The 576,716-nt window shown below is 37.6% G+C and overlaps 4 protein-coding genes and 1 pseudogene across 16 annotated transcripts; 3 read left to right on the forward strand and 2 right to left on the reverse strand.

Moving 5' to 3' along the window:
* Positions 1-52,883: 52,883 nt before the first annotated feature.
* On the reverse strand, positions 52,884-184,941 carry NECTIN3 (nectin cell adhesion molecule 3). Of its 9 annotated transcripts, XM_084991372.1 has the most exons (10): positions 182,852-183,022; positions 139,847-139,916; positions 138,972-139,313; positions 130,512-130,808; positions 126,915-127,032; positions 121,627-121,778; positions 103,411-103,549; positions 100,990-101,074; positions 61,693-61,755; positions 52,884-60,908 (listed from the first exon to the last, which is right to left on the reverse strand). In XM_084991372.1, exons 4-10 carry the CDS (start codon positions 130,672-130,674, stop codon positions 60,729-60,731), a joined length of 900 nt encoding a protein of 299 aa, XP_084847498.1. In that variant the 5' UTR covers positions 130,675-130,808; positions 138,972-139,313; positions 139,847-139,916; positions 182,852-183,022; the 3' UTR covers positions 52,884-60,728. The 9 variants fall into 9 exon arrangements, with proteins under 9 accessions (XP_084847498.1, XP_084847493.1, XP_020926054.1 ...); XM_084991367.1 differs by lacking the exons at positions 139,847-139,916; positions 182,852-183,022 and adding an exon at positions 184,691-184,825; XM_021070395.2 differs by lacking the exon at positions 139,847-139,916 and having other exon boundaries at positions 182,852-183,227.
* On the forward strand, positions 183,101-311,340 carry LOC102157705 (uncharacterized protein NECTIN3-AS1-like). 5 transcript variants are annotated; one of them, XM_084991373.1, is made up of 4 exons: positions 183,101-183,422; positions 247,993-248,435; positions 307,543-308,246; positions 308,423-311,340. In XM_084991373.1, the coding sequence occupies exons 3-4, from the start codon at positions 307,863-307,865 to the stop codon at positions 308,723-308,725; spliced, it is 687 nt and encodes a 228-aa protein (XP_084847499.1). In that variant the 5' UTR covers positions 183,101-183,422; positions 247,993-248,435; positions 307,543-307,862; the 3' UTR covers positions 308,726-311,340. The 5 variants fall into 5 exon arrangements, with proteins under 5 accessions (XP_084847499.1, XP_084847501.1, XP_084847500.1 ...); XM_084991375.1 differs by lacking the exon at positions 183,101-183,422 and adding an exon at positions 227,889-228,031; XM_084991374.1 differs by lacking the exon at positions 183,101-183,422 and adding an exon at positions 255,066-255,123.
* LOC146397739 (uncharacterized) lies at positions 183,469-184,515 on the reverse strand. The gene has a single exon (XM_084987412.1). It carries the CDS (start codon positions 184,513-184,515, stop codon positions 183,550-183,552), a length of 966 nt encoding a protein of 321 aa, XP_084843538.1. The 3' UTR covers positions 183,469-183,549.
* LOC146397740 (uncharacterized) lies at positions 310,036-365,265 on the forward strand. The gene is made up of 4 exons (XM_084989977.1): positions 310,036-310,113; positions 312,460-312,727; positions 316,088-316,239; positions 362,498-365,265. Exons 1-4 carry the CDS (start codon positions 310,036-310,038, stop codon positions 362,588-362,590), a joined length of 591 nt encoding a protein of 196 aa, XP_084846103.1. The 3' UTR covers positions 362,591-365,265.
* Positions 365,266-402,911: 37,646 nt separating this feature from the next.
* LOC100517610 (large ribosomal subunit protein uL13 pseudogene) lies at positions 402,912-403,598 on the forward strand (annotated as a pseudogene).
* Positions 403,599-576,716: the final 173,118 nt, after the last annotated feature.

The following is a 576,716-nucleotide window of genomic DNA, read 5'->3' on the forward strand; positions in this document are numbered from 1 at the left end:
ATTGATTGACTGCTTGGCTGTGACTTCATGAGAGAGACTGATCTAGAACCAGCCACCTAAGTCCCTCTCAGACTCTTAACTATAGAAAATGTGAGATAAATATTTTGTTGTTTTAATTTTGGGGTAATTTCTTAATGTAGCAATAGACAGCTAAGACAGAAGGTTTGGGTTTTTCCTACGTGATGGAGCCACTTAGCAGCACATAGAAATGACTTGCTGAGGTTGAGCACCCCTTTCTGGAAGAAAAGAGGAGAAAAGTGTCCCATGGTTGGTAGGGACAGAAAGGAGGGTGTTGCTGGGCAGAATCAGAAAGCAGGTGACTGCTCAGGAGTCCAGGGCTCCTCCCTTGTCTGGTTAGGCTGTGAAGCCTCCACTGTCCCAATGTTTCTCTCTTCCTCAGGCCTCAGCCACCACAAGGCTATACCCTGGCCACATGCTGCTCTCTGGTGGCCTGCCTGTCTCACATTATCTCTGCCAAGGTGTGTATCTCCATTCTTTAAGGTTTCCTTTGAGGCAATAACTCACATCTTTGTTCCTTATACATGAAATGAGCTTTTGTGCGATAATTGCCTAGTTGATAGAAGGAAAGATCAGAGACGTGTGAGAGGGGAAGATGGGTGGTTCTGTGCCATAGCCTAACTAGCAGAATCACATGGGCGGCTTTACTAAAATGCGGATATTGCTCAGTCCTATTCAGGCATTCACTCATTTAACATATAACTGCCAAAAGGTTTCAGGTATTGGTATAGGTACAAGGATTCAGAGGTACATGAATCAAATATTCCTACATGATGAAGACTGCGTCAGCGATTTCGATTTAGAAGACCTGTGGCTCCAAGGTGCAGACAGGATCATTGACCCCTGACCTAATCCAACCTGAGACCCAACATTGTGACCTGCTTTTTTAAGGACTCACTCTTTTCTATTATGTAACATTCGATATTTATTAAAGACTGTAACATGTTATAGAATAATAAAATGAATGCCTCTGAACCCACCACTGACTTATGTCCTGGAATACCACTTGAACGGTCCCATCTACTTTTGCTTTCACCTCTCTCCTTCTGCTTCCACCACTCTTTCACTTCCTTGTTTAAGATTATTCTTAAATATTTTATCATTTTTAATAATCATAAATGGGATCACTGTCTTAATTTCCTTTTGGGAAATAATGAATTCTTATTAGTGTCTAGAAAGGCATCTGATTTTTTATCCTGCAATTTTACTGAATTTTTGTTTATTATTCTAAAAGGTTAGGACCATTCACTGTGACCAAACAGGATTTATCTCGGAGTTCCCGTCATGGCTCCATGGTTAATGAATCCAACTAGGAACCATGAGGTTTTGGGTTCGATCTCTGGCCTCACTCAGTGGGTTAAGGATCCGGCGTTGCTGTGATCTGTGGTGTAGGTCACAGACGCAGCTCAGATCCTATGTTGCTGTGGCTCTGGCATAGGCTGGCGCCTACAGCTCCTATTAGACCCCTAGCCTGGGAACCTCCATATGCCGTGGGTGTGGTCCTAGAAAAGACAAAACAAAACAAAACAAACAAAAAACAAATAGGACTTATCTCTTAGACACAAGGATTGTTTACCATACACAAATTAATGCATGTGATATGCCACACTAACAGGAAGAAGGATAAAAGCCATATGATCATCTCAATAGATACAGAAAAAGCATTTGACAAAATTTAACATCATTTCATGATAAACACTCTCAACAAATTAGGTACGGAAGGAACTTATCTCAATACAATAAAGGACACACACGAAAAGCCCAAAACTAACATCATGCTAAAGACTGAAAGCTTTCCCACTAAGGTCAGTATCACGGCAGTGGTGCCCTCTCTCATTACTTCTACATAGTATAAGAAGTCCTAGCCACATTAATCAGTCAAGAAAAAGAAATAAAAGGGGTTCAAATTGGAAAAGAAGTAAAGTTATCTCTATTTACAGATGACATGATCTTATATGTAATGACTTCTGACTACACAACACACACAAATGTTTTAGAACTAATAAATGAATTCAGTAAAGTTTTAGGATACAAAATTAATATTCAAAAGTCAGTTGTATTTCCATAACTTTCAAGTATGGTAGATGACTGGCAGTAGAATACTTTGATTAGTGGAAGATGTCTTTGAACAGAACCTCAGATAAAGAAAAGCTGCCTACCCACTAGTGGTATTTTATAATTGGTACTGATACAGCTCTTATCTTTTGGGGGGAGAGGTGCAGGAATTTTAAATAAAGCATTGAGTAGTAGTAACTGGGTCACCATGCAGTACAGTAGAAAATTGACAGAACGCTGTAAACCTGCTATAATGGAAAAAAATAAAAATCATTATTAAAAAAAAAAGGAAATAGGATGGACTTTGCAGTCAGGCAGACCTGCATTTAAGTTCTCTTCCTACCATTCTATAGACTCTAACTTTGAGAAAGCGGTTTTCTCTCACTAAGCCTTTGCTTTTCTCATCTGTAGAATGAAACTATTAATATTTACTTCACAAACTTGTCAGAATGAGATATGATACAGTGTATACGAATATAGAATGTTTAAAATGTAGTAGATTTCCATAAAATTTGGCTGTGAATGGTGGCAACAGGAGAATAAGTAGTAACAGTAAAAGTAAGAGCATTTATCAAGCACCCAAAACGTATATAAGAATTCTCCCCCCTGAAAAAAGGGAACCCTCCTCCACCGTTGGTGGAAATGTAAATTGGTACAACCACTATGGAAAACAATATGGAAGTACATCAGAAAACTAAATACATTTTCCAGCAATCCCACTCCTGGGCATATATCTGGACAAAACTACAATTCAAAAGGATACATGCACCCCTATGTTCACTGCAGCATTATTCACAATAGCCAAAACATGGAAACAACTTAAACTGTCCATCAACAGACAAGGATTTGGTACATATACACCATGGATTACTAGTCATCCAAAAAAGAACAATATAATGCCATTTGCAGCAACATGGATGGAATTAGAGATTCTCGTACTAAGTGAAATAAGTCAAAAAGAAAAAATAAAAATACCATATGATATCACTTATAGGCAGAATCTGTAGCACTGGGAACTATATCTAGTCACTTAGGATGGAGCATGATAATGTGAGCAAAAAGAATGTATACATGTATCTGTAACTGGGTCACCATGGTGTACAGTAGAAAAAAAATTATGTATTGGGGAAATAAAAAAAAAGAAAAAAATAAAATATGGTACAAATGAAGCTATCTACAGAACAGGAATAAACTCATGGACATGGAGAATAGACTTGTGGTTGCCAAGAGGGAGTGGGAGGGAGTGGGGTGGACTGGGAGTTTGGGATTAGTAGATGCAAACTACTGCATTTGCAGTGGATAAGCAATGAGGTCCCGCTGTATAGCACAGGGAACTATATCCAATCACTTGTAATGGAGGATAATGTGAGAAAAAAAAATATATATATATATACATGTTACTTTGTTGTACAGCAGAAATTAACAGAACACTGTAAATAAACTATAATAAAAATTTTTTAAAAAAGAATTCCCCCCTCTGAATGCCTAGACATTTGAGACACTCTTTCCCCAAATTTCTAAGAATCTCTAAACAGAACAGAGGGTGTGAACATGTCAGTGTAGAAAGGGGAAAACAAGGTGACAACATCTACTCCCCATGGTGTTCTTGAATTTGACCAAACCCATGGTAGCTTCCATGAGTTTGTGACTGAGAAGCAAGAGAGTAGAGTTGGAAAAGCAGGTTTTGGCACCAGATGCTACTAGCTTCTAATGTATTCTCTACACTTACTAGTGGCATTAGGTGGGTAATTCCTCTGAGCCTTGATTATTCCTCTATAGAATGGGAATGATGTCTAGCTTATTGTAAGAGAGATAATACACATGAACTCCAAACACAGTTTCTGGAATCTAGAAAATGCTCACCAAACACTGATGTCCTTTCTTTCTATTCTTCCACCGGAGTCATTCAGAGCAACTCTAATAACCTCCTGAAATCTAGAAAGAACTCCAGGATTTATTTCATGATTTAAGTAAAAGGAGAGATATATTATAACCCTTTTGGGTTATATATAAGAAAGAGGAAATCATTTGTATGCTTTAGTTTTTAGTCATTTTTGTTCCATCTCTAGATTATACTTAAAACACATAGGATTCAAATACATATACAAAATTTTCCAAAGCACAGATGAAGCATATATGAATTTTTAACTGTTACTTATAGACCAAGGACTAGTTTTGTGAAAAAGACTTAGAGATGAAGGGAACTTAGCACACATGTAGGCTAAGTGCTCACTCCACATGGAAATACCATCTAGATCACTCTTAGAGATAATGGTATTAGAATACCTGGACTCAAATCCCAGTCCTGCTCTTAATTAGCTGTGTGACCTTGGGCAGCAAACTCATTAAGCCTCAATCTCATCTCTAAAATGGGAATAATAATACGTGACTTTCAGAATTGTGTTGTGAGAATTAACCTGTATATAAAATATACATACATATCAACAGTATCTATTTATATTAACGGCTGGTAATGACTATATGTCAATGGTCACTGTCATTTTCAAGTGGCCATTGAGCTCTAGCTTGAAACATCAGGAAAACTCAGGAAACACAGCTCCTTATGAGGCAGATCTCCCATTGTTTGATAGCACTATTCTGTCTTCTGGGGCAGAATAAAGCAAGGCCACTCTATCCAGACAGACAGACCTCCTAACCCTCAGGGGCAGCTAGGGCCTCGCTCTGCACTGTGCTTCCCATTGTGGAGACAGTTTCCAGGCCCTCCTGGCTGACCTCCTCTAACTGCTCCCAGTTTGTCAGCAATCTTTCTGGAGTGTGTCATGTAAAACTCTAGATATGGCTAGTAAAACGGGACGAAGATTTCCACTAACAAAGAATAACTCTCTACCTTTACCAACACAGAATCCCATTATGACAGGGGTTTGGGTCTGTCTTAGTTTTTGTTGTAATATTAAAAGATCAAGCTTATTTGGTACTAAATATAGGTCTTTATCTCTTAGATTTTACCAAATTCATTTAATTCCAGTGTTCTAGCTTTCTACCCTAACTGATAGCACTTTGAACTACTTTTGCATCAGCTACAATGCTACAGACACACAAGTATCTTTCCCCCAAGGCATGTGGAAAAGGGCATTTTCTTAAAATGCTTCTTATAAGTGAAGAGTGCTACTCCATCTCAGTGTGTGGAACAGGACGAGGGTTGTGGGCATCATTTGGACCTAACCTACCCATGGATGGTGTGGCCTGAAGGATGCGATCTCTGCAAGGGGACAAGAGCCACAGATAACAGCAAAATCAGTCAATCAGAAGAGGCCCAGAAGAAAAAAATACCCAGGCTTAAAATTCAAGCCAGAAATGACCAATATTAGACACTCTGAGAAAATGTTTTATTGGAGAAAAGTGACTGGATTCCTGCACAGGGTAGAAAGTTATCCAAAATGGGATATATTCAATAGACATTTCAGTTAGTTCACAATTTACTGAGTTCTACTAATACAAGCAGACTCTCTTTCCCAGAAACTTTGGAGGAAAAAGCTTTTTTTTTATCTCATAGATTAAGACTTTCAGACCACATGATTCACACCTTATACAAATGAGATATAAAAGACGCAGATTCCTCAACTTGAGGAATCTGCATTAGAATTAAGAAGAATGGGTGAAAACATGTAAAGAGAACAGCAAAATTAAACAGCAACAAGAAAACCTGAGAGAAAACAAAAGGAAAATGGGAAGGAAACCAAAACATTATCAAGAGCCTATTGTGTGCTACATGCTTTCTATACATGACCCCTTTCATTCCTCCTCAAGATTCCATAGTATAAATAACACATTTTTTTTTATAGATGAGGGAAGTAATTTTCTCAAGGCTTACAAGTAATAAAAAGCCAAATATGACTCAAACCAGGTCTGCCTGACTAAATCCTACACTCCCTCAATGCAACACACTGCTTCCTGGGTTGCAATCAATCTGGAAAGAGTGGACATACACAAATTGAAGAAAACAAATTGTGCCAGAGATCACCGAATTGATAAATCGATCACTGATAATACTTATATAGCTTTTGTAGCATTGATTAGAAAATGTTTTGCAATTCAAAAGTAAAGAAAACCAACGAAATCTGGAGATGTCAGGGGGTGACTCCACAGAAAAGGTGACCATGTGTTGACCCTTAAAGGAAGGGTGTAGAACCTGACTCATGAGGAGAGGGTAAGGAAAACAGAAGCCTAGGAAGATAAGGAGATTCATCTCTTAAGAAAAAGTGTTGGAGTTCCCATCGTGGTGCAGCGGAATCCAACTAGGAACCATAAGGTTGTGGGTTCAATCCCTGGCTTAGCTCCGTGGGTTAAGGATCTGGTGTCACCATGAGCTGTGGTGTAGGTCGCAGACACAGCTCGGATCTCACGTTGCTGTGTCCGTGGCGTAGACCAGCGGCTACAGCTCCGATTGGACCCCTAGCCTGGGAACCTCCATATGCTGCGGGTGCGGCCCTAAAAAGACAAAAAAAGAAAAGAAAAGAAAATAGGAAAAGTGTTAAGACCTAGCGCAGTGCATGATTTGGAGGGTGAAGAATACCGAAGAAAAGAAAAAAATGACAACTCCAAAGTGTAGTCCACTGAAACGGGTCAAAAAAAGTAAGAGGAAAAGATGCTTTTAGGTGAAATATGATAAGTTTTCTTTAGAATTGTTGAATCTAAGGTGACAGTGAATTATACAAGCTAAAATCTCAGTAGAGGAAGCAAACTAAAACTAGTGCGAAAACAGGGTTTAGCATACATATCTGAGCGGTACTTCACCATTGAGCAAACTGAATTTAAAGATATTAACAAAAAGAAGAACATAGGACAAGAAACAAGAAACAAAAGAACTGCTAAAAATTCATAGTAAAATAGAGGATCCAGTGAAAGGTCACCAAACCTTCTAAGAGACTCAAGAATAATGTAGAGTCACAAAAGCCAAAGTAGGGTACTGAGCTGTGGTACCCTGAATGATGGCCTTCAATTCCCTGCATCCAACCTTTGCCATCACCTCTTCAGAGATAAATGTACTTTCCTGCCCCTAGAATTTGGGTCTACCCACATGACTTGTTCTGACCAACAGCATGTGGGAAAAAGCGACAAGGTGTCAGCTCCCAGAGTAGGTTAGGTTCTAAGCTAAGCGTCTTTCATCTCTGCCATTACTGTGGGAAGAATATGTCCCAGTTGCTCACTGATCATAGGAAGAGGATAGGAGAAATGTGGAGAAGGGCCTCCCTGGCTGACGTTAGCATATAGCAGAGCCACCCCAAGCAGCCGCAGCCCAAAGTAAGAGCCACCAGCTAAATCCATCCTATGTCACCAAACCTCTAACTACCTGCAAAATGAGTGAGCAATAATACCTGATGGTTGTTTTACATCATTGAGTTTGGGTTGGTTTGCTATGCAGCTACAGCTAAGCATCAGGATAGCTTACTTCAGTAAATACGTCAGAGATGACATAGAGAGAAGACTTGTGCTTAGAAACAGGGTAGTCAATAGAGATCTTTAAGAATGAGTGATGAGGAATTCCTGTTGTGGCTCAGTGGAAACGAATCTGACTAGCATCCCTGAGGACACAGGTTCTATCCCTGGCCTTGCTGTGTGAGTTAAAGATCTAGCATTGCTGTGAGCTGTGGTGTAGGTCACAGACACAACTCAGATCCTACATTGCTGTGGCTGTGGTGCAGGCTGGCAGCTGCAGCTCGATTTGACCCCTAGCCTGGGAACCTCCATATGCCATGGGTGCGGCCCTAAAAAAGGCAAAAAAAAAAGAATGATGATATCTCAGGAAAATATCAAGTGTAAAACTAGATTTCAAGGAAAAAACAATAGTAAGAATGGCTGGGGAACAAACTCATAAGTAGAGATCAATTCAGAAGCCTTGAGATTAAAATAAAAACGTTAAAATAAAAAGGATAACTGTTAGCAAGATATTCAAAGACTATATCCCAGTTAAAGTGACTTGAGTGTATTTGGAAGCAAAGGGAGGGAGTCTGTGTGGTGTGGAGTGGAGAGGATAGGGAGGCCGATGACTGTGGAACATGAGAGCCTCAGTGTGGAGGGAAGGGTCCCCCAAAATCAAAGAGGAATGGTGTACAGCACAGAGCATGAAATATATGATTCTGCAATCACCAAGGGGACATAATGAAGGAACTGACTTCAGTTCTTAAATCAACAGGCCACACATGGCAGGAGCATTTTTTCAGCGAAATGCTTAGATTGTGTTGGCAGCAATGATGGGAGTGTAAAAGAGTAGTACATAACTGTCTGTGAAATTTCTGTTCCCCTTACATTGAATAGGGTTCTGATAGTCAAATACCTAACCGAGAGATGTATCCACAGAGTTCTACAGTTTTTGTGGTGAGAGAATTTGACACCCTACATAAAATTCAAGTCCATGGCTTTGAGTACCTTAGGGTACTTCTAAGCGACCGATCGTGATGTCAAACAAGGAAGTGGAAGTACACAGGGTCACTAGGAGAGGAGGCGAGCATATTGTGCTGGAGGAGAAGTATGATGCACCCATGCTCTGAGCTGTTACTGGATCACTCCAAGGCCAACAACAGTGCCACTATCTTTGTGCTTCTATGACCCAGGAGTTCATGAGATTTTCTTCCTTTGGCCTGGCTTCACAGTCTCCAGCCAACTATATGAATGTAACTGTCTGAAGGCCTTTCAAAATGACATAACAGGACTACAAAAAAGGCTTGTGAGAAATTTATAGATGAGGCTCATTCTATTTTTGAACACTGCTTTGCAGTGATGTGCCCCAAACTAGCTGAGACCCACGTGTCAGAGCCATCTGAGCAAAATGGAAGAGAAGCCACCATCCAAAGGCCTATTCCTGGCGGGGCTGCTGCTGACTCATCAGGAGAGGCAGGGGCACCACAGTAACCATGCCACCATCGGCAAGCCATTCTGCCTCACTTCTGCTCTGAGAGTCAGGACAATGTTTACTTTGCCTGCTCTGACCCCACTGGAGTACTATCAAGATTCCCTCTGGCACAGCACTCCTTGCTGCCCTCGATTATCAGGGCAAAGCTGAGACCTGGACACTTGGGGCCACGGGCCCATCAGCTGCAGGCACACCTGCAAGCAAGTGAGGCTAAAGTTATGCCCAGAGCACCTGTCAGGTGGGAGAAACACACTGAAAGGGATAGCGCAAGAGGGTGGAGGGAGGCGTCTCTTGGGTTTTCCAGTGAAGAAGAACAAATACACTGCACTTTGAGGGATGAGAATCTAGACATCAGGCATGCTCCTAGACACTCAGTCCAGAGGCACACTTGGAAATGCTAATGGGCAAAGGAGCAGCATGTAGGGTGGATCTATTCACATTAGCCAAGATACCCCCTAGCTGCCCAAGATGTGGATTTTAAAATTTGCCATTGCAGTATGTCAGGTGGCTTATGATCAGCAGGAATAGACTATTCCCACCATAAATTCCCTAATCAATGAATGAACAATCGGCTGAATGTTATTTGTTGAAAATCAGTCCCTTTCTACCTTACTAAGCTCTTCTCTGTACTGCAGGCATGAGAAGCTCAAAACCCAGTTTCCAAACTCCCTTACCAGTAGACCCAGTTAGATTCAGCCAATGAGAAGCATTTGCTGGAGATTTTGAGGAAAAAGAACCTGTTAGTCCCTAACAGGCAACTGCAGAACAGGATGTGGGTATCAGCAGGTGACAGACATGGCAAGGATTTTACCTGAGGCTTTCAGGCGTCCTCCTCAGAGCCATCCATGTCTCCATGCAGAGGACACCATGGTGATAGCTTCTGATCTCCCTGGTTTCTGGACAGAAATCTCACATGCCTTTCCTCCTCTAGGCTCCCAACTTGTTCCAAGTATGCCAACTCCAATTCCCTTTATTCAACCTTCTCCTACTTTGGGTACCGGGAGTGGCTTCTGCTTTCCTGACCAAACTCTGACTGATAATTTATGTGCTTCTGATTAAGGAATGTTTACAAATATTGACATCTCTGATTCTAGACCTAAACTAAGCCCCAGTAAGCCACACCCTCATCTGAGCTGTAACAGCACAGAATGAGATAGGAAACTGCTGGATAATTCCAAGCATGTACTGCTTTTATACTATGAAGACAACTTGTTTTTAAAACAATAGAAACTTAACAGGTACGGCACCAAAGAAGATATACAAATAAGCATATGACATCAGGGAAATCCAAACTAAAACAACGATAAGATACCACTGCACCTATTGGAATGGACAAAATGCTGGCAAGGATTTGGGGCAACAGGATCTCTCATTCACTACTGATGGGAATGTAAAATGGTACAGCCACTATGGAAGACATTTTGGTTGTTTCTTATGAAACCAAAAAAATGATCCAGCAATCACTCTAGTATTTATCCAAAGGAGCTGAAACTGATGTCCACGTCGGAATCTGCATATAGATGTTTAGAGTAGCTTTATTCATAACTGCCAAAACTTGGAAGCAACCAGGATGTTCTACAGTAAGTGAAAGGTTAAATAAACTATGATATTCAAACAATGAAATATTCATCATTACAAAGAAATGAGGTATTAAGACACAAAAAGACATGAAGGAAACTTAAATGCCTATTATAAAGTGAAAGAAGCTAAATGAAAAATAATAATATGTATGATTTCAACGATATGACTTTGCTTTTCGTTCTGGAGAAAGCAAAACTATAGAGACAGTAAAAATGGGTTGCGAGGAGGGAGAGATGAACAGGCAAAGCAGAGAAGATTTTCAGGGCAGTGTCTGTACGACACTATAATGGTGGCCACATGTCATATGTATTTGTCAAACCCATAGAATGCACAGCACCAAGAGTGAAACCTAACGGAAACTACAGACTTTGAATAATAATGATATATCAACACAGATTCATCAATTGCAATAAATGTACCACTCTGGTGGGTGATGTTGATGATTGAGGGGGTTATGCATGTGTGGGGTCAGGGAGTAAAAAAAAAATCTCAGAACCTTCTGCTTAATATTGCTGCAAACCTAAAACTGCCCTAAAAATGAAACATATTTAAAAAAATAGAGCATGAGAAAACACAGACACAGTATTCTATCCTCAAAAGCCACATGCACTATACTTCCCACTGGCCAGCTACTCCTCAAATATAATATTGACTTCTTGTTGTTTTTTTTTTTTTTTGAAAAACACCAGTTTTTGCAATCCTAACAACCTGGCTTATAAAGTGGCTATGAGCTCTACATCACGGTCTTACCAGAATATGACATCAGGGAAACTGCAAAATAAAGGTTTGGTTCCCCTAAATGGCTACAAAAGACTGTTGGATTTAAGGAGAGGCAAGAAACTAAAAAATAATAACAATGCTGAGAAAACTGCCTGTAATTTGATTAAGATGGTTTCCCTGGGAAGAAGACCCTCTTGATACTGGAGAATGTCTCACTGGATGGTCATGACAAGGACATGAGAGTTTGCACAGCTGCACTCCAGATCCAGGGGCTGAGGAAGACACAGGGACAGAAGCACTCTCTGCTCCAGGGAGTGCTCTTCAGGTCTAAGGCTGCACCCAAGTCCTGCACTAAATCAGTCTAGTCCAAGTCAGACCTCTAGCAGCAAAACAAGCAACTGAAAGCCAAAGGAGATGGCAAAGTAATGAGAAGGGGAAAGGTCAGGAGTTCCCAGGTGGCTCAGTGGGTTAAGGATCTGGCATTGTTACTGCAGCAGCTTAGGTCACTGCTGTGGAGAGGTTCAATCCCTGGCCCAGGAACTTCTGCATGCCAAGGGTGTGGCAAAAAAAGGGGGGGGGAGAGAAGGGGAGGTGAAAGGAAAGGAAAGGAAAGGAAAGGAAAGGAAAGGAAAGGAAAGGAAAGGAAAGGGAAGGGAAGGGAAGGGAAGGGAAGGGAAGGGAAGGGAAGGGAAGGGAAGGGAAGGGAAGGGAAGGGAAGGGAAGGGAAGGGAAGGGAAGGGAAGGGAAGGGAAGGATAGGACAGGACAGGACAGGACAGGACTTAAGACTGTCTGAGGTAAGACTCTGGGGCTGTGAGAAAGAAAATCTCCATCCCCAACAAAACACAGGAAACAAAGGAGAGAAAAATATCTGAGTTTCATTAACTGACTTTAGCCAGGACTAACACAAAGAGGAATTCCAGCCTGACTTCAGAAACATTTTTAACTGAAAGGATGAGAGAGGTTATTAGAGCTTCTATTTGCTGTTTGGTTCAATCAAACCCTTTTCCCATAAGCTTCTCACCTAAAGCCTCATCTAGGAAAATATATAGTCATTAAAAAAAAAAAATCTGCCTAGGAGATCCCCTCGTGGCTCAGCAGAAACGAATCTGACTAGCACCCATGAGCATGCAGGTTCGATCCCTGGCCTTGCTCAGTGGGTTAAGGATCCAGCGTTGCTGTGAGCTGTGGTGTAGGTCGCAGATGCTACTTGGATCTGGCATTGCTATGGTTCTGGTGTAGGCTATCAGCTACAGCTCCAATTCAACCCCTAGCGTGGGAACCTCCATATGCTGCAGGTGTGGCCCCAAAAAGAAAAAAAAAAAAATCCTCCAGCTCTATGTAAACATGAAAATTCTACAGCAGAATTCAAAGGACTGTTAATACACAAACAACCCAAATTGTGAAGAGGCACTCCTGGCTCTAACAGCTCACCTTGTCAGACCCCCACCTTCCCCAACACATGCACACAATGAACACCACACTCCATTCCCTCCTCCCACTGGCTCTGGGAGACACTTATTTGAATATCCACACACATAAGCTTGCTACCCTCATCCACTTCCGTGCTTGACCCCTGCTGAATTGGTGTGTTCAGCAGCATCAGGGCATTCTTGGCCTCAGTTCTTGTGTTGATGGCATGATCTGAGAAGTACTTGAACCTCGTGCTGAAGTATGGTTTCTGCTGATCTTCTCAAGATTCTTGCTTTTCAAAGTACGGAACATGGACCACAACCTCAGCATCACCTGGGAGCTCATTATGAATAAAGAACCTCAGATCCCACCCTCAGACCTACTGAATCAGAATATGCATTTACAAGACCTGCAAGTGTTCTGCAGGCAACTGAAATTTGAGAAGCACTGCTCCACAGGGCCCCACGTTTTAAGCCCTGCAGAGCCAATCATTGGAAAAAGGTACTGCTGTCTTAAGAGTTCTAATTGGAAAGAGTGCTAGGGGCCTTCTTTTACTCATTGCGCTCGAATCAACTCCCTGGGGACTCTAGACAAGTCCAAGAAACACAAAGGCAAGCTGCATAGGTGATTTTACATTTCCTAGTAGCCACATTAAAAGGTAAAATGAAAAAGATGAAAATAATTTTTAATATTATATTTAACGCAATCTACTCACAACATAATTATGTTAACATGTAGTCAATGTAAAAACTTATCAGAGATAGTCTACACTTTCCTTCCCACTACATCCTCGAACCTGTGTGTATTTCACACTTACAGCACACCTCTCTCTGGGCTGCCGCATTTCAAGTGCTTGACAGTCCCCTATGGCAAGTGGCTTCAGTGTTGCCCTGGGTCCCTTGCAAGATGGCTGCGTATGATGAGATAATTTATGTGAACACATCTTACAAGCTCTAAATGCTGTCATCCAGATGGAACTCACATATTCAGAGATCAATGAAGTCTGTGGCGTAAGACGCCAACTCTCATGGGCTCTATTCCCTGTGGTACTTTCCTCCACGACAGTGAGCTGTGATCAGGGCACACTGCGTGTGCAATTGTATTTGCTGCCACATGCAGTTCTATTTGCTGTCTCATGGGACAGGCACAGAATGTGGAGGAAGGACACATAGGGTTGAATTTTTCACCCACATCTTAGTTGTCTGACTTGAGGTGAGTCCAGCTTTACTTTTTAGCCTCGGTTTTCCTTTACTGTAAAAATAATCTCTCTTCTATGCATACCACAAATAATTGTGAGGCTAAATGAATATAATATGTGGGGGAAACTATTATACATTGTAAACTGCTGGATATTGTCATTCTTGTATTTATTAAACACAGTATGCCCTCATATAGTTGTTGATTGGATACTAGGAATATAGATAATTGTAGTGCTTTCAAGTTTTTAAACAAATTTCCAAATCATTGCCTCTGCCAGGACAGAACAATTTTAAAGGTTTAGTGGGCTAGCTATCAGATGTGATGCTTACAAATGCCCCTCTTCTGGGATGTGCTCCTGGGGGATTGTTTCTGCAGTGGGCAAAGGCTGGCGAAGGCAAGTTCAAATTAGAGTGGTGCTGAGAACATGCACTTGGGGTCAGAAAAGAGCCAGGTGACAATATTAGACCTGCGACTCACTCTTATTTTCCTTTTGAACCCCAACTTCCCCTGTCTGTGAAATATGCTACTGCCTAGAACTGCTGTGAGGCTCACAGAGAAGATGTAGTAAGATACTTAGCACTGTAGCTGGCCCACAGTCTACCCCCATTAATCCCTAACTGTTTCCATCATTATCGCAGCACAGCAGATGCCTGACTCATCTTCCCCGGAGAGGGAGGAGCTTTGGTGAAATTCCAAAGTGGCCTGGCCATTCATCTTGTTTGAGGGCTTTGTGTGGAGGCTGTTGGCAGGTTTGTTTAGCAGGAATGTTGGCACTCAGCTTGATAACTTCAAGTCATTTAGTCACATCCCACTGGACAGACTCATTATTTCTGAAGAGTCAGAGCAGCAGCTCACAAGATTGATGGCTCCTTCCAGCCTGGCCAGCTCCCCTTGGGTCTTCCTCAAGGTGTGTGGCTTCCCAGAGAGAACCTTTCTGCCTGATCGACTTGGGAAGATCAGGTCCTGCCTCCAGAGTTCTCATCCCTGACAGGCACTCTATGAGTTGACGACAGCAATGGTCACAATTCTGGTTGGATATTTGTAAGTCCTATCGGTCCAAAGGATCTCAAATTTCTTTCTATAGATCTTCTCTTGTAAGAAGGCTTTTCTAGGAATAACATAATACTTGGGTGACAGGGGGAGCACTGCAAGGAATAGCACAAGGCCAGAGTGGTGACATTCAGCAAGCTTAGGGGTTGCCAGAGACTCAGGGGTTGGCTTGAATTCAGAACTTTTACCAGATGATTGAGAAGTCTAGACAAAAGGTCTCATCCTCGGGGGCGACAGAGTAGGGTAGGGTTTCTCAAAATTTAATGCTCATGCCCCAGTGTTCACTGCAGCACTATTTACAACAGCCAAGCCATGGAAACAACCTAAATGTCTATCAACACAGGAATGGGTAAAGAAGAATGGTACATAAACACAATGGAATACTACTCAGTCATAAAAAAGAATAAAACAATGCCATATGAAGCAACATGTATAGCCTGGAGATGTTAGACCTAAGTGAAGTTAGTCAGACACAGAAAGACAAATATCATATATCACTTATATGTCGAATCTAATTTTTAAATGATACCAGCAAACTTCTTTACAAAACAGAAACAGACTCACAGATTTCAAAAACAAACTTACGGTAACAAAAGGGGAAAAGTAGGGGGAGATAAATTAGGGAGTTGGGCTTAACATACACATACTACCATATATAAAATAGATAACTAACAAGGACCTACTGTATATTGCAGGAAGGTTTATTCAATGTTCTGTAATAACCTATAGGGGTGGAGAATGGATATATGTGTATGTATAACTGATCCACTTTGCTATAAACATGAAGCTAATACGACATTGTAAATGAACTATACCCCAATAAAATTTTTTTAAAAAGAAACCCAATGCTGATTTCTAACCAGGAAAAAAAAAATGTTTAATGCTCATGGAGTTACCTGAGGATTTTGATAAAATGCAGGTTCTGACTCAGGAGGCCTGAGGTGGGACCTAGCATACTTCATATCTAAGAAGCTCCCAGGTGATGCTGATGCTGTCAACTATTGGACCACACTCTAAATAGCATTAGTGGATTATAGAAGGGGTGGGAAAGACCTGGTTTAGTGTCCTAGCCAATCCCCGTTCCAGATGTTATTCTCTGAACTTCACTTTCCTCATGCGCTCATTCCCTACTGCCCCTGCAGATAAAACCCATCATCCAGGCGACTCATAATTCTGTGTTCCTGATCCCTAATCCTCAACATCCCTATTCAGCCCCTACACCTTACTGCCACTTGCCCCTCCCTCCTTACATCAGGGTTCACGCTCTCCGGGAGGGGAGCACACAACCATGCTCAGCAAATGCCAGCTTCCTCTTCCTGTTCCTCACACCTTCATCAGTGCTGATTCAAAGTCAGCCCATTAAACCCCCACCTCCTCAATCTTACCCACTTCACCCGTGTCCAACATAAATGCAGATGATTTGGGCCTGAGTGTGCCTAAGGACATTTAGCCACAAATACGCCCCTCCTACATACAATGTATTCTAGTTGTAGGCTTCCCCACCATGGTTGGCAGAAAGCTAAGACGGTCCCCGAGATTCATGCCCTTGGATGTACATACACCAGTATACCTCCCCCCCAGTAATTCAATCAAATGCTAATATAAGTGCTGCTATTAAGGGATTTTTGCAGGTGTAGTTAATTTCCCTAGTCAACTGACTTTACCATAGGGCGATTATCCTTGGCAGGCCTGAACCAACGAGATGAACCCTTAAAAGAGACTGGGCCCTTGTTGGTATAGGAGATTAGAACTGTGAGAGGAACCTGACATGAGGGAGATTCTTCACTGCTGGCTTTGAAGACAGAGGGTGCAATGTGTCAGGGAACTGCAGGGGACTCTAGAAACTGAGAGTGGGTGACAGTCAGCAGGGACATAAAGATATCAACCTTCCAAATGCAAGGAACAAAATTTGGCCAACTGTCTGAAGAAGCTGGGGGTCAGAGGCTTTCCCAGAGCCTCCAAATAAGAACCTAGATCAGTCAACACCTTGATTTTGGTTTGCAAGACACTGAGCAGAGGACCCAGTTAATCTATGCCTGGACTTCTGACTCACAGAAATCACAGGTAATTGTTTTAATCATAGGGCATTTAATTGTTTTAATGGTAGGGCACTGTTTCAAGCCACCAAGTAATCTGTTACACGGCAACAGAAAACTCATATACTAAAACACCCACCCAGATTATCAAAACAGGAGAACAAACAACCACCAGTCCATCTGGCTTTCTCTTGGATGATTTCCTCCAGGAATTAAAGCCCACTGGGTCAAAGCATGAGTGAAATGATGTGTACACAGCACCTAAAAGAAAGGCTTATTGAGAACCATGGTTGAGGACACACCTGGATTCTTCTCTAGTCTCCTCTCTTACCATTATTTTCCTCACTTCCCTTGTTCTAGCCACACTGGCCTCTCTGATTTTCCTCAAACACATCAAGCCTGGATATGCCTCAGAACCTTTGCACATGCCGATCCCTTTGCCTACATTACTCTTTCTCCAGATAGTTGCGTGACTCCCTTCTTTGGTCCTGTAGGTCTCCACTCACACTATTCCTTATCACTCATATTTATGGTGTACAGGATTCGTCACATAGATGGTCGGGAGTCCTGACTATTAAAATAGCCAACCTCCAACCCTTCCTCACCAACATACCTACACTCTCCCTCTGCTCCTGCTTCATTATCTCTCCTTGCTTTTTTGTCTCTCCAAAGCAGCTATTAACACCTACTTATTTGTTTGCTTTTTTCTTTTCCTCCCTCAACTGGACCTTAAATTCTGGGAGAACAGAGAATTTGTCTCTGTGTTTCACTCCTATAGGTGTAATGCTAAGAAGATGACTGACACATGGTAGGCGCTCAGTAAATATTAATAAATGGATGGTTATTGTACATTGTGTGACATAAAACCTTTGATATAAGAAAGTAACCACAATTAGCCAGATTAGTGCACATATGAGCACCAAAAAAAGTATTCTGACTTCAAATCTCTTTATTAATTCCTTCTATACTACTTATAACTTGAGTTTATATACTTAAAAATGCCTAGCTATCTATGAACTATCACATGTGCTTACGAGCACATTCATACACAGACACATACACATGTGCACACACACAAGCTTTATAAGGAGTGCAAATAATATGCAATACAAATGTGTTTTCACGGGGGAAGGGAGCGAATTTGCTGTGAACCCTGAGCCACAGGGCACCTACTGCCTTACTATAAAGTGGGAGAAACTTCTCCTGCAAGAAAAGGTGGGCCTGGTGACCATGTTTATTCAAATATCCACGTGACCAACTCCACTTAATTGGGATGAATTCACCAAAAGACAGAGGACAAAGTGTATTTGTGTCTAAAACGTGTCTCAACTGCTTCACCGTGGCCTTAATTTAGTGTTAATGGTTTAATTTCCAGGTTGCACGCTCTCCCTCTTTAAATAGCACTTAGTGTAATTGATGCCAGGTGAACTGCTGTGCCTGCCAAGGGAAGTGTCTACAGGGCAGGAACCACATGCTGATTTACCTGTGCTTAAAGATGAAAATGTCACGCCTCTCTGAAGAAACAATGCCATCTGAAAATAGCACCAAGTCTCAAGTGAGATCTTTGAGAAAAATAAGGCATGAAGCACAAAATGGAAAAGAGACAAAAAAAAAAAATCTCCAATGAGAATTAAGGTGAAGATTAAGATGATTCTTTTTACTGCCTTATATTATTAAGTAATTTCCAAAAATCTAACCACTGATTACAACTATTGACAAAACACTATACTGTATTATATTTTTTACAAAAGACATATTATATAGAAAGTATTCCCCATTTTAGTTGGGACTTGTGTTAGTCTTCCTAGGCTGCTAAAACAGACAACCAGAGCTGGGTGGCTTAAATCCAATAGGAATTTATTTCTCACAGTTCTGGAGGCTGACAGGTTCATGATCAAGACCCTAGCAGATTTGGCATCTGGTGAGGGCCAGCTTCCCGGTTCATAAATGGTTGTTCTCTCCCTGTGTCCTCACACAATGAGGCAGGGGAGCTCTTTAAATTTGCTTTTATAGGGATACCAATCCCATTCATAAGGACTCTGTCCTCATGACCTAATCACCTCCCAAAGGCCTTACTTACTAATGCCATCACATTGGGGTTAGGCTTTGACATATAAATTTTTGGGGGACACAGACATCCAGTCTGTGGCAAGACTATAAAGAACTATAAGGCTCTAAGGAAGCACATGAAAATGTTAACCATGGGTATCTCTGAACAGTGAGATTACAGCTGAATTTCTATTCCTTCCCCCTCTGCTTTTTATTACTGACAGTGTTCTATCTTTCAATTTTAGAAAAAAGTTGGTTAATTTTCCATAAGTTGTTACCAATCTGTTTTTTTACAATAACTAGGAGTTTTATTTTTTGTTTGTTTTGGGTTTATTTTAAACAGTTTCATCTCTGATTCCTGGCATTATATATATGAAGAGTAGGGAAGTTTTCATCTCAGAGAGGTAAAGGGAGTGTTCCCCTTAAAGTGTATCGCCTTTTAGAAGGAAACTTGCCATCCCACCTTTCCCTGAGATTGCCCCCAAACCACGGAAACAGGGCAGGCAAGGAGGGCTGTGCTCCTGGCTTTACACCCATTTGAATGAAGAACTGAGTGTCCTTAAAGATCAGCCAGCAGCACCCTCTTTCACAGAAGAGAAAACAGAGTTCCTGAGAAAGAAAAGGCTTTGCTCAAGGTCACAATGTGTTGATGACATAGTAACAAACCCAGATCTAGAATCTCAGAGAGAACCTGTGTTCTCTCTGTTCTATGCTTATTCTCTGGACTCAGACAGAGAATCCTTATCAATTCTAAGTATAGTGCCTTATATATAGTAGACACTCAATAAATGAAGTTTGGAAAAATTAACTGGATTTTAACTTAAAAAGTTTTAAACATTAATGATCAATACATGGAGAAAAAGAGGCTCTGAAAATAAACACCAAACTTCTCATCCTTAACTTGATAGCAGAAAAGAAAAAGCAGAGACAAAACTACCTTAAAAGTAGAACATCTACCCTTGTCTGCCATCCATGTTGGCATCAAGCATCTGGACCTGTCCCCAGAGAGGATGACTCTGACAATGGAAACACACAGGGAGGCCAGCACAGAACCTTCTTTGGGCTTAAGAGGTTCCAAGAACTGGAAAGAAATGTATAAAAATGTCCCTCTCTTCCTGGTAGGTAAAGAGAAAACCTTAGTCCGTGGCCACAAGCCACTGATGGAGGAGCCTCCAAAACCCAATGGGAGATGGCTCAGCTCAGCAAAAACCAAAGTGGCCAACACATGACAAACTTCAGGTATTAAAAGGAGGTTTAAATGCACCCTGGAGGCAGTAAAAGGAACAGAAAGAACATTCAGTCCCCAAAGTAAGGACAGTTTTAGAAGCAAAGAGAACATTTTCAGGACTTAGTATGGCTCACTAATAACGATACACAGGCTTCGCCAATGACAGGCTGCACATAAAATGCAGGGCGTGCTTTTTTTCTGTCATTCTCCTGTCACTCCAACCAGCTAGATTCTCCTCAGTAGCCTGGCTTACTCTGAGAGGCACAGTCATTTCATACAACTCAGTAAACCACAAAACTCTCAGAACATGGCAGCTGCCAGAGTTGATGGAAATTTCTCCATCATCCCCATTATGAGGGCTTCCAGTACTAGTTCTCATATTTTCCCATCTAGAGATGCTTTTTCTGAAGTTTCCAATTTGTCTTTTTAACCTCAGTCTTTGACCCAGGTGACCATACTACAAACGAGATAACTGTGGTACACCAAGCATCCTCTTTTGGAACATCTTCCCTCCCAATTCCGAGGTTAGGGATTGCAATTTTCTTCATAGGATGAGAAAACAAAAGGTCACTGAAGATACTGATGTGTCCTGTGTCATGGGGTGGGTGCAACAGGCAAAGATATGCATGCACTTCTCATGGAGCTTCAACTTCCTCAGATGCCTCCTTTTTTTGGAAGATAGGCTCTTCTTCTCAAGATTATCACTATACCTTTTCATTTACTAAAATGATTAACTAGATTTATTTGGTAAAAAGATAGCTTTCCAGACAGAGTTATCCTGCCTGAAAGGAAATCAATCATGGGCTCTCAGCTTTAGAAAATGGGCTCACATACAGAAGTCCCTTAATATGCATTCATTTACATTTAAATAATCTACAGAAGGCAGAATAACAGCCTCTCTAGAGAGGTCTCTGTTCTAATCCCTGGGACTTGTGAAAGCGTCACCTTACATAGCAAAAAGGACTCTGTAGGTATAATTAAGAATCTCGGGAGTTCCCATTGTGTCTCTGTGGAACCAATCTGACTAGTATCCATGAGGATATGGGTGTGATCCCTGGCCTCACTCAGTGGGTAAAGGATCTGAAGTTGCCCTGAGCTGTGGTGTAGGTCTGCTTAGATCCTGCATTGCTGTAGCTGTGGCTGTGGTGTAGGTCAGCAGCTGTAGCTCCGATTCAAACCCTAACATGAGAATGGAACTTACGTATGTCACAGAAATGAATCTGACTGGTATCCATGAAGATGTGGGTTTGATCCCTGGCCTGCTCAGTGGGTTAAGGATCCGGCATTGCTGTGAGCTGTGGTGTAGGTTGAAGATTCAGCTCAGATCCCACCTTGCTGTGGCTCTGATTGGGCCCATTGCCCATTAAATTCCATAAGCCACAGGTGCAGCCCTAAAAAGCAAAAAAAAAAAAAAAAAAAAAAAAAAGGCATCTTGTTTGGGGGAGATTATTCTGTTTTCTTGTGGGCTCAATGTGATCACAAGGCAGAAAGATCAGAAAGACGCTGTACTGCTGGCTTTGAAGAGGGAGGAAAGGCCACATTCCAAGGAATGCAGACAGCTGTGAGATACCAGAAAAGGCAATGACTGGATTCTTCCCTACCGCCTCCAGAGTGAAGGCGGCTCTGCTGACACCTTAATCTTAGCACAGTAGGGTCCGTTTCAGACTCTGACCTCCAAAACTGTAAGATACTAAATTTTGTGTTGTTTTCAGTCACTAAATTTGTGTAGTCATTGGTTTCAGCACTAATAGGAAGTTACTACATAACCCAATTAAAAAGGAACATTTGAGAATTGTCCAAATTATCCCTCACACCTTTCTATAAAGAGATGATTAACAGACAGAAAGCAAGGCCAAAGACTTCTAGTGTGGACTCTTCCACTAACCTCTTGCAGCAAAACTGTGCCACAGAACCGTGACCACCCTCATTCTGGCTAGCATGCATTTCACAAAGTCACATGCAATCAGAACAATCAGTTCTAAATTATAGAGCTTTTTGCTCTGCAAATCAGCTCTCTGGCCTTTTTTTTACTCCAGATTATAACAAATTCAGTTACCTCAATAACACATGAAACAAAGACACAAAGACATTGCCTAATGTGTAATTTGTGAGGGAATTTAATGATACATCTGTCTGTTTTGACAAAGCGCGGTCTTGAAGTATCTACTTAAAATAAAATGAGCAGATTGGCAGCGATTAAAAATGAAAGGCTATAAAAAGTTTAGGGAAAAAAGCATTAAAGTCTAATAGCTTTTGGTTTATGTGCCAGCGCTATAGTAAATATTTTCAGCACCAAATTTCTCTCCTGAAATCTCAGCATTAGCTACTGCAAAAAATACCACCATTAAACACATAACCAAAAAAAAATAAAAAAAGAGAGAAAGAAAAGAAAGAAAACCCAAAACATCCTTTATAAAGATCAGTCAGTGGGTCTACCTGGGATCCAGGAATGCATAATATTGTAAGATATTCTACTGGACATTGCTGAGAATTATCTTTCAAACCACCAAGGGAGGACTATATGCTATTACTTTGTATAAAAATTGCCTTGAAATATTTTTGATACTACACTAATGTTATTTTGCCTGAGCAGTTTATTAAGGAATTTTGGAAGTTTGTGAGTTTATGATTTTTTTTTTTTTTTAAATGGCTAAACCTGCGGCATATGGAAGTTACCAGGCTAGGGATTGAACTGGAGCTGCAGCTGAGGCCTATGCCACAGCCACAGCAATGCTGGATGCTAGCTGCATCTGCGACCTGCACTGCAGCTTGTAGCAATGCCAGATCCTTAACCTTCTGAGTGAGGCCAGGGATAGAATCTGCATCCTCATGGATACTGTGTCAGATTCTTAACCTGCAGAGCCCCGATGAGAACTCCGAGGATATTTTAAATGATCATTTGGAAATATACGAAACACCTATGTAATGTAATGATATTTATCCTCAAAAGCTTTAATATAGTTTACACATTAAAGCAATACTGTAATGACAACCAGAGACAGATACTACCAAAATGAACTTTTAAGTTAATTGGTCACAAAATTGCAGGAATTACCAGTGACTGAAAGACACCTGTAAGAACTCTTCATGTAAAAGCTACTACATATGCAACAGCCACAGACACAGAACCCACCCTGAATCACAAACCCCAATGCAGACCTCAGCTCCCTCCACAGATTAAGCTTTCTTTACCTTCTGGCTCCAATCATACTTAACATCTCCTCAGGTTACCTGCTTCCTTTCTCTAACTTAGTTTATTAAAAGTGTTGGAGATTTCTAAGAATCTAGTCCTTACCTTATATATCTCTTATCTGGTATAAATTCTCTGGCATAAGCTCCTTGTGTCATGGTGAAGCTTTATATGCCATGACTCTCCCAAGAACTACAATGAGGATTTCAAAATAATTCTATAGCTTTATAAAACTAGTTAATTGTGTAAATTGCTACAGATGATTTATGGCATGGCATAATAAGACTATGCAGTGGGCCTTTAATACCTCTATTATTATAAGTACTTCCTCAGAATATAGTTGGCTAACGTTTATCCAAGAAGAAAATAAAGGCAGGAGAGATGATAATCAAGGAAATTAGGTCTATTCATTTATTTAATAAATATTAATTTTATATTTACTATACATTATGTCTTGTGCTTAGTGTTGAAAATACAATGGGGGATAAGATGGAAATGGTTGTGGCCTTTTCCCTCATGGTCTAAAATGACTGATAAAGCTTCAGCCATCACAAATGCACTCCACATATAGGAATGTAGGGAAGAATTAAAGAGTGTGGCTTTCTCCTTTAAGGGAGGAACTGGTCACACTGCTATTTAAACCTCATTGACAAAAACTTAGCCATGTATTCACAGTGAGCTGTAAGGGAGCAGAAAAATAGAGTCTTGGATGTCTGATCTGTGCCCAGCTTAAAATTAGTGTTCTCATTTCCAAAACAAAAAAAAAAAAAAAAAGAGAGAGAGAAATGGATCTTCAAAGTTAACTAGCATATTCCAACACAGTAGCTGTATTTCTCTTATATCCAACAGCACATAGCCTGACTTCAGGCATAGGAAATTCTCCATTTAGTCTAAATAACAATCAAGCGTGACAATACAAGAAACACTTTTGTAATCTATAAAGTACCACATACATGTAAAACATTATCACTGAAGTTAAAAATCAACTAGCTGTTAATTCAGGAAATTAGTGTTTTCAAGATACAGAGCCTGAGAAGTGTTAAAGGACAAGAAAAAGATCAATCCCATAATACTTCGACTTCGATTAAATTATTTCATTTCAGATATTTATTCAGTTGCTAATTTTTGTAGCATTATTTCTATTCATGGATTGTTTTTCTTTTTAAAATATTAAATACCATTCTTGTATAAAACATCTGACCACAGGATTCCTTCTAGAATGCACTGCATACTCTCCTGATTTATCAAAATGATTCAGAAATAAATTCACTCATTCAACACATGTCTATTGAATGTCTATGTTCTAGGTCCCAGATAATAATAAAACATACAATAAAAAACAAAAACATGCCTTTAGAGAGCTTCTAGTGCGGGAAGAGAGAAAACAAAATCTTCCATGTTTGCAATTTCTGTGAGCGATGCAAAAACAAACAAACAAAACGCATTTAATGCCCCTTAACTTCTATGTAACGATAAAACAAGCATAATTTTATAAAGAAAGAAGAGCATGGAAGAGAAGGAGATTGAGAACATTTGCAGCTGAACGAACCAGATGAAGTGATTTTAGAGTAAGGAGAGGAAAAACAACAGAAAAAAGGAAAAAAGTTGGTAAATACTAATGAAAGAAGTAATTCCCCCCTACCTTGAGACGTGCCCCATAGGGTTAAAAGACACTGACGACTGACAATTTCCTGAATTTATCTTACGGAAAAATAAGTAAGAAAACAGTTTGTTAAACACGCCTCAGCTTACAACGCAAAGAAACTGGCTAAAACTAGACAGAGGCAATGTGGCCAATAAGAGTGAGTGCAGAATAAACCTACTTGTCCAAAAAACTTGCTTTTGATGCCACAGTCCAAATTTCCCATCTCGCCCAGATTTGCACGTGCGTTTCAGGAAGAGCCAGGAAACCTGTTTGCGCCTGCGCTTAAGAATTTAACGCGTCCTTAGATTTGTGTCACCAACTTGTTTCTCCCTTTTCTTTGCTGCCCTCACCCTTAAATATCCACCTCACCTCACCCTGGCCAAACAGGTTTGGCCCTTACCTCCTGTCTCCTTGCTCAACCGCCCTACAGTAAAGCTTTTTTTTTTTCTCTCAGAAGCTGTCCCATACTATTTGGCTCCTTTTCTCCCGAACAAACCCTCCACCAATCTAAGGTGGTGCTGCGGTATCCCGCAGATGCGAGTCGGGCTTGGGGTATTGCTGGTTCAAAACCTCGCGAGTCTTCAAGTGAGAGCTGAAAGTGACCACGTGCGCGAAACTCCGCGCACCTCACCCCACACTCTTAAATGTTTACACCCGAGGTCTTTCCTGGATTTAGTCACATCTACCACCCAGTTGGTCTCAGCCCCGCCTTGCTCTCTCAAGCCCCTTGAAGACGTCTGGGGCTGTGGAAACTGGGCAGAACAAGGGCAGAGAACGGGGTGAGGAGACTCCGACTGTCCCGCCCCAGCTCAGCAGTCCTCTCTGTGACCTCCTTTAGCAAATGAGGATGGCTGGAAACACAGTAGCCTGTTTTGCCCCGTGGTGGTCTTAACAGACTGGAAAGCTCTTGGGACAAATAAGCAAAGGAAGGGCAACCCCAGTGCAGGAGATAAATCATCCGTTCATTCATGGGGGGCAAGATAGACCCAGTCTCTGCTCCTCTGCTCGCATGTAGTGTCCAGTCTAGTACGGGCATTAAATAGGAACAATAGGAAATATACATCCATTAGTTGTATAGAGTAATCTGAAGAGAAGGTAAAGATTGGTGAGAAACTAGGACCTGTGATCCTGTGTTAAATTGGGTGTGTGGGCTGAGGGCAGATGGTCAGTGGAAACTAAGACAGCTGAGTACAGACAAAAAGAATGAATATATGTTAGCTGGGGGAAGAATTACTTCAAGGAAAGCATTAAACATTAGAGGTTACTAGTGAGAAAATGTATTTTGGAGACTAAAATCACTCAAAAACTCCACGTGCAGATGACTCATTTGAATTTTGATCTATAGTAAACATTTTCCATTAATTAAATGTAATATATCTCTAGCATTGGTGTGCTAGAGCTAGCTCTTACTGGCTCACTAGAGCCTACTAAAGGCATCTTCTCCTGAATCTGCATTTGGTGATGTCAGGATGGTAGCTTGGAATTGCTAGTGTTCACAGTCTTACATCATGGAAATTGGCAAGGGCTACACATCAGGGCATTTTTTGGTCCCTTCCAGAGAGCTTGTTGTTGCATATTTACCAGCACATTGTTGCTCTTATGTCCACTAATGCCAAGATGGCTAGGCAAGAAACACCTAGAGAAAGATAATGAAAAGCAGTAATTTAATTAAGCCCTTCTAAGTAAAAATCTGAAATAATATTTTGACATTTCTCTAATGGTTTAACATCATAGAGAAAGTATCAAGATTATTTTGGGAGCAAAATAGAATAATTATATATTTAGTTTGCTATATGTGTAGTAAGTTGCTTAATAACAATTGTTCTAGAATTTACCTAAGTGTGATAACATCACTTCTAAAAAGGAAGTGGGTAATTTTTTGAAAACCGGAACACATTTCGTTGATTCATATTACTTTTTATCTATTCAAATTTTATGTATATACAAAACCTATTTTCTGATTACTAATTATTGAGCCAAGCTAGGTGAGGAATATGCCAAAGGAAAGTAACAATTGGTATGGTTGGAATGAGGAGAAATATTTTTTTAAAAATTGGAAGCCTACAAATGTTGATGAGTGGAAGATGGAGAGAGAGAAACAGATAAAAATGATGAGGGAAGGAAGACATCACTGAGAACTTGATCTGGGCTAAGATGCGTGGAATGCCATTTTATTATTATGAGACCAATCTAACATATTGCTGGTTGGAATGTAAAATGGTCTAGCCACTTTGGAAAAGAGTATGGAAGTTTCTTAAAAACGAAGTATGGGCTTACCATAAAACCCAGCAATTGCTCTCTTGGGCATTTTTCTCAGAAAAATGAAAACTCATGTTCATCCCAAAACCTGTACATATATGTTCACAGCAGATTTATTCACAATAGCACCAAACTTGGGGGGGAAAAAAAGTTTGTCTAACCATTTACGCTTCAATGGAATGAATGACTAAAAAAAAAATTGTAGTACATCTATACCGTGAAATACAGCTTGGAAAGATCACAAGGGAATTATGCTGAGTTTAAAAGCCAGTCTCAAAAGGTTACACACTGTATGATTCAATTCCATTTATACAGCATTCTTGAAATGACAAAAGTATAGAGATGGAGAACAGATTAGTGGTTATGAGGGGTTACAGAGTGGGGAGAGGGAGGGAGGGGGTTGCGGCTATAAAAGGATAGAGAGAGATCTTTATGATGGAATTGTTTTGTATTTTGACTGGGATGGTGGTCATATGAATTTATATACATGGTACAATTGTGTAGAACTAAATACACACATGCACACAAAAATGAGTGCACGTGAAACTGTTGAAATCTGAGTAAGGTCTGTGAGTTATATCAACGTCAGTTTCTTGTTTGTGATATTTTACTATAGTTTTTCAAGATTTTGCTGTTGGGGAAACTAAGTGAAAGATATATGGGGAACCCTCGTATAGTTTCTTCTGACTACAGTGAATCCATAATTATATCAAGATAAAATATTTATTTAAAATTATAACATAACAGTGAACAAGGATGAGAAAATAATCGCCATGCTGCCATCACACCGTTATAACAATAATGGCCACTTCTTTTATTCTCCTGGGTAGTAGCTGCATGAATATGCAGAATAGGATGAGGTTTATTAGAATATCTCAAACAATAATGTATGCTTCTAATAAGACAAAAAGAATCAGTCTTATTTAGTCTTTGTAAATATGAAACATGAGAACAGTCCAGAACTGCATTGCTGACTAGGTTTCCTCACTTATTCCTTCTATTCCACCTGGATAAGTGTGTCCTCCTACCTATATCATCCATGGCTCTCTTGAGAAGATGAATGTTGAGAATCACAGCTGCAATCTCAGATTACCATTTAGGGCAGAATTGCTATACACACTGGGTACTTCTTTCCCTACCTTCCTCTTAATTTTTAACATACAATCAGTAACTTTATAGCAGAGTGAATCCCAGAGTCTTGGCCTGCCCTTGTGTTGCAAAGTAAAACTTCAGGTTCAGGAAGGCAGTAAGATATATTTTTCAACGCATACATGAATCTGTCTGTTTAGCTGCAACCAGAATCCTTGGGTTTGGATCTTTACGTATAATACTCTCACCACCACCACACACGCATCCTCAAGACATATACATTCTAAGTTCTTCTTAAAAATGACTCTAGAAAATTATGTAAAACTTACTGATGAAACCAAGCCATCAATTTGACATTTGAATGCTCTCTCCTGAGTAGCCGCAGGTAACATCCAAAAGCCACAATTTAATTTTAGACCCAGAGTGAAAGGTTTATGACCATGTTATTCAAACAAACACATGTTGCTGTGAAATACCACTCTGGTCAGGCCATCTGTTTATCCGGGTGAATTCATTTAGCACACAGATCTGAAGGATAAATCAGCTGCTTTTTGGCATAAGAGTGGCCTGCAGAGAAGGCCAAAGTCTTTAATTCAGTTTCTGCTCGTCACTGGTCAAGCAAGAAGCCCTAATCATAGTAGAATGGCAAATGTCTGAATTGAAAGAGCAGGCTCTGGTCTCTGCTTCTAAAGTCTCTGTCTAGAAGTTCTTTCAAGTTAGATTGGACAGTTATATGTATGTCTCTGATGCTTGCATGATCCAACTAGGTATTATCTTGGGAATGTGAACTATATTCTTTATCCTTTCAGCTCTTTTTCATGCTAGTGCTTTCAAGGCATAAGTATTGAAGATCCTAGGTTAAAACACAGTAGTTAGTGTAACTGACTGTTGTTATGTTGCTCAATAAAGATCTCACGTGGTAAATTTAATAATTATGTATTTGTTAAACTAAAAACCTGAGGAGTTCCCTGATGGCTCAGCGGGTTAAGGATCTGACGTTGTCATTGCTGTGGCACGGGTTTGATGGCCTGGGAACTTCCTCCTGCCACAGGCACAGCCCAGAAAAAAAAAAAAAAAAAAACAACTAAGAATCTGAGAGCAAAACAAATTCAGATATAAGATTGTTTGCCTGTACTTCCTAGTGGAAGGAATACTAATCTGAAATCAAAGACACCTTTTCAAATGTCAGCTCTCTTTCTCGATCAGCTGTAACTTGAATAAGTTACTTCACCTCTCTGAATCTCTTTCCTCATTTATAAATCAGGGTTAAGGAGAACCACCCCTCGTATTTTATAAGAATTGACCCAATAACTGGCACACAGTAGGTGCTGGATAAATCCTCAAGTCATTTACTGAGAATATCTTGGGTGACACATTTCCTTGGCTTGTTGTGAAAATTGGCCCAATGATTGAGTAGGGGCTCAATATATGCTTTTTCTAGTCCTTTATTGAGATTTTTCTCCATAACAGAGTGACCATCGATGCAAGGCAATTGTGTGAGTGGTAAAGAGTACAGATCCTGAAGCCACGAACACAGCTGTGGCCCTTTCTACTCAGAAAATCCTGGACAAGTTATTATATCTCTCTATTCCTCCACATCCTCATCTGTTATGTATGGATAATAATAGGACACCTACCTCAAAAAGACTAAATGAGTTAACACAAAGCACTCAGAGCCATACCTGGCACCTGGCAAGTGCCAGATAAGGGTTAACTATCAGGAGTATTATGACAATGGGTTGTTTAAAACTTGTATTTCATAGCTTGCATCTGTGACTTTCAAAGACCTTTTTTTCCCCCTTGGTCATTTAATAAATCTATTTCTTTCTATTGTTTTGTATTAAAAACACTTGGGTAAGTCTGTCTTGCCTCTTTCCTGCCTCATCAAGCCTTCCTGGATGACATTATATTTCAAATGAGGGATCAATGACCTTTATAAGTCTCTCCCAGGAGGGGGAGCCAGCTCTAAGTTTCTTTTGAATGTTTGAAAAAAAATTTTTTTGGTTTTTTTTTTTTTTTCCCTGGTAAATCTACCCTCAGGCTTGACATTCTCTAGGGTTCCTTCCTGCATTAAAATTCTGTGAGGAAATCCTTTTTCCACTCATGGAGATGATTAGGGAGAAAGAAACAAGTTTATCTAAATCTCGATGGGAAAGAACTGAATAATAAAAATGGAACTAAGACATCCTTACCCCCTCCTCTTCTTCAACAGTGAGCCCATTAATATGTTTCAAGGCCATTCTGTTACAATAGCATTAAAAAAGAAAAAACTTCCTTTTTGCTTTCCATTTTTTATGAAACAGCATATATAATTATGATAAATAAAAACTTCCACAATCCATAAAGATAGCCATGGTTTCTTTTACAGAGAGAAAGTTGCCACTGATGTTCTCCAAGGCAGGACAAGTATTTTGGGTGTGTTGACTTTGGGGTGATGGATTGCTACTCTTCCTGAATATTTGTAAGCTCTGATTCTCTTTGACCAGGCTAAGATGGCGCCTTGGGCTGGGAACATGGGTTTTCTCCACAGCCACAGCACAACGTGCAGTTGCCAGGCTATGCCCTGAGCCCCGGAGTTGGTGGTAGCAGTCCTGTGCTTTACCCACCAGTCCCAGATTCAGAGACAGCATTAGCCAGAGGGGGCAGATGTGGTGCCTCATCTCATTCAGCTTAGCCATCTTCTAAAGTAAGGAGGCCCAAACAAGGAACTCTCCTTAAAAGAACATCCTGAGACTTTTCTTTCTTCCCTCAGAAAAACTCCTGCACTCTGAACTTATCTCAGCTCCTGAGCCACATCACGACCTCCAAGGGGCACTGAAAGCCTCCTGGAACTCCTGAGAGACAGTTTCCACTTCAAAGAAAGAGATCTTTCTTGGCAGTAAAGCTGACCTGATACAGAAGGAGTGACTATCCACCCAGCGTGACCCTAGGAGCTGTGAGAAGCCCCCTGAAGTTCCTCCTACCCTACCTACTCTCCCGTCAGAATGCTATTATTCAGATATCCAGGGCAAACATTTTTTAATTTGAGGTGTATTGTTTCTATCTTTTGTTAACCTCTGAAAAAAAATGAAACCATCACTGCAAAATAGGAAAGTACAGATCTAAGTTGGGTTTGGGGGGGGTTGTTTGTTTTTACTGCTTATCTAATATATAGACTGTTTTGAAAACTTAGCAGTGAAAATACTAAAACTCCTTTAAGAATAAGCTTGGAGATGGCTGCAAAGTGCAGCCTCTTTGTTTATCGGTGGCCAAGTAATTTTGCACAAAATCTCACGGGAGCAGGGGCATCAGAAGGAGGAAAATGCTGCTTCCCATTTAGGCTGGAGTCGCCTAACCTGAGCTGGGAGGGAGCCTGAGGAAGACCCTGCTGATTCTCAGAGCATCCTCAGGACAGACAGCCAGACATACAGTGACCACAAGAACCAGATGTGCTGGAACAGCTTGATTTCATGTCTGTTTTTCCCTCAAAAGAAGCAGTTTGCTAAATATAACTAAATATGATCTAATTTTTATATGGAAGAGACTTTTCCAAGACAAATTGGGGAAAAGTGTCCTTATCCCACATGTTCTGGTTTGAGGTTAGGAAAATACAGCCTTTATAGCAAGGAATGCATAAGTCAGAGCTGGGCAACTTGGGAAAACGGGAAGCAGAGCAGCACTGAAGGCGGCCACTCCAAGCTAAGCAGGAGTCACGGGGGCAGAGCCCACCCACTGGAACCTGGGAAGGAAAGGCCAGCAGTTCACTAAGTCCGCCTGCAAGGCCTTCTACCTGGAGAAGGTATGCGGAACGGGGAGGAAGGTAAGATGGTGAAGCAGTGTTTTACACCGCAGCTGCTCTGCAGCTCCTCAAACCAAAACCACATGTGGGCCCAGCCCAGGAAGGCATCTGAGGTCTACATCCCTCCTCACTCTGTGCCTGACTCTTCCATCCAGCTATCCCTTCTCTTCCTCTTCACACAAAAAGCTTGAGGGCAATTTCTCTAGGAAAGTACTCAAGTTTTTTGTTTCTGAGAAAAAAAAAAAATTAAATAGTCAGAGGACACCCATTGCTCTAAGAATTCAAAATGACTTTTCATCGTCCCTGTAGGTCCTGAGTTTCTTTGCACTTCCTTTGTGAAAGTCTCCACAGCATATGCCGACATTTTTATACTGGGAAAGGGCCCAGCAGACTAGGCCTCCCCTGCACCCTCCTTTCTGTGACCCAGGCAAGAATCACGAGGCCACAACAGTCAGTTAGATGCTCGGTTTAAGTTCTAGCATTTTTTGCTGCGTGGGGGTCATCTCAACAAACACAAATGTATATAATTATGATTGTCAGGCTCAACCCCTTAATTGTTCCTCTTGAACGTGAGAAAATAGGAGTTACGATTTTCCTGAAAGGATGTAATTTCTGCAGCAATGTGACAGGCAAATTCACTGACACATGAACGTCACCGTTCTGCCTGAGTTTCCCTCCTCTCAACGCAGAGGGTGGGCAGCAGCTCCAGTGGCTACAAATGTTTACATTGAACTCAAGTGGAACTACTTATGTGCTTTCAGTGCTGTTTTTGAGACTGTAAAACCAATATATATTTACTGAAATGTAGATAATCTAACAAAACACAAAAACATACATATAAAATAAAAATCTGGAGTGCCTTCAGTGGGTTAAAGATCCCTTGTTATTGCAGCGGCTTGGGTTGCTGCTGTGGCATGGGTACAGTCCCTGGCCTGGGAACTCCCACGTGCTGCAGGTGTGGCCAAAATAAATAAATAAATAAATAAATAAATAAATAAATAAAATTTTACCTAATAAAAGAGTGCTATTAGTATTTTAATATATTTATCCTAGCATTATTTATATAATACACACATACACAAACACATTTGCACATCTTACCACTTGTGACAGAATTGAGATTACAGAATACAGTATTTTAAATCTTACTATTTTCACTCAACAATGAAACAGTAATATTTTCCTAGGATGTAAAACATTCTTTGAAAACATTTCAATGGCTGCATAATGTTCCATAGAATAAATGCATCACTATATATTAACTTTCCTCTATTAATGAGTTTTTGTATTTTCCCCAAACACTTGCTCTTTCAAATAATAATTTAATAAACATCTTGATACAAGAATCTTTGTCTGATTGTTTTCTTATACCCACAGGGCAGATTACTAAATGGGAAATTATTGAGTCATAGAGTATAGACTTTTTAGAAAGATGTATTAGTCTATATTCCTAGAAGCAGTGTATGAGAGTATTATTTTATCATCCTGTTTTCAACACTGAATATTATGATTTAAAAATTCTTTATTGCTACGAGAAATGAAAAAGAGCCATTTCATTGTTGTTTCAAGCCTCACAGTTTTTAAGAGTTTTCATTTTCCTAGGAAAAAAGAAGTGTGATTGTGCTTTTTGCATATTGTCTTCACATCATCTCTAGGAGGTCTACCCATAGGGCTGTCCTTAATTATCATAAGTGGAGCTGTTCGGTGGTAACTGTGATACTCTCAGTGCAGTGTTTCAATAAAAACCCACTAGTCTCTGAGGCTGTGCCTTGTGGAATCAACACATAAGAACACAGATGGCAGACAGGACAGGAAAAGGGGGCAGGGCTGAGAAGGGGGCAGTTTTAAAGCCTGGAGCTGACCCAGAAGGGCAGCCTTGTCAGAGCTGCTGGAGCAGGAGGACTTTGGACCCTGGGAAAGGAAGTGCTAGAAGAAAGAAAAGAGTCTTCCAATAGGAAGGTATTGAGAGACACACTGTCTACTGGCCTGTCTACTGAGAATGTGCCTTTTGAGAGGAAAGCCTCGAGAGGATGCAGGAATGGCAGAAATCATTAGACACTCTTACAGCCGTGGGTGGCAGACTGAGACGCCTGCTAGAAAAGAAACAGGTCAGGAGTTCCGGTCGTGGCGCAGTGGTTAACGAATCCGACTAGGAACCATGAGGTTGCGAGTTCGATCCCTGGCCTTGCTCAGTGGGTTAAGGATCTGGCGTTGCCCTGAACTGTGGTGTAGGTTGCAGATGCAGCTCGGATCCTGCGTTGCTGTGGCCCTGGTGTAGGCTGGTGGCTACACCTCTGATTAGACCCCTAGCCTGGGAACCTCCATATGCCGCAGGAAGCAGCCCTAGAAAAGGCAAAAAGACAAAAAAAAAAAAACAGGTCACATGTGCCTGTCTGGTGGGCAGCGCCCCAGTCAAGCAGCACATAGTGGAAAGACGTCCAGCTTGGAAGGCAGAGCTTGCCAGCCAAAGAATAAGAAGGCAGCTGTTGTCCCAGAAGACAGCACTTGGCGCTGGGAACTCCTTGGGTGATCACTGGTGGATGTCCCTGACCTTGAGAAGGCATGGGGAGCTAAATACATTGTCAGCCCAAGATCAAGGTGCAGCAACATGCAAAGACAGACCCCCCCCCCAAGCCCTTAAATGTTTTGTGGAAGGACCAGCAGGGAAAGGGGGACCCTGGATGACCTGATGGTCTGGACAAATTAGGTCAGGCCCCTGGGCCCAGACATTCAAACAAGAGGCCAGTTTCTAGAGCTCACTGTCAGGGAGTTGGCTAGACAAGGAGATCCTTGAGAGCTAGGGCACAGACTCCATGCACTCTCGTGTGTCACCTGGGATTGAGACCAGACTGTGCCTCCAGATGGGGGTGAGAGGTCCCAGCTACAGGGACTGGCGGAGTGAGGTGGCAATGAGCCAGGAACATCATCTGAGAAAACAGGCAGAGGGCCCTGGAGGACACCTCAAATGAAACTCAAAATATTGCATTTCATTCTCACCATTCAAGTTCATGAACAACTGGACGCTTCAAATGATAAATGGCAAGAGATTTATGGATGAGGGAAACAAAAGTATTTGAAAAGGCCCAGTAGGGAATGAACAAAAACCATAACTTCTAAAGTAGGCTAAAAGGAATAAAATGAGCAACTGAAATGAAGTATACTGTGACACCAGCAAGGGGCGGCGGGGGGACTAAAAATCAGGAAGAGGATTTGTAGGGACATATTTTTTTAAATGCCGGCTTGTAAATCATGAGCGAGATTAATGATGACTTTAAAATGGCTAATTTATTGAACTGATTTTCTTAATCTGTCTTTAATAAGAGAAATGGAACCAAGCAGCCATTTCAATTAAGTGATAATGTAGAGTTTGCAAAAAAAAAAAAAGGTCCACAGCTGATAAGAAAAACCTGGCTGACCGTATAAATACGCAGCTCAGCAGGTCCTGAGGAGATTCATCTTTGAAGTGATGCCTGCAAATAATCTACACAATGTGGGGAAAGGGGACTCCGGGTGGGGAGGGACTGGGAGACTGGAGAAAGGAAGGAGGGAGAGCAGCCTGTCACAAGGGTGCCCCAAAACATGCTGGTGGAGAAGCAGATCAGAGAAGAGGTATATGAGCTCTCCTCAGGACAGTCCTAGGAGGCAGGCACTAAAGCATGTTACCACTCCAGGCGATACACGCGAGGGTAAAGCAGTTGGAAACACGGGGACGGAGTTGTAGGTGGTGGTGAACGCCATCACGGTCATGTTTTCCCACGTGCCTTAAACACATTCAGGACAGTTTGCCAGATCACTACAAAAGGCATTTTTGGAAGAGCTACTTTAGTTTTGAAGAGCATATGCTGTGTTTTGTTCAATCCAGCAAATATTTGCCAAACATATTCTACATGCTTTGCCTATGCTGGAGGGGACAGAGGAGGCAAAAATATATCACGTCCAGTCTTCGCCTTTGTGGAGCTAATGGATTCATGGAGGCAGCCAAACCGAATGAGAAAATAGTGTAAAATTTTTAGTGCAAGCTCAACAGTCAGCATGTGAGGTACAGGCCCTAAGGGTCCAACCAGGGGACAGAGGTGCTCATGTGGACTTTTGAAATTAGGGAAGACATGAAGAAGGGGGCACCTGGAATGGCTTTCAGGATGGGAGGAATCTAGGTATGAGGAGAATGTGAGCTTCCCTTGCAGAGGCTGGAATAGCAGATTGCATGTGTTGGGAGAAGAAAAAATAAGCTGATGGGGATAGAGAGCTCAGCTGAGAAGTGAGGGGGCCTCAAGTAGACAGGAAAAATGCCGAGCTGTAATGGGTTAGAGTCCTCCAATAAACAACAGAACATGATTTTGTCAGCAAGGGGTTCTTTTGGTGTTCTCGAGTAAGAGAGTGACATGAGAAGGGTTAATTTGTAGACAGAGGTCCAGCCCTGGAGAATGCAGGCAGGATTAGAGCACAGGCAGATGGTTAGGAGGATATGTCTTCAAAATAAACATCACTTTGCGGGCCACCACCCTGATCTAAATCGGCACAGCCTCTCAGCTAAATGCTTGAACTGTTCTCTGAGCTGGACTCCATGCTGAGGTCCTTTTTCCCCACTTTGGTCAATTTCAACACGGCAGCCAGAGTGATCCTGTCAAAGTATAAGCAGACTATGTCACTCCTCTGTTGACAACCCTCTAATGACTCCAAAATGATGCAAGGAGAAGCCTAAGTCCTCATAATGCCCCACTAAGTATTACCTGATCCAGTGCCCACTTCCCATTCCTTCTCAGATGTCATCTTTTATTTTTTGTCTACCCATTGCTGTTCCTCGAACGTGGTAGCCTTCCTCCCACCTCAGGACCTTTGCACTTGCTGCTCCCTCTGCCTGGATAGTTCTTTCCCATATGGATACCCCTCTACCCCTTCCCACCTTTACTTAAATGTCACCTTCTCAGCAAGGCCTTTCCTGGCCACCCTAGCTAAAACTGTAAACTAGTAGTTCCCATCGTGGCCCAGCTGTAATGAACCCAACCATGAGGATGTGGGTTCAGTCCCTGGCCTCACTCAGTGGGTTAAGGACCCAGCATTGCTGCAAGCTCTGAGGTAGTTCAAAGATGTGGCTTGTATCTGGCGTTGCTATGGCTGTGGCATAGTCCAGCTGCTGCAGCTCCGATTCAAACCCTGGCCTGGGAACTTCCAAATGCTGCAGGCGTGGCCCTAAAAAGAAAGGAAAAAAAAAAAAAAAACTGTCTGCTGTCTCTCTCCCCACCTAATTCCCTCCACAAGGCAGAGTCTTTTGTTGTTTGTTTTGTTCATTGCCATATTCTCAGCACTCAATTATATTGAGTGAATGAATGGATGAATATTATGAATAGTCGACAAAGCTGAAAAGGATTGAGGGTGTAAAGTGGATGAGAAGCTCTTGCATGGCCTAAGAAAGAATTACGGAAATAAATGCAGTTCCTCTCGGCAGAAGCACTGCTGTTACTCAAAAGTGCCTGAAACATGGGCTGATAAGACCATGTTCTGTAAAGGGGAAGCATCTTTGAAGCAAGATGATCATCTGATCACATGATCTGCTGCATGAACAAACCTCAACCTTTTCTATCCAGGATATTCCTAATGAAGTTTTGAACATGTACTTTTTTTTCTCCTATCTTTAATTATGCTTGATATTACTGGGGGAAAACCCTCTATTTTAATACTTGTCAGATTTCTAAAATCAGCCTTAGTATGTTCTAGTCACATTGAGTTCATTTTTAAAACAGCATTTTGAGGTTTCTTAGGACGAATATGATAATCCATTGTTTTACATGTAGAAATCTCTCAAAGAACCTCACATATGTGGAAAATGAAAATAAGGAAAAAATATGAGATGAATAATATGAAGGAAAGGAACATGAATGTGAGAGTGAAAAAATATCTAGGCCAAAAACAAGAAATGGGAGAAGTCACGCTTTTCCTCAAGTGCAGCTATGAAGAACTACTTGTAGGACTAGAGTTGAGGTTAGATCAATGCAGGATCAAGTGGATGGGGTTGGGTTGGGGAACCGGGTGAGCCGGCTGGTGCTCTGAGATGGACGAGGGAGGAGCTAGAGGGAGGCATTGCATAAAGGGCTTAACATCTTCTCTGCATCCACCTGGTAACATGTGGTCCAGATGGACAAGGACACAGAAGGTACGTGTGGAAGGAACTGTAGGCTTAGAGGACCTGAGCAATTAAGAGGGTGAGGGAGGAATAGACTGACATGAGTCTTTTACATGTGTGAAACGGGTATAAATCAGTCCCTACACATAAATAAATATCACATCTCTTTATATTCTTCTAGTCAAGTTTTTCTAAAACCATGCTTCTATCCCAATAGGTAAATCAGAAATTCGAAGCTATTCTTGTAACATTCTTCTGTTACCTTTTCTGTTTCAAGGCTGTTTCAAAGTCCTGGGGTCCAAAGCAGTAACTGAGGTAGGGGCTGGGGCTGGAGGTAGAACAGTGATTGGAATTTACTGCTGGGACACTGGCTGTGTCAGTCCACCTGTCTCTTCAGGTTCAACACTGTGCCCTTCACCAGGACTAGGACACAGGGCAGTCACAACTCCCATATTTACCAGGGAACCATTCCCTCTGAGCCTCTGCCACATTTGCAGAAAAACCAGAAACAACATACATGTCTATTCCTTGTGAGACCTACCATTCTAGAGGCTCTTTTTTTAGTTTGAAATTGCCTTTCTCTTTAAACTCAGTTCACAGAACAGTGGTTTTATGTTTCTAGGACAAAAAAAAAAAAAAAAACAAAACAAAACAGAAAAGAACAGGAGTTCCCTGGTGGCCTAGCAGTTAAGGATCCTGTGTTAAGCAGTTAAGGATCCTTGGGTCACTGCTGCGGTGTGGGTTCAACCCCTTGGCCTGTGAACTTCTACATGCCTCAGATGCGATGGGGAAAAAAAAAGAACAAAGCAAACCTCCCCTGAGATGAAGAAACTGCTCCCTTGAATGGGGAAAGAGGAAGAGGCAGAATACAGAGAGAAAGCATAATACCTTAAACCTTATCTGCCATTTTCAGAAACTTCTTAGTCTATAAATAAACTGATAGTAACCCATCTAATAATAGTAACCAGCTTCCTTCATTTTCTCTCTTGGCATGAATGGTGAAAAAGCACTGTCCACATCCCCTTTCAAGGAAGGACTTTTTGCCCCAGTTCTCAGCTCCAAGGTTGACCATACTGCAAAGGTCCTCCTCACCCAAGAACATGACCTTCCCAGGCAGCCCACGTCCAGTGACTAAAGGAGGCAGAGTATGGACACTGGCCATTTCAGCCCAGCATGGGACATGCATGCTTCAGGACTCCTTGTGGGATACATCCAGGCTTTGCAGACCTGTATCACAGTTCTTCCATCTCTCTGCCCAATCTTGCTTTGGCCCTTTCCCTTCCACAGGCATTCATCTCTAGAAAAAAATACCCTGCACACCCAAACCCATCTCAGGATCTGTGTCCAGAGAACCCAACCTACAACGGTTATCTGGGAGTGGTCCTAAAAGGTAGTCAATAAGATGGGGTTTGGAGTCCAGTCACCAGCCACTGGCAGGCAATGAGGACCTAGCTGGTGATGGATGGACACAGGCATCCTCTGGCCCCAGGTGACAGTCCTAAGGGAGAAGTAGTAACTATAAGGACAGTGGGATTGCATGAGCTTCTCTAAGAGCCACAGGTACTCAAGAATGATGAAAGGCTGCAGGCAGTTAATAGGCAACTGAGAGCCAAATATGAAAGTCAGGATCTCCCTGGTAGTTAGCAGAGAGGCTCTCACATCCTGCCGCTGAAGCCCGAGCCCAGGAGTAAATCTAGTGCTGATCTCCAGAGTTGGTTAAATGCCTAATGAAGCAGACCCATTACCCCAACCTGGTTGGGGGAAAATGTGGCCCTGACACTTGAGATGGGAACATCTGGGAAAATGGCCCTGAGATTTTGAATCCCCAGAGTCCTAGGGTGACCAGCTGATTTCCAGTCACTAAGGTGTTTTCTGGGATGTGGGACGTCCTCTGCTAAAGATGAGCAAAAGTCCTGGGCAAAGTGGAGCTATTGTTTGCCCTCTAAATTTTCTGAATTCTCTGAACATGGTAGCACTTCCCTCTCGCTTGGAATCAATACAAATGTCTCACACCACACCCTCTCACCATGCAAGACTGCAAATACCTCACTCAGGTTCTTCCCCCATCTCTCCTCCTGGCCTCTGAGTAGGATTAAGTCACAGCATAATCACCCAGGGACATGCCGGGTCTGATAAGGGAGAAAAGGGACTTTACTTCAAAGAAGCTGCAAGGCCTAGCCAACATCCACTGGCAGATGCAGGGAAGTACCAGTGCGACTGGATTCTGAGGAACTGGAATGTGAGATTGGATGAGGGAGAGTTCATTGGTTGGGAGCACACTCCAGAGAGAGAAGATTTACACCTTGACCAGACCTCCAGGAGGCGGTGTCACGATACTACTGGAATGGTACTTAGAAGCATAGACAAAGCAATGGCCCATATACTAAGTGAGGTTGGAATGCTCAAATGTCCTTGGCAGAGTGAGAAGGAAAGATTCAGGGATGTGGACATACTGGACAAGATGTATATTAAGTGAGGCCTGAAAACCAACCAAAGAAAGACCAGGAGGACACACCTTGAACCAAAATCATCAGGAATATGCTAATGAGAGGCTTCAGCATCACTAAAATATTCAGCAATGATGAAAACATAACATTGGTGGCAATATGGTGCCCCAAATGAACCCCACATAATCAAAGCCAATCGTGCAACTGCCTGAAGCAAGCCAGGTTGATGCGGTCCTCCTAACAAGTCGTGACTAAGGGGGCTTGACCTGCAGAGAAGTATGGAGAAGGTTATAGGGGCTCCTGGACCGGTAGCAGCAGCATGACCTGGGAGCATCTCAGAAATTAAACTTCTTAGGACTCTCCCCGGACATACTGAATCAGAAATTCTGCAGGCAGGACCCAGAAATCTGAGTTTTAACTAGCTCTCCAGGGGATTCTAATGCAAGGTAAAGCTCAGTGACACAGGTAGATCAGGACAGAATTTGGAAAGAATGACTATGTCAGGAAACCTAGGAAGATGGCATGAATCACAGCAGGGGCACATGTGCTAGAAAGCCCTTTACATTTTAGAAAAGGCTTTGCTTTCTCTTTAGCTAATAAAATAAGAGTTTATAGAGAAGTCACACATTCAAGTCCCTTTGCCCTGCACATTTCTACTTAGGAAATCTCAAATTTGGGTAATCAGCAATTATGAGTTCTGAGCAATGGAGAGCCCCACCAACTTGCTACACTAAGCAAAGGTCACATAGTGGCTTCTGCCCAGCAAATTGGCATCTTTCTTTGCTCTGATTTGAACTGACAAATACAGGTCAAAATCATCAATCCCACACTGTGACTTTGGGCTTTACCATTAATAGAAATGGAAATGTTTAGAAGAAGAGGGCAGAAGATTGTGAACAAGAAGGCTGGGTTGTTCTTAAACACATGCCAATTTGGAAACATATTAGACTATAATTTCAAAGGGCTAGTTGAAGTCTGAGATATGAACTACTTATTTTCTGGATGACTTGCCATCTAATTTCTCCAGAGCTTTCTTGCAGCAATTTCAAGTGTGGAAAGAATTTTTTCCCTTACATTGTGCTTTTTGATGAGAGCATAAATCTCAGGTTGAGGCTTTTCCCAAAATCTCTGGGGAGAAGAAATTCAGAGGCAAAATATCTGAGTGCAAGAGTTCACGATTCTGTATCTAAATATGGGACTTATCTTACATTTTTTTTTCACTCTAACTTTTGAAATCTTGCACAAACTATTAGTGTGGAATATGTCCACTCTTTTGGCTATGTGGCCATTTCCGATTCATGCAACACCAGGCTAAAATATATTTTTCAGGACGTTTTCTGAATGGATCAGAACACGTTCCCTTTGTTGCACCGACTTTATTCTAATACTATTTTGACCTGCTGGAAGTGTGCCTGTGGATGCACTTTTCTGCCTTATGAAAACGTGGCCTTGATTTTAGAACAATGATGGATGAGAAAGAGCCAAAGGCTATCTGGGAGTCTAATAATACAATGGGAAGTGTAGATAGTCTCCCTCCTGATGGTAATAGGAGTGGAGGAGAAAACTGATGACAGCCAGAAAGATGGTAGCTCTAGTTCCTAATTACTCTAGGTCATACCAGCCCAGCTAGAGATGGTTTCCATCAGCCATGTGCCAGAGTCAGCTGGCAGCAGCTTGCAGGTGCCAACTAGACATGTCCCTTCCCACTTCAGGTTCAGTGTTGTCATGTTGATAGCTTAAAACTGGCCTTGGTGGGAGCATTTACACCATGGAAATCAGCAAATGTTGCAAAGAAAGTTAGGGCTTTTTTTTTAAATTATTTTTATCTTTTAGTGTTCAGAAGTGGACTATTTAATATTCTTTTTAAAATTACTTAATGAATTTTATTACATTTATAGATGTACAACAATCACCACAACCCAATTTTACAGCATTTCCACCGCAAACCCTCAGTGCATCCCCCTACCCCCCAACCTGTCTCATTTGGAAACCATAATTTTTTCAAAGTCTGTGAATCAGTATCTGTTCTGCAAAGAAGTTCAGTCTGTCCTTTTTTTAGATTCCACATGTAAGTGATAGCATTTGATGTTGGTGTCTCATTGTCTGACTTCACTTAGCAGCTAAAATATATTTCATTTAGCATGATAATTTCTAGGTCCATCCATGTTGCTAAAAATGCTGGCATTTTGTTCCTTTTAATGGCTGAGTAATATTCCATTGTGTATATGTACCACCTCTTCTTGATCACCTCCTCTGTCGATGGACATTTAGGTTGTTTCCATGTCTTGGCTATTGCAAATAGTGCTGCAATGAACATTTTTGAGTCATGGTTTTCTCTGGATAGATGCCCAGGAGTGGGATTGCTGGATCAAATGGCAGTTCTATTTTTAGTTTTCTGAGGAATCTCCATACTGTTTTCCACAGTGGTTGCACCAGTTTACATTCCCACCAGCAGTGTAATAGGGTTCTTTTTCTCTTCACCCTCTCCAGCACTGATTGTTTGTAGACTTTTGGATGATGGCCATTCTCGCTGGTGTAAGGTGGTACCACATAGTGGTTTTGATGTGCATTTCTCTAACAATGAGTGATGTTGAACATATTTTCATTTGTTTTTTGGCCATCTGTTTGTCTTATTTGTAGAATTGTCTATTTAGATCTTCTGCCCACTTTTTGATGGGGATGGGTTGTATTTTTTGGTATGGAGCTGCAGAAGGTGTTTATAAATTTTGGAGATTAATCCCTTGTCAGTCGATTCATTTGCAAGTATTTTCTCCCATCCTGTGGGCTGTATTTTCATTTTGTTTAGGGTTTCCATTGCTGTGCAGAAACTTTTAAGTTTAATTAAGTCCCATTTGTTCATTTTTGTTTTTATTGTCATTACTTTAAGAAGTGGATCTGAGAAGATGTTGCTGTGGTTTATGTTGGAGAGTGTTTGGCCTATGATTTCCTCTAAGAGTTTTATAGTGTCTGGTCTTATATCTAGGTCTTTCATCCATTTGGAGTTTATTTTTGTGTATGGTGTTAGGAAGTGTTCTAATTTTATTCTTTCCCATGTGGCTGTCCAGTTTTCCCAGCACCACTTATTGAACAGGCTGTCTTTTCTCCACTGTATATTCTTGCCTCTTTGTCATAGATTAGTTGACTGTAGGTGCATGGGTTTAATTCTGAGCTTTTTTTTTTTAATTTTTTTTATTTTCCCACTGTACAGCAAGGGGGTCAGGTTATCCTTACATGTATACATTACAATTACAGTTTTTCCCCCACCCTTTCTTCTATTGCAACATGAGTATCTAGACAAAGTTCTCAATGCTATTCAGCAGGATCTCCTTGTAAATCTATTCTAAGTTGTGTCTGATAAGCCCAAGCTCCCGATCCCTCCCACTCCCTCCCCCTCCCATCAGGCAGCCACAAGTCTCTTCTCCAAGTCCATGATTTTCTTTTCTGAGGAGATGTTCATTTGTGCTGGATATTAGATTCCAGTTATAAGTGATATCATATGGTATTTGTCTTTGTCTTTCTGACTCATTTCACTCAGTATGAGAGTCTCTAGTTCCATCCATGTTGCTAAAAATGGCATTATGTCATCCTTTTTTATGGCTGAGTAGTATTCCATTGTGCATATATACCACTTCTTCCGAATCCAATCATCTGTCGATGGACATTTGGGTTGTTTCCATGTCCTGGCTATTGTGAATAGTGCTGCAGTGAACATGCGGGTGCACGTGTCTCTTTTAAGGAGAGTTTTGTCCGGATAGATGCCCAAGAGTGGGATTGCCGGGTCATATGGAAGTTCTATGGATAGATTTCTAAGGTATCTCCAAACTGTTCTCCACAGTGGCTGTACCAGTTGACATTCCCACCAGCAGTGCAGGAGGGTTCCCTTTTCTCCACAGCCCCTCCAGCACTTGTTATTTGTGGATTTATTAATGATGGCCATTCTGACTGGTGTGAGGTGGTATCTCATGGTAGTTTTGATTTGCATTTCTCTTATAATCAGCGATGTTGAGCATTTGTTCATGTGTTTGTTGGCCATCTGTATATCTTCTTTGGAGAAATGTCTATTCAGGTCTTTTGCCCATTTTTCCATTGATTGATTGGTTTTTTTGCTGTTGGGTTGTATAAGTTGTTTATATATTCTAGAGATTAAGCCCTTGTCAGTTGCATCATTTGAAACTGTTTTCTCCCATTCTGTAAGTTGTCTTTTTGTTTTCTTTTGGGTTTCCTTTGCTGTGCAAAAGCTTTTCAGTTTGATGAGGTCCCATGGGTTTATTTTTGCTCTAATTTCTATTGCTTTGGGAGACTGACCTGAGAAAATATTCATGATGTTGATGTCAGAGAGTGTTTTGCCTATGTTTTCTTCTAGGAGTTTGATGGTGTCCTGTCGTATATTTAAGCCTTTCAGCCATTTGGAGTTTATTTTTGTGCATGGTGTGAGGGTGTGTTCTAGTTTTATTGCTTTGCATGCAGCTGTCCAGGTTTCCCAGCAATGCTTGCTGAATAGACTTTCCTTTTCCCATTTTATGTTCTTGCCTCCCTTGTCAAAGATTAATTGACCATAGGTGTCAGGGTTTATTTCCAGGTTCTCTATTCTGTTCCATTGGTCTGTCTGTCTGTTTTGATACCAGTACCACACTGTTTTGATGACTGTGGCTTTGTAGTATTTCTTGAAGTCTGGGAGAGTGATGCCTCCTGCTTGGTTTTTGTTTCTCAGGATTGCTTTGGCGATTCTGGGTCTTTTGTGGTTCCATATAAATGTTTGGATTGTTTGTTCTAGTTCTGTGAAAAGTATCATGGGTAATCTGATAGGGATTGCATTGAATCTGTAGATTGCTTTGGGTAGTATGGCCATTTTTACAATATTAATTTTTCCAATCCAGGAACATGGAATATCTTTCCATTTCTTTACATCTTCTTTGATTTCTTTGATTAAAGTTTTATAGTTCTTGGCATATAGGTCCTTTACATCCTTGGTCAGGTGTATTCCGAGGTATTTGATTTTGTAAGGTACAATTTTAAAAGGTATCGTATTTTTGTATTCCTTTTCTAATGTTTCATTGCTGGTATACAGAAATGCAACTGACTTCTGAATGTTAATCTTATATCCTGCTACTTTGCTGAATTTATTAATCAGTTCAAGTAGTTTTGGGGTTGAGTCCTTAGGGTTTTCTAGGTATAGCATCATGTCATCTGCATACAGTGACAGTTTGATCTCTTCTCTTCCTATATGGATGCCTTTTATTTCTTTTGTTTGTCTAATTGCTATGGCTACGACTTCCAAAACTATGTTGAAGAGCAGTGGTGAGAGTGGGCATCTCTGTCTTGTTCCAGATTTGAGTGAGAAGGCTTTCAGTTTTTCCCCATTGAGGATTATATTTGCTGTGGGTTTCTCATAAATGGCTTTGATTATATTCAGGAATGTACCCTCTATACCCACTTTGGTGAGGATCTTGATCATGAATGGATGTTGGACTTTGTCAAATGCTTTTTCTGCGTCTATTGAGATGATCATATGATTTTTGACTTTTTTTTTTGTTAATGTGGTGTATGATGCTGATTGATTTGCGTATGTTGAACCATCCTTGTGAACCTGGGATGAACCCAACCTGGTCATGGTGTATAATTTTTTTGGTATGTTGTTGGATTCGGTTGGCTAAGATTTTGTTGAGAATTTTTGCATCTATATTCATCAATGATATTGGCCAATAGTTTTCTTTTTTGGTGGTATCTCTGTCTGGTTTTGGAATGAGGGTGATGGTGGCCTCATAGAATGTCTTTGGGAGTATTCCTTCTTCTTCACCCTTTTGAAAGCGTTTAAGGAGGATGGGCACCAATTCCTCTTTATATGTTTGATAAAATTCACCTGTGAAGCCATCTGGTCCTGGACTTTTATTTGTAGGGAGTGATTTTATGACCTCTTCAATTTCATTTCTAGTGATCGGTCTGTTCAGTTGGTCTATTTCTACATGATTCAGTTTTGGCAGGCTGTAAGATTCTAGAAAATTGTCCATTTCTTCCAGATTGTCAAACTTGTTGCCGTATAGTTGTTCATAGTATTTTGTATTTCTGCAGTATCCGTTGTGATTTCTCCTTTTTCATTTCTAATTTTGGTTATTTGGGTTCTTTCTCCTCTTTTTAGTGAGTCTGGCCAGGGGTTTGTCAATTTTGTTCACCTTTTCAAAGAACCAGCTCTTGGTTTTATTAATTTTCTCTATTGTTTTTTGAGTCTCTATTTTATTGATTTCTTCTTTGATCTTTATAATTTCCTTCCTTCTGCTGACTTTAGGACTTTTTTGTTCCTCTTTTTCTAATTCGTTTAGGTGGAGGGTTAAGTTGTCAATTTGGGATCTTTCTTTCTTCTTTTTTGAGAAAGGCCTGGATTGCTATAAATTTCCCTCTGAGCACTGCTTTCGCAGCATCCCATAGGTTTTGAGAGGTTGTGTCTTCATTATCATTTGTTTCAAGGTAGTTTTTAATTTCCTTCCTGATTTCCTCATTGACCCATTGGTTTTTTAGTAGCATGTTGTTTAGTCTCCATGGAGTAGGTTTTTTCTCTTTCCTTTTCCCATGGTTGGTTTCTAATTTCATGGCATTGTGGTCAGAGAAGATACTTGAGATAATTTCTATGCTCCTAAATTTATTGAGGTTAGCTTTGTGTCCCAATATGTGGTCGATTCTTGAGAATGTTCCATGAGCATTTGAGAAGAATGTGTATTCTGCTTTTTTTGGATGTAGTGTCCTGAAGATATCAATTAAGTCTAACTTTTCTATTGTTTCCTTTAGGATCTCTGTTGCTTTATTGGTTTTCTGTCTAGAGGATCTGTCCATTGATGTGAGGGGGGTATTAAGGTCTCCTACTATGATTGTGTTCTCATCAATATCTCCCTTTATGTCTGTTAATATTTGTTGTATGTATCTGGGTGCTCCTGTATTTGGGGCATATATGTTGATGATAGTAACATCCTCTCCTTAGATGGATCCCTTAATCATTAAGTAGTGTCCTTTTTTGTCTTTCTTTATGTCTTTTGTTTTAAAGTCTATTTTGTCTGATATAAGCGTTGCGACTCCTGCTTTTCTGTCATGTCTATTGGCGTGAAATATTTTTCCCCACCCTTTCACTTTCAATGTATATGTATCTTTTGTCCTGAGGTGAGTTTCTTGTAGGCAGCATATTGAAGGTTTTTGCCTTTTTATCCACTCAGCCACTCTGTGTCTTTTGATTGGGACGTTCAGTCCATTGACATTTAAGGTGATAATTGATAGATGATTGTTTATTGCCATTTGAACCTCGTGTTCCAGTTGATTCTATGGTTCTCCATTCTTCTTCTTTTTTTTTTTTTTGGTTGGATGGTCTCCTGTTATTACCTGCTTGAGTGTATTTTTTTTTTTCATTTTTTGCAAATGCAATATTTGGTTTTGGCTTGTGATTGCCCTGTTTTTTAAGTATGCTAACCCCTTCCCATAATTGTGTGTTTTAGCCTGATGGTCCTGTAAGTTCAAACACTTCATTACTATATTAAAATTAAGAAGAGAAACATACAAACAAACAAACAAAAAGGGTTATTTATTTCCTAACATCCCTTGCCCACATTTTATGGTTTTGATGACTCTTTTTCATTTTTTTCTTTTTAATTTTATTTTGTTTGAAGCATGTTCATGATTGAACCTGTATGCTGGCTTATTTGAGTGACTGCTCTCTGATTGTGGTTTCCTCAGTCCTAGTTCTTCCTCTTCTTCTTTTTTTTTTTTTCTTTTCCTTTTTTCTTCCCTTTCCTTCCTTTCTTTTTGGTTTAGAGAAGCCCTTTCAATATTTCCTTTAACCTGGGTTTTGTGTTGCTGTATTCTTTAAGTTTTTGTTTGTTGGGAAAAATTTTTATTTCCCCTTCTATTTTAAATGATATTCTTGCTGGATAGAGTATTCTAGGTTGCATATTTTTTCCTTTGAGCACTTTAAATATCTCTTGCCATTCCCTCCTGGCCTGTAGTGTTTCTGTAGAGAAATCAGCTGATAACCTTATGGGGGTTCCCTTGTAGGTAACATTCTGTTTTTCTCTTGCTGCCTTGAGGATCCTCTCTTTATCACTAACTTTTGCCATTTTTATTATGATGTGTCTTGGTGTGGGTCTATTTGGGTTCAGTTTGTTTGGGGCCCTCTGTGCTTCTTGTATCTTGAACCCAGTATCCTTTAGATTTGGGAAGTTTCCATCGATAATTTCTTCAAATATATTTTCCATCCCCTTATCTTTTTCTATTCCTTCTGGAATTCCTATTATGCGTAGATTGGCCTGCTTTATATTATCCCATAGGTCTCTTATATTGCTTTCCAGTTTTTTGATTCGGTTTTCTGTCTGCTGACCAGATTGAGTGATTTCCATTATTCTATCTTCCATATCACTGATTCGTTCTTCTGCATTATTCATTCTGGTTTTTACTGCCCCTAGTTCAGTTTGCATCTCTGCAAATGAATGTTCTAGTTTTTCTTGGCTCCTCCTTATATTTTCTAGTTCCTTTCTGAGGGTATCTGCATTACTGTTCATATCTTCTCTTAATTCCTTCAGTATTTTCACTATTTCTCTTTTGAACTCCAGGTCTGTCAGACTGCAGAGATCTGTTTCATTGTTGACTGTTTTAGGTGAGTTCTCCTGTTGGTTTGACTGGGGGTGGTTTCTCAGCTTCTTCATCTTGCTTGTTGTTTTCTTTCTCCTGAGGGAGTTGTACTCTCCGTTATCGGGCAGTGTTTGCCTTGTCACTGCCGTGGAATATTTCCTGAGGGCTGGTGTTGTTGGTCAATCTCTTTTGAGGCAGTGTGGCTTTTCTGGAGTGTTGATGGGGCTAACAGTATTTCTTTGAAGCAAAGGAGGGTTTCCTGAGGGCAGACAGGACTGGGAGGTCCACACCACGATGGTAGCAGATTTCACTTGGTCATGCAGAGCTTGCTCTGGTGTTTTTAGGCTGTGGGGTTCTTGCAGGGGGTTGGCGGTGTTGGGCAGCTGTTCCTCAGGAGTGCAGCACCCCCTAGGGGCTGGAGCAGCTATCTGGGTCACTGAGAACCTAAGAGGCTCTTCCCTAGGGCAGCCCAACTCAGAAGGACGGCCTGCGAATGTAGGCGGATCTTTTCACAGTCTGGCCAAGCTTGTTGCAGCTTTTATGGGCTGCAGAGGCTCCTCCAGGGGGCTGGTGGTGCTGAGCAGCTATTCCACGGGAGTGGGGCAACCCCTGGGGGCTTGGGCGGGTAGCAGGGCCATTGGAAACCCAAGAGGCTCCTCCCCGGGGCAGCCTGACTCAGAAAAACCGTCCGAGAATTAGGCAGATCTATTCATGGCCTGGCTAGGCTTGTTCTAGCTTTTCTGGGCTGCAGGCCTTTTCTCAGGGACTGGTGGTGTTTGGTGCTGCTCTGAGGAAGTGTAGCCCCTCCAAAGGGCAAGCAGGCCTGTGCAGGGACAGCCCCTGTGGTGGTAGGCTTCAGGCAATTGTTGAGGCCAGCCCTCCTGGATGGCAGGCAGCCCCAGGTTCAGCGAGAGCGTAGGGGGTGGCAGGGGTGGGGGGAGGGGATGCACTGGGAAGCACAGCTTTCAGCTAGCTAGTGGTCCTGTAAGCTTGCTGTGGCGTGGGGGGTATTCTATGGGGACCCACCCCTTCTTCTCTCCCCTCCCCAGCACAGGTGCAGACCAGGCTCTTCTCCCAGGTTCCCTCTGATGCGGCTTTCCACTTCCCCGCTCCTAGAGTATTGCTCCCTTCCTCTGCGACAGCTTTGTTTTCTAGTCTCCTAGGCAGTCTCTGCCCCGTCAAATGGTTTCTAGACCTCCCAAGCAGTTTCCGCTCTACCCCACCCCCCCCCCAGCCCATTCTTGGGGACTAACCTCTGCAGCCGAGGTCTTGGTGCCCAGCCCCCACCCAGGCGTCTCAATTTTTGGTGATTGTGCCCGTAGTTCAGATGGTCCATTCGGTTTTTGATCGGCTTTTCCGTACTCCAACTTACTGCTACACTCTTCTCTGCATCTGGAGATTCCTCTGGTTCGTTGTTCTTTCCCCCGGTAGGTGACTTTCCAGGGTGCGGGATCCCTTTCTCCTCCGCAGTTCCCTTTCAGGAGTGCCCATCCCGCTCAGATTCACCTTCTTTCACTCTCCTCCTTTCTCCCATTCTGCCCAGTAATGTCACAAACTTCTTGCCGTTATTGGAGTTTAGGTTCCTCTGCCAGCGATTGGTTGCTGTTCTGTGTAAGTCATTTATTCTGTAGATGTGCTTTTTTTGTTGTGTTTGTGGGAGAGGGCGAGCATGTCCCCCTACTCCTCTGCCATCTTGTCCTCTCTAATTCTGGGCTTTATATCCTGTTCCACTGATCTGTAGTTGTTTGAGCCAGTACCATGTGGTTTTGATGACTATAGCTTTGTAGTATACTCTGAGGTCAGGCAGCCTGATTCCTGCAGCTCCATTTTTCTTTTTAAGGATGTGTTTGGCTATTCTGGGTCTTTTGTGCTTCCAAATAAACTTTAAAATATTTTGTTCGAGTTCTGTGAAAAATGTCCTTGGTTAGTTTTTAATCCAGCAAGTTGATTTGTCAGTACCCTACCACATGTATTATTTTTAATATTCCACATTTTTTTTTTTGTCTTTTTAGGGTTGCACTTGTGGCTTATGGAAGTTCCCAGGATAGGGGTCAAATTGGAACTGTAGTTGCCAGCCTACACTACAGCCACAGCAACACAGGATCCGAGCTGTGTCTTTGACCTATACAACAGCTCACAGCAACACTGGATCCTTAACCCACTGAGTGAGGCCAGGGATCGAACCCATGTCCTCATGGATACTAGTTGGGTTTTTTACACTGAGCCACGATGGGAACTCCTTCCACATTTTCCTTTAAATGGCTCAAGCTTTCCTTTACATTCTTAAATATACAGACTGTATTTATAATACTGTTTTAATGTATTTGTTTACTGATTCTACCCTCTAGGTCAGAGTTTGGCTAATAGTGGGTCATACCCAGCCTGCAATATGACCCACGAGGTCAAAAGGCCTTTACATTTTTAGTGGATTGTAGAAAACAAACCAACATCATTAGCAATCAGGGATATTCACATAAAAAGCTCAATGAGCTAGCCCTTCACACCTATAAGGATAGCTATAGTCAAAAAGACAGTAACAGGTGTTGGTGAGGATATGGAGAAATTGGAACCCTCATACACTGTTGGTAAGAATGTAAAATGGTGCAGCAGCCTTAGGAAATGATTTGGCAGTTCTCAAAATGTTAAGCCAGAATTTCCATATGATCCAGTAATTCCACTCCTAGGTATATAGGAGGAAAAATGAATACACATGTTCACACAAAAACTTGTACATGAATAAATTGTAATTATTTCCAAAAAGTGGGAACAACTCAAATGTCCCTCAGCTGACAAATGGATAAAATGTTGCATATCTATATAATGGAATATTATTCGGCAATACAAAGAAATGAATGATAAATGCTACGGCATGTTTGAACCTTGAAAACATTATGCTAAGTGAAAGAGGCTTACCTATTATATGATTAGATTTATATCTAACATCTAGAAGAGGTATATTCACAGAGATAAAAAGCAGACTGGTGTTGCCAGGGACTGGCAAGAAGAAGGGGGAGCAAAGGCAAGGAGAGGATGGGAGTGGGTTTCTTTCTCAAAAGAAATCTAAAATTGGTTTTGGTGATGATTACATAACTCTCTGAATAGCTAAAAAGCATTGAGTTTTATACTTTTAAGAGGATGAATACTATGGTATCTCAATAAAATGTTTGTTTTAAAGTAGTTTCTAAATTTTGAGATTTCACAGACCAGTAAAACATCCATCCCTAAAACTAAATACAGGTATCCATCATAGATGTCAACTTTTTTTTTTTTTTTAAATAAGAACATTTAAAAAGTTACCATCTATCACCAATACCATTTCATAAAAGAAAGGAAATTTTAACACCTAAGGACTAATTCAGAACGAGCAATTCTCTAAGTAGAATACATTTAGTTTTGTTAAAAAGTATTAATTTTCACAAGCAATTACAATAATACGTAATTTGTCACACATTTAAAAACCATATCCCAATTTACTTTTTATATGTATCTTAATCATATTTGATTTATTGACAAAAATGAAAATGGGAAAGTTTAGTCGATAAAAACTTTATTCAAAACATATCAAGAACCACATAGTTCAAAACTGCAAAAATAAAAGACAATTTCTGGTAACTTAAAAATAAAGAGTATCTAAAAACAACCACATCAACACCTACTGTTTATAATACAATATCAAAACCAAAGATAATCTTCATATTTCTCACCACATTTGCACTAGAATCCTCCTTCTTAACCCACTATGTTGTTATGCAACCCTTTCAGTTTTAGCACTTAAAATATGACTTGGGTATTTTCTGTATACTATTGATCTCTTCCCACACAGAAAAATAAAAATAGTTCAAATGACTAGAAACTAATTTTCATAATTAAAAAGAACAGATTAGTAAAACATTCCTTTTGAAAGCAATAGACGAATTAGTAGTCTGAATTGAGCTACACAAGAACACATTTCTATCTGAGGACTCCCCAGATTATCCACTACACATTTATAAAGTACAGAACATTTGCAAGATGCTTTTCACCATTTATTTGTCAGGACTCATAACACCCAGGTGCTGTGAGATAGCAGAATTAACCTCAGTTGATACAGGGAGGACCAAGGCACATGGAGAGGTCTTGCCAGGGCTAGAGTGAGACCTCATTTACATTCTGACATCTTAAGTCCAGAGCCAGATGCCTCTTTCTGGAGGATCTTAATTTGTTTAGTGATGGACGTTACAACATGTAGAATTTGTTATGGGAGAATTAGTTTTGGCTCTGTAGCTAAAGAGTTCAGAGCATGGATAAGGTAGAGAAGACAATTTCAGCATGAAAAGGGTTAATGGGAAGAAAGCTAAAACCAAGGTGAAGACTCTCTTCAGACAGAGATCACTTTTAAGAAATAAAAATAGCAAAAGGATAAGAAAAAAATAATAGCTATAGGATTTTTCTTTTCTAAGCCAAGGGGCTTTTATAAAATCATTTTAAAATGAAGACAACCCTCAAACATCTTATTTCCCCTCCTCCCTAAAGCCCCTGTGAGGTGGAGAGTACTGATTCATAGGCGTAAAACTGAGAAGTAAGGAAGTTAAGAGGTTAAGACCACATGCAGAGTGAATAGGCTGGAGCAGATGTTATGTCTTAAAGCACTGGCTTAGAAATAGAAACAGAAGGTAGAGGATAAACAGGAACTTTTCTGGATGGACAAGTGGAATAATCTAGGGATCAAGTGGCAATATCAGCTACTTAACTTTTTTTTTTCTTTCTTGTTTTTACAAAGGACTTGGCATTTCAAATACACAATGAAACCTAAGATGGCAAATGCTCTTCTGGGTTATGAAAGCGCTCCGTTGAAGGGAATAGAGCAACAAGTTCTCATAAGGCCACATGAAAAGACAGAGGCATTAATGAGCCACAGTGTGGGTGTAAGTGCAAACGAATGCATTTAGCACAAAATACTGCTGCCTGTAGTTAAAATGTGATGGACATGAAGCCATCAGAATGACTTATGAGAGGAATTTAATTTAGCCTGATCAATTTATTAGGGTGTATTAAAAAAAAAAAAAAAAAACCTGGTCGCTATTGGGAAGAATAATGAAAACCAAAACAACGGTGTCCATGCATTAGGGACTCATGTGGAACCCTAGGCTTTATAGATGCCCCCACCCGCCCCCACCCCCATCAGTTATTAAGTGACATTACAAAGGTTTGAAGTATATTCCTAACCTCTGGAAGAGACATGTAAAACATTTCATCATGAGTGTCTGACGTATTTGTAGCAGGATAGGCCATAGTTCTAAGCCAGCGTAGCAAATCCGATGTTCTGGATTCCCAATGGGGCTTTCCCTGGAGGTCTGGTCTAATCAACTTTCACAGTTCAATCCCATGCCACCATAATAAATACAACTGGTTTAGGCCATGCTAACAAGGGTCCTGCTGGGCCACAGGAGACCCTGAGGATAAACATTTTAAATGGGAATACTGGGAAAAACTTTAAGAAGGGAACTGTGCAGTCGCCCACCTCTAGATGGAGTAAAACATTGATACTATACCTCAGGAAGCTGGTCTTTATTTACTGAAGATTGTTTGGGATGGCAGTTATAATCTAGCAATAATTTCAAGTCCTTTAGTCTAGCTCCTTGGGTGGAAATGACATGCCTCCTGTGTAAATCTTGTACAAACGGCAACTATCAACAACACAGCTCCAGGATGAAAGCACTTACTGGACAGGGCCCTGCAGATCTTTAATTCACAGAGACATTGCTGTTTTTCGTAAATATTCACAACATCTGTTCCCCTGAAACTCTGGCATTTATCCCTACACCTCCCAGCAGGAGGTATCAGACATAGTATACAGCGAGAACTTTTTAGAAGCATGTAATTTGATATGCATCATGGTCTTAGCTCTCAATCACTAATGAAAATATTTTAGGGAGTGGGCCAATGAAAGGGATTTGTTCCCAACCAATGGAATGGAGAGAATCTTTATTTATCAATGGTGGTTTCTCTTCTCCTCAAGATACAGAAGGAACTTCCATATCACGATCTTAACTGATGATGTTTAGTAAAAAGATGCTTAGTGTCATCTGAATTGTTGACATTCTCTTTTCTTCTACTCAGACTTTCAGACTTCCACGAACTGAAACGTGAGTAGAGAATAACTAACCTGATAATGGAAATACAGTTGAAATAAATCTATTATTTTACATATTTCAGCTGTCAAGGTAAATATGGCCTCTGTTCCTACCTCTAACCATTTTGCGGCGATAATGCTAAAGCAAAGAGAGTAAAATGGGCCTGAAATAGTGAGATGTTTGTAGATGTGAGGGTTCTTTTGTATATGAACTGCAAAATTTTTTCAACTGTGAATTTCAAGTGGTGCTCCCCCACCTTCCTCTCTCTCTTCCCCACCGCACCTCCCCACACACACCTGAGAAGGAAAAGGCTGTCACTAAGGAGAAGGGCTGGTGAGATTATTCAGCAGGTGGTTGACTTTAGAGCAGTGAATGGACCTCAGCCAAGCATGAGGGTGTGATAACGTGAGGATCCTTAAATTCCGTTACATTCTTCTATGTAATTTAAATTCTTCTGACATATGTTAATTGGTCTTAATATACACTCTAGGAGTGGTTAGTTAACATGTGAAGTTTCCCAGTTGGGAATACATCCTCCAAAGGTTGTTAGCATTTGAAAAACTCGAGTCACTTCAGAGGCTACTACCAGAGCATCAGAGACTGTGTTAATAAGTGATTATTTTTAGTGGTCAAATTAGTGGTGTTAGACAATGTGGATTGGCCCACCTACCACAGGGCCCTCTATCCCTTCCACAAACAGGGCATAAAGCTCTAGCAAGTCCATTAGTCCCAGGATTCCTAGATTACTAACCTGTTCTGGGTCTAAAAGTTAAACAGGATCACATTGCCTGACACTGAATCTGCAGGAATATTATTGGATTCACCTCTACTAACCCTTTACATGAGATATTGTTGGGTTCTCTAAAAGAATAGGGTGGGGGCTTTTTCAAGCTAACATGACAGCTTGACTATTATAGAATGTCTATTCTGAGGCCTGCTGGTTTATATGCATGAATGACACAGAAGTTGCTTAAAATCTGATTTTTGTGTAATGTACCACCTGGTAAGGTTAGGAGGAGGAGACCTACAGCCTTCATCTACCCCTACCTACTGAAGGCCACCAAAACCACGTTGTGACTGCAATTGACCAAAATTGGCCAAGTTCAGCTTACAACAATTTTTTTTTTTTTTTTTTTGGTCTTTTTAGGACCACACCCTCGGCTTATGGAGGTTCTCAGGCTAGAGGTCGAATTGGAGCTGTAGCTACTGGCCTACACCACAGCCACGGCAATGCAAGATCCAAGCCGCGTCTGTGACCCACAAAACCTACACCACAGCTCACAGAAACACTGGGTCCTTAACCCACTGAGCGAGGCCAGGGATCGAATTTGCATCTTCACGGACACTGGTCAGGTTCATTAACCACTGAGCCAACAATTTTCTTTAATGGAGGAAACACAAATACCTTTTGGGGGCAATAAGATTAATCCAGGCATAGTTTATAGTTGAATAGGCTTGCAAACAGCAGTTTAACAGAAGAACTAGAAGCCCCCCATCCTCTTAAGAGGCCTGAAAAAGGCCCAAGGATAAAGAATTTTGCCAGTGAAGCACAGGAACAAGAGAAAAACAAGCTGAGTCACAGGTGAGGGCCCTGACATTTCTACCTCACACCTTTTTTCCTCTTCTTCTGGCTTTCTATTAAAGCCAGCTTTCTTTTCAGCTGTCCACTCTCAGGGTGCTACCAACCCTGGGAGTTCAAAAAATGTGAAACAAACCCAAAAGGGCAATGAGTAAGTTGCAAAAGACTGAGATGCTGGCAAGGGTGCTGGGAGTTCAGGTTAAAAATGCAACAATAATAGAGCCATAGGCATCTTCACTTGAAGAGCAATTACAATTTCCCATGCATTATTATCTATTTAACTCTCCCCACATTTCTGAGAGCCTGACAGGGAAGGTTTTATAATCTCTGCATGAAGACAGGGACAACTGATACCCTATATAGATTAAGGGATGTGTCTAAATTTCCATGGCTAGAAATGGGTGAATGTGGGAGTAGAACCATTCTTCTGATCTTGGTATAATGTCTATTCTCTATGCCCCAGGGAATAAGAGTCTTGAGGAAATCTGCTGGATAGAAAGAATAGCATTAGGAGACCAGCACACTGCAGGAGAAAACTGCACAATGAAAAACACAATAGTGAATTGCAGACTACTGTGAGAGAGGAATTAGGAAATCATTCTCATAAGGGATGGACAAAGAAACAAGATTACCCTTATGAGTAAACAGACCATAACAAATTAATGAAGGGGCTAATTCTTTTACTTTCTTTAGTGCATTTACTATGTGCATGCTATAGGGAGGCCAGCACAGGTAAGAATTTTATATGTCCTCAAGAGCATGGCCTTCATCAATTTTAGAACATAAAAGAAGGCTGGGAAGAGGGAAACCCTCATAGAAGAGATAATAAATCACTGCCATTTAAGAATCAATCTAAATTCTTAAATGATGCAAAGGCTTTATTTTAGTGTGGGGTGCAAAGAACCTTGTGATCTGCTACTGCAATGATAATGCACATTCCTGGAGCTTGGGCCGCCTACAAAATGGGCAATGAAGAGCATGTGTTTAAGATGGAGCATGTACACTCCCCCTTGCAACGCAAAGCTGCAACCATAAGTGGATAAGCACTCTGGGGATTTATTTCTGTTTCAGTGTGTTTTAATAAACCAGTTCTGGGAAGAGTATCTAGTATCAGCTGTGGCTTATCTCCTTAAGCTTCACTCACTGACCTTTAAGAGTCTACCTTCCAAATTTAAATGGCCATCGTCAAGTGGTCTAGGCTCCCAATTTAGAGATCAACAGGCTAATTTTGGATTGCATTTTTTGGTTGAGGGGGCTGGTTGATCAAAACCTTTTACAGCTCCTTTCTATTCCACTCAGTATTTAGAAGAAATGGGAGGCACCAGGATAAGCAACTATACAACCTCTGTGATCAGGAGCCTCTGTGTAAGGAGCCAAAAGCTATAAAAATCCACCAGTTTGTTAAAGAAATATCCTAGCTGACAGAGAAGAAAAGAGGATATTGAACTGACTGTTGAGAGAGGCATTTACTTCCTGAGATTTCTTTTCTGTAACTACACCAAGAATCTTAAAAATTGCAATCGTGGGTTCTTGCCGGTAGGGAGGGTGGAAGACAGGTCCAAGGGCTCTGAAACTCAGCGCTCCCTCATCTCTCCAGAGTGCAAATAAAGACCTCTCTACTGCCCCGTAGGTCCAGGGTACACTTTTGTAACACGAATTCAACAACCTGCTTCCCAGCAGGACCTAAGAAACCATCCCTAGTGTAGGACGTTTTTAAAGCTCACCAAAGGAGGCAGTGCTCCACAGTGTCTCTTCCCCTGTAATACCCAATATTTATAAAACACTTCCTTACCAAAGAGAGCTCTGACTAAAGTCATCCTTCTGTTGGAAAATAATTTCAAGGATCCCCTCACCTTCAGTTACATTAACTCACTGATGGGATTCCAAGTAATAAAGTCAGGTAACATCTTTCTGTGTCAGCTCGCTAGCAAGGGCAGTGAACCGATTCTGAGGTAGCACCGTGTACAGCAATGATGGTCCTTGGAATTCACCCTTTGATCCCATGTAACTATGGTCTTTCACAGAATTGTTGGTCACCCAGATAATGGGGAGATGTATTACTACTGTAGAACAACTTAGATAATTTGACTGACCAAGCATTGCCATTAAAAAAAAAAAAAAGGAAACAAACACCCAGGCGAGGACTAGAGCCAGCACATGAGTCATATCTTTGGCATCCTATTAGAAACCTATGTTAATATTATCCCATGCCCTCAAAGCTTAGGTTGGAAATGTGTATTATTTTAGCACTTAATATCACTCTTTCCTAAGACATGGCAAGTCTGCAGTGTGTTTTTTATCTGCGACAGACCCATGGTCTTCCAGAACACATAGTATAGTAAAGCAAGGCTTTACTTAAGATGTGAGGGAGAATGACAGATATCTGAATGTAGACCTGTGCTTTCTCCTCTGCTTACCCCACAATAATTGCTACCTTCAAGCTCAGTGCGGGCAAGTTGGCAAAGGGAAGTGAGAAAACTTCACATAGATGTTATCAGGCACACCTGTCTGCTAGCAGGTATTGCAGGATACACTGGTAAGCCAGTCACTGTATTACTTGTGTTTTAGCATCTCTTTACTTACTGTTGACCAGGTTAAGAAGGGGAGGCGGGATCATGGACCACATGTGGGTTTCTGCACATATGCCATATTAAAGTGGCTTTCCCCCCCAGCTGTTCAAATTTTCTACCTGGGTTTTAAGAACAGGAGTTCATGGTGATTTTCCAGCAGGCTTTTCTGAGGTAGATAAAACTTGGACAACAATGGTTTAAAGAATGCAAAGGGTAGCTGAAGGCTGTATGGATGGGATTAGTTTGAAAGAAATTTCAGTAGTGAAAACTGAGCTTGTCATACACAACGCCAAAGAAAAAAGGGAAAAGGCTCAAGGCTGTCCACCATTTAGACAGGGCTTTTAGAATTTAATAGCTGGAAAATAGGCTAATCTGGTTTATAAAGAACAGGACTGTGGGAACAATGACCAAGTAAGAGAAGAACCTTGGTTAGCACACAGCTACTCAACACTAGGTTGATAATAGCAAGAAATATGCATCCCTCAGGACTCAGTGAGCAAGAAAAAAATGCATATTACAATATCACAAGCAAACAATAGGCTTGGAGGTTTCAGCTGCCTCTTGTTATTTTGGGATAAACAACAAACTTTACCTCTTTCCTCAGGCCTCCTGTTTGTACACAGGTTTTGTAATTGTATGAAGCATGTTGAGAAAAGCCAAATCTCAACTAAATAATTAGTGAGATGGATTCTGAGCTCTTTACTGCCTGTTTGAGTTGCAGATGAACAAGCTGGTCTGCCTGAGACCCAGCGAGGTTACTACTTCCATATGGGGCCTTTTTTTGTGGCACATCACTGCTGTCATCACAGGCACATGCTCTACTTTTAAAAGAACATGCCACTGTAGGCCAACTGTTAGTAGTTAAACACTATCATCACAGAAACACACAAAGCCAAAGTCAAGTTCATGAACACAGCTGGTGGTTAACAAACTCTTAACGGGGGAGGGAGGGAAGAAATTCACTATGGGCTCCAAGTCATTCACAACCTCCGAGACACTTAGACTGGGATTGTTTTATAGGAGAGAGAATAAAATCATACCTATTGGCCCAGTTCCTCTCCCCAGTCTAAAGAATAAACATTTGTTAGAACACCCATGGGAGAAAGAGTGTGATCACACATAATGTTCCCGCGGGTTGATGTAGACTCGCTCCGGGTCATGGTTGGGATGACGTTTGCCAGGGCTCAAGTCTGGGGAGCACATCTGATTGTAGAGGGGGTACATCTGCTGAATCCCATCTTCTCCCCCTGGATTCTCATCTTCATAGTCAAATCGCCTGCTCTTCAGTCCATTCTAAAAATTCAAACATTGCTTACATTAGCAGAGCAGCTGTTTGCATGTTTTCTAGCTCTTGTGTAAAAACAGGCAAGAAGAGAATTCATTACAGTCTGTGTTGATTCCTTATCCCACCAGCCACTGAAGGGCAGGGTGAAGTTCAACAACTTGTCATTTTCCAGTCATTTTTGCTCCTAATACCTGAACAAGAGGGGTGGCATCTCCTAAATAGAAAACTGTGACTAATTTCAGGTTTCGGCATTTGGCATCAGGATCAGCTAAAGTAAGCTGTAGAAAAAGTTGTGAGTGTCAAGAGTCTCTTGGCAAGGCTCAAGCTTGGAATCCATGCATGAAAAAAATACAGAGAATTAAATCAAACTAAAACAAAACCAAAAGAAGCCTTGGGACTCAGCACTGGGGAATTAGGGAAGAGCACAGCAAAATGAACTGGTAGTTGATTGCATGCCCAACACAGCTGAGAATAAGAAATGCTGTCGAAAATACCCTCCTATCTTGACCTTTCTTCCTTGCTTGACTCTAGGTCACAGCTGACACCATAAAGTGACCCTCTGATGCTCCGTGGTGTCTCTGGTACTGATCCTCTGTCAGGTTATTGGTTTCATAAAACTTGATTACTTCTAAGAGGAATAAGCAAGCTCAAGGACTTCACAAAATCACACTACAGATGCTCTGAGCTGAGGTGAATAAAATGAAATCTCAGGTAACTACAATGGTATTTTAATAAACATGGTGGCCACCGGCTCCATCTGGGCTGATCCCACCACAGGACTGTGTTACTTACAGAGTGCTGGAGACTGCCAGCCTCTCTTTCCTTGAACTGAGTCTGCAGAGGCAAGTGTTCAGTCTGGAAGGAGAAGAGAGAAAAAGACATGCATTTTATTTATTTATTTTTTAACGATTTTTATTTTTTTCCATTATAGCTGGTTTACGGCATCCTGTCAATTTTCTACAGTACAGCAAAGGGACTCAGTCACACATACCCATATACATTCTTTTTCTCACATTATGCTCCATCATTAGTGACTAGATATAAAAGCACCAAACACATGATCAAACAGGTTGACCAGGACTAATAACTCCCATTTTTTATTTTTTGTCTTTTTTTTTTTTTTTTTTTTAAGGGCTGCACTCACAGCATATGGAAGTTCCCAGGCTAGGGGCTGAATTGGAGTTGTAGCTGCCGGCCTATCCCAGAGCCAGAGCAACACTGGATCCTTAACCCACTGAGCGAGGCCAGGGATTGAATCTGAGTCTTCATGGATACTCGTTACCACTGAGCCAAGAAGGGACCTCCCCAAACTCCTATTTTTAAAAGAGCCAATCATGTCTTGTCAAATGTCTGCCAACTATGCAAAATGTTCCACATGAGAATGGGAAAAGCGACTACATTTCTTGAGATCTTCTCTCTCTTTCCTGGCTCCAGACTTCTTGTAGAAGGAAGAAAATACACAGAATAACTGCTCTCACGCAAACTTGTTTATGTCTTGCTTAAGGGAGCCCTCAGCACAGGTCTCTTGCCTTTTCTCAGTGAAAGAGTCTACTAGTTCATATTAGCTGAAAGTGGTCTGGGGTACTAATGAAAGGTGGTTTTGTTTTTATCTACGTATGTATAAAAGTCAGCTTTCTCTTCCTGCTGACACTCCCTATCCCCCAATCCCACACAAATCATAACGGAGAATCATTGTTTTTAAACTTTACCCAAAGAAGAAACTTTCTCAGCTTCCCTCTGGCTTATAAGCACATACTTCCCTTTGGTCCCAAGTTCAAATGTCATTTCCTTCAGGAAGCCGAGCACAAGACCTTCAGGCAGAGTACTCTCCTTTCTGTGCTTTCATAGCATTGTTCCACAATTGTTTATTTGTTTATCTTCTTCACTAGATGGAGGACGCTGGTTGGAGTATTTTACAAACACCATCCCCCTTATTTCACCTTTACAATAATTCTATAAAAACTCATGTCTTTATTTTATAGATGACCAAAACCGAGGCTCAGAGTGGTTAAAGCAAGGTGTCTCCAGTTACACGCCGGCAAGTGGTGGATGCTTTGTTAGAATCCTAATCCTATATTTTTTTTATCCCCTGCTTCTAGCACTGAGTGCATGGAAAATAGATGTTCAATAAATATAATAAAAGAATGTCTGAAAGGCCAGCATGTAGGCATATCTGTCAACAAGCTCTCCATTTCACTGCCTTTGCTTATGCTGTCCTTTAGGTCTAGAAAGATGCCTCTTAGCCTCTGGCACTTGAAATACTACCCATTTTGGCCTGACATCATTTTTTTTTTTCCTACCAGGCTTTTTCACACTACTCATCAAAGTTAATTTATTTACTCCCACTTTTGCTATTGTTCCTGTTTATACCTTGGTTACAGTATACATCATGATCTGTCTGTCTCATAGTTCCTAATGCCTCTATCTTTCAACCCCAGCAAACAGAAAACCTTTTCTGTCTATCCTCCTCCATCCTCACTCCCCCAGCCTATGGTTCTGAACTAGTAAGAAGTCAAAAGCTAACTAATACCTTTACTGAAATCTCAGCTATCACTTCTTGATATCCCATGTCATATGTCATGTTATCCAAACTGTAAGATATCTGTGACAAATTTCTTCTCCAGTCATATTCTGTATGATTCTAGGGTGCTTTCCACACGACCAGTTGATATTGACAGTACACCCTGGTAAAAGCCCAAGGCAGGGTCTGCTTCATGGACCAGTCACACCAGGCCTTGTGATCAGAAGGGTCCCACTTTGGGTTCAGTGTTTTGTGGTTGTCATAGCACATTTTGTAATAATTTTATTGTGAATCTGTGTTTTCTAAGTGACAAAGGGACAAAGGAGCATGCCTTAGGGACCTGTAGTCTCAGCCCAAGGATGCCCTGTCTCCTGTTGCTTGTCTGATTGGGTTCTTGGCTGCTACCACCCTGACCCTCCCATCTTCCCCTCCCTGCCCTGTCCAGTGATGGCTGCTGCCCCCTGCCCTGGCGGGGGCCTGAGTGCTGGTGCAGGGAGGGGTCGGGTCAGGAGTGCATGCCTTCCACATTGTGGCATATCTGGCAGGTGCTGGAGGATACCTCTCAGTGGGGCCAAGCCTCTCACTCATGTCCGTCTAGGAGCCTACTATTGCCATCTCGACCTTCTTAATTTTTAAAGAAGGGGACCTGCATTTTTGCTTTGACTGGGAGCCTAACAAAGTAAGTAGTCGGCCCTGATCAAGAAAAATAGACACAGAAAAATATACTTAAATTAAAATTAGCATTTTCTTTTGTTTCTATGCTCTTTTAGACAAGCCATGGCTTTATGAGTAACGATAACATTGCTACCCTTTTCTCATGGCCTGAGATATAAAGTCAGCCAGAAGTGGTACACTTGAAAATATTGGACAAAAAAAGAAAGTTCCTAGGACTGAAGAGAAAGAAATGGTGCCTGGACACTGAGTAATCTTCACTTGCACTGACTGGCAATGAGCAGATGTTAGGTTCTGTTTCTCTAACCTGTATAATAATCCTTCATCAGTAAATCACTACACCTCACATGAGGCCATGAATTTTGTAATACAACAGTTAACCACATTCTTTATATAGACAGACGTCCTAGGGATGGCCCTGTGTTAGAGATCGGGGCTATGGAAGAGCATGCTGGAGCTGTGTCTGCATTGTGTGGCCACCCAGCTTCTGACAAGATACATAGGAACTTAATTTAATCTAATGGTGGCTGGTACACATGCTCTCTTTCTGCTGGTCCATAAACTACTTGAAATGCTGCATTATTCTAACTTTAAAAAAAAAAGTTAATCACTAGTCTTGCATGATACCTTACAAATGTTTGGTGCCTGACAGATAAAAACTGAATTAACCTAGAATACTTTAACTGATGGATAAATGACATATATTATTCTATTACTCTTACATTTTTTTTTCCCAGAAAGCCCTGGGATACTGTGAATCTCTAATACACATTTTGATTGCCCTACTTATATGTACTATCTTGTAACAATTTCTATTGAGCTACAACCCAAATTCACTTTCCTGATTTACTAAAGTTACGTAGACTTACATTTCTGTCTTCCAAAATGTCTTCCAACACTAGTTTTTCCAGTTGTACTAAATATTATCTTAATAATTATTTTTACTTTCTCTAACTTAACATACAAACAGAGGAGTTCCCATCGTGGCTCAGCGGTTAACGAATCTGACTAGCATCCATGAGGATGCAGGTTCAATCCCTGGCCTTGCTCAGTGGTTTAAGGGTCTGGCACTGCCGTGAGCTGTGGTGTAATTTGCAGACATGGCTTGGATTCTGCGTTGCTGTGGCTTTAGCAAAGGCCAGCAGCTACAGCTCCAACTGGACTCCTAGCCTGGGAACCTCCATAGGCCATGATTGAGGCCCTAAAAAGCAAAATAAATAAATAAATAAATAAATAAATAAAATTTTAAAATAACCCAAAACCTCCATGTTTTACTGTGTTATATCTTAACATGTTTCCACGTAAATACCTTCAAATCCTATAAACAGAGGTTTTAGAGTTACTAAGGTTTATTTTCAGTGATGACAGAACAAAGATTTCAAGTTGCTATTGTCAGGAAGTCTGTGATAACCCTGGACATTCTGCTCCCTTAGGCAGTGGAAAAATCTCAAACTAGAGTTACGTTTGGAACCATTATCCCTGCTACCAGATTGGAGTCCTTCTGTCTTGTTTCATAATTTCATCCTCAAAATGCTCTGTGCTTCCTTCTTTAGAACTATGTCTCCTTTTTGCCTAGACTCTACCATTGTGATCTATAAGCCCTAAACATTATTCTTTTTAAACACATTTTTCTACCTTCCCAAATTTTCCCTAACATGCTCCCTCCAATTCCTTGTCCCAAATGACATCTGCCTTGTCCAGAATTTTCTCAATCCTGGAAGAAGCAGAACTCCTTCTAAGTATGGCAAATCACTCCCACATCTCCAGGAACTTCCATATCGTTCTCCTATTTCTCAATTTTCTTACTCTCTCTCTTTTTTATTTAAATTTTTTTTTGCCACGGATCCCTTCCTCTTAGCATGTAAACATATTCAAGCATCTGCCATCTTAGGAGATAAATGAAAAGATAATATCTATTAAAAATTCAACCTCTTAAACTCTAAAAGGTCATTAACTTACCTCTTAAAACCTCAACTTAACAAGATACCTAAAAGTTGCTAAGGTTGTGAGCAAAGATAAACTGAGCACTCCACCACCTCACACCTAGTGTGTAACTTGTCTCTCCTCCACTGATACTTTCTCAATTCAAGCATCTGCTAAGCTTCCATGTCACATCCTTGGGTAACTTTGCACTGACACTTAGAGTACACCAGACATAGCCAAATATTTTAGTGTGCAAAAGCAGAAAATCTCAGAGTATATGAAGTATGAATAAATAACAAATGTATTACTAAACTATAATTCTACCTCAACTGTGTCTTGAAAGACAAAAAGTCCTTTTCATAGAGAAACTTCAGGCCCTGATAGAGTCACTAGTAAATTCTATCAAACATTTAAAGGATCAATACGACCCTTAAATTCTTTCTGCAAATTGAGAAAAGAAAATGCTCTGTAATGCTTTTATGAGATTAACATCACCCTGATACCAAAAGCAAAGATATTTCCAAAAAAACTAAAGATTTTTAAAAATTCATTATATTCTAAAATACTTAGCCAAAACAGCCCTTAACAATTGAATGACTAAACAAATTACAGTGCAATCATTAAGTGGAATACTACTCAGCAATGAAATGAAATTTATTCATGCAACAACATGGATCTCAAAAACATTATGCTAAAAAAATTATATATGAAAAAGCACAGTTATTCCCTCTATATGAAGTTATTTTTAAAAAGCATATGACTAAGACATTGGGATAAAAATCACATTAATGGTTGCCAGAGGTTTTGAGAAGAAGTGGTCACGGTGGAGGGTATATATCAGAAATTTTCCAGGTGATAGAAACTGAGGTAGTGGTTACAGGAACGTATACATTTGGCAAAGTTTATCAAGCTGCACACTTAAAATGGTCCATATTATTATGTCAATTGTATCTCAATAGAGTTAAAAAAAAAAAAAACTTATACCAATACATAAAGTATGGACTCCTCAGGGCATAAAGGATATTTCATTCCTATCTACTGAGTACCTCTCTGAAATAGTTTATGAAACTGAGAACCAAAAATTGAATTTCCCCTTCACTTTTATTAATACTTGTGAGAGCGGCTGGTCATGTTGTATGAGTAACAATTATGAAGACTGCTCTAATCAAGCAAAATTTACAACAACATTAATTAGGCATTTATTTGAGCTATATAATTGTTACTGTTCTCCACAATAAATACTCAAGTTGCTCACATGAACTGCTCTTATTATTATAGTAGACCCTTGGTATTCACTGATTTAACATTGCTGGTTTTAACCATCCATGAGTGGATCTGAAAAGGTTACGACAAGTTGTAATTTGTAATTTTGTTGAGACACAGTTTGAATCAAGATAGAGGAGATTTCTATCATGGAATAGTCATTTGGGTAATTAATGAGCTCAGCAACGGCTAAGCTGTGTCTTTGTAATTCTCAACTCATAGATGAATTCTATAAAAGATAGGAGTATTTAAGAATGTAGGGTTTTTCTTTTTTTGACCATACCCATGGTATGTGGAAATTCCCAGGCCTGGGATCAAACCATGTCACAGCTATAACTAGAGCCACAGCAGGGACTATGCTGGATTCTTAACACACTGTCCTAAAAGGGAATGCCTAGGGTTTTTCAAAAGCCTGTGAAGCATTCTCTGTTGATGTCAAAGTGGTGTTACATTATTAATCAACCTTTTCCTTTTAAATTTAGAAATTATTATTATTATTATTATTATTTTGTCTTTTTGCCATTTCTTGGGCTGCTATGAAGGCATATGGAGATTCCCAGGCTAGGGGTCGAATTGGAGCTGTAGCCGCATCTGCAACCTACACCACAGTTCATGGCAACGCCAGATCGTTAACCCACTGAGCAAGGGCAGGGACCGAACCTGCAACCTCCTGGTTCCTAGTCGGATTCGTTAACCACTGAGCCATGACGGGAACTCCAGAAATTATTCTTTATTAATTTTTAGTTAATTCTTAGGTTTCTAGTATCTAGAATCAATCATGAGCTATGCACATGGCCACTACCACAGATTAAATGCATAAAGTCTACCTGGATCTTATTCCCCACGAATTGAGCTTTTATTTGCTTAACAACTCCTCTGACTCAATTTCTGGGAGAGTAAGGTTCACTTCTAAGTTCTGTCTGGGAGCTCCGTCCTATAAGTCTTTTCCTGTTAACACTCTAAGAAAGTGACCAAGAGGTTTCTCCCAAACCTCACATGGGGCTATCACAGAACAGATGCAGATGTATTATTCAAGCAGAGGATCTATTGTGACTCCCACTCCCGGTTAGGGGTCCCCACAAAAGTCTTGGGTGCTAGAGTATGTTGGGAAATCTGTGCCAGTGGAACTAGAAACCCTGGGGGTCTGATTTCCCAACTGCAAGGAACTGGGCAGAGCTAGGTTTGCATTGGTTCAAGAAAAGGGAGTGAATGCCACAAAAATAAGTTCTAGATCTTCTGTACTCAGAAATCTTATAAAGATAGACTGGAGAAGAGGGTTTAAGGTTAAAGAAGGAGAAAAGGCAAACATAGAAGTTGGCTCAATAATGCCAACATGGTGAAAGTAGAGATCACTAGGCTCTGCTTAAGCAAAAAAAAAAAAAAACCAATTGTAACTTGTAAGGACTGACAAAAAGATTCTTCCCCTACTCCCTGCCCCTTAAGATAGGTGTTGCACAATATGCTTCCGATGTCCTCATATTCTCATACCATCTCCTAAAGTAATTTTATCATTGTTTCTATAATGAAGATGAGGAAGCTGAGGTTCAGAGAATAGAGGCAATGTTCTCAAGTTCACAGAGCTAGGATTCAGACTCATGTTTATGTAATTCCAAAGTGTGTATCTTAAACTGTCACACCAAACTGTCTATCTTCCAATATTGAGTCTATCCAGTCTCTTCCTAATTTGACCACAGAAAGAGGTGCAAAAGCAAGAACACAATGGGCATTGGAAAGGAGAGAGGGCATAAAACTGAGAGGAAAGACTGGCAATGATTAGGACTTATCAGTGTAACCACCTGTTCTGAGTCGTCTTCATCTGAACTGGTCAAACAGAAGCTATGGCCTAAGTTAACTTCACCTCCTGCTTGGGCTCTAGCCTTGATTAAAGAAAAACAAAGGCAGGGCTTTTCCTGAGCAGTTTAGGACTCTCAGAGTATTTAATATGCCCCAGCCTAGGGCTGAACACATAACAGTCACTTGCTGAAGGAGAACACTTTATAAAATTAATTTCTAGGGCATTTCCCCTTATTTTATTGTTTATAGCCTTCAGTGATAGTACCTTAAAATGCAATGTCCAGTCCCCTAATTTATAATATTAAAGATTGCAATGAGGCAATTATAAGCAGAAATGACAACAGAATGGTCTCACAGCAAACTTTTGAAATGTGGACTTAAATCATGAGGCTTATTATAAGATAGAAGAACACCAGATATTTTATCCCACAAGGTAGCATTAGGTTTTTCTCAAGTCACCACAGATTTATAACAGCCTAATTGTTGTTGAAAATGTTGTCTTATCCAAAAGGAAGAGTGTTTCTTCTTATCATTGCTAAATAAATTTCATTACTTCTACTAGGTATACATCTAGATTTTAATTTTTCAAAGTAAAATTTGATATGACACATTTTAATGAAATTTCTTATCTTGGCTGTGGTCTCACTTCATCCTTACCTTAAAATACATGAGAAAGTGATGCTTCACCTAAATTGTAATATATATGCAGAGCAAAGTACCTGATTAAGGCAGACTGATGATAAAGATGATGGAAAATTATCTGCAGGCAAATAAGACACCCACATATAACACTAAGATGTTCGCTTAAGCATAAATACCCCCTATTTAAAGGACACAAATCAAACAATTATGCATTTACAGGTTTTATTTCCCACCACTAATAAATATGGGCACATTTTAACATCAGAATGTTATGTTGTTCTCATCACAATGGGCATTTTTGCTCTTCATCCCCTTGCCCTCATGCTGTACCAGATTACCCACGCATTTCACTTTATCTCCAAATTGCCCACAATGTGAACCTTCAATTCAGAGCCGTTAATGCATCTTTTACCCACATATCCAAACATCCTCAAAGATGTTAATTAAATTGCCTCTTCTATAGCAGGCACAGTATTGTGCTGCAAGCCACTTTGTGCAGAAATATTATCTTCATAAACCAAACTCTAATTCCTCTTTTGAAACTACTAATATGGGCCTTCCCAAATCTCATATTTAATTCAATGTTTCTGGACTCAGGGCACTGGAAAAAGATACTCTAGGAAGAATTTCTGTGTGATGAATAAGTTTTGCTATTCTTAGCAAAAAGATAAAGTAAAAAGAGTATCCTAAAATCTTCAACACTAAACATGCTTTAGATTGAGAAAAAAAATGCCATACACTAGACGCAGAATACCACTACTCTTACATTCCTTCCTACTGAAAGGTGAGTTAATACAGGGATTTTTCTTCCCCCTTACGAATAATCTACTGTGTCTTCTAAGGATGTAATTAAAGGATAGAAAATGAAATATAAACAGATTTTGATCTGTTTGCCTAATGATTGCTATCCCATAAACAATCTAAAGTATCCTTGGATATTTTTAGTTAATAATTACATGCATTTTTTTCCTTGGGGGTCTTACATTTAGTTGAATGGTAATTTTTATCATTTTCCTAGAAAGAAAAAAGAAAATACAGGTAATATATACTATTTCTTCTTTTAAAGGAAGATAACCTAATGACAGTAAAGAAGGTGAGACAGAAGAGAAATCACCTGCTATGGAAAGTTAATATCAACCTTCAGGGACAGAAATTTTGTAAATATAAACCTCAAAGTAGGCAATTCTGTTTGAATTAGAGAAGTAGCTGTAACCCTAGTTTGGTATTTCCCTGCCCACAGGCACTAACATTTTGAGCGACCTGCATGAAAGCACTTTGAGCTGGAATCCAGCTCCTGGGTTAAGAACACATCAGTGGTTGGAACAGAATTCACAGCACCAGTGGTTTAAGGAAGAGAGTGAAGCAGATGACACCAAAGGAAGGGAATCTTTCTAGTGGAAATAAAGTTGCTTAGCTAATGAATCATGGATCTTCATATGTCTTCAATTTACCCTACAGAGTCAGAACTGAGTGTTCAAGATATGTTCTTCTTAGATGCCACTCCTCTATCAGCCAAGAAACACTGCTTACTAAAAGTAAACAACAATTAAAATAGCATTTTGTGGAATTTCCTGGTGGCTCAGAGGGTTGAGGATTTGGCACTGCCACTGATGTGGTTCTGGTTACCGATGTGGCACAGATTCAGTTCCTGGCCAGGGAAATTCCCCATGCCATGGGCGTGGCCCCCCCAAAAAAGAGAGAAAGAGAGAGAAGGGGAGAGAAAGAGAAGTAGTATTTTGTCTTCATGCAACATAATTTAAATGGCCAAACAAAGCTTGGGTATTTTCTTTTCTTCTTTTTTTGAGCCGCGTCCACAGCATATGGAAGTTCCCAGTCCAAGGATCGAACCCGTGCCACAACAGTGACCTGAGCCACCACAGTGAAAAACACTGGACCCTTCATTCACTGTGCCACAAGAGAACTCCAAGCTTGGACTAATGACTGCAAATAACAGGTCCTCCACCTAACCTGGGATTCGTAAATGTAAATGCCACTGCCCTGGAAAATGACAGCCCTGAATACTGACAGCCCTGAATACTGAAAGGAGTCAGTCTGCTAGGACATGGTCGTTTCCATTATTTAAAACAAGGAACTAAAATCTGAACTTTTGGGCGAAAGGGCAGAGGGAGTAAATCAAATTTTAAAAAGTATCAACCCAAAAGGCATTTAAATTAATTCAATATTCATGGTATTTCCTGCCCAAACTGGAATGGCCCTGCGCTGTGGGTGAACCTGGCTAGAATGGATCACACCTAGAGAGGCCCCTTGGGAGCTGGCGGCAGATGCTCCTGAAGCAACAGCTCCTTCCTCAGTCCCATGCAATCAGTCAGTTTAGATATGGTGTTGAAGACAGGTGCCACCACGTCTGGGATATCTGGCCTGAGATTTGATAGGACTTATTATAGTTTCTAAACAGGCTGGAAATTAATAGTCTGTCCTCAGAAATAACCTCATCATCATAATACTCTTTAAATAGGGATTCTGAAGAATATGTTTGTCCCCCTGCCCTCCAGGAATTTACAACCTTGTTTCATGTGTCTTGTCTTCTAAACCCCCGTTAAACAACGCAATAGTTTGTATGCAAACTACTTAAAAGTGGGAAACCTGTCTTATGCTTTTACTTTTTCATTGCTACCACAGTACCCAGCACACTATAGGTGCCTACTGATCTGATGTGATTATAGCCTCAAATCACTACACGTCCACAATTTCTTATCTGAAAGTTTTAGGAACAGATATATTCTGGAATTTAGAATCTTTCAGATTTTTAGAAAAGTTATATCTACTTATTCCATATATTTATAAAAATCTCCAGGAGGGCCTGGTATAGAACCCCATAATCAGGCATATACATATTTCTGCAGAGAAATATGAGCATTCACATAAAGTAAAGAAAGGAATAATTATGTATAACTTCATGAGAATCAGCAGTTCAGGTTAGATTTTGGTGCAAAATGAGTTGAGAAAAACTTCAGCTGCCTAGAGATTTTTAGAAATGTAGATAACATATTGTGGACCTATAATACACATTGCAAGAATGACAGGCGTTCAGAGGCTAGAGCAATGAAGATCAGCTGTGGAGAGGTGGAGGTTCAACAATATTAGTGAGAACCCAGACTTTACTGGTGGCAGGGAGAACTGGTGTGACCACATTGAGGGTGTGGGCTGGGTACGGGGGTCTGATCAGAGTGCCAGAGGGAGAGCCCCCAGCATCCAGAGCTGCCAGGATCCTAGGTTATGGGAGCAACACAGTGAAAGCAGGGCCTCAGAAATGTTCACTTAACCAACGATGATGGTCATAATGATGAGGGTAAGTGTGACTAGGTTTTCAGAGCACAGGAGGATCCAGGACTCAACCTCTAAGAGGGAGTGAGAGAAGGGAGAAAACACCAACAGACCTATAGCCCTAAACTAAGTCTGCAGATGCTGCAAGCAGGTACACAAAGAGAAAATAAAGGGGAAAAAGAATACATGTAGACCATAACTTCATTACAGTTTTATGGGACAGAAGGTATATTTGTTTGTGAAAAGGAAAACAGTGTGGATGATAGAAATTACTACTACAGATTAAGAATCGTGAAAAAAAAATCACATTCCAACCAGGAAAATGGAACATAGGTTTTTCAAAGCACAGTGGGAAAGAAGAAAGTAATACTCCATTATAGAAGAGAGTATATCACAGAGGCCAGCTAAGGGGGAAATGACAGTTCTTAAAGAGGACAAAGACTGTAAAATCCCCAGGGGGGTTAGTGAGCAGCTCAAGTTACAGATATTGAAGGAATTGTGAGGTTGGGGAGGAGAAGGAGTACAAAGGATAGGGCTCCTGTGCTTCCAAAAGATGGGTAACACCTTATAGGCCCCATAATGCTAAAAGCGAATGCATGCTGAATCAAAGAATTCTGATTGAAAGGATCATGCATGATTACAGGTCAAGGATCCAGAGGAAGTGAAAGCTACTGGCCTGAGTTGACAAGATGCAATGAAATGGGAGGGGTTAAATGTTATCACATGGAGGAAAACACTGCTGCTCATGCAAAGATGAGAAGCAGCTGCAAGTTCAGAAAATGACCTTCCTTGCTCACAGAGATGAAGCATGTTTTATTAAAGAAGAGTGGCACGTACTTGGAAGAGGACTCATGTTTTCCTAACAGACTCAGAATGGGCAACACATCAAAGAGTAAGCACCATCTGTGTATTCAAGGAAAAGGCATAATGTTTGCTTTTGATTGAAGCCTTTTTTTTTTTTTTTTAATGTTGCATTCCTATGTAAAGTTGCTTGGAAGAGAGGAGAGAAAGAATGTACTCAATGTAAGTGGCTTTAAAAAATCTTCCATCACTTTTCCTCCAAAAAAGCTCAGAGTGCTTTGTGAGAATCTCACTTTTAGTTCCAAAAGGATTTGGGGAAACTCAGCAGTAAGGGAAGAACAAAGGTTCTCAGAAAGAGAGACTTATATAGAATTTCACAGTAAGTCTAGGTGCTCTACGGTGTTCACAGAACAAATGAGGGCTCCCGTCAATGTGCACAGTACCTGGCAGATCAAAGAAAAAGGCCAACAGGAAAAATACCCTCCTGATAATATGTGGGTGGAGACTAATAGATATCCTGACACCATGAAGGATGAAAGTTTTACTTCTTAGCATGTTTAATAATGGAACATAAATATCCATTTTATTTTTTCCCTTCTAAAATCAATTTTGAATACCATATCGTCTTTTATTCAGCACGATTTGGAGAAATATAATTTTTATATTTATTTATTTATTTATTTATTTGTCTTTTCAGGGCTGCACCAGTGGCATATGGAGGTTCTCAGGCAAGGGGTCTAATCAGAGCTGTTGCTGCCGGCCTATGCCAGAGCCACAGCAATGCCAGAGCCGAGCCACACTGCAGGTCAGAGCAACGCTGGATCCTAAACCCACTGAGCGAGGACAGGGATTGAACCTGCATCCTCATGGATACTAGTCATATTTATTTCCGCTGAGCCACAATGGGAACTCCAAAAGAAATATAATTAACACAAAAATAGTACATAAAGAAGCTAGGTAATCCAAACATTTTCTATGAAAGTAAGTTTTCTGTGTAAAATCCAAGCTACTTTAGACCCTTTATATGTGTACAAATAGATGGAAGGATCTTTTTATTTTCATCCTTCCTTATCTAGATTTTGTGAAGCATCCAAAAGAAAAAGGAGGCGCATCAGTACGAACCTCAACTTATTTATTTTAAAATATCATTTTAGTGGAATCTGTGTTCAGTTCAAAACGAGATGGCTAAAATATTTAGATGACTAATGCCTGAACATTTCCCTACTTTGTGAAATGTTGAAAAAAATATCTGCCTCAAGTACTTGGCTACAAATCTGTACAACAGACCTTTCACAGGGCAAGCTGGATGACGAAGTGAGTTGTTTTGAGAACATGCACGCGCTTCACCTCATAGCTAAACTTTTTTCTTAACCAGGAGATGACATATGTATATTTCAACTGTTTTTAATTTAAAGGTTTTTTTTTCCTTACAAGGTTCCACCCATACGTGCAGTGGGGTCATATGATATCCCTTATAAATAGCTTTCAAATGGCAATAAGTGCTAGAGCACAGAGCTCAGTTCTGTCTGGATGCAAAGGCAGCTGGTAAGTAGGGAAAGGGCAATGTATTAAACTGAAGCAGCTGAGCATCTTCTGGGTACAGTCTCAGAGGCTGTGGGATAACCTAGCTGCTTAAGCCCAAGAAGGTCCTCAATAATTGATGAATCAGAAGCAGCAAACCAGCTTCACCCTTTTCATCTGAGGAATTCTAAAACGTTAATTCAAGAAGAGCCTCAGGGATGATCCAGAAACAAATGCCCTCCTTTCACATATGAGAGAACAGAGTTCCAGAGAGGTAAAGGGACTTCCCCAAGGATTCCCTCATAACACAACTGGAACACAAAGCTGGATCCACATTTCTTAACTCCCAGGACAGTGATCTTTCCAGTATTTGTGACAGTGTGGACTCTTGAGCTAGAGTGCCTGAGTTCTGTTCTCAACTCTCATAGCTGGCGACACTGGTAAAGGTATTTAACGCTCTGATCTTCAGTTTGCTCGTGTGAAAGAGAGGATCATACTGGCATGTGCCTTACAAGGCAGGTAAGAGGTATATGTAAGTTCATACATGTAAAGCACTGAGGACAATGCCTTGCATTTAACAAGTGCTAAAAATAAATGTAAACTCTCATTAGTTAGTGTTAACATATGTTCTCTCAGCTCATAGCATGGAATGTAAGAGCCCAAACCTAGGAGCCCTTCACTAGAAATGACCTTGGGGAAATGAACCCATTAAAGCCTTAGTTTCCTCATTTATAGAATGGGGAACATAGTAATCCCTATTGAGGAGGGCACTGTAAGGATTACATGAGATGGTTCATGTGAGATATTTAAAACAGTGGCCTGGCACATGAGTAGTGCTCAAATAATATAAATATAAATGATAGATATTATTCACAAACAGTAATTCAATGAAAACTTACAACCTTCCATCATTCACCTGCTTCCTCCCTACTTAATACTGTCTCCCTCAACCTTTCAACTTTCTCCATCCCTATGTCCAGTAAAGAAGAATAGGAAATTAATTCTTCAACATTAAATAAGGGAAGGAAGGAAAAAACGTTTAAAAGGAAGACTTCATTTAATATATAAATAGCCAAAGTTATCCAATATACCAGTGCATAAGAGCTGACACTTTGGAAAAAGGGAACAATAATACACCCAAGAACATTTTCAACTCACCAGCATAGCATTTAGGGCCTTAAGAGGTAGGGCAGTAATTTTGTTAAATGCAGAACAAGCTAATAAATCAACTAAAAGATGTTTTCCCCTCATACACTATTGATGGCATATACCTTCGTATAAAGTATAAATTTGTGGACAGTAATCATGAGAATAAAAATCTAAATACCCATTAATTTCCACTTCTTAGGGATTCATCTAACAGATATATTCTAGATATATAAAAAATTATATTTACAAGTTAATTATTGCAGCTGAATGTGAAACTATTTCTGGAATTCTTAGTTCAAGATCCTAGGTATCTCTCCCATATCTGCATTGTAGGCTTCAGGTCCTCTTCAAGATTAAACCCAAAAGCCTCTGGCCATGTCTCATTGTAATGCCCCTCCCCCCACCTTGTACAGCCTGGGCTGCTCACTCCCTATTAGGGAAGAAATGTCGCCCATTCCTCACTCAGCCTCTATATAACCTGTTCTTCACGCAAATAAGGTATCCTGCCCAAAACCAATTAGAAGATCAAATTTGCCCCCTACAGAAATCAAACAGTACTCAGCCCTTATGCACGCATGGCTAGGGAGCTGGGGCAGGAGAAACTGGGTCTTCACTCAGGTCCGCAGTGTGGGGATATGAAAACAACTGTAAAGTGAGACAGGCTCACTTAACCCGTTCTCGCAGGTGCATGCAATTCTCTTGCTCTGTCTCTGAAAATGTACTTTTGCTTTAATAAATTTATAAAATGCCAGTCCCTACTTCAGGGCAGCCCACTCCTTCTCTCTGAGAGGGTAAATAAAATTTGCTGTAAACAGTTGTGACTCAAGCTTGATTTTGACCCAGAGCCGCTCCCTTTCTGATTGGAATGCCCCTTCTAGAGAGCCTGCCTGCCTGCCTGCCACTGGCTCTATCTTGGTGCTGCTGCAGCACTTCCCAACCAGAACATCCCCTGCCAGACTACCCACACCTCCAAATCCTTGTTGTGTGTGAGCAAGAAACAACCCAGAGGGACCTAACACCTGGTCATGTGTACTTATTGTTGAGGATTTTAATGGAAAAGTGGTATCCTCACATTAGGCCCTAGAAGTTAAACCTAAGCAAATGGAATAATCATAACTGTAAAATACACCCTGGTAACCATGCTTATAGTCTATTAATTTTCTATGATATTATATTTTTTTACTTACCCTTGAGCATGCATAGTTTGTTAGAGGGAAAAATGCTCATTGATAATATCACAATATTTGCTATATTTGCCAAATATTGATTTTAAAACATCAAGCATTTTAGGGAATGATAATACCATGATGGTGGACTAGGAGAACCCGGCCTCCAGCTTCCCCCACCCCCTAAATCATCAATCAGATAGCTAATCAAAAACTAAAACAATTCTGAGAGAGCTCAGGAGCCCACTTAAGAAACTTCAGCAACACAACGGAACAAAGAAACCTGAGAATAACTACATGAAAAAGACAGGAAGAACGACTTCATTTTGCCTGTATCATCCCATGCCTGAGATCAGCACTGCTCAACCCAAAGAGGGAACTTCTACTTAAAAAGAGTTCCCGTCTCTGGGGAAGAGACAGTGGGAGGAGCGACCAGTTTCTCTAGCCTTTCAGGGCACCACCTTCAGGATCCACCTTATCTTCCCTTCCCCCAGTGGACAGCACAGCTGAGATGTATGGAGATGTTTAAAGAGAAAAGAACAGGGGCGGCCAATAAGAGCAACACAGTGGGAGTAACCACAGTTCCCAGTGACCTGTTCTGCAGAGGAAGCCAGCTCCTTTTGCCCTTGAAGAAACCAACAGCCAACACAGCTGCCATGAAACCCCTGCAGATTTTACCAGTTTTCACCCCAAGTTACTTGCATTTGCAGACTACCAGTTACCTGAGTTCTGCCCTATTCTGCTTCTCCCTGCCCCTCTGGTAGTCAGCCTAGACCTCTGTGGCTGCATGGATGCAAGACACCAGGTTAGACCTCTTTGGCTGGTTCTCACCATGTGCACGTGCCTGGGGCTAGCAGCTTTGGCTGTGTACTTGCTTGCTACCAGTCTATGCCCATCACTGGCCTCTACTGCCCTGGATTCACTTTTAGCAAGATCCTGTAATCATGGAAATGAGGCAGAATAATAACTCAGTCAGTGTAGGAGCATGGGCTTCGATGCATTCTTTGAGATGGCTGTTATATATATATATTTGTGGCTTAAGGGCTCCAGGGAATAACATCCCCACAAGCCTTGTTTACTATAGGTTGTCCACCTACGTCTAGATGGACATTAATCTCTAACCCCCTGTGACTCCATCTATGGGAAGAGAAGGGCAAAGAAACCATGAAACTTATGGAACATTTCCACCCCTAAGACCCCTATTGGACAAGGACTGATATAGGTAGGTGGCAAGGCCAATGGGAGAAAACCACATCTTTCTGGACCCCACATTGGTACCCCCCATCTTTAAGGGATAACCCCTATAGGACAATAGAGAGGGGGAGTCTTCTTCCCCCTCCCAGCTGTCCTGGGAGCTGTTTGCTTTCCTGTAATAAAGACTTAGCTTGCTTGCTGCCTGTGTGTTGGCAAAGTTCATTCTTCAGCTCTGTGAACAAGAACCCAGATCCCAGTAACACCTTTCTGTCATCAGAAGTACACATTGACAGCCAAGGCCCCCACACTGCTAGTGTGCCCACAGATGGCCCCAACTCTTGCTGCCTGCCTTCACCCCTACAGCTATATGTGTGTCTGCAACCAAGTACCAAGTACCTGCTAAGCAGCTGGCCCTCACACACTAGTATATGCACACTACTTCTCTGGCCACTAAACTGACTGCTCTGGTCTCTAGCTGCTAGACTTAGATGTGCTGCTGAAGATGCTCGCACAGGGCTCACCAAGAACCACAGGATTATTGAAGCTATGACTCAAGCAACCTGAGCCAAAGAAACATCATGACTGGCCTGTCCCAGGACTACAATATGTCCCCACACTTGATCCCCTGAAATCAGTGAGTATGAGGCAGAAGAGCAAAAAGAATGAACACAAATCAAGAAAGCCTACTGAACTTGTGGAACATCATTAAGAGACACAATCTATGCACCACTGGAGTCCGAGAAGGCAAAGAGGAAGAAAAACACAGAAAGCTTATTTAAAGAAATAATGGCTGAGAACTTCCCAAACCTGGGAAGAAATCTGGACATCCAGGATAATGACGGAAATAGTTCACCACATAATGTCAATCCAAAAAATTTTCTCTAGTCACATTATAATAAAACTACCTAAAATTAAAAGGAGAGCTTTAAAAGCAGCAAGAGAAACAAATTTCTCTCATACAAGAGAACCCCCATAATGCTAAATGTAGATTTCTTAGATGAAACTTTAGGCCGTGAGAGAGTAGGATGATATGTTCAAAGTGCTAAAAGGAAAGAAAAAAAAAAAAAAAGCCAACTAAGGCTATTTTACCCAGAAAAGTTGTCCATCAGACATGAATATGAAATAAAACATAAAAATATCCAACACTGGTGACAGTAAGTGTATAGTTAGATTCAGAATACTCTACTGCTGTAATATGATGGCATGTTAACCACTCAACTCCAGTATAAAGGATCATGTATTAAAAATAGTTTAGTTGCAATAATTTCTTAATGGATTCACAACAAAAAAGAAGTATACCTTAACTAAAATCACAAGATTAGGAACAAGACAAGGGTGCCCACTCTCACCACTCCTACATAACCATGTACTAAAGTCCTAGGCAGAGCAATGCAAGGGAAAAAAATAAAGGCATCCAAATTAGAAAGGAATAAGTTTACTTGTGTTTGTTGATGACATGATCTTGTATGTAGAAAATCCCAAAGAGTCCAACAAAAAACAGTTAACAACTGAGTTCAGTGAAGTTTCAGGATACCAACTCAACGTACAAAAAACACAAAAATCAGCTGCATTTCTATATAATAACCAAAAAAATCTGAATCGGAAATAAAGAAAATTCCATTTACAATAGCGTCAAAACTAAAAAAAAAATACTTAGGAATAAACTTAACCCAAGAGGTGAAAGATCTATACACTGAAAACTATAAGACATTGATGAAAAACAATTCAAATGAATGTAAAGCAAACTGGTTCATGGATCAAAAGAATTAACATTGTTAAAACATTATGCTACCCAAAGGGACCTACAGACTCAATCCCTATAAAAATTCCAATGGCATTTTTCACGAAAATAGAAAAAATAATTATAAAATTTGTATGGGACTATGAAAGACCACATGAATGGCCAAAACTCACTACAAAAGACCTTGAAGAGCCAAAGAACCACATAGCTGGAAACATCACACCTTCTGATCAAACTATATTACAAAAGTATAGTAATCAAAACACATTTTACTGATATAAAAATAGACACTTAGATCAATGGAATAGAACTGAAAGTCCAGAAATAAATTCATGCATATACGGTCAATTAATTTTGACAAAGGAGTCAAGAAAGCACAATGGGGAAAGAAGAGTCTCTTCAATAAGTGGTGCTAGGAAAACTAGACAGTCATATGCCAAAGAATGAAACTGGATTACCATCTTACATCATACACAAAAATCAACTCAAAATGAATTAAGGACTTCAATAAAACTTCTAGAAGAACACATTGATCTTGGCAATGATTTTAGATTTCCATCAAAAGCAAAAATAAACAAATAGGACAACCTATGGGATGAAAGAAAATATTGACAAACCCATATCTGATAAGGGATATTAATATCTAATATATTAAAATGTTCTCATACAACTCAAAAACAAAAAAACAAATAATACCTCTTAAGGTGGTTATTATAAAAAAAAAGATGGGATAATAAACACCGGTGAGGATGTAAATAAAGGGAACTCTTGTACACTGTTGGTAGGAATGTAAACTGATAGAGGTACTATAGAAAATATCAAGGAGGTTCCTCAAAAAAAATTAACCCATATGATCCACCAATTACATTTCTGAGTTTATATTCAAAGGAATTGAAATCTGGATCTCGAAGAGTTATCTCTCTCATTCCAATGTTCACGACAACATTATTTACAACAGCCAAGATATAGAAATAATCTAATGTCCAATGATGGATGAATAGATAAAATAAAGTTAAATGAAATATTATTCAGCCTTAAAAAAAAAAAAGCAATCCCGCCATTTGTGACAACAGGATGGACCTGGAGGACATTATCCTATGTGAAATAAGCCAGACACAGAGAACAATTACTGTATTATCTTACTTTCTATGTTGAATCTAAAATAGTCATACACACACACACACACCCCTCACATGAAAGCAGACCATTTTAACAGAAGTACAGATATCAGATAAGAGGAGGTGACATCAAATTCATTTGGCATTTAACCAAATCCTGGAGTATTGAAATTCATTCCAGAAAACATACTTCATGAGAAATAATAAACTAGAATTTTTTGGAAAAGAGGGACTAGAGAGGGAAGATAAACTGTGCCATATAAGGAAAGGTTAAAAACACTGTAAGTTGGTTTTTTAAAATAGTGACAGCAAGTCCAAGGACTTTAAACATTTGAAAGGCTATCAAATGATTTCTGAAGGGTTGTTGTAAGCATTTAAGGTAGGTATGAAAAGCACAGGGAGTAAAGGAAATATGTTCTTAATAGCTATAGCTTAAAATGCCTAAAAGAATTTTAAGAATTACAGAAGTCAGAATCAGGACTAATAAAATTGAAAAGTGGCTAGATTTCTAATTTCTAACAATGTTGGCTAACAAAAATTAAAAATGTAAGTGTAATAAATATTCTATAACAATATCTACTACATAATATATATAATTAAAAAAAAAAACTACCACAGTTAGTTCTGTGGATCAGAGGCAATTAGTTCATTATGGGAAAAAACTACCATCAAAAACAGGATTGTTCAGTTGCAGAGAACTTTAAAATAAAAATATAAACGTGAATCTTTTTTTTTTTTTAGGGCCACACCTGCAGCATATGGAGGTTCCCAGGCTAGGGGCTGAACTGGAGATGCAGTTGCCCACCTACATCCTGGCCACAGCAACTCAGGTCTCGGGATCCAAGCCATGTCTGCAACCTACACCACAGCTCATGGCAATGCCAGATCTTTAACCCACTGAGCAAGGGCAGGGATTGAACCTGTGTCCTCATGGATACTATCTGGTTCATTAACCACTGAGCTATGATGGGAACTCCTTGAGTCACTTCTTGTAGAGTCAAAAAGCATATTACATATTTATTATAAATTCTTGTGTATAAAAATCCTAACAAGGGTGAGGAAACGAACACTGAGAATGATTTTGATATTTGGGCTTCTAATTACGTACAGTACTTTGAGATAAAAGGATAGAAAGTAATAACGAAAATTAACCTAGTAGAGAAAAAACAGAAAATAAATTTATTTTTGTATAAACTAAACAAATACAAAAGTAGACTTATAAAAGTTGAAGTTTTAATCGGATATTAGCCTATCTTCTTTCATTAAAAAGTCTACACAGTCACCCTTCATTAACTGCAGGTTCCCCATTTGAGGATTCAACTAACTGCAGATCAAAAAAATTTGAAAAAATTTTCCAGAAAGTTCCAAAAAGAAAAACTTGAATTTGCCTTCACACTGGTAACCATTTACACAGCATAACACACTGGTAACCATTTACACAGTATTTACAACTACTTACAAAGCATTTGCATTGTACCAGGTACAATGAAATTATAAGGAATTAAGAAATGATTTAAAGTATACAGGAGGCTACACATAGTTTACATGCAAATATTATACCACTTTACATAAGGGACTTGAGCATCCCTGAATTTTGATGTCTGCAGGGTATCCTGGGATCTACCCAGATACTAAGGGATTACTATACAAAACTTTTGTCTACTTTTTAAAAATTGAGTTGTTGTCTTCCTAATATTGAGTTGCAAGGCCTCTTCATTTACTTTGGATAAAGTTCCTTTGTCTGATATATATGTTGCAAATATTTCTTCCAGTCTGTGGTTTGCCTTTTTTTTTTTTTTTTAGGGATGTCTTTCAAAGAGCAAATATTTTTAACTTTAATTAAGTCTAATTTATCACTTTTTCCCTTCTGTGTTTTTGTGTTCTAGTACAATTGGTTTGTTTTGAAAACTGCACTCACACACACATACATACTGTTTTACAGTTTTACATGCAGTTCATATCACAGCAGGAAGTAACCGCAGCACAAATTTTCAACTTTGTAGCTACCTTTCCTTGGATATAACATGCAAGTCCTAAGGGTCTACTTAAAAGTAAAGCCATTATTTTACATCATATCTCTGAAGGGGTATTTGTGGTTTCCTTGGGAACACATACAACAGTAATAAGGCATTTTAAATGTTTCAAATACACTTACATAACATTTCTTTTAATAAACAGGAATGATAGCCTAAATAATTACTGCCCACCAAACATTCGAAATTGAGATTATTACCTTTTTAAAGTGCCAATGAATTTAAAATAGGAATCATTATAAAGCTAAGTATTTCCTTTTAAAAACCTTTAACAATTCTTTCTTCCAAAATTACTTATGTGCGAGAAATATTTTGCAGTTAGCAAGTTTTATATCTCATCTAATATTCACTGTATTCAAAGCTACTATAAAGATTTCATTCAGGGTATTTTAAGCTTTAGTATCTATGTGAGCAGTCAAAAAGCTGTAATTGTAAACTAACCATAAAAGAGCATATAATTTGCATTTTAAGAAGAAAATCTTTTTCTTCTTAATAAAAAAGGTGAAAATTTTTTACAGTAAATTTTTGCTTATGTCAAGTTGCTTTTTATGAAGACTCGATAATACTATATGGAAACAGATCTTGAAATTAAACTCAATGAGAACATGGACAGAATAGCTACTTCTAACGCATTCATTTTAGTAACTCATCAGCTAATTAATCAATTATACAGTTAAATATTACACTCAGAATCACACTGAAATATTTATGTAGAAAACTGGTCCCAAGTAACACCAATGTTATTTTTCAAACTACCACCAATATTATTTACTTGGGGTGGGGGAAGTAATGAGTCAAGAGATAGAACTAGAAGGGGCCTTAAAATCCAACTTTATTCCCATTTCAGAAATCCCTTCTATAACATACAATAAAAAGTATTAGCTGAGACCTTTAAACAAGGCCAGTTGAGAAATATGTTACTTCTTGAGACATCAGCCCCATCAGACAGACCTAACTACTAGAAAGGTTTTCTTTATATTGAGTACTCAAATGTATGTTCCTATGTCCTTCACCTTCTGGTCCCAGCTCTGTTTATTAAAACTCCAAAAAAAAAAAAAAAGTATACTTCTGAAATCAGTAGAAAATAGGAAATCATCAAGGAGTTTGGTTCTGTGGAAAAACCAGATAAGCAACTATGTAATCATAGAAGTGCTAAATGAATTCAAGCGGGGTCTCTTGAAAAACAAGAAACATACCTAAAAAAACTCATCATAAGCGATGATCCTGAATGTGCTACATCCATATTTGCTTGTACTCAGCACCCAAAAGTAAAGAAAGTGAGTTGTTAGAGTTCCCATTGTGGCTCAGCTGGTTATGAACCTGACTAGAATCCATGAGGATGCGGGTTTGATCTCTGGCCTCACTCAGTGAGTTAAGGATCCAGCGTTGCCATGAGCTGTGGTGTAGGTTGCAGACACAGCTCGGAACCCAAGTTGCTGTTGCTGCTGCTGTTGCTGTGGCATAGGCCAGCAGCTGCAGCTCTGATTTGACCCCTAGCCTGGGAATTTCCATATGCCACAGGTATAGGCCTAAAAAGCAAAAAATAAAAGAGAGTTGTATGTTTTTATAAATATGGAAATTATTTTTAATAGGCCTAATAATCTTTGAAAAATATTTGTAAAGCAGCATCAATGATTCAAACTAAAATACCACTCAAGATGTTTTTCCCCCAACAATGAGTCTTATTAATTCCTCAATAATAAAATGCTGTTTAGTCTCAATCAAAGGATTAGCATTTTAATTTACATGTCCAAGGAAACATGTATCACTTTAAGGCTTATTTCTTTTCAAAAATAGATTCCCAAATAGCAAGCAATATATTAAAAAACATTAAGTCAACAATAGGCTAACTGATTGCCCTGAACATATTCCCAATTAAGCAAGTATCGGTAAACAAAGAGAGTGCATAAAATTGAAGAGACAAACAGCCAGGTATGAGATTATGTGCCAAAGAATCAACAAAATGGATCTGGAATCATACTACAATCAAACTTAACCAGCGGTGACAGCATATCTCTGGGGAAAGAGAGTGGTAACCACGTCTACTGTCATGGCCAGGAAATTTGTACTATGGTAGCTTTATAACTATGGAAACTCATCTGGGTGAAAGTCCCATACTCATATAAGAAAATGGAATAACTTAGTGGCTCTAGGTTAATTAACTAAGGTTAATTCACTCAAAGATGAACTGGGGTCTTGATGACTTTACCCAAAACAAACTCTTCTGAATGTTTTTTATCTGTTAGATTTATTTTAAGTTTCTTAATTTTTAGCATTGTAAAGATTTCTAAGCCAATAAGCATCTTGAATTTGAGGATCTCTAATTTCTAACTGTGGCATTAAAAAATACATATGGCCTCTGCTTTGTCATTGAGGTTTTTTTTAAAAAAAAACTTTATTAAAGTGTACTTGATTTACATTGTTTCTTCAATTTCTGTGGTAGAGTTCATTGAGGTTTTTTTTTTTTTTAACTATGTAGTGGAAAGATATTCCATGTTCCTGGATTGGAAAAATTAATATTGTAAAAATGGCCATACTACCCAAAGCAATCTACAGATTCAATGCAATCCACAGATTCAATGCAATCCCTAGCAAATTACCCATGACATTTTTCACAGAACTAGAACAAACAATCCAAAAATTTATATGGAACCACAAAAGACCCAGAATTGCCAAAGCAATCCTGAGAAACAAAAACCAAGCAGGAGGCATAACTCTCCCAGACTTCAAGCAATATTACAAAACCACAGTCATCAAAACAGTATGGCACTGGTACCAAACAGACAGACAGACTGATGGAATGGAATAGAGAACCCAAAAATAAACCCTGACACCTATGGTCAATTAATCTTTGACAAAGGAGGCAAGAGCATAAAATGGGAAAAAGAAAGTCTATTCAGCAAGAATTGCTGGGAAAACTGGACAGCTGCATGCAAATCAATGAAACTACAACACACCCTCACACCATGCACAAAAATAAACTCAAAATGGTTGAAAGACCTAAATAGAAGATAAAAAACCATCAAACTCCTGGAAGAGAACATAGGCAAAACATTCTCTGACATCAACCTCATGAATGTTTTCTCAGGTCATTCTCCCAAGGCAACAGAAATAAGAGCAAAAATCAACCAATGGGACCTAATCAAACTGACAAGCTTTTGCACAGCAAAGTAAACCAAAAAGAAAACAAAAAGACAACTTACAGAATGGGAGAAAATAGTTTCAAATGATGCAACAGACAAGGGCTTAATCTCTAGAATATACAAGCAACTTATACAACTCAACAGCTAAAAAGCCAACCACCCAATGGAAAAATTGGGAAAAGACCTGAATAGACTGTTCTTCAAGGAAGATATACAGATGGCCAACAAGCACATGACAAAATGCTCAACATCAATGATTATTAGAGAAATGCAAATCAAAACTACCATGAGATACCACCTCACACCAGTCAAAATGGCCATCATTAATAAGCCCACAAATAACAAGTGCTGGAGGGGCTGTGGAGAAAAGGGAACCCTCCTGTACTGTTGGTGGGAATGTCAACTGGTACAACCACTATGGAGAACACTGTGGAAGTACCTTAGAAATCTATACAGAGAACTACCATATGACCCAGCAATCCCACTCTTGGGCATATATCTGGACAAAACTTTCCTTAAAAAAGACACATGCACCCACATGTTCACTGCAGCACTATTCACAACAGCCAACACATGGAAACAACCCAAATGTCCATTGACAGATGATTGGATTAGGAAGATGTGGTATATATACATAATGGAACACTACTCAACCATAAAAAAGAACGAGGAGTTCCCATCGTGGCACAGTGGTTAATGAATCTGACTAGGAACCATGAGGTTGCAGGTTCGATCCCTGCCCTTGCTCAGTGGGTTGACAATCCAGCATTGCCGTGAGCTGTGGTGTGGGTTGTAGACGCTGCTAGTATCCCGTGTTGCTGTGGCTCTAGTGTAGGCTGGCAGCTACAGCTCTGATTAGACCCCTAGCCTGGGAACCTCCATATGCTGCAGGAGCAGCCCAAGAAATGGCAAAAAGACTGAAAAAAAAAAAAAAAAAAGAACAACATAATCCCATTTGCAGCAACATGGATGGAATTAGAGACTCTCATACTGAGTGAAATAAGTCAGAAAGAGAAAAGCAAATACCATATGATATCACTTATAACTGGAATCTAATATACAGCATAAATGAACGTTTCACAGACTTGGTGAACAGACCTGCGACTGCCTGGGGGTGGGGGCAAAGGGAGGGAGTGGGAGGGATTGGGAGTTTGGGGTTAATGGATGCAATCTATTGCTCTTGGAATGGATTTACAGTGAGATCCTGCTGTGTAGCATTGAGAAGTACGTCTAGATACTTACACCGCAACACAACAATGGGAGGAAAAATTATGTATACATGTACATGTAACTTGGTCCCCATGCTGTACAGTGGGAAAAATATATATATAAACAAATAAATTAAAAAAAAACTATTTAGAAATGTTTAAATTGGTTCATTCAAGTAAGCTTTCTTCAAACTTGAGTTTTCAAACTTAAAATTGGATTTTAGTGAAAATGTTCATTCTAATTTCATTTTATTTAAGAAATCTGAATAAGATAAAAAACAATCCATATTCAGTAAGTCTGTCACCTTGGGCATATGGAAGTTCCCAGGCTAGGGGTCGTATCAGAGATGTAGCTGAAGTCTACATCACAGCCACAGCAACACCAGATCTGAGCCGCCTCTGTGACCTACACAGCTTGTGGCAACACCAGATCCTTAACCCACTGAGCGAGGCCTCAGATTGAACCCACATCCTCAAGGATGCTATGTTGGGTTCTTAACCCACTGAGCCACAACGGGAACTCCCAAATGAACTGGTTTTAAATGAAGGAATCAATTACCCATTTTCTGTCTCTTCCTAAATGTATATTATTCTGTTTTCCCACCATTTTATGAAATACTTCTAGTACTCCACTACTTTATGAAATAGAGAATCAAATTAAATAAATGATATAATACATAGAAAATCACAAGATTAGAATCAAGCTTACTTCCCACCTCTTAAAGTTCTCTAAGTAAGATTAATGTCTCTTATTACACTTTCAAAAGTGACTATCACTGTAACTTTTCCTAGAGTTCCCATTGGTACATTTTATTCTAAATTAGATATTTTTTCTAATTAGCCTAGGAAGACTTTTCAAAGATTAAGATATAGGAGACATTTTAATTACGGTAAGAAATTACTTCGAATTTGAATGATCAGAAATGGAGAAAGAGGCTATTAAGAAATTAGAAAAAAGTCATAGGAATAACAGGAATTGCAAAGACAGTCTCTCAGAGAAACAGCAGCCTCAACATTAGGGTAGGTGCATGGATATACATACTGTCACTAAAGCACAAAGATGTGAAGTCAGGATGTCCTGAAAATTTTAGGATATAAGATTGCCCTGTCAATGAGTTAAGAGCATTTTGATAGTAATCAATAGCTTGAGATAGTCTCCCCTTAGTGATTTTGTGTTAACAGGTAGTAATAGATATTACTAAATTAATCTATTATTATTCTCTGATGATAAGTCAGGCACTATGGCAGGTCTGGAGGCCTCACTGGCATTGCACACATTACAATATGAAAGCAGATGCCTAAAGCAACACTCCATCTAGGTCAGCTTAATTTAACCAGGATACCATAACTGAATCTACTAGGGAAAAATCTAAAAATAATAATAATAATAACTTAGCATGGTTTACTATAATTCACTGAATGAATGAATGAATATTTGAACATTTTAAGTTCAGACATATGGGTAACATTTATTTAAAATAATATATTATTTACATTATTCTCTCAAAAGTCCATGTATGGCCTTTACTATTTTTTTATGTTTAACATGTCAAAAGTAACTTTAAAATAACAACTTGCTAAGATGAAAATTAAGACTATGTAGCCAAATTTAAAGTTTCATGGATAATGTCTAAGTAAAATTTAATTCACAAATAAGAAGTCTATTCTCCCAAAACAATTTAGTTGCTTTGTTCTGAACATTTAAAATAACTCAGCTCTCTGTCCAGACTTCTCTGTGCAGAAAAAAGGAATCTCTCCCAATAAAGAAAATCAAGAGTGCTTTTAAATAGAGAATGCTATTAGGTCCCCTAAAATTTTGAAGAAAATTTCACTGTACCTAGCTTACTGTATTTATAATTCTTTTACTTCTCATTACTCATGAGTCAATCACAAGTCACCTCTAATTATGACTTATAGTTCCCTGATGGCAGTGTGAATTTAACAAAGATCTCAAATAAATGACTCAAAATTTAATGTTCTGCTTGTGTCACAGGTATGAATAGAATAAATTTAATTCTTTAAAAACCAAGACAAAAAACACAATTTAAGTAAATTAATGGTTAGGATAATACATTTTTGTAGGAGTTCCCAAGTAGCATTGGGCTATTAAAACAGTTTTATTTCTCCAAAGTTTAGCGTGAAATCTGAGTTAATGTTTCAGACTTTAACATGGTTTATGAGGTGCTTTAAATATATTTTGGTGGTTATGTCAAAAAGTTGAGGTTCATTTCTGTTTAATAGGAGTTGATAGTGATTAAACTTTTTTAAGGTGTTATAGATTGGCACTTTGTTACTTCATCTTACTCAGAATCAATGATAGACTGACTATATAGTTTAAAGCTGTTTAAAATAAATTTTCTAGATGTGACATAGGCAGAAGGATGAGATGACACCATTATAGATTCTGATGTCTTCTTGGTTCCCCTTAAACTCCTGGAATAACCCAGAGCTAGCTCAGGAAACTATGATTTTGTAAACAATTAATTTCACTATCACTGCAAGTCAACAACAATTGCTGAGTAGCCTCTGTACAGAGCAGTGTATTAGATACCAAGAAAGGTTACAAAGGCAGTAGTGGTCATGGTTTCTATTTCTAAAGAGCTTATAATTAAGAAAACAGAAAAACAGGAGACTCACAAATACACATCTATTAAGTATATGTAATTTTTAAAAGGAATCAGATCTTTTGACATGTTTTCGGATTCAAAAGGAAGAAGATGAGATGTTTATAACATAGAACCAAGTGGAATTGTACTATAAAGTCTTATGAAAAGGTGCGAATTAAATGTTCTCTCTAAATTGCTCAGAACATCTTAAAAGGCCAACATTTAGTTCTTTTACTTTAATATCTACTTTTTAATTTTTTTTTTTGTATTGAGTATATTCATTGACTGGGATGAAACAAGCTCTTTTCTCTCATTTAACTTGAATAAACTATCTGAAGGAATTACTGCATAACTTAGTTTTTTCTTTCTTAAGATAGTCCTAACTTTCCCACTCAGGCATTCAGCTACAAATCAGAAAAAAACAGAATCAAGGTCAGAGGATTTCAAGCCCTTTCTGAAAAATCACATAATTAATGCACTGATGCTGGCAATACCATTAAAAATACTGAATGCAATTAAACTCAGAATCTTTATTGCCTAGAAATCATCTCTCAAGTTTCCACAGATCAGCACTAGTTTACATGTATACAGTAATTCTGCAATAAAGTTTCTTAGAGTATTTCTATAATTTACAGCAGGTCAGAATAAGGGAATTTAAATATTCTTAATTATTATAACAAGATCATTAGATCCCACTTGATTCTACTAAAAACAAGAATTAACAACAGGACTCTAAATATTTTTCCTTCATGACCCACTTACATCTTATTTAAAAAAATTTTTAAGCATCTTCTCTGTGCTAATTACTATGTTTGATATAGAGATGAAGAAAACATACAAAGAGATAATGGCAACTTCAGTACCATGGGCCACAAAACACTATTAGAGGAGCCAATCTTCTTAATTTTTTTTTTTTTTTTTTGGTCTTTTTTGTTGTTGTTGTTGTTGCTATTTCTTGGGCCGCTCCCGCGGCATATGGAGGTTCCCAGGCTAGGGGTTGAATCAGAGCTGTAGCCACCGGCCTACGCCAGAGCCACAGCAACGCGGAATCCAAGCCGCGTCTGCAACCTACACCACAGCTCACGGCAATGCCAGATCGTTAACCCACTGAGCAAGGGCAGGGACCAAACCCGCAACCTCATGGTTCCTAGTCGGATTCGTTAACCACTGCGCCACGACGGGAACTCCCAATCTTCTTAATTTTTATATTTCTCAGTTAATATTAGAATTACTTAGCACTATTTGTCTCTTGAGGACACTAGATACTGAAGGAACACTAGTGACCAAAAAAATTCCTATCTTTGAATTAATTCATTAGGTTTCCTAATAACTGGTGCTTACATAGGAAAAATAAAGAAAATGATGTATCATGAAAGTATATTAACCAAATTAATAGAAACTAACAAAAATAGGTATTACCACAACCCATCCCCATTCCAGAAAGAAAGCATGGCATTACACTGCCATCAGATAAAGTGGACTTCATCAAAATTAAGAATTTATGCTCTTCAAAAATCAAATGTTAAGAGAATAACAAGCAAGAGAATGGGAGTAAATGTTTCCAAATCGTATTAGTTAACAAAGGACCTGTTTTCAAAATGTCTTATTCGACTCAGGTTGCTAAAATAAATTACCATGGACAAGGCGGCTTAAAGAACATTTATTTCTCATAGTTCTATGGAAGTCCATATCTCCTGTGTCTACAATTTCCATTCTTGGTGAGGGCCCTTGCAGTCAGCTATCTCCTTGTTATTGTCACACATGACAGAGAGCAGAGAGAGAAATAGGCTCTCTCCCCTGTCTCTTTTTCTGATGGTCCTAATCCCATTATAAGAGCTCCACGCTGGTGACCTAATCACTCCCAAAGGCCCTATTGTCAAATACCATCACATTGGTGATTAGGGTTTCAACATATGAAGGGGGAGGAAAGAAGCACAAAAACATGCATTCCATAACACAAAATACATAAAGAACTCTCAAAATCCAATAATAAAAAAACTAATAAAAATGAGCAAATATTTGAAAAGAGACTTTCCCAAAAAAGACAATGATAAATCAGCAGATAAAAAAAATGTTTCATGTACAAGTAACTAGAGAAAAAAAATTAATATTGAACTAACCACATACCTATTAGTGTCTAAAATTATAAAAGTCTGACCATAATAAATGGAGTAACTATTACACTGCTATTGGGAACATAAATAGTAAAACCATTCAGGATGGCAGTTTGGCAATTTTTTAAAAACTTTTACTTTTTCAGTTACATTTACCATATGATCCAATCATTCCATATATAAACGTTTCCCCAAGATAAGTGAAAGCATATGTTTACATAAGGACATACAAAAATGGTTCTAGCAGCATTGTGTATAATAGTCCCAAACTGGAAATAATGCAAATATCCATCAACAGGTAAATGTATAAACAAAATATAAGATATCTACATGGTATACCTATCTAAAAGGAATTGGAGTTCCCGTCGTGGCTCAGTGGTTAACAAATCTGACTAGAAACCATGAAGTTGCGGGTTCAATCCCTGGCTTTGTGCAGTGGGTTAAGGATCTGGCGTTGCCATGAGCTGTGGTGTAGGTTGCAGATGCGGTTGGGACCCTGCGTTGCTGTGGCTCTGGTGTAGGCTGGCAGCTACAGCTCCGATTAGACCCCTAGCTTGGGAACCTCCACATGGCCACGGCAGTGACCCTAGAAAAGGCAAAAAGACCAAAAAAAAAAAAAAAAAAAATGGAATGAACTACTGGCCAAAATACCAAGAAATCTTGAATTCATTATGTGCAGTGAAAGAGGTGGGACCAAAAAAAGAGAACCTAATGTATGATTGTTACATAAAATTCAAGAACATTTAAACTAATGTATATAGACAGAAAGCAGATCAGTATTTGGTCCCCTGGGGATGTGGAAGGGGAGCAGCAAAGGACAAGAGAGGAAGATTACAAAGGGGCACCAGGAAGCTTTTGCAAATGATGAACATGTACATTATCTTGATTGTGGAGATGTTTCTCAGGTATGTATGTATGTATTAATGTGTTTGTATATTTGTTGCATGCCAATTATACTTCAACAAAATTATTTTTTAAAAAGAGGACAAATACCATCGTAGGCATTTATCTGTCACTAAAATGTAAGCCTGAGATAGTCTTCCCATACTGATTTCATGTTAACAGGGTAATAACAGATATTATTAATCTCTACTCATCTCTATGATTATTCTCTGATGGTAAGTCAGGCACTGTGGCAGGCATGAAGGCCTCACTGGTACTGCACCCAATAGGAAAGCAGCTGCCTAAAGCAACACTCCATTTAGGTCAGCTTAATTTAATCAAGAACACCATAACAGAATCCACTTGGGAAGAATCTTAAAAAAAAAAAAAAAAAAAAAATCGCTTAGCATGGTTTCCTATAATTCACTGAATGAATGAATGAACATTGTAAGTTCAGACATATAGGTAACATTTATCTAAAATAATATATTACTTACATTATTCTCTCAAAAGTCCACAATGGCCTTTACTGATTTTTTATTTTTAGGTCAAAATAACTTCAAAACAGGCACTTTTAAGAATAACTCAAAGAAGTAATAAAAAATAAAACAAATATCAGATATTCTAGAATAAACAGTGCAGAAATTTTCAGATCATTCACTGAAGAGATTATAAAGAGAGGCTTTATTCTTTCATTTATTCATTCAAAATATTTTTATTAGGTACCTATGATGTGCCAAGCACTGTGCTGTGCACTGGGATTACAGTACCAAGCAAAGGTGTCTGCCTTCATACTGCTGATGGTCTATAGTAGAAGTTCTCAAATTTTGGGATCTCAGGGCTCCTTTATACTTTAAAATTTTTGAGGACCCAAAGCACTATATTTATATGTTTAACAGCAATATTAAGCATTAAAACTAAAAGATTTAAAAATATATGATTCATTTTAAAAGAAAAATAAACCTATGCTAATAGCATCTTTAAAATGAAAAAACAAAAGTTAGTGAGAAGAATGACCTTTTATTGCTTGTATTTTTTGTTTGTTTTGTTTTTTTCTAGTCAAAAAGAAAGCTTGATTTTCACATCTGAGACAGCATTCAGTCTATTACAATATGATCTATGGTTGAATATATGAAGAAAAAAAATGGCCTCACACAAACACATAGCTGGAAAAGACAGGAATATTTCCATAGTCTTTTCAGAAAATTGGAGAAATTCTCCTTTGATACTATATCAAAACTCAACAAATAGTGGTTTCTTAAGGTTAGTTGCTATGTAAAATCCAAAAACACATCAGTAAACTTTTCATACTGTTACATGAAAATCATTCATCCATCTTGTAGTTTGAACAGATATTTTACCCATGCATGATTTTGTAACAACATGCATTGGTCATCTGGAAATTAGTGGTTCACTTAGCTATGCGAACATTGGAACTTTTCACTATTCAACGTAAAAAAAAAATCATATTCATTCATTTCTCCACCAATGTCAATACAGTTTTTACTTGGAACACCAAATATTCTCACTGACAACAATACTGTCAATAGTTTGCCTTGAGTGACAGGTTCATTTCATTGATTTTTGAGAAAATGTCTGCAAAATACTCAAGCCTGAATGACCACTGTTTGGCAGTCATTCCATTTTAGGGAAGGGGGCATACCCATGGTATGCAGAAATTCCTGGCCCACAGATTGAACTTGCAACACAGTAGTGACATAAGCCACAGCAGTGACAATGCCAGATCCTTAACCCACTGAGCCACCAGGGAATTCCTGGTAGCCATTCTTTTAAAAAAGTGGTGTTCCACAAAAAGAGTTCAGCTTGGAATTGTTATCCAAGAAATCTACGCATATATCCTATTTCATCACACAGAATATTAGCACACACATGTTTATATATATATATAAAACAAATGTTTTAAATCACAAAAACTTTTCTGTTTCCCAATGCATGAAATACCATTCAGGAAATATTTTCAAGGTTGTTAAAATTTTTTAATTTGCCAAAAAACATCTGACATTACTTCTGCAAATGTGGAGATCACGTGGGAATACTCATATTTAAGATAGTTTAAACCTCAATTTCTATAATATTGCTTCTTGACTGAAATTCAACTCAATTCTTGACTCTACTGTTATGATTCTCAGTAGAATCAAGTAACAATATCTATTTTAAGGAATCTACTAGTCCTGACTTTCAAGGCATAAATGCTATCTCAGGCCTGAAACATAGAGTAATCTAAAAGATTTACATTTATATCCAGATTTCTCCATATTAGAAATCAAACTGTATTAAGCATATTTTCCTAATAAATTCCCTGGATCATTTTAGTTGGTTTGGGAATCTTTTTTCACATCAGAGTATACAACTCTCCCAATACAAGACTAAAAATAGCATCATTCATAGAATGCACAATGTGGTACAAAATTTCAATATAGAGAAATTCTATATCAGTGTTCAGTATTTCATGCTGATTTGAAGCTAAATAAGATAAAGAATACCTCTACAATTGTCAGCATTTAGCACTTTGCAAAATCATTGTAAAAAAAATACATCACAACGAACAAGGAATAAAAAGATAACGGTTATTTGCAGCGAATAGATTATTACCTAGAAAATTCAAGAAAACAAAATGAAAGACTATTAGGATGAATAAGAAATTCAAGCAGCTAGATACAAGATTTATAGTAAAAGAAAAACCAAAGCATTTCTTTATGCTAATAACCAATTAGAAAATGTCATAGGGGCAGAGTAGGGGGAAATCTATTGTGAATTAAAATACTTAAAATGTCTTTAATAAGTGTAATAAGACATGTAAAAAACATATACAAAAAAATAAAAAAGACTTTATTCTGGTACCTAAAACAATGATAGAGGCCTGGTTTCCAGATAGAACTGACATTACAAAGTTGTCATTTATCACTGAATTAATTAATACAATTCAATAGGATTTTTATGGAATCTGAAAAGACAATTCTAAAGTTGATAGGAAAAAGAAAAGCCAAGAAAATTTTGGAAAGGAAGAATATAAATGAAAGAATTTGTTCCACTGAATATCAGAACATAATGTAATATAATAATTAAAACAGTGTTGTCTTGCTTTAAGAAGAGGAACACAGAACAATGTAACATAATTAAGAGTTCAGAAATGCACCTAATACATGTGCAAATTTATTTTAGGATAAAAGTGCCCTTAAATCATGGAAAAGGGCAGACAATTCAATAATTTTTGAACAGGGAGTTCCCATTGTGGTGCAGCAGAAATGAATCTGACTAGTATCCATGAGGATGCGGGTTTGATCCCTGGCCTCGGTAAGTGGATTGAGGAATCCAGTGTTGCAGAGAGCTGTGGTATAGGTTGTAGACCTGGCTCAGATCCTTGATTGCTGTGGTTGTGGTGTAGGCCAATGGCTACAGCTCCAATTCTACCCCTACCCTGGGAACTATCATATGCCATGGTGTGGCCCTAAAAAAAGCAACAAAAAAAAATTTTAGTAAAAAAATAATAAATAATAAAAAATAATTTTTGAACAATTGGTTATCCCACTTGGGGGAAAAATAGGTCACCATTTTACATCATAAGTTTCTGATTATTTAAAATTAAATAAAACATCCCATAAAACTGTTAGAATTTTATGATCAGGGAGAGAGGGGGAATGGGAAGAAGTCTTTTCAGAAAATATTTAACTTCCAGGAACTATAAGGAAAAAGACAAAAAGATTCTGACTATACTGTATAAGACACTATAAAGTTAAAAAATAAGAGATGGATATAAGACAACAGATTACAATCCATATCAAAGAGCTTCTTAAAAATTAACAAAGTTCAAAAGGTAACTAAAAATTTGAAAAATTACATAAATAGGTAGTTTACAGAACTACAAATAGGTAATCAATTATGAAACTTCTTCTAGGAATCTATAAAAACTTTCCAATGAAATATTTTTTCAGTTTTATTAAACTGGCAAAAGAAAAAAAAAGTTCTACTAAGCAGGATAAGAGAGAAATGGGTTATTTATGGGAATAGAAATTAATACAATCAGTTTGGCCAACAATGTGACACCTAGGAATGTAAAAAATATTTACAGTAATTCTACTTCTTTGCATATATTTTATAAATACATGTGTACTATAAAATATATAAAAGTACACTCACTGCAACAATTACTGTAACAAAAAAAAAATAGAAACAACCTAGGAAAAACATTCGGTAATTTGTCGCTTATCAATACAATGGAATACTACTACAGTCATTAACAACGAGATAGAGAAATAGCAATAGTTCTCAAACCTGAATGTGCACTGAAATTCACCTAGTGAGCTAAGTAAAATACCCATGGTCTCCAACCCCTGCGGTTCTGATTCAGTAAACCTGAAACTGTGTTCAGGAATCTTGACTTTTAATAATCCAGAGGATTTTGATAAAGGTAGCAACATCAGTCACTCTGAAAATTATTGGTCTGTAATAGAGTAGAAAAAGTAATTTCTAGAATATGTATTCTATGACCACATTTATGTTTTTTAAAAACTACCTATAGATGTAAATTTGGAAGATACACGCTTCAAAATAAATTTGTGGAAAAATGTCTATGAGGATATTCAAATTCACAACAATGGTAAGCTCTGGGGAAGAAAATGATATATTTGAGCATATGGGAATGAAAGAGAATTTTAACAGTTAACTCTCTAAATTTCTGAGGTACTTGGATTTTTTTTTTTTGTACGAAGAATATACTTATGCATTACCCATAATGTTAAGAAAATAAAATATAACAAAAAGGTAAAGTGCTTTTTAATGTCATGAGTTAATATTTGTTTCCTGAATCAAGACTAAATTTTGTGGGATTATGAACTAATAACATGACAAGCTGGTGGTATTTCTTAGTTATTCTTTGCCTTCAGGCAGTACATTCCTCTTCTAATTTCCCTCATATTTTGTATGCCTCCATGCATTTTCTCTGCAGTATTAGTTCCCACTCAAGGAAATCACCCCTTCACAATACGAGGCTTCAGTCTCCTTACTTACATTTAGAGGGAGAAGTCTCAGCTATGAGTTTTGGCATTATTACCACAAAAGTAATGGTTAAGTTGGGGGACAAATGTAAGTAGTAAGGACCTGTTTCTTTCTACAGTTTCCCAAGAGTAGAACAGGTGGGAGTCTGTTCCTTAAAGCCAGGACAGCGTTTGGGACATTACCTGGGCTTACCAGGTCACTAGGCCTGGCTGTGAGGGTTGAGGACTAATGACTTCAAGTAGGAATTACATCATGAGTTTAAAGTTGACAAGCTATCCAGTGAAGTGGAACATTGTGAAGGCATTTACTATTACAGCATGCTATCACTGCATGAAACTAATTAGACAGTAACTACACACAGATTTCTTGGTAACCAGAAAATAGTTCTATGTATTCTGCATTTACATTACGTTTATTTATATAATGTACATTAAATTAAGCACAAACAGCCATATAATTTACATGTGACATAATAACGCGTGAATCATAACAAACTATCTTACTGATGGATAATGATTTTAGGCTAAATTAATTCTTAAAATCTTTATAGAATTAGGAATTAGTTCATCTCCAACTCGTTTTGACTCTCCTAAGCAAAATGACAGAAATCAGCTGACCCTTAGCAATATTTCACAGACTCAGTTTTATAGTTAGAAGAGGGAAACAATCTATCATGTTTTTCACCTGTTAAATTTTACAGATGAGGAAAAAGTCACAATGGTACTAAATGGTCTGACTCTTATGGTCCACTATTTGTTATCCACTGCAGGTGCTATCCCATCAATTTCTGCTATAAAATTTCTATTACTTTTACACATAATTCTTTATTCCCACCTAGATTTATCCTTGTGATTATGGAATTCATATTCTAATCAACAACTGAGTAATTTTATCACATGCATCAAAACTCCTACTTGCAAATTTGATCCATCTAGGAAGTCTTCTCTGCCTCCAAGGATACTAAAAATTGCAGTTTGTACCACTGTCAAAATCATTCAGGGAAAATCTTCCTTCCTTTTGCATTTATTTAGCAGTGCTTACATATATAGAAATTATATTTTCTTAACTAAAACCCAGGACACATGAAATGAGTCAAACACTTTTTTTCCAATTCATAAGCTTTTATAAATATTTAATTTAAAAATATTAAATAATAGGAAGTAACATTGATTTTTATGGACAAGAATAAATAATTAGGATTGTTCTAAAAATTACTAATAACATTATTAAAAAATTCCCAAACTTGAATCTAGAAATCCTCCAGTTTATAACTAGTTTTATGGAGAGAGGAAGATAGCTATCCATCTATAGCAGCTAACATTTCACACTACTTGTCAATTTATTCGCCAAAAGAGATGTGAGGCTATGCTTTTTATGTGAAAACAAGAGATCTAAAAATATGGCACATCTTCACCCTTAAAACACCACACTTGTGCCAAGGTGATGAAGCTGGTAACCACTGTCAGTGAGTGCACGTGACACAGAATGCTCCTTCCTGACCCCTGCTCACACAACCCAACTATATGGCGAACTAAGGAACAGAAGCTGAGAACATTTTAACATATATTCCTTTGCAGTTTTCCCACCAAATTAAGTACATTAGTTGGTGTGCAAATTTATATACCTTATTTAAGCTGAAGATAGAGGACATATTTTAGTAGAAAAAATATTATAGAATAGTCCCATAGGTAATAAAACCCCAGTATAGGGTTAGAGCCCCAGTAGGCTGCATGGGTGAAGGAGGAAAACACACACACACACACACACACACACACAATAAAAAACTATTCAAACATTCTGATGGCTTAAATTTTCCCAAGTAGAGCATATTAACCTAGATACAGAATCCAAGATAGAAGCATTAAATCAGGACATCCCTGCATATACGGAAGAAAAAAAAAAGAAAAATATATACACCAAGGGAAAAAAACCTCTCCATCATACATCATACCCTACCATTCAATTTTTCTACCTTTTATTTTGTACAGAAATGCCTATTTTCCAATGAATCTGTATGTCAATAAAACTGTCCTAACAGTATGTCTTCAGCCATAAGCTTTTAGTAAAAATTTGAACTCCTAACACAGTGTTGATTTATCTTAGTTATACTGGCCACAACTTCTTTTCTTACCAGTTTGTAGACAAAATTTAATCTCCTAAATGTTTCAGAGAAATGATTATGTATTGTTATGCAATATTTAATGTGTAATGACCAGATAATATTCTGAAACAAATAATACACATTGCTTGTTTTTATTTTGTTTCATTTCATTTGAAGTGTACTCAGGAACACTTACCTGATACAGAAGCTCTTTCTGAGGCAAAGGTGGGGATCGTTCTTCATACATCGGAGGTGGTTTATGTGTGGGTGGAAGGTCAATCCTGCATCAAGAAGTTTAAAAAATGTGATTCCCACATTTAGCAACAACAACAACAACAAAAAAAAAAAAAAAAAAAAAAAAAGTGGGGAAACAATCAAGGTTCTTTTAAGTTTTAAGGATATTTTCCTCGCACTAATATTTACATTACGTTTATTTATATTAATGTACATGTTTAATTCAGTTCTTACATTTCCACTAATGTACCACAGATGGAACAAAAAGTAAACTGGTTTTAAATGTTCTTATGTTTAGGATCAATCTGAAATAAATTCTTTGAAAATTATTAAGTAATCCAGTATATGACTAAGTGTTGCACAATTTTACAAGTGACTATTCCTACCAACATTTTAAAGATAGTCAACATGTGTAATGCGAAATACTTTCCTCCAAAGTATAAAAAAGTGATTTAAATGACTGTATCTGAAGATGAAATGGAAAAAGTTTACACTATATTTTGGAAATACTTCCATATTTATCACGTAAATTAAGATTTTCAGTCTACAAACCATTATAAATACTGCCACCTAAAATAAAGAGACCATTACAACCTTAGGAAATGTATTTATTTTTGCCCAAATGATCTAATCTATTTTTAAAAATATTTCCATATATTTGTAAATTGGTGAGTTACAATGAAAATAGAATTGAATGTATCTTATAGCTCACTGCATTTTAGAAAATAATTTTTATATATTCTCCTACCTTTGAAAATCACAAATAAGTAATTTTCAGTAATGATATTAGTGAATTAAACAAAAATTTTACCTATATTAAAAGATAAGAGAATGAAAGCTATAGGGGTCAAAGTACTTATGAATTCCCAGTGGTCTAATAACTTCTCCATGTGTGCATGAAATAATTTTCTTTTTAGGGCCAAAGCTGTGGCATATGGAAGTTCCTAGGCTAGGGATGGAATTGGAGCTGCTGCTACTGGCCTAGGCCACAGCCACAGCAATGCTAGACATGAGCTAGATCTGTAGCCTAGTCACAGCTTATGGCAATACTGGATTCCTAACCCACTAAGCAAGGCCAGGGATGGAACCCACATCCTCATGGACACTATATCGGGTTCTTAACCCAGTGAGCCACAATGGGAACTCCTGAAATAACATTTTAAATGAACAGAATTCAAACAATAAATAAAATGATTACATTGATATAACTGCTAGCTTATTAGTAAATTATGTTTTCGAAATTATAGGAAAGCTTGAGATAATTTGGCAACTAAGATTAAGTTAACCACAAGCTAAGTTGCTCTAGAATATACTAGAATTGAGTTTTACAGTATTATACTGAAAGAATACTTTATAATCCTTTGCTTTAAAGTAATTATTTCTTTTAATGTAACAAAAACCACAGCAAATTTATAGCTCCAAGGTGCCCAAAGTCATTTAGGTGAGAAAACCAAGATTCATGGAGGTTATGGGACTTGTTCATGGTCATACCACTAGTTTGATTGTAACAGGGCTGAGACTAACACCCAAGTGTCTAATCCAAAGAGAACAGTGCTATAACTGTGCCAGATTAGAGAGGCAGAGACAGAGACAAAGCATTCATGAAGAAAGAAGAAATACATTGAGTGCAGCCTTATATTCGCATATAAAAACATTAATAGCCACACAAGAAATACTTCATAGTTTATAAGCAACACCATCTTATCCTACCGTTATCACAACACTGTGAGGTAAGAAGGAAAAGTATTATTTCCATTTCACAGATGAAGCAACAAAAACTGTGGATGGAATTAAGTCAACTGGGACATCAGTCTTTTGACTATACAACAAAGTGCAATTTCTGTTTTATAACTCTTATCTCAATGATAAGCTCCCAAACACTGCATTTTCTTTAAATAAAAAAGACGCACATATTTTAATTCGCTTGAGCCAAATTTCTTAAACCTTTAAAACTATGTTTTTAGTAACTTTTGGCAGCTGAAAGTTAAGTTTGTATCTATACATAAGACAGGCATACACAATCTAAAAAAGTAATTAAACTTCTAAGATTTTTTTATATCTGTCTTCCAACTACTTGGTTGAAGACTTGCATTTTTACTCAGAAGGCAGGAGAACATGAAGTGTCACTATGTCACAATTTGGGAAGATGTGTAATATACTGTAGGTAAAAAAGGTGTCTGATACATTTGCCTCAAGTAGCCCCTTGTCACTGTTTATTTACCAAGATGTAGTTTGAGACTTTCTAACAAAACCATAGTTGTCTTACAAAGACCTAAAATGTATCTTTACTTCCATCCTTCACATTTTCAATGAGGAGCTTTAAAGATAAAGACTGACACATACTGAATATTCATAGTTGAACACAAGCAAAAAAGTTACCCACACTTTGTCAAGGTAGGATGGTCTCTTTTTTCGAGGAGTCAACAGCACAGTCACAAAGATAGCAATGATGAAAAGGGCAAGGACAGCTCCAATTATAGCTCCAGCTACTGCTATAGAAGAGGTCTGCTTAAATGGAACATCTGTAAAGTAACAAAAATTAGGTTGTTCAAACAATTTTAAGAAGAGTTCTTGAATTTGTGTCCTTTAATTTCTATAATGTGCAAGGACTGATTAAAGTATGTTGTCCAACTGCACGCTTACAGGACCCCAAATTTATTACTTTTTGTAGCATTATGCTAACACACTTTTCTCCTATAAGATGTCAACTTTGCTTTTTTTAAGTTATGAAAAGAACATCCCCAGATATCATGAGTGAATCTACTATCTATGGACAAAGAATGTCAGAAGAAAAGAAAGTAGAGAAGAGGATGAAGACTAAGTTCTTACTCTAAAAGGTGATAAAGCATAACAAAACAAAAAATTCCATATTCTTTAATGGAGTTAGCCAACAATATAGACAGACATTTATCATTTTTATTCTATTAAGGAAACCAAAAAGCCTTTAAAGGGTGAAATAGCACTAAAACCCAGAAAATATCCCAGACATAATAAATACAGTCAAAAAGTGACACTGCAAAAATTATTAAAATAGAATTGTTACTATTAAAATAGTACTTCTTGTAGGTAATTTCCCTTGACACATATTTAATACAAAATACACTTAAGATAGTGTCTCTACTATAAAATTTTGTAAATTCTTCCCTATCTCCTGGCTACAGACACATTATTATATCATTTGAGTTCCAATTTCTCTTTCCTCACCTGCACCACAGATATTTTAAGGATTTTAAAGACATATTTAGCAGTTTGTACTTCACACAATTCTAAAAAGAAAAAAAGTCACCCTACTTTGTGAACTCCCAAGTAATTTACTAAAATTATTTTCAAATATAAGTATTATGGAAATGACAAAACCATCAATACTTATGTGTATTATTTTGACAATTTAAGCTATATTAAATCTAATAACTAAATTTGCAGAGCAATCCATCAGTTACAAAGTACCTTCAATATACGTGATTTTACCCTTCTAATCAGTAAGAAAGATATTTAAGGTAACACTCTATAAATGAAGATACTGCAGTTCTAAAGCTAAATATTCTGTCCAAAGTCATTCAATCAATACATTGGAGAGAACACATAATGAATACAGCTAGGTTAGAGTCAGACAGAAACCTCCACTTGTATACCCTTTGGGGGCAAGAATGGTTTTTCACAACATTTAACGTAATCTCTCTTTCTGGGTTTCTTATTTGGAAACACAGAGCTCTTAGTTTTCAATTAAATTGACAGTCACATATACCCATGTAATAATTACAATTACTGCTAGAATCCAGACATGGCAAATTTAAATAGAATTAAAGCACTATAGGTTTTGAAATGTTTCACCTACTTACCATCATAATATTTCCACATAAATACGTTTAGAAGCATTTTCCAACGCTTTATTAAAACAGGAGTCACATGGTGTTTTAGATTCCTGAAAAGAATATTTTACTTTCTTTCCAATTATAAAAATTTCTTTATCAAACTAATAATCTTGGGTTTATTAATGGATCATTTTATTAGTCTCATTCTAGATTAAAAATCTTATACCAATGAGCACCAGGTAACCCATATCAACAATCTTTCAAAGACTGAATAGAATCTCAAAATATACAATTATCTTAAACACTACAACTAGCTTCATCATTCAGGATGTTACCCTCACTTGCCCATACATAACTGTTGTTGCTTATTTCTCTCATCACTAAGTCTATCTGAATATGTGTTATGTGAGAAAAAGATCTGAAAACCAAGCTGATCAAACATTATTCTGCTCTTATAAATGCAGATAAAAGACAAAATAATTTAGTGCTAATTTTCTCTTCTATACTGTCATTTTCCCCATATATAGTTTTGTATTCAGTTTTAAATAACAGGACAGTTGAAATCTATTAAGTTTACATGAACAAGGTTTTTTGACCAAGCCACACATCTTTTTAGCAGCAAAAGTTAAAAATCTGTATGTGTCAAGTATGCTACCTATTCCACACTCGTTGAAGATTTCCCTTTAAAGGAAATTTTTCTTTTGCCCTATCATTTTTGCCCAAGTGTGGAGAATTTAGTTATTCTAATAATGCCAAAGTTAATATCATATTTATAGTAATAGTTCTGAAATTATTTTTCAAAACTTCAAGTTACTCTTTGAATATAATTAGCCCAAATTAAGATTCTTGATGTACACATTATAAATTCTTCATCAACCCTCATACCTCCTCCATGAAAGCTTTTCATTTAATCTTAGCAATATTAAATTTGGTAGTGCTTTGTAAGCAATAAAGCAAAATTAGAATTTTAACATCCCAATGTAATTCCCAACTTTCAGTATATATTTTTCTTAATATCCTGAAGTAATTTTCAAATCTATAAATAGATACTATTCTTTCAACACTTAGTCTACTAATCCAATACTGTCCCATTGGTTTTATAATTTCTAACTCTAGAATTCTATAACTGAAAATTGATGTATGTATGTATTCTATAACTGAGAATTGATGTACGATGATGCATGTATCTTAATTTATGCATATTTATTTCACATGGTCCCACTCATTCTTTATACCTATCCCTTTTTTACACACCTCTTCTTAGCATCAGAACAGGCTAGTTAGTGCTGAAATGAGGAGATGGAAGAAAAGTTAGGTGTGAATCCATTTACCAATTGGATAACCTACTCTATGCAAATAAACTGATTATGTTAAGTATATGTATGACGTATTTCATATTTCCTTTTCTGATGCTTCAACTAATTGAGAAAACATTATATTTAAGAGTATTAGGATTTTAAAGTTATTAATGGGTGATGAACTCTAGAATGAAAAACAACAGAAGAGTTCAAGTTTCTTGCATGCAAGTCAAAGAATTTTGATGAAAATTGAGAAATTTAGCCCTAACACTGCCTGGTCACATCCTTGCCCACATAACCTACATAGTCTCTATATTCCAACAAAACTAGTATGAGAAAAAGTTAAGTAAGCAAATATATAAAAATTTGGCATTTTTATAGCTTGTTTACTGAGTGATTGACATGAAGCAACATTATCATCACCTAAGGAGATGTTCTACTAAATCTAATTATATGTTTATAAGCAGTACAAAGCAAAAAAACAAAAGCATTAAAATATTTAGTATAAAAGGACTGGTGCATATCTCCCAAAGAAAAGAATCCTGTTACCATGGCAGCTTTTTAACCCATACACATTGGAAGCTCACCTCCAAAAACAGAAAAATGGCATTCCTCAATACAACAAAAGTATACTAACCATAATAAAAGATAATATGCATGTCTTACAGGGAAAATGATCAAAAATCAGTTATAAATTACCAAAAAGTAGATATAAGAAATAACCTTCATCACTTTTGAAAAAATACAAATATTACAGAGATAAAACTGAATTAAAGTTTGTTATTACTCTGATACAAATAAATAAGAAAACATGTAAAAGCTATTCAAACATGTGCTCACCTAATTCACATCTAAAACTGAAGCATTATGTCTTTAAAAGTTAAATACTATTCTATACACTAAAATACGTGTTTACAGCAATTTGCTAAAATCATTTAAAGTCGGTGAGTACAGGAATCTAGTCCCGTTTCACACTAAAACACCAAATCTTAACAATTGAAACATTGTTTCATTCCTTTTTCTTCTTCGTTTCCTTCATTAAAACATGTGATGCCACTGACTGATTCACAAGTTAATGTGATACCCTTCAAACATATCTCCCCACTTTTTATTTGGGATTAAATACATATATTCCCACAAAACATATCACTGTATTATCAACTTTTCCCATAAATATATCCCGCTGCTTTAATTTTCAGTAGCCCTTTTTAATGCTTATCTTTTCAATATGACATCTAAACCTTTAAATCCATATCCAAATATTTATCTCACTACTTTTTAATAAAAGTTCTCTTTGTTTCAAGCCAGTCTCCTCAGGCTCTCATCCAACAAATTACCAATAGTAATCTAATATGTGCCACACCTTGTGATGATGCTAGGAATGCAACAATCAATTTTAGTCTCTGTCCTCATAACAAAGAGCCAGCTCCTCAAGTAGGGTCAGAGAATCCATGAAAATATTTATTTTCCAGTGAAGTATTGAAAGAAATATTTGCTTATTTAAGAAAAGAGGGGTAGAGGGCATTTAATAAAAATTAGTGCCATAGTACTAATACATTATATGGATTGGCACCAGTGGCCCTACTTGGCCCATGTGTTAACTTTTTACCTGCCACATAGGACACCCACAATATCCTATAGGAAGTGTGGAGTAGGACAGCTCCAGGATGAGAGTAAATGGTTACATATTCACATGGTTATCCTCAGCACAGTCAGCATTTTTTGTGACATAGGAGAGCTCAGATGAATGAACTAAAAACTTACCTAGGTTTAACAGAGTCAAAAATGTAAAGGAGGCATGGAGTGGGTGCTCTGTGTGACAGGTGAACATCTGACCCACAGACCAAGTGAGAGTATCAGTGCTAATCTGTACTGTATCCTAGTAAGAATTTACTCCTAGTAAATGTCATTCCTGCAAAGAATTGACAGAATGAAGATGATACCAATAATGTGGGCACATAACACCCCCCCCAAAAAAAGAACAATGTAAATAACTTTCTCCTAATACACAAATTATATCAATTACATTTTGAGGTAAAACCATGCCAATCTAACCAGATGTAAGAAACCAAACCCTCAAAATCAAATACATTTAGAAAACACACAAAATATAGATTTATATTCACTCTTATTAATCAACCTCACACTAAACCCACACTGTGCTGAAATAACTAATATAACTGGCAATAACTAAGGTAACTGGCAAGACACTAAAAACCAAACACCTTGAACATGAACACTAGCTCTAAACACAGTATTTGGGATGAAAACTGTTAAGGTCCCAAAATGCACTCCCTTCCATTTGAAACTACTTGTTTTCAAGAGGAAGCATTAGCTTTCATACCTAAAAACATGAGTCAGAATATACCGAACATGAACTTAAACCTTTGAATCACTGAATCAAAAAGTATAGAATCAAGATTAAGAAAACAACTGCAGCACAATCATGTGGTTTTCTCAAAAACAGCATATGAGAAAAAAGTTAACATTTAAAATGAAGCACAATTATATTGTTTACCCAAATGTTACTGTTTTAAGGAAAATATTTTTAAAATGTTGTTTCATCAGACTTAAAATTTTTGAACATTTTATAATGCATATAGCAAATTTTTATAGTTGCACATATATAATTTATAAGCTTATACATAGAAGTACATAAGTTTAACTGACAGGTACAGTCAAAAGTGTTGAAGACCACCGATCTAGAAAAGATAATTGCTAGAATAAAATGTGAGGTTATAGTAGATGTAAGTCAACACCAAAGAATATGAACAGCAGTTATTAATTCTAAAGGGAAAAGAAAAGTTTCATGAAGCTATTATTTGTGGTGAACCTTAAATATGGACTGGTTTCCCAGTGTGGTGATGGAAGGAAAGGGAATTTCAGGTAAAGGGAGCAGCATGGACATAATTATTCAGACATCAGAGCACATGGTATGATAAAAAAAAGCAAGAGTTAATACATCTAGATATTACATAGGTTCGCTGTTTGTAGATCTAGGCTTTGCCTATCAAGTGTCTGCTAATACTGAAATAAAACCGGGTATTATGTGCCTTCTAATGAAGAAACATACCACCACTTAAAAAGTAATCCTGCCCCCCAAATTAAGCTTTAATCTTATCAAGGCTCTAGATTTCACCGTTAACTTACAGAAAATAAAGAGGTGCAGTTGGCACAATCCAAACTGGAAAACTGTAGGACAAATGAAGCTGCTTCTTCACCCAATAAATTACATGGAAAAAATGGAGTGAGGAACGGCAGATAAGGAAAACACAGATTTAAAGACATCTCCATCAACCAATGTATGGATCATATTGGATACTAGCTAAAACTGCAAAAAACATATGATGGAAATTAGAACCCTAACTGGATACTTGATATTAGGGAATTCCTTTTTGGTGTAGTAGTGAATCTGTGGTTACTTCTTCTAGATGTTATCTTTTAGAGCTACATAGTGATGTATTTACAGATGCCAGGAGCAATTATGTAGGCAGGAGTTTAAATGAGACAAGACTGGCCATGAGCTGATAATAACTGAAACAGGTATATGAACATTCATTTCATTAGTCTATCCCACTTTTACTATACTTTTTTAATAATAAACTTTTTTAAAAAGAAGAAGGTCAAAGCCTCTAGACCGTGTTATCTCTGCCTTTTAGATCAAACTGTGCCTCTGAGACTAGATTTTCCCTAAGATATTTCTTACAGCCGAGACTGTGAAATTAGGCATTATATCTACATAAAAGTATTGTGCAGTAAGAAAAGAGGGCTTGAATTACTCTCAGGCTTTAAGAACTACTTAAAATTATTCTACTAAACTCAGTTTCACTAGGCTTCTTCCATAGCATCCAGCCAGAAAAGCAACTATTAACTAAAAGGCAGGTAAAATGAAAACATCCCAAAACTGAATCAAGTTTCATCTTTTAAGTTGAAATGAACATGATAAAATAACTATTATCAAAGTTCAAGAAAAGAAATGACCCCTAAGGTTATATACAGCAAAATCTTTGTAAGCAATGTTTGATTTCAAGCTCTTGATGGAAACCTATCACTAGTCAACTTAAAGAAAATACGTACTTTCTAAAAAATGTGCAACTTACTGGAATATACAGAAGAAAACAAATACATAAACAGAAAGCAATTTAAAGAACACAGAAGAGTTATTATACTGTGTATGCTATTCCAAAGATTATTTCATGCATGAATCTTTACTGGTTTAACAAGAATAAAACCAAACAATCTATTAAAATGGTATGTTGTTTGAAAAAAAAATGCTGCTTGCTCTAAAATAAAGTTTTGGAAATAAATGTATCATAATATTAAATGTCAGAAATAAGAAACACGGAGAAAGTAATTAAAAACAGTAAGAAACAATGTCACTTCTAGTCAAAGCAGGTCACAAGCAATAAGTTAAAAACACTAAATGCCAACTTTAAAGGTACCTTTGAAATGTGTCAATTCCAAACATGAATTCCAAACATACAAAACTTTGACTTAAGCCAAAGTCAAAACAAAACATTTAAAATTTAACTGCTAGAGTAGAGAGATTAATTCACAACCAAGGAGAATATATTCTTGATATATATATATATCTCATATATATATATATGATAGGAATAAATGATTAATTAAAAGTAGATCTATAATAGTTGACAAGACAACTTTGATGCTTCCTCAAACTTTTTAACTATATCCTTAACCTGATATAGTCTTGTCTGGGAAGAGAACTAAAATAGGTTTCAAATTCCACAAAACATCATTAATTAAAGGAAATCAGCTTACACACACACAAATATTCATTCGTTCTCACTCAAGCAAATACATTAATGAAGATGAAAGTAATCCAGAGCCATAGGCTTGTTACAGAAATATGCTTCTAAAGAATTTTTTTAAACTTTTATTTAAAGATATGTTGCACGGCTATTGGGGCTACCACCTGATAAGTAACTTCGTTTAAAAAAAAAATCACTAGTACAAATTAAAATCAATCCCAATATACCAAAAATTTGAGACAGGAGCTTTTTATAGACGATACATTAACAAGTAAACAGGAAAAACAATTCAATCTGTAAATCATTCCCCTGTTAGAATTAAAAATTCAATATGGGCACCATTTCTTCCTTTGTTACATTTTACATCGCTTACTTTCACACATTAACAACTCCTTGTTCACATATTTTGCTTTAGCAATATTTACCAAAAGCAAAATCAATCTCAAATTGGATGTTTTTGCATATAAAATTGCCACATTTCTCTCAATTTCTGCACTTATACATTGTACTTCTTACGGTCCCTTACATTAAACATTCAGCCAAGGTTACCATTATAAAACTTTCCTATATGGCTATCAGAATCAATACCTACTACTGAAAAACCTTAATGGTTTCTTTTTTTTTTTTTTGGTTTCTTTAATGTTAGACTTATCAAACAGAAACCTTTCAGGCACATGGTAAAATACTAACTCTTTCAACTATAAAGTATTTCTCAATTATCACTTTTAAAGCTAATCCCTAGTCCATTAAAGTTTCAATGTATTTTAATAAAAATGGCAAAAAGGGAAAAATAGTGTTGCATTCATCTCCATTGTATTACTGAATTATTTTAACCAGTGTGAAAGAAAACTCTAAAGTGAATACAAAAATGAAAAAAATCAAATACAAGGAAATAAATATAAACATGGCCAAAATAAAACTATTCCATCTTTTCCAAGAGAGTAGGAGTTCATATATACCCATCAATTAGCTGTGCATATTACTGATATTCAAAATTTAATTTAACAAAAATGTTTATTAATATGACTATGTTTACAAACATGTCTCTATGTACAGTAAACATATTAACTTCTAATAAACAACAGTGCAATGCTTCAGAAAGTCTTAAGCACTAGTATCAGATTCTTAAAATTCTGAAGTCTTTTAGCTTGTCAAATGATTTAGATTAAGGATACAGTATATATCAAACACTCACTTGTAGTTTTCTGTATCACCCTCTACTGCAAAAAAAAAACCCAAGAAACCAACCCCCCCCCAAAACAAATGAACAAAAAACCCTAACCACACAATGGACATAATTTAAAAAGTTCATAATCACTAAGTAGATATTAATATTTTAGAAATAGTTCTCAAAATACATTGCTAATTTCCTTCAGATTAGATTCAAGTTGATATTTGTACAATATTCTAAATGGGATTATTCTTCTCAGATTCACATAGTACTTCAAACCACTGTTCTAAAGATGAAGTTTTAGTCAAAAAAGCCACAAATTTACATCTTCAATGGCAAAAAATTTTAGACTCATCTTTCTGATGACAATATCATTGCTGATACTTAAATAAAAAAATAAAGTCACTTCAGTTATAGGGTATTATCAAGAAAGTCTTTCTTCCAAAGCTGTGGACCAAAGAGTCCTAATACTTGTCTATCTGTGGCTAGTTATATTTAAACCAAATATTTTTAATAAGATTCTAGTGATCTTAACTGTATCCTTAACCAATATTTTAGTGTTAGATACCAAGTATTTAGGGAGAGAAATAAAACAGGTTTCTAGCTTCCACAAAATACCTGCTAGTTAAAATAAAGGAAGGCTTTAAATTAACAAAGCCTTTATTACTTGCAAAATTCTACAAACATATAACCTTGCCTTATAAAAACATTTTTTTAGATTTGACTAGGATTGGGAAGGGGATGGTTGGGAGGGTGGAAAAAGTACCTACTTTTCCTTTTTATTAACAAAATAATATATTTAAATTATGATTCTCCTACTAACTTCTATTTCAACTCCCTGGAAAAACACCTAAGGCAATTCTACACTCCTTTTTTCAAATGAATCATCAAAAGAAGAAAATATATTCTTTGGGCTTCAAAATAGTTGCCATTATTACAACTGTATAGGACTCCATCAGAGAAGCAATTTAATTACCTCACAAAGATCCATATTTGAACACTTAGATTTCTTTTTCAAAAGATACACATGAGTTTTGGAAAGATTATACTTAATTATGTAAAAAACAAAAACAAAACAAAAAACCTCGTATTTCCAGTTTTAATTGGAAAAACAAAAATCTTAAAACACATACATACATTTAGAAAAGAAAAGAGGATGGTTTGCCAATATCCACCAGCAAGGGTTAGTGATCAGGTCTATAATTCAGATTTTTCTTGATAAATCTCGAATTTCCAAGTTTATTCTATTTTTTCTATATATTCACCCATTTGAATAACATCAATAATAAATGTCTGAAAGAAGATGGTCTACAAAATTCTTTGTAACAGATTCTTGGCTGAAACATTTGTCTCATTTCTAAAAGTGGTACTCCAATGCTTATTTACCCACAGTTTTCCATATTCTGAAATGCTCTCTCTGCACTATATTTAATTACGTACCATCTTTATTATTCTTGTATTTAGGACATAAAGCATTAAAACAAAACTACTACTTAAGGTACCAAAAGCCATATTCACATGACGATATAAGCACTGTCTTCCAGAGATGAAAAAATTGTAATAATTATCATGTTTAAAAGGAGTGTTTTTATTACTCTTGTATGTATTTTGGACAAAATCTGATCAGCTAATTATGCTCTTCCACACATCATGTTCGCTGAGTTTATCTACCACAGTTTTTAGTGCAAAGATATATCTTTGAAAAGCCACTCTACAGTAATATGGCAAGGCTCATTAAAATGCAGAGGTAAAGATTCCATTTGTATAGAAACTTAGAAAATAATGCTTGAAAAGAAAAGGTGTTTCATCAGGCTGAATTTTTTTAAATACTAAAAATATATATAAACATTTCTTGAATTAGTTTTATAGTCAATTTTGATGTAGTATCATTTAGTGGTGATAAATTTTGAGAGGTATATGTTTAACAAACATTATACTTGAGATTACAGTTTTAGGTAAACATTTAATACGCAATGCCAAGGATAGTTTCCTTTTTTTTTTAATTTTTTTACCAAAAAAGTCATACATTTAAATGTTGACATTTCCTCTTACCTGTGTGCCTCAGACCAATAAAGTACTCTGCATTAAAATTTAAATCTTGAGACAGTAGTACAGCATTGAAAAAAAAAATTGTAAAGCAGCTCAGATACAATGAACCCAGATTTTACATTTCCATTTGTCAAATCAGAATATAAAAAGTAAGCTTGAAAATCAAGTTGAAAAAGCTTATTCTTCCTCAAGAAAAAGTATGAACAATCTGAAAATGATTAACTAGTATGAATTAAACACTGTACATAGTTAAGTCACATTTAGTGGTTGCTAAACATACCACTCCCTCCTGGAAATTACGGAACCATCTACATGTGAAACTAAGTCATCTTCATTTTCGTCATAATGTTCATCACTGACGAACTTCATTCCCATTTTTAGATCTTCGTAATAATCCATTGGTCTTTCAAACCTACTGAGATTTTCTACATTGTTCCACTGTGTTTTTTCAGGCTCCTCTAAATAGTCTTTCCGTATTAGATTGTTCACTGGATTTTTGTTTTCTTTTTTTACACTGTCTGGGTAAGAATCAAGCTCATCTTGTTGAAGAACATCTATTTGTGATTCTTTTTGCATATCTGATGGTGGAATGTAGTTCTTGGCAAAGTAGTCTCCACGAAACGTCCGTCTTCTCCTATAGCAGAATATTCCAGCCAGAACACTTACAAGTACTACGAAGAGAGCCCCACCCACTACACTAGCAATGATTGTGCCAATTGTGTCATCCTTAATTGTTGCCAAAGTTGACAATGGGAAGGGCAATTTTTTTGGTTCTGTTGCTAGATCCTCGAAGTCAGCAGTTGAGGGATGCCACTGAACTGTAGGCTGAAGGGTGGTAGTAGTAGGAGGATCTAATGGAAACAGTAAAGATAGACAAGACACAGAAAGGCAAAGAATGTCAATGCAGGCTGATTCAGCAGCAAGTTGAAAAGACAGCACAGTTAATGAAAATATATTCCTAGTAACAATAGTTTTTCATTCTTAATTTAAGATTAGAAGGTAGTGTGGTACTTAATATTTAAAAAAAAAATAACTGACACACAGTCAGTTACCAGTTAACGTAAAGGGAATGAAAAATTATGCATGGTGTAAGTCTTAAATTATTCTACTATTTCAAGTTTAAGCATGATATTGTACTCCGAGGAATACTTTTTTTTAATGAAGAATATTATTTAACTGTCCTATATACAGCTGGCTTAAGAATTATCATTACCAAAAAAATCAAATCAAATCATTTAAATGTACATTTTCTCAGCCAGTAGCACAAAGAAGTAAAATAAAAGAATGAAAAAATTAAAGTACATTTTCTTAATATCCATCTTTACCTAATATAATTTATTTTTGTAAGAACTAAACTTATCCTTAAAAGAATGAAAAACTATAGATTCTTGTTAAGTGGCCACAGTATAAGCTGTTGGTTTAATAATTCTCTCAAAAATATTTTCCTTAAGTAAAGAAAACTCACTAATTTTTAGGAAGCACATATGTAGTTTATACCATTATTTAGTGACTTAAATAAAAAGTATATATTTTAACTGTGTTAGCCAGATGGGCTATTATCAAATGACAATAACGGACAGAGTAAAAACATGTTATAAAAATGTCATCAGCATGTCTATACTCCATGGGTAAGATATCTGAACCTTTAGGAAATTGAGGAATTTTCAACCATATCTGCAAGATTCAATGTCACACTGCTTTAGAATGGAGTCTCAAAAAGAATAGCTAATATTTTAGAGAGAACATTCTAATGATACGCATATATTAGATGAAAATGATCCTGTGTATTACTATTAGATAACAGAGTAAATAGCCATTAATATTAAAAAGCAACTAAACATATATAGTCAAAATTAAAGACTGGTTAATTATCAATTAAGTGGTATTTATAGGCCATGTTATACAAAATTGTAGAGTTTGAAGAAAGGATGAGTTTAAAAACCCTGAATTTCTTCACTGATAAAAAATAAATGACCCAAATGATAATTTCCTAGAATTATTTTTTAAATGAGTGGTACTGCAGAGCTTTTAAAAAATGATTGTTAGAAAAATACTAAATCTACATGGGGTAAGTTATTCTAAAATTACAAGCTAAAGAAAATACTTACTGAAACAGGTTTCATCACGGAATGCCATATATACAGAATGTGGTAAAAATTTAGCAAGTACAGTATAAAATGTAACAAGTATATTATAACTCATTCCCTAAGAGTTTAAACCAATATAACAGGCAATCCACTCAAGTACTCTGAAGTGAATATCAGTTATCATATTATATGTTAAGTGAGTCAAGAGTTTTAATTTGTGAGAACATATTCACTAGCTGAACAAATTCAACCTTAAAAATAGTGGAACTGTAGGATCATTTCTACCATAAAAGTAGTAAAGCTTCATGTAGTTCAGCCTCACAGAACCAGGATATTAAAGAAAGAGACTAAAAATTAATCATTTATATGAAAACTCATGTATTTTTTGAAGAGGAAGACAAGTTAAGTTTTAAGTATAAATGTCATCTTTACAATGATTCACAAAGAAAAAAGTATTATAATAAACAAGCACCAGCATGTTACACAAAAGCACAAATCACCTAATTAATGATTTAAAACTCACAAATTTTTGTTCAAATTCTTAAAGTTCTGATAGCTCTTAATTAAATGGTATTTTTCTCAGAACAGTACATATACACCTGAGCTTTCACCAAATATAAGACACAGAACTGTACATTTTTAAGACTTATTCTGGAAAAAAAAAAATCACTGACATTTCCTATTTCTAGTTGCAATGTTCTTTATGTGAACACAGATGGATGTCTACTGTCTGAGACTTAACAAATACAGCTTTCAAAAAACCTAATGACTCTTTTGAGTGATTAAAAAAAACTACTTAAGAATTGTATGTTATGTATTTTGTCAGCAGTTCTAGAAATTTAACCTACGATCCCCTACTCAACTACTGTTAAAAACAGCATAGCTGCACTATTAATGATTCCATGAGAGGACTATTGTTAAACTTTATATTTTGTATCTTAAGCAATGGACATATGACCATGCATATGAGACATTTATTCACGTTTTCTAATTCTTACTCTGTTCCAAGATAATTACACTGAAAATCACAATTTGTGTAAGGAGGCAGGAGGACAATTTTGTAATCACTAATAGCTATTTATTTATCATGATTTATAAATCCTTCCCAACAGCATTCCTTATGTATTCAGTTATTTTTATGTATTCTTTGCTGAATGTGGTATTTAACAAATGTAATAAATTAGTGGACAATGGCCTCTGAGTTCCCCACACCCAAATAAAGAAATACTTAACTTTCTTTTGCAAATTAATGAGTTCTGTCCAACTGGAAAACAAACAAATAGCTAAGACTTCTGAAACTATAAAGTATATTTTAGCCTAATAATTACTATGTTAAAAATTAAATGAACTTGTTCTTTTTTCTTTTAAACTATATGACTTATTTAAATAGACAAGATCTGCAAATTTTATTTTTTTTTATTTTTTTGTCTTTTTGTTGTTGTTGTTGTTGCTATTTCTTAGGCTGCTCCTGCGGCATATGGAGGTTCCCAGGCTAGGGGTTGAATCAGAGCTGTAGCCACCGGCCTACGCCAGAGCCACAGCAACGCGGGATCCGAGCCACGTCTGCAACCTACACCACAGCTCACGGCAACGCCGGATCGTTAACCCACTGAGCAAGGGCAGGGACCGAACCCGCAACCTCATGGTTCCTAGTCGGATTCGTTAACCACTGCGCCACGACGGGAACTCCAAGATCTGCAAATTTTAACGTTTAAGAAGTGCTAAGTTAAGTGTGTCTGATATGTCTGGATCCTAAAATCAATACGACCTGAAATTCAAGATTTGCACAGGAATACACTCTGATTTTTAGGCATAGGGGAACTTAAGTGATAGGAGAAAACTTGCTTCTCTATTCTCAGAGAAGTAAGAGCTGCTCACAGTGAAAAAGATTAACTTTCTGATCATTTACTGTATAAATTATGGCTTTTTATTATGATAAAAGCCTACTAGTAGGCTTTAATATTCATTGGGGAAGGAAATTTGTATCTGATATACTTGATAGACTGTTAAGAAGCTCTTAGAGGAGTTAACTAGACTCAGTACAGTATGCCATATTAAAGACTCTGGATAAAAAAGAACAAAATAATGCCATCTGGAGCAACATGGATGGGTCTAGAGATTATCATACTAAGTAAGTCAGATAAAAACAAATATCATATATAACTTATAAGCGGAATCAAAAAAATGACATAAATGAACATATTTACAAAACAGAAGCAGACTCACAGACTTCAAAAACAAACCTAAGGTTACCAAAGGGGAAAGGTGAGAGGGAGGAATAAATTAGGATTTTGGAATTAACATATACACATTACTATATATAAAATAGATCATCAACAAAAACCTACTGTATAGCACAGGGAACTATAATCAATATTCTGTAATAAACTACATGGGAAAAGAATCTGAAAAAGAATCTATGTATGTTTACATGTAACTGAATCACTTGGCTGTACACCCGAAACTAACACAACATGGTAAATTAACTGTACTTCAATTTAAAAAATAAAAATTAAAGAAAACAGACTCTGGATAGAAAAGTAAAGTCTAATTATTGATGATTACTTGAAGAAAACCTCTCATATAACTCTTTTTCTAGAGTACAGAGCGGTAATTAATTGTAATTTTTCAGATTCACTCAAAATTTGATTTCCACTCTCATAAGACCTAGTAGAGGGTGATTTTAAAATGTGTGAAGTTTATCATCAGTATTACATTAGTCCCCTTACCAAAGTGTTACATCACATAAAAGTAGATTCTGGATTTTTAACTCTTTCCTAATTGTGTTCTTCTCAAACAAATGTACTCATTCACGCAACAAAAATTTCTAAACAATTACTGTGTGCTAAACATTGCTAAAGACGATAAGAATAAAGTATTGACTAAAGCAGACAAAAATTCTGCCCTCTTAGGACATATATTCTACTGGGGATAAAAATAGGCAAGTACAGAAATAAAATACGTAGTATGTCACATGATAATATGTACCACAGAAAGAAATAGGCAGAGAAGAAAGACAAAGTAATAACAGGGTGAGACGAGAGATGCTTCGATTTTAAATACATCTCTGAAAGTGATATTTGAGCAAATACCCAAAGGAAGTGAGAGAAAGGGGTATGAGGATATCTGAAGAGCATTCTAGGCAGTGGAAACACCAAATGCAATGACTCTAAGGTAGGAAATGTGCCTGCTGTGTTCAAAGAACAGCAAGGAGACCAGTGTGGCTGAAGCCAAGTGTGTAAGTAATCTAGGACTAGAACATGTACAGAGCTTAAAAATCACTGAAGATTTGGTTTTCGTTGTAGGCAAAATGGGAAGCTCATGGAAGGTTTGGAAGAAAGGACTGATGTGATCTGATATACCCTTTAAAAGCATTATTCTGACTGCTCATTTGATGACAGATTGAAGAGAGGGAAGATTAAATGGCTATTCTAACAGTGGACTAAGGGTTGATGATGACTTGGGCCAGACTACCGGCAACAAAAGTGGAGAATTGGTAAGGTTCTGTATATAACATAATGAGAAAGTTCACATCAATTTTTGATGGATAGGGTGGGGTATGAGAGAAAAATCAAAATCAAGAGTAAGTATCAAGGATTTCATGCCCTAAGCAAAATATAAGAATGGAGCTACCAATAACTGAAAGGAAAAATGAAGGCTGTTGCAGGAAGAAATCTGGTGCCAAGGGGCAGAAGAAAGATGAGGAACTCAGTCTTAAATGTTAAGTTTTAAATGCGTATATATACTTCCAACATAGGGGGTGAACGATCACTAACAGGCAGTGGGTACACAAGTCAGGAATACTAGGAAGTGGACCCAAAATACCAAAGACAAACATAGCATATCACCAATAGATAAGAATGCCAAAATTGAGCCTTAATATTTAAATGAGTATGTAACACATTAAGCCTAGGATTTACAAGTAATATCCCATACCAAATTTCATAAAACAGAAATAAAAAGTAAGCAGTCTTTAGGTTAACTACATTTTAAATATGCAGTTCTTGTGGCTTTAAGATTCCTTCTATTTTTTAAATAAAAAAACCTCTAAGGGAAGAAAGGGAAACTAATATACTAACAGATTTCCACCAAAGCACTGCTGCTGGCAGAAAGGGCTGACTACAGATGCACACAGCTCTAATCTTATGAGATTCATGCAAAAAAATATGTGTCCCTATCATGGTCCAGGAATTAAGTGCTGAGTATACAATAATTTAAATAAAGCAAACACAAACTGTTTAAACATGAGTTCAGATAGTAAGTACACAAATGAGCACACAACTACAAATTGTGGCAGATGCCATGAGAAAATTATATGGATAACTCTCCTTAGATTAAGTAAACATAGAAGGACTAAGAATGTAATCTTAAAGCAAGCTTAAAATTTCTCTAAAATCATGGAAAAGAAATCTGAAAAAGAATATACATGATATATATGCATGTGTAATTGAACCAATTTGCTATATACCTAAAACACTAAAGTATACTTTAGATAAAAAATTTCTTTAAAATCTCTAATTTACTTAGTTTTAGACTGAACAGAGATAAAAACCATTAACACCCTATTATCTAATTACCATACTAACCTGCATTTCTCAAGGTTCTCTTCCTTTTTCCTTTAAATTTCCATTTGTTAGACATGAGGATTGCTACATTCTTATAGACAGGAAGGAGATGCTTAAAATATTTACATAATTTTTATAAATAAGCATTCTGATGATAATACATTTATAGTCGTATCCAGGAAAAAAATGTATCTTTAGCTCCAACTATATTTTGTAAATACCAAAATTTATACTCAAACTGACAAAAATATTCATAGTAAAACAAATGGAATGTGAAAAATCTAAGTTCTCAGTGGCTATGGACTGGCTATAAAAAACATCTTAAATTTTATTTCACTGGAACATTTTCAGTAGCATTCCTACTTCACACTTCAGTAACTCAATATGGTATAGTCCCACACTGAATAACAATGATATTTGATAAGAAGGTCATCAAAACTGATACTCCATTTTACTTATCAGACACTTATGTGCAGAGTAGTTACCAAAAATAAACAAAAAAAAAAACCCCACATTTACTCCTCGTGTAAATACAAAAGAACATAGAGAGGTACACACTACCTAGAAAAAGAATATTTCATATTTATTCACTGAAAAATCAGCTTTATGCATAGGTCTTAAGATGTTTATAAATAAGTTTAAGTAAAGGAATGCCACTTTACATATGTATTTCAGGTAAGGTTACTTTATTATATCTCTTTTAGATTATCACTACTTGGAAAGCCTCACACTGTTGATACGTACCTTCACAAGTATAAATTACTGCCCAGATCATAGTGCTATTGTTATGATTGTTGTTACAGAATAATTTGAGTAACTCATTTTGTGAATGGACAGTAACTTACCTGAAATATAGATGACTTTTTGATCGCTTCTTTGACCAAGGGAATTGGTCACTTTACAGACATAAACACCAGAATAATTGAAAGTCAGTGGATGGACAAAATGAAGAGTATTGTCTGAAGCCAATAAACCATCAGGCCACTGTCCATCCAACCTAAATTTTAAAAAACATGAAATTACTTTAAATATATTCAGATTCTATTCATTCATAGCTATTTAAATAAGATATTACATTTTTAAGTTGTTAGTGAAAGAATTAGCATCCTTTAGGTAAAATTCACTATGAAATAAAAGCAGACTATAAGTTATGAATTTTCATTTTAACAAAGATGAACTAATAAATAAAACCCCATTCTTTCAGGAATTCCTGTTATGGCTCTGCAGAAATGAACCCAACTAGTATCCATGAGGATGCAGGTTTAATCTCTGGCCTTGCTCAGTGGGTTAAGAATCTGGCACTGCTGTGAGCTCTGGTACAGGTTGCAGACATGGCTCGGATCTGGCATTACTATGCCTGTAGTATAGGCCAGCAGCTGCAGCTCCAATTCAACCCCTAGTCTGGGAACTTTCATGTGCTGCAGGTATAGCCCTTAAAAAAAAATAGAAAGAAAAAAAATAAAAATATCCATTGTTCCAAAATATCAGTTCATATAAATGAACCAAGGCTAATATATTAGAGGGAATAGAAGGGAAAGAGAAAAAAATTATGTGATTTTATTTTATTTAAAAATAAATTTTCTGGCCATACCTGCAGCATGCCAAATTTCCTGGGCCAGGGACTGAACCCAAGCCGAAGCAGTGACAATGAGAGATCCATAACCCACCAAGCCACTAGGGAACTCCCCCCAAATTATGTGATTTTTATAGAATTATATTTTTAAAAATAGAAAATTAGAAATATAAATTATTTAAAGCCATACCTACAGTATCAAAAGAATTTTAATATTCTCAGTGAATTATGGATCTATTTATTCATGAGATACTTAGAACCTTCCTAATGAAAAGTCATCATTTATGTACATGATAATGTTGTTAGCACCCTCTGTATGAGGGTAAATGTAAAGAGCATCATTAATACTGAACAAATCTATACTGGTGCCCTATTCAAAGATGGTTTGTTTCTAAAGCACCAACAAGGGTCTTGTAATTTCATAAAATAGGCATCTGTGACAATAAAACCAAGGTACTATTTGATATCAATAATAACTCTTCTTGGAGTTCCCATCCTGGAGCAGCAGAAATGAATCGGACTAGGAGCCATGAGGTTGTGGGTTCGATCCCTGGCCTTGCTCAGAGGGCTAAGGATCTGGCCATGCCGTGAGCTGTGGTGTAGGTCGCAGAGGAGGCTCGGATCCTGCGTTGCTGTGGCTGTGCAACAGGCTGACAACTGTGACTTCCACTGAACCCCTAGCCTGGGAACCTCCATATGCCATGCGTGCAGCCCCTTAAAAAAAAAGAAAAAAGACTAAATAAATAAATAAATAAATAATAACTCTTCTTAAATGGTTTCTATACTAATTTGACTAAGAGGTCTTATCTGGTGTGTGTGTGTGTGTGTGTGTACACAGAATAAAATTCCACTGGAAGAACTCTAAAGCCATTCATTGCAATGGAACTAAGTACACTGTTATACATTTTTCCAACCTTAGGGTATTTCCTGCAAACAACAACATCAACAATAGGTCTTTATTTTGAAAGTGTTTTTATAGCCCATAAATTATTTTTTTAAAAGAGAATAAAAAAGTGAAGTAAACCCACAGGCTCAACTGCTACAGTTTGAACTAAACAGTTTTTCAAAAAGTTCATTCATTCATTCACTCAGCTATCCATTATTTAACTACTGAGAACTTACTATTTACCATACTCTGTTCTGCTGATGTTGCTGAAATGCACGGGTAAATAAGAGTTGGTCCTTTCTTTCAATGATCTAAGCACATCAGTAGGAGACCAACAACTAATTACAGAGGGAGTAAGAACAAATAATAATAAAAAGGTAGAAAGGCACAAATCAACACCAGAGAATAGATGGAAGGATTTCATTCTGTAATCCCAATTGTTTAAAAAAAAAGATTGGTAAAAACCTTTTACAGGTGCTATGACTTTAATTTAGTTTTGAAGGGTAAAGGTAAAGGTCTTATATGGTTTAAAAAATCAAAACCAAAAACCCTATACTTCCTTCTTAAGAGGACTTTGGAAAGAAAGAACATTTTTAGAAGCATCAGCCTTCAAAAGGTGAACTCTTTCTCTAGAAGGATAAGAATGAATATGAAGTCTATATATCTTACCAATCAGCTCTGTACTTTTGACCCAAAATTCTAATCCCTTTAATTATGAGAAATATAAAAATAGCCTATAATCCTTTAAAGTTATTTATTCAAATAAGCCAGAAAAATCTAATTATCATATTAAACTCACAAAAAATGACATGCTAAGCACTTCCCATACTCCTGTACCTATGTCACATGATTCATATACACTATCTCTACCTTCACAAAAACTCTGTAAGGTACTATTATCAATAAGGAAACAATGGTTTAGTAAGGTTGAATGACTTATTCACAAAAGACATCTCAAAATACAGACACCAGATGAGATCTCAAAATTATATGATTTTAGAAAACATTCTATCACATCTATCACACAGCCAATGCCTGCTTCCCCACTTTGAAGAAAATGTAGGTCTTCTTTACTTTTAAAACTGTAGGAGTTCCCGTCGTGGCGCAGTGGTTAACGAATCCGACTAGGAACCATGAGGTTGCGGGTTCGGTCCCTGCCCTTGCTCAGTGGGTTAAGGATCCGGCGTTGCCGTGAGCTGTGGTGGAGGTTGCAGACGTGGCTTGGATCCCGCGTTGCTGTGGCTCTGGCGTAGGCCGGTGGCTACAGCTCCGATTAGACCCCTAGCCTGGGAACCTCCATATGCCGCGGGAGCGGCCCAAGAAATAGCAACAACAACAACAACAACACAAAGACAAAAAAGACAAAAAAAAAAAAAAAAAAAAAAAAAACTGTAGAATGTAGAAACGTCAGGTCTTCTCTACTTTTAAAACTGTATCTTTGCTTAAAGACAATAGATTGACCAAATATACTGGCTTTTTTGCTTCCACTAAATACCACTTAAAACAAGAGTAAAGGAATTAAAGAGCTATTAAAAACCAACAAGTAGAAAGAGAACAGGAGATAGAATTCATCAGACAAGATATATCAACAAATAAACTTTTATAAGAAAGAAAACAGATAAAGAAAACAATATATGCTTTAGGCCAGTGTTTCTCAATCAGGAGTAATTCTGTCTCCAGGGGACATATGTGGCATGTCTTGAGACAGTTTTTGTTGTCACAACTCGGGGTGAGGGGAGTGTGTGCTACTGGCTCTAGAGAATGAGGTCAGGGATGCCATTAAATATACAATTCACAGGACTGCCTCTAACAACAAAGATTTTTTCCAGCCTCAAATGTCAAGAGTGCCAAAGCTGAAAAGCTCTGCTTTTGGCTGAAGAACTGTTTGTAGAAGGCATATAGATGAGAAAGCAGCCAATTTGCTCCAAAGAACCCAAGAAAGATTTGGAGTTTGACTCGCTGTACTGCAGAAGGCCAGAGTGAGGCAAAGGGCTAAATATAAGAAGGTTAGTTTAAAATTGAAAAAAATAAAACAGAAGACTTCTCCCAAATCTGTACATATATCAGGTGTTGATGTGCAGGCAAAAGAATGAAATTATTTTAATAAATAATTATTTTAACAAGGGAATACAAAAAAAAAAAAAAAAAAGAATTCCACTCTTCAATAAGTGATATCTGAAGCTTCCCAGAGAAATAACCTCCTTTCTACCCAAAGTGGAATTTATCAATAAGTACTCCCCACAACGGTTTCCACTCAGCATTTTGTTTTTTTAATTTATTTACTGTTTTGTCTTTTTGAGGGCCACACCCATGGCATACAGAGGTTCCCAGGCCAGGGGTCTCATCTGAGCTGTTGCTGCCGGCCTACACCACAGCCACAGCAACACCAGATCCAAGCTGTGTCTGCGACCTACACCACAGCTCATGGCAATGCCGGATCCTTAACCCACTGAGTGAGGCCAGGGATCAAACCCGCAACTTCATGGTTCCTGGTCTGATTTGTTTCCACTGAGCCACGAACGGAACTCCTCAGCATTTTATTTTAATGCATTACTGTGGAAAGATTGGACAACTGAGAAAATTCAGGAATATCTACAAAATGAAGGATCAAACAAAAAAACAAAAGACCTTGGAGGGAAAAAGAAACAATATGTAAGAAGTGAAAAAAACTCCGCAGAGGTAATAACTCTGGTATCCCTAGAAAGAAACAAGAAGATACTACATCCATAAAAAAAGAAAAAGATGCTATGAAAATGAACAAAGAATAAGAGAATGCTCTTAGAACTGAAAATATGCTTAAAGAAATATTTCAATCAGTGGAGGGGAGGGATAAAGGAAATCTTGGGAGAATAATAAAAACTGTTTGAATATTAAGAAAGAAAGAAAGCTTAGTATACAATAAATAGGAATTCCAGTACAAGCAAACAAGAAAATATAAAAACCATGGAAATGACAAAAGGAAAGGGGAGGGGACGGGGAGAGGAGGGGAGAGTCCACTGTTGGCAGATAACAATTCTCTAGATTGAAGAGGGGGGCCAAAATACTGAGAAATATAAATGAAAACCTCAGGATAACATTTTTGAAATTTCACAAATAAAGAGAATTAAGGATATTTAGAGAGACTACACAAGTAAAAAAGAAACAATTATTAGCCTCAGGAAAAACAAACAGCTTTAGAACAAAACAAAACATATTTTCAGTATACTACTTAGCTCTTGTAAATAATATTTACCTGCCATAGGGAAGAGGCAAAGATTACAAAGATTAACTAAAAGTAGCTTAAATTTCAATGGGACTATGAAGGGCAGGAATATGTATATGGGCATGTTTATGTGTGAACAGGTATATATAAAATCAAATTTTCATCTTTCATAATATGAAGTCAATAGACAGTGTTAAAAATTAGTAAATGAAGAAGTTTCAGTTTAAGACCTATGATGATAAACAAAAGGAACTGTTAAAGCTGTTAAAATAAAGTAGCCTCTCAGGAAAAGAACTGTGGGGGCAGGAAGGTAGGGAGATGGGGGACAGAAAAACACTTAGAAACTCTTTAATTTAATTTCCAGCTATCACCATAATCATGTATGACATTAATAAAAACAACTTTAAATATGCCTTTAAGAATACTTCTGACTTTTAAATAATTTCTCTTGGGAAATATCTAACATTTTTACCTGCTCCAAACAGACTTGAAGGGTGGTGGATTTGCATCAGCATTACACTTGAGATTAACACCTTTTCTTCCTACAAACCAGTTTCCATCATAGCCTGTTACTGAAACCTCAGGAGCATCTATAAAATAAGTGCAATGATAGGACATATTGTTTTGTTAACAATAAATGTGATATACAATGATAAAGCATTAACATAATACACATAATACCCAACAAAAATCATTTTCCTCCTCTCATTATACATAAACAATAAGGAATACAGTACTCAATAAATACTGGCTGATTAGAAGAATGAGTAAATGAATGGATAATGAGCACCAAACACTAGGCAACTATAAGCATGTACAATTTTAGTTATTATGGACAATGGTAATTTGAAAGGAAATATCCCCTAAGAGCTATCAAGTCAATTATAAAAATTAGATTCTTTATATTTAATTAATGTCCTTTGGGCATGTATTGATGTGACAAACTTTCTAAGAATATAATTACAACTAAAGTAAATTATCTGAGGCCTGAGCTGCTCTAAAACATGAATTTTTATTCATTCCATGTACCCCAAGGTCTTTTAGCATATGTAAAATATGGTTACTTAAATGAGCAATTATCTGCATCTAAGATCAATATAAATTTATACCTTTAAACTATAAAATACAATACTAGCCACTCATTCAATCATCACTGTTAACCTCTTAATAAGTGACACTGTTTTAGATGTTTGGTATACATATAAACTATTCAAATTTATATTCTTTTTTTTTTTTTTTTTTGGTCTTTTTAGGGCCACACCTGCAGCATAAGGAGGTTCCCAGGCTATGGGTCGAATCGGAGCTACAGCTGCCAGCCTATGCCACAGCCACAGCAATGCCAGATCTGAGCCGCAGCTGCGACCTACACCAGCTCAAGCGATGCCAGATCCTTAACCAACTGAGTGAGGCCAGGGATCGAACCCTCAACCTCATGATTCCTAGTCAGATTCGTTTCTGCATGCCAGGACAAGAACTCCTTATATTCTAATAGTAACAAGAAAGATGACATTTTAAAAAGCTAACTAAAATCTGTTGAGGGACAAGAAGGAAAAGAATAGGAATAGAATGTGAAGAGAGATGATAAAGAAATGCTGTTTATGCATGGTACAGTGACCCTCCATCACTCTGTGAGCTACACAGTAAACTAGATAAATACAGTAAATGGCAAGATAGGAAGTTGGAGAGAGACCAGATCAGTCTTTAACTCTCTAGGGAGGCCTGACTGTCAAGTAAGGTTTACAACAAAGTGATATAAAAATTAAACTCTTTATGCTAAGGTCCAATTACCTTAGTAATTTTAAAAAGAAACTGCCTGTGTCTTATAAACAACAAAAATTAACAAATATTTTCCTATCTTAAAATTGGTACTAAACAAATGTTGCTGAAAAAACAGTTCAAATAGATCTGTGAGTTTTATTTCTTTTAAAAGAAGAGAAGGGGTTATATATTAAAGTATTCCCCAAAACCACCTCCAAAGTTTGAGACATAAATTTTGAATATAGGATTTTATGTCCTTTGGAGTTCTCCTTGTGGCTCAGCTGGTTAAGAACCCGACACAGTGTCAGTGAGGATTGGGGTTTGATCCCTGGCCTCACTCAGTGGGTTAAGGATCCAGTGTTTTTGCAAGTTGCAGCGTAAGTCACAGGTGTGGCTTAGATCCCCACATTGCTTTGGCTGTGGTGTAGGCCCACAGTTGCAGCTCTGATTCAAGCCCTCCCCGGCCCTCCGTGGTCCGGGAACTTCCACATGCTGCAGGTATAGCCATAAAAAGAAAAAAAAAAGATTTTTATCTCTTAAACTTTGTTTATATGTTCTATTGGTCCCAATTAAAAATAGGAAAAAAAATACTCTAAGAATATTTTAGAAGCAAGCTAATAAATCTAAGCCATAATTATAAAGTCTGATGTCAGAAGAAATATTTTTATATATTTAGAACTGCATTCAGACAAACAAAAAATAGTATATGCAATTGAAGAAAATTTCAGTCATTATTAATAATGGCAAAGGGAAGAAAAAATACTTATGAGAAAATATTAATGATACTTCATAATTGGTTATCTAAATTTTATAAGAAAAAGGAAGATGTTCAGAGTATGTATAACATTGTAAAAGAATAAAGAAAAATTTTAACTGGATTCTCCAAGTAAGTGAAGAGAAAATAAGTTACAGTCAGCCCTCTGTATCCATGGGTTCAGTATCTGTGGATTCAACCAACTGTGGTTGAAAAACATACAGAGAAACAAACTCTAAAAATTTCAAAAAAGCAAAACTTGATTTGTGGCATTCCAGCAACTAGTTCCATAGTATTTACATTGAATTTACAACTATTTACATAAAATTTACATTGTATTAGGTATTATAAGTAATCTAGAGATCATTTAAAGTATACAGAGGATTGCACAGATTTATATGCAAATACTATGCCATTTTATATAAGGGATATGAGCATCCTGGGATTTTGGTATCTGCAGGAGTCCTAGAACTAATCCCCCATGAATAAGACGGACTACTATGGCTATATTTGCACTCAAGAACACAACGGCAATAATAGTTAAGATAGCTTCTCAAGTTTAACCCTATAAACATTGAAAAAGATTCTTAGAATTGGTTTTTGAAACCATTAAACCAAATGTAATGAATATGTTTAATTTAAAATTCCATGTATGTCATACCAAAAAATAATAAAAATGAAAAATAGAACATCTTCAAAAACCTATCTACCTTTATGATCTGTGCATAGATGGAAATGAAAGCAGAACCTAAACACTTCTCCTAATTTTATCTTTAATCTACTTAATTTTCATTATATTTACTATAAGCTATCTGCACCATCATTTTTTTCTCTTGCTCAAAATTTCAAAATGCTTACCCAAAGAATGTATTAAAACTGAGAAGCTTTATAGAAAAGGGAGTGTATACACACACATATATATCCACACACAAACATACACACAAGAATGTATCCCTTAACAAAAAAATAAAAGCACAAAATGGGGCAGCTTTGAGCTTTATCTATGATTATTATTTCAATGATAACTTTATTGTTTTATCTTTGTAAGGATAGCATGATAAATAAAATCAGATTCGAAATAATATTGAAAAAATACAGAACTTCAACCTAATTAAAATGCATCTAGGAACTAAAAGGTTCTTCTTGCTTAAAACATCATGGGTAGCATCAACAAAAATGAATAATAGCAAATCAACTGGATTGGAGAAACAGCTGTTTTTCTCCAAGTAGTACACATTGTGAGGTATAAATTTTCACAATTCACCTAAGTCCAGCCTATTTTTAGCGTCTAAAAAGGATAAGTTTAAATAAATTTAAGTTGGACAGCAAGTTTAAAGTCATTGCCCATTTTCACAAACCTATAAAAAATGTCCTGATTAAATGAAATTTTCATGAAAATATTTTAATTAAGAAAAAGTGTCAACAAGGAAAATCTACTAAGAATATGTGAATACTAAATATTCAATCTAAAAAGTCTGATATAGAATTATATCAAAGGAAGAAAATTAAAATAAAATATATGACAAACTTAAAAAGCAAATGTTATCATTTACTTACATTGTATATCTAATATAAAAGAATATCGGATGTCCTTTTCCAAGGCTGGATGTTTTACAACACAAGTAATTCGCCTTCCTCTAGCAAATCTGGTAGGAAAAAGCTTGTACTGGCTGACAATTGTTGCTGTTTCATTTGGAAAAGAAGTTGTAGTGGATTCCATTTCACCAAGATCACCTTCCCAATCAATGTGTGCAACTGGTTTTCCAGTGGCTGCGATACAAATGGCTGCTACTGTTTCATTTCCTCCATCAATTAAAGAATCTGGCCCTTTTATCAGGCTCACAGTGGGTTCAACTGTTTAAATTTAAAAAAAAAAAAAAACTAGTTATATTTCAATAAAGAGTATATTTACATACTTCCAAGCCACATCTAGCCATGTTTCATAATCTGAGGGACAACTACATATAAAATATACACAGTACACAGGTAATGCCAACACAAAATGGATTCTTGGAACAAAAGAAAATCATGAGTCAGGACAAATAAGCCAAGACTTTGTACTGGCTTCTTATCACACCATTACAAAGATGCCTCTCCCTGGTAGAATTATAATTTTCTCCCCCAAATTAGTATATTAAAAAAAACTCCTGAGAATTTGATCATAAATTCCATTTGAGATTAAAGGTTCTATTACTATTACAGGGAAAAGAAAATGTGATTTTAATAATATAATGCTTCATTTTGCAGCAAAAAAGTTTACGACACATTTAAAACAGATACTGTTAAAATGTAATGTCACCAGTAGTTGTGTTTATTGAAATGTACACACTACCTACCTTCATCTGGTATAAGAAAGCTCCTCAGCAGGGGAAGTAACCTAAATGTTAAACCTTTTCAATCTACCCTCCATATATCCTAGCTATCTCTTCACGTTTTTCAGCAAAATTTATACGCTTCTTTCTGTACGAATTCCTCAGTACAAACTTCATGAGTTCTTTGGCTCAAGCCTATAGTTTATTGTGTGCATTAAGTTTTTATCTAAAAGATTTTTCATTTCCAAAATTTCCAACTGATTCTTTCAACGGCATCTGTTCTTGATTGGTATTTACATGTCTACATGTTTTTGATTCATAATTTACTTTAAGGGATATTAATATTTTCCTTTTGTATTTCCTTCCTTTTATTAGATGTACTGTTATAAAAATTACAAAGGGAAAAGTGCATATAACACATGAAATCGACATAACTTCCTAAAAAAAAGTTAGCACCTCCCAGGTCCCTCATATGCTTCTTCTTGGTATTAATACCCTGAATATCCACTATGAAGCCATTCTTCTAACTTTGGAGATAAAATTTTACTTACTTTTCATGACATTTTTACAGCCAACAAATGCAAACTTAAACCACAGCTTCATCTTTTGTGTTTTAACTTTATATGACTGGAATCAGATTATCTATATTTTTTTAATACTTTTTCTTTGACTCAACTTAGTGTTCTTGAGATTCATTTATGGGGGATATGTGACCTTAGATTATTACTTTGCAATTCATTTTTTAACTTTTTACTTTTAGATCATTTAGATTTGCATGCAATTGTATAAATTTTTCATTTTAACATTGCAGGGTTCAGTTACTGTTGGACATTGGTGCTGTATCCTGTTCAGTACAATTTTATAAAAAACATTTTCATTCATGTTTCTTGGTTTATTTGTATGAAAGTTTTTCTAGTTTATTTTATCTCTTGTAGGAACTGCCACTTACTATATTCATTTCCAACTTTACCAGATAATGCCAAAAAGCTTTCCAAAGTGCCAAATTACTCCCAGTCTTACCACTCTGAGACTTCTCAATGTTTGTGAATCTTGCAGGTATGAAATAGCATATCACTGAGACCTTATTTTTAATTTATAAGACCATGAATGCGAATAAGGATCTTTTCATGTTTATAAGCCATTTGGAGTTTCTTCTTCTGCAAAATAACCATTAAAGCCAATTGTTTCTTTTTCTTACTGATTCAGGAGAAGAGTCCTTTTCTGATTATATGTGCAAATATCTTCCACCAGTTTAGGGCCTGTCTCTTTACCCTAGGTATTGTGTGTTTTGATTAGCAGAAGTTTTTTATTCAAATGTACAAAATGTATCCTTTAACTACTTTTATGTTCAAGTACACTTCATTTTATTGCACTTCATTTTTACTGTGCTTCACAGATACTGTGTTTTTCACAAATAAAAGGTTTGTGACAACCCTGCAATGAAGAAGTCTATCAGCACCATTTTCTCACTTCCTACTTCCGTGTCACATTTTAGTAATTCTCACAATATTTCAATCTTTTCCTCACTACCATCATATCTATTATGATGATCTCTGATGTTACTATTGCAAAAAGATTACAACTGGCTGAAGACTCAGAAGATGGTTATCAATTTTTAACGACAAAACTTTTAAAAATTAAGCTATGTACTTTTTTGAGATGTAATGGTATTGCACTTATAGAATAGACTACAATGTAAACATAATTTTTGTAATACTGAGAAACCAAACAACTGAAGTGACTGTTTTACTATTCACTTTATATTGCAATATTAATTTATTGCAGTGGTCTAGAACTGAGCCCACAATACTTCCAGAATGTGCTGTATTTCAAAGCCAAATTACTACATCATTTTTTTTTTTTTCTTTTTATGGGTGCACCGGCAGCATATGGAAGTTCCCAGGCTAGGAGGTGAACTGGAGCTGTAACTGCTGCCTACACCACAGCCAAAGCAACACCAGATCCAAGCCACATCTGCAACCTATGCCACGGCTTGTGGCAATGCCAGATCCTTAACCCTCTGAGTGAGGCCAGGGATCAAACCCCACATCCTTATCGACACTATGTCAGGTTCTAAACCTGTTAAGCCACAACGGGAACTCCACTATGTGATTTTTTTTTTAATATATATATATAGTTTCTTGTTCTCTGAATATATTTTTTTAATATATTGACTTATCCGTTCAAATGGTAAGCACTGTTGTTCACTAGTCTGTGTTTGATAATTCCAACAGCTTACGCAGGTCTGTTTCCATTGTCTTGTTTGCTCTGGCTGATGCTTATGGAGTTGCCTTTACTTGCATGCCTAGTTATTCAAGTAAACGATATGTCTCAGTTTGAATAACAGAGGTAGAAATAATTTGAAGTTTGGAATAAAGGTACCTTTTATACTTGTCCTTGAATAATTAAGGCAGAAATAATTTGAGGCTTAGAATAAAGGTAACTTTCTTCCAGAAATAATCTGTTTTTTCTTCTGCTAAGCTAGCCCTGAAAACAATGTCCAGTTCAGGATCTCCTTAATTTGAGACTATTCAGGGGATATAAACCTGGCCTAGAAGTTGACAAGAAGGCTCATTTACTGCTGGTGTACTACTATTCTGAAAATCTAAGCCTTTGGTACCAAGAGGATATGAGAAGGGTTATTAAACATCCCAAGCAGAATTACATTCACATATTTATCTCTCTTACTTCTCAAGGCTCTCAAAACCTTAGCTCAGCATCTTAGGTGTCTCTTCCGAACTGTCAAACGTCCCCAAGCGTAAAGACTTATTTCTATGTTTCTACCTCCTTCTAGATTTTAGTCCAGTTATATGCTCCACAATGCTGTTATTTCTTTGAAGTTTTCAATGGTGTGTGTTGTTTTTTTTATATATATATTTCACCCCAATATTCCCATCCATGGGAGAATTGGTTTGAATAATTTGTGCCATCAATAGAAGCTTTTATCTTCAAGGAACATAAAAAAAATATTTTAAAGTCAATTTTAAATTCTATTTCTTCTGAAGAGAATCAGTCTCCTGGTTATAGACTTCATCACCTTTCTAAAATTACTTTTCTCATATTCCCCCAAATTTTAGTTAACTTCTCTGTACTCTTCCCTGTTTAGAGGTTTTGCTGTTGCTTCCTCTTAAGATGCCACCCAATGTCCTGTATACGCTGATTTGGGGGAACACAAAGTTTTCCCAGGCCCGTATTAACACCAAGATTGTTAAGCCTACTTTCTGTGGTCCTTTCCCCTACTTTAAAAGTTTCTTCTCTCATGTACACAGATTAGTACTAAATTAGTACTAATTTAGAAGTCCCTTCTATAGGTATCTAATGCACACACACTATTTACTTTCTGATGCTCTCTTCTTTCCACTATTCTGCTCCACAAATCCTAGTCTCCTGACCATCTGTCTCCTAAACTCAGTGAGACCAGCATTCTCTGCTTGAATTCCCTGTCACTGAGCTGTAGCCTGGAAACTGCCTAAGGAGGAAGCTGCAGCAATTGTAGAACTTATTTTCCTTATTTCAAGGATCATAATCCTAACCTCCTTATTGTCTAATGACTAGAAACTGTTTAGTTCCCTAGTTTTCCTGTTGCTACAGAGAGAGTAAATCAATTCCCTGTTACTTCATCACATCCAGCAGAAGTCTTTTTTTCTAATTACAAAAGTAATATTACTAAAAATTGGGAAAACAAAGAAAAATTACCCACAACTGCAATATCCTAATAGAGTCATTATCACATTATTCCCTTTCCTTCTCTTTATTTCTATTTCAAGTTTCCAGAGATGTAATCATGGCATACCTATAATTTTGCGGCTTATTTTTTTTCAAGGAGCAATACTTATTTTAACCATAATTTTACCAACTATATAACACCCCATATATCAAAAGGAAGTAACCGACTGTGCGACAATTCTTCTGCTATGGGGCATTTGTTGTTCAATTTTCCCAAATCTTTTTGCTATATTACATTCCTTTAATTCAGTTTCTATTACTGCCATTCCACTGAAACTCTAATGTCACTGCCTAATCTATACACTCAATACTTTTCTTTGCCTGTTCTTGTTGACTGACTTTGTAGAATTCAATACTTAGTGTAGTTCTTCCCAATCTGTTCTGAAAGTATTAAGATCTAATGCCTTCAGATATCTGCTCTAAGTAAAGAATTAACCTCTAGGCTATGCATTTAGAATGACAGTAGCTATGTGCCAATCTTAGGAAAACTGAAAAAATGGCCACTGAAATCATTTTCTGTAAGGCTTGATTCTCACTGTGGAAGAAAGTTGCTAGAGTAATCTTTATCTGCTCTTGATATGAATAATATTATTTTGCCAGTTTGTCTGAAAGCTATCTTTTTTAATTCATTTCTATATCTTCCAATCTCTGTTCTAATAAACAATCAGTCTTAGGCCCTCAGTTACTTTTTGCATGTCCCTTAAAAACTTTTATCTGATAAACACTACTACCCAGAAGATTTCTAATTTTATTCACTTTTGATACAAAGCTTGATTCTATAGAATCTACCTGATACTTTTTGTCTATATATACTCCAAATCAGTAAGTCAAAAGCTGAATTCATAATCTCATCCTGCCAATCCTCAACATTTGTTCTTCATTCAGATATGCCCATTTAAATTAATAGTAATATACTCAATTACTAAGGTTCAAAACCTGCTATTGTTTGAACCTCCTTAGTTTCTTATATCTAGTCAGTTACAAAGTTCTGCTAGTTTTTCCTTTGTAATAGCTCTCTTTCTTCATTCAAACGGCAGAAATTAAAAATTGAATTTCAAGTTTTCACAGCATCATGACTGAGACATCATGATTTCTTTTTTTTTTTTTTTTTTTTTTTTTTTTTATTTTCCCACTGTACAGCAAGGGGGTCAGGTTATCCTTACATGTATACATTGCAATTACAGATTTTCCCCCACTCTTTCTTCTGTTGCAACATGAGTTTCTAGACAAAAATGATAGCTGCTTTCTTTTTTTTTTTTTGTCTTTTTGCTATTTCTTGGGCCGCACCCGTGGCATATGGAGGTTCCCAGGCTAGGGGTTGAATCGGAGCTGTAGCCACCGGCCTACGCCAGAGCCACAGCAACGCGGGATCCGAGCCGCGTCTGCAACCTACACCACAGCTCACGGCAACGCCGGATCGTTAACCCACTGAGCAAGGGCAGGGACCGAACCCGCAACCTCATGGTTCCTAGTTGGATTCGTTAACCACTGCGCCACGACGGGAACTCCGAGACATCATGATTTCTAAACCTCTTCATTTCAATCTATCAAAAACACCACAATGATCTTCTAAATCAGAACTTTTATCACATTACTCCCTAAATCAAGTCTACGAATTAAGCATCCCTCTAAGCAAGGTGAGAAGAAGGGTGAAGCAGTTTCTCAAACTCTACTGTGCATATAAATTACTATGGGGATTATAGTAGATTATCATTCAATGAGTCTCGGAGGGGTCTATAATTCTGTATTTCTAACAAGCTCCAAATGTTGCCATTGCCATTGTTGTTAGTTCATAAACCACACTTTAACAGCAAGAATCTGAGAATAAAGGGAAATGAGAAAAAGTATACTACTATATAGTAAGTGTGCATTTCAAGTTATATAAAGCTCAAATTCCCCATCTTAATATTCAAGTTACTTTGAAGTGGTCCCACTCTATGTTTCTAGCCTTTAATTCTTGGACTTTACACAAATCTTTTGAACTATCAACAAATTTACTCAGTGGTCCCCCAGAGGATACCTGGCAATGTTGGGAGACGTTCTAATTTGTCTTGAAGAATTGCTACTATGATCTAATGGGTAGAGCTCATGGACACTGCTAGTCTACAGTGGACAAGACAGCTCACCAAAACAAAGAAATCCAGCCCAAAATTTCAACAATGCCAGTACTGAAGAAACTCTGCACTAATATGTATAGTTTTCTGTCTCCCTGTGTTGTCTCACTTACTCTCCTCTTTTCCTTTTTCCTTTTTGCCCACATTCAAGTACTGAATTAACTATTTTTCCTACAAAACATTTCTAAATTACCGAGTTTACTAATCCATTCCTATATCCTACTTGCATAACATTTAGTGTATGAGTGCTATATACCAGTAACTCTTACAGGCTTTAGGGATATAAAGTTATATTTTAAACTGCACAGTTATAGTCCACCACATGTTTATAGCAGAGAAGACATATAAAAAGATGTGGTTTGATGAATAGCAGTTAAATAGAAGAATGTAGAAGAGAGAGATGGGAAAAAAAAAAAAAGGCAGCAGTCCAGGCATAAAGAAAAACCACATGTAAAAACACAGGAGTTAATGGACTGCAAATAGTTAATTATGATAATAAAGTTTGGATTGTTGGGAGAAGTGGAGCAGGGAATGGAATAGATGAAGTTAGAGAACTACACACAGGTAAAATCATGACTAGTCTTAAACTACATAAACAGTCTTGAGTTTTAAACCACTGAGTAATAATATTAATTTGGGGAGGATTACTAAAATTCAAAGCAAAAAAAAATTATTCTTATGAGTTCTCTTCTACACATGCAAACTATTATTTTCTCAACAATGACTTTTTTGTGACTTTTTTTACCCTGGTGGCTTACACTTGATTTTTCAGATATTTGTGCCTTGACTTCCAATCAAAACAATTCTTAAAAGTATCAATTTTGTAAACCTAAGTTATATTTCCCCACAGTTCTTAGAGCAGTGTCTTAAACACATGAAGTCCTCCAATATTTAATTTTATTTCTATTTTTAAAAGAGTATTTCTCAACATGGAAAAAATATATAACACATCTAGACAAAACTGCTTTCCTACACTTCAGAGACCCTGAAGTTATGCCATTAAATATTAGAGGCTGTGTAACTGTTTGGTTCTCTGAAAGCAGATACCAAGATCAAGTGAGGAGTGCAAAAGGTTTATCAGGAAACAGCATCCAGCACCTGGGAGAAAAGTGAAGAACAAAGATTGAGTAGGGGGAATCAGGAGACATGATAATGTCCCTGTCAGGCAAACAAGCAAATTCAGAGCAAAGACTGCCCAATAAAGGAGTCTTGCTTTGGGTGGAAATGGCTATTACTCATTAATCCTTGCTCCAATATTTCAAAAGTATTCACCATCAATTCCAAATTGGTTTACCTTTCACCGCAGGTGGAAATTTTAATGCTAATAAGCTCCTTCTAAACTCCACAATAAACTTTAATAGTTATCAAGTAGAAAAAGGCAGATCATTCAATGCAAGAAAGAGCCCAAGATTCAAACAGCTAAGTAAATCCACAACAGCAGAAATAAAATGATTTGAAAAACAAACATAAGATGTCAATGGCTCCAAGACCACAGGCACTTAAAATAATGGAAAAGCTTATTTAAAGACAGTAATTTAATTAAAGGTTGAAACTTTGAGGGGAAATACTGAAAATAAATGTCAAAGAAACTCAGCACTCAGTATTATAGACAAAAAAAGTTATTTCATGAAGAAAGTAAAATAGCTATAAACTACACAGTATTATGATAGGCAGATATGGGCAAGATCTTGTTTAAACTGAGAATCCAGCATGAGAGGATTTTATGATAGAACTTGAAAAATCATATTTGAATTATTTTATTTTAAACCTATGCTTACATAATTTCAATTATTTTAAGTTCTTGATGATACTTTTACAATAATCCTTACCACAACCACCAAAATACACAATCCAAGTATACCTACCTAAAACAGTTACAGTTGTAGAGGACTGAGCATTTCCAAGAGGGAATGTAACAGCTTTGCATATGTATTTTCCAGAATCAGAGAATCCTATGTTATGCAGAGTAATTGTTGCATCATTAAGAGAATAGTTTTTAAATAAGACTCTTCCCTGATATTCTCCTTGAACAGAGAATCCATATTGAGGATGATGAACTGCAACAGTCTGTGAACTTTTGCCATGTATCTTCTCCCATGAAATTTGTGTTATAGTTTCATTTACTTCAATTAAACATTTCAATGAAACATTCTTTCCCCATACTGCTGTAACATGTGGCTCCACAATAATTGGTCCAGCTAAGGCACCTACGGAAAAACGAAAAGCATAGTTCTTAAAAATGTAAAAAAGTTATGCTAACACATAATTAAATTCTTCCCTGTTTCCTCTTTCTCTTCTTCCCCTTGTGTACGTGTACACACACACACACACACACACACACACACACACACAATCCCAATGACTGAATAACAGGAAGGTCTGAAGAGAGCTAAATGTTTCCAGGGCTAGATTTAAGACCTAAAGAATGACTCTTAAATAAATCAAATAATCACCAATACATGTTGCTGGAGGGGAAAGTGCTAGATTAGGTCAAGTGTAAACTTGGAGACAGATCCTTCCCTATTCAGATTACCAGACAGGATCCCAAACTTGGCTGAAACTTTGACTGCAACCTTTTGAGAGATTGAAACAAAGGACCCAACTGAGCCATGCTCTGATGACTGACCCCAAAAAACAGAAATAATAAATACATGGTGTTCTAAAGCTAAATTTTAGGCTATATTGTTACTCAGCAATAGATAACTAATACATTTAGGATCTGTCAAACAAAATACAATACCTTAGTGCCTTCTTTTGGAGGACCCCTCTACCAAAAATCTGTATAAGACACTTCATTTAAAACAGACCAACTGCCAGAAAACAAAAGTTAATTTTTTCTATTTCATGAATGAAGATAAAAATATTCCACAAGCAAAAATTAAAGTAAAATATCAAACTTTACCCTTATAAAACTGATTTCCTTCCTAAGAGCAATGAAACAATCTAAATCATTTTAGGGAAAATAAGGCTAATACTCATGAATATTAAACTCAAGCAAGATGCTCTTCATTGACAACATATATAACAAGTCCTTGGAGAAGTTTACAACTCTCATACATGTCCTGACAAAATAAATACTCAAATTAAGAAGTAAACCAAAATACGCACTCAGAAATAGACCTTTAAAATTTAAAATGTATAAAGACCTTTAAAACTTACAGTTATGTCTAATTATTAGTTTTATTTTTTTTTACTAAGATAATGCTATTTTATTTATTACTTCCAATGGAGATAAATATACCACATACACAGAAGGAAAACATTTACTTGAGGCCAAAGAAACTTCTTGTCACTATTATCCCATGGACCAATGGGGTAGTTATTTGAACCTCTCTTTGTGTTCTTCCTTCACTCAGAAACAGTTATGAGTCCAATATACTGCACTGAAGTCTTCCTTTATCTCCCAAATTTCTTTTTTTTTTAATTTTAAATTTAATTTTATTGGAATATAGTTGACTTACAATGTTGTATAATATTTTTAAATGAGTACAAAAATGCAAGATGTTATCGCTTAAGCAATAATCAAGAAAAATGTGCTTAAACATGTCCAAAAAGTCCTAAATGACAGTAACTTTATGCAATCTTATTCCCACGAACCTTTTTAGGAGGGAAAAAAACAAATGAATACATTAAATAGATTAAGAGGGAAACTTTACCAATTTGCACGGACCATACTTGGGAGAAAAAGAGTTTTCTTAACCACTCCACCAAAAAAGTATGAAGTCCAAAAAATTTACCATCATTTCTCTATCATGCTTTCAAGCACAGACAATTACAAAGCTTTTAAAATTAAACTAAGATATATGAAATATGTAAATATTCTTATATATTTTAGTGAGCTAAACTATATCTGCAAATGCACAAATGAAAGAGCAATTTATAAATGTTAAAAATTTCATATATCATGAAGTAACACAGCTCTGTATTTAAAGAAAAATACATAATAACTAAGTAGGATATTCAAGAATGTAAAGATATTTTAAAAAATATTCTTCCTATTAAAATGTTACATGACTTTCTCATCTGATGCCAAAAGGGCATTCAATGCAATTTAACAAACAAGTGAAAAAAGGATTCTTAATAATAGATCCTTCTCAAATCAGTGATCATCACAATACTAAAATTAAAAAAGAGGGGCACAGTTATTAAAGAAAGATCAAGACAAGATGCATTATCATTATCATCATTCAACAGAGTCTGGAAATTCCCATGCAGTGAGATAAGAAAAGGAGACAAGGAAGAATAAGTATTAGAAAGGAACAGATAAAATTATTATTTGAAAAATCTATTACCAGAAAAATCTAAGGCGAAGTAAAGGGCTATTAGAACAAATAATATGACTGCCTGAAAAACATGCAAACTGTATACAAAATGTATATTCAACATATTAGAACAGGTGATACCTTTTAAAATATACGTAGAAAAAGACAATATTTGCAAAATGTTAATATTTAAAACATCAATGAATAATGTTGTAAAAAAACCTACAGGCCTGAGCAACTGACTTGAATAAATAGAAGATATGTCATTTTCCTGACAGGGAAAACATATACTACATAGGTGGCTAATTTCGCCATATTAGCAAAGAAATCCAATGCAATAAAAATTCTTCAAACTAGATTAGGGAAAATATGCTTAAAAATATTACCAAAAAAAAAAACCAAAAACAAAACAAAACAAAACAAAAAAAAAGAACACACAATGGTACATACAGAGGAGGAAAAATACTGAAGGAAAAATAATTAAAAGCTTACTAATAGTGTCTTAAAATAATTGAAAGTATAAAAACAGATCAACATATATAATGGTTATGGTATGTAGTAAGTTGTATGAATGGGAAAATAATGAATTATAATGTTAAGGCATGCAGAAAGAACAAGAGCTAAATATTTGGAACTAGATCCCTACTTTATGCTAAACACACACACACACACACACACACACACACACACACACCCAGATGGACTGTAGACTTAAATGTTAAAAAATCAGCCACATATGCCTCTAAGTATACTAACAATAACTTTCTATATATCCTGGAAGAGAAACATTAGTTACTCTAGGGAGTGGAATTACTAAGCATTAAGGAAAAAACTTTTAGTTTTTACTTTGTGTTCTTCCTTGACGTCAGAATTATTTACCATAAGTAATGTTCATAATAAAAGCTAATTAAAAATAAAAATAAACAAAATCAAGCAGTAGAGAAGAGAGGATAAAGAGGTATTACAGACTGAATGTTTGTGTTCTTCCAAAATGTTTATGTTGAATACCTAACAGCTAAAGTGATGGTATCTGGAGGTAGGTCCTTTTTATGGTAATTAGGTTTTTATGAGGTCATGAAGGCAGGAAAAAACATGATGGCATGTGTCCTCATAAGAAAAGGAAGCAAGAAGAGTGCTCTCTCCCTCTTCACCACATTAGGACAAAGCAAGAAGGTGGCTGTCTGGAAGTCAGGAAAGGATCCTCAACAAGAACCAAATCTGCTTGCACCTTGATCTTGGATTACTCAAACATCAGAACTGTGAGAAATAGATGTCAGATGTTTAAGCCAGCCAGCCCATAGTATCTTGCTATAGCAGCCCCATATGAGACATTAAGTATCAGAATAAACTGGAAAGAACAGTGCTAATTATATCTCTTTACAACCTATAATATGCACAGACCAATTACTAGCAATAATTCATATAAGAAAGACTAGACTTTTAAGACAAAATCTAAACAAAAGATAAAGGAGGGCATCATATAACAATAAAGGGATCCATCTACATACAAGAAGCAGGCATAAGATTTGTAAATATATACGCACTTAATACAGGATCACCTAAATGTATAAAACAAATAGCAGCAGACATAAAGGAAGAAATTGACAGTAAAACAACAATAGTAGGAGACTATAATAACCCATTTACAGCAACGGATAGATCATCCAGACAGAAAATCAGTAAGGAAACGGGCAGGTATCTACAGAATAGTTACCTTATTCCAAAACAGCATAATACACATTCTTTCAAGTGCACATGGAATCTTCTCCAGGAAAGATCACATGCTAGCCCCCCCCACACACACACAAAAGTCTCAATATATTTAAGAAATTCAAATTATATCAAGCATCTTTTCTGACTACAATGGAAGTCTAGCTAGAAATCAATTACAGAAAGAAAAATGTAAAATACAAACATATAGAGATTAAACAACATGCTATTAAAAACAAACAAAACAACAACTTTATACCCCCATATTCATACATGAAAAAAATTAAAGAGAAAATCAAAAAATACATTAGACAAATGAAAACAGAAACACAACTTTCTAAAATCTATGGGACACAGTAAAAGCAGTTCCAAGAGGTTAGTTTGTAGCTTACTATACAAGCCTACTTCAAGAAACAAAAACAATCCCAAATAAACAACCTAACTTTCCATATAAAGGAATTAAAAAAAAAAAAAAACAAAGCCCAAAAGCAGTAGGAGGGAAATAATAAAGATCAGAACAGAAATAAATAAAACAGACCACCACAGCAACAAAAAAATAGAAAAGATCAATGAATCCAAGAACTAGGTTCTTGAAAAGATAAACAAAATTGATAAACCATTTATTTATTTATTTATTGTCTTTTTGCCATTTCTTGGGGTGCTCTCGTGGCATATGGAGGTTCCCAGGCTAGGGGTCTAATCGGAGCTGTAGCTGCCAGCCTATGCCAGAGCCACAGCAATGCAGTATCCAAGCTGTGTTTGCGACCTACACCACAGCTCACGGCAATGTCGGATCATCAACCCACTGAGCAAGGGCAGGGATCGAACCCGCAATCTCATGGTTCCTAGTTGGATTCCTTAACCACTGTGCCACGACGGGAACTCCTGATAAACCTTTAACCATGCTCTTCAAAAGAAGATGGTCCAAATAAAAAAGGATAAGTTACAACCACTATTACAGAAGTACAATTACAGTACTACAAACAACTGTACACCAACAAGATGAACAACCCTCCCCCCCAAAGGGGGGATAAATTTCTACATATTATAATTTTCTAAGACTGAATCATAAACAGATAAATATGCACAGACCAATTACTAGCAATGAAACTGAATCAGTAATCAAAAAATTCACACACACGCACACAAAAATCCAAGATGAGAGAGACAGCTCCATAGGGGAATCCGACTAAACATTTATAAGAGTTAACACCTATCTTTCTCAAACTGTTTCAAAAAAACTGAAGAGCAGGGAACACTCTGAAACTCATTCCGCAAGGCCAGTATTACTCTGATACTAAAACCAGAAAAAGACAATATAAAAAACAACATATTGCAAGCTTGTTATCTCTGATGAATAAAGATGCAAAAAATTCTCAACAAAATATTAAACCACATAAAAAGGATCATACATCATGATCAAGGAGTATTCTAAGGATGCAAAGATGGTCCAATATCTGCAAATCAATCAATGTGATACACACTAACAAAACAAATAATAACAGCACAAGATCATCTCAACAAACACAGAAAAAGCATTTGACAAAATTTAATGTCTATTCAAGATAAACTCAACAAATTTGGCACAAAGGGAATATATCTCAACATGACAAAGCCCATTTACAATAAACCCAAAGCTAACAGCATACTCCATAGGAAAAAGCCAAAGTGTTTGTTTCCTTTAAGATCAGGGACAAAACAAGCATGCCCTCTCTTGCCACTTTTATCTAACCTATATTGAAAGTTCTAGACTTTGTAATCACACAAGAAGAAATAAAAGCTGCAAGAGAATAAGTAAAAGTGTCACTGTGGAAGACATGCTACTATACATAGGAAACTCTAAAAATCTCCACCAAAAAAAGGAAAAAGACATTAGAAATAGATTCACTGAAGCTGCAGGATACAAAAAACAATATACAAAAACTTGTGGCATTTCTATAAAAATGACAAACTATTAGAAACAGAAATTAAGAAAACAATCACATTTATATTGCACTAAAAAGAATAAAATGCTTAGGAGTAAATTTAACCAAGAAGATTAAAGACCTGTACATTGAAAACTATAAAACATTAATAAAAGAAATCAAAGATACAAATAAGTGGAAATATATCCCACATTAAAGGGATGGATGAATAAACATTGTCAAAATACCCATACTACCCAAAGCAATCTACAGATTCAATGCAATCCCTATAAAAACTCCAGAGGCATATTTCACAGAACCATAGTAATTTTAAAATCTGTATGGAACCACAAAAGACCCCTTGTAGCCAAATCAATCTTTAAAAAAAATAAAAAAAGTTAGAAATATTAAATTCCCTGACTTCAGACTATACTACAAACCTAGAGGAATCAAAACAGTATAGCATTAGAATACAGACATATGATCAGTGGAACAGAAAGAGTAAGAGAGCCCAAAAACAAACCCACACATATGAATCAATTAATCTACAAAAAAAAGAGTAAAAAATATAGTAGGGAAAAGATAGTCTCTTTAATAAATGCTGTTGGGAAAACTGGACAATTACCTGTGAAAGAACAGAATATTTTCTCATACCATATACAAAAATAAACTCAAGATGGATTAAAGATCTAGATGTAATAAGACTTGAAAACATAAAAATCCTAAAAATAAGAATATGCAGTATGTTCTTTGACATTAGTCTCCTCAATATTATTTTGGGAACTGTCTCAGGCAAGGGAGACAAAAACAAAAATGAACAAATGGGACCAAATCAAACTTAAAAGCTTTTTCACAGTGAAGGAATTCATCATCAAATTGAAAAAAACAGCCTACTGAATGGGAGATATTTGCAAATGATAGTCCAATAAGGGCATAATATCCAAACATACAACTCAATATCAAAAACCTAAACAAACTAATTAAAAAATGGGCAGAGAACCTGAAGAGGCACATTTTTTTTTTCAGAAAAGAGAAACAGATGGCCAATAGGCACATGTAAAGATGCTCAACATCATTATCATCAAATGAACATGCAAATCAAAACCACAATGAGATTATCATTTCACACCTATCAGAATGGTAATCTTCCAAATGACAAGAAATAACAAGTGTTGATAAGGATGTGGAGAAAAAGGAATCATCATGCATAGCTAGTGGAAATGCAAATTGGTACAGTAGCATAAAGGTTTCTCAAGATATTAAAAACAGAACTACCAAGTGATCTATCAATTCCACTCCTGGGTATTTATCTGAAAAAACAAAACCACTAATTTCAAAAGATATAGATACCCCAATGGTCAGAGCAGCATTAATTACAATAACCAAGATATAGAAACAATCTAAGTATCCATCAACAGATGGATAAAGAAGACATTATACGAACACACATATACATATACACAATAGACTATTACTCGGGTTTAAAAAAGAATAAAATGAAGTCATTTGCAAAAGCATGGATGGACCTGAAGGGTATTCTGATTAGTGAAGTAAGACAGAGAAAGACAAACACTATATGTTTTCACTTATATATGGAATCTAAAAAAGTAAAAGAGAAACAGACTCGCCGAACTGGAGAACAAACTAGTAATTATCAGAGGGGAGAAAGGTGTGAGGAGGGACACAGTAAGTGAAGGGGTTTAAGGGATACAAACTGCTAGGTAATAAGATAAATATGTTACAAGGATGCAATGTGTAGCACAGGGAGTATAGTCAATACTGTAAAATAACTCTGTATGGAGCATATTCTATAAAAATATAAAATCACCATGTTGTACACCTGAAACTAATGTACAAGTCAACTACACTCCAATTAAAACACGTATTTTTTTGGAGTTCCTGTGGTGGCCCAGTGGTTAACAAATCCAACTAGGAACCATGAGGTTGTGGGTTCGATCCCTGGCCTCACTCAGTGGGTTAAAGATCCAGCGTTGCCGTTAGCTGTGATGTAGGTCGCAGACGCGGCTCAGATGCCGAGTTGCTGTGGCTCTGGTGTAGGCAGACAGCTGTAGCTTCCATTGAACCCCTAGCCTGGGAACCTCCATATACCACAGGTCCGGCCCCAGAAAAGACCAAAAAAAAAAAAAATTTAAATAAGAAGAACCATGGTTTAGAGGGCCATCATTAAGAGGGTATTTGATAGGGAAATGTAAATTAAAACCACATTAAGATACTTCTATACCTAACAATGTTTAAAATAAAAGTACTAACACTCCCAAATGCTGACAAGGACACAGAACTAGAACTCTCACACATTGTTTGTGGCAATGCAAAATGGTACAGTCACTCTGGAAAGTACTTTGGCAGTTTCTTATAAAGTTAAATGAACACCATATGACCCAGCAATTCCCCACCTGGGGATTTACCCCAGAGAAATGAAAATTTATGTTCACACAAAACCTATACACAGTGTTTATGTGTTGGGGGTTTTATTTATAATCACCAAAACATGGAAACAATCCATATGTCCTTCAACAGACTGATAAACAAAATGTGGTGCAATCCATACAATGGAATACTACTAAACAATAAAAAAGAATCAACTACTGATACATGCAACAACTGGGAAAAATCAGCTAAAAAGCACTACGCTGAATGAAAGAAGTTGGTACCAAAAGATTATATATTGTATGATTCCAATAAATGACATTCTCAAACAGATAAAATTAAAGTGTGGGAGAATAGATCACTGTTCCCCAAAGTCGAGAGATAGATAGTACAAGGGAGTTTTTTTTTTGGGGGGGGGGGTGACGGAATTGTTCTGTATTCTGATGGTGGTGGTGGATACATGAATCTATGTGTACAAATTTACATGTGTAAAAATTCTGAGATGTACTCTTTAAAAAAGTCAATTTTACTAAATATTAAAAAAAGAACCAAAACCAAAATCTTGCACACACAGACATGAAAAAACATATTTAAACAGTAAAATGGAATAGAAGTGGAAGGCCTATTCAATAAACCTTAGAGTCTGTGTGGGGGAAAAAAAAAAAAAAAAGAGAGGGTATTTGAAGACAGGAAAAAGAAATAAATGGATCCACCAAATGAAAAATATATTTTAAATATTTTTCAATATTTAAATAGGAAACATTGCTCTCAATGTAATGGCAAAGACAGAAATACCACCAAGGAAAAGGTTGACCAGAAAAATTAATCCCCTAATAATCAAAGAGCCTGCACAGTTATTTTAAAAAAAAAATGTCTATTTTTAGTGAGTACTAGTGTAATTACTAGTAAATAAATTTTAATGTAACTATAAAGTTTTTCATTTCCATTTCTTATTTTAATTTCTAGGAGGTTATGAGTGATTTTTACTTTTTAACTTTTCTACAGAAATACTGAGAGGTTTTTGCTTGTTGCAAAAGTAAATTTTGGTGTAATTTTTGTTTGTCTCAACCCTTAAACCTTTGATCAAGGCTTTATACTTCCCTTTAAGTATTGATAATTTGGCTCTTCCTTAGATTCCATGAGCTTCTAATGACATATGTCTTCTTGGTTGTATCTAACACATTTCCAATCCCTAGACTAAACCCCAAAGTTAAAAAACCCTTCTGAATGAGATTTCCCCCATGGAATTCCTTTTTTTTTTTAGGGCCTCACCCTTGACATATAGAAGTTCCCAGGCAAGGGGTCAAACTGGAGCTAAAGCTGCCTACCTATGCCAAGGCCATAGCAATACCAGATCCGAGTTGTGTCTGAGACACACCACAGCTCATGGCAACACTGGATTGCTGGATCCCCAACCCACTGAGCGAGGGCAGGGATCAAACCCACATTCTCATTGGATAGTATTCGGATTTGTTTCCGATACACCACAATGGGAACTCCTTCCCATGGAATTCATTAGAGGTTGCTGTTGTTTTGCACCCACAGCCTGTGGTGGAAGGCCAGGGATCAGATCCACACTGCAGTTTCAGCCAGTGCCACAGCTACAGTGGCAACAATGGACCTTTAACCCACTGCACCACAAGGGAACTTCCCCACCATGGAATCTTTTTTTTTTTTTTTTTTTTTTTTTTTTGTCTTTTTGCCATTTCTTGGGCCGCTCCCGCGGCATATGGAGGTTCCCAGGCTAGGGGTCTAATCGGAGCTGTAGCTGCGGGTCTACGCCACAGCCACAGCAACGCAGGATCCGAGCCGCGTCTGCGACCTACACCACTGCTCACGGCAACGCAGGATCATTAACCCACTGAGCAAGGGCAGGGATGGAACCCGCAACCGCATGGTTCTTAGTCGGATTCGTTAACCACTGCACCACGACTGGAACTCCCCACCATGGAATCTTAAAACTCTGGAGAAACCAATTTTCCATGGTGGTTCTTAGATCAAATATTAGAAAGCCTCACTACTCAAGCTCTCCCAAGCACTGAGCCTACTTCCTCCCCTCCACTTTGCCATTTGAAGCCACGTTTGACTGGAAAACAATAAATGTGCTGAATAAACAACTGTTTATAACTAAAGATGTAAATTATTTAAAGTTATTCATTAATAGTGATATAAAGCCTAAAATATAAAGAGGCTACTAGATCAGCAAAGAACTGAACCTTTCCTATCTGGCAGGACCCTAACTTTGTCATATCCTGGCTACTGCATACTCCCGTGGCCAAGGAAAAACATAAGATGTTCTGTTTCTACTCTGTGTCTCTTTGATATCATTCAAATAAAAAGTTTTGTAGTTAACTAAACTTAACTTATTCTTTCAAAGAGAAAAGAGAAACAAAGAATTGATTTTCCCCTATACATGGCTGCAATAAAAACAGTACAACCATGAAAAAACAGCTCTTTGGAATTTTCATGTGTATTTGAATAGTTCATTCACTGAGGATTTAGAATGCCCAGAGGATACAAGTCATTCGGAAATATATATATTAAACAAAAACTTGTGACAGAAAAAGAAAATATTAATGACTCTTGTAACTTCTGTGGATTTTTTTAAAAACAAAAACAGAAAGACATGAGATTCACATTACAGACCACATCAAAAAGAAGTCACTGAATAAAGTAGAAACCATTCTTTCTTACCTCTCCTACTCGAAGCAATGAACGAAGTAAAAGTCATCACAAACGTATCTTTAAGACTCTATCTTTTGATATTTTAATATTATCTTTCATTACATCTCACTTTTCAACTTTTTTTTTGTCTTTTTTTTTTTTTTTTTTTTTTTTTTGTCTTTTCTAGGGCTGCTCCCGCAGCACATGGAGTTCCTAGGCTAGGGGTCTAATCAGAGCTGTAGCCATGGGCCTACACCAGCGCCACAGCAACACCAGATCCGAGCCGCATCTGCAACCTACACCACAGCTCATGGCAACACCAGATCGTTAACCCACTGGGCAAGGTCAGGGATTGAACCCACAACCTCATGGTTCCTAGTCGGATTTGTTAACCACTGCGCCACAACGGGAACTCCACTTTTCAACTTTTAAGAAATGTCAGACATCTTATACATTTTAGGCCCCAGGATCTTCCAAATACTAGGATTTACAAAATAAGTATATACAAATATTCTACAAATGAAATATTTATTGTACTCTGTGCCCAACTAGAAAAACCTCCTCCAAATATCTTTAAAGTAAGGATTCTTTACAAATTTAGAATCATTTATTGACACAAGTGCAATAAGTATACATTTTCAAGAAACTAGCAAAATCTTAGCATCTAGGTAGCCTCAACAATTTCAGCACACCTAAAAACATTTCAGATGAATTAAATTTATCACCAGTACATACAAATAACTCATACAACAACAAAAAAAAAACAAAAAAAAAACAATTAAAAATGGACAAAAGACCTAAATAGACGTTTCACCAAATAAGGCAAACAGATGGCCAGTAGGCACATGAAAAAATCCTCAACATCACTAATTATTAGACAAATGCAAATCAAAACTACAATGAGGTACCACCTCACACAGGTCAGAATGGCCATCATTAATAAGTCCACAAATAAATGCTGGAGGGAGTGTGGTGGAAAGGGAACCCTCTTACATTGTTGGTGGGAATATAAATTGGAACCACCACTACTGACAACAGTATGGAGTTTCCTCAGAAAACTGAACAGAACTACCATATGATCTAGCAATTCCACTCCTGGGCATATTCCAAACAAAACTATAATTCAAAAAGATACATGCACGCATATGTTCATAGCAGCACTACTCACAATAGCCAAGACATGGAAACAACCTAAATATCCATCATCAAATGAATGAGTTAAGAAGATGTGGTATACATACACAATGGAATAATACTCAGCCATAAAAAGCAACGAAATTATGCCATTTACAGCAACATAAATGCAACTTGAGATTCTTGTACTAAGTGAAGTAAATCAGAAAGAGAAAGATAAATGCTATATGATGTGACATATCCGGAATCTAAAATATGGCACAAATGAACCTATCTACAAAACAGAATCAAACTCACAGACATAGAGAACAGACTTGTGGTTGCCACTGGGGATGGGGGGACAGAATGGGATGGACTGGGAGTTTGGGGTTAGCAGAGGCAAACTATTACATTTAGAATGGATAAGCACCGAGGTCCTACTGTATAACAGAGGGAAATATATCCAATCTACTGGAAAAGACTATGATGGAAGATAATATAAGAAAGGGAATATATGTGTATATATAACTGAGTCGCTTTGCTGTACACAGAAATTGGCATAACACTGTAAATCAACTATACTTTAATAAAAAAATTTTTAATTTATCACCAGTGCATTCAGTAATTAGTTCGAACTGTTTCAAACTGATAAATGTCAACTTCAAAAATGTCTTTTCAACAATATCCCTAAACAACACTCAAAACAGAAATAAGCACAGAAGAGTAGAGTCAAGTGACTAATAAAATGTGAAAACTATTTATAAGCTGAAAACAAATATTATTAGAGAATGAAAGAATCTCTAACTCTAAGGTCACAGGAAATCCTATATTCTAAGGAAAAACCTGGGTCACACATGAAAAATGGTTGAGAAAATTCAGGGCATTAATTTATCAGTATGTAATTAAGTATGTGCTTTGCTTCCAGACATTGTTCTAGGTGCTGAGAATAATACTAAACAGATGTCCCTGTTTTATGAGGTTTACATTCTAACTGCAAAGACAAAATTAACAAGAAAATAAAAAGAAACTGGATAGTAAGAACTATGGAGGAAAATGAAGGTAGGTAAAAGGGACAGTTATTACTTCAGAGTAGCACCATAGCTTTTTGATTGAAAAATGACAAAAGAAAGTCTTTTTAAGACACTGGAGCAAAGACTTGAAGTAAAAGAAAAGGAAAAAAGAATCTTTCAGTGTTCCTATGGTGAAGGGAGAATAAGAATGGCAGAAAATGAGGCCACAGCAGTAGCAGAGGACCAAACTACATAATTTTAAGACTTGGCTTGTGTTAATCCTGATAAAATGAAAACAGACGAGACAGTTTTTAGCAGAAACATGACATATTCTGACTTGCCTTTTAAAAGGATGACTCTGCTCAGCTGGGAATAAATGATGGGAAGACAAGGACTAAACCAAGGATTCCAGTTAAGAATGTACTCTGTTAAAACAGGAGAGAAGAGTTCCCGCTGTGGTGCAGTGTGTTAAAGAATGTGGCATGCAGTGGCTCGGGTCACTGTGGAGGTGTGGGTTGGATCCCTGGCCTGGCACACTGGGTTAAAAGATCCAGTGTTGCCACAGCAGCTGTGGCTTAGGTTCAACCCCTGGCCTGAGAACTTCCATATACCATGGATGAGGCCAAAGAATGGAGGAAAAAAAACAAAACAAAACAGAGTGAAGCTGAGGTCTGGACAAAGTAATCAAAGTGGGAGTATTAAGTTGTAGTCAGATCCTGGACACACTATTTTAAAAGCAGAGTAAATAGGATTTTTACTGATGGAACCAAATATTAGGTCTGAGATAAAAAAGAGAAGCCAAAATGATTCCCAAGTTATGGCCTGAGCAAGTGGAATGATGGGAGTTGCCATTCACCAAAATGAAAATAAGCAAGAAGAGCATTTTTAAGGATTAGAATTCAGAAGTGCAGTTTTTAACTTAAGTGAGATACTTCACAACCAAATGGATATAAGTTATAAGCAGCTGGATACTGGAGTAAGTGATGGACTGAAGATATAAACTTAAGGTAATCAACATATAAAAGGTATATAAAGTCATTAGACTTGAATGAAACCACTAAAGAGAATTAACAATACAAAAACTAATCACCTGTCATGCATTCAAACATTTAAAGATTTGGAAGTTGAACAGAATTCAAAAAAGAAGATGGCAAAAGAATGGCCAAGGAAGAAGGAAGAGGACCAAGATATCCTGTATAGTAAGTGAAGTACCTAGAGAGAGTAATAGAATTACCCAAATGTTGTATAGCCAAAAAAGAAAAGTAATGATAAATAACCAATGAATTTAGCAACTGTCTTTAATGAGTGGAGAAGAAAAAAGCCTGATTGGACTAGATTTGTAATAGTACAGAGATTTCTGAGTAACAAGAAGAATAACAGGATTTACCCTACTACTTGAAACAACCATATCAGGATAATGATCACCAGGAAACAAAAGATACCGATCCCTGAGAGCTTGCAAACACACAGGTAAGCCTTATGACTGGTCTCAGCTTATTATTATTACTATTCACTTAGTGAATTCCAGGGCCTCAACTAGGAATAGAGAAGCTAAACAGCCAGGCAGTCTCCTTAAATTCCATCCAGTCCTGTACTGAAGATTCTAACCAATACAACCAGGCGAGAAAACTAAAAAGAATCCAGATTATGAAAGAATAAAATTGTCTTTATTTGCAGAAAATACAACCATCTGTAGAAAATCTGATGGAATCTACAAAAAAGATACTAAAACAAGGATTATTAGCAAAAAAAAAAAAAGTAGTCCTCATGTAGGTTCTAAGATCAATATAAAAAAACCAATTACATATCTATGTATCAGCAATGAAAAACTGGGAAAGAATTTTAAACACTGCTGTTTAAAATACCATTAAAAAAAGGGAGTTCCCGTCGTGGCGCAGTGGTTAACGAATCGGACTAGGAACCATGAGGTTGCGGGTTCGATCCCTGCCCTTGCTCAGTGGGTTAAGGATCCGGCGTTGCCGTGAGCTGTGGTGTAGGTTGCAGACGCGGCTCGGATCCCGCGTTGCTGTGGCTCTGGCGTAGGCCGGTGGCCTAGCCTGGGAACCTCCATATGCTGCTGGAGCGGCCCAAGAAATGGCAAAAAGACAAAAAAAAAAGATAAGCTAAGGTCAGATCTGACAAAAGCTGTGAGAAATTGGTATAGTTAAAACTATAAAATTGAGAAGTCAAAGACATAAATAAAAGGCACATTTTGTTCATAGGTTAGAAGATTCAGTATTCTTAAAACATTCTCTCTAAACTGATCTATAGATTCGACAAAAACCCAATCAAAATACAATCAGCCTGTTTAAAAAAAACTGACAAGCCACTGTTAAAATTAATTTGGAAGTGCAAATGTAAATTTTTGTGACTTGGGTTGGCAAGCATTTCTTACATATGTTATCAAAAGCACAATCAATAGACTTAATCAAAATTAAAATTTTCCTCTCTTCAAAAGACATTTCTTAAGACAACCGCTTAAGGGGAGAAAGTCTTTTGCAAAGCAAAATTAATAAAAGATTTATAACTGATTAAAAACTTAACTCCAAAATACATAAAAAACTCTCAAAATGCTACAAAAAGAAAACAGGCCAATTAAAAATGGGCAAAGACTGGAACAGCTATATCACCAAATAGTACTTGAAAAGAAGCTCAACATCATCAGGGAAATGAGAAATAAAACCACAGTAAGATAACACTACATATCTTTTAGAGTGGCTAAAAATAGAATTATTGACAACACTCAGTGTTGGAGAGAATATAGAAAAACCATAACGCTCCTACATTGTTGGTTAAACTGTAAAATGGAACAACCACATTGGGAGCCAATGTGGCAGTGTCTCAAACATATAAGCACCAAATCATCCACTACTTTCATGCCAATTATCTTCACTCAGTAGAAAAATAAGCATGTATCTATACAAAGACTTGTACATAAATATTCACAGTAGTTTCATTCTTTTTTTTTTTTTTTTTTAACAGCGGCACCTTTGGCACACAGAAGTTCCCAGGGTTGGGGTTGAAATGGAGCTGCAGCTGTGGCCTATGAAACAACCATGGCAACAATGAATCCAAGCCTCATCTGTGACCTATGCCACAGCTAATGGAAATGCCAGATCCTTAATCCGCTGAGCAAGGCCAGGGATCAAACCCACATTCTCACAGTGACAATGTCTGGTCCTTAACCCAATGAGCCAGGACAGGAACTCCAGCAGCTTCATTCTTAGTAGTCACAACTGGAACCATCCCAAATGGCCATCAATAGGGGAATGAATAAACAAATTGTTATACCCAACAATAAAACACTACTCAGCAATAAAAAGGAACACTCAACTAGGAGGGGATCTTCAATTAAATAAAGAACACCTATTTAAAAAAACCTACAGCTAACACTATACTTAATGTTAAGAAAACAGAAGCTTTCTTGAAAAGATCAGGAACAAGACAAGTATGTCCTGTTATACCTTTCCAACATCATACTAAAGTTCTAGCTAAGATAATCAGATAAGAACAGGAAATAAATAGTATACTGATTAAAAGGAAAGAAAACATGTTCACAAATGACATGATCATCTATGTAGAAAATTGAAAGAATCAACCAAAAAACTCATAAAAGTGATTATATCAAGGTTGCAGAATACAACAGTTGCCTTCCTATATAATAGAAATGAACAAACAGAATTTGGAATAAAAAACACAATGCCATTTACATTAGCACCCCAAAAAATGAAATATTTAAGTATAAATCTAACAAGGTATGTACAAGATCTATGTAAGGAAAACTACAAAGAAAAAAACAAATGTAGTTATTTCATGTTTATGGGTAAGAAGAATCAATGTTGTCAAGATATCAGTTCTTCCTACCTTGATTTATAGATTCAACACAATCCTTGTTGAAGTCCTGGCAAATTTCTTTGTGGATATTGGCAAAGTGATTCCATAATGCGTATGGAAAAAAAAGATCAAGAAGAGCCAACGCCGCAATGAAGGAGAAGAACAAATAACATTGACACCACATAATGTCAAGACTTATTATCAAGATATAGTGATCAAGACAGTGACACTGTGAAAGAACAAAAGATTGACAGAATAAGATAGAGCACCCAGGAATAGATTCATTTAACTATTGTCAATTGATCTTTGACAAAGAAACAAAGGCAAAGGGTCTTTTCAACAAGTGCTGCTGGAACAAATGGACATCCACGTGCAAAAATATAAATCTAGGCATAGACTACATCCTTCACAAAAACTAACTCAAAATGGATCAAAAACCTGAATGTAAAACATGAAACATAAAACTAGAATATAGGAAAAAATCTAGATGATCTTAGGCATGGTGATAATATTTAAAGCAACAACACAAATGACATGATCCATGAAAGAAATAATGGATAAGCTGGCCATCATCAAAACTAAAAATTTCAAGTCTGCAAACATTATCAAGAGAATTAGAAGACAAGTCACGGACTGAGAGAAAATCTTATCAAAAGACATATGTAATAAAGGACTAAGATCCAAAATACACAAAGAACTTTTAAAATCCAACAATAAGAAAACAAACAACTAAATTAAAAAATGGCCAAAGACCTTAACAAACACCTTACAAAAGATGTACAAGACGGCAAAAAGTATATGAAAAGACGCCCAACATCAGACTATTAAGGAATTGCAAGTTGCAACAAAAATGAGATATCATTACACAATTACAATGGCAAAAAAATCCAAATACTGACAACACCAAATGCTGATAAGGATGTGGAGCAACAGGAACTCCCATTCATTCCTGGTGGGAATAAAAAATAGTAAAGCCACTATGGAAGGTAGTTTAATGGTTTCTTACAAAATGAAATATACTCTTACCATGTAATCCAGCAACTGTGCTTAGTATTTACCCAAGTAAGTACAAAATGTATGCTCACACAGAAACCTGCACATGGATGTTTACAGCAGCTTTATTCATAAATGCCAAAACATATAAACAACTACAATGTCCTTCAGTAGGTAAACGAATACGTAAGTGGTGGTACTACACACAATGGAATATTATTCAGTGCTAAAGTGAAATGAGATATCAAGCCACAAAAAGACATGAAGAAGCCTTAAGTGTATATTGCTCAATTTTTATTTTATTTTATTTTATTTACTTTTTAGGGCTGCACCCATGGCATATGGAGGTTCTCAGGCTAGGGGTCAAATCAGAGCTACAGCTGCCAGCCTACGCCACAACCAAAGCAACGCAGAATCTGAGCCGTGTCTGTGACCTACACCACAGCTCATGGCAACCCGGATCCTTAACCCACTGAGCTAGGCCAGGGATAGAACCTAGTCGGATTTGTTTCCACTACACCACGACGGGCACTCCTATTGTTCAATTTAAAAGGCCAATCTGTGGAGTTCCCGTCATGGCGCAGTGGTTAACGAATCCAACTAGGAACCATGAGGTTGCGGGTTCAGTCCCTGCCCTTGCTCAATGGGTTAATGATCTGGTGTTGCCATGAGCTGTGGTGTAGGTTGCAGACATGGCTCGGATCCCGCGTTGCTGTGGCTCTGGCATAGGCCAGTGGCTACAGCTCCGATTCAACCCCTAGCCTGGGAACCTCCATATGCCGCGGGAGTGGCACAAAGAAACAGCAAAAAGACCAAAAAAAAAAAAAAAAAAAAAAAAAAAAGCCAATCTGTAAAAGATACATATTAAATGATTTCAACTATATGGTACTCTGGAAAAGGGAAAACTATGGAGAAAGTGAAAAGATCAGCAGTTGCCAGGAATTACAGGGGTGGAGAAATAAACAGGTGAAACAATTTTTACAAGTAAAACTATGCTATATGGTACTATAATGGTAATGTCATGTATATGCTTATCAAAACCCACAGAATATACAACACTTACAGTGAACCTCAGTACAAACTGCAGCTTTTGAGTAATTATGACATGTCAATGCAGGATCATTGATTACAACAAATATACCACTCTGATAGGAGATGTTGTGGGGGTGGGACTGGGAGGGGGAATACACCTGGACCAGGGCATATATGAGAACTCTGTACATCCCACTCAATTTTGCTATAAAAAAGTACAACTTTTAAAAAAAATTTTAAAGGAATGCTCATACAACAAAAATACTACTCAGCAATAAATGCAATGATGTGGATGAATTTCAAAATAATTACACTGAAAGACAGAAAAGGTACAATTGAGTATGATTCCATTTATATAAAACTATAGAAAATGCAAACTACTTACAGAAAGTAGATCAGTGTTTGCTTAAAGAAAGAGGGCTAGGAAGGAATGAGATGATTTATAGGGAACACAAGGAAACTGGGGAGTGATGGCTAACATTCACTATAGTCACTGTAGTGATGATTTAACAGGTGTGTGTCTTGTTACAACTTATCAAACTATATACCTTAAACATGGGAAGCTTATTATATGTCACTTATGCCCAATAAGGCATTTTTATGTTTTAAAAAAATGAGAATCAGAGAGGGGTTGAAAAACAGTATATATTTAACTTTTGTGAGGATGTATACTACTATAAAGACAGATAAAGAGATCAGACAATAGTTCAAGAGAAATGAGGGATCAGGAAGAGTTTTTCTTAAATGGGAGATGTTACAGCATATTTTTATGCTGACTAAAATGATTGAAGAGAAAAATTTATGAAACAAGAGAAAGGATAACTGGTGAGGTGTTATGTTTAAGGGCAAGAGACAGTGTGGGACACAAGACTAGAAGAAATACTGCTGGTCATTCATTGTGCATCATCTTCAGCAGGCAGTCTACCAGTGTAGATAGGCAGGTTGATAGAAATGGTGGTGAAAGTTCTTTTCTGACGACTTCTATTTGCACTGAAAATAGAAAGCAAGGATTGCATGTGAGAATATGAGAAGAGGAGGTTCTTGAGGCATAAACAGAAATAAAGTGTGAAACAACTGTGGGGAAGGAGTAGATGGACTGAAGCAGTAGTACTCAAAGTGAGACCCTTCAGATCACCTAAGACCTTTTCAGGTGATTAATGAAGTCAAAACTATTGTCACAATCATACTAAGACGTTATTTGTCTTTTTCATTCTCAGTCATGAGTATATAGTGGATTTTCCAGAGGCTACAAAACATATAATATTCAGCAGGTAGAATGGAGAAACAGGTATGAAAATCTAGCTGTCTATTAAGATAGAGATCAAAAATACTTGCAAAATAAAAATCAATGCTACTCTTATCACTAATTTTTATAGAAAATACCTATTTTTTCATAAAACATGTTAAGGAGTTTATCATTTTTGAAGAAATTAAAGCATTAAATTTTTGTTTTAATTTTTTTTTACAAAAAAAAAAAACTGTCACAAAAGCTCACATTAAGAAAAGCTCATTGTAGTCCTTAATAGCTTTTAAGAGTACAAAAACATCCTAAGATCAAACAGTTTGAGAACCGCTAACTAGGAAAATGTGTGATTTCAGAGTAGTACCAAGAGTCACTTGTACTTACTAATCCTGAATTACAGTGACATCAATCAGCATTTGGCTGCATAAGTGGAGAAATGGACAAGGCAGAAAGTAAAGACTTAAGCTTGGTTGAGAGTTTCACCAGGCTTGCACAATCAGACGAGAAATGAGCAAGCAGTTGACATGTAGGCAAAGAAATGATTTCAATGGTAGATTACTATAGCTACTCAAGAAGGAAGTATTAAAGTATTAAAGCTTTAATAGTAATTCCTATATATCAAGTATTGAAGCATTATAGAAGTCAATGTAGCTAAAGAATTACTGAAATTTGAGTACTAAGTAAAGTGAGGTGAAAAATGTGAGATGGTGGGAAAGTCAATCTGTCCAAGACTCAGTTTTCACATTTATAAAGTCCCATCTCCTTACACTTGTATATCCTTGACAACTGTCCAACAGCTTTACATACACCATCTCATCTGATCGCCATGCCACACCTCCCCCCATCACATTTTGAGGTAAATATGTAATTTTTTTCCATATTACAAATCAAGAATCAAAAGTGTTAAAATATTTATTACTACATGTTATATAAATAATAAGAGATAGTGCCTTTTGCCATAGACCAGAGAATTGGGAAAGCTGTCTGTATAAGACCTATTATGCTGTACCTTGAAGCCTAAGAGTTTCATTGGCTAGGAAGACCATTCCAGGCTAATCATTCCATATCCAATATGAAATACAGAAATAAAATAAGACTAGAGGGAAGGCTAAGTCCAAAATTGGTAAAGGGCAGTAATCAAAAATGACATAGTAGAGAACTAGAACCGAAGTCTTCTAATTATGCTCTGACATAGTGCTTAACATTTCCTAGAACAGCACTGTCCCAGCCATGAGCTACATGTGGCTATTTAAATTTAATTAAATAAAATTAAAAATTCAGATTTTCAGTTAAACAAGCCATATTTCAAGCGCTCTGACTGCCACCCATGGCTTAGTGACTATAGTAGTGAGACTACAGCTATATATAACATTTGCTTCATTGCAGAAAGTTCTAGACAGCACAGTTCTAGAATGGAATCCAGTAAAGGTTAACTTCTAACTACAGGACTGAGTTTTCTACAGAAGCTCTAAAAGAAATCAGCTTCAAAGAGCTAACTTTTTTAAGGTTTAGATTTCTATAATAATGATTTATATGTAACCAACATAAGAAATAAAAGGTGCAAGAAACAGCAAACTACTCCCTCAGTAATTCCTATACATTAACACTAAATATAAATTTCATCCCACTGTGTATCATCTTTACCAGTCTTATGTAGCAATTTCAGTATTTCTAAAATGCTTTTTCTAAAATGTTGTTTCTACCATCTATTCTCAATCACTACCTTTTAATTTCAAATAAATACCCTGATTTAATCAACCTACATAAACGTTCTCTTTAGTTGAATTTACCTTATGCTTCTAAGTACAATTCCTTCATATTTTCAGAAGAGAAGCAAAAAACCTAAGATCAGGAAAAGAACTTACAAGACATCTGATCTAATCTCCTTTTACAAAGACAGTGAAGTGATTTGCCCTTATCATATGTCTAATGGCAAAACACAGACAAGAAGCCGCCTCCTGGTTTCAAAAAGTAATCTTTCCAACTCCATCATGCTGAGCACATTGTGAAAAATTCTAAACATTTCACATAAAAAAAACCCCTAAAATGGCTATTAGTGAAGATATTCAAAAGTTTAATGATTTTCAAAATAAAAAAGGCTATAGTTTTTAAGTCAGCACTACCTCCACTAGAGATGAAATGCATGGGAGATGGATTTTTATAACAATTACTAAGAATTTGCTCTTTCATTTCCTATTTCAAAAATTGTGAAATTTTAGCATTTTTAAACATTAATGAAATTGAGTTTTAATTATCATAATAAAGTGTATTCCCCAAAATGGAGTTCCCTTCATGGCATAGCACAAACGAATCCAACTGGGAACCATCAGGTTGTGGGTTCAATCTCCGGCCTCGCTCAGTGGGTTAAGGATCCGGCATTGCCTTTAGCTGTGGTGTAGGTTACAGCGGCTCAGATCTGGTGTTGCTGTGGCTGTGGCATGGGCTGGCAGCTGTAGCTCCGATTAGACCCCTAGCTTGGGAACCACCATATGCCGCTGGTGCAACCCTAAAAAGCAAAAAAAAATTTTTTTTAAAGTGTATTCCCCAAATACCATAGTAATTATATTATCTTGGGCCTTACTGTTATTCCAGTAGTAAAATTTATAGTCAACAGTAAACAATTTTCAACGAGTGGTACTGTTTTAATCATACTGATGAATTTACTTCCAATCCTTAAATCTACTTTAACCTTATTATAAATGATACATAAAAAACAGAAGGCCTGGGAACATGTAAATACTCTCAGATGAAGTAGCGATGTAAAAAACTAGTGCTTTAAAGACACTGATCTATTATCAATCTCATAAATGATACCTTTCTATAATGATCCATCTAAAATTTTATACACACATTTATACAATAATACACTAATAACCCCAAACTCTCAAATTTACTGTTTTAAAGAGGCATATCTAAACAAGTGCATGGAGCTTATGGTTAAGTAGTATAATACATCTCAGACCAAAGAATGAGACTTAAAATTGTGACTAGTAACACGATGGAATAAAAAAGAAAGAACTTTTGAGCCAAACTAACCTAGATTCAAGAACACACACCTCTAAATTATTACCAGTGTTGACCCTGGGTATTTTTTGAAATCCTGTTTTATAACCAACAAAATGGGACTATTATCACCTTATTAACAAGGTTTCAGTAAAATTTAAAATAAAAATTCAAACATGGGTGTATGCACTGACTAAACCAAAGGAAAAATTATTATAAAAACTGAGCTCCAGTTGAAGCTAAACTCTAATTAACAGTAGCACCAATCTGCATGGTTGTATAATTTTTTTTCTCCCCAAGCCCCATTAGTAGCTGAGAGGTAAGCATAAAGAATATATATACCTGACCTGATTTAGAATTAAGATTTTGTAAGGCTGCTGTAAATAAAAACAATAAGGGGCAAAGGGTTAGATATTACAACTCTAGGTTGAAAAAATAGGTGAGCTAATATGGGCAAAATACAAGTATGTATGGCACACAGTAAGAGCTCAGACATTTACTGCATTTCATTCACTGAATATTAAGTACTAAGTATTATAAGGTACAAAACAGTATAGAGCTGAGAATCTAGAAGAGAAAATAAGACATAAAAGGCAATGGACATATGGTAGACTAATCATATAATCTGTTATCTAAGCCAAAACATTTTTTAGATTGAGAGGGAATTGGAGAAGTATTATTGATAATTATGCCAGAACAATAGTTGTAAATCTAGACATTCCAAAGCAAACTGGGTTATATAAACTTTATGAAAGCCACCACAGTTAAGGGTGAAAACTTAAAGAGATTGAGAGAAGGAATGAGAGGAAAAAATGTGTAAAGTAAGAAAAGTTGCATATAAAAAGTGAAGTCTTCCTTCAGCTAAGCCTAAACTAGTGATTCCTAAATTAATTTCAAAAGTCTCTGGAAAATAGTGGAATCTAAGCTGGATCTTAGGCAAGGTAAGTTTTTCCAAGCAGAAGATGGGCACTGTAGGAAAAAATACAAAAGCAAAGAGACTTACAGAATCAGAAAATGCAAGGGAAGCTTTGAGAAGTAAGATAAACCCAAGTATTGGTAACAAATAAGAGAGAAGAAGTCAGAAAGGCAAATTCTTAATTCAATCTGTTTGCACATTGATTTTTTTCACTGGGACATATTAACACCTACCTGTATTGACCAGGTTTTATGCTGAGAAAGGACAAGGAGGCACATTCCTTACCCTTCTGGAGCTTAAAGCCAAGTCGGAAAGAGTATAAATAAGGAAGAGGAGAAAAATAAGTAACAATGTAGAGTGAAAATACAGGAAGCCAAAAAATTAGCGAGGAAAATCCATTTAGCAGAAGTTTACATACAGTAGAAAAAATAAAGCACAGATGCAGAAAGAGCAATTCAGAGTTGTGAACCTGTGAATGTGACCTTATGTAGGAAACAGAATGAAACAGATAATAAAGAATATCAACAATGAGTCAAAGATGGGGTCTTTGCAAAGACTGATTCAGAAAACAAGAGACAATATACAAATATAAGGAATGAGAAAGGGGGATATTACTACAGATACTCCTGGCACTAAAGAGGTAATAAACATAATGAACATCTTCATGTCAACAGATTTGAAAGCATAAAATTGACAAATTCCTACAAAAAACACAAAGTGCCAAAACTGACACAAGAAAGAAAACGTAGATAGCATCATAATTATTTAAAAATAGAACTGGGAGTTCCCTTCGTGGCGCAGTGGTTAACGAATTCGACTAGGAACCATGAGGTTGCGGGTCCGGTCCCTGCCCTTGCTCAGTGGGTTAACAATCCGGCGTTGCCCTGAGCTGTGGTGTAGGTTGCAGACGCGGCTCGGATCCCGCGTTGCTGTGGCTCTGGCGTAGGCCGGTGGCTACAGCTCCGATTCAACCCCTGGCCTGGGAACCTCCATATGCCGCGGGAGCGGCCCAAGAAATAGCAACAACAACAACAACAAAAAGACAAAAGACAAAAATAAATAAATAAATAAATAAATAAAAAATAAAAATAAAAATAGAACTGTAACTAAAAATCTCTTCCATAAAAAAAAATTACTTCAGGCCCATGTGGCATTACTAACAAATCGTACCAAAGGAAAAAAAATTTAGTGCCAATCTTCAACTCTTAGGATAGAAAAAAATGCAATGATTCACAATTTTTTGAGTCTAGCATGACCTTGATAACAAAACTTGGCTAGAGCATTTAAAGAAAAGAAATTACAGGAGTTCCCATCATGGCTCAGTGGTTAACAAATCCAACTAGGAACTATGAGGTTGCGGATTCGATCCCTGGCCTTGCTCAGTGGGTTAAGGATCTGGCGTTGCCGTGAGCTGTGGTGTAGGTTGCAGACATGGCACGGATCCTGCACTGCCGTGGCTCTGGCGTAAGCTGGTGGCTACAGCTCCAATTCGACCCCTAGCCTGGAAACCTCCATATGCCGCTGCAGCAGCCCAAGAAATGGCAAAAAGACAAAAAAAAAAAAAAAAAGAAAGAAAGAAAAGAAATTACAGGCCAATTTAATTGAAACACATAGATGTGGGAGAAAAATAAAGAAAATATTAGTTGAATCCAGTAATATAATAAAGGGTATATTATTATTCTAGAAACACAAAGACGGTTGAACTTTTTTAAAATGTATTCACATTATTAAAAAAATCATACTATTATCTCAAAATTCAGATAATGCATTTGAAAAAATTAAATTCCATTTATGATAAAAAAAAAACTTCTTAAGCAAACAAGGAATAGAAATTTTCCTAATCTGATTTTTTTTAAAAAGTTGTATTAAAAAAAAACACTACAGCAAACATCATACTTAATTGAATACATTTTTACCTCTGAGTTTAAGAATGAGACAATGACGCCTGCAGTCACCACTTTAATTCAACATCATAGTGGAGATCCTAGCCAGTGCAATAAGCAAAGGAAAAGAAAAAAAAGTATAAAAAAGTATAAGGATTGGGGAGAAATAAGGCTTTACTTATTCACAGATGGTATGACTGTATAGATGGAAAATCCAAAAGAATCAACAAAGTATTAGAAATGAAGTCATTTAGCAAGGTCTCTGCATAAGATGACAATACCGAAAATCAATTATATTTTTATATGCCTGCAAACAATTAGCAATATTTTAAAAAATCATTTATAATAATATAAAAAACAAATTAATCAAAATGTGTTAAAAAAGTACTTTAATGCAAAATTTATAATTATGCAAGACTTCTACTCAAAGAAAAACTAGGACATTTTATAGAATGAAAGATAAGAAAATCTCAGGAAATGGAGAGATACACCAGGCTTATGGGTTGGAAGATTCAGTACTATAGAGATGTCAATTTCAGCCCCACATGAATTCATATAGGTTTTGGTTTTTGTTGGGTTTTTTTTTTTTTTTGTCTTTTCTACGGCCACACCTGTGGCATATGGAGGTTCCCAGGCTAGGGGTCAAATCGGAGCTGTAGTTGCCAGCCTATGCCACAGCCACAGCAATGTGGGATTTGAGCCGTGTCTGCAACCTACACCACAGCTCAGAGCAATGCCAGATCCTTAACTCACTGAGCGAGGCCAGAGAGAGATCAAACCCATAACCTCATGGTTCCTAGTTGGATTCATTAACCACTGAGCCACAACAGGAACTCCTAATGCACATAGGTTTAATGTACTTGCACTAAAAATCCCTGCAGGTTTTTTGTTAAAACTGATAAACTGCTTCTAAAATTTATATGGAAAAGAAAAGGACCAAGATTAGCCACAATAAACTTGAATGAGTAGGTAGACTTACTATACCCAATTCCAGGATATATTATGCAGCTAAAATGAGACACTGTGGTATTTGTGCAAAGATAATAAAATGGATCAATGGGACAAAGAAGTGTCCAAAAATAAACCCATGTATATATGGCTACTTGATTAATCATAAAGACAGCATTGCAAAGCAGAGGGTATTTTCCATAAATGATAGTGGTTAACTGGATAGTAAATGAAGATAAAATATGGACCCTACCTCATAATCACAAAAAATAAATTCTAGATGTTACCATATTAAAGCAAAATAATAAAGTTTCTAGGGAAAATTGTTCTCATACAGTGTAACAGAAAGTTTTTGTAAATAAGACACAAATAATTTAAAAGAAAAAGATTGGTTTTGACTATATGGATAGATATTAAGGTATTTGTCTAAAGACACCATTAACACAGTGACAAAAAGGAGAAGATTATTTCGCAATACATATAATGATAGGTGGTTCACATCTAACACACATAGTAAGTTCCTATAAATCCATAAAGATACATGATAATCCAACTGAATAAAATGGGAAGAGAATTAACAGGTACTTCACAGAAGGATATTCAAATGGCCCATAATCCTTAGATCTCAGACACCAGATAAATATAAATTACAATCACAATGTTATACCATTACTTACTAATCAAAATGGATAAAAGAAAAACAGTGATATTACAAAGGACTGGGAAGGTGGCAGAGCAACTGAAACTCCTATGCTTCATATGGGAAGTATAAGTTGTAACAAATACTTTCAAAAACCTTTTCAACAAAAACACACATAAAGTGAAATAGCAATTATACCACCAAAAGAAAGACACAGACGGTCTCTAACATTCGATGGTTCAATGCAACTATTTTTTGACTTTATGATGGTGTAAAAGCAATATACATTTAGTAGAAACTGCACCTCAGGTTTTGAATTTTGATCTTTTCCTGCTACCAATATTCAGTAGGATACTCTCTCACGATGTCAGGAAGCAGCAGTGAGCCACAGCTCCCAGTCAGCCAGGCCATTACAAGGGTAAACGACCAATACTTAAACTAGTCTGTATCCACACAAACATCCTGGTTTTCACTTTAAGTACTCAATAAATTACATGCAATATTAAACACTTTATTATAAAATAGGCTTTGAGTTAGATGACTGGCCCAACTATAGGCTAACCTAAGTGTCCTGGGCACATTAAGGTAGGCTAGGCTAAGCTGCAATGCATTTTAACTAATATTTTCAACTTATAGGGATGTAACTCCATCAAAGATCAAGAAAAAGCTGTACAATGATGTTCACAGTAGTACTATTCATAAAAGCCTCAAAGTGAAAATAACCAAAATATCTGCCCAACATTAAAATGGATAGATCATGGATTAATTATGAAACAGAACACTGCATAGTGGTTTACAAAAAGAGAACTGCTGCTATATGCAACATAGATAAATCTCATAATATTAGCAAAGAAACACTATATAAAGTTCAAATAACAGATAAAACTAATTTATGATGTGAATTGTGGTTGTTATTGGGGAAGAGAGAAGCATTTGTGATTGGAAAGTAATGGAAGAGTGGCTTTTGGAGTGCTGGTAAAAGATTTATTTCTTGACCAGGATGATGGTTTCATGGATATGCTCACTTTGTAATAGTTCATTCTACTGCACACTTACATTTATACTTTTCTGTATGTGTATATGTATATATATGTGTGTATAACATATTACATATTAAAGCTCTTTATTAATATAAGCATATGTTAATGCATATGCACATATGCATATATTAATAGTTTTTATTATTTCCTGAGTTTATATCTCAAGTCTTATTCAAACCAGCCCATATTTCACATGTTCAAATTCTATATTTACCTGGCACTCTAATTTGAATCAAGCCTCAAATCTCACAATTAACTGTCAAAACCAAATTCATTACCCATTTATTATGAGGTATTATATATCCCTCTTTAAAAATATGTTGAAACCCTAACTCCAAGTACATGTGAATGTGGCCTTATTTGAAAATAAGGTCTTTGCAGATGTAAATTAAGATAAGGTCATACTGGAGTAGGGTGGGCTTAATCCAGTATGGCTGCTGTCTTTCCAAGAAGAAGAACACACCAGAAAGGAAAAAAAAAACACACAGACAGAGAAAGCCTGTGTCGCCTGTAATCCAAGGAATGCCAAGGATTAATGGCCACCACTGGAAGTCAGGAGGAAGCTAGGATGTGGTAGGAATAACTACCCAGAGTCTCAGAAGGAACACAGTCGTGCTGACATCTTGATTTCAGTCTTCTCTCCAGAAACATAAGAGAATAAATTTCTGTTATTGTAATCCACCCAGTTTGTAATATTTTGTTATGGCAGGCCTAGGAAACTAACATATCCTCTCATGTACTATCTAATCCTTACCTCAACCGCCCTTTCCACAGTATTTACACCGTTACCTCATGTGTCTAACACAAAATCCCCAAATGTACTAATTTTTCCCTACTCCTCATATCTTGAGATCATTAATAAGTATTATTTTGCCTTTTTATTATCTCCTATGTTTAAAACTTTCCCTTTCATTTCAACCATTACCAACTTATTCAGGCCTCAATAACTCTATCTAAATTATCTTGTTTAGGATAAATCAATTATTTCTTAAATACTACTTTACCTATATTATTTCTCTACTTATAAACCCCCAATAACATCCTATTATATTCAAAAGGCACTTAGTAGTGGCTCTACTCTACTTCCTTCAGAACATAAATACAATTGGTCCCCAAGAATACATTTTATTCTTTTATCAGCTGGTTTTTCACAGTATCTAGAATACTCTCCAGTAGACAGTGATCAACCAACATAAACTTACTACCACTTCCACACCATCATTCATCATTCCCAAGTTCAAGTTATACCAATTTACGCCTTCAATACCGACCCATCATTTTATTCACGCTTAATTGATGTCTTATTCCATTTCTGTCCAAAGGTTCTATTACTAAGTCCCAACATCACCCTGCACTGATTCTCAAAACTTTTCACTTACATCACTAAAAAACCAAAGCCTCTCAATAACTTCCCTCTCTTATACCTGGAAGTGTCTCTGTATTTTCACCTACCATTTTCTTTTTCCCTAATAGAAGAGCCTCTCTTACCTGTGTTTTTAACATTTCCACTTGCTTTCTGTTCCTGGGTCTTGCCATACCAATGTTCTCTTCCCACCCCCCACCCCCAAAGATAGAGAAATCTCACCATAAAAATTTTCTTCAACTTTCTGTAGTGGATACTCATAGAAATATATTATCTTGGGCTATGGCAATAACGGCATCTAATTTCTAAAAGCTGCAATGCCAGTGTAAGAGGCAATGTCGTAATATTCAGTGTCTCAAGGAGGCAGCAAGAAATGACCTTGACAGACTGTCCTTAGATATTATCCTGGTTCTGGACGTGGTTCTAGATGCCTAGCCTCCTTTGGTTCTTCATTTTCATACTTGAACCAATACATGTATTTAACAAAAGTTAAGTTTAAAGTATTTATAATTAAGAACCTTAACTAATGCCTTAGCTCAGGATGCTAGAACAAAATACCACAGACTGGGTGATTTAAACAACATTTATCTCTCCAGTTCTGTAAGATAAGAAGTCCAAGATCAAGGTGTTAACCTGGTTGGGATCTGGTGAGAACTCTCTTTTCAGGCTGAGATGACTACCTTCTTGTTGTATCCTCATCATGGCAGAGGAAGGAAGCGCTGGTGTCTTTCTCTTCTTTTAAGGGCACTAATCCCATTATGAGAGCTCTAACTTCATGACCCCATCTAAATCTAATAACCTCCCAGAAAACCCTAATACCATCCCACAGGGAGTTAGGGCTTCACTATGAAATCCGTGGACAACCCATTCAGTATGTTAACAACTAATATATTATTCTTCCCTCTCAAATTATTCACTCATTTTCCTCTTTATCCAAAGCAGGCCCTACTGTACTACTTTCTATCTCCTCATGAGTTAATTTTTTGGAAACTGACTTTTCTGCTAACCACTTTTACTAAATTACTAAGTTGTCATTCCACTTCTTTTAATTACTAAATATACCATCTATTTATCAAGTAAGATTTTGTTTCTGGATTATTTCTCCTCTCCCTCCCTTTTATCCAATGAAAATACCTCAACCTTTAAATTTTCTTCCAGTACCCTCCCTACTTCCCATTTCTCCCTTCTCCTCTTCTACCCTCCCTGCTCTCTTCCCCCCCTGCCTCCTTTCTCCCTTAAACAGCTCAACTAACCCATATACCTCGGTTCTGATAATTCCCAATTTCATATCCTACCTCCTACCCTCTCTTAACAAATCTCCACCTACAGCTCTAAAATATGGCCCAGAATTAAAATGTCTCCAGAAAGGTACTAGACTGATTCATCAGTCCTCTGACCAAAGCTTTCTAGTCATTTAAGAGAGAAACATAAGTTTATTACCAACTCTTCCTTCCTCACCCACAATGATATCCAACCACCATATAATCTACTCAGATCCATCCCTCCCTTTAAAGTCCTCTGCCAAAATGCCTGTTTATCTCCACAATCCTCTCTTCCCATGGACAACTGCAATGGTTTTTCCCTTTGGCTTGCTTCTTATCTCAATGTCTTTTATATTGCTGTCAGAGCTATAAAATAGTCTCAATTCACAAATTCAGTGATTATCTGCCTTCAGAATCTCCTTACTGTCTACCACATAAAATCTAATCTCTTCAGCAAAGTATTTAAGAATCTATGACTTCCCTCCATAAAGCTCCTGTCTGAACCACATGGAAACACTAATTCCTTCTATAGAGTTTTCAGTCCAGTGATCTTTTCAATCTGGAATGCCCTTTTTCACTGACTTCTCTCACAAATGGAAAACTCTTCCTTCGAGGTTCAGCTAAAAAATTAGGTCTTCTATTAAGTCTTCAGTTATGTCTTCCTCTATTCCCCAGTTAAACCACACCTTCTGTAATCTCACAATACTTTGTATTTCTAACATAAGACAATTCATTCTCTCTTTCATTATTGTTATTTGTACTTGTAAAGCACTTTACTGCAGTGTAATAAGGATTTCATTTAATTTTTCACAGCAGCTCTGTAAAGGAGATATTATTTAACTAAGTATATTCCAGCTGAAATAGGCAGAAAGGTTAAATAATTGTATTTCAGAGACACACACATATACACAATTTTCTAATTCCAAATCTCCTAGCAATTAAATTTTATATTTCTTAAGGGCAAAATTTCCAAGGGGTAATCCTTTCTGCCTAACAGAGGCTTTGTGTTTTAACAAATATTCTCTTCCGTGTTTGAAATAACCTGTTTTCTCTAGCAAAACCCCAATCATTCTTGAAGATAACAGCTCAAAATTTTTATCTCCTCTAACTAGCTTTCTCTGACCCTTCCAAGCCTAAATGATTTTTTTTTTTTTTTTGGCTATATCATACCACTACTTGAAATGTTATTACAAATATCTAACATATGGTATGTTACTAAAAATATCTGGTTTGTCTTACTAATGGGTTTATAAGCTTGGAGCAGCCATCATGTCTTACTCCACTGTGGTATCCTCTATACTTCTTATCACTTGGTTGGTGCTCTATTATCCATTTCCTTATTGATGCACGTGGGTCCTCAATCCATTTCCTCCTTCAATTTCTAAGACTTATTTTTTGCATTACAGGTGTAGATCAACTGTTGTGATCAATTAAAATGTTATCATATTTTAACAGAAAATATTACTCAACTCACTCTTGAAATTTATAGCACAAATGTCAAGGAAGTATTTTAGTCATCATGGGGGAAACGTCTAGACTGACTTTTAGATGACTGTAGAGGGCAGCAAAGCAACAATAGTATCCTCAAAGGAAACTAATGTATTTTTCTTAGAGAACTTCAGATTTGTTTTTATATTTTAACAGATGCTGTTAGCATTAAAGCTTTTACAAGACAACAGACTTTTTAATATGTTATATAAAAATTTCACCAGCTATTTATATATTTAAACATTTTCACTATTAGTTATAAATACAATAAAAATGTATCAATGTTCAGATCTTTTTATACACATATGGAAAATTAGCTTAATAAACAATGCATGGCTTCAAAATAACCATAATTGCTAACTCTTTTACAAATCTAAAAGTTGACAACGTTTTTCATTGAAAAATGTAAAAATAACATATCTTCAATGAAGGAAAAAAGTTAAATAAAAAAAAGCAGTTGCCATCATGGCTCAGAGGAAACGAATCTGACAAGTATCTGTGAGGACGCAGGTTCAACCCCTGGCCTCACTCAGTGGATTAAGGATCTGGCATTGCTGTGAACTGTGGTGTAGGTCGCAGACACGGCTCATAGGATTTGGCGTTGCTGCCACTGTAGTACAGGCCAACAGCTATAGTTCCAATTCAACCCCTAGCCTGGGAACCTCCATATGCCGAAGATATGGCCCTAAAAAGACAAAAAAAAGAAAAAGAAAAAAGAAAAAGAAAAGGAAAAAAGTCAATAGTCTAACTAAATAGTCTTATTTTTTGCTAAGAAAGAAAAGATGTCTTCGTTGGCATTACTAATTCTAGCCTTGATATGCCTTCTTTTTGTCATTCAAAAGCAGTCAGTCAACTGTAGAAGCTATATCAGCTTTAAAAGAAAAATAATCAATCTTTGACACTGTAGTAGTGTACAGCAAACAAAAGGCAGCAACTTGAAATAAGAGTTTCTTACTGTTATTTCAATATTAAAATTCATTCGGATTTTAATGTGGACTGGGCAAATAAACTGTATCATCAAAACAATCATATGTTTAAAATCTCAGAATAACTTACAGGAATGGGGAAGCTACTATATAAGTTGATGTTCAATACAACTAGACTATTTGCATGTATTTCTCAAAATTTTTGTTGGTAATAATTTTTTACCACTTTTAAGTTTAACAAGTAGAACTCAGAGAAGGATAGAACTGTTAGCTATGTACCTTCTCCTATATGAGTCTCTTCAATAACAAAAAAAGAAATAGAAAGGCTTTTTTAAACCTTTCCATTTAAAATAAATGAAGCAGGCTATCTCTAAGCAGATGTAAATATTAGATAGTTTATTGTCTGACTTAGTCAATATTAAATTGAACTTATAACCATGAATGATTATCTTTAATCTAAACCAAATTAGAAAGGAGTCTGGAGTTCATAAAGACAAGGACACTTATGAAATGAAATCTTAATCTAGCTCACAGTAGCTATGACTAAATTAGATATCATATTAATAAGTTTCAAAAACAATGGCCTCAGATATTTTAGTAATGACAATCACGTCTATCAAAGATAAGTCACAAAGTCACTATATGAGTCATTTTACCTCAGTTTTCTAATACTAACATTTCATTAATATTTTTGCTTTTCCTCTGAAAGGAAGCCATGAGAAGAGTCCAGCACACTCTTAAAAATTATATACAATGTTTTCAAGCACTGAGTTGAAGTCCTAGCTGTGTGAACCTATTTTTACAACTGCCTCTTGATTTTTTTCATATCCTTCCCAATTACAACACTGGTATACTTTCACTACAAAACAGAACAGCTATTTTTAAATTAATCCACTTTATTCCTAAAACTCAAAGCCAGAATGAGATGTTATACATAAAGTGAGATATGACCCACAAAAGCTGCCTGAACTACATATATCTTAGGGTAGATATTACAGTGCTAATTTTGCAATACCAAAGAGGAAGAACTGTATTCCTTCTAGGTCAGTTTTGCAAATACTTCAGATTCGAAATGGGTAAGATGATAGGGAATAAAGAGAGAACTAAAGAAAGCAAAAAGAATTTTTAGAAAATCAACAAAGAACCTTCTCACCAAGCAACATCTTTAAAACCTGTTGACCTCTTCTAGTTTACTAAATAAATACTATATATGATATGCTATGTGTATATATGATATACTATCTTGGAAGAGTAGGAATAGAAATAGTGTCAAGATAGGAATAATATCCAGTATATAAACCTCTCTAAGGATATATTTCCTATAGTGTATACTGTACAACACAGCTTGTACAACACAACAGGTTCTTTAATTAATGCAAAAAAGGATATTGATGCTCTAAAAATTACTTAGACCATTAATAAACTAATGCATATACTGACTTTCCATAAGGAAGGGGGTCACATGGTTAGTTTTTCCCATTCCCAAATGTATTCATTCAACCAGCATACTTTCTTCCAAAAACACTTTCTTAAGACTAGTGTTCTATCAAATATTTGGCAAACATAGCTCTAAACCCAAAAGCACAAAAAAAATGAACAAAATTTGCTTCAGGGACTAACGATTTGAAAGATAGCTAGGATTAGATGGGAAATGAAGTCAAATTCATAAGTTTTGTCATTATTTATTATAGCTATTATTGTTTTATTATTTTATTTCAACATGGAAGATGAAGTCATAAACCAAGTATTCTCTTGATACCATTTTGTTGTACAGCAAATTTGATCAATTCTTTAAATAGATATTAAGAGGAAATAAAAAAAAAAAAGAAGCAAATGTCTGGGAGCAAAACTTGGCACCCCATAATGCCTCTTTGGCACAAAATTACTTTGAGCTGAAAACAATCAAAGCCCAAAACACTCAGGAGAAAACTCTGACCCTCTCCCTAACTGCTTAATAAAAACTGAGATAGGAAGCTTATTCCTGGAATTGAGCTATCACCAGAGATATCTGCAAAGAGTATGGGCTGTGTGGGGGGGACTCAGCAGGACCTATAGATCAGAGTCCACTCCATGTCTCATTGTCTCTGCAAAGTCCAACAAACACTTATTTACCAACCATTTGCTTTTCAATCTTCATGTGAATTGCCTTTCTCCCCTCTGAAGTCTCAAAACACTACTCCCAATGCCCTCTTCTGTCTTTAACGGAAGGTGGCAAGTTACTCAGTTTTCCTGGGTCTCTTCCATGTACATATGCCATTAAACTTTCATTTGATTTTCTCCTTTTAGATTAGACTCATGTCAATGTTATTCTTAGACAAGCCAGAAGAACCTAGAGGAGTAAAGAAAACTTTCTTCCTCCATATTAAAATCCATACAGTTTAAAAAATAAACTGTGTTTATTCTGTGATGCATGCTATCAGTGAAGCCTGAGGCAGTGCCCTTATTTATTGCAAAAAGTACACACCACAAAATAACTTATAATACTAGATAATGAACATAAAGAGTAACTATTTTAGAAAGAAGAAATGCTCCTGTATGAAAAAAGTGATAAGGGAAGGCTTCACGGAGAAAATTAATCTTAAACTGGGCATTTCAGAATTTGACTAGATAGGAAGGAAGAATAATATCACTATGAGTAAGAACCAGAGAAGGACATAAGCTACTAGGGAGATCACAAATAGTTCGGAGCCGCATTATCCAATATGGTAGCCACCAGCCACATGTGACTACTAAGCACATGAAATATGGCCCATCCAAGTAAAACATACATCAGATTACGGAGTTCCCGTCATGAACCTGACTAAGCATCCATGAGGATGCGGGTTCGATCCCTGGCCTCACTCAGTGGATTAAGGATCTAGCACTGCCCTGAGCTGTGGTGTAGGTTGCAGACATGGCTCAGATCCTGTGTCGCTGTGGCTGGGGTGTAGGCCAGGGGACTACAGCTCCAAATGGACCCTAGCCTGGGAACCTCCATGTGCTACAGGTGTGGCCCCAAAAAGAAAAATATGTGTGTGTGTATATACATATATATATGTATATACACACACACACTCATATTTCAAAGACAACAAATATATATAATAAAATATATATATAAATACAGTCTTTTGAAATATAAAATACCTCAATTTTAACATCAACTGCATGCTAAAATAACATTTTGGTTATATTATATTAAATAAAATATATTAAAATTAATTTTACACATTTCTTTTATTTCTTTTTCTTTTTTTTTTTTTTTTTGTCTTTTGAGGGCCACATCCACGGCATATGGAGGTTCCCTAGGCTAGCGGTCTAATGAGAGCTACAGCTGCCGGCCTACACCACAGCCACAGCAACGCCAGATCTGAGCCTCCACTGCAACTTACACCACAGGTCACGGCAACGCCGGATCCTTAACCCACTGAGCGAGGCCAGGGATCGAACCCACAAACTCATGGTTCCTAGTCAGATTCGTTTCCACTATGTCACAACGGGAACTCCCCTTTTATTTCATTTTTAATGTGGTTCACATTATGCATATAATTCACATTATTTCTATGGGACAGTCCTGGTGTAAACTAAATTTTATTTTGCTATTAAATTCTTAAAATAAAGAAATTTGAGTGCCCACTACATGCCAGCACATGAGGGTACAACAATGAACAAAATAATGACCATATCTGGTGAAATCACATATAAAAAATGCTGTAATAAATAGCATTTATCAAGGGAAGAAACAATCATCTGAAGATATCTCTCAAAATGCCCCAATTACCAGGCTCCATTCCCTAGCCCTCTTGCAAAAACTGTCAGTCCACTAAGTCCACAGTAGGACCTGGAATGTTGTTTGGAAAAAGACTTCCTAGTAACTAGAATTTCAACATGGCCACATACCCTACTTTTGCTGACCTTGGCTAGCTGAGAACAGTGATTTATAAACCCCTCCTTTTTTTTTTTTTTTTTTTTTTTTTTTTCTTTTTTGCCATTTCTTGGGCAGCTCCTGCGGCATATGGAGGTTCCCAGGCTAGGGGTCAAATCGGAGCTGTAGCCACCGGCCTACACCAGAGCCACAGCAATGCAGGATCCCAGCCGTGTCTGCGACCTATACCACAGCTCACGGTAACACCGGATCATTAACCCACTGAACAAGGGCAGGGATAGAACCCACACCTCATGGTTCCTAGTCGGATTCATTAACCACTGCGCCACGACGGGAACTCCGATCCCTCCTTTTTAAACAAATTTTATTTCTTTGAAAGAAACGGGAGAACCAAAAGTAAAGGGCCTCTACTGGTGCAATAGCCAATCAACCTAAAATAAGAACAAGTTTGATTTTTTTTAAACTACTAAAAGAAACTAAATTAAAATTTTTAAAAAAAGACTTAAAAAAAAAAAAAAAAAAGGAGTTCCCACCGTGGCTCAGTGGTTAATGAATCCGACTAGGAACCAAGAGGTTGCGGGTTTGATCCCTGACCTTGGTCAGTGGGTTAAGGATCTGGTATTGCCATGAGCTGTGGTGTAGGTCACAGACATGGCTCAGATCCTGCATTGCTGTGGCTCTGGCGTAGGCCGGCGGCTGCAGCTCCAATTCGACCCCTAACCTGGGAACCTCCATATGCCACAGATGCAGCCCTAGAAAAGACAAAAAAAAAAAAAAAAAAAAAGACTGTAACTTCTCCTATCTATAGAGTCACATGTATGATTTACTACCTCATACCTATAAAATAATCATCTGAATTATTGAAAAGCATACTGTCAATTCTTAGTCACTTAAACCAGTTTTGAACTGGTATGTTTTTACACATGCCTCAAATTTCAGTTTATGTCCATCTACTCACAATGCTGCAAGGTAGTTCTTTCCTACTCATCTTAATTAGCAGAATAAACATTGGGCAATTAATAGACTGCATGAAAAATAATCTCTCTGGATGCTACATTAAAAAGAATATGTAAAATTCACAATATATGTATGCAACACAATACAATATCGTTTCTGAAACAACTATGGTACCTGCAATATAGCGTAGCTAGACTTCTAAGAGGCAGCTCTCACTAAAATTTTAAACTAATGACCTACGCTGTTAGTGAGCCACTTAGGAAAAAACCTAAAGTTCACCCTTGATAAAGATTCACAACAAATTTTATTTACATAAGTGATGAAACTATGTCAGAGCCTAATGCAGGAAAAAAATCATAAGTTTTATGAAATTCAGGAAAGGATACACATTCAAGACAATTTTCAAACAAATTACAAAGGTAATCAAAAATATGACATTAATGGTGCTTATATTTTTTTCCTAAGTGCCTGGTATACAAAACAATTATATTATTTACTTAAAGGTTATTTGATTTTATCCTACATTTACATATTAATACCATTATTAATTAAATGCCACATCTTTCACAAACCATATAGTCCATATTGTCATTTATTTATTTATTTATTTATTTATTTATTGTTTTTTTAGGGCGGCACATGTGGCATATGAAAGTTCCCAGGCTAGGGATAAAATTGGAGCTACAGCAATGCCAGATCTGAGCCGCATCTGCAACCTACACCACAGCTCACAGCAATATCAGACCCTTAAACCACTTAGCAAGGCTAGGGATAGACTCCTTGTCCTCTTGGACACTAGTCAGGTTCATTACTGCTGAGCCACAACTGGAACTCCATATTGCCAATTTTATGAGGACTTTGATAGATTACAGAATACGCTATAGCAATATATTATTAACTCACTAATTTTTAAGGGGTAAATTACAGAATAGCAAAACACTCCTTTTTAACAACAGCACTGGTCAATTTCTCGTCAATAATTTCCAAATAATAGGCAATGAGCCATGAGGTTTTTTTCCTCAACTATACAGATGTAAAAGGTACATAAGAGTTGCTGAATCACTATATATATGTATGTGTGTATATATATATATATACACATATGCACACACACATATATATATATGAGCACAAGTGACATAAACAAAGTAAAATAGTAAATATACACACACTCACAAATATACAATTTCCCAGCTTTTCTAATTCCTAATTTCTTACACTACAGCTAAATGTTAAATTTGGTTCACTTTGCAATAACATGTTTAGGATGTAGAAAGATTCATGTGGGCAATATATATTAGAGGCTCCAACCTGATACTACCAATAACTTCATAAAGTAAAAGTGAAATTATGACTCCTTCTTCAACTCCACATTTTTAACTTCATATTTTTTTAATATAACCACTAACATTCTAAGTGATCTTATGGAACTATCAGGTCCTAAACTGTATTCTACATCATTAAAGGACTATTCAACTAGGTTCCATAAAACCAGTTGAGTTAATTTCATCATATCCCAAAATTCTGAAAATTGATCATCTGTATATCACAGGGGATAAATTTAAAGGATATTTAAAGAGTATTGATAGGGCTATACACTCAAAATAAAGATGTAAAGTGCATATACAGCAAGTCAATCAACTTGAAAACTTATTCAAGCTGCTAGGGTAGATTTTTTTTTTTGGCTGCACCCGCAGCATATGGAAGTTCCTGGGCCAGGGTACCGAATCCAAGCAGCAGCTGCAACCTACACCACAGACCTATGCCACGGCTGCAGCAATGCCTGATGCTTGCCTATGGCACCGGAGTGGGGATCAAACCCACATTGCCTCAGAGACAACAGAGAGTCTTAACCCATTTGTGCCAAAGCAGGAACTCCCCTCTGAGCAAAATTTAAGAATGACAAATCAGGTTGGTTAGTTTATAATGTAAAAGATAATAAATGGTAACATTTGAATGTATATTCCATGCATTCTACTAAGCATTTTATTCTATCCTTTCATTTAATCCTCACAAGACCTCTACAGGCAAATTGATATTATTTTTTTTTGAAAGGATAAGAAACCTTAAGTTTACCGAGGTTAAGTAATTTGCCAAAAATTCACACAACTAGTAAGTGGTGGTCTTTTTTCAGAATCGAACTGCCGGTTTAGTATCTAAATCATAAACTGCAGAGAGATTGAGAAAACTTATACCACCTACCACAATGTCTAATCTCAGGAAATCTGACTTGGTTTTTTTAAAGTAATTTTTTGCTCAGTTTACACTCATATCTTTACCTAACAAGTTAGGTATTCCTCTTCAGTACACCTCATGCTGATCTCTGTCATAAACATGGAGCTGACCTATTACCATCTACTTATTTTACCGCTGTAAGCTCCTTGAAGCCAGGACTCTGCCTTATTCATGTTTTAAGTCCCCAAGGGCCTATCAAGTGCTAGGTATATAGAAAGTTCTGAAAGTGTTCTTAAAGGTTCATAAAAAGGTCTAATAGAAAGATCTTTAGAAAAAAATCTAATAATCTTTTAAATATCCATTTAAGATAAAGCCTTGTTGAAAACAGAAAGAGTTGGAACTCAGAAATGAGGTTTATCAAGTCAAATAGTGTTGAAAAATCTAGTCCCCTTGACCTTTATACCTAGGAATTTCTTAGGCTTTAAAACAAACAAAAAAACACTAACAGTTTGTTAACCTGTAAAGTTCTCATTTTAAAAGTTCAGTTCTTCAATTAAGTCAGATAATGTATACCCTCAAAACAGTAAATCTGATATAATTTTTATAGCTTTCAGAATATCATGTCTACCACTTTTACTGCGAGGGTTTTTTTTTTTTTTAAGTAGTAATACTAACATGACACAAAATTATCTTGTGCCAATAGATGATAGCGCAGAAGTTCTGCCTAGTAAAGGCCATGCTAAATGTAAGCAGCATATCAAAACAGCAGCAAAAAGATAAAAATAATCTGTATGTGATAAAATAAGTAAAGCATTCTGATTAACAAGTCATATAGTCATGTCTTAATAAGCCTAAAAATCTTCTCACTCTAAAGCTAACTCAAACGAAGGTACATGTCAAACCCTGTAAGCAGTACTAGGAATGTTAGATCTGCAAACAGGTTACAAGAAGAAAATTCTGTTTCCATACTTACTAAGTATCCACAAATCAGGACAACTGTGCAGTACTCAAAGACTGAATTCTAAAATAAAGGTTGATGGAAAAAAACTTGTCATAAGTGTTCACAAATTAGGGTGTTATAACACTACAAGCCAAAAAAGGAAGTTCTTTAAGTGAGCAGTGCACACTAACACAAAGCTAGTGTCTGTCTCTACAACTACAAGGAGATAACTCTAAAAACTTTAATTTACACCTCCTCTAAGTCACAGTCCATTTGTCTACACTATGTGAATTTTTAGGACTCTAAATTATCAAATCCCTCCGACAGCACATTATTAAAGAGTATTTTTTAACTCTTTTTCCATGTGAAAACCAGTGTTCTTTCAAAAACCAATCGACACTTCATTTGCACAATCACTGTGAAATTATTACCCAAATTCAATTTCCTTGTGTTTTTATCTGTACATATCACCTAGCTTTAGTCTTCTATGGGGCTCTCTCTAGCTAGATAAACCTCTACTGGACCTACAAATAACATTTTCTCAGTCTTTAACACAATATAAATCAGAATAGCAAAGTATTAACATCCGCTCCCACTTTCCTCCTACCCAATTGTAATCCACAATCCTCCTTAATGGATAAGAACAGTACACAAATTCAATCTAGAATCTTGCATCAATTTAAAGAGGAAACTTCATTAAGAATTGTGTAGTGGAACCAAACACCTAGGGAGTGGGACTACAGAAACAATGTAAATTAGATAACATGCCATATATCATACCATATTCTATAAATCAGAAATTGTCACAGTGCTAGAAAAGTGAGGATGATTTTTATTGTCAGCCTATAAGGGGCACTCAATCTCTTAAAAACTTTTCCTCCCTCATAACCAACTATCCTGACACACCTAAAGGGTACAGGATTCTTTCTTCTAAGTCACACCAGCCAAGAAATTCACACACATCTCTCCTTGTAAAAAATACTAGTAAAACTTCTGGTTTCATTTTAGATTTCATTAAACACTGAGATCTAATAGGAGACTTGCATATGTCTTGGGCAAACCACTTTTGAGCAAGCTTAAGTTTGTTTTTCATCTCGACTTTCCTCACCAAATAAGAATCATCGAATGAATAACGTCGTGCAGTGTTTCAGTATTACCAAAAAACAGAGCCAGTCCCCAAAGACTGGTGGCCTTATTTTCTCAAATCACTGCTTTCCATTAATGATATGTCCACCTCTCATGCATGAAACGAAGTTTTTGGTTTTTGGTTTTTAAGCTATCCTTAATGAGTACGCTTCTAGACTCCCCTACCTAGGAACTGAACTTTCGACTACCTCCAAATGTGACAGGAAAACTGTAACCTAACAGGAGGGAAGAAAGAGACAGGGTAGAGGCATGCGGCTTGTTTTGATCAGAACTGCCTCGGCACAGTCAATGCAATCAGGTATTACACATAGATCGAAGTCCTGAAAACAAATAGGGTTTGCTAAAATAAACATGGACAGTGTGGCAGACGTCCCACAAACTGGAAGGCATTGACTGGCTCAATGCAAAGCGAACCAGAGGCTGCCAGGGCAAAAAGGTGCCCGAGGATCGAGGAAAACTGACTATACGGAATGCAGCAGGGTGGACTAACATGGTGCCTTCTCCAGGGTGGAAGGCGATGAGGGGTGGGAACTCGAAGGTTTCCTTCGGTCGGGCTCTGGTCCCTACAGGTCTCCAGGCTCACAGCTCAAGTTTCACGAGGGGGAAAAGGAGGTGGCAAACGTGCATCCATCCCTTCACCTTAGCCCCAGCAGGTAAGTCCGCGCTCTGGGTCCCTCCGCGAATGAGCGAAGAAGTAACGGTCCTCAGAGCAAACATAGAAGAGCCCCGCGCACCAAACACTCGGCGTCCGGGCGGAAAGCACAGTCGCCGAACCCGGGCCCGCAGCGTGACGAGCGGCGCGGCCGCGGGGGAGGGGAGCGGGCAGTCTGCGCCGCACTCGCCGGCCCCGGCCCTTCCCGGGCCTCGCCCCGGGCGCGGCGAAAAGTTTCCAGGCAAAGTCCGCCGCACCCGCTCGCGCAGCCAACCGCCGAAAACAACCGTCTCCCGCCCGGGAGAGCGGCCCACGCCGGCCTGGCCCTGGCGCCAGGACCCTCGGTCGCATCTCCCTCAGCCTGCGCCGGCCGCTGAGGTTCACCTACCACAGAGCCGGGAGAAGAGCAGCAGCGGGAAGAGCAGCAGCAGCAGCGGCGGTGGCGTCGGGGGCGGCAGCAGGAGCCCGGCCCCGGGGGGAGAAGCGGAGGAAAGTTGTGCTTTGCCGCCTCCGGGACACAGCGGAGCCGGCCCCGGGGTCCGCGCCATCCCCCACCCTCCCCCCGGCCCGCTCGCTCGCCCGCCCCCCGGCTCCCCCGGCCCCGGCGCCTCAGGAGGTGGGCGGCGGCAGCAGCAGCCGCGGCGCGGCGGCGACGGAAGGTCCGGTGCGCGCGTCCCTAACTCCCAGTTCTAGAGCGGTCGCCGCCGGCTGACACTCAGCCGAGCGCTCGCGGCTGCTTCGACTCCGCCGTCGCCGACGCCACTGCCGAGGCTGAGGCGGGAGCCGCCCGCTGCCGCCGCCGCCGCCGCCGCCACTCCCCTCCCCCCGGCACCCGCCCGCCTCGAACTCCTGGGAACTCGGAACACACCACCCCGCCCCACGCGGGAGGGGGAGAGGAAGCCGACCCTCAAAGCAGGAGCTGGGACTCGGCCGCCCAACCCGAGCAACTGGCGCTCCCGGTATGGTTCCGGAGTGCGAGCCGCGACTCCTTCCACCCCGCCCTCCTATACTCGCCCCTCCCCTTTCAAAAAAACCAAAAATCTTTTTTCTCCACTTTGATAACGGGGTTTCTCCCAAAGCTGGGTTTTAAAAAGGACAGGAAAATCTGGAATAGGTTAGTAGGCCCCGCCCCTCGCGTTCCTGCCTTTCCCCCCCCTTCCCAGCGTTTCCAATGGTCTCGCCCACTCCGCCCCTCGCGGGTCCACCGCGGCCCCAGCGCAGACAGAGGCGGAGGGTGGTGGGACTATCGTGCTCGCGGCTCGCCACACACGGGCGGCGCTCTCCCTCTGGCGGGGACCCCGGACGTAGAGAATGGGGTGGGGAGGGGAGGGCAGGATGGAGCTGCCTTTCCGTTGCCCAAGCTAAAGATTCCTGTCTGGGAAGCTGGACGTAGTCTGCTGGACTAGTCATCTCCCACGTCTCTGGGGGCTCAAAGGAGAGACTTTCTCCTTCTTCCTGCTTCCCGGGACAGCTATGCTCGCCGAGTCCCTCATATCTTCCTAGCCCCACTTCCCTCCCCCAAGCCCGCCGAGACACGTTTTTCTGGCTCGTTTCTCTGGGAGGGCAGTTTGGTGAAAGAGTCAACGAAGCTGGGCGAGGAGAGGGGCCCCAGAAGGTTTGCTTTCTCGCTCTCTCTTTCCTGGCTGTGAGGCTGTCCTCTATCCTCGCTGGGCGACTGGCAACAGGAGGCCGTGGATTTCCCCGATTGGAGCGCCTAGAGTGCGGTGGTGTTTTTCTTTGGTTTGGTTTCATTTGCATGTTCGCACGTGTAATTTTATTTTCATTGCCTGGTTTCCTCTGAACTGATCGCGGGAAAGCGACCTCGGGAAGTATTAAACACTTGTCCGAAAGAGGAGCGTTTGTGACCCACCACGACCCTCCTTCACATCGGTGGCTGCGCTCCCTGCCCTCATTTGCCCCGGGTGGCTTAACCTTAGAGCCACAGCTACTGGCAGTTCTGCGGGGGTGGTGGACAGTCGATTGTCCCAAGGGGGGCTGGAGACAGAGGACACACGTCCTCAATCCTAACACCATTATCTTTATGTTGGTCATGCCTTCTCCCCTAGACAGCCACAAATGTGCTCTAATTAAGAAAGTCAAACAAGGATTTAGCCTCCTGTCGCAATTAAACTAATGCTTGTCTGCCGCCAAGATCACACTCTCCCCCCCGCTTCAATCACTAAGGTCTCCCCGACCTCCAGCCGCTGACTTACAATATTTTACTCACCTCCAAGGCTACACACAATTCTACCCCTGCCCATCGCTCTGTTTTTCTTTCTTAACTTCCGCCTCACATTCTGTCTTCCAGATCTCGGTTTAAGTACCGCTTTCCCTCCACCCCCTTTTCTCTCTTCCTCTTTGCCAGTATGCCTCCGTCGTACCCTGCAAGCTTGTCTCCTGCAACCACTCCTTTTCATCACCTATTCTCAGAATGCACTCATGAACAAACCTTGTCCAGCATCGCTCAGGGAGATGCCCTGATGATGATCATAATTGACGAAATGTAGCTATTGTGACATTCCTTAGCTGTGCTGACACCACCGTTTCCCTTGAGAAAATTTCTTTTCCTATTTTCACATTCCCTGAACCTAATTTCACAGCTAAATTTAGATAGAGCCCACTGTGCAGTGACTAGCTAATTATCTGTTTAGATAGCACTTTTAACGCGTTAGTTGATACTCAGTTAAATGTTAAACAACCAAAATTTTAATATTGCTAGCCAATTTCATTCCCCTAGCCTTTCCCTCATAGTCCCAGTTCCCAGGAAAAAAGTAATTTAGCCAACATTTGAAAAGGTGCCAAAGGCTTAATGTGGGGGCCACCATGCAATTGCTACAGAGACCATGAGGGATTACCAGGTTTAGTGTGTCTCAAAAGGATGATATGGAGCTTTAAAGAATATATTTCCTCCATATTTTGAGAATTGGATTAGTGGCAAGCTATACTCCCCTCTGACCTAAAGTGAAGAGAGCATAGAAGAACAGTATGCATGTTACAAGCATTTAAAGAGAAGCATGCTGGTGTTTTATGTGCACACATGTGTTATGTTTTAATAATAATGTTATGTTAATATAACATCTTCAGCCACAGATGTCAAAGCACAGTTTTACTTCCTAGAAAAGGTTGTAATTACTATTATCCCTACTTGACAGCCAGAAAACCTAGACGCAGAGGTTAAGTGCAAACACCACAAGCCCTGCTTGGTAGTTTCCCCTCCAGAACCAAGTTGTTGCCTTCTGGTAGATTCCTTTCAAGATTCCTTTTAAAAAGTTAAAAACAAATTGAGATAACTCAGGTTTCTACTTTCTAAGTGTCCATCTCAAAATTACATTCTCCTTTAATAAAGACATATCCAACTCAAGCTTTCCTGTAGAAAATTATAACTAGCTACCAAAATGCTATTACATTATGTGATACAGCTCATTTTTTTCAAGGATCAGAACTGGGCTTTGTATCATTTTCAGTGGTCTAACCTTACAGATAAGTTCGCCTTTGTTGTTTGAGTGACAAACTGGTTGAAGGAATACTTAATCACAGCTAATATTAAATTTCTGGCATCCTCGAATCCAAAATATGCATGTTTTTTCCAAGAAAAAAAAATTGAACAAAAAGAAACATGATTCTAATACCAACAGTGATTTCATTATTTTGGGTTAAGAGTATGTTGTCCATCCCATTTTCTGCTTTAAAGACTGTTGGCCAATTCATAGTTTCTCCAGACTCCAGACAGAAACAGGGGCTCCAGACCACCTTAGTTAATAGTGGATGCAGAGCGAGATACTTTACTCCTGCCAGAATCGGCACTAGGGGAGGGACAGAGAGGTGCTTTAGGCACCACACACACACACACACACACACACACACACACACACACACACACACACACACACTAGACTGTTGGCCAATTATTGAGGTTTGTTAACCCTTAACTAAAAAGCAAAGGTTGACATCTTATAAGGACATAATTATGTACAGTTTTGGGAATTCTATACTTACTCAAATAATCCAAATTAAAGGTTTGAGACTTTCAGAATTTCATAGCTGATTCTTCCAACAGGAAGTATTTTTTAGTAGAGGCAGGCTATTATGTACATACTTCAGCTAGCTCCTTTTACCATCAGCAAATTTTTTTTATAACCTGCTATGGTGAAGAAGTATAGCTTTTCTCTCAGTGGAAGAGATGAGCAATGCTTTGTGGAATGTTTGGATTGGTACTATATTTGACAGTAAGCTGATGTTACCCAGCTAGAATCACAGCCTTCTATAGCAGAACTATGCAAATAGTTAAAAAACTGCAAACCTACAAAAAAGTCCACCCACATTTATTAAATACAACTACTTCCTGCTGAAAAGACCTTCCCCATGTATTCATATTGCTTTCTTCCTCATATTTCCTTTGGGTCTTTGCTCTAATTTCACTCCATTTAGATCTTCTATGACCACCCCATATGAATCACAACCTGTCCCTACCTCCATTCCCTATTCCCCCCACACACACCCACACACAACTTGCTTTAGTATCTCCATTGCACACACCATCTGACACATTATATCTTTATTTATATTGCTGTTTTCCCTTCACTAGAATGAAAGTTCCACAGAGGTGGTCAGGGACCTATTTATTTTTTCACTGTTGAAACCCAACCACCTAGAACAATACCTGCCACATAGCTCCCAGATTGGATGATTAAACGATAACTCTAGTGACACAGCATACTCAAATGCATGTCTAATGGCAGACAAACTCAACAGAAGAATGTTAATTTTTAAGGTCTTGTGTATATGATTATGTTGAGTTTTTCAAGCTGCAAGATAGTTACTCGAACTGATCCTTGCTTAACACTCTTGATTTAATTGTTCTTGGTGCTGCTTATTAAGCTATCATCACCCCCCTCCATATTCACCCTTACTAATGGGGCTGAGGCTCTGCAGACATGTATCTGCTTTACTAGCTGGCTTCCTGGTAGGTTCTATCAGTAGAGGTCACTGGAGGGAACATGGTAGGTAGCAGTAGAGGAGGAGATATTTACTCCTTTCTTCCTACTCCTGTCAGCATCACCTCAGCAGTACTAGCCTTTATCCTGTCATCAGCAGTTTGGCTCCAGACTCCCACTTTTACACTCATCACAACACCTCAGAATTACCAGCACCAGTGAGGCCATGACCACTTCTCAGAGATCCAAGCCCTAGTCAGCAGGATCTGTCCTCTGAGCTTCTTAGTTCTAATAACCCACATTTTCCCTTTGTTTTCTCAGCTCTAAAGTAGCGATGGCTTCCTAAGATCCATATCTCTGAATCACTTCAGTCTTCCCCATTTTGGTGTGGAGCACCCCTCCAATCCCTGGGTAAAAATACCCAGTTATTAAGTTTCCTAGGTAACACAGTATGGTTTCTGTTTTCCTGATTGGGCTTTGATTGATGCTCTATTTTTCGGTGAATAATTCCTAAAAACTCCCCTTATAACTGTTATTTTTCTCTAAGTCAAACTGGGTTTTGTTTGTTTGCTTGCTTTTTAGGGTCACACCTGCAGCATATGGAGGTTCCCAGGCTAGGGGTCTAATAGGAGTTACAGATGCTGGCCTACACCACAGCTACAACAATGCAGGCTCTGAGCTGAGTCTTCGACCTACACTGCAGCTCATGGCAATGCCAGATCCTCAACCCACTGATCAAAGCCAGAGATCAAACCCGCAACCTCATGGTTCCTAGTTGGATTCATTTCTGCTGCGCCACGATGGGAACTCCTAAGTCAAACTGTTTAAAATCACAGGACCCACATCAATCTGTCAATTAATATAAATAAAAGCAACAAGGCAAATGAGCAAAATTTGTCCTATTTCATTGACAATAATCCAAGTTAAGCAGAGGTAGACTTGAAATAAGTAAATTTGAGGCAATTATGCTGGTATTTTTGCCATATATACATATGATCTGGGGTTCTTTAATTGATGTTCTTACATCTAGATCATGGTAAAACAAATAGAATTTTCTAGTATTACGTGGTTTAGGAGATTTCTTTATTTTACAGATCTTAATTGCCCTTGAGGATCATTATGAAACTAAAAGATTATTTGGGAAAAGAAGAATGGGGCATCTCTCCTAAACCTACAATGAAAACCTACTTTTCACATAGCTGTCTAAAGACTAACTTATAATATACAACTCTTTTGTAAGGGCATTAGGGTTCCAAAGAATACAGTTTAAGGAACTAATACTGAGGCAGAAAGAAGAGCTATGCCATAGCATTATGGTAGGTTAAATAAAAGGGTGGGACAATTGAGCAAAGACGATTGAGCTACTATGTGGTGCAGTTTATGTTAGGTGCTGGGAATGGAAAAATTTAAGCCCTGACCCCAAATACCAATAATAATATTCTTGCCTACAATGGAGGGATGTACAGTATAGTGAACAGCAGAGGATGAGTCCCAGATGTACCTAAAAAGAGACTGGGAAAACCTAATAGCAAAAGTAATATTCGAATGGTCTTTGTTATGTTTTGTTTTGTTTTTTTTTAATGGAAGTTCCCAAGTTAGGGATTGAATCCGAGCCTCAGCTGCAACCTCTGCCACAACACCAGATCCTTTAATCCACTACACCAGGCCAGGGATCATACTGTGTCTTCTGCAGTGACCCAAGCCACTGCAGTCGGATTCTTAACCTACTGTGCTATGGCAGAAACTCCATCTTTTTTTTAATTAAGGTAAAACTGGTATGTAACATTGTATAAGTTTAAGGTATACCACACTTTAATTCAACATCTGTATACACTACAAAGTGATCACCACCAAATTTCTAGTTAACATCCATCACCATACAGTTTACCCCCTTCACTCATTTCACCCAGCCCTCAACCTCCTTCCCCTTTGGTAACTACCAATCTACTCTTTGTATCTCTGAGTTTGAGTTTGTTTTTGTTTGTTCATTTTTTTTAAGACTCCATATATGAGTGAAATCATATGTTATTTGTTTTTCCCCATCTGACTTATTTCACTTTATGTATTATCTTCAGGTTCCATCTATGTTGTCGCAAATGGCAAGATTTCATTCTTGTTTATGGCTGAGTAGTATTTGAACGGTTTTAAAGAATGTCTAGGATTTTGCCATATGGATGAGGTAAAAGCAGCTGAAGGAATGTGAGAATGACAGATGGACAGTTACAGAGGCATGGCAGAGAATGATGCAACCACAGGTATTTCTCTGCTGCCAGAGGATAACATGCAAAGGAGAAGTAGGGGAAAGGGTAAAAATGAAGTTAGATGCTTAGGCAGGGATTTTTTTAAACCGTGTAAAAAAGTTTGGATTTTATCTGGTAGGTCATGTGAACAGTTGAAGAATTTTGAGTAGGGCGAAGACATGATTTAGTTTGCTGGAAAGGTTAGACAACAGCGTAAAGATGAGGATGGGTGAATTTTCAAGAGATTTGGGAGAATTATAAGCAGAAATTTAGTTAAGGAAATTATAAAGAAAAGGAAGAATGAAAGTCTGAACTTGAGCAGTGATAAAGCAGATGGAAAGGAGAAAATGAATTCAGGAGAATTTTAGTATTTTAAAACAAAATAGTTTTTCCCCACATTGGTTTGAATATGTGCCAGAAGACAGTAATATAGGCAACTGAGGGAAGCAGGAGGCAGAAGTCTCATGAGCAAGAGGATAAAAAGACATGGAAAGAGAAGCACTTAAAAGAAGGTAATGAAAACATGGGTAGAGGCAGAGGGATATTAAAAGAAAAGAGAACATGGAGAAAATGAGTGAGGGAAGATCAAATGACAAAAATTGCAATAATATAATAAAATGGATGGTTTTTAAAATTATATAATAATATAATAAAATTGATGTTTTTTTAATTATTGGACATATTTATAATTAGTTCCACTTTATAGTACTCCTTTGATTTTTATGGGTGTGTCTCAGTTCCTGTAATATCTAGTACCATTTATTTTATATAATCATTAATCAAATATTTGTTGAATGGAAGGGAGGGAAAAGAAACAGTACCTTTGTGGATGATTTTGCTCTTGTATTTAGACTGAACTGAAATAAAGAAACCTGGTTTCTGTGTAGGTTCTGTATAATCAAGAGACACTTTTCCCTCCATGGGTGTTTCAACAGATCCTGCCTTAATTAATCACATGAACTTTTATTTCTAACTTATATCCTTGAAACAGAGTCCCCCAAAACTAAGTTCACCTACCAAATTTATGTTTAACTTCTCTATCCAGAGCTTTATTCCATTTCTTGTCCCAACCCTGCTCCCCTCAGAATTGGGGAGTATCAAAGAAAAGGGGGAATTGAAATCAAGCAAGACCCTGTAGGCTGTAAGTTCTCCCCAGGTACAAAATCCCCTTCATGCCCTCCTTTTCTAGTTTATAGAAAACACTTTAGACTCTTTGCCTTCTATGAGTCCCAAAGAATGGACTTAAGCAATTACTAATTAGGGAAGTGAGGGAATGCAGAAACAAGGGGAAAAGAGTCTAGCAAGAAAAGTAATAGTAAACAATTATTCAGTGTTAAAACAGAATCCCAGTTCCTCCTCGAGGGATATATGTAACAATCTAACACATAGTTTTGAGTTACTCTGCAGAAACTAAGACCCCCTCCCCTGCACCCTCCACCTCTGAGGTGGAGGATGTTGATTCTATGCTGACTACAAGCACTAGGCTCCAGACTGGTTAGAATCAGAACGTTGACAATTAAGATTTGTGAAATATCACATAGTTACCTCACCACCAACAAATCAGAAGAAAGTCCATGAACTGATCACATACCTGACTATGCTAATCCCTAATATTGACTTTAAAAACCCTTTTCTGAAAACCACCAGGGAGTTCTGGTCTTTTGAGTGTGAGCTGCCCATTCTTCTTGCTTAGTTCCCTGCAGTAAAGGCTGTACTTTCCTTCACTAAAACATACACATGGTGTCAATAGATTGGCTTTGCAGCACAGTGGGCAAAAATTGTCAGAGAGTTGCAAAGTTACTGGCTTTATAGACAGAGGAAATGGACACTAAGCCAAAGCATTTAGCAGTGTTTGGAAGATGGAAAAAGCAAAGACAGATTTTCCCCTAGAGCCTCCAGGAAGGAATGTCCATGACTTGATTTTAGCCATATATGTGTTTAGACTCCTGATCTAAACAACTGAAAGATAATAAATTTGAGTTTTTGTAAGCCATTGAATTTGTGGTAATTTGTTACAGCAACAATAGAAAACTAAATTGTGACATAATCAGAAATATATATTTGATCTTCTTCCTTCCATTTCCTGGCACAGAGCTCCTATAATCCTCGGAATTTCCTGAGTGACAGGAGTGAGAGGAGTGTCTTTTGCTATTTATAATATGTCCCTTTCAACCATTTGTGCACTTATGCTAATGAGGTGACTGGAGGATTTGGGCTGGTTGTCAGAGGAACCAACCAACTGATTAGAAGGATGGAACTTTCAGCCTCACCCCACTCCCAACCTACAGGGTGAGGAGAGAAGCTGGAGATTGATTTCATCATCAGTGGCCAGCAATTTAATCAATCATGTCCACTTAGTGGAACTTCTATTAAAAATTCTAAACCCTGAGAGCTTCTGGGTTGGTGAAAATTGTGAAGGTGCTGGGAGCACAATGCAATCAGAAACAGCATGGAATTTCTGTGCCCCTTTCCCCAGATCTTGCCCTATGCATCCTTTCCGGTTGGCTATTCCTGAGTTGTATCCTTAATCATAAGCCAGTAAATGGAATTACGTGTTTCCCCTGAATTCTGAGAACCCTTCTACTAAGTTACTGAACATCAGGAGGAGTTGTAGAAACCCTCAGTTTATAGCTGATTGGTCAGAAGTACAGCTGACAACCTGGAGCTTGGAACTGGCATCTGAAATGGAGGAAGCCCCTGTTTGAATCTGCCCTTTGGAACTCAGAGAAAGTCAGGGAGGCTGAATTAAGCCAATTTTCTACAAACAAAAGTGGGGGACCAGGAAAGGATTTGTACCCAGGAGGGTCCCATAGGGTCCTGTTCCATTTCAGTAGATCAGAAGCTACTTGATAAAATCTCAACAGGGCACAAGCTATAATTCTTGAAATTTCATGGTATCAAACTTTCCCTTGAGTTCTCAAAGCTGCTCAACAGTTCTTATAATCCTCCATATTAAAACCTTTACAATGATGGCACTAAGACTTTTTTTTCCCTTTCTCTTTAGGTCTCCATCATTTTCCTTAGTCCATTTATTCTCATTGGATAACATTGCTTCTTATTTCCCTGGGGTAGGGGGTGGGAGATTGAAGCTCTCCTAGATGAATTGAATCAGTTGCCTTCTACTTTAACTTTTCTTGTTACCCTTTTCTCTCCCCCAGCAATAATTTAAAAGTTTGTTGGCAGTAACCTCATCACAACTCTCCCCCACAAATGGAACCGATGGATTATTATACTCTAAACATCTGAGAATGGAAGAGCATATGTATATAGGACTCACCTCTTAAAAAAAAGATCAAATACTTATTTTGGGTTTTAGAATTCTTAAAATCCAATTTCAGAATCAGGGACCCAGCTTTAAAGATAACAGACTGCTGATAACTTTGCTGCCCTCTTGTACCTACAGTCTTTTTGTTATGGGAATAAAATGCCTAACAAAGGAGTTGACCTAATAAATGGAACTAAATTAGAAAATCAGTTTGTCAAGAGAATCAGTTCTATCCCTTTCATGATCAAATACCTTCATGCTAAGCTCTTGCTATTCACTGTCTGAAAATATTATTTTAGTATAAAATGTATGTGCATATTTGGATAAATAAGTGTTTTGTTGTTTCACATGTGATTCAATAACTACATGACTAGAACCTCAGGATTGCGGGGGAGGGGGATGTCTTTGCTTTATAATTTTCTTTTTCTTTTATCCCTCCCTCCCCCTGCTTTATAATTGTCTTTTTTACTTTGCCTTTTATATACCTTATAAAAATTCCATCTATTTAATTCCTTTATTTATCTTGTCCTATCTAATTCCTTAACTATCTCCATGGTCACTTAAATTACTATGGAATATACTACATTATTGAGAACGATTTAGGCATTCATACTATAACTCATTTAGAGAAAATAATATGTTATTTCCGCCAATATCTGTATTTATAACAACATGAGGGAAATCCCTGAGAAACTGATTCTTTTGCCTAATGATAAAATAACCTTTCAGAACTATTAACTATTTTATCCTTAGAGGGATTATTAACAAGGTATAAAAGAACAACCCTTTTGCATGCAATGACAAAAGATATATTTCATTTATTCAGCAAGTATTTTATTCAGATAATCTTTGCACCATACAGTGGAGATATAGAAATAAGGAAGACATGGAAGTCCTTTTCTTCAATGACTTTTCAGTTTAACAAGAGCCACAGATATTAAATGAAAAATTATGTAATTTTTTAATCACAATTTTCTTAATGTTGTGAGGAAAGCTACAAGGTGCCTGAGAGTATATATAAGAAAATACAAATTAATATATGAGGATGAAAAAGAGCTTAATTCATAAAGTGTTATTTAAGCTAAGACCCAGAAAATAAATTGGAATTAATCCTATGAAAACCATATGAGTGTGTATGTGTGTATTGAAAGGATTCAGTCCACATATGCTATATTTGTGTGTATCTGTTGGCTCCATTCCTGACCTTCTATGTTCTTTGAATTACAGGAGCTAGAAGCCAGAAAACTATATTTTGCAGACACCCCCCCCTTTTTTTCAGCACATTTCCTAATAATTTCTGACACTGTGCAGCAGTAGCAGGACATTTAGATTAGGAGAAATGAAGAAGCCATTTTTTCCTGCTTCTGGTGGAGCCTCTGGTAGTGTAACTGAGGAGGGCCCTATGGGGCTCCTGGGCACAAAAACCTTTCTGTGTCCCCCATTTCCTGCTTTTCGGAAATGGGCCTCATTTGGCCTCCATGGCCTTCCCTGAGTTCCAAGGGGCAGGTTCAGACAGTTGCTGATCAGGGAAAGAAGGGGATGCAAAGACAACAGAGGAAGTGTCAAGCAACAATAGCTCAGCCTTGGGGCAGTGTGCTGGTTCCCTCTCAATGGATACACATAATGGTGTAGGCATCTTATACACCTAAGAGAAAACTTATATTCCTTATGCTTCTTTTAAAAATGAGTACTTTAAAATTGAACAGCTTAGAGCCTTTCCTTGTGCTTCTCCCTTGTTGGATTGCATCCTAAAAACCATCACTCGTAAGCTAAAGATTGGGCGCCCTGAGCACAATGCCTGTGGGTTAAAGATTATCAGCACATGATGTTTTTCAGGAACATTTCTAGTTTGTTCTAATCTCTGATCAATATGCCCTTTTCACAAGTACTATTATTCCAGGCAATAACCCAGAAGACCACCAGCAGGATCATGTAAGGTCTCTTGACGCCAGCTTCAATGACTAAACTTCCCCCAAAGAAAGAAGAATACATGTCTTCCTCAATCCTGATTCTTATCTAAAACCCTGTTTTTCTCCTTTTAGACTATAAAACTCCCTGCAATTCTTCTTCAAAGGAGGGCATGACATTAAGGCATAATAAAAGCTACTTTTTTCTTCTTCACCCAAAACTCTGTCTCCATGTTTTTATTTGGCTCTGGTGGACAGAAGCCAAGTTGCAGCAACAGTAGCAACAACATAAATGGTAGAAGACTCTGAGCCCTTAGAGTCAGTAAAGGTTTTTAGAAGCATTTATGGAAAGGCAAGTGCCTGTTTAGTTCTAACCACAGTAGAAACTGGACGTATGACGTCTCCAGTGTATCAAAGAGAAGTGAAGGCTAGTGGGCTCCAGTCCAAAGAAAAGAGCAGCTTCCTACTCTTCAGGTAATGTCTTACCACTGTAATGATTCTTGGGTTCTGTTTTTCTGGCTGTATACTGACTAATGCAGAATGGGAGAATGGCATAAGAGCCTAGAGATGTAGAAAGTGCCTAAGTGAAAAAGATTCTTACAGGCCATGTTTAACATTTTGGGCTCCATGCTAGCAATTAATGGGAAGCCATTGAAAGATTCTTAATAGGGAAATGACATGATCAACTTCTCATTTTTCAAAAGAGCAATCTGAATACCACAGACAGAATGAATTGGTAAGAGTAAATTCGGAGTTCCTGTTGTGGCTCAGTGGTAATGAAGCCGACTAGTATCCATGAGGACACAGGTTCAATCCCTGGCCTTGCTCAGTGGGTTAAGGATCCAGCATTGCTCTGAGCTGTGATGTAGTTTGCAGATGCAGCTCAAATCTGGCATTGCTGTGGCTATGGATATGCCGGCAGCTACAGCTCCAATTCGATCCCTAGCCTGAGAACTTCCATATGCTACGTTTCAACCCTAAAAAGACAAACAAACAAAAAACAAAGAGTAAATTCAAGATCAGTTAAGTAGATAGAAGAACTTAAGGAAGAACTGATGATAGAGCAAAAATAATGAAAATAAAGAACTGGACTGAGTTGGAAAGGAATTGGTAGGACTTGAGGATTGCTAGGACTTCTGAATGCCATGGGCATGGCCAAAAACAAACAAAAAAACCAAACCAAAACAAAACACCAAAAAAAAAAAAAAATAGGCAGACAATAGATCTGAGCAGGCATCTCACCACAGAATATATACAGATGCAAATAAGCACAAGAAAAGATTCCCAACACCATGCGTTATTAGGGAATTGCAAATTAAAACACTTGAGATGCCCCTGCACAACTCTATGAGAATGGCTAAAATTAAAAAAAAAAAAATTACTGGAATTCCTCTTTTGGCACAGAAGAAACAAATCTGACTGGTATTCGTGAAGACTCAGGTTCAGTCCCTGGCCTGGCTCAGTGGTCAGAGATCCAGCACTGCCATGAGCTGTGGTGTAAGTCACAGACATGACTCTGATCCTGCATTGCTGTGGTGAAGGCCGGCAGCTGTAGCTCTGATTCAACCTCTAGCCTTGGAACTTCCATATACCACGTATGCAGCCCTAAAAAGGAAAAAAAAAAAATCCACTGTTACTGTAAAATTTTCAAAATTTTACTGTTACCGTAAATTTCACAATATAACAATAAAACTGCCTTAATTCGTAGTCTATTAAAGTGATCTCCAATATTAAGAAAAAAAGTTGGATTTATGGTTGGATTTTGAGAGTAAGAGGAGCAAAATCAAGGATGATTCTAAGGTTGCCAGCTTGAGCACAAAGTAGTGATTCCAGTCATCAAGATAAGACATTTTAGAGGCAAATATAAATTTGAGGTGCATATGAAACATCCAAGCAGATATGCTGAGAACACTGTTAGATATCCAGATATGGAACACATAGTATTGGTCTATGCTGGATAAACAGAGGGAATCAACAAACTGATTGTATTTCAACCCTCATAGGTATATGAGATCACTTAAGACATGAGCACAGTGTGAGCAGATAAGGCCTAAACTTGAGAACTGGGAATATTTAAATGACATGTTGAAGAACACACCTCTAGTCAAAGAAAATGAGGAACTGCCAGAGAGGAAAAAAACGCCAAATGTGGTGTCATCAAAATTAAGGGACAAAAATGTTTCTAGCAAGAAGGAATGATCAATTTGGTTGAATGCTGTGACTAAAATGAGGACATTGGATGAGCTCCCTGGTGGCTCAGATGGTTAAGGATCTGGTGTTGTCACTGCTGTGGCTCAGACCACTGCTGTAACACAGGTTCAATCCCTGGCCTGGGAACTTCTGCATGCTGCAAGCGTAGCCAAAGATAATAAAATAGGATAGAAGAGAATAAAATAAAATGAAAGCATTGGTAATCTCAGGAAGAAGTAATAGAAATCAACTGTGGTTAATATGAGCAAAATTTATTATATTAATATAATAACATAACAAGTTGTATTAATATAAAAACAGAATTTATTATAAGATATTAGGTAGCTCATTAAATCTCCAGGAAGCTTTGTAGGCCAGATTTGAGACTGGAAGTCAGAAACACTGTCCAAAATCATACTGCAGAGGTGATCAAGAGAGGATACTGTTGCTTCAGCCATTGGACACTCGATGCCACATTAGGCACCAGGGAGAATAATTCTACCTTAGACATGTAGGGAAGGAAAACATTTTCCTCACCTGTCTTAGTCCCTGGTCAGGTCTAATAATTAAACTGACAAAGACAGATTAACAGGAGAAAAGTATATAAATTTATTTAATATAAATTTTATGTGACAAGAAAGCCTTCACAAGGAAATAAAGACCGAGAAAAACTGTTAAACCTGAATATTTTTGCTCTAGGCTTGGAGAAGAGTGAAGAGTCATAAAGAAATATGATAGGGCAAAGAGTATGAGCCAGCTGTAGCAAACTGGAGACCTAGCAAGACCTAATTCTGATTCTTCTGGGCATCCCTTTTCTTTGGATGTTCCTCTTCACGTATAGGGAAGGCACATCTCACAAGAGGGGCTTATGATCTGCTTTAGGGGAGAAGGGTGAGGGAAAGGTGAGCATTACTTTCTTTTCTCTGCATTTTTTTTTCTCCAATTCCTTCAGCCTAAAGTATCCAATATGTCAAGGTGCCATGTTTTGGCATAATGGGTTCTCTACCCTATCAGACACTATCTCTCACACTGCGGTCATGGATACTTCTGGACATCAGGCATTTTGCAACCTTCGTCATCACGAAAGAGAATTTCTTTCCTTTCCCTTCCTTCCTTCCTTCCTTCCTTCCTGCCTGCCTGCCTGCCTTTCTTTCTTTCTTTCTTTCTTTCTTTCTTTCTTTCTTTCTTTCCACACCACACCTGCAGCATATGGACGTTCCTGGGCTAGGAGTCAAATGGGAGCAACAGTTGCTAGCCTACACCACAGCCACAGCAATAATGGATCCTTAACCCACTGAGAAAAACCACATCCTCACAGACACTATGTTGGGTTCTTAACCCACTGAGTCACAATGAGAACTCCAAGAGTTTCTTGAATACCACATGATTCATAGGCCAGGGCATCTGATCTGCCTAGTGATGGACACATAAACTAGTCTAAAATTAATAGAGGAATGTATGAAAGATTTGAGAAGAACAAGTATAGATAACTTTTTCAAGCATTGAGCTGTGAAAGAAAAGTGAGGGAGTAAAAGGTGGAATGCAGTATGGCATTCATTCAAGATCAGAAAGATCTAGGAGAGAGGGAAAAGCCTGACGATTTAGGGAGTTAGAGGAAAATCTACAATGTAAGATTACTGGAGTAATAAGACAAGGAGGCCTATGACCACACTATTGTCTAACATCATTCTGGCAGGACTAAATAGAGAAAATTAAAAAGAGAATTTTGAGGTTTAAACATTAGAATGAGAGAAGTTGAATTATTACTATTTGCAGGCAATATAATTATACATCTAAAAATCCCAAGACAATTAATTAAAACCTATTACAATAATTCAGTAAGATGACTGACTGCAAAATTAATGTAAAGAAATTAGTAGCCTTTATATATTGAAACCAGTTAGGAGATCTAATAAAAGACGGGATCAACTTAAAATAACAGTAAAAAAAAAAAAAAAGGTAAAATTCCTAGAATGATCTTAATAAGAAATATGTAAAATTTATACGAAGAAAATTTTAAAACAGAAATCATAAAAATAATAAAGGAAACCATAAGAATTTTCCCCCATAAACCTGGAGTTAGGGAAGAGCTTTCTAAGTATATCACGAAAGCCAGAATCAATAAAAATAAAATTGTAATAAGTCTGACCATAAAAATTTTCCACGTGGCCAAAAATATATTGTAATTCATTTTACAAAAGCTGTCTTTACATAAAAATAACTTCTACAAATCAAGTTTTTAAAAACACAAAAAGTGGAAAAATAGAAAAAAAAATTATGAACAGAGTTTTTAGAAAAAGAATTACAAAGAGCTTTTAGATATTTGAAAATATTGTCCATTTTTCTCATAATAAATGAGATGCTAATTAAACTTATGAAAATCAGCAAAAAAAAAAAAAACTTCTGTGATACCTTTCTGGTGGGTGTTATCACTCTCATACATTTTGGGATTATAGATAGATTGACATCTATGGAGGCTAAATTGGTAATATGTATGAAAATTACAATTTTGTTTACCATTTAACCCTGCAAGGCCACTAGTAGGAAGTTAAGCTATAGGTATATTTTCACATATGTGAAATAATGTCCAAAATTGTTTTTTTGCAGTGTTGTCTGTAATACTAAAAGTTTGGAGACAAGTTAAATGTCTATTAATGAGGTCAGATCAAGTAATTTATGGGCCATTTATAATTAATGCTATGTAGTTAAAAAATCAAGTAATATTTATGAATTAATATTATCTCCAAGGTATATTTGTAAATAAAAAAGCAAGATAAGAGTTCCCGTCGTGGTGCAGAGGAAACAAATCCGACTAGGAACTATGAGGTGGCAGATTTGATCCCTGGCCTAGCTCAGTGGGTTAAGGATCTGGCGTTGCCATGAGCCCTGGTGAAGGTCAAACATGTGGCTCAGATCTGGGGTTGCTGTGGCTGTAGTGTAGGCTGGTGGCTATAGCTCCGATTAGACCCCTAGCCTGGGAACTTCCATATGCTGCGGGTGCAGCCCTAAAAAGACAAAAGACAAAAAAAAAAAAAAAAAAAAAAAAAAGCAAGATATGTAATAGTGTATAAAGTGTATTGCTTTTTAAAATTTATTTATTTTTTAATTTTTGGCTGCCCCTATGGGATGCAGAAGTTCTGGGGCCAGAGATCAAACCCAAGCCACATCTGCCACTCCAGCCATTGCAGTGACAAGACAGATATTTAACCTGCTGAGTGACAGAGGAACTCCCTATTGCTTTTTTTTTAATAAGACTTAGGAAAGAATATGTTTGCATACTTTTACTTCTGTGTGTATAGACTATCTCTGACAGGATACTTGCCCCAAGAATGTAGGTGACTGAGACTCATAATGGAAAAGAGACTTTTCATCATATTCATCTTTGTAGTTTTTGAACTTTGAACCATTTATATATATTACCTACTCAAAGCAATTAAAATTTGAGAACAAAATGCCTATGAGCTTCCTAGAAGGGAACATAATCCAGAGTACGTGAGAGATTGGCCTTGAATATTAGGCCTAATTTTACAGGTCAGAAAGAAGATACAGATGAAGCAGCTTTAATTTGGTGGCAGGAGATTGAAGGGTTGAAGAAATTTCCTGTCTGAGCTTTTTTGAAAGTTTTGGGGTTTTGTGTTTGTTTGTTTGTCTGTTTGTTCGTTTGTTTTTTAAGAGGAGCATGCAAGGTCCTGAGAGTATAAGGAGTACAGAATCTAAGAAGAGTAGAAACTGGAAATAATTGTCTTGAAGTGTAGGAGAAGAGAAAGCTGATCATAGGAATGTGGACGAAATGCAAAGCTGTATTGATATTCAAGTAGAGGTTTGCTCTTAGACTTCCAAACTACTTCCTATCTGCTCAGTTTGTCAGATTTGTCTCCAACTCTTAGTTGGTTGGAGTGAGAAGTTAATGTTTAGCTTTCCACTGTGTGTGTGTGTGTGTGCGTGCATGTGTGTGTGTGTGTGTGTGTTTAGAGCTGCACCCATGGCATATGGAGGTTCCCAGGCTAGGGGTTGAATCGGAGCAGTAGCTGACAGCCTACTCCACAGCCACAGCAACACAGGATCCTAGCCATGTATGTGACCTACCACAGCTCACAGCAATGGTGGATCCTTAACCCACTTTGGAGGCCAGGGATTGGACCTGTATCCTCGTGGATCCTAGTCGGGTTCATTAACCACTGAGCCATTATGGGAACTCCTTCACGTTCATTTTCTTGCTGACAAGAAGACTGAGGAAGAGATGATCTCTGTGAGATGGAGGACCCCCTAAGAATGGGTAATTATGCTGCCTAGAAATGCCACCCCAGTACCATTTTACTGTTTGCCATCATAAAAAACACAAACAAAAATTTTAAGGATATGCTTATACAGAAGCAACACAAATTCTGTTTGATTTTCTTAAGTCCTTAGAAATTTTGAGATTCTGACTAGGTTAAGCTCTATCTATAAAAACTATAAACAAGTTGTTAGTTTCGTGCAAACAATTTTACTTATTTATTACTCATGTTAAATCCAGTATAATATGAATCTGTTTTGAGAGGTTTATAAAAGAAATTTTAAAAGTAGAATACTAAACTCAATCTTTAAAGTATTCTACCACCATTATGCCAAAATCAGAAGTAGAACTGAGACAGGAGGAAAGGGGGCAGGGCACACCCCTTAATGACATAGGCAATGGAGAAAAACTGGATAAGACAAAAACTCTTTAGAATGGATTAGTCCCAAGATGGCAGAAGATTTGACTTTCAGTGGACCTTAGCCTCATTAGATGTTTATTGTAATACATTAGCATGCTAAATGATACAACTATAGGTGCCATGAAAGTTCCAAGGCTGATCAGAAAAGGCCAAAAAGTGGTCAGTAGCTCAATTCCTGGAAATCCGGACTCCTTGCCCAAAATAGTTGGAATAATCCTCTCGATCATTAGCCTATGAAATACCCCGTCCATAAAAACTAACCACCCCATATTTCAGAGCAGCTCTCACCTTCTGAAATGTACTACATTCTACCTATGGAATGTATTCTACCTATGGAATATGTACCTATCTCAGTAAGCCTGCTTTCACTTTGCTATGGTTTGCTCTTGAATTCTTGCACCAGGCCAAAGTAGTGGGCCTTATTTGGTGGTGCATTCCAGGAACTTGCCTAAGACCTGGGACATGACCATCCTCTTGCACCACATTTTCTTGCAACACATTTACAAAGGAAGAGGAAGAAGGTGGTCTTCTTTCCTTCTCTACTTTTCCTTTGATTATGAAAATGTAGCCCAGTTAATTCTTGGGGCAGAGCTCTCTTGGCTGCCCACTTGCATCCTACACTAATAAATGCACTTCTCACTACCACATTGTCCCTCACTGAATTCTTTTTGTGTCCAAACATAAAGAATCTGCACTTTATTAAATCCTGAGATGAGTCATGTGGTTTCAGAACTATATCCTGAATCATGCTAATTTATAACTATTGAAATGTTAAGAGCAGCAAGACTGTCTGTTAGCTATTTTTGACATATTAACCTGCTAAAAAATCGAAGCAGATAAAAGTAATAACACATTTTTTACCCCAAATATTATACTCTGAAAGATTCTACCTATTGGAATTGCTTTTTTAAAATCCTCATTTTTGAAAATAAGTGTAATTTCTCAGGAATTTAAACTTCAGATGGAGTTAAGACCCTTCTGCCATTTAAAACTCTTAAAATTGTGTGTGAGAAGACACAATAGTTTTTGTTATGATAATATGGTCGCCTACTAGAAATGAAGGTAACATTCATTCCTTGCAAATCTGTTGCTGCAAATCCACTTAGAAAGAGCTTTTAAAATCCCTTACTTTCGTTCTTTTGCCCATGGAGATTGTTCGTTTTCAATGACCAAGCATTACCTCCCGCAGTGATCTTTAAATAGCAACAACAGAAAGACTTTCTTAGAGGCTGTCATCGGAAAAGGTATTTTTCTTGTGCTGTACTCATTGTAAGACTGGATTGATAGTCTTTTTGTAATTAAATCTTAGTTCTCTTAAAATAGATAGTCTTCAGTGATAGGCCAATAGTTATGTAAGTGTCTGTATGAGAAGGTATAAATTGTGCATTTTAACTTTCTGTGTGAGTCTGTTCTCAGCTGGCTGTGGGGTGAGAGTGATGAACACTAACCACTAGACATCAAGGACCTTTGGAGGAAAACTTTGCCAAAGAGACTGGGGATAGTGAGGCAAACAAAGTGTTTATTAAGAGAGAAGAGAAAGCATGGGTAGGCTCAGGGTAGGGGGAAGACAGACAGACAGACAGACAGAGAGCACCATGTGCTTTGGGGGTGGTTTAAGTCACCTGTATTGGAGCAGTCCTTCTGGGCTTCCTCTGGCCAATCATCTTGCTTTGTCTGGCCTTATTTAGCCTTTGTCCATATTTAGCCTGACTCAGGGCCCTCCTCTGTGTGTGTGTCCTCATCTTTTAGCCAAGACCTAGCTAGGGTAAGGGTTTCTGGGAAGTTGACAGGATACACTATCGTCTGGTGCCCCTCCTTTCTCTGACCACTAAGGAACTTTTCTGAGCCTAGGTAATTTAGGAGGTCTCCTTGACCTCAAGAATGAGAAATATATAGTCTCTTTATCTTTATCTAATAAGGACACTGCTCCTCCTTGCTCCTGCCATAATCTTTATCTTGAAGTATCTGTCCACAGGAGACAGATTCAAGTTGCTCAGCCTGGGACCCATCCATTTCCTACCTCAAATCCAGTGGAACATTCCCAATGCATTAGCTAGGACCTACACTTGTGAAGAACAATGAAAACACAAAACACTTTACATTAAGTGATATAACCATTTAAATGGTAAGCAATATCAACAAATATGTATTGTTTCACATTTCCATGGTATTACAAAGACAATGCTGTTTTAAAATTGAAAACAAAAGGTTGAAATGAGTATAACATCTTTTTGTAAAAATTTGTTTCTAAATACAATAGGGCCAATGTACTTTTCGCCTTTTTTTTTTTTTTTTTTTTTTCAGCCATACCCGTGGCACGTGAAGTTCCCTGGCCAGGGATGGAACCCATGTCACAGCAGCAACCCAAGCCACAGCAGTGACAACACTTGGTTTTTAACCTGCTGAGCCACCAGGGAACTCTGGCAAATGTACTTTTTAAAATCAGAGAATGAGAATTCTTAGATCTAAAAGGGTTCAACCTTATATTCTACACATAGGGGAAATTAGATTCAAACTCTTTACGTAGCTCAAAGCTACACAGTGATATCATCTGAACACTCAGCTGCACATTGCAGATAATCTCAGGTAGAGTAGCTTAAACAAAGAGGGTTCTACTTTCTCATATAATCGGAAGGCTGGAAGTAGTCAACTACTGGTTTTAGTTTAACTAATTAACAGAAACTAAGTTCTAGGCTCTTTCAGTTTTTCTGTTCTGGTCACCGTAGATTTCTGGCTCTTTCCCCACATGACCTCAATGCTCGTGGTCACAAAAAGACTGAAACAGCTCCAGGCATCATAGCCAAGTCAAGGCAGGAGGAAGAGAGAATTGGAAGTCAACAACATCTCTTCAACAGTATATTGAAACTCCTCCAATAAGCCTTCCAAGAGATCTTCTTCATGTTTCTTTGGCTAAGACTGGGTCACGTGTCTCTTCCTAGAATGAGCCCTTCTAGCCTTGTGAAAGAATCATTTTAGAAAGGATTGTAGAGTTGGCCAATGAAAAATGCCAGTCAAACACAGCTATTGCGATTTTAGAAAATCATTTTTCTTATAATTAGAAGTTGGCTATATTCTACCTAAATACTCTGGGATGAGAAATAATACAAGGGTGCTTAAGTTGCCTAAAATGGAACTACTTCAGAATCATGGAAACAAAATAAGTAAAAGGGTCCTAACTTCCACATTGCTATTATTAATATTACTATAATAATTATCATCTTGCTTGAGGGCAGGAACATGCTTTTAAATACTGAAATTATTGGGGTACATACATCTCTTTTCAGGAATTTAGGTCTCTGAAGAGCAAATCAGGCTACTGAAGAATCCTCTCTACCAAATATTATTCTTGGAAGAAATGTTCTCAGCATGCTTACAAGTTCCCAGTTTATTTAGAGACCCCTGTCCCCTTTCTTTTCATCCTTTTTTATGAAAGACACTCATGGCAGAAATGAATCTGTGAGTCTCAGGTGTGGGTGTCACTTGAGCCAAGTTTGCTTCTGAAGGCGCTAATCACAAAATGCCTCAGAATTGTGTTAAAAGGTAAGATTTGTCTGTCCTTTTGCTTTTGAAAGTGAGATCCTTTAATGGGTCTCTCAAGAAAACTAGGACGAGATGAGGTTGTGACCCCTTGCTCTCCATGAAGTGACATGGCACAAAGTATGATTGTCCCACTGTCATTTTGCTGCATGAAATCTGTCTGTCACTCCTCTGGGACAGCCTCAGGGTTCTGATTTACAGTAACGCTTAGCAGTGTGATTCAGCAGCAAGACCATAGGCTTTAGTATCAGAAAACCTAGTTTTGAAGCTACTTTTCCCCACTCACTATGAGCATATCACATAAACTCTGTTTTCTCTTTAAAATGGGGATGATGCTAGTACTTTCTTCAAAGATCTGTTTTGAGAATCAGACAGGATGTTAATCAAGTATTTTATAAATGAGAAAGCAGATTACATATGTGTTATTTTGTTAATTCAGTGATTTCATTGAAGGTGGGTCCAGTGTGGACCAGATTTGAGGTGGACTCTATTTCATGGTTTTATAACAAAGTTTCAAAGTTTAACGAAGACAGTGTCTAGAAAAATTCCTCCTTCCTGTTTGTATGTTCTTTGTTTCCTTTACATTGCTTGCAGTAACAATAAAGGTGTAGTCAAAGAAAGGTTTGAATCTGTTTATTGTATTAGGCAGACACCCTCTATCATTCATATTGAGACTTTAAATTCTTTCCTTACACATCTGAAGGAAAGTATATCTGGTTCACTGCTTTTGCCTTTACCACGTTATTTAGTAAGCCCCACTGATATCAAATAAAGAACTATTTTTATCTGAGCTCTTCTCTCATAGTACTAGAAAATGAAATGTTGCTAGATGAAAATGGTTTCAACTTGAAAAAAAAAATGAACAGACCTCTACTCACACATAAATGTTCACACTTTCCATTACATTTATTTTACAAATCTCTAGATATGCTTGGGGACATTTTTTATGTCATAAGAGGCAACTAATGTCCGGAATATCTAAAATCATCTTCAAGTATTTTTTATATTTCATATGATGTTGTTCATATGATGTTGATATGTGTTTCTCCCTCAGAGAAACATTCTCTGACACCCCAGCCTAAATTAATTACCCCTTGTTACTTCTTGACATAGCACATATTTATTTGATTTAATGTCACAGGAGTATAAATTTCATTATAATCTTATCTATTTTGTTGACTACTACATACATACCTAAGCGCTTAGATAATATATAGATGCATTCAGAGAATATTTGTTAAATGAACAAAGAATAAAAGCAAAGAATAGCTAATGCTTTTAAAGAATAGAGTTCACATTTACTCACATATTTCCCCCTTCTCTAAATTGGGAGGTAAAAAAGAAAATGGTAGTGGGAAAAGAGAAAATAGAGGGCGGGGAAGAGCAATTTATAAAGAATTTTTGCATAAGATTTTCTTTTACTGTACTTTCAAGTTGCGGATCCCAAACCTGAAAATCTGGTCCAGAGAAAGTGGTGTCAAGCAGTTCTTAAAAATCCACCTTAATTGTCCAGTGTTTGTGGCAAGGTTAGAGACATCTTTTTGCTGATCTATGCAAACAGCCCAAGCGAAGAATGAAAAAACAAAAAAGGTGAAAAAAGTAAGAGGCACCTGGGAAGCAGCTGGAAGAGGGAGCGCTGACTAATTCTTCCCTCCCTGCCCTTCCGTGGAGAACAGGCTGGCTGGCTCTCATCCTCTCTATTCGGCTCCCTTTGTCTACCCTGGTGAGAAAGGGGCACAGTCTATCTCATACAAAGTGGTCCCCAAAGAAAGGTGGTGATGCTAATGAAATCGATTGATGCTTTTGAAGCTCCCAAGTAACCTGTCCTGGTAGCTGTGGTTATTACCTCAAAATATAAAAAATAAGTGTATTAGAAGCAATATTTTCCTGATTTTTCTCTCATAAAGCATGTGTGTGTGAGCATGTGTATACTGAACACTGTACAGAAAGTAGAATTAGTACTATTTTTGCAGATCTGATTTCTAATTGGATGTGAGGGCGATCTGTCTGCGACATCTGTCATCCCATAGACTGCCAGGGTTGATTCGGCTGATCTGGCTGGTTAGGCGGGTGTTTCCTTCCTCCCTCACCACTCCATGTGCATCCCTCCTGAACCTACATGCTTGGTCAGAAAGGACGACCTTCCTCAATAGAAGAGGACCGTTCTCCAGTCAAGGGTATATGAGCAGCTGCGCTCCCCTGCTAGAACCTCCAATCAAGCTCTAATTGGATAAATCATAACTCTGAGTAACTCTCCTGGCTTTATAAAATAAGCAATCTCAGATATGTTAAACATTACTAGAATCCAGTTTAAAGAATGATTTACAGATACTCAAGGATTGTACATCCAATTTGATTTTGTCCCTAGGATAATGGATTTCCTGTTACATTATACAGAGATCATAGTACGTGGTATTTGAAGAATGTCTTTGTTCTTAAGAATTCCTGCTGTATGTAGTCATTGGCTCAGGAGAGTCCATGTACCCAAAGTTCTTCTCATAAGGCAAGACAGCCCACAGTGATGTGCTGTGTCACTAATCTTCACAATTCAAAGAGATACACAGAGAATTTAGAGCCAGAAATTGCCTGATGGCCACAGGACAGCAATTCAGCTCCTGGTAGTTTGTTTTTCTCAAAATTGGAGAGTATATTGAAAAGGAGTCTCCCTTTTATGAGGGGCAACATAAGCCATGGAGTTGAGGAAATACAGAAGAAAGAGTGATTTACCAATCTTTCTAAAGTTTCTCCAGGATCTTTCTCCCAGGCTGAAAGGAAAATGAGATCTTATTATCTCCATTGATAGAAGACAGCCATAAAGAAGCTATTTAATTTGTACAAAGGGAAGAATCCGAAACTATATTCATAGAGTACCTGTTGTGGCTCAGCAGAAACAAGCCCGACTAGCATCCATGAGGTTCAATCCCTGGCCTCACTCAGTGGGTTAAGGATCCAGTGTTGCTGTGGCTGTGGTGTAGGCCAGCAGCTGAAGCCCCAATTCAACCCCTAGTCTGGTAACCTCCATATACCACAGATGTGGCCCTAAAAAGCAAAAATAAAAATAAAAACAAAACTGTATTCACATGAAGTAGGAATGATGGCTCCAAAAGCTATTTACAGCTTGAGTGCTCTGGAAACAGGTAGAAATTTAGGACTGTGCATTTATGCCAGTGTGTGTTTTTTGTTAACTAAAAACCTTTCTCCTGGGGGAATAGTTGTGTGGAAGGTGAAAGGTCATCTAGTCAATCTACAAAGGATGAGACATCATAAGAGCCTCCTAGTGTCTGAAGTGATGTACAAGGTGACCCTTGAAGACATTTTTTAGATCAGCTGCGGTCTAATTTCCATAAGCATGCTGGATCAAATATACTCTATTTCCTTGCTTGCTTTATAGTTAAAGGAAAGGGGCTGAGGAAGAATTGAAGCCAGGTACTACTACCTCTTCCCCTATACCCACTCCCAGTTCCCCGACAAATAGAATCTTACCATTGTGACTACAGAGACCATCCCATTTTAACATATTTGCTTTTTTGTTGACATAGGCCAAGGACACCCAGAACAGAATCAACTGACCTAAGGTAACATGTCGTGAGAGGAAGAATCCTGTATAGGACAGGAGAGAGACAGATTCGAGTCCAAGACTATCATTATAGAGCCTGAGCAATTTTTTTAAATTTTTTTTAATCAAAGTTGGTTTTATTCCCAGTGGTGGCAGGTGAGCAGAGCTCTGGGGTAGGGCAGGCAGCTTGGTGCTGCTCTCCTGCCCCCTGCTTGAGACACACCACTGGTCTTTTTATTTAAAAAAAAAAACAAAACAAATACATTTCCTCTGTACCCCATGGCCTGAGTTCAAGATCTGACCCTGGGTCTGGCAGAGGAGCTGTGGGTGTTTTAAGCACTTTGTGGAGGTTTCCTCAGGTTGCTCCTTGCACAGTGACCTATCCTCCAGCTCTGAGAAGGGACGTTTGACTCCCAGTCACCTCCAGTGGTCGAGCTTGGTTTTATGGTAGTGGATATGGCCCAGAGTGTGAAGCCAGGGAGCCTTTCATTGATGGATGCATTGAAAGTTCCACACCCACCAGCTCAATCCAACAGGTCTCCTAAACCAAGCCTGCCTTGCACCCCAGCTCTCACGTCCGCTAAGCCTGGAGGAGGGGTGGGGAAAGGTGAGGTATGGGTGGGGGCCTCTCCTGAATGCCCGGGCAGCTGAGAGTTATCACTCTGAGACAGACTGGGACCAGGGACCCTTCACTGCAGTGCTTACGTCTGGATGAATATCTCCTCAAGCAACAGAACTCAGAGAGACAATGGGGCACTAAAAACATGTGCAGTTTGGGGTAAATTATGAAGAAGATACAAAAAGACCAAAAACCCAACTGCCGCTTCTGAGGTATCAAGAGCACATGATCCCTGCACACGACACCATCAAGGGGGTGGACAGACCACGTGAGCCTCTCCTCTGGCCCAACCCTGGACTAGCCTTACCCACTCCTCACTCAAGGGACCAGCTTACCTTCCCCTCAGAGAGTGAGCAAGGAAAACTGTTACTTGTTTTTTCTCCCTCCTGTTGTAGCAGTAGTCCCGGTAAAGCCTCTCCTGAATTTCTTGTCTGGCTCCTTATCAATTTCTATTGATTGAGGAGTCTAGGAACCCCGGTCAGAAACAATTCTAATGACCCTACTTGGCCAGGTCACATTGATGGGCCCAGAGCTACATGGCCACCCATAAGTTCCAACAAAAACCTCCTGGCTGACAGCTACACCAGCTCCCAATCCCAGCAAAATGACCCCTTCCCAAGCAGTGGCCGGGGCTCCTGCAGAGGAGGCAGTCAAGTAGCTGGCTTCAGCAGTCCTTTGGGCCCAGAAGATGAGTGTGAAGTTGGACCAGGATTTTAGGCCTCAGTCTCACCTTGATAGCAGTGATGTATTTGACACCACAGACATGGGGGATCCATACCCACTGCAGCATTAAGCTCGTCTAGAGTGGGGCAGTTCTCATGGACACTCCCTTCAGAAACTTGTCTCTATTGCCTGATTTTCTGGAATCAAGCTCTTCTTTAATCATTACACATAATACTGAAAGGTTAATCTCCCTGAAATACTACTTTTATCATTGCATGCTTGTGCTCAAAATACTGAATCATTTCCTATTACCACCATACTAAGCATCAGATATTAATTCATTTGCTTCTCCTGGCACAGAAGTTGCAAACTTAAATACCTACAGAGAATACATTCTTATTGAAAAGGAAGTTGCTAAAATGTGGCTTCCTGAGATGGCTGCCAGGTAGAAAAGTAGACTCAATGATGCCAGACAGATCTTTCAGTGTTTCAAGAGAAAGGGTAAAATATGTCCATTTTAAAACGTGGATAACTGCGGAGTTCCTGTCGTGGCTCAGTGATTAACGAATCCGATTAGGAACCATGAGGTTGTGGGTTCGATCCCTGGCCTCACTCAGTGGGTTGAGGATCCGGCGTTGCCATGACCTGTGTGTAGGTTGCAGAAGCAGCTCGGATCCCGCTCTGCTGTGGCTGTGGCGTAGGCCAGAAGCTACAGCTCCTATTAGACCCCTAGCCTGGAACCTCCATATGCTGTGGGTGTGGCCCTAGAAAAGACAAAAAAAAAATGTGGATAACTGAATCAAATTTTTTCCTTTGTGACTTTGTTTTGTTTGTTAATTATCTTAAAACTACATTTCAAAGTCAAAACAGTATTACAAGTTATATTCACAGAAGTCTTGCTTTCATTTCTGTCCATGTCACCCTGTTTGGTCCCTCCCCTTATAAGTAATTACTTTAATTAATTTTTGACTAATCTTTTCATCATTTCTTTTCTTTTTTTAAATTTTTTTAGGGCCTCACCCATGGCATATGGAAGTTCCTGGGCCAGGGGTTTAATTGGAGCTGCAGCTGCCAGCCGATACCACAGCCCCAGCAACATTAGATCTGAGCTGCATCTGTGACCAATGCTGCAGCTGGAGGCAACACCAAGGCCAAGGATCAAACCCACATCCTCATGGATACTATGTCAGGTTCTTAACCCACTGAGCCATATAGGAACTCTCTTTATCATTTGTTTTTGAAAATATAAACATTATAAACATATGTACTCCTATTTCAGTCTCTTGCACAAACAATAGCATATAATAAACATGGGTCTGCCCCTTGTTTTTTTCACTCACCACAGTTTTGATGCAGATCAGTATATAGATAGCTTCCTCATTGCTTTATCTGAGTATGTAGGATAACATTGTAGAGATAGACCACAATTTTTCTAGGGATTGACAAACTATAGTCTGAGGACCATATCTAGCCTTCCATCTTTTTTTGTATGGACTTCAAGCCTAGAATGAGTTTTATGTTTTTAAGTGGCTGAAAACAAAAGAAGAATAATATTTTGTGACAAGAAAGTTATACAAAAGTCAAATTTCAGTGTCCACCCAAAAAATAAGGTTTTATTGAAACACAGCCACACTCATTTATCTTATCATTTAGTTCATTGTTTATAGCTGCTTTTGTGCAATGATGGTAATGATAAATATTCCAACAGAAACCATATACCCACAAAGCCTAAAGTATTTACTATTTGGCCTTTTTAAGAAAATGTTTGCCAAACCTTATTTATTCAGCCACTATTAGTAAAAATTTTGGGTTTTTTTCCAGTTTACTGCTATTCTAAAGTACATTCTTAAAGTATAGCCTTGGATATCAGTCATTTTGTATTTTTACCAGTGCATCTTTACAACAGATGCCTAGAATTGGAATTGCTGTGTCAAAAGGTAAATGCATATGTAACTGCACTAGAATTTGTCAAATTCCTTTCTGCAGAGATTGCGTGATTTTGGCTTTCTCACCAACAATGTATGACGGTAACCATTCAGCCACGGTCTCATCAACAAAGCATATTGTCAAATACTTATTTAAGTCATTTTAACACACTGGAAGATTCCAACAAAGTTGTACGAGCATAAGGTGCTGCTGAGGATCCACCTGTTTCAGGTCTGCAATGTATTATAAGTGATGTGGTATTGTGCGTGATGATGTCTGGCCCTGGGGGTGCAAACACAGACTGAAAGCTATCCCTGTCCACATAAGTTTGTGCCCTCCTACAGGCCTGCCTGCCTTGCTGGAGGAGAGAGCACATTTTCCTAATTGGTTCATCCAGAGAGAGTCATCATTTTCTAGTTTACTCATTGGAGGTATTTTTTTGCGGTTTACTGCTCTGGGGACTGGCTTGTAGGTCAGCGGTGACAGCAGGTGGGAGACTGGGAAAGTAAGTCCGTTCCACAATTCATGACACCTCTTGGCCAGCGTTCAGACACAGAACTCATTTCACTACCTATTTATTTTTTTCTATTCTTCCTTTACATGCACTCTCCAAATACACATCATTTTTTAAAGAGCTAGCTAGCTCAGGTCCTTTCTTCTCAGCAATGTCCTTAGCAGTCACTCCCATTAATCCCTCATTTATTTATCTATTTATATATTTAGTCAGTCAGTCAGCCTGTGCCTAACAGTCTATCACTAAACTCGTTCATTTCCTTGATAATTTTCTCTCGTGTACCCTCCTTTGTCCCTTTCCTCTTCCCTAAATCAGCTTTCTCTCCATCTTCCAGCCCCCTCCCCCTTAGCTAGTAGAGTGCTGGGTAGTGGACAAGAGTGAAAATATGCACTGTGAAGAAATGCACAAAAATTTCCAAAATTGCATCCAGAAAATGCTTGAAGATTCTTACTGGGTTAGCTGCTGGGTGGGGTGTTGCATCTGAATGGGATCTGCAGGTCTCCTCTCTCTGATTGGCAAGAGCAGATGCCTGTCAAAAGTAAGTGTGAGTCGTGATTATGACAAGATGCTGAGGTCAGAGCCACCTGAGCAGCAGCAGATATCAGGAGATAGGGGAAGCATCAGGAGCTGGGGAATCAGGATGGGTTGATGGGTAAAGTGCTAGGTGCTGCAGGGTGATCTGAATCCAGACTGAGGGGCAAAAATGTGAGGGTGCTAGGATGGTTTGTTTGGGTTGTGGTGGTGCAGTGAGAAGTCAGAACTGATGGTCTAAATAGGGGTCAGAAAACTTTTCAGAGCTAGATAAATAAATATTTCAGGCCTTGTGGGCCATAGGGTCTCTGTTGCAATGATTCAACTTCTGTTGTAGTGCAAAAGTAGCCACAGCCAACAGGTAAATGAGTGGGTATAGCTGGGTTATGATAAAACTAGGGACACTAATTAGTAACTGATCTAAGATTCAAACACAAAAACAAGCATCTGTACACACCTACCAATGAGTATAGCTTAAAATGAGTAAAGGCCCATTTTTTTAATAGGGGCACTAAGTAAAACAAAGGTCAGAATAATAATAAATCACATTCCATTGGAGATTAAGGAGATTGTCCATAGAGCCAGATCTTAAACCAGGGCCAGCTTCACTAGTTTGCTACTTGTGCAACTGCACAGGACCCTAAACTTAGAAGGACCCTTGCTTGGTCTAATACTCTGATGCCATTACTTTGAAATTTAAATTTACTAACAAAGGGCCTCACATTTTCATTTTGCACTGGGCCTCTCAAATTATGTAGCCAGTCCTTCCTTAAACAAAAATCTTATTACTGTGTAATTCCCTAGGAATTTTCAAGATGCTTAGGTATGGGGACACCAGACTAGACCATTGCATGTTTAATCCATTACTTTTGAATTTATTCATAGCAAGTCATTTATTGTCTTTAGAAGACAATAAAGGAATTCATTCAAAATTCTGATGGAAAATGATTTTCTTCCTAGAATTTTATACCCAGATAAAGTATCTACCAAGTTTGGGCAAGAGAAGAGATGAAAATATTTTCAGTCAGCCAAGACTCAGAAAATTTGGCTTGAGTAATACAGGGAATAAAATACAAAATAAAAAAGCATAAAACACAGAAAATAGTGGCTGCAGAGCTGGAGAGTAGGCAAGGGTCATCCCAGGATAGCAATGCAGCAGGTCTGGAGAGCAGTAGCCATGAAGGAAGCAGAAAGTTGAGATGGAAACTTTCCATGGTTGTGGTGGAGGGTGGGAGGGCTCATTTGATAAACTTGGTATGATGGGACTTCAGGAAAAAACAAAACAACAACAATAAAAAAAACAACGTCTAAGGGCGATTATAACAAGAAACTGCAAGAACCAAGTAAAATACCTAAGAATTCCAGGAACAAAACTAAAAAGCTGTATAAGAAAGAAAATGTAACCATAGTAAAACTTCTTGTTAGTACAACTACTTGACTATGCAGCGAACATTTATATATACTCAAAACACTCTAAACAAGGTTAGGTTATTTAATTAAAAGTGATATAACTCTAGTGGAAGAAATGGAGGGGACACGGTGGTTGTGTTGTAACAACTAAATCCTCATTTACCACAGATGGACAGAAATAGTAACTAACACTCTAACAGTGGTAAATCAAGAATAGCAATATAAACATGCTGTTTATAAATACAGAAACTAGTAGTTAACGAGAGCTTTTCTCTAGGGAATAGGACCTAGAGTTGGGGAGATATGGAGAAAGAAATTGTTGCTATTCCTGATAACTCTTTCGGTCCTATTTGATTTTTTGTAAGCATGTGTGTGCATTATTTTTATGTAAATATGTTTTTAAAAAAGCATCTTAAAGTTGGACTTCCACATCAGTCATTAAAATGGTGGAAATGAACTGAGTGTGCTGCAATCTTTTCAGTTTACTCTGATAGATCTAGCATGAGCATTTATTTTTTAAGTAGCCTGTGTGGTTCTAGTCCACATGTTCTAATTCTTACCCTCCTGATGGAGGTGCTTTAAAAGTTAATTAACTAATGCCTATAAAGGGATTTAAGGTGGTTGGATGAAAGGTTTAGTCAATGCTGAAACTTTTCTAATGAGAAATTTTAGGGTACATTTAGTGATGACTTTTATTTGACATCAAATGACAAGAAATATAGGAAACAATGTTAAAACTACCACTGTAGGAGTTCCCGTCGTGGCGCAGTGGTTAACGAATCTGACTAGGAACCATGAGGTTGCGGGTTCGGTCCCTGCCCTTGCTCAGTGGGTTAACGATCCGGCGTTGCCGTGAGCTGTGGTGTAGGTCGCAGACGCGGCTCGGATCCCGCGTTGCTGTGGCTCTGGCGTAGGCCAGTGGCTACAGCTCCGATTCAACCCCTAGCCTGGGAACCTCCATATGCCTCGGGAGCGGCCCAAGAAATAGCAACAACAACAACAACAACAACGACAAAAGACAAAAAAAAAAAAAAAAACTACCACTGTAACATTCTATTATAGTCTGCTTTACTTGGAAAACTCTATGTATTTTTAAAAATCAAAGGAAAATTAGCATTTTTACAATCCTTAAGGTCACAAAAATGAAGGAGGAATAAAATGTAGACAATAAAGTTGAATCAATTTTTAAATGAAACTAAATGCACTCTGAAGACATATATAAGATTAAAAAATGTAATGATTTTAGCATACGTATTGTCATTACCTGGTATTAAAGAAGGAAGAATACTATGATATAAAAATTTAAATAATATTTATGAGCACCTACCATATACCAGACCTCCTGCTAGCTTCTTTTAATTACATAATCTCTTCCAATCCATCTCATCTCCATTGTGCAGATAAGGAAACAGGTTTCAGAAAAGATAAGTCATTTGTTTAAAATTAGATGGGTAATACAGCAAATTTATAGTTTAAACTCACAGACTCTAGTTCTAAGCTTGTGCCCAGTTCAGCATGCTGTGAGATTCTCAGATAAATCATGTGAAACAAAAATAAAGATAATGAAAGCAACAATATTAACAGCGTTCAAGGGCAGCTATCTCAAATTACTACCAAATTTAAAAAGCTGTGTGTTGGCAAGTTGGTTGTGAAACATTCACAGTAAAATTGGATTTAGTTTGGACAAAGCAGAGTTTAAAGCTCTATAATTTGGAAAGATTGAACTCAGGCTTTCGTTAGGTAGTGGGAATAATAACTGGAACCTCTAGGTCAGTGGTTCTCAAAATATTGTCCCTAGACTGGTGGTATCAATATTACCTGAAAACTTATTAGAATTGTAACTATTGGGCCCCAATCCAGACTGAGACCAATGCTTCTCAAATTAAAGGTACATAGGAATCACCTGAAAGCTAGTTACAACATGTATTCCTGGATCCAGGTGTTCTGATTCAGTTGGTGGGTAGTAGGGACCAGGAATTTGCATTTCTAACAAACTCCTTGGAAGTACTGATGCTGCCATTCTGTAGACCACAGTTGTACTTGAATTACAGATCATTGAATCCCACTGTATGTTACCAATTAATTTTTGTGAAAAGAATGAACAAATGAATTAATAAATTTTTCACCAGGACAAAGAACTGGGACATGGAAGTGGATAGGTATAGAGGATAGTTAGAACTTAAGAATCAGGGGAGATACATGGAGCAGATAGCTCAAAGACAAGAGGCTTGCTAGTCAGGATTATTCCTAGAGGAATGAGGTCTGCATTAACATACTTATGTTAGGAGACTATCTGAAATTTCCTTTAGCAGCCCTAGTTTGACTTTATCTGTCCTGCATCTATTAGGTCTCAATGTGGCATGGGAGGGGACTTTTTAAAAAAAATTAGTGACTGCAACTAGGTTTATCTGAGTCCACAAATTATTGGAGTGAAGAGGGAGCAGGTGGAAATTAACTTCTAATATTCAGCATCATATTTTTTTTCTCTAAGGCATTTGCAAAATGGGAGATTTGACCAATACACTGACAACACCTTTTCTAAACTCTCTTGCTTTCATGTCATGTCTTGCTTTCAAAGCAGCAGCGCCTGAAGACACAGTAATAATAATACCAATGATGATGATGATGATGATAATAAAGCTTCATGGTACAAAAAATAAAATTCTAAGACAAAGATTTAAAACTTAGAGAAAGTTTTTTTTTGTTGTTTGTTTGTTTGTTTTGTCTTTTTGTCCCTTTAGGGCCACACCAGTGGCATATGGAGGTTCCCAGGCTAGGGGTCGAATTGGAGCTGTAGCTGCCAGCCTATACCACAGCCACAGCAACACCAGATCTGAACTGCGTCTGCGACCTACACCACAGCTCATGGCAACGTCAGATCCTCAATCCACTGTGCCATGACGGGAACTCCGAGAATGTTCAATATAAAACATATTTTGGTCTTAAAAAATTTCCATACACTATGTTTTTTCACCATCTCTCATTTATTCCCCAAACCTGGAAATAAATGTTGAAGTCACATTTTTAGATTTAGTTGAATATGTTTGTTTTCCAGAACAAATAATTAGAAGTACATTGTGTGTTTTTTGTAATTTGAGGGTTTAACAATATCGTATACTTCTATAGCAGAATTCAGAAACCCACAGAAAATCATTATATCTTATGGTAGTAAGTATAGAATGATTTTCCTTTCAGAAAGAGACCAGGAGATTCATAGAATTATAGAATGGGTAGGAACTCTTATGAAGCTGAACTTCTTGCATTCAAACCAGAGAAGGAGGAAATAAAGGAGAAATGATTAAGTGTGGTTATGCATCCTGGACAGTAGAAGATAAACAAAAATACAAACCCCAAAGCCACTGAATTACAGAGCAGCCTGTGATAAAAAAGTCCCTACTCTCCTGGAGATACTAATTTTTCTATTTGTCAATTCTTTGAATTTCTCTAGAAACAGACTCAAGGATTCAAATCCAAGTGGTATATTTGGAAGATGATCTTAGGAAGCACCAGTGGGGAAGTAAGAAAGTGAGAGAAACAAGGGAAGGCGGCCAAGGAGAGCACTATTGTCAAGCAAGTTACCACATAATAAAAGGAACTGAGTCTTACTGGAGAACTCTAGAGTCACTGCAGAGGACATAATTCTCTCACCAACTCCAATTGTCTGCCATTAGTTAAGGGTGGGGCGAAGGTGGTGGGGTAGAGATTCATTTTCTGACACTGCTTGTCTGCCATGCCTGGGGGCAGAAAGAGTTCATCGAGTCAACTATTGGACTTGTGTGGACCAGAGCAAAATGAGAACGTGGACCTCCTTGCTTAAAAAGCCAGGAAAAGCACTCTTTTTTTCTCTCTCTCACTCATGGTGCATGTGTGCATTCATGTGTGCAAATGTAAGAGTGTGAGTGTGTTTGCTATTTATTTAATGTCATACTCCTTCTGGCACAGGGATACTCACAGGGCAACTGCAGATTCTCACAGTGGCCTGGACCCTCCCCCTACCCATCCCATACCTGGGTACATGGGATGTGTTGTATGCATGTGCCTGACACATACCCTCACTCAGCTTATGTCCAGACCCTTGGCCAAATGCAGAAGATGATGGAAGTTACTGGGTCTGTGTAGGGAAGAGGCAGGAAGCAGCAGGGAGGGAGAGTGCATAGGGGGCTATATGTATCCTACTGTCCCATTGGACTTCCTTCAGAACACAGTAAATGATAAACTTACTACGAATTTCAGTATAGCGACAGCAGAGAATTAAACCCCAAGCATGACGTCTCCTTCTGAGAACAGGAACTATAAGACTGCACTGGTTATTCCCCCAGGAAGCCAGGGTCACTCTCCCAAGAAGCCAGCCCTGATATGGTCAGCCAGAAGAGCCCTCTGGCAAAGAGATGAAGATGCTGGTAGCTGGTGAATAGAGGGGTCTAGAGTATAAAACCAAGGGGAAATGGGTGGGACACCAACAGTGCATGCACAGGTTCAAAGATTTAAACTGTGGATAGCTTTCCCTGTAAGTAATTTAGCCTTTCAGGTGAGACTGTAGGAAGTTCTCTAATTGGCCCTGAAGTTAATCTAACACTTTCAGGTAATCTTTTCTTTTGGCTCACTCCCATACAGGAGAGAGTACATACATCATAGCAACTCAGAGCTATCATACATCTAACAAGTATGACCTCCTGTTATGTACCAGACACTGAGGCAGATACTAAAGATCTGGTGATGAACAAGATCAATAGGTTTCCTGCAGTAATGGAGATTATCTTGCAAGTTTCACTCAAGAAATCTTCTACTTGTGTCTCACTGAAATTCTCCCAACATCTTAGAAGTATTTGGAAACATCTTGCCAATATTTGGAAAGGAGAAGTGATATTCTAATTTTGTGTCAATTGCAGCCCTTGAAAGATATTCATGAAAATGCAATAGCTACATTTTGTCCATCTTTTAATCCATTTAGAATCCTAACTAGGCTATAAATTTAGTGGAAATTCCCTTGGGTTAATTACAGATTTTGTAAAAATAGTTATTTCTATTCCTTTTCACAGTGAAATGCTCAATAGCATATGATCCAGGATAAATACATAAGAAGTTTTTTTTGACATACCTTGCTTCTAATTGTCATAAAGTTGCTCCTGGGAATCTCCATATGCTGCGGGAGCGGCCCTAGAAAAGGCAAAAAGACAAAAAAAAAAAAAAAGCAAAGCTTTGTAATAAGTCATCTGTACTCCCCCATCCAATTAACAGCGTTCACTTTCACTCTCTCTCTCTCTCTTTTTTTTTTTTTTTTTTTTTTTTTGGCCACTCCCAAGGCATGCAGGAGTTCCCAGGCTGGAGATTGAACCGGAGCCACAGCAGTGACAATGCAGAATCCTTAACCCTGGGAACTCCAGGGCTCACTTTTTCTTACCAAAATGAATTAAGCCAGAAAATCAGTCTTCCATTTGGGACTTCATTAACTTTTATTTTAAAACTGTTCTTAAATATTTGGATCTCTTCCGTGCTCCTTTAAAATATGAAAATAGTACTAGATTGATGGCTTCTCTCTCTTTCTCTCTTTTTAACTCTATTTTTGGTGTGAAGATTTTAAGAAATAACCCCTCTACACCAACAAGGTTTTCAGAACTGTGAAAGAAAAATCACATCATGAAACAAAATAATTCTCGCTTTGTTCCTGGAAGAAAATGGTCATTGTTTCTTATTTCTTCTTGGTATAATGGGTGAAATGATAAGAAAAATTGAGAAAAATAGCTGTGCGTATCACAAAAGCCAAATGTATTTTTTCTATTCCATAAATAATCATCAGCTTCTACAGATAGTTGATGTTGTATAGTCAGAGAAGAGGTGTATGTATGCCTAGATATGATATGAAAAGCCTCAAATCTCTCCTTCATTGTATTTGGAGTGATTTTAAAAAACAGTAGCATTTACTATGTATTCTGTCCACATACAGATGTAATATATCGTAGAACATATCTATTTCAGATGAAGATGTTGGTAGACTCTCTTTATGCATTCTAGAAGACAACAAATAGCTTACATAAGAAATATCAAAATAAGTAATACTGCATGGAAATCTGATTTGTTTCTTATAAGTTGTTTTATATATTTTATTGATAAAATCATATGGAAAGAAAGGTTTTAGACATTTTAAGTGACATTTGTGTCACTTTAGAACTTTGATTTTCTCTATCATAATGTAGAAAAATAATTGCAGACCAAGTGAAAAATGTCAATGAAAGTAATTTCCAGTTTCTCAATTACAAAAAAAAAAAAAACCTCTGAACCCAAATAATCACAGAGTAGCCATACTCTATTTAAACAAAATAAAAATTAAAATAACTCTACTCTGTGTTTTGATGGGCCTTTTTTTTTTTTTTTTCTTTTTTTCTAGCTGTGCCCATGGCATGTGGAAGTTTGTGGAATCTGAGAGCCACAGCAGTAATAACGCTGAATCTTGAACTGCTTAGGCCACCAAAAAATGCCTGAGGGGTGTTTTTCACACCTACTATTGCAGAACCTCTAAACCTCAGCTCTTTCTGAAGATTTCCTGGGGATGTTTCATCATAATGCTCAAGCTTTATTGGCAAATATCATATGGCATCATCCATGTTCCTTACCTCCAACTCTGACCTGCATCAGAGGATGCCTGATGCTAAGGGGTCTGTGTCTGTATTCCACATGAAGATGTCCCATGACCTGTGTCTCTGACTTCCACAAATGTCCAGTTCATCTCTTGCAAGCTGCTGTGAAGCGAGTGGCCCTCCTTTCTGGACATTTATCTCTCCTGCCAGATCATTTCCTTTTCTTACCAGGTTCTCCTTCAACTATGACAAGTCCTCTAAAATGTCAAAGATTCCACTAATAATAAATTACCTTCTTTTGCTCTTGCTGTAAGTATATTCTCTGGTGAGTTTTCATTCTGCGAGGGCTCAAATTTCAAACCCTGAATCATCCTTTAGTCCTCTCTTTTTTTCACATCCCACATCAAATTCATCAGTAAACCTTCTTGGCTTGACCTTTAAGTGTATCCAAAATGTGACCAGTTTTCACATCTACCTTGACCATCTTAATCCAAGTCTCTATCACCTCTTGGCTGGGCTGTATAAGTTTCCAGTGAATACCCTTGCTTTCAGCTTTGCCACTTCTACTGCAGCCAGAGTGATTATTATAAAACCCATGCCACATGTCCGCTCTAACCACTGCTTTTCTGTCTCACTCAGAATGAAGCCCAAAGGATATACCTTGTTTTTTGCAGCCCTTAGTGGTCTTGTTCCTTGCTCCCTAATACTTCAACTTCTTCAACTGACCCTTACTTACTCAATGCTCACTCTTACCCCATATGTATATAAAGCTTCTTCCTTTTAATTTTCTGCTTTTCTGCACTTGTAACCTTCTCAGAGAATCCTTTCTTAACCTGACCGCCTTATAAAAGTCATATTCCCTGTCCACTAATATCCCACTCACTTTCTTATCTCTTAGCTGACTTTTTTCTGTAGTACTTTTTGTCATCTGACACATTAAATATTGATTTGACATATTTGTTTCTGACCTTTCACCCCAAGTAGAAGGTCAGTTCCATGAAAGTAGTGATATGATTTATTTTGTTTATTACTATACCCCCAGAACCTGGCAAGTAGTGGGTGCTCGATAAATAAGTATTAAATAATAATACTTATGGATATGTCACTCTTTCCATAGTGAAGAGTGGAATAAAATTCTTATATTTCTGGATCTTTGACTGAATATTATAATAATAGCATTACATTCTGCTATAACTCTAAACTATTATATCCAACAATAATACCACCACTAGTAATTAAGGAATATATATTTGATGCTGAATGAATGGCCTCAAATGTTTGGCTAACTTTTAGGGAAAGTTTGGCTGCAAGTCTGGGTAATTATAATGAGAATATCATAAGATATAGTGTATCTAAATTATATTCAACTTAAATAAAGGACAATTTTATTTAATGATTTTTAATTCAATAATATCTAAGGTTTTTCCTCAAGTTATATTTTATATACATTTTATTTCCAAGTAAAATAACAGAGAATATACACTCTAGAAAAAGAGATTTACAAAAGAAAATTTTGTATTCTATTTGTAAGCCCAAAAAGGAAAAAAAAATTGTAAATGAACAGGACTAATTTTTTTTTACATATTTACATAGGTTTTTTTTTTTTTTTTAAATGTAAGCGTGGATATGTTTTCCTGTCTTTGTATTCAACGTCTTTCTTCCCCCCTTCTTTTTCTGGTCTTTTTATGGCCACAACCATGGCTTATGGAAGTTCTCAAGTTAAAGGTCAAAGCGGAGCTGTAGCTTCTGGCCTATGCCACAGCCACAGCAACTCCAGATATGAGCCACGTCTGTGACCTACACCACAGTTCACGGGAATGCCGGACCCTTAACCTACTGAGTGAGGCCAGGGATCAAACCCATGTCCTCATGGATATTAGCTGGGTTCATTACTGCTGAGCCACAGTGGAAACTCCTTCTTCTCCTTTCCAATCAAAGTAATAATTTATTTTCTATATAAATGACAGTACATTTAAAACCCTCCTTCAGAATAACGTAATTTAAATGAGGCTATTTTAAAATGAACCATTTGTCTGCAGGAAAGAGTGATTAGGTCTAAAAATCTATCCAAAAACATTTTTTTTTGAAAGTCTTGTAAAAGTTTTGTGAATATCTTCAGTAACTCAAATTGGTTTCCTAACCTATAATTAGCTTCATTAATCCCTGGACAATATTTCTAGCCTCTGAGAACTCTCATAGACCAACAAATCTGAAAAGCATGGAGAGAGTTGCATGAAAAAGAAACTGAGTAATTAGGCCATAAAATAGGTAGTAATCATTCCCTCTGTTAACTAGCATTTATAACATCCTTTGAAGTCCTCGGAAGATTCATGACTGGGAAAAATACGAAGGTGAGAAAAATGAGATATGAATAAAGAATGATATTTTGGAACATGAAATACTAGTATAAAAATCTCTAGGCCAGGGGAAAACTAATTCTGAAAATTTCAATTTAGGTTCCAAATTAGACAACCTCATTAAACAAGCATTCTCAGTCATTACCAGAGTATGATTTCTGCAGTGCTACGATTATAGAGAATGCCGTAATTAGAATCTTCAATAGCAAAAGAAAAATTATTGTAATACTATTGTAATACTTTTCACCTGAAAAATGGAAACTTGTTTTCTTTTATCTAAAATAATGTAATGCTTAAAGGCTGCTGAATTGCAATTATTTTTGGTTAATCTTTATATCCCAGGCTGAATGATTAATCCATCAAGGCTTAAAAATACATTTGCAGGTATTTTGACGGGAAATTCATTTCTGTCAATGGCCTAGATTTTTCCCCCCTTCTTTCTTTAAAGGTTATCAGAGTAGAATGATTTAAAGCTGTGAATATCAAACTTTAGCATGCATGTTGAGTCATCTGGAAGACGTGTTAAAATTGCTGCGCCCTACCCTCAGAATTTCTGAGTCAGTAGTCTGGGAGGGGCCTAAAATTTTATATTTCCAAGAAGTTTCTAGGAAGTGCTTATGCTGATGGTCTGGGAAATTATAGTCTGAGAACAATGAACTGCTAGTTTAAATTAAGGCAAGTGGTTATCCCACAAATCATTTTGTTTGAATTTATGTCTATCCTTTAATTGGAAAGATGTTATTTAACATGCAAGGAAAAATGTTTAAGATAGATGATTCAGACATGATTTCTAAAATGCACTGAGCTCTCTACTGTGTCTTAGTGAATCTTACTTGGTGCTTACCAAGAGCGCATGTCCCCAAGATTGCAGGCCCATGCAAAGTTTGAAGTTTTAACTGTAGTGAAGAATCTATGTATTTAGAAAACTATTGGCCCATTACTTTCATTTCCTAATACTGATCAAATTAATTGACTTAAGGAGTTCCCATCATGGTGCATTAGAAATGAATCTGATTAGGAACCATGAGGTTGTGGTTCAATCCCTGGCCACGCTCAGTGGGTTAAGGATCTGGCATTGTTGTGAGCTGTGGTGTAGGTTGCAAACATGGCTTGGATCTGGCGTTGCTGTGGCTCTGGAGTAGGCTGGCAGCTGTAGCTCCGATTTGACCCCTAGCCTGGGAACCTCCATATGCTGCGGGTGTGGCCCTAAAAAAAAAAGGAAAAAAAAATTTAATCGAAGTAAGAGAAGTATAGATAATACTAAATTATAATTTTCTAGTTTATATTATATTCATAGATTGTCTAATACTCGATTTATACTGAACCAATTTCTGGAACTCTATATTAATGCACTGAACTTGGCTTACTTTGAAAGAGTCCTTGATCTAGTCTGTACTTTTTCTTATCTCCTTTGCCTGAAAAAAATTTTGCATGATCAGTTGTACAATGCCAAACTATTAAGATATGATTCACAATGGATTTATTCTCTTTGTAAATAAATTCTTCATATCTTCACTTATCTTTTGTTCAGTTTCATATCCAGTTTGAAGGAAGGTACTGCTGAAATAAAGATGAAAACAGAGAAGCTGAAAATCCACTACCATAGTCGTAACAGTAAAAAGAAAATTATCCCCTCAAAAGGTTTTTTTCTTAATTTGACCTGACTGCATCTGTCTCTCTCTAACTAATATTGGAAATTATCAAAATTTTTGTTAGAAAATTGTTTCTATTGCTCATTTTACACACATTTTGAAGAATATACCTAATGTTACAACTTCTGCTTTTGGCCTGTCTGTCCACCTCTGACATCCAGAGGTGATCTGTCTTGTCTCAAGGAAACTGGAGTCATCTTCATAGAATACCACCGTTATCTGGAATTGATCACCTTCCATTGTCCCCTATTGTCTCAGGGTGACTTTTGTTGTTTGCATCTTTCCTTATGGCAAGGTATTTTATGTTCTCTAGGCTTCTCCTAAGCTTGGTGTTTGCAGAGATGGCTTCTGATTTATAAGGCAACCCATATCCTTTCAGGTGTGTCTTATCTGAATAATTACAATGTAAAGTTCCATGTATAAAATAGTCTGATGAAAATTGAAACACACTATTATAAAAGGAAACATTTATAAGTATTATAAATATTTATGACATTGAACCTTGGACTCTATGGAGTAGATAGCATATTCTCAAAAGTTAAACCTTAGCAGGCCATTATTACAATGATCTGGGACACTTTAGAAAAGATGCTATTCCTCCTGTCCCATCCCACATTCTGTCGAAGAGAATGGGCCCATTTCTTATTCTCAGAGCTATTGCCCTCCATCCCTGTGAACGGGAGAAAGGGACATGTAAATCGAACACTTGGGTACAGATGACTGAATTTAGGGAGACAACCTGGGATTTGAAAGTATGATTCAGAATTTTTAGGTAGTGGTTGTAGAAGGTAGTCTTGGAAAAAAGGATAAATTCAGAAATGGAGGACACTATTTCTATATATGTAGAAAAAAGAGAAGAGTAAAACAAATAAGCAAAGAGCTGGAGAGTTCCTGTCAGCTTCCCATTTCCTGAGCATCCCAGATGTACTTTCTGTCCTCTGGAATAATTTTGCTTAAGCTTGCTCAAATGAATTTCTATTTCCTACAATTAAATTATGCTTGACTAAGACAATGCTTATGGTTAAAAAGTCCTTTATTTCCAGTTGGAGAGATAATATAGGGTAACAAGGATAACTGACTTACTATCAGAGTGATCATACTGATTCAACCCAAATGGGAATGTCATAATTTTTAAATCAGAATGAGAAAGAAAAATACCATATGATGTTACTTATATCTGGGATCTAATATATGGCACAAATGAACCTTTCCATAGAAAAGAAAATCAGGGATTTGGAGAACAGACATGTGGTTGCCAAGCAGGAGGGGGAGGGAGTGGGATGGACTGGGAATTTGGGGTTAATAGATGCAAACTATTGCCTTTGGAATGGATAAGCAATGAGATCTTGCACTGGGAACTATGTCTAGTCACTTATGATGGAGCATGATAATATGAGAAAAAAGAATGTATATATTTATGTGTGACTGGATAAACTTGCTGTACAATAGAAAATTGACAGAACACTGTAAACCAGTTATAATGCAAAAAAATAAAAGTCATTAAAATAAAAAAATAATTTAAATTAGAAAAGTAATACATGGTCAATGTAAAAAAAATTAAGTACAGGAAGTATAGAAAGTTAAAGATTCCAGTCCCATCTCATTCTCTCTTGACAGTATTTCTCAGAAGTAAAGTCCCATTAACCATTGTTGCATATCCATCCAGATTTATGTATTTACAAACAACAAACACACATTAATGTACATGTATATATTTCTGTGTATGTATGTATGTATATATGTATTATGTATGTATCTATCTAATAGATATTACAGTCATATATAATAAGGTGTCATTTAAGTTAACCCATTGCCTCCTTTTTCAATTTATACTAAATAGAAATATGGCTTCTTATTTAACAAGATGTGACTATCTTAAAACCAAAGAGAGAGAACAGATATTCTTTAGAGGTAGTTTTGTTTCTCCACATTCCTTCCACAATAGTGATCATCTAAATTACCCATTATACATCAACATCTGAATACATACAAACCTAGAGAAAGTTCTTTTTAAGTAGAACAGTTAATTAAAATGTTTTATAGGCTTGGTATTTCTGAGATATCCAAATAGAAATAATATCCCCCAGTGGCTTCCCCTTCATTATTTTTTTAAACCCCTGTTTTAAAAATAATCTTTGAAATATACCTTACATATAAAGAAGTATATTAAACCTATCTGTAAAGTTTAAATAATAAATATCTCTGTAACTGCCACTCAGCCTTAGGAAACAGGATGGTACCACCACTTGAAACACCTTGCCAAATATATCCCTTTTACCTCTGAGACAGAGGTAGTCTCTATTCTATCTTTATTCCCCTTGCTTTCTTTGTAATTTTGCCACCTGGATATCTATTCTTTAACATTATCATAGTGTTCAGTTCTCCCAAATCTTAAACATTATACAAATTGAATCATTCGTGAACTTATCTGATTTCAGGCAAATGATTTTGAGATGCACTCCTGTTCATGAGTATAGGCTGCATTCATTCATTCATTTCATTGATGAATAATATTTCATTGTATGAATATCTTAAAATTTTTTATGCATTATACTAGTTTCTAGTTTTTCTAGTTTTTGCTGCTTTGACAATATTTGTGGACTTCTTACATATTTGCCTAGCAGATGGACTGCTTGTTTCCATCAAAAAAATTTTTAACACAAAGTTACTTCTGTATAGTAGGAACTGAAAAATACTTGAGTGAATTAATTTCAATAATTTGATAGTTGATTTAAAGTCTTTAAAATATTTCCTAGTAAGTATGTACCAAGGAACAAATATGAAGAAGGTATCTGTAGATGGAATGTAAGGTGGAGACCTAGTAATTGTTTAATTGGATTTACCCATTGTAGAAGGAACTACACCCTTGCTGAAGAAAACACAGCACAACTTGAAAGGGATTTTCATCATGTGTGTTCTTGGCTAGGCTACCTAGCAAGAACACATTCGTCCAGCTAAATCCTCTTAAAACTTACTGGGACAAAGACAGATAGAGGTGAGTACAGTCAAATATTTACACAGCTGACTTTTTCTGTCAAACTGGTCTCTATATGGGTGGCAATCAATTTTCCCTTCAGGTCTGCTTCTGGCCCTTCTAATAAGCATTCAAAACAATCTCAGCCCTGTCAAAAACAGCCCATTAAATAACTATTAAGCACTTACTTGTTCATTGTATTGCAAATGAAATCATGGTTGCAAAGTGGATTAGTGCAAAAAGGCTATATTCTTTGTTACTGAAGAAAGCCTAACAACTTTAACTTATGTTTTATGTTGCGACTCTAGTTGTAATATCAATTCTTTCCGTACAGTTTAAAAGATTTATAGAAGGCCTAGACAGCAGAAACACAAGGGTAAGTATTATAATGTCCCTACAATTGCCTGCAGCCCCAGGGAGCCCTGAGTTTGCTCACCATCTTCCCCCTTTGGCAGGAAGTATTAAGAGGTCAAGTACTTCCTGCCTTGGAATTAGGCTCTTCTATGTCCTTATGGCCAGAGTGTTGATTATGATCGTTTTTTAGATTTGTGTGTCTTTATTTACATCACTAACCTATCTAATTTCTCCCGATTTTCTTACCTGAATTCCTGGCTTCACAAGCTTGTTTTATTCCTTTTGTTTCTTGATTGTCATTATTCTTTATTGCCCAAGTGACAAATGATTTGCAGATGCATTTTGGGGTGTCCCAAATTACACCTGAGTTGTGAATAACTGCCCCCAGCAATGAACCATGTTCCCAAGTATTATATTTGACTTTACCTACTTAGAGAGCAGGTTAGCAAGAAATCCAATCTCTTTCCCTGACACTTATTTCCCTCCCAAACACCCTTTCATATTCCAGTCCTGCTTGTTCTTGTCTTCTTACCGGATTTATTGCTTTTATATTTCTTTCAGTTAAACAACGCCTAACATAATTCCTATGGCTAAAAATTCTTCTTTAAATCCAATCTTCAGAAACTTCTAGCTTAAGTGCATTCCTACTAGAAGAGTACCTGCCCTCTATTTTCTTTATAATACCAGCCAGCTAGGCATTAGGGCTGCTACGAGGTCTCACAAAAAGGTTTCCCATTATATTATTTTATTTAGCAACCTTTTAAGTTAAAATATGAGAAGTGGGAGTTTCCTTGTGGCACAGCTGGTTAAGGATCCAGTGTTATCATTGCTGTGGCTCAGGTTCCATCTGGGGTCTGGGAACTTCTGTGTTCTGTGGGTGTGGCCAAAAAAAAAGAGAGAGAAAGAGAAGTAATATATGTTTATCTTGTTACAGTGGGGATTTGGGGATTTGGAGTCATTGTTTTGATGAGATTACCAGATAAAAGAAAAGATTTCCAATTAAATGAAATTTCAGGTAAATAATAAATTATATATGTGTATATGTACATATACATGTATATGTGTGTGTAGATAGATAGATAGATTCATTATAAGTAAGTCCCATGCAACATTTGGGACAAATTTGTACTAAAATATTACTGTTTATCTGAAATTCAAATTCAACTACGAGTCCTATACTTGTTTGCTAAATCTGGCAATGCTACTCCTTGAGCTGGTGGACTTTAAAACTGCCAAAAGGTGCTGGTTGCTTGTTAAAAAGCCACTGCCTCCTCCAACACTGTACTACTACTGCTTTGTAGTATTGCAGCCAAAGCTGGAGGCAACCAGAACTTCATTAAGAATGGCTGGTGTCCAAGAAGATGAAGCTTAGGGTGAACTTCACACTGTAGCAGCTTTTGCATCAGCCCATTCAGATCACTGTCCACTGATTCTTCAAGATTTCAAAGAAGGGTTGTCTTACTCCCTAACACCTTCCTCAGAGCTCTACTAGGACAATGGTGTTTCATGGTAAAATTATCCTGAGGCCCTTGTATTCTAGTTTTTTAGATTAATTCATGTAATTACTCAGGAAGACACAGACTGCCTGTGCAAAGACTGGTCTGGGGTAGGTTTACCTATGCAGAACCTCTCTTCTGTCAGACATGTCATCTGGTCTTCACTTTTTCTGCTTCTGTGGTGACTTTATTTCTGTGCATTTTTGCCTTTCCTTGTCAGTGGGCTTCTATTGAGGTTATCCTAATCTAACAGATTTCGATAATCTTGAACCTTGGGGCAAAGTTCTTTGAGCTCTTGTACTCTTACATCTGGGAAGCCACTAATCTTATGCAAATGTGGTTCCCACAAACAATTTCAAGGATATCACTAATATCAGTAGCTTATCTTAAAAAGGAAGGAAGCAGGGAGGGAAGGAAAGAAGGATGGATGGAAGGAAGGGCAAGAGAGGGGGAGAGGGAAGTATAAAAGAAGAGAGGACAAGAGGGAGGGAGGGCAGAAGAGAGAGAGAAAAAAGGAAATAAAAAAATAGAAAGTTCCACCTCTTCACTGGCATTAGAAAAAGGAAGAAAGAAAAAAATTGAAGTTCATTGAATACAATTAAATTGTAAAATGTAATACATTTTTTAATTCAGGGGAAAAAAGCAGTATTAATCTCCAAACCTAGCACTAAACCCTTTTAATATCTTTGGCCCTCCAAAGATTTTTTTTTTCCTGTGCATGCTACTGTGTGTGTGTGTGTGTGTGTGTTGGTCTGTGGGTATTCACTATGGACATGTATATAGAATCACATATACAAATGAGTTCCTACTCTACAGCCTATTTTCAAATCTCTTTTTTTCATTTACTATTATATTATAAAGTTTTTTTCCATATAATTAAATATATTTCTAAAATTTTATTTTAATAGCTAGTAAATATGTCACTTATTATAAGGCATTATTATATTCAACCAATCACCAATTTTGTACATTTAAGTTATTTACAATTAACATCTTCTGGCTAAATCTTTACATAAATCTTAAATTATTTCCTTAGAATAAATTATCAGCAGTAGAATTTCTGGAAATAGGTAAAGGGTTTTTTTTTTTCCACAGAGTTAAAAAACTTTTATTTTGAATAATTTTAGATTTACAGAGCAGTTGCAAAGATAGTAAAGATATAGAAAGTTCCTATATACCCTTCAACCAGCTACCCCAAATGTACCTCTTACTTAACTATGGTACATTTACCAATACTAAGAAACTAACATTGGTAAATATTAAGTTGAGCTACAGCATTGACATCTTTCTGTTCTAGATTCTAATCCATATAACTATGTTGCATTTAGTTATTACATCTCCTTAATCTTTCCCAAATTATTTTTCATGACCTTGACACTTTGAAAAAGTAAAAGTTATCTATTTTGTAGACTATCTCTCAGTTCGTAGTTGTCTTATGTACTTTCATTACTAGACTGCTAATGTGACCATATGTTTTAAGGCTTTGACCCCTGCATTGGAAGCCTTGTTGCCTATAACTGATAGGCTGGTTGAACGAAGTTGTTTCAAGTAGGAAATCTATTGAAATGATAAATATAAACCTTATTTATTTCATTTGATTTATGTACCTTCATGTGCAAGTATTTTAATTTTGAGCCAAAGTTTTATCTGTTTTGTTTTCTGTTTACAGGCCGTTGTACTGATTGGAGTTTTGAATAACTTTTATTTCATACAACACAGCTATAATTAATAAATCATTTACAATTCGAGTTTTATTTTGCCTAAAATGGAGAGAGAACTTAAAACATTTGAGAAGCAGCCTTTCAAAAATTTTACATTTTTTTTTGCATTTGACTTAAAACCACATCTAATATGACAGTAATTTTCTTTTTTAAAAAATTTATATCCGTTGAGTCTTTTCAAAGCACTTGGTTTCTATTGAAAAAAATAAATCATTTTCATTTAATCATATTATATAATATTTATTAAATCATGATTGTAAGAACTGAAATGATAAGTTTAGAGAAAACATAATACTCTTGATAAATCCCTTTGGTTACTAAACATTGAGAAAGCAACAGTACTTAGGTGAATTTGAGAGAAGCCCCCTAGCTTCAAGTATTCAGTGTGCAGATGGTACTAGACAGCATGCTTTGTAGAGAGAATAATGGGTTCTGGTTAACTCAGAAAACTGGTAAGAGGAGGCCAGTTAAGGGAGCTGCTGATATATTGCCAAATTGCCCTCCAGTAAAGTTGTAATCTCTTTATGGTCTCAGTTACATGATAAAACAACACCTATTTCTCCACTTTTTTTTTTGGTCTTTTTTTCTATTTCTTTGGGCCGCATATGGAGATTCCCAGGCTAGGGGTCGAATCGGAGCTGTAGCCAATGGCCTACGCCAGAGCCACAGCAACGTGGGATCCGAGCCGCGTCTGCAACCTACACCACAGCTCACAGCAACGCCGGATCGTTAACCCACTGAGCAAGGGCAGGGACTGAACCTGCAACCTCATGGTTCCTAGTCGGATTCGTTAACTACTGCGCCACGACGGGAACTCCTATTTCTCCACTTTTGATAACACTGAATAATAGTACATCAAAATAGAATTTATAGAAATGGTCTATATTGACAGTAGGGAATTATATCATGGTAACTACTAATGAGATGGGATTTTCTGTCATTTTGCTTATTGATCAGCTGTGTTTCTTTATGATCTTGATGTAGGAAACCAATTCACTGACCCACCTTTATTTTTGGGTTTCTAGACTTACCTGTTTCAATTATCTGGTAACAGTTGTTCTATTACCTGCTATATTATTAACCTGAGACTGACTGAATTCCTGCCTGCCTCCCTCTAATCAATCCCTGTCTGGTGACTCCCAGCGCAAACATTTTAAGAGTCTTCCTTATTTAAGAAGCCAGATACACAAAGAGAGGGTTCATTCACCAACAGGAGGGATATTCAGTCTGGAGATGTCCAGATAAGCCTTACTACTTGGAATTACGTGAATTACCTCATCTGCCACCTCTGTCCCTTGCCTCTGACATCTACTTCCACTACTCTCCTCTTTGGGGGTCTCTGCACTGCTCTTGGAACACAATGAGCATTTTCTCACCTGGGCCTTTCCGCAGGTTGTTCCTTCTGCTTGGGACATTCCCCAGTTATTTGCATGGCTAGTTTTCTTACCTCCTCCAAGTCTTTGCTCAAATGTCACCTGTGTACTGGAGTCTACACTGATTACCCTACTTAAAATTGTAACTTACCACCCACACCACTTCTGACTCCCTTCAGTTTTTCTTTTCTTTTTTTTTCTTTCTGTAGCACCTGTTTAATCATTTACTTATTTATCGCATATATTGTTTAATTGCTAGAATGAAAACTCCATACTAGATGTAGGGATCTTTTGTCTGTTTTGTGTTCTGATGTATTCTAACACTCCAAGGCAGTGCCTGGCACATGGTAAATACTCAGTAAGTATCTGGTAAATGAATTAATTAAAAAGAAGGTCTTCAGATGTGCAAAGGAGAGATATGGAAAGGAGAAGTCCCTACTAGTATACTCTATCTGGAAAAACATGTGTGTTTCATTCAGAGCCTTTTAGACTGTGACCTTTTTCAAGATGTTGCTGTCCTTTTTGATGTTCATCACATGGGAGTGAGTTTGGATCTTCAGGTCACACAAGTCCATCCTTTGTAACTCTTCAAATGGCTTAGTTCACCCACACAAGCCCATGCTGGGGCTATACAAAAAGCCACTCCATGACTAAAGACTCTCTGGGTTAGTGAATCCCATACTAGTGAAAAACCATAAAAGTTTTCACTGGTCTAAGAAATTACTCTTGGATACTTCCTGACTGCTTAATATTGAGTGTCTGTGCTTAGGCCGCTATAATAAACTACTATAGACTATGTGGCTTAGACACAGACATGTATTTCTCACAGTTCTGGAGCCTGGGAAGTCCATGATCAAGGTGCTTGCAAGGCTTCAGAATGAAGCCTCTTCTCTTGGCTTGTAGGGGGTTGCCATCTTGCTGTGTGCTCACATTACTTCTTCTCTGTGTGCCTTAAGTCAGGGGGAGCAACCTTTTTTGGTGTTTCTTCCTATAAGGGCACTAATTTCATTATGACCTCATCTAACCCTAATTACCTCCTAAAAGCGCCATATTCAAATATGATCATGTGAAGGGGTAAGGCTTCAACATATGACTTTGAGATCGACATAAACATTTAGTACATAACACTGGGTGATCAGGATCCTGAGTTCTGCCACGTGGAATGTGCGAAGTTTGGGAACACATCCCATTCCATTCTTTCAGGGCTTGCCAGGCAAATACCTGGCCTAAGGCAATAATCTTTTCTCCCAAACCTTGAAGGAAAAAGCCAGAGAAATTGCTATAGGCAAAAGCATGGATGGTTCTCATTTTCTCTCAATTCACTAAGAATATTATGATTTTTTTTGGAGTTCCTGCCATGGCTCAGTAGTTAACAAACCTGACTGGTAACCATGAGGTTGTGATCCCTGGCCTTGCTCAGTGGGTTAAGGACCTGGCATTGCTGTGAGCTCTGGTGTAGCTCGCAGACACGGCTCAGATCCTGTGTTGCTATGGCTGTGGCAGAGGCCAGCAGCTGTAGCTCAGATTCATCCCTAGCCTGGGAACCTCCATATGCCATGAGTGCAGCTCTAAAAAAGACAAAAAACAAACAAACAAAAAAGAATATTATGATTTTTTAAAAGTTTAAGGAATTTCTAAGGATGTTTTGTTTTAGACAATCATGAGAAACTAGAGTTTTTACTTTTATTTAGGACAAAGAACCCCCCCCCCCCCACACACACACACAAATGTTGCCCCTATACTAACAGGAATAATCCAGTTAGTCTAAAAGATCCTATCTTTTCTTAAACCTATTAGAGAACCAAAGTTGCAAAGCAGGTAAAGGAACTGAATCTCAAAGAGTGATAAGTCCCTTTGAGGAGGGATGGAACATACAAACTTTTTTACTTTTAGCAAAACAAGGGAGGAAGAGGGTGCCTTCAGGGAAATGGGTAAAAAGAAATCAGCTAAAATGTCAATAAATTCCTATAGGCCATGAGAGGGCTATTATATCAGTTTAGAATAACTGGGAATCCTATTCACAAGGGGAATTCACAGTCTTTTGCAAATTCTTCTCCATGGGCTTACCCTGGATGCTCACAAGAAAAACTTGGGTCAGGAGGAGACAGAAGAGCTGCTCTTTCGGCCTCAGAAACAAGGGAAGGTCTGGTTACCATGGGGAAAGAGGAAGAGGCACTGAAAAGGCCCCATCTCCAAGGCCCAGGTGCACAGACTGCCTAATTCTGGAGCTGGACTAGAAGAATGAAGAACCCCATCACCCAGTCTCCAGCAGGAGCCTAGGACCAAATAATAAGCAATAGCAGTTTGTGCTTGGGAGAAATGCCCTCTGAGGTGCAGGTGTGTAGGGACTGATGAAAGCTGAGAGTGGAACAAGAACACTGAGAGGAGCCCTCTAGCATCCCCAGGCCTCACACTAAGCACAAAGCACCACTGGAGGAGTGTGAAGCCTGGTGCACTAAGGTAATGCAATAATAAAGGTAGATGGGTTGTAGAAAGCACATATCTGATGGTACACCTTTTCAGTCTTTCCTGCCATACTCTTGGCTCAAGGCTTTCGATCTTAAAAAAAAAAAAAAAAAAATGAGTGTTTGAGATTTTTGGTGACTCCACGATTGGCCCTCCCAGAGTGGCCCAAGTGGAGACGGTGAGCAGGGACAACAGACGGTGTGGAGAAGCAATTGTGTAATTATTCTGCTTTGGTCATTTGGTCCTCAGATTTACCGTAAACTGTTACATTCCATGATTATAAATCAAACTTTTTTTTTTTTAGTTGCCCTGAGGCAAATGGAGTTCCTGGGGCCAGGGATAAGATCTGAGCCACAGTTGTGACATACACCTCAACTGTCAGATGCTGCTGATCCCATTGTACTACAGTGGGAACTCCCTAAATCAAATTTTGTATGAAGTTAGTTGTTCTGCTGATGTGAAAGAAAGAACCTAATTTAAGGAGTCTTATGCCTGCTCCCACCTATTGGCTGTGGTTGTTGTTTGATTTTGCACCCACCTACCTGCCCCTGTACCAACATTCATGCTAGTGCAGCTAGACTAAGTGGCTATGGCCAGGGTGAATTATAGGAAAATTCATTTCTCATCATTTCCAGTGGGATAATTTTTTTCAAATATTACATGCTGGGGAACATGTACAGGCAACTGGGCTTTATGAAACCTCTGCTAAGAAAACCAGGATAACACAGATGGTGTTAAATGTTAAAGTTAATTTTTTAAAACTTTTCCCTAGATTCTCTAGCACATTCTCTAGCAATTCTTCTATGAATTCTGTAAACATTAACAAGAGGATATAGCATAGTTGAAGAGAAAATTCCTTTTTCAAGCTTAAATTTACTTATAATGACCTCTTAGAAGGCTATTTTATATTCTGCATGTAAATATAATGGCATAGATGGTACACACACACTTAAATGTTGATTACAATATAATTCCTCTCACTTCATATATGAAGTGCCCAAGATTTCAACTTTAAATTGAAATACAACACATATTCAAAAGAGAAAAAAAAGTAACATTTACTCATACAGTTCTTCAGAATTTCAACTGAATCAAACTTGGAATTCAAGATTACCTTGAACGTATTACAGATGTAATTTTTTTTTTAAAGCAACCACTTCAAACAACTGTTTTCTACCTAAATAATGAGTTAAAAGCAACAGACAATTTGATTGTTTATAAATTATGTAGGCTTGTTCTATGAAAAGTAGGAAAAAAAATGCCTCGATCTTAACTCAATTTACTTCCTACTCTGGAAGAGCTGGAAAAAAGAAAACATAAACAAGTTAACATTTCTTTTGTTTGTAGGTGATGATGGTCCTAAAAATAAAGGCAACTGCTTACCTATATTAGAGTTTTGATGCAAGAATTTGACGATCTGCCAGTAAGTCCTGGAGCAGTTAGCAGGATAAAAGGAAAAAAAGGAAAGCTCATGACATCCATCCTGTGTCCTTCTGTCTTCAGATACAAGCTTTCACTAAACAAAAGTTGGTGGTATTATACACCTTGTCTTTCTTATGTCCTCCATAGGGCAAGGATGGTCTTTTTCATGTCAAGTTTCTTTTAAGATAGCCCTGGATCTTCTTTTTAAGATATGTTAATATGTAGAAAAATATAGCAAGGACTTGGATTGATTTTCTGGGGCCCACACAGTAGTTTAGAGATAGCCCTTGTGACAAAGATACTTGCTTAAAGAATTATAGTATGTTACACAGTGTCTGGATTAGTAAAACTTCAATTTTACTCCAGTGTAATTTGAACATCTAGCAAGTTCTGTAGACGTTTTCTTAGTTTTTTTTTTTTTTTTGCATTTTATCATTTTTAAAAACTACGAACACAAGAATACATGTTCATTATATAAAACCCAAATATTACAGAAATAGGTCTCCTGTAAGCTTTCCCAAAGACATTAATAGTTGAAGACAGTCGACTTTACTATGTAGCTTAAAACAGTCTGATGATAGTCTGTGTTATAGAGAAAGATAGTACTTATGGACAAATAGAATGTGGTTTGGTTTCTCAGAAGTTACCACAAGATATGCGGCCCTAAAATTTATTTCTCTTCTGATCTTTCTTATACCTGATTCTGGGTCTATTCTCTTCTTGTAAATTATGATACCACCATTGTCAATCCCTCTTCAATCCAATGAGCTCCAGGCTCATCTCAAAAATCCAATGATGCTGTCAGCAGTGGCCCAAAAGAAATTCATTTTGTTTGAAATTAGATCTTGGCTCATTAAAAATATCTTTAACTTCCAAATGATGAATAAACATATCAGCCAGAAAGAAAACATTAGGAGTGAAAAAGTTCTGGTTTAATATCATTCATTTAAAATTTACTAACAGTTAATTAAGTAATATTTTGAAAAATCATGTTTAATAATTATATCATTCTGGTTCAGGTCAACTTACCTATCTGGAATTTAGTTAACTAGCAACCTCGCCCACCATGGCAGAGCTTGAAACTAAAAATAAAACAAAAGTTCTTGCTCCTCAGTTGTAGAGGTCCTTCTCAAGCTCTCTTTTAAAATCTGTTTGCTCTTATGTAGCACATATTTTTATCAAGCTTCATTTAGCCCATGCTTTTAATCCTCATCTACATTAGAAGAAAAACACATTAGGAGAGCAGAGAGGAGCTTCTACATTAAAAGACATTGGCAACTGAGAAGTAAGAACTATGAATGTGAAGAAAAGAAAAAAGAGTAAAAATACAAATAAGAGACCTAATTATTAAAAAATTTCAGTATAGGTTTGGAGTAATAGGTCCTTGTGTATTTCATGGTAGACCCTAAAATCACAAAAACTTTCTTTACACACCCAGGGTCTTTGCGGAGCAATTGATCAACCTGATTAAATTAACTACTGCTTGGCTCTTTAAGAGTAAGAGATCTCTTTCAAACTCTCAAACTTTTCAGCACCAGGCACTTATGGTCCTACTCTGGTCTCCTGGAGGCTATGAAGAAATTATCTACATTTTGACTGCTAGTCTCTCCCTGAGCAGCACCACTGTTCCTTCACATGCACTCTCACTTCTAGCCCAAGTAATCGGGCTGTTAGTATGACATGGTAGAAAGGACACTATTTGATTCAAGCAAATACGGTTTTGAATCTAGCCTTGTTATTCAGAAACTCTATGACCTGGGGCAAATTATTAAACTTCTATGAATTTCAATTTAATCATCCAGGAAATTAGGATAAGGTAATACAATAGGGGTATGGTGAAATTTTAATATGAAAATGTCTAACCATGAATAGTGTATAATAAATGTTCATTATTTCATTATAAACTAGTTATCCTTACTTTCCTCTGGTCACTCTCAACTGCTAAATTTCTGATTATTCCATAATCATGGAAAGCTCTGGCACCTGGCTCACTGGCTTCCTTTCCTCCTCAGTGCCTGATATCTTCCAGTAAGTATTCCTACGCCACTGTTACTTCACCATTTTCAGCAGTCTGTTGTCAGGTGTTGACCTGGACTTGGTATCAGTCAGATCTGCTTTATCTCACTATTTCCTAAGTCTGCTCTACATCTGAAATTTTAAATTCCAAGTAATGCTCTTTCTGATTATTGCCTCCTTTTTCTCTCCCCTTATTTTGTCTTTAATTAATTAATTTATTTATTTATTATAGCTGATTTACAATGTTCTGTCAGTTTCTGCTGTACAGCAAAGTGACCCAGTTATACATATATGTGTGTGTGTATATATATATATATATATATATATATATATATATATATATGCACATATTCTTTTTCTCATAATATCTTCCATCATGCTCCATCATGAGTGATTGGATATAGTTCCCTGTGTCATACATCAGGGCCTCATTGCTTATTCATTCCTAAGCCAACAGTTTGCATTTGCTGACCCCAAACTTCTAGTCCATCCCACTCCCTCTCCCTCCCCCTTGGAAACCACAAGTCTGTTCACTATGTCCATGAGTTTGTTTGTGTTATATAGATAGGTTCATTTGTGCTGTATTTTAGATTCCACATATAAGTGATATCATATGGTATTTGTCTTTCTCTTTCTGACTTACTTCACTTACACCGTTAGAAAACACATTTCTATGAATCCCTTGTATTTCTGCATGAGCAGAAGTACTTATGGTCTTTGTTTTGGAATGTCTTTTCAAGGATAAGAGATTGTATCTCTCAGAATAAAAGGCAAATTTGTTTACTGTCTATTATAATAAATACAATAAAGGTAATGTGTCTCCCTGGACCCCCAGGCAAATGTCTGGCTTACTGCCTACTTAAAAAAGATTTGGGTTCCCTAAATACAGATTCATCTTTCATAAATGCAATTGACAGTTATCATCTGACCCTTTTTGTGATATTCAGTGGGAATTAGTTCTCAATGAAGTGGTCCTAAAGCTGCTGTTACTTTGGCTATAGCTATTGCCATGAGTAATAAAGTCCTTATCTCTGACTGTGAACTGTTATGTCTTCTGCTGGCATCCTTGAAACTGTGGCAGGTTTTAAGGTCTAGCATACACTCTGTCTCGGTGACTATTCCACGTTTATTTGTAAAGAATGTGTATTCTCCCATTGTTTAATATAGTGTTTGATAAAACCAATTAGTTTAAGTTGGTAGCTGCTATCGTTTAAGTCTTCCATGTAGTTACCCTTTTCCTCTCATCTAGTTTCCACAGGAAATGACTCAAGGAGATGTTTTAAAATCTCACACTTTAATTTGTCTATTTCTACTTCATTCTTTTGGTTTTTGCTTCATGTAATTTGAACCTCTTTTATTAGGTACATACACATTAATGATTGTAATGTCTTTTTAGTTAATTGATTCCTTTTTATTTATGAAATGTCCTCCTAATACCTATGATAATACTTCTTGTTCAAATGTCTTTTTTGCCTGCTAATAACATTGTTACTTAAACTGCAGTTTACCATATTTTCTTAATATTGCTTTTCCCGTTCTTTTACTTTTCATTCTTTTTCATTTTTTTACATTTTTTCATTTTAATATTTGTCCTGTTTGTTCTGTTTTCATTTCCCCCCTTTTCTTTTCTTTTGGATTAATTTAGTACTTATAAGTATTCCATTGTATCTCTTTTCTTGGCTTTTCACCATAATTCTTTGTGTGTGCTTTCCTTAGGGCTTACTACATGCATCCTTAACTTATCACAGTCTTCTTGGAATTAACCTAATATCATAGGATGTATAATTTAAGAATCTTAGATAATATACTTGCACTTAACCTTTTTCTGATTATTGAGCCATTGCTGTTACCTGTTTTAATTTTATATTTATGAGATTCTCAACATTCATTTCCATCACTTTTTCATTTAAAAAGTAAATTGTCTTTTGAAGGTATTAAGAAACAAGAACAAAAATGTTATATATTTGCCTAAACATCTACCATTTCTAGTGCTCTTCATTCCTTGGTAGAATTTTGGGGGAGAGCATGAAATTCTAAGTTGATAGTTTTTTCTTTCTGTGCTTTATGCATTTCAATCCATTGTTTCTGGCTTGCAGTGGTTCTAAGGAGATGTTGGTGATCATTCTTACTGCTATTCCTCTGAACATGCCTTTTTTTTTTGTCTTTTTAAGGCCACACCCCCAGCATATGAAGGTTCCCAGGCTAAAGGTTGAATTAGAGCTGTAGCCGCTGGGCACCACAGCCACAGCAATGCCAGATCCAAGCCATGTCTGTGACCTACACCACAGCTCACAGCAACCCTGAATCCTTAACCCACTGAACAAGGCCAGGGATTGAACCTGTGTCCTCATGGACACTAGTAGGATTCCTTTCCACTGAGCCACGACGGGAACTCCATGCCTTGTTTTTTAAATTGCTTCTAACATTTCCTCTTTACTTTGGTTTCAGCATTTAGAATATTAATGCTTTATTGAGTTTCCTGGCTTTGTGGGATACTTTTTAAATTAAATTTGGGAAAATTTTAGTCACAATTTATTTAAATATTTTTTCTGCCCAATCTTTTTCTTCTTCTGAACTCTAATAATATGCTAGACTTCTAGATAATCTACAAGTTACAGATTTATTTTTTCTATGTGTGCTTCAGTTTCTAGTGATCTGTATTCAAATTTACTGGTCTCTCACTTTCTCTCCCTCTTTTTTTTTTTTTTTCCTGCAGAGTGCAATCTGCTGTTAAACCAGCCAGCAATTTTTCTCCCTCTTATAAATATTGTAATTTTGAAGTCTGAAATGAAGTTTGTATTTTTTAGTTTCCATTAATCAGTTGAGATCTTCTATGTCCCCATTCATCATGTTCATATCTTCCTTTTAATATTTGAACATATATATATGATACTTGTTTTAAAAACTTTATTTGGTCGTTATAACATTTTTGTAATCTCTTATTCTATTTCTACAGCCTTTTTTTTTTTTTTTTTTTTAGGGGAGTAGGAGTCATGTGTCACATTTTCCTGATGCCTCATAGGTATTCTAAGTTTTGATTGTATGCTTGACGTTGTGGAAGACACACATGGAGAATCTGGATTATGTTGTATTATGCTGTCTTTCTTTAAAGAATGTTGATATTTTGCTGGGACATCTACATTCAGTCCATAGCTTCCTAGTACTTACCCTTTGCTAGGTTTAATTTACTCTTTTTCTGTCTTTACAGTTTAGAATACAGCCAAAGTTTGAAAGGGAACTGTGCAAAGTTTGCCAGATCTATTTCTACGTGGTTCTCTGCACTCTAGTTCCCTGACTACTTCCAGCCACCTCAGGATCTGTGAACTTTAATTTCTCTTCTCACTAGCAAGATAACTTCTCTCTATGTGGGCTCTACTAATCTATGTTACAGTTTAGAAAGTGTCCTCAGCCAGAAACCAGGGGTGAATGTAAGCTTATGTCATCTATTTCCTTTCTCTCTAGGATCACAGCTCTTCTTGCTTATCCAATGCCAGAAAAAGGAAATTCTTCACATATTTTTCTAGTTTAATAAGTATTTACAGTGGAGAATATGTCCAATTGCCCTTATTCTATGATAGCTGATGGAGTTCCCATTGTAGCACAGCGGCAACAAATCTGACTAGGAAACATGAAGTTTGCAGGTTTGATCCTTGGCCTCGCTCAGTGGGTTAAGGATCTGCCATTGCCATGAGCTGTAGTGTAGGTTTCAGACATGGCTTGGATCTGGCATTACTGTGGTTGTGGCGTGGCAGCAATAGCTCTGATCAGACTGCTAGCCTGGGAACATCCATATGCCGTGGGTGAAGCCCTAAAAAGAAAAAAGGGCGAAAAAGACAAAAAAAAAAAAGTCAGTATAATAGTTGGTAATAAGTACTATTCTTAACTCCCAGATTTATCTTCCCCCTTCTTTCTTTTTTTTTAATGTCCATAGACACTACCATATTTCCAGACTCATCAGAACCAGTATCTTCAGGAATCTTTCTTGCAGTTGGCTTTTCTTTCTTTTTTTTTTTTTTAACTAGGGCCACACCCATGGCACATGGAAGTTCCCAGGCTAGGGGGTCAGATTGGAGCCACAGCTGCTGGCCTATGCCTCAGCCATAGCAATGCGGGATCCAAGATGCATCTGTGACTTACACCACAGCTCACAGCAACACTGGGTCTGTAATCGACTGAGCAAGGCCAGGGATCAAACCTGCGTCCCATGGATCCTGGTGGGGTACATTAACAGCTGAGCCATGAAGAGAACTCCTGTTGGCTCTTGATTTATCTTTTTAACACTGGTCTAATTTTTGTACTATGTATTCTTCACATTTCTGCTGGAATAATACTAAATACGAGTCTGATAAATCTAAGTCTCCTTCTTAAAGTCTCCAATGGCTCCTAATAAGCCTTCATGATAAATGTTAAACTCAGTGCTAGCATTCAAAATTCTTTATTACCCTGTTTATGCCTACTTCCCCATCATTAAATATCTTACAGTATTGCCCCCTGTACCCCATTATTGTGCCAAACCAAACTCCTTTGAGTTCACATAGTTCTTTGCATTCTTTCTTCTTCTCTAGCTGGCTGATTTCTCTTTATTCTTTGGAAATCATCAGTCTTTGGGAAACTTCTCCTATTCCTTATCCCAAAGCACACACCCCTACTTTAAATTAAGTGCTCCATTTCTGAGCTCCTACAGTTCCTTGTGGTTATCTACAGCAAAGTTATTGTAAAGTTGTTCTGTAACTTTTATTCTCTTCTCTCTCACTCAAACTATGGTGTAAATTCATCAAAAATGGAGTTTTCCTTTCATCAAAGTACTCAATAATTGATTATTGAGAGAATAAATAGAACATGATCCAATAGTTGCTCCCAATGAATATTGTGGATCATTAAGAAGATTTAAAATTGTATTTCACATACTCTATATAAGAAGGCAGGAAATACATAAAGTGACTTGAAAGTGCTTCTATCCAAAAAACTTACTGTTTTAAACATTACTCATATCCTCAAAAATGCAGAAAAACTTGTTATCCAGAATAATAGAAGTTATGAAGGTTTGGCATGATCTGATACATTGTTAGCGCTGTATTTTTTAGCAACAGTGAAGGCAACCATTTTTAAAATACAGAATAAAAAAAAGAACTAAAACTTAAGATTATTAGGCAGAATTACAAATTGCTGTCTAAAATACAGAACAGAAGGGAATAGAGCAGATTTCTCCTGATGAAATCTGTCAAAATTTCTCTTCATCTAAATACATCTCCTTCAAAATAGGCAGATTCCAGCCTTTTTTTGGCCAGGGATCAGCAAGTCTTGACCCATTAACTACTATGTCTATTGTACAAATTAATAACAGTCACCATTTGTCATCTGCCATGATCTAGTGCTTTGACATATCAACAAATTGAGAAGTGAAGAAATTTGCCTCAGGTTAAATAGCTTAGAGGTAGTAGATCAGTATTTATCTTCAGGCCTGTATAGCTAAAGCTTGCAAGTATTCCACTAAAGAGCCTGGAGTAGTAGAACCCTTCCTGTTTTCATGCTCTAGATGGTCGTTAACCTAGACCTGATCCTAATTATGGTGATGACCGTGGATCAAAAACACAGAACCTACTGTAGGTATCATTACTCCTTGTTTCAGAACAAAGCTCTCTTCCTGGTGAATAAAACTTCCATCAAATATTCCACTTTTCTTATCTGTAACATTTTATTGATAATAACTCCTTATGGGAAGAATAAAATTCTTTGTAATAAATGTAATGTATGGTATTTGTAAGATATTATAACACATTTATAATTTTAAAAATGTCTTCTCAAGTCCTTTGAGCTGCCTGAAGAGATGTGTAATGTGAAGGCAAGTTATTAGTAATTGAAATGTGTTTTTCACAAATCCCACCAGTTGTTTTAAATGCAATCTCATGGTAACAGTTTGTTCAGCCAAGATTAACATAAGCCAATATACACATTTGTAGAAAAATTCAACCCAATTACTTTGAGAAACACTGACATATTTTAGATTAAAATGCCAAAAAAACTCCAAGTTTCTTAATAATTAATTTAAAAAATAACATCTTTTAGAGAAAAACTGTCCTTAAAAATACCTCTATGCCCTTATGTTACATCTATTATACCAGATATTGATTTACATAAATGAGCAAAAATAAGAGAAGCAACTAATCTCAATAGTTATAGCTCATGGTTTCTTTTTTTTTTTTTTTTTTTCCCTGGTTGACATATGAAGCAAGTTGCCTTAAAGGTCATTAGCCACATGTTCTGTAGATAAATCTCACAACTGTTGCTGTTTAATTTGGCAGGGCTGTAAAATATTAGAAAGCTATGACTGAAATTCTGAAAGTTTTGGTAAAGCCCTAAAACTTTAAAACTTCAAGCTATGACAGGATTTGTTCATATTTTTTATTCTGTAAAATCAAAAACCAGCAACTTCTGGCTGTTTTAGCTCCTCAAATACAGCTGCAAGAATCCTGTTTTTGGTTCAGAGAAACACATCTATACCTACATACCCTATAAGAATTCAATGTGTATATGTGCTTTTTATTGGGACTTCAGGAGATTAGGGAGAAAGCTATCAGAAATATAACTTTATATTAAATACAGCTATTTTATTACTTTATTTTTTAGTTGAAGATCAAGGAAAAAAGTAAGAGACTATAAGGCTGGATGAGTAAATTTTAACAAAAGAATTTAGAGATAAATGCTAGGCAGGAACTAGCTACAATGTCTGCATTAAAAATTTAAACTACAATATTACAGGAAGTCAATTAAAACATTTTAGGAGTTATACACACTAATGAATAAGGGACTTGAGGAAAGATCAAAGATCAAATAGAATGCAACTATCAGTATAAAACATATACTGGAATTTGGAGTTCTTATTCTATCACAATTTGGTACAATCTTTTAGACACTTAATTTTTGACTCCCCTAAGTGTTCCTGTTTCCTAAATACTCAGAGCCTATTGATTCTTTAACATCAACATCACATATCACTCAATCTTTTATCCAAATAACCATGTTACTTCTTGTCTAAACCATTAATTTGCACAGTCTTGTGGATATTCCTGAACTATTATCTCAAAGTGCAATTTAGTTTTTAAGATTTCCAGGACAGAAACCAAATAATTTACTGCCTATATGCTCCCATATGCCTAGCATGGTATAGGTACTTTAAAGTTCACTGAAACCTGTCAGATAAATGTGGCTGATTGAATAAAAGTATTCATCTTTGCTCCCTCCCAAACTTCCAGCAAAATTACAGGAAGGAATAAAAAAGGAATTGATTTATACAAGACAAGACAATGAGAATGGGAAAGAAGATAGCCCTGGACAAGAAAGATAAAAAATGGGGGAAATAAGACAAATGGATGGACGAAACACTTAATAGGGCAGAGGAAGATGAATCTTAAAAGCAAGCAGTGGGAGACAGCACAATATAAACCTGTTCATTTGTCAAAATGTAGAAAGGCTCAGACATTAAAGGTCCCAGTTAATCAGAAGAAGGGGTGCTACCATCTAAACATTTGTCCCCACCAAATTCATCTATTAAAATCCTAACCTCCAAGATGATGGTATCAGGAGGTGGGGGGTTTGGGAGGTGATTAGATCATCAGTGAAGCCCTCATGAATGGGATTAATGCCCTAATGAAAAAGATTCTAGGTTGCTCCCTTGACTCTACCATCTTCAGATACCATGAGAAATCTTCAGGCAGCCTTAAACCTGGAAGAGGGGTCTCATCAGAACTCAACCATGCTGATGGGCTGCCTCTAGAAGCCAGGCTGGCACCCAGCCTCCAGAACTGTGAGCAATAAATTTCTTCTGTTTATAAGCTACCCAGTCCATGGTATTTTTGTTATAGCAGGCTGAATGACAAAGGGTCCGATGGGGAGTGAAAAAAATGAATTGGTTTAAGACATAAATTAGGGTCAGTCCCCCTCCCTACTCCAAGTAGCATTTGCCCAACATTCTGCCATCTCCAGAGGAAATAAAAGGTTTGGGTTCAAAAGAAATTTAACTGTAAGGACTCTAGACTTGTGGTTTCCAGGGACAAAGAAGAATGTGGGTAAAATGGCTACTTGAAAGCAGAATAGATTAAATGAAAGTGTATGGAGTTAATGATGAGAACATCCTTCCCCACCTTCCCTGCTCAAATCCGGGAAAACCAGCAGTCACCTCTTTCCTGAAACAAGAATTAGGAGGTTCCTTCTCTGAGGCAACTGGAGAAAATAACCAGTGATAGTGCCATTTTTGTATAACCTAGCAAAAAGGCTAGTGGGCCACTCAATCCCCATGGTGAAGTGCTCACACTCAACAAAAATTTCCCACACGTGGATCTTCCAATAAGTCGTCTAGTACATCACTTTCAAATATTAATGAGTGACCAAGGATGAGCTGCCAGTTGAGAAATTCCTCCAATATGAAAGAGAACAAAACTAACAAAGAAAAGGAACAAGGTAAGAGGGGTTAGAGTGACTTCCAGAAAAGCAGAGAACTGATGTTTAGAAAGAAGTCTGACTATGTGGAAAACTGAAACAAGAGCCTTTATAGGGGACAATAAAATTTGGTTAAGAAAAATATGTAATATGTAGTCTGACAGAAAATATTAATGTAGATACTAAATACTGACTTAAAGTTTGATATGTTTGATTTTATGGGATAGGGAAAGAGAAAGCATGGTAAAACTGCAAAGGTAAAACTGCAAATGTCTTCAAACGAAGGAAGTTAAGAACGAATGTTTAAGTTGATAAATCAACATATAACCGATTAGATATATTTTCCAGTATGACATTAAGTGTCAGAAAAAAAGAGCCACAACGTTGAATGTGACTACCTCTGATAGCAGGATAGGTTAGAGATAGGACTGCTGTTCTGTTACAACCCTTTAAATTTTCAGATATTTCTATGGTAAATATAAAAATTAACAATTACTTTTTTTGGGGAGGGAATGTTTCTGTGGCATGTGGCAGGTCCTGCACCAGGGATGGAAGCTGAGCCATAGCAGCGACCCAAGCCGTTGCAGTGACAACGGCTGGATCCCTAACCCTAGAACTTCAACAATTACTTTTTAAATATTGGGATTTAACTTATTTTCAATGAGAAGACTCAACCCGTTTTATCTTTGTGGTTTAAGTGTTGAAAGGTCTCTCTGGTACCTTAAAAGAAGAATGAAAAAAAGAGAGCACTTTTTATCCTTTTACACCGAAATGCTGCTTGGAGTGGAACCTGGAGGCTTCTGCAGTACCAGCATACTATGCTCTCCAAGGTCAGCCCAGAAGATCCTCTCTTCCAAATATTCTCTGTGAAAGCAACATTCACGTTACCAGAAGCAGGGAAGAGAATCTCGGTTGGGAGAAATCTTCATTTCCCGGAGGAAAGCCTTTGTCTTCCTGCTTCCGTTATTCTCTACCCGCCCTTCCATTGGCTCCGCCCCCAGCAGGAAGAAAGGAATTGATCTTATTGGTGAATTTGAGGGAGCAGCCGGTACTGGAGAAGCGGGCTGTTCCTTCTGCTGGTTCTGGGAGTGCTCACCCCAAAGTGTGTGCAAATCGAGGACAGCTCTCCTTGCCTCACCAGGTAAAGTCTTTTATTCGCAAGACTCTTAAATGGGGGAGTGTGGCTGTTCATTCAGTGCTGCTGGAAACCGCCTGGGGTTATTCGCAATTAGGAAGTCCGTTGTTGTCCCATGTATCTACTCAAGCTTGCAGTAGTAGTAAAGTGGATATTTTGGTTTCGTCAGCCAACTGTCCTCTTGTCTTTTTGTTGTTTATCGGGCCAAATCTAATTCAAAACTATTTTATCAGATATCTGAATGTAGTGCCTCCGATTTTCTCAGTTCTTTGGGATTTTCTGTGGTCAACCTGGTGGCAGTATATATATACCATTTACATAAATACTACCTTTTATGGCCTTATAAAAGTCATCTTTGTATTAATTGTGTAATAAGTCAGCATTATAATAAGAAAAGTGAAGAGATTAAGTTAAATTTCCTTTGTTTGCAGGCTTCTCACATTGAAAATGTGTCAGTTGAGATAACACTTTGTTCTGGGGAAGCATGGAAGTTAGGAATATTAGGATTAAGTGAAAAGTTGATGAAAGTGACATATACTTTCCCATTGTATCCCAAGAGAATGAGTTCAACTCATATTAGGAAATTGATTTATATAACAAAGTGCTTTGTTTATAAAATTAAGTATATTCTGTGTGCGAGGGGATGTTTTAATGCTAGGGATATAGTAGTCAACAAAACAGACAAAAACCCCTACCCTTGTGGAGATTACTTCTTTTTTTTCCAGCTTTATTTAGATATAGTTAACAAATGAGATTGCTTTCTAATGGGCGAGCTAGATTAGGAACCATAAAGAGGTAATGCCAGAAGGCAATGAGTGTTATGGAGAAAAAATAAAATAGAAAATGTGGGAGTTCCTGGCGTGGCACAGTAGTTAACGAATTCCACTAGAGACCTTGGGGTTCTGGGTTTGATCCCTGGCCTTGCTCAGTGGGTTAAGGATCCGGCCTTGTGGTGAGCTGTGGTGTACGTTGCAGACACAGCTTGGATCTCACGTTGCTGTGGCTCTGGCGTAGGCCTGCAGCTCTGATTAGACCCCCAGCCTGGGAACCTCCATATGCCGCAGGTGCAGCCCTAGAAAAGACAAAAAAAAAAAAAAATAGGAAAGGTGAATACTGGGTGTTGAGGATGAAATTTTTGCAGTTTTAAAATAGTGCATCATTTGAGTAAACACCTGGAGGAAATTGAGGTGGCAAAACATAGTTTCATCATCTTTTAACATGCTATTTAGGTTACCCACTAAGGGAATGAGTGAGATAGAGAAGAGATAAAAGGACTGAACCTGGGGACACTCCAACAGTAAGTGTGGTAGAAGAAGTGAAGGGAGATGAAGAAGAAATAGCAAAGAAGTTTGTAGGAAATGTGGAAGCAACCACAAGAGACCCATTACCCTGGGCATGCGTGAACAGAAAGGCAGGCTCAGGAAAATTTAATGAGGAAGTATTAATTGAACGTGGCATTAAAGAATAAGCAGCACATCGAAGCACAGATTGTTTTAGATGGGTAAAAGTGAATACAAAGACAATGACTGAGACTTGAGAAAGGAAATCAGATTTGGAGATTGATGTGATATTTCAGTGTTTCTCTCAGGAGGGTTGGTTGAGGTAGGGGTAGGAGCAAGGTTTGCTGGTGGGAGTTGGGAGAAGAAAGATGCAAATTGGAAGTTGAAATGATGACCATCTTTAAGGAGCTGAGTGTGCCATGATTCCTTATCACATATGTGTATGTGAATATTACAAGAGATAAAGAACCATCAAAGCTATGGTAATGATATTTTAGTAATATTACTCTGGCAACCTTGTAGTTTTGAATGGGGGAAGACTGGAGGTTTAGAACCTAAGAGTTTCCACAGACATATCCAGAGATGGTGAAAAATGAAGATAATCATGGATTACAAGAAATTTACTATGTGAATGACTATATCCAAATTCATGTGGCTTGACAAATTCACTTGACCTTCTAATATCTTGACCTCTGATAACTCCTCTCCTCAGATTATCTAAATTCTACTCATCCTTTTAGGCTTAGTTTCAGTTCCATGTATTCTGTGTGACTTTTTTGGTAGTTTGCTCACTCCAGTTCTTAATGGTATCTCCGCTCTATGCTTTATTACATTGAAAAGAAAAGAAAAAAGATTTTTTTTTCAATTTTTACCATGGTTGCAGATTTATCTTTGTTGTAATTGGAGAATTTTAAAGCCAAAGAACATACAATTTATTTCCTTTGTATTTCTAACATGCGGTACTTGGCATTCAGTTTTATTATTTATCCTCATGATTATGTTTATGAAATCAGGTCAGCTGTTCACCAGAACTCTTTCATGGGCTCTATACCACATACAGAATAATTTTCAAAATCCTTTAAATATCCTCGGCCTACATTTAAAGTTTTCTCTACTGCCATTCCCCATTTCCACGGTTTAAATAGCTGTTCCCCCATCACTCCAGCTGCCAGCTTCTTTCCTTGACTCCTTTATCATATTGGTTCTGGCTGTCTCAGATACTTGAATGTTCTTTTTTGGTAAAAATTTAATTGATATGTAACTTCCACATCATAAAACTCATCCTTTGAAAGTGTTTTTCAGTGAGTTTTAGTATCTTTACAGAGTTGTGCAACCATACAATATCTATTTGCAGAATACTTAATTTTTTTATTTTATTGAAGTATGGTTGGTATACAATTTATATGTTACAATTTATACAGTGTAGTGATTTACAAATTTTAAAGGTTATACTCCGTTTATGGTTATTATAAAATATAAGCCATACTATAGTCCCTGTTTATACAACATAGCCTTTTTAAAAATTTTGGTCTTTTTTTTTTTTTTTTAAGGGCCACGCCCACAGCATATGGACGTTCTTGGGCTAGGGATTGAATCAGAACTGTAGCCGCAGTCCTACACCACAGCAGTGCCAGATCCGAGCCACGTCTGCCACCTACACCACAGCTCACGGCAATGCCAAATCCTTAACCCACTGAGCAAGGCCACGGATTGAACCTGGGTACTCATGGATACTAGTTGGATTCCTTTCTGCTGAGCCATGACGGGAACTCCTGTACAATATAACCTTATAGCTTATTTTGCACATAATAGTTTGTACCTTTTAATTCCCTGCTCCTATATTCTCCCTCCCCATTTCCCTCTCCCCAGTGGTAACTAGCTACTAGTTCATTCTCTATATCTGTGAGTTGTCTCTTTTTTGTTATATTCACTAGTTTGTTGCATTTTTTAGTTTCCTCATATAAGTGATATCATATAGTATTTGCCTTTCTCTGGCTGGCTTATTTCACTTAGCATTATACCCTCTAAGTTCATTCATGCAATTCACTTCTGGGTGTATATCTGAAAACAAACAAACAAACACATGTACCTCAATGTTCATAGCAGCACTATTTATAATTTACAAGATATGGGAGCATCCTATGTGTCTGTCAACAGGTGAATGGATAAAGAAGATGAGGCACACACACACATATTTAGTGTGTGTACACACATATACACACACACACAACGGAATACTACTCAGCCATAAAAAGAATGAAATTTTGCCATTTGCAACAAATGCGGAATATTTTTATTGTTCTATTAAAAATCCTTGGAGTTCCCGTTGTAGTGCAGTGGTTAATGAATCTGACTAGGAACCATGAGCTTGCCAGTTCGATCCCTGACCTTTCTCAGTGGGCTAAGGATCTGGCGTTGCCGTGAGCTGTGGTGTAGGTCGCAGATGCGGCTCGGATCCCGCATTGCTGTGGCTCTGGTGTAGGCCAGCCGCTATAGCTCCGATTGGACCCCTAGCCTGGGAACCTCCATATGCCACAGGAGTGGCCCTAGAAAAGGCAAAAAGACCAAAAAAAAAAAAAAAAGTCTTTGTATCTTTTAATAGCCACTCCATATTGCTTCTCCTTCTAGTTCTTGACAGCTATTAGTCTACTTTCTGCCTCTATGGGTTTGCCTATTCTGGACACTTCATATATAAATGAAGTCATATATAATAAGTAGTTTTTTGTGTGTAGCTTCTTTCACACAGCATAATCCTTTTTTTTTTTTTTTTTTTTTTGGTCTTTTTAGGGCCACAACTGTGGCATATGGAGGTTCCCAGGCTGGGGTCGAATCAGAGCTGTAGCCGCTGGCCTATGCTACAGCCAGAGCAATGCCAGATCTGAGCTGTGCCTATGAACTACACCATAGCTCACGGCAACACCGGATTCTTAACCCACTCAGCAAGACCAGGAATCGAACCTGTGTCCTCATGGATACCATTCAGATTCATTTCTGCTGAGCCATGACAGGAATTCTGTCGCATAGCATATAATCTTTAAAAGGTTCATTCATGTTGTGGTACCTATTGGTACTACATTCTTAGTTATTAATGGCTGAATAGTATTCTGTTGTGTATATACATGTATACATATATATGTATATTGCATTTGTTTATCCTTTTATCAATGGATAGACATTTGGGTTGTTTTTACTTTTTGATAATTTCAAATAATGCTGCTGTGAACAATCATGTACAGGTTATTGTATGGACATATGTTATCATTCCTATATACCTATAGGCAAAATTCCTAGGTCCTGTGTTACTATATCTTTATCTTCTTGAGAAACTGCCAAACAGTACTCCAATGTGGCTGTACCATTTAAAAATCCTACAAGCGGGAGCACCCGTCGTGGCGCAGTGGTTAACGAATCCGACTAGGAACCATGAGGTTGCGGGTTCGGTCCCTGCCCTTGCTCAGTGGGTTAACGATCCGGCGTTGCCGTGAGCTGTGGTGTAGGTTGCAGACGCGGCTCGGATCCCGCGTTGCTGTGGCTCTGGCGTAGGCCGGTGGCTACAGCTCCGATTCGACCCCTAGCCTGGGAACCTCCATATGCCGCGGGAGCGGCCCAAGAAATAGCAACAACAGCAACAACAACATCAACAGCAACAACAACAACAACAACAACAGACAAAAAGACAAAAAAAAAAAATCCTACAAGCAATGTATGGGGGTTCTAATTTCTCCACATTCTTGTTATTTTCTGTCTTACTGATTTTAACCATCCAGTGAGTGTGAAGTGGTATCTCACTGCAGTTTTGATTTGACTTTCTCTAATGGCTAATGATGTGTTTATTGCCTATTTATATTTTTTCAAGACATGTCTTTTCAGATCTGTGAGTCTATTTCTGTTTTGTAAGTAAATTCATTTGTATCATTTTTTTTAGATTCCACACATAAGTGGTACCATATGATATTTGTCTTTCTCTGATTTACTTCACTTAGTATGATAATCTCTAGGCCAATCCACATTGCTGCAAATGTCTTTATTTCATTTACTTCAGTCTTTTTTTATGGCTGTATAAAATTCCATTTTATATATGTACTTCTATTTTTTTTTTTTTTTTCTTTTTGGGGTTATACTTGAGGCATATGGAAGTTCCCAGGCTAAGGACTGAATTGGAGCTACAGCTGCTGGCCTATGCCACAGGCACAGCAACACCAGATCTGAGCCATGTCTAGGACCTACACCACAGCTCACAGCAGTGCCGGATCCTTAACCCACTGAGCAAGGCCAGGGATCGAACCCACATCCTTATGGATACTAGTCAGGTTTGTTACCACTGAGCCATGATGGGAACTCTGTACCACATCTTCTTTATAAATTCCTCTGTTGATTGACATTTAGGTTGTTTCCATGTCTTGGCCATTGCAGATAGACTGCAATGAACTTTGGGGTGCATATATCTTTTTGAATCATGTTTTTTTCTGGATACATGCCCAGGAGTGGGATTGCTAGATCATATGATAGTGCTATTTTTAGTTTTTTGAGGAATCTCCATACTGTTTTCCATGGTGGTTGTACCAAAGTACATTCCTACCAGCAGTGTAGGAGGGTTCCCTTTTTGCCACACCCTCTCTAGCATTTATTGTAGAATGATGGCCATTCTGACCAGTGTCAAGTGACACCTTGCTATAGGTTTTTTTTTCTTTTTTTTTGTTTTTTTGACTGTGCTTGCAGCATGTGGAAGTTCTGGGGCTGGGGATTGAGCCTGTGCCACAGCAGCAACCTGAGCCATAACAGTGACAAATTTTGTTTTACTTTTCTATTTTTCTTGGATAAAACTTCCAGTATAATGTTGAATAGAAGCGGTGACATCCTTGTATTGTTTCTTATTTTAAAGGGAAATAATTTAGTCTTCCACTCTTAAGTATGTTAGCTATTTATGGGTTTTCTGAAGATGTCCTATGTAAAGTTAAAGAAGTTTCATGTATCCTAGCTGGTTACATGTTTTTTATTATGAAAATGATTCAGTTTCCTCAAATACTTTTTCTGTGTCTATTGAGATCATAATGTGGTTTTAATCTTCATTCTATTAATTAATCCAATATATTACACTGATTTGGGGATGTTGAACCAACCTTGCATTCTTGGAGTAAATCTTACTTGGCCATGGTATATAATTTTTTTAACATATATCTGTATTTGCTGGTATGTTTTTGAAGATTTTTACATTTGTATTCACCAACAATATTGGTAAATAGTTTTCTTTTATTGTGAATATTAATCTAGTTTTGGCATCATAAAACAAGTTGGGAAGTATTCTCATATTTTTTTGAAGATTTATGAAGAATTAGTATTAATTTTTTTCTATCAGGTAGAATTTATCACTGAAGTTATCTATCTGGGTCTGGATTTTTCGCTTGGGAAATTATGTAAGTACTATTTCATTGTCTTTGTTATGTTTTACACAGATTTTCTATTTCTCCTTGAATCAGTTTTTTAGGTTACATCTTTCTAGGAATTTGTCTATTTCCTCTAAGTTATCTAATTTGTTGGAAGAATGTTTTCATAGGACTTTCTTAAAATATTTTACTTTTGATAACACCCAGGGGCTAAGGCTTTTCTGACTAGGAAATTTAGAATTAAATCAAAGACAAGCTCTTGAATGAGACTTTTCTAGGAAATTGCCAAATTAATAGTGACAGTTCTCTGGGATGGAGCTATGAGGGAGTTACAAACCCATTTTGCTTCTTCCAGTGGCTTCTAGGCTGCTGGTTTTTGTAACTGCCATGGCTATAAGACTATTTTTTTCCATTTTTTTTATTAGTCAAATGATTTTATCACATCTGTAGTTGTATAATGATCATAACAATCTGATTTCACAGGGTTTCCATCCCATAACCCAAGCACATCCCCCTACCCCCTAAACTGTCTCCTCTGGAGACCATAAGTTTTTCAATGTCTGTGAGTCAGCATCTGTTTTGCAAAGAAGTTCAGTCTGTCCTTTTTTCAGTTCCACATGTCAGTGAAAGCATGTGATATTGGTGTCTCATTGTATGGCTGACTTCACTTAGCATGATACTTTCTAGGTTCATCCATGTTGCAAAAAATGCTGGTATTTTGTTCTTTTTAATGGCTGAGTAATATTCCATTGTGTATATGTACCACCTCCTCTTGATCCACTCCTCTGTCAACGGACATTTAGGTTGTTTCCATGTCTTGGCTGTTGTAAATAGTGCTGCAGTGAACACTGGAGTACATGTGTCTTTGCCAGTCGTGGTTTTCTCTGGATAGATGCCCAGGAGTGGGATGGCTGGATCAAATGGTAGTTCTATGTTTAGTTTTCTGAGGAATCTCCATACTGTTTTCCACAGTGGTTGCACCAATTTACAATCCCACCAACAGCGTACTAGTGTTCCTTTTTCTCCACACCCTCTCTAGCACTTATTGTTTGTAGACTTACAGACAATTCTCCGAAGAAGACATACAAATGGCCAAGAAACACATGAAAAGATGTTCAACGTCAGTCATTATTAGAGAGATGCAAATCAAAACCACTCTGAGGTACCACCTTACACCAGCCAGAATGGCCATCACCCAAAAGACTATTGTTTTAAAAACCTATCATGCAGCTGGGAGGGAAGAATGGGAATAGCACAAGAGAAAACATAATACAATTTGCTCTTCTTGAGATTCAGTCATTTTTCTTGATGGAACACTCCTCTGATTGTTGAAAGGTTTCTGTTACTTTCCAGAGTTAGAGAAGTTGGTATTTACAATTTTTTTCAGTGTTCTCATTTTTTTTTTAAGCAGAACTATTATGGAGGAGGAGATTTTCAGACATCCTTACTCTTCCATTCTAACTGTGCTTCTCTTGGCTGTATATTTTAACCACCACTTTTTGTCCAGGAAGGAGCCCAAGCAGAGATTTATCAGCCAACTATATACAAGCCTGTACACAGACAAGAGAAGACCCACCTGTACATGCTTTTCTTTAGTGTTTAAAATTTTTGTTTGAAGTATGTTTATTAAACTTTTTCCATGTGCTAACCTTTGTGCTATCAGAAACAAATCAGTCTTGGCTTTCTTCTGGGGCCAAATAGATACAGTAACATTAGATAAGAAAGATGATAACAGGTAAGAATTTTGAACTTATAAGACATAAGGAAGCAGTTGAAGATTTCAGACAAATATACATCTGGGTTTGGTAAAGTGTAATGATAATTATGATCATGATTGTATATGGTGTTGGTACAAGCAAGAAGAATCAGAGTAGCAGATTGGTACTTGATGTAGCTGCTTTTATGCTAGTCAAAGATCTTTGACATAATGTGGAAGAAAAATATTTTTTTCTGCTTTGTTTTCCTTACATAGTTAAGGGAAAGTTTTGAATGTAAGAGATGAATAGGTGAAAACACTGGGTTCTGCTATGCTTTTAGGCACCATCTAAAGTATCTTTGCAATTTTATTTATCTTCTAATTTTTCCTCTTTCAAAAAACATGTGTTCCTTTTCCTCTTTGAGAATGGTCTACTTTCTGTGCCTAGGACCCTATAACCTCCATGTTTTGGAGGGGGGCTTTGTCTAAACAACTACCCTCTCTTACATTTTTTTAACCATCTTTTTTTGCATTCATTTTCCCCTATACCTATACATTTTATGAAATTTCCCCGACCCTAAAATATAAGTAAAGAAATAGGAAGAACCACTAGCACAAAAATATTCCCCTCGAATTTTTTTTTTTTTGCTTTGTTTCATGGTCTAATCTTATTTTGAAGAACATATTTTTCTGATTACAAAAGCACAAAGATAGTTCAGAAGGAAACAAAGTTGGGAAATTTCATAATAAGTATGTAAAGTTTCCTTCATTAAGAGTTAAACGGTTGTATCAGCTCACAGTTAAGCAATCAGGGATGAGTATACATGCCTGGCAGAGCAAAAAATGATTTGCATCAACAAGTGAGATAAATGTGAAAAGGAGTCAACATGTGTCCAGGAACATCTACCCTAGGTCCAGGAGCATCTACCTCAGGTCATCAAGTTCTTGCTTTCCATCTATCCTTGGAGCACATTTTTTCCCCAATGGTTGCACCCGAGACATATGGAAGTTCACTGTGCCCAGGACTGAATATGAACCACAGCTGCGACCTGAGTTATAGCTGTGGCAGTGCCAGATCCTTGAACCCACTGTGCCCGGCCAGGGATCAAACTCACACCTACACAGTGACCTGAGCTGATAGGTTCAAGTGTTTTTGATTTTTCTAGCATTTTATTCTTGTGTATGTAGTGTGAGATCACATGGAACTTACGCCACACCTAGAGTATAGAATGAAGCAAGTATTGAAGCCATAAGGACTCGAGCAGGACAGCCAATCTATACTGTTATTCTTTTGGCTATTGGAGTGCTCCCAAACTGAAAGGTCTTGTTCCTTTTCTGGTAGACAAGACACAGCTATTTAGGGCTCTCTATGTAAGAAGTTGGAATAGTGATTCTTGAACTCTCTAGAGGAGCAACAGTGTAGTAAAAGAGTTGGATTTTGCAATAATCCTTGTTTTCAAGTACCCTTGATAGATGATTTTTTTTTTTTTAAAGCAGAAGGAAACAAAACAAAACAAAACAAAAAACGATAAAAAGACAACTGAGTTCAAAATAGTGCTGAACACTGCTGAAAAACCTGCTGGCCATCTCAGCTCTCTCATATCATGGCATCCATTTACCTATAATCTTAAAGGATAGCTGACCAATTTAACATTGTTAATACATGGTGAGACTGCTAACTTTCTAGTCTATATATTTATATCATCTGGTTACACAAGCATTGAGCCCTGTTGGATCAGAGGATGGTACAGCTATTATTTATTGCAAAATTTAGTCATCTCATTATATGTGAATGAAACTGAAATTGTCAGAGTATCAAGTACAATAAAAGCTTTATCTGCTTTCCTGTTCTTCCTGCCAAATACACACGACAAACACACATTTCAGTTTAGGAAAAGACTTAAAAGTACTCTGAGGTGAAAACTATTCAAAGGTCTCCAGTTTCTGCGGAAAGAACTCACAACAGCAAGGCAATTGTAGATCAGACTGATCTTCAAGGTAATAGGATATCCTTTAAATCCCTTGAACTATGTCCCTTTTGTATAAAACACTACAGAATTGTCGTAGAAGAGGAAGGAGAATCCCATAGTACCTTTGAACTTTAAGCTTTAAAAATTCATTTTATATTCAGTTATTTAAAAACGTAGGACCTTATGTCCTGATCTATAACGTTTTCTTGATGGAATTGTATTGGCACTGAACAGTCCCAGTGACACTGTTTTAAATAGTAATCTTTGTTCTACCTCTCCTCTCTCCCTTTTCTGTCACACCAAGGCCCTTCCTTAATGGCTTAAAAACTCTATACAAACTCATTGTTTTTTTGCAGCTTTCACAGATAGATAGCCCCAAGGCCTGGTCTCTCAGCAGCAGTATAGATCTGACATCTGATTCTTTGCATAGCTGAAACTAGCTATGTGTTTTAGCATTGTTTTTTATATTCTCATGTATTTATGTTTATACTGTAAGGCGGTAAGTGATATGCTTTTCAAATACAGAAAGAACGTCTACTTCCCTCACACCTCTTTATAAAATCTAGTATACTGCTCTGCTTTATAGTGTTCCTTTGAATTAGGAGTTGAATGATAAGAAATCAAGCTATAAAAGTACTGACATTTGCAAAAAGTCTTACTTGACAATTATAATTGCAAACTGATTGGGGTCTTATGTGCAAAGGAAGGATGCTAAGTTTTATTGAGCACAGGGTTATGGGCAGGCTGAGATTTAATATATATACATTTCTCTTTAGATTCAGCCCCCTCTCTATATATGTGTACACACACACAGTCGCATAAACACATGTTTATGGTGTGTATATGTCTGTGTGTGGGTGTGTAATTTAGGTTTCATTATTCTAATTATTACAGGTGGGAAAAAATGAGCTCAGAATTGAAGAGAGAATTTATTATTATTTTTTTTTTACTCCCCACCCTGAAGAGAGAATTTAAATACAGGAGTGTCTATGAAGTTAGTACTATAGTCAACAATTGATTCCCCATATAAATTCACCATTGATTATCTTGACATCCAGAAGGGCTTCTATGCAATGAACAACCCATTGACTAACCCTCAGAGGAAGACTTTGGCACTCTTCTTTAAGTAACAGTTTTACAAAGAGCTCATATAGGGATACCAATTATGGAGCAGTTGCCTATTGGTCTTCCTATTGAGGCCTGATGGCTGAAAAGTCTACCTGGGTTCAGAAATACCTGCTAAAGATAATACCTTTTTCCAAAACAAATGACATTTTATTGAAGTGTAGTTAATTTACAATGTCGTATTAGTTTTAGGTGGACAGCAAAGTGATTCAGTTCTACATCTCTCTATATATCTATTCTTTTTAAGATTCTTTTCCATTTTAGGTTATTACAAGATATTGCCTATAGTTCTCTTTGCCACATAGTAGGTCCTTGTTTATCTATCTTCTATATAGTAGTGTGTATATGTTAATCCCAAACTCCTAATTTATCCCTTTTCCACTTTTCCCTTTGATAACCCTGTTTGTTTTCTACGTCTGAGTCTATTTTTTTCATAAGTTCACTTGCATCATTTTTTTATTCCACATGTAAATGATATCATATTGTATTTGTCTTTCTCTGACTCACTTCACTTACTATGATAATCTTTAGGTCCATCCATGTTGCTTCAAATGGCCTTATTTCAGTCTTTTTTATGGTTGAGTAATATTCCATTGTATATACTTACCACATCTTACTTATCCCTTCATCTGTCCATGGACATTTAGGTTGCTTCCATGTCTTGGTATTGTAAATAGTGCTGCAATGAACACTGGAGTGCATGTATCTTTTCAAATTAGAGTTTTCATTTTTTAGGATATGTGCCCAGGAGTGGGATTGCTGGATCATATGATATCTCTATGTTTAGTTTTTTAAGGAATCTCCAAACTCTTCTCCATAGGGTTGTACCAGTGTACATTCCCACCAACAGTATCAGATGGCTCCTTTTTCTCTATAGCCTTTCCAGCATTTCTTATTTGTGGCCATTCTGACTGGTGTGAGATAATTCCTCAGTGTAGTTTTGATTTGCATTTCTCTAATAATTAGCGATGTTGACCATCTTTTCATCTGTGTGTTGGTCACTGTTATGTCTTCCTTGGAGAAATATCTATTTAGGTAAGGATATACTTAAAGATATTATTGTTTTGGATCTTTGCATATAAGAGTCCTAGTCGACAGTAGCTAATACTGATTTACTAAATAGTTGTCCTAGACAACACGTGCAGCATTCTTTAACTGGGATGGAAAATGCTATTAAAATAAGGGCCAACTATAGAAGCTTTTGCATTCAAGTGGAGCATTCAGATTCATATTGGAGAGATGACTTTTGGTTTGGAAATAGAAGAGATGACAGATATGACAGAGTCACTCTTCCTGCATTCATGGTCTAAAACAGAGGTTTAGAAATGCCTAGGAAACTTTAAAAATGCTGATGGCTAGGGCCAGGGCCCAGGCATCAGTTTTTAATTCTCCCCATGTGATTGTTGCAAGTTTGGAAACCATTGGTCTAGGCCAATTCTGAAATGAAGACCAATTCTAGACCAATTACTAGAAATGCAGAATCTTGGGCGCCCCCCACTTCAGGTCTACTGAATCAGAATCTGCCTTTTAATATGATCCCCTGGTGTTTTCTACGCACATTAAAACTCAAGATGCACTGGGCTAGAAAAGTTTGCAACTCTGGCTGTACCTTAGAATAACTTTGGGAGCGTTTAAAATATAATGACATTCTAGTCTCACCTACAGAGACTGTAATTCATTTGGTATAGGGTCAGACCTGGACTTTGATATGCTGTATGATTCTCAGGTGATTACAATGTGCAGTCTCTGTTGCGAAACAGAAGGCAAAGCTAATTGCTGAATAACTTTGCTAGATAACTTTGATAATCTAGAGCTTACCTGGGTAGCCTAGGAAATAGAGCTTAGGACACTATGAAAAGTGAGGTTTAAGGTGCTTATGCTGGGTGATGCAACAATGTGTTAGGAAGCTGGGCTTTGAGAGGAACATTTTTCCAATGAGAAATTTCCATGGTGGGAAGAATAGAGGTTGGGTGAAGAACTTTAAAAAAAAATAGAGGTGGGATATTTGATTTTAGGGTGTTGATTTTGTTGTGAAGCAGAATAAGTGGTGACCATGAAAGGATTTGACTCTAGTTGTTCTCAGAATTCTTTTGAAATATGTAAAATTCTCCTAGGATTATGAAGGATGAAGGCTTGACATACTTCATATAAACTACAGGAAGACTGACTCCAGAAAGTTGGAGAATCTAAAAGATGGAAGCATGTTATCATCATTCATTTGGGATGTCACAGAAGAAAAGATGCTAAAAATTGACCTCTAGAATAGATTGGTAGGTGGGGGAATTCAGTGAGCTCATTCTGAAATCCTAAGTCTTCAATTGCCATGCACCATCTAGGACGTCAGTATGATGCTCATGAGAAGGACTGTGTGTTACCAAGAAAAGGGTAAATCCAAATCAAGAAAAGGGTAAATCCTATTGTGTATGTTATTTGAGAAGGGAGGAGTCCTATATATCTCAGTGAATTTTTCAACAAAGTGATTACATTGTTTGTAATTGGTCTTAAAGGGTTAAGCTTTCATTATTCTAAATATTCACTTACTTGGAAGATCTACCCTTCATCTTCCTGGACACCACTTTGGATAACTTAGATGTCATGATATAAATATTTAGTTCTCTCTTGGTTACCAAACAGCATGCTTCTTCCTCATCTAATCTTCTGCTTGCATCTGTCCTTTTAAGAGTTATTAATATCACCATTGCAAGTTAATTTAAATTTACATTTATTTGGTTGTTTTTTAAAGTATCTTGGTCTGAACTTCTCCCTCTGTCAGGCACTTAGCCCATTCTCCCACACACTTCTCAAACCCCGATCCAACATGATTTGATTGGAATGTTCCCCTTCCTTCTCTCTAAACTCTCTGTTCTGTTTCTCGTCTCCTGTATTCAACCTAACACCTAGAGAGTTGTTTTTCTGTCATTGTCATTGCTCACCTTCAATTTTAGCTCTTCAAATAACATCACACTTCTTTCTCAACACATATGCAACTAATTCAGCTGCTTGACATGTATACTCCTCACATTTATACAAAACACATTTAAACTTTCACTTTTCATTTGCATCTGCATTTCATCCTCTTTATAAGAAAAATCACACAAGAGCAGCATCTGCCAGAGTCCCGGTTCTAGTTTCAATTTCATAGGGCTTATTTTTTCTTTTCATTTTTTGACTTATCTAGTAATGAGAGAAACTATACCATGGTTGTGTAATACTTGACTCTTAGCATTTCACACAAGTATCTCTTAGTATCTCCTTAATAAATTTATACTTCTGTGAGTATATTTGGGAGTGATATTTCTCTATGTATATGTATTTCACAAGGTCATGTATATAACATATGCCTATAACAAGGTTAGAAGATTGGCAACTTAGCTTTCAATTCTTATTAGAGAGGAAACAAACCAGTTTCTTCTTTAGCACAAAACCACCAAAGTGTTAGTGCTGTCTGACTGTTGCTTTCAGGTGAATGATCAATTGTTCTTTTGCTTCTGGGTCTACTAGTAAAACTTCTATCATGAACCAGAAATACTCCAAAGTCACAGTTTACCCTTTCAGTACTTTCAGACTCTGGTGCAGGCCACAGATTTTATCTTAAATAGTCCAGAGTGTTGTTGTTGTTGTTTTCATTTAATTGTATCCCTATAATAATTTCTTGGTCTCTACTTCAGAATTTGCTCAAGTATAATTAAACAATGGCAAAGGATGATGCTTCAGGCAGAATGAGAGTAAGAAGACAGGCTGGTTTGGTAGCTAAGCAACAGGCCTAGAAGTGATAATTTATAATGTGCATTGCTTGGTGACCCTCAGCTACTTTTTGCCTAGTTTCATTTCTGGTAGGTTGGGGCCAGCGTGGGTTGATAGTATTGACATGCTTATACTAAATAAGAAGACAAAAATATGTACTTCTTAAATCACAGAATGCCACTTTCCTCTAACCTTCAGTGACACTTTCTTAGACTGTCTGGATTTTAGGTTTAAGGCTCCTTTTGTGCCTGAAAGATTTCTCAAAGTTGTTCTATATGTCATCTTTTTTTTTTTTTCTTCTTCAGATAGAGGGTTATCCATTTATTTTATCTGCTATTAACTTCATTGAGTGTGACCTCAGGAAATTCATTAACCTATCCACACCTTCGGGCGTCTATAGCTCCTGCACAATAAAATACACAAATCAATCTTTTTTTTTTTTTTCCCTGTGTGCGTGCTTCTATTCATTTGTCTTTCAAAGCACCTCAGTTTTTTTCCCCCCAGTTCTATAATTATTCAGAGCCTGGATAACTTGTTGATTGAAAGCTTTAGCTTTAGCTTCTGCTCCGCTTCATAAAATATGAAAAGCTTCTTTTGCTTGGTCAACATAGCCTATTAGTAAGATTCTGTGTTACAAGTATCTATTATACTCTATCTTGGTATAGAAGAAAAGTTACCTTTCGGAAAGGCAAGCATCTGATGAACAAGAATTTTGGTGAAGGATTTTTAACATTTTACACCAGGGTATTAATAGAGGTAGGAAACACTAGCTTAGCTAGAAGGGAATAAAATCCTTCCAATAAAGCATGCTGCAATTTTTTCCTCAGGAAATTCTTGTACTGTAGCTCATAGTGCCTGTCAAACATGGTAATGTGTCTGTAAATTTCAGCTGACAGAAAACACATCAGTTAATCAGCAACCTCAGAAAGTAAACAAAGCTGAGCCACAGAGAGCAATTGCTAAACAGCTAGTGTGGTTCTTGGAGGTGATGTTAGGAAAAGCATACTGAGACTAGAAGGAACACCAAAGATAATTCTCCTTATCCTGTTGGGAAACTGCCCTGCAGTCACTCCCAGAAAGCTGTGACATTAAATATGTGCCTGTCTCACTTGACTGGTAATTGGCTGGTAGACAGTATACCTTCATGCTCTATATACTTTGTTATCAAAATTCTTTCTATCTTTTTTCTTTTTCCATTTTAAAAAGACACACACAGACATACACACACATGATCATCACCGTAAAACTACAGAGTATATAACAAATACCCATGTACCTGCCTGGAATTTAAAAATGGGGCCATTTTCACATTTAATTTTGAACTTAAACCACAGATAAAGATGACTTTCCTTTCTTCACCTAATCAGTTCCATTCTTCTTCCTAATTTCCTCACTGAGAACCATTTTATTAACTTGGTGTGATCTTTCCATTCAGTTTTCTTAAACCACTTATAAACATATCCCTGAAACAACATACACTTTTTTATTGTTGCTGTTGTTGGCTTTTTAGAGCTGCACCCATGGCATATGGAGGTTCCCAGGCTAGTGGTTGAATCAGAGCTGTAGCTGCCAGCTACACCACAGCCACAGCAATGCCAGATCTGAGCTACGTCTGTGTCCTACACCCACAGCTAATGGCAACCCCAGATCCTTAACCCACTGGGGAGGCCAGGGATCAAACCTACGCCCTCATGGATAATAGATTTGTTTCCGCTGAGCCACAATGGGAACTCCAGCATACACTTTTTTGGTATGTATAAAAATGTACATAAATGACGATCTTGTGTACTTCACCTAACCAATTATCATTATTATTATTGATTTTTAGGGCCGCACCCACAGCATATGGATGTTCTCAGGCTAGGGGTAGAATCAGAGCTACAGCTGCTGGCCTGCACCACAGACACAGAAACACGGGATCCTTAACCCACTGAACAAGGCCAGGAATCAAACCCACATCCTCATGGATACTAGTCGGATTTGTTTCCGCTGAGCCATGACGGGAACTCCCTAATCAATATTTCCCTGTTCTCTATCTTTATTACACTTTGTTGCCTTGTCTTTCATTTATCATTTTTTCTTATATGTTCTTTTCCATGTTTATACTTATATCTGTCTCATTCTATTGCCTTAACTTTTTTCCCCTTCCTCATCTTTGTGCTATTTTCTCTGCTCTAACATACACACACACAGACACACACAGACACACACACACACACACACACACACGACCGCATAAACTGTATACTACAAAAAAACTGCATAGCAGGTCCTACCCATCCTCTTGCTGGTGAACCTTCCCGTATGGACTTTATTTTTTTACTTTTTTATTTATTTATTTTTTGTCTTTTTGCCTTTTCTAGGGCCACTCCTACAGCATTGGAGGGTCCCAGGCTAGGGGTTTAATTGGAGCTGTAGCTACTGACTTACGCCAGAGCCATAGCAATGCCAGATCTGAGCTGCGTCTTTGCATCTTTGACCTACACCACAGCTCATGGCAACACCAGATCCTTAACCCACTGAGGAAGGCTAGGAATGGAACCCACAACTTCATGGTTCCTAGTCAGATTCGTTAACCACTGAGCCACGAAGAGAACTCCCCATGTGGACTTTAGAGCGATGTGAACCTCGCTGTCACAAAAGGAGCTGTGAGTCTATACCACCAAGGAGGGGAGGTAGAGGAGCATGAGGTCTTCAACCTCTTGACTAGCTCAAGTCTCTAATAATCCTCTTATGGAAAATGAATCCTTTGAGGGTGATATGTAAGCCTTGTAAGGATTGAGTGTTGCAGTGAATGGTGCACTAAAATTAATGTGACTGCCTCAGTTGCATCGCATCTTAATTTGCTTCTTTCCTAGTTATGAAAGCAGCTTAGTTTCTGACTACAACTTATACAGCGTTATAAAGATTTGGCATGTGATAGGAGCTCACTCCCATAGCTTTGTAACTAGGTCTTAGGATTTCCCCAGGGACTATCTCTTTACTATATATACCTCCTGTTGTAATTTTCCGGTCCACTTACTGAACTCCCACTCAGATCAAAGGGCCATATGTATTGACTCAGTAAATTCTTGACCAGCTCCCGCCCTCTCCTAGGTTACCTGATACTTTTAGCATGTGTCTTCTTTACCACACGTTCCTAACCTCAGTCAAGCATTGACACTCACTCGTATTTCTTTGTGCACTTTTGATTTACCTCTTCCTCTTAGAGGAGAACTGAAGTGCATGCTTTCACTCAGACTGGTGGTAAACCTCTTCCAAGGAGCTTGAGTCATTATCAAGATCCTCCTTTTCATTTTCACGGAACTTTCATGTGCACAAGGGACACCAAGACAGGAGGCAGAGAAGTGGGGTGTCCTTTCCCCTACTGCTTTGATCCTCTTAGAACACTTGTTTTCTGTGTAGTTAGTCCTTAACTGATTCACAATTTAGTTTTGTCTGCCCAAGTGGATTTAATGTCTTTGAGGTTAAGGCTCATGGCTATGTCATTCAATGTATTTGTGTGAAGCAGGCCCTATCTTAGGAGCTTTTTGTACCACAGGCATACTGAACTTTTGTTTGTTTGTTTCTTGAACACAGTATGAATATATCATAGGCCCTTGAACACAAAGTTACCTGTGCTTAGAACATCCCAAGTAAACCCTTTTCCCATGCCGACTCCCATCCGAGTCCACCACAAATTTTTGTCTATATAACTCATCCCCATGTAGCACCTCTCAGCTTAGACATTGCTTTCTCCAAGAAATCTTTCTGGATATTCTGATTCTTTAAAATCTCATCATCACTTACCATGTTCTGTCCTTATTGCTGATTTGCTTGTGTGCCTTCCTGACAAGACTGAAAGCTCAGAGTCTGTCACATTCAGGTTGTACCTCGAATGCCTGGCACAGAGTCCAGTACATAGGAAAAAAATCTCCCAATGATCCAGTGGTCTAGATCATAAGGCTGCTTATTTCACCCTGTCCAGTGACCTTGTAAAAGCATTTAACTTTTTCCCACCTCCCCATTTTTCTTTTCCTAGGCAGTTTTCTTCAGCAAATTACAAATGAAGGAAAGTTGTTTTGCTCTTAAACTGTTGAGTTGATACATTGCCTCTGCCCACTTTAACCAAAGGAGGAAGACATCTTCATAAATTTTTAGCTACTTGGGTTTACCTAGCTAAAACCTTGAGTTTAATGAGTATGAAACTTAACTTGCTAAAGTCTGCTTCTTAGAAAATATAGAGCACCTTCGGCAGGATCCATATTTCAGTTTAAGAAAACACAAATAATGCTCCTGATGACAACACATTTACCAACATCACATGTGTATAAAATGTATCCTTATTATCTTAGGATTTCACATGGCTTTATCAACATTAATTAACCAGTGGAAACACCTCATGTAGAGGTAAAGAGATGGAATCAATAAGTCCTTTTATCATTTTGAACTAAGAAACCCATAGATTCTTATCCACTAATGAGAAAATACACACAAAAGTTATATTAGTCCAAGATTTTCTTTATCCAGGAGGCTTTCCTGCCCTTTGACCGTCATTCCTATATAGACTATCCATGTAGTAGTTATTTGAAGACTTTTGAAACTTTGATCCCTGAGTAGACAGCCAAGCTGAACAACTTCTTGAAGGAGTTAAATAATTATTTTTTCCCATTTCTTCCTGCAAAGTCCTTTATATGCGAAAGGGGAAAAAAATCTGTTAGCTCATGTCAAATAAGTAAAGAAAAATGGCACTGAAATATACAAAATGGCACTATACTGAGTCATCACATTTACACTTACATTATGACTTATTTTAATATAAATTCAAGCTGCTAAAAATTACTCCCACAGGCAGCTGTGTAACGTCATTTTTTTCCCTAACACATTTCCTTGTATTACACGAAGTCTTAGAGTAATTTCTTTAAAAAGCTGTAGAAGAGAAAATGAAGATTGTGTGCCAATTTCCAAATTAGGAAACTTCACCTCAAGTTTCCTGAAGAGGTTCCCCAGGGAGCTGAGGGCCTCTTTCTCAGGAGATCCTGCTCCTGTCCAGGATAAGGCCTTGCCTCCTGCCGGGCCAGTCTCCTTACTTTGTAGAATAGGTGCCATGGGGATCCTGACACAAAAGCAGATTCTGGAGGCAGAGACTGTTGACTCGGATATTCTCTCTGCTGCCTTCTAGCAGTGTCACTTTAATGATTTATTTGTCACTTCTACCTGTCTCCCAGGCTTGCTGTGAGGGCTACATTAGATACTCTAAGTAAGGTATGAAGTAATCTGACTAGCACATAGCAGTTACTTAATAAGTGTTGGTTCCTTCCTCTCTCTTCTGCTTGAGACTTTGCACATTCTCTTTCTCTCTTGGTATATTCTCTTCTATCTTCTTGCCTTCAAGGAGTAGCACTTGCAACACTCAGTCTGGGAATTTCTTTATAATTCCAGTCCACACGGATTCACATCCTATTAAGATGCCCTTAATTTTAGTTGGGGGTCACTGGATTGTTATGGCATTTTTCTAGTTATATGTATAAAGTCATATGGTATATGAAGTAAATAATTATGTGTGTAAGTAAATCCTGAATAGGCATCAAAAGTATCTGTAGACTTGTGTTATTTTATTTTTATATAGTTGCATTAGTACCTAACATGTGGGTAGATAACTTAGCTGTTCAAAACAATGTAACTGATTACTGTTATCTAGGACCCAGGCAAATATATGAGATGTCAAAAAGGCTAATCTCTAAAAAGACAAACACAGTGGTTTACCCACTTTGGGGTTTCAAGCTTCTAGTTAATTAAACAGTCATCTTTTCATTCTGTGAGCTGACCTACTTTTTATGATACATCATCAACTGGTTGAGTTTTTTTTTCCTCCACATTTTTTTTTCTGTAAAGATCAAAACAAAACCAGAACTTCTCACTCTGTTATTGCCTTTGAATTTCAGTGACTTTGGATAGCTAAGCAATTGTTGTACAATTCCTTCCGCTATTCATAAGGATTTAGATGATGGGCCTAATTTCGGCGGTATGAGAAATAAGATTCAGGGAAGATAACCAGAAACATTCCTGCCACCTGTGATCAAATACACTGAAGGAAGATGACATAGAGATGGTTCTTTGGGAGCTGCTAACCAAGATAAATTGAAGCTGAGAGTCAGACTTAAATTTAGCCATCTATTTATAAGTACGTGAAAAAGTTCACAGCCAAAAGAGTTCCATATTGCTAGAGAAACTAAAACACCCAACACTTATAAACAATTTCTTTCAATTGTCTATTGCTTTAAAGAAGTTATTATCCATCATTAAATATATAAATTCCTCTGTGCTTCACCCTAGAGTACCTTATATGGAGTTGTCCATTTGCAACTCAAATGCAAAATAATACTTGCGATTCAAGAGTCTGTGATTTTTCCCTTTAGGATTAAGGTGAATATACATTACAGTTTGTTTAGTCCTGGTTTATGCCTGTTCTCTTTGCATAATCATTCACCACACCTACATTTACTATCAAATGTATCTTGGGACAATAATTTTTAAAAAATCTTTTTAGGGTCCTAGTTGCAGCTTTATTTGTTTTCTGTTATCATGGCACCTTAGAGCCTGAAACCTGTCTCTCCAGATGGGTATTTAGTGCTTGTTTTATATGAATTCTCCACCCATCTTTGTTAATGGCACCTGTTGTTTGTTGAATTTTATCCCTCCAAAAGTTACGTTACAGTTCTAACCTCGGAACTCTGGGAATATGACGTTATTTGGAAATAAGGTATTTACAGATGTAATCAAGTTAAATGAGGTGATACTGGATTAGGGTGGGCCCTAAATCCAGCGACTGGTATCTTTATGAGAAGAGAGAGATTTGAAGACAAGGAGGAGATCTAAGGAAGAAGGCCATGTGAGCCATGTGGCAGAGACTGGAGTTATGCTGCCATAAATTAAGGAATGGAAAGGATTACCCACAACTACTAAAAGGTGGGAGAAGCAAGGAAGGAAGGACTCTTTAGTGCCCTTGCACAAGCATGGTCCTACCAACACCCTGATTTCAGACTACTAGTCTCCCAAACCAGAGAATAAATTTCTGTTGTTTTAAGCCACTCAGAATGTGGTAATTTGTTACAGGAACCTGGCAAACCAACACATTTCTTCAGTTCCCCTGATCTGGAAGATAAGATAGGTTCTTTGGGGTTCCAGGTGAAATGTGTGTACCCTGTATAAATTAAGCTTTAAGTCAGACCATCCCACATGTATACTTCAGATGAGGTGAAAATATATCCTCAATTTTGGCTACCTTAGATTGAATTTTGCATTTGACACAGAGTCTATATTTAAGTCAGATCATCCCAATCATACCCTTCAAATTTGGTGAAAATTTCATATGGTGTGGAAACCACAGTTAAACTGACCAATTGTCAGAAACGTTAAAATTGTTTATACAGATAGATAACTATGGATATAGATTTTATCTATTGTGGATTTTTAAACACTGTCTAATTGTTTAAACATTTTATGTCTATATCTATACAGATGCAGCTGTAGATATAGATATTTATCTTTATATCTCCTTATTATGTCTATATCTATATGTGATATTTTTCAAACAATTTCCATCCATTAGTCTGACATATTTATCTGTCAATTGATAGATGGATCAGTAGATATTGATATATAGATGTAAAAGTCATTTATTTATACAGGAAATGCTGTGAATAAAAACCAGCTTTCAGAATCCTTCGCAATTGGTCCTTGCTCATTTACACCAAATAAAGATATCATACCCTTTCTGAAGCTGTCTTCCTTATATTGCCGACTCCTATTCTATGGAAATACAATCAACATGCTTTACTCATCTGCTGGTAGGATTTGGGGAAAACATTCAAGTCCTGATGGCACTAATGGCAGAGAGACCAGGAAGGGGTGGAGGCTGTTGAAACCCTGCTGAGGAATGAGGAATGAGCCATCTGGACCTCCAGCTGAGGCCAATTGGATCCAGACAAGAGCTGCCAGCAGGCATGGTCTGGATCTGGATGAGGGCCATCCGTGCCTAAGGAAGTGGGTTGGCCTTGGAGCAGAGGGAGAGGGATGCTCTTCTCAGGAGAAAGGACTTGGAAGACAAGTTCTCTCATAGGTCACAGTAGGGACAGATATGTTATAATTATTAACACTGACTGAAGGCCAACAAGATGATGAGTATTGTTGAGAACATAGAAACATTCTTGATTTCTGTCCTAGGAATCATTTATTCTGGTAAAGAAGTCAACTCTTTGGTGTCCTTGTGCCTTACATTTTAACTCTGCCGAAGAGTCATTTTACCTGAGCCAAAAAGACCAGCCTTTTTCTTCTGTCAGTCCCACCGCAGATGTTGTGTTTGAATTGAAAATTTCCTTCTTGTGCTGTTGCTGCTCTCATTCCTTAACTCCCAATTACTTTGGGGTATCAACTCTAGAAGAAAAGAAACCTCTCCCTTGGTTCATCCACATCTTTCCTGTTAGTATCTACAATATCTTTGAATGATGTAGTTTAGTAGAATTACTGCTTCCCTTTTACAGATTATCTAGTTACCAGATTTGTATAAGCACTTCTTTAATTTTAGAGCAGGCAAAGAGTAACACTTGAACGAATTCTCATTATCCACTGTAGTTTATTCATTAAGCTTAAAAATAAACTCTTGGTGAAATGTTGTTTAAATATGTGATTTATTTAGTGTAGACAAAAGGTGATTCAGGGTGATTACTATACTTGTTGACTTGGCCTGTTCTTTTGCAGACTGAGATGCTTCTCTGTGCATTAATTAGTATCATGAAAAGCACAACAGCCATTAGCACCATGACAGAGAACCCAAAGGAAAAGCTCTGCCAATGAATTTTTTTTTAAGGGCTGCACCCATGGCATAGGGAGGTTCCCAGGCCAGGGGTCAAATCAGCCTATGCTACAGCCACAGCAACATGAGATCTGAGCCATGTCTGCAACCTATATCACAGCTCACAGCAATTCCAGATCCTTAACCCACTGAGCGAAGCCAGGGATCAAACTCACATCCTCATGGATCCTATTCAGGTTCATTAACCACTGAGCCACGAAGGGAATTCCTTTTTTTTTTTTTGACTACCCTAAACCAGTGTACTTATCTTTCTCATCAAATTAATTGGTTCGAGTACTGTCTGGACAATAATTAAGCAATGGTTTATTATTATAAGAAATGTACATCAGATCCCCTTGGAGAGTTTGATTGGTTTTAAAATACTTGTGTCTAGGCCACCTCTGGAGCTTTTGACTCATTTGTTCTAGGGTAGATACCAGTTATGTGGAATTTTGCAAAACCCTCTCACCTGAATCAGAGCTATTGTTTTAAAGAATGTTTTGAGGTGTATCATACACTTAGCAGCCCAAAGGTTTCAGTACTACCCTAGTTTTTGTCTCATTCTTTTCTTTCTCAAATTCTAAGCTTATGCTCTACACATATTTTCTCTTTACACATGAGCTTGTGAACTCAAGCCCATCAGATTCTTTATTCTTGGCAGTCAAGGGTTTCCATAACTAGGGACATCAAAGACTTTTATTAATATGAGAGTCTTAACCTTGTCCCCAATTTGACCTATTGGCAATTGCAGGATGAACTATCTAGACTTAGCTTTTTTTTGTTTTTGTTTTTGTTTTTGTTTTTGTCTTCCCTCCCTTACTTGGTGTTGAATAGTACAAGGGCTAGGAGGGAGGTTGGCAATAGGGAGCTGAAGCAAGGATCCTCATCACTCAGCTGATTAGTTATTGGACATTCGTCTCCTGGGTAATGGGGAGTAGACTGAGAAAGGCTGAGACAAATGCGGTAAAGTGAAAAGTGAGGTGACTAACACAGTCTGCCTCAGCTGTAAACACAAGACCAAGTAAAAGAGCAACAAAGCATTAACAAAATAAGAGAGGGTTAAATACTGTTGTAATAGACTATATTTTGTTTGAGACTGTTTCACTGAAACATATCACAAGCCTAAATTGGAAATAAAGGCTATTAAGTTTCAGTCAACCCATGAAATTATTACTGCAAACATTCATTATTTTTTGAAGCTGCCTATTGACAGCCCCTTGCCTGAAGAAAGAATCATATACCCAAGTCACAGTGTAACACAATCACTGAGTTTCAGATTATAAATTCATCACTGTGCTTATAAGACCATATCATTGTTTCAAATAATATGGAGATAAAAATATATGTATGTTTTGTAACTTTATTTTTATGCTTTTGGTGAGATATGTTGCCTGATAGAAATCATAATGCTGAAAGTCAAAGTGTGCCAGATTATGCGCAGAAGCCAAAATGAGAATATCTTTGTGTATTAGAATAACAGGCATACCTTGGAGGTACTGCAGATTTGGTTCTAGATAACCACAATGATGAGAATATTTCAAGAAAGAGAGTCACACAATTTTTGGTTTTCCCAGTTGATATAAAAGTTATGATTATGGTGGGGGGAGGGATAAATTAGCAGTTTGGGCTTAATAGATAGCCACCATTACATATAAAATAGATAAACAGTGACCCTCTATGTAGCACAGGGAACTATATTCAATGTCTTATAATAACCTTAATGGAAAAGAATCTGAAAATGTATATATATATATATATATATATATATATATATATATATATACATATGCATATGTGCATATATAAAACTGAATCACTTTGCTGTACACCTGCAAACTAATACAACATTGTAAATCAACTATATTTCAATAAAAATTATATTTGTATTATACCATAGCCTATTAAGTGTGCAATATCATTATGCCTTCAAAGTAATGTACATACCTTAGGAAATGCTCTATTGCTAAAAAATGCTAACCACTATCTGAACCTTCAGTGGATCATAATCTTTTTGCTGGTGGAGGGTTTGCCTTGATGTTGAGGCTTCTGACTGATTAGGATGAGAGGAAGATTGGAGTGTCTGTAGCAATTTCTTAAAATAAGACAACAGTGAAGTTTATTTTTACATATGCTATAAGCACACAATACATCGCTCTAGGCAGTGAGTTACCATTTAGAGCAATTAAAACAAGAAAAAAATTACATTTTCATTCATTATTCAATTTCTAGTGTTCTTAATTTCATTCCATAGATCCAGTTTCTAACTGGTATCATATACCTTCTACTATGGAAGTCTTGACCTTGTCAAAATCATCCATGAGGGTTGGAATCAACTTCTTCCAAACTCCTGTTAATGTTGATATTTTGACTGCTTCCCATGAATTACGCATGTTCCTAATGGCATCTAGGTGGTGAATCCTTTCCAGGAGGTTTTCAACTGACTTTGCCCAGATCCATCAGAGGAATAACTATCTGTGGGAGCAATACCCTTATGAATATATTTCTTTAATAATAAGACTTGAAAGTTGAAATTACTCCTTGATCCATGGGCTGCAGAATGGATGATGTGTTAACGAGCATGAAAACAACATGAATCTTGTTGTACATCTCCATCAGAGCTCTTGGGTGACCAGGTGCATTGTCAATGAGCAGTAATATTTTTGAAAGGAATCTCTCTTTTTGAGCAGTAGGTCTCAACAGCAGGCTTAAAATATTCAGTAAAACCATGTTGTAAGCAGATGTGCTGTCATCCAGACTTTGTTGTTCCATTTATAGAGCAAAGGCAGAGTAGATTAGGCCGTAGGATTTTCAGAATGGTAAATGAGCATTGGCCTCAACTTAAGTCACCAGCTGCATTAGCCCCTAACAAGAGATTTAGCCTGTCCTTTGAAGCTTGGAAACCAAGCATTGACTTCTCCTCACTCACTATGAAAGTCCTAGGTGGCATCTCATTCCATTATAGGGCTGTTTATTTTACATTGAAAACCTGTTGTTTAGTGTAGCCACCTTCATGAATTATCTTAGCTAGGTTTTCTAAGTTATTTGATGTAGCTTCTGTATCAGCACTTGTTGCTCCCCTTGCATTTGATACGGAGATGGCATCTTCCCTGAAACCTCAGGAACCAAGCTCTGCTAGCTTTCAACTTCTCTTCTGTAGCTTCCTCTCCTCTCTCAGCCTTAATAAAATTAAGAGAGTTAGGACCTTGCTCTGGATTAGGTTTTGGCTTAAGGGAATATTGTGGCTAGTTTGATCTTCCATATAGACCACCATAACTTCCTCAATATCCACAATAAGTCTTTTTGTTTGCTTATTCTTGTATTCATTGGAGTAGCACTTTTAATTTTCTTCAAGAGCTTTTCCATTGTATTCACAATTTGACTAATTTTTTGGCACAAGAGGCCTCAATTTCAGCCTGTCACAGTGGCTTTCAACATGCCTTCCCAATTAAAATTTCTGGCTTTTGATTTAAGATGAGAGATGTATAACTCTTCCTTTCTCTTGAACACTAAAGGCCGTTGTAGGGTTATTAACTGTCTGACTAATTTCAATATTGTTCTGTGTTGGGATATAGGAAGAACCAAGGAGAGGGAGAGAGATGGGGGAACAGCCGGTTGGTGGAATAGTTAGAACACATACAACATTTATTAAGCTCATGTCTTTTATAGGCATGGCTTATGACACCCCAAAACAATTCCATAGTCACATCTATATCACCGTAACAAATATTATAATGAAAAAGTTTAAAATAGTGCAAGAATTATGAAAATGTTACATAGAGACATGAAGCAAGCAAATACTTTTGGAAGCTAACAGACTTGCTAAGTGCAAGGTTCCCCGAAACCTTCAGTTTGTAAAAGAAAATGCACTATCTGTGAAATGCAATGAAGTTAAGCACAGTAAAGCAAAATATACCTGCACAGGATACGGAATAAATAGGACTGAAGATGCAATTTTGAATGTATGTACAGAATGATCTTCCTATTATATGAATAGATATTGTTCATTTGTCACTTATTCAAATAAACGTTTACTGGGCAGCTCCTGTGTCCAAGATACTGAGCTAGGCAATGGGAAAGCAGAGTTGAGTATGTAATGCTCCTAGTTCCTATGGACAAATAGATGTGTATGTCAAAGGATACAGGGTAGAGTAAGTAATTGCAACTTTAGAGTTGTGCATAATGAGCTATGGGAGCACAGAGGAGAGGTGTCTAAATACAACTTAGTAGTTAAAGGACTTGCCCTAGAGGTGATGTTTGAGCTGTCTTAAAGGGACATCATATTCCATATTATGCTTTTGGTGTACATGAAGCAAAGGGTAAGAGGAAATGTAAGGAAGTTATTCTGAAAGAATGTTAAATAAAAATTCAGATTCTTAATTCCCTTTTAAGTTCTCTGCAGGGTCACACAGGCATGATAGAGTTGCTAATCTTAAAGTCTGAATAGCCACAATGCCTTTGTATTCTTGATCTTCTGGGCTACAATACTGTAAAAAATTCATTTTGAAAGTTGTTATCCTATTTTTATTTCTGAAGGAATGTATTTTTGAGAGTGACAGTTTCAACAAATTATTTTTTGTTTTGATCTACCTTCAGAGAGATTTATCAATTTAGTAAGGTTAAAATTTTCTATTTTCTTTATTCATTTTGAGTTTTGCGGAATACCTTATGCTGCAGTGTAAACAGACTAGGGAATGGATGCTTTTCCTGTCTAACAAGGACATCATTACGTGATCTGATACATCAGTTCTGATTAGAACAAAGTAAACTTCAAGCTATATCCATTTACATAGGGCTCCTATTTACTAGAGCAAGACAAATACTTTTTACAGGTCAGTGTACTTTCAGAATAGAATTTGATACATTTTCAGCAAAAACAGTGGTTAAGAGCCTTTAGATTTCTGTCTTATATTTATTGGGTCAAGAGAAACCCAGCAAATGTTTGGATTTGTCTTTGACTTGGCAGGGAAATATGGAAAGCATTTTTCTTTGACATTTTATAGAGATAATGAAGCATATAAACAGGAACATCCATGTTCTGGGAGTGAGGTAGTGCTAAGGAAAAATATGTACATATTTAATTTTTTGAATAAAAAGCATAGTCTTTGAAAAGGATATATTGGACACATGCTGAGCTAATTTGATTATCATGTACAGAAGAACCTTATCATGTAGTGTGGATATGGTTTACTACAATGGCCACATTATACTAAGCATACATCATGCAGACCACATATTTGGTGTAATTGTAGCCTGAGAATAAATTGAGTCCTGAGATAAAGTATTTTGAGAGTCTAGGAATTAGGCTGAATTTGAAGGTTCCATATAAAGTTCAGTTCTGGCAGCAACCACAGAGATTCATTTTTCTGATTTTTTTTTTGGTACAAATTGTATACACCAAATGTCTTTCTTTCTCCTACCCCATTTTATAAAGCTTTGGCAAGAGGTTAACATGTGCCAGTGATAGAATTTCAAGTATATGGTAGGTTTAGGATAATCTGTGAATTTGAATTTTCTAGACTCTTGTTTTCCCATTCTCCCTTTCCTTCCTCCCTTCCTTCCTCTTTCTTCAAGTCATATAACAAGTCAAACATCCCATTCATTTCTCATCCAATTGTTAGAAGATTATTAAAAGAAAAGAATCATGATTTCAATCATCCAGAGGGTACTGAGTATCTAATTTACTTGCCTCTAAAGTAGTGGAGTTTTCTTAAGCCAAGAATGGCCTGAGGAAGGGGAAGGCATGGATAATCTTTGATTTCCGGTTTTTTAAGATTTGAACTTTTTGTATCTCTATTTGTCACTTTAAAATGTTTGTAGTCTCTTTTTCTGTATACACCCATGTGTTTAATGCTCTAAACTTCATTAGATTTCTTGAAGTTCAGCAAGTTTGCAGTGCACTTTAACTCCCCTGTGTATTTTTAAAGTATTTTATTGAAGTATCGTTGATTTACAATGTTATGTTGGTTTCAAGTGTATAGAAAATTATTCGCTTATATATACACACATATATATTATATTTAGTTTCATATATATATATATACATATATATATATTCTTTTTCAGATTCTTTTCCCCTTATAGGTTATCATAGAATATTAACTCTAGTTCCTTATGCTATATAGTAGATCCTTGTTGGTTACCTGTTTTATACATAGCAGTCTGCCTATGTTAATGCCAAATTCTGTGACTTGACTTATGTTCATCTCTCAGTATCCTTCTATTAAAACTTTTACATCCTGACGGATCAGCTCTAGGGTCACTACCTAGGTATGTGGAAGGACTGGGCAGGCATGAAGAGGCCTGGGCACACGTTCAACCTCTTACCGCTTAGCTCCCTTGGGGATTATTTTGTCCCCTTGAACTTCAACTTCTTCATCTGCAAATTGGGGATAATGTAAGATTATTAAGTAAGAAAAATATTTTCCTTTTGCTTCTCCTCAGCTTCTTTCTTTTGTGAAACTTTTTCTTGATGACCTTAACCAGTATATCATAGAGTCATTCCTTCTTATGTGTAACCGTACATATTTTGCCTCAATAGTAAAAGTACTCTCCTTTATATAGTTAAGTGTTTACATGTCCACTTTTCCAGTAAGCTGAAAACCCCTTGAGGGCAGAGATAATATTTAGCCTAGTGCATACTAAACATTCAGTAAAAATATGATAACATTTAGTAAAATGGAAATTACATGATTCTTCTGCACCACCTCCTTCAATTTTTTTCCCATTAGAACTTACTATTATTTATGTATTTAATTACATTGAAATAAAGTAGGATGACATTTTAAAGTGATAGTTTTTTTTTTTTTTTAGCACCACACCCGAGGCATATGGAGGTTCCCAAGCTAGGGGGTCAAATCAGAGCTGTAGCCACCAGCCTACACCATAGCCATAGCAATGCCAGATCCAAGCTGCATCTTTGACCAACCCCACAGCTCCAGGCAGCGCCGGATCCTTAACTCACTGAAAGAGGCCAGGGACTGAATATGCGTCCTCATGGATACTAGTCAGATTTATTTCCACTGAGCCACGATTGGGACTCCTAAAGTGATAGTTTTAAGTCCACCTACTATTACCAAGCATTCCAAGAATCTTCTAGGACAGTGTGTACCAAACAGAGAGAAAGATCAACAAATAAGGAAAAGACTGCTACAGTGAGTCAGACAGTCAGAATTTTGGATTTTGTGGGGGTCATCTTTAGACATTTTCTAAGATTATATGTAAAAAATACATATGATATTGAAGTTGTAACAGACAGTAGCGTCATCTCGGCTCCGTTTGTCTACTTGGTGGTTTGTTTTGTTTTCGTTTGTTCATTCCTGAGAGAACATATTCTTATGATGTTATTATATTTCAAGATGCTTTGGTTTCTTGTTCAGGTCAGGTTTCTATCCATGACTGCCTATAGGAAGATCTAAATTTGGTACATTTTTAAGGCAGTGAGGAGATAAAAAAGCATGACTGGCCTCTTCTCTGGGCTCCACTTTATGAGGAGCTCTAACACTGCACAGCAATGATGCATTCTTCCCCGCTTTGCCTATATAGGCCCCTTCCAGAAGTGCAGTGCAGAAGAAAAGGTGTGGGTGATGAGCACAAGTGTGTTGTGTGTGTCAGAGAAGAGAGCGCACATGCACTGGGTGACAGAACACTTGGCAAGCTTCTGCATCTGTTGGAAGGAGCCAGCCAAGCCACCTGTTGTATTTCAGTTCTCCATTCCTCAGGGACCTGGCTGCTTGCAGCACAAGGTTTCCGATAGCAGAAATCCACAAGAATAGAGAAGTTATAGGTCACCCAGTTCTGTACCTCGGGGACCCCCATCAAACCATTCTCTACCATGGGCTCTTTAACACAATACCGAACATTTCTAAAACAGTACACTCTTTGTCCAGCTGACTTTAAAACATTTTCAGGAACAAAGGTTTCACTCTCTTCTAAAGGAGATGAATCTGAAAATCCCATTGTTTACAAGGTCAAGAAATGTGTCTCTGACTGTCAGCTGACAGAGTCACTTTCAGAACTTCCTAGTATTCCTCACCTCATTCTCTTTGTCTTGAATGGAAGAAGCACTGTCTTTTCTTGGCCCATAAAAACCCTGCAGGATGTTTTAGCACACTGAAGAAAGGCTCAATCTATTTTTGTTAAAACCTGGAGAAACCTTTCACTCCTCTCCGGGAGCTACTCACCCTGTGATGCCTTCTTTCTCTCTCTCTTGCTTTCTCTTACTTGTTCTACCTTTCTTACAGTCACTGCAGTCCCTGAGCCTTACCTCCGCTGGTTTATTTTTAAATGTTCTTTTTCCTTTTCTTCCTCCCTCTTTCCCTCCCTCCCTTCCTCCCTCACTGTCTGTCTTTCTTTCTTTTCCTTTCTTTCATTCTCATTCTTTCTCTTTCCCTCCTTCCCTCCCTCTCTTTCTGTTGCTCTTCTTCTCCTTCTCCTCCCCCCTTATTTTTACACAGTAGAGTTTACAATCAAAATATAAAAGCTGTTTTCCCAGTTTTCTAATTTAAAGTCTTTCTCAGTCGAACAGAGAAATTCAGTGGTAAGCTGTTTCAACTCCCTCATTTTATAATGTAGAAACTGATACGCAGGGTGAAGTGATTTTCCAGGAGAAAAGCAGGAAGAAGAATCCCAGTCTGCCGAAGCCTAGCCCAGGACGGTACCAGTAAGAAACCTTCCCAGCAGCAGAGTGTGGCACTGCCTCCCCCTCTCCCTGTCCACATGAAAGAGATAAGAACTACACAATGCGCCAACCTCTGTGAGCACTTGCTGTGGGGTCTCAGAAACGGTGTGGCAGCAGCTGTGGGAGTTTGTCAAGAATCCTGCACCTGCTTCTACTGCTCTGGCTGGATGTCAAGCTGCCCACGCTGGGATGTCCTTTTACCAGGCTATGAAGAGTCCCTGGTTCACTTTAGAAAGTGGGATCCTGATCCCCACCTAGCCGTAGTGGATTCTCAGCTAATGTTAAGCCGCTGCATCAATTTTGGCCTTTGTTGGAACAAAGAATTTTCATTTAACTACACAACAAGCCCTTCTGGCTGCTATACAGCATGTAAGCCTGGATATCTTCGTGGTGACCCATCAGTCTCTGGAACCTCACAGCTTGGGTTTGTATCTCCAGGCCATACTGATCAGCTTCTAGCCTTGGGACCAGTTACCTAATCTCTTTAAGATTCAGGTTTCTCATCTATAGAGTGAAGAAAATATTAGTACCTGCCCCATAGAACTGACTTGGGGATCAAATAAAGTAGGAAGTAAAAAACCCTGGCATGTTCAAGGCACTCAGTAAACATTAAATATATATTTTCTCTACTCAAGGAATCCTAAGTGAAAAAGAGGTCACCTTGATAGTCTTACTGTATTTCACTGGCTGTCACTGGTCATTGCTGGACTCTAGCCCACTAAACAGCTTTACTGCCCCAGCTCAGGTATTTCTGAGAAGGCACCAAGGGTGTTTCTCTCTATGCTCAGTCTCAACAAGAAAGACTATCATTCGGCACATTTGCACAGATTTTCTGTACCCGGCCTCTTCTGTTGGGGGCTGCCACCACCACTGAAACTGGGGCTTATTCTGTAGTGAACTGGGGTGAGAGGAATGCCTCTCTTCTATTTTGGGTGGTTGTATCCTTTACGAGAAATTCTTTCAAAGTAGTTGTAACTTGCAGGCCAGTGTCTTTTTGATTTTATTCGTAGATTCTATCTCTAGATCAGAGTCCCTGCAGGTGTGGAACAGCAGAAACTGGTTTTATCAGCTGAGACTTTGGGTTTGACTCCTTTTCTTAGGAAAAAAATTATCTTCCAAGAGGTTCCCAAGTTCCTTGGGCAAATAAACTTGAGCAGCCAGGTCTCTAGTCTCTAAGATTTCCTCAAGCATGTTTGAATCTCATCTCTGGCCCCCTGCTCATGCTCATTTAATCTGAAATGGCAGATTCCTATCAGTAATACTCATCTGAGTGAAGCTAAGGAAGACGTTAACTCAGTTAAGAGGAGAGAGTAAGGCATGGTGTGGTGGAGGTGACCAGCCACTACCTGGGTCCCAGTTAAAACCTCTCCCAGGCATTAAAATCTGCCACTCAGGAAAGCTATGAGACTTAACTTTTTGATCCTAACAGCAAAATCTTATATCTGTCTCAGAATGGCTAATTTAAAAATCTAGTCTGCCTCAGGCCTGTCAGTATTTAAATGACTGGTATTGGTTCTCACTGTTGGCTTCAACCTTCAGCATCTCTCAGAGCTGCCACTTACTAATGGGCTGGGGGTGGGAGATGCCAGGGATAACAAGGAGGTGATTTGTCAGCTTAAGGGATGTCACTGGTCATCAAAGAGTCTTTTTTCTTTGGTCTGAGCTGTAAAATGTATCTGAGTCACAAAGTCAAACGGGTGACACTTGGTACATCTGCAGAAAATGAACATTTATGCCAATTACAGACTCTGCACATGAGGAAGAATGGAGCTGATTTAGCCACTAGACAGGTAACTCACCTTCGGGCTCTGAATAGAAGAACTTCATGTTAAATAACAACCAAAATAGAAGCTAAACTTGCCCTGACTAGTTCCAATCTGCTGCCATCCATTTTCTTTCTTTTAGGGTCATGGAGACAAATACTCACAAAGGAATAGATTAGGAGTAATAAGTTAATTAGAACTTCATGCGTCAGAAATATCAATATTTATATATAATATAAAATATATAATATTATGACTATAAATATATATGTTAACAAAAAGTGCCACAAAGTATTAGCAGTATATGCAGCGTTAGTTCCTTCTTGCAACTTTCTACAATCTTGTTTGAACAGATATATACATAGAAAAGAAACTGGTAATTCCATGAAAGAATTCCATGGCAAGTGAGAGGAATAGATACTTGGCACTTGGGATGGACAATTTCTGTTTGTTATTTGGGATGGCCAGGGGAGTTTCTTATAGGAAATGTGACCTAAGCTGGTTTTGAAAGATGGGAAATGAGAATATAGGTTGATAGTGAGAGGAAAGGAATACTTTTGTTGGAGATATGAATTTAAAAAAGAAGAGAAAACTCAAGAGTCAGGAAAATACAAGATGTTTTGAGGGAGGGACTGCAAGTAGACTCTTGAGGCTGAAGCAAAGGGATGAATCAGGAGGAGAGTAGGAAGGGAAGCCAGAATGCAGGTTGAAGCTGTGTTAGGCTAAGGATTTAATATAGTCTCGAATAGTTGACAAGAGCTCTTTATTCCCTTTTGGAGTCCTCTTTGAACAGTGGGTAGATGATGGCCTTGAAATGTACATTTTCGCATACACACAATGTAGCATTTCAGGGAGTCAATTGTGAAATTGTGAGGGGTGGATCAGGGAGGTGAGACTAAAAGTAGGCAGGCCAGATAAGAGGCTTGGAAGATCATATGGGGTGATCTTTGGTAGAATTTATGATGGCTAATGGCTGATCTAGGAAGAAAAACCTCCTCAATAATGTGGGAATAAATAATTTAAAAAGTTAACATGTAAGAGGAGTTCCCGTCGTGGCGCAGTGGTTAATGAATCCGACTAGGAACCATGAGGTTGCGGGTTCGGTCCCTGCCCTTGCTCAGTGGGTTAACGATCCGGCGTTGCCGTGAGCTGTGGTGTAGGTTGCAGACGTGGCTCGGATCCCGCGTTGTTGTGGCTCTGGCGTAGGCCGGTGGCTACAGCTCCGATTGGACCCCTAGCCTGGGAACCTCCATATGCCGTGGGAGCGGCCCAAGAAATAGCAACAACAACAACAACAACAAAAAAAGACAAAAGACAAAAAAAAAAAAAAAAAAAAAAGTTAACATGTAAGTGAAGACTCACAGGCCTTAGTGACTTACTGACTCCACAGATAAATGGAGTGAAAAGTGACCTCAGGGGGTTTTAAGCTTGGATGATGGTGGGAAAATCAAGAAGGAAAGGAGTTTTTGCTTGGCTTACTAAGTCTTCCTACATGTCCTTTTTTAGAAATAAATTGTTCAGCTTAATTTAATTCCATCCAAACCTCAAGGCCTGTAAAGGCCATCTGTTGAGAACAATTAAGATTAGGTATGTGAGAGTGGGTTGCACAGTGTAAAACACTGAGGTAAAGTATTAAATATACTGATGTCATTGACTACCCTCAAAATTTGTTAGAAATTATTTTCTGAAAATGTCACCTTCATATGCAACTGCATTTGTTTTTCCTTGATGAATCAATACTGTCTCTACAGGATATTTTAAAAGATTAAGTAGCTAACTCCTTGAACAGGGCTTCAGCTAATTATTATTTTCTTTACTAAACGATTTTTACAATAGCATTTGAAATTTGAGATTGGTAATGCTAGCTGAATACTTCTATATTGTGAAAGAGTTATTGAGTCAGATGGAACTGAGTTGGAATCCTTGCTGTCCGCTTAATAACTGTATGATCTTTGTTCAAGCAGGTTCCTTTATAGAGTAAGACATGGTAGAGACCGAGTTAATGTGTGTGTAGGACTTGCTGCAATGTTTGACATAAGCTGGTAAACTTCAAATAAATGTTAGATGAGGTATTCTTGTATAGACTCACCAGCAATTACGAATCCCAGAACAAAATAAGGTCATATTTCTTTAAGTATCCTATTCTATATGACCTGGAGAAGCCGTCTTGACATTGTTATGAACAATAAGGTCATATTTCTTTAAGTATCCTATTCTATATGACCTGGAGAAGCCGTCTTGACATTGTTATGAACAATTCTGTCCTGGCAGAGCCCAAGGACCCAGAGGCTAGCTTAGGTCTTGTGCTTAGTTGGGTTTATAATCCAGTCCTACCAAGAGCAAATTGATTGGTTGCATCTTTGGCCTCACTTGGTAGGTGTTCGCTGTTGAAAATGGTATAGTAGACCCCTCTCATCTGTGGGGGATATATTCCAAGACTCTCAGTGGATGGCTGAAACCATGGATAGTACCAAACTCTATATACAGTGTTTTGTTATTACACATACATGCTTATGCTAGAATTTAATTTATAAATTAGGCATAGTAAGAGTTTAACAATAAGTAATAGTAAAATAGAACAATTGTAACAGTATAGTGTAATAAAAAGTTATGTGGCTATTGCCTCTCTCAGAATATCTTATAGTACAAATTTGATGCCTTTTCCACCTTAACTAAGAACTTACCATGCAATGTGGCCACAACTTTTGTAGTTTGAGGTGTGACAGCAAAATTAGCATGGATTTTTCATTCTTTAAAATTTCACAGAAAGAAGATTTATTATTTCTGTAGATCTTAGCAACCTCAGCACGTGATTTTTTTTTTTTTTCATTTAAGTCTAGGACATTCACATTTTCATTTAAAATAAGCACTTTGGAGTTCCCGTCGTGGCACAGTGGTTAACGAATCCGATCAGGAACCATGAGGTTGAGGGTTCAGTCCCTGCCCTTGCTCAGTGGGTTAACGATCTGGCGTTACCGTGACCTGTGGTGGAGGTTGCAGACGGTGGCTCGGATCCCGCGTTGCTGTGGCTCTGGCGTAGGCCGGTGGCTACAGCTCTGATTCGACCCTTAGCCTGGGAACCTCCATATGCCACGGGAGCGGCCCAAAGAAATAGCATCAGTATTCTTGCATTTGGGGGCCCTTATTAAGTAAATGAAGGTTACTTGAGCACGAGCACTGTGATACAGGGAAAGTATTAGGTTTGCTTACACACTTAAACTTGCTCACACAGTCTCCCACTCCCGTCCCCTGAACCCCCCTCTTCCCCACCCCCCCAAACCTCTGGAAAACCCAGTGTGTCAGGGTGGCTGGTTCAGGCAAGTTTTCCACAGAAGTAATCCATGTCTAAGACACTGAGGCCAAGTCTGAAGCCTGGCTCTTTAGTTCAGAATCGGTTTCTCATATCAAGTTTTCTCTGAGCAGCTAAACCACCAGCTAACCTCAGCATGTCAACCTTAGTCAGCTAGAGGTGTTTGAATAACCTGCAATCTGAAAGGGACAGGGGTGAAGTTTTTCATCTTTTTTTCCACAAATCACCTTAGACATTTGCCCATTTCTCTCTCAGCCTTCTTAGAGTTCCCTGTTCCAAGGGATTTATGGTGGAGCAGCTTCAGTCATGGAGGAAAAAGAAAAAGGAAGCCTGTTACACTTTTGCTCCATCCCAGTGGATGCCTGTTTGTTTTATACCACTTAATGCAAAATGGTTCTTTCCATAGTTAATTGATGTCTCCCCTTGTAGAAGCTGAAGGGATTGGCAGATTTTAAAATGCATATTCTCTCATTAGAAAACTTAAAGTTCTGCCTCACCAGTCATCCCTCTATGCTATTATTTTTATTCTTATTGTTGTTATTGCAGAATTGAGGAACTAAAAAAACCCCCATGAGAAGACAGCTAGAGAGAAAGGCAGATCTGATTTTTCAAAAACCCTGTACTCAAGTCAGTTACCATTCTCACTTTGGCCTGTCATATACAAGAAGATACCGTAGCTTTGTAATGAGGTTTTCTTGTGTGATATATTGAATTTTAGGCCCATATCAGATAACCACAATTGTAATGTTTTTTTTTTTTAATTGAAAATTTCTCAGTAGTTTTTCTTTTCAAAAAAGCCTTAGGAAATTCTCATGAAACAGGATAACTACCTCTACCTGTGGCTTTAATAATTGGATAAAGTATAGTCACTTTTTTTTTTTTTTTTAACAGCATAATCACTGTTAGTTTGATAGTCCCATCAAAGAAAACAGCTATCCAAGCATGGCTGTCCTTAAATCCAGAGACAGTCTTGTCAGTAACTCAGAGCCAGAAAAACCTGATTTCCAGAACTGTGATCAAACTGTCAGGGCAATGCTACTTCCATGGGCATCAAGACAAGCTCACCTGTCTGAAATTTTCCCAGATATAACTAAGAGCTCCAAAGATAAACCAACCAGCTGAATAAAAGACATCAAACAATTGCATCACTATTCCCCTTGAAGGATTTGGTCCTGAAGACTATGAAAACTCTTTTAAATTAGCTCTAATTAAATGCTATGAATCTACTGTTCCACCATTCATAAAATGGGTTGCCTCATTGTGTTTTTCGTTTTGTTTTGTTTTGTTTTCCAATGTTACTAGTAGAGTAGGAGAATGAAGATTCTTTAAAAGAAGATTAAACATATGGAAGGGACAAAAGGAAGTAGGGCGAGAAAAAGAAAAGGAACAAAAGAAAGGAAGAACGAGGCTATTCTGGATTCCTCCGTGAATAAGTGGATGGTGGCCCTAGGTAATCATTCAGTATGTGTTGACAGAATTGGTTGATGTGACCACTCAGGTGGTATGCTAGCCATATTGATTATGGAGTGATATGTATAGATTATTAAGATGATTAATAGTGCCTTTCTCACTGGATGACTGCGTGTACAGACAAGAACAAGTTATTTTATATAGACTATTTCTTAGGGTGTGTGGTGGGGGAGGTGGCAATAGGGGGATTCACCAGACACTGTGCTTGAAGTTCCCTGACAAAATAGAGTTATTTTCAGATTTACCATGAAGTGTTTCTGCACAAAGGAAATGTTTTGTGGAAGGAATTCATGACACCATATAAGAATGTTTCTTTAATTGGAAACTGGATACACTCTACTAAACATTTTATTGGAATATTTATTTCACACTTTAGGAATGATCCTGAGAGAAATGGCTTTGTGATTAACTGTGATTGCCCACACGTGAAAAATGAGTAAAGGGACAAGAATGAATTTGCAATTCATAGGGCAGGCCTCCAATTCTTTATTCATTTTCTAACATTTTTACCAGTACCATTTCTCCCAAAGATAATAATATTAAGCAGGGCATCTAACACCAAAACTAGTCAGTTTGGTACCCTGTTATGTCTTATTGCTATTTCAATCTTTGATACAATTTGGCCATATATAGGAAGCTAGGATATCATTATAATCCTACAAGCAGTTTCATTTGAATAGAGGGAAAAATGAGACCCAAGACCCGGGCTGCTTTTATGTTCTTAGATAATATTCCTAACTCGCAGTGGCATTTTGGTTAGTTTGTTATAGTTTTAAATTTTTGATTTGAGGATTTTTTATTTTTTTGTCTTTTTAGGGCCATACCCGAGGCATATGGTAGTTCCCAGGCTAGGGGTTGAATCTGAGCTACAGCTGCCAGCCTGTGCCACAGCCACAGCAACTATAGTTTTAGATTTTTGAATGAATAGATCCTGTACACTATACAAGTACAGTCCCTGGATGAGCAGCAAATTGCCTAGTAAAAACTTAAGAAGAGTGTGTTCCCTTGTGGTGCAGTAGGTTAAGTTTCAACTGGAAACTTGTGAGAAATGCAGATTCTCAGGTCAGTCCAATACCTACTGAGTCAGAAATTCTGTGTGTTGGGGGGGTTGTCTAAAGATCTCTGTTCAAAATAAGCCCTCCAAGGTGATTCTGAAGCCCATTAAGATTTGAGAACTGCCGAATTACACTATCCAGCTCTCTTCACCTTGCTTTGCATTTCAATAAGCGTAGAGTGCAGCCCTGATTTAGCAAAAGGATAGTTCACTGCCTTTCACTAAACCTGCTGGCTTTGAGTTTCATAAAAATGCTCCAACAACTGTGCTAAGCAGACATAGAGGAAATATGTGAGTTTTCCCCCACTTTCCCTTTTTTGGAAGGAAGCATGGTATATAAACTTGTGGTTGCCAAGAGGGAGGACGAGGGAGTGGGATGGATAGGGAATTTGGGGTTAATAGATGCAAACTATTACCTTTGGAATGGATAAGCAGTGAGATCCTGCTGTGTAGCAGTGGGAACTATGTCTAGTCACTTATGATGGAGCATGATAATGGGAGAAAAAAGAATGTATACATGTATGTGTAACTGGGTCACCTTGCTGTACAGTAGAAAATTGGCAGAACGCTGTAAATCAGATATAATGGAAACAAAAATCATTATTAAAAAATAAAAAGAAGAAAAAAAAAATAAAGGCAGGTCTTTAAAGGTCACATTTCAAGTTCTGATGTGTCTCCATAGTTGTGAGGCTTGAAACCAGTTGCTTAACCCTTTTAACTTTTGTGTTCCTCACCTATAAGCACATTCCTCACGGCACTGTTTTTAGTGTGAAATGAGATCCGGCAAACTCTAGCACATACAGTGCCTTTATGTAAATTTAAAAAAGGTGCCCCTCTGAGTGGAGGGGACTAACATTGTCCATGTGTCTTCTTAAATATGGCAGGGAGAGCCAAACTGGGTTTCAGTCCTGACTTCTGCCTGCTCATCTAGACTCCCTTGTCTAGGGGATATATATATATGTGTGTGTGTGTTTGTGTGTGTGTGTGTGTGTGTGTGTGTGTGTGTGTGTATGTGGAGTTCTTGAATGATATAATATGTGTGAAGCAGCTGTTGTATAAGATTTTCTTTTTATACAGTATATTACTTACATAATACCATATTACACACAAACATAATTTTCTTTTTTGGCCACACCCATGGCATGCAGAAGTTCCTGGGCCAGGGATCAAGCCTGTGCCACAGCAATGACAACGCTGGATTCTTAAACTGATAGGTCACCAGGGAACTCCAAACTTAGTTTTCTTATATGTATCTATCACAGTTCATGGAAAAGATAGCACTTGGTAATCATTTAATTATCAGTGAAGATGCTTAACTTGTCTAGTAAAAGCTTAAGAAGAGGGGATGCCCTTGTGGTGCGGTGGGTTAAGAACCTGGTGTTGTCACTGCAGCAGCCTGGTTTGCTGCTGTGACATGGATTTGATCCACGGCCCAGGAACTTCCACATGCCTTGAGCATGGCAAAAACAAAACAAAACAAAAAAACTTAAGAATTATCATCTTTGCCAATGCTGTGATGCATGGGTCAAATTAACAGGTTAATTTAAAGCATTCAATTTTGTGATTAGATATAGTCTATATGGAAGGAATACTGTTTTCATATTTGCTACTCAAATACCACTCATGACTTATCTACTGACTGATGACATAATTTAAATAGGGGACTAACATCCCAAAATAGTAAGACTTAGATACACATGAAATGTGGAGAGGATATTCCCTCACATGATATCATGTAGGTGCTGAAGATGGGCCTCAAATCTTTTTTTTTTTTTTTTTTTTTTGTCTTTTTGCCTTTTCTAGGGCCGCTCCCGTGGCATATGGAGGTTCCCAGGCTAGGCGTCCAATCGGAGCTGTAGCCTCCGGCCACAGCCACAGCCACAGCAACTCGGGGATCCAAGCTGCGTCTGCAGCCTACACCACAGCTCACGGCAACGCCAGATCCTTAACCCACTGAGCAAGGCCAGGGATTGAACCCGAAACCTCATGGTTCCTAGTCAGATTCGTTAACCACTGTGCCACAACGGGAACTCCAAGGGCCTCAAATCTTTTTTTAGGGGCAAAGGTTAACAGGGAGAAAAGCCTGGGCTTCTGCAAAAAGAGGCTGAAGGGGGAGATACAAGAAGGGGAAGAGTGATGTTTTTGGCTTTTTCACAAATTTACCTGGGTTGACCGTTCCTGGAGTTTTGTATTTAAGAACTTGAGTGTTCTCACCCTAGGAAAGGCATACAACCTACTGTTATATTTGGTTGTCTTAGACTTTGGTATTCACTTTTGACCCAGCTCATTATTACTTACTATCATTTCCCTGATGTAAGGAGCTGGGGTCCTGCCTAAAACTTATCATTATATATTAACCGGCACAATGAACATGATGGAATAAAACACGGGCTTTAAAAGCAACATATTCTTTAAAGGCTACACCAACTCCTTGTCTATACATCACTAGGTTATAGTACTGCTGCCATAATTAAATGCTATATGAAGAAATGTAACAAGATATTATGTGGACAAAGTTAAATGCTAACCTAAATAACATCATTAAAATGTAACACAGGAAATAAAATTGGAAATCACTATTAGAACACTGCTCATGTTACGAGATGTCAGAATCATGCATAATGCAAGAGTGGAACTGCTTACAGAGACTTTACACAAGAGAATTTAAACTTGCTTCTATGGACATGAGGAACTGCTCTTTGAAGCATGGGCTCTGATGAGATTCTGCCTGGTGCTAACAACATTCCAAGGGACTGTTCTCTTTCCATCTGATGCATATTTATTTATAGGGTGCTGAATGAAGGCATGTTCCTATTCCTTGGCAGATGGCTTGTCCACCATATTTTTCATTAATCACCTTTTCTTTGGCATCTTCACCATTGCTTTATTATTGATCTGTTTTTTGAACCCTCTATGTGAATAAACCAACAACCACAAAATTGCCCATTGATCAATGTCAGCAAACACATTCTTGCAAACACAACCTTTAACTCTTTTTCTCCCTGAACCCTCGTTCCGTTTCATCTCTCAGGCAAAGGCCTGAAAAAACAGATGATCCTTATATTATTCCCTGAAGGTCAACAAATCCAGACTTCGCTAGGTTTACAAGGCTGAACATAAAGCTCATCTCAAAGAGAGTACTTTTCCTCTGCTGCACAGATTTTAAGTCCAAAGGTCTTTCTTACGCATTCTACCATTTCCCTCTACTCTGTATTAGACTGTAGATCACATATTGGTTTTTGTTGCCACATACAGAGAAATCACCATCTCTGAATACATGTACCAAATACAAACATATTTATCCACATACTAACCTCTCTAATTTTGACATAATTAGAGAAAGGGCTATTTAATTAGTGAAAAGTCTTAAATTATAGATGGCTGATTACTTCTGAGTACATAAAGTAATAGCAGGAAATGACTAACAAAGTGGTGCCAAGTGTAAGACCTGCCAGGCCTGTTTTAATGAATAGCTAAAGATCACTGAAATTAGCACATTAATTGTATGCATGTAAATTGCTTCTGCTAAGTGCATTAAAATATTATTCTATTTGTAATCATGTTGAGATTATTTATTTGGTTAGTACACCCTTTTCACAATTATTCATGAAAGACAAAAAAGTGAAGTTCTAGGTAGTCCCTGCCTAAATAGGAACACTACCAATTCCGTGCCCCCCATTTTATCCTGCACATCAAGGACTCATGACTTAGCTTTAAAAAAATCCAAGTTGCACATAGAATAAAAACCCTCTTCAAGGTAACCATTTCCTCGTTTCCTGTCTTTCTTTCAGACTCTTTTGGAAGGTGAGAGAGATCTCAAGGTCCAGATCAGACTCCCCAAGTGTGCACCCCCAGAAGGCTCCACCACTCCAGAGCTGTGTAACCTTGGGTGCATTGCTAACTAACTCCACACCTTAGTTTCTCTTCTGCCGTCTAGGATTGTTGTGGGAATTAAGTGGATAAAATGATGCTTTGAAAGTGTTTCTCAAACTTCTGTGGTGATGATAAAAATCACCTGGGGGCATTTGCTAAAACCAACATTTTCCCCAGGCTCCTCCTCTGAAGCCTTTGTACCTACTGATTCACTGGGGGACACCAGCCACCCTCAGAGATTATTATCATCTGGGAAACACAGTTTGGAGGCACCTGACTTAGGTAGTTTTTTCTCTGTCACACTCTGTGTACTGTATATTGCATTAGTGAGCCAAGAAAAACAAAGGAAAAGTAGACTGAGGATGTAGAGCCCAAAATGTCATCATAGCTCTGACAAATTTGCCTTCAGTAGAGAGGAGCTCACCCTCTTATAGAAGGAGCAGTTTTCTCCACAGTCAAACAGTTTCATTGGTTCAAAAGGCACATCTCTTTCTGTGTTGGAATCTGTTCCTTTTGAAGTTCTGTCTATTGTTCTTGCCTGATATTTGGAGCAACATGGAACAAGTCTACTTGGCCATCTGCAGACTTTTTAAACATTAAAAGAGCTCTCATACCTCCCCTTGATCTTCTCTTTACACGCTAAATATACCAAGTTCCTACATCCATTATTGGTCATAAAACAGGGTTTCTATAGTTCTCACAATCTTAGTCACCCTCCTCTGGAGCCAACTTGAGACTACCAATTTTCCTCTTAATTTTTTTTTTTTTTTTTTTTTGGTGACAGAATTGTATAGAACACAATAAATTTCAGAATGAGACAGAATAAAGACAACCCATATTTTTACTAAAGGATGCTCAAAATAGATGATCTGAAAAGAATGAGGCACTTAAAAGTTTCTAATGCCAGTTTGCCAGTTCTTTGACTTCCTATATGACCTTAGATGGGTCATTTAACATATCTAAATACTAGATAATTGATCTTTGAAACTGGGATAGCAATCTGTCTACCCACCCATCTCCTAGGATTGTTCAGAGGTTAAAGTAGAAGAGAAAGCATTTTCAATTATTATATGCTACTTTTATGATGAAATCAACATAGCCATGAAGCTCTCTTAAAAATAATAGCTAAATAAATGTTAAGATATATTTTAAAACTAAAAAAAAAAGAAAGAAAATGGCTCATTCCCTGAACACTCCATAGAAAGTAAAATTTATTTATTATTTTTTAATTTTTGGCAGCATCTGCAGCATGCAGAAGTTCTAGAGCCAGGAGTCAAACCCATGCCACAGCAATGACAATGCCTGATCCTTAATTAACCTGATGAACCACCAAGGAACCCCAAAGTCATTAGGTTTTTTAGGTTTTTTTTCTTGCTTCTATAGAAAATAAAGAATCATACATTAGCTCATATCAAGCTCATGACAATTTAATAAAGTTCCATGATTCTTTTTTTTTCTTTTTAACATAGATTGTTATAAATCTAGTTTCCCTTGAGTCTGCAAACTAAAATTCTGAACTTAAAAATAATACCTTTTATACTTCCAGGAGAGTCAGTAGCTAGGAGACTGGACTACTACAAAAACTTAAAGACTTACCTGTTAGGTCTGAAGCAAGAACTAGATACCACCCTCAACTTTCTTGAGTTTATTGGAATTCTCTTCAGGGAGGAAAATGAAGTCGCAGGAGTGTTTTATTTCTCAGTTCTTTTCTGAGATTTTATTATCGGAACTTTCCTCTCTTTTTTTTCCTTTTCTTTTGGTGTGATCTTAAGGTCAAATTTAGAGGAAATGAGAAGTCTCTCTCGCACAAAAAAAAAAAAAAAAAAAAAAAATGGGGCTTAGATACATGGGAGAAATAACTTCATTATAAATATAAAGACTTAGCCTTGCTGATCTTTTATTTTATTTTATTTTATTTTATTTTTTTTGCTTTTTGCTATTTCTTGGGCCGCTCCCGCGGCATATGGAGGTTCCCAGGCTAGGGGTCGAATCGGAGCTGTAGCCACCGGCCTACACCAGAGCCACAGCAACGCAGGATCCGAGCCACGTCTGCAACCTACACCACAGCTCACGGCAGCGCCGGATCCTTAACCCACTGAGCAAGGGCAGGGACTGAACCCGCAACCTCATGATTCCTAGTCGGATTCGTTAACCACTGCGCCACGACAGGAACTCCCTGATCTTTTAAAATAATATTTAATTATCAAGGGTGTGTTTTTTTTTTTTGTTTTTTTTTTTTTTGTCTAAGGGTGAGATTAAATAGAAAAATAAAGAAGACTGGAAGGAAATAAACCAAAATATAAATGATTAGTTCCACTCAGTGAGATTACAAGTCTTTTCTCTTTATACTTCTCTATATTTTCTAAATTTTCTACAATATGCATGTATTACTTTTATAATCAGAAACATGTTAGTAAGAAAGTGAAAGAAATCAAAGTTCTTTAACTTTGGAAAAGTGGATGTTTGTATTAGAAACAAAGTTTCATGAATCTATTTTTATTAGTGTCAACTCCAGGAAGTGGGAAAGGGACTTTCTTTTTCTCCCTTTTTTATTTCATCTGACATGTGGGAGCCTCTTTTAATGACAGATTTTCAATGAGGGAATGGCACCTGGGGTAACAATCAAGGGAGATTGCATTACACTGTGACAAAATCTTTAGAAACGCTTTTCTGTCTGGGTGAGCAGACAGACTGCAACAGGTGTAAATCCTTTTTCTTTTTAAAAGTAATTTTCAGGCACACTTACATCTTACATATTGAGATGCACACTGATTATAAACAAAAGAAAACTGGCCCATTTCCAAATAGTATTAAGGTTCTTACTTCCACATTAATGTTCTGGTCTAAATTTAGGAAGTTAGGGCAGTAGTACCTGATCAGTAGACTGAAAACTCTGTGAAAATAAGAATATTTGTCTGTCTGTTCTTAACTCATTTCTGGATCCTTAGCATCGGGCCTCAGGCCTGATGTTTATTAAGTGCCAATTGAACACGGCAGAAACAAGTCCTTAAACCAGCTGACCAGGATAGTCCTTTCTTCCTGGGGCAGGGTGCCTACATAAAGGACAGAGAAACCCTAAGAGACTTAGGCAGAAGGCGACTGAGTAGACTCTGTTATAATGCAGACAGAGGAGGAGCTGGTAGTGGGGGGCTGGGAATCCGGCTGGAATCTCCTCCACATTGTCACTGAACTGTGGAAGCTTTTGTACTTCGGACAATGGATAGCAAAGACCATTGTTAAAGCTCTTTGTCTTGTTCTTTTTTGGGGAGTGGGGGGCAGGGGCAGGGAGTAGATTACAGATGGCTGTAAATTCACTCTGACATGTTTGAGAAAGGGTTAGGACAGGGCCTGGAGTGACAAAGTGACAAATATCAGTGTCAGTAGGCCACGCTTCTGCCAGAGACAGGGACTTTGGCATACACTGTGAACTACCAGAACAGGTGAGTAAAGCAAGGAGGGGCCAGGCCTTGGGAACAAGAGACTCATTGTGGCTTCATAGAGACTCCTGTGCTATTGGGCTTAAACTCTGTAAACTCAGGATGGAGGTTAGGAATGACCTTTGGGTTTGGGGTGTGGGGAAGGGCAGATGAGAATCAAGTGGGTAAAGCTCTTGGACATTTGGTCTGAGGAGATTGAGAAAAGGAGGATGGTGTGGGGTGGGTGCTAAGAGGCCTGTCTGACCTCAAACAGTAAAGCAGGGGACATCGTTTGAGGGCAAGCTAGAGAAGACAACTCATTAACTGCCACATACCTGCAATTTGCTGACATGCATATAACTAGCACTGCAAAATTCCTCTCTGTTTAGTAAAGCTGCAGAGATTCTTATGTTTTGAAATACTGGCTGGAATGTGTGAGGATCCAAATGACTCACTATGAAAGTCAGCATTAGGGAGATCTGCCTTCCCAAAGCTGGAGTTTCAAGAGAAAAACCACTTTTGTCCCATGGTGGCAACAGAACAGCAAGAATTTCTCATTGAGGTGCAGGACAATACACACCACATTCAACAGACTTTTGGGAGTCAGCACCTTGACCCAAAGTGGTGACTCAGGGTGAGAATTTTAAGTACTGTGAGACACTTGAGAGAAATATGTATAGGGGCTTCTGAACCTCTCCTATTCACACAATCTGGACAGCTTCATATTAAGGCTAGATGTGGTTTCCAAGGAATAATATATCCCTAGAGGTATTCAAACACAGCATTGCTAAACTAACCTATTCTAGATTCCATTCTCTACATCAAGAATTCTTTTGAGTTAAAGTCACCAAGTAGCCAATTTACTAGTCAGGTCAATTTGTTGAAATCCAAGTCCTCTGGCCTGGACCATCAACCTTCCTAGGGACTGTTGTAAATCTGTTAATCCCCTTCTGGTTGATCCTACCCACTCTTTCTAGATGAACTTTCCCCAGATACTGCTTCCATCATATTTTTCTCCTGTGCAGTAAGCTTTGGTGGCTTCCTGTGGAGATTTGGGTCACAAGATTTGGTTCCTGAACCAGTAGCATCAGCATTACCTGGAAAGTTGAGAGAAATGTAAATGTAACTGTGAATTCAGACCTAATGAATTAGAAACTTGTTAGTGGGAACCAGTGATGTGTTTTAATAAACCCTGATGCTTGCTGGAGTTGGCCGTTGAAGATACCCTGGAATTCACAGCACTCTATCCTCTACAATCTCCTAACACTTGCCTCTTGTATTTGGTGCTCATTGCTCCTGCCTTGTATTAAGACTTTTTTCTTTTTCTGTCTAATTGATTTCACATTCAGAATTGTAAATTCCTTGAGGTCCTGGTCTGTGTGTTTTCTAGGTTTACTAACTTGTGAAATCAGAAAGCTAGAAAAGACCTAGAAAAAACACTGTCCAGCTTCTTTATTTTGCAAACCTTTGAACAGTACCATATGCATGGTGGACATTCAATTAATAATTGCTGAATGAAAGAACATGCCCTCAGGGGCCCATGGAGGTGAATTAAGACTGCTGAGACCTGAGTATCATCACCTTAATTTAGATGGTCCTTTCTGGCACCCTCTCAGGGTTTGTGAAGCCTGGGGAAAGCTTTGGATGCCTGTGCCAGCTTTCCCCCCATGTTCCTTTGCATGGGCTCTGGAATTTGTTTGCTGAACACAACACAGTGTTTTGAGATTAAAAATGGCAGAGCACTGGAATTAAGAAGAAAATAAACACAAAATCAGAATTGATGTTGTTTTCTTATTGCTGCTTTGAGATAAGACATGAAGTATGAATCTGTCATAACCAAGAAATAATATCTTGCCTGAATTTCTAAGGCATAAATAAAAATTAATTGTAGCACACAGCTGTTAATTATCAGGCTTTGGAGCATTCCAGGAGCAGTTGCTCATGAATACCTATTTAGTTCAAGATCCCTCGCTTAATAGGACATGCTGACATCAGCTATGGAGACATTAGCCAATTGTTGATTGGTTGCATCTGCATAGTCAAGGGGTCCAGGCTGCTGGTGACGGTCATTGCACTTGGAAGGGACAGGCTTCCATGGCAGAAATGGGCATGCTTGGCTTATGAAACTACTTTTTCCCCATTCCACAAATGTTCACACCTAAAAAAGGAGATTCTCGACTTCTGAGGTTGGCTTTATGTTGATTCTTCTTCTAAATGAATTGGGCCATGGGTGTGGTAGAAATTTGTGTGTTGTAGGTCACGTTGTGGCAGGCGTTTATCATAGCGGTGTGCTAAATACATAACTTTTATACTGCATTTTAGTGATCAGAGATTAATGCTTTAGGGCCCTGTTAGATTCTCTAAGAAGAATGACCAAGACCTGAAAAATATCTTTACTGTTTTTTTAACAGGAGGACAAGGACAATAGAAATCTTCATATCTCAGAGATGAGAAGAAATTCAAAATGTACTTGATTTTTATGGGTTAAATCCACATACTAATGAAAAGGAGAGAAAATAGGAAAAGAGATACTTTTCCATTTTCCGTGGGCAGATTTAAAAAATTTTAAAAACTACCCTGGATTTTAAAAGCCTATCATTTTACTATAGGTTAAACCTCACATGGGAGTTCCCGTCGTGGTGCAATGGAAATGAATCCGACTAGGAACTGTGAGGTTGCGGGTTTTATCCCTGGCCTCGCTCAGTGGGTTAAGGAACTGGCGTTGCTGTGAGCTGTGGTGTAGGTCACAGACATGGCTCTGATCTGGGGTTGCTGTGGCTCTAGTGTAGGTCGGTACCTGTAGCTCCGATTCAACTCCTAGCCTGGGAACTTCCATGTGCCACTGGTGTAGCCCTAAAAAAAACCCAAAAAAACCTCACATGGACTTGCCTAATTTTTCTGTGGTTGTTGTACTGGGATTTGGTTATCTAAAAATGCTACTACTTGTTGTTCAGAAAGTTTCAGTGTAGTTATGTTGATTGTAATTTCACAACTGCGGGCCTGGTTTCCTGATCTTGTTATTGTCAAGTGCTTCCTATATTCCAGTTTCTACTGCTCAGCATAATTTAACAATCTAAGCTTACTGTGGCCAGACCTGACCTAGGAGAGGGGGCATTTAAAGAATTCTAACACTTTTCTCATCAGCATCAAGTTTTAGTTTGACTTCTAGTCTGCCTTTGGCTTCTGCCATATATATGTCTCTTGTTCCTTGGATTCAGTGTCTACCTTGCACTTTGGTTCTGGTGCCTGGATTTTTGTGTTATTACCAAGGACTGAGCTCCAGGTCTGCCTAAGTCCTCTAAGGACACTTAAGACTCAACCTTACACTTGCCATTCCTCTTCTTTCTCAGCCACTAGGGTCCAGGCCTTGCACCACACGCTGACTGAGCCTCCACATCAGATTAGGCTGTCTGATGCTGCCTGCCTGAATGTTGGGGCACTTTTTGCTTCTGGATTCCTCTGCACCATGCTGTGATTTTGTATTGAGTCATTTTTTGCCTCCTGATTCCAGTTTCCTGGCTGCATAATCAACTCTTATGTATTGCCATATTCTTCAGCTACTTTGTTCTGCCTGCCAGACTAGACATCCTCCCAGCACCTGCAGCTGGGCCATCCTCCCTGGTGGCAGGTCTAGTTTCAGGTCCCAGCTTCTTCTACTATGACCCTCTCAGGCCTGGGTTAACAAATTCAACTGATGTAAAATATGTCTTTCAAAATGTTTGTTTCAAATACTGTCGTTTAATCATTTTTCACTCCAGTTAGGTGGTGTTACACTTTAAGAATTACTTCCACGCTTTTTATTGCTCTATGTGGATTGTGAAAATGGTTGTCTTTCCCTATTTCGCAGGTCTTTTAAATGATAACATGCAAACGAACCTTGCTTTTAATGGACATTCTGAGCGTAATTCTTTAGGGAAGAACTTATAAAGCATGATATAATCTAGTGAAATTATATCTATTTCTCTCCTGATGTCCATGACAGGAACTCTGGGCCTAATTATTGCACTTATTTATTGCCCTCAATCTAGATTATTGTCCTAGTCTAGGTACAAAGAGCTGAAGAATAGGCAAAATTGAAGAAAATCTATTTTTGCATGAGTGTGTGTGTGTGTGTGTGTGTGTGTGTGTTGGGAAGTTGAATGGTGAGAAAGGGCAGAACAAATGAACTCTGTATTTGACAAATGTAGAGAGATTCCTGTTAATATAGTAGTTATCAATTATGTGAATGCTTATGTTGTATCAGGCAGTATGCTAAACACTTGAATTACCTCATTAAAGCCCCCTTAACTTGGCACTAATTTTGTTTCCACTTCACAAGAGAGAAAACTGAGGTTAAGAGAGGATAATTAACTTACCTGAGTCCACTTACAAAATAATTGCTGGATTAGAGAGATCTGCTTCCCAGCAATGCGGTCCAAATTTGTATCCTTTGGATTAGCCTCCGCTTTGCCATTCTTCACTCTGATGTCTCCAGGTTACTCTTCTGTAGGTGGAGAAGTGGTAGAGAAGGTGGGAGGAAAATAACTAACATTGACTAATTATTTTCTGAGAATTTTTAACATACAATATCTGCTTAGTCTTCAGAAAAATATTAAGTGGTATTATTATCACCATTTAAGAGGGCAAAACAGGGGCAGGAGTATTAAATGACTTCATATTGTAGGCAGCCGTAGCTTCTTTACCTGACTGTCATTACTATTCCATTGTGGCAGTCTACCACATTATCCTGAGAGTGGACCTTTGGATTTTTCCAAGGTTTTTGTCTTGTAAGTAGTTCCTCTCTGAACATCTACATGCACATTTCTTTCTTTCTTTCTTTTTTTTTTTTTTTTTTGTCTTTTTCCTTTTCTTGAGCCGATGCTGTGGCATATGGAGTTTCTGTTCCTGTGGCATATGTAGGTTCCCAGTCTAATCAGAGCTGTAGCTGCCAGCCTACGCCACAGCCACAGCAACGGGGGATCCGAGCTGCATCTCTCACCTACACCACAGCTCACTGCAATGCTGGATCATTAACCCACTGAGCAAGGCCAGGGATCGAACCCGCAACCTCATGGTTCCCAGTCGGATTCGTTAACCACTGTGCCACGATGGGAACTCCTATATGCATTTCTAATGAACATTTTGCACAGCTTTTTCTTAGGTATATATACAAGTATGTATGTTGAAAATAAATACTTAAGGCAATACATGAAAAAGAAGTTCATGCATAGAGTAGTGATGAGTGTGTCATGAACCTGTAATTCTGTGCACTTGAGGTTAAAAAAGAATTCTGGGAGTTCCCATCATGGCTCAGCAGAAACGAATCTGATTCACATCCATGAGGATGCAGGTTCAATTCCTGGCTTCACTTAGTGGGTTAAGGATCCAGCATTGCTGTGAGCTGTGGTGTAGCATCGGCACAAGAAAAGGAAAAAGTCACATATGCAGCTTGGATCTGGTATTGCTGTGGCTATGGCATAGGCCAGCTGCTACAGCTCCGATTCGACCCCTAGCCTGGGAAGCTCTATATGCTGCCAGTGCGGCCCTAAAGACAAAAAAAAAAAAAAAAAAAAAAAAGAATTCTATAACCCGAGGTCTCACCTCTCTCCCCTGAAACAGTTACCTAACTTGGTGATTTATCTAGGGCAACGGAGTGGTGAAGCTGGGACTGAACCTAAGTTCTGTAATTGCAGACAGTCCCCAGGCCTGTCCCACTTTAACACAGGAACATCACTCTGGCCATTTTCCTTGGGTGTCCTGAGAAGTAAAAACGTCACAGGTTCAGAGGAGGATTAATACCACTGAGTTGAAAGCCTGTTTCTGCAGGAGGGCTTTGGTTTTGAAAAATGACTCAAGACTGTTTATATTGCTTCACCCATGGGCCTATGTGCTGCTAAGCTTGAAATGAAAAGAATGGCTTTGTGGTTTAGTTTTATGATGGAACCAATGCCATAGAATTATGATCCAATGCATATAACATTGAAGGATAACAATTGAAAGTCCAATAATTCTTGCCATTTATCTTTACCAGAGGATCTCAAAGAGTTTTATGAGGAATTATAGACTAAGAATTTGGAAGGGTTATGTGCAATTTATGGTTTTAGAAAGGAAGTGCTAAAGTTTTCTGGAATGCTCAAGGCTGTCATTAGAGAGGGCCTGAAGAGAGCCCAGGATCACTGACTCTTTGGCTAGGAACCTGGCAGGACTAGATGTGACCAAATGATTCAGTGATCCTAAATGGCTTCAACTTGCTTTGCATGGCAGCATTAGTTTTCCAGGGGGCCTGCTGCTTGACAGAGGACACAGAAGAGCTGGCAGCAGTTGGTTCCCCAGAACCTTTAAGACGTAGTGATACTGTTGGTCACATTAATACAGCTTTTGTAACATACTCTTTCTGATTAGGGTTTCTCCCTCTTTAATTGGAATTTTAAGCACCATAATGATGTGAGGCAGCTGAAGTTTTTAAACAGTGCAAATATAAATGGTTGTCCTAAATTATATTTGGGAGAAACTCTACTTGAAGTATTTAGGTTAATAAATAAAGACACTGAATTAATAGAAGCTATTTTAAGGCTAAATATGCAATTCTATAAAACTTTGGCGATCTGTATGCTTTCTGGTGGCTGGCCATTGGATTTTTAATTGAATTACTACAGAAAATTCTGCACAAAATATTATCAGATTTAACCACCCACTGAGTGGTTATTTGTTACTATTTTATTAGGCTAAACCAAAGGTCACACATCTCTTTTGCTGCACTGATTTTCAGCCCAGAGGGGTAAAGTTTTACAATGAGATGATGAAATTTTAGAAAAGAGCAAGAACTTAATAAAAGGATAGTACTCAGTTATTTTCTTTAGAAAAATAAAAACTTTCATTACTATTTTACATGTGCACCCATAGCTTTTTAATAGTTCGCTTCTCTGATGTTCACATTCTGAAGCTTGTAAGCAGTCTGGGGTTGAAACTGGAAGGGGAGTTGTGAGGGCACAGAGGTGCTCTTGGAGAAAAGATCAGTCAGCAAACCCAGTGTCGATAGCATCCACATTTCAAGTGTAGCACCTTCTGGCCACATCCTTCTAAAAGTTCAAAATGTAGGTGGAAGACAGTGGGACTGGACTAGTCAACGCATCAGATGATCATTTCAGAGTCTATACATCTTTATTTGGTCATAATAAGTGGTTAGGAATGCCCCTCTTGTATAACCTATTATGAGTCAGTGGGTCTCCTCTTATGCCTGAACTTTATTCATTCAGTGGTTCTCAAAGTGCAGTTGCCAGACCAGCAGCATCACTCAGGAACTGGTTAGAAGTAGAGATCCTCATTTGTTCATGCAGACCTGCTGAATCAGAAACTCTAGGGATGGGACCCAGCAACCTGTTTTCAAAGCTCTCCATGTAATTTTCATGCCTGCTGAAGTTAGAAAACAACTGATTTAAATTCTTTTGGGAGTTCCCATTGTGGTTCAGATGACTGGTATCCATGAGGATGCAGATTAAATCCCTGGCCTCCCTCCGGGGGGTGAAGATCCAGTGTTGCCTACAAGCTGTGGCATAGGTTGCAGACCAGGCTTGGATCCAGCATTGCTGTGGCTTTGGTGTAGGCTAGCAACTGCGCTATGATTTGTCCCCTGGCCTGGGAACTTCCATATGCCTTGGGTGTGGCCTTAAAAATGAAAAAAGAAAAAAAATACTGATCAGTGTAGGCTTTTTGGTTAACAATATCAGAGTGACTTTCCCAATGTCTCTCTCAATAAGTGTTACCCTGAAAAGGAAAATACACTTAATTTGTAATGCGGCACTCTGCAGTGGTTACTATCATGTTTTAGTTCCTTTGTTACTTATACTCAGGAATGAGTAGTTGCCCTCACAGATTATTCATTTTCTTTCCCTTTAAGATTAGCTCTTAAGGTTTTTATTTAGTATAAAAGGTCATCTTCAAAGAAAATTGTTGTCTGATGCTTCAGTTATTTAATTCTCTGGAGAGTCACTGAGAAGCAAAATTGGTTCATGACAACATTTCTTCCCTTTTTAAAAGAGGGATAGTCGTTTCAGTGTCAATAATGATTAGTGAAATTTTTTCTTCTGCAGGAGCAGCCAGAGGTTCAGTGGCCATGAGTTTGTTGTCTTAGGACTTCTAAGTTGGCTTTTAGTCTGCTTTAGGCAGCAGATTCATCCAAGGGCTTTAATACTCTCAATTTTGCTTCAAGTAGTATGTGAAAATGGGGAAAAATCAATCACAAAGGATTTTGGAGTGCAAGAGGTTTATGGAGACACATGGGCTAAGGTTGTGGCATGTGAATTCATATGTATTATACACCCAATAATTTCTAAGGTATGAAATCCAGAAGAATCATGCACTTCAGGTTTAGGGAGATTTCATGTGATATGACTCTCCTTTGCATCTTGTCAGGCAAATGATCTTGGGGTTGAATGGTATCCTTGTATATGAGCACATCCTGCTCTTGTAAAGAGGTTCCTCAGGCTGGCACATCAAAAAGGGAGAGTCAGGGCCTGGAATTAGGTATGTGTCCTGTGGGAATGAAATAGCAGGTTTGGGGAGTTCCCGTTGTGGTTCAGCAGTAACAAACTAGTATCCATGAGGATGCAGGTTCCATCCCTGGCCTCGCTCGGTGGGTTAAAAGATCTGGTGCAGTGAGTGAGCTGTGGTGTAGGTCACAGATGTGGCACGGATTCTGTGTTGCTGTGGCTCTGGCTGTGGTGTAGGCTATGCCTTGGGTGCTGCCCTAAAACAACAACAACAACAACAACAAAACAAAACAAAACAAAAAAGAAAGAAAAATAGGTTTGGATGTAAACACTTGTAATCCAGCAATCACTGAGAATTTGGGGAGGCTCCGCATGGGGAGGTAGGGATGATCAGGGTGTTGACACTCTACCAGGAAGACCAAGAAGTATAGTCAAGGTGGGAGAGAAGTGGGCCTGCAGGAAGCCAGGAATCTGAATAATTGTAGGGACTCCTTGGATAGCATTTCTTGTGGCTCTGGTGGGGAAATGGGTGGGAGAATGTTTCTGAGAATTGTGTTGAGTACTAGTTTCACTACCTGAGCAGTTTTTTTTTGTTTGTTTGTTTTTTTTTTTTGTTTGTTTGTTTTTGTTTTTTTCTGAGTGAAGCCTGCTATTGATATCACAGGCTCTGGACTGGTGGCTGGATTTATAGCTGAACTCTGGCCAGCACTGCTCAGCTTTGTCCCCCAAACTTCAGTGTGTTCATTTGTTCAGAAAGAGGGAAGAATTGAACTATAGAGCCCAGGCCTGGGAGGTAGCTTGTAAAGACAAAAGTTTTGAAGTCCGCAAACCCTGAACACCTTCCAGGTGCCAAGTGCCAAGGAGACACTAAGGATAAAGTGATGAGCAAGACTTTCTGCCCTCAGGGGGCACCAAGCATAGTGAAGAAGACATATCTAAACAGGTTATTAAAATCCAAGGGGATGGTTTCTGTAAGTATAGAATATTACTTGAATCAAATAACTTTTTCTTCTGCCTGAGGAAGACAGCTAAATCTTCTTAGAAGAAGTGATACTGTCATTAGACCAGGCAGCAAAGAGGGGAAGGGACACTTCAGGCAAAATGAAAAATGTTTAAAGAAATATGGTGCTCTCAGGAAATGGTTTATTGCTAAGTTTTCACAGAAGCAGAAGATATCCAAGGGCACCTGGTGGACTAGAAGTTGGACAGGTGACATGGGGCCAGATCACAAAGGACCTGTATCTTTCTGGGGGAATAGGGAGCAGAGCATTAAATGGGAGAGTGGTAGGATCCAGTTTGTTTTAGAAAGATTATTTAGAAAGCTCATTTGTGAAGGGTGAATTTAGAGCCTTGTCAAAGTATGGTTCAGGCACAATGAGTGCCTGACTCAGGGCCATTTCAAGGCAGTGGAGAAGCCAGGTTAACTTTCAGAGTCTTGACTTTGCCTAGCCAACTTCTCTTTTTAGTTCTATCTGCACCTCTTTGGGGTCTGTTCTGGCTCCTACCTTGATAGTTGCTATCTCCATAGTTTCTTCTTATATAGTAGATTGATAGAACTTGAGCCTACAGTCGCTCATTTATTACATGGAATTTTTTTCTCTCTCAAAGACTTTACCAAACTTTCCTAATAGTGTGGAACTGAAACTTATTACCAAAAAAAAAAAAAATGTTAATATATTAGTAAATACATTCTGTCCTTAGATACCATCTTTTGTGACAAGTAATATTCTTTGGACTTGACATGTAATTTAAGTGATCTACACAAAATGCACTAATTCCTTCATGAAAATTTTATGGACATTTGATGTGTGAAGGCACTGTTAGCTTCACTAAAGGGTAACTTAAAAAGTACTGCATGTCCTCTTGCAGAATATACCAACTCTGCTTTATTCTTTACAACTACAAAGCAAGAAACTTTCTAGAAGCATTCAGTTCGTTCATTCATTCACTCATCCACCTATTAATCCATCAGTCAACAAACATTCATTGACTGTCTACTTTGTAAAGGCAAAGTAATGACATGAGGGACACGTTAGGGGTAGTAATAAAAACAGAACAGAGTTCGGATGGATCTCAGAGTTCTTTGAAAGTCCAGAATATAAAAATAACCTCAAGATTTTGGACAACTTAATCTTTAATACTAGGGCCACTTTCATTAAATATTAAAGACCATCTTGGGTTAGGGGCTAGAAAGTAAGGTTTTAGCTTCTTAGATAACCTCTCCTATCTTTGCCTTCTTGTTCCTTTGGTAGTTTCTTGAAGCTTATGATTACTGGACTGTGGAACTGTATTCATCAGGCCATGATAATTTCAAGAAATGGATAATTAAAATCTTTCCCATTATCTCTCTATAGGATTTTCTCCTTAGTCAAAAAGGGACTAGATAAGATAGTATGTTTTCTTAGGCAGATATGATAGAAAATATTCAGTGTACTCCCCCTTACTTCCTTATTGATGGATCTGTTTGCAAATTGATCAGTTCCACAATTTAGCTAGTGGTTGTTTGCATAAATGACTAAGGTTATAAGAGAGCATTTTAGAAGTACCATAGAACCAGTACATTCCAAATTTAGTGATTATGATTAAAGGAGTTCAGAGGAGAGAAATCATTATAGGCTGAGATGATTAGAGAAAACCAATAGGAGAAAGTGGGATGTTTTTAAAGAACAGTTAACTCTATGATCCCGTATAGTACCGCATGAAGTGTCCCTCTAAAGCAGTAGTTTTCAAATTTTAGAGTGCATGAAAATCACTTGCGTTACTAGGAAAAATGCAAATTCCTAGAACTCAGCTTTAGAGATTCTGATTGTAGGTCTGAGATATGTCCCCCAAAACTGCTTTTTCAAAACAAACAAACAAACAAAAAACCAAAACCATTAAGTGATTCTGATAGCCATGAAGAATACTGCTTTGGAAATTTGGTAAGTTTCTGCCCAGGAATTTATGCCAGGTTTGATGAAATCTTATTTCTGTGGATTTTGTGTGTCTAGGAGGAAACAACTCCCTGTTGAATTGAGCAATTACTTCAGTGACTCTCTCTCTCCTTTTAGGGAAGCTGAGATCTCCCAGGCCAAGAAGAACGACCTGAGGACTCTATTGCTGAAGGCCATTAAACTCCTTTAGATAAATTCAGAGGGGAAATCTGAGATCAGTACAGCTGTTGTGTCTATGATAGCTTAGGTTAAATCATTGGAAAGATCCAGGGTACTAAGCACTTCTTTAGCATTCAACTCTTGGTCCTTTTCATTGTGAGTTCCTTGTTCCTGCAAAGCTGGCTGGGGTCAGCATAGTGGGTCAAAAAAAATCCCTCAGTGAGAGAGGTTGGGTTTCCCCAATCTCCATCTCAAACCATGTCATTGATGACTTAAACATGTCACCAGATACTCAAGATACAGAAGGTAGGTTCCACCCATGGGAGAATGACCCTCTGAAGAGAAGTTTAAAGTCATCATCAGAGCCGTTGGAGGGGACATCTGAGAGTCAAGTGGGTGATGTTTCACGAGATTCTGTCATGCCTCCAGTCCAGAAGAGGAAGCTAGATCCACTTCCAAAAAAGCATAGACATCTTAGGAAGGTCGTAAGGACAAAGAGAAAGAGAAAGAGAAAGAGCAAGAGGAAAGAGAAAGTGGAGACCCACCACCCTGGTATTCTTCCAGCATCTTTAGTTAGACCACAAAATGAAGAAGATGAGGTGGTAGATAACAAGCTGACCCTACTCAGTGCCAAGGAAGATGGTCCTGACCTTCCCAACAAGGTAGGGGTGAGGCATGGGGTGGCATAATTCTGGGCTTTCCACACTTCCATAGGAAAAATAATGACAACTCTTCATTATAAGGAGCTTGAGAAACAAACTAAGATCCTTGGGCCCAGAGAGCATAAAGGAACTGGCATTGGCATTGAGAGCTTTCAACTTCTTTCTTCCACTTGCAGGAGAGATTGCAGAGTCAGCAGGATGAAGACACCTGTGTGATGCATCAGGAATATCCGATCCAGCCCTGTGAGCTCTCAGTGTCCCAGGAGCTCAGGCCCTCTTCTCCTGCAGAGACATCCTTGGCATCACCACCACTCTGCTTTGGTCGTTTTATAAGCTGTGTCTGCCAGACCTTCTCAAGGTCCAGGAAGAGGAAATCTGGAAGAGAGAGCACCAAGCAGGCTGAGGGAGGAGGTGATGCAAAGGCTCCAAGACCTGGTCTTCTGAGGGTTCTGGGCAAAAACAGAGTAGAGCCTCACTAAAGCCTGTAGCAAGTTGTAATTGCTTTAGGTTTCTCTTGTGTTTAGTTTTATAGTTTTCTCCATGTTATTGTTCCTTTCAGTTGAATTCTGGTCTGTCAAAGAGAAAGCTGTTTTTAAGCTGAGATCCTCAAGCCTAAAGAGGTATAAAGTCAAAGTAACTTTGAGGCTTTTAGTACTATGCCCAGTAGTAAGAGTGTGCTTCCTACTTCTTCCCATTAGACTGAAGTGGAATTCACTCTGGAGCAGTGGTTCCCCAAATTCATGCATATTTCATGCATGTATTTAGTGGGCTTAATTTTCGCTAACTTCTCTGAGCATGGAAGCCATACAATTTCATCATTTTGAGATATGTCTCCTGATGTTGACCCCCAAGCGGAGACTTCTCATGTTCAACCCCTCTCATTCTTTTTTCACCTTTGGCTAGAGATTCATTTTGCATTCTTTATTTTCAGTACTTTGTTGAAATTCTCCCCCTTTTGACCTGGTGTGGCTGTTTCTCCATGGGGGTTGTTATTACTGTTCTTGGACAGGATGCCATTGCCAGCTCTCCCATCTCCAAGAATTGTTCTGTTTCCTTCTGGTTACTTGTTAGTAAGATCCCTGGCTTCTGAGTGTGCCTCTGCTGTTTTTTCTGTGTGGAAAACATAAGTCACACTAGGTAATGCTCCTTCCTTATCATTCTTTAGCCAGACTCTCACAGAATCCTGAGTTCTGAGAACCCTAAACACAATAAGTGCTTTAAAAAAGATGTCAAGATCATTCCATTTCCCCCTTGTCCTTGCATGCTAGGTTAATCTTCTTCCCAGGATATAAAATAAGAGTTTAAGATAATCTTATACCTTCCTCTGAGGAGGAAGTAGGTTGAAGAAGAGTTTGTGAGTTTTTCTGTAGGTTTAGTTACCTGTTGTTATTTCCACTTTCCCAGTTTCCTAATTCATATAAGATTAATAAATAAAAGTACAAATATCAATAAATGTGTAGAGTATCTTCATAAGAGGGGAGTTATATACGTTATTTTCTTCCTTCTTTAAGATTGACCCTGGATGGTTACTATATTAGCATTAGAGAAGATGACCAATATATTTGTTTTGTTCTTGTCTTGCCTGAAACAGGTCTTTGTACTGTTGAGAGAATTTAGTTGGGGTGGGAATAGAATGCATTGTAAGAGCAGTGGCTGAGATCCTTAAGAGTGCCTTGGAAGTAATTGGTAAAAATTGACCTTGAGGAAGCCTTTTGCATTGTGGTGTGTTAAGGATCTCAAATTAGAATTAGAAATTTTATGAAATGTAATACTTAGTGCTTAGAGTAAAATGGGACCACTTTCTAAAATCAGTCATGCTTTGATACCTTTAGTTGTTCAAAAAGTTGTTGACTTCTTGTTTTATAGAGTATGATGTTTTAATAGATCTAATAGACCATTATAAATGGGCTTAAGCCATTGTATAAGTTTCAAATTATCCAAACTCTATTTATATACATATTTTCTCAATTTAATATAAGAAGCACACTCCCAGGTAAGGCATAATATACATAAAGTCTTGAGTCATAGAGCCTATTATGAAAGGCTCAAAGAAAGGTAGACATTGGTGTTACTGTTAATGTTATTATTGTTATTGTTTCTTATAAGATGTTTCAGGATGAGCTGTTCTAGTATAAAAAAATGATTAGTTGGAGCCTGCTTAGCCATATCTCCAACTCCGTCTCCCATACTGATTTTCACAAAAACTTTATTTACTCCAAATTTAGAGGACAGATTTCAGATAAGGAAAGATCTATGTAAGCACTTAGTTTTGAAACTCTTTTGCTCATGTATCTTTACTCCTTGCTCACAAACAAGAGAAAGGGTGTCCTCATCTCTTCTGATGTATTTGTATATGAGGAAATGTATATTCTCAGGCTTCATATTTTGTGTTACTGTCTTTATGGTTTGAATTATTAAACATGGTTTATGGCTTAATGAATTTTTTTGTAAAATGTATTTAGAAAGTTAGTACAGTGTATCAAAGTAAAAACATATTAAAAAATAAAACCTACTACTATCAAGGAAAAGTAAAGCTTAGGGGTCATTTTTAAAGCTTATTTTCGTGCAAGGCAGATAAATAGACATTGTTAATGTGTCGTAAACAGAAATAATTGATAAGTATAAAAATGATCTTATTTATTGTATTTAGTTCCCTTTCTTTCCATGGGAACTCTAAGAACTAGGTAGCTGGCAGGTATAGTTACTTCTTGAGGTCCATTAAGCTGAGGGGAAACGAGTCAATTAAACTTTTCCAGTGATTTTTATTCCAAGGTCACTCATTAAATCTGATAGGGTATCATAATACAAGTTCTTTAAACAGATTATTTAGCCATGAACCCATGGTTTTTTTTCTACATACGATTGCTTTTGCTGTAGTTCTTGTTCCAGCATTCCATACTGAAACACTTGCTGCTAACCATTTTGTTTATGTCAACTTGTCCTCATGTTATTGACCAAATTCCCACTAATGTCATCTTTACTCACCTGGAAAATTGTAACAATAAAAAAACTCTGGCTGATGTAAAGTTATACAAAGAACCAACAGAGATTGTACATAATTGATATACTTATTAAATGAGTTTTGACAGAAAAAGTAGAAACTTTCTAGTCTTGCCCTCTTATTTATCCGAGGAACCTGAAACATAAGTAGCTCTCTCAAGATAACATAGCTGATTAGTGGCAAAGCTAAAACAAATAATAGCTAACAGATTAAATATTGTGCTTTTTACTACATCATCTATAATCTCCAAACAATCTACACAGGGTTGGCATTAATATTTTCATTTTAAAGATGAGAAAATTTAAGTTCAGAAAGGTACCAGGACATGATGAGTTTAATTATTTATTTTTTCTTTTTAGGCTGCACTTGCAGCATATGGAAGTTCCCGGGCCAGGTAGTAAATCTGAGCTGGAGCTGCAACCTATGCCACAGCTGCAGCAGTGCTGAATCCTTAACCCATTGTGATGGGACAGGGATCGAACTAGTGCCTCCACAGAGAGAAACTGGATCATTAACCCATGGTGCCACAGCGGGAACTCCAGGACTTGATAAGTCTTGATGCAGAATCCAGACCCAAGTTTATTAGTCTCTGAAGCCTATACTCATTACATTCTATCTCTCAGTATTATAATATTATCAAATTTCTTTTGTTTGAGTCTAACTCTGTAATGTCAAGAACAGGCAATTTCTCTTATTTTCCAAAATTTAGATTTTAACCTTAATACGTGTACATTAAAAACAGTCCAATAAAAAGAGTCCAATTAAAAAGACTATTTCTTCTAGGTAAAATTTCTGTATTAGGCAGTTAATAATAAATTTATGAACCTAAGTATCATTGATAAAAGGAAATTGCAGTGTAATGTATACAAAGTTTTAACCAATTAAGCCAAGACAATTATTTAACTGATAAATGACCAAGAAAAAATAGAGACAGTACATAATCAAACAGGGCCCTCCACTCGAAAGGGTCATGAAACAAAGCACAGCTAAGATGAATTAAGCCCCATAGAAAGCTAACAGACTTGAGAGTGTTTCTAAACCACTTTCAGGTGAATGTTTTGGGATTTGGGTAGCAGAGAGACAGCCTCTTCTATGTAACCCAGTGACCCTTGAAATAAGTGAGTATACTCCTACTAATGAACTCCAGGCTTTAAATAGGAAATCTGAATTTTCTCACGCTTTACAACATTCTTTTCATTCTGACGTGACAAGGCCTCTTTCAAGACAAAAGGAAAGAACAACCAAACTGGAAGATTCAAGCCACCTGAGGACTGCGTGGCCAAGGAATGTTGTTCTTCAACTTTTCAAATTCAAGTCACGAGGACAGCTGTTGTCCCTGGGAGATCCGACTGGCGCAGGTTTCCTGAGCCATATTCTGTTGGCTCTAGAGAACTGCAGCACTGCTCCCATCATGGAAGTTCTGTGGTGGACAGTCTCAGACTTGTGGCTACCACCGCCCTGGTTCACCATGCTGGAGAAAGTAAGTCTTTGACTAGGATCCTTATTTCCTCCTCCGCACCCACCCCTGTATCTGAGAATCTGTCCCACAGTTGGTGAGAGGCCCAAGGAAGGCCATTTTTATAGAGGTATATCGTCTATCTGAAGAGAAAACCTCACAACAGATTAAAAGAATCTTTAAATAAGTTACAGAATTTTGAATAAATTCAGAATCCTAGGATTCTACTACCAATGATTTCTAATGTTAATTTGACTTCATTCCTAGTTGTAACCATCATTCTGTTTCTTGGGCGCCCGTGAAAACACACAGAGCTGGTTAGTTACAATGATATAGCCCTTCTGCTGAGCAGGACAATAGATCCATTCACAGACAGTGATGGAACAAGTAACTGGGATTTTAATAACTGCCATGAGAAATTTCCCCTTAATATCTGTCCCTTTACTTGAAAGAAAGCAGAGTTAGAATGATTGCAAAAATAAGAAAAAGTATATTTCAATCAGCATTTGCTACTAAACTTCTCCTTGGCCTGTGATGCTCTGGCTAAAATTTACATATGAAAGATAATAAATGAAAAATAAAACAGTAATCCCATAACCCCTTTTCTAAAAGCATTTATCTTAATTTAAAATTTGGATTCATTTTAAAATGAAAATTATGAACCAAAGGTATATATGTAACTCTATAAGTTGTCTAATTTCACCTGCTATGTAATTACATAATAAGCAGTTGGGCAATATCTGCCTGAGTCTGAATTTAAGTTAAAAACTTAAATGCTGAATCCCGGTTTTGCCATTTTCTATTGTGTAACTTTGACTACTTATTTGAACTCATTAATTTTTGGTCTCCTCATCTAAAAAAGGAGAATAGTTACACCCCAGAAAGTGGTTTTGAGGACTTCACGAGATAATTTCTCTGAAAAAGTCTAGTGGCTGTTTTGTAGTAGAAATCTTTTTGACATTACAGTGCTTACTGAATTCTTAAAAAACAAAACAAAACAAAATATTAACTTCACTAAGTGCTCTACAAGGCTAAGCAACTCATGGCAACCTTCGTGTCACAGAGAACTGATTTCATTTCTGGCGGTAGGTCATGTGGAGCAAATAGTTTTCAAATTTGTTTATTCCCAACTTGAGTCTCTAGAGAAAATTTTTATCTCAAAACCCCTTTATTGTTACAACTTGCAAATCATTATTAATTGGGCTTTTTATTCTTTATTTATAGGGCTGAACAGATACTCATCTTGTCATACACCAGTTTAATGCAACATCTTTAAAAAAATAAGTCTAGCATTTTCTAAAGCAGTTTATTCAATGGCTGTAATAGAATTGTGGTTCTTAACTTTTTCTGCTTAAACCCTCCTGAATGACAGGAGATTTCCTGTCAATAATAGTATTTCACTATGGCAATGATTATAAAATGTTTAATGAAATGATGATAGAAGCACCTACCAGGTATACTAGAATTTTGGAGAAATTATCATTGAAAAAAATCTCTCTCTCCCCATAAACTAATAAGCTCCTTTACCATTTCCCTTATCTCTGTTGAATATTACACCAAGACTGGAAATGTAAAGAACCATTACATTACAGTGATTATGACCTGGAGTTTTATTTTGTTCTATTCAATAAGCATGTATGAAACATCTGTGCCTAAACTGAAGCTACCTGATATCAAAGCAAAAAGATACATACAAAACAAGAACCTTGTCTCTCCTATTAAATAAGTTGCTGACTGTTAGAGAAAATAAGACAAGCATTCATTCTGTGACTACAGAACAATATCAAAAGTATCCAAATGAGTTCAGGAGAGAGTTTGACAATGTTTAAGCACAGATAGAATATCTTGCTTTGCAAGGATTATCACAAGGTGGAATATAGGAGATGCTATCTCTTAATAGGTAAATTTTGAGCTGCGTTTGAAGGAAGATATGGTCAACATTTTATCTACGGCCAAACAAGTTAAAATTACTTTAATGGATGGAATCCTGGAGGCTGCATGGAGCCAGAGCACAAGTGTGTCCACATCTAATAGAAAGCTGGCAGAAATGGTGAAGCCATTATAGTTGAGTCATTTGTCCAAGGGTAGGCAGTTTAAGAGATGGGTCAGGAACAGAAGACAGAGCTAGAAAGTTAGGCCCTGAGTCAAGGCAGAAGTGGTCCAGAAGCAATCACAAAGGAGGGAATAAAGAGGGTCTAGGACTTTTATCCAAACAGTAATAGGAAAGCCTATGGTGTGATGGCCATGAATGTTTTGGGGGTAAGTTTTCCTCCAAAGGAAAACAGGATGGACAACATTAAAGGACATGAAAGTAGATGATTCAGATGGACATGAAAGTAAATGATTCAGATCATGACAAAGGGTACATAGATGGCAATATTAAGTCATATCTTGGAGACATGGAGTAGCTTAGAAATGAGAAATAAGATGGGGCCATTTGAACCCCATATTTATATTCTGTACTTGGCTTTGATTCATTGAGAAAGAGCCCTAGAAAATTCTCGATTTTCTCTAAGGAGATAACATTGCCCAAGTTAGCAAGCCTGAGAAGGAGCAAGTGTGGGAGTAGAGATGTGCAAGGGAACTGACCTTGATTCAGCTAATGGCCTCGAAGAATACTTTGATTAGCTACCTTCTGCTACACTTCTAGGCTAGAGGATTGCCTCTTCTTCACTACTTGCTTACAAATAATATATTTTCATAAGAATGGTGGGTAAAATTAAAGGAACAATTCAAAAATAATCCTTAATTGAAAACACATAGTATTTTGTATTAGGAAGAATGTAGAAAATCACGATCTGACTATGGTTTCACATTTTACATTAGTTAAAAGTTAAACATGGAGTTCCCGTCCTGGCGCAGTGGTTAACGAATCCGACTAGGAACCATGAGGTTGCGGGTTCGATCCCTGCCCTTGCTCAGTGGGTTAACGATCGGGCATTGCCGTGAGCTGTGGTGTAGGTTGCAGACGCGGCTCGGATCCCATGTTGCTGTGGCTCTGGCGTAGGCTGGTGGCTACAGCTCCGATTAGACCCCTAGCCTGGGAACCTCCATATGCCACGGGAGCGGCCCAAGAAATGGCAAAAAGACAAAAAAAAAAAAAAAAAAGTTAAACACAATACGTTTGGTGGAAACTTCTAAGTGCTACAAGGGTCCTCCTGCCCAGTGTGGTGAGTGCCAGTGGAATAAGACGGGGTTTGGTTCAGAAGCAAAGGGAATCTATATTCTTGGATCAGTGAGGGGAAAGGCTTGGAAGTCTCCATGCGCTGGATTACTTCATAGTGATTTGTCAGCAGGGGCGGGGGAAGGAGCAGAGCTCTCGCGATTTTTAGGCCCCAGGATCTCGTTTGGGTGGAACGCTTTTTTTTTTTTTTTTGCCCATAGCTGGCTGCCGCCATGTTGATTGTGGCGTCCTTCGCTGCTCCGTCCACAGTGTTCCGGCACAGCCATTCTGTACTAAAGAGCTGGTGCGACGCCTCTGCTACGGGATTCTGGGAGCAAGCGAAACGAGACTAAGCAGGAAGGAGGAAAAGAAGGTTAGACTTTGTTTTACTATCTACTTTCTATTTTTATTTCCAGAGAGTTGTTAATGGGCTTTACCAGCGACGGTAACAGAGCAGTACAACCTAGTATTTGAAAAGTTTAATTGCTGGCATTACCACTGAGTAACAGTGTACCTTAAACAAATTCCTTTCGTGTGTGTGTGTGTGTGTGTGTGCGCGCTCTGATTCGCTCACGTGAAAGTAGAATAATTATATCTACGTTATAGAGCTTTAGTGAGAATTAAAGGAGGTAACTCATTTAAAGAACTTAAAGTAGAACTTGACACATAAAGTGCAAGCTGAACAAATATGCATCTGTTATCATATGGGCAGGATCCTTTCTTAAAACGCTGATTTGCGTGGGAAGAGGTGGTAACACCTCAAAGCGGAGGATTGAGGGAGGAGTCTGACTCAAACTAGAGAGGCTCCCAGACTCTCTGAACATTCTGAGCATGGCTCATCCCCATACCTAAAGAGACTCTGTGTGTTAAGATAGTTATTATATGACTATATGGTGTATTTCTTAGCATCTAATTACGAAGGAGTCAAATTCATCTTTCAGTGGTCAGCACAATGCCAAGCACAGTAAACATGGAATAACTACTCGGTAACTGGCGGTCAAGGAAATGAGTAAACAATTCATTGAAGAACAAAATACTCGTATATGCAAAATTAGATGTGCCATTGGCACAAACAGCATTTTGTCTCATTCTCATATAGCTTTTGCAGTGTTTGGCACTGAAGACAACTGTCGGGTCATGGCACATGATGGGAGAACCCCAAAAGGGACCGAGTATGAAGTTTTCATTAGCTAAGTGGGATAGGACATGTGATCACCTTTAAGCTGATTTAAAAAAGAGATTCGCAACTGTTGTATTCAGTGTTTAAGAAGTAATGTATTCCCCTTTTCAACGGTCTTGATACTTCACTTTAAATGCACAGGTGCGTGTGTGTGTGTGTGTGTGTTCACGCGCACACACACACACTTGCCTAGGTGCAAATACACAAATATATCACAGTTACAATATCCCTTGATTAATTGGGGGGGTAAATGCTATATAACAAGCTACCTCAAAACTTAGCAGTTTAAAATGATGTACATTTAACTCATGAATCTGTGGTTTGGTCAGAGTTTGGCAGGGAAGTATCATCCATGTTCTATGCAACATAGCTAGAGCAGCTCTATTTTTACTTTATCTTTTTAAGGCAATACCCATGGCATATGGAACTTCCTGGGCTAGAGGTTGAATTGGAGCTGCAGCTGCTAGCCTACACCACAGCCACAGCAATGCTGGATCCGAGCTGCGTCTACAACCTACGCCACAGCTTGTGGCAACACCAGATCCTTAACCCACTGAGCACTGAGTGAGGCCAGGGATCATACCCTCTCCTCATGGATACTATGTCGGGTTCTTAACCTGCTGAGCCACAGCGGGTACTCCAGGGAAGCTCTCTTTTGGACTGAAGGTTTCATATCCAAGATGCTACGCTCACATAATTGGCAACTTAGTGCTGGCTGTCATCTGCTTGCTCAGCTATGCTGCAAGCTAGGGACCTTAGTTTTTTCCACATGGGGTCTCTTTATAGACTGTCGTCATTCACAGCAATGGAGGCTGTGTTCCAGGAGTGAGCTTCCTAAGAGGACCAAGTAGATGCTAAGTTTTATGGTCTAGTCTCAGAAAACATGTAATGTCACTGCTGTTATAGGCCACTAGATTCAACAACATACAGACTGTCCCCATACTCCCCCTGCCCCCAAGCTCCAGAGGAGGAGTATCAGTGTCACATTGTAAGAGGAATGTGTGGAATGGGAGATCTTGTTGTGGCTGTCTTGGAAAGTAGGGTCACCGCTTAGAGAAATGCTAGTTCAAGTTCTAAGGTCCCAAAGTGACAAGAATATTCTGGTATATAGGAAATATTATCTGGAAGAGGTATATTCAAATAGAGGAGATATTTTTATTGAGATTGTGAAAAGATGGTTTTAACATGTTAAATGTGCTATGATACTTAGATTTGAAGGAAGTTCCCCAAAAGATGAATAGGGCAAAGGGAAGGGGGCATTAACTGGCTTAGGTAATTTAGCATGAAGAGCTGAGTGTTAACAGTTTAAAAAATAAAATTGGGAATTGTGCAGCAGCTTGATGTGGGAGATCTCAGTTCCCAGGCCAGGGGTTGAACCCAGGCTGCAGCAGTGAAAACACTAAATCCTAACCACTGGACCACCTTTTTAATTGAAGTATAGTTGATGTACAATATTATATTAGTTTCAGGTATACTGTATACTGATTTAACCTTTTCGTGCATTATGAAATGATCACTATGATCATTAGTTACTGTCTGTCCTCATACAAAGTTATTACAGTATTATTGACCACATTCTTTATGCTATATATCACATCTCTGTGACTTATCTATTATGTATCTGGAGGCTTGTGCCTCTTAATACCAGAAGGGGATATTCTGAACAGTCAAAGGCCTTCAGCTGTAACTCCTTTGATATAGCATAAAGTACGCATAGCTAAACCTAATTTTTCTCTGTGACTGAACAAAATTTTCCATCATAACCAGAGTTTCAGAAAAATCTAACCCACCAAATAGAAAGTAGACAGGAAAATCATAGGAAAATCTATATCTGAAGTATGTATCAGCATTTTTTGTTAGTAAATATTTATTTAACCTCTCACAGGTGAAATATAAATAATGACTGCAGTTTTCCTTCAAGGCAGATTAGAGTTCAGCTTTGAATAGTATTCAACAAATCAAATGCCAGCAGCTTTGACCACTCTGCCAGAGGAGAGGCATTTAAATGGTTTTTAAAAATTATCTATTTTAGGACTTTGCATGGAAACCCAGCAAAATCAGTTTGCTAAAATATATATCAGCTGGCCTGGGTGACTCTTCATAGTATCTGCCTGCATCTGCTTTATTCACAACTGAACTGCTATTGATTTGTGTAATGAAGTAATATCATGCAGGTGATAGTTTTCCCCAAAGCCATACCCTTTCTGTCTAGGATTTGGGGTGGAAAACAGAGACCAATAACAATACATTTTCTTCTTCAAAATATATTTGCTACTTTCAATTTCCTTCCTCCTACCCAAAGAAGACTGTCAAAGACAAATTATGATTCAACATGGCATTTTTTTCTCCTTATGAAATGTTACCTGGCAGATAGAATCTTCCCTGGCAAAGGAGAGGATAATCATGGTTGAAGTATAGCTGATATACAATCTTATGCTTGTTTCTTCCTTACTAGCATCTGAAAAGTACTCCATCATTCTTTTCCCACAATTACATTCTAACTGATCCCTTAGGCTCCCATAATTTCCTCTTGTTTGATAATTTAGCTTCCTGATGAAGAATCAGTGTCATTAAATGATGCCTTTGTGACGACTATGTGTACCTTATGTCTTACCACTACTATCAGGAAAGGGATAACGACTAGAATGGAAAATCATACAGCTAAAGAATTGGGAACATGCAATGAAAGGATTTGTATCTCCTTACCGGGCATTTCATGAATGGAGCTATGGGCTTATACACCTTGGAGAGTTGAAGCAGAGTCATAGGAGTAGGATCATATGACTGCTGATGACGGAGTTCCCGTTGTGGCTCAGAAGAAATGAATCTGACTGGTGTCTGTGAGGACGCATGTTCAATCCCTGGCCCTGCTCAGTGTGTTAAGGATCCAGTGTTGCCGTGAGCTGTGGTGGCGGTCACAGATGTGGCTTGGATCTGGCGTTGCTGTTGCTGGGGCGTAGGCCAGTGGCTACAGCTCTGATTTGACCCCTAGCCTGGGAACTTCCATATGCTGCAAGTGCAGCCCTGAAAAAACAAAACAAAAACATATGACTGCCAATGTCCTTTACACCTTACCATTTGCTGAGTAGTATCTGATAACTTGTTGAGTCTAGACAACTCATATGTAGGATTAAAGATGTTGTTTTGATCACAATGCATACATCTCAATATATTCTGATGCTGCCAGGGCATAGATACCGTGCAGCTGGGATTATTCTCCCTGACACTAGGCAGAGATTGAAAACAAACTTGTAGTATTTATTTCATCTCCTTGTAGTGATGACATTTCATGGGGTTGACAATTATACATTTTCTGTGAGTTCCACAAGTTCTTTAACCTCTGACCTTGTACTGATTGAACACACTTAATCGTTGACTGGAAGCACTTCCAAAAGGAGTTATTTTGAAGCTCAGTGCTGTGTGTCTCTTCTTTAAGTTTAATTCTCTTTATATTCTAAGTTCCACTTCTGTTTTCTGAATGACTACATTGCATTCAGAATATTCCCTATAACATTGTCTTAAGATGCTGATATGACATACCATATAAACAGTTTCATTTTACATTATGCATGCTCTTCTTTCTGAAGAAATGTTAAATGAACCTGTTACATTTTACTTTTAGGAGCTAAGCTTGGAAAAACGCTTCAAACAGCATGACTTCTTTAGACAGGTGGTAATTTATTGTTAGGCATTCTGAAATGGTTTGTCTGGCAGAAATAAACATACAATAAAATTATCCAAAAAGCATTCAGGTGAGTGTTTTGATTCAACAAATGACAAGTAAAGTTTGAAATTTGACTATTTGTGAATTGCAGTAGCAGCTTTAGCAATTGAAGGGATATGAAGACAAATCAGATGGAAAGGAATTTTGATTTTCATATGGAAAATGTGCAGTTACGTGGAAGATACTAAAGGTACTAGAAAAACTTCAACAGGGAACTAAAAATTAAGTTTAAGTAACCAAGAAGATCAAGAACACATGGTGATTGACAAGTATTAATAGAGCTATTAAAGATGTTTTTGAAGCAAATGCACATGGCATATTTCAGTATTTCTTCAATGATTTCAACATAACACTTTTTTTTTTTTTGGTCAGCTAGTTGAGTTTTAGCAGATGATATATAAAAAGCTAAAAGGCTACATGGCAAGAGAAACTTTTTAATTGTCTGACTGCCAGTCTTTTAAAATACCGTGTGTGTGTGTGTGTGTGTGTGTGTGTGTGTGTGTGTGTACAGAAACTAAATTGACAAGAAAGATTGTAAATCACAAGTAAATAAATAACCAAACAAAATGTAGTATTATATTTATATCAGTTAGAACTAGACTCTTCTTTAATTCATAATTATGCTTTTGTACACCAATTTGTTCTAGGCAGGAATGTGAGAAAATACATATTTATATTGGAGAACCAACACTATACTTTTCTCCAAAGATGTATTTAAGTAGTAAAAAATTAGGGAAGACATCAACACAGAGGTCAACACAAATAAGAGTTTAGTGTTGGAGAGGAATGTTATAAAGATTAATAAATTTAAATCTCACCTATCTATTCCTGGATCTTTTAATCCTGAAAGTCAAGTATATATCAGTGTTTCTAAAATTTTATGGGTGTCAGAGTCCTTGGAGAAGATTTTTCAAAAATTTTTTTTTTTTTCAAAATATTTTTGCTTGGGTTTCCACCCTCAGAGATTCTTGAGGTAGGCTTCAGGAACCAGGATTTTTAACATCGTTCTTTGCCCCACTTCCCAGATGTGATTCTGATAGACACCATGTCTGAGAACAGATAACACACATATAGTATGAAAGAAGACCATGGCGCTTGAATGGAAACCATTTATACTTTAAAAATGTCAGAGTTCATCTAGAGTCCATAGTACACATGGACTCTTTAAAACACATTTTGATTCTGGATTAGTTCACATTTTACTTTTTGCATGTATATTCTAGAAAATTTTCAAAATTGACATAGAATACACTTGTATTAATTTATGAAATGACACACTATTAGGATTGGGAATTCTATTAATGACGTAATTTTAAGCTGTTAAAACGCTTTTCTTTTGACTTTGGTGCCAGATGAAAAAAATTCCAGCTTTCTATAATGATGCACAAAATTTGTTAGCATACAGATATTTAAGTCAAGAGTAATGAAAAATTTAGGGCCTTATTAGTGCTCTAACCTGTCTATGACTTATCAGCACTAGGCTTTATCATTCCAACTGGCTATTTACTCTCAATTCACTCTGCCTTGTTCTTAACTGGTAAAACCCAAGAAACAAAGGACTTTTAATAGCCTTGCAGCAGGCCTGGTAATGGTGGGTGGGAGGTAGGTTAATCCTTTGAAATGAAGACCAGTAGTTTGTGAAGGGAGTGTTAGCTGTGCATTTTTAGCCCTGGTTGGTAGAAGCCTAGGGAGGAATGGTGTAGTTGAAGTGCCCAGCCTGGGTCACAGGTGTGCTTGTGTTGGAGGACTGAAGGGAAGGAGGGGGAATTATTGACCATAAACCTAAGGCCAGGCCACACACGAGCAAGATACTGGGGAAGGCTAGGTAAAGCCTGCCTTCAGAGATGGTCTGTTGTGTTCAATATCTGCTCAGGCTTCAGGGCAAAGCTCTCAAAATTTGAATTGCACATCTGTCAGTTATCAGCTATCTGATGATTGACAAGTCACTTACTCTCGCTGATCATTACTATTTGTTTAAAAAAAAAAATGGATAGGAAGTTCCTTTTGTGGCACAGCAATAATGAGCCCGACTAGTATCCGTGAGAATGTAGATTCCATCCCTGGCTTTGCTAGATTAAGGAACCAGCCTTGTTGTGAGCTATGGTGTAGGTCTCAGATGCAGCTTGGATCTGGCATTTCTGTGACTTAAGCCAGCAGCCCTAGCTCCAATTCTACCCCTAGCCTGGGAACTTCCATATGCCACAAGTGCAGCCCTAAAAAGCAAAAAAAAAAAAAAGGTTAATAATAATATTTGCCTCAAAAGAGTTTGATTGGATTAAACTCTTTTATTTGAGGTAGTGTATATTCCCCAATGTCTTAAATCTATTGAGGAAGTAGGAGCTATTTGGGGTGGAAACACCACCATTCAAATAAGGATGGACCTATGAATGGTAATTTAACATTATGTATAGTGGAATTCTTTTATTCACTGAATCATTTATTAGTTTATTTGATAGGCATTTATTAAGCCCTTATGTGCTCACTGGACTTGGAAATTACTAAGTACTAGGGATAGAAAGGTGAATTAGAATCCTTTGCAGCAGGGAGTTCCCATCATGGCTTAATGGAAATGAATCTGACTAGTATCCATGAGGACTCAGGTTTGATCCCTGGCCTCACTTAGTGGGTTAAGGATCTGGCATTGCCATGAGCTGTGGTCTAGGTTGCAGACATGGCTTGGATCTGGCGTTGCTGTGTCTGTGGCATAGACCAGTGGCTACAGCTCTGATTCAGCCCCTAGCCTGGGAACCTCCATAACCAGTGTGTGCAGCCCTAAAAAGACAAAAAGGAAAAAAAAAGAATCCTTTGCAACAGAGCATTAAGGAACATGTCCTATAGTCACACAACTACACCCTGTTATTCAAAGGAAGCTATTTCAATAATTTAATTAAACTTTTGTTACTGTATGTTGTCATCTTTGAGAAGGTCCTGCAATCCACCCCCCAGTTTTTTTTTCCTCACTAGAATACCAAGCTAATAAATAAGCTGAATGAGTAAATCATTTGGAGATCAAAATACCCCATGTAATTTACATAAAATTACTGATATAATTACTGATATAAATTTATTTACATAAATTTACTGATATAAGCCATATAAACAGTATGGCTTATATCAGTGGGTAAGTTTCCCAATACTGAACTCCAGAATTAGTAAAACCTACTCAATGAGTCACAATAAATGCTGCACCATTGTATACCTGTACCACAGGAACAAGGCCTTTACCACCAAGTTTATCATGTGATGTAGAGAAATTAAGGACACATTCCTTCTGTAGGCAAGAGAAGGGGGAAGTGGAGGTGGCTAGGCAGTGCATGCCCTGCTTTTCCTTCCAAACTCACCAATTATTTTAACTCACTCCTAATTCCTCAGGGAGCAGTAGGTAAGGAGGAAAAGAGAAGCCAGGAGCATTATAGGGAATAATACAGCAGGAGCATAAGAGAATGTCCCACCTGTCCTCCAAGACATTACTATTTTTAGCATTATAGCTTGCCAGATATATTTTAGTATCTATTCTCTTTGCTATACATACTCCCATGAGGTAGCTTTCCTTTTCCTTCAATTATTCACATCTTAGAAAATTTTAAAAAAATGAGACATTTGATTCTAGACATAATGGAATGCACACACTCCACCCTATCTCTTTCACTAATTACAACTACAAGTTCCAGAATAAAATACATTAAGCAACTAACATAAGATTGAAAGATGCATAAACAATGCAGGCTGGGCAATGATCTCAGGACTGGAGGAATGATCTGACAATGAGTTTCCTGTGAATTTTTTTCAATACCTGTCTCCCTTACCATCAGCATGTGGTGGCAAATTCTGAGAAGAGTCCTGTGGACTCTTCTCACCCTATACAAAGTGAATGGAAAAGAGGTGAGACCCTGTCACCTTGCCAGTAGCATGGCAACAGCAAACACTACAGGGCCAAAGCCTATAAAATTACCTAGCCGTATTGCTCTACAGAGTAACAGTAAGAAGATAGAGCCCCTCCCCCTCCTCACTGGTGTGGCAGAGCTTAAACGACCACACCTTGGCATCAGTGTGAAGAGGCTAACTTCTCATCTTTTTAACAAGAATGTGAGGAGGATGGAACCCTGAAACCACAGTGGAAAGAAAGGATAGGGGAGGGAAAGTAGCTGGACAAAGTGAGCATATAAATCAGTGTTTAAAGTCCTGGACAAATTCATGAACTCTGCGTGCATGAAACTAAATGGAATTGGCTTAGCAAAGGTTTTGAACACTGAACCTTTGCTCAGGTTTCAGTCTGAACTCTGGGTGTGGGTGGCTTACAAACTGTGCAAACTAGATATCATTGCAATTTCTTGAAAATTAAATTGACATTTGAAAGACAGCCCACAGAAAATGGGCCAGCATATATGTTAACTGCCTATGAAACAAAATAAAGCAAAAAAAAAAAAAAAACCAACAAAACCCCAGAAATCCATATTCTGCAGAAGATTTTAATATGATCCAGAGTCTCATAATATAATATTTTAATTGTCCAGGATATAGTCCATAGACATACAAAGAACCACAAAAATCTGAACAACTATCAAAAAAGGAAACCAATAGGCACCAATCACAAGATGAACCAAATGTTGGAATTATCAGAATAAGTCTCTGAGAGAGTTATTATAACCATGCTCCAAGAAATAAGGGCAAACACTCTTGAAAAGAATGAAATGATAGACATTCTCAGCAAAATAATAGAATTTATACCTACAAAATTAGAAGAAAATTTTCAAATAGAAAATTATAATGAAAAAATTTAAAATCACTGGAGGAATTCAGTAGCAGAATGTGGATAAGAAAGGGAGGAGTCAGTGATGGAGCAATGGAAATTATCCAAACTAAAAACAGAAAGAGAGAGAGAGGGAGGAACACAGCCTCAGCGACTTATGGGGCAATATCAGTAGGTCTAATACATATAAAAGGAGAAGAGAAAAATATATAAAAAAGCAAGGAAAACATAGATATAGATGACTTGAACAACACAACCAAATTTACCTAATTGACATCTATAGGACCTTCCACCTCACAAAACCAGAAGACAAATTCTTTTCTAGCACGATGGACAACTTTAAGCACATAAATTTCAACTTAGACAAAATAGACCAATTCTTTTAAAGACATAAATGTCAAAACTCAATTAAAAAAATAGATAATGTGAATCACCCTGTATCGAAAGAAATCTACTTCATAAACACCTTCAGAAATATTTCCAAGCCCAGATAATTTCACCGATAAACTTTTCTAAATATTTAAGAAGGCAATAACATCAATTCTTAACAATCTTTTACTTAGTTGGAAAAGAAAGAATATTTTAATTTAATGTATATTTAATTTTATGAGGCTAGCCTTACCCTGATAGCACAAGAAATGGAAACTACAGGCCAGTATTCCTCTTGAACACTGAAAAATCCTCAACAAAATATTTGCAAGTAAAATCGAGCAATGTATAAAAAGAAAAACACATCATGACCACGTGAGGTTTATCCTAGGGAAGCCTAGGAGGCCTCCAGGTATTAGAAATGCCAAATCGGGAGTCCTCCCATCATGGCTCAGTGATTAAGGAACCCAACTAGGATCCATGATGATTTGGGTTTGATCCCTGGCCTTGTTCAGTGAGTGGTTAAGGATCTGGCATTGCCGTGAGCTGTGGTGTAGGTCTCAAATATGGCTTGGATCTGGCATTGCTGTAGTTGTGACATAGGCCAGCGGCTGTAGTTCTGATTCAACCCCTAGCCTGGGAACCTTCCTATGCCATGAGTGCAGTCCTTAAAAGCAAAAAACCAAACCAAAACAAAAACAAAAAACAGAGAAGAAAAATGCCAGATCATTCCTCTATTCCTGGATTAACTGTCTACAATTAGTCAGTGTGCATAATCTATTAATTAATAACAACAATGAATGATCATATCAATAGATTCAGAAAGAGCATTTTGACAAAATTCATCATCCAATTCATGGTAAAAGCCCTCAGCACACGTGGAAAGAAGGGAATGTCTACAATCTGATAAAAGGTATTTATGAACACCCCAAGGCTAACATCATACATAATGGTGAAAGACTGATTTCTTTTTTGTTAACATCAGAACCTAGGCAGGGATGTCTACTCTCACCGCTTCTATTCAATATTGCATTGGAATTCTAGCAAATGCATTAAGTCTAGAAAATGAAACAAATGGCATTTTCTTTTTCTTTCCTTTCACATAGCTGGTCAGGAAAAAAAACTTTTTACTTGCAGATTATGTGATTGTCTATGTAGATAATCTCAAGGAAACTTAAAAAAAAGAAAACCTCGAAATAATTGAGCTTAGCAAGACCATAGGATAAAGAAGGAATACATAAAATTATATTTTTATATTCTTAACAAGAGTTGGAAAATAAAAATTTAAAATTCAGTAATTTTTATGATAGTTCCAAAATGGAATACCTCGGAATAAATATAACAAAATGTCAGCAGGATTGGTATGCTGAAAACTGTAAAATAGTGATGATGGATAAACATATCTTTGTGGATTGGAAGATTCAATATAGTTAAAATGTCAATTGTCTCCATACTTACCTGAAGACTTAGTGCAATCCAAAATAATATCCCAGCAGGATTTTTTGATAGATATCAATAAGATGATCATAAAGTATATGTGGAAAGTCAGAGGAATTAGAAGAGTAAAATGATTTTTTAAAAGAACAGAGTTGAAAAACACAAACTACTGAACTTTAAGACATATTATGAAGCTATGGTAGTCAAGACAGTGTGATATTGGTGAAATAATAAATACATAGAACTTTGGAACAGAAGGGAATATCCAGAAATAGACCCATACAAAACTGGCTGAGTTTTGACAAGGATATAATGGCAATTCATTGGATAAAGGGCAGCCTTTTCAACAAATAATACTGGAAGAACTGGAAATACATAAGCAAAACAAAGAGCCATCTTCTACACCTTACTCCATAAATAAAATTTAACTTTCAGTGCATCATAGATGTAAATGAAAAAGTAAACAGTGAAATACTTAGAAGAAAAAATAGAGGAAAATATTCCTGACCTTCAGTAAGGAAAGAGTTCTTAGATACAACATCAAATGTGCAGTTCATGAAAGGAATAACTGATCAATTGAGCTTTATCAAAAATAAAAACTTATATTCTATACAGGACATTATTAAGAGAATAGAAGGAAAACCCACAGTCTGGGAGAAAACATTTGCTTATCAGTATCAGGCAAAGGATTTCTATCAGAATATATAAAGATGTCTCAAAATAAAAAAAATAAACAATCCCATTAAATGATATAAATTTTTTTGGTTGTGATGATTTACAACTATAAATGAAATAAAATTCATTGAGTAATAAATATTTTAACTCAAAAAAATGGACAAATGTTTAAACAGGCACTTCACCAAAAAAGATTATTGGTGGCAAATAAGGACATGAAAAGATGTTCTATGTCAAAAGTCACTAGGAAATAAAAATTAAAACCACCACAGACAGCATTGCACACAGACAGCATAACACTTACTAGCTTGGCTAAAACAAAAAATACTGATGATATCCAGTGCTGATAAAGATGTAAAGCAAGAGGAACTCTCGTACATTGCTGATAGGAATTCAAAATGTTACAGTCACTTTGGGAAACAGTTTGGCAGTTTCTCAAAGAGTTAAATGTACACTTACTATATGACCCAGCAATCCCACCTTTAGGTGTGTATATTAAAGTTCATATTCACCTAAAAACTTGTTCATATATGTTTATAGTAGCATTATTAATGATCTTCTAGAACCAGAAACATCACAAATGTCCTTCAACAGGGGAATGCATAAACAAAACTGTGGTAATCTACGTATAGAATATTAATCCCCAATAAAGAGGAAGCAGAAATTGAAGGAACATCGTAAATCAACTATACTTTAATAAAAAATTTTTTAAAAAAGAATGAACTATTGACAGAACTTGGATGAATCTCCAAAGAATTATGCTGTCAAATAATTCAAAATGAAAATGTTATATATTTTATGAATCCATTAATATATCATTCTGGGAATGCTCCCCCCCCCCAAAAAAAAGAAAGGAAAAAGGAATAGAGAACAGATCAGTGTTTGAGGGGTTTAGGAATGAGAAGGTTCTAAATGCAGTTGGAAAGCCTGAGGAAATTCTCTTGGTTGCTGGAACTCTTCTGCACTCTTTTGCAGTATAGGTAAGAATTTACACATGTTAAAATATCACAGAACTATACATCAAAAAAAGTGAATTTTACTGTCTGTAAATTAGAAATTCATCTGTATCAGCACTGTTTAATGTAGACTGGGGGAAACAGTGTATTCTAGCTCTGTCTATAATCTGTAGTTACACACTAATTGAAGGAATTAAGTATTTTGTTCCTTTATTAATATATTTTAATATTCAGCCAGGAACTTAGTAGATGGCCCAAAGGATAATATGAAAAATAATAGCTTTAAATGCAGATGTTTTCAAGGATTTTAAGCTCCCACTGTTTCATCTTCATACACTAAGTTCTCCCGTCTGCATTTTAATTAAAATGATAATTTCTATAAAATATTTAATCATTTATCTTTAGTAATACTTTTTAAAAAATAGAATAAGATGAAATCTTTGCTGCTCTCCTCAATGCCCATTTCTGCATCTTTCCTAATTTATTGACACAAACTTTTGTTCTCACCAGAGACTTGAGGTAGAAGCTTTACTTAAATTGAGTGTGTTAATATGGCTTTGGTGAAAAAAAAAGTGTACTGGAATGTCCCACTCCACAAAACAATGCTTTTTCAAGACTAGAAATCAGTATAGTGTATATTTTCACAAACTTCTAATATGAGAATTCAAGATCAATTAGGTGTCATAAACTGCAAAAGCCCTAAAATTTTAATCTCACTTACAAGCTAACAAGATAGCCTGCCACAGTTTCATAGATGCCTTTTGACAGAGCTTCAAAAATCATCAGTCACTGAGACTTGTAGCTCAAAAAAGTCTTTATTTTGGGGGACAGAAAAGTAGAGAACTTACCCTTCCGTGAGGTACAGCCTCCTATTTAGCCTGTTGGTTAGTCCACATTCAAAGGAAACTTATTTGCAGATTAGCAGATAAAAGGACTAAGTGAGATACATTCTGTCATGTTCAAAAGAGTATAATAAAGTGCTGAGGCTTTTTGGTGGGAGGAATAGGAGAGACAAGAGTTTTTCCTTGACTGCCAGAGAGATGGAGTGTTTCGAATATGTTCATGTAGTCCCAAGAAACTTTACTTAAAGAATAAACCTCTGGATTTTACTGGGGTTTATCAGCTACCTCTACTGGTAAAGCTATGATAACAATGCAGTCGGGGCCATTTAGACTGAGGCCTTTGCCTTGCCAACCCACAGGATACCAACTTCAGAGTGAAAGCTCTGAACACTATAAGGTAAAGGCACTTGCACTAAGTTCTAACCCACTCATTGGTGGCAAAGAGCAGTGGAGGTTAGTTAGACCTGATGGTTATATGCTGGAAGCCTAGTCACAGGAATGTGAGTTGGTTTTGGCATTCAGGTGGCAGTTCATAGAAAATAAGTCATTGGCAATGTCCTAGGCAGCATATCAAGTACCATTAGTCTATGCAGTAGATTCAGTTCCAATCACAGTGTCTGAAAGAGCCAGGGCTATGGGAGCAACTACTGAATTCATTGATGATGAAGCTATTTTAAACCGCCAGCTCATGCTGGCCTTTTCCATTAGCCATTTAGGGATGTAGCGTCTTTCACTGTTCCTGCTGCCTTTAGGTCCTCAATCAGGACTGTGATTTCTTTTTTTTCTCTTTGGATTCTGTTGTTTCTGTTTGACCACCTGGGAAGGAACATAGATTGGAGAATGACTTACATGTTTTTCTAGTATTTCTCTACATGCCATAGTTCCTGAATAGGAGAATACCTTCTGGCACTTACAAGCCTTCACTGTACAGGCATGGAAGATATTAATGCCAGTTACACATTCAGCAGTGCAAGCCACAGTGACAGTACATTGAACCATTCCAAAGGGCCCCACCTGCAAGGTCAGGTTAGCTTCCCTTCTTCTCTATGAATGCTGCTCAAACCCTATGATCTGAATCCAGGTATTTCCTCCCCCCTTGGGGCTGGCTAGTATGGTGTCTTGTTCTACGTATCAAGCAAAGCATCCAACTTGAGTTCTTCTCTTTCCACTGTTCCTCAGCATACTTGGGCTGGTACATATAGCCTTTGGGGATAGGGGGACTTTGGCTTTACCTCTAATCAGCTTTCTCTTCAAAGCAGTTGTATTTGGATTGGAGGAAGAGAGAGGATGACTCAGCTTCGGTGAGGAAGTCATATTTACTTTCCATTTTGAGTGGTATGACTGCTAAACACAACTCAACCAAATGAACCTCCAATGCTTTTGAGCCAATCAAAAATTCATTATCAAGCAGCAAGGTCATCACATCCAGCTTTGAAGACCTGTAAAACCAGACACCTTGATTGCTACTTATGGTCTTGGGGTTTATGCCTGTTGCCTAGATTAGCCTTTATTCTCACTATGACAATTTTTATAAAGGAGTCTACCTTAATCTATAGTACCCACTGCCACATCACCAAATTCTCCTTAAGTTCTTGCTTGATTTCAACATAGGACAAAGGGAGTTTTCCAGGGCAGCATGGCTGACAGAAGACATTTATCCAGATTTCTTTGGGTAAGTTTTTCCGTGTCTAGTAAGTTGCCTTAAGAGCCTGAACACTAGTCAATGCCTCATTAGTGCCTTCCTACTGAAGGTTACCTGTCTCAGAGAAATCTCCCTGAGAAGAGCCAAATCTCCCTTTTGGCAGCCAGGGTCCACTAGAGAAATACCTGGGGCTTATTGATGTTGCCTTTGAATGGATCTAAGATTGCCATTCCACACTGCAGGGGGAGCTGATCCATACACAGCCCAGCTGTTGCTATCCTTTCTTAATAAGTACTGTGTATTTCTTTCTCTCATCTTTCAGTGGACCCAGCCAAAGTTCCAAAGATTTACCTGCTTTCTTTCTACAGTGATCACAGACTTCCCTTTTCACATTCAGTGTGGGTGTACCTCTCTGTAACTTGTCCAAAATGGAACTCAATCTTGGGCTTACCTGGAATAAATCTGCAACCATCTTTTTGATTTCTCCTCATTAATAGGCAGTAAAGTGGAGGTGCCTAGGTGACCATACAGTTTGGTCAGATATTCGATACTGATCAGGTAGAACTTTTTCATTTCTACTCTCCTCCCCTCTGGGTTAATATGGAGATACTTGATTCACTTCTTCTGTTAAATCATCCAAACTTTGTTTACATGGGTCAGTGGAAGGAAGGAAGTCATAAGTTTCAATTTTCAGAATAAAGAAATCATTTTTACCAAAAAATAATTTAATCAAAAAGAAGAATGAGATGTTAAATTCATGCATTTCTAAAAAAAGGGGAGGGGGTGAGTGGGGGCAAGGTGGTGTAGAAGGAAAAGGTATTAAAGCTTGAGTCCTAAAATATATGGGTGAGTTCTGATTAAATTTACCAGGCATAAGCATCGGTAGAAGAAAACAAGATATGAGATATTGGACAAGTTACAGAGAAGGCAGTCTGTCATTTCTATGCCTTTTCTCAGTACACACATTTGAAGTACTTGTGGATAGTTTCAGCATGCTAATGTGGCATAGAACCCACAGGTTGAGGGCCCAGAATTGGGTATTTGACATACCAAGGAATAAGTTCCAACCATACCACTTGCCCATATAATTTTAAACACATTTCTCAACCTTCTTCACCTAACTTCCTTAAGTTTTATCTGTGCTGTGACAATAATATATAATTTATATTGGTTGTGATGATTAGAAGATAATGTATATGATTAGCATGATGCTTAGCACATAACTTCTGAATAAATACCCAGCTATTTTTTAAAAGAAAAAATTTAGGGAGGCAAATATGTGTTTATTTAAAGAGAGAAGAGAGAGAAGATTGGTGTGGAGAAAATACAGGCACAGGCAGGCTGGGCTGTGGGGTGGTGGAAAAGGAGAGAGAAAGACAGAGACAGATAGAGGAAGTGAGGAAGAAAGAGGAAGGGAGCCAAGGCATGATTTGGAGGTTGTTTAAATCACTCCTATGGGGGCAGTCCTTCTGGCTTTCTCTGTCCAGTTGTCTTGCTTTCCTGGCTTTGGCCTGACTCAGGGCCCTACCCTCAGGATGGGTTTTGCTCAAGGGTCTCTGGGAAGTTGACAGGGTGTGCTAGGGTCTGATGCCCCTCCTTTCCCTGACCCCTCAGGAACCTTTCTGCGAGTGTGTAGTTCTGGAGGTCTCCTGGACCTCAAGAATGAGAAATAGATGGTCTTTATCTTTTATCTAAGCAGGATGCAGCTTTAATCTTGAAGTTAGCTGTCCACAGGGAACTGATTACAGTTGCTCAGCCTGGGACCCATCTATCTCCTGCTTCAGATGCGCCAAGAGATGTTATTAACGAATGAAGACCATAAAGGCCTTACTTTGGTGTTACTAGAGTAGATAAATGTCGACAGGATTAACTTGCATGAAGAATTGGTAGCCTTCTACATAGTAAAAATTCAGAAGCCAAGAATTCTTCTCCAAATAGCTCTTAGTTCATAAGACTGATACCTGGAATTCCATTATTAGAATTTTATCACACTGAATTCAATGTGTTTAAAATATAAAATAATTGGTAGATGATAGATGTCAGCTTTCTTGGTCATTTTAATTGTAGGTAATCTGATTGGATTCTAACCCTTTCCTGAGAGTGAAAGAGAAAAAAGGAGAAGTAGGAAATATTTGGAAATTTTGAAGGAAGTTTGCCTTAAGGACAGTATGGAGAAAAGGGAGGTGAAGTTTATTTGAAGACAAATTTTACCACCTTCATAATTTAGTCAAAGTTCAACCTTATTTCAAAAGGTTTAATATTATACACAAATATGCCATTTAGCCAAAGGAATCAAGAGTTAATAAAATTTCATCATTGTTCAATTAGTGCTTAAATCTTTTAATTCTGTGTAAGTAAACAGAGATTTTGAATGGGATTCTGAACTCTCACATTTTTGAGGTAATGCTAGTTAATTACATCCTTGGTAAGAGTATATCACTATGATTTTCCTTCATGCATGCAAATCAGACATAGAATTATATTGCCTTTCGTGGCCTGTCCCGATGACCAGTCACACACTGGAAAATTTCTAATTTTCCTTTCCTGCATTAGATTATATCTCTGCCTTGGTTTGAGTGTAGAATGTTACTAGTGCATGAAATTCTTGAAATAATAAAACCAACAAGATACTGTATATATATATATATATATATATATATATATATATATATATATATACAGTTGTTTTTTTTTTTGTTTGTTTGTTTGTTTTTGTTTTTGTTTTTGCTGCACCCACACTGTGCAGAAGTTCTGGGGTCAGATATCGAACTTGTGTCACAGTAGTGGCAATACTAGATCTCCAACCTGCTGGGCCACCAGGGAACTCTGAGATACTGTGTTTTTTTTCATGATAATAGCCATTTGCAAATTATAATCTTCAGAGGGTCTTAGGAGCTGTGTATGTAATTCCTCGCTCATTGTAGGAAACACCCACTGTACCCTTGAGAGGTATCCACTCTTCCTCAGGTTGAATGCTTTCAGGGAGTGAGGAGAATGCTCTAGTGAGCAAGCCTCCTCTGTTGTTGAGTAGCTTTGATACTTGATTTCTTATGTTGAGTCTGAATCTGCATCTTGATCATAATTCTACTTTGGAGCAGGAGAGAATAAACCTTTCACTCGGCCCCTTAAGTAAGTTTACATTGCCCTCAGTATACACAAATTCACATCAGTGGCCTAGGACTATCAAGTTTCTCTCCATGCTGAATGTCTTCAGTGTGCCTATAAGATGTCCAGGATTCCAGGCCTTTCACTGATTGACTTTTCTCCTTTGAAAACTACTGTATCTAAGGTGACTGCATGTCTTGGATTTCCACGGACAGTACTGCTGTCCAGGTCTAAATAGTAACAATGTTCTCTTTCACTTTTATGATATTCTTGTTCCAGTGATAAATTGTTGTATCTCTGTTGTGCAAATAAAGATGAATTGCAAAACAGCAGTCACACAAGGCCTACCAGAATAGCTTTCTGGAAAATTCATTGGCATAAGATCAGCGGCAGATGTGCAGGCTGTACCTCTCCCACACCCATTCTTTTTAGGGCAGTGTGCAAAAATATATCAGGGTTCTTTATCAGACTCCATGAGAGGTATTCCTGCTCTTTGGGTTGTGGGCTTTTAAACTGTATAATTAGTGAAGTGCCAACTCCTCTGGTGTGTTCAGAGGCCGAAATACAAAACCTACATGACACATAGCACATTGGCTATAGCTTTATGCTGTCATCTCTGGGAGTTTCAGCCTGGGAGTAGCTTCAGTCCCTCCCCAATTTGCTTGGGGACTGGGGTCCAAGCATTGCAGGTGATGGTGATTGATGGCTTTAGTCTTTGGGCTGTAGCCAGTTTCCATGGAACTTTGTAAGAAATTAGCTCTTTTCACATGAGAGTAGCTTTCAGAGAATCAGTCAAGTTAATCTTTTACTCAGTTCTTTCCTCTTTTCCCAAATCAATAAGTGGTGTTTAGGCACCGTAATCGATTATTTTAACCTGTAAGAGTTATGTGGCTAGTCACAGCATCACTGTATTTGATGCTGGAGGACAGTTAGGAATGGTTGAGTAATAACTGACAAGAGTCATTCATGTTTGCCTAAGGCAGAGTGGAAAGGGACATTGATTTGAAAAGCCCTGGAGGTATCTTGTTGGAAAGTATAACAGGGCCATTATCTGTACTTCCGTGTGGAGGTTGAGGACAAGCTAATCATGACCAACAGCATAGCTTCCTGGCCTCTCCCAAGGGCCATGGATCCTCTGTCATTATAGGTCTTATAGTCTAGCTCTTGATCACACCAGGGAGGGACTGACACAACCATAGTCATGCACTTAATGTACCATAATCAAGGGCTCCATTCACTACCCCAGAAAAAGCAGGCAGGAACTCTCTTCGTGAATTTTTCCAGATGAATGCTCCCTAGCAATCTTCTTTTTATAATTGAAGTATAGTTGATTTACAGTGTTTCAGTTGTATAGCAAAGTGATTCAGTGAAATATAAATACAGCTCCCTGTGCTATACAGTAGGTCCTTGTTTATGTTATATATAGTAAGTGCGTATCTGTTAATCCTACATTCTCGATTTATCTCCCCCTCCCTTTCCCCTTTGGTAATCACATGTTTGTTTTCTGTGTTACCCCAGCAATCTTGTGCTAGTTCTGCTCTGGCCATTTTCCCTTGTGTGCCAGACAGTCACCCTAATCATATTTTATTCAACATGTATGGGAGAAAAGAGCAGGGAAGATGAAGAAAACCATTTCTTGTTCATTACTCCTTTTAAAATGCTTCTTTTATACCTGTCTTTTCTTATCCATGCAATAGTTGTGTGGAATAGTAGGGATTTCCCTGTACTTTAGATCTGGTCCAGTCTCTTTCACTGAATTGTTGTTTGGGGTTGGACAAATCACTCAAGGTTTCTAGTTCTCTGTTTTTTGTTTTTGTTTTTTTTTATTTTTTTAAAATTTTTTATGAACTGAGAGGTATAGTATAAATACTCCATTACTGTAGTTCCTTGGGATTGGATGCATGTCTTATGTCTCTGCTCCTAACCCACACAACATCATTATGTAGGAGTACTCCGTAAATATATGTTAGGCAAATAAATAGATCAATAAGTGGTTATCTCTTACATTTCTTCCTATTGGTGTTTATATATTGTTTCAACCTCTTGAAATCAGTCTGAACCTGATTTTGTCTTTCATCATGCCTTTCTCTTCCTGGCATCACTGATATGCCTATCTTCTACATATTTATCTTAGTCACTGACATGAAAGTTGAATACGATAGGTCACTATCTGCATTTTTCTTTGCATCATAGGATGGATGGAAAGGAACAAATGTGCAAATTGTTTCCTCTGTATTCTCTGAAGTCTCTCTATGTATTAAGAGCACCTATGAAGAAATAGAACATTCAATGTTTTGAACTTAATGAACTACAAAATTACCAAGCTGTAAGGTTGGTTGTTCACATAGAAATCTATTAAAAACTTATTTGATTCTTGCATTTAACTCCCTTGAGCAATTCTGGTTCTTAAGGGTAAAGGATGGTAAGGAGTATATGGCTACTCCCCAGTCTTCTAGGATCTTGATCCTAAAGACATACAAGGCTATTCTTTTTTTTTTTTTTTTTGCTATTTCTTGGGCCGCTCCCGCGGCATATGGAGGTTCCTAGGCTAGGGGTCAAATCGGAGCTGTAGCCTCCAGCCTACGCCATAGCCACAGCAACGCAAGATCCGAGCCGTGTCTGCAACCTACACCACAGCTCACGGCAACGCCGGATCGTTAACCCACTGAGCAAGGGCAGGGACCGAACCCGCAACCTCATGGTTCCTAGTCGGATTCGTTAACCACTGCACCACGACGGAAACTCCAACAAGGCTATTCTTAAAGAAGAAAATAAAAAAGGAGGTAAATACTAATTTTTTATTGGGCTAAATGTGTCTCCAAATACAAAAAATGATATTAGATTTTTAGTGAATATTACACTAGAAAGACCTAGATAGAAGCACTGATTAACACTGGAGGGGTGAAATACTTAATTAAAAAAATTGTCTAAAGCATAAAGAATGAAATTAATAGGACTGGAAAGATCGGGATTTGAATCCTGAATAGCATATACCAGTAAAAAATTAACAAATATATTCTAATACCTGAGCTTAAACAATAGCTTATATTACCAGTGACTATGAAAGTGCAGTAAGTAAGGACAGTTTTCTAGTATACTTGATTAGTGCTGAATCTTCAAATTTTTTAATTGAGAGGGACTTTTATTGTCAGCAATGTAAACAGGGATATCATAAGAATTGTGACACTTCCAAATCATGGTTGTCTTTCTTCTTTTTAAAGTTATTTAAATTTTTGTGCTGTTAGTCAAATGATTATAAAACAATTAGCTATTGCTAAAATCTTAGCATTGGAAAAGGACTCAGTCTATCTCTTAGTTAACTCACTGTCTTGGAGAACTAAAAGATTGTTCAGAAATTGAAGAAAAATTGGGGCTCCAAACAAAGAATTGTTTTCCTTCTTCTTCTTCATTGTTTTTTGTTTGTTTGTTTGTTTTTTCTTTTTAGGGCTGCACCGTGGCATATGGAAGTTCCCAGGCTAGAGGTCAAATCCAAGCTGCAGCTGTCAGCCACAGCAACACCAGATACGAGCCGCATCTGCGACCTACTCCACGGCTCACAGCAGTGTGGGAACTTGCATCTTCATGGATACTAGTTGGATTCATTTCTGCTGTGCCACAATTGGAACTCCTCCTTCTTCTTGTTAAAAGGTGCAGATATGGCTGGACTTGGTGTCAGAGTAGTTATATTTGTAAACCTGCTTGTGTATTTAAGCTATGTATTCTTGGGCAAATGACTCAGCCTTTTGAGCCTAACTTCCCTTAGAGAGGCTAAACATGTCTTGCAGAGACTCAAATGAGACCTAACAACAAAGCAATAATAATGGCCACTTGTGACAGTGACAATAACTAATATGTTTTAGCCCTTCCATGGCTAGATACTCTGCTAAGCATTTTAAACTTGTTTTGAAAGTTAATTCTTATAGATTCATACAATGTGGTGTTATATATGTTAAAGAATTTTAAAAATTCAAAGAACTATTGTGATATGAACCATTATTATTATTAGTGCCATATTTCATCTAAATCAAAGGACTGTGTTTTTATGATAAGAATCCTCTTAACTGCCATGAATTCTGAGGTCCCTAAGCCAGGAGTCATTAGGTGAAACAAATATTATGCTGATTAGAAGCTATATAAGGAAAAGCAGAATTGTGACATCTTAGAATAAAGTTAGTATAATGTAATTCATCTTTTTATTCATGAATAAAGGGGAAGTTCTTAGTGGTCATCATGTATCTATGATTCCCTATATTTTCCACCCTGGCAATTAGGACCATGTGTAATTAACTCTAGCCAATGGAATGGGAGCAAAATTAATGTACATCACTTCTGAGTCAAGCAGTTAAGAGTTGGTATGTCTGCTGCATTTTTCTTTTCCCTTGCTGCCATCATCTCAGATGCTACTTGTTCCAGATAGAAGAGGGCACCTCAGAATACACTGGCTTGAGTTAGATTAAGCCCCTGAAATTTTGGTATTTATTTGTTACCTTGGCTATTCTGACTAGTGTTCCATGTCTTTCTTACTCATAAATATATCATCCCAAGAATCTAGCAGAATGTAATCAATGAAATAACTTTTTGGTAAGTATTTGTGCAAGTAATGTAATCTAAACCTTTACAGGGGAGGTATCTCAGGTATAGATAGATTAGATTTGATTGCCTCAAGTACTACAGATGAGGTTCTTTCCAGTCCCTTCATGTCAGTGCACTAATAGATGATAGTATTTGTTTGGCTTACTTGAATAGTCATGTTTGCTTGGCTGACTGGCCCAAGGGTTCATGCTGCCTCAGGTCCTACCCAGGCATGCTAAGGCCTAAAAGATTCATGCTATATAGTTTGGGGAAATTGAGCCTAAAATCATGACAGTTTCAAGATTAGAATCCACGTGGCCTACCATGCTAATTTACCACACTGGTTCTGACAAGCTAATTGAGATGATTCAGAGTCCAGAAAGTGTTTAGCTCCTGATTTAGCTATACTAATTGAGTTGGGCAGATTTTAAGTCCTCAATCTCTTCATCTGTAAAATAAGGTGTTAATCTCTAAACTCCCTTTAAGACAAAAATTATATAATTCTTTGTGAACAAGTTAACATACAGTATGTATTGTATATATATTTGAGCTAGTGCAAATTGAAATTACTGTTTTATAATTATACAGTAATTCTGCCCCAAGCAGACAGTGAAACTAGGTAACTCAATCCTGGAAGTGAATTTTATTCAGTTGCTGTCGACATTCTTCACACAGATTGAGTGATTAGGTAACCACGGTCCCTATGTGAGACATCAGCCATCTGTAATCTAGTTGTAGATTTTTGTTCCATTTCACATGGATCAGACACACCCAATACTTATACATGTGAAAGTGGTGGGTATATTAAGTTCATGTATGGAAAAGCCATCAAGTTCTGGGAAAACTAGATTCAGAGTCAAAATGATGAAGGAAATGATTTAAAAATATTTAATTTAATATTAAGTTTAAAAAGTTAATATAACATTTTAGGGCTTGGCAAAATTTCTTCTCATGAATATGTTTTTTAGTTTATGATTTAAACAAATATTTTTCTATTGATTTAACCACTTCTAAAATAGCATAATATTTTAATAATTTGTAATAAGTGTCTAGTCAGGATTTTTACTGCATATGAGAAGGTTCTATAGGGACGAATAAAATGATTTTTTCTCTACCATCTTAGGCTCATTGACTGGGGCCCAAAATTAGACTGGAAAAAAATCCTAGCAGATTAACAAGCAAAAAACTGAAGTTTATTAATGCATGCATTGCATATAAACACGGAAGAACTCAGTGATGAATAAACAACTTGAAGGAGCGATTAGAAGTTGAATTTACATAGCATCTTAGTGGAGAAAATTTTTAGAGGTGTGACAAGACAAAGGAAGAGAACTTTGAAGTTCTAGGACCAGCAAATATTGAGAAGGCAAATATGGGGAAAGTAATGTAGATAAAGGCAAAGCTAGTTTTATCAAGGTTGTCTCCGGTGGGTAACTTCTCTCCTTCCTTGTAGAGACAGGAGAGGGAATGTCTTTACAAATTTACGCCCTGCTTTGAAGCAAATAGGCAAAGGGTACAGAGAGCTCTTCTTATATCTGCTTCTTCACAATTGTTTTTAGCTAAAAGTAATCAATATGCCAAAGTAGCATATTTTGGGGTGGCATATTCTGCTACCATTCAGTTCCTTGTGTCAGCTTGCAGTTTGAAACCATACATATATTATTTTGTGCTCTTTTCTCAAGTGCTATCAATAACTCCATTAAAATTGTTACATATGGCAAATAGACCAGGAGACCATCCCCTGTTTTTAAGATTTAATTAAAACGCTTATTTTGCTTTGAAGAATTTTCAGGATGGATAATGTTTCTCTTAATGAAATAAAAGGCACATCACCAGCGGATTTTATGATCTCTAATTGAAAAATATGAATTTAGTATGCTTCTTTTCCATCCTGACAAGCATATACCACATGTCATTCTGAACTGTCATCCCCTTCCTCTTGCAGTTCTCTTTCTCTCTGTTAAATGACATAAGCATTTCTCACAGATGGAACTGTGCTGGTGCACTGAGAGTTAACCCAATTAAAACAGCATAACTAAATAATAGAGAAATGTTTGCTGCATATGGAGGGAAAATGACATTTGAGAACTCATTTATTAGACTGATGAACTGAGACCTAATGCAGTGTTTTCCTGACGTGCCTGCTTGGTGGGGTGGGAGTGAGGGGCTCAATTTTAAAATCAGTTGACAGACTCTGCCCTGCCTCATTAAGACAGACTTAAGGCTCACTACATCTGGAGAGTCTTGTATTTTCTTGTTTTAAGTTTAATATGAAGAATGTAATGTCATTATGAAAGTTCTTCTGAATATTCAAATAAATGTGGGCATAAAGGGAAATTTTCTCACCTAAGTCCCATATAATGAAGGCAAGCTTTATTAAAGTCTATTCCAGAGAGTTCCCATCATGGCTCAGTGGTAATGAAGCTGACTAGGATCCATGAGGACGCAGGTTTTATCCCTGGCCTTGCCCAGTAGCTCGGGGATCTGGCATTGCCATGAGCTGTGGTATAGGTTGCAGATGCAGCTCAGATCCTGAGTGTCTGTGGCTGTGATGTAGGCTGGCAAATGTAGCTCTGATTCAGCTCTTTGCCTGGGAACTTCCATATGTCACTGGTGTGGGCCTAAAAAAACAAAAATAAAAAAGTCTATTTCAGTGGTGTGCTTACTTTCATCTTTTATTTCTTTATATGTGGCATATCTTTGCTTCTACTCTACACCCACCCTGTGCTGAGGTACACTGATTTTTTTCTCCCACCACCTGATGAGTACCTATTCATTCATGACTAAGCTTTAACTTAGTCTGTGATAGTGGCTTCGGTGATGACAGCAGTGGCAGTGACTGGAGAAGGCTTGAGCACCAGTGCCACTCTGGTGCTGTGACTCATGATTTATTGCCTATACTATTATTTTAGCTTTTCATCTATTTTTGTAGTTTCTCCATTTGGCTTCTTTTAGCTTTGTCTTTTCCCTCTGTATTTATCATCCCAGCTCTCTTCAGCTCAGTCCATCCATCTTTTCTCCCTGAAGACTTAGCTATACCCGTCCCAAGCCATTGTTTACAACCTGGTCCAGCTGTGGTGCCCTACTGATGACCTTTGCTTTGCCATTTCACTTTATAGGACTGGGATTCTGCTTGGGTTCCTGATAGCCAAAACCCTTTCCCTTCAATTTCCTTGGTGACCTCTTGCTGCTTGAACACATGGCTTCTTCCTTGCCTTTCATACCATCCTGACTGGTGAGGCTATGTCGCCTCAAAAACTTGTTTCATTTGCAACTACTTTTGAGAGAAGTGGCCAGAAAATGTTCTTTCCTGCAGAGTGGCTTTTTAATAACAATAGTCTGGTGCACTAGCTAGCCATGTGGAGTTAGAGATGGAGGCAGGAGGTAAATGTAACATGCAGGAGGTAAAGTGCACATGAAGGGGCTCAGGGGCCTCCAAGGAGACTTGGGTAAACCTACCTAAAGAGTGTACACTAGACAATGATGGCAAACCGTCCAATTACTTCTTTTGTTTTGAGATGTATAACTTCTGAGAGAGTCCCAGTGTTCAGGATGTCCTCTAGCATATGCTAAACACATTTTCTGGGTTTCTTTGGACTTCTTAAATGTCGTGTACATCTGAATCTCAGCATGATTCTAAGGCTGTTGGGGAAACTTTTGTGTGACTTTGTGTTCTTATATCCTGGAATAAACTTCCGTCACTGAAGGCAAACCATGCCATGTATTTCCTAGGAGAAAAAGTGAATACTTATTGGAAACTTCTGACTTTCTCTGTGCAGTAAAGTGCACCCTTGATCTTGTCAAGCCCTGTGAAGACTGGGCCGCACATGTCTGGACATGTGTCAGGTCCAAATGCCATCTTTTGTCTTCCTGCCCTTGCTTCTCTAAGGAATGACAAAGTATGGTTCTCTGAGGGTCTGAGATAGTATTTTAAGCTCCCACCTCATGTAGCACATAATATTCAGGGTTTTTTTTCAATAAGTATTGTTTGACTGATTGAGTTACTCCATTAGTTACTCTCCAGGATAAATTCTCAAACAAAAGTGAGTTACCTCCCACAAATACATGATTGTGCATGTATATGTGTATGTGTGTGCACCTGTGTATATTCCCATATACAAAATTTATACACACACACACACACACACACACACACCCCTTCAACACTTTTGTCCTAATGTACTTGCTGCCCTAGCCATCAAGTCAAACTCAGCCTCTTTATCAGAGTTTTCAGCAAAGGTGAATTGAATCCCTTGTTATTAAAAGCTTCTTCCAGGAGGACTTTCCACCTCTGAAATATGTAGTCACAGTGTTGCTAAGTATAGAGGCCACTCCTTGTTCCTCCAAAGGATTTGTTGTGTTTTCTGGTGTCATGGTACCTCAGCTAAGCACAACTCAAGCATTACAAGTGTAGCTACAGTTGTCGAGAAGTTTCATTATAATAATAGTTTTAATAATACTTCCAAGGGATAAAATTCTTCTGAGGAAAGACTAAAAAAAATATGCTTCTATATATAATCTGAGATATAGGGTGATACTAAATATAGTTTTACTTCAGAAGTGTGACATATTCTTCTTGTGAGATAGGGGGATTTGGCCTTAAGGAAGTTATAGCAAATGATTCCTTCACAGCTGCCCTCAGTTTTACTGTGTAATGATTCCATGTATCTTCCCCCTGATGTGGACTTTTAATACATCTCAGAAATTGGCCCCTAGCTTGTGCTGTTTTACTGTCATTGGCTGGAATGTCCAGATTCCTTCCTGCTTTCCAGTCTTCCTTAGAGAATTGGACACAAAACTCACCTCCTCCTTGATATCTTTCTCGATTAAAGTCATGCAAATATGATAACTCGAGTCATCCCAGCTCACCTTAAAATATGTGGGAATGAATACCAACTATAATAAGTCTTAGGATTGTTTTCTGCCACTTGGCCATGACTTTGAGGCCCACACTGGGGCATCTTAGTAACTTGAGATTTATGAGTAGGGTGGGATGGGTGGAGTGCTGATGGCTTAGCTCAAGGAAGAGACTTTGGCATATTGAGGGTTGAGTGCTTTCCGAGCATCAGGAAAAAGCACCCTTGGAATTCCCTTTACTGGTTCCTGGCAAAAGTGGCAGTGGTAAGCTGATCCCCTCAAGGGTCTTTGTAAGCCATGGTTATTAATATGGGGGCCTGAGAGAAAAGACAAGAGTGGCTGATTTATAAACACACACCAGAGACCCTCACAGAGAACTTCATCTCCTAATTGATGTAGGTAAAGGCAAGTCCCAGCAAAATATGGGTGGTTAGTTTGAGCCTGAAGGTCACAGTTATCTGTGCAGATCTATCTCCTCATTTCATCAGAATGCCCCACCGGAACTGAGGATACTTCAGGAGTACAAGCTGGACCCTCTCGTTGCCTGCCATGTCATCTCACCCTCTTACCCATGCTGTGGACTGCTGTGTTAGCATAGAACTGTCCTCGGTCACACAGTTTTTCTAGACTCATAAATAAGTAGTATCTGCTCTCAGTGTGTCCGTTTCCTTATCTGAAATACCTCCTGGTATCAGGCATGAGGAAGGTTCTTTCCTTCTACCTGAGGTCACCCAAACTCTTGGCCTAGCCTTCCTTTCTGGAATAGGAATTCTATGATCTGAGTATGCTTGGCTAATTATGCCAGTGAAATTTAGAAAAATTACCTCTTTCTCCAAATTGACTTTCAAGCCTATTTAATATCTTACTAATAGATAAATCAAATATCTGTCCATTCTTTTCATGGGGCATTAATATTTGAAGTTTAGCATTGTAGTGGGAGTTTATTAGGAGTCACAAATTAAAGGAGTGATTAAGATACGTTAGTATAATACTTATAAATGTTTTCTCAATATCACACAACTGATTTATTTCCAATACTTTACTATTTTCAAAGACTTTATTAGCTATCATCTAAATTTATGCACTTAAGAACACTATCAGATTCGCTTATTTAACAAGTATTTATTGAGCAGCAGTTATATTCCAGACACTATTTTAGGCATTTGGGATGCATCAGTGAATGAAAACAGAGGTCTGTGCCCCATGGAACTAACATTCTGGTGCAAGGTAGGGAGACCAAAAATAAATAAAAACATAAAAAATATAAAAATTATATGGTTTGTTAGGAGATGTTAGTGTTATGGGTAAAAGTAGAGAATAAGTGGTATCATAAATGTGGAATGAAAGGAAGATATCATTGAGAAAGTGACATTTTGACAAAGGCTTTAAGGCAGGGAGGGAGATAGTCATATGTGCTTCTGAAGGAAGACTATTCCAGGCTAAGAAGACAGCCAGTGCAAAGGCCCTGTGTAGGAAGGAGTGTGCTTCAGGAGTAAGAAGAAGGTAGTGTTCCTGGAGGGGAGGGAACAAAGAGAGGATTACTAGAGACTCTTTAAAACAGTTCCATGTTCTGAAATAAAGACATGCTTAAAAATTAAAAACAACCTTTGAATTGATGAAATAAATTGAAAACAACTACATTTATAAAAACATATTTTAGCCAATTAAAAAGTTTTATCAGCTTGTTTTGAATTTAATACTAACCAAATGTGCCTTTAATTATTTCATATCATCAAAGACCTGAGTCAAGTATTTTAAAGCCATTTCTTCTCTATGTGAAGTCCAATATACATACTAGCCATATAAGTGTAAATATGGTGGTATTCCTACATCCTCTTTATTCATGTGAAATATGGTCAGCCCATTAAGAACGTGCAGCTTGTCTAAAGATACTAGTCTGTTGCATAGTGGCTGAGGTTATCTAATTATCTAATTTATTTGAATGTAGACATCTAAAGTGAATAAAATTCACTTCAGGGATTAAATTACCTAGTGTGCTGTCTGCAATGATTAGATCAACTCAATAATTACAAAATAGTCACTTCATTTGGGGCTCCTTCAACACAGTGTCAGCATTACACAAGAATAAATTCTATTGTTATGAAAATTATTAAAATTAAAATTATTAGAGCTTGAAGGATCGTTTCATATTATTTAAACCTACTTGTTCTACAGATGAAGAAACTGAGGCTCACAAATATGACAGTTCAGTCAGTGCAACAATTCTAACTCAAACACTTTTTAGAATCTGAGATATTTTAATTCATTGTCCAATCAGTATGATAGACGAGAATATGCCATAGTAGAAAAGTCTGGTGTCAGAACACCTGGCTTAGGCTATTTCAAATGCTTTGACATTTCAATGAAGAAAATCAGGAGCCATTGCAGGTCTTGAGGAGAGGATCAATACCATGCGGATCACATTTAAAAGTTCGTTCTGGCTGCTGTGCTGAATGGACTGAGGGGGTGAAGGGTAAAATCAGGAAGATCAGTTAGTGGGATACTGCAGGAATACAGGGGTCAGAGGTCGTAGCTCAGATTAAGGTGAAGTAGTGAGCAAAAGAATGTATTTTGAATAATTTTGAAGGTAGAGCCAACAGGACTTTTTTTGGAAGATTGACTGTGAAGTATGAGAGACAGGAGTCAGGGTGATATCTTAGCTCAAGATAACGTGACAAAATACCATAGAGTGGGTGGTTTAAACAACAGAAAGGTATTTTCTCCCAGTTCTGGAGGCTAGACATTTATGATCAGAGTGCCAGCATGGTTGGGTTCTGGTGAGAGCTCTCTTCCTGCCTTGCAGACTGTGTCCTCATGTGGTGGAGGGAGAGCCAGCAAGCTCTCTGGTGTGTCTTCTTATAAGGGCCCTAATCCCACCATGAGGCCCCTTTCTCATGAGCTCATCTAACTCTAATTACTTCCCAAAGGGCACATCTCCAAATACTGTCACACTGGGGGCTAGGAACTTAACACATAAATTTGGGGGAGAAACAATTCAGTCCATAACAAAATGACAACAAGGATTTTGTCCTAAAAACCAAGAGGATGGAATCTCCATCTAATAAGAAACGGAAGGATGTGGGTGAACATGTTTTGCAGGAGAATATCAAAATTTCAGTTTTGAAATGTTGAATTTGAGATGTTTTTAAGACTTCAGGTAGGTATGTTGGGAGGCAGCTGTGTATAAGAATCTGGAGGATGGAAAAAGGTTCCAGGATTCAGATGTAAATTTGAAAAGTGGTGATATATAGATATGGTGTTTAAAACTATAAGCTTGGGGTTAATAGATGCAGACTATTGCCTATGGAATGGATTAGCAATGAGATCCTGCTGTGTAGTGTTGGGAACTATGTCTAGTCACTTATGATGGAGCATGATAATGTGAGAAAAAAGAATGTATACTTGTGTGTATAACTGGGTCACCATGCTGTACAGTAGAAAAAAAATTATTGGGGAAATAAAGGAATTACAATAAATGCCAATATAATGCAAAAATAAAGATTTTCAAATATCAAGAAAATAAATAAATAAAACTGTGAGGCAAATGGGATTATTTAGAGACTGCCTTTGCTAGAGCTGCCATAAGAAGATGCCATGAAAGGAATGGCTTAACCAACAGATTTATTGTTCCACAGTTCCAAGGCTGGAACCTCAAGATCAAGGTATGACCAGGGTTGGTGCCTTCTATTGTAAGCGAGAATGCATTCCATGCATCTCTGCTAGCTTTTGGTGTTTGCTGGCAGCCTTTGGTGTTCCTTGGCTTCAGATCCATCATCACCCTGAGCTCCACCTTCATGTTTATGTGACATTCTCCCTGTGTGTGTGTCCATATCCAAATTTTTCCTTTTCATAAATGAGCACCAGTCAGATTGGAATAGGAGCCCACCCTATTCCAGTGTGAATTCATCTTAACTAATTACATCTACAACAATCCCATTTCCAAATAAGTTCACATTCTGAGTACTGGGGATTGTGACTTCAACATGAATTGTAGAAGGATACAATTCAGCACATAACAGGGACCAAATATAGATTTTTTTTTAATTAAGGAAAAGAGGATTACAAAAGGAGATTAAAAATATAGGGAGAAACAACTAAGATAATATTTTATTTTATTTTTTTATTACTCAAATGAATTTATCACATTTGTAGTAGTATAATGATCATAACAATCCAGTTTCACAGGATTTCCATCCCATGACCCAAACACATCCCCCCACCCCCCAAACTATCTCCTCTGGAGACCGTAAGTTTTTCAATGTCTGTGAGTCAGCATCTGTTTTGCAAAGACATTCAGTCTGTCCTTTTTTTAGATTCCACATGTCAGTGAAAGCATTGGATGTTGGTGTCTCATTGTATGGCTGACTTCACTTAGCATGATACTTTCTAGGTCCATCCATGTTGCTAAAGATGTTGGTATTTTGTTCCTTTTAATGGCTGAGTAATATTCCATTGTGTATATGTACCACATCTTCTGGATCCACTCCTCTGTTGATGGACATTCAGGTTGTTTCCTTGTCTTGGCTATTGAAAATAGTGCTGCAATGAACACTGGAGTACGTGTGTCTTTGCGAGTCATGGTTTTCTCTGGATAGATGCCCAGGAGTGGGATTGCTGGATCAAATGGGAGTTCTGTTTTTAGTTTTCTGAGGAATCTCCATACTGTTTTCCACAGTGGTTGCACCAATTTACAATCCCACCAACAGCGTACTAGTGTTCCTTTTTCTCCACACCCTCTCTAGCACTTAATTGTTTGTAGACTTTTTGATGATGGCCATAGTGGCTGGTGTAAGGTGGTACCTCATTGTGGTTTTGATTTGCATCTCTCTAATAATGAGTGATGTTGAACATCTTTTCATGTGTTTTTTTGGCCATCTGTATGTCTTTTTTGGAGAACTGTCTGTTTAGATCTTCTGCCCATTTTTGGATGGGGTTGTTAGTTTTTTTGGTATGGAGCTGCAGAAGGTGTTCATAAATTTTGGAGATGAATCCCTTGTCAGTTGATTCACTTGCAAAGATTTTCTCCCATTTTGTGGGTTGTCTTTTTGTGTTGTTTAGGGTTTCCTTTTCTGTGCAGAAACTTTGAAGTTTGATTAGGTCGCATTTGTTTATTTTTGTCTTTACTGTCAATACTCTTAAGAGGTGGATCTGAGAAGACGTTGCTGTCGTTTATGTCAGAGAGTGTTTGGCCTATGTTTTCCTCTAAGAGTTTTATAGCCTCTGGTCTTATATCTAGGTCATTAATCTATTTTGAGTTTATTTTTGTGTATGGTGTTAGGGAGTGTTCTAATTTCATTCTTTTCCATATGGCTCTCCAGTTTACCCAGCACCACTTATTGAACAAGCTGTCCTTTCTCCATTGTATATTCTTGCCTCCTTTGTCATAGAGTAGTTGCCTGTAGGTGCGTGGGTTTAATTCTGGGCTTTCTATCCTGTTCCACTGATCTCTATTTCTGTCTTTGTGCCAGTACCATGTGGTTTTGATGACTGTTGCTTTGTAGTATAGTCTGAAGTACGGGAGCCTGATTCCTCCAGCTCCATTTTTCTTTTTCAGGATGTCTGTGGCTATTCTGGGTCTTTTGTATGCTTCCAAACAAACTTTAAACTATTTTGTTCGAGTTCTGTGAAAAATATCCTTGGTAATTTGATAGGGATTGCATTGAATCTGTAGATTGCCTTAGGTAATATAGTCATGTTGATAACTCTTCCAATCCACGAGCATGGTATGTCTTTCCATCTATTTGAGTCATCTTTGATTTCTTTCATTAGTGTCTTATAGTTTTCAGAGTACAGGTCTTTTGTCACTTTAGGTAGGTTTACTCTTAAGTATTTTATTCTTTTGGATGCGATGGTAAATGGGATTGCTTCCCTAATTTCTCTTTCTGCTCTTTCATTGGTAGTGTATAGAAAAGCCGTCGCTTTCTGTGTATTAATTTTGTATTCTGCGACTTTGCCAAATTCATGGATGAGCTCTAACAGTTTTCTGGTAGAGTCTTTAGGGTTCTTTAGGTATAGTAACATGTCTTCTGCAAATAGGGATAGTTTTACTTCTTCCTTTCCAATTTGGATTCATTTTATTTCTTTTACTTCTCTGATTTCTGTGGCTAGGGCTTCCAGAACTATGTTGAAGAGTAGTGCTGAGAGTGGACATCCTTGTCTTGTTCCTGATCTCAGCGGGAATTCTTTCAGCTTTTCACCATTGAGAATGATGTTTGCTGTGGGTTTGTCATAGATGGCCTTTATCATGTTGAGGTAGGTTCCCACTGTGCCCACTTTCTTAAGGGTTTTTATCAAAAATGGGTGTTGGACTTTGTCAAAGGCTTTTTTTTTTTTGTGTCTATTGAGAGGATCATATGGTTTTTATTCTTCAGTTTGTTAATGTGGTGTATCACACTGATGGATTTGTGGATATTGAAGAACGCTTGCATCCCTGGATAAATCCCATATGATCATGATGTACAATCCTTTGAATGTATTGTTGGATGTGGTTTGCTAGTATTTTGTTGAGGATTTTTGCATTGATGTTCATCAGTGAAATTGACGTGTAGTTTTCTTTTTTTGTGAAATCTTTGTCTGGTTTTGGTACCAGGGTGATGGGGGCCTCATTGAATGAGTTTGGGAGTATGCCTTCCTCTGCGATATTTTGAAATAGTTTCAGAAGGAGAGGTTAGCTCATCTCTATATGTTTGAAAGAATTCGCCTGTGAAGCCATCTGGTCCTGGACTTTTGTTTGTTGGAAGTTTTTTAATCACAGTTTCAATTTCAGTTCTTGTGATTGGTCCATTCATCTTTTCTACTTCATCTTGGTTTAGTCTAGGAAGATTGTACCTTTCTAAGAATTTGTCCATTTCTTCTAGGTTTTCCATTTTATTGGTGTATAGTTGCATATAGTAGTCTCTTATGATCCTTTGTATTTCTGATGTCTGTTGTTACTTCTCCTTTTTCATTTCTAATTTTATGGATTTGAGTCCTCCCTTTTTTTTCTTGCTAAGTCTGACTAAGGGTTTATTAATTTTGTTGATCTTTTCAAAGAACTGGCTTTTTGTTTCATTGATCTTTTCTATGGTTTTCTTCGTTTCTATTTCATTGATTTCTACTCTGACCTTCATAATTTCTTTCCTTCTATTAACTTTAGGTCTTGTCTGTTCTTCTCTCTCGAGCTGCTTTAGATGTAAAGTTAGGTTGTTTATTTGAGCTTTTTCTTATTTCCTGAGGTGGGCTTGTATTGCTATAAACTTTCCTCTTAGAATGGCTTTTGCTGCATCCCATTGGTTTTGGAGTGTCATATTTTTGTTTTCATTTGCTTCTAGGTATTTCTTAATTTCCTCTTTGATTTCTTCAGTGATCCATTGGTTGTTTAGTAGCATGTTGTTGAGTCTCCACGAGTTTGTGTTTTTTGCAGCTTTTTTCTTGTTGTTGATTTCCAGTCGTATAGCATTGTGGTCGGCAAAGTTGCTTGATATGTTTTGATTTTCTTAAAGTTACCAAGGTTGGATTTGTAGCCCAGGATGTGATCAATCTTAGAGAATGTTCCCTGTGCACCTGAGAAGAATGTGTATTCTCTTGCTTTTGGATGGAATGTCCTATAAATATCTATTAGGTCCATCTGGTTTAATGCATCATTCAGGGCCTGTGTTTCCTTGTTGATTTTCTGTCTGAATGATCTGTCCGTTGCTGTAAGTGGGGTGTTAAAGTCCCCCACTATGGTTGTGTTATTGTTGATCTGTCCTTTTAAGGTTGTTAGCAGTTGCCTTATATATTGTGGTGAACCTATGTTGGCTGTGTAGATATTTAAAATTGTTCTGTCTTCCTCTTGGATGGATCCTCTGATCATTATGTAATGACCTCCTTTGTCCCTGAAAATATTCTTCATTTTAAAGTCTATTTGTCTGATATGAGTATTGCCACTCCAGCTTTCTTTTAATCCCCGTTTGCATGAAATATTTTCTTCCATCCTCTCACTTTCAATTTGTATGTGTCCCTAGAAGTGAAATGGGTATCTTGAAGATAGCATATATATGGGTCTTGTTTTTGTATCCATTCAGCCAGTCTATGTCTTTTGGTTGGGGCATTTAGTCCATTAACATTTAAGGTAATTATTGATATGTATGTTCTTATTGCCATTTTTTTTTTTTTTATCTTTTGTCTTTTTGTTGTTGTTGTTGTTGTTGTTGTTGTTGTTGCTATTTCTTGGGCCGCTCTTGCGGCATATGGAGGTTCCCAGGCTAGGGGTCGAATCGGAGCTGTAGCCACCGGCCTACACCAGAGCCACAGCAACGCAGGATCCGAGCTGCGTCTGCAACCTACACCACAGCTCATGGCAACGCCGGATCGTTAACCCACTGAGCAAGGGCAGGGACCGAACCCGCGACCTCATGGTTCCTAGTCGGATTCGTTAACCACTGCGCCACGACGGGAACTCCCTTATTGCCATTTTATTAAATACTTTGGATTTGTTTTTGTTGCTCTTTTTTCTTTCCATCTTCTCTTGTTCTTTTCTGTCTATAGAAGTTCCTTTAGTATTTGTTGTAAGGCTGGTTTAGTGTTGCTGAATTCTCTCAGCTTTTGTTTATCTGTGAAGGTTTTGTTTTCTCCTTCAAATCTGAGTGAGAGCCCTGCTGGGTAGAGTAATCTTGGTTGGAGGTTTTTTCCTTTCATCTCCTTAAGTATATCATGCCACTCCCTTCCGGCCTGAAGAGTTTCATCTGAAAAATCTGTCAATAACCTTATTTGGGTTCCCTTGTATGTTATTTGTTTCTTTTCCCTAACTTCTTTCAAGATTTTCTCTTTGTCTTTAATTTTGGTCAGTTTGATTAATATGTGTCTCAGTGTGTTCCTCCGTGGGTTTATTTTATATGGTACTTGTTGTGCTTCCTGGATTTGAGTGAGTGGTTCCTTTCCTATGTTAGGGAAGTTTTCGGCTATTATCTCTTGGAATATTTTTCTGTTCCCTTCTCTCTCTCTTCTCCTTCTGGCACCCCTATAATACGGATGTTGGAGCATTTAATGTTGTCCCAGAGTTCTCTGAGACTCTCTTCGTTTGTTTTCAATCTTTTTTCTTTTTTCTGTTCTGCATCCATAACTTCCACTAATCTGTCCTCCACCTCACTCATTCGTTCTTTTGCCTCCTGTATTCTTCCGTTAGCTACTTCTAGTGAATTTTTTATTTCAGTTATTGTATTTTGCATCTCTTCTTGTTTAAGTTTTATATATTGTCTCTCTTTGGTCAATGATTCCTGTAAGTTATCCATCTTTGCCTCCGTTTTATTTCCAATGTCTTGTATCGTCTTTGGCATCAGCAATCTAAAGTCTTTTTCCTGGAGGCTAAGAATCTCCTCATTGCTTAGCTGATTTTCTGGGGTTTTCCCTTTCTCCCTGATCTGAGTTATAGTTCTCTGTCTTTTCATTTTTAGAGGTTTTTGGTGTGGTGGACCTTTTACAGATGATAGAGTTGTAGCCTCTCTTACTTCTGGTCTGTGTCCCTCATGTGGCTGAAGTCAGTATGGGGGCTTGCTGTAGTCTTCCTGATGGGATGGGCTGCTGCCTGCCCACTGGTAGGTGGAGCTGATTCTAATCCCTCCAGTTGGATGAGGCTTAGTCTCTGGATGGGATTAGAGGCAGCTCTGTGCCTGAGGGGTCTTTAGGTAGCCTGTTTACTGAGGGGTGGGGCTGTGATCCCACCTGGATTGTTGTTTGCCCTGGGGCTTCTCAGTGCTGACTGATTGGTGGGGCCAGATTTTCCCAAAATGGCCACCTCCAGAGAAAGGCATGCTGCTGAATATTCTTGAGAGCTTTGCTTCCAATGTCCTTCACTCACAACAGCCACATTCACCCCTGTTTTCCCATGATGTCCTCCAAGAACTGCAGTCAGGTTCAACCCAGATTCCTATGGTGACTTTGCTTTGCCCTGTGACCCAGTGCACGTGAAAGTCTGTGTGCACCTTTTAAGAATGGGGTCTCTGTTTCCCCCAGTCCCAAGGAGCTCTGCACAAGCCCCACTGGCCTTCAATGCCAGATGCTCCAGGGGCTCTTTCTCCTGGTGCCAGATCCCCACACGTGAGAGTTTGATGTGTGGCTCAGAATTCTCAATCCTGTAGGTGATTGAGTGAACCATTTATTTTCCAGTCTGCGGGGCTTCCCACCTGGGAGGTATGGGGTTTCTTGTATCGTGAAATCGTCCCTCCTACCTCTTGATGTGGCCTCCTCTTTTTCTATTGGAGTATGATATCTTTTTTAAGGTTTCCAGTCCGTTTGGGTGAAGATTGGTCAGCCTTTATTTGTGAATTTTGTTGTTTTTAGGAGAGAAGTTGAGCTCTAGTCCTTCTATTCTGCCATCTTAGTCCCATCTCCTAAGAGAATATTTTATACTGAAATCAAGAAGTGGAGCTTATATTCACCCATTGTGGTTAGTTGATCAACATCAGTTTACATCTACCAGATCATAATCTACGTGAGTATCAGGTTCAGTTCTTTGGCAACTGTTTTATAGCCACAGAATGTATTTAATAAATAATGATGTAACATTTAGAGAGAAAATCAATGATTGGTTTGCCTATCCCTGTGATTTATAGTTTGCCCCAAAGTATACTTCATTGCTCTGGGATTCCCAGATCTGTATCCTCTAGGATAGTGTGAGCAATCTGAGTGTAGAGATTGTCCCTTTTGCTTCTCGGTAACACTTAGTGTCCAGCACATGCTAGGCACATAGACATGCAGTGGAGACCTGTTAATTGATTTATATTAGGAAAACTTACGTTTTTATTTCATTTGTTTTATTTTTTTATGGTCACATCCTTGGCATTTGGAAGTTCCCGGGCCAGGCATTGAATCCAGGCCATAGCTGTGACCAAGACCAGATCCTTTAACCCACTGTGCCAGGCCAGGCCAGGGATTGAACCCACACCTCCACAGTGACCTGAGCTGATGCAGTTGGCTTCTTTCTTTTCTTTTCTTTTCTTTTTCTTTTTTGGGCTGCACCCATGGCATGTGGAGGTCCTATGCTAGGGGTCGAATCAGAGCTACAGCTGCCGGCTTACACCACAGCTACAGCAACTTGGGATCCGAGCCACATCTGTGAACTACACCACACCTAATGGCAGCACTGAATCCTTAACCCACTAAGCAAGGCCAGGGATCAAACCCTCATTCTCATGGATACTAGTTGGATTCATTTCTATTGAGCCATGACGGGAACTCCTACAGCTGCATCCTTAACCTACTGTGCCATGAGGGGAATTCCAAAACTTATGCTTTTAATACATTCATTCATAATTTCTTGTAATCTTGAGGGGTCTTTAGGTAGCCTGTTTACTGTTTACTGTCACCAAAAACATTATTCATAATTTAGAAGAGAGAGTGAAAACACCAATTATAATTCTAATACTAACAAAGAAATTCTAGAATTTTAACCTATTTTTCCCAGTTAAAATATTTTTTTATTCTTTATTTTGTACATAGCTTTCTTTGTCTCTTTCCTTTGTATGTATTTGCATGTGTCTTATCTCCTTTAATAGATTCTGAGACTTGTAAGGCCAAGAATCATGTTTTTCATGCCTTTTAAAATTCTCTTTGTGGAGTGTGTAATTTAGTTGCTCACTTCCACCTCCTCCCCCTATTCCCAACTCACATACTTTGGATTTGCAGTAATCATTCAACAATGAATTAACAGCCTGATTCCCACACTCTCTTCAGAGAAGATTTCCCCTCTCATTCCTAACTCTTGGATGTCCCCATCTCCATAATCCTCTTTTGTAATTTCAGCAACAAATCAACACTTTGCTTAAATCAGGTAAAATCCCAGATGACATCTTCAAGGCCTTGTTGATAAATAATGTTCAGAGAAGCGGTCTCCTGATTTAGATCATGTAATGACTCTAATGCATCAGAAACACTGGGGCTTTGGTTTCATTTTTAAGTACCTTATTTGGGACTTGTGATTGAGAGTCAAGTGAGAAATAGAAAAGAATTAGGCAGCAAGCCTGGATCACTACAACAACAACTAGCAACAAAAACTCCTTTCACAAGAAATAGTTTGGGAGAGTGAAAGGAGGTGGTTGAGGGTAGGAAGTAAATATTTTTTCTTTTTAATGAGTGTTAATTGTTTTATTTATCAGAATGTGCCCACTGAAACTACTTTGAGGTTTTTGTAACTATAATAACAGATTTCAAATTAATGACTACTTATTTCAAATCCTGGCAAAATAAGTAAAATATCACTGAATTCTGTTGTATAACTAATTGAGCCACACTTTGGATAGAATACCCAATATGGAAATGTCTTTCAATTTGCTATATGAAACATCCTTCAAATCCATGGCAACAAGGTTTCACATATTTGCCAAAATTCTCATGCTAGACTTTAATTTAGTTCATTGTTGGCAGAGAAAGATAATTATCTTTTTCCAAAGGCAGCTATAAAATTTTCTGGGTGCTTTTCTCCATACCACCATGAAAACTAGGGAGTGTTTGGCTATTGGGATAGATTGTTAAATGCAATATATACATGGACAAAAGTAATAAGAACTTATGGGAAATAATAATATAAAATGATTCAATAGAAGAGAGGAAAATAATATCATCAACCACAACAAAAAGGAATGGAGCTCAGTGACCTATTGAACACTATTCCTGTTGAATATCAGGAAGTATAATAGACGTGAAATTGAAGTCCCAAGAGGGAAAGCATGAAAAGAGGCAGAAGAATATTTAAACAAATAATGGCCAAACTTTCCCAAAATTTGATAAAAATAACCTATAGATATAAGAAACTAAGGTAACCCCCAAGCAGGATACATTTAAAAAAAAAAAAAAAACAATGCCCATCACAACCAAACTGCTGAAAACAAAAGGTTTCCCAAAAAAAAAATCATAGAAAAAAATTAGCTAGAAATAATAAAAAAATAGCCGGGGGGGGGGGGGGGGACACATTCAAGGGAATAATGGTAAGAACAACATCTTTAAAGTGTTGAAAAAAAATGTATATATAGTCAATTCAGGTTCTATAATCACTGAAAACATGCTTCACAAATGCGGGTAAAATGAAGATATTTTGATGAAGAAAGCCTGGCAGAATTTGTTGTCAGCAGACCTGTATTACAAGAAATACTCAAAGAAGTTTATCAGGAAGAAGGGAAATAACATCAGATGGAAATTCAGATCTACAGGCATGAATAACATGTTTGGGAAATGGTACATATCTGGATAAGTATAAATGATCAGGCAACAACTGATGGCTTAAAGAAAAAATACAAATATTTTAATGTGGCATTTATAATGTAGATATAAGTAAAATATATGATGTCAGTAGTATAAAGGCTGGGAGCAAATGCAATTATACTGTTGAAAGCTTCTTACATTTCATGTGAAGGATACAAAAGTAATCTAAATACACTGTGATAGATGATATATATTTTAATTCCTAAAGAAACAAGTAAAACAGTAATCAATACAAAAAAATAGAGCAAAATAGAAGCCAAAAGAGAAAGTAAAATGGAACACTAAAAACTGAAAAACAAAACTAAAAGCAGCTTTGATTTCACCTATAGATAGCTTTCTCTTTCTCCAACACCTTATATCCAATTGTTCAGGGAATCCTGCTGGCTTTAACTTCAAACTATACTGAGAATTTGACTTTTTTTTTTGCTAACCGCATTGTTCCCAACCTGGTCTGAGCCACTCTCCTCTCAGAAAAAGCCATCTGACGGGCGAACCAGATTCTCTCCTTCCCCTCAAAAAGTCATTCTTTTTTTTTTTTTTTTTTTTTTTTTTTTTGTCGTTGTTGTTGTTGTCGCTATTTCTTGGGCCGCTCCCGCGGCATATGGAGGTTCCCAGGCTAGGGGTTGAATCGGAGCTGTAGCCACTGGCCTACGCCAGAGCCACAGCAACGCGGGATCCGAGCCGCGTCTGCAACCTACACCACAGCTCAGGGCAATGCCGGATCGTTAACCCACTGAGCAAGGGCAGGGATCGAACCCGCAACCTCATGGTTCCTAGTCAGATTTGTTAACCACTGCGCCACGATGGGAACTCCCAAAAAGTCATTCTTAACACAGCAGCCAGAATGAGTCCATTAAATACCAAAGTCCTCACATTGGCCTGAAAGGCATGACATGCTTTGGTCCCAAGGTTATGTGTACCCCCATCTCGTATATTTCTCCCCTTTGCTTCCCCTACTCCAGCCACTTGGGCCTCCTTATAGTTCCCATGGTGGACACACTCTTGTCTAAGTGCCTTTGCATGAACTGGTCTGTCTAAATCCATTTCTCCAGGTACACACAAGGTTAACTCCTTACCTTCTTCCACTTGCTCAAATATCAACCACTCAAGACTTACCTTGATCAACCTATTAAAAATCACAATACAGTCTCATCCCCTGTTCTTCTCTACTGTTTCTTTTATTATTGTTGTACCTAACACCTTCTAATGTATCATGTACTTTATTTATTATAGTTGTGGTTTCTCTTCACCTAATAAGATAAACTTCCACAACTATTTGCATCTTTTCCCATTTGTTTAAATTTATGTATATCAAGCACATAGAACAGATGCTTAGTATATAATCATTGATCAAATGAATAAATGAAAAAGCAAGCGCGAGCTATCTTATTCTTTGAGAATTTGTGCATTTTCAGTTCATAGTATAGTATCTGGACATAGCTCAGTAAAAATTTCTGTAATGTGTGAGTTGGGTGATCTCAAAACGGAACTCAATTCTATGAAAGTTGTGTGTAAGCCCAATATAGAGTGCCACTTTCCTTATTCAGTTTCAGATTTAAGGGAGAGATACATTTAAAGATAAGGTGGAGAACAAAACTGTTTTTGTTACTGAGATTGATATTGCTGAACACAGCTTCTTACTAACAGTGAACCCACAAATGGACAAACTCAGCCTGTCACAGGTAGTCCTGAGCTGCATAAGGGTGGACCCCATGCCTGAAAACTTACAGAAGAAGAGAATACATGTTCTTTTTGTCTGGTTTCCAAAAAGAAAGAAAAAAGTGCTGACCTAAGCACTGCTGGTTTATTCTTCTCAAGATTAGCATTTGAAAAATAATCTCTCCTTCCTTGGGGAAGGACCAGAAGGCATTATAGAGAAGCCAGGATGAGCATCCTCCATGTGAAAGTAAACAAAAGGCTTAAGGGAGAGTTACCTTCCTCACATGTAGGACATAAACCACAGGGAACCATCAGTGTGAGGATGGTAATTGATTCTATGATCTTGGAGAAACTCATCTAAGGAAGAGACACAGATAAGTCAGAGCCTAGGTCAGAGGCTGGAGAAACCATCAGTACCTGAATGGAAGTTTTAAGGACTGAACTGTGTTCTTTCTTCCCTCTCTCCATTCATATGGTGAAGCCCTAACATTCAATGTGGCAGTATTTGTATAAAGAGCCTTTAGGGAGGTAATTAGGATTAAAAAAGGTAAGAAGAATAGGACCTTAATGTGATGGAATGGTGTCCTTATAAGAAAAAGACAATGTGTTCTAGTTTCATCGATTTGCATGCAGCTGTCCAGTTTTCCCAGCACCACTTGCTGAAGAGACTGTTCTCAATCCCATTCCTCGGCATATATCCAAACAAAACTTTCATTGAAAAAGATACGTGCACCTTTATGTTCATTTCAGCACTGTTCACAATAGCAAAGACATGGAAACAACCTAGATGTCCATTGACAGATTAACGGGCACATATTCTTAAAAGATGTGGTATATAAACACAGTGGAATACTACTCAGCCATAAAAGGAACAAATAATGCCATTTGCAACAACATGGATGGAACTAGAGACTCTCTTACTAAGTGAAGTAAGTCAGAAAGCAAAAACCAAATAACATGATATCACATATCCAGAATCTAATAAATGGCACAAATGAACCCATCTACAGAAAAGAAACAAACTCATGGACCTGGAGAACAGACTTGTTGCCAAGGGGGAAGGCATGGGATGGACTGGGAGTTTGGGTTTTGTACTATCGAACTATTGCATTTGGAGTAGATAAGCAATGAGATCCTGCTGTGTAGCACAGGGAACTATATCCAGTCATTTGTGATGGAACATGATGGAGGATAATGTGAGAAAAAGAATATGTATGACTGAGTCACTTTGTTATATAGCAGAAATTGACAGAACATTGCAAATCAATAGAAAAAATAAAAATCTTAAAAAAAAAGAAAAAGAGGATGAGACACTAGACCTCTCTTCAAAAATGCACAGAGAAAAGGTTGTGTGAGGTCACAGCAAGTAGGCAGCCCTCTGTAGGCCAGGAATAGATCTCACCACCATCAGAATTTTCTGGCAACTTGATCTTGGATTTCTAGCCTCCAGAATGTTGAGAAAATAAATTTCTGTTTTCTGCTTAAGTTACCTAGTCTGTAGTATTTTGTAGTAGCCTGACATAAGACAGGAAGATAACAAGCTTGCCTGTAGAGATGCGAGGGGTGCGCCAGGCAAAGGTGGTATTAGAGAAACTTGGGGCCAAGTGTATTTTCAAAGGGAAAGAGCGCTTGACAGTTTCAAATGTGCCTGAGGAGGACTCTATCGCCCCCTAATTCAATGACATGGTTTACTTTGCTGTTCAGTGGACGGATGGAACTGGTTATCAGGTTGGAATGGAGACAACCAACATAGACAGCTGCTTCAAGTTGGCTCTGAAAACTTTAGATGGCTGGAGAGAAAGGAAGGGGGAAAAGAGAAAGACATTGTGGAAAACACAGAAGTAGGTGTTAATATGGAGAATTTGTAGCGGGTAAGCAGTCAGACAGGCTTAATCAGTCCCAGAAATCTAGTTAAGAGTTGATAGTCACATGGCTAGATAATATAGGGCCAGGTTGACTGTCTTGAAACCCAAATGGAGAGGGAGATGGAGATACTGAGAAGATTTTTGCCAATTTAATTTCACATACATTAATTAACTACTTATTGTTGGCTGGCAGCTGCTGTGAATGATACATAAATGAATATGTAAAGCATACATACATGTATATTTTACACAATTGAGATAGTACTCATTTTTTGTAATTTGACTTAAGTTTATTTTCTGACAGGACAAGTAATTCATTCAAATTAGCTTAAATCAGGACATATGTATTGAAATAAGGATGCCTGTGCAGTCACAAAGGAGAGGGGCTCTCCCTGAAATAGGGGAACAGATCCTGTAAGCCAAACACTCTGGATTGGTTCATTAAATCTCCTTTTCATCATACTTCTAGAAAAGAAATTAGAAAGCTAAAATTTTACTCTATGCTTCTGTGCAACCAAAAACTCAAATTCTGGATAATAAGTTCCATCAATTAAGTTTACCTACACAAATTTTGGGAGGCAGAAGTGAAGCAGATGCTATCTTTGGCAGCTCTGTCAAATGGGCGATTTTCGTGCATCAACTTTCCAGTGTCTGTTCTTTAGCTTTCTCTCTTTTGCTGGGCAGAGAGAGTGGGGGCAGAATTGCCTTATGTCTTCCGGCAAAGCTTCAGCAGTGGCCTCAGAGGCGGTAGCTTTCTAGGTTGGTAGGTTCTGAGTCTTGTTGGAAGCTTTCCCAGAAAGCTTAGCTTAAACAAGGAATAGGAAAATTTCTTCTATAAAGAACAGAAAATAAATATTTTAGGATTTGTGGACTATACAATCGCTGTTAGAATTACTCAACTCTGCTGCAGCTTGAAAGTAGACATAGGCAATATATAAATAAATTGGCATGGCTGTGTTCCAGTAAAACTTTATTTACATAAACAGGTGCCAGGAATGGATTTGTTCTGAGACTGTAGTTTGGCACTCTTTGGCCCAAACCCTTCTCTTTAAAGCTCTCCAATGATTTTGTAGCATCCTATTCACTTTGTTAGTGACATTTATTCTGAAATAATATGTAGAATGGTTTCTGGTTCTTACATTGAACTCTGATTAGTGCAATTATAAGCATCAGTCAGGAAGGGTTAGATTGTGCTGTAATAACAACAGTCCTCAAGTCTGTGACAACACAGTATGAAAAGATGACTTCTCATTCACACCAAGCATCTAAAGTAGGTCAGCAGTGCATACTGCTCCATGTCTCCCTACTTAGGGCCTTATGGGCCCCCTTCCCCCAGCCCCTGGCAAAGCCTTGCTAGTCTCCATGATGTAGAGAAAGAAGAGAACATGGCTAACCACACACCGACTCTTAAAACTTCTTCTTAGAAATGTCATTTATGTTCCTATTTAGCTAAAAGAAATCACATGGCTATGCCTAACTTTAAGGAGTATGGGAGAGCAGCCCTACCGTATGAGAGGAAAGAGAGAATCTTTGTATTTTATAAGTTTTAATGATTCTTACAAGATGGATATCCAGGGGGTGTTGTAAGAAGAAAATTCTGGATCCAACTCAGCCAAAAGATGTTTGGGGAACATTTACTGTGTTTTTCCATCAACAAGATTTATCTACATTATAGTTGTTTACTCTGTTCATTACATTTGTATGAGTAAGGAATAGGAAGTCTTGGTTTAATTAACCAAATATGAATAATAACAATAATGCCTCTCTTCTTCTTGCCTTGGAGGTGACTTTTCCCAGTGTTCTAGGTAGTATGAAGTACTTGAAGTACTTTTGGAAAGTGCATGGTTTCTTTGATGCCACTTGCCATGCAGGTTGACTGACATGAGTTCATCGATTTCTCAACAATGCTTTGCTTACAGAAGAAAAGCAGTTTGGAGGCTGAGAAAATAGGATTTAATATCTGCAGAACTCTTTCTGTTATGCTTTTCTATTATCATATGTTTATCATTGTCCTGTGAACATAGCAATAGTAGTACATTGGCTTGGGACTCTGAAACCAGACTGACTCAGCTTGAATTCTGTCAGAATTTACTGTCAGAGTGTCATCAGGTATATTTTGTAACCCCTTTGCCTCTATTTCTCTTCTACAAAATGGGTTTAATAGTAGTTGCCACTTCATGTGTGAACACATGTAAAGCACTTAGAACAGAACCTGATATATAGTAACAACTGAATGAGGTTTCTCCTCCTCCTGCTTACTCCATGACATTATGGTGATGATTACAAGAGAAGATGTGTATAAAAATTCTGTTAGCCCTAAAGCACTTCAAAAATGTTATTAAGAAACACATTATGAAACCCAGAAAAGCTAAATTGATTTGTTCATGGTCAAGTTAGTCTTGGAATCATAGAAGAACTGGAGTTTGTTCCATCTTTATTCTATTGCACCCTCCACAGTATCTCAAATCCTTCCAAATGATTGTTTTGCCAGGCAAGATTCGAGTCTTTTTCTTCTACTTAGCATTGGAATATTTTATTTAGCTCACATTCATATTTTCTCCTCTCTGTGGCTGTTTCCTTTGCTGTTGTGAGCCATATCCAACGAGAAGGGGTTAGTTCTGATAACTCCAGGCAAATTCCTGAGAAGTGTGTATCCTCCCTTCCAACAGCTTTTATGGAATGCACACAGCCTGGAGGAAAGGTGGTACCAATTCCTGGGAAGAATTGGCTCTACAGTGAGGAGTCTCTGGGGAACCACATTTCAACTCAGAGCTGACCAGCTCTCCTGCCTTGAGCCTCTACCCAAAGGAAAGTTCACATAGACCTCTGCAGGGCAGAGCTCTTGGGAAGGGGCTGGCTCTTTAGCAGTGTGACAACATTCCCAGCCCTAATGCCATATCAGCACATTTTAGCCTTGGTTTTCAAGCAAGTGCTTAAAGAACAATTAAGCTATGCCCTATATCTGGACCCCACCTTCCAAAATTCCTGACGGATTCCATGACTCATGCCACAGCACCTGAGGATATTTCATTATTAAGTACTCAAATCCTGAAAGAGGTATGTGATATTCATTTCCATCCCACCCAAAATACTTGGGCATAGAAGGATAGGCAAAATCAATATTTGTCTAAAAGAAGAAGGTGAAATTTGTGGGTGGTTCTGTAATTTCACTATGTGGCACAAAGGTGCTTAGGAGTTGCATTGCAAATAAAAGAGCAGAAAAGAATTTCCCAAGTGTCATTTTAAAAGGCTTCATGCTAATAAGAGCCAAATTCATCCTTTGATATTTTCAAGTTTGCTGACTAAATAAGTCATAAATTTCCCATAATGATTATATGCATGCTACTGATATGTCTTAGAGTCTGACCTACTTTGCAGGTTAACATCATAGTCAGAGAATGCTGTGCCAGAGAGCCAGCATTCCAGCTGTCTCCTTACCTCTGTACACACACCACACATGGGGTAGCTGGGATAGTGTCTGTTTCAGGAGACTAAACTGATACTGCACCTGAAATCTGCTTAAATAGTCTTACTTATTGAGAGTTCCTGTTGTGGCTCAGTGGATTAAAAACCCAACTAAGTGTCCATGATGATGTGAGTTTGATCCCTGGCCTCGCTTAATGGGTTAAGGATTCAGTGTTACCGCAAGCTGTAGCATAGGTTGCAGATGTGGCTTGAATGTGGCGTTTTTGTGGCTGCGGTGTAGGCTGGCAGCTGCAGCTCCCATTTGACCCCTAGCCTTGGAACCTCCATATGCTACAGGTGCGACCCTAAAAAGAAAAAAAAATAAGGTCTTATTTATTTTATTTTTCTTTCCTTTAAATTTATTTTTTATCTTTTGTTTTCCTCTAGCCAAGTGTAGAGAAAGACAATGGGTGTCATAAAATGTTCTTGAAATTTCTCACCTCTCACATACTGTCTTGAAGTTGGGGGTATAGAAACAGTTTCATTTCATGTTTTTAAGCTTGATGGCTTGAAGTTTAAGAAGTGGGAAGCAGATCGTAAATAAGCAGGACTGTAAGGGTATAAGTATTATCACAGAGTGAGCTTTCATATGTCTTTTTCATTTACTGAGTGTATATCTTTAGTGTGTGATTGTGCAGTGTTAGCTGTGAGCAATGCATGGACAAAAAGTGATGGGGGTATGGCTACCGCACAACAGTCGTGATAATGCCAGCCTCAGTGACAATACTCAAAGTTGACCTGGTTTTGTTTTTTGGTGGGAAATTTTACATATTCAAAGCAGCTGTACAGTTTTAATTGTGACATTTCCTCAAGGTAGCATTTTATGTGAAGTTCATTAAATGCTTTCTCAAAGTAGAAATGTGATAAATGTGGTTACAGTTCTCAGTCCTACTTTCTACATAGATAATAAAACACTGATATTAAACTATAATAAAGAAAGTGATGAAATTAAAGTCACCTTTTAATAGTCCTATGACCAAGCCCATGGAAAACAATAATTTCACAGATGGAGGGTCAAATTAATTTCAACCAAATGCTTCAATGCAAAGTAGAAGTTTGGAATAAACAGACCATAATATATTTTTAGAGAATGCTTGTTTTTATTTTCAGTTTCACAGACTCAGTGTCCTGTTTTTACGGTAGCTAAACTGGCCATGCGAGCTTTTAGATAACATAAACTGCTTTGGTCCTCTGCTGGGGTGCTTCCTGTTCAGTAGGGTGAGGTTATATTTTCTTTGCTTATTTTCTGGAGTCTCTTGTTTCAATTTAAAATTTTTGGCCATCTTATTTAGAAAAAAAATTTCCTCACTTGAAGCTGTAATGGAAAGAATAATTCCTTAGTCTTTTTACAACATCCCACATAGGGTCTTCAATTATGAATATGGAGCTTTGAGCACAAGTGGGGAGGTAAGTGGGAAGGGGGTACTGCAAGGTACCTCATGGAGAGGAAGAGCCCAGCTTTTGAGTGACTCAACTCTTCTAATCTCTGTAACTTCCATTTAGCTAATCTTCGAACTTCCTCAGAGGAATTCATGTTGTCTTTTTTCAGCCTCAGATACTCTTTGTATCTAAATTCCACTTCTCTTTCCTACCTGGCCCCTCAACTTTGAATCATGGAGATCTTACTTCAGATTCCTGCCTCCTTATTCCTTTGTTTCTGCTCTCTTATCATCACTGTGCTTCTTGCCCATCTCTACTCTTATTTTGGGACTAAATTTGTGGACAAATTCCTAAGTTGAAAATGACTCTAGCTTGGAGAGACCTTTCAGAATTCAATAGTGAGTAGCATTAGTGTGGGTATTACAGTGATTCCTCCTTTCCCAGTGTCTCTTTGGTTTTTAAATTATTATTTCCCCTTTATATATGATAAAAATCAGGTTGAGAGAGACTGAGTAACTTATTAAAAGTGAGTCAGTTTGTAAATAGACAGGACTGAATTTAAATCCATGGTATCTGATTGTAGATTCTGTGCTTTGTCCATAAATCCACTAGCCTCTGAAGGGTATGGAATATACTTGAAATAGAATTAATAAAATTATGCAAATAACCCACATTCTCTTTTATCCAACCACTACTTTCCAAATATTGTTATCCTAAAACACTAGGTGCTTTCTCCAGTGCTCTTAGGTCCAGCCACAGACCTCATAACCCACAATGCATGATTTCTGAGGATTCACTTGTGCATCTCGTCTAAAGACCATCTGAGTGCTTCAAAATTTATAGATGCCTGGGTCCCACCCCAGTTCATTCAGAACCTCTGGGCTTTGCTTTTTTTTTTTTTTTTTCTTTAAAAAAAAAAAAGATCCCTGCTGATTCTGACACAAAGTAAGTATGATAACTATGGCTGTAGAATATTCAAGTCGTAATATCAGTGTCTCATCATCTGTAAGCCTATAGATGTTATCTGTTTCCCTTATTTGTAAATCCTGAAGACTCTTCAACACTATTTTTTTTTTTGCTTTCTTTTTAGGGCCGCATCCATGGCATATGGAAGTTCCCAGACTAGGGGTCAAATCAAAGCTATAGCTGCCAGCCTAAGCCGCAGCCACAACACAGGACCCTAGCTGCATCTGTGACCCATACCGCAGCTCATAGCAATGCGGATCCCTGACCCACTGAGGAAAGCCAGGGATTGAACCCTCATTCCCATGGATACTAGTCAGATTCATTTCTGCTGCACTACAGTGGGAACTCCCAGTTTTCCAACGCTAATATTCTCATAGTGCTTTAACATTTACAAATTTGGAACCTGAACTATCTTCAAAAGACCAGTATTATGAACTCTTCACAAATATATCCTCATTTCTGAGGCTCAGGGAAACTTTAGGAAGTGCCATTGGGACTCCTCACCTGAAATCCCTAGAGGTCCAATGCCAGCCTCCATCACAGGATCAGATTTCAGTTCTTGCCTGGTTGAAACTCTTTCCCCACACTCTTAAATGCCCACATAGATGTTTTTAGATCTCATATCTATCCTTCATCAATGTTTCTGAAGGACCCAGAATCCAACACTAGAATGCATCAATTACTAATTGGAGCATCTCTCACTTGGAATTCTTTTAGTCTGCTATTTATCCAGTTCTTTTTCCTTATTTATTATTTCAGCATTCAATATTTTTGAGCATCTTCTGTCTGCTAGGCTTTAGGTAGGGTGATCCAAACCAACATGGCCTTTTTTGTTTTTTCCTTAGGGAGACTACAATGACAATTACTACCTGTAAGTAATTTGTGTTCATTGTGTGCTCCATTTCTAGTTATCAAGGCTGACTTTGTTACTGTACAGCACAGGGAACTATATTCAGTCTCTTGGGATAGAATATGATGAAAGAAAGTATGAGAAAAAGAATGTATAGGGGTTCCCGTCATGGCACAGAAGAAGCGAATCTGACTAGGAACCATGAGGTTGCGGGTTCGATTCCTGGCCTTGCTCAGTGGGTTAAGGATCTGGCGTTGCTGTGGGCTGTGGTATAGGTCTCAGATGTGGCTTGGATCTGACATTGCTGTGGCCCTGGCGTAGGCCAGCAGCTGTAGCTCTGATTAGACCCCTAGCCTGGGAATGTCCATGTGCCGCAGGACAAGAGACAAAAGACAAAAAAGGAAAAGAAAAAGAAAAAGAATGTATATATGTGCAGGACTGGGTCACTATGCTGGACAGCAGAAATTGGCACAACACTGTAAGTCAACTATGCTCTAATTAAAAAAACTGAAAAACAATCTTTTTCTGACCAATAAACAATTCTTTTTACTAGAATTATTCTCTATAAAACATGCAATAAGTAAGGGGCCCCATACTTTTCTTCCCCCATAGTTTAAATATGATTTTCTTTGGACACATTCCTAAAGAAATGGTTCAGTTATTAGGAAGAATCTTCCCTGCAGCCAGCAGCCTGCGCCTCAGCAAAGGAAGTGACAGCTATTTACAATTTTTTTTTTTTTTTTTTTAGAAAACCTTACAATAGAATAATTAGACATAGTTAAAAAGTTCAACATTTTTTTTTTTTACTTTAATGAACTTAATCCTACATTATATCTCAAGGGAAGTGTAGTTAGAACTATTGGTGTGTCCTTTTATTCCTCACTCAGCAGGACTTTCATGACAAGATGCTTAGTAATCCTGGCCCTGCCCAGTAAACACCTGTAGTGTTTTCTAGTCATCGTGAAAACAAAAGCTGCCTCTCATAATTCCAATTATCCTAAGGAATAAAGAACCACCCTTGATTGAGAATAACTCAATTAATCTATTAAATCTTACAAGTAAAAATTTTGATTAAAGAGACTGGCCATCCAGTAGAAGTTTGGCAAAGAGATGAATACAGCTCTGTTACATGGAGTTAGATATTGTAATAATATTTAAAAGAGAATTTGTGATATTTCTGTTGTGGCTCAGTGGTAACAACCCGACTATCAGGTTCACTCCCTGGCTGTGCTCAATGGGTTAAGGATCTGGCATTGCCATGAGCTGTGGTGTAGGTCGCAGATGGGGCTCAGATCCCCTGTTGCTGTGGCTGTGGTGTATGCCAGCAGCTGCAGTTATGATTTGACCCCTAGCCTGGGAACCTCCATATGCAAAAAAAAAAAAAAAGCAGTTGCACGCCCATGTTCATTGTATTATTATTCATAGTAGCCAAGAGGTGGAAGCAAGTCAAATATCCATTAATGGATGAATGAATAAATAAAATGTGGTAAGTGCATACAGTGGACTACTACTCAATCTAAAAATGAAGGAAATTCTGATATGTGTTACAACATCAGTAACATGGCTGAATCTTAAGGACATTATGCTTAGTAAGCAAGTCACCAGGAGACAAATACTGTTTAATTCACATATATATGGTATCTAAAATACTCAAATCCATAAAAACAAAAAGTAGAATGGTGATTACCAAGAACTGGGGGTGGGTTAGGGCAAGTTTTTTTTGTTTGATGGGTGTAGAGTTTGTTTTTTGGGTATAAATTTTGCAAGATTAAAAGATTCTAGTGATGTATTTCACAACATTGTGGATATACTTATCATTGAACTGTACATTTAAAAATGTTTGATGGTATTTAAAAAACTGAAACAAAGCAAAAAAGGCAAAAAAGGAGATTATTAGGCAAAGTTGTATACAGTCTCATGATCTCTAAATAAATTTGAGTGTGTGTCTATTATGTGTGGCCAATATGTAATATATTGGTTTTTATTTTTATTGTGATTATAATTATTGCTATTATATAATATACTGAGGCAGGGTTGTATTTTCATGGTTAATAGATGCAAACTGTTATGTTTATAATGGATAGACAATGAGGTCCTGCTGTATATATAGCACAGGGAACTATGTCCAATCACTTGTGATGTAACATGATGAAAGATAATATGAGAAGGAGAGAGTGTATAGATGTATGTCTGGGTCAGTTTGCTGTATAGCAGAAATTGACAGAACAATGTAAATCAACTATAATAAAAAATTTAAAAAAATGAAGTAGAATATTGTTTCCTTCTCTGTATTTCCTTTTTCCTCTTCTCCCCTCCTTGTACCTTGAGGGACATATTCCATCCTCCAACAATCAGGAAAGTAAAATCAAAGATTCAAAGAAACTCCATCTCAGGGACTTATAGATAGGACTTCAGGGTTTTTATACAGATGTTACATAAGGTCCATTGTAGACATTACACCAGGCCTGTGCCCAGGGTGATGGAGTATGATTATGATTGGCATGGGGGAGCAAGAACTATATGAGAAGGGAAAAGATCAAGAATGCTACTTGGATTCCACATTTACAAATCAAACAGTGGGGAGTTTCTTTTGTGGCTCAGCCAGTTAAGATTCCGACTAGTATCCAGGAGAATGCAGGTGGCCTCCCTCAGTGGGTTATTGCCATGAGCTATGGTGTAGGTCACAGATGTGGCTGGGATCTGGCATTGCTGTGGTGTAAGCCAGCAGCTACAGCTCTGATTTGACCTCTAGCCCAGGAATTTGCATGTGCTGCCAGTGTGGCCCTAAAAAAAAAAAAAAAAAATTTCAATATATTTCACCTGATTATCTAAAAGAAGGAAAGCCATGTGCTCATTCAATAAATGCAGAAAAAGAATTTAACAGAATTCACCATCCATTCGTGAAGACTCTCAACAACCTAGGTATAAAAGGGAACTGTCTCAGAGTTCCCACTGTGGTACAGTGCTTTAGGAACCCGACTATAGAGGCTTAGGTCACTGCAGAGGTGTGGGTTTGATCCCAGGCTGGCTCTTGGGTTAAAGGATCATGTGTTGCTACAACTGTGGCATAGGATGCACCTATGGCTGGGATTCAGTCCCTGGCCCAGAAATTTCCATATGTTGCGAGTGTGGCCATAAAGTTAAAAAAAGAAAAAAAAAAAAAAAAAAAAGAGGAGCTTTCTCAACTCGATAAAGAGTTTCTTGAAAAATTTACAGCTAAAATTGTATTTAATGATGAAAGACTGAGTGCTTTTCCTCTAGACTGGGAATAAGAATAATTTGTCCACTCATTTCTTCTATTTAACATTTTACTATAGGGCATAGCCATTTCAATCCATCATAGAGATTGTAAAGAAAGAAGTGTTTATTCACAGAACATATCATCATCTAGGTAGAAAATCTTAAGAAACCTACATGTAAAGTACTTGGAACAAATAGATGAATTTAGCAGTATTGCAGGATGCAATATCTATATACATTAGCAAAGAAAAATCAGAAAAGGAAAGGCCAATGCAGTTACATTAACATAAAACATGGAATTTAAGTTATAAGTTTGATAAACCAACTTACTCTGACCTCTATGCTGAGAGCTTCAAAATATTGCTGAGAGATATAAATGAAGATCTAATAAATATACCGAATACTGTGTTCAGAGATTGGAAGACTCAACATTGTTAAGATGACAATTTTCCCCAACTGACAGTCTTCATCTGTCAGATTAAACAGTCTCCATCAAAATTCTAACAGGCTCTTTTTGGGTAAGAATTGACAAGCTGTTTGTCAAATTTATATGGAAATGTGAAGGATATATAACAGACAAAATAATTTTAAAGAACAACAGTGTTGGAAGACTTACACCTTGTGACTTGAAGATTTATCATGAGTCTTCAGCAAACACAATGCAGTATTAATAGAAAGATAATGTATAAATCAATAGATTAGAGTCCAGAAATACACATATAAGTGCATTGATTTTTAACAAAGGACTTGAAGCAACTCAGAAAGAATAATCTTTCAACATGTAAGGCTAATGTAGATATTACTATATAATATATAAACATAATAATAAATGTGTATTATATAATATATAAATATAACATAAACACATAATAAAATTTAAAAAAAATTTTCTTTAAAGTACACTACTAAATATTCAAAAGGGAAGACAGACTGGGTTGAAATTTTTGAAAAATACACAAATCCAACAAAAGACTTGTGTCCATAATATATAATGGATTCCTGAATAATTAGAAGATAACCCAATAAAAATGGGTAAAAGAGTTAAAACATACTTCACCAAAAATGCATGTTTAAAAATTAGATTGTGGTCATATTTGCACAACTTTGTGAGTACACTAAAAACATTGAATAGTACATTTAAAATAGATGAAGTGTGTTGTATGAGAATAACATCTGAAACCTCATTTAGAAAGTTAGTATACATCTTCCTACATGACCCAGCCAATCTATCCTATATATTTACCCAAGAGGATGAAAGCATATTTCCAATCAAAAGCTTGAGTATAAATGTTGATAGCAGCATTATTCATAACAGCCCAAACCTGGAAATAAACCAAATGTCCAACAAAAGGTGAGTAGACAGGCAAGTCATGGTATGTTCATACAATATACTCCTCAGAAACAGTAAGAAATAGTTAGGAACACCTGAAATAATATGGATAAAAATGAAAACTAACTTTTATGAGTATAAAAGCAAGACAGAGGATATACACCGTATGATTCCAAATGTATAAAAAGTACAGAATTTAAACAATGGTGACGGAAAACATATCAGTAATTACTGGTTACAAATTTAGGGAGGATGGATTATAAAAGGACACGAGTAAACTTTTGGAGGTGCTAGAAATCTTCATTATCTAGATTATGGTAATAGCTTTACAGTGTGTACATATGTCAAAACTTATCAAATATATATTTAAGTATATGTGTTAAGCTAAATATAAATTTTACTTCCTAAAGTACATGCATGTATTTAAATATAAAGATAAAAAACAACATCCTGTTGCTTTATTGATTAGTTCAATATATAATTAGTAATTATTTGACAAAATCTGATGTTCATTCCTGATTTTTAAAAAAATAGTGGTATATTTTGGAAATTAAACTCTTATCAGTCACATTATTTGCAGTTATTTTCTCCCAGCTTGTAGGTTGTCTTTGCATTTTCTTTATGCTTTCCTTTGCTGTGCAAAAGGTTATATGTTTGATTAGGCCTGATTTGTTTATTTTTGCTTTTATTTCTTTTGCCTTGGGAGACAGATCTAAGAAAATATTACTGTGATTTATGTCCAAGAGTGTTTTCCTTGGAGTTCCCTTTGTGGCTCAGCGGTTAACGGATCCAACTAGGAACCATAGGGTTGCAGGTTCAGTCCCTGGCCTTGCTCAGTGGGTTAAGGATCCGGCGCTGCCGTGAGCTGTGGTGTAGGTTGCAGATGCGGCTCAGATCCCACGTTGCTGTGGCTCTGGCATAGGCCGGTGGCTACAGCTCTGATTGGACCCCTAGCCTGGGAATCTCCATATGCTGTGGAAGTGGCCCTAGAAAAGGCAAAAAGACAAAAAAAAAAAAAAAGAATGTTTTGCTTATGTTCTCTTAAAGGTGCTTTTATGGTGTCATGTTGCATGCAAGTCTTTAAAACATTTTGTGTTTATTATTGTGTATGGTGTGAGGGAGTGTTGTAACTTCATTGGTTTACATGAGGCTGTAGCTTTCCCAGCACCATTTGCTGAACAGACTGTTTTTCTCCATTGCTTCTTGTTTTTGAAGATTATTTGGTTGTGTGTAGGTTTATTTCTGGGCTTTTTTTCTTCTGTTCCATTGATATGTATGTCTGTTTTTGTGCCAAAACCATGCTTTTTTTTTTTTTTTTTTTTGGTCTTTTTGCCATTTCTTGGGCCACTCCCACGGCATATGGAGGTTCCCAGGCTAGGGGTCGAATTGGAGCTGTAGCTGCCGGCCTACGCCAGAGCCACAGCAACGTGGGATCCGAGCCGCATCTGCAACCTACACCACAGCTCATGGCAATGCCAGATCCTTAACCCACTGAGCAAGACCATGGATCTAACCCACAACCCCATGGTTCCTAGTCGGATTCGTTAACCACTGCGCCACAACGGGAAAGCCAAACCATGCTGTTTTGATTAATGTAGCTTTGTTGTGTTATTTGAAGTCTGGGAACATATGCCTCCAGCATTGTTCTTTTTCCTCAGAATTGTGTTTTGTGGTTCCATGTAAATTTTAGGATTATTTATATAGTTCTGTGGAAAATATCATGGGTAATTTGATAGGGATTGTATTAAATCTGTAGATTGCTTTGGATAGTATGGCTGTTTTAACAATATTGATTCTTCTAATCCAAGAGCAGGGAACATCTTCTCATTTCTTTGTATCATATTTAATTTCCTTTATCAATGTTTTATAGTTCTCACCATATAGGTATTTCACATCCTTGGTTAGGTTGATATTTCCAAAATATACATATAGCTCATAAAACTCAATATCAAAAAATGCAAATAACCCCCCAAAATGGCAGAAGACCATCTTTTCTCCAAAGAGAATGTACAGATGGCAAACAGGCACATAAAAAGATGCTCATCATTGCAAACTATTAGAGAAATGCAAATCAAAACTACAATGCAGTATTACCTCACATAAGTCAGAATGATCATTATCAAAAAGTATACAATAAATGCTGAAGAAGATACAGAGAAAAAACCCTTCTATACTGTTGGTGGAAATGTAAATTGCTGCAGCCACTATTGAAAATAGTATGGAAGGTCCTTTAAAAACTAAAAATAAAGCTAATTTTGTGTGTGTGTGTGTGTGTGTGTCTTTTTGTGTTTTCTTTGAGCTGCTCCCACGGCATATGGAGGTTCCCAGGCTAGGGATCCAATTGGAGCTGTAGCTGCCGGCCTACACCAGAGCCACAGCAACGTGGGATCCGAGCCGCGTCTGCAACCTACACCACAGCTCACGGCAACGCCAGATCCTTAACCCACTGAGCAAGACCATGGATCTAACCCGCAACCCCATGGTTCCTAGTCAGATTCGTTAACCACTGCACCACAATGGGAACTCCAAAATAAAGCTAATATATGATCTAGCATTCCACTCCTGGGCATATAGTAAAGAAAAAAAAAAAAAAAAAAAAAAAAAGATAAAAATTGTATTTTGAAAATAATGTATGCACACCAGTATTCATAGCAGCACTGTTCACAATAGCCAAGACATAGAAGCACCCTTAATGTCCATCAACAACAGTTCAATGGATAAAGATGTGGGGGGGGGTGTGTGTATTACCCAGCCATAAAAAAGAATGGAATACTGCCATTTGCATGAGATGGACCTAGAGATTATCATACCAAGTGAAATAAGTCAGTCAGAGGAAAACAAATAGTTACATATCACTTATATGTGGAATCTAAAATAATAATGCAAATCAACTTATTTATAAAAGAGGAAAGAGACTCACGGACATAGACAACAAACTTACGGTTACCAAAAGGGAAGGGGGGGGGGATAAATTAGGAGTGTGGGATTAATAGATACATGCCACTGTAAAATATATAAAATAGATAACAAGAATTTACTATATGACACAGGGAACTACATTCAGTATTTTATAACAACCTGTATTGGAAAACAATCCGAAGCTGTACACCTGAAACTAACACTGTTAATATTATAAATCAACTATAGGTAAATTAAAAAACAGAGGTAGATGGAAAAATTCTTCATTACAATAATTATTGTAGCAGACACTATGTTTGTGTTTATCAGGTTTTTATTTTCCTTGGGCCCAGAGGAAAGCTGTGTCTCCCAGATTTTTGTTGGGTGGAACTACATGATCAGCCTTAACCAATGGAATGTTCACAGAAATGATGACTTCTATTTTTAGGCCTGGAAGCAACTATTTCCCATACTTCCTATCTTCCTTCAACAACTGGACAAGTGCTGCGGATTCATTTGATGAATCCAAGGCAGAGAAACAAGATGGATGGAACCTGGGTCTCTAAATCTCTTTATAGGAAATTGATCTCCGTCCTGGAATGGACTGTACTCTGAATAAGAAATAAGCTTGTATTCTGATTACTCACTGGGAATTTGGGATTTCTTGTTATAGCAGTTAGCTTTCCCTGATTGTTATAGATATCAAAAAGTCGAAGTATATAGGAATAAGCTTAGCATAAAATATGTGTTAGTTGTAGTGTGTATATGTATGTGTGTGTGAGCTGCGACCTATACCACAGCTCATGGCTCTGCTGGATCCTTAACCCACTGAGCAAGACCAGGGAATGAACTTGCAGCCTCATGGATACTCATTGTGTTTGTAACCTGCTGAGCCACAATGGGAACTACAGGTTGTAGTATATAATTATATAATATTATTTTTAGAACAGTTTACAATGTTATGAGGAATGTAAGGAAAGTCTAAAGTAAATGGAACCTTAGCACTATATTCTTTGATAGTACAACTCATATTACAAGGTGTAATATTTTCATACATTAATCTATGAACTTTGACTAAAAGTAAAGTTCATTTGGAAAAATAAGTCTGTACAATATCCAGAGAATGTTTTTAAAGAAAAATGAGTAGAGGTTGATAGAGATATTTCTACTAAACATTGAAACATATGAAGCTATATAGAATAATATGAGAAGACACATATGTGCATAAAATTAATGAACATAAGTTCAAAAAATTCATATTGAAATGTTACAAGCTATAAAAATGGAAATAATTTGATATTAGAGAGGGAATTATTTCCAGAAAAATCAATGGATGTAAAGTCCATGAGAAGAATTTTAACAGTAAATGTGGTAGGTGATATGTTGGAAAAAAGGGAGTCAATAGAGTTAAGAAGCTTGATGATTATTTGAGGAAAAATGCTGGAATTTCTAGTTAATTCTTCACACCAAAATGAAGTTTAAATTAGCAAAAATTATAAATTGTAAAGTTTTACAAGAGAGAATGAAAAAATTTGTACATTTAAGGAAGGCTTGCTGTAACATGAGAGAAATGGAAAATTGCAAAATATCTTAATCTTTTACAGATAAAAATACAATATTTGAAATGAAAAAATAGGCAATGTATTAGTTTTCTAGGGCTGCCATAACTAAGTGGCTTAAAAAATAGAAATTTACAATTGGTTAGAAGTCCAAGATCAAGGTGTTGGCAAGGTTGGTTTCATTTTGAGGCCTTTCTCCTGGTATCTTCACATAGTCTTGCCTCTGCATCCTAATTTTCACTTCGTAAAAGGACACCAATCATTGGTTTAGGGCTTAGCTCAATGACCACATTTAACTTTCAATTCTTCTTTAAAAACCATTTCTGCCAGTAGTCGCATTCTGAGCTACTGGGGGTTAGAACTTCAATATATCATTTTGGATGGGGCACAGGCTGGCCCATTACAGATGGGATTAACAAGAGATTGAATACTGTGGAAGAAAAGATCAATGAATTTGTAGACATATCAATAGAAACTATTTAAAATGAAACAGAGAGGAAAAATGGTTGAACAGAATGAACAGAGCATAAATGAGCAGTCGAACAAGGTAAAGAGGTTTAATTTATGTGTATTTGGATGGTGGAATAGAAAAATATCTGGAGAAATAATGGTTAAATTGTTTGAAATTTGGTGAAAACCATAAAAACCACAGATTAAAAAAGCTCAGTGAATCTAAACAGGACAAAACCACACAAGTTACAACCAAATAGCTGAAAACAAATAACAAAGAGAAATTTTTAAAAGCAACTGGAGGTAAAAGATTCATTACATACAGATGAACAAACTGCAAATGCTTTCTTGTCAGAAATTTTGCAAGACAGAAGACAATGTAGTGACATCATTAAAATTCTGAGTGCAAAGTATCTGTCAACATAGAACTTTATACCTGGCAAAAGTATCTTTCAGAAATTAAGGAAAAGAAAATGCTTTTTTAGACAAATAAAAGCTAAGAGAATTAACTACCAGCAAACTTGCACAATGATTAACTTCATGTTAAAAGAAAATTATACCAGACGAAAATTTGGATTGATATAATAGAATGAAGAATATAGAAAATTCTAAGTATGTGAGCACATGTAAAAGACATTTTTCTCATTTTTAACTTCTTTGACATGTAATTGATTATTTTAAGTAAAGGTAATAAAACTCCATAATATATGAAGAAATGTATGACGATACTAACAAGGCTAAGGTGGAAAATGTATAACATGGCTTAATGTTATTTGGTATAGACTATGATATATAAAAGCTACATATTAGAACCACTAAAAAAAACCAAATATTAATAAGCTAAAAAGTATAGATAAAAAAGTATGATAGAGTGTATATATCTTTTGGAGAAATACTATTTTGAGAGTTTCATAAGATATTAACTGTGATTATATTTTGGGTAATAAACTCTAGCTGGAGAAAAATATTTCTAACATTTCATTATATAAGTTTTGTAGTATTTAAATATTCTTCAGTAATGAATGTCTTAATTTTAAATTTATTTATTCATTTATTTATTTATGATAGTCATTAGCTAGACTTATAGGCCATTTTGTTTTCTTCATACTTTTCTTATTGAAAAACTAATAATTGTCATTATTAAAAAATACACATTAAAATAATTATTCACACCTGACTTTTTGTCATAATCGTATTAACAGAGCATAATTATAATCCTACTTCAAATGTTAAAATTTTATGCCATTATTAATAAATTTGCCTGAATAAATCTTCACTCTATATGCATGTTGATCTTCTACTTAATTATTTTTCTTTTTATTAAGTGTCCAAAAGAAAATAATACAAAATATCATGTGTAATTTAACTGGATAACAAAGTATTATTTGTGAATGAAACATGATCAAATTAAGTTTGAATCAATCAGAATCCACTGAATTAACATATGAAATATCCATTTACCATTCTGAAGCTACTATGTCCTGGGAAAGCACATATTTTGAGACAACCACCACAGTTTTCCAAGAAATGTACAGTAAACAAGGATCTCTTTTATTCCAGCTTTTATTAGGTAAAGGAAAAGCCACAATGGGGACTCTAGAATCTAAATGCTACACTAATGGAAAGAATATTGTCTTCGGCTTATTTCTTGCTTGATACCACGTCTCATTATGATAAATGCTTCTCTTTTTTAATCTATATCTACACTGAAGTCTAAACATATAATACAAGGAGACAGTATTTGATTTAATGTATAATACCTTACAATAACCAAGTTTTTATGATGATCTCATCAGATCACATGGTTGCAAATAGAAGTAAGTATGTGAAATGCTATTTTAATAGACCAAAGTATAAATTTCACATCATCATAAGCAGAATTATAATGCACGTGGTGACGTCAATTCTTTCCTTTGCACAGAAAATAAAGATACTTTTTCGTCGTTGTCTGGCTTACCTTCTTTTCATAAGAGTGCTTAGAGAGGTATGAATGTTTACAATGGACAGTTGTACATGTCTGTTTCTGGATCTCCTTCCCCAGTAAAGTCGAAAGGGGTGAAAGTTGAAAAGAGCAAAGTATAGAGCAAGTACTGAGATGACTGATTTTTAGTTCTGAACCCCTTCTTGCCAAGAATATTATATTGCTGTCTTAACTCCTTCCAGAAACCTAAAATAAACTTTTAAGTTGAGGGAGTGGGGAGAATAGGGGTAAAGAGGCATGAAAAAAATCTTCTATTTATATTATATCTTCTGCAAATATAGCTTCCAAGTACATGTTCTATTTGCCTATTCATTTATTAATTTAATTATACATGAATGAAATATTTAATGTAGAGGACTTCATATATCTCATTAGGAAGTTTGGTTTGAACATCATTCCACAGGCAATAGGTAGCCACCAACATGTTTAAAGAAGAACTACATGACAAATTTGTTTTCCACAAAGATTTTTCTGATACCATAGTGGATGTTGGATTGGAAAAAGGTCACTTTCAACAAAGAGAAACATTATAGGAGAATGTTGCAGTGTTCTAGTGAAAAAATAACTATTTCTAGGCAGTACCAATAGAGTTGGAAATAAGTGAATTCAGGGATGCCTAGGAGATCAAAACACCAGGGAATCTGGAAGGTGCATAGAGTAGGGAGGGTATGTATAAAATAGGGAGAGCCATTGGACAATTTCAGACTGTGAAATGGGAGACTGGATGAGGATGAGCCTTTTGATCAATTCATTTTGAATAGAATTGATTATTTTTCTCTGATTTTAAAGCAGTATATGTTCTTTGTAGATAGTTTGGGGAAAAATAAGAAAGGAGAAAATAACATTCATCCATAAATTGATCATTTTGACATGACAGCTCCTATAGCTAATGTCTTGAAGTATTTTTTCTTTGTTTTTTAAGGTTTCTATTTTCCCTATTATAGTTGATTTACATTGTTCTGTCAATTTCTGCTATACAACAAAGTGTCTCAGTCATATATATATATATACACATATATTTACATATATATGTATATATACACATATTTACATATATATGTATACACACACACACACACACACACACACACATTCTTTTCCTCACATTATCCTTCATCATGTTCCATCCCAGGTGACTAGACGTAGTTCCCTGTGCTATGCAGCAGGATCTCATTGCTTATCCATAATAATGCAATAGTTTGCATTTATTAACCCCAGACTCCCAGTCCATCCCACTCCTTCTGCCTCTGTCTTGGCAACCACAGTTCTGTTCTCCAGGTCCACTAGTTTTGTTTGTTTTCTGCAGAAAGTTTCATTTGTGCCATATACTAGATTACAGATATGTGACATCATACGGTATTTGTCTTTATCTTTCTGACCCATTTCACTTAGTATGAGAGTCTCTAGTTCCATCCATGATGCTGCAAATGGCATTATTTTGTTCTTTTTTATGGCTGAGTAGTATTCCATAAATGGTGTATATACACCACATTTTCTTAGTCAGTTCATCTGTCGATGCACATTTAGGTTTTTTACATGTATTTGCTATTGTCAGTAGTGCTGCAATGAATATAGGGGTGCATATATCTTTTTCAATGAAAGTTTTGTCCAGATATATGCCCAGGAGTGGGATCGCTAGATCATATGGTAGTTGTCAATTTAGTTTTCTGAGGTACCTCCATACTGCTTTCCATAGTGGCTGTGTACCACTTTAAATTCCCACCAACAATGTAGGAGGGTTCCCTTTTCTCCACACTCTCTCTAGTATTTATTATTTGTGGACTTGTTAATTATGGGCATTCCAACATCTGTGAGATGGTATCTCATGGTAGTTTTGATTTGCATTCCTCTAATAATTAGTGATGTTGAGCATTTTTTCATGTGCCTGCTGGCCATCTGTATATTTTCTTTGGAGAAATGTCTGTTCAGGTCTTCTGTCCATTTTTCAATTGGGTTGTTGGCTTTTTTGTTGTTGAGTTGTATAAGTTGTTTGTATATTTTAGAGATAAAGCCCTTGTCAATTGCATGATCTGAAACAATTTTCTCCCATTCTGTAAGTTGTCCTTTTGTTTTTTTTTTTATGGTTTCCTTTTCTGTGCAAAAGCTTTTAAGTTTTCTTAGATCTTTCTTATTTATTTATTTGCTTGTTTGTTTATTTATTTATTTTCTGTTGCCTTGGGAGGCTGCCCTAAGAAAACATTTGTTTGGTTGATGTCAGGGAATGTTTTGCCTATGTTCTCTTGTAGGAGTTTGATGGTGTCTTCTCTTATGTTTAAGTCTATAAGCCATTTTGAGTTTATTTTTGTGCATGGTGTGAGGGTGTGTTCTAGTTTCACTGATTTACATGCAGCTGTTGAGGTTTCCCAGCAACAGTTGCTGAAAAGACTGTCTTTTTCCATTGTACATTCTTGCCTCATTTGTTGAAGATTAATTGACCCTAGTTGTCTGGGTTTATTTCTGGGTTCTCTGTTCCTTTGGTCTGTGTGTCTGTTTTGGTATTAGTACCACACTGTCTTGATTACTGTAGCTTTCTAATGTTGTCTAAATCTGGGAGAGTTATGCCTCCTGCTTGGTTTTCGTTCCTCAGGATTGCTTTGGCAATTCTGGGTCTTTTGTGGTTCCATATAAATTTTTGGATTATTCATTGTAGTTTTGTGAAAAATGTCATGGGTCATTTGATAGGGATTGCATTGAATCTGTAGATTGCTTTGGGTAGTATGGCCATTTTTACAATATTAATTCTTCCAATCCAGAAGCACGGATTTCCATTCCTTTGGAAAGAATCCCATTTCTTTGAATCCTCTTTAAGTTCTTTGATTAGTGTTTTATAGTTCTCATCATATTAATCTTTCACCTCCTTGGTCAGGTTTATTCCTAGGCATTTAATTTTTGGCGTTGCAATTTTAGAAAGTATTATATTTTTTATATTCCTTTTCTAATACTTCATTGTTAGTACACAGAAATGCAATCTGAATGTTAATCTTGTATCCTGCTACTTTGCTGAATTCTCACATCACACACCACATTAACAAAAGAAAAGTAAAAACCACATGATCATCTCAATAGATGCATAAAAAGCATTTGACAATGTCCAACATCCATTCATGATAAAAACTCTTACCAAAGTGGGTATAGAGGGAATATAACATAATAAAAGCCATTTATGACAAACCTACAGCCAATGTAATACTGAATGGACAAAAGCTGAAGTATGTTTTTCTATTGATTTTTTTTTCTTAACACGATTTGGGAAATACTTTTGTTTCTTGATTTCTTTTTTCTCATTTTGGCCACATTCTGGCACATAGAAGTTCCTGGGCTAGGGTTTAAAGCAAAGCTGCAGCTTCTGGCCTACACCAAGGCCACAGCAACACTGGATCAGAACTGCATCTGCAGCCTCAGCTGCAGCTTGTGGCATTGCTGGATCCTTAACCCACTGAGTGAGGCCTGTGATAGAACCTGCGTCCTCATGAATACTAGTTTGGTTCTTAACCCACTGAGCCATGATGGGAACTCCTCTTTCTTAATTTTTAATGTAAACTTCCCATGTAATTAAACATTCATCTAAACATGATATTTTAAATGTTTCATTAATTACATACAGTAAAAAAAAATCACTCATTCTGATGTACAGTTCTATGAGCTTTGAATAATGCAGAGTCAGACAACCACCACCATAGTCAAGATAGAGAGTAGTTTTCTCACCACCCCCATCAGATTCCTATATACTTCTCCTTTCTAGTTAATCCCTCCACCAGCCCCCAAACTGGTAATGACTAATTTATAACTAACCAGTAATTATCAATTTGTTCTTTCCCATAACATCATATAATGGCATCGTCTTAGATTTCCTCTTATTGTGGCCCTTTTATCACCAATTAGCATTTTATTATAAGAATGCACCAGAGGTGGGTCATTTGTGTATGGACTGAAGGACATCTTAGTTGCCTCCAGGTTTCAGCAGTTAGAAACAAAGATGCTAAAACATTCATATAGGTTTTCATGTGAATATACGTTTTATTTCCCTTGAATAAACACCTTAGTGTGGGATTACTGGATCATAATATTTAGATATATAACAAACTGGCAAGCTGTTTTCCAAAGTGGCCACACTCTTTTCATTCTCACAATCAAGGTATGAGTGTTCTGGTTGCTCTCTATCCTCATCAGCACTTGATTGTAACAGTATGTTTTAAATAATTTTAATAGTCATGTAATGATATTCATTGTGGTTTTAATATTTATTTTATAGGTCATGATGTTGAACATTTTGTCATGTGTTTATTTGGATCCATATTCTTCTTTGGTGAAGTATCTATTGAAACCTCTATCCCATTTTTTAAAAAGGGATGTTTGTTTTCTTATTATCAAGTTTTCTGAATTCTTAAGATATTCTGGGTCATATCTTTTATCAAATACGTGATTGGCAAATATTTTCTCTCAGTTCATGCTTGTTTTCCTTTCTTGTAACAGGGGAAAGTTTATATTTTGATAAGGTCAATTTATAACTTTTCTCTTATGGATTGTGCTTCTGGTGTATCTAAAATTCCTTTGTCTAACCCACAGCACAAAATTTTTCTCATGTATTTTCTATATTTTATGTTTTAGGTTTTACATATAGGTCTAATTTGGGGTAATTTTTATATAAGGTATGAGGAATGTATTTCTTTTTTTGCATATAAGTATTTAATTTTTCTACCACCATATGTACAATAGACTATCATTTATCCATCAAATCTGCTTTGCACTTCTGTCAGTCAATTGACTGTAGGCATATGGGCCTATTTCTGCAATCTCTTTTCTTTTCTGTTGACCTATGTGTGTTTTACCAATACTGCATTGTCTTTGTTACTGTGGCATTTATAGTAAACCTTGAAATCAAATCATATGCAGCCTTCATTTTTTCTTTTTCAAAAAAGTCTTTTCTTCTAGTTCCTTGCCTTATTCATGTTAATTTTATAATCAGCTTGTCAATGTCTGCAAAATAATCCTGCTGGGAATTTGACTGAGTTCATAATGAACTTATTGATCAGTCTGGGAAGAATTGCCATCCTAATGATATTGAGTTCTCCAGTTCATGAACAACATGATTTATCTCTCCATTATTCAATCTTTGATCCTTTCTTTAATGTTTTTAGTTTTGAAGATGCTGATTCTAAGCTTTTTTTTTTTGTCTTTTCTAGGGTTGCACCCATGGCATATGGAGGTTCCCAGGCTAGGGTTCTAATCAGAGCTGTAGCTGCCAGCCTATGCCAGAGCAACAGCAATGCCAGATCTGAGCTGCGTCTGCAACCTACACCACAGCTCACGGCTATGCCGGATCCTTAACCCACTGAGAGAGACCAGGGATCAAACCCACAACCTCATGGTTCCTAATTGGATTCGTTAACCATTGAGCCATGATGAGAACTCCCTGATTCTAAGCATTTTTGACCTTGTATTTTGTGACTGTGTTAAACATACTTGTTAGTGATAAGTGGTTTTTCATCAATTTCTTGAGATACAGATGTGTGTGTACATATGTGTGTGTGTGTGTGTGTGTATGTATATATGTATATGTATATGTGTGTGTGTGTGTGTGTGTGTATACGTATATGTATATATGTATATTGCTTTTTAGGGCTGCACCTGTGGCATATGGAAGTTCCCAGGCTAGGGGTCGAATCATAGCTGCTGCTGCTGGCCTATGCCACAGCCACAGCAATGCCGGATCTACTGCATCTGTGGTCTACACTGCAGCTCACAGCAATGCCAACTCACAGCAATGCCGGATCCCTGACCCACTGAGCAAGACCAGGGAACGAACCCACATTGTCATGGATACTAGTTGGATTTGTTTCCATTGTGCCACAATGGGAACTCCTAATTTCTTGATATTTTTTAATGTAGAAAATCATATCTGAAAATGTTTTATTTCCTCCTCTCCAATATGTACTCCCTTTAATTCTGTATGTTGCTTTATGGCACTGCCTGGGACTTCCACTATGACCTTGAATAGAAGTGAGAATGGACCTTCTTGTCTTGTTCCTGATCACAGGAAGAAGACATTCAGGCTTCACCACTGGGTATTATGTTAGCCAGAGTTTTGTATGTGTGTATGAATATATGTATGTATTTGGGCAGATGACCATATTAGGGATGTTCTCCAAGGAAACAGAATCAAGAATTCACTCACATGATTATGAAGGCTGGAGTTCCATGATAGGCTGTTGGCATGATGGAAACCCAGGAAATCTAGTGGTTTAATTTCAGCACTAGTCTGAAGGCCCAAGAAGCAGGGAGCCAATGGCAGTCTAAGGGCCGAAAGAGACTGATGTCTCAGCTCAAGAAAACAGGCAGGAAGCAAAAGGGGAAATTTCTCCTTACTCCACATTTTTGTCCTATTCAGGCCCTCAAGGATGATGCCTACTACATTGGGAGGGAGCAACCTACCTCACTGAATCCACTAATTCAAATGCTAATCTTATGTGGAAACACTCTCACATACACATCCAGAAATGATGTTTAATCTGGACATTCCTTGGCCTAGTCAACTGACACACAGAATTAACTACTGCAATGTCGTTTATCAAAATAAAGAATTTCCTTTGTATTCCTCACTCACTGAGATCATAAATGCATGTTGAAACTTTTCAAAGGCTTTTCTGTATTTATGGAGATTATCATATGTTTCTTAATCTTTAGAATGTTGGTATGGTAGATTACACTGATTTTCAGATGTTTGCCCAGCCCTTGCATTTTGAAACAAATATCACCTGTTTATGATATATCTTATACATCATAACCATATATTTCTGGATTCAATTTTTTTATGTCTTTTTGTCTTATTAGGGCCACACCTGTAGCATATGGAGGTTCCTAGGCTAGGGGTCCAATCAGAGCTGTAGCTGCTACCCTATGCCAGGGCCACAGCAACGCCAGATCTGAGCTGCGTCTGCGACCTACACGACAGCTCAAGGCAATGCCAGATCCTTAACCCACTGAGCGAGGCCAGGGATCGAACCTGCAACCTCATGGTTCCTAGTCGGATTCATTTCTGCTGTGCCACCATGGGAACTTCATTGCTGGATTCAATTTGATATTATTTTTTAATCAGTTTATTTTTTTAATTTTTAAATTTAATTTTGTTAGAGTATAGTTGATTTACTATGTGGAATTAGTTTCAGGTGTACAGCAAAATGAATCAAGCAAACATAAATAATCCATTCTGTTTTCCCATATAGGTTATTACAAACTATCAAGTAGATTTTTCTGTGCTATACAGTTGGTCCTCACTAGTCATCTATTTTATACAGTAGTGTGTGTATGTTATTCTCACCCTTCCAATTTTTCCCTTCTCCCAATAATTTCACCCATAGTAACCCTAAGATTGGTTTTGAAATCTGTGAGTTTCTGTTTTTTAAATGAGTTCTTTTATATCATTTTTATTAGAGTCCACATATAAGTGATATCATTTGATATTTGTTTTTATCTGACTGACTTCATTAAGTATGATATTTTGTTTAATGATTTTCGTATCTATGTTTGTGAGGGATATTGGTTTGTAAGTTTAGTGTTGTCTGGTTTTGGTATAAGCGTAATTCTGATCTCATCAAATGATTTGGGAAGAGTTTCCTTTTCTCCTGTTTTCTGGAAGAGATTGTGTAGGATTGTCTTTACTTCCCTTAAATGTGAAGAAATTCCTTTAGTACTTTATTAGGAGTAGGTCTGTTGTCAACATTCTCTTAGTTTTCTTTCATCTGGTGGTATCTTTATTTCACCTTCATGTCTAATGGATATTTTCATTGGCTGTAAAATTTTGGGTTGACAGTTCTTTGCATATCTAAAATATTTGTTTTTGCTATTTTCTGGCATTCTATTTGTTTTATTATTTTTGCTGAGAAAACTGGTCATTCGAATTTATTGTTCTCTAGATGTAATTTATCATTTTCCTCTCACTGTTTTGAAGATTTTTTTCCTTTGTCTTTGGTATTTGTGATTTTGATCTTGATATGTCTGGATATGATTTTCTTTGAGTTTATCTTGTATGGAGTTTTTTTTTTTTTTCCTTGTCTTTTTGGCATTTCTTGGGCCACTCCTGCGGCATATGGAGGTTCCCAGGCTAGGGGTCTAATTGGAGCTGTAGCCACCAGCCTATGCCAGAGCCACAGCAACGCAGGATCCGAGCCGGGTCTGCAACCTACACCACAGCTCACGGCAACACTGGATCGTTAACCCACTGAGCAAGGGCAGGGATCAAACCCACAACCTCATGGTTCCTAGTCGGATTCGTTAACCACTGCGCCACGACGGGAACTCCTATCTTGTATGGAGTTTACTGAGTTCTTAAATCTCTCAATCTATGTCTTTCACTAATTTGGTGATACTTTAGGTAGTATTTCTTCAAATATTGTTTCTACACTTTTTGTTTTCTCTCTCCTTATGGAACTTGAGGGACAAGTACATTAGAACTTTTGATATTGGCCCACAGGTACCTAAAACTCTGTCATATTTTTAAAAAATATATTCTCCTCTGTTCCTGAGATGCGATAATTTCTGTTGGTGTATCTCCAGGTTCCCAGATTCTCTTCTGTTGTCTCCATCCTATTGAACACATAAGTAAAATTTAGAAATTTTACATATTGTATTTTTTAAGTTCTAAAGTTTTTATTAATTTTTAAATCTCTGCTAAAAACCTCAGTTTTTCCATTCATTTCAAGTGTATTTTACTTTGAACTAATAGAGGAATAATCATATTATCTTCTGTAAATTCCAATATTTGAGTTGCTTTGTGCTTGGTAACTTGATTGATTTTTCCCTTGATAATTCATTATATTTTCTTGAATTTTTGTATGTTGAGTGCTTTTGGATATATACTGTACACTTTGAACGTTATGTTTTGAGAGCCTGGGTTCTGCTAAAATTCTCTTGACAGTGTTGTTAGAGCAAGCATTAAATGTACCATAATTTTTTTCTCACCCCATTTAATGGTGTTTGCAATATCAGCTTAGTTACCAAATATTTGCTATCTTGCTTTGGGTCTGTGTCACATATGTGCCATGCAAGGATGAATCAGGGACTAGGACAGTGTCAAGTCTCAAAGCTTTTTCTGCATTGCTTTGGTTCTTCCTTATGCATTCACAATCGAGAGATGAACTCAGGACTTTTGCTGATTTATCCGTAGAATTAAGGAATTCCCTTCTTCAACTCCCTTTTCTATTGGATTCTTCTACACTTTCTGTGTTGCAGAGGACCCTTAGCCCTGAACACTGGCCCAAAAGATTAGGTTTCTTTTGCAGCCGTAGAGTCTGTACTACCACTACATTTATATGGTTGGCATACACTCACAAGTTTATATCTTGTGGGAAAAGTGGAGAAAAATCCTGGGAAATTCAAACTCCTATGGATTCCTTCCTTTAGCTTTGACTGTTCCTCCCCAGTCTGATTTTGTATACTATTCACATCCTCAAGTAATTACTTTCTAATTTTTTCCCGAGATTTTAGCTGTTATCTGTTGGGGAGTTAGGCTATAATAGACTTATACATTTTTGGTTGACAAATACAAATTTTTATAAATGTAATTTTAAGATTACATCTTATAAGATAAATATTCTCTTTATAAATATTCTAAAATTTAGAACTTTTTCTGTTTGTGAACATTCAGGTTTACTTCATTTTGAGGAGTTTCTTCTAAAACATTACCGAGAGCATTATTGAAAATAAACATTTCTCCACATATCTGATTATTTAAGAATAAATTCCTCTAATTTCATTCACTAAGTCAAGGCATATGGGTTTTTACTGCTAAGCCATTTTGACTTTATCTTGTAAGAGATGGGACACATGTGCTATAGTGTCTTTATCTGCTTTGTTCTTTAGACATGAAACACTCATGGCCCTGTGGGGAATGGGCAGAATGAGAAAGAGATGGAAGTGGAGGAATCACTCAAGGAGCAATTACAATGTTTTGAATTAGAAACTACGCACATGAACTAAGGCAGTGATTAAAGAGAACAAGAGGAAGAAATGGCTTGTGAAGTTTTTTTTGAAACAGAATTTTGGTGACAGAGAATATAGGAACCCAAGAGAAGCAAGAATGACCTGGTCTTTGGATGACTCAGCTAGCCAGGGAACAGGAAGCAAGAAGGAGAATAAAAAGTGCTCACTTGGAAAAATGTTGAGGGAGGTGGTACTGCTACAGGAAATCTAGATTTCAGTAGAGATGAGATAAGTGGAATATTCCATGGAAAAATTTGAGGGAACTAGAATACCAGGGCATGGTGGTAAGGCATCATCAAGGAGAAAGCAAAAAGGCGAAGGGGAGGTCTAAACTGAATAGAAATGAGGCCATGGCGGGGGTGGGGGTGGGGGGGGGTGGGAGGTGAATGACTAGAGTTTGAAATTTGGAGAGAGAGATAAAATAACAAAATTAAGGCTCAAAACTCTACTACCCAGTTGATCTGTAGTCAGAGGCATTTCATGGTGGATTCCACTTTGTTCCTCAGATGACTGTGAAAGCATTAATGCCTCAGCAGGAAGTCTGCCTCAGCTTTGCGATTAGGTCACTGGCAGTTGATTTGTCTCTTTAAAAATCCTATCTGGTAACTCTCTAGTAACTGCTTCTGGTTCCCACACTCCTCTCCAGAAATCTGTAATCCCCCTCCGCATCCATATGCTGAAACTTCTGTCACTGGCAAACACCTTGTTGGCACTTAGGAAACTTAAACACTGTATCTGGCAGGTTGTATGACTTCAATAAATTGCTTAAACTCCCCTAGGTAAAGTTTCCTCAGCTGTAAATGAAGAGGCTGGGCTAGAAGATCTCAAAGGTTCTTTGTGGTTCAGTCTTTAATTATATCCCTTAGCATAATCATTTTTGTAAATCTGTTTTATATACATTTGGAGAATATAAATAACACAAGCTGTTTGGTGAGTTATTCATCCAGTTCTTGATCTTGAAACCATTTCATATGCATTATTACCAGACTAAGCAAGAGCTTGCAGACTGAACTATGAGTCTTAGACAGATACTGCTCATGGGCAGATTGTGGGTGAAGAGTTGTAATGGGGAGGTAGAAGCTATGCTAAATCTTTCCAGCAAGCTATAGTCACCAAACTGATGATTTGCAATGGACTAGTAAAACTCTGTAGTAGAGGCAGGATGCATGAAATTCTGAACCTCTAATACCTAAGATGAGGGCAGATCTAACACACACAGCATTTAGGTTACAATTATGATGAAAGAGTAGGAAATAAAAATCCACACACTAATGTGGAAATAAGTCAGTATTGGGGTCTTAATAAGGGCACTCTAGAGATTCTCATGAACTACTCCTTACATCTATACAGCACTTATAGTTAGGTGTGGATCTACTGGATATAAGAGTATTGAAATGATTTCAGGTCCCCTGAGAGTCCTCCCAATATCCTGGTTGCCTGGGCTGCTTTCTTGGGACTTTCTAAACCTCTTTATGATTCAGAAATTAAAGGTTTAATGCCTGGAATACCCCACTCCCATGCAGTGGCTGACCCTGATGTCTGTGTGTGTGGATTATGTAGCTGATTATATATTTCTATTTTAACTCCTGCCCATACTTGAAATGTTTTGTTTTTAAAATTTTTAAATGAATTGCCAACATTAAAACATTAGGATATTTCAGATAAAATCATAATTTCCTATTTTTCTTGATAAATCAGAAGATCTCTTAAAACAAGGTTTAAATTCCAACTTGGCGATGGTTATCAGGAGCTGCAAAGTTATTGCAATCTCAAGATCAATAGAACATTCCCAAACATCAACCCAGACAAAACAAACATGCTTGCGCTTTATTTATTTATCTGCCTTGCTTTTAAAGGGAGGTGACCATATGTCCTGGCTTGCCTGCAATAGTCTTAGTTTACCCCGATGACCTATAATTCATTAATATTATCCCCTTTGCTGTCCAAAATGCGCTGCCGTGGATGAACAGTTACATGGTCATGATATTCAGAGGGATCTGAATTTGTGCCCTCTGACATAGGAAAGTGGTACAGTTAACTATCAAGAATTAAAAAAACCAAAAAGACAACCTATGGAATGGGAGAAAATAGTTTCAAATGATTCAACTGACAAGGGCTTAATATTTAAAATATACAAACAACTTATACAACTCAACAGCAAAAATGCAGAAATGGGCAAAAGACCTGAATAGACATTTCTCCAAAGAAGATATACAGATGGCCAACAAGCACATGAAAAAAATGCTCAACATCCCTGATTATTAGAGAAATGCAAATCAAAACTACTATGAGGTACTACCTCACACCAGTCAGAATGGCCATCATTAATAAATCCACCAATAACAAATGCTGGAGAGGGTGTGGAGAAAAGGGTACCTCCTACACTATTGATGGGAATGTAAATTGGCACAACCACTGTGGAAAATAGTATGGAGGTAGCTCAGAAAACTAAATATAGAACTACTTTCCTTGAAAAAGACAAATGTACTCATGTGTTCATTGTAGCACTATTTGCAATAGCCAAAACATGGAAACAACCCAAATGTCCATTGACAGATGAATGGATTAGAAGATGTGGTACACATATATAATGGAATACTACTCAGCCATAAAAAACCAAAATAGTGCTATTTTCATCAACATGGATGGAACTAGAGACTGTCATCCTAAGTGAAGTAAGTCAGAAAGAGAAAGACAAATACCATATGATATCATTTATATCTGGAATCTAATATATGACACAAATAAACCTTTCTACAGAAAAGAAACTCTTGGGCTTGGAGAATAGATTCGTGGTTGCTGAGGGGAAGGGAGTTGGGTGGAGTGGGAATCTGATGTTAATAGATGCAAACTCTTGCCTATGAAGTGGGTAAGCAATGAGATCCTGCAATATAGTACTGGGAACTATATCTAGTCACTTATGATGGACCATGATGGGGGGTAATGTGAGAAAAAGAATGTATATATGTATGTGCGACTTGGTCACTTTGCTGTACAGTAGAAAATAATGTACAAAAATAATGTACAAAACACTGTAAACCAAATATAATGAAAAAAATAATCATTTAAAAAAAGGAATTTGTATGCTTAAATAATACTACTTTAGATTTTGGATATAATCCCTTATATGCAATTTTATTAAGCACCTAGTAGCAAGACACTGTTTTAGAAGCTGGGGATAGAGCAAAATCAAGAATAGACATGCTTTCTTTTCTTAAAAAATATGAATTCTATTGGAAAAGCTAGAGAGGTATATCAGAGCGAATGATGAGTAGTAACTTTGAAAAAATACAGGGTTTTGTGGAACCATAGAGAAGAACCTAAACTTGCCTATACAAATAAGGGAAGCCTTCCAGAAAGAAGCAGAGATCTGAAGGATGTTAAGGATTTCTTAGGTTGGAGAGGAATAGGTTGTTCCAAAGAGTGGGAACTACATACATGAAGGTCTTACCATGAAAATGTGGCAGGTCAGAGAATGAGAGAAAAAAAATCTGTGTCACTCTAGAATAGGTTGGTATAGGAGAAAGAAATAAGGAATGAAACAGAAGCGTTAGGAGGGTACTTGCAAGCTATGTTAAAGAATCGATCATTTATTACAAAGACAGTGGGCAAAGATTTTTGGTAGGGAGTGGAAGAACCATATTTATGTTTAGAAAGATCATTCTAAAGCAGGTTGTAAAGTAGATGGGAACTTAAGAGACAGTTCCAGTAAGGCAGGGAAATACTGGTAATAGGGCCTAGGATAGAGATAGTGATGTGAAGGAAAACGGGTATCCCAAGAAGTATCTAAGGGATAAACTGGCAACATGGAGAGTTTGAGTAAATATTGGAGGAAGGGTGTAGGGAGAAATAGAGGATATCGCCTAGATTTCTGAAGTGAAAATGAAGTAGATGGAGCTGTCTTTCATTGAGGTGGGGAAGACTTGTGAAAAAAAGTAGGTTTGGGATGGGGGTGGTGGTGAGTCAGTTTTGGACAAACTGTGGAGTGCAGTGAGACACCTAAGTAAACATGTCCAATAGGTAGTTGGATATATCTTGGGTTGGACTTTAGGACAAAAGGACAGTTTTGAAACTCTAGGTTTATGAATGATGTATAGATGAGAACAATCTTGATACATCTTATCGATGGAAACAATCATGATATAATGTGCTAAGTGTTAGAAGAATGCGAGAAGTACTAGCAGAACATTATTTCATGAGAGAAATACATATTATTTACTATGTGTAAAACACAAAATTGGAAAAGTTGGCTATGAAAGATTAGACTGGGTAAACAGTAGAGGAGGTCATGGGATTGAGAGGGCTTTGTTTCAGACAAATGACATGGTCATGTTTAAATGTTGACAGAAAGAAACCAGCAGAAAAAGAAGCTGAAGATCCTGGTTTTAAAGCATAAAGAACAGGATAAAAGGAGGCTGAGAGGAGTTGAGAAAATAGAATTAACAACTCTACTTACTGAGTTAAAATTCTTTTCTTGATCCGGAGGGAGTATCTCTTGTTAATTATGAATTTTTTGATTACCTTTTTAATTAATATTATACCACATACAAACAAATCTAGCGCACCTAAAATCTATTTACCAACAATCCTCTCCTCTGTCAAAAATACATTTTTTTCATCTGAGCTTATCATCTGGTTCAGCATATTGATGACATCGTTAATATTTTATAGAGTTAAATATGCTCACTTGGAATAATGCTGGCTCCATTAACAGCAATTTTCCCAGCTCCTCCCTTGTTCCCCCCCAGATTATTGAAGGTAGCTCTCAGGTTTTGTCAGGACAGTCTCTCTAATGCTCACATCACCTGTTCTTACCACTACTTCCTGAATTCTTATTAAGTTTATATGACAGCGCATACACAGCGCATATGGAAATGAAATCAAAGCATCTTTCTTTGTTTCTAGAAGCCAGGAGGTAGAACTTAAATCACTAACTGACCTCTGTTCTTATTTAGGCATTGAAAGGTGACTTCATTTTTTGGAGAGTAACCAAATCAACAAGCTACTGTCAGTTTTGGCAAGATATCAAATAAAGGAAACCAAAGAGAATAACATCACTTTTACACTAAGTCCTTTTTTTCAAGGAACTCAAGGGACATCACATGTATACACTCATTAATATCTCAGAATTTTCTTATAATGTGGAAGCATTTTATAATTAGAGCAAGGAGCTATTTGAGTAGTTTCAGAAAAGTTTACCTGTATAACCCAAACTGGAATAAGAATCCATTAACTCCTTCGATGGCTTAACATTGGTTACCTTAATTGAGGAAGTTCACATGCTAGAACATAAAGATCAGTGAGAAAATTAAAAGAACAAGCAGTATTTTGCTTAAACATCACTGAGTCATTGAAGAATAAATTATATTTTTGTACCTTGTTCAAAGTCTCCTGGTACCATCATGCAAATGGTTCCTGTTTTCTGGAATAATCTGTTCTTATCCCTTGATGTATCCAGAAGGAAATGGAGGCAGGTTCTAGAATCATATAGATGTGGATTCCATTCCCAGGTTGGTCACTATGGTATCTTGGATATTCTATTTTTTTTTATATATATATATATATATTTTTTTTTTTTTGTCTTTTGTCTTTTTGTCTTTTGTTGTTGTTGCTATTTCTTGGGCCGCTCCCGCGGCATATGGAGGTTCCCAGGCTAGGGGTTGAATCGGAGCTGTAGCCACCAGCCTATGCCAGAGCCACAGCAACGCAGGATCCGAGCCACGTCTGCAACCTACACCACAGCTCACGGCAATGCCGGATCGTTAACCCACTGAGCAAGGGCAGGGACCGAACCCGCAACCTCATGGTTCCTAGTCGGATTCGTTAACCACTGCGCCACGACGGGAACTCCTGGATATTCTATTTAAGACTAGTTCTTTAATTTGTAGAATGTGGAAATACACTCTCCCACACAGTTGCCGCAAACATTAAATAAGATTATGATAGGGCCTGACACATGATGGATCTGTTTTCTTCTTCCAAATGGAAATTAAATGCCCAGGGTAATGCACTTTCTCCCTTTCCTCATACCTCTATCTTCTTGTGTTCCAGATAATCACTGTTCTTTACATAATCCCAAATCCATAGTCCCTACTCCATCTCTGATCCTTTTATCATTCCACATTTATATAACATCTGTATAAGGACAAGTAGGGAGTATTACTTTTAGGAAGCCAGAGCCCAAGTTTTTGAAAATGATATCTTTCATCTTTCTAAAACCATTTTTAGCAATAGGAGGTCAAATCTCTTGTTAAGTTATACCACATCAGCAAATTAAAGGAAAATTTAGGTTCATAATTTTAACAAGAAAGATATACAGTATTGTATTTGTTACATTGATTTGGCAATGATTTTTAAATCTCGCAAATAAAATACATACTCAGTAATTCAGAAATGAACTTGAAAGTTGTTTATATTTCTCTAGCTTCCCCCCCCCCCCACATTGGATAGTGGAAAATTGATACTAAAAAAAATCCCTTTCTGAGTGATTTCAAATTTCTAGAATGATTGCTTTGGTAAATAGGGTTTGTTTGTTTTTCGTTTTGTGTTATTTTTTTAAACTTACATTGAAAGTTCTTAATTTTACTTTTGAAATATTATCTCTAAAGCTAGAAAACCCAGCTACCAGAAGAGAGAAAGAGGGTGCTTTTCTACTTAATATAAAAATCCCTTTCATATCAGCCATTTGAGGGATGGAGATGGAATGGAAGGCATAGCAAGCCTAACAACGATTGTTTGTTTATAATTTCTATCAGATAAAGGAGACTCATCATTCATCCTGATCCACACCATTGCTGTCTCCTATGCAAGTGGATTTTTTTTAACACCCACGGGTCATAAAATTGTATACCAAAAATAATTAAGTATTAAGGTGTTTTTTTAAGCTTTTGTTAACATTTTTCCTGTACTTGTAAATCTCACAGATAATAACCAGATTATAGTCCTCACTTTTGTGCCTACTAGAGTGTGAATTGATTGAGATAAAAAATCTTTTGGCACTCAGTAATTTTGTACTTATAAGAGTTTTTCAATAAATATTTTGTGACTGAATGAATAGATGGATAAATAAGTGAATGAAAGCATTAATGACATTAATACTGAATATTTATTCACCAACTTTAAGAATTCCTCATTGGCAAAAATTCCTATATTTTTCCAGTCATGCCAGCCTATTCAGAGGAAGGGAAAGAGGAGGAGAAGAGAAAGAAAAGACAACTATAGATAATAGAACCAGCAAAATCTCTAAATATCTTTATATTTCAAGGAACTATCAGCTCTTCCTTTTGGCCTTTTCCAGAATAACAAGAGTTTAGAACTGGCTTTACTCATTACAGCTGTTATTGCAGGGGAGGAAAAGAGGCATATCTCTACCTGAAACACCTGCACATCCACTCAGTCTATTTGTTGGACTTACTCCTAAAATAACGCTTTTGAATAATTTGTAATCATTGCTTTATCTTCAAAGCATATGCAGGCATTTAATTATAGTGTACAGTGATTTGGGAGTTTTGTTTTGGTAAATAACTTGCCAATCAGGGGACGGAAACCTGAAAATTTAAGTCTCAAATGGTTTTATAATGTGGAAAAATGACTAATTTATAAGAAATGTTTACAACAATTACACAAACACTTGACCTAGTAATTAGTTTCAGACAATCATCTGCTTTAAGGGAACATAGATTTGTCTAATTTCTCACCATATTAACAAGACTGTATATTCAATGAATCAGAAAATATGGGCTATAAATTGTCTTAAGAATAGTTACTGCTGCCTTTTCTCAGGCAGATTGTTCTAATGCCTGTCCAAACGTCTTTAAATGGAATGTATTATCTTAGTATTACATTCAAAATATATGGAACTGACTATTGAACAATGCTGAAGTAAATCTAAATATAATTTTTACTTGGCTCTCTCTATCCGTGGATTCATTTGTGTGGTACTGTAGTCTTTACTATTGAAAAAAATCTGTGGAGAGTTCCCACTGCTCAGCAGAAACAAATCTGACTAGCATCCATGAGGACAAAGGTTCAATCACTGACCTCACCCAGTGAGTTAAGGATCTGGCTTTGCCGTGAGCTGTGGCGTAGGTCACAGACGTGGCTCGGATCTGACATTGCTGTGGCTGTGACGTAGGCCAACATTTATAGCTCCAGTTTGACCAACCCCTAGCCTGGGGAACCTCCATATGCTATGGGTGCGACCCTAAAAAGCAATAAAGAAAAAAAGAAAAAGATCCACATATAAGTAGACCCTTGAAGTTTAAACCCATGTTGTTGAAGGGTCAACTGTACCTTAATTTTTAGATTTTTATGAAATTCTATATCTAATCTGTATATATGTGATTATATATACATCTAGTTAATATACTAGTTATGTGCAGTTATTTGTCTGTGGTCTGTGAATATCAGCTTTCCATGTCAATGATCTACCTTTTTTGAAGTAACTCATTTCTTTGGTTGAATGATGTCTCTGTTTTAAAGAATACAGTATGTGTTTTTGTAATGGGACTTTTGTCCCAGAAATTGATAGAATGTATTTAAAGCTAGAGTTCTTAGATAGTTCTGGAGGACTTGGAGCTAAAAACATATTTTTTTTATATTTGTGATTGCAGAATTTTCCTTTGATATGTGTACTGCTATATTAAGGCACACTATGGTGATTTCTTTTAAATATTTATAAGAGATTTATTTATTGGAAACAATGCTTAGCATAGCACTTTGAGTTTTTCTGGGCAGATGAGGTGAACAAAAAAACAAAATCTTTAGTGTGAAGGGAACTCCTTACACCTTACTTACATTATATAGCATTGCTGGGAAAATACAGGGGTCCAACTCTTGGTTACATCTTCACAACCTGGACCAGTTCCCTGTTCTCCTTCCTTGCTTCCCAGCTGCCTCAGTGATACAACTTCCCTTTTTTTATTAAAACTCTCACTGTGCAATCTATTTCTTCAGAGCTGCCTGTACCCATTATTGCTTATGAATGTTGGCCTTGTACCTTGACTTGTTCAGTTCTATCAAAAACAAATATCCAGACCCTTTCCTCTTAAAGATTTTGGCCAGAGAATAGCTTTGAGTAAAGCAGAACCTGGTAAGGGTCACCTTGGGGGGCATTTTCTCCCAGCTCATTACAGTGTAGATAGTAATTAACTATGCTTTACCTTAATTATCACAATGGGGAGGTGATTGTTTCCCCTACTTTACAGATGAGGAAGAGAGAGCAAGGGTGGGTAATAGATTTGCCCATTAATCTGCTATGTATTAGCACTTGAGCCCAGTTATCTGACTTCTAAGTATGAAACTCTTTGATACAAATGTATATTTGTTTTTTTGTGTGTGTCCTTTGGAATCTCTTCCTTTGAAGTGTAATCTGTGGTTCTAAGTAGTACATAATATTTTCCAGGCTGTGATAAGCGTAACCACGTCTAGAAGCTTACAAGTGGTCATGTGCTTTTCTTTCTTTCAGAAACATCCCTAAAATTCTAGGTGAATAAAATGTTACATTTAGGAGAAATTTTAGATTAGTTCAAGTCAAGGAAAGAGAGAGAAATACAGCTGAGGTCAGTGGGCATAAACTCTCTTCCAGGATGTAGAAAAGGAGCAGGTGGTGGTGGGGAGCACTGGCTGGCAATTAGCTTCTGCCATTTGGTTCCTTGGTGAGTCTGCTCCGGGTTCCTAAAATAGAAAATTTTAAGCAGTAATGTGGATTGTGGAGCCTGAAGAGAAGTACTTAAAGTACAGTGCCCACATAGACCACAAAAGAAGCCCTTTTCTTCCTCAAACACATGGAGTTTAACTTCTTTTTTGCCTTGTATTTTCTGGCTCCATCTGAGTGGCAACCCTGGGGGCAGTAGCATTGTCAGGAAAACTTCCCTGACAGCAAGGAAGAGGACTGGGGTTAGGAGCTGGGGCTAGGGTGGGGCAGGACCAGATTCTCTGGAATCAAGACTATTTTTTTTTCATTGCCCACAAAATCATCTCAGAAAGTCTCAGTTAATGCAATTCAACCCTCAAGCATTTAAACCAAATATTTACTCTCATGGCAATTACTATGCAATACAGTAACCAATGATTTCATATAGCCTAAAAAATGGACCATACAATTTTCATAGTTGCATATCATGCTCAAACATTGCAGTGGTGCAGTATATGATGAATTTATTAAATAAATGTTCTTATACTGTGATTTTCAGTGTTTTTTAAAGCAGTATCTGCATCTACCTAGTAATTCCTAAGAGTTTCTTTGTTCAAAAAAGTTTTTTCTTTTAAAATATAAAATATCAAAATAAAAACACATGCACAAATTATAATTAATAAGGATAAAACATTTAAAATTAATGAAAAATGAAAAATTCCCACCATTCAACAGCTCATTTTTCATCTAGTTGGTATATTAACCATGTCTTTTATTTTCTTTATTCTGATGCTTTGACATCTGGGGCCTTGGAGGAACATCTGCCTCCCAGGGTTAGCCAATAGCTAAAAACAGTAAACAATTCACCTGTGAGTATACTTTTCAAATACAAACAAACCAGTCCAGAGTCTCTTTTCAAATACAAACAAACCAGTCCAAAGTCTCTTTATTGAGGTCTCACACTCTGGACTACTATCCACCTGCCCTAATTCTCCCACGGACCAAATAGTTAAGTGTAGCCCCTATGCCTCAGAGCCTGATGCTAAGACTGCTTACCTTGTGTTACCCCCTTTCCCTCATGAAAACCACAATAAAGGCCCTAACCCACAGTTCCTCCCTCTCCCTCTACCTCTCAACCAACCCTGCGGCTTCCCCATGTGGTTCTGCATGGTTTAGTGTGCCCCTTCCTCTTAGGAATTGTGAGCAATAAGCTATCTTTTCAGTGGCAATCACTTCCTGATCTATTGGCCTTATTATAACTCAGGTTTTCTATTAATACCCTATATTTTAAAACAGTTGGCATTGTAAAGAAGTGGTACAATATTTCCACTCCCTACTTTGTATCCTGTGTAGAGTAATCAGACCCTTGGCTGCTTCTGCTCTCTCTGGTGTCCAAGTGTATTATTATGTTTCTTTCTGAGACCAAATTTCTTTAATGGTGGGGACGTTTTTCACTCCATCTATGCAGAAGGAGAGGACAGAAAGAATGTGCACTATGTCTACTGCAGAGTGTTATCAACAGAAGCCTCCTAAGGAATTTTAGAAACCTTTGTACCTCTAATGATTGAAAATGAGTGAATATTTGCCATCACCAGCAAAAATGATATTAATCACTGATATTTAGAAGAAATTTCAGACCATTAAGGAACATACTGGAATGAAGAAATCAAGTTGGGGGCCTACTTTCTCAATACATGATTCAAATTGAATTGGGTTACAAGGAATCAGAAAAAAATAAGTATGATGCCTAGAATCAGGATAAAAGCCAAGAGAAGGAAAGCAGTAAGTGAACTTTGAAGAAGAGCTGCTTGACTATGGATGAAGCTGTCCTTCTCTTTGCCTTTTGTAGAGATCACCTTTGTTGTAAAGCACTATTTGGGACTATGCTTATGGGAGTGACACTAGTGGAAAGATTAAGAAAAAGGAAAGATTGAGTTCCCTGGTGGCCTAGCAGTTAAGGACCCAGCATTGTCATTGCTGTGGTGTGGGTTTGATCCCTGGCCTGGGAAATTCTGCATGCTGTGAGCAGGGCCAAACAAACAAACAAAACAAATACAGATTTACAGCTTTATGAAGATACAGTGAGACTGATCAATATAATTAACTTGGGAGCCTAAACACTTATTCCAAAGACATTGCCCATGGGCTCAAATATTGTCCCCCAAATTACTAGCAATGTGAATAAGATATATTGTATAAACTCTCCAAGCCTCAGTTGTGTGATCTGGAAAAAGATAAAAATGCCTTAAATACACAGTTTGGGTCAAAGTTACCAAAAATTAAGAGCAACTAAAGGATAACCAGATAACACAGTGTTGCATATGTAGTAGGTACTTAGTAAATCTTTCTTTTCATCCTGATTATAACATTAACCAACTGTATGAGCATAAGTAAATTGCTGGATCTCTGTACTTCACTTTCTTCAGGATAATAATAGAACCCACTTAATATTTTGTTGTGAGGATTAAATGAGGTAATACATGTAAATTTGCTTTTAAAACTACTTGTTATAAGTATTAAATAAGGCCCACTATGTATTTATTTTCTTCTTTTGGAATTGCCTCAGGAAAATGTGGTACATTCTTTTTAAAAATCTGAGTGGTTATCTTCAGAAGTGGATCTGAATATTTCTAGATAGACAAATGTTCCTATAAAATAATGTCCTAAATACTTGTGTGGCTTATAATAATTCTTAAATTGGAAAATTAAAATGCTGATACTAAGAAAGAGACAACTGTAGGCATAGGTCTAATGGGATAATAGTCTTAGTAGATTCTTACACCACAAAAAGTAATTTGGAAGATGCAAATGTCAGAATGTTTAAAGGAGAGGGTTTGGTAAGGCCAAGTTTTTAATGATAAAACATTGAGAAAGAAGGACTAATGTGCTGATCAAGGCTCAGAATTTAGAGGCCAGGGGAAATTGTATGACTCTTTCTAGGGTGCATATAGAGGGAAGGAGTAAAGATAAGGATACCCAAATAATGAATGGAAGAAGAAGGGCTCTTGGTGTTGCTCAGTTTGCTACGGCTGCCATAATAAATATCACAAACCAGGTGACTTAAGCAATAGAAATTTATTGTTCCACAGTCCTGGAGGGAGAAGTCCCAAGATGTAGGTGTTAGCAGAGTTGGTTATTTCTGAGGGTTGTGAAAAAGAATCTGTTCCATGTTTCTTGCCTGGCTTCTGTTTTGCTGGTAATTTGGGGGCATTCCTTGGCCTACAGAGGCATTTCTGTGCTTCATCTTCAATCTCTACCTTCATTTTCACATATGTTTTCCTATGTGTATGTCTCTGTAACTAATATTCCCTTTTAAAAAGGATTCTGGTCAAAGTGTATTAAGACCAACCCTGATGACTTCATCTTAACTAATGATGGCTGCAGTGGCCCTATTTCCAAATAAGGTCATATTCTGAAGTACTGGGAGATAGGAATTTAATGTATGAATTTGGAATTGGGAAGACATAATTCAATAGATAACACCTTTGTTCAGGTAAAATTAGATGGTGGTGGTACTGAGGGGGGGTCCACTGGAATCTTGAAATTAAGCAGAAAATGGATTCTCCCATCAGCCCAAAACTAACTCAAGATTGTTCCTCTGACTCTAGTGTAAATCTATCCAAGATTTATGCACCTGATTTGAGGAAATTTGAACTTAAGTTATAATTTAAGTGCATGTTTCTATGCATTTTAGCCTTGATAATTAGGAAGCAGGCTTTGGTATCTGAAGCCAGGTGTCCCTTATTTGATCTCACTTCATAAAGTAATAGTATTAAGATCTCAAGATTGCTGCTGCTAGGAAATGGATTGTAATAGCAGTAGTCCAGTTGTCCTATATCTTTATAGAGTTAAGTGTAAAAAGTTCAGAAAACAGGATGGAATCCATCAACCAGCTTTTAGAAATCATCTGGTTCCTTGTTTTCAATTTACACATGAAATCACTGACATTTCTTATCTGCCAGGGTGACACAGTGAATGTGAGCGTTGAACTAGAATTTGGGACTCCAGTGGTTATAGTTACTCTGTAACACTTTCTCAAAGGGTTAACATAAGAGATTCAGACTTGCAATGCTGTAAACTCCAACAGAAAGCATATCTCTGAGCTATAATTACTGGAAGATCTTTAGATTATTCAAATGAATGAGGCAGTGTGAAGGACAGCACCGTGGTGATCTACAATCTAGAAAATACACAAGGGAGGACATTTAGAAGAACCCCAGGGAATGCTATAAAATCAAGCACCATAAAAATACTTCCTCATATTTTAATTAGATTTATATAAATGTTTTGATGGGTAGAATACAATCAGAGAGATAAGGATAACTTCATTTTGTGCCTTTTTAAAAATAAAACTCGAATCCAGGAAAAGTAAAACAAAAACACTTTTTGTTAGTCAAGCCCTTCATTAGACAAGTTCAAGCTGCCAGAAAGAAACTTAATTACATTTTCCCAGGTGACTGCCAAAGATGGTGGAAGGGCAGCAGGTGCTGGTGCTCCATGGCTGAGGCTGGCTATCTCCTGGGCTGCCTGGCAGCCATCATAGCCAAGCAGGTGCTTCTGGGCTGGAAGGTGGTAGTTGTGCCCTGTGAGGGCATCAGCATTTCTGGCAATTTCTGCAAAAACAAACTTAAGTACCTGGCCTTCCTTCACAAGAGGGTCGACACCAACCTGTCCGGAGGCCCTTACTGCTTCCCAGACCCCAGCCACATCTTCTGGTGGATGGTGTGAGGCATGCTGCTGCACAAGACCAAGCTAGGCCAGGCCGCCCTGGACCACTTCAAGGTGTTTGATGGGATGCCTCCATGCTATGACAAGAAAAGGCAGATGGTGTTTCCTCTAGCCCTCAAGGTGGTGTGTCTGAAGCCTATGCAGAAGTTTGCCTATCTGGGGTGCCTGGCTCATGAGGTTGGCTAGGAGTACCAGGCAGTAACAGCCACCCTGGAGGTGAAGAGGAAGGAGAAGGCCAAGACCCATTACCGGAAGAAGAAACAGCTTGTGAGGCTACAGACGCAGACCGGAAAGAACATAGAGAAGATTGACAGATTCATAGAGGACCGCAAGACCCATGGATTCCTAGTCTGAGCACAATAAAATTGACTGTTTATTCTTAAAAAAAAAAAAAAAGAAAGAAAAAGAAAAGGAAAAAAAAGAAACTTAATTACAGAAAAAGAAATTGATAATAAAATACGAAGGCCCTTAAAAATGTATTTCCAAATCATAAACGTTGAAAGTATTCATTTAAAGGAATTTTATTGGCAGCCAAGAGCTATAGGACTATTTCTAAGTGTTTCTGGAACATTTCTAATTAGATATAAGCAGAAATTATGTTCCCTTTGTCTGTTTTAAATGGCTCTGGTACTTTCACATGTGAGGGGGTGGAGGGAGAAAATACTGTGGTAATATCCAATGGCAGAATGGTAATGATGCAGACTAAAGGCTGGGTGGGATAAGCAGTTGGAGCCAGCATGAAAGCCAGTCCCTATACGTTTGGAAAAAGAGTCTGACTTTGCAGTTAGTTGGGAGAATCCAGAAGTTTACAAGAGAGCCTGAGATCAAGTGTGGACAGAAGTAGATTGTGTTTAAGTATATGTTTAGGGACAAGGTTTTCTTTTTAAGCATTCTGAAAGCCTGTAGAGGTGACTCTGAAGCACTGTCTGGCTTGGAAAGCACTATTTTAATCGTAAAAGTTCATACTCTTCTTATGAAATTAGAAAATTTGGGAAAACTTAAAAAAAGAAAATCCAAAAGCACTTATAATCCAATCACTCAAAATTATTTCCATTTACATTTTAGCAGGTTTTCATTGCAAATACAAACTAATGTAACTGAGGACAAAATCTACATACAGTTTTTGGTATCCTTCTTTATAAGATTTATCAAATACTTATACCTGTATTTTAAAAGCATGCCTGTTTTAGCATATGGATATGTTTACATTTGTTTAGCTACTTAGTTTGCATTCAGTTTTTGCTATTGGGACTAGAACTGTGGTAACTCTTTTGACTGCATCTCTGGTGTTTTCCTATGGATAGATTGCTAGGATGGGAAATACTGGGTGAAAGGATGTAGATGTTTTTAAGGGTCTTGATAGATATTGCCCAGTTTCCTCTGCTGACAGGTATAATACCAATTAATTCTCTACAGCAGCATGTGAAAAAGTCATTCAGGTAATTGTAAAAGAAGTATCTACACAGATTTGAGCCCAAGTGTGGGCAGAGTGACACAGAGGTCTCAAGAACGATAGAGGCTTGAAACAGAAGCATCTACGTGGGCAGCTAGAGCCATGTTTGTGTTTCCAAACCTTGGCTACTCAGGGAGAGGAATTTTTTATTTTACTTTTTATTTTGAAAAAAATAGATTCACAGGAAGTTGCAAAGGAATATAGAGAAGACCAGTGTACATGTCACTCAGTTCCCCCTCAGTGGTTACATCTTATGTGATGATAGTGCAGTATCCAAGCCAGGAAACTGACATTGATATAATGCATGTGTAGAGTTCTCTGTCATTTATCACATGTTGATACCTGTAACCACCACCACCAAGATAGAATAGAGAATGACCCCACCTCACAAAGATCTTAGTGCAACCCCTTTTACAGTCATTGTCACCCCCTTACCATTTGAACTCCTGACCTTACTAATGTTTTCCATCTCTATAATTTTTTCATTTCAAAAGTGTGGTATAAATGGAATCATACAATGTGTAGCTTTTTGAGATTAAAAAAAAAAAAAAACAACCTTGGCGTAATGCCCTTGAGATCTATTCAAGATGTTTCCTGTATGAATAGTTCATTCTCTTCAATTGCTGAGTAGTATTCCTAGATGTACACATACCACTGTTTGTTTAACCATTCTCTTTTTGAAAGATATTTTGGTTATTTCCACTTTTTGGCTATTACAAATAAAACTGTTGTGAACTGTCATGCAGAGGTATTTGTGTGAATATGTGTTAATTTCTCCGAGATAAATGCTCAGGAATGCAATGACTGGATCATATGGTAAGTGTGTGTTTAGTTTTTTTAAGAAACTATCAAATCATTTTCCATCATGGCTGTAGTTTTTATGACCCCATCAGCAAAGTTTGAGAGATCGGGTTTTTCTGCATCTTGGTCAGCATTTTGTTATTGTCACAATTTAAAATTTTTACCTATTCTCATAGATCAAGAAAAATTTTAAAAGATAGTGCTTGGGCCCTACCCTAGTCTAACATTTGACTCTGAATCTCTGGAGAAATTGGATAACTCCATTTTAAAAATATGTTCAGAGGACTCTAATATGTAGCAAGGATTGAGCATCACTGAAATAGAACAGTGGTTCTCAAAGGGCAGTCTGGTCTCTGGACCTCCAGCATCAGCATCTCCTGGGAACTTGTTAGAAATGCAAGTTATCAAGCTCCACCCTAGACCTACAGAGTCAGAAACCCTGGGGATGAGGTCCAGAAATCTATTTTAACAAGCCCTAGTGTGTGAGAACTACTGACCTGTAATGTGAAAAAAAAAAATGAAATGTTTTGGCAGAAGACATCCTGAAATTTAAAACAAGATGCAAACAAGAGGTCAACATGGACTTGCTGATGGAAGATAATAGCTGTCTGGTTTGGGAAATTGGAGGTTAAAGAAAAGATGGAGGAGTGATTATTCCAGGTTTTATAACAAAAACCAAGGGCTGAGAGTCTGGGTCGAGCCAATGGCTCTGGGAACCAATAACAGATACTTAGAACTTTAAGGAGCAGCTGCTTAGACTGGCCATGAAATGTCTAGGAGGATATTCTTTAGCATGGATTAGTTTGTATTTTAAAGCTGAAAAAATATGGGGAACTAAACTTACTTCAAGTGATATTTAACTTCACATAACCTCAGAAATCCTAACAATATTTTATGTTTGAGTTGGTGTCTATAATTTATGTTGATTTGTGTAAGTAACTAATATTTGCTCAGAATAATTTGTCCATAAGGACAAGTGTAAAGAAATTTGGGGATAATGAGAAGAAAGGAGTAAAACGCTATTGGGACATGGCCTGAGGTGAAAAGGTACAGTGTCTTTCTTTGGAAACATTTTGGCCCAGCATATGGTAGTTGAATGATCTTACACAAATACATCCTCTCTGCTTCCTTGTCTGTAAAATGGGAATGCCTGAGTCTCACTGTGATGAGACAGTCATGGATCATTCACTGTCCTTTAACAGCAAGTTTTGTTTACATGCTACTAAATCTGCCTAATGCTTATATTGTCATTTGTACTCTTTGGTTACATGTACACTGCATAGCTTGTTTATCACTTAACATGGTGTCCTTGATAAAACATGTTCTCAGTGATTCAGATAGAAGTGTATTTGGATGTAAGATTATTCTTATATGGTACATAAAGCCCCCCCCTTAGTGTTTCTGTGTAAACGACAGAAATACTATGATTTTGTTTGGCTACACCTATCTTCAGAGAAAGTCAATTTTGTTTAACCATGTATCTACAACATCTATAACAAATCACTGGCACATGGTAATATGTACTTAATATATATTTGTTAGTCATTTAGTGAGTGAAAGTCATGCTAGCCAATGTTTCTTAGGTGACAGAATTTGCCTCTTTGATTTGGTACAGATTTAAAGTTAAATATATTTTAATGGGTGGGGTCTGTGGTAGCTAAATCCGCTGATCACTGTCCTCCCCTATAACATGGCACTATACTAGATTTTCAAGTACTTCCTATCAGTTATTATTAAGACAGAGTCTTTGGAAGCTTCTGTTTTCCTGATCTACAGAAAGGATGAAGATGATAGAGGTGGTTTGCTTAGCACTGAAGCTATTACATGGCCAGTGTTCTGGAACCAAGGTGAGTTGCAGGGTTGCCTGTGGGGATACCTAGCTGCACTTTGCTTCATTGCCTCTTAGAAGTTGAAGTAAACATTATTCTCTAGTTAGACCAAGAAGGTTGCAAAAGGCTAAATGTCTTCCTAAGTGTGAAGGGGAAGCCAGCTGCTCATGCTGTCTGGAGCCAGAATTGGACTTTAAGAGTAGCTAGAATGTGAATATTGAGCGAAGTTTCCTTATGGCAGGTGTGCCTCTGTTATTATGCCCTGAAGAGGCTCACAGACTTCATCCATCATTGAGAAAGATCTAATGTTACTTATGATTGACTAGGAGTCAAAGCAGGGTGCAAACCTTTCTTTATTCTTTATTGAGAAACAGATATTTGTTGTTTCTCAATATTCCATAAACTTCTCGCAAGTACTAGAAGTCCCCTCTCCATTTTATTTCTTTCTTCTTTTCTACTCCTCTTTCTTTACTTAATCATGTTGCAATGCCCTGTACTCCATCTGTCAAGCCCTATTTCACACTGACCTTTGTGTTTCTCAAAACAGAGAACATGCCAGACAAAGAAGCACTTTGTCTAGCTGTTATCCTTCAGCTCTCCTAGAAAAACTTCCATGAATTACAGAGTTTAAAGACCCTCCTCCCTACTAGATGAGGCTAGGGTGGGACAAAAAAGCTGAAGCAGGCAGAAAACTGAATACCATCTCCTTATCTCTTGGGCAGATTGATTGAGATTTTCTTCATGTTCTAATAGTAGTTTGTCATTGCCATTTGGTGTCACTTCTGATCCCATCAAATCTTAGTAGACAATCTAGTTTCATGCTGTGTAGAAATGGAAGATAATTTGATCTCTGTCTTTTAAAATATGACTCTCATAGAGATAGTTATTCTTTAAATCTCATTTCTAGCACTAAATTTACCTACCAACACATGAATTACTTATGATTATCTTAACAGGGATTTATTAATAACAGTAAACAGCCTCTTGTCAGGATGAGAATGGGACACTGAAGGGGTTCTTGTGAGCATGCAGATGAAAGGAGGGCCATGGCAGACCTTCAGGAGCCACTAACATCACTGTGTCACAGTTTGTCTTCCCTTGGGAAGCAGATGAGATTAACTGCCTGGGAGCATTGTCATTAGTCTTAAGTGAGTTGTTGCACAGATCTATGTAGTAGGCTCTTTGCAGGAAAGAACCAGGATACCACATACGTTTAAGAAATGAAGTTTCCAGAAACTGATCTCTTAGGGGTTTACAGGCTTTCTCAGAAGAGGAAAATTATGCAAATATGGGATGTTTATTCAGATATTTGAATCAAGTTAAGTTTTCCTTAGTATTACTATGTAAATTCCAGGAAAACTATGGATCTTTTTTCTTTAAAAATGTAGAAGGACACTGTTAGGATTCTACCTAGCTTTCATTCCTTCCTCTTCTTGAGTGAATCATTTGAAAAAAATCAATTCCAGTTATTTGCCTCTTCTTCAACCAACCAAGAAACTGTAGAAAAGCTAATCACCATTCCAGCTTTGCAAATGGACCCATTATATTAAGGATAATCTTAGTGATTCTCTGAGGAATGGGTTCATGAAGCAACTTCAGCCAATGAATTATGAGGATATTTATTCTAGAAGGATCTGGAGTTTTCCTTGCCTCTTAGAAAATTACGCAGAAGAAATACTGTCTCTGAACATTGTCATGTCTGGGTATTTTCCTGAAACTCTTGTTGCCATACTGCTCTCTGTCTAGGAATAGAGCCAATTATCTGGTTAGATAGTTGAGGGTGGCTGAACTGAGAAGAGGAAAGAACCTGGTCTCTGAACTGCTGAATTACCCAGTCCTGAAGTCAAATCCAGCTGCTATAAAAGACTCTTAAGATCCAAACATTTGGAAATTTATCGAGTTCTTTTTTCCCTTGGCTATTTCTGCAAGAGAAATAAGAAATGCTTTGTTTCTATAGCATTCTTCATGCTTTCTTTTCTTACTTTTTAAAATAAATGTGCTTTGTAAAATAAATACTTATTCCTAGAATACTTATGAAGATCTGGAAAAAGACATCAGGGGTATATTGTATTATGAGTTTAATTGAATTAGACACAAGGAACACATTGTCTGTAACTTGTCCTAAACCAGAGAGTGTCTTTATATTTTATTCCACTGCTAATAAGCATCAGAACATTTAAGGCCTGGGTTACTCTCTTCCCTGACTCATACACATGCCTTGCTTGACTCTCTCATCTATTCAGAGTCCCTTCCTATTTTACTCTTCCATTCATTTTTCTATTAACTCCTTCTTCTCTCAGTTATTTGCAATTAGGTCAGCTCCCCTATTTTGTCTTTGAAGTCATTTTGGAAATTAGTATTTTTTAACTTTTTTTTTTTTTTTTTTTTAGGGTCACACCCATGACACATGGAGGTTCCCAGGCTAGAAATGTAATTGGAGCTATAGCTGTCGGCCTATGACACAGCCACAGCAATGCTGGATCCGAGCTGCATCTGCAACCTACAGCACAGCTCAAGCAACACTGGATCCTTAACCTACTGAGCAAGGCCAGGGATCAAACCCATGTCCTTGTGTATGCTAGTTGGGTTCTTTAACTGCTGAGCCAAGATGGGAACTCCTATTATTTTTTAAATAGCAATTGATTCTCTTTGTTTTAATAAGATTGTAAAATATTCAAAATATTATTGCAGAATATAATCCTTCATGAAAATTTTCTGATATAATTAAAAATTTCAGAGATATTATAATCTATTCATATTTTTCTCAAAAATAGTATGTATCCATAGATTTAGTTTAACGTCATTTTATGGAAAATATAAGGAACTCCAAATTTTGAGATTAACATTTTCAAAGAATAGAAAATATGTGTGGCCAGTTTATAGTTCAGTATAGTTTTAATTTCTATTCCTTAGCAATTAATGGAAAATATTTAGTAAAAATTCATATATCTTAAATGATTGCTTTTATTAGTGAAACTGGTAGAAGTGTAAGGGTGGCAAAATATCAAAATTTTTTCAAACTCATTTATTCATGTTTCATGACACATTTTTTCCATTTTATGCATTCTTCTGAAAAATTTAAAACTGACACTTTAAATTCTTTAATGTTTTAACTTCTACACAAATTCCACTTTTAGAAAACATTTTTCTAGGTGCAGAATGCTTAGGGTATTTAAAAAGGAAGCTGGAACAACACAGTACCTTAAAATAGCATATTTTTTTGTAAACTCAGATGTACTTTGGCCTTGAATTTTGTAGTTTCCTTTTAAACATATAAATGTGTGTGTGTGTGTGTGTGTGTGTGTGTATGTATATAAAACAGCCCATATTTTTGAGCAAGTTCAAAAAGAGCTGCTTCTTCCTTAGTGGTTTCATGTTTTTCTTCTCTCCCTCCCTTTAAAAAATGCATAGATTCTACTTCCTAGAAAGTTACCCTATCTTATGCCTCATTAAAAATGAGTTCTATAGTCCATCAAGTTGGGAGAATGCCACATACCATTCCCTTTTCATATTAGTAATTCACATCATCATAAGAAGGAATCAGAGAATCCCAGTAGTAAAGACATTTTTTTCAACCAGCCTTTAATCATAGGGCCCTTTCTTCCTGTCACAACTCAGAACATCCCATGGAATTAATGTTTCATTTAACACACATTGGGAGGTATCATCCTAAATAATTCTTCCCATCAATCCAAAGAGTCATTGGAGCTTCTGTAGTTAAGAAAGCATAATTTGTATAGCCCTTTAACATTTTAAAACATGTTTTAATTGGGAATTGCTGTCTCACGTTGTCAAGAGAATTCTTGTTGACAAAGCAGTACTGTGGTACCACAGTGGGTATCCCAGTCCTGGAAGCACTGAACTTGATTGGTTATGGAGTTCTTTCAACACAATTTGATAGTTTACTAATTGCATTCCCTGTTACTGACTTCATATGGTAGGGAAGGGTGAAGTTTGTATTTACTTCTCACCTATATCAGTTTTTTGCTGGATGTTTTATATGTGAGGGTAGAGAATTGGCTAAATGATTGGTATAAAATAAATGGTAATGATGATTTCAACAAAGCCAAAGGAGTTTTCCTCTCATGACAGCGGTCATTTTAAAGCCCCCCCCCCCTTCTCCCATTGTTACACACAGAACTTTCTAAGCTTGACTGGATATAGGAAACGAAGAACACAGAGTGCCATGCTGACCTTCCTTCAGCCTTGAGATTCTGAAGATGTGTTGTGTGTTCACATGGGCTGTCATTGTATGATCTATTGCCTGATAAAGAAAGAGTGTCTATTCTCTGACCCCAATTTCTTCAAGCCGGAAAAATGCTTCACATTATAAATTTCAAATTGACTTATCAAGTTACTATTAACTCCCCATGTGTAGTTGGGAAATGTTTCCCAATGTATTTTAAAGAAAATACTTGGGTGCTCATGTTTCTTTTTTCCATTCAGAACACTAATTTTGTTAACTTTATGCTTTTCATACTTTTCTGACATTGTCTATTCCTTGAGATAATTTTTCTTTTTAAGATTCAGCTTCAATAAGGGATTCTATTAATGTTTTTTTTAAAAATTAAAATCACAGTGTGGCTGAAATTAAAAAAAATTATAAACGTAAATGGATACTAAAAGGGCTTTTATTTTATTTTATTTCATTTTATTTTATTTTTAGGGCTGCACTTGTGGCATGTGGAAGTTCCCAGCTAGGGGCTGAATTGGAGCTGTAGCTGTTGGCCTACGCCACAGCCACAGCACCACCAAATCCAAGCCTGTGGCAATGCTGGATCCTTAACCCACTGTGCAAGGCCAAGGGTTGAAACCTGCATCCTCATAGACACTATGTTGCTTTATTAACCTGCTGAGCCGCAAGGGAAAATCCCTAAAGGAACATTTTAAAAATTAGGATTCTAGGTGTCTGATTTTTAGGGGTATGTTTTGAATTGAATCCCATTAAAATAGAAGGTATACTCCAGAAATTTAGTTTTATGTTTTAATCTTTTCTTGACATTCTATCATTAGCCTTAAGAGCATAGGAAAAAAAGAGAGGAAATTGAATTTACAGAGAGAATTTTACTTAAATCCTTTTATAATTTTGGAGATATGATCATCATTTACTCATCCATTTATTCATTGATTCACTAACTCAGTGAACATTTATGGAGCACCTGACTTTCTCAAACAGGATTTCCACTGTAATTGGATAAATATATTACCTGTCTTGCGGCTTCAACCCTTTGTGGTTCTGGGAATATGTCACTCATTTCTGCCCTTAAGTTTTGTTCCTGTGCTTCCCTTGGGCTATAAGTCCTTCCCTTCTGTGCTCTGCTTACTTAAACTTTATGCATGATCCAAAGAGCAGTTCCATCCCATCTCCTTAGGAATTCTGCTCTGCCTCATTTAAGTATTTATTTAGCAATCATTCCTCTAAACTCCCACATCACTTCCAGAATGAGCCATATAATTTAGTACTTACTTATATATAGTCTCATATCATTTATCTATAAAAGATATATCTTCCTGGTTGTATCTTTACAATGTAAGGTCATAAATGCCAGCAATTCCTGTTCTTTAGTATCCTTCACAGTGGTGAGAACACAGTGGATGTCCCATAAATGCATGTTTATCGATTAACTGATTTGTTTGTTTGTTTGGTGAATACAATTTAGTTTAAGGGAATGGACTGTAGTATCAGACTATCAGACTAAAATCTCAGTGCTGTCATTTAACGGCTGTACTTTTGGGTAAATTTCTTAAATAAATTTCCTCATCTGTTAAGTGAGAATAACAATAGACCCCTGCACACACCAGATGGGGTTATTGTGAAAATTAAAGGATATAGAACATGTAAAATATATATGCAGTAGTGCCAGGAACCTGATAAAAACTCAATGACTATCAGTTGTATTATTAGTGATGCCAGCTAAATCAGTACTCTTCTTTTTCATCTGAAGTGCACTGCTGGAAAGAACATTAATATACAAGAATCAGGAATGGGGCTGGGTAGGTTAGGTAGGGACAGGAATTGGGAACTCTATTGTCCTAATAAAGCTCTTATGTGTCTAATCCTATCTTGACATCTGTTTCTCAGAGGACTCAAATTAACACACTTACCTAATTGGTTGTTTTAAAAAATATTATTTACTTCCATTTACGTATCACACAGTGTATAGGTTCTTGTGCCTCCGCTTACTTCCATTATTATGACTTAGGACATTTTGCTATTCATGTTTCAAAAACATAATGTAGTGAGACCTTAGTCAGATTTCCTTTTATGTGACTGAATAATCCATAATTAAAATTAATAGACTGAAGATTCATTAAAAAGTAATACTTTTTTCTTTTTCATGGGAAACAAGTGGATTAAGAAACATTGCATCACACCAAGATATTATGCCCCTTCCTTCGTTACTCAGCAAGAGACAGGGACATGGGATACTTGCAGAAGTCCCATGAGAAGGCCCTCATTCTCCGGAAATTCTGCTTATTTATGGCTTAATATTTTTATCAGAGAATAGAGAGGAGCTACTCTATAGTGTTTTCACTGAGGTTAGAAGTCGTGTTCAGATGCCACTTTGAACTCACATCAAATGAGGTGAGAGTTGTGGTTGTATATCAGCTAAGGCTCATGACTTCTGTTAGTGGGAGGTGAGAAGAGTGCAGATACCTCTTCTGATACCTCTTCTCCTTGAAGCACCTGCTCTTCATGCATAGGAGCTTGTCTGTGGGATGTACCATTTTGTCCAAACAAGTTTATCAACTTAGGGATCTTGGACCTACTGTGTTTGAAGTAAAGCTCCTCACCTTCACTTGAGGCTTGGAGGCATGCAGGTGTTATTTGAATGCCTTGGATAGGGAACAAAGGAATAAGAAAAAAAATCTTTTGGTTTTTCTCCTGGGGTAGCTTAAAACTTTTATTTGGTGACATTAAAAAATCACAGAAGATGTTTAGCTCAGACAGGGGAGTTGCTATTCACTTTAGCAAGATTCTAGGACACATTGATCCATTTAGTTTTTTACAGAATGAGGCCTTCACTTCAATTAGCAACCGTATAGATACTACTCTTGAATATAAATACAACCTGCTAGAAAATTAGGATTTTGTAGAAAGAGTATGTGGTTGATCTGCATAAACAATATCTCTTTGCTGCTTTGAAAATTGGAAGAGTAGGTAAAATTCTCTCAAATGGTTACGGGAAGTTTGTTTACTGTGTCCTTTTTGAAGCGTCAGTTTTACTTATTCATTAATCATCCGCAAAAGAGGTAGGTTGAGGTTGAATAACTTATTTATTTTTATAATTCTATGAAAAATATGTAATTAAAATTCTTTGATGATGTCTATTTAAGAAGTCTGGGAAAGGAGTATGTATTTTTTTTTAATTTTTGTTGCCACTAACCAATAATAAAAATGTGCTTCAAACCTTTCATTAAATGATGAGCTGTTTACTTCTTAATATCAAGCCTGAATTAGATGAAGTAATGAGTAAAATAAAACACTATTCTCATAATCCTAATTGATTCTGTATGCATGTGTATGTGTGCAAAGTGCAAAATGCCTATATTGTGGTCTGTGTTGCTTATCTCTTACTGTCCTACCTCAGAGTTTCTTTAGTATGAAAGAATGATGTTTAAAGAACTGAATTCTCTAAATTTCAATAGGTTGTTCAGAAACAGCTGCAATGCCAAGAGAATGTATACACTTAACTTAGCATTGCCTTTAACCATTCCTGTGATCACATCTCTATCTTTTCATTTTGCCATTCTTTCATTTTGCAATACTAAAAATCTGTCTGGCATTTGCACATCTTTCCTGTGAATTTTGGCAGATGGCATAGTGAAGTTACTGCAGAATGTTAGAGAAAGAAGGGAGATCTTAGACCATCTAGTTTTCAAGTATGGCTTCTATCTGCTGGCATTAATATCACTTGGGATATTTGTTGGAGATACAAATTCAGAGGCCCTACCCCAGACCCACAAAATCAGAGACTTTGGGAAGTGAATGCAACAGTGGACGTTATAACAAGTCCTATGAATGATTCTGAGGCATACAGAAGTTTGAGAACCACTGATCATATCCAATCATTTCATTTTATAATAACAAAACTGAGACTGTGACTACTCAGCTTTTTAATTCTGTGCTCTCTCTAGGCTTTCATACTGCAAAAGACTTCAAATACTACCTATATTCTGCTGACTTCCAAATTGGTATTTCTAGACCTCTTTCTAAGACCCACATCCAACTGCTTACTTGACACCTGCATTTGAGTGTCACAGGTACCTCAAATTTACAGGTACAAACCCCTTATCTTCTCCAGGGTTACACATCTCAGCAAATGTGTGTTCTTTTGCCCAGCTGCTCAAACTAGAAACCTGGGAATCTTCTTTCACACCTCTCCTTCACGCTCCTTTATTTAACCCCTCAGAATGTCAGTTCTACTTCTGAAATAGCTCAAAATAATTCTTTCTCCATCGTTATTGCTACAAGCCCAGTGCAAGCCATCATCATTCCCTCTTAACTCCTTAGTCCCTTGTTCCTCTTTTGACCCTTCTGGTGCTTTGCACAACAAGAAGCCCAAGCAGTCTTTAAAAACTGGTCCTTTGAGTTGTTTAATAGCTTTACATTGTGCTTAGGATAAAATCCCAAGTCCTTCAGATTGTTACAAAGAAACCCAGATCCAATGTCTCTGCCTAATCCATCTCCGAGGGCTTTCCTTTTCATTCCTAAACATGGCAGGTTCTTTCCAGTGTTTGGACAAATACCATTCTTTCTGCTTTGAAAACTTTCTGCTCTGCTCTACTCTACTCAGCCTCTTCCTACCTTCTGATATCAGCTGAAGTCTGTGGTCTCAATGCTGGCTGCAAATTATACTCACTTAGGTGAGATTTTAATGAATAATGCTACCTGGACCCCATTCTTAGATTCTGTTCCTTTAATCTGGTACAGGGTCAAGCACTCATTGATTTTAAAGCTCCTTCAGGTTTTTTTTTCTTTTTTATCTTTTGTTTATATATATTTTTTCTACTGTACAGCATGGTGGTTTTAATGTGCAAAATTTAGAAATATTAAATGGCTTAAATGTCACTTTCTCAGAGAGGCTTTCCTTGACTCACTATTCCATTTAGAATTCATAATGGACTATACTTTTTGTTTATAGCCTCTATTGCACATTATATGATTATATTTAATATTTGCCAGCCTTACTTGATTATAAGCTTCATGAGGGCAGAGGACCTGTCTCTTGTTTGCCTGTATTTCTAGCACTAAATACTGCTTGGCTTAAGGTTGGTGGTCCACAAATTATTGGTGAATGTTAGTAAATTAATTTATAAGGTTTTAAAGCTAGTTGATGGTAGAACCCAGTCTAAAACCAAGCTTCCATGACTTCTGCTTCCATAATCTTAGAATGAGGAGAGGCCAATGGTTTTGTGAATCTTACATGCACAAACTGGGGCATTCTTATCTAATAGCAGCCTTTTCTGGTGGAAGATGATGTGAGCTGTTGGTTCTACTCCTGTTAAAAGCAGCCCCACACCACATGGCTTCATTTTGCTTTATTTCTGAACTCTAAATTCCAGATTGGTCCTAATATCTCCTGTGGATATCCTGGACTCTCCTAATAAAAGAAGTGATACTGATTTTTTAAGAGACTTAAATAGGCTTTGACATGAATTTCAATTCAAATCTTGTGCTTTAGAAAGCTATCAGGAAATAGTAGCTCTTTTCTAGAGAGGTGGTACTAGAAAATTTAGCTAGTTCATATTCACATATGTACAATTATCCTCTTTACTATTCCACTTTATATTCTGTTGCTTTTCATTAATACATACATAGCTGCAACTGAAGAGAAAAAAGAACATTCAGCCAGTCAGACAATACTCCTTTGGAAAGATCAAATTCATACTTTTGAATAATAAACCCCTTCCTCCAAAATAACATACCCAGTAGGCAATAGTAGATTGGCAGATAAACACTAATTGTGGGTATTGATTATTATTCAAGGAGTCATGGTTCTTCTTTTTTCTTAGGAAGGAATCTGAACTCAGTGACCAGCTCCAGGCTGTATTGTCAGCTTATATTGTAAAGAGGTCCCTACATAACATTATTTATTCATCTGTCTGGGTTGTGGTTCTTAAATCAGATTCCCAAAATTTCCAGAATAGTCCTGACTTTACACACCTTACCTTACTAGTGCCTTAAAACAGCAGAATGTCCCAGATATCCCCCAGTTTTGGCAATAACAGTGGAAGGACTTTACACACCTTACCTTACTAGTGTCTTAAAACAGCAGAATGTCCCAGATATCCCCCAGTTTTGGCAATAACAGTGGAGGCTAAAGAGAAATGGAACATTCACAAAAACATACCTGGGAGATTTTATGTGTTTTACTAATCTCACTCTCTTCAAACATCTCTCTAATATTAATGCCAAAGCAGTTGCTGTGTTTGTCTGAGCAAGGCAAAGCTGAGTCACTGATTCAAGGTTAAGGATGACAAATATTTCCAAGTGTAATTGAAGGCTGTTACTTGCCTACATTGCTAGCATTCCTTGAAGTGTGTTCAAAAGAAATTATATTCATTTTCATGTCAAAATGAATATAAAAGTCAAGAAAACGTGTACTTTTAAGACAACTGGGTAAAAGGAATATCCCATTTAAAAAATAATCACTAATCACAAGTGATACTGTGCACACAGTAGAAGTGAGATACACATTACTAGCATTGGGAACTTGATATGCTTTTATATAATCAAAGAAAAATTGATTTATTTTGGGTTCTGTTAACTTATAGATAGAAAAACGGAGACTTTTTTGGACATTTAAAGAGAATTTTCTTACTTTTAAAGAAGTAATCTTTTAAATAAACATGTTCTAAAATTACATTTTAATGGGAGTTTGTAAGCAGAATATGTTGAGTGTAAAGACTCTACTGAGAAGAGACATCTTAAGAGGATATGAAGATATTTGGCCTGCGAACATTACAATTCAAAACACACAAAGGAATTATATGGATTCATTGCCTCACTTTTATGTACAAATGCTATGGTAGAAAAGTTATTTTTGCTAAAGAATGACTTCTGGACATCAGAAAATAATGTATCTCTAAGTGTATCTGTAGAATGTTTGTAATACAAGTGAAAAAACATAAGAATGCAAAATTTTTAGGAGAAAAAACTATATGAATGATTAAAAACCAGTCTAAAGTTTTTTTTTTTTTTTTTTGCTAAATCTAATGTTATTATCCATTTTACTAATAGTGAAACAACTAAAATGATAACCTAATTTTAAGGGATTACTTTATTGTTTCTCATTGCATTTCATATAATTTTATTTTTTAAAGAGAAAATAGTCATGTGATTGCAATATTATTTTTTTTCTAGTTTTTTTTTTAATTGTCATTTCCCCAATACAGTTTTTTGCTACTGTACAACATGGTGATCCAGTTACACATACATGTATATTTTCTTTTTTCTCCCATTATCATGCTCCATCATAAGAGATTAGACATAGTTCCCAGTGCTACACAGCAGGATCTCATTGCTAATCCATTCCAAAGGCAATAGTTTGCATCTATCAACCCCAAGCTCCCAATCCACCCCACTCCCTCCCCCCCACCCACAACCACAAGTCTGTTCTCCAAGTCCATGATTTCCTTTTCTATGGAAAGGCTTATTTGTGCCTTATATATAGATTCCAGCTATAAGTGATATCATATGGTATTTGTCTTTCTCTTCCTGACTTACTTCACTTAGTATGAGAGTCTCTGGTTTCATCCATGTTGCTGCAGATGGCATTATTTTGTTCCCTTCTATGGCTGAGTAGTATTCCATTGTGTATATACACCACATCTTCCTAATCCAATCATCTGTCAGTGGACATTTGGGTTGTTTCCATGTCTTGGCTATTGTGAATAGTGCTGCAGTGCACATGTGGGTGCAGGTGTCTTTTTTAAGGAAAGTTTTGTCTGGATATATGCGCAAGAGTGGGATTGCTGGGTCATATGGTAGTTCTATATATAGTTTTCTAAGGTATGTCCATACTGTTCTCCATAGTGGTTTTACCAGCTTACTTTCCCACCAGCAGTGCAGGAGGGTTCCGTTTTCTCCACACCCTCTCCAGCATTTGTTCTTTGGGGACATACTAATGATGGCCATTCTTACTGGTGTGAGGTGGTATCTCATGGTAGTTTTGACAGGCATTTCTCTAATAATTAGAGATGTTGAGCATTTTTTCATGTGCTTGTTGGCCATCTGTATATCTTCTTTGGAGAAATGTCTATTCAGGTCTTTTGCCCATTTTTCCATTGGGTTGTTGGCTTTTTTGCTGTTAAGTTGGAAAGCAAAATAAATCAGTGGGACCTAATCAAACTGACAAGCTTTTGCACAGGAAAGGAAACCAAAAAGAAAAGAAAAAGACAACTTACCGAATGGGAGAAAATAGTTGCAAATGATGCAGCTGACAAGGGCTTAATCTCTAAAAGATGCAATTTTATCTTATATGATCTTAAGTATTCATTTAGAGATGTTGAAAATATGTTTTAACAATGTGTCTCAAATTTTGTCATGAGACGTGGATAATAAATATTATATATTTTGAATTCCATTTTTCATCACAGTAACTGAATTACTTCACTTTGGAAGTAAGTCTTCTAACCCAAAGAACTTCTTTATCAGCTCTGGGAAATGGCTGTAAGGTTGAGATTTTCAGGGCTTGGTGTCTAGAGGAGCTTTCTAAGGGCTAGGTATTGTGTTAAGTGTGGAATCCTCCAGAAATGTCCAGAAGATGGTCCCTTTGGTTGAGAGAAATCTCAGTTAATTACAAAGTCTGTTATGAACACAATTAACACAGAGTTAGTTCGGGTGGTAGGTAATAATGTTTAACAATAAAGAAAGAATTTGGGGAATAAGCAAATAAAGTTAATTCTGACTGAGTCCCTGGCATCTGACAAAAAAAATCTTTCCATTTCCATGTTGTCTAGTGGTATGTCTTGCACAGAGCAGGTCTTCAATAGTGGGGCTGCTGTCAAGTCAGTGCAGGCACTTGAGCTGTCTTGCTGTGGGGTTGTGATGGAGAGGGCCTCTCTATTGTTGCCTGATAGGTGACTGCTATCTCACCCAGCTAACTGAATCGTAAAACAGCAAGCTAAGTTTAAATATCCACAGGTGAATTTCCCTTTAAGCTTAAAAAAATTTTTAAAGAAGTTTTTATTTAATATTTTTCATCAACAGAGTGGGAGGATCTTAAAATGATTTATCTGGAAGGAACTGGGAAAACCATGTGTTTCAAAATATACTCCTCCTTTCTTACTTAAAATTATACTACTGAAGGCTAATTTCTTTGTCTCAAGGAGTTTCTCTCAATTCCTTTTGAATACAAATGTCCCTGGGAAGGGTCACACATCATTCTGTGGTAACATCTGAGTTTGAGTTAGTAGGCTCCTTTTCAGACCATAGTTTTGTTAGTACAAGAATCTGCAAATGTTCATGGAAGGTGGGGCACCTGAGCCAGTGTGAGACATTGAGAGGCAGACTCAGAATTGGAGAGCAGGGTTTGGGAAGAGGAAAGGGGAGGCATGTTTGCCAAACTTCATGGGGACTTGTCCTCCCTGTGAGGTTGTGCCACATGTTATGATTGTTTGATAAACCTAGTCACTGAATTCTACAAACCTAAGTTCTTTCAATTACCTTAACTTAAATTAATTTAACTTAATTGAAATTAAAATTACTGAAATCAAAATCAATTAGACATTCTGCAGCCTGTGAGGCAGATCAGGCTCTTTCGTGAAGGCTGGACTCTGAAGCTGCATCCAGGAGCAGTGATGCTGGTTACTGACAAATTCTGGGTCCAGCATCTGTGGTCAGGCTGGGGTGGGTCATATTATGTAGAATAAGGTGATGATCCAAAAGAACAAAGGTATAAATTGCTTAAACTAGCCCATTCTTCCTATTTTATCCCTTCTTATTGTTAATGATAATTCATACTGTATTAGATACTGAGGGTAAGTAGCATAATTTATGCAAATAGTTAGTATTTAATAAACATCTGGCTGTGTGAGGCTTGGTGGGAATACCTATCATGTGGTGTCCTGCTTGAAATTCACCAATGAGGCTCAAATCTAGTGATCTAGATTCACACATAGAATTAACATAAAAGAAACAATTTCAAAGCAGGACAGTCAAAATCTGATTCAGACCTCTTGGGCACTCTGCAATATCACCCTTAGAAAAGGATGGAAAGAAAAACAACTGGGACCCTGACTCAACCTCTCTCAACCTCGCTCTACCTTTGTATGGTTCACTTACTCTCTGATGGCCACATGGATCCAGGAGGCTATATGATGTCAGCTCAATAGCTCTTCAAGAAGAAACATTCCATCCTACTCTTTACCTTGGTAGTAATGGGGTGGGCCTTATCTCAGAGGGAACATTACCTCTTACTTCATGATAAGCGCATTTGGCAAATGAGAAGAATGGGCCATTTGTTCTCTTATCCATGTGGAGCTCAATGTTCATGACCCTGGGGCCTTCCAGAGCCCCTTGGCTGTGAATCATGGGGCATGCCATTACCATATATGGGTGGGCCATTGGGCTGCATGAATTAAGTGGGATTACCAACGACTATAATGTTGGTGTTTTGATCCTCAGCAGCTTGGCTTTGAAGCTGAAGGGCAGAGCACAGGCATGCTTATGGGTCTTAATTTCTTAATAATAGCATGCTTTTCTTATTACAAGGCATGCTGTGAATATCCAAGTTTATACTATGCATACTCTTGATATTTGATACAATATTAAGTAAACCATGGCTTGTCCATTTGTCTAAATTTTGTCACTTCAACTCTAAACCCTGTTATGAATAGACTTGAGATGTGGTGGAAAAGTAATTAGGAATTGGACCTTTTACTTTTCTAACTCAAGTCATATTTTGTAGCCTTCTAAGAGATTTTCAGATAATTTTTCTTTGTTTACCCTTAGTCGTTAGATGGAAAATAAATATTAATTTGAGGTTGCTTTGAAGTTACTAGAGTCATAGGCAAATATCACTGCATGGACTTTTAGACCCATAGAATATTACCATTAGAAACAATTTTAGGGATCATTTAGCCTAGTTCTTTCATCAGGATATTTCTCCCTGTATCTAGAAAAAAAAAAGTATAGTTTTTTTGTCTTTTATTTTGTTTTAAATAAGGCCACACCCATGGCATATGTAAGTACTCCAGCTAGGGGTCAAATTGGAGTGGTAGCTGCCAGTCTACTCCACAGTCACAGCAATGCCAGATCCAAGACACGTCTGTGACCTGCGCCACAGCTCATAGCAATGCTAGATCTTTAACCCACTGAGCAAGGCCAGGGATTGAACCCATGTCCTCAGAGATACTAGTTGGATTCATCACCACTGAGCCTCAGTGGGAACTCCAAACATATATAGATTTTAGCATCAGAATTGCATTCAAATTCTTGCTTTGTGTCTTAGTAGCCGTGAAACCATGGGCAAGTCATTGGACCTCTCTTAGCCTAAATAGCCTCATCTGCAAAAAATGAGATCAGTTCTATATATTTTCAGATCTGTGCAAAGTACAAACATATTATGTAGCTTAGCTTCAGGACCTGGAACAGAATATTAACTCAATAATTATGATTTCTTCCTTCTGTTTTAACTCTATAATAATATGCTTTGCTTCAATTTTAATTTAATTTTAAATTAAAATAATTATATCATGAGACATCTAAGATTATATATATATATATCATATATAGCACTTTCTTCTTTCCTGTATTCTGAGAATGTAAGAGTAGGCGTAAGATCAGATATAGGGGGTCTATCTAGATGGAAAAGGAAACTTGTGGGGAAATAAAAGAGGATATACCTTATTTTCAATTTCCAGAGAGTAGATAAATGTGTAGTGATATAAAGGAGGAAGAATGTGTTCTTAAGAAGTTCCTGGGGTTTGAGTGGGGATGAACTTATATATAGACTGGAAGTATAATTTATATAATACCAGGAAGGATAAATATGTAAAACAGATTCCATGACAATTAACAATAAAATCCTTTAGTATGAATAGTATAAACCTACTCAAAAATTTTTATGTTTTAAAAACCATGTAGGAGTCAGAGGTTGAAAGCCTGAACTAAACTAAAAGCAGATTCATCAAACACATTGTCTGGAATAAAGTGAAGAATGCAAGTGGCAAATTTTTCCCTTTCCTATGTCTTTTTCTTGAATAAAGGCATGTAAATTGTCAGACTTAGCACAGGGAACTATATCTAATCACTTGTGATGGAACGTGATGGAGGATAATGTGAAAAAAATGTATATAAATGTGTGGCTGGGTCACTTTGCTGTACAGCAGAAATTGATAGAATATTGTAAATCAACTATAATAAAAATTAAGAAAATGAAAAGTTTATAAAACATTAATTAATATTTTATTTAAGGCAGTATTAATCCATTCTGCATTCATTCATTAATGCATGCATTACTGTATTCAATTAATATTTTTAAACATCTATTGGACAGTTTTCTCTGTGCTGGGAAATAGCAGTGCATAAAAATTGACAATAACCCTGGTCGTTATGGTGTTAACAACCTAGTAGGGAGAGAAGGACAACCATTACACACACACACACACACACACACACACACACACACACACACACACAGACATAAAATTATGAGGACAAATGATAAATGCCACATAGAAGGGAAACTTAAAGCAGAGGAGAGAGATAGACAGCTACAGCAATGAAGGTTGCAGTTTATAGCAGTTGAATCAGGGAAGTCCCATGGTTGACTACACTTTGCATGCTTAGAGGAAAGTCTAAGGTTATTGTAGACCTTTCTTAGAGGAAAGCCTATCTTAGAGGGAAGTCTAAAGTCATTGTAGCTACGGCAGATTGGGTAGTGAGGGATTAAGTAGTCATAGGAGATGGGGTCAAAGAGGCAATAGAAATCCTATCATGCAGGCCTTTTATGGCATTGTGAGGATTTTGACCTTTCTTTAGAATATAGCGATTAACTTATTTTTAAAAATGGCAGCCAAAAAAAATGACTCCAGCTAGTTGTTGCTGAAAGCCCTCAGACTTTAGTGACCCTCCTCTTTTTCTTCCTGTCTACTTCCCTGATCCAACCACCTACTAAGGGCTGAACTTCCCTTCTTTATCCTCCTGACACTTAGTTCAGACCCTCATCATCTGTCATGTGGACACTAGTATTAACCTCTTAACTCCTTTCTCTGCTTCTATCCCTCTGTTATCTCAATTCCATCTTTCTCACTGCCAACAGATGTTTTTCAAAACAACAGTCTGTACTGTGCTGCTGATATATCCTTTGAAGTTGACACTTTTTCTAAAGTATTGCTCTTTACTATGCTCTCTACAATCTAGCTGAGATGCACATTTCCAGTCTCAGCTCTGGGGCTCCTCAGAGTGTGCTATACTCCTGAAATGTGTTCTGAACTTTACTTGGGGCTTGTGCCTGCACATTCCTCTGCCTAGAATGCTTTCATGTTTTGAGTCTATCAGACTCTCATTCAACCATGAGGTTCAATAACAATTCGCCTTCTTGAGGAGCAGTTCCAAGGTTTTCCAGTTAGAACCATTGTATGTTTTTCTGGGTGTTCATTAAACTGTTCTTTTGTCATAATGTGTCTTACTCATTAATTGGTTTTTATATATATTTCTTTCTTCCAGATAATAAAGCTCCTGAGGTGTAAAGACTATATCTTATTCCCCTCATATCCACAATACCTAAGGGCCGTAACTAGTATTTAGGGAATGCTCAATAACTTTTTAAATAAACAGATAAATATATTATCATGAATGAACATGTATGAGTAGTTGAATATAACTATGTTAAAATAGTTAATATGACCAAAAGTAGCCAGAGAGGGTTAGCAGATGTCTTTATTATTAAAGCTTTGGAAAATTAATTTTTTTTATCAAATATTTTGACCTTAGTGTTTTTCTTTGATAAATCGAGAGGATTGAACTGGATGATCTTTAAGATCCCTTGGAGCTCTAAAACACTACTCATTCATTCATTCATGCATATATTCATTAATTCATTCATAGTTAAGTACCTGTTATGTGCAAAGCATATGACTTTACCAAATCACAAATCATTATTTTATTTTTTAAAATTTAGTTTTATTGGGAGTATGGTTGACTTACAATGTTGTGTTAGTTTCAGGTGTAGAGCAAAGTGAATCAGGCACACATACAAAAATATCCATTCTTTTTTTCCCGTGTAGGTTATTACAAACTATTAAGTGGATTTTCCTGTGCTATAGAGTACGTTCTTGTTAATCATTTATTTTATACAATGGCATGTATATGTTATTCTCACCCTCCCAATTCTTCCCACTTACTTAATAGTTTCACCTATGGTAACCATAAGATTTGTTTTGATCTGTGAGTTTGTTTCTGTTTTTTAAATAAGTTCTTTTGTATCATTTTAAAATTAGATTCTACGTATAAGTGATAGAATATAATATATGTCTTTGTCTGACATCACATTCAGTATGTTAATCTCTGGATTCATGCATGTTGCTGCAAATGGCATTATTTCATGGCTGAATAATATTCCATTGTATATATATACCACATCTTTATATATTCCTCTGTCAATGGACATTTAGGTTGCTTCCATGTTTTGGCTATTGTAAATAGTGCTGCAATGACATTGGGGTGTGTGTATCTTTTTTATTTTATTTTATTTGTTAAATTATTTTCCCAATACAACTTTTTTTCCTACTATACAGCATGGTGACCCAGTTACACATACATGTATATTTTCTTTTTTCTCCCATTATCATGCTCCATCATAAGAGATTAGACATAGTTCCCAGTGCTACACAGCAGGATCTCATTGCTAATCCATTCCAAAGGCAATAGTTTGCATCCATTAACCCCAAGCTCCCAATCCACCCCACTCCCTCCCCCCCACCCACAACCACAAGTCTGTTCTCCAAGTCCATGATTTCCTTTTCTATGGAAAGGCTTATTTGTGCCTTATATATAGATTCCAGCTATAAGTGATATCATATGGTATTTGTCTTTCTCTTCCTGACTTACTTCACTTAGTATGAGAGTCTCTGGTTTCATCCATGTTGCTGCAGATGGCATTATTTTGTTCCCTTCTATGGCTGAGTAGTATTCCATTGTGTATATACACCACATCTTCCTAATCCAATCATCTGTCAGTGGACATTTGGGTTGTTTCCATGTCTTGGCTATTGTGAATAGTGCTGCAGTGCACATGTGGGTGCAGGTGTCTTTTTTAAGGAAAGTTTTGTCTGGATATATGCGCAAGAGTGGGATTGCTGGGTCATATGGTAGTTCTATATATAGTTTTCTAAGGTATGTCCATACTGTTCTCCATAGTGGTTTTACCAGCTTACTTTCCCACCAGCAGTGCAGGAGGGTTCCGTTTTCTCCACACCCTCTCCAGCATTTGTTCTTTGGGGACATACTAATGATGGCCATTCTTACTGGTGTGAGGTGGTATCTCATGGTAGTTTTGACAGGCATTTCTCTAATAATTAGAGATGTTGAGCATTTTTTCATGTGCTTGTTGGCCATCTGTATATCTTCTTTGGAGAAATGTCTATTCAGGTCTTTTGCCCATTTTTCCATTGGGTTGTTGGCTTTTTTGCTGTTGAGTTGTATAGGTGTTTGTATATTTCAGAGATTAAGCCCTTGTCTGTTGCATCATTTGAAACTATTTTATCCCTTTCTGTAAGTTGTCTTTTTGTTTTCTTTTGGGTTTCCTTTGCTGTTCAAAAGCTTGTCAGTTAGATTAGGTCCCATTGGTTTATTGTTTTTTATTTATTTTTTATTTTTTTGACTTTTTGCCACTTCTTGGGCCGCTCGCACGGCATATGGAGGTTCCCAGGCTAGGGGTCCAATCGGAGCTGCAGTCACCAGCCTATGCCAGAGCCACAGCAACATGGGATCCGAGCCGTGTCTGCAACCTACACCACAGCTCATGGCAACGCCGGATTCCCAACCCACTGAGGAAGGCCAGGACTGAACCTGCAATCTCATGGTTCCTAGTCAGATTTGTTAACCACTGTGCCATGACGGGAACTCCCTTGTTGGTTTATTTTTGCTTTTATTTCTGTTGCCTTGGGAGACTGACCTGAGAAATTATTCATAAGGTTGATGTTAGAGAATGTTTTGCCAATGTTCTCTTCCAGGAGTTTGGTGGTGTCTTGTCTTATATTTAAGTCTTTCAGCCGTTTTGAGTTTATTTTCATGCGTGGTTTATGGGTGTGTTCTAGTTTCATTGATTTGCATGCAGCTGTCCAGGTTTCCCAGCACCACTTCCTGAAAAGACTGTCTTTTTCCCATTTTATATTCTTGCTTCCTTTGTGAAAGATTAATTGACCATAGATGTCTGGGTTTATTTCTGGGTTCTCTGTTCTGTTCCATTGGTCTGTCTGTCTGTTTTGGCACCAGTACCACACTGTCTTGACGACTGTGGTCTTGTAATATTGCCTGAAGTCTGGGAGAGAGATGCCTCCTGCTTGGTTTTTGTTCCTCAGAATTGCTTTGGCGATTCTGGGTCTTTTGTGGTTCCATATAAATTTTTGGATTGTTTGTTCTAGTTTTGTGAAAAATGTCATGGGTCATTTGATAGGGATTGCATTGAATCTGTAGATTGCTTTGGGTAGTATGGCCATTTTTACAATATTGATTTTCCCAATCCAGGAACATGGAATATCTTTCCATTTCTTTACATCTTCTTTGATTAATTTCCTTGATTAATGTTTTATAGTTATTGGCGTATAAGTCCTTTACCTCCTTAATCAGGTGTATTCCTAGGTATTTGAATTGTTGGGGTACAATTATAAAAGGTATTGTATTTTTGTATTCCTTTTCTAATATTTCATTGTTAGTATACAGAAATGTGACTGATTTCTGAATGTTAATCTTATATCCTGCTCCTTTGCTGAATTTGTTGATCAGTTCAAGTAGTTTTTGGTTTGAGTCCTTAGGGTTTTCTCTATATAGTATTATGTCCTCTGTGTACAGTGACAGTTTTACCTCTTCTCTTCCAATTTGGATGCCTTTTGTTTCTTTGGTTTGTCTGATTGCTGTTGCTAGGACTTAGAATAACAGTGGTGAGAGTGGGCATCCTTGTCTTGTTTCAGATTTTAGTGGGAAGGCTTTCAGCTTTTCTCCATTGAGTATTATATTTGCTGTGGGTTTGTCATAAATGGCTTTGAGTATGTTAAGGAGTGTTCCCTCTCTACCCACTTTGGTAAGAGTTGTTATCATGAAGGGATGTTGGACTTTGTCAAATGCTTTTTCTGCATCTGTTGAGATCATCATGTGGGTTTTGACTTTTCTTTTGTGACTGTGGTGTATGACATTGATTGATTTGGGTATGTTGAACCATCCTTGTGAACCTGGATTGAATCCCACTTAGTTGTGGTGTATGATCTTTTTGATATGTTGTTGCATTTGGTTAGCTAAGATTTTGTTGAGAATTTTTGCGCCTGCATTCATCAAAGGTGTTGTCCTATGGTTTTCTTTTGTGGTGGTATCTTTGTCTGGTTTTGGAATTAGGGTGATGGTGGCATCATAGAATATCTTTGGGAGTGTCCCTTCTTCTTCATCCTTTTGAAAAAGTTTAAGGAGGGTGGGTATAAGTTCCTCTTTGAATGTTTGGTAGAATTCACCTGTGAAGCCATCTGGTCCTGGACTTTTATTTGTAGGGAGTGTTTTAATGACATATTCAATTTCATTTCTAGTGATGGGTCTGTTCAGTTGATCTATTTCTTCTTGATTCAGTTTTGGCAGGCTGTAAGTCTCTAGAAAGTTGTCCATTTCTTCTAGGTTGTCAGATTTGTTGGCATATAATTGTTTATAGTATTCTCGTATTTTTTTTTGTATTTCTATATCATCTGTTGTTACTTTTCCTTTTTCATTTCTGATTTCATTTGATTTTTTTCTCTCCTCTTCTTGGTGAGTCCAGCCAGAGGTTTGTCAATTTGTTTACATTTTCGGAGAATCAGTTCTTGGTTTGATTGATTTTGTCTATTGTTTTTTGAATCTCTATTTTATTGATTTCACCTTTGATCTTTATGATTTCCTTCCTTCTACTGACTTTAGATTTTTCTTGTTCCTCTTTCTCTAGTTCATTCAGGTGGTGGGTTAAGTTATCAATTTGTGGTTTTTCTTCTTTTTTGAGGAAGTCCTGTATTGCTATGAATTTACCTCTGAGCACTGCTTTTGTGGCATCCCATAGATTTTGAGTGGTTTTGTCTTCATTATCGTTTGTCTTGAGATATTTTTTAATTTCCTTCTTGATTTCCTCATTGACCCATTGGGTTTTTTAGTAGCATGTTATTTAGTCTCCATGTAGTAGGTTTTTTCTTATTTCTTTCCCTGTGTTTGATTTCTGATCTTGTGCCATTGTGGTCAGAGAAGATACTTGAAATAATTTCTATACTCTTAAATTTGTTGAGGTTAGCTTTGTACCTCAGGATGTGATTGATCCTTGAGAATGTTCCGTGTGCACTTGAGAAGAATGTGTATTCTGATATTTTTGGATGTAATGTCCTGAAAATGTTGATTAAGTCTAATTTTTCTACTGTTTCCTTTATGATCTCCATTGCTTTATTGATATTCTGTCTCTAGGATCTGTCCATTGATATGAGTGGGGGGTTAAAAAGTCTCCTACCATGATTGTATTCCCATCGATTTCTCCTTTTACGTCTGTTAGTATTTGCTGTAGGTATCTGGGTGCTCCTATATTAGGATTGTAATATCCTCTTCTTGAATGGATACTTTAACCATTTGGTAGTGTCATTCTTCGTCTTTCTTTATGGCCTTCGTTTTAAAGTCTCTTTTGTCTGATAGGAGTATTACAATTCCTGCCTTCCTGTCTTGTCCATTGTCATGAAATATCTTTTCCCATCCCCTCACTTTCAATCTATATGTATCCTTTGCCCTAAGGTGAGTCTCTTGTAGGCAGCAGATTGAAGGTTTTTGCTTTTTTATCCAATCTGCCATTCTATGTCTTTTGACTGGAGCATTCAGTCCATTGACATTTAAAGTGATTATTGATAGATATTTATTTATTGCCATCTTAAGCCTTGTTTTCCAGTTGATTCTATATTTCTCTTTTCTTCTTTTCTCTTTTTGGTTGGTTGGTTTCCATTTATTTTAAACTGGAGTATTTTTGTTTTCAGCTTTTGTGAATGTAATGTTTGGCTTTGATTTGTGGTTGCCCTGTTTTTGAAGTATGTTAACCCTTTCCTATATCTGCTTACTTTAGCCTGATAATCATATAGGTTCAAACACATCATTAAGATAAAAAAAAAAAGTATCTATTTTTTTCTTTCTTCCCTTACCCACAGTGCATGATTTTGATGTCTTTTTTTTTTTTAATTAACATTTCCACGTTTGGATCTGTATACTGGCTTATTTAAGTGACTGCTTTCCAATTGTGGTTTACTCCATCCTAGTTCTTCCTTTTTTTTTTTTTTTAAATTTAGAGAAGCCCATTCAGTTTTTCTTTTACAATGGGTTTCATCTTGCTGTGCTCTCTCAGCTTTTGTTTGTTGGAGAAATTCTTTATTTCCCCTTCTATTTTAAATGATATTCTTGCTGGGTAGAATATTCTAGGTTGCATATTTTTTTCCTTTCAACACTTTAAATAAATCTTGCCACTCCCTTCTGGCCTATAGTGTTTCTGTAGAGAAATCAGGTGATAGCCTTATTGGGGTTCCCTTATAATTAACACTTTGCCTTTCTCTTGCTGCCTTTAGAATCCTCTCTTTAACTTTTACCATTTTTATTATAATATTTCTCGGTGTGGGCCTGTTTGGGTTCAACTTATTTGGGGCCCTCTGGCCTTCCTGTATCTTGATATCAGTATCCTTTAGATTTGAAAAGTTTTCAGCAATAATTTCTTCAAATATATTTTCAATCCCCTTTACTTTTTCTTCTCCTTCTGGAATTCCTATTATGCACAAATAGGCCCACTTTATATTATCCCATAGGTGTCTTATATTGCTTTCATGTTTTTTCATTTGGTTGTCTGTCTGCTGTTCCTGTTTGGGTGATTTCCATTATTCTATCTTCCATGTCACTAATTCGTTCCTCTGCATTATTCATTCTCATCTTTATTGCCTTTAGCTCAGTTTGTATCTCTGCAAATGAATTTTCTAGTTTTTGTTGGCTCCTCCTTATGTATTTTAGCTCCTTTCTGAGGGAATCTTTATTACTGTTCATATCCTCTCTTAATTCCTTCAGTATTTTCACTATCTCCCTTTTGAACTCAAAGTCTGTCTGACTGTAGAGGTCTGTTTCATTGTTGACTGCTTTAGGTGAATTCTCCTGTTCCATTAACTGGGAATTGTTTCTGAGCTTCTTCATCATTCTTGTGGTTTTCTTTCTCTGCACATTTGGGAAAGCCAGACTGAAGTTTGGCACAGTCCAGGGTGGTCTGGCAGGGCTGGCTCTGTGAGGGCAGGGTGTGGGCAACAGAGAGTGCTTGAAGGTGCCTGTGTGCTGGATCCACACTGGTTGGGCACTGTTGCTGGGAGCTCATGAGTGTTCTTGTGGGGCCAGATTCGTGCCGGCGGGGCCTGATCTGCGCAGGCAGAGCACAGGCACCAGGACGTGGTGCTTAGCTCTCTAAGTTCCAGTGCGCAAGTATGCACACTGGGGCCCAAGGAGTTTTCTATGGCAGCCTGTCACTCCTCCCGTTCCCTTCCCAACAGTGGCACCTTGCCTCTCCTGTGGATCTGTATCTTCTCCCCGGGTCCCTCTGCTATGACTTTCCACTCCCCAGCCCTTTGCATACCACTCCCCCTGCCAGCAGCGCACCACTCACTAGTCCCTTAGGCTGCCTCCACACCACCAACCCCAGCCTGCTCCCCGGGACTGACCTTGGGAGCCTAAGTCTCAGTGCCCAGCCCCCACTGAGCATCTTAGTTTGTGGTGTCTCTGCCAGTGGTTCAGATGGTCTGTGTGTCTCTCACTCTGCTTTTTGGATCTCAGACCTGCTGCTATACTTTTCTTGGCTTCTTGGAGTTCCCTCTGACTCAGCCATCTTTCCATTGGTTAGGTGGTTTCCTGGGGCGTAGGTTTCCTTTCTCCTTCACAACTCCCCGATGGGAGTGTTAGACCCGTCCTGATTCCTTTTCTCTTCCTCCCTCTATTTTTTCTTTTGTTCTATGCAGTTCTGTCAAGAGTTTCTTGCCCTTTTTGGAGGTTTAAGTTATTCTGCCAGCATTCAGTTGATGTTCTATGCCAGTTGTTTTACATGTAGGTGTGTGTTTTTTTTTTTTTTTATGTGTTTGTGAGAAAAAGTTATCATGTCCTCTTACTCTTCCGCCATCTTGCCAGCCCCCTTTCTTTTTGAATTAGAGTTTTCATCTTTTTGAATAGATGCCCAGGAGTGGCATCGGTAGATCATATGGCAGTTCTATATTTAGTTTTTAAAGGAGCCGCCACACTGTTCTCCACAGTGGTTACACCATTTTACATTCCCACCAACAGTGTAGAAGGGGTTCCCTTTTCTCCACATTCCAACAATAAACAATCCTTTATTTTGTAGATTTATCAGAGATGGCCATTCTGACTGATGAGAGGTGATACCCCATTGTAGTTTTGACTTGCACTTCTCTAGTAATTAGTGATGTTGAGCATTATTTCACATGATTTTTGGCCATCTGTCTTCTTTGGAGAAAGAATCATTCTTTTTATTTTATTTTATATTTTGACTTGGTTAAATGCTATGATGAGACTGTAAATAAATGTATGGAATTTCTTTCTAGTCTATCATAAGCTTATAAGATTAGGACATGTTTAGGTGTAACCTAAATATACAGCATTACGGGAATTCAAGACAGAAAGTAGATACTAGACATTTAAAATAGCATTTGTTGCTGACTGACGTTTTAATACCACTGAGACATAGAAAAACCCATGTCATCCTTTCTACATAAGATAGAGGGATTTGGAAGAATATCTTGTTACTGTACATGCTGAAGCATATCCATAGAATTGCTACGGTAACGTTTCAGTATCCAAAAAGAAATTCTTTACATTTAACAGTTGAAAAAATACATTGATAACTATACTACTTGAACTTGAAATCGTATGGGAAAGCAAACTTATGATAGAATTGACTAACCTAAAAATAATCTCCTGAAATCTGTCAGTATTTCCGAAATGTAGAATTTCTTTTTTAAACAAAGAATCCTGGCCTCGAAGACTGCTATTGGCATAAGACAAAGGGGAACAAACTGGAAACTTACTTTCTAGGAGTGAATGGGAATTGTTATTTTCAAGTTAAGAAATACTAATTATAGATTATTCTTTCTTTTCTCTTTCAAATGTTACTTCAGTGCTCTTTTATTCAAATTTATAAAACAGAAATATGCTATTATATAATACAAACAAAATTGTATGGATCCAAATTAGGTATTTCGTAAGTTTCCCTTTATATTACATGGTATCACCTTGATGCTAACCAAGCAAATGACCCCAGTGTTGTTAGCTATGGAGAATTTGTCGCCATGTGGGATTTCCTACAGCAGAAAGAGTCATATATAGGAAATGAGGCACACTCTTCTATGTACCAGAAACTTTCTGGTTTTTATGCTGTAACTCCTTGCCTCCAGGCCACTGCTTCTTGCATTCTAACATAGTCCACAAATGTTCCATTACCAAGGACCTTTGTAATTCACATAAACTCTCATGGATACCGATATTAATATATGTATTATATGCTAAAATATATTTCAATATTAATTTATACATAGTTCAATAAGATTGCATTCATTTTCTCCTTCTTTCAAACTAAGCAATTATATGGTCTTTCCCCATATGTCTGAGCCTGTCTTGACAACATTTCTGCTCACTCACTCGCCATTAGTTCCATTGTCCTTTTTCTTCTTTGAGCTTGCCGAACTTGTTCCTGCCTCAAAATCTTTGCCCTTGTTATGACTTAATGCCTGAAATGTTCTTTATCTAGATTAGTGATTCTCAAATGGGGGTGCTTTTGCCCCCCAGGGGACTTTTAGCAATGTCTTTAGGTTTTTTAATCATCAAAATCTGGAATGGGGTGCTCCTGACATCTGCTGTGCAGACACTGGGACTCCTGCAAAACATCCTGCAATGCACAGGACAGCCTTCTTCTTTTTCTTATTTGGCCCCAAAAGTCAGTATTTCCAAGATCGAGAAACCCACCTTTAGATTTCCTCATAGCTAATTCTTTATAATCATTTAGAAAGAGATGAGGTTTTTCATACAACATCTATCCAGAAGAAGCCTTCTCTAACCATCCAGTGTAAATAGGTCCACTCCTTCTATCACCTGACCACTGTTCTAATAACTTGTTCTTATAGCCTTTATTTTTTCTAAGATTAAATTTAATATAATGATCGTTACATACAAGTTTTATAGATAAAAGCTTTGTCTCATTCACTAATATACCCCAGTACTTATGGGAGTGACTGGCACACAGCTGACAATGTTTTTGAATGAATATCAGAAGACAGATAGATCAGTAGGTCATAATTAAGGGTTATATGTACTTAATTCTTAAAAGTTCAACTCAAAGGACAAAAAGAGCCCTCTTGCAGCTCTCATATGCAACATGATAGCCAAAAACGTGTGCTTTTTACATGTTGAAAACAACTTGAAGAAGTTATGATTTTAGTAATGGTAGAATATATTGTATTGGGACTGTCTCACAGATAGCATTTATAACCTTTGGTCAAAATAATAAAAACAAACACATACATATACAACTATTCAAAGACAATGGAGAGTGACAAAACAAAAAGCTTTTATATATATGTCAAGGGTATAAAGGAAATCATGGCCATTAATCAGCAGATATGGAATTTCAGCCTAAAAAAGAATCAAATGGAAATTGAAGAATTTAATAATGCAATATTTAAAATGGAAAAATTCATTGGCTATGGTTAATAGCTGATTTAGGTGGCAGAAGAAATGCTCAGTGAACTTAAAAAATGATCAGTAGAAATATTCAATCTGAAGAGCAAATAGAAAAACAGATCACAAGTAAACTTATAGTATATTTTTATTTCTTCCCTCTTGGTCTATGAGCTGTTGGTCTCACACATTTTATTCTCTTTATGCTATAATCCTGATGTTGCTTTGTTATTATTCTTCAGTTAACTTTTAAAATAGTCAATTATATTTTAAAGTTATTTAAATAACAAGAAAAATGCATGTTTACAGACAGATTATTTCTAGTGCTCTCCATTACTTTGCATAGATCACTGTTTCTCTATTTTGAATCATTTTCCTTTTGCATTCCTAGGCAGACTCTGATGATTGTTCTGTTTTACCCTTTTGGGAAAAATTTCTCTAGCTTTTTGTTGATTTCCTTACATGCATAGACTGATAAGTATTCTGTAGAAAAATTATAAACTAGAATTTATCAAATTTAGAAATACATACTTATCAAAAGACACATTTAAGCAAATCATTCATGCCCTGGGAAAACATTTGCTAAACAATTATTTCAAAGAGTACTTATATCAAGAATACACAGTAAAATTACTGTGATGCAATTATAAGGCAATTCAACAGACAACAGACAAAAGTTTGAGCAGATGCTTCAAAAAGGAAAGTATATGAATGAACATAAGCACCTGAAGTAACGATCAACATCATTAATCTTTAGGGAAATGGAGATTGGAGCCACATGAGATAACTTTGTACACTCATTCTAATGGCTAAAATTGAAAGAACTGTTAATACTAAACTTTGGTGAGAATTTAGATGAAATATAATTTAGCGAGAAAGTACATGGAATAAATGGAACTATCATTTGGGAGTGTACAGTCACATTGGCAAAAAATGTTTGGCAGTTACTTATGGAGTTAAGTGTAAACCTACTCTATGATAGCAATTTATATTTAGCTATTTCTCCAAGATAAAGCATATTTCCAAAATAAGACTTGTACATGAATATTCATAGCAGCTTTATTCATAAAAGACCCAGATTGGAAATGATCCAAATACTCATTAACAGAATTGGTAAAAAAAAGTTATACTATAACCATACCATGGAATACTACTCAGGAATAAACTGCTGAAATAAATTACCACAAGTATGAATCTCACAGAAATGCTGAGCAAAATAAGCTGGACACATATATGATATGATATATTGGCACATATATATTGTGTGTCTTCTTTTATATGAAGTTCTAGAATAGGAAAATTAATTTACAGTAAGTAAAAGCAGAGAAGTAGTTGCTCTGGGAGTGGAGAACTGACTTGGAAGGAACACAAGGGATCTTTCTGAGATGATGAAAACATTCTATATATTGATAGACATGTAGGGCAACATGAATATATGTATTTGTCAAAATTCATCAAAAAATGTACTTGAGATTTATGAATTTCATTGTATATAAATTTTACCTACCCCCCCTTATTACACTGTTATGCAAATACTGGACTCTAATCACTAGACTTCCTTTTTGCAGTACTATGGTTTAATAACTCTGAGACTACTTTGTGTGAATTCTAGGATTAAGCAAATTAGTAAAAGCAGTGAGAATAATAATGGCAGCCAGATTTTGTGTAGTTAATAACCTATTTACAAAAGTTAAAAAGAGTAACGCTTTAATTATGCCATAGTTTTGGATTGAGAGTGGTGATAGCAATATGAATTCATAATTTTGCATAAACATATATTTTTCTAGCCCTATCCACTGCTGAAAGAGCCTGGAAACAATGATATGCCTATAACAGTGAACAACCTAGCGTCAAATATTGGTTGCTTCATATAGTTCTCCATAAACAAGAATCAGGGCTCCTTGGAGAAATGATTGACTCTGAGGCTGGAATACAAAAAGCACAAGAAAAACCTGGAATATCTGTGTGCAAGAAAGTAAGGAAATGATAAAGAATTGTGGAAGTGTATTAAAAGAATACATGACTTATCTTGAAAGGAGACCCTTTGACCAAAAGTGGAATGATTTGAGCATTAAAATCAATAATGGTAGTAATGTACTAGAACCATTAAATAAAATAAGAATGAAAAATTTTATATTAACATAAATAAATAATTGAATAAATAGAGGAGGAAGATGAGAAAGCTCTTTCTGACTCTTGAATGGCACTTAATAAATGTAGAAGGAATGATGAAGTTAGAAATCATCAATGGATGCTAAAACTAATAAGCTGGGTTATGATCAGAATATCTATCTCCCCAAGAATTATTTATTAATTATGAAGAAAAATAGTAACTTTAACTTTCTGGGGAAGAAATATCGCAACTGTCATGTTTTTAGTTTTTTTAAATTGAGGTATAGTTGATTTTACAATGTTGTATTAATTTCAGATGTACAGCAAAGCGATTCAGTTATATCTGAATCTATAAATAGATGTAGATATAGAAATAGTCTTTTCAGATTCTTTTCCATTATAGGTTATTACAAAATATTGAATATAGTTCCCTGTGCTATATAGTAGGTCCTTGTTCATATAGTTTATATATAGTAATTTGTATTTGTTAATCCCAAACTCCTAATTTATTCCTCCCTCCTCCTTATTCCCTTTGGTAACCATAAGTTTATTTTCTATGTCTGTGTGTCTGTGAGTCTATTTATGTTTCATAAATAAGTTGATTTGTATCATTTAATTTAGATTTCACATATTAAGTGATACTTGTCATATGTCTTTCTTTGTCTGACTTACTTCACTTAGTTTGACAGTCTCTAGTTCCATCCATGTTGCTGCATGTGTCATTCTTTTTGTGGCTGAGTAGCATTTCATTATATATATATATATGTATACACACACACACACACATATCACTCTCTTTATCCTTTCATCTGTTGATGGACATTTAGATTGCTTCCATGTCTTGGCTATTGTAAATAGTTCTGCCTTGAACAGTGGGGTGAATGTTGGTATATATCATCTTGACCAAGTGGTTAAAACCGTGTGTTCAGTATTGGAACAGAAAATGTCATTGTGCCTTTTGACATGACACACTAAGGAAGATGGAAGAACATTTCTCATTTATTCCTCCTCAGGATATCTCTCCTGAGTCTAATCATGAAGAAACATCCACAGACCAAATTGAGAGACATTCAAGAGAATTTTTTTTCCACTTTCAGAATGAAGAGGGTTGAAGAACTTTCTCAGATTAAAGGAGATAAAAAAGGAAACAAATGTAATGTGGATTGGGTTCTGGACTATGAAAAAAAGCTGTAAAGGATTATCATTGAAACAGTTGTGAAAAATTGAATGTGGACTGTGGATTAGATGATAGTATTGTATGAAAGGTCAAGATCCTGATTTTGATCATTGTGCTGTGGCTGTGCAAGAGAAGTCCAGGGAAATGAAGACTGAAGTATATGAGCAAAGGACATTTTACCTCCAACTTACTTTTGAATGGTTTGAAATGATAGCACAAGTGAGACAAAATGAAAACCATTGGTAAACCTGGGCAAGAGGTGTATGGAAGTTCCTTCTATATGTTTGATATTTTGCCAAGATAAACAATTACAGAAGGATTCATAATGTAGTTTCAGGACTCCTGACTGGGAATCAATGGGCTGTTTTGTGTGTAGGATGGCTCAAGTACCTACTCTGAGTTTTTTGACTTCCAACGTTATCATATTCCCTAATGGAGACCCGCAACATTCTTTTCTCAAGGAGACCTTTAGTTCAACCATTTAGAAACTTTTCTGGAATGTGGAGTAGACTGAAAGAGTAGTCTTTCTGAGATAATGGAAATATTCTATATATTGATAGGGGCAGGACCTCTTCCAAGTGCTTTATATATATTGTTTCCTCTCATCCTCACAATTTAGGACTTGAGATTTGTCATCACTATTTTAAACACTAGACAACTGCAACTTGTTCAAAGGACTCGGTTAGTAAGCAGCAGAGCCATAATTTGAAATATGGTGTATTTAAAGACACAATCCAAGCCCTCAACCCGAATGACACATTCCTTCCCTGACCTCAAGTCTGACTTCTCACACTGAATTGTAATCATTAGTTTCTTTTTCCACCAAGGAAGGAGCTTGGAGCAAGAGGATTTCCCTTACTTTCTAGCTTTTCTTTGGCAGAACCCAGAACATTAATTAGTCCACAATGGCTTAGTCAATATATATAGTCTAAATAATGTTTTTAAGCCCCTCAAAGGCAAAGATTCTGTAATATGTACATATCTTTGGCACCTATCCCCCCCATTATTATGCTAGAAATACAGTGTCCTTAATTACATCAGTGGTAAGTGGGGTTCATAATTTTGTGACACTAATTTCACTAATCGGGTGTAAAAGATACTTTAATTTTGCATATTAAAGCAAATTCAATGTTTATTTCACGTGATTCTTCATTCATTTCAAAGAATATAACAGGCTTCTGTTGAAGAGACTTCATCGGGCTGCTTTATTTTCATAAATATTTATGTAGACCCCTTAGCTGTTTCTCCATTTGGCTTTTTTTGTGATTTTTTTCATTTGTGCCAGTCCTGGTATGGTGGACAGTGTGCAAGGGACACTTCCACTAGTCTTGCCAGCATTCCCCTATTTCACAATGGCATAACTTACCATTCTGCTGTTAAGACTTGGTGTTGATATTCTCACTGTGAATCAAGACCCTTGGTATATCCGTACACAACATGCAGAAATGCAGAGATGTCAAAACCTAGGACAAACACAGTCCAACACTTGACAAGCAGAGTGCTATTAGCATTGGTAATAAGACTACCTGGGTCTGTCTGCACAGGTCCCTCAGCTTGGGATCATTTACATTCACTGCACACAGCTTTCAAACCTGGCTCTTAAATGAGCCAGCTTTAGAGAAGACAATGGAAATCCTGACAGTAAGCTGAAAAATTTGGGTAGAAATCCATTCATTCTAATTAAGAGAACCTCTCAGACCACCTCCTGGCAATTAATACGGTTGTATGTGGTCCTATTATTTGAACTGACAACAGCAGTCTTAGGTTCTATAGGCTCTGGGAGCCCTCTCTCCTCAGGAACTCCACAGTCTAGCTCTCTTCTCAGTAAATGGATTCTCTTTGACTTGGAACAGCAAACAGTTTGAACATTTGCATTTCACTCATTACTTGTGCTGCTACAGGCTGAGCATGACCCTGTCATGGAAACAAATCCAGCCGAAAACTACCTAATGGCATTGGTTATATAACTATTAGACTTCTTTGAAATATACTTCCTAGGACCAAAAGAAAGAAATGGGATCTTTGCACCATGGGATTAGCTTGGTCCAGTCTCATTTTTTCATTTTTCTTAGGATAACTACTTTCTCCTTAAACCCAAATTGTAAGAACTCAGCTCTTTTCCATAGTAAAAAGTTAGTGGAAATAATGTCAAACTTTGTATTAGAACATGTGGGAATTTACAACATTTTTTAATGCATTTTTTTCCCTTGACAATTATTATTTTGACAGATAGAAATTGGGGTGTTTAGGAATGGTTGGTAACGTTAGTTTTTGTATGTGCAGAATGAAAGACCTCTCAAATTGAGTTTCAAAAATCTCAAATGGTGCCCTTCCTTTGATCTGTCACACTGTTACCTTCCACCACATTATTGCACAACTCAAATTTAAAGGAGCCAGCCTTTTCTTTTTCCAGGTCAGATACTAATTTAGAAATTTGGTGTGAAGTAATGATGAATAATGGATGAACCAGCTTTCTGAACTGAAGACCCAGATTCTGAGGGACTTGGGAAATCTTCATAACCTGCTGAAATATGTGAACTTGAATGCTAAGAAGGGACTTACTTGAAGGAACCATTAGCTTCTCTACCTGCCTGGTAGTCCACTCACTGCCAACTGGAGTTTGTTTCCCTTAGTTTTCAGAACAAATAAAATTGCCACATGTGAAAATGGTGAAATATTTGGTTCTGAATTCTACTTGTATCTAGAAATCTTGCTTCCTTAAATTAACTGCTAATGCACAGAACCCTGGTATAGGTGTGAAAAGTACAACATATGGCTTTCAAGAGTCTTTGATTTGCCAGTAACATCAACCAAAATCCATTTCTGCTTCCCTTGCTTGATATTTAGACTTCATACTCTTTTTAGAGAAATTTGTCTACTTCTTTGATGAATAAATAACACACTGAATTGAGATTTCTTTTCTTTGGAATAGTTGCAGTAGTGCAGAGGAGTTGAATAAATACTAAATACCATCTGGAGTACAGGATTATCGAAGTTTGAGTTTTGAGCCTTTAAAAATTCTCTGTGCAAGGATATCAGGTAATTGAGAAATTCCCACTCAATCATCCTGTTTTATTTATTCTCTAAATTTACTCTAACTGTATTCCTTCTGGAAAAGGCATTCTATGGTAGCCTCCTGGACACGATGGAAAAAGAGAGATGAGTGATATTATAATTAGGAGATTGTAACTGTTACATTACCCACAAAGGGTAATGAGGAGTGGTTTTAAGTTATCCTGCTGGTGGGACTCATTTTAATTTTCTTAAGGCTTGTGTTGTCAGAGTGTTTAATCAATTAAAATGCAGATGATATTTTACTGGATTACAGATGACCCAAAGATGAGAATGATAGTGATTATTCTGGATGACAGAATCAGGACCAAAAGGATCTTTACAGACTGAAATAAAGGGCCAAATATATCAAAATGAACAAATCTGAAGGCCTTTTCTGGTATCAAAGATTGTGTTACCAGTCTCTGATGTAGGAGATGTTTCTTTAACGGAGACATGTATAAAAGAAGGGATCTTGCATCACACAAGTGTAAGTGCAACGTGAGGCAGCAATGTGATGTGGCTAAACAATAATATTATAATTTTAGATACACTGTTAGGTGCACAGCACAAAATTGAAGAAAATGATAGTGTTGTTCCTGCTGGTTTGTGGGAAGTTCGTGGGATGAAATCTGAAACTGTCCCAGCACTACATGTGCACAAGGAGAGACCCAAGAAAGAGGAAGGCTACTTCTGGGTGCTAAGGTTGATAACCAAGAACTTTAGGAGTTCCCATCGTGGCTCAGTGTTAACGAACCTGATAGTGTATATGAGGATGCAGGTTTGATCCTTGGCCTTGCTCTGTGGGTTGAGGATCTGGTGTTGCCGTGAGCTGTGATGTAGGTCGCAGATGCATCTCAGAACCTGCATTGCTGTGGCTGTAGTGTAAACTGGCAGCTATAGCTCTAATTCAACTCCTAGACTGGGAACTTCCAATATGCTGTGGGCGCAGCCCTAAAAAGGCAAAACAAACAAAAAACAAACCCAAACAAAATCCAGACATCAAACCAAACCAAACAAACAAACATAACAAAACCCACCAAGGAACTTTTGGGACTTATCTTGGGCAAGAAGATCTCTGCACCTGCCCACCAGAATTATAAATACTTATATAGGAGCCCTTTAACAGCCAGTCCAGATGGCCTCAACAACACAGTGCTCTCTCTGTCCTTGAAAATGGCTCTGGCTGTGGGAATGGTGGGCCAGAGTATAGATTCCAAGGACAGAGTTGGGGGTGAGGTGCCTCGGATTGCCTGGGTCCAGGTTGTGGGTCAGCTGGCCTTCATGTCTTTCAACAATTCTCTCGGGATATTATCGGGTCATCATGATATGTAAGGCAAAAACAAACTAGAGTGTGATAAACAGCAAGCAACTTGGTATCCTATATGGAAGGGCCAAAACTACTAGAGAACTTTAACCAGGAGATAAGATACTTCAAGCTGATTTGATGCTGGTATTTCTAAGAAATGTCAAATGAACGAAGCATCAGACCTGAGATAGCTTCAGTGAGTTGAACTAGGAGCAATGGGCTAAATTTATGGGGAGATGGACTTGTGTAACTTAGAACAAGAAAGGGCTTTCTAATGGGAGTGCAAACACAGGCCACCTTGCTGGAAACATTCAAGCCCAAAGCTAAACACTTCGAAGAAATCTTGTGAGGAGAATTCAGGTGGCAGTTCGATTTGGTAGCTAGTTGTGGCTCTTTTTTTCCTTGAAATTCCTCATTATTAATCTTATCATGACAGTGTGCCCAGGTGGAAAAACCTAGTGAATCTGAACTTTGGTGAGAAATTAATGACCATTATAAATAAGAAAAGGTTATGATATGGAGATGATAGAATAGTAATCCCAGGGAGTTCCTGTTCTTGGCTGTTTTAAACATAGGAGATACAGGAGTTCCCGTCGTGGCGCAGTGGTTAACGAATCCGACTAGGAACCATGAGGTTGCGGGTTCGGTCCCTGCCCTTGCTCAGTGGGTTAACGATCCGGCGTTGCCGTGAGCTGTGGTGTAGGTTGCAGACGCGGCTCGGATCCTGAGTTGCTGTGGCTCTGGCGTAGGCTGGTGGCTACAGCTCCGATTGGACCCCTAGCCTGGGAACCTCCATATGCCGTGGTGCGGCCCAAGAAATAGCAACAACAACAACAACAACAAAAAGACAAAAAAAAAAATAAATAAATAAATAAAAAAATAAACATAGGAGATACAATTACTCTCCTGATTCAGGGACTTTCATGGTTATAGACTGGCCTCCGAGACAGTCATATCTTGAACCACCTATGATTATGTGTGTACCAGGGATCTGTATTCTCTCTTTAAAACTACTGTTGGTTAGACCTTTTTCTACAAGCCTTTAAGCTTAGTCTTGTGTACTTTCACTTTATAAAATGGAACAGGCTCTTCATAACCTTCTGGCTCACCCCAGGCAGAGAAAAATACCATAGTCTATAACTGCTTCCTCCCCACATGTTCTTCTCAGTCCCTCTTATCTTGAATGGTTTCAAGGGTGTGAGTTAAAATATACAACTTGATATTTAATAGTATTATAAGTTAAATTCTATCCATTGGAAAATTATCTTCATAGCACAATATTTATATTCTTTGACATTGCATGGTGAGAAAATAGTAATGAATTTATTCCTAGAGCACAGACAAGCAATATGAATTAAAGTTATATGTTTTTGGCTCCTTTACTTTGATGTGCACATGTTAGGAGAAGGGATAACAGATTACAGAATTAAGGCAGTGAGGATCCCAGAAATGTTCAGTGGCAGTTAGCCTGAATTTACTCACATTCAGAGTTACCTTGGGATTAAAACTTCTCTGGGAAAGCTTCTGATTCATTGGCTTTGCAATGAGCTCAGGAAGCTAGGTTTTTAACAAAAATCACTGGGGGTTTTTATGATCAGACAAGGAAGATGCTATTCTAGACAATTTCAAGTTACAGTTCAAACAAGATGGAAAACTGTAGATAGGCGGGAAGCTGCAACAGACCAACCTTGTATACAAAGTTAAGAAAGTATTACTGTTTTCCACCAAGATGTCCAGAATTAATTGCTCATTTATGCAAGTGGTGCTACCTAAAAACTTCGTCTTTATGTCATGAATTATTGAATTGGCTCATGTTATCTATTTCTGCCAGAATATTTCTTTCCACTTGCATTTTGGAAAGAGTCTCAGGTAAACTGCTTGCCTTGCATGCATCCATCTGGTTACTTTCAACACAAATAAATTTTTTTCTTTTTTGAAGTAACAACCAAGCCACTAACAGATGATTTAATGAGCAAAATGTGCCTCCTCCTTGTGAAGGAAAATAAAGGGGATCATCACCTTCTAACTGTGATGTGTGGGAGGAGATTTAGTCAATACCTGCTCCTTTGCTCTTACCGACTACGTCTTGGCCTTGTTCCTTCCTTTCCCCTATGTTTCATATTCTAGCCATTTGGTGCTTTTTTTCTTAATCACCTCCTCTCTTAAGGGCAAGATTATAACATTCAACTGTATTTGAGGTGGCTACTGAGTCTTTTTCCTTCAGAATAGAATTTGAGAGAAAAACTTGAAATATGAAAGGATACAATATAAAAACTATTTTAATTAAAGCAAATTATCTTCCCATCTTTGTTTTCCTCACAAAAATTCCCATAACCTTTATGAAGCACACTTTGATTTAGTGGCTTTTTTAATGCATAGGTGGGACATCCAGAGCAAGAAGAAATTTTTTAAACTCTGGATGATTGTGAACTCTCCACCAACAGTTGTTTAATTCTGAGTCTTTGCTATTTAGCAAATTAAGACAGTTTCTCAAAGACTAATGTAATTTCAAGGATTGACACTAGGCAAGAGATCTAGACATGAATGTTAATTTCCTCCCTTTCACCTACTTTTAAGGAGGAAATATTCAAAAGAATGGGCTGAAGAGATTATGAGATTAAATAGGGTGGTTCATACTGAGAAATGATACAAAGATGTATCATGGGAAATACTTCTGGTAAATTCCATACTATTTTAATTGAAGTTCACATCACTTAAAGTGGCACTTATAGTTCGGGACGACTCTGTTCTCTTCCTGACTGTGACATCGCATGCAAAAGACATTTATTTTTCTCTTGTTATATACATTAGTATTCTTTGTGTTTAAGGACAGAAACTGGCAATATTCTTTAAGATTATTTGAAAGTCAAAAAAAACTTGAATCCAGCTCTGAGTCATTATTACTTTATAAAATTCTTCCTTTCTAAACTTCTTTTTCTCACCATGTGAAGATATGCTTTAAATAGTGCTCAAGCTATATACTATTCAGCCACATCAAACTGAATATTTCCCTGAAAAAATCTGGTAGCATTGTTTTAGGAAGTCTTGGTTAAAACATACTACAATTCATCAAGTAATTTCATTACTTTCTGAAAATGTCTTTAAAAATTCTGTGTATTTGTATAATTGTAAAAATTCTTATTGATATAAAGCCTTTATATTACTTTCTTCTAGAAACTCTAATCTTTTTAATATTTATAATAGTGTGTAAAATTCCATTATGCTTTATAAAGCAAACTTTTGGGTATTATATCTATATGATCTTATTAATATACTTATTATCCCTTCAAATATTTTCTCTGGCCCCTTCTCTCTATCTTCTCCTTCTGGCACCATTGTAATGCAAGTGTTGGTGACTTTAACATTGTTCCAGGGTTCTCTTAGACTCCTCATTTCTCTTCATTCTTTATTTTTAAATGATTTTTATTTTTTTCCATTATGTCTGATTTACAGTGTTCTGTAAGTTTTCTGCTGTACAGCAAGAAGACCCAGTCACACATACACATATACATTCCTTTTTCTCACATTATCATGCTCCATCATAAGTGACTAGATATAGTTCCCAGTGCTATACAGCAGGATCTCATTGCTTATCCATTCTAAAGGCAATACTTTGCATCTATTAACCCCAGATTCCCAGTCCATCTCACTCCTTCCCCCTCGCCCTTGGCAAACATAAGTCTGTTCTCTATGTCCATGAGTTTCTTTTCTGTGGAAAAGTTCATTTGTGCCATATATTAGATTCCAGATATAAGTGATATGATATGGTATTTGTCTTTCTCTTTCTGACTTACTTCACTTAGTGTGAGGGTCTCCAGTTCCATCCATGTTGCTGCAGATGGTGTTATTTTGTTCCCTTTTATGGCTGAGTAGCATTCTGTCATGTATGTATACCACTTCTTCTTAATCCATTCATCCATTTATGGACATTTGGGTTGTTTCCATGTCTTGGCTATTGTGAATAGTGCTGCAGTGAACATGTGGGTGCATGTGTCTTTTTCAAGGAAAGTTTTGTCCAGGTATATGCCCAAGAGTGGGATAGCTGGGTCATATGATAGTTCTATGTATAGATTTCTAAGGTACCTCCATACTGTTCTCCATGGTGGTTTTACCAAGTTACATTCCTAACAACAGTACAGGAGGGTTCCCTTTTATCCACATCCTCTCCATCATTTGTTCTTTGGGGACTTATTAATGACGGCCATTCTGACTGGTGTGAGGTGGTACCTCAGAGTAGTTTTGATTTGCATTTCTCTAATAATCAATGATGTTGAGCATTTTTTTCATATTTTTGTTGGCCATCTGTCTATCTTCTGTTTAGGTCTTTTGCCCATTTTTCCATTGGGTTGTTGGCTTTTTTGCTGTTGAGTTGTATAAATTGTTTCTATATTTTAGAGATTAGGCCCTTGTCAGTTTCATCATTTGAAAGTATTTTCTCCCATTCTGTAAGTTGTCTTTTTTTTTTTTTATGATTTCTTTTTATGTGCAAAAGCTTGTCAGTTTGATTAGGTCTCATTGGTTTATTTATTTATTTTTTAAATTTTTGTCTTTTTAGGGCTGCATCCGCAGCATACGAAGGTTCCCAGGATAGGGGTCTAATTGGAGCTGTAGCTGCTGGATTATACCATAGCCACAGCCACGCCAGATCCGAGCCACATCTGCGATCTACACCACAGCTCATGGTAATCTCTGATCCTTAACTCACTGAGCAAGGCCAGGGATCAAACCCGCAACCTCATGGTTCTTAGTCAGGTTTGCTTCTGTTGCACCATGACGGGAACTCCCTTGTTGGTTTATTTTTGCTTTTATTTCTGTTGCCTTGGGAGACTGACCTGAGAAAACATGTGTAAGGTTGATATTAGAAATTGTTTTGCCTATGTTGTCTTCCAGGAGTTTGGTGGTGTCTTGTCTTATATTTAAGTCTTTCAGCCGTTTTGAGTTTATTTTCATGCATGCTCTGAGGGCGCGTTCCAGTTTCACTGATTTACATGTGGCTGTCCAGGTTTCCCAGCAACATTTGCTGAAAAGTCTGTCTTTTTCCCATTTTATATTCTTGCTTCCTTTGTGGAAAATAAAGTGATCGTAGGGTCTGGGTTTATTTCTGGGTTCTCTGTTCTGTTCCATTGGTCTGTCTGTCTGTTTTGGTACCAGTACCACACTGTCTTGACGACTGTGGCCTTGTAATATTGCCCGAAGTCTGGGAGAGAGATGCCTCCTGGTTGGTTTTTGTTCCTCAGAATTGCTTTGGCAATTCTGGGTCTTTTGTGGTTCCATATAAATTTTTGGATTGTTTGTTGTAGTTTTGTGAAAAATGTCATGGGTCATTTGATAGGGATTGCATTGAATCTGTAGATTGCTTTGGGTAGTATGGCCATTTTTACAATATTAACTTTTCCCACCCAGAAACATGGACTATCTTTCCATTTCTTTACATCTTCTTTGATTAATTTCCTTGATTAATGTTTTATAGTTATTGGCGTATAAGTCCTTTACCTCCTTAATCAGGTATATTCCTAGCTATTTGAATTTTTGGGGGTACAATTATAAAAGGTATTGTATTTTTGTATTCCTTTTCTAATATTTCATTGTTAGTATACAGAAATGCGACTGATTTCTGAATGTTAATCTTATATCCTGCTCCTTTGCTGAATTTGTTGATCAGTTCAAGTAGTTTTTGGTTTGAGTCCTTAGGGTTTTCTCTATATAGTATTATGTCCTCTGTGTACAGTGACAGTTTTACCTCTTCTCTTCCAATTTGGATGCCTTTTATTTCTTTGGTTTGTCTGATTGCTGTTGCTAGGACTTAGAATAACAGTGGTGAGAGTGGGCATCCTTGTCTTGTTTCAGATTTTAGTGGGAAGGCTTTCAGCTTTTCTCCATTGAGTATTATATTTGCTGTGGGTTTGTCATAAATGGCTTTGATTATGTTAAGGAGTGTTCCCTCTCTACCCACTTTGGTAAGAGTTGTTATCATGAAGGGATGTTGGACTTTGTCAAATGCTTTTTCTGCATCTGTTGAGATCATGATGTGGGTTTTGACTTTTCTTTTGTCACTGTGGTGTATGACATTGATTGATTTGGGTATGTTGAACCATCCTTGTGAACCTGGATTGAATCCCACTTAGTTGTGGTGTATGATCTTTTTGATATGTTGTTGCATTTGGTTAGCTAAGATTTTGTTGAGAATTTTTGCGTCTGCATTCATCAAAGGTGTTGTCCTATGGTTTTCTTTTGTGGTGGTATCTTTGTCTGGTTTTGGAATTAGGGTGATGGTGGCATCATAGAATATCTTTGGGAGTGTCCCTTCTTCTTCATCCTTTTGAAAAAGTTTAAGGAGGGTGGGTATAAGTTCCTCTTTGAATGTTTGGTAGAATTCACCTGTGAAGCCATCTGGTCCTGGACTTTTATTTGTAGGGAGTGTTTTAATGACATATTCAATTTCATTTCTAGTGATGGGTCTGTTCAGTTGATCTATTTCTTCTTGATTCAGTTTTGGCAGGCTGTAAGTCTCTAGAAAGTTGTCCATTTCTTCTAGGTTGTCAGATTTGTTGGCATATAATTGTTTATAGTATTCTCGTATTTTTTTTTTTGTATTTCTATATCATCTGTTGTGATTTCTCCTTTTTCATTTCTTATTCTTTCATTCTTATTCTTTTCACATTGGTGATTTTCACCAGTCTGTCTTCCTCCTAGCTTATCCATTCTTCTGCCTCCTTTAATCTGCTATTGGTTCCATCTAATGAATTTATTTCAGTTATTGGTGAATTTTGTATCTCTGCTTGTTTAATCTTTACATCTTCTATTTATTTGTTCAGATTTTCTTCTAATTTATCAGTCCTTGCCTCCAGTTGTTTTCCAAGATATTGGATCATCTTTACTGTCATTATTCTAAAGTCTTTCATGGAGGCCTCTAATCTTCAGTTCATTTAGCTGTTTTGTGTGTGTGTGTGTGTGTGTGTGTGTGTGTGTGTGGTGTTTTGTCTAGTTGCCTCATCTAGCTCATATTCTTCTGTCTTTTCATTTTCTATAGCTTTTCATTTGGTCTCCTTTTTTCAGGCTAGAAGGTTATAATCTCTCTTGCTTCTGTGTGTCTGCCCCATTGTGGGGGAAGTTCATACAGGGGCTTGTTACAGGCTTCATGATGGGAGTAACTGTTGCATGTCCCACTGATAGGAGGAGTAGAGTCTTATCTTTCTGCGGGGTATGGCTTTGTCTCTGGGTGTGATTAGAGGGGGCTGTGTGCCTAGGAGGACTTTAGGCAGTCTCTGTCCTGATGGGTGGGGCTGTGTTCCCACCCTGTTTGTTGTTTGGCCTGGGGCTTCTCAACCCTGATGGGTGGGGCCAGGTTTTTCCAAAATGGCCACCTCCAGGAGAGCTCATCCAGATGAATATTGATAAATAGTCCCAGTACCTCTGCCTCCATTATCCTGCTCCTAGGACAAGCCACAGCCACCCCCTGCTTTCCTAGGAGATCCTCCAAGACCTACAGGTAGGTATGGCCCAGATCCTTATGGGACCCACTGCACATGGAACCCTGTGTGCACCCTCCAAGAATGGAATCTCTGTTTCCTCTAGTCCTGTGGAGCTCCTGTGCACACAGCCCATTGTCCTTCAAAGCTAAATGCTCTGGGGGCTCCTCCTCCCAATGTCAGATCCCTGGGCTGGGAAGCTGACGTGGGATTTGGAACTGTCACTCCTGTAGGATTGCCTCTGTGATACAGTTATTTTCTAGTCTGGCTGCCGGTCATCCACCCACAGGTATGGGATTGCTTATATCATGAAGGTGCCCTTCCTACCATCTTGATGTTATGTCTTCTTTCTCTTTGGGTGTAGGATATCTTTCTTGGTAGTTTCCAGTCTACTTTATTGATGGTTGTTCAGAGGTTAGTTCTGACTTTGGGGTTTTTGTGAGAGAAGGTGAGCTTAAGGCCTACTCTGCCATCTTGTCCCAATCTTATTATTAACATACTTGTATTTGTGAATAATTTTATGTATAGGTACAGTAGTACACACATATATATGCACATATGCAAATTAGATTACATAACTTATAGATGAGTGAATTGCAGTTTTGTGAAAGAGGTGAAGTGATTTATCCAATGTTGTATAGTCAGGGGAGGGCTCACCTAGTTTGCAGACTCAGCTTTGTTGGCTCCATGTCCAATGCTATCTCTGCTTACATAATTCTGTCTAATGGCAATTGCTACTATAGCTTTTATTTTTAACATATTGTGTAGCTTATTTGCATTTCTCTTTTGTAATTTATTGGCATTTGTTTCTCTAATTCATCTAATTTTTAAGCCACTGGTGACTTACAGAGTGAGTTAGGTAATTTATTCAAAACTTGTATTTAAGCACTAATCATTAAATTGGTAATTTCCTCACAAATTATTTCAGGTTTGCAACTTAAAGATCAGTTTATTTAACTGATATCTGTTGCTCTAATTAGTGATGCCTAGTAAATCAGATGCAGATGTTTTAAAAAATTAGGTATGGATACAAAAGAGCATAAACCAACATGCATTTTAGCTTATTAAAGTTCAGTGAAAATTTATCAATTTGGATAACATTGGAGAAATTATGTATAACTTGTTTAAATTTCTGAAATATAAAAATTAATTCCCTAAATATTATAGAACATATAGTATAGCTTGGAAAAATATGCATATTTTAAAAGAAATGTGACTTTTATTTTCAAGTGTACACAGTAAACTGAACTACTAGAATTATTTACTGAGAATAAGTATGTAGGAGGGAAGTAATATGGAATAGGAGAAAGAAGTGGATTTTCCAGTGTAGTGCTCTCTTTCTAGTTTTATTCATATTTCTGAAATGATGTTAATAATACCCATGCCACAGAGAATAAATGATATCGTATAAGTAAAGTGTCTATCACAAAATTGTTGATCAATTTCTTCACTGCCATTGCTCCTCATTTGCTTTCTCAGCATTGTTTGACAAACAGCAAAGAGAAAAGACAGGCTATAGACTGGAATTATTGAACATTAGTTGAAATGCACCTTTTTGATAATATGCCCTTTGATACTTCCTTTTTGTTTTTCTTCATTATCTTTCCGATAGTTAAGTGTTCATGATATGCAGATGCTGTTTGATGAATGGAAGCGATAAGAAACATGATGTTTAAATTATTGACTAAGTTCATAAAGTTAGTTTGTCTGATTCTAGTGCAGGTCTTTTTTTCACTGCACATGCTGTTTAGCAAGAAAAACAGGAATCATACAAAAGCAATAAGAATGAACTCTTTTTTAAGTATATGTGCTGCTGAAGTGAGCATAAGGATGAACTCTTATATAAAAAAGTATGTAGTTAAAATCTGAACTGTTACCCACAAATACTTGGGGCATCCCAGCAAGCAGATTGACCCATGAGGCTGGAGGTGCCATGGTGGGGGCAGGATGGGAGCCAGTGGGCTGTGAGGGATGGAAAACACAAGATGTTCCTTGGAGGGAAGGGATGGAGGCAAGAAATCACATGTTCTTATCTAATGGGAAGTGGCCCAAGGCAATAAATGGAAGTTCATGTTATAAAGTCACCTGAAATAAGATTCTTAGGAGATTTAATTTGATTTAGGGAACCTTGAAAATAAAACAGGGAAGTTTTGTTATAATGATAATAGCTAACATTTCTTGTGCATTAATTGTGCCAGGCATGTGACAAATGCTTTCTTCCTTCCTTCCTTCCTTTCTTATTTTTTTTGTCTTTTCTAGGGCCAAACCCACAGCATATGGAGGTTCCTGGGCTAGGAGTCTAATCAGAGCTATGCCTCCAGCCTACACTACAGCCACAGCAACATGGGATCCGAGCCAAGTCTGCGACTCACCCCACAGCTCACGGTAATGCTGGATCCTTAACCCACCAAGTGAGGCCAGGGATCAAATCCTCAACCTCATCGTTCCTAGTCGGATTCGTTAACCAATGAGCCACGACGGGAACTCCCTGAAAATGCTTTTAATATATTAACACATTTAATCCTTCTTAGAAGACTATGGCATATTATTTTACAGAGAAGGAAACTGAGATACAGAAGGTTTGACTCACTTGCCAAAAGCCTTATAGTGAAGATATTGCAGAGCTGGACTTTGAATTAGAGCAAAATCCATGTATTTATTACTCTTTTTACACTCTCTGATAAGGTATGGTGCAGGAAGGAAATTACAATTTTTGATGATGGGATTGAATTTAGCAATTAAAGCCAAACATAGAGAAGTGTGTATGCTGGGGAAGAGAAAGAGTCAGAGACCCCAGGTGGCATTCCAGTATGAGTCAGTGGGTCTAGAGCCTAGGGTGGGTGGAGTTATAGGAATGGAGAATTTGGGAACGTACTGCATGTCAGCTATGAGGATAAAAGTAATTCTAAATTGCTCCAAGTTATTAAGTCTGATTGCTTTGGACAGAAGAATGGTGCAGTTGACAAAGAGGGAAATTAGGGCAGGTGGAAATTTGGGGGAAAAACAATGAATTTGGCTTTATGCACACAGATTTTGATTTGGCTTTTGAAATTGTGCAGCTAGAATTGGAAAGGATTGAGAGATAGATAATGTGAGTTTGGGAGTCATTAGCAAAGAGGTGATAGTGAAAGTCACAAGAATAGATGCACTTCCTCACCAAGGGGAGACTGTGACGAGAAAAGAGCAGATGGCAGAAGGAGCAGGTTAATTAGCAACACTGACTAATGGCTAACCAAAAGTTGCCAAGCAAAGTACCTGCCAATTTGTTTAAACAATTGCTTTTAAATTGTGTTTACACTAGTAATTTGCTTAGCAAACCCTGTCCTTCACATAGTTCTTGGGGAACGGGGCAACTCTGAATTGGTTTCAACAATCTAGAGGTTTTTTTTTGTAATAAACACGTCCCATTCTCCCCTACCTGGCCATCATTTTTCTCCTTTAACTTAATATGTGCCCCTCATTGTCCCAAAGGGACTACCATATAATTTTTTTATTGTACCTATTCTCTCCTGAAAACTTCCTTTTACTTTTTATCTAAAAGACAAAACAAATCCAATGGCTCAGCATTTTATGCACCATAGATTTAAGAGTCCTAGTTTATTAAGGAGCTTACATGGACTCTTTTTTTTTTTTTCCCCTTAAAATATTTACAACAATCTATTACTCATTCTGAATTTTAAGCCACCTAGCTTTCCTCGAAAATAGTCATTCATTTCATGTATCATTTTTTGTTGACCACAATTTTATCCTTTATTCCTCAGTCTTCAGACAGAAAGATTTACTGCTATTTTTGTATTTCTTTTAGAAATAGAAAATGTTGGAGTTCCAATTATGGTGCAATGGAAACGAATCCGACTAGGAACCGTGAGGTTTCAGGTTCAATCCCTGGCCTCACTCACTGGGTTAAGGATCTGGCATTGCCTGAGCTGTGGTGTAGGTTGCAGACATGGCTCGGATCTGAGGTTGCTGTGACTCTGGCATAGGCCAGCAGCTGTAGCTCTGATTAGACCCCTAGCCTGGGAACCTCCATAGGCCATGGGTGTAGTCCTAAAAAAAGACAAAAGACAAAAAAGAAAAATAAATATAAAATGTTTATACTCATACTTAATATGTAATTTTATTTCAATGTATAATTCTTTAAAATGTGCCTTTTCCCAGCTGACCTCCCTGAATTAAGTGTGCTCTATAAATCAAAGCTTAATTTACTAATGCCTCCCCAAACTGTTGTCCTCAGATAAGTGATATCTTAATTTTTTCCTTTTTTAAAAAATTGAATATCTAGTCATTCCAAAATGATCATTTTGTCTTTTCTGGTGACCCTCAACAAATCTTTGATGATGCTTAGTTAAATGGCTCAATAATTTTATTAATAAATAACAGTAACAACAACCCATTGATTACTATAGTTTTGAACTTAATTATTGAGCAGTGAACTCTGTATTTTTATTCTTCTTTTGAATCTTCTAAATTGACTTTTTACTTCTTTTGATAGAGCTTTAGCCAAACATCTGCCTCTTCATAATAAAGTTACTTATAGTTTCCATGTCATTTGTTTTCTTTTTCATCACTTCCAGATGGTGAGGGTTCCTTTTTTCCCGCTTTTCATGAAGAGCTGCTTTAATTCTTTTGGACTTCAGATCATGGGGCTAGAGGTGGTTAGAGTAAGGCCATCCTAAAAGAGTGGTGCTGCCATCAGCACTTCTTTGCCTGCTGCAGATCTCTGCAAACCACAAAGAGAAAGACAGATTGGAACAGAGCTGGGATATCTACCTGGTTAGGCATTGACATTTCTTGGTGGATCCTGCTTGATTGTAAGAACCATGTGGCTTTATGGCAGCATTTCCCAAATGTATTCCTAAATGCTATAGTATATAAATAAATGCTAAAAATAAATACTATTCCATAGTTCAATATGTAAGATTCTGTATGAGACTTTGAGACTTTGTCTTTGCTGTCTGACTTCTCAGAGCCCTCAATACACTAATATGTATTATGAACTTCCAAGAGGAAGATGTTGTGTCTTCTGTATCTCACATTTTTCCCCCCTTCTTGCATAAGACCATTTCATCAGACCACATTTTAGGAAATGTAGGCCTAGTTACAGATTCCATTATAAACATTTTTGATGGGTTGATTTGTTTTTTCCATTAGTTTTCCTTGATCACAGGATCATATTTTAACTTTGAATATTTTGTTTTAAACTTATTTGAATTTTTCCATTGCTCAGCGAAAGTATAGACAACAGTTTAAATTTTTATCTTTGCAAACTTTTTACATTCCATTAATAGTTAGAGCAGCCTGGGGCTTTCATTACATTATATAGGTTTTTTTAGGTTTTTTTTTTTTTTTTGCATAATAGGAAACTTCTGTGTGCAGTATTCAAAAATTATTTTTACTTAACGATACCTTTTAAAATTGTACCTCACAAAATCAAATACCTTGGAATACACCTGACCAAGGAGGTAAAGGACCTATATGCCGAGAACTATAAAACTTTAATCAAAGAAATCAAAGAAGATGTAAAGAAATGGAAAGATATTCCATGTTCCTGTATTGGGAAAATCAATATTGTAAAAATGGCCATACTACCCAAAGCAATCTACAGATTCAATGCAATCCCTATCAAATGACCCATGACATTTTTCACAAAACTAGAACAAACAATCCAAACATTTATATGGAACAACAAAAGACCCAGAATCGCCAAAGCAATCCTGAGAAACAAAAACCAAGCAGGAGGCATCACTCTCCCAGACTTCAAGAAATACTACAAAGCCACAGTCATCAAAACAGTGTGGTACTGGTACCAAAACAGACAGACAGACCAATGGAACAGAATAGAGAACCTGGAAATAAACCCTGACACCTATGGTCAATTAATCTTTGACAAGGGAGGCAAGAACATAAAATGGGAAAAGGAAAGTCTATTCAGCAAGCATTGCTGGGAAACCTGGACAGCTGCATGCAAAGCAATGAAACTAGAACACACCCTCACTCCATGCACAAAAATAAACTCCAAATGGCTGAAAGACTTAAATATACGACAGGACACCATCAAACTCCTAGAAGAAAACATAGGCAAAACACTCTCTGACATCAACATCATGAATATTTTCTCAGGTCAGTCTCCCAAAGCAATAGAAATTAGAGCAAAAATAAACCCATGGGACCTCATCAAACTGAAAAGCTTTTGCACAGCAAAGGAAACCCAAAAGAAAACAAAAAGACAACGGACAGAATGGGAGAAAACAGTTTCAAATGATGCAACTGACAAGGGCTTAATCTCTAGAATATATAAGCAACTTATACAACCCAACAGCAAAAAAGCCAATCAATCAATGGAAAAATGGGCAAAAGACCTGATTAGACACTTCTCCAAAGAAGATATACAGATGGCCAACGAGCACATGGAAAAATGCTCAACATCAATGATTATTAGAGAAATGCAAATCAAAACTACCATGAGATACCATCTCACACCAGTCAGAATGGCCATCATTAATAAATCCACAAAGAACAAGTGCTGGAGGGGCTGTTGAGAAAAGGGAACCCTCCTGCACTGCTGGTGGGAATGTCAACTGGTACAGCCACTATGGAGAACAGTTTGGAGATACCTTAGAAATCTATACATAGAACTTCCATATGACCCTGCAGTCCCACTCTTGGGCATCTATCCAGACAAAACTCTACTTAAAAGAGACATATGTACCCGCATGTTCATTGCAGCACTATTCACAATAGCCAGGACATGGAAACAACCCAAATGTCCATCGACAGATGATTGGATTCGGAAGAGGTGGTATATATACACAATGGAATACTACTCAGCCATAAAAAAGAATGACATCATGCCATTTGCAGCAACATGGATGGAACTAGAGACTCTCATCCTGAGTGAAATGAGCCAGAAAGACAAAGACAAATACCATATGATATCACTTATAACTGGAATCTAATATCCAGCACAAATGAACATCTCCTCAGAAAGGAAAATCATGGACTTGGAGAAGAGACTTATGGTTGCCTGATGGGAGGGGGAGGGAGTGGGAGGGATCGGGAGCTTGGGCATATCAGACACAACCTAGAATAGATTTACAAGGAGATCCTGCTGAATAGCATTGAGAACTCTGTCTAGATACTCATGTTGCAACAGAACAAAGGGGGAAAAATGTAATTGTAATGTATACATGTAAGGATAACCTGACCCCCTTGCTGTACAGTGGGAAAAGAAAAAAAAAATTATTTTTACTGATACTGTCACTAAATGCATTTATTTGAGAAAAATTTATTGAGTGCATACATTCAGTCATAAGGTAAACAGCCTTCCCAGTCTGCCTGGAAATGAAGCAGTTCTGAAGACACAAGACTTTTGGTTCTAAAACTGGGGAATTTCTAGACAAACTGGTATTAATGTATCACCTTCAGCAAAGTAGCAGTAAACATGAACATTCTAGGCAAAGAAAACAGCATGTATCAATGCCCTGGGGCAGGAATAAGTTCACTTTAGCCAAGAATAGAAGCGTTAAATTAAAGGAATTTTTGTCAGAGAGATAAGCAGAGGCCAGGTCATGTAACACCATATGTCAGGTATGGGATTATGATTTTATTTTAGGGACAAAGGGAAGCAACTGGAGGATTTTAGTAATGACATGACAGTTTAAATTTAAAAAAAAATCACTCTGGTAAATGAATGAAAAATAAGCTTTAGGTGAAAAGAAGGTATTGTAGAAGTCTAGATGATAGATGTTAGTGTCAGAGAGAAGAGGAACTGTGGAGGGCGATATATTTTGGAGATAAAATTGACTGGAATTGCTTAGCAATGGTATCTGAGTTTTAGGGCAGGTAATATGGGGTGATGGAGGGGTCATTTCCTGAGATAGGGAGTATCAGAGCACATACAGCAAAGAGAGAATCCTGGATCATGATTTCTGATTTGCAAGTGTAAGGTTGAGTTGCAAGACAGCAATCAAATGGAAATGTCAAGCAGAGATTTGGATATAGAAGTCTGGCTTTACTGGAGAGGTCAGACATAGAGCAATACATCCATCAGCATATAGATAGTATTTAATGTGAAGGGACTTGGAGTTCCTGACATGGCTCAACAGAAATGAATCTGGCTAGCATCCATGAGGACACAGGTTTAGTTCCTTTCATTGCTCAGTGGGTTAAGGATCCAGCATTGCTGTGGCTGTTGTGTAGCCCGGCAGATAGAACTCTGATTGCACCCTAGCCTGGGAACCTCCATATGATGCGGGTGTGGCCCTAAAAATAAATAAATAAATAAATAAATAAATAAATAAATAAATAAAAAGTGAACGACTCTATGATAGTACCTAGGTAGAGAGTTTTCAAGGTGAGGTTAAAAGGACCTATCACTGAGCCTTGAGGTATTCTAACAATGTACATGTTATATTAATTCTTCTGAAAAAAATTATTCTCTCATTCCAGACTCTAGAAGTAAAGATCAGCCAAAGTTTATTTGAAATCATCTTGGAGCGAGTACATTCAAATCCTATTTGACCAGCTTTGGTTTTTAAACAAAATTATCAGTAGAGTAGAAGAAATGACCTATCAGGCTATAGGAGCTAGATAAAAATTCATCTGGAAAGTAAAGCATTTATTTACTTTCTTACTTGATGGTTGTATTTTGGAAAAAGAGAACTGTGATGCCAAGTGAGTCTGAAAAAACACCTATAAAGTCATGAAAGTACAACATATCTAAGTCTGGAAAGGTCTGTCCTCATTATTGTTGTTTACGTGTTTGAGGTGTTTCAAACATAAGCCATTAAAAAAAATTAAAATGCCATTCCCTAAAGATTTTTTTTTCTTTTTTGCTTTGTTGGGCCACACCCATGTTATATTGGAAATTCCCAGGCTAGGGGTTGAATCAGAGCTGTAGCTGGCAGCCTACACCACAGCCACAGCAATGTGGCATTCAAGCTGTGCCTGCAACCTACACCACCTCTCATGACAACACCAGATCCTTAACGCACAGAGCAAGGCCAGGGATCGAGCCTGCATCCTTATGGATACTATTTGAGTTGTCACCTTGCTGAGCCACAACGGGAACTCCCTCCCTGAGGTATTTATGAAAGAGAGAAAAATATGCTTTAAAAAGATGTAGGTTTCCATTGTTCCCATTGTGGCTCATCAGTAATGAATCCAGTCAGTATCCATGAAGATGCTGGTTGCATCCCTGGCCTCACTCAGTGGGTTAAGCATCCAGTGTTGCTGTGAGCTGTGGTGTAGGTAACAGATGTGGCTCAGATCCCATGTTGCTATGGCTGTGGTGTAGGACGGCAGCTGCAACTCTGATTCAGTCCCTGGCCTTAGAACTTCCATATGCCTCGGATACAACCATAAAAAGCAAAATAAATAAATAAATAAAAATTTAAAAAGATGTAGGTTCTGTATCCAGCCTTGGCAAGTAGATATCAGGGTGGGGAGCTTTTCTGGGAAGAAACCTTTGGGAGCTATCACAACTGTTGCTCTTCTCTTGACAGGTGTATCCTTTCTGTGGGGAGAGATGATTCATCACAGTGTACAGTCTGATGAAAAATTCCTTACAGCCATGTAATTTTCTGTTTTAGTTTTATTTTCACTAATAGTTTTGGAAATTTGTTTCATTTTTCTCAAGGAGACTTTCCCAGTAAAAAGAGAAGGCATCAATGAGCAGTATATTTCTCATAGAAAATTAATAAATAGATTGGCATTATTGTAGAAATTGGTCTCTGGGGCTTAGGAAGCATGAGAAATTTTTCTCAGGATGGTGTGATCCTGTGAGCCAAACATCTAGGTTTTGGACCTGAGAGAAGGGAAGGGCCCATCAGGAAATGGCAGCACTCAGCAAGTGAGGTTTTCTGAAAGGGCTTAGTGTGTGTCACAGCTGCCTTTCCCTCACAAGAGAAGTCTCTTTCTTCCCTGGCACGTGCTTCAAAGTTTGTTTTGAGGATTTGTTCCCAAACGTGTTTACCCTTTACAGTCTGTGATGTATTGTGCATTTTCAATTCTAGGCATTCCTTTTCTATTGAATTTTGGACCCTTTTTTGCTGCTGCAGATGCACTCTCCCCACCTTCTCACAGGGATCAAAACCGTGCCACCCAAAGCAACAGAGTTGCCTCTGTCTCACCTCTTGTCTTCGTCTGAAGCCTTAAGACTCAGCACAGAACTCCAGGCAATATAGCCCTGAGGAGACATCATTAAAATCAGTTTGCTGGATTTGTGTAGAGCATTTTTCAGTTTTCTCGAAATTAGTGAAGTGTCAAGAGAACTTAGAAAATATGAGCCAATTTCTTTGAAACTTACATCCTTTCAAATGTGCAACCCTTGAGGGCTGAGCTTAGTTGGTATATGGGTTTCCTAGGGCTGTTGTAACAAAACATTACAAACAAAATGACTTAAAGGGACAGGAATGCATTGCCTTATGGTTCTGGAAGCAAGAAATCTAAAGTCAGTGTGTCAGGAGGGCCATTATCCCCGCAAAGGCTCTAGGGAAGGAACCGTTCCTTGCCTCTTCTTAGCTTCTGGTGGTGGCTATCAATTGTTGGCATTTCTTGGCTTGCAGCTACAGTGCATCAGTCTCTGTTTCCATTATCACATGATGTTCTCTCATGCCTATATTTCCATGTCTATTATCCTCTTCTTATAAGGCCAACAGTCATCTGGGATTTGGGCCATCCTAATGACTTCATCTTAGCTTGATTGTATCTGCAAAGACCTTATTTCCAAATAAGATTTTATCAACAAGTACCAGTTTAAGGACTTTAACATATCTTCCTGGCTAGGGAATTCAACTCCTAACATGTGATACAGAGACCAGACTTAAGATCTAGAATTAAGTGTTGAGAAAACATTTCATCTTTATCTAGACATGAAGATATGGACTTGGCTCCTCTTACTGGAAATATTCTTATGCATGTTCTCTTGTCTCAGAGAGAACCCTTCCTCTTAAGATTATAGGAGAATAAGAGTTTGTTATTATTTCATCCTTGGAAATTTATTTTGCCCCATATCATTATTTCATTGGGATATCTATACATAATGCATAAGTTCCCTAAGTAGAAAAAATAAGAAAACATTTATTTATTGACTTTTGAGCTTCAGAATTTAAGGACATTGAATAAAAAAGTAGAGTTGGAAGAGTACTTCCTGGTAACAATTTTTTCCTGCACCAGTAGAGATGAAAATTCTATGATTTGGAGAGAAAGGGAAATGCTCTAGAGGAGTCTAGTATAAATAATGGAACTGAGATAGTAAAAACAATAGAACAAGTTGGTATGGATCTCTGAGAGAACACCCTACTCTGCTCCTTGAGTTGGTGATATCAGCAAATTTTTTTTTTTACAGATTCAGGGATATGAGAATAAAGGACCCCTGTACTCACTTGTTATCTGGGAGCCCTGAGCATGGCAACTTTACAGATGTTTTCCTGCATTATTACAACATCAAATCTCCGTGAAAGAGAGTTTCAAGGGGTATTGAAAAGAGAGGTCCTGAGACAGCCGTGGAATGGGTAGACAGTATTTTTTGTGGGTCTGGGAATGGTGTAAAGGGCAGGTGAGAGGGCTAGTAGACTTGATGAAGTTTTGAGGTAAGGATGACTGTGCAGCTGGATAGCAGATGGAAAGGTGGATGATCCTGCAGTTGTTGGCATTAAAAGCGAAGCAAAGGGGGACATGACAATGTGATAATAAATCTTTCAGTGAATGCCAGAGTGGAGAGAGAGCTCCCGGGGACATACAACTCTCCTGACCAGATAGCTTTAAGACCATGGTGTCCAGGGAAGGAAATGAAACTTCATGGGAAAGAACAAAGGAGAAAACTCAGATGATGGGGAGTTTACTCCCAGCTAACCAAGATACCCTTTTCATTACCTGACAGAATGAGGTCTCAAGATAGAAACTAGATTCATTCATAGAAAAATAAAATTACCTCCTTTTGTTGCTTTCTTTCTTTTTTTGGCCGGGGGGGCGGGGGGCGCGCACCTGCAGCATATTGAGATTTCCAGGCTACGGGTCTAATCAGAGCGGTTGCTGCTGGCCTACACCACAGCTCACGGCAACACCGGATTCTTAACCCACTGAGCGAGGCCAGGGATAGAACCTTCCGTCTCATGGTTCCTAGTCGGATTTGTTTCTGCTGCACCAAGATGGGAACTCCCTTTTGTTGTTTTCTGAATCTGTGTTCTGAAATATTGTATCTACTACAATATCTTTGCAGTAAATGGAGGAGGAAGTAAACATCCTACTCATCTTTCCTGGGAAATTGTAAACCTCTTTTCCCTGTAAACACATAAGCTTCAAGGCACTCTGCAATAGGATGCATCTGTGGATTAGACAGTAATTCCCCAGTAGGACAGTGTCAGTGTTTCTGTCGTGATTATATCTCAAGTGCATAATATGAGATGCCCTGATAGAGGGTGTATTTGCTAAATAATGAAGAGGTGATTCAGTGTTCCTTAGGTCCAAAGGAATCCTATGGCATCGTGAAATGAAAGATCACATGTGGGAGAGCATGCAAGGCAAGGACAAGTGAAACTGGTCATTATCATTTTCCTTCTGGCAGAAGCATCCAAGCCTGGAGTTCGTAAGTACTGGTTCAAGGGATAATAAAATGCCCTTCAGCATTCTCTAATTGTCTCACATATATCACAGTAATGGTTTCATATCTCTTCAACTTCTCTTTAACAATCTAGTTGTTAATGATAATATAATAACAACTAGCATTTAAGTTAAGCACAAGTATGCTAAACTCAACTCTTTGTGTATTTTATCTCATTTAAGGACAACAATTCTATGGGGTAGTAATTACTCATTCTCATTTTTCAGGTGAGAAAATAAGGCTGAGAGAGGATAGGTTACTCTGACTTCTACAGTGGGCTTGTGCTAAGATGCAAAATCTGAGCTTGTTTTTAGCCAATATGCTATATTGCCTCTGGGCGATGGAAGATATGTTTGCAAGCCATTGTTTTTTTTTTTTTAGCTGTTGATGTTTAACATCCAGTATTTAATATTTTAAAAATTCTTGTGATATCCACCTGCTTCAGTAGGTACTATCACCATCTCTTTTCCAGTCTAGATCTCTATATGGCAGAGAGGGGAAGAGCAGTCTTGCCAAGAACATAAATGCAAACCTGTGAATCAGTTGAAGCCATTGAAGGCACAGAGGAAAACTGCTGCTAAGAGACGTCCCTGAAATTCATCTCTGACTGTCCTCCTCCAATGATTGCAAAGCTGGGTCTTGCTGACCATATCTGGGCTGCGGCAAGTGCTAAGGGCATCATACCCATTCTTGCAGAAGCCTTTGGGTCACACTAGTAGTTTAGGGAAAGTATCAAGAAAACGTGCCTTTTAGCTCTTTTTCCAGTTCTTCCAAGACTGTGGGGGTGGCTGCTCCAGTGGTGTACCTGTTTCTCTTTCTTCCTTAACATACCTTGTTTCGGGGGCCATTAGACACTGAGTATCTGGTTTGCTGAAATAGATGGAATATCGTTTCAGTATACACCTTCATGCAATATTGATACCCCCCTTTTTCTCTCAAGCTCAAAATAGGACTTTAAAATTGCTTAATTACTGCCTTGTTTTCCAACTTCACCTAGTGAGTTTACCTTCCATTTTCCCTACAATAAACAATTCCCAGGAGTGTGGTAACTAGATATGAGTTTGTCAGCTGTTTATTTCTGAAAACCTGCCCTTCCTACAGCATCATGGTTCCCTTTATTCAAGTCCAGTCTGCTGAAATGGCCACTTTCCTTCTGAGTTCTCTCTTTCCTGTCTATCCTGAGGATACAGGAATGTTTCTGGGGTGGGAATTTTACTGAATGTGATGCTGATATTTTGCAGCTTAGCAGCCGCATTTTCAGGTTCCCCCACATGTTGCAGGTCTCTGCTTCTAATGGCCACTGCTGGGTGTGTTTACTAGAGATGATTACTCTTTCCAACCTGCCCCAGCCCTTTCTTAAAAAGTGTCTCCTGCTCACAGTGTATCTCTAGACCAGAGGTCAGCAAATTACAGTCTGGGGAGCAAATCCAGCCCAACACTTATTTTTGTAAATAAACTCTTGTTGTAACACAGCTATACCCATTCATTTCTGTATTGTCTATGACTGTTTCTGTGCTATAATAGAGGAGCTGTGTAGTTTTGACAGAAAACATATTGTTTCCAAAGTCTAAAATATTTACCATATAGCCTTTTACAGAAGAAAAAAAAAAAAGACCGACTCTTGTGTAGGCTATTGCCATGACCCTTATTCTGCACTATTTGCATAACTCCAATGACCAACACTCACCATACCAAGAGAACCAATCTGGAAGTTTGTCTCCTCCAATCAGATTCTCTCCCCAAGGAATTCGTGATGACAATAGTCAGGGGTCTGTTTGTAAGCAGAATTTAGGAAGTCCGTCCATGTCAAGATTGAAGAATGAAGCTAAGCTGCAGAGAGAAAGAGAGATGTGAGGTCTTGCTTCCCTGAGAAAACAAAAATGTTAGAAATAGCAGCTGTGTTGGCTCCTGCTGCCTTTCCTGCTCTTGGTTCTGGTCTCTCCCAAGGCCCAGCTGCATATTTTGACCTTGGAATTCAGGAGATAACCTTGTATGCTTCCAATAAATTTCCCTTTCCCCTTAAGCTCATTTTGTGACCAAGCCTTAATGTCTTCGGTCTTAAGTATGCTTGGGGTTTTCACTCAACATCCTTTCTTTCATAAAGTTTACTTCATCTTCGCTCGGATGAACAGTTTTCCTCTTAAACATTTAAACTCAGTCACAGCCTATCTGACAACAACATTAATTAGATGGGAAATTGATTCCTGTGGGGGCAAGGAAAGATGTTAATAGGAGAATAGGGTTAGGAAATGATCGCTCTGTGATCCTTTGGGAATTTTTCAAATTGTATGCAGAAGCATACAGAACATTTCTCTCTCTTTTGTGCCTTTGTGAGAGCACAGATGGAAAATATTTTTTTATTCACTTCGAAATAACATGGCTCTGCTTTTTTCACCATAATGTTTTTGGACTCACTAGTCATGTGGTTTTTATTTATGTTAGTACTGTTTGGATTTTTTAAAATATATTCCCCAAGATATAGGGAATAGAAAAAGTCTCTGGGCTTTCGAGGGCTTCTCCAAACATCTAATTGGCATAGAAAACAGCTGTGAAACTTAAAATGATATTTTATTCAGGCAGGTAGATGTGATGTCCTCTTGCCAGTCCCCTTTTTAAATTTTGCATTGATTTTATTAATATTCTACTCTGAAATTTGGGTTTCATGAACTTTTAAAAAATAAACAACATAGCAAATAAGTAAATAATAACCAATACGATCATTGTGAGGCATATTCATCAAAATCTCTCTCTTAGGTTACTCACTCTTTAAATATAGGGTGTTGTAATCTCTTACTCCTAGAGGCAGACATCTGATGAAGACACAGCCTGAGAAGAAAGTGATAGAGTTTAGGGGGCATAGCACTTACTGAGCTCTGTGCACTTTCAAACTTTTGTGGGATTTATAGAATTTAAAATTTTTCTTTTCTGTGATAGTGTATGGTGCTGCCCTGCTAGAACATTTTAAATACAGTTAATGGTTTATTTAAAAAGTTTTAAGCAGTATTTTATGGGTTGTTGGAAACAGTCAAGTTAATTTCAGAGAAGTCACACTCACTCTATGAGGAAGCATGAGGTTTTTTTGAACTTTATCCAATAGAATAATTTTAAATACAATATCCTAATGACTAAAGCAATGATAAAACTCTTGTACCCATATTATTTAAAATTTTGAAGAAATTTAGGCTTTATTCCGTATTACTTACACGTACAGCTTATAAGATGTATTTGTTATTTTGTTTGGGTTTCTCTTTATCCTTAGTGTTTTAGGTAACATTTCAAAGGTATTTGTATTCCTAATATTTATCTGCTGAATTAATTTATTTCTTTAACAAATACAAGTTCTTTCTGAAACTAGACACAGTGGTATGTAAAGACTTAAAAAAATGCAATTTCCTGAATCTTCACAACCACATGAGATTAAGTGCTATTACCTCTGTGTTCAGTTGAGGAAACTGAAGCACAGATTGGTTAGAGCAGCTTGCCTAAGGTCTACAGTTGGTAAAGTAGATGGAGAGGATTTGAACTAAAATCATGCAGCTCCAGAGCCAATGCTTTTAACCACTCTTGTGTATTAAATGTTTTACTCACTTGATTTTGTAGAGAAATACAGAAATTACCTCTCACAATGCTTGTTCCGCCGAGTCACAGAGGATCTCTTGAAATCTGTCAAGAAATTACACTGTGAATCGGTGAGAATTTCTTGCTCAGATTCAGCCATTAAATATTTCTAAACACACCATCCTGCCCAGGGCACAGTAGGAGGAGAAACTGGGTAACGAAACCACTGACTTGCCTGGGTCAATGTCAATTCCAGGTGCAGGGCAATGCCAACCCTCTTCTGTTTGGAGGCTAGATTGAGATTAGGCCAGAATGATCAGATGAGCAGTTCTCTATTCTAAAATACTTCCCTGGACCTGAGAAGAGGTAGATGTACTTCCATCAACCCAGTGTTCTGGCATTATTGCAATAGGTTCAAGTTGTCTTATGAGTTAGAGGCAAGTGTGCCCAAGATCTTATGGAAAAAAGATGAGTTAGAGGCAAAGGTGCCCAAGATCTTATGGAAAAAAGTTTGTTTCTGAGAATTTTCTTTCTTGACAAATGACAGAAATTGCTTTTCATTCATTTTTTTTTTCATGATCATAAATTTAAAGGGAGATTATTTGACTTAAACTTGAATTGAGCATACTATTTATTTGCCTTTTCCCAAGAAAAAAAAATGTAGATGGTGGAATACTCTCATACTTTTATCTCTTTCTTTCTTCTTCTCCTTCCCCTTTCCCCTCCTCCTTTCTCTTTATGTTGAACTCCTTTCAACATTAGGAATAATAAGGTGATTTAGGTCTTAATGCCTACCCTAAGGAGCTCAGAGCCTCACAGGAGAGATAGACAGCAAAACAAAGAACTCTAAATCAATGAAACGAGCACCATAATGGGGTATGTCCAGAGTGTCTGTCAGAGACAAGCCCCTTAAAGCCATGCCAGAAATCCCTGCTAAGGAAATGACAGTCAAGTAGAAGCCACTGGGAGGCAAGAGCAGAGTAGAGAGGGAAGCCATCACCAAGCATGGTATGAGAGATCCCAGGAGTGTCATGGACAGTTCTACTCTCACAATCTCAAAGTGCTCCAAAGAAAGGGACAATTGTGAACAAGTGGAGGAAAATGTGCAGGAAGTCTATTTGAATCCTGCTAGACTGAGTCTTGCTACCACAGCTTCCTTTTAAAGGAGCAGGAGTGATGAGGCTTCCACAAAGAACTTATTACTTCTGTTTGCCCTGTGGATGTTGGGTTGCATGGGACACCAGAGGAACACAGAGGAGAGAGTGATTTATTCTGCATTTAGAGACTGAAGAAATGTTGCCGAAAAGGTAGGTCATTACCTGAGATTGGTTTCTTAAACTGATAAATAGCCGTTCTCCAAGAAGAGGATTGGGATGTAAGGGTGGAAAGGGGATAATTGGAGAGGCAAACGAGTGCATGGAAAATTTGAAAAAGGCTATTTTGCCCTGTTCACTGTTCACCATGGTTGGAAATAGAGAACCTAGGTCAGACTCCTATTGCTTTGATCTGCTTATCATTCCCTCTTTCTCCTGCTTTCCCATCCTACCTTCCTGGTTGGGGCTGTTATTCCCAGTACTCTCGTACTCCCCTGTAGAGATTCATCAATGATTGAATCTCAGTCATTCAAAATTCCTTTTCCTCTGCTCTCAGTGATTCCAATGGAGTTGCTTGGATACCAGAGTCTGCCTGTTTGGCTTCAAATTCCAGTCCTGCCTCTTCTTACCACAATGATTTTGGGCAAGTTACTCTGTGTCTCTATGCTTCATATTCTTCATCTCCAAAATGGGGTTAATGATAGGATTTTTGTGAAGAACAAATCTCTCTCTCTCACGTTATATGTGCTTAGAACATGGCACACACTCTCCCTGTTAGTGTTTATTTAGAGTGGAGGAAAGGGTACTTTGCATTGTTGGTCAAGAGACTGAAAGGAAGTGAGGTGGGGGCTGATGGTAGACAGTTACACTGCTGCATGAAGCAAGTCTGTCTGGAGTGGGGCTGAATGTCGCCAGCACTTAGGGAGCAATAGAGTCAAGATAGCTATTCATCCATCTGTTTAAGTGTCTAGCTCTTTTTATCACTTATCTGTTGTAGGACCAACAAATTCCTTAACTAGTTTGGGTTGGATTCTCGTCACTTGCTACTTAAAGAAATCTGTGTGAGTGTTTATAGGAAGGCTTTGGAGAGAGTTGAGACTGAGTAGGATTGTTGGGGAAGGGCTGCTAATTGATTTTGGACTTCATCCTTTAAGCTACAGTGTGACATTAAAGTTTTTCAATATGGAATGATGCAATCAGAAATGTGGTGAACAACAAACAAACAAAAACACAAAACTCTGGTTACTAGATGGAGAACAGAAGGGTATGCAGGCTTTTTCATACCTGGATTTACATCCCTGCATACTTCAAAGTTATGCTGTAAAGCTCGTCTTAGCAGATAATTACTTTAATGAAGAGAGTTATAGCCCAAATGACTTTTTTGTTTTGTTTTGTTTTTTCCCCAGAGATTAACTGCAATTATTCTGGGTCTGATTCTCTTTAAAAATAACAGTGATGAAATTAGGAGCATAGAGGGGTAAGACTTGACTCAAGAAGGAACTGCCTTTCACTTGCAAGAATGTATGGCATTCTCATGAGAAACACTGAACATTTACAGTGTTTTACTACTCAGCTGAACTGCTTTGGAGGAATTTAGGGGTTGTCAGGTCCTATATTAATATTGCAATGTACTTCTAACCTAACTTCGGTTCCTCCTCTGTTTTTAGTTATTCTTCCAGGTAGAGCTTCCTAAAATAGTACTCTGAGAAAACATATCACTTTCCCCACCAAGTTTCTGTGACTCTCTTGTCTGCTAAAGAAAATACAAAGTCCTTTTTTGGGCTTTGAGGTTACAATCTGGTCTTACTGCTGTTGGTAAGCAAGAATTTTATTGAGTGCCTACTGTGTGCCAGGAATACGAAAGACCATCTCTAATAGAAATATAATATGTCCCATATATACTTTAAAATTTTTTAGTAGCCATATTAAAAAGTAAAAAAATCAGGGAAACTTAATACATTGTATTTAATCCAATACATACAAAATACACAAAATATCAAAATATAATGAATACTAATAATTACTAAGATATTTTACATTCATTTTTAAGAAATCTCAAGTATCCAGTACATTTTTTGGGGGCCGGGGGGGCTTTTTTTTTTCTTAAGGCCACCACCTGTTGCATATGGAGATTCCCAGGAAAGGGGTCGAACTGGAGCTGCAGCTGCCAGCCTACATCACAGCCACAGCAATGCAGGATCCAGTCCTAGCTGTGTCTGTGACCCACATCACAGCTCATGGCAAAGCCAGATCTTTAACCCACTGAGCAAGGTCAGGGATCAAACCCACATCCATGAGGGTACTAGTCGGGTTTGTTACCATTGAGACACAATGGGACTTCCCTCCAATATGTATTTTATACTTACATTACATTGTAATTCAGATGGCAAATTTTCAGTGGAAATCCTTAATCTGTACTTCAATTTTGTAAGATGTAAAGTTGAAAAAATGGTTCGATATAAAGTTTTGGAATGCCACTAAAGACCCAGAGTTGCCAAAGCAACTCAGGAACAAAAACCAAGCAGGAGGCATCTCTCTCCCAGGCTTTAGGCAATATTACAAAGCCACAGTCATCAAAAAGTGTGGTACTGGTACCAAAACAGGCAGACCAATGGAACGGAGTAGAGAACCAAGAAATAAACCCAGACTCCTTTGGTCAATTAATCTTTGACAAAGGAGGCAAGAATATAAAATGGGAAAAAGACAGTCTTTTCAGCAAGTATTGCTGGGAAACCTGGACAGCTGCATGCAAATCAGTGAAACTAGAACACACCCTCATACCATGCACAAAAATAAACTCAAAATGGCTGAAAGACTTAAATATAAGACAAGGCACCACCAAACTCCTGGAAGAGAACATAGGCAAAACATTCTCTAACATCAACCATACAAATGTTATCTCAGGTCAGTCTCCAAAAGCAACAGAAATAAAAGCAAAAAGAAACCAATGGGACCTAATCAAACTGACAAGCTTCTGCAGAGCAAAGGAAACCAAAAAGAAACCAAAAAGACAACTTACAGAATGGGAGAAAATAGTTTCAAATGATGAAACTGACAAGGGCCTAATCTCTAAAATATACAAATAGCTTATACAACTCAACAGCAAAAAAGCCAACAACCCAATTGAAAGATGGGAAAAGGACCTGAATAGACATTTCTCCAAGGAAGATATACAGATGGCCAACAAGCACATGAAACAATGCTCAACATCCCTGATTATGAGAGAAATGCAAATCAAAACTACCATGAGATACCACCTCACACCAGTCAGAATGGCCATCATTAACAAGTCCCCAAAGAACAAATGCTGGACAGGGTGTGGAGAAAAGGGAACCCTCCTGCACTGCTAGTGGGAATGTAAGCTGGTACAACCATAATAGAGAACAGTATGGAGGTATCTTAGAAAAGTATACATGGAACTAGCACATAACCCAGCAGTCCCACTCTTGGGCATATATCCGGACAAAACTTTCCTTAAAAAAGACTCATATACCCGCATGTTCATTGCAGCACTATTCACAATAGCCAAGACATGGAAGCAACCCAGATGTCCACTGATAGATTATTGGATTAGGAAGATGTAGTATATATACATGATGGAATACTACTCAGCCATAAAAAAGAACAAAATAATGCCATTTGCCATGGATGGAACTAGAGACTCTCATCCTGAGTGAAGTAAGTCAGAAAGAGAAAGACAAATACCCATATGTTATCACTTATAGCTGGAATATAATATACGGCCCAAAGGAACCTTTCCACTGAAAGAAAATCATGGACTTGGAAAATAGTTTTGTGGTTGCCAAGTGGGGAGGGGAGGGACTGGGAGGGACTGGGAGCTTGGGGTAAATGGATGCAGAATGTTGCCTTCAGAATGGATTAGCAATAGGATCCTGCTGTGTAGCACTGGGATCTCTGTCCAGTCACTTAAGATGGAACTTGATAATGTGAGGAAAAAGAATGTATACATGTATGTGTGATTGGCTCACCATGCTGTACAGTAGAAATATATAAATATATAGTATATAAATGATAAATATATAATAAATAATAGTAAATGATAAATATATAATATATAAATAATACATGTGAATGATAAAGTTGAAAAAGGAGACCAACAATTCTAAGGTATTTTGAACATACTTAAAATTTGTCAGTAAGTGAGCTGTCAATTTCATTGAAATTAAATACAACTTGAAATTTAACTCCTTAGTCTCTGTGACCACATTTCAGGTGCCACTTGTGTCTCATGGCTGCTATATTGAATAGCAGTTCTAGAAGCACAGGCTCCACTCACACTTGTAAAGTTACATTTATTCCCCTTTCTAGCTCTGTCTTTTGCTGCTTGCCTACAATGTCAGATAGATTTAACCTGTCTTGAGATCTTTGTTCCTGCTGTTCCAGGTCAGCTTGTTTTGTCCTTCAAAAGATGCACGTCTAAACTACTAAAGTTCTGTTTACCTTCAGAGATTAGCTCAAATATTAACCAACCTAGACAAACTCTTCAGGATCATCTGGGCAAGAAGTATTCTGTACTTTCTATACTTCTTCAGAACTTGAGTTGCACCTTTCTTTTGACACTCATGTTGCACTACCCCATGGCCTTTGGAGTCAGTAAACACAGGTTTGATAGCTGGTAGTCTTGCTACTCACTGGCTGTAAGATCCCGGGTCACTTCTTTCACCTTTCAAAGCCTCTGTTTCATCATCTGTAAAATGATGACAACATACCTAACTTATGGGACTGTTGAAGTAAGATAGTGCTGGTAAGAGCTTAGTTTAGCATTCAGTCTATTCCTTCTCTAAGTTCATGATTTACAAGCAATAATAGTAATAACAATAATAACAGTACTAATGTTTGTACTAGTTCCTATTCAATTGTGTTATCCTATTTAACCCTCCAAACAATTATTTGACATAGAAAGTATTACCCTCATTTTACAAATGAGAAAACTAAAGCAGACAGGTATTAAATAACTTGCCTAACCTAATGTCACACAACCAGAAAAGATGCAGTTGGTTTTAGATAATAGAAGGGATGAAATATAGTTTGAATACATTTTATTGATATTTTCTTTACTGTGGTTTGGAGGTGATGTAGAGGAGTTAGTAAAGGATTTGGAATCAAACAGATTTGATTTTGAATGCTAATACTTTCACTGACCAGGGATATGATCTTGGGAAAACCCACTTAATCACCAAGAACCTTGAGTTCCTGCTCTGTAAAATGGAAGCAATTAAGCCTAACTGGAAGTATATAACATAGAGGTTAGTTTCAAAGTGTCTGGCTATTAATTCTAGTTTCACCTCTGAAATCCCTAGCTTTGCAACATTTAGCAAGTTACTTAATCTCTGTGCTGCAATTTCCTCACCTAAAAAATGGGAAAAGTAATAATATTAAGCTCATAGATTTGTTCTAAATATTCAGTGATGCAGTCCCCATAAACATTCAGAACTATACCTAGACATAGTAAACAGCAAGTATTAGCTATTGTCATTATTCCAAAGCAAGGCTTGGCATAGAGTACTAAATAAGTTTAATTAATTTTCCATTTTCTTTCACTTTTCCTTCTTCCCTATAGTTATATCCTTATATTTGTATCCTTTATAGAATATGATAATAAATCTTGTATGTACTATGTATGTATGAATATTCAATAAATATTCAACTGAATAAATGGAGTGTCTCAGCCCACCTTTTATATTATTTGTCTTTTATATAAGTATATCAACATTATTTTCAGAAAATGTAAAATAATTGCATGTGAAGTAGAGATAGTAAACTAGTTACTAGTACATAATATTTTATATTTCTCTTGGGCTTGTAGTGATTTTAGTTATGTTTGAGACATTTTGAATTTCATATGCATAAAACTTCCTGTTATTGTCAATATAGTCCTCTGTCCAATTCTGATAAACTTAAATTAGAATATCTTTCACATTCAACCACAGTACCAGACTGTACTGAAAATGAATTCATAAGGGAGGCAAATATTGTCATAAGCAGTGATAAAAAGATTTGAATAATGTAAAATGCTACAGCAGAAACTGTAGAGGTGTAATGAATATTATACATAGTGCGCTTTATTTCTAGTTCTTAAATATGACCTTCCTCCTGTTCTGAATCTCTTTTATTGAGCTCCCAGTTTCATTTGCCAATTGTTATGATCTGAGCAAAATCATTCTGCTCATTTTTAAAAAGCTGAATTTCTCTCTGTTCTTCATTAGACCTTTCTTTGACTCAAACTTATTAAAATTATGTGCATCATGCTCATCTCTTGTTCTTGTGCCGTGGCAAGATAGAAGTTCTAAAACACACAGTAATCACTTTTTTGACCATATACTAAATGTACAGCCCTCTGCCAGACTCTACAGATCAGTAAGAGGACAGTCCCTGACATTTTGGAACCCACAGTCTCATGATGATGACAACACATGCACATGTAAGTGTAAAATAAAACAGATGACAGTATATCCTATCATAGTAAAACCAAGTTCTTTGGAAATGTGGGGAGGGAGAGATGGGTTCTACTGGTTGTGAGTAAATAGGAGGGCAGACTTCTTAGGGGAATTGAATTGGTTCTTGCTTAGCCACTAAGACTTCTACCTATGAGGCAGGCTTGAACAAAGACATAATTGGGAAGAAAACAATAGTAGACAGTCAATAAGATGAGGTCGGTAAGGTGAGCTTTAGGTCACAAGTTGGCAAAAAAAAGAAGAATCCAATTGTGGAAAACACTGTCAGCCTGTAGTCTATGATTTATTTTGATATATTGAGATGCCATTGAAGATGCCTTGAAATAAAAGTGAATGCTTTTGAAACATTGAAAATTCACCTTGAAATTAAAAGTGAATGCTTTTTAAACACTGAAAATTTTGTTTGTTCCATCACAGTTTACCTATCCATAATCAAAATCTGTTACTTGGTTCTGCATGAAATTTAATTGAAGATATATTTGTATATATTTTAAAAACTAAAAATACAGATGATTTCAAACCTATGCAGCTTTGACAGTTTTCTTTTTTGCTTGATATTTAAATTAAAGCTCTGATCAGAACATTTTTTTTTTTTACTGGTGTATAACTGACATACAAGAGTATATTAATTTCAGGTGTACAATAATGATTTGACATTTGTATACATTGCAAATTATCAGCCAAATAAATCCAGCTATCATGTCATTATACAAAGTTACAAAAATTTTAGTAAAAATACTCAATATAGTGAATAAAGTGATTATTTTGAAAATATAGTCTGTTCCCCTGTTGATTGTGTTACTATTATTTTATTGAGAATGTGCAGCATTTCTGTATTATGCTACATGATTATATGTTTCCTATTGCTGTATAAAAACATGCTTACAGGGAGTTCCTGTTGTGGTGCAGTGGAAACGAATCTGACTAGTGTCCATGAGGATTTGGGTTCCATCCATGGCCTAGATCAGTGGATTGAAGATCTTGAGTTGCCACGAGCTGTAGTGTAGTTCACAGATGTGGCTCAGATACTGCATTGCTGTTGCTGTGGTGAAGGCTGGGGACTAGAGCTCCGATTCTGCCTCTAGCCTGGGAACTTCCATATACTGTGGGTATGGCTCTAGAAATAAAAAAAGCAAAATAGCAACTACAAAAAGACATTTATTACTTCATAGATCTGTAGGTCAGAAGTCGAGGCACAGAATATCTGGATCTCTGCTCAGGTCTCACAAGCATAGGTCAAGGTGCCAATTGACTGCATTTTCATCTGGAGCTCAGAATGCTCTCTCAAATCACTCAGATTGCTGACTGAATATAACTCCTTGTGGTTGTGGGAGTGATGTCCCCATATCTTGCTGGCTGTCAGCAGTGGATTGGTCTCATTTTCTAGAGGTCACCTTCGGTTCCTGGCTGTGTGGCAGGAACTCTTCCTTTTCACAACAGCACACATCCTCTTACTCCTCAGGGAATTACATTGCAATTTGTAAACTTCAGATCTGTGCATGTATATGCATACATATACATGTATATATGTATTTACAAAAGTATGATCATGAAAATCATCATAAATATTTTCTATGCCAATAAAAACACACTGAAAAATTTTAATGACTAAATAGTATCCTGTGATATGGTTATTTAGTTTTTCATTACTGTTGGATATTTACTTTGCTTTAAATTTTCAGTGTTAACGAATAAACCCGGCATCCAGCATATACTGTACCTATGCCTTGTGCATTCCTATAGGATAAATTAAAAAAATTTTTTTTTTTTTAATTATTTTCCCACTGTACAGCAAGGGGGTCAGGTCATCCTTAGATGTATACATTGCAGTTACAGTTTTTTCCCCCACCCTTTCTTCTGTTGCGACATGAGTATCTAGACATAGTTCTCAATGCTATTCAGCAGGATCTCCTTATAAATCTATTCTAGGTTGTGTCTGATAAGCCCAAGCTCCCGATCCCTCCCACTCCCTCCCCCTCCCATCAGGCAACCACAAGTCTCTTCTCCAAGTCCATGATTTTCTTTTCTGAGGAGATGTTCATTTGTGCTGGATATTAGATTCCAGTTATAAGTGATATCATATGGTATTTGTCTTTGTCTTTCTGGCTCATTTCACTCAGTATGAGATTCTCTAGTTCCATCCATGTTGCTGCAAATGGCATGATGTCATCCTTTTTTATGGCTGAGTAGTATTCCATTGTGTATATATACCACCTCTTCCGAATCCAATAATCTGTTGATGGACATTTGGATTGTTTCCATGTCCTGGCTATTGTGAATAGGGCTGCAATGAACATGCGGGTGCATGTGTCTCTTTTAATTAGAGCTTTGTCCGGATAGATGCCCAAGAGTGGGATTGCAGAGTCATATGGAAGTTCTATGTATAGATTTCTAAGGTATCTCCAAACTGTTGTCCATAGTGGCTGTACTAGTTGACATTCCCACCAGCAGTGCAGGAGGGTTCCCTTTTCTCCACAGCCCCTCCAGCACTTGTTCTTTGTGGATTTATTAATGATGGCCATTCTGACTGGTGTGAGGTGGTATCTCATGGTAGTTTTTATTTGCATTTCTCTTATAATCAGCGATGTTGAGCATTTTTTCATGTGTTTGTTGGCCATCTGTATATCTTCCTTGGAGAAATGTCTATTCAGGTCTTTTGCCCATTTTTCCATTGATTGATTGGCTTTTTTGCTGTTGAGTTGTATAAGTTGCTTGTATATTCTAGAGATTAAGCCCTTGTCAGTTGCATCATTTGAAACTATTTTCTCCCATTCTGTAAGTTGTCTTTTTGTTTTCTTTTGGGTTTCCTTTGCTGTGCGAAAGCTTTTCAGTTTGATGAGGTCCCATGGGTTTATTTTTGCTCCAATTTCTATTGCTTTGGGAGACTGACCTGAGAAAATATTCATGATGTTGATGTCAGAGAGTGTTTTGCCTATGTTTTCTTCTAGGAGTTTGATGGTGTCCTGTCGTATATTTAAGCCTTTCAGCCATTTGGAGTTTATTTTTGTGCATGGAGTGAGGGTGTGTTCTAGTTTCATTGCTTTGCATGCAGCTGTCCAGGTTTCCCAGCAATGCTTGCTGAATAGACTTTCCTTTTCCCATTTGATGTTCCTGCCTCCCTTGTCAAAGATTAATTGACCATAGGTGTCAGGGTTTATTTCCGGATTCTCTATTCTGTTCCATTGGTCTGTCTGTCTGTTTTGATACCAGTACCACACTGTTTTGATGACTGTGGCTTTGTAGTATTCCTTGAAGTCTGGGAGAGTTATGCCTCCTGCTTGGTTTTTGTTTCTCAGGATTGCTTTGGCGATTCTGGGTCTTTTGTGGTTCCATATAAATGTTTGGATTGTTTGTTCTAGTTCTGTGAACAATGTCATGGGTCATTTGATAGGGATTGCATTGAATCTGTAGATTGCTATGGGTAGGATGGCCATTTTCACAATATTGATTTTTCCAATCCAGGAACATGGAATATCTTTCCATTTCTTTACATCTTCTTTGATTTCTTTGATTAAAGTTTTATAGTTCTCGGCATATAGGTCCTTTACCTCTTTGGTCAGGTGTATTTCGAGGTATTTGATTTTATGAGGTACAATTTTAAAAGGTATCATTTTTTTGTATTCCTTTTCTAATGTTTCATTGCTGGTATACAGAAATGCAACTGACTTCTGAATGTTAATCTTATATCCTGCCACTTTGCTGAATTTATTAATCAGTTCAAGGAGTTTTGGGGTTGAGTCCTTAGGGTTTTCTAGGTATAGTATCATGTCATCTGCATACAGTGACAGTTTTCTCTCTTCTCTTCCTATATGGATGCCTTTTATTTCTTTTGTTTGTCTAATTGCTGTGGCTAAGACTTCCAAAACGATGTTGAAGAGCAGTGGTGAGAGTGGGCATCCCTGTCTTGTTCCAGATTTGAGTGAGAAGGCTTTTAGTTTTTCCCCATTGAGGATTATATTTGCTGTGGGTTTATCATAAATGGCTTTGATTATATTCAGGAATGTTCCCTCTATACCCACTTTGGCGAGGGTCTTGATGATGAATGGATGTTGAACTTTGTCAAATGCTTTTTCTGTGTCTATTGAGATGATCATATGATTTTTGACCTTTTTTTTGTTAATGTGGTGTATTATGCTGATTGATTTGCGTATGTTGAACCATCCTTGTGAACCTGGGATGAACCCAACCTGGTCATGGTGTATAATTTTTTTGATATGTTGTTGGATTCGGTTGGCTGAGGTTTTGTTGAGAATTTTTGCATCTATATTCATCAATGATATTGGCCGATAGTTTTGTTGAGAATTTTTGCATCTATATTCATCAATGATATTGGCCGATAGTTTTCTTTTTTGGTGGTATCTCTGTCTGGTTTTGGAATGAGGGTGATGGTGGCCTCATAGAATGTCTTTGGGAGTATTCCTTCTTCTTCAACCTTTTGAAAGAGTTTAAGGAGGATGGGCACCAATTCCTCTTTATATGTTTGATAAAATTCACCTGTGAAGCCATCTGGTCCTGGACTTTTATTTGTAGGGAGTGATTTTATGACCTCTTCAATTTCATTTCTAGTGATCGGTCTGTTCAGTTGGTCTGTTTCTGCTTGATTCAGTTTTGGCAAGCTGTAAGATTCTAGAAAATTGTCCATTTCTTTCAGATTGTCAAACTTGTTGCCATACAGTTGTTCATAGTATTCTCTTATGGTTTTTTGTATTTCTGCTGTATCCGTTGTGATTTCTCCTTTTTCATTTATAATTTTGGTTATTTGGGTTCTTTCTCTCCTCTTTTTAGTGAGTCTGGCCAGGGGTTTGTCAATTTTGTTCACCTTTTCAAAGAACCAGCTCTTGGTTTTATTAATTTTCTCTATTGTTTTTTGAGTCTCTATTTTATTGATTTCTTCTTTGATCTTTATAATTTCCTTCCTTCTGCTGACTTTAGGACTTTTTTGTTCTTCTTTTTCTAATTCGTTTAGGTGGAGGGTTAAGTTGTCAATTTGGGATCTTTCTTCTTTTTTGAGAAAGGCCTGGATTGCTATAAATTTCCCTCTGAGCACTGCTTTCGCAGCATCCCATAGATTTTGAGAGGTTGTGTCTTCATTATCATTTGTTTCAAGGTAGTTTTTAATTTCCTTCTTGATTTCCTCATTGACCCATTGGTTTTTTAGTAGCATGTTGTTGAGTCTCCATGGAGTAGGTTTTTTCTCTTTGCTTTTCCCATGGTTGATTTCTAATTTCATGGCATTGTGGTCAGAGAAGATACTTGAGATAATTTATATACTCCTAAATTTATTGAGATTCGCTTTGTGTCCCAATATGTGGTCGATTCTTGAGAATGTTCCATGAGCATTTGAGAAGAATGTGTATTCTGCTTTTTTTGGATGTAGTGTCCTGAAGATATCAATGAAGTCTAACTTTTCTATTGTTTCCTTTAGGATCTCTGTTGCTTTATTGGTTTTCTGTCTAGAGGATCTGTCCATTGATGTGAGGGGGGTATTTAGGTCTCCTACTATGATTGTATTCTCATCAATATCTCCCTTTATGTCTGTTAATATTTGTTGTATGTATCTGGGTGCTCCTGTATTTGGGGCATATATGTTGACAATAGTAACATCCTCTCCTTGGATGGATCCCTTAATCATTAAATAGTGTCCTTCTTTGTCTTTCTTTATGCCTTTTGTTTTAAAGTCTATTTTGTCTGATATGAGCGTTGCGACTCCTGCTTTTCTGTCATGTCTATTGGCGTGAAATATTTTTCCCCACCCTTTCACTTTCAATCTATATGTATCTTTTGTCTTAAGGTGAGTTTCTTGTAGGCAGCATATTGAAGGTTTTTGCCTTTTTATCCACTCAGCCACTCTGTGTCTTTTGATTGGGGCATTCAGTCCATTGACATTTCAGGTGATAATTGATAGATTATTATTTATTGCCATTTGAACCTCGTGTTCCAGTTGATTCTATGGTTCTCCATTTTTTTTTTTTTTTTTTTTTTTTTTGGTTGGATGATCTCCTGTTATTATCTGCTTGAGTGGTTTTTTTTTTCATTTTTTGCAAATGCAATATTTGGTTTTGGCTTGTGATTGCCCTGTTTTCTAAGTATGCTAATCCCTTCCCATAAATGTGTGTTTTAGCCTGATGGTCCTGTAAGTTCAAACACTTCATTACTATATTAAAAGTAAGAAGAGAGACATACATATAAACAAAAAGGGTTATTTACCTCCTGACATCCCTTGCCCACATTTTATGGTTTTGATGACTCTCTTTTATTTTTTTCTTTTTAATTTTATTTTGTTTGAAGGATGTTCATGATTAAATCTGTATGCTGGCTTATTTGAGTGACTTCTCTCTGATTGCAGTTTCCTCAGTCCTAGTTCTTCCTCTACTTCTTCTTCTTTTTTTTTTTTTCTTTTCTTTTTTCTTCCCTTTCCTTCCTTTCTTTTTGGTTTAGAGAAGCCCTTTCAATATTTCCTTTAACCTGGGTTTTGTGTTGCTGTATTCTTTAAGTTTTTGTTTGTTGGGAAAAATTTTTATTTCCCCTTCTATTTTAAATGATATTCTTGCTGGATAGAGTATTCTAGGTTGCATATTTTTTCCTTTGAGCACTTTAAATATCTCTTGCCATTCCCTCCTGGCCTGTAGTGTTTCTGTAGAGAAATCAGCTGATATTCTTATGGGGGTTCCCTTGTAGGTAACATTCTGTTTTTCTCTTGCTGCCTTGAGGATCCTCTCTTTATCACTAACTTTTGCCATTTTTATTATGATGTGTCTTGGTGTGGGTTTGTTTGGGTTCAGTTTGTTTGGGGCCCTCTGTGCTTCTTGTATCTTGAACCCAGTATCCTTTAGATTTGGGAAGTTTCCAGCAATAATTTCTTCAAATATATTTTCCATTCCCTTATCTTTTTCTACTCCTTCTGGAATTCCTATTATGCGTAGATTGGCCCGCTTTATATTATCCCATAGGTCTCTTATATTGCTTTCCAGTTTTTTGATTCAGTTTTCTGTTGACCAGATTGAGTGATTTCCATTATTCTATCTTCCATATCACTGATTCGTTCTTCTGCATTATTCATTCTGGTTTTTACTGCCCCTAGTTCAGTTTGCATCTCTGCAAATGAATGTTCTAGTTTTTCTTGGCTCCTCCTTATATTTTCTAGTTCCTTTCTGAGGGTATCTGCATTACTGTTCATATCTTCTCTTAATTCCTTCAGTATTTTCACTATTTCTCTTTTGAACTCCAGGTCTGTCAGACTGCCGAGATCTGTTTCATTGTTGACAGTTTTAGGTGAGTTCTCCTGTTGGTTTGACTGGGAGTGGTTTCTCAGCTTCTTCATCTTGCTTGTTGTTTTCTTTCTCCTGAGGGAGTTGTACTCTCCGTGATCGGGCAGTGTTTGCCTTGTCACTGCCGTGGAATGTTTCCTGAGTGCTGGCGTTGTTGGTCAATCTTTTTTGAGGCAGTGTGGCTTTTCTGGAGTGTTGATGGGGCTAACAGTGTTTCTTTGAAGCAAAGGAGGACTTCCTGAGGGCAGACAGGACTGAGAAGTCCACACCGCGATGGTAGCAGATTTCACTTGGCCATGCAGAGCTTGCTCTGGTGTTTTTAGGCTGTGGGGTTCCTGCAGGGGGTTGGTGGTGTTGGGCAGCTGCTTTTTAGGGGTGCATCACCCGCTGGGGGCTGGAGCAGCTATCTGGGGCAGTGAGAACCTGAGAGGCTCTTCCCAAGGGCAGCCCAACTCAGAAGGACAGCCTGAGAATGTAGGCGGATCTTTTCACAATCTGGCTGAGCTTGTTGCAGCTTTTCTGGGCTGCAGGGGGTCCTGCCTGGAGCTGGCAGTCCTATGCAGCTGGTCCACTAGAGCATCCCCTGGGGGCTTGGGCGGGTAGCAGGGCCGTTGAAAACCGAAGAGGCTCCTCCCCGGGGCAACCTGACTCAGAAAAACCGTCCGAGAATTAGGCCGATCTATTCACACCCTGGCTAAGCTTGTTCTAGCTTTTCTAGGCTGCAGGCCTTTTCTCGGGGGCTGGTGGTGTTTGGTGCTGCTCTGCGGAAGTGTAGCCCCTCCAAAGGGCAAGCAAGCCTGTGCAGGGACAGCCCCTGCGGTGGTAGGCTTCAGGCAATTGTTGAGGCCAGCCCTCCTGGATGGCAGGCAGCCCCAGGTCCGTGAGAGCATAGGGCGTGGTGGGGGTGGGGGGAGGGGATGCACTGGGAAGCAGAGTTTTCAGCTAGCTAGCGGGCCTGTAAGCTTGCTGTGGCGTGGGGGGTATTCTATGGGGACCCACCCCTTCTTCTCTCCCCTCCCCAGCACGGGCGCAGACCAGGCTCTTCTCCCAGGTTCCCTCTGATGTGGCTTTCCCCTTCCCCACTCCTGGAGTATTGCTCCCTTCCTCTGTGACAGCTTTGTTTTCTAGTCTCCCAGGCAGTCTCTGCCCCGTCAACTGGTTTCTAGACCTCCCAAGCAGTTTCTGCTCTGCCCCGCCCCCCTAGCCTGGGGAACTAATCTCTGGAGCCGAGGTCTTGGTGCCCAGCCCCCACCCAGGCGGCGCCCCCCGGCCCTTTCTCAGGGATTAACCTTCGGAGGTGAGGTCTTGGTGTTCAGCCCCCACCCAGGCGTCCCCCGGCCCCCTCTTGGGGACTAACCTTTGGCGGCGAGGTCTCGGTGCCCAGGCCCCTTCCCAGGCGTCCCCAGGCCCTTTCTCAGGGATTAACCTTCAGAGGCGAGGTCTCGGTGTTCAGCCCCCACCCAGGCGTCCCCCGGCCCCCTCTCGGGGACTAACCTTCGGCGGGGAGGTCTCGGTGCCCAGCCCCCACCCAGGCGTCCCCCGGCCCCCTCTCGGGGACTAACCTTCAGAGGCGAGGTCTCGGTGCCCAGCCCCCACCCAGGCGTCTCAATTTTTGGTGACTCTGCCCGTAGTTCAGATGGTCCGTTGGGTTCTTGATCGGCTTTTCCGTACTCCAACTTACTGCTACACTCTTCTCTGCATCTGGAGATTCCTCCGGTTCGTTTGATCTTTCGCCCGGTAGGTGACTTTCCAGGGTGCGGGATCCCTTTCTCCTCCACAGTTCCCTTTCGGGAGCCCCCGTCTCGCTCGGATTCGCCTTCTCTCACTCTCCTCTTTTCTCCTGTTCTGCCCAATAATGTCACGAATTTCTTGCCGTTATTGGAGTTTAGGTTCCTCTGCCAGCGATTGGTTGCTGTTCTGTGCGAGTCATTTATTCTGTAGATGTGCTTTTTTTGTTGTGTTTGTGGGAGAGGGCGAGCGTGTCTTCCTACTCCTCCGCCATCTTGTCCTCTCTCTCTTAAAAAAATTTTAAATGCCAAGTTTACCACTGCTGGTGGGCCCCACTGAAAGTTATGATAACTATCACATATAAGACAATTCCTCTGTTAGCATTGAAACAGGTTGCTATATAACTCAGTACTTCTATGCAGTTATTAATATTGTTAGTAAAATCAAGTTTGGGACAGTGGCTTAAAGGATAGGTGTAATGCTAACAACAACAAATCTAGCATTGTGTGTGATGGTCAGTTATGTGCATCAACCTGATTGGGCCACAGAGTGGTCAGATATTCGGGTCAAACATTATTCTGAATGTGTTTGTTAGGGTGTTCCTAGATGTGATTAACCTTTGAATCAGCAGGCTGAGTAAAGCGGATTGCTCTTCCTAAAGTGGCCTTCAAACTTGAAATGAAACGTCCTTTAAAAAAAAAAAAAAAGAAATGAAACATAGTTTCTTTCTTTCTGGGTCTTAATCCTTCCAGTTTTGGGACTGGAACCACACCATTCTTTCTCCAGCATTCTGACTATAGATCTTGGAACTTGTAAGATTCCATAATTATGTAAGCCAGTTTTTAATAATCTCTTTGTCTATCTATCTATCTATCCATCCATCCATCCATCCATCCATCCATCCATCCATCCATCCATCCATCCTATTAATCATGTTTCTCTGCAGAAGCCTGATATTGTGGGCAGAAAAATTTCTTTCGTTGACAGTGTTAGAGTCTCATAGACAGATAGCAGCACCATGTATTATAATCCTCGACCTTTGGATTTTTTTTTTTTAAAGATGGGTGGAAATCGCTTATGTTAACTGAACAACTTGGATTCTCAGTTTCCTTATCTGTAAAAAGGGGTTTAGTGATAAGGGTTAAAGGAGATTGTTTCACAGACCATGACAGAACTTCATAAAATAGTAGTGCTTTTTTCCTTCTTCTTAAGAACCATAAAAAGCAGGCAGAGTGACTCTTTCATATATCCTCAGAAGCCGGGCATCAAGATTCCTTTATTAGAGGCCATATTCACTTGTGTGCCAGCAGTTCGTCAGAGTGAATTTATGGTGCCAACTGTTGCTGGCTTTCTAACACTATCTTATTCACAAACACATGAGGTGTTACTGAATAACTGCCACAGAAGTAAAGGAGACTCTCCTCAATAAAGAGAGTTTTATTGCTGTATATATGATCTGGCTTAACCTCAACCTAAATCACCATGGAACATAAGTATAGGAACTCCAAAGAGGCACCAACACTAACCTTGAAGTACGAACTGTCCTGGCATTTCTGTATGATGCGGGAGCACAGGTCAGATCACTCATGGTTTTTTATTTAAATGCATATGTATTCTCAAGCTCTGTCCTTCCAAAAAAAAACTGACTGAAGAATGTCTTTTTCACAAGTTCAGCACATGTAGAAAAATGATCCTCAATTTGATTGAATTAAAAATAACAATGCTGTATCATAAAAAATATGGAAAGCAGAATTCTTTTTAAAAGAGTAAAAAACATTTGAATATATTTAGAATTCTATTTGTCCTCGTAAAGCTAATTTCCAAATGCTCTACTTCTTTAGAATTTAATTTCAACAGTTTTATTTAAATTGGTCTTTGTCTTTTAACTATAAAACATTTGTTAGAGGTGTCAAATATGCTTGTAGTAGTAATAATGCCTTGTTTTGAATGACCCACTTTAATTGCGTAATTGCGAAATAAAGGGCTTCATGCTTGTTGACATGTACTCAGTGATCAGTTGTTCATGAAATGTTGATATTTGCTTCACTTGTTTATCTCTTCAATCATCAATCAAGCATTTTCTCCTTTCTTTGGGGAGCTGGCAATATGATATGAACATTGAGTAATAAGTCAAAAAGGTTTTCAGTTTGTATTCTTCTCATCCATCTTTGGGTTGTTAGAGTCTAAATTTGTCTTGCTTCAGTTCTACACAAGGCTCCCAATAATGATCCCAATAAAATGTCTTCACTTTATCTGTTGTAGATGGGAAGGTCTGTTGACAAGAAGAAAGCATTGTATAGTGGAAAGAACATGGATTTAGTTTACTGTCTAATCCTAGATTCAAAATCTGAGCTCCACTGCTTCATGGCTGTTTTACTTAGGGCAATTTATATACTCTTTTAAACCATGTGCTTTCTCAACTGTAAAATGGACTGTAATATGTACTCTGCAGATTGGTGAATATAAAAAGATTATCTCTCTGTCCACCTACCTATATATCTATCATCTGTTGAAATGTGGTGCCTAAGAGTGTGTAAACACTTGTCTCAGACTAGGAGCAAGTTGACAGAAGCTTTGGTTAGTCTTAGTGATTTTTGAACATCACAAAAGAGTCTGATCTAAAGGTGGATCTCTTGCCCAAATGTTGCTTGAGAAGGAGAAGGTAAAACTTAAAGAGATCTGAAAGTAAGTGAAGTCATCAGTATTTCATTTTTTCCAAGAATGACCTTCAAGTCCAGTCTAGACGTGCACTCTTCCCAGACTCCATCCAGGTATTCCATTCCTCATTTCTCTTTTATGCAAATGACCGTCTTGAATTCTTAAGGCTGTTCTTATCTTCCATCCTCTCAGCTCCATCCTGTATTAAATTTTAAGGATCTGCTAACAGGATGTAATTTGCTAATCTCTAGTCCTAACAAAATTTACAGAGAAGTCTATTTTTGTTTATGTAACTATTGATATGGTTGTATTTAGGTCTGCTATCTTGTTATTTTTTTAAATTGTCTCGTGTTTTTGGCTCCTCTGTTCTTCCTTTCTTGCATTTTTTATGTTAAAATATTTTAGTATATAGTTTAGTTTGTCTTTTGGCTTTGTTGCTAGATATATTTTCATTTGTTATTTATTTTTCTAGGGATTAAAATATATCTTTAACTCATTGCAATCTTCTTAGATTTAATGCTATAGGCTCTGGATAAGGTGGAATAAGCACATGTCAATCTTCCTTTCCCACTGAATGCAACTGTGAAAACTTGAGAGAAACTATGGGCAGCTTTCCTTGAAAAGAACTCTGAGAAATAATACTGGCATGCAAACTGAAAAAGAACACCAGATTCTGATGTACCTCTGAACTAGCAAAAAGTTTACCATTTTTTACTTCCAACATCCCCCAGCCTGAACTCAAGAGCAACTTGAAACCCTAACACAGGCAATGTTGGACATACAGAGAGAGATCTAGGAGAAATCCTCCAGTTCTGTCTTGAGGAGAAAACAGGGAAATTTTTTTGTGTGTGTGTCTTTTTTTATTTTTTTAGGGCCACATCCATGGCATATGTAAGTTCCCCGGTTAGGGGTCAAATTGGAGCTGTAGCTGCTGGCCTTTATCACAGACACAGCAACTTAGGATCCAAGCCACAACCTACACCACAGCTCATAGCAACGCCAGATCCTTAACCCACTGAGTGAGGCCAGAAGTTGAACCCACATCCTCATGGATACTTCTTGAGTTCATTACACTGAGCCATAATGAGAACTCCCTACAGGGAAATTTTAAAGCTCCAAAATAGTGGGGGAAATAGTTCTCCATTCTTTTGGGCTGCTGTAACAAACATACCCTGTAGCAAACATTAGCTTATATACAACACGAATTTATTTTTCACAGTTCTGAAGATCAAGGCACCAGTAGGTTTGGTGTCTGATGAAGACCCTCTTCCGGGGTATGCAAGCTAATGACTTTTCTCTCTATCTTCAAATGATGGAATGGGTAAGGGATTTCTCTGAGGTCTCTTTAAAGGTCACTAATTTCATTCATGATGGCTCTGCCCTGATGACCAAATCACCTCCCCAAGGCACCACCTCCTAATACCATTCCCTTGAAGGTTACAATTTCCACATATGAACTCTGGGGGTACACAAACATTCAGACCATAGCACCGCATTCTATTCCTCTCCCTTTCCCTTGTTCTCAGATCCTCAGGACCAGCTTATTGTTCAGTGAGGAGAATGGCCTGCCAGGAAGAGCCACTTCCTTTCGTTTTAGTGGAACTGTGGGTCTGCAAGGGCATGGCCAAAGCCTGTTGGTTTTCACTTTCCTGTCTCTCTGGTTTTCTGCTACCTGGGCCAGGATATAGTACAGCTATAAAAGTGGGCAGTTTCCAGCTAAGAGATGGAAAGAAGAGCCACGGGGGATCAGAAGCTACTTTAGAAGTATTAAATTACTAATTTAGATTCAAAAAGTCTCAAGTTAGTTTGGGATATGATATCCTACAATCGTGAGAATATCTTGTATGAGTAGTTTCTGAACTTTTAAATTTCTCTCTTTATTATTTTTTTCCCCTAAGGTCATTTTATTTTCTAAGATGAGGTCTTGATTTAAATTTTCCTCCTATCTTTGGTCTCAAGAACCCTAAATAAGTAAATCCTATACAACAAAAAGCCCAGGTTTGAAGCCTGTTATAAAGTCTGGTTTTAGAGTAGTGTGGTCCTAGGTCATTTAGAAATTATTCTCAGTTGGGAATGCAGGGCTTGTGTTACCTTTTTTTCCTCTGCTACCTGATATATAACAGCAAAACTGAGGAAACAAGGAAACACTAAAGCAACTTCCTTTGAATAATGGGATTAAACAATAATTGAGAAAATCTAACAAAAAAATCAGTTCCTTGAAATGTGGTTTATTGCAATTTTAATATTTTATGGTTGCATTTTAACTTTTATCTCATAAATTAAAGATTAATAGTCATGCCTAAACTGGAGTATATTTTATCCACTTACAAAAATGCATTGACTAGCGCTAATTAAATTTGCTTAATCAAGCTTAACAATGCTACATGCTGTTACTCATCAGAAAGTAAGTACCATACACTTTTCCCAAAGTGCTCAAACTAGAACACCATGGATTTTTTTCTGTTGGGGTATCCAAGAGTTCAGCCATCTGTTATTTACTCTAATTTTTAATAAAAAGTTATTATTCATCTTTATTGCGAATCATTTGCCTTGCAAACAAAATGCATTTTATGATTATCATTTTAACTCTACCACAGCCAAGGAGACACAAAGGAAAATAGTTTGTACTCAATTGTACCACGTGAGTATTTGCAAATGGTTTAGCTTCAATGACAGGGAGACATAGGTGTAACACAGGTAATATCTAATATAAAATTATACACAGTAGCATTTAATCACCTTGCACTAATGCCTTCAGCAGAATGAGCTTTTCCCCAATAAAAAAGGAAAATGTGATCCCCTTAACACCCTGAAGGACAAGACAGTGGCTGTGTCATACTTTATCATGTATTGCTTTTGTTCATAGCTAATCACATTTAAACTATTTTAACCCAGACCCTGCAGATATACAATAAATCATATTGATAGAGAAAGAATAAAACCTGTTGATGGGATTGCCTTCAAGCTGCACTGAGCATGGAAAAAAAAAGTAGATTTAGATTGAGATAGGTGGGGTCAACTTCAGAATGGAGAGAGGTGAGTAAATTTCTGTGTAAAGACAAATTTTATGTTAAAAACAGTGGGAAAATATCAGCATAGTGTCTCCAATGGTAATCTCCAGTATCTTGGTGTGAAGCAACTGACTCCAGGGTGACATTTTAAGATCATATCTAGGAAGGTTCACAGTGCTGGCAAAGGATACAGTAACAGAAAATCAAGCATTAAGGAATTTAAAAGATAATAATAATGCCCAATACTTATTCAGGGTTAACCATATAACAGACACTATGTAAGGCACCTTTGCACTGACCCTCTGAGGTAACTTTTTTATACATTTGTTTTCAGATAAAGGCACAGGCTAGGAGGAGTTAACTTCGCCAAAGTCAGGCAGAATAGAGATTTATAGCCTGTTAAGTGTGAGGCTGGGTTCTTATTCACTTTGTTATTTAAATGAGCTCACTAGGAAAGCAAGTTATCAGCCAACATTTTCTAAGCTTATTGGAGGAAATCAGCATGTTCTGTAGAAGGTATGTAATCTGTGCTTCTGAAAACTGCAAATGTTAAGCTTAGTTTAGTAATAAGAACCCTTTAGGAGTGTAATACAGAGACCATAGCAAAGATGGAATAACCTGCACTTCTGAGAATGAACAAATGTTACATTAAGTCTAATCTATCTTGCCAAGGCCATGGAGCCCTTGACTCTCCAGTCTTAGGGGTAGTGTTGCAGTTTTAGGGGTAGCATTTGATGTCTGGAATGATAAAAGCCTTGTAAGTTGCTCTTATGTATAAATACTGTTCAATGAATTTTATTCTTTTCGGAATATGGTGCAAACAATGAACACAACAATGGGGGGAGAATGGTGGTAGAGGAGAGACTGCCTCTTGCTTTTCTTTAATATGTTTGCAGCATAATAGAGGTATCCAAATGCCTATAACCATTTCTCTGACCTTGAGGAGTTGATAACCAGCTAAGGAGAAAGTGTATAGATTGTAAAATAAAGCAAGTGTAGCATAAATGTCAGTTGTCCCCAGACCTTACTCAGGGTAAGTTTCAGGTCTTGCTTCACTTTTCAAAAAAAATGACTCTTCTGGTGTTTTAGCTGCTAGCAACAGGATTTGGAGCATCTTCCTTTTTTTAGTTCATTTTGACTTCCTGATGCTAAGAAGGCTGCTTTTAATCAATTATTTTCTCTGTTATGCTGGTCCAAGTTGTTTTCTTTTCCTTCTTTCAATCTTCTGGGAAACAGAACTGCAGAATTGGCCATTCTTCGCACAGCAATGCTCATGTTTAGGGGCATTAATTATCATTGTTGTGCACTGAACCCACAAGAAATTAAAAGTATTTTGGACCTTGTCTCTCTTTTGAGTGGTTGAGCATCTAGTGGAATCTGGCGTTAGAACTCCCCACCATTTGCCTTCTTCTAGTGGACCTGCTGGAAGCTTCCTTTACTATCAATCAGTTGAAGTCCTGGAATGAATTTTGGGAAACCCCCCCTTTTTTTTCCCTTTTTTGATCAGCCTAGCATGATGGCTAAGAGCTTGAATTTAGGAGATGATATGCCTGGATTGAATTTAGCCTCCATCATTATTACCTGTGTCATACTGGGAAATAACCTCCCTCTAGTTCAGTGTCTTTGACCACCAAATAAGAACATTTTTCCTCCTCCTAGGGTTCCTATAAGCATTAAATGAGATAATTTGCATAAACCTACTAGAGAAAGTCATGTAAATATTCTGTAGAAATGATCTGTCAGACCTATTTTAATTACAATTATATATTGCTACATTGATATGAGAGCCGCTAAATCAAAATGTGCATAGAACTTAAACTGCAATTTTGAACATTACATTGGATTCAGCTTGACATCTGCATAGCTCCTGTGGAGCTAATCCAAACAAGAATATACCCCCCTACCCAACAAACTTAACATTGACTGATGCTGCTTTGCAGGTAGGACATACTAATTTTCTCCTGTAGTTACTTATATGTTTCTCTCTTTTTTTTTTTTCCTTAATTGTTATTTCCCCAATACAATTTTTTTTTCCACTGTATAGCATGGCGACCCTGTTACACATACATGTATACATTCTTTTTTCTCACATTATCATGCTCCATCTTAAGTGACTAGACATAGTTCCCATTGCTACATAGCAGGATGTCATTGCTAATCCATACCAAAGGCAACAGCTTGCATCTCTTAACCCCAAGTTCCCAGTCTACCCAACTCCCTCTCCTTCTCCCTCCTCCCGGGCAACCACAAGTCTATTCTCCAAGTCCATGATTTTCTTTTCTGTGGAAAGGTTCATTTGTGCTGTATATTAGATTCCAGCTATAAGTGATTGCATATGGTATTTGTCTTTTTCTTTCTGACTTCACTTAGGATGACAGTCTCTAGTTCCATCCATGGCAAATGGCATCATTTTATTCTTTTTTTATGGCTGAGTAGTAATCCATTGTGTATATATATATATCACATCTTCCTAATCCAATCATCTGTTGATGGGCATTTGGGTTGTTTCCATGTCTTGGCTATTGTGAATAGAGCTTCAATGAACATGCGGGTGCATGTGTCTTTTTTAAGGAAAGTTTTGTCCGGATAGATGCCCAAGAGTGGGATTGCTGGGTCATATGGAAGTTCTATGTATAGATTTCTAAGGTACCTCCATACTGTTCTCCATAGTTGTACCTGCTTACATTCCCACCAACAGTGCAGGAGGGTTCCCTTTTCTCCACACTCCATCCAGCATTTGTTCTTTGGGGACTTGTTAATGATGGCCATTCTGACTGGTGTGAGGTGGTATCTCATGGTAGTTTTGATTTGCATTTCTCTCATAATCAGGGATGTTGAGCATTGTTTCATGTGCTTGTTGACCATCTGTATATCTTCCTTGGAGAAATGTCTATTCAGGTCTTTTGCCCATTTTTCCATTGGGTTGTTGGCTTTTTTTGCTGTTGAGTTGTGTAAGTCGCTTGTATATTTTAAAAATTAAGCCCTTGTCAGCTGCATCATTTGAAAGTATTTTCTCCTATTCTGTAAGTTGTCTTTTTATATTCTTTTTTTGTTTCCTTTGCTGTGCAAAAGCTAGTTACTTATATGTTTCATAGGACATTAATAGTAAGAAAAATTCTTGACTTTTCATGTGCAGCAAATATAAATCAAATCCAATTAAGAGAGGAAAAAAGCTTCCAATGTTTTCTCTTTAAAAGGATAGCTGATAGAATTTTAAAAAAGCTTGTTCTTATTAATGATGCATACCTAAAACCATAAGGACATGTAAAAATACAAACATTTTTCTCCTCAGAATCCTGACCTTCAGTTCTTTAAAAAAATAATACTTGTGCCCAGAGAAGCAGCATTACCAGAAGGCAACATTTATAAATGTGATGTCAGCCAGCCCAGCCGTCATTAACACTTATCATATCATCTGGGCATTAACCTTCTTTAGAGCACCTGGAAGTGAAGAGAATTATAACTACATAAATATAATTAAGTGTATATTTCAACGTGTTGTGTTTGCCTATAAATATTTGAACCCTTTGATGTTGTTTGGCACACATTGTAGTTCTAAACTCAAGCTTTCTAAGGACCCATGCAACTAAGGTTGATGTGGGTTAAAACCAAGTTACACAGGATGAGAAACAGAGCAAATAGACTTTTCCCAGGGTCTTTTTTTTCTTTTTAACCAGATGGTGGTCACCTTACAAGTCATGGAAAAATGGTGAATTTAGGCCAGGATAAACAGGGATCTGAGGCTAGAACAAGAACTGCCCAGCCTTGCTTCTAGATCATGCTCTGGAAACTTCTAATCCAGCTTTCTACCTGTTTCCAGGAAACCTCTGATCCCATGCCCAAATAATTTCATCCCCCTTCTAGCTTATTCCTTTGATCTTGCTTTTTCGGGCCCCGTGATTGACACTATCATTACCACATTCCATTGGTGTTGGAGGTCTTTTACCCTTGATCTGTTCTTTCTATTACCCTGAGACCCTCTTAGTCACCTACTAGAAGTCTGTAACATATCTATCACCAACATGGAACCTGAGGCCCAGAACACTTTTCTTGGGTTTTTACTCATCCATCTCCATTCAACCATTCAAGTTTGTTCTGGTTTTTGTATGCCTTTTTTTTTAGCTGCCCTGTTCTGAGAAATGGGGTTTTGAAACTAGAGCATCACAGAATGCTCATTTGGATGGATCTAAAAGAGATAATGTATATAAAACACATATCACATGGGAAGATTTCTGTAGAGAGGGCATAGTAGGTTTTAGAATAGCACATGTGGAAGCTGCTGACTTCGGTTTGTCCCAACAGAAGAAATGTTGCTTAATTCCTTTTGAGCAATATGAAATTATACCATGTCTTCTGCTTTCAGTTCTTTGTCTGATTGATTTACGATATTTATTTTTGTCTCACTGAAGCCTGACCAAAAAGACAGTGGAATATACTTGCCTATTGTTATGGACTAAATGTTTGTATCCCCTCAAATTCATAAGTTGAAATCCTAATCTCCAATAAGTTGGTGTTAGAACGTGGGCCCTTGTAGACAATTAGGTATTGAGGTTGGAGTCCTCATAAATGGGATTTAGCCTCCTTATAAAAGACAGGAGAGCCTGTGCTTTCTCTTTGCTCTCTGCCATATGAGGATACAACCAGAAGATAGCCATCTACACACTTGGAAGCAGGACCTCACCAGACACTGGATCTGCTGGTGCCTTGGTTTTGGACTTTCCAGCTTCCAGAACTGTGAGAAATACATATTTGTTTTTTAAGTCACCCAGTGTGTAGAATTCTCTTATAGTAGCCTGAACTGATTAAGACACCTATTTTTATTCTGGAGCATGCTTCTCAAATTTGAATGTGCATATGAATCACCTTGGTGTCCTGTAAAAGTGCAGATTCTGATTCAATAGATCAGTGAGGGCAGAGCTTGAATTTTGGTATCTCCAACAAGGTGCTCTCTCTTATCCAGAAGATGCTGTTGATGTGGGATGCTGATGTGTTGATTGCACCCTGAGCAGCAAAATTCTAGAAGGTCCTAAACCATTCTGGTATATGAAAGGTAGGGAAAAAGAAATACAAATATCCCTGCTTTGTTAAGAAATTAAAACATAGAGATGTCCTTGAGTATCTAACCTTTAATTCAGGAAGCAGAAATAATAGGGTTCAAAGAGTACTTAAGTATCTTCGTACAAAAAGAGTGAATACTCCTTGTCTTATTTTTCTAACATCAAGTTTGAACACATTTGAGAAAGAGATCTAAGATATACTCAAAATTCACATGAAACCAGATGTCATTTCTTTAAACATCATTTTAGAACTTAGATGATAGCCAATAATATTAATATTATTGTTCATATTAACTTGGAGGAAGAAACAAAATGAAACCGTGAATAGCAAGTCATTCCCAGAGTCATAGGAACAACTCACATGTAAACTCCAGAAGTTATAACATTCACTGAGAGACTGATGAACTGCTCTTTACAGGTTGTTCTGAGCAGAAGAATAACTGTGGGCCTCATAAAACAAGTAAATATGACTTTCAGTAGGTTCACTATGATGTAACATGTTTTGTCAAGCATTTCCTTCACTGGTTCAAACCAAAGACATTTCCAAAGAAGGTTTAATCTTGTGCTTCTGGTTCCTTTCCACTTATCCCATCAAATAGCTGTTTCGCGGTAGCTGTATTCTGGAATGAATACTAAGGTTAGGAGTTCCCTTCGTGGCTCAGTGGTTAACGAATCTGACTAGGAACCATGAGGTTGCAGGTTCGATCCCTGGCCTTGCTCAGTGGGTTAAGGATCCGGCATTGCTGTGAGCTGTGGTGTAGGTGGCAGATGTGGCTCAAATACCATGTTGCTGTGGCTCTGGTATAGGCCAGTGGCTACAGCTCCGATTCGACCCCTAGCCTGGAAACTTCCATATGCCACGGGAGCAACCCAAGAAAATGGCAAAAAGACCAAAAAAAAAAAAAAAAAAAAAAAGAAAAGAAAAGAAAAAGAATACTAAGGTTAGGAACAATGTCCAATTTTTGCCAAAATTAACAAAATTTAAATAGCAATGATTAGTGTTCTCATATGAAGAATGAAATTTTTAAAAGGTGAGATGTTTCTCTAAGTATATTTGCTCTAGTCATCCTTGAAACAGAAAATCTGTCAGACCTCTCAAATATTTGAAATTTCCTCTATAGGGATGAAGAGTTTGGGTAGCAGGCTTAAGCCTTCAGGAGGCCTGAGGTACTTTGCTTATCTATTTGCCTCTTTTGCTTTCACACTTCTGCCCTCTTTGCCCCCAGGTTCAGCGAACAGGCTGAACAGAACTGCAGTTATTTGAAGATTTGACAGCACAGAAGTGGAAATCTATGACAACCACTTAGCATAGGGCCTGATTTTGTGCTTCTGCTGACCATGGCACGTTTCCTTATGTGATTCTGATGCTAATGCATGTTCAGTACATATAGAAAGAGGCAGGAAGGTGCGAGGAAATCTGCTAGTGATGCAGAAAAATGGAGCGAGATTAAAAGGCCAACCTAATCACCCTTCTCCTTATCTCAAGGTGAAGCAGGGATGTCTCTGTCAGACAGGGGAGATCACAGCCAGGGATACATTTGTCTTTTGATCTCAGAGAACAAAACATGTTTCTGTTTTTTTTCCAACAGTTACTGGCATGATAAGGAGAAAAGTCTGTCTGTTAGGAGATGGGGTCAGGCCCTAAACAGCTGATGTCTTTTTATTTCTTATCTTCCTGTTGGAAACTGTAATTTTCACTTGGTTGTTAGTTTCTTCAGTTTGATTAAATTATTATAAAAGATAATGCATATGAAGGGTGAGTACTCAATATATGTTTCTTGAAGTGGGGTACCTTCCTTCTTAATGAATAATTAAATTTCTTACCTATTTTTAAACCGTGCCTTTACAATTAAGGAAAGTGATAAAATATTATGACTAGTATAAGACAGTCTCACTACTTTTCTCCCAAAGATCACCATGATATTTAGAGAAAATTCTATAACAGGATAATGCAAGAGGTCACCATCTTTATTTACTTGGCTGTGTCTGTCCAGATTCTTCACTGACAATGATTTTTTTTTTTTCTTTTGTATCTTTAGGGCCACATTTGTGGTGTATGGAAGTATACAGGGCCAGGGATCAAATCGGAGCTGTAGCTGCTAGCCAATGCCACAGCTCACAGCAACACTGGATCCTTAACCCACTGAGTGAGGCCAGGGATCAAACCTGCGTCCTCATGGATCCTAGTCAGGTTGGTAACCACTGAACCACAACGGGAACTACAACAATGGTTTTTGACTGTGTCTATTCCTATGCTCTGAAAAGGGTTCTGGGCTTTGGGAAGAAAAGCTCTGTCACTCAGAAGTCTAAGAGAGCAGGTGAATTGGGGCAATTTGAGAAAAGGAGAGGAAAATTATTGCCTTTTCCTTTACAAAATGGAAGATAAGAATTTTCCACATAGGGATAATGGAAAACTTAAATTCAATGATCAAAAAGCCAAGTAGTGTTCTTTATTCATTCTTTCCTTTATTATTTTGTTTATTTACTTATTCACTCCTTCCAAGACGTATTTATTAAATCTCTTATTATGTCAGATATTGTGCTGGTGATAAAGAGAAAAATAAGGAAGAGTTGTTATATACTAAAGGAGCTCATACCCTGGAAGAGAAGACAGATTTATTAAGAAATAATTATACAATACTGTATTGTATATGTAGTGTACAAAGGCAACTATAAAGTACATAGTATAAGAGAACGCAAGAGAGCAGAAAATAAGGCTTCCTCTAGGTTGGGGTGGAGGGTCATCAAGAAAGACATGACAGAGGCCGTGATGTGTGATGTGAGTCTTGAAGAATGGGTAAGAATGTGCATTAAAAATCTTAAGACTATTCATATCCTGTGAATCAGCGATTTTACTTCTTGGATACTTAGAATAATTACCATAAGGAAATAACCAGGCATATACATGAATGTTATTATGACAATGCATAAGAACAAAAATGCAATTTTCAGTAATATGGATATTTCATAAATAAACTACAATGTGTTGGCACCATAGAATATATGTGTGTGTGTGTATTGTATATGTGTGTGTGTGTATATATATGTATATATATGTGTATGTATATGTGTGTATATGTGTGTGTGTGTGTGTGTGTGTGTGTGTATTTGCTTTTTAGGGCTTAATCTGTGGCATATGGAGGTTCCCAGGCTAGGGGTTGAATCAGATACACCACAGCCACAGCAATGCAGGATCTTAGCTGCATCTGCGACTTACACCACAGCTCATGGCAATGCTGCATCCTTAACCCGCTGAGCAATGCCTGGGATTGAACCCATAACTCATGGTTCCTAGATGGATTCGTCTCCGCTGCACCATGATGGGAACTCCCAGACCATAGAATACTAATGGAGTTGTTGAAATCATGTTATAAAAGAAGATAGGAGAAAATGTTTATTATATGGTTCAGTGAAAAATATAGTTGTAAGTTTATATATTTTATTGACATGCATGTGTATATTTGTGTGTATATATGTGTATAACGCCAGAGCAACAACTTCAATTGCCCTTTGGAAAGATGTGTTTCTCTTAAAAAGCATGGTAGTTTTGGCCCTGAAGCTATGTAGGTTCTAATCTCTGGAACTTATGAATGTTATTTTATGCAGCAAAAAGGGACTTTGCAGGTATGTTTAGGTTAAAGATCTTGAGATGAGGCCATTATCCTGTACTTTCTAGGTGGAACCTAAATGTAATCACAAGTGTCCCTCATGAGAGAAAGGGTGAGGGAAGTTTTCCTACAGAGGGGAAGGTGATGTGATAAAAGCAGAGATTTCAAGATGCTATGCTTCTGGCTTTGAAGGTGGAAGAAGGGGCCTGAGCCAAGAAATGTAGCTCTAGGAGCTGGAAAAGGCAAGGAAATTGATTTTCCCCTAAAGCCTCCAGAGGGAGTGTGTCCCTGCCCCTGTCTTGATTTTAGTCAAATGAAACTCATTTCAGGTTACTGTTCCTTTAGAACTGTAAAAAAAAATAATGATGTTTTTTAAAATTGCTAAATTCGTGGTAATTTACTCAAACAATAGGAAATCAATAAAATAAGATTTTTTTACTTTTACAGTACGTCTCATTATCCCATAGCACCCCCAGGGCTCTCTGAATAATTTTCCCCAGGCTATTTTTCAGTCTTGAAGGACTAGCCTCCATTCTTCTTTCTATTCTCTAATGAGGGTCCATTTGGACCTCACCTCTTGAGATTCCTTGAAACTTCAACATTTAATGAATAAATAATATAAAGGAAGGCAGAAAGTGGCAGAGCAGAAATGTAGTTTTGTACAAATTATACTTGACTTGTTCAAATGTATTTTTAATACAAAATCCAGCTGTAGTTTTATTCTTTAAATAGTATATTGTTGAGGATCACTTCCCCCCATTTTTAGTTTTATTGAATTATAGTTGATTTACAATATTGTGACAATTTCTGCTGTACAACAAAGTGATTCAGTTATACATGTCCACAATCCATTGTATTTCAGATTCTTTTTGTTCCAATCTCTCGTGCTATTTTTGAGAATATTACAGTATAAACAACTATATATGTAGCTAGCTTCTGATCAATAGATATCTTATTTTAAAATACTGCCTCTAAAAAAAAGTATCAGTTTTATGGTTTAATACCAGGGAATTGTAACAGCTGAAGCTTGGACATCACAGATATTGGGGATATAATTGGGCAGACTAGTTGTCTTATATTTTGGGCATTTCCATAATATGATGTAAGTGAGCCTGACTTGCATTCATCTTTAGCTGTATCACTCCTTTTCTTTGAGATCAGGTGTCTTGCAAGAATAGTCTGGGTTTCACTGCATCTCCATTTCCTCATTCCCATTCACTCTCAACTCACCAAAATCATGAACTTTTATATTTGTTCCTGTGGTAGCTACCGCAGCATTCAACACAATGTAGGTATTTAAGAATTGCTTTAAAAATCAATAAATGTTTTCATCACTCACCTTCCTCCAAGGGAAGAATCCTTTGAGTAATCTTGATTGTGCCCTGTATTTTCTATAAAAGAATAGCAGTCTGATTTTCTAATGAGGATAAGAACACAGGAAGATTCACTTTCCAGATATTGCAACTCACACTGTTACCAAAAGTATGCTGAGAAAAGTGGTGTTTGAAGGACACACAGGCCAGTCATTTCTCTCACTTTTCTCTGTTCCCTCCTTGGATCTGGACAGCCTCCAGATCCAGAGGAGAGAAGCCTATCCTCTTGGACCATTGCCTTCATCAAACAGTTTTTGCCTTCACTAAATAATGCTTCATTGTTCTTATGTAACTTGGTTTCACTGAGAAATGTTCCAGGAAAATATGAAATCTGTTACATTTCCCTTATAAATATTTTGAGAATATTGTGTCCCTATAAAAAGCCTTTATGTGAAATTTCTTTTACAGAAAAAAGTACTTTAAAAAATGTGTTGCTTCCTCTAAGAACGGCTTTGATTTTACAAACAGAACCTGTATAACTCACTCCATTTTTTTGCATAGGCTGTCAGGAGGGCTATTAGGGACCCAAATTTGAGAGGTTTTTTTGTTTGTTTGTTTGTTTTGGGGGGTTTTTTAGCAGCTAATTCTACCTTATGGCCAAAATCATATATTGTCCTATCTTACACAGCAATCAGTTCCTTTTGGCTGTATGGGGCACTGGCTGGAGAGTTACATGGCAGCATGAAAACTTGAAGGGAAGGGTGCTGTGACCTACCTCTTACTGTCCCATAAAATGTGTGCATTTGCTAGTTATGCCTAGGTAGTCTGTGAATTTACCCTAGTCTTCACTTTCAACTCTAATTTCCTATGGCACCAAGTTTGTAAATTTCTTTTTTTATCAACATATCCATGTAAGAGATTTTTGTATCAGTTTCTTTAAGCAGTTTTTTCTATGGAGTATTTCAGGGTGACAGAATCAACTTTCCCCAAACTCTGGATAACAGGTGTAACATAGGGCAGGCAGTCTTTCCACAGATTAATATTAACAGGCTTAACTGGAGAGTTCCTGTTGTGGTGCAGCGGATACAAATCTGACTATTATCTGTAAGGATGTGGGTTTGATCCCTGGCCTTGATCAGTGGGTAGGGGATCTGGCATTGCCATGAGCTCTGGTGTAGGTTGCAGATGCAGCTCAGACCCCTTGTTGCTATGGCTCTGGCTGTGGCATAGGCAGGCTGCTATAGCTCTGATTTGACCCTGAGCCTGGAAACTTCCATATGCTGTGGGTGTGGCCCTAAAAAAGCAAAAAAAAAAAAAAAAAAAGCGTAATTGGCAAAAATAATCTAATAGAGTACTTTATATTATATAGAGAGTAAACACATGCACTGATATTATAAAGTTAATCTATGTAATATACATATTACTTGAAATATACATACTGTTTGTGGACATTAACAATACCTCAGGGTCCTCAGTCTGCAAAATCCATTCAAATAATCATTTCATAATTAGTAAATCAGTTTCTTTTCCTTAGCATGGAGTCCTTTTCTTTATATCTCCCATCCCTTCAAGTTTCCCAGAACTCATGGGTATGGGCTTTTAGAGGAATTATTTCTCAGCTTTGTCTGGGTCAAAACAGTCTCACTCTTTCCTGTTGTGTGTTTATGACATGCCATCCCCTATTCTATGTGCCAGGAATTCAGCAGTGAAGGCATATGTCCATTGCCCCTGCTCTTTTGGGACTTAACAGCCTAGATCTTATCTCCTCAAGCCAGATCTTTTGGCATTTTGTCTTCAGGAAGTTGTGATGTTGAGTAGCTGTTCCTATGGAACAGAGGGTCATATGGCACAACTACTGTCCCTAATGTCACTGTGTTGAGAGGGCATTGCCTCTTACGTTTCCTGTCTTTCATCATTCTAGCTGCCTATTTTGACTTGGAGGGAGGACTGCTTTTCTGCATCTGTTCAATAGCTAATATGTCCGTTCACTCAAACAACACTTTCTCTCCTTGCCCACTTATATCCCTGCATTTAATATTTGTGGTAAACTATTGCATTTTTTCTTTATAGGGAGGCAGAATGTAAATAAAAAATATTCCAATGAATATCTGGTATCATATGGGCAGGCCTTTCTATTGGTACATAAGACATATCTATTAAATATATGATTTACCTGGCTCCTGGAAACTGATCATCTGTTTAGCACAAACCTCCAAGGTTCAAATCAATCTCTTATCTTGTCTTTGCTTTTCCTTTCTTCCTTACCTTCTTTCTGTACTCTTTCTTTTTCCTTTTCTTTCCCTTTTACTACTCTTTGATACTAAACAATGTTTACATCAATTGATTAGATTTATATTTCCAATGATATTAAGCCTTTAGCAGAGTATTAATTTTTGGTTTCCTTCAGTCACTTCCTGATTTTGTCCTTCCAGAGAAACTGTAGAACTTGTTGCCCTACATAATGATGTCAACTTTTGCTTGAAAATTTATAGTCAGAGCTAATTAATACTGCTGATGGCTGGAGGCATTTCTCCTTTTGTGGCAATTATGTTGAACTTGGTCAATGTGATAGCTGGTTGGATGAAGCCAGGAGGCTGTTAAAAAATAACAAAAAACTTGATTCATTAAAACATTTTAAACCATAAATTTAATAAAAAAGATGCCTTAACTTCTCATTAAACTTTGATATGCTATTCCCTCAGGCATGGGGATTTGCTCTATTCTAAATCTCTGCCGAAACAGTTTCTGAAGTGCGTTTGATTCAACCAAGGATTACTATATAAAAGAGGCATTTGGTCTATGATATTTTTAGGCGAGTTATCCTCCTCAAAGTTCACTTTTCTTTCCTGACTGAAATGTTTAAGAAAAAACATTTAACTGCCTATAAGTTGCTGAGACCCCTTCCCACCCCCACCCCCCAGCAAATCTGCCCAGATGAGTCCTATCTGCTAGGGGACAGAAAACTCTGCCAGGCTCCAAGAGAAATAGAAAGGGAGTTGATGAAGGAAGTAGCAAACCTGAACTCTGAATGTTAGGTTAGCTTCCTGAGATGAAGTCCACATCACCTCTTTTAAATACCATGAGGAGACTCTCCGGATTGGTTCTTGTAGACTTTGCTGAAGTGGTCTAGGAATCTGGCCAGTTTATTACTACTTCATAAAAATAAAGTCAGCCATTCAGGGGTCAAGTGCACATTGAGCTTTCTCAGTTAATAATTGTTTAAGACCAGTGTTGCACTTTCCTCACTTCACTCTACAGCCCAAAGTTCCACTCTGTTTCCTGGGACACTTGAAAGAAACATCTGAGTTTTGCCCATTCCTTTCTCTTTGATGTTTTCGCAGTTGGGAATGGCAGTGTTTTCAGCTGAAAGAGCAAGAAAAGTGTTAGGGGCTTTAAGGTTAATGTATTAGTTTTGTCAGCTATCAGTTCTCACAACCGGCTCTGGCTCGGTACACCATCTCTCCCTCTTCCCCACAGCTGTCATAGCCACAGAGATGCAAAAGGTCTTGAAAGACTACTTGGCTCAGGTTCTTGCCTTTAGTAAAGTCATGGCCCCACTCTGCTGGGTTCCCCACCAGCACACACTGGAGGAGCAGCCTCTGAAGGGTGGTTTCCATTACAGCACAGCTGGCTGAGTAACAGTGCCAAGGGAAGCACATTTATCTTTGGGGATTTTCACTTCTTTTGGAGACCTTTTCCTGTCTTATCAACCTTTCCCCCATCCCTTAGTGATGACATTCTGTAAATGATTGGAACAGGTCATTGGCTTTCTACTCAGGTTCTCCATCTGTATTTCTTTCCTTGAGCTCTAAGTTTAAATTTTAGTGTGTTATCAGAATCAGTTGGAGTGTTTGGTTTTGTTTTTACAGCCACTTCCCTGTGGCATATGGAAATTCCCAGGCCAGGGGTCAAATAGGAGCTGCAGCTGAGGCCTATGCCACAGCCACAGCAGCACCAGATCTGTGCATCTGCCACCTACACCGCAGCTTGTGGCAACGCCAGGTCTCTAACCCACTGAGCAAGGCCAGGGATTGAACTCGCAACCTCACAGAGACAACATTATGTCCGTAACCTGCTGAACCACAGTAGGAACTCCTGGAGTGATTCTTAAAGAATCCAGGATAAGAGTTACCTTTGGGAAAGAATTGAGGAAAGTAGAATGCAGTAAAAAAATCAATTCAAAATGGGGGAAGAAAAAAATGAAAAGACACTTTGCTGAAGAGGATATATAGAAGGTAGAATGGTCCAGTCTCTGTAGAAAATAGTTTGGCTGTTTCTTTCAGAACTAAAAATGGACTTATCATAAGACTTGTATTTGTAGAAATTTATCCAAATTTATCCAAGAGAAATGAAGACTTATTTTTCACACAGAAACTTGTACACAAATATTCCTAGCTACTACTTCATAATACCCAAACTGGAAAAAACCCAAATGGGTCAGTGGTTTAATGAACTAGTGCATCCATATCCTGGGATAAGATTCAGTAATAAAAAGGAACAAATTATTCATACACATCATAACTTGAATAGACTTCAAGAAAATTCTGCTAAAGGTAATTTTAAAAGGATAAATATTCCAACTCAGCTTATGTGTTATTTGTGTAGTAGCATAATTACAGAGATGGAGAGCAGACTTGTGGTTTACAGAGATTGGGAATTGGGGGAAACGGGGTTAGGTAGGTCTATGAAGGAGTAACCTGACTGAGTCTTGTAATGTTACAGTTGAGTATCTTCATCGTGGTGGTGGTTGTGTAGGGCTACACATATGGTAAAATTGTATAGAGCTATAGACACACATAACTGTATAGAGCTATAGACACACATATGCACACATACGCACTGCAGGTGCAATAAATAAGCCATGTGGACTGTACCAAGTTAATTTGTTGCTTTTGATATTGATGTACAATTGTTTAAGATATTAAAGCAGGGTAGACTAGAGAGGGATGCATGTGATTTCCCTGCACATTTCTTTGCGACCTCATGGATCTAGAAACATTTATAAAAATAAAAAAGATGAATTTTAGGCTGAATTACAAATACAAGAGGAGGGTTTTTACAAGGGTGAGAGTCAGGAGTTGGAATTCATGACAGGGCCATCGTTGAACACAAGTTAGCAGACATCCCTAGAAAGTCATCTCAGATCTTCCAAGGCCCATTTGACCTGCAGACGCGAGTTAAATAAATGTGTCCATCCTATGCTATTTAGTGGTTGTTAAAAGCATTAATATGGCCATAACACAGGTAAGATCTATTTTTATTTTAAAATTAAAATTATGTGCTCAAAGAAGACAAAAATGATAACTTACATTTATCTATATTTGCCATGATTTTCGATAGTATGCTCAGAATATGAAAATACTCAATTGTGTGGTATATATACACAATGGAATACTACTCAGCCATAAAAAGAATGACATAATGCCATTTGCAGCAACATGAATGGAACTAGAGAATCTCATACTGAGTGAAATGAGCCAGAAAGACAAAGACAAATACCATATGATATCACTTATAACTGGAATCTAATATCCAGCACAAATGAACATCTCCACAGAAAAGAAAATCATGGACTTGGAGAAGAGACTTGTGGCTGCCTGATGGGAGGGGGAGGGAGTGGGAGGGATCGGGAGCTTGGGCTTATCAGACACAACTTGGAATAGATTTACAAGGAGATCCTGCTGAATAGCATTGAGAATTATGTCTAGATACTCATGGTACAACAGAACAAAGGGTGGGAAAAAAGAAAAGTAAATGTAATGTATACATGTAAGAATAACTTGATCCCCTTGCTGTACAGTGGGAAAATAAAAAAGAAAATACTCAAGAAATATTCATTGCTTTCTGAGTGTCGACAGTTAACAAGTTCTAACTTATTTTGATAAAAAATTCCCAAATTCTTTATCTCATTTGTCATCAATAATATTGGAAATTCTAATTGTGAGAAAGTAATGTATCTTGCTTTTGAAGCTTTGGAATATCCCTTGTTCAAGATATATTAATAAATATGATAAATTTGTTCCCAAATTAATGTCATAGTTTTTTTCTGATAAATTGGTATGCTGTGTGAACATTTTTCAAAAAAAATGTGAATGTGTAAACAATCGTCTTGACATTTGTCTCTTGGCCAGGCCATCATGACATTCAGAGCCAAGTTTAATGTTCAGTAATAAAAAGGTTTCACATTTTTTGGTCAAAAATCTCTCTTCTCACTTATGCTATATTTTTTAATCAATCAGTAATTTCATGGAGTTCCCATCATGGATCAGAGGAAACAAATCTGACTAAAATCCATGAGGACACAGGTTAGATTCCTGGCCTTGCTCAGTGGGTTAAGGATGTGGTGTTGCTGTGGGCTGTGGTGAAGGTCACAGATGCGTCTCCTATCTGGCATGGCTATGGCTGTGGTATAGGCCAGGAACTACATCTCCAATTCGACCCCTCGCCTAGGAACATCCATATGCCGTGGATGTGGCCCTAAAAAGTAAAAAAAAAAAATTCATTGGTTAAATTAGTAATTTACACTGTTCATGAGTCAATTACACAAATGTGAGAACATGCAACACTGTTTCCTGTTAAAAAGTTTTCTGCAAAGTTCTAGTTTCAAGTGAATTTAATTGAAGGATAACATACATATAGAAAAGTGCATAGATAATAAGTATATATCTTAATATACACAAAGAGAGCATGTCATGTAAACCACTACTCTCATCAGGAAATGTAGTGTTGCTACTACAGCAGTAACTCCTCTTGGGTCCCTACCCAGTCACCACTCACCCCTCTCTAAAGGAAATCACTCAAAAGGGTTTTACCAGTTCTTTTTTTTTTTTTTTTTTGTCTTTTTGTTTTTGTTGTTGTTGTTGTTGTTGTTGCTATTTCTTGGGCCGCTCCCGCGGCATGTGGAGGTTCCCAGGCTAGGGGTTGAATCGGAGCTGTAGCCACCGGCCTACACCAGAGGCACAGCAACGCAGGATCCGAGCCACGTCTGCAACCTACACCACAGCTCACGGCAATGCCGGATCGTTAACCCACTGAGCAAGGGCAGGGACCAAACCCGCAACCTCATGGTTCCTAGTCGGATTCGTTAACCACTGCGCCACGATGGGAACTCCGGTTTTACCAGTTCTAATCCCATAATTAGTTTTTCATGTTTCTTAAATTCATATAAATAGAATCATGCAATATATACTCATTTTGACTTTTATTTTGATCAATCTTATGTGTTTATCCAGATGGTTGTGCATAGCAGCAGTTCATTTATTTTTAATATTGTGTCATATTCTTTATGTAGATAATGCCACCATTTATTTATCTGTTCTACTTTTGAAGGACATTTGTGATGTTGCACAGTTTGGTATTACTGTGAATAACACTGACAGGAACATTCAAGTGCGCATGCTTTTGGTAAACATATTTACCATTGCTGTGGGACATATACCCAGGAGTGCAATGACAACATCAAAGAGTATGACTAGATTCAGCATTCATAGATATCACCAGTTTCCCCAGTTTACACTCCCAGCAGCAGAGTGTGCATTCACCACAGTCCACATCATTCTGGCTAATCCTTGATATTAGTAATCTATTTAATTTCTTATTTATGTGAGGTGATATCCTACTGGGTTTTAATCTGAATTTCCCTAATGAGGGTGAGAAATTTTTAATATGCATAATGGCCATTTGGATATTTACTTTGGTGGAGTATCTACATGAATGCTGTGGTGCTCTGCCCTCAACCCCTAGATCCTGATTTTTTTTTCTATGCATTTCTCCTCCAGCTTCTGAGTACAGTTGCTTCTAATGGTTTTACCTGGGCCTAATTCTCTTTAGAGAGTTATCCTTAGGGTCCTACAGTTTGCTTATTCAGTTAGCTCATTTAGATTTTTCTTTAATATCATTGGCAGATATTAGAATTGAGCTTATGCTTGCATATTAAAGAATTAGGAAATGTTTCTATTTTTTCAAACTCTAGAAGAGTTTGTGTAAGATTGTTGTCTCTATCTTATGAAAAGTCATACTGAAAAAATGCTCTCTTTGACGTTGTTATATTTTTTTTCCCCCAATTTCCACACACCACCAGTGATCATAAGTCTTAAATTGGGGTCTCTGTATCTCTAACAGGATCTGATCTCTATGAGTTAAACAAAGCCACAGTGTGGACACATCACATGTTCTGTGACATCCTTTTACATAAAGACATGGAATTATTTGTATAATAAAACAAATATGAATATATTATGGAATGTATTCTGTAATAAGAATAGGAAACAAAGAGGAAGCAATAAGAAGAAGAATTCATGTGAATTTTTAAAATAACACTTGATGTCATTTCCTAGTCCTAGTCCTCTCTGGATTGTGCCAACTCTCTTCTACAATAAGGGTACACTGGAGTAAGAATTTGGAGAAGCAACGAAATAAGGTGTCTTCTATAATTTCAGGATGGCATCATGGCAGAGTAGAAAGAATGTGTCTTTTTTTGTCTTTTTAGGACCAAAAAACCTTCATGGCATATAGGGATTCACCAGGCTAGGGGTCGAATTGGAGCTGTAGCTGCCAGCCTATACCACAGCCATAGCAATGCCAAACTGAACTATATCTGTGACCTACGTCACAGCTTATGGCAATGCTGAATCCTTTAACCCACTGAACGAGGCCCAGGATTGAAACCATATCTTCATGGATACTAGTCAGGTTCTTAACCCTTTGAGCCCTAATGGGAACTCCAGAATGTGTCCTCTGTAATCAAGAGATGTGGGTTCAAATCTGAAGTCTCTTTATAATTGTATGCATTACCTAGAGCTTATTTATGTTTCAACAACTATAAAGTTCAATATAGTGACTAGACATAGAAGTTATTTCCTGCTAGTTTTACTAAAGTTTGCTGCAAATAGTGAACATCAAGGTCCAGAGCCTGTGTCAAGGATAAAAATGGTAAATGGAGAAGGAGAGACTAGGAGAAACAGAATCCAGATCCCCTGCTTGGCATGGATGTCACTAGGGCAGAGGTAGGGATCTAGTAAAAGAGAGTCATTAGTTGTGGGTATAAGGCTTCTCTTAGTCACTGAGCATCCTTTTACACTGGTATTAAACTACTAGTTCTTAACTTTCAGGGTAGCTGAATGTTCCAGGCCACATGAGTTTACCTCTTCCTTGAAGCTCAGTGGAACCAAGCTGTGCTCAGTAAACACTTACTTACAGAATTATCTGTTTTCAAATATCTGTTCCCTTAGAGAGACTGTATTTTTCCCCAGAAAAAAAGACCTCCCCTCAAACACCTAGCACAATAATCATCACGTACATAGAGATTCACATTGTCTTATTGAATGTGGAATACTTGAAAAGTATTCAACAAGTTGAAACATGACATAAAGTTTGATTCTTCTGGAGTTCCTGTTGTGGCTCAGCAGGAACGAATCTGACTAGGACCCATGAAGACACAGGTTTGATCCCTGGCCTCGCTCAGTGGGTTAAGGATATGGCATTGCACTGAGCTGTGGTGTAGGTCGCAGAGGCAGCTCGGATACCTAGTTGTTGGGGTTGTGGTGTAGGCCTGAAGCTTCAGCTCTGACTCAACCCCTAGCCTGGAACCTCCATATGCTGCAGGTGAGTCCCTAAAAAAAATTTTTTTTTTAAATTCTTCTACTGTGAGTGAACACTTCCTTCACTGGTCAATAATTTATTCAAAGAAATCAGCGGCATTTCTAATGAGATCTATTTGGGATATGTATTTGTTGGGGGTGAAGGAACTATACCTCTCAAGTTCAGTTCTTGTCTACATGTTTCCCTCTCTCCCTAAAGACACAGATATCATTGGAACCATTGCAAGGAGCTTTCATTTGTTACAAATACATGAGCTGTTATTACCAAATATATGCTAGACATAGGTCATTTGGTAGACAATATAGTAGTAGAAATTTTTTTATGAAATTATGCTGAGAAACTTTCTGCTTTGTTTATTATGAACATTTGATAACAGCATTTATTATGAGCATTTGATCTGGTCTTCCTTTATTAGCAAAAAGTGATTTTGGGGAAATGTTCTTGGATTTCACATAAGCAGGGCTGTCCAAAGGTAGACTTACCATCTATTACAAAATATTTCCTCTGGTCTCCTACAGTTTCTGAAGTTCTGAAAGTTCTTTCAGATACTGATATGTGTTTTTAAAAGTTCCCTGTTTTACTTCAATTAGGTTATCTGAATGAGGAACACATCAATATATTAACATATTGCTTATTAACTTATTAATTTGAATAGATTTGGGAAACCAGCAGTCTAGTTTGCTTAGAGATTAAGACAGTGGTTCTTTCTATAGTCATAGAGGTGACGTTGGAACTGTTTGCAATGTTGAGACGGTATGTGCAGAGAAGATGAAGTATGATGCCTAGTGTGGAATTTTGAGGAACCCCAAAGTCCCTAAGATGAGAAGGTGTGTAGTCCACAAAGGAAGGAGAAGAGGAGGAGCAGAAAATCTGAGGATGGTGGTAACACAGAAACCAGATGAAAGTTGGACTTTAAAATGGAAGATGTGAGTACAAGTGTGTGATGCTTCTGAAAGTCAGCTAGAGCTGCCTGGCAGTGATCTCTGATCTCAGTAAGATGTAGCCTATTATACACCCTGGCTAAGTAGTTTTAAGAGAACAGGGAGGTGGGTGCCAGATTATAGCAAGTGGAAGAATGAGCTGCATGTGAGGAAATAGAGATACTGCAGAGGACGTTCTAGAAGTTTGGGTATGAACAGAATAATAGAAGCACGATAGTATATACAGGTGGTCGTAAGGCTAAAGAATGATCATATTTAGGATGTGGAAGGTGAAAGTTAAGCACATTTAATGTTGATCAAAACAGCCTGTACAAGGCTAGTGCACACGGCAGAGAGAGGAAGTAACTGATAAAGCACGGGCATCTTACTAAAGCCTTCTCTACTTTACATCAAGGGAATCTCTCCCCAAAGCTAAACCTTCTGAAATTGTCCCTCCATGAGGTTTTGCACCCTGGAACAGTCATGGTGAATCTTGGGATGAGTAAGAGACTTTGTTTTATAAAATGTTACCAAGTCGGAATGTGAGGCTGGAGGTGGGAATGGAGATGGGCCAAATGTCCATCTCTCTTCTCAGGAAGATCAGTCCTTTGCAAGCATGTGTACCAATGTTGATCATGTTAAAAATCTGCTTAATGAAATATTTAAATAATTTCAACATTTAAAAAAAATAGAATGGATTATCTTCGAAATAGTTAAAAATACAACTGTTTGACATAGGAAAAATGGAATTTTCTTAGTCATGTCAATAAGAAATTTTGCATAATTGGTGGCTAGGATTTAATATTAGAACAATGAAAAATAAACTCAGACAACAAATTGAGAGAATCTTTTTCTTTAATACCTGTTACAATCACGTATTGATTAAATATTTATATGCCTAAACATTTCTAGTAATTTTAAACAGGTACAGAAATGTACTAAGAAACCCATCTTCAGATCAAAATATCAAAAAAATATAAAATAAAAAACATTGAACTTTACAAAAAAGTTTTATATGGAATTTAAGAGTCAAGGAAGGCTTCCTATGAAGGCCAAAATCAGAGAACCTGGCATCTGGATATTTTGGGACATAAACAAGGTAGATAAAAACAGAAAGGAAAAAACACCTAAAAGGAACATAAATCTTATTAACTGCTTAAGATTTTCTCTTTGATCATTTCTCCCAAGTTTAAAAAACCTTTAGTAACTATGTTTATCTAAGAGCTTTAAAATCTAAAACTGGAAGAAGGACGTCTGTAATTGCTGTAGCAGGAATTACCAATTAAAATATCTATAAAAAATGTAGCATAAGAGTGTGGATTGGACTTGGTGAGACCAGTGGTGAACTGAAGACAATAGACCCAATAAAATATTTTTCTATGAACCAAATGCATCTGATGAACCAGCCAGTTCCCATTGCCACTTTTAATAATTACGAGTTTATTTGGAGGAATAGAGTTAGAAAAGCAGTCTCTCCCCCCCCCCCCCCCCGAGCCAAAGGGAAAATTTCACAGGACCTCCTACTGTATGAAACTCAATATTCACAATATTGGAGGCTACGGTAAGAAGCAGTAAATGACTCCTTTTGTTGATTTACTACTTAAAAGTCAACTTAAGGCAATTTATTGAGCCTTCCACATAGGCAGACATCTCAAACATGATTTTGATAGATAAGAATATAAAATAGTATAATAAATAAGATAAAACATTATTTTAAAGACTGGTGTTTTTGGAATTAAGGTATTAAGTGTACTTAGACCTTTAAGAAATCCACTTGACATCATCTGATAATTAATGTTCCATGAGGCTGCTTCCGAATCAGGTCTGGTAATACACTTGCTTTGCATTCTCAGAGGCCTATCCAACCTTGTCTGTCTCTCTTTTTTTTCTTTCCTTCAAGCAGTCTACAGCAAATATACAGACATCTGAGAGCTGTAAATGTTTAGTGCATAATCCTAAACCCAGCAGAGATTTTCAAAGGAAAAATGTTTTATTGCAAAGACTTGGCTCAGGTATCCTTTATGCACTTCCCTGGCTATTCCCTCAACCCCAATCCATTTGTTATCTTTCTAAAATAGAGAGGTAATTGCATGACATCTCTTAATTCCACTGCATTCTCCTTTTTTTCCTTTTTGTGTGTTTCCTTTTCTCAAATTTTGTCCAGGATCTTACTTTAATTGCAACTTTAATTGCAAACTTTCTTTTCACAAATCTTTTCTTACAGTGAAATTGAGTGAATGCTGCAGGGGTTAATGTCGCAAATCAAGAGCCATTAGAGGATAGAGTAATTCATTATGATCCCCTTGTGTTTATTTGTTGTGTTTTTTATGTTTCAAATTCTTTTGTATAATGTGGAAACATTCATTACACAATTCTGTTATTGATGAATAACATTATACTTAATAAATAAAGCCACAAGTGTGAGATGTGTTGTTGAATTAACCATCAGTTTAAGGGCATCAGTGGAAATACCCCGAATTGAATTTTTGACCTTGCATTTTAATTCTTCTATGTATGAATTTCTCTGTATACAAATTTCACTTTGGTTTCAACCATAAATAAATTCCAAGAAACATTTCTTCAAAACTGAAGGCATCTGAACAATAAGTAATCTTTTTTATTTGAAGTGTTCCTACCAAATTGGAAAACTGATTTTTTTGTGTGTTTGGTGCTATTGAATATGGAAGGTTGTAGTACCATTTGGTGCAGTGTTTCTCCACGACATATCATGGCTCTGCCAAATGTGAAAATTTTGGTTGTGTTCAGTGTCTTCAGATTGTAAGTTAACTTAGTAATGATACTTACAGTACAGTCACTTCAAAAATCCAGATGGGCTGCAGAGTCTCAAAAAGTTTAACATTTTCTGACCTTTTGTGTTTGAAAAAAAAACTGGACTCAAAGCCAGAATATGTGGGTTCTATCTTGGCTCTGTCGCTAACAAGCTGTGTTACTTTGGACAAGTTAATTTTCTCCATATAAAGGAAGAAGTTAGGCTAAATGATTTAGCTCATCCCTTCCAATCAAAGCCTGTGTGATACAAGGGATCTCTGGGTTCAAATCCTAGACTTACCACTTGCTAGCCAAGCATGCTAGGCCTAATTTCTCTGTTCCTCAGTTTCATTACTGGTAAAATGGGTGTGATAATAGTATAGTATGAGGGATAAGCAAGCCATATGTAGCACTTAGTACAAAGTATTCAGTAAAGGATGGCTATTACTATTGTGAGTCTGGGTCTAGGAAACTGAACACTGAGTTCGAGTCAAATCAGATGTATTTGAGGCCTACCTTCTCTACCTGTGACCTTATAAGTTATTTAATTTTGAGAGCAATAACTGTACTCTTTCCAACCTTCCTCACTTACAATTAAGGTAAATTAGTAGTAAACCAAAAAAACCCTCTGATCCTTTGGGAGTTCATGTGCTACACATGCAAAGAAATGCTGTCTTCATGTTCTTTTGTTGTTGTTCTTTTTTTTCGGGCTGCACCCGTGGCATATGGAGATTCCCAGGCTAGGGGGTGAATCAGGAGCTATAGCTGCCAGCCTATGCCACAGCCACAGCAATGCCACATCCTAGCTGCATCTGAGACATATACCACAGCTTACGGCAATGCCGGATTCTTAACCCATTGAGCAAGACCAGGGATCGAACCTGCATCCTCATGGATGCTAGTCAGATTCGTTTCCTCTGAGCCACCACGGGAACTCCCCCTATCTTTATGTTCTTAAACACATTTCTTCCTCAGGGTTCTAACACTGTTGAGTCACATTTCATTGCAGAGAGGCTGTGTGGGGGTGGTTAGAAACACAAATTGATCTGTAGATCTTAAAAGTTTTATATGAAATGGGGGTGGCACTTCAACTTCAGACTAAAATTAACTCTGTTTTTATTAAAAACAGAAATCTAAGTAGTTTTTTTTTTTTCCCCCTTCTCTTCATTCTTGTATTGATTTCTATCCACCTAACCATGCACTTAAGATAAATGTTATGACATCTCTTTGGGCTCTCAGGAAAAAGTCTTAGGCCCTCCATCAGTTTCTGCCTCAATCAATGGTCAATGTTTATCTGGATTTCTGTTGAATGTACAGGGTAAATAGGCAAGGTCAGCTTTGAAAACATCTAGTTACATGGCTATTTATGTACAAATAATACATAAAGTTTTATAATGGAAAAGCAACAGTCACCTACTCTATGCTTTTCCATTCCCACCTCCATTCTTCAGAAACAACCATTTCTTCCCATTTCTCTAAGTTCATCTTTGATGCCTCTATGTTAACCATTCTTTAAAATATTGACTTCAAAAATTATTTAAAATTTGTTCCTATTATGAGATACAAAATTTCTCATTCACCCATCTCTTTCTACGACTTGTTGCTAGTATATGTTTTCTGCTATTCTCCATTTTTTCACTTCAGTTTCTTTTCACATAACTTAAAAAATTTCTTATTCCATCTATCACATGGAATACTTTCTTCTCCATCCTAGAAAAAAAGAGGATGTATATCCTCTGTTTGTTCTCATTATGTCTACCTGGAAACTTACAATGAACTTTGAATAGACAAGCTTGATTACTTCTGTGATTTGATTGATCTTAAAAGTTAAAAAAAAAATGTGGAGTTCCCTTCATGGCGCAGTGGTTAACGAACCCGACTAGGAACCATGAGGTTGTGGGTTCGGTCCCTGCCCTTGCTCAGTGGGTTAATGATCCGGCGTTGCCGTGAGCTGTGGTGTAGGTTGCAGACGCGGCTTGGATCCTTCGTTGCTGTGGCTCTGGCATAGGCCGGTGGCTACAGCTCCGATTCAACCCCTAGCCTGGAAACCTCCATATGCCGCGGAAGCGGCCCAAGAAAGAGCAAAAAGACCAAAAAAAAAAAAAAAGTTAAAAAAAAAATGTGCTTACATCATTGAGCAGTAAGCTCATTTGCTATATACCCAAGTAGTTTACAATGATAACAGATCCTTTCATGCAGTTCCAATGTGACAGCCCTATGACTCAGAAAATATTCTAGTCTTGATATGAAGTTTAAGGGTTTTTTTGGACATATATTTCACCAATTATTCAAACTCATGCTGTATATAGTTTGCCTTTTTGGGACCATGCCTTTCTTGCATAATTATATTTCTTTTCTTGGAGATCTGATTGCTTTATTTTATTTTGTTTTTTCAGTCTTTGTACTTGTAGGATTTTTCAGAGTATGTTGGATGAATATTAAAAGCCTGATAATCTCTTTGTCAGAGGTATGGTGGCAATCTCTCAAATCATTATGCCTATATGGCAGTATGAAAAAAAAACAAACGTGTTTTATTGCTCTGATAACTGAATGCTGAAGGAGGCCTGGAGGCCAGGGCCAAAATCAGTATACAAGAGCAATACTTTAATTCTGGGCTCCTCTTGTATCTTGTTGCCAAGGTGACTGAATAGTGCCTTTCTTGGCATGGGTACCATGACCACTCTTACTATCAAAAATGGCTTCATAACTTTGAGCCACTTATTTCTGAGAGGTTGAAGGTAAAAATAAACTCCAGGAGACATCGCTGTGAAATGTTTGGTGCTACAGCTATTACGATAATACCAAGATGCTTAGAGGGCTTTTTGTTAGTTCACAATGTATCTGTACCAATATTTTTGTCTTTGGGGACTTTTGAACTCTAATTACTCTGGACAACCATGGGGAGCATATTTACCTCTGATCTCTAAGATCTTTGCTCATCTTAAATCTTTCCAGAATGCTGAATCAAATGATCTCTGAGAAGAATGTGGTGATGAATTAGATAAAGATCACAGCTGGCTGATGCATAATTGCCACTTGAATTTGAGGGACATTTAAACATATTAAAGATGCCAGATGGTATGTGGTTCAGACTGATAGGCTGTGGGATCACTGGAGACAGAGATGCTGGTTGTTTCCTGCCACAGTGGCAGTGGGTGGGGACGATGGGCTTGAATGTGTTTTAAAACTTTTCATGATTGAAAAGCTGAGGCAGAATCTGATTCTACTGACCATAGATTAAAAGATTTTATAGTTTGTTTTGTCCCAGTATGCTCAGAGATGTTCACTGGAGGTTGGAACTTCAGACACTCATGTGCTTTTTTCTGAGGGATCATTCTTGTTTGACGATGTTTTCTCCTCCACCAAATGCTGAGCTTTGGAAGGAACATATGCAGAGCAGTGGGAGAGAAAGGCTTAGCACACCTAACAGTCAAATAGATTGAATTACAATGCTGACATTGTAGGGGTGACAGATATCAGAACCAGATCATGCTAATATCTAATCCCTACGCATAATCCTCTTAGCCAGAAATTTTCAAAAATAGAAGGTCTAAATGGTTTTAATGTAATTCTATCAAGCCATGAAGGAAAACCACTAAACTACTTAAGTACCTAGCAGTAAAATGACCCCCAGTACAGGGTATTGGGATCAGTAGCAAGGAATGTAAAAATGGGTTCCGACTTCACCTAGGTTGGGATAGAAAGTTTTAAAGGTGGACTAAGGTTCCCTCATGGACTTGGTATTGTTAGTTCCACTCTTAACTGACAAATGGCTCAATTCCATGTAAAAATATGTTCTATTTTTTAAAAGTTAAATGGAATGAAGTTAGGCAATCTAATTCCTTAGAATCTTTTCTCATAGAAACAATAGGACAGACTACAATTTCCTTACAAAGGTGAAGTAAATTAATAATGTTTTCTGGGCAATGGGTAAGATTATTAATTCTAATTTAGCCTTAAGGACTCAGAACATTTTTTGGGTATCTTAAGGACTTCCTTGTGGAAAAGGGACTTGGTTTATTGTATGTAGCTTCAAGGAGCAAAAGTCAGACCAATGGGTAGCTATTAGAAATCTCAGAGACAAATTGATTTCCCTTTTTAGCAAATGTATAAGATCAAGTTTAGTCTTTTATGTAATAATCTAGTTCCTAGTATTGCCCTATTTTTCCTTTTATTTTCTCTAATTTCCTCAATTGTTTAAATTTTATTTTGTCTTATTTAATTGTGTACATTTTTCTAATAATGACAACACTAAATAAACAAATACATAAATAACCAGTGAATGAAATCTGCAGTATAGAAATTTCTCCCTCAATATTAAAAGGAAAAAAAGAAACTTACTAGTAGTGAGGCAGATATTGTTGGTTGCCACACAATATACCCATGACCACAATGATACAGGTATTGGAGTTACGACCTTTGGAGAGGTTTCAAAGATTTAGCAGTCTCTTTCACGCTGATGTCCTATCCCATGAGTTCTTGATATAATGAAAAGAAAGAAAAATCTTTTGGGTTGTAAAAAGAAAAATAAAAAAAAGATATACCACCAAGATTTCTTCTTGGACGTATCACTGCTAATTTGTGTTGCTTCTATGAAAGACTGACTTTCTCATTTGCTTCTAAACTGCCTAGATAACAATCACAAATGATTATGCTTAGAATTTTGAAGACAGCTGTTTTATGGGGAACATGTTTTACATCAGCTCATTTATGTTGCAGACCAAAAATTAGGCAGAAAAAGTTGGAGGACTTGACCACAGTTGCAGCCAATCAGTAGCCGAGACAGGAAATGGATTTCCACTTTCTGTCATTCAGGGTAATTTTCCATTCACCAGAATATGCACATGATGGCACATACTAAGGTGTGATCAAGTTATAGCTGGATGCGTACCTAAAAGGATCATTTTGATGAGCATTTTATAAAACAATAAAGCCAAATTCAAGCACTCTACACGATTGCTGCTAATGGAAGATATTGTAATTTCATTTCAAATTGGTATTCAGCGGACCATGCACACAGTCCACAAATGGCCACAGAAGAGATTTGCCTTAAAAATAATTCCAATCTGAGCCGACCTTAGATTTAATATCAGTACAATCCTGATATAATGATAGCATTTCCTGATACTCCTTTTGCAGATACAGAACTATTTGTCATCCCACCAGATTTTTCCTGTTTCTCCATTAATTTTGAGTTAGTAACCAACATATGAAGTTCATGCCCTAGCCTGTCAAAAGAGAATGCAGAGCAAGGCAGCTGCTGTGGTTTGAAGGAGGGACGCAGTGCATAGGGCATAGAGTAGCCAAGTGAGGTTACTTTCATCCTTGTGGTCTGGAGAGGAGTCAGGAGGATGCTCTTGGAGAATCTGGGACAAGATGCAAAGGATCAAGCAATGAAAAAGAGAAAGGTGAAGTAGAATAAAGTTTGAGAAAGTTTAAACAATTGCACATAAAGAAACAAATTTAAGATTTAAAAAATTTCATGGATCCCCCAAATAGAATTACAAGAATGTAACTATAATTCAAAATGCATTTACATTATAATTTTGAAATTAGGAGTTCCCATTGTGGCACAGCAGAAACGAATCTGATTCAGAACCTTGAGGTTGCAGGTTCGATAACTTGCTTCGCTCAGTGGGTTAGGATCCAGCGTTGCTGAGATCTGTGGTGTAGGTCTCAGACGCAGCCTGGATCCATTGTTGCTGGGGCTGTGGTGTAGGCCAGCAGCTTCAGCTCTGATTCGACCCCTAGCCTGAAAACCTCCATATGCCACAGTTGTGGACTTATAAAGCAAAAAAAAAATAATAATAATTTTGAAATTAGAAAATAGGGAGTACTTAAGAATAGTGTGAGACAAATTCTTAAAGCATCAGATTTTCTCTGAATTCCAAAAGCTGTAACAAACAATCATCCAACATGAATCATGACTGCTCAGTTTTTTGTTTTTAGGCTTTTTTTGTGGGGGGGTGTTGTCTGCACCTGGGCCGTACAGAAATTTCTGGGGCCAGGAATCGAACCCATGCCACAGCAGTAACCAGAGCCACAGCACAGCATTAACCAGAGTAACAATGCTGGATCCTTAACCTGCTGAGTCACCAGGGAATGCTTGGTTTTTTAGATTTTTTTTTTTTTTTTTTTTCTTTTAAAGACTAAATTCTGGAGTTCCCTGGTGGCACAGTGGACTAAGGATACAGCATTGTCACTGCAGTGTCTCAAGTTGCAACTGTGGCACAGGTTCAGTCCCCTGGCCTGGGAACTTGCACATGCCACAGGCGTGACCAAAACAAAGGGACTATTTTCTTAAAGCTGTTTAAGTTTACAATAAAATTGAAAGATACAGAAATTTCCCATATATCCTATATCTCTATATATCCATAGCCTCCTCCTTTACCACTATCACTAATAAGAATTTTTCATTTTGCCAAAAAATGAAACATCATAATCACCCAATTCCATTGTTCACCTTAAGAGTTCACTCTTACTGTAATAGACTCGATGAATTTGGATGAATGGACAAGGTCATATATCCATTATTATAATAGCATAGAGAGTACTGCCTTTTCCCACCCATACTCCTAGCAACCACTGATATTTTTATTGTCTCCATAGTTTTGCTTTTTCCAGAATATAATTTAGTTTGAGTAATATAATTTGTAGCCTTTTCAGATTGTCTCATTTCATTTAATGTTTTTTTATGGCCTGATAGCTCATTTCTTTCTTTCTTTCTTTTTTTTTTTTTTTTCTTTTTAGGGCCACACTTGGGGCATGTGGAGGTTCCCAGTCTGGTTGTCGAATCGGAGCCATATTACCACAGCTACAGCAACACCATTTCTGAGCTGTCTGCGACCTGTGCAGCCTCTCACAGCAACATCGGATCCTTAACCCACAGAGCAAGGCCAGGGATCGAACCTGCGTCCTCATGGATACTAGTTAGATTCATTTCTGCTGAGCCACAATGAAAAATCCTAGTTTATTTCTTTTTAATGCTGACTAATATTCCATTATCTAGATGTACTACAGTTTACTTACCCATTCACCTGCTGAAGGACATTTTGGTTGCTTCCAAGCATTGGCAATTATAAATAAAGCTGTTATAAGCATGGGTGTGCAGGTTTTTTGCAGGAATATAAGTTTTCAACTCCTTTGAGTAAATACTAAGGAGCACATTGCTGGATAACATGTCAAGAGTATTTTCAGTTGTATAAGAAACTACTAAATTGTTTTCCAAAGTGGTTGTATTATTTTACATTCCTACCAGCAATAAACAATAGTTCTTGATGCTCCACATCCTCAACAGCATTTGGTGGTGTCAGTATTCTGAATTTGACTATTCCGCTAGGTGTGTAGTAGTATCCCATTCTTATTTAATTTTCATTTCTCTGATGACATATGATGTGGAGCATCCTTTTATATACTTTTTTGGTCATCTCTGTATCTTTGGTTAGGTGTCTGTTAAGGCCTTTGGCCCATTTTTAATTGTTTTCTTATTTTGAGGAGTTTTTCAAATTTTGTATATTTTGGGTACCAGTCTTTGATATATTTGTCTTTTTCAAATATTTTCTTTCAATCTGTGGCTTGTCTTCTCATTCTCTTGACATTGTCTTTAAGTGCAAACATTTTTAATTTTAATGAAGTCCAACTTATCAATTCTCTTTTTTATAAATTGTGTCTTATTATATCTAAAGTCAGAACCGTATCCATGGTCATATGGGTTTTTGCTTATGTTATCTTCTAGGAGTTTACTAGTTTTCATTTTAAATTTAGGTCTGTGATCCATTTCGAGTTAATTTTTTGTGCAGGGTAAAAGATTCATGTCTACATTCGAATCCAGTTTTTCCAGTAGAGTTTGTTGAAGAGACTAGCTTTACTCCCTTGTATTGCCTTTGTTCCTTTTCTCAAAGGTCTGTTGGGTGTATTTATGTGAGTCTGTTTCTGGATTCGCCATTCTTTTCCACTGATCAATGTGTTTATCTGTTGCCAATACCATACTGTCTTGATTACTGTAGCTTTATAATAAGACTTGAAGTCATGTAGTGTTTGTCCTCCATCTTTGTTCTTCTTCACTGTTGGGTTGGCTAATCTGGGTTTTGCCACTCCATATAAATTTTAGAATAAATTTTTCAATATGCATAAAATAACTTGTTAGGGTTTTGAGTGGGATTACACTGAATGTATAGCCTAAATTCGGAAGATCTGGCATCCTGAAAACACTAAGTCTTTCTATCCATGAAAAGGAAATATCTCTCCATTTATTTAGTTCTTTGATTTCTTTCATAAGAATTTTGTTGTTTTCCTCAGAATTTTGTTGTTTTTTTCATATAGATCTTATACTTATTTTGTTACAATTGTACATAAGTATTTTGGGGAGTGCTAATGTAAATGGTATTATGTTTTTAATTTCAAATTCCACTTGTTCATTATTTGTATAGGAAAAGCAACTGACTTTTGTATATTAAATTTATATCTTAAAACCTTAATATAATTTATAAATCCCAAAGCTTTTTTTTTGTCACTTCTTTTGGATTTTTTACGTAGATAATCATGGCATTTATGAACAAAGAGTGTTACGTTCCATCCCAATCTGTGTACTTTTTATTTCCTTTCCTTGCCTTACTGAATTAGCAAGGACTTTCAACACAATGTTGAAAAGGAGTAGTGAGAGGGGATATCCTTGCCTTGTACCTGATCTTAGTGAGAAAGCTTCGAGTTTCTCACCATTAAGTATTCTGTTAGCTGTAGGGCTTTTGTAGATAGTCTATATCAGGTTGAGAGTTTTTAATCATGCATAAATATTGGGTTTTTGTTAAATGCCTTTTCTGTATCTATTGATATGATCATGGGATTTTTCTTTTTTTTTGTTCTGTTGATGTGATGGATTACATTAATTGGTTTTCAAAAGTTGAATCAGCCTTGCACACCTGAGATAAGTTCCTCTTGGTTGTGCTATATTATTCTTTTTATACATTGTTGGATATGATTTGCTAATATTTTTGAGAATGTTTCCATTTATGTTCATGAGAAATATTAATTGGTAATTTTCTTTTCTTGTAATGTCTTTGTCTGGTATTAGGGTAAGACTAGCCTCAAAAAGTGAGTTGGGAAATATTTTCTCTACTTCCATCCTCTGAAAGAGAGTTTAGAGAATTGGGATAATTTCTTCCTTAAAGCTACTCAGTTGTTTAATGCATTAACTCACATACTTGTTTGATCACGAGAATCATCGAGAGCAATGTGTAAAAATTCTGGTCTCGAGTATACTCTATCTGCTAAATCAGATCTCCAGCTAAGTAATCTGGTAATCTGTAATGTTAACAAGCAAATTAAGGTCCACAAATTTGGAAGACAGTACATTAGATAATTTTCCTTGGGATGCAAAGTCATAGGCATAAGCCCCATTGGATAGATGTGTTGGCCCAAGGTGACTCTCTCAGTTACTGTCATTGTTACAATAGTCAATCATTACAGTGCCTTTTTACTTACAAAGAGAAAGTTAAATTAACTCTACAAACCTCATGAAAGACTTTATTTTAAACTGCCACACACAGCTAATTAACAGCATATTCTGTGTGGACTCCAGTGACTGCAGCCACAATAGATAATTTATATAACAATGGAAAAGGATTCACTCTGAGGCCAATTCCACTTCTTTTCTAGGACTAAGAACAGAGAGGTGATTGATGCTATCAATTATAAGTAGCTTCATTTGTTTTTGTATCTTTTTGTGGCAAAAGAGGTTTACCACCTGCAAAATCTCAACTTTCTATACTTTTTAAAACTAGGGATATATGGGTGTTATAAAAAAGATTAATATTGTCATGAAAATGATATATGGTCTATGAAGTCAAAACTATATTCAAATTCCTACTTATGCTGTCATTTTCTGTGTGACTTTGGGCTTCTTATTTAATTTCTCGGAGCCTCAGTTTACTCACTTTTATAATGGGGGTGCTAACCTCCCTATATGGAGAATGAATGAGATAAACCATGTCTTTAGTCTCTTCTGCCATGTGGCCTTGCAATGCATAAGAGTGGATGACATATACTTCCTACCCATTGATCTTGGCTTCATCATACAGATCATTTTGGTGGTTGGAACGAGGGCAGATGTAGCAGTATGTGTTTTAGGACAAAGCCTTAAGAAACCTTAGAGCTTACTCTTTCACTCCTATGACCTGTCATAAAAATAACATGCTCTGGGAAGCCATTGTCCCTTCAGCCTAGAATGATATATAATGAAAATATGTGGGAGAGTCTTGAAAATCCAAACTTCACCCTAAAGCAAGGATGACCCAGCCAACTTGCAGACCCAGTGGAAAGAAAAATAAATACTCATAAGTCACTAAGGTTGGGATAGTTTGGAATGCAAGATTACTATAGTAGCAAAAGATACCTAATTTTTTATATTTCTGATGTAGTAGGCTCACACAAACATTAAATCTCCCCTTAAATATTTTGTCACTGTATTGTTTAAATTTAAAATATAGAGGAGGAATAAGCAGATATAATAAAAAATAAGTAAAATATGTATCTACTGTTATAGGACTGATGGTGAACAAAATATGAAAGTACAATATCAATACATATGTATTAGAAGTATATAGGAGATTGGTGGTATTTTAGGAACTATAAAAGGAGGAGCTTTAGCATAGAATTGATAAGGAAGCTATAGAAAAGGACAAATAAAGAAAAAATCTAAAGGAGGTAAAAGAAGCAATTCTTTGAACACTAGAAAATAGTTCCAAATAATTTGGAAAATGTTTCATTCAGATTTTACTTACTTTGCTGAGGTTCCGTAGCAGCATAAAGAATTTAAAGATCGGAGTTTATAAGCCCCCTGGGAAGCAAAGGCCCACAGCCATGTAAGCTAGCAGAGTAATGATGTGCACACAATAAGCACAGCAGCAAATGAGAGAATAAGTACAAAGAACACAGCGAGGGTAGCACAGAGTAAATGTTCAATACATTTTCATCTCTTTTCTCTTTTCTTGACACAGAAATATTGGTGGTTTTTCCCCCAGTCAGGAATGATGTTCTTTTTGACTGGTTCCTTAAACACTGGACCAGTAGTTTCCTAAATTTGTGTTCCCAGTGTTCTGTGTAAGAGACAAGCATGTAGAGAAAGCACTCTACCTGCAAAACTCTCTAACATACCTTGAATTTATCAACTGCTATATATACCACATAAGATTTTTAAAAAATTCATTCTTCTAAATTAATTTATCGCTAAAGGTGGTTTATGTATTTTCTTTTTTCTTTTTTTTATTTTCCCACTGTACAGCAAGGGGGTCAGGTTATCCTTACATGTATACATTACAATTACATTTTTTCCCCCACCCTTTGTTCTGTTGCAACATGAGTATCTAGACATAGTTCTCAATGCTATTCAGCAGGATCTCCTTGTAAATCTCTTCTAAGTTGTGTCTGATAAGCCCAAGCTCCCGATCCCTCCCTCCCCCTCCCATCAGGCAGCCACAAGTCTCTTCTCCAAGTCCATGATTTTCTTTTCTGAGGAGATGTTCATTTGTGCTGGATATTAGATTCCAGTTATAAGTGATAGCATATGGTATTTGTCTTTGTCTTTCTGGCTCATTTCACTCAGGATGAGATTCTCTAGTTCCATCCATGTTGCTGCAAATGGCATGATGTCATTCTTTTTTATGGCTGAGTAGTATTCCATTGTGTATATATACCACCTCTTCCGAATCCAATCATCTGTCGATGGACATTTGGGTTGTTTCCATGTCCTGGCTATTGTGAATAGTGCTGCAATGAACATGCGGGTGCACGTGTCTCTTTTAAGTGGAGTTTTGTCCAGATACATGCCCAAGAGTGGGATTGCGGGGTCATATGGAAGTTCTATGGATAGATTTCTAAGGTATCTCCAAACTGTTCTCCATAGTGGCTGTACCAGTTGACATTCCCACCAGCAGTGCAGGAGGGTTCCCTTTTCTCCACAGCCCCTCCAGCACTTGTTCTTTGTGGATTTATTAATGATGGCCATTCTGACTGGTGTGAGGTGGTATCTCATGGTAGTTTTGATTTGCATTTCTCTTATAGTCAGCGATGTTGAGCATTTTTTCATGTGTTTGTTGGCCATCTGTATATCTTCTTTGGAGAAATGTCTATTCAGGTCTTTTGCCCATTTTTCCATTGATTGATTGGTTTTTGGTTTATGTATTTTCTAAACTTCATTTGTGACACTTGCAACTGACCTACTCAAAATTTCTGTTACCTATTACTGTGCTTCACCTTCTTAAAGAAAAAAAAAATCGTCTATTCATGTGGGAGAAATCTTTTAGGTAAATATAAGACTTATTTGCTTAATTGATGAGCTTGTTTTACCTAGACATAAAGGGAACTAATGAGTCTGGCATTTTTCAGTGTCATATACCTCTAAGGTACCAGGCAAAAAGCTCAGGCCTTGCCTTACACAGATACTGTAAGGTACCTCACAGTACATAGATTGTCATTTCTTTAATATGTTTCTTTAAGACCTTTCAGGGACACGAGGAAGAATAACGCACCCTCCCTTCTCTCAAAGAGATCACAGTCTAAGAAGAAGTATTGGAAACATACACAAAGACAAAAACAGAAAATTAAGGTTATGTCCCTAAATGACGTTAAAGCAGAAACAGCATTTTGCTTTCACAGAAGGTCCCAGAGAAACCATATGCCTGCAGTCAAAAAACAAAAACAAAACAAAAAACAAAAACAAAACAGGAAGAAAAAGCCAAGGAAATAAGTGAATTTACCTAAAATCAGTGCTTAGTGTATCTCTCAGAAACTTGGCTAGAGTCATGGGTAAAAATTCAGTCTTGAATATGTACTCTCTTAGTGGAAATTCTCAGAGTCTCACTGGTAAATACAGAAGAGCATTCTTTGCAATACTTCAGCACACAAATGGGATGTTAATCTGATGCATTAATGAATTCCTTAGATGTTCTCCTGAGCATAGAGTACTAGAGTTTTAGAAGTATTCATCTCAACCACCTCTGTCCTGGAGCCTGGCATTAGGAATCCAGAATTTTTATCTAATCAGGTGGAGAGGGAAGTACAAACATTTCTGGACTTGGGGGTTTGTCAGCCTGGAGGCTGCTTGTCCATGAGGCATGACCACTGCCTGGATCTATGCTGTGATTAGATTGAAATGAGAATACTGCAATGTTGAAATACATTATTTTAAACATTTTCCCTGATTCCTTTTTATATATCATTCTTCCTCCTAAATTAGAATTTCTTATATTTATCTCTCTATTTTAGGATTTTTGACATTGGATTATGAAAAATAAAACCGTATTTTAAGAACTGTAGCTGTCATAGCCAAATAGATATTAAGCTTATGATGGAAAAGATTTGTATTATATGTCAAAACCCATTTATTTTTCATATTCACAAATAACAAAGTGAGGAAATAGGAATAGAAGAGATTAAGGTAAAAAAGAATTTCATAACCACATAGAAGGCTGTGAATTTTCCTTCTCTAAATTTAGTTTTCTTGTCCTGTTTCTTTCTGCTTAGGTCTAACTTTGGTATGAGATAGCCTTGATGAGAAATCATTTGTTTCTTTAGAAACTAAAACAGAAGTAACAACCTTCACTTAACCAGCTTGAACAGTATATTGCTGGATACAGTTGATACAGGCTCACAAGATTTTACAAACCAACTATTAAGCTTAATCACTATTTAAGATTAAATTATTGGATAGAGTTAAATTTAATAAATTATACTAAAAACAAAGGTAGTACATTCTCAAACTGCATCACGTTCTAATGATTTTACTGACTTTTCAAGGTCACTCACATTTTTTAATGTGGAAGTGCTATTTAATGGTGTGCTGCTGCACCCATTCTTCCAACTCCACATTTAATGATGTCATGTTGATAGCTCAATGCTAGCCAGAATGAGAGTGTTTACATAAAGGAAATCAGCAAATGCTATGACAAAGATTTGATTTATTGTTTTGTTGGTTGCCTAGACTTAAAGTGCCTAAAAGAAGAAAACATTAATGATGAAGATTAAACTTAAAACTGTGTCATATGGAGTTCCCATTGTGGCCCAGTGGGTTAAGAACTTGATGTTGTCTCTCTGAGGATGTGGGTTCGCTCCTGGCCTCGCTCAGTGGGTTAAGGATCCAGCATTGCTGTAAGCTGCAGTGTAGGTTGCAGATGCACCTCGGATCCAGTGTAACTGTGGCTGTGGTGTAGACCAGAATATGCAGCTCCAATTAGACCCCTGGCAGGGGAATTTCCATATGCCATAGGTGTGGCTATAAAAAGAAGAAAAATAAACAAGCTGTCCTTTCTCTATTGTATATCCTTGCCTCCTTTGTCATAGATTAGTTGGCTGTAGGTGCGTGGGTTGGGAGAAAAATCTTTGCAAGTGAATCAACTGACAAGGGATTCATCTCCAAAATTTATGAACAACTTCTGCAGCTCCATATCAAAAAAACAAACAACCCCATCAAAAAATGGGCAGAAGATCTAAACAGACAGTACTTCAGATAAGACATACAGATGGCCAAAAACACATGAAAAGATGTTCAACATCACTCATTATTAGAGAAATGCAAATCAAAACCACGATGAGGTACCACCTTACACCAGCCAGAAGGGCCATCATCAAAAAGTCTACAAACAATAAGTGCTAGAGAGGGTGTGGAGAAAAAAGAACCCTATTACACTGTTGGTGGGATTGTAAATTGGTGCAACCACTGTGGAAAACAGTATGGAGATTCCTCAGAAAACTAAACATAGAACTACCGTTTGATCCAGCCATCCCACTCCTGGACATCTATCCAGAGAAAACCACGACTCGCAAAGACACATGTTCTCCAATGTTCATTGCAGCACTATTTGCAATAGCCAAGACATGGAAACAACCTCAGTGTCCATCGACAGAGGAGTGGATCAAGAAGAGATAGTACATGTACACAATGGAATATTACTCAGCCATTAAAAGGAATGAAATACTGGCATTTTTAGCAACATGGATGGACCTAGAAACTATCATGCTAAGTGAAGTCAGCCATACAATGAGACACCAACTTCACATGCTTTCACTGACATGTGGAATGTGAAAAAAGGACAGACTGAACTTTGCAAAACAGATGCTGACTCACAGACATTGAAAAACTTATGGTCTCCAGAGGAGACAGTTCTGGGGGGTGGGGGGATGTGCTTGGGTCATGGGATGGAAATCCTGTGAAATCAGATTGTTATGATCATTATACAACTATAGATGTGACAAATTCATTTGAGTAATAAAAAAAAATCTGTAAATCTAAAAAAAAAAAAAAGAAGAAGAAGAAGAAAAATAGTGTGTCATGTCCAGTGCTGAAGCTGAAAGAGGTTTCAATTTTCTGGTTAGAATCTATACAAAAGTGGGAATTAGTTTAATTTCACATCACATATCACATTTAATGACAATGAAATCAGTGGGAAAAGAACTACTGGATTGGGATGCAGTTCCATTTGTCAAATCATTTAGTGAGTTTGTACCATGGGTTGACTATGAATAAAAGGCTGGCAAAAAGTAATGCAAGCATTCTGTGAGAATCAATTGGCTTCATGTAATTTATAATAGTATTTCATGTTTTATTTTTCGTAAATTGTGTGCTATATATCTTTTATATTTAAACTTATAGAAAATTATATGTGTGTATATGCATACAGTTTTTTTTTCCTGAGAACTGCTTGTTAAACATTTACCACACACCACTGTAAAAGATTACACAAAAGAAAAAAATACTCCTCCAGTCAAAATTCTGGCTATTTGAATAAAGCACTTCTTAAGTCATTATTAAGCTGGGGAATTCTTTAACTTTTTTTTGATATTGGGGAAAATAAGGCATAAGCAAAGGAAAGAAAACACCTGTGAATTAAAAACAGCATTTAAAAAACACTGAACCAGTGACCCCTCAAGGTTGTATTTAGTTCTTAACTGACACTGGCAGCTCAGGTGTGAGTGGATTGTAAATTAGGTTCAGTGCAAGTTTTTTTTTTTTTTTTTTTCCCCTTAGTATTTATTGTCTTTTTCATGAAACATGACTTTATTTTAAAAGTTTTAAGTTTGGAAGCCCCCCAGAGTTTGAGTCAAAGCTTTTAAGCTTAGGATGGGATTTAGAAGTATAAGAGGTTTTCCTTTTATCCATTGGAGTGTAGGGAAATCTGACATTTGTGTTTACAGAGAAAAAAATACTTTTCATCAAAGCCAAAACATGGTGTTAAAAAACAGACTAATTCTTTTAGGCAAGGTAAGCAATGTTATTTATTAACTAAGGTAACAATATTATTTCTTTATTAACTATTGATAAGAGTAAGGTATAATATCGGGTCTAGATCTGAAATTGAACATGAATACCATTTGATCAGTCAATATAAACATGTATATTAATTTGAGGGACTAACTCTCCTTGACATGATTAAACTTTGAGAAGCACTTTTAGTTAATGATATTTGAGGACTAGGATAACAAGAGCCAAGCTTATTTTTGCATTGGTTTTATTCACTGTATTGACTAGCCATTGCTGGATGACAAATGATCCCCAAACTTAGTGGCTTAAAACAGTGTTTTACTATGTCTCACAATCCTGTGGTCTGACTGTGGAATGCTTATTATTTCACATCACTCATGCTTTTTATTCATCTGAGGCATTGTCTGAGCTGGAGTTAGAGGATCTGATGTGCCCTCAGCTACATATTGGAGAAGGCTGAAGGCTGGGACCTTTCCTTCCATGGAATCTCTCATTATTCTATAGTCCAGCCTGAGCTATTTTTCATGGTGGCTGGGTTTTGTCTCAAGAGTTAAAAAGTAGAAGCAACAGCCTTTTGCTGCATAGGCTTAGAGTTGATGCAACTTACTTCTGCCACATTTTATTGGTCAAAGAATCTGCAAGTCTAGTATAGATACAAGGAGAGAGGAAATGGAGGCCTCCTTGTGGTGGGAAGAACTACAGGCTGTATTGTAAAGGTTCATGGCAAAGATTATTGTCACTTTTGACAATCACCCTCAAGTCACATCCCCTGAAAATCTATGAAGGTTTTTGATAATATCCTTTTATATGTGAGTTTCTATTGTTAGTTATATCATAATAATTAAATCAGCCCTCCTACAAATGTTGCCTGAGAGTACATTAAATAACATAATTTTCAATTGTTAAAATATATGGCATATTAAGGATGAATTATTCTGGATAATAGACAAGATCAACTCAGTGGTCACCCTTTGAATAAAGTGCAAAATGCACATTTGCATTAATTTCAAGTTTGACACTGCTGTTCGCCTAAGGCCAGCTATTGTGACTTACTAGTTTAGGGCTTGACAGACTGGAATATCCTTTCTGCCCAAACTAGTTAGAAGTTTCTATATTTGAAATTTGCCTGCCATTATTACTTCCATTTCTAAAAGTCGACCTTTTAAATAAGAAGAAAGTGTCATTGCATTGACTTGGATGTATTTTGAATATTTTCTTAAGAAAACAAAGATAAAGTTTGGAGTTTGACAGAGTTTTGAGGTATGTAGTTGTGGTGAGAGTTGGCATGGAAGTAATATTTTTGCAGAACTAAATTCCTTTTCCTGATGTTCCTTAAATGCTGGATCCTGGATTGCGCTCCTGTGGTATACACGAAAATCAAGGCCACAGAGGGAAAATGCTATGGTGATTGTTTCAGGGAAGAGAGTAGAAAACTAGTTTCTTTTCTGGGAGAGGTGCTCTGAGATAATGGGAACGATCAGAATTGGACTTGGCTGCAGTATCTTATTAGCCCTAAATGCAGGTGTGCAGGACATTCTTAAAAACAGTAGTTTGAGGTGTGGTCCACATGGCTGTAAAACAGGAGGATTTTCCTGCAGGAATCTGAGAACAAAGGTTTGGGGGTCAGACAGATCTGCCTCAGATGACTAGTTCTACCAGCTGTGGGATACTGGGCAAGTTATTTAAGTTCTTTTAGTTTAGAGATAATAAATAATAGTAATTATATCTACCTTGTTGTAATATCAACAACGAAGGATGGCTGTAAGTATGAAGTGAAATACTGTCAGCAATTAACACAGCAGCTGGCCCCATTGAGTTCTAAATAGCTTAAAGCTATAGTTATTATTAGCTATAATTAGATATTAAAATTAAAAACCTATAATTTTTTAGAAATTATAAAGCCAAAACAACCCTAAACGAAACTATTAAACTGGACTCATAAGATATTATAGACCCTTATATTCATGTCTAGTTTTCAAATTTGTATTTATTTTAAGCATAACTTTGCATTTCTCCAATTTGTATTGCTGAAAAGGATCAAGTTAATGAAAAGAAAAATATAATTTTTTTTTCTTTTTAGAGCCACACCTATGGCATATGGAAATTCCCAGGCTAGGGGTCTGCTTCTTAGTTAGTGTCTAAAGCAGAAGCTGAGAAGCTTGTTATCCTGAAGGAATCCTTAGTATTTGGGCATATGCTTGGAAATTATGTTCAAAGGTCCACATAGAATTGGGGATGTTGGTATTCGCCTCAGTTCTGTGATGAAATATGTGTGGCTCTGACGAAGGAGGATTGTTTCAGCTATGTAGCACTGCATAATAAACGACTCCAAAATAGCAGCTTAATGCAATAACAGCATTTATTTATTTATTTATTTATTGCTCACTTTTCTGCATTTTGTGCAGGGTTTGGCAGGAATAACTCATTGCTTCGCAACTAGGTATCAGCTGGGGCATCTCTAAAGCTGTGGGTTGGAATGAGCTAAGGGTTCCTCTTTTACACATATAGCAGTTTATGCTGGTTGTATGCTGAAACTTACAGGGAAACACGTGGACTCTCCCTGTGGCTTGTGTTTCCTCACAATATGGTGGCTGCATTTTAGGTGCTGGGATTCTAAAGGAGAGAGTCAGGAGGAAGCTGTCTCCTCTCTGTGATCTAGTCTTGGAAGTCACATAGCATCGCTTCCACTTTACTCTCTTGCTCTCAACAGCCATAAGCTTCCCAGCTCAAGGGCAGGATGAAGAGAATCTACTTCTTCATGAGGGGGTGGTAAAATCCTAGAAGAGCATTTTGGACCAAAATCAATATGGTGACCAGTTCTGAAAATTACAATCTTCCGTAAAGACTCAATGTAGAATCTCATCACGGTTAGGCAGTTTCAGAAGTGTCGAGGACACATTATGGATGCAGGTTTTCCATGAAGCATACAGGTATCAGTTCTAGTGGCTCAGTGTGCTTTTATCCCCTGGATCTTAGGCAGAAGATATCACAGGAGATTCAGATAAGAAACAGGAAAGGAATGATGCTAGTCTTATATCCATCACTCCAGAAAACCCTGAAGTTTTTGAGGCAGTTATCGAAGTGAAGGCTATTAGGCACGAAAATGTGTGTATCAGTGCTAGTGTGAATTCATCTGTGCCACAGGCTGGTAAATCCTAGAGCAACACAGGCTAGTGAGAATATCCAGCAAATACTAAGAGTAGCTATAATTCTGATTTTGTTTCTCAATATCATGGAATTATTTTCTTTCTTCCTGAATCCATCTTCAAATGAACTCCTTCAAATTGAAACCAAAGAGTACTGAATCCTAAAATCAATAAGCAGTTGTCTTTGTTACCATGATTTTACAGAAATTCATAGCTAAACTGTTACATTTCTTATTTGTACAAATGTGTGTTTGTATAACTGCATCATTTGTAATAACTCTATTCCTGTCTTGTCTGTTGTCTCTTCAGGTAGATGTTAGGACTTTCTTTAACCAGTTGACTTCCAAGGAGAGATTTCAGAGAAATTCAGCTTAGCTTCTACTGGAATAACTATTGGTAAAAGCTGAATTTTAAGTGCTTTCATTTTTGCTGAAATCCCAAAGCATGAAATCCATGTGGTCACTTTGTTCATTCCTGACTGATGTCTTCCACGTACCTAAAGCAGAGCCATTGCAGATTTGGCAGTCAGACTCTATATCTGCCTACCAACTCATCTCCCAGTGTCTCCTCCTCCTCATTAAATACACTGTATTGATTGATGCCAGAACCAGCACTAGACCTCTGGGTGTCTAATTTTTAACTTTACTCTCAGGCGCAGCTGTTCACTAAGGTTGTTTCTATGGCTTTTCACAACCAATATTTTCTTGGCAGTATTCTGCCCTCTATCCTCTAGTGACTTCTTTCTCTTAGTAATCAATTAGAAAGAAACTTATCTGAAAACTTTTTGAAAAAGCTGAGCAAATTATACTTACTGGGTTTTATATAGTATGCTGTAAGTAGAGTTGTTTTTTGTTTTGTTTTATTTTTGTTTTTGTTTTTTCTTTAGGGTCATACCCGCAGCATAATATGGAGGTTCCTGGGCTAGGGGTCAAATCAGAGCTGCAGCTGCCAGCCTACACCACAGCCATAGCAATGCAGGATCCGAGCCACATCTGTGACCTACGCCACAGTTTACAGCAATCCCAGATCCTTAACCCACTGAGCAAGGCCAGGGATTTGAACCTGCATCCTCATGGATACTGGTCAGATTCTTAACCCCTTGAGCCACAACAGGAACTCCAGTAGGTCTTTTTAAATGGGAGGATTTAATAAATTAGAGACCACATTTTTTTTTTTTTGAAAGTTGTTTCTTTGAATCTGTACACTTTATCCTATAAGCATACTAGTTTGCCCTTAAATTCTCAGTTGACTTAGTTAAGAATGAAAATTAGCTTTCTTAGGATGTAGTTTCTTAACTGTGTTTCAGAAGCTCATATTTTTTATAATTTATGCCATATTAATGGTGATTTTCAGGTACATTGTGAGCTTGAATAACAAAATATATGATCTACTTGAGATATAAATTCATCATAAAAAGCCTAGAAATGCATATGTGAATTTATTCTCATGCTGGCCCAAGTTGGCTCATGTTTAGGATATTTAAGTTGGCTAGGTGTAAAGGTTAATTTTATATGTCAGCTTGACAGGGCCACAGGGTGCCCAGATACTGGGTCAAACATCATACTGGCTGTTTCCATTGAATGTGTCTTTGGATCAGATTAACATTTAACTAGATAGATTGAATAAAACAGATGGCCCTCTCTAATGTAGGTGAGCTTTACCCAATCAGATGAAAACTTGAATAAAAAGGCTGACTGTCCTAAATAAGAGATAATTCTTTCTGGCTGACTGCATTTAAACCAGAGCATTAACTTTTTTTTCCTACCTTCAGACTCACTCTGCAGGTCATGGGGTTGGCTTGCCTCCATAATTGCATGAGCTGATTCCTTATGATCAGTCAGTCAGTCTATCTTGTATCCATCCATCCATCTATCCATCCATCCATATCCAAACACACACACATCCTACTGATCTGTTGCTCTGTAGAACCCTGACTAATACCCTGACAATAGGGAACTTCAGAGTTGGAGCCATAAGCTGTAAAGAAATTCTCATCCATTCTTCATACAATCCTTTTGAGGTATAAACAATTTAAGAGACAACCAAACTGAGGCTAAAAGTGGTTAAAAGGCTATTCCAAGCTAATAGTGATAGTAAAGGGTAGGCTCAGGATATAATGGAGTAAAATTCAAAAACCGTGATTCTCCACACCAAGATGGCAGTCATACAGGATAAGTAAAGTAGGGTGGATGGTCCTACCAGTGCTGACCATCTGCAACAGGTCTCACCTGCAGGTGGATGAGGCAACCACAGAGGATCTCTTGGGGAACTGGGATGGCACAGTAAGGGATGCATCATGGACTGGAGATTGAATCTGAACTGGATCAAGTGGTCTATACCTGATGTGCTACCTGATATCCCAGTGCCTTTTCAAATAATGAGATAGATACTAAACCCAACATTGCAATAAGAAAGAAGGACCTAAGCAGGGGCTCTGGAGAGCCTTATCCACAGAATCACAGGAGCTGTGGGCTTTCTTGTAGCTAAGTGCAACGACCATGCATGCCCAGCATTCTCAGGGTAACCACCACTAAAACAAACAAAAGAGGTCTGGTTGCCCACATCTGGCACACAGTTACCAAGTTGATCAGGAAAGGGGCCCAGAGGCCATGGTAACTCTGCCATGATTTGTTCAGTGTCTTCAAGAAATGAGAAGGGTAGCTGGTAACAAAGCAGATTAACTTTATCTAGACCGCAGACTAAGCCTCTTGTCCATGATGGGGACAACTGTTCACTGAAAAGAGGAGGTACTGCCCATCTCCTATCTGTCATGCCATCACAAGGGGAAGAAGGGACAGTATGTCAGGACCTTCCTTGGGCCCCCTGCCTTGTCCCTCCCCAGTTCCTCACTTGTGGGGCAGTACATAGTTCCTGCTCCCACTTGCTCTGAGTTCTGAAGCTGTTCTCAAGGCAGGAGCTTCTGCCCCACCCTGAGAGGGGCTTTAGGGTTGTGTTTTGTCACTGGGCCTCAGCCTGAAACATTGGGCTGTCAGATTTGTCCCAGATCCCTTCCTTCTCCCAACTTTCTCCCTGGGATTTGTATGTCTCCTCTTTTCTCTCTTTTCCATGATAACTGTCTGAAAAGCTAGTCTTGGCCCTTTCTTTAGTTCTTCAGTTACTTATCAGGTGTGTCCTGGCTGGAGCTCTGACCAGCTCCTGAGAGTCATTAGGTCTCTACCTCACTTTCGTTACGCTTGTGTTTAAAATCGAGTAGATTTTGTTACCCTCTGACCTACCTCTCAGTTGATTCTGCACCAGGGACATGGGCTTGCACTGCGGTCTCAGGAGCTGGACCTGGAAGAGCTAAGTGGTGGGAGCCATCCCAGGCCGGGGCCAAAGGAAATAGAATCTAACATCTGCAGGCATTAGGGCTGAAGTGAAAACTAGGGTGGGTTCAAGATATCAAGTCAGGGAGGTTGATAATCACAGCACCAGTAACTAGAAGCAAGACGTGATAGGTTTAGTAGACAGAGCCTGGATGGATCTGCAGAACCCTGGTGTCCTGGAGGCTGAAGGCTTGTGGAAAATAGAGAGCTCTGCCTTCTGTTGAGGTGAGAGGTGAAGACATCCTTGAGATCATATAGGTTAAATATGTGCCTCACCTGTTTCTAGCTGTGTGACCTTTGGTAAATTATGTGATTCCTTTGAGTTTCTGTTTCTTTGCTAGACTGGCAGTAATAACACTTGCTCACAGACTATTTTGAGGATTACGGATAGTGGGAATAAGGTTACTAACCCACATGACCTGCGTAAATGCTCACTCTATGGTCACTCTCAGTTCAGCTCTATTACTTACTAACCGCATGGCCTTGGGGAACTCATTTCACATATTTTGGGCTTCTGCATCTTGTCCAATGAGTGATAAGGTCAATATAGATTGTCTCTAAGTCTTCATCCAATTCAAACACCTTAAAATCTATTCTAAGCTCTTCCTTGGCAAAGGAATCTTCCTTTCTAACACTATCTTGCAACCACCTTGTGACTCAGGCCCAAACCCACAAATTAGATTAAATCCCATTATTTTTTAAAAAAAACTCTTTTGAAATATTAAAGCCTGCATATATGTTTAAATAACCTTGTCAAATTTGCTCTCCCTGCAGAGGGCTTTTCATTATTCTTTTTCATTAAAATAAAAATCCCTCTGGTTGACTTTCTAGATGTGTTTTCCTTAGACCTTCAGCCTGTTGTTAACCATTTTCAACCTAATATTAAACCCTGTCCTCCTAAAGCTGAGTGCTCTGCTACCCCCTGAGAAGTCACCCACAATGATGATAGAGTGGGCACTTAATATGCTAAATAATAATAATATAAAATAGAAATGTGTAGTGATCACTGGCTGCCCAGTAGGGGTCTGTCACTCACTTCCTTTATCAGTCATTTTTACTGTAAAATTCTGTGCTGAAAGGGGAGGGGAAAAACGCTGCACAGCAAATGTCTCCAGGCTACAGGCTGTGGTAAATAGGGTATCTAATATCCAGAAAATGAATATTCAGCCTCCAGAGAAACGTATGCAATGAAGGGAAATGGATTCTCAGATTAGGAAGTTTAGTACTGAGAAAGAAAGGGACCTAATTTGCAAAAGAAAAGAATAGATGTAGTTGATTTCCTCCCTACTGATAAACTGCTCTTGGATGTAGGATTTCCTCTTCATTTCAAAAGCTTATTTTAACTCAAGGGTTTCCTGTTCCTTTATGTTCCATAAACCAAGTCATTCAGATAAGCGGCCCTTTGCTCTATGAACTAATTAGTTTCTGATTTGCTTTGATCTATTATTCAGGCAGTAAATTCCAGCTTCATTGCACCCATAATGTAAAACCCAAATGTAATCACTGTTGTAAAAGGAGATAACTGTAAAGTTGTCAACTTGAAAGAGGCATTGCCTTTTCTTCCGGAAGTGTGGTATGTGATACATACACTTTCCATGTCACTCAAGCAATTGACCTTGTTGCAAACATAGCTGACACTCTGACTCTTTTTTGCCAGAAAAGAGTCATTGAAGAATCATACTTTTGGAATTCTAAGTTATATATGTTATTTAGTGTGCTTTTTCTGTATCGTGATATGATAATGTGATTAATTCATGAATTAAAATGGTTTTTTTTTGTTTGATTTTTGAATGTGTTTTATGGAATCAGTACTTCACAGTCAAATCTTCATATATGCTATCAGCTTCACTACAAAGTTTTTTCTTTTTTGGCTCAAGTATGTTCGAAAATGTTCTTGAATAGGTTATTTTTATTTTTCCTAATTCATTTGAACAAATTGGATTTATAAATTAGAATTCTTTCACAAGCTACTAAATCCACATCACTCCATATATTCAAAACCAAGCAAGTCATTTGTGAAAATATTAAAGGTTACTGTGATTATTCTTTCTTTGATCTGTGTGAAAATACAATTCACTAATCATTTAGCTTTAGTAAAAAATCCATTTTTTCCAAAATCCCATGCAAACAAGGGTTTGAACTCTTCAAATGATTCTATAAACTATAAAATATTCTGAGACTCACAGACTTAGAATACAAACTTAAAGGGGATAGCTTGGGGGAAGGAAGAGATAAATCAAGAGTTTGGGTTAACATATATGCACTACTATATATAAAACAGGTAAACAACAAGGACCTACTGTATAGCACAAGGAGCTATACTCAATATCTTGTAATAACCTAAAATGGAAAAGCATCTGAAAAAGAATATGTGTTTGTGTATAAAACAAAATCACTTTGCTGTACATTTGAAACTAATACAGCATTGTAAATTAAATATACTTCAATTAAAAGAATATTCTGACTATTGGCTTTTCTTTGAAATTCATTCTTTATTATCTCTTTCCCTCTCTTTCCTTCTCTACTTTCTCTCCCCCTACAAATCCCTGTGTGTCGGGACGTGGACTGTGCCCTTTTGCTATGCTCCAGATAGGTTCTAAGCATGGAAGGGTCTCTGCAGGACATGAATTCCAAAGCATTCAGATCTCTAATGGTAATTTCTCCTTTAGACACTGCCAGATAGCTTTTAAAATTCTAGGCACATTAAGAGTGGTTGATCTTATTAAATTAGCTCTTCATTAACCAATGCTTTAACATACATTACTCAAGCTCTATCATTTGGCCGTAGAAAGTTGATTATCTATTCAGAACTATCTGTCTTTGTGGTTCTTACGTAATTCACTCCCAAACATCCATCTCCCCTACCCCCAGCCCCATGTAGCAACTTTTCTAAAAAATTTTGACTTCCTAAGGTTATCTGTGTTATTTGAGAGCACCAAGAATTTGGTTCATAATACAATTGCCGTTTTTCACCTGCATTATTTTACTAGCAAGGGCTTTGGAACAAGCTGATTTTTGACTTCCCTTTGAGAGCTGGGGGTTTGATAATAATTAACTTTCTTGATAACCAGAGGGCAGTGAGAAATTTGAAGGTCATATTACCTGTTATATAAACTGGCCAGTAGCCTTGTCACTTGTTCCTTTGTGAAAGGAAAAGAATGATTAAACTGTGTTCTGATCTTTATCTGTTGTGAAAGGGTTCCTGGTTTATAAACTGGATTGGGAGGATCTAGTCTAGCACAAATAAAACTGAATATTGGTTGACGCTTGTGAATTTTCTTAGTCTTTGGCTTCTAAGGGCAGAATTATATGACTTTGCAAATTAGTGTGTCGTTGGTATTTAAAGTCAATATTGCTACCATAAAAATTAACGAATATTCAGATTTTTATATTATGATACTCCTGCTGTTGACAAAGCCTGACCTAATTCATTTGCTTTCATATTTCACTGCAAAGTGTTTTTGGAGTTGCCTTATCTGCCTTCTTACTAGGCAAAAAAAATTATTCTTTTCAGCTGCTTGATGTTTCACTCTCTGAACCAACTTCCTCTTAGTAAAATGGAAATAAGTATAGTTTCCGCTCATTAGGTTATGATAGGATTGAGTGAGATCATATAAGTGGATTAGGTGAGATAATACATGGAAAATGTTTTGGATGGTGGTGCCTGATATATAGCAAGCACTGAATAAACATCAGCCGTCATTATCTTTATCAGTATCAACATTATTATCTAAGTCAGTTGGCTCCAGATGAGTTTAATCTTGAAAATGAATTGTTCCTCCAAACTTTAGTAATTGGAGGGTGGGAGATTTACTGGGAATTGTACTTTTAGTTTCCTACCATCAGTTTGATCAACCTAGAAATGTGCTCATGATCAAAATGAATCTTGAACCCTCCTTCTAGGTAGGAGAGAAATACTATTAACAAGGGTAGGGCCATATGTAAAGACAAAAGCTACCTTTATTCATCTATTTCCCCAAGTTTTATTTTGCACTGACTTGTAGGAGGTAGAGTAACAACAGATCTTTCCCAAGTCCACTTGGCCCCATGTCCACCTTCTAGGTTAAAAGATTCTTGGATTCTTTTTTTTTGTCAAATCGAAAATTCCCTGATTATACAGTTTATATAATAGAGTCCATAGATCATGGTCTGCTGCAAAAGTGATCTTGATAATAGCACCTGTTTTTGCCTTTTTTGGAACAGTCTTTAATGTTTTTGGTGTTCTCTTTGGGAAGCCTTCAGTGCATAGTGCTGAAGTTTATCAGATCACAGATCATATTATTTCTGCTGATGCTTTTAGTAGATATGGTGCTTTTAGAGCTGGAGCAGGGCTGAAATTTCTCTAATTCTGGCCAAAGGAAGGGGCATTCCCTAGTCGACAACTGCAGAGCTGTCATTCTCCTGCCCATTTTACCTTCCACTAACTTGCTACAAATGAACAGAAAGAAGAGCTTGTACTTTAAGTATCCACTATATGCAAGTTACTTTACCTAGTAAAAGCTAATATTTGTATAGGGTTTTGTATGTGCCTTACATTATTCAGTTCATTTAATCCTGAGATATAAAGTCTTTGAGGTAGATACTCTTATTCTTCTGGTGTTAGAGATGAGAGACATGAAACTCAGAAAAGTGACACAACTTGCTTAGGTTACACAGCTGGGAAGGGGCAGTATTGAGACTTGAATTCAGCCAGGAGATCTGGCTTTTCACCACCTTGTAATCCCTACAGCAGTCCATTGTGTGGATACCACTTTCTCATACAGGAGAAAGTAAAGCTGGGGGTTGGGGCGTGGATTGAAGTAGTTTGAACTTTCCTTCCACTCTTTACTACACTCAGATAAAGAGAGAAGTGTTATTTCATTCATATCAGTGGCCAGTTATGTCTTGGTTAAAGGCAAATGAAAAGCTGGTTTGGATGTGGTTATGTCTACCTCTGGTTGTCTGCCAGGGCGTGCATGCTGTCCCAGGTGGAGCAAGGCCATGAAGGTGGTCAGGGGAGCTCAGGGCAGATGTGAGGAGACAGTGAGTCTTTGTCTGAAAGCACTTTTGAAAATAGTTTGCAATAGTCCTAGCACACTCCTGGCTGAGAAGAAACTGGATAAGATCCAGAAGGTGGACTGAGCTAGTTCTCTGAGGCCACAATCCCTGCTGGGCTCATCTGCAGACCTGCTGACATGGGGGTGGGGAGTGGGGGAGTAGTGATTAGCATCCTCCTGCATCCTGAGTGTTGCCAGCTAAGGAAACTTTCTCTGTAGATGCTGTTGGTCAAACTGAAATACAGGTAGGAAAAGGAGGGGAAAGAAGAGAACCAAAACAAGGGAGGCAGGAAGAGGGAACAGGGTAAAGGAAAGGAGCCCAGCTCTGGGTTTCTCCACACCTGTCAGAGGGGAGAGTGCGCTTGCTCTGGACTCAGAGATCTCCTGTTCCCCTGCTTCTGAGGACAGAGCAAGTTCCTTCCCTTCAGGGTTCTGAATCCTGCACTAGCCAAAAATTCATTTGAAGAATTAAATTACATCTGAGGTGCAGTCACCCCCCCCAAAAGGCCCTAGAGGTCAGAACAATCAGGATGTAAATTAATTGCTTAATGGGAAAAAAAAAATTCTGAGAATAATGCTGATAATATGCTAAAACTAGGGTATGTTTGTAACTCTTTGAAATGAATTGAATTGCTGGTTGTAAGAATTAATGCTTATAGAGAAATTGTGATTGAAATCCCCCAAGTTAAGTATTAATTCCTTCAAGCAATTGGTAATTAGTGAAGAATTGTGCACTTACAGTCAGTATTACATTCAGCACTTAATTATACACTCTCTCAAATTGTTTTCCCATTGTTGCATGTATGTGAGTCTTGTCTCCCCAGACTTGATCATAAACTCAGAAAGAACAAGTGCTGGGATTTGTTCTTTTATCGGGTGTCTCCTGCTGTGCCTAGCTCTGCTCTAAACACACACAACTACTCAAAATTTGATGGATGCTGATTGGAATAAATCCATGAGCTTAGAACAATTTGGCCCTTTGAAGGGAAATTTATTGAGTTATCCCAGCATGCCAAGAACAGGGCAAGTTTCTCAGGAAAACCAAGAAAGTGAACACATTATGTAGCTTGAAATTGCATGTATTAAAGGGAGTAGAGAATTTGAAAGACATCCTAGTTGAGTGGGAAGAAACTGTAGATGACTGGCAGTTGGGCACTTGCTGAGGAATAGTTTGATTTGGATTTTGTTGATTTACCTACACTTTACAATGTCTGAAAATAGTCATTAGTCCTGGAAGGGGATCTAGAGCAGAGGGCTCCAGTGCTGCATGGCTGCCTCTATTTTTCTGAGACCTCTTTATTTTTCGGAAGCTTTGCCTGTGATTTGTTTTTGCAAAAGCAACCAAAAAAACAAGGTTTTGCTACTATTCTTTCGTGAGTGATAAAATATTTACTATTATGTTTATTAAGTTAAAGTTCATTTCTCCATGTCAGAGGCATATAATTAATCTCCTTAGCCATCAAGATTATTCAGTCATATTTTTATATTTTTAGTAAGTAAATTTGCATTTAAAAACATTGACTGCATGCATCTTAAAAACAGCTGTCTTTGAAAGAATACTGAAGAATATTAGTCCATGAAGAATTGTGCCTCATATACAGTCACTTTAATTTTTTAATGAAAATTGGCAGTAGTATTGGAAGGCTGGGAAAATATAAACAAATCTACAATAATTGAAATGTAATTAAGAGATGACTGCAGATCATAGATCATACTACTTCACATCAATTCCAGGTAATACTCTTACACAGGAGCAAGGCCCTTTAGGAACTTGCCCTGTAACTGTTTCTCAAAACTTTCATTGCTCATTATATACTATATTCCAGTAACTTTGGCCATCATTAATCAGTCCATAAATAACAAATGCTGGAGAGGGTATGGAGAAAAGGGAACTCTCCTGCACTGTTGGTAGGAATGTAAATTGGTACAACCACTATGGAGAACAGTATAGAGGTACCTTAGAAAATTAAATATAGACCTACCATAAAACCTAGCAATCCCACTCTTGGTCATATACACAGACAAAACTTTTCTTGAAAAAGACACATGCACCCACATGTTCATTGCAGCACTATTCACAATAGCCAAGACATGGAAACAACCTAAATGTCCATTGGCAGATGTTTGGATTAAGAAGTTACGGTATACATACACAATGGAGTACTACTCAGCTGTAAAAATGAACAAAATAATGCCATTTGCAGCAACATGGATGGAACTAGAGACTCATCCTGAGTGAAGTAAGTCAGAAAGAGAAAGGCAAATACCATATGATGTTACTTATATCTGGAATCTAATATATGGCACAAATGAAATTTTCCACAGAAAAGAAACTCATGGACATGGAGAACAGACTTGTGGTTGCCAAGGGGGAGGGGGAAAGAGTGGGATGGACTGGGAATTTGAGGTTAATAAATGCGAACTATTGCCCTTGGAATGGATAAGCAATGAGATCCTGCTGTATAACACTGGGAACTATATCTAGCCACTTATGATGGAGCATGATAATGTCAGAAAAAGGAATGTATATGTGTATGTGTGACTGGGTCACCTTGCTGTACAGTAGAAAATTGACAAAACACTGTAAACCAGCTATAATGGAAAAAAATAAAAATCATTAAATTAAAAAAAGAGAAAAATAAATAAATACTATATTCCAGTAACTTCAAATCGATGATGACTCCCTGCATAAAACACATTTTTCTAGTTCTGTTATATTTTTTGGCCTAGAATGCCCTTCTTACTTTTCTTTCTTTAAGACTTTTCCTAGGCAGATCCCTTAGAATTCCTCTCTCCCTAAATCCTCAGATGGATCTAAATGCCTTAATGGCCTGTCTCTGTTATTCTGGGCACCCTAGCATGCCTCAGTGCTGTCTCCTTCCATATTACATGAAAAATCTGATTAGATGGCTGTCTTCTTTACTAAGCTGAAAGTCCACATCCATTTTTCCTCTTCTTCTCCTCTTTCTCCTCTTCCTCCTCCTTCTTCCTCTTCTTCTTTTCCCCTCCTCCTCCTTCTTCTTTCTTCTTCTCCTTACCCCTCTCCTCTTCCCGCCTTGTTCTTTTTTCTTTGTTTCCTCCAGTGAAGCACAGTGCCTAGCAGTACATCAACAGTACTCTATAAATTTTGGTGTTATTGCGATTGTTGCTATTATAGGGCTGAAAATGGAGTCTTTTTGTGTAGTCAAGGTAAAGATATTATAGGTTAGAATTTTTCCAGATTGGGAAGGATATGTTTCTTCTTTATATCTGCATGTGTATATGTGTGTTATTTTACCGAAGTTTAATATATGTCCTGAATATTTTTCCCTGACAGGATTTTGAAGGAAATTGCATTATTTGAATTTTTCGTTTGCTTTTTTTGAAAATATTATTGTATTTGAAACATGAAATTTTACATCAGATGTGAATTTTAATACCTAGTGGAGTAGTGGAGCTATTTAGATGTAAGAAGCTTAATAATAACTAAAGTATTCTTTTCAAATCTTCAAAATGCACAATCGCTAATAATTTCAGAAAAAAATAAGTGAATCAAATAATGTGATCTAGTAGAAAGAGCTCTGGAATGGGATTTCGGTGCCTTCAATTTGCCTTTAATTGGCCATGTGACTTTTGACAAGCTGCCTGACCTCTCTAGTCTTTATCTTGATTAGAATAAGAAAGATTCTCAGAAGAGAATTTAAATTTCATCCTAATGAATTCTTTTCTGGTGTTTTGAGTCTACATTAAAACATTTAAAATTATCCAGTACAAATAGAATACATGAATGTAAGGGCAGAAATAAAGGAGAGATTAGGATGGAGTATGTCTCTTCAAGGACAACATCTTGAAAGCCCTAATTCAGTCTTGAAAGAAGAAATGATGGGAAGCTTTACAAACTAGGATCTAAAAGAAATGAGCTGAACTACCTTTATGATTATCCCATCCTTTTATGTATCTCCAGTCTGTGGAAAGTGGAGGAAACAAAGGACTGCACTTGAAGTCAAAGTCAGATGTTCAGACCTTGGTCATCATGGTAAGGAGGAAGCCCTGCTAACAGAAATGGATTTGCTCGGTGGCAAGAGTTTGACAATGCTTTGGGGCTCTCTTTTCTCCCCTTACGACTTTTTGAAAGAATGTGTATATTTGAAAGAATATAAAAATATATATATATCTTAATCCTCCTTATATAAAGTATTTTCCCAGATTTGTTTTTGTTCGTTCTTCTCCCAAGCCTCACCTGTTCAACATCTTTTATCTGCTTTCTCTCTTTTTCTGATCTCACTCATTTCTCTTTCTTTTCCTGTTTCTCTCGACTTCAGGGTGAGCATGATAAATGCAGCAGAATGGGCTTAAAAATAAATGTCCCTTTAAAAGTGTAATTGGCTAAAAATGGCTTTATCTTTTCTATGCCTACATCTGTTGTATTTCCTTTTATATTGTAAGTTATTCAAGTATAAACATTCAAACATATGAAGTGCTTTGATTTTGTCTTACTTGCCTAGTAGCAGTAAAACATAAGATATAGTTTTAGGTTATAGGGAGGGATAGTAAAACTTTTTTATCATTAATCTGATCCATAGGGGAGAAAAAAATTATAGGGTCTTGACCTTACTCTCTTTTTTTCATGAAAGAAATTCAATATTTTCTTTCATACCCACAAGTCCTTTTTAAAATAGGAACCAGATAAAGCAAAATGTTAGTCGTCATGAAAAATATTCTAAAGTTTTGCATGATGTTATGGTTATTTTAAGGGAGAAGGAGACAAAAGAGATAGGAGGAAACACTGAAAATGAAGAGAGCTAGAGAGACAGAGACCAGTGGGAAGGCAAGTATGGTAACAATGACAAGAATGTGTGTGCTTTGTTTCCTAATTCATGTTAGTTTTCGCTCCAATTTGCTAGTTCTTTGCTGTGGGGAAAATTTACCCAATCCATTTCAACATCAGTTTTTCCTATTTTTTTTTTTAAGAAAATTAAAAAATATTGTAAGGTCGGCCAAAAGGATGAGACCCGAGTTCAGGCATAAAAGACTTTATTAGCGGGGTATACTGCTGGGCTGACTCACAAGGGAAGGTCAGCAGTCAGCCCTTCGAGGAGGAAGGTTATATGTGGGTGCCAAGAAAGGGGGTCTCTGTACAGAAGCTGATTGGCCATTTCTTATGTAAATAGGGTGAAAAGGAACAGACCAATCAGTTTTGGGGGAATTGTTAGTAGGATATGAACAGACGTTTAGACATTCTCCAGGGTAGTGGGGTAGTCTTTAAGATTGCATCTCATGATTTCGAGGAAGACTTAGTCATGTCTTAGTCATGTCTCTCCAGGATCTAGGCGAGAGCCTAGAGCTAAGTCTTATTTTTTCCTAATATTAGTCATGTGTCTCCAGGAGCCAGGCGAGAGCCTAGAGCTAAGTCTTGTTTTCCCAGGACAAACCTAACATAGATATTTTCCTGGGTTACTGGTGGGATTAAATGAAATATCCATTCTATAAATATGTATCAAGTCACTGTAATGAGTACTGGTTTCCGGTGCAACCATTTGTTTCTGGTCCTTATCCCACTCTTTAATCAATACTTTTTCTTATGGTCACTGCTTTTTTTTTCCTCTGTCATGTTTTTGATTCTCATCTCATGAAATTGAGGGAGACCAGAATATGACAACTCCAAACTATGACTGCAGGAGGCTATAGTATGGCACTCAAAATATATCTCTTTGGCATGAGAATTATTTTGAGATAATTATTTTGAGAAATAGACACAGGAGAAGTTCTGCAAACAAAGTATAGTTATTCTTTTGTAAGGATATCTCCCTTTTGCAAAGATATATGTTTGTAAAATATCTCCCTCTATACCAGAAAGAGGATGATTTTAGATCATAAAAGATCATTAATCTGATCCACAGGGGAGAAAAAAATTATAGGGTCTTGATCTTACTCTCTTTTTTCATGAAAGAAATTCAATATTTTCCTTCATACCCTAACCCTGATTTAAGTCTATATAGAAGATTATCAATGGAGATTATCAGTTATCAATTGGAAATTATCAATTATCAATGGAGAAGGCACCAATTTAAGTCTACATAGAAAATCTTACTCATGTCTGTCATGCTTTTTCCTAATCACTTTCTGTAACCGGCATCCCCTCAAACCCTCTTTCTTTGAAATCCCTGAATTCTAAGCCATCTGTTTGAGTTACTCATTTCCCTTGATATCTCTCCTGTATATATGTGATAAACATGTTACTGTGCTTCTGTTTTTCTCTTGTTAATTTGTCATTGGTTACATGGGTCTCAGCCAAGAACTTAGAAAGGTAGAGTCCTTGCACATAAATGAACAAGAGGAGGAGTTCCCATTGTGACTCGGTGGGTTAAGAACCCAACTAATATCCATGAGGATGCAGGTTTGATTCCTGGCCTTGCTGATAGGTTAAGGATCTGGTGTTGCCACAGCTGGGGCATAGGTTGCAAATGAGGCTTGAATCTGGCATTCCTGTGGCATAGGCAGGCAGCTGCAGCTCTGATTCGACCCCCAGCCTGGGAACTTCCATATACCACAGGTGTGGTCGTGTGCATAACAAAAGAAAACAAAAATAAATGAAGAAGAGGAAACAGACACAGGAGACATACTTTATATGCAATTATCACATTTTTTAATGTGAAGTTTTGAAAGTCATGTAGCATTTTAACAAATATTATAATGACATTCTTGCCCTTCAACTGTGTGTGGATATGTCTGGAAGGTATAATATTTAGCCAAGTGTTGCTGATTTTCTGTGCTTGCTGAAGAGAAACAAGGACGGTACAGAAATGGAGACTGAATATCATTTGATTCTTCATTTGGTCCTTTATCTGACCTACTGTTTCACATACCTTCTTAAAATTAAATGTTGACATCTAGATGGGATTATTAATACAACTGTAATAGGTATGAGCCAGTAAGAGATTTAGGAAACACACTACATTCCATTTATTTTTATCTTTCAATTTCTGGTGATATTTTCACAATCTTTGAAGGCATTTTTATGGTAGAATGAATACCTGTGCGGAAATCAAAATAACAGGAATAAATGGAAGAACATCTGGTTGATTCAATCATGTTAAAATTTGAACTCAAATTTGACTCATTAATATTTATGACTTGAAAACATGTCTTTGGATTTTGTCTAACAGTATCCACTGTGATATTTAATGATCAAATGATTTGATTTTCTTAGTTATTTAAATATTTTGGCTTGAACCTTTTGTTATTTGAAAATAAGTCTTAGAGTTCCCACTGTGGCATAGCGGGTTAAGGATCCAGCATTGCCACTGTGACATAGGTCACAGAAGCTCTGGTTCAGGATTCCATCCCTGGCCTGGCAACATCTATATGCTATAGGGGCAGCCAGCAAAAGAAAAGAAAAGAAACATGTCAGTTTATCACTTCTTATTTTTCCTTTTATGATTTACATGTTTCCTTATGTTTACATAGAGATCAAGTGTATGATTACAGTAAAGTTGTTAGAAATCAGTGTTTTTTTGTTTTTTGTTTGTTTTAATCCTGTAACCTAATACTTTTCAAAGATAAGGCTCTAGTAAGTAAACGTCCTGTACCATGGTAGGTATACAAGTACCTAATGAGTTCCTTGGTCACTGAAACTGTGGAGGTAGACATTTGTGTCTCTACTGTTACCTGAACTAGGCTCCCATGTTATTGTTGACTAAGAAGTATGTGCAGGAGTTCCCATCGTGGCTCAGTGGTTGACGAATCCGACTAGGAACCATGAGGTTTCGGGTTCGATCCCTGGCCTTGCTTAGTGGGTTGAGGATCTGGCGTTGCCCTGAGCTATGGTGTAGGTTGCAGATGCGGCTCGGATCCCAAGTTGCTGGGGCTCTGGTGTAGGCCAGTGGCTGCGGCTCCAATTAGACCCCTAGCCTGAGAATCTCCATATGCCATGGCAGCGGCCCTAGAAAAGGCAAAAAGCCAAAAAAAAAAAAAAAAGTATGTGCAACCTGAAAGTTGAGAGTGTGTTTTATTCGGTGGGGAAATCTGAGGACTTAAGCCTGAGAGACAACATACCAAGTAACCTAATATTTTTCAAAGATAAGGCTCTAGTAAGTAAACGTCCTGTACCATGGTAGGTATACAAGTACCTAATGAGTTCCTTGGTCACTGAAACTGTGGAGGTAGAAATCAAGGGCTCTGAGAAATCAAGGGCGAGTGCAGGGGGAGCCTGGATATATAGGAGTTTTGCCACAAGGGGTAGGTAGTCTGAACGTCAAAAGATTATTTTTAATTAAGAAAATAAGATTTCTCACGTTAAGAAGTTTAGTTCTTTTCTATGTATGGGAAGATGCAAGAACCTTGGCTCACTGAAGTCATTCCTTTGATATGCACCTCCCGTATCTGGGGCCAGTAGCCTGTGTTTTCACCTCCTGAATTTCCTTGGGGCTCATTTTCAAGGGATGGTTGCAATTGCTGATGACTATGATTTGGCAGGCAAGAGTTTGTTTCTCAGGATCTAGAGACAAGGCTTAAATATATATATATATATATATATATGAGCTGTATAAGTGTTAATTATGAATACCTCTATTGAATACTTAACCTTTTGGCAGACAGTCTTAAGTATTTACATGTATTACCGCATTTTGTATTCTCAACAGATATTCAAGCTAGGTATTTTTATCCCTGCTTAAGAGCTGAGGAAACTGAAGCCCATTGATTTGACAGAAGTTGCAGACATCTCCTATCTTCTAGGAAAAAAGCTGTGATTCAAATCTTTGTTTGATTCTAAAACTTCAGGCTTCTATTAGGTTAATTGATATTCTATACATTTTAGCCAGATAAAAGGAGTTTAGTAACTTCTTTGGCATTTGTCAGTTATTAAAAATATTTCTTATGAAAAAAATATGCTAATTCTATAAGACTTTGTAATTCTTCTATAGGAAGATAACATTGTTGCCACTTACCAGTTGGAGTCAGCTAAGAATACCTGAAATTTGAGTTCAGGGAGAATCAAGAGCAAGCTGTCTGATCCATCCTTTTAAGAGAGAAGCTCTAAGGCTCAGGCCTCGAAAGTCTTTCAGTTTGCAGAGCTACCTACAGAACCTCCTCTCTTGACCCAATTTTAGCTGGATCCTATTGCTTGTCATTCCATCTCTTTACCCTAACCATCTCACCAACCTGGGGAACCTTGGACTACAAATTAGATAAATGGGATTAGCAAGCACAAATTTTTGTAGCTCTTGTTCTGTTTGGGTTTGGTTTCTTCGTGAATCAGATATTCACACATTCCTACTTTTTTTTTAGCTTAATACACAGATTGGGTAGCTCATTCCCTTTGTCCACAATCTTAATCTCTGTAGTTGGCTCATGGTTTTAGTTCATCTAGAACTGAAAGTCCCCACCACCACCACCATTAAGCATATGATTTTATTTTTCTTAGACCTTTTATCATCACTCTAACACCTCTTTTGACCTCTACCCAAAGAGGAAGAGAAGTTCTGGGCCCAGGTTCCTTCTACTTGCTCATAATCCTTGAGATTCTCTGTGTACAAACAGCTACCTGGTGCCCTGGGCAATTGTGCCCAGTTTCCATTCACAGATATTTCCACGAACAGGTTCTCGGTTGGAGGCAACCTGACCCCTGATCAGATGCTCTGATTTGTTCCTTCCTCCTTTCCTCTCATTTTTTTTTTCCTCACACAGTCATTTTCATTACCTTCCTCCTTGCCTAACATTTCTCTGTTTTAAATTTCTCCAGGGCAGACCCTACTACGTTTTATATCTACATCTTTCCATTCTGTCAATCTTTTAAGAAAAATTATTTTTCCCTTCGCATATTTATTTGATTTTGACACTATGTGAACACTCTCTGAAGCCTTCTGCACACTTCTCACTTTTTCTAAACATACTATTTTTTACCTAAACCCGATGTTTGAATTGAGTTTATTTATGTGCCATCCAGAGCCCCCAGATTCTTGAGATACTTTATCATCTATGATTACAATACTGAACTGTATTTCTGCCTTCACTTTTCCAGGATCCCAGAAAGCTTGTTCCTCAAACAAACTAATAAGCACAGAGGCACCTTAGTAGCGTTTAGGAAGTGCTGTCTAAAACTGCATAGAATTGGGAGTTCCCTTTGTGGCTCAGTGGTTAACCAGCCCAGCTAGGATCCATGAGGATGTGGGTTTGATCCCTGGCCTCACTCAGTGGGTTGAGTATCCGGTGTTGCTGTGAGCTGTGATGTAGGTTGCAGATGCTGCTCAGATCCTTTGTGGCTGTGGCTGTGGTGTAGGTCAGCAGCTATAGCTCCGATTGAACTTCTAGCCTGGGAACTTCCATATGCTGTGGGTTCAGCCCTAAAAAGCAAAAAACAAAACAAAACAAAACAAAAAAACCTGCATAGAGTTGAAATTAAACTTGAAAAAAAAAATATATCTGAAATGTTGATAGGGTACAAATAGATAATTTTAAAGCATGCAACCATATACAGTATTATGCATCTGTAAACAATGATGTTCCTTTTAAGCAGGAACAAGTGGTTTGCTTGTGCTTAAAAGCTATGGTGAGAAAAAAATAGATGTGCATGTGCAAACATGTATGTGTGTCTGTGTATGTACACAGAGTAATCTTTAAACATTTGAATCACATTCAGTGCAATAAAGTGGTCACATGCAGAGAGGCATAAGGGAAATAAAAAAGGTTAAAATACCAATAGAAGATGCTCATCTGCCATGTCACACTCACTCTGGGTAAAGCGTGTGCTTGCTGGATGTAGCAGTAAACAGAATTGTCTGCAGTATTTAAAATGTTTTCTCATTTCTTTACCTTAATTTTAATTTTTTGATTACTTATAAGCAAAGGAAAAAAATAAGTAAACAAGTTAAGGTTGAATTCTCCTGAATAGGTAATGACATGATATAACAATATCAGAGTCACATTTTAGAAACCTTATTTCATCTAAACATAATGTCTAGTAATACTGATTCACGTATCTTCCCCGAAGTTTCAATCAAGGTTTCTAATTCATTTAACAAGGATAATGAGAGGGAAATCCATAGTTTAGATATGTACCTTTGATCTGTAGTTCAGGTCAGTGCTCAACTGGTATGAATCACTCACGTTGTTGCAAATACACTTGCACATCTAACAAAATCTTGAAAAACAAGCCGCTAAAATGACAAATGTCAGGCTTGGTATTGAATTCTGCTTCACCAAACTTGAAATAATGGTCAGACTTGAACTGTCACCTCTCATTTTATTTCCAGTTCCTACTCTCATGTGTATCTTTATATACACAAATCCAAGGCCAACTCCCTCTATTTAGTGCCTCAGCCAAGCATTGTCCCCTCTGCCTAGACTCTGTAGACCACACAATTAGAAGTGGTAGTGCTAGAATTTTTAGATCAAAGGGTCTTAGGTTTGTCAGCCTTTTAAGAAGGTGAATCAGGTTATTCCTATAAAGCTGTGTTTGCTGAGGAAGCACCTTCTCTTCTCTTAGTTCTTTTTTAGGGGGTGGTTCTGGTGGGATGAATACTGGGGATTAAATGGTGAGGTACTTGTTTGCTGTTGGCCTGGACTGAAACTCAGGTAACCCCTTCAAAATCCTAGGTTTCACATACATATAGATCTCTTTCCTCATTCTTTTTTTTTTTTTTCCCCCACAGCAAACATTCATTGAACACAAGATTTTTTAAAGAATTTTTTAATTACTCTGCTTCTGATGAGTTGATTTTTTGATGTTGTTATTTAAACTTTGAAACACAGACCAACTTACAAACTCTTTTTTCTGTTTCTTTCAGCAGAAGTGTATTTTAACTATATTTAAGCTCCTGAGTTCATATCTTATTTCTATTGAAATAGTTTACCTGGTTTGGTAATTTTTTACTCTATTTAACAATCGTTTCACTTTAATAGGTTTAGATTTCTCACTTCTCATTGAGTGGCCTATAGGAAAGTGGTAATAGTATAGCCTATAAAAAAAGTCAAGAGTAATAACAATTGTACCACATATTGAGGTTCTACTGGGTATCAATACTTTATCAGTACTTTATACCTTATCCCACTTAACCCTCATTTGTACAGGTTTTTGTCTACATCTTACTGATAAAGACAGACATCTTAAGTTTAAAATTATAAAAGTTTGGCATTCCCCTTGTAGCTTAGTGGTAATGAACCCGAAAGAGTACTCATTCAGGTTCAATCCCTAACCTCACTCAGTGGGTTAAGGATCACGCATTGCTGTGGCTATGGTGTAGGCCAGCAGCTGTACTTCCACATGCTGTAGGTGCAGCCCTAAAAAGAATTATATTTTGCTAACACTCGCTCACAGTTGTTAAGCTTTTCCACAAAGCTAATTATGTAAAATTTTTTATTCTTCCTTAGAAATTTTATATATGTTGCTCTTTTCTTTCACCCAATTAAATTAAGTTTGAGGGCAGAAATCATGTTCCATACTTTTCATGTCCTCACATTGCTTGGTTAATAATTTTCCTTCAACAAATAATTATTAAATTATTATATTTAGTAATAAAAATTTCCCCTCTACTTAGGTCAGCATTTTTGCCACTTAAACTGGATGCCATTGCTGATAGTTTCCCTGAGGATCAGCACTGAATTCAGGATGAAAATCTCTCAGATGCACCTTGCATAAGAAGGAAGAAGTGATCAGTATTCTTAGGGGAAGTCATTCAGATTTCTTAATTTATATAATGCATTTTTCCAATTCCACATGAGAATACATGAATTTCCTTTTTATTTATTTATTTATTATTTATTGATTGGTCTTTTTGCCATTTCTTGGGCTGCTCCAGAGGCATATGGAGGTTCCCAGGCTAGGGGTCTAGTCGGAGCTGTGGCCGCCGGCCTAAGCCAGAGCCACAGCAACGCTGGATCCGAGCCGCATCTGTAACCTACACCACAGCTCACGGCAACGCTGGATCCTTAACCCACTGAGCAAGGGCAGGGATCGAACATGCAACCTCATGGTTCCTAGTTGGATTCCTTAACCACTGTGCCACAACGGGAACTCTGAATTTCCTTTTTAAATTTTAGTGTGGTGGGTAGAGGACAGATAGTGAAGTGTAGTAATTGCATCACTTGGAAATCAAAGGTAGAAGCTACACTAAAAGAAAAGGTAGGAGGAGTTCCCATTGTGGCTCGGTGGTTAACGAACCCAACTAGCATCCATGAGGATGAGGGTTTGATCCTTGGCCTCACTCAGTGGGTTAAGGATCTGGCATTGCTGTGAGCTGTGGTATAGGTCGCAGAGGCAGCTTGGATTCCGCCTTGCTGTGGCTCTGGTGTAGGCTGGTGGCTACAGCTCCAATTTGACCCCTAGCCTGGGAACCTCCCTATGTACGACCCATAAAGACAAAAAAAAAAAAAAAAAAAACAAGAAAAGAAAGAAAAGGAAAAGGTAGGGGATTTTCTGCTGTGATGCAATGGGATCTGTGGTGTCTCTGCAGCGCCAGGATACAGGTTTGATTCCCCACACAGTGGGTTAGAGGATCCATATTTTTGCAACTGCAGCATAGGTCACAACTGTAGCTGACTTTGATCTGATCCTTAGCTAGGAACTCCATATGCCTTGACCCCCCAAGGGGTGGGGGGAGAGCAAAAAAGAAAGAAAGAAAGAAAATGAAGGAGGCCTCTTAGCTCTATTTATCTTAGTTCTTGAATAAAGGACACTTCTGTTTCAAAACATCTTGGAACTTTACAGCACCCTATTAAGACCATCAAGAACTTAAGATCACAGAGCTGTTATCAATGAAGATTTAGTGCTAAGATTATTGATAAGTATGTTCTGCAGATGAGTTGGCTAAACACAGAAGTAGCAAACTCCAGAGTGTCACAGAATCCCCAACTGCAGGTTGGAATAAAGACTTGGTATACAGTCCTGAAAATTTCATAATTTTGGGGAATTGTCTAAAATGAATCATTACCTTGATAATCCTGTGTCATATTCTGAATTCTTTGTTGTCATTTCAACAGTCTTCACTGCATCTTTACCAGGATTAGCTTCCATCTCAAGGATCACTTTCTTTGCTCATTTGTAAGAAGCAAGTCCTTATCCACTAAAGTTTTCATGAGATTGCAGCAACTCAGTCACATCTTCAAGTTCTGCTGTAATTCTAGTTCTCTTACTATTTCCACCACATCTGTAGTTACTTATTCCATGGAAATCTTGGTCCCCTCAAAATCATCCACGAGGACTGGAATTAACTTCTTCCAAACTCTTGCTGATGCTGTTATTTCAGTCTCTTCCCATGAACCATGTATGTTCTTAATGGCATCTAGAATGGTGATTTCTCTCCAGGTTTTCAGTTTACTTTGCCCAGAGCCATCAGAGGAATCACCGTCTATGGCAAATGTAGTATTGCAAAATGTATTTCTTAAATAAAAAGTCTTGAAAGTCAAAATATTAAATTATGGGCTGCAAAATTAAATTCTGTTGTTCATCACCATCAGAGTTTGGGGGAGACCGGGTGTATTGCCAACGAGCAGTAATATTTTGAAATGAATCTCTTTTTTTCTGAGCAGTAGATCTCAATAATGGGCTTTAAATATTAAACAATGCTTTAAACAGATGTGCTGTAATTTAGGCTTTGTTGTTCCATTTATAGAGCACAGGTAGAGTGGAGTTAGCTTAATTCTTGTGGGCTCTAGGATTTCTGGAATGGTAAATGAGCATTGACTTCAAGTTAAAATCACCACCTAGAGAGTCAGCCTGTCCTTTGAAGCTTTAAAGCTAGGTGTTGATTTCTCCTCTCTAGCTGTGAAAGTCCTAGATGGCATGTCCTTCCAGTAGAAGGCTGTTTCATCTACATTGAAAATGTGTTGTTTAGTGTAGCCACCTTCATTAATTACCTTAGGTAGACCTTCTGGATAATTTACTACAGCTTCTTCATCAGTATTTGGTGCCTTACCTTGAACTTTGATGTTATAGAGATGGCTTCTTTCCTTAAACCTCATGAACTAATGTTAGCTAACTTCAGAGTTCTCTCCTGCAACTTCCTCACCTACATCTGCCTTCATAGGATTGAAGAGAGTTATAGCCTTGCTCTGGATTAGGTTTTGGCTTAAGGGAATATTGTAGCTGGTTTGATTTTATATACAGACCACTAAACTCTATATCAGAGCTTTCTCTCTATCAGCAATAAGATCTTTCTCTTTTGTCATTCGTGTGTTTACTGGAATATCACCTTTAATTTCCTTCAAGAATTTTCTCTTTGCATTCACATCTTGGCTCACTGGTCCAAGAGGACTAGCTTTCAGCCTATCTTAGCTTTCAACAGGCCTTCCTCACTAAGCTTAATCCTTTCTAGCTTTTGATTTAAAATGTGAGATCTGTGACTTCATTTTTCTTGAACACTTTGAGGTCACTGTAAGGTTATAAATTGACCTAATTTTAGGGAAGAGGGAAGCCTGAGGAGAGGGAGAGAGAAGCAGGAAAGGCTAGTCAGTGGAATAGTCAGAACACACATTTTATTGATTAAGGTTGCCATCTTATATGGGCATGGTTCATGGTGACCCCAAACAATGCCAATAGCAAATCAGATATCACTGATCACAGATCGCCATAACAAACATCATCATCCAACTTTGAAATATTGCAAGAATTACCAAAATGTAACAGAGACATGAAGTGAGCAAATGCTATTGAGAAAATGACACCAATAAACTTGCTTAATGTGGGATTGCCACAAACTTTACATTTGTAAAAAATGAAGTAACTGTGGAACACAATAAAATAAGTTATACCTGCAGTGGTTGGTAGAGTTCCATTCCTTGTGGCTATAGGACTAAGGTCTCTGCTTTCTTACTAGCTAGCCAAATGGCCTTTTCGGGAAGTATAGGCCTCCTGCCATAAGACCCTATCCAAATCATGGCAGTTTGTTTCTTCAAAGCCAGCAGGAGACTTTTCTCTTTTCTCTCACTTTGAATTTCCCCTTTAGAGAAAGCTTGGTTACTCTTTTAAAGGTCAACCTACCTAAGACAATCATCCTTTTGATTAGCTGAAACTGATTTGGGGCCTTAATTATAGTTGCAAGGCCTATTCATCTTTTCCATACAACTTAATCGCAGGAGTAACATCCATTATAATCACAGATAGTATTTATACTTACTGGGAAAGTATTATATAGGGTATGTACTCTAGGGTATGGAAATCTTGGAGTCTGTCTTAAAATTCTGCATGCCCTAAAAAGAGATATAATATGTATCTGTATGCCCTAAAAAGATATATATTTACACATATATATATAGCTGTATACCCTAAAAAAAGATAAATGATAACAATAGAGTGGATAGACATATACACATATGTACAAATACATATATGTCAACAAATTATTCAGAGGTGTATATAGATTAATATATTTGGGGTAACTTTTACTTTTGTTTGCAAATCCCAATTAGTATTATACTACATAAAATGACTTCTTACATTTTCACTTGGAAATATTGCATAAGGAGTAATTTCTGAGCTTCCTTCACATGAATTTTTTTTGTCTTTAATTTTCTCTCACCTGTACTTGGAAATTTCAAAAATTGGCTTCCAGGTGTCACTATATTATCTGGTTTCATGTCGCTGAGGTGTTCTAGAGAAAATGATGATTTTTAAAGTCCATTAAAGACAATTGAAGTATGTGAACCAGGGTCTTAGCCCCAATCAATTATGGAGTCATCCCACTTTTTAGGCTCTTGCATTAGGCCAGTGATTGCTTTCAGGAAAGTGTGAATGGCTGTGGTTGTGGCGGACTTTAGGATAGTCTAAATTAGTTTTTGGGGAATCAAGGGGTTTCAAACTATGTATTTAAAATATAGACAACGTGGAATGTAATTTTTCTTGCAATGCTGAAGTTTTTCTAAATAATTATCAAAAGTATTTTATTAAATATTTATTTTCTTCCTCAAATAGCATCTATTGCCCTACGATTATGGGACATCAGAAGGACAGTAGGAAAATGCAGCAAGTGGCTAAAGTTGAGCCTTCAGAAATCTAAGGCTTATCTGGATCCATAGTATGTTAATCAGGTAAATGCTTCCTTTTTTTTAGGTTTAGAAAAGAAATTTATTTTTTTAAATTCAGTGAATTTTATTATATTAATAGTTGCACAACCATCATCACAACCTAATTTTAGAACATTTCCATCCCAAACACCAGTTCACCCTTCCCTCCCCTCAGCTTGTCCCCTTTGATAACCATAAGTTTTTCAAAGTCTGTGAGTCTGTTTCTGTTCTGCAAACAAGTTCGTTTGTATCCTTTTTCAGATTCCACTTATAAGTGATGATAGCATATGATGTTTGTCTCACTCTGTCTAATGTCGCTTGGTGTGATAATTTCCAGGTCCATCCATGTTGCTACAAATGCTATTATTTTGTTTTTTTATGGCTGAGTAATATTCCATTGTATATGTGTACCCCATCTTCTTTTTAAAAAATATTCTTCTTTTTCTTTTTTCTCTTTTCCCCTCCATGAACATATATGCTAAAATGATTAACTGAATAGTCTCATAAACTTTGTCTTGGGTGAATTAAGAAAAAAAGTATTTTAAAAAATGCTTCAAATTGAAACATCACCACTAAGAGCTGCTTATTAAATTACAAATAGCTCATTGAAGATAACAGCTATGATGATATTAATGATAACAAAGGATTTTTGTTTCAAAAATTTCACATACTTTTGGGGCTGTTGACAAAATGCATATATTTCATTTTAAGCTTTTTTTTGTTTGTTTTTTGTTTTTGCTGATTCTAATATAGTTTCTAATATTGTGCCATAGGCAGTCTTTCCCATTATTTGAGAGAGCCAGAGAGAAAGAGGGATGGGGAGAGAGAGAGAGAATATTTTACCCCTTTTCTGTAGTCATGTAATATATCCTTTAGAATGAATGAAAATAAAGAATTTTAATTCCAAAAAAAAAAAAAAAATCTTGGTTGCTCCAAGATACTGGACATGTGTTGATATTTGAGGCCAATGCAGTTTGTAATCATGGGAATTCCATTCCTAAAAACTCTGAAAGTACTAAAGAGTTCCTGGAAGAACTAACCTCTCTCCATCCTTTACTATGCAGAGCAATTGAGATACTGCTGACTTATTTGGGTAGACAATAGGACATGCCTGTCCTTCACCTAGTGTGGGACATGATCTATACTATTCATCAGGCATGCTCTTCAGATATGTTAGGGGACAAACACTAACCAGGTCTCATGGCTGTGCATCATCTGTGCTTGTGGAGAGCATGTGTGGTACTTAATGGGTGGGAGATCAGTCAGTGGTCTCCTGTCTGTAATTTCTAATTTGGTATTAAAAGAATGTATAACTATCAGTGTCCTCAGTCCACATTCAGTTTGTTTCAGAATCAAGCCAGGCAGGAAGTTATTTTGCTTACAGCAGGGTCTGAAAGTGCAATTCTGGGACAGAGTATACACAGAGTTTAGGTTGCTGAGATATACGACTCTCAGATGATAGTACAGCTTTCAATGGTTTTCCCATTTCTAGAGCTCCTCTGATTGTTCAGTGAGAAGAATTTAAGGTTTTTCATATCTTCTCCTTGACACAGACTTTGTAAGCATGAGGGACTTATTTTTGCTTCCTTGCTGTTTTGCTTCTGGTGTTTCTTCTCTCCTTCCCACTGTGGAAATACTATTATTATCATAAACCCAGTTCGGGAACATTTCTGCCTTAAGTTCTTATTCTAAGTAATTCTACCATTAATCATAAAATGCCTAGTACTATTATTTGATATTTTATGGATAGCTATATTTCCTCCATAATGAGATCATGGCTTCTCTGATGTTAGAGACTCTTTTATGTTATTTTAGTTTTTAAGCCTCCCGTTGCCTGTAGTATAGTAGTAGATGCTCAACAAAATCTTTTACCATTGAATCTGTAGATTTCTTTCCCCATTTCAATAGCTTCTTAAATTTATACAGCGCTTTATAACTTGTAAAGAGCATTCATGTATATTTTTAATTGACACTGGTTGATTATATAAAATGAGTGGGCTTTACTACCTAAACGTATTTTCCACATGTGGAAAGGAGGGGAAGCTTGATCGGCAGAAGCCTATGTGAGGGAGGTTTGTTGTGAATCAAGGGAAAATCACAGCACGAAAAGTTGGAATGGAACTCTTTGTGGATCTGAACCCCAAATGAGGATTCAGAAGCTGACATCTATTTTTTTTTTTAATATTATTTACCTGTTATTGCTGAGAATCACATCAACTAAATGAGTAATCTGTGTGACAGAATCTAGTTGAAAAGATTTTCCTCGGAGTTCCCGTCTTGGCTCAGTGGTTAACGAATCCAACTAGGAACCGTGAGGTTGCAGGTTCGATCCCTGGCCTTGCTCAGTGGGTTAAGGATCCAGTGTTGCCGTGAGCTGTGGTGTAGGTTGCAGATGCAGCTTGGATCCCGCGCTGCTGTGACTGTGGCGTAGGCCGGAAGCAACAGCTTAGATTCAACCCCTAGCCTAGGAACCTCCGTATGCCGAGGGAGCAGCCCTAGAAAAGGTGAAAAGACAAAAAAAAAAGAGAAGATTTTCCTCATGTTAAGTCAGTTATAATTAAAGGCTGTGATGAAAACATAAAATGTTCACTGGCATTGATACAGTTCTGTTATTTAATGAAAATTCAAACAGTGCTGCAGTGATACTGTTGTCAGAAAGCCTTCATTCACAGCCCTCGGAACACCTGAGGGACCAAACTTGTGGCTGAGGTTCTCACAGTACTGCCAAGGACAGCATATGGGAACTTGGAGGGAGTCAGTTTATTCAATAAAAAGGAACATCAAATGCAAGGGATTTTATTGGTTGTGACCTAACTTCTCTGAATCTCAGTTTACTCCTGTGTAAAATGAGGGGCTTGTTGTATATGTGCTAGTCATGCATTGTTAGGACATGGATGATCTTTGCCTCATCTCTGTTTATATTTAGAATTGCCCAGTGAGACACATCAATATTTTCATCACTTCATATATAGGAAAAGCAATAATCAAATTACACACATCTGGTGACCTAAGGAAAGTAGCACAGCTAGTAAGCAGTAGGGTAAAAGGTCCATTACTCTCCCTTTTCCATCATCTCAAACTGCTTTGCTATCTGTAGGAAGACAGTGTGGATTATCTTTTTGAAAAGATCCCAAATCATACAAATCCAAATGTCTGAAGTTCAAAATACTTTGGGTTAATATTGTCATTAATTTTCTAGTAAAGAATTTGTCCTGATCTTCTGTATGTCAAGGGTAATGGTGATGAAAGAAGAGACTTATTTTTCTATGATTTTTCTAAAAACACAATGCAGGCAAATTGATAGTATCAAAACTCCTGCAGGGTGAGAATTTAAGATTTCTCTCGTTCTTCATATCAATTTCACTTTTTAGGTTCACTGTCAAGTCAGTACAAACATATCTGAAAACAAAACTTACTGGTTGTGACATTATCACATATGATTTGATAACAAAACAAAGCCAGAGCTGATGTTTTCTATTAGTCCTCAGCCCTGCCACATAAGCTGCAGATGTGGATGAATCTGGGCATTTGAGCTGAACTGGCTACAGAATTGCCTTCTTAGCAGTACCTGTGAACTTCAAAGGGCGTGTCAAGCCACCCATCAATACTTCAGAAATAAGGTATTAGTCATTTACTAAATATTTTAATGGAATGACTACCAATAAATACATAACCGGGGAAACAATTTAGTGAATCGTGGCTTGTTTTAACAGAAATATTTTTTTTGACACAAAACATACTTCATAACAATGTATATCAATGTCAAAACCACACTGTTTCAATAAGCCGTTTTATAACTTGTGGCTCAGAATATTCCCAACAAAAATGTTACAGACTTTTGGACAAAAATGTTTTCCAAATGTGCTCACTGTAACTTTGAGTTTTGTGAAAATTATATGCACTATTGTTGTTTGTTATGTATGTTTGCTTTTACTACCTGTTATTTTTATATTATCTGTGTTATACTTCAACATGAACTATAGAAGACACAAAACATTGGACAGCTCACTAATTAACACAGTGATTTATACAACCACCACCAAGGAAGGAGGTACAGAAGTTTCCTGTGGCTCTCCTGTAGGTCACTATGCTGCCTCCCTTCTTTTCAAAGCTAACCACTATCCTGAATTCTAACAGAATAGCTTAGTTTTGCCTATTTTTGGAGTCATACACCATACATAATTTTGTCTGATTTCTTTTGCTTAATTGATTGCGAGATTCATCTTTGTGCTGAATATGGTTATATTTTATTTTTATTTTTATTTTCTTTGTCTTTTTGCCATTTCTTGGGCCACTCCCACGGCATATGGAGGTTCCCAGGCTAGGGGTCGAATCAGAGCTATAGCCACCGGCCTACACCAGAGCCACAGCAACGTGGGATCCGAGCCGCATCTGCAACCTACACCACAGCTCATGGCAACGCTGGATCATTAACCCACTGAGCAAGGCCAGGGATTGAAGCCACAACCTCATGGTTCCTAGTCGGATTCATTAACCACTGCGCCACAACGGGAACTCCGTTATTTTTATTTCTGTACTATTTCATTTTATGGTCATACCACAATATATCTATTCACTTTATGCTTATGGACATTGGGGACGTTTAGGCATAGGGGTTATTACAGAAAAAAAAATGTTGTCGACTCTTGCTCCCAACTAAGATGGAATAACAGAATGGGATGAATCATTTCATCTGAAATAACAAGACTGGACAAGATATATAACTGTTTTCAAATCATGGTCATTAGGCAATGAAGGACAGTGATCCCCATGAGGTGAGGGCTAATGAAGTAGCCCTGTGTTTACCCCATATTATTTCCCTGATTTTTCAGGCCACGGAGTAGGAGGGGGATTCCAAACAGACTCCTTGAGTCTATAAAGGTGAGTTCAAGAGAGGAGACAACTGCATAGAGAGAGAATTCTGGGGATCTGCTGGATTGTTAACCCCCTGAGCAAGGCCAGGGATTGAATTCTCATCCTCATGACACTATGTTATGCTCTGAACCCACTGAGCCACAGCGGGAACTCAGGAGAATACTAATCAGCACATGCAAGCAGGAAAACTACCTGTGGCAAGGGAAAAGAACCACCTGGGAATATTAGAAGGAACACTACCCGGTACTCAACACAAGGTGGAAATAGTGCCTGATCCCCTTCAGAGTGACGGGAAAATCTGATTACTCACAGGGCACTGAAGTGGAGTACATTGCTGTGTTCCCATCAGACAAATCTTAAAAGCAAGACCAAGTACATAATTTGTGGGCCACAGTGCAAAATGGAAACACCAGGCTCCTTGTTCAAAGTCATTAAGACTTTCAAATTGTCAAGAGTAGAGTATTAAAACAAGCTCAAGACCTCTGTAAGCATCAGGCCCTGTGCGACTGGCGAGGACACATGCACAAGAAGCAGCCCTACTTAAAAGCAAGACCAGAAAGGAACAGATTGTTTTCATGTAACTTCATGCTATCTCTCAAGACTTTGTAGATCTGTTGTACTTGTCTGCTTTTTTATTTCTTTCATATTGTTTTAATTCTTCACAGGCATTATTATTTTTGATTGAAAGCCGGATAATGTATGTGAAAAACTGTAGAAATAATTTTCAACTAGAATGATAATATCTACCTTGACATAGATATTTTTTTCCCCTGGATATCTGGGACAATAAAAAGCTAAAATTGCCTTCTATTTTCAGAGATTGAGTTAGTTCCATATTGGGCTTTAGTTACAACAAGGGCTGCTCTACCTCTGGTTCAGTCTTACTCCTAGTATACTGTCCTTTATGGTTCCAACCTGAAACTTACATTTTTAAGAGGCTCTGGCAGGCCCTGGAATCCAATCTTTCATTATTATTTTTGTCCTCTTGGTCTCATTAGTTCTGATCAGGTTCTTAGACTTTTAGCTACCTCTTCCTGAACTGGAAATTCCTTCAAGGGAAAATTTGGCCCTTCACAACTAAACAAGGCTAATTCTAAAAATTACTGTAGTTGGATTTAAGCAATAGCTTCATTTTTAAAAGGAAATGGCAAAATAAATTTCATGGTTTCTACAATGTTAGATGCTTTACAAATATCATTTAAATTTTTTTAACAATCCTATTAGGGAGGGAGTAATATCCTCATTTTAGAAAGCTAGAATCCTCTGGGAGTTCCTGTTGTGGCTCAGCAGGTTAAGAATCCGACTGGTACCCATGAGGATGTGGGTTCAATCCATGGCCTCACTCAGTGGTTTAAAGGATCCAGCACTGCTGAAAGCTGTGGTGTAGGTCGCAGCTATGGCTCAGATCTGGCATTGCTGTGGCTGTGTTGGGGACATGGCTCAGATTGTCAGTGTCAGAAAATGAGACACATGAACATAGGGAGATCTCGACAAGGCCCTTTACTTTTGCAGAAGAGCGTGGGCACTCAAAAATCATGCACAAAGACGAAAAAAACCCTCCCTATTTATCCTTAATGCAGGTGATGTACCTGTCCCCTTCCCATTGGTCAGGTCAGGGTGCACATCCTTCTCAGTTGGCTAATTTGAGACAAATTGTTACTAGGAGAAGAGGGAAAGAGGAGGGGGCGTCGCAGGAAGGCATTTCAGCCAAACCTGAGCAAAATGGAGTAACCAAGATTTCCTTTGATAGAAAAGACAGTATGTTACTTTACACAATTCCCCCCTTTCATTTTTTATCAAAAATTCTTTTCTTTAAACTCTTTGAGTATGGTTTTGGCTCTCATGTTTTATTGTGTCCATCAGGAGTATATTGGCTTGGTGGGGAGGGGGTGTCTTAGTTGCTTTGTTAGGGTAGTTTCTATTAATTTTTGAATAAGGCCCTTGGCAGAAGGAATTATGCAACATGCAACTAAGGTACTGACACTAACTACAGCAATTAGAGGGGTAAAGATTGAAACTGTTAGTTCCTTCCACTTCTTTAAAACCACTTTTTAAAAGTTCTGTAAAGGAGTCATTAATATCAGAATCCTCTGAAAGCTCATCTGCTAAGGTTGTTAAATCCACGTAGGGCCTTGGTGATGGTGCTCTCTGGGGCGGTGTTGGGAATAAATGTACAGCACGGGTATCAATCATTACACAGATTCTACCCTTTTCTGCCGTCATCATGTCTAAAGCAAGTCTATTTTCCCATGCCATTTGACTAGTTGACCCTAGGTGCTCAGCTATTTTTTTTTAATGTTATCTCTAGTGTAATTAATCAATCTTTGTTGATTGTAATAGATGTAGTTTATCCAGTCAACATTTTTGTTTATGGTTGACCACCAAAACAGAGCAGATTCAAACCCAGCAGCTACCTGGTTTCTTGCCTTAAATTTGTTTGGAACATCTATTGAGTCAACATAGACTTGGGGATCAAAGGACCCCCCCCCCCATTGGGGACTGATGTCTCGTTTCCTCAGGATTGGCTGAGTTTGGGATCGGGGCCTAAATACCAGGGCAAAAGAGATGGCCAATTGCACCAAAGTACAGGTGTCACTTTGATTTTCCGGAAGGATGCCCATTAGTGGACTCCCACAATACCACCAGACATCTGCGTGGAGCATTTGAAAGTGGGATTTATTGTGGGGGTGATATAGGACCGGCTTTCACTGCACCTGGTTGGGTTGCCTAAGAAAGTCACCTTTGCCGCTTGTCATTTCAGACATGAGGAGAAGTTGATGTTTTCATTTGGCTGCTGAACAGTTCTCGAGGGCTGACCCGTAGAACTTTTGACCTCAGGGAATAGCAGTGACAAAGTCCAACTGGACTCATTATTTCAAGCTGTTTTGTCCTGGAAGAGGGCCATCACACATTCAAGACCCTGTGGATCTGATGACCATCCCAGAGGAAAGGGAACCACTTGGGCCTCTGGTCTCCCTATGGCACAAGCATAACAGCTGCCTTTGTGTAGTGTGTCCACAGAATATTTTATCCATTTCAACCAGGCATTTGTGTCCCCATATCTTGTTTTTATACTCACAGTCAGCCTTCCTCCAAAGGTGAGTTTTTTTGTTTCCTTCAGTTACTAGGGCAGTGGCGTCTACCAACTAACTATGTATTCAGCCATCCTCTGGTGACAGGGTCCAGGAGGCAGGAAAGGAAGGCCACCAGCTGGAGGCTTCCCCCATTTTTCTGTATGAGGATCTCTAGAGCTATTCCTTGGCCCATGCTTACAAATAAATGAAAAGGTTTTTCAAAAGGATGGTAGAGCCAGAAGAGGGGCACCTGTTGGCGCCTCTCTTAAGTCCCTAAATTGTTGTACCTCCTCCTGGCTCCACAGTAAGGTAACAGGGTCTTCCTCTACAAGCTTGGAAATAGTCCTTTTATATTATGTCCTTTTTAGTATGCATAGTCCTCTTGTAGATTTTGGGGCATCTGGTCTTTATTCAAAAATAGATTACTGAGATAAACTTTAGAAGCAAGCTTAGAATGTTCTTTTAGAAGCTCAGTTAAAACTTTGCAGCAATATAACATAATAGCAAAGAACTATCTAGGAAGTAAGTCTTAATGATACTGACCACAATTAAAAGAATGAGACTAACAGATTTTTAGCAAGTTTTCATTGAAACATCTCTTTCTCTCTAAAATTACTCTGATTTTTATCGAATATTAGCCAAACCAAGACTAATTTATTTGTCAATTAAATCTGGTGTCAGCAGCCTTGGCCTGATGAGTTATGCACATAAAATTGATCATATAGGTTTTTTTTTTTTTTTTAATTGGCCTTGTTAGAACTTTATGAGGAATCTTAGACTAAGTTTTTAAAAGGCACCTCAGGGCTAGGAAAGTCATGCCAAGGGTTTGTCTTAAAGATTTTTATCTTAAAGATCTCAGTGAATTCCTTCCCTTTTAAAAACCCAGATACCTTGAGGTTTTTTTTACAGGCTATATACAAGGTGGCCTTCCTAATTATCTGATAAAACTTCTGGGAACCTGAGAATTTCCATTCTCTGAAGAAATCAGGTAGAGAAGAAAGAAATGTTTCAGTTCTGCTTACAAAGGTATAATTTACCAAATTGCTTGTTGGGAAGAATTTCTTTATACTTGGAAAACACAGATTAAAAGCCAGTATTATTTTAAATAGAAAACCGTAAAATTATAACCATATTCACCAGTTCACACAGTCCAATGTAACCAATCCTTTTTATTTAACTGTTTATGAAATCATCAATTTCCCTTTTAGGATTTTTTTTTTTTTTAATTTCTTACTCAGCTCATCATTAAGGTCTGGAAGTCAGAAACTTGTATTTCTTTAAAAAAAAAAAAAAAGCTCTTTCTATAGATCTTCTAGAAAAGTAAACATTTTTGCAAAGGTATCAGAGTAAAGCCATTAACTAACAGTGACAGAAGACTTAAGGCACATTTTAAATCTGATTGCAATGAAAATTGGCAGTGAAACCTGATAACTCTTGTGACATATGACAATTTGAAATAACTAGAAAAAAAGAATTATAACATAGTACCAGTATATATCCAAATTTCAGAAACTGCAAAAGCTCTAGAATATCTATATTAAAAACATCTATTCATCTGTATGTAATCTGAGGTTTATCACTCACTTGATAATGCTCTCTATGTATTTTAACATTCCAAATAATTCTAGTAAATTTAACATTTTTTTTGAATGCCTCAAGTATCCCGTGAAGCATTTTAAAGTTGTCTGAGTTAAAAGCACTTCAGTTAGCATTTGATAGTGTTTATAAATAAATCATTTTTTTTAAATCGTCCAATAGAATCATAGGTTGCTGTGGATACTTTTTTTCTTAACCAAAGTTACAAGAGATCTCAAAAGCAAATACAGCAGATCATTTAAAAGAACATTATATAATCTGTTATCAAAGTAGCATTCCAAGGAAACTTTGTTTTCTGAACAAAGAAAAGCCAAGTTCAAGTTTTGTACCAGGTTATTTATTTATTTTTTTTATCTTTTGGCTATTTCTTGGGCCGCTCCCGCGGCATGTGGAGGTTCCCAGGCTAGGGGTTGAATCGGAGCCGTAGCCACCGGCCTACGCCAGAGCCACAGCAACGCGGGATCCGAGCCGCGTCTACAACCTACACCACAGCTCACGGCAACGCCGGATCGTTAACCCACTGAGCAAGGGCAGGGACCGAACCCGCAACCTCATGGTTCCTAGTCGGATTCGTTAACCACTGTGCCACGACAGGAACTCTCTGTACCAGGTTATTTTAAAACTAATTTACTCAATTAAACTTATTTTAAACTTAGTTCTGACAATGTATAACCCTCCTCTCAATGTCTACTTCCCACAAACCTTCCAGCACTTTCTGTATCCACTAGTTTGTCCCCTATTTTCCATTTAAAACAAGCTAGAAGACAGACTTACTCTTTTTTTCCCTTGATAAAATAGAATTCCATTCCTCATTTCTTCTCCCATATACCTTTTATGTCTCTCTTAGTAAGTTCTCTAATGGTTTATCTTTCCAATCCTCTTTTTTTTTTTTTTTTTTTTTTTAATTATTTTGTCTTTAAGGGCTGCACCCGTGGCATATGGAGGTTCCCAGGCTAGGGGTCCAATCAGAGCTGTGGCTGCCAGCCCACTCCACAGCCATAGCAACATGGGATCCAAACCGTGTTTGTGACCTACACCACAGCTCATGGCAGTGCCAGAGCCTTAACCCACTGAGCGAGGCCAGGGATCGAACTCAAAACCTCATGGTTCCTAGTCGGATTTGTTTCCACTGTGCCACAACAGGAACTCCTGACATTGTTTTAACTCACCCAAGTCTGGAATAAGGCCCTTCCGTATTCTTTGGTTTTGTTGAGGTGGTCGGTGGACTTTGATCCCACAGGCTGGGGCAACACGCTTGTGCCTGTGGCCTAACCCTCCTGTTCTAACTCTGCAAGCAGCCTTCATGGGGCTGTGCACCCCTCCCCTCTTGTGTTAAATCTTCGAGCAGAGGCCGGGCCCTTGCCCCTGGGTGGTGGGCTCTGTGCCTCTCCCCCTCCCGCACTCCCCTGGCAGTGACAGCAGTGGCAGCTGTGGCTGGAGGGGGGTCAGCGCCATTTTGGGAATTGTGGCAGCAGCGAGCCAAGGGAGTCCCATGGAAGGGAGGAGGTCCCAGAATGTTCTTGGCTTTCCTCCTTATTTCCCTTTTGGTCCTATGTTCTGAGGGGAAATAAGACCACTGGTCCCTGCCGCCAACAGAGAGCATAATGTTTCCTCCTGAGACCCCAGTGACTTCTCCTAGACAAACTGAATGAGCAGCTGACAGACCAATCCTCGTCCAATCTGAACTTTGGCCGGAAGATGAATGGGGCAAGAATAGTTGTCTGTGTCCAGATAAAAGAACAATATTTCATTATTCTTCCTTCTTTTTGTCTTTTGTCTGTGGATTGTAACCCCAATACTTTATTATCAATTCCAGAAAACTGTTTGGAGGAATTTGGTCCCCTCCCCCATTCGATCCTCCAAGTGGAGGTACAGGTTAGGAAGCCTTACTTCCCATTTCCCAGGATCATATTCTGATTCTCTGATTTCACCCAGAATTGCCAGTCTCACCCAAGACTGCTGGTCTCACCAGAGACCCTTTGAGGCTTACCAATCCCCATCTCCCACCACCAAGGAGATACTTGATCACACCTGCAATCTTTCCTACCTTGGTCCGTTAACAGAAGTCGCCTGGTCATCAAGCAATTTCCTTTGTTGTCAAGAACCCTCCATGGGTTTGAAGTTCATGGGAGCAGACTTCTCAATTTAGGGCCACCACAACAGGCCATGGGACACGTCTCCCCTCCTTGAGAATCCGTGCTCCAGTGGACCCCAAATCCCAGACGAGCCTCAAAATCTGTTGGGGACGTGGCTCAGATTGTCAGTGTCAGAAAATGAGACACATGAACATGGGGAGATCTCGACAAGGCTCTTTACTTCTACAGAAGGGCACAGGCACTCAAAAAGCATGCACAAAGAGGGAAAAACCCTCCCTATTTATCCCTAATGCAGGTGATGTACCTGTCCCCTTCCCTTTGGTCAGGTCAGGGCGCCTGATGTTCAACCAAGATGTTCTTCTTGGTTGGCTAATTTGAAACAAATTGTTACTGGGAGAAGAGGGAAAGAGGAAGGGGCATCTCAGGAAGGCATTTCAGCCAAACCTGAGCAAAATGGAGTAAACAAAATGTCCTTTTATAGCAAAGACAGTATGTTACTTTCCACAGCTGTGACATCAACTATTGCAGCTCTGATTCAACCCCTAGCTTGGGAACTTCCATATACCATGAGTGAGGCTCTAAACACGTGCGCGCGCGCGCGCACACACGCAGACTCTCATTCTCACGTAAATTAGATAAGGAACCCAGTATTACACAGTTAAGTGGTAGAGTCACCATCTAATTTTGGTCTTGCTGACTTCAAAGCCAGTCTTATTTAAATAAAACATTCTTTCATTTAACGTAATGTGGATTGCATATTTTACAAGTAATATCTCTAGTGTTATGGAGACTACTAGAACTAAATTTAAAAGCCACACTTAAATGAGTGAAATAGCTAACAGTGTTACATGTGGTCTTCTCTGGTGACACCTGACTTAAGGACTGATTTTAAAATTTACTCTAGCTAGTTGAATGGCCAATGGAGATTCCTGCCCTAGTATCAAAGAAGACTCAATGGAAGAATCTTTCACAAAAACCTGTTCAGTGAGATGTTGCAAATATGGAGTATCTACTAACCAGCTAAGCAAACGTGTGGGCTTGTGTGCATGTGGGTCTGATGGAAATCAGAAGACAGGCAGGTGTCTTGGAATCATTTCAGTCCATCTTTTAGCACTTACACTCTGTATTGGGTTGATCTGTTGACTGGAAATAGTGATAACCTGGTGATGCATTACACAGTTACGCTGTATTTGAACGGCTTTGAGGGGCTTACTAAATCCCTGAGAGGTGCAGTTTTATCATAAACTCTGACTTGAAATCCAATACAATCTCTTTATAAAGACTTGGCTGGACGATATTTGTCATTTCTAAATGTGAGCATATATAACCAGGCTGTTTCCTTCTTAACTTTAAAACCTGTATGATCATATTACTGCTTCCAAAAGTAAAAGATACAAATCCCATTTTAAAAGGACCAAAGGTGTTTAGGTTTACAATTTCAGTTACACTGCTCATCATAGAAAACATCCCTAAAACTGCCCCTTAAGAATCTCTCTCTCTCTCTAGATTTCTGCTCCATGGAAGAGCTACCTAAAGCTCTTTCTTATCTCTCCCTCCCAGTCCCCCTTCTGGCTTCTCAGCCTTTGGTATGTAAAGCCCCGCTCACCTCTGGACGACCTGCAGTCTGAATATCGCCCCTGGGTATTTGGAGTTTGGCCTTTACAGAGTGTTGAAAAATTTGAGTTAGTTGCCAACATTTGAAAGTCAGAATATTTCATGTTAAAATCCAGATATCTCGCTTGGCTTCCCTTGGCAAAAAAAAGATCTGGGGACCCTCGGATTTCTTCCCATTTGGCACTTCTCACTTTCTGCTTCAAAGTAGTTAGTAGCCTCTACTTAGCCCCTTCTTGGGCCTTCAGATTGGCAGTCTTTGTTAATTAAGAGGACCAGGCTAGATTTTGCTTCTCTCACTTGCATTCACCTTACACAATAAAATATTCCTCTATTCCTTCAAAGACGCTAGAAGTGGGGTGTATGAATAGGTGAGCATAAGTACCTATAATTTAAATGTTCCCATCACATAAAAATCAAGGGCAAGTGTCTGCCCTTAGAAATCTCCATGGTAGCAGAGGTGTTAGGGGTCACTCACTCTGGGTGGGCATGCCTGTTAGTACTCCCTTGCCTATTTGGGGGGGGGGATCCTTGAAAGGGAGAGAGGCGAGTTTGACATTTGGCTATTTTCTACGTCTGTCCAACATCCACCCTTCTGATGTGAAATTCTGCCTCACTGCTTTTATGCTTTTATGTCTGGGTAGCATTGAGACCTCAGTTTTCCTAAAGGGTCTCTATAAAAGAGAATTTTCATGTTTTTCACCACACATAATACACTGATTTGCTCTGAGGTTCAGCTTGTCATTTTTTTCTCCACAGGTAAGCTGCTAAGGCATTTTGCTGAATTAAGTATTTGAATGGTGATGTTTTCTTAAACAACAGTGGAATTAGACTGAAACCCAACTATTGATGATGAAGGGAGGGGAAAAAAAAGCAAAGAGGCACTTGCCTGAGCCCTTGATAAGAGAGGTAGGGAATGTGAATTGGTGAGCAAAGAGGGAATAAAAGGATCTGGAGAAGGTTAGACAGTGGAATATACAATATACATGCATATAATTTCTATCATTTGGGTCTCAGAAATAAATAGCAAAAATCAAGAATTTTTAAGATTTGGAGGTTTATGAACATTTATTTATCAAGTTAATTCCTTCTAGATGCAAGCTTTGTTTGATTTTACAGAATTTGATCTCCTAAGCAGCTATTGTATTATATTCATAATTCCCAACATTGCCTAATTGTAAGGTATTTACGAATGTAAAAAAAAAATTCTTTGAAATAGGTGTTCAGATTTTGCACTTTAAATTTATATCAGACTCACTATAATCTAACCATGATGCTCCCCAAACCATTGTGATCTTCCTCTATGCTCTAAGACCAGCCTTTTATTTTTTAGATTTTTGTAAAACTTTTATTTTTTAGATTTTTGTGGTAAAATATATACAACATAAAATTTATCACCTCAGACATTTTAAAGTGTACAGTTCAGTAGCATTAAGTGCATTCACAATGTTATGCAACCAATCTTTAGAGCTGTTTTTTTATTTATTTTTTGTTTTTTTATTTTTATTTTTTTAGGACAAGGCTTTTAGCCTCATCAGAGATGTAATATCTTTAAAAGGGGCCATTAAAATATTAATTAGCTTTTCAATGCAATAATACTAATGCCTTTCATAAAAGGGTTGATGAATTTTTTGATATCTGCCTCAGGATATAGTGTGCTTTTTGGAATATGCGGTGTTTTGTTGCGAGTTAAGTGTAAACATATTAGTGAGCTATCCTTTCAGCATGATTGATTCCAAATATGTATTGATAAAAGAGCAAATATTACTAGGTACCTTAAAACCACTGTTTTATATTTATCTTCCCGTTGGCATATCTCCAGTCTCCTCCAGGAAAAAGCCATGCTTCTCTCTGCATGTGTGACTCCTTATAGCATTTTGAGGAAGCTTAGGCATGCTGTTTGGGAAACTAGGCATTTTTCCAATAATTGGGTTTTTTCCTTTGTCCTCTTCTTCTTCCTTTCCCAGATGCCTGTCTTAGTTCAATTTCTTCCCCTTTTCTGATTTTTTTTAATCTATTTCATTTCAATATTCTGTAATCATTTATTTGGCTCTCTCTTTTCCTGACTTTCATATTCAAGGATGGCATTTCTGGAGTTCCCGTCATGGTGCAGCGGAAAAGAATCCGACTAGGAACCATGAGGTTTCGGGTTCATTCCCTGGCCTTGCTCAGTGGGTTAGGGATCTGGTGTTGCCATGAGCTGTGGTGTAGGTCACAGATGTGGGTCAGATCCTGCATTGTTGTGGCATAAGCCCGCAGCTTTTGCTCCAATTTGACCCCTAGCTTGGGAGCCTCCATATGCCATGGGTGCAGCCTTAAAAAACAAAAGTAGAAAAAAAAAAAAAGATGGCATTTCCTTCTTTCTTTCTTTTCACACCATTCTCTTCTCTCTCCTTTCCTTCCTTCTCATTAAATCTTTTTTTTCACTCATTTATTTATATCATTTGCTTATTTTTACTTATTTTGTGTGTGTATAAAAATTCACTGCCATGTATACTGTTCCACTCATTTTCATAAAACATAAGATATAACCTTGAGGATAGGAAAGGCTCTGTGTATGACATACAGTGTCCCCACCTGCATGGTCTCCAATCACAAAGGAGCAAGGTCCAGCGACCCCTGCTGCTTCCCTTTCCTGGGATGACCTTCCTCAGGTGTGCAGGGGTCCTCTCAACACCAGCTCTAATTTGCCTTCTGACTCCTGTGACTGTTATATGCTCTCCATACTGTTTTGCTGTAAGAATGCACCAGATTCTGCAGAGCACCATTAATACAGAGTTGTAGGCTGTCATAGGCTTTTAGAAAAGTTTGAAGATATGGCAGTAATTATAGCAAAGACAGAAAATAACTTCACCTTAGGGTTAGATATAAATTCTCCTGGAAATGTATCAGCCTTTCTCCATCAGAGGGATCTTTTTTCTCATGAACATTGTTTCCTTTAAAGCCCTGGGCTCCCCTCTTGATATTCAGGTTTTATTACATATGGTTCTACATGGATATAGTTGAAAATCCCAACTTTCTCTAAGCCAATCTAAATTCAAGGAATTTATCAACATGATGCCCCTCTATTTTTGTATCAACAGGGAAACTTTATGTTCATAATTTTCAGAGTAAAATTAAACTTTGTATTAGTTATTAGTTAAACTAAGCATTGCAGGACAGTGAAGTTTTATTCCATCAAGGTATCTTGAATAAATCAATGAGGTTTTCTGCTCTCAAAGAACAATGCTGTTAGTTTTCGTCATCAAAGTTAGTTTTTCTTTGTTTGTTTTGTTTTGGGTTTTTTTTTTTGGCCAAACCTACAGCATGTGGAAATTCTCAGGCCAGGGATCGAATCTGCTCCGTAGCAGTGACCCAAGCCATAGCAGTGACAACACTGGATCTTTAACCCCACTGCACCATGAGGAAACCCCGTGGGTATTTTGTTTGTTTTTTAACTCTACTAAGAACAATGAATCTGATTAGCTCAAAATATAACTCTCATTCTGTTTTTAGTATTCTAATACAGCTCAGTTTCATTTAAAAAATTATAACAAAGGCACTAAACATTATTTGAAAAACAGAAATGTACCATAACCCAATCATATTAATAAAGCATGTTTCCTTGTTCCATATTCAGAGATAATTTGATGTAGTTTCCCTGACTCAATTCTACTTTTAAAGTTATTTTATTGTAAATATTTATACAGAGAATGTAGTTAATATGATTAATAATTTAATAAGTATATAATATTCTATTAAAAGCAATCTTATTCATTTAGCCATTCCTTAGTTAAGCATATAGGTTATCTCCAGAATTTAGCTGTTTGAATAATGCTAAGATAAATAGCATATCCCATCAATGAATAAATATTTATAAATAAAATATAGGAGTCAATAGATGAAAATCCCTGCTCCTCATGGATCTTATATCCACTGGGAAAGATGATAGGAAATAAATGAGCAAATTATGTTGTATACTTGAGAGTGATAAGTGCATTGGAGAAAAATAAGGCAAAGAAGGGGCTGGGGAATGCAGAGGGTAGAGGATGTCATTTAATAGAATAGTCTGAGAGATTTGTTGAGAAGGTGACATTTGAGCAAAGACTTAAAGAAGTGAGGAAGGAGTTCCCGTCGTGGTTCAGTGGTTAATGAATCCGACTAGGAACCATGAGGTTGCGGGTTTGATCCCTGGCCTTGCTCAGTGGGTTAATGATCCGGTGTTGCTGTGAACTGTGGTGTAGGTTGCAGATGGGGCTCGGATCCCGTGTTGCTGTGGCCTTGGCATAGGCCGGTGGCTGCAGCTCCGATTCAACCCCTAACCTGGGAACCTCCATATGCTGCGGGAGCGGCCCAAGAAATGGCAGAAAGACAAAAAAAAAAAAAAAAAGAAGTGAGGAATAAGACATGGAATATCTGGCCTGGGGCAGAACCATGTCCAGCATGGTTCTGGTCCTAGGAAGAGCAGGGGGTCCATGTGACTGGAACAGTGAAAGAGGAGGTCAGAGAAGTAATGCAGTCCAGAACTTACATGGTCTTGAGAGATTCTGTAGGGCTCTGACCATATTTCACTCTAGACGAAACAGAGCTATTGAAGAGTTTTAAGCAGAGAAATTATATGCATTGTCTTAACACAATTACTCTTGCTACTGTGTTAATTCTTGTGGGGCAATAAATAGTAAAGGCAGGGAGACCAGTTAGAAAGTGACTTGGACCATGGTGGTAACTGGGATGTTGATGGAAACTGGTTGATATTCCACCTGTATTTTCAAAGTAGAGCTGGCAGGATGTTTACAATGCTACCATCAATATAAATGTGTACTTCTTAACATCTAATGTTTATACACACACACACACACACACACATATCTATATATTTAACATGCATATGTAATATACATAACAGTTTTGCTAATATTTTAAAATTATTATTAAAATTAATAATAATTCTAAATTATTATTTAAAATTATTTTAAAGCTTACTTTTAATTTCCTGAACTAACAAATGTAAACATTGTCCTGAATATGTACTAACATTGCCTGTTTTGATAGTCTCTTTTATCTTACTTTGCTCACTTAGTTTTACAGGCGTTCTAACAAATTCCAGAAGATCTTTGTATATTTAAAATAACAAGACAATTTTACAAATAGTGTACATTATATATTACCTTGCCACCTCATTTTTTTGAATTTTTTTCTATATATGCTGTAAAACAATTGCGTGATATAAAACTGATCAGTTGATCAAAAGCAGCATGAAATACTGTTTCAATTTTGACACCCATTGAGCAAAATATTAAATCTTAATGATGATGATCTTTCATTCTAAAGTGACATTCCTGTGAGAGAAGAGTCAGAGTTCCAAAGAACCCAGCGCCAGCTGCAATGGCTGATGTTCTTTGGCTCCTTATGTCATCATATGTGAGCCTGGGGCTGAGGAGGGCTTGATCCTTGTGTTGGGAAGCTCACCATCTGCAATAACCACTCTGGGCAATCTGCTGAATTCTTTGTCTTTTACATCTTTTGGTATTTTAATTGATCCTTGAGATATTAATGTAGGTTATTCATAAATGCCAAATGCCTTTCAAGGACCTTATGTTTAATTGGTGTATTAGAGGCTGGGGCTGCCACAACCAAGTACCCCAAACCCTGGTAATTGATTTATTTATTTACTTATTGGCCGCAGTTGTGGCATGCAGAAATCCCCGGGCTAAGGATTGAACCTGAACCACAGCAGTGACAATAGGGGTTCTTAATCACTAGGCCATCAGAGAACTACCCTTGGTGGCTTAAAACAACAGAAATTCTCTCACAGTTTTAGAGGCTAGAAATATGAAACCAAGGTATCAAAGGGCCATGTTCCTTCTGAAACCTCTGTCACTGAGTATGTTCCTTGCTTTTTTGTTTGCTTCTGAGTTGCCAGCAATCCTGGGATTCCTTGGCTTATAGACACAGCATTCTAATCTCTGCCTCTATTGTGTTAACAAATATTTCAGAAACAGAGACTTGATTGAAATAAAGAGGTGTTAATTTGGGGTTTGTTAGGACTGCAGCCCAGAGACATGGACTCCTATTTGAGTTGTGTTGCTCTGAATTACAAAAAGGGAGATGTTTATAAGCACAAGAAAAGCCAGGCTGCAAAATTGTTTGTCAAGAAATTAGGACTGGAGATGGCAAGAGGTAGAGGTGCTTGTTAGGCAAGGACTGGTTTGGGTTTGAAATAATTACAGAGCTGTGATAGGTGGGTGGGGGGACTTTGAAACTATAAAGGTGCAGCTAGCAGGTGCTCCTTTGAAAATGGCTGGTAGGATCCTTGAGTTTCATACAGTTCAGAGAAAATTTAAGTTCTCAGTGGTGCAGGAACATGTCTGTACTGCATCCATAATGGCTACCAGGCTTTATTTCAGATTCCTGAAAAATAGTCCTCTGTGATTTTTTTTTTTTTTTTTATTTTCCCACTGTACAGCAAGGGGATCAAGTTATCCTTACATGTATAGATTACAATTACACTTTTCCCCACCCTTTGTTCTGTTGCAATATGAGTATCTAGATATAGTTCTCAATGCTATTCAGCAGGATCTCCTTGTAAATCTATTCTAAGTTGTGTCTGATAAGCCCAAGCTCCTGATCCCTCCCACTCCCTCCCCCTCCCATCAGGCAGCCACAAGTCTTTTCTCCAAGTCCATGATTTTCTTTTCTGTGGAGATGTTCATTTGTGCTGGATATTAGATTCCAGTTATAAGTGATATCATATGGTATTTGTCTTTGTCTTTCTGGCTCATTTCACTCAGTATGAGAGTCTC

Source organism: Sus scrofa, chromosome 13, assembly GCF_054392235.1.
Source record: "Sus scrofa isolate SSC_HxYL_T2T_F1_AM1 chromosome 13, Sscrofa_HxYL_maternal_Yorkshire_Landrace_v2.0, whole genome shotgun sequence".
Classification (NCBI taxonomy): domain Eukaryota; kingdom Metazoa; phylum Chordata; class Mammalia; order Artiodactyla; family Suidae; genus Sus; species Sus scrofa.

Coding starts and splice junctions, on each gene's coding strand:
- LOC102157705 (XM_084991373.1), top strand. CDS start 307,863: ATGTCACCAGATACTCAAGATACAGAAGGTAGGTTCCACCCATGGGAG. Junction 308,247..308,422: donor GTCCTGACCTTCCCAACAAG/GTAGGGGTGAGG, acceptor TTCCACTTGCAG/GAGAGATTGCAGAGTCAGCA.
- LOC146397740 (XM_084989977.1), top strand. CDS start 310,036: ATGGGACCACTTTCTAAAATCAGTCATGCTTTGATACCTTTAGTTGTT. Junction 310,114..312,459: donor TTGACTTCTTGTTTTATAGA/GTATGATGTTTT, acceptor TGACGTGACAAG/GCCTCTTTCAAGACAAAAGG. Junction 312,728..316,087: donor GGTTCACCATGCTGGAGAAA/GTAAGTCTTTGA, acceptor TTTTGCCCATAG/CTGGCTGCCGCCATGTTGAT.
- LOC146397739 (XM_084987412.1), bottom strand. CDS start 184,515: ATGACCAACATAAAGATAATGGTGTTAGGATTGAGGACGTGTGTCCTC.
- NECTIN3 (XM_084991366.1), bottom strand. CDS start 184,880: ATGAAAAGGAGTGGTTGCAGGAGACAAGCTTGCAGGGTACGACGGAGG. Junction 130,809..138,971: donor TACAACTGTAACTGTTTTAG/GTAGGTATACTT, acceptor AAATTTAAACAG/TTGAACCCACTGTGAGCCTG. Junction 127,033..130,511: donor TTTTATATTAGATATACAAT/GTAAGTAAATGA, acceptor CTTATTTTATAG/ATGCTCCTGAGGTTTCAGTA.